Below are 408544 nucleotides of genomic sequence, written 5' to 3'. Positions count from 1 at the left end.
TTTACAGTATTGTAGTGGGTTTTGCCATACATTGCCATGAATCAGCCATGGGTGTACCTGTGTCCCCCATCCTGAACACCCCCTCTACCTCCCTCCCCATCCCATCCCTCTGGGTCATCCCAGTGCACCAGCCCTGAGCACCCTGTCTCATGCATCAAACCTGGACTGGCGATCTGTTTCACATATGATAATATACATGTTTCAACGCTATTCTCTCAAATCATCCCACCCTCACCTTTTCCCACAGAGTCAAAGAGTCTGCTTTTTTTCTGTGTTTCTTTTGCTGTCTCGCATATAGAGTCATCCTTATCATCTTTCTAAATTTCATATATATGCATTATTATACTGTATTGGTGTTTTTCTTTCTGACTTACTTCACTCTGTATAATAGGCTCCAGTTTCATCCACCTCATTAGAACTGATTCAAATGCATTCTTTTTAATAGCTGAGTAATATTCCAATGCATATATGTACTACAGCTTTCTTATCCATTCGTCTGCCAATGGATATATAGGTTGCTTCCATGTCCTGGCTATTGTAAACAGTGCTGCAATGAACATTGGGGTACACATGTCTTTAATTCTGGGTTCCTTGGTATATATGCCCAGCAGTGGGATTGCTGGGTCATATGGCCATTCTATTTAGAGTTTTTTAAGGAATCTCCACACTGTTCTCCATAGTGGCTGTACTAGTTTGCATTCCCACCAACAGTGTAAGAGGGTTCCCTTTTCTCCCCACCCTCTCCAGCATTTATTGTTTATAGACTTTTGGATAGCAGCCATTCTGACTGGCATGAGATGGTACCTCATTGTGGTTTTGATTTGCATTTCCCTGATAATGAGCAGTGTTGAACATCTTTTCATGTGTTTGTTAGCCGTCTGTATGTCTTCTTTAGAGAAATGTCTGTTTAGTTCCTTGGTCCATTTTTTGATTGGGTCATTTATTTTTCTGGAATTGAGCTGCATGAGCTGCTTATATATTTTTGAGATTAACTCTTTGTCAGTTGCTTCGTCTGCTATTATTTTCTCCCATTCTGAAGGCTGTCTTTTCACCTTGCTTATAGTTTCCTTCATTGTGCAAAAGCCTTTAAGTTTAATTAGGTCCCATTTGTTTATTTTTGCTTTTGTTTCCATTACTCTGGGAGGTGGGTCATAGAGGATCCTATTTCTTTTTATTTCCCTAGCCTGAGATTTTATATAGGGTTTCCCACATGGCTCAATGGTAAAGAATCTGTCTGCCAGTGCAGAAGATACAGGAGACATGGGTTCGATCCCTGGGTCGGGAAGATTCCCTGGAGGAGAAAGTGGCAAGCTACTCCACTATTCTTGCCTGGAAAATTCCATGGACAGAGGAGCCTGGTGGGCTACAGTCCAGGTGGTTACAAAGAGTCAGATGTGACTGAGCCCAGCATACACAACACGTATTAATCGAAGGTATATGTGTATATATATACACACACACACACAATAGGTATATATTTATATGTATTAACGAGTTTTCCACAAAGTGGAGCCTAAGACAGATTTGTATGCATTGCAGAGAGTTCATTTGAGACGTACTCCCAGGCAGCAAAAGTAAGGGATCAGAAAGAATATGCCACCATCGAGTTATGTTATTAAGGTAGGTGTCCCAGCCCCTAGTTCAAAGGACAAGGCATAGGAGATGAGGGGACCATGTTCAAGGGCATGTGAGCAGTGGCTGGAGCATGGTGAGGTGAGGAGCATGGGATTCTGAATGTAGTTTGGGGCACGTTTTAATAGAAATGTGAGATCATCTATATGCAGAACATCCTTGTGGAGGTAGCCATTCAGGCTCATGTAATAATTAATGATAATTAATTAATGATAATATTAACCCTCCTTTTTCGTGTCCCCGCAAAAGGCTTATAACTTCATTTTTACTTAGCAGCCTGAAACAGAGAAGAGTTCACGTATTTACTGACGGAATTGCAGGGCTAAATGGTAGTGCCACTGGAAACTTGTAATTAAAGCAGGAAATGGGGAAGGAGGGGCCGTTAAAACTGAAATTAGGAAGTCACCTGCTGAAACTTAAGTGTGAGCCTTTAGATAGAGTATGTACTCATTAAAAGACATGTCCTTCCAAGATTTTAACATGGACAAAAAAGGAAGTGTCTAAGTCTGTTCAGGCTATGTAACAAAATACCATAGAATGGGTGGCTTATAAACCACAGAAACGTGTGTCTCACAGTTCTGAAGGTGGGCAAGTTCAAGACCAAGCTGCCAGCATGGTTGAGTTCTACTGAGACCCTCTTCCTGGTAAGGGCAGTAATTTCTCAATGTCCTTACACGGTGGAAGGAGTGAGGGATCTCTTTGAGGTCTCTTGTAAGAATAACCATTCCCTTCATGAGGGCTCCCCCCTATTCTCATGACCTAATCGAACCCAAAAGGCCCCAGCTCCTAATATCATCAACTTTGGGAGGATTGAACGTGTGAACTTGGGGAAGGCACAAGTATTTAGACCATAGCAGGAAGAAATCCTCCATAGTTGCTCAACTTTCTAAGTAGAATCAAAAATATTTTGTTCCAGTGGAAGACCCTGGAGACCATTTGGAAATGCAGGTGATTCCTCCTCTTAGGGGCCCCAAATCTCTTAAGAGAGCAGCCAGGAGCCTGGGATTCTCTCTGTGAGCATGGAGTGGACCATGGGAGTCCACACGGGAGTGAACCATGACACTTGGCTTTCATCAGCATAGCACATTTTTTTTTTAAGTTTTTAGAATAAATGTCTCCATATTTCTTCATTAATGTTGGGTTTGGGTAATTAAAATGATGTTATCAAAGTTTTATTGTTAGTTTTAAAATCTTATTTTTTGTTATTTTAATGAATGGCTATGGGAGGTTGAGATGGCTGGATGGCATCACCGACTTGATGGACATGAGTTTGAATAAACTCCAGGAGTTGGTGATGGACAGGGAGGCCTGGCGTGCTGCGATTCATGGGGTCGCAAAGAGTCGGACATGAATGGGCGACTGAACTGAACTGAACTGAACTAGTGGGTGGTTACTAACAAGGATACAACCTATATTAAACTATTTTCTTGATGAACTGCCTATTATTACATTCTAGAAGCCAATCAGATGAGCTTCTATTACTTGAATAATTACTGTGAGGCACTTTGCTATGCCCATTTCACTCACCCACTTTTATTCTCACAATAATCCAATGTGTCAGGGGGGTTTCTATGATTATCATCCCTGTTTTAGAAATGGGAGAAATAGAGTTTGGAGAGACCGAGTGACATACTTGGGGTCACACATGGAGGAAGTGGCAGAGGCAGGATGTGAACCCAGGGCATCTGGCTCCAGGGCACATCCTCTTAACACTAAATAGCGCGGCATCCTTCTCTCTTGCTCTTTTGGAAAAAACATTTTAATCTTTTTTTTTTTTGGGCCTCACAGTGAGGCATGTGGGTTCTTAGTTTCCCAACCAGGGGTCAAACCCATGCCTCCTACATTGGAAGCTCAGGGTCTTAACCACTGGACCATCAGGGAAGCCCCACTGCATCCTTCCTAAAGAGAAAAGTGTTCCTTATGAGAGACAACACCATTAACCTTGTCACCATAATCCACATTCTGGGTTCTTTGTTAAGTCTGAGGGAAAACTGGATAATTTGTCACATAACCTGCATTACAAACGGAAAAGGAAAAGAACTCTTGCTGCTTACCAGTGTCCTTCCTCATCAGCTTCTGTCTCCAGGAGCCTCCAGGCATCACCCCTCCTTGTGAGTATTATACAGTGGACCAGCCTCAGATGAAGTGTAGCATATAAGAGAGATGGCCATTCACTGTTAGAAGAAAAATATCTGCTAAAAAATGCATCTTTCTAGTGAGGTCACATAAATACAAATTTTGGGACAAATGTTATAAATTCTAATGATATATTCTAGCGGGTACTGTCTATTAATAGCAATTGACCTTTTTTTTTTAACAGTGTTCTACCTTGTTCTTTCACAAAAATAGCCCTGGTCATTACAGCCCCACTAGGCCACAGGGTAAGGGAGATATATGGATTTTTCTCCTTCTGGCAGAGATGGGAACTAGATGAAATCTGAACAGTCTTAGTTCAAGCTTTGTCTTCAGGTGACTTAGAAATTGGGGCAGAGTTATTTTGAAAACACTTAAAGGAAGGGGAGTGATGTTTACTTCACAAGGCTTATAAACTCTCGTTTGATTTTTATTGTTATTGCTAGAAAGAAACATGTTAGAATCACAAGACAGAAGTAGAGAGATCAGTCTAACATCCTGGCTTTGCTGCTTAAGAAACTGAAATCCAAGCTGGAGAAATGTCATGTGCCCTTGTAGGATGTCCAGTGACTAGTGAAGACAACCCTCTGGGTGAGAAGGTTTAAACGAATGATTCTTTGAAGACCAAAAAAAAAAAAAAAAAAAAGGAACAAATGAGTAAATGTCTAACTTATTTTGGCAGCAAAACTTTTCTTTCTAAAACACATTAGTTTCTAGATCTCCCAAGGAAAAAAAGCAGAGAAATCCAACTCAACATTTAGCTGACTAATACTTTATTAGTCGTGAGGTCACAAAGTACCTGTTCATTAACATATGAGACTAACCATAGCAGAAATAACTGTTAAACTAAAACATATTGCTTTCTTCTACTTTTAAAATAAAGAAAACAGCAATTCATAACAGTGGAAAAAATCCAGTTGATATCCTTACTGAAAGTCGCTCAGTGGTCATGGCCAACTCTTTTTGGGACCCTGTGGAGACTGTAGCCCGTCAGGCTCCTCTGTCCAAGGAATTCTCCAGGCAAGAATCCTGGAGTGGGTAGCCATTCCCTTCTCCAGGGGATCTTCCTAATCTCGGGATCAAACCTGGTTCTCCCACATTGCAGGCAGATTCTTTACCACCTGAGCCACTAGCGAAGCCCAAAGCTCCCTGAAATAGGAGATAGGAGGCAACTGTCGTATAAAAGAAAGAATAATGGTTATACTGTAAGAAGATGCAAGTTCAAGTTCTAACTTTGTCCTTCAGCTTCATATAATAATCAGCAAGCTCAGCAAATCTCTGAGCTTCAATTTACTCACAAGTTAAAGGTACACTGTGCACTTAAATCAAAGATATATGTAACAAGATAAACTGGACATCATCAAAATTAAAAACATCTTTGCTTCAAAATTAAAAAACATCTTTGCTTCAAAGGAAGGGATTCAGGGTAGAATTAGGGATGGTATCTGGTGCCTAGAAAAAGGGGCGGTGCTACTCCTCCGCAATATTTCAAGTCTGCCTCGAGCATCATTGCTGTCCACAGAATTCCCATAGCCTCCTGTGGTTTCTGTGCCTTGCTCAGCACGGCTTCTCTTCTGCCTGGACTCCCTAGGTCTCAAATCTCCACCAGATTCAGGTTGGCCATCTCACCAGACTCCACCCCACTCCATCAGACTGGGATTGGCCATCTCACTCCTTGCCTGCCTAGTGGAAGCTCTTTCTATTTAGGAAGAATCTCTCTGCTCCCTGCTTCTCCAAGCTTCACTGTACTGTCCCCAAAACTCAATTCTACTCGTTCTTAGAGAGTTGGCCTTGATTGCTCATGAAACTCACAACCGAGCTAAATTCTAAGGACAGAAATGGCTTAAATTTAAAAATTTTCCAGGAAGTGATGAAAAATAGTTATGTTCCATTATTCTGGTGCAGCAAAGACAAGAATGAACAGAATAGTTAAACTGCTATATTAGAGCATTCTAAAGGTTTATAAATGTCTTGATGTAATGATACCATGAGTTGAAGATAATAATGATGAGTTAATGCTAATAATAATAATAAGCATACATTGATTGAATCCTTACTTTTGGCGTGGTTTAGGCACTTTTCCTGCCTTACCTTCTTTCAGGGATAACAATTAAGAATGACACCCAGTAAGGAAATATTGATTTTGGCCCTCAGTTCCAAGAAATGTGATAAACTAATTCATAAAATAAGCATCCCAAAATTGTTTACAATACTTTATTGAGGATGTTGGCTAAGATACCAGAGAGGCTCGTTTTATATTTGCCCACACTGGTGAAACTCAGCAAAAGCATTTTATTTCTCAATTCATTTACCCAGCAAAAGAAATAGAAGCAGAGTATTTACTTAAGGAAAAGAGCTTTCAAGGCAATGTTTTTCTCGGCAACACTTGACAGATCATCCACTCTCCCTTGGAGAGGGCCCAGGGTGGAGAAGAGAAGGCCTTCCTGGACCGAATAGTGGGGCTTAGAAGAAAAAGCGCTAAGCTGAGTCCAAGCTGCAGTCATAGCTTCTAAGCCCTTTGTTCTCCTCTGCAGCATGAGGAGGCTGGCCTAGACCAGAGAAGCCCCAAGACCCTCCACACTTTCACATGCCTCACATCCTCTGATTGCTATGCAAACACGGTTGTGCAGTATATATATATACAATGAAATATCACTCAGCCATAAAGAGGAAGGAAATTGGGTCATTTGTAGCATCCTGGATGAACTTAGAGTCCATCATACAGAATAAAGGGAGTCAGAAAGAGCAAAGCAAGTATCATATATTAACGCATATATATCAGTTCAGTTCAGTTCAGTTCAATTGCTCAGTTGTGTCCGACTCTTTGCAACCCTATGAACTGCAGCACACCAGGCTTCCCTATCCATCACCAACTCCCGGAGTTTACTCAAACTCATGTCCACTGAGTCAGTGATGCCATCTCATCCTCTGTCATCCCCTTCTCCTCCTGCCTTCCATCTTTCCCAGCATCAGGGTCTTTTTCAATGAGTCGGTTCTTCGCATCAGGTGGCCAAACTATTGGGGTTTCAGCTTCAGCATCAGTCCTTCCAATGAATATTCAGGACTGATTTCCTTAAGGATTGACTGGTCTGAACGAATATATATGGAATCTAGAAAAATGGTGCAGATGAATCTATTTGCAAGGCAGGAACAGAGATGCAGACATAGAGAACAGATGTGTAGACCCGGGGTGGGGGATGGGATGAATTGGGAGATTAGGATTAATGTGTGTGCACAGCCATGTATAAAACAGATAGCTAGTGGGAATTTACTGCATAGTGCAGGGAGCTCAGCTCAGTCCTCTGGGGTGACCCAGAGGAATGGGATGAGGGGGAGGGTGGGAAGTCCAAGGGAGAGGGGATATATGTATACATACAGCTGATTCACTTCTTGGTACAACAGAAACTAACACGACATTGTAAAGCAAATCTACCCCAATAAAAAAATAATAAATAAATAAATATTGCGTTCAGTTCAGTCACTCAGCCCTGTCCGACTCTTTGTGACCCCATGAATCACAGCATGCCAGGCCTCTCTGTCCATCACCAACTCCCAGAGTTTACTCAAACCCATGTCCATCAAGTCAGTGATGCCATCCAGCCATCTCATCCTCTATCGTCCCCTTCTCCTCCTGCCCCCAATCCCTCCCAGCATCATGGTCTTTTCCAATGAGTCAACCCTTCATATGAGGTGGCCAAAGTATTGGAGTTTCAGCTCCAGCATCAGTCCTTCCAATGAACACCCAGAACTGATCTCCTTTAGGATGGACTGGTTGGATCTCCTTGCAGTCCAAGAGACTCTCAAGAGTCTTCTCCATCGCACTAGTAGGTATCTATTGAAGGCAGACTTTGTGGGGTAAATAAGTCTCAGCCACAGGCCTCTTTGCATGAAGGAGATGAAGGGGATGAAGGACAAGGCAGCTTGAAGCAGTGGGAAGAACAGTGACTGTAGGCTCCAACATCTCCATCTCGGTTCTGGCTCATGCATTTACAAGCTCTCTTATTACTTGACCTCTCTTGGCCACAGTTTCCCAGCCTATAAAACAGGAAAATGATACTAGCTGCCTCATCCTAGTGCTTAAGACAGATCGTTTTGTGAACTCTGTTGTTTAACAAGTATCATTCAGTTTTGAGATACAACCATGATAAAAGACAGATCTGGATCAACTTCCCCACCCCTAAGCTTCAATTTTCACTCCAACTCTCAGCACTGTTAGGCCTAGGAAATGTCTGGCTGTCATTTGGGGGAAACTCAATTATATTTTTCTCCAGTAGCTGTAAGCACTGGCCTCTGCTTGTCATGTCACACATGTCCTGACCCTTCCTTGCACATTTAGACAAACAAGGCTCACATGGAGCTCCACATACTTCATATTCTCCTCGACCAGCTTGCTGTGAACAGCTTCTGTTCTTTTCTAAATAAATTTTCAAGGTTTCTATCTCCGCATTTTCTCTTGTGGAAGAGGCCCCAGTGAATTCTGGAGCTGGTTTTTTCCATGAAAATGCTCTTCATGAGGAGGTAAAGATCAAAACCCAACATACAAGACAGTAAAAGCTTGTCTAATGAAGCATTGATGCTTTTGAACTGTGGTGTTGGAGAAGACTCTTGAGAGTCCCTTGGACTGCAAGGAGATCAAACCAGTCCATTCTAAAGGAAATCAGTCCTGAATATTCACTGGGAGGACTGATGCACAAGATGAAACTTCAATACTTTGGCCACCTGATATGAAGAACCGATTCATTGGAAAAGACCACGATGCTGGGAAGGATTGAAGGCAGGAGGAGAAGGGGACGGCAGAGGATGAGATGGTTTGATGGCATCACTGACTCAATGGACATGAGTTTGAGTAAGCTCCAGGAGGTGGTGATGGACAGGGAAGCTTGGAGTGCTGCAGTCCATAGGGTCACAAAGAGTCAGACATGACTGAGTAACTGAATTGAACTGAGTGCCCAAGTTGCATTTCCAACATTTTTTACCCATGTAGCATTAATTCATCATCTGGTCAAAAGGAAAAATAAGTCCAAAATAAAATAAAAACTAAGGCATTCTCCTCCACAGGTCAGGATCTGAAACATAAATGGATGAAACTTGTAGAAACCACAATATAGTTTGAAAGACTACATGTTGAGATTTTTGTTGAACTTTTTCTATATCATAATATGGCACTCAAGGAAATAGCATCATGGAAAGCCAGAAAATATTTTTGAGGACATTTATTCATTCATTCATTCATCACCAAAAGTGAACAAAGAGTGCCAGGCACTGGGCAAAAAAAAAAAGGAGAGAGAGAGAGGGAAAATCACAGCCTGACCTCAAGAATGTCCTCATTAGAAGAGAAGTTAGAGCTTCTCCCTCCCAAAAGCTCGTCTAAGATCATGTATCTATTACAACCCTGTGATAAGTACTAACATTTTCTTCATTTTTCAAAAATTATATTCATTTATTTTTTTACTGTGTTGGGTCTTCATTGCTGCCAGGGGCTTTCTCTAGTTGCACTGTATGGGCTTCTCATTGCAGTGGTTTCTCTTGTTGCAGACAACAGGCTCTAGAGCTTGGGCTCAGTAGTTGGGGTGCACAGGCTTAGTTGCCCCACGGCATGTGGGACCTTCCCAGACCTGTGTCCCCACATTGGAAGTTGGATTCTTATCCACTGAACCACCAGAGAAGTCCTATCTTCCTTTTTCAAAAGAGGAAACTGAGGCACAGAAGGGTTGAGTCATTTTCTAAGTCCTACAGGGAGGAGGTGAATGCTTTCCTCCAAAGAAGTAAGTCACACAGAGGTTTCAGATATTTTGTTGAAGGCTTTCACATCCCCACACCTCTCTCTAAACACTAATTAGGCAATCGTCTCTTCCAGTGCTTTATAAACCCAAACATATCTGAGATTTTTAAAGTTTCATGAAGCAGTGCTGTCTACCAGGAGGATCATTTAGTGCCTTTTTAGTTCTTACTTGAAAAATCTGTTTTCCCTAAATCTTTTCACACTTCCTATCTTTGCCATCGTTGGGAGGAATAGCATATAATCAGAGGAAGGAGGCTTAAACAGTGATGAAAAGCATTCATGCTGTCTAGCTTGTTAGCCTTGTTATGAAGATGCTTCAGTGATATCATGCTGAAAACATCTACAGAACTCCATCCACATTCCATGATCCCACAGGATCAATCTCCAGACCTCCTGTGTGGTAGTTGGCAAGTGCTATATACATGCTGAAGAATCTAGATACATTTCCAACAAAACAGTCACCAGTTGGCAATGATTAGCATTTATAAGGCTTGATAGTGTAGTTTGGGGGGCAGGGAGAGGAAGGTACATTCAACCTTTTACATATTCTTCCAGGCAACTAGTTTCCATTAAATATTGGTCTTACCATTATATTTCAACTCACTGTCTGTTTCCCTTTCAACGGTCATCCTTTGCCATAGTTGAGACAATTTCACCTAGGAAAAAAAAGAATGGATTTAAGTTAGGCAAATATGAAATGAAACATCACTTTGATATGAGGTCAAATATGAGGAAGAAATGAACCATCTCAATGGATATTGAAAAGTCATTCAGTATAATTGTTACCATTACTGACTTAAACAAATTATTTTACATTAACAAAAGAACAAAATAGCTCATTGGTAATTTTTATACTGATTATATGTTGAAATGATAATGTTTCGGGTACACTGGGTTAAATAAAATATATTTTTAAAATTAAAAAGAAAAACAGCTATCCATTATACCACACACACACACACACACACACACACACACACAAACACACACATACATACAGGTAGAACACATATTACTGGGACTTTCTGAATTATGGGCATCCATCCTTATCATGAGATTATATCAATAAATTGAAATTTAGAAAAAGGTAGAAAATAACAGATCATCATTAACCTCAGTGGGTGCTGGAATAACTGCCACTATCAAAATCTAAGAGAGGCCGAAGAATCATGTCATCCCTCAGTGGTGGGTGCCAAATCCACATCTTCCCAAATCCGGAGAACCATCCTGTCATCTGATGCTTCCCTAAGCCCTTTGTATTTTTTTAAGGTTCTTTTTTTATGTGGACCATTTTCAAAGTCTCTATTAAATTTGTTACAATATTATTTTTGTTTTGTGTTTTTGTCACAAGGCATATGGGATCTTAGCTCCCTGACTAGGGATTGAACCCACAGCCGCACCCCATGCATTGAAAAACCAAGTCTTAGTCCTTGGACCACCAGAGAAGCCCCCCTTCACCCTTTTCAGTGCCTTGATTCATATCTTCCTTCACGCTGGTAAAACAAAAGCAGAAACTACAGACTGCTTGCTTTGTGTCTTTTCCCTTCAGACAAGTGTTTTTTTTTTTTTCCTTCCTCTGGTTTTACTTTGTTGAGCCATTTCCAATCTCCACAGAGATCTTCAGAAGCATTTCCCCAAACTGCGTCCCTTTACCTCTGTGGAACACAGCCTCATTGCATTTCCCAGCCTTCCTTGCAGTTGGGTGTGGCCATGTGAATGAAGTCCTGGCCAATGGAAGGTGGACAAAATAGATACGTCACTTCTAGACTTATCAAAAGCCATCTGCACACAGCTTTGTTCCTGTCCTCAATCAGGGTTTGGTGAATGGTTTGAGGCCCTCGGAGATGGTGGGGCCCTGGACAGATGTCTAGGTCCCTGAAAGACGGTGCAGAGATGCATGAGCTCCTCCCAGCTCGATGCACATTGAAATGTAGGCAGTGCATAACAAACTTTCACAGTGTTAAACCACTAAACTTTGGGGACTGTTAGTTCTGCCAAATAACCAAATGTTACATGTTTACTTAAGAATCAAATAACATAATTTAAATGCTGTGAGTCTTTTGGATCAGATTTAAATACACTTCAACATCACTTGAAAATTATTTCTGTTACTGTACCATGAAGAAAACTAAACTAAGTGTCTTAGTTTGGAGTGCAAGTACCATAAAATGAAATTAAACAAAAATTAATTTAAACCAGATTAAAATTCATTTAATTTTCTGTTTTGTCCATCAATAAATGAGATGTGGCAAAATATTTCTCTATACTTTTTAGATTTTTATGTTCTTTTTAAAAAATTTATTTATTTTTAATTAATTTATTTATTTTAATTGGAGGCTAATTCCTTTACAATATTGTAGTAGTTTTTTTTTTCTTTTTTCCATTTATTTTTATTAGTTGGAGGCTAATTACTTTACAATATTGTAGTGGTTTTTGCCATACATTGACATGAATCAGCCATGGAGTTACATATGTTCCCCATCCCGATCCCCCCTCCCATCTCCCTCTCCATCCCATCCCTCTGGGTCTTCCCAGTGCACCAGGCCTGAGCACTTGTCTCATGCATCCAACCTGGGCTGGTGATCTGTTTCACCCTCGATAATATACATGTTTCGATGCTGTTCTCTCGAAACATCCCACCCTCGCCTTCTCCCACAGAGTCCAAAAGTCTGTTCTGTACATCTGTGTCTCTTTTTCTGTCTTGCATATAGGGTTATCGTTACCATCTTTCTAAAGTCCATATTTATGTGTTAGTATACTGTAATGGTCTTTATTTTTCTGGCTTACTTCACTCTGTATAATGGGCTCCAGTTTCATCCATCTCGTTAGAACTGATTCAAATGAATTCTTTTTAATGGCTGAGTAATATTCCACGGTGTATATGTACCACAGCTTCCTTATTCATTCATCTGCTGATGGACATCTAGGTTGCTTCCATGTCCTGGCTATTATAAACAGTGCCGCGATGAACATTGGGGTGCACGTGTCTCTTTCAGATCTGGTTTCCTCGGTGTGTATGCCCAGAAGTGGGATTGCTGGGTCATATGGCAGTTCTATTTCCAGTTTTTTAAGGAATCTGCACACTGTTCTCCATAGCGGCTGTACTAGTTTGCATTCCCACCAACAGTGTAAGAGGATTCCCTTTTCTCCACACCCTCTCCAGCATTTATTTCTTGTAGACTTTTGGATAGCAGCCATCCTGACCGGCGTGTAATGGTACCTCGCTGCGGTTTTGATTTGCATTTCTCTGATAATGAGTGATGTTGAGCATCTTTTCATGTGTTTGTTAGCCATCTGTATGTCTTCTTTGGAGAAATGTCTGTTTAGTTCTTTGGCCCATTTTTTGATTGGGTCATTTATTTTTCTGGAATTGAGCTGCATGAGTTGCTTGTATATTTTTGAGATTAATCCTTTGTCTGTTGCTTTGTTTGCTATTTTCTCCCAATCTGAGGGGTGTCTTTTCACCTTGCTTATAGTTTCCTTTGTTGTGCAAAAGCTTTTAAGTTGCCATACATTGATATGAGTCAGCCATGGGTGTACACGTGTCCCCCATCCTGAACCCCCCTCCCACCTCCCTCCCCATCCCATCCCTCAGGATCATCCCAGTGCACTGGCCCTGAGCGCCCTGTCTCATGCATTGAACCTGGACTGGCGATCTATTTCACATATGTTCTTTTTATATGAGTCTTCAAGAGCTTGTTTATATGGGTCCCAATGAACTTGTTTTTGTAATTCTGAATCCTACTTCAGAAAGTAATCTTATATTTAATTCAGCATTGTTGCTAAGCATCCACTTGGTCCAAATTAATCATAACACAAGCACTAGCTTCTAAAGCTGAAAACAGGATGGGGTTCCAGCAGGGGCACTGGAATTATTTCCCTCTGAATTGGGAAAAACAGAATTTTTGCCTGTGAACCCCCAGAACACTTTTTTTCTTTTTTCCTTCCTTACCAGAAGATTCTGCTCCAGTAAAGAAGAGAGTACAAGTGCAAAGTTGTGACTGTTAAGTGCTCAGAGCTTCATTAACTCTTCTCTAATTCTTATGCTAAAAACAAACCAAAACAAAAACCCCCCATCTGCAGAAGGGAAATGTCTGGCAGTGAAGAAGGATGACAGAGTCAGGATTAGGCTGAGTGAGGGAAAGGAAGGAAAAGAAATGACTCTGTGTAGTCATTCCAGGCAAAAACTAACCGTCAGTTACTGCAGGAGAGACACTTGTAGACACAGGAGCCAAACCAAAAGAATGAGCAACCTAAGTTCAAGGTTAACAAATGCGTGTATGATCATGGCACTAGTTTAGGGAAAATCTCAGACTGGCTGCAATGAGCCCACCCAAGTCCCAAATCTGAAGCTTTCCTTTACCATTTAGCTCCACCCTGCAAGCTTGATGGGTCCCCTGGAGCTCATGAGTGCTGTGAGCATAGAGGTGCTGGTGGTGGAGAACAGGGCAAGGGATTCTCCGTACAAGGCAAATCTAACATGGCTGAAGCAAAGACACGGAGCTCAAATGACGATCTCTCCTGCTGGCTGATAAACAGTCATCACACTGACGGCTGCTGAGAAAAGTCTTCATCCTGTGCTGGTGGGAAGGACAACTTGTGGGGCTCCTGAGGGCAGCAGATGGACAGGTGGGGCCAAGGCAGGCCCACTCTGCCCTGGTCCTTGGCTGAGGCTAATGCAAGCTGGTGATGGAATAGAGCCTGGGCTGGTGGTCTTCAAATGCTGACCCGGTTCCTCTTCCAACCCCTTTCAGATCACATGCCACCCTTTCTCCTCTCCCCTATGACCTATCTTATTTATTTCCTCTTCCTCTTTTCTTTTCCTCTGCCAGAGACTCTTTTTCTACTTTTGAGGTTGGAGTGAGCAGAGCCTTTCTGTTTCTCAAGTTTCATTTTTCTCCCATTTTATTGCTCAAAGCACATCACAGACCCCAGTTGAACAGACCCCAGTGTGGTGATCAGTTGCCTCTTAGAGAAAGGCCATTATCCTGCCACAGGCTCCTTTTAATTTATCTGCTGTGGTCAGAAAGGGACCTGTAGACTAGTGAGAGGACCAGCTCCAATCTGGAGTGTCAAAGAGCCAGAGGCAAGGGATTTTGACTGGACGCTCAAAAGATATATTGAAGTCAGACACAAACCTCAGAAGCTTTTGGCCTCAGTAAGGAAAGTGTAAATGTTGGCAGATTACTAAGATTAGTAAATTGTAATTTATAAAATGCAGTTAATGAATTAGTTATGTGTTTGATCAAGTTAACTTTAAAGATAAAATGCTACTAGTTCATTGTACACAAAGGGAATTTTGAACTTTGGTTTTCTGGGGTTTGGTGGGAATGATAGCAGAATCTAATAACAAAATTGTTGGGGAAAGTTGTATTTAATGAGTAAGGGGTCCCCCAAGGTTACCCAGAGTTTGATGCATATTATGTGAATGTCAATGGAAGAGTTTCAGTCTGTATTTGAAAGGAATGTTTTTCCTCTTGTTTTGCTGTTTGTGGTTTTGCTGTTGTTGTTGTTCTTTCTTTCTTTCTCTTCCTCCTCTGCTACCTCCTTTTCTCCTCCTTCTTTCTCTTTCTCCTGCATTTTTCTTTCCTCCTCCTCACCTCCTCCTCTTTCTTATAATTCTTTTCCTCATCACTATTTACATCACACCTTTTCCAATTCTTGGAGTCTTCAATCAAGTCTCAAGAGGTTCTTTCAAAACGTACTTTTTAAAACCGTTGTGATTTATTTATTTACTTACTTTTGGCTACTGGGTCTTTGTTGCTGAGTACAGGCTTTCTCTAGTTGCAGAGAGAGGGGATTAGTCTCCAGTTATGGTGTGTGGGCTTCTCATTGCGATGACTTCCCTTGTTGCAGAACACAGGCTCAAGGGAGCACAGGCTTCAATAGCTGTGGGCTCAATAGTTGTGGCTCATGGGTTTAGTTGCCCCACAGTATGTGGAATCTTCCCAGACCAGGGATCGAACGTGTGTCCCCTACATTGGCAGGCAGATTCTTAAGCACTGGACCACCAGGGAAGTCCTCCAAATGTACCTTTTTAATAATAGAAATGGACACTACTTGTCTCAATTAGTATTCTATTTGGCTGCATATAATAAAAAAAATTCCCAAAACAACAGTGATGTAAGCAGAGAAGGGCTCATGATCTCACGTTAAGGATGTCTGAGGTCAGCAGACCAGGACCAGCTTGACACCCTGTAGTGTCATCGACTGACACATAAAAGGGCAAAAAGACCCATAACGTCACACATCAAGTCACTGCAGAACTTGGACAGCTGGGAAACAAGATTAATTTTGAACTTGAACAGTGAAACTGCAAATCATTTCTAAATATGGCTCACTGTGAACTTGCCTTTTTTTTTTTTTTTTTCTTCTCCTTATCTTCTTCTTTTCCCTGATTTCCTTTAGCTGGTTTTTATCTTTCCCTTGCAGTATCCCCATGTGATGAAATACACCACTTGGTCTTATTCATCAGGAAGACAGGAAGAGTCAGCAATAATACAGAGGACACTGCCTGTGAGGTGGTCTGGCGCCTACTTATGGCCTTGGCAGGATCATTGGGAGGAAAGAAGATACACTGCCCAGAGGTATAGAAAGGGAGCATAAGTACAGAGGAATCAGAGAGAATTTGTGTGATCATGAAATAGGATGGAGATAGTTGGATGGCATCACTGACTCAATGGACATGAGTTTGAGCAAGCTCCTGGAGATGGTGATGGACAGGGAAGCCTGGTGTGATGCAGTCCGTGGGGTCACAAAGAGTCGGACACAACTGAGCAACTGAACAATAACAATGAAGTAGGACACAGGAGTCCCCCTGACTTAGTCATTTTGCTTTTTCCTCTACTGATAACTGTTGGGGTGATATTGATATAACAAGAAGGCAGTGGCTGTGGTAGAAAAGGATGTGAGCTTTGATTTCAGATTTCTAGGCTTACATTCAGATATTATTTGTCTACTAATCAAGTGGCTTGGGTAAACTATTTCGAAAACCTCTAGTTTCCTCATGTGTTAAATAGAGGTAATAGTCTCCATTCCAGAAAGTGATTATCAGAACTAAATGAGGTAGCATGCATACATCTTTTCACCCTTCAATCTTAAATAGAGAGCAACAAAGTGGAACAAAAAACAAAGTGGAACAACAGTCATATGGAAATTCATGTATACAGAAGTAGGTGAATCAGTTAGTAATAATTTGCATTTTTAGTAATAATTACAATGGTTTAAAAGATTTCATCCCCAAAGGAAATGCAATGTCTTATTCAATATTCAGAAAAATTTAATGTCCAAACAATTCAAGGAGTGAACCAATGTCTGTTTTTGCATCCAGAACCAGAATGGTTTGGGACACATGGTATGCATGTAGTAAATATTTGTTGAGTGAATAAATACACGAATGAATGAAACAGCTTTCATTTATTCTATACATATTTGGCACTGAAATGGTTCCTGGATATATAAATAAGACCCAACTTTTATGAATCTCAGATTCTAAGTTTAGAAGAACCAACGAGATAATTAAATACTATGAGAAAAAGTAAGCTAGATTATGTGATAAAAATTGACTCAGTAAAAGTGAATTCAGTTCAATCACTCATTCGTGTCCGACTCTTTGTGACCCCATGGACCGCAGCACGCCAGGCCTCCCTGTCCATCACCAACTCCCAGAGTTTACTCAAACTCATGTCCATTGAGTCGTTGATGCCATCCAACCATCTTATCCTCTGTCGTCCTCTTCTCCTCCTGCCTTCAATCCTTCCAGCGTCAGGGTCTTTTCCAGTGAGTCAGTTCTTTGCATCAGGTGACCAAAGGACTGGAGTTGGAGCTTCAGCATCTGTCCTTCCAATGAATATTCAGGACTGATTTCCTTTAGGAAAGACTGGTTGGATCTCCAACACCACAATTCAAAAGCGTCAGTTCTTCGGCGCTCAGCTTTCTTTATAGTCCAACTCTCACATCCATACATGACTACTAGAAAAATCATAGCCTTGACTAGACAGACATTTGTTGGCAAAGTAATGTCTCTGCTTTTTAATATGCTGTCTGGGTTGGTCATAACTTTTCTTCCAAGGAGTATGATCTTTTAATTTCATATCCGCAGTCACCATCTACAGTGATTTTGGAGCCCCCCAAAATAAAGTCTGTCACTGGTTCCACTGTTTCTCCATCTATTTGCCATGATGTGATGGGACCAGATGCCATGATCTTCGTTTTCTGGATGTTGAGCTTTAAGCTAACTTTTTCACTCTCCTCTTTCACTTTCATCAAGAGGCTCTTTACTTCTTCTTTGCTTTCTGCCATAAGGGTGGTGTCATCTGCATATCTGGAGAAGGAAATGGCAACCCACTCCAGTAGTCTTGCCTGGAAAATCCCATGGACGGAGGAGCCGGGTAAGCTATAGTCCATGGGGTCGTGGAAGAGTCAGACAAGACTGAATGACTTCACTTTCACTTTTAACTTTCATGCATTGGAGGAGGAAATGGCAACCCACTCCAGTGTTCTTGCCTGGAGAATCCCAGGGACGGTGGAGCCTGGTGGGCTGCCGTCTATGGGGTCACACAGAGTCAGACAGGACTGAAGTGACTTAGCAACAGCAGCAGATTCTGCATATCTGAGGTTATTGATATTTCTCCTGGCAATCTTGATTCCAGCTTGTGCTTCATCCAGGCCAACGTTTCTCATGATGTACTCTGCATATAAGTTAAATTAGCAGGGTGACAATATACAGCCTTGATGTACTCCTTTCCCTATTTGGAACCAGTTTGTTGTTCCATGTCCAGTTCTAACAGTCACTTCCTCTCCTGCATACAGATTTTTCAAGAGGCAGCTCAGGTGGTCTGGTATTCCCATCTCTTTAAGAGTTTTCCACTGTTTGTGGTGATCCACACAGTCAAAGGCTTTGGCATAGTCAATAAAGCAGAAATAGATGTTTTTCTGGAACTCGCTTGCTTTTTTGATAATCCAACAGATGTTGGCAATTTGATCTCTGATTCCTCTGCTTTTTCTAAAACCAGATTGAATATCTGGAAGTTCATGGTTCATGTACTGTTGAAGCCTGGTTTGGAGAATTTTGAGCATTACTTTACTGTTGTGTAAGGTGAGTGCAACTGTGTGGTAATTTGAGCATTCTTTGGCATTGCTTTTCATTGGGATTGAAATGAAAACTGACCTTTTCCAGTCCTGTGGCCACTGCTGAGTTTTCCAAATTTGCTAGTATATTGAGTGCAGCACTTTCACAGCATCATCTTTTTGGATTTGAAATAGCTCAACTGGAATTCCATCACCTCCACTAGCTTTGTTCGTAGTGATGCTTCCTAAGACCCACTTGACTTTGCATTCCAGGATGTCTGGCTCCAGGTGAGTGATCACACCATTGTGGTTATCTGGGTCATGAAGATCTTTTTTGTACAGTTCTGTGTATTCTTGCCACCTCATCTTAGTATCTTTTGCTTCTGTTAGGTCCATACCATTTCTGTCCTTTATTGTGCCCATCTTTGCATGAAATATTCCCTTGGTATCTCTAATTTTCTTGAAGAGATCTCTAGTCTTTCTCATTCTATTGTGTCCCTCTATTTCTTTGCATTGATCGCTGAGGAAAGCTTTTTTATCTCTCCTTGCTATTCTTTGGAACTCTGCATTCAAATGGGTATATCTTTCCTTTTCTCCTTTGCTTTTGGCTTCTCTTCTTTCCACAGCTATTTGTAAGGTGTCCTCAGACAACCATTTTGCTTTTTTACATTTTTTTCCTTGGGGATGGTCTTGATCCCTGTCTCCTGTACAATGTCATGAACCTCCATCCATAGTTCATCAGGCACTCTGTCTATAGATCTAATCCCTTGAATCTATTTCTCACTTCCACTGATTTGATTCCACTTCCATTTGATTTAGGTCATACCTGAATGGTCTAGTGGTTTTCCCTACTTTCTTCAATTTGAGTGTGAATTGGCTATAAGGTGTTCATGATCTGAGCCACAGTCAAGTCCCGGTCTTGAAGAAGACAAAAAAGAGCTTTCAATCAGATGGTCAGAAAAGTCCATAGGAATAAAAAAGAACCAGTGATGGGATAATCTAGATTTCTTATTAGAATTTCTTCAACAAGTACTGTATGACATTTATTTGACTTAAATTCATAGACCTCTACTGAGTTCATTCTGGAAGCATTTTCTTCAGTTATTAACCAACAAGATTTGTAATCACAGATGCAGCTTTCTTCCTAGAGCTTACAAAACTTGAAAGTCCTTAGGATTTGGGCTCTCCAGGGAACTAACTTGGAAATTGTTGTAGAGAGCAATGTTTTCTAAAGTAGGTCCCAGGAGACATAAGACAGTCATAGGTGTACCTATCCAATAAAGAGGTCCTGTGCACAAATACATTTGTGAACCAGCTCGTGAATATTGTAGATTAAAGCCTCAGAGACATTGGAGAGCAGAGCAACTAACATGTACTACAGTCACTACGTCATATCCGACTCTTTTTGACCCCATGAACTGCAGCACACCAGTTTCCTCTGTCCTCCACTGTCTCCTGGAGTTTGCTCCAATTCATGTCCATTGAGTTGGTGATGCTATTGAACCATATCATCCTCTACCACCCCCTTCTCCTTTTGCCTTCCATCTTTCCCAACATCAGGGTCTTTTCCAGTGAGTCAGTTCTTCCCATCAGGTGGCCAAAGTACTGGAGCTTCAGCTTCAGCAACAGTCCTTCCAGTGAATATTCAGAATTGATTTTCTTTAGGATCGACTGGTTTGATCTTCTTACAGTCCGAGGGACTCTCAAGAGTCTTCCCCAGCACCACAATTTGAAAGTATCAATTCTTCAGTGCTCAGTCTTCTTTATGGTCCATCTTTTACAACCATACATGACTATTGGAAAAATCATATATTGTTATAGTGTTAAAGATGAACGTTTGGCACAAAGGGAAAAGGAGGACGATAATCCTTTGCCCTTGAGTCTAGCAATTCTAAACTGAGGCATTTATACAGACTTATCAGAAAATTAAATTAGCTCTGGATTTCTTATTTATTTACATTACCCGCTTTGATGAAACCTATTGAATTGATTAGAAAGTTACTTTATGTTTAGTTTTTCTTTTCTGATTTCTAGAGGGTTTTTCAAAAAGTTGTTCTGATGTGAAAGGGGGATCTATTTGGGTTTCCTCTATATTTTGCTTCATGAGAGATAACCACATTTCAGCAGATCTGCCTTTGATTTGGTTTGGTTCAGTTATAAGGCAAGCAGGAGAATATGCAGAAACTTCATGAGGTTTTACCTGTGGACACCACACCCGTTTCTCTCACCCCATTGCTTACTAGAGATGAATTTATGCAAATTACTCAAACTCTCAAAGCTTCACTTTTCTCATCTGAAAATGGAAATAGTAATCGCTATATCCCACTATTTGAAGGAGGAGTCAAGCTGATACAAAGAGCCTGGAGGACCATGACACTCTAGCCTCTTTCTGAAATACTTGCTTGAGAATGATGTATTCTCCCCCTAAAAGTCTTTTCAATTCCCCCTAGAGAATCAATGGGGAAAATAGAATGTTTGCTGTTTGTTCCCACAATGATGACTCACAGAGTGCTGATTTATTGACTCAATTAGTGAAGAAGTAAAATTAGTGCCCTATTTTATAGGTGTGAAATGAGATGTTCAGCAAGTATCATGTGCAATAGGCAACATTCTGGGCCAGGGCTTACCTACACTCTTTTGTATGTCACCTATAAGTGAAAAAACGTTGCTACCATATCAGTAAACGAAGGATGTTGCAGTCATCAAGCCATCATGTTACTCCCTTCCTGATGGTGAGCCCTGAGGGAACTCAGAATAGAAGCACCATCAAGGATGCCCACCATCAAGCAGGCAGCAGCTAAAGCTATCCCAGTGGTGCATCCAGAGGAGACTCGAGATGAGAAAACACAGCATACTGGCCCCCAGATAGCTGAGGTACATATCAAAGGAATGATTTCAGTGAGCCCACACTCTTGCCAACACTCCCATACTCCCATATGTAGAAAAGCCCACACTCCCATACATAGAAAAGTGCTAAATTCCTTAACTTGAGATGTCTGGTTTCTTTAATCAGCAGGAATCATTTGATGTTCTGACCACCAGGTCTTTGTTGCACATCTAGTATATACTCTGGCTTCTCTCTTGTCTCTCTGAAGCAGTCACTCAGAGCTAGCTGTCTCCTGGGCTAAATTCCTCAGTTTTGTCCACTGACTAGAACATAATTCTCAACTTTTAAGCTGTGCATTTTTTTTTCAGTCGGTACAACCAAGCCAAGCTAACAGAGTCCCTGGCTAATGATATAGTCTCTCCTTAATGCTCTAAAATGTTCAAAAGATGTAGAAAATCTCAGCAAGTAATGACTGAATTTGTTACATCAGCTGTATAATAATAGCCATGGATCATCTCCAACTGTTTCTCCCCCACAGCATCATGAAGAGTCAGCCAACCTCAGTCTTAGATGACTACCCTATTTCCACTGGAGCACACACAACCAAATGCAACAACAATTTAAGTTTGATGATACCTTGTTAAGAACACCATTTTAGAAGATTGTTTGACATAACATATTTTTAGGGTTTAGGGAATGTCCATGAAGGATTTTTTTAAAGCCCAGTCGTACAGAGCACTACCCTATCCCAATGCTGTCAGTTCTCTGGAATTGCCTCATAAGTCATTCCTAATATTAACCCAAGGCTGAACTCGTGGTAAGCTCTTTTGGTTTAATTATTTAGTTTTCATCTTACTGTTGATTTCATAGTTGTGGAATATAAAAGTGGAATCATGCTATTGGCATGAAGGAAAGGAAGCCCTGTGTCATGGGAAGTAGGAGAGGAGAACTATTCTGCTGTGTATCCTTCTTTCTTCTAGAATGCTTTGCCTTCTGAGAGAAAATGGGTACAATGATTGAGTGCGTCCTGTTGCATCAGAATACTGTAGGAAAAATTCAGCATGATCAGAGTAGGAAGAATCCTGAATGTAAGAGGTCAGAGACTTGGGAGCAAGAATGGTGGCTCAGTGGTAAAGAATCCGCCTGCCAAGCAAGAGACCAGGCTTCGATCTCTGGGTCAGGAAAATCCCCTTGAGAAGGAAATGACAAACCACTCGAGTATTCTTGCCTGGAAAATTCCACAGACGGAGGAGCCTGGCGGTCTATGGTCCATGGGGTTGAAAAAAGTTGGACACAGCTGAGCATGAGCATGGAATGAATGAATGAATTCATTCTAGCACTTCAATAACTTCAGCAAGTCAGTCTCTGAGTTTTACTATGCTCTTCTGTAAAAATAATTTCACAGATTATTTCTGAGATATCTTCCAGTTTCCTGATTCTATCATGGCCCCTTTCTTTAGTCCTTGGGAGGTGATGGTTAATAAATAAATGCCTTTTGAATGAAATGATAAAAATGAGTTAAAAAATGATAGGAAGAACACCATGCTGTCCTGCCCCTTTCAGGCTCCCATTCCTGTTGGAAACGTGAAACAGGCTGCAACAATGCTGTTATCAAAGCACCTTGGAAGTGAACTAGAAGAGCAGAAGAGAGAAGCTGGATGGAATGATCTGGTGAACTTGGAAAAAGGAGAGACTTAAGTTCTGAAGCACTGGTGGGACCTTTCTCAAATTGTCCATGACTGTCAATGACACTGTTGAGATGCTGCTGCAGACATTGTGCTCTCCTCAGCACTCTTACCCAGACATTTTAGAAACTGATGAGTACCCATGTCCATTCCTCAACTGAGCATATTAATCTTGCCTACAGAATCTTGGTCTGGTGTCTGTGGATTCTCAAACCTGAGTATACTTGACTATTCCAGACCTGAGACTCCAAATTGAGAGTGATTTTTCTTGATACCTTAAAGAACACTATTCAACATTTGCCCTACTAATTTAAAAGTTTTCCAAGATCTTTATTTGTTAACTCAAAATATCTGTGGTACAGTCGTTTATTCTAGAAGATACAGTCTCTGTGCCTTTGAAAGAATGATAATGAGCACAGCTAGTGCTAAAGTGGGTACTTTATATTTCTAATCTTCACTACAAATCTACAAAACATGTATGTTTATACCAGTTAGAATCCATAGTGGCAAGTGACACAATATTAAATTCCAAATGCTTAAAACAAAAGGAAGTAGTTCATTGGTTTAATTGGTGAAAAGTCCAGAGTTTGTGGAGTGCAGGCATGGCTGTATCCAGGGGTCCAAACAAGCTCTTTGACATCTACTCTCTCCCCATTTTGTGGTCCTGCTTTCTTTCTTTGTTGGCTACTCTCTAGCAGATTCTCCCTACATTGTGACCTCCAGCAGCTCCAGTTTTACATCTTTACAGTTCCCAGTCCAGGGGGGAAAAGAACCCCTCTGCCCAAATCTTTGACAGTATCTCATTGGCCTTGACTGGGTCATGTGATCATCACAGAGCCAATCGTTGCTGCCAAGGGGGTTTGATCCTCTTGTTGACCAAGTCTTGGACACATTCTCAGTTACCTGATCAAGGTTCACTGTGAAAAAAGTGAATTCTTCCCTGCAAATTTAGAGTGCTTTACAATAAGAGACAGGACAGAGCCTTAGGCAAGAAATGATCATAACAAGTTTGATCTCAGTTTCACAAATGAGATAGCTGAGACTCAAAATTATTGGCCTTCCCTAGTGGCTCAGGTGGTAAAGAATCTGCTGCAATGCAGGAGACCTGGCTTCGATCCCTGGGAAAGGATTATTCCCTGAAGATGGGAATGACTACCCACTCCAGTATTCTTGTCTGGAGAATCCCATGGACAGAGAAGCCTAGCAGGCTACAGTCCATGAAGTTGGACGTGAATTGCACATGACTGAGCAACTAACACACACACACACACAAATTAAGATCATACAGCCAGGGAGAAGTTGTACTAGCAGGAAACAGAATCCATCTCAGTAGTTAGAGACTAATGATGAGATAATTTGTGGAGATGCAGACATTATTAAGGGAAAGAGCAAAAGCTGTTGAGGTGCTGGGAACCCAGGCACAGCAGGACCACTTTGAAGTCTGAGGGGCAAGGGCTAGATCCCAAGAAGAGAGGCAAATGACAATGGGGGGTGGAGGGGTGGGATGGAGGGACATGACCACTGCCAAAAGTGCAAAGTGGAGAGGAAGCATGGAATGGGAATGAGATCTTTGACTTATCTCTTCTCCACTCTGATCTTCTTCCAGTCCCTTCCATTGGGAACCAGCAACCGGCTAGTCTGGGAGGCAGCCAGGGCACAGAGCCAGGATTAGAAGGGCAGGAATGGATGGAGAAGATTTGCTGTATCAGGTTTCTGAACCCAGCTCTACATGATCTGAAGGGTTATATTGATTCCTCTTCCCACCTTTCATATTTATGAGTGTGTGTGGTCAGAGACCTCTAGGTAAGCACATGTAGATAAGACGTTGCTCCCCTGCAAACTTGACTGGCCACTCTCCCTTTGCAACTGGCTTTCAGATACCTTGAGTCTGTAGCTTCTTGTGTTTTTCCCTGTGACAAACCCTCCCCATTGTACCCAATGGTCTCGTCAACTGGCACTGACTTTATTCATCCAATGTTTCACCAAAAAAATTGCTTAGGCTCCAAGAAGTGTTATCAAGAACCTCTCAGGTATGACCCACTCCCTTCCATATAAAGGAGATACACTGATTATCCTTTGGGGAACCTTTGAGATCCATGCTCCAGTGAGCACAGACAACTTGGCTACAAGTCCCAGTACCTGAAAAATATAAGACTCTAGGGTTTAAGGGAATGAAATCAGAATTCTGACCTTTGAAGGAAATGCCCAGTGCTGTCTAAACTTGGGGATTGTTTTTTTTGTTTTTTTTTTTTTCTGGCCATACTGACTCTCAAACCTCTGATCTAACAGAGAGTGAGCTATCTGAGTCCTTCAGATATGTTGAGAAGATTTCCATGTTCCAGCACAGATATGGTGCATGAGCCTTGTGTTTATTTCAATTTCCGGAAAATTCTCTATGTTCTGCCTCACAAAGGGAGATTGTTTTGGAGAAACTCAGGCAGATTAGTTATTGGCAGTCTTGCTTCCTATCTTCCTGAAGGTTGGCTGATAGCAGCTCTTCTTGTCATCATCCCCAGTGGTCTGCACTTGGATGGTTGTAAGTAGTCCTGAACTGAGGTCAAGTGAGGACACCTGGATCTCAAGGGCACATTGAGGTCATATGGACCAAACAGCCACCTAAAAATGGCGGCTGTTTGATCTCTACCTGAAGATTTCTCATGAGGTAGAGGTTTCCAATTCATAATAAAACAGAGAGCTGTTGCATAAATTCATATTTTAGAATCCCTCTTTAAAAAAAAAAAAAATGGAATCCCTTTTCTATGTCTCACTAGTGTTTTCTCTGCCTATTGCATCAATGTGGGGTCAGTAGGCACTGTGTTGGCCACATGTCGTCTTTCTTAATATTGACCATAGCTGTCACATGTCTCCAGTTTTTCTAAAGAAGCCCAGGCTAAGAATGTCCATTTTCTCCTGTTTTTCATCTGACTTGACTGCTAGACTCCTTCTGTCTTGATTTCGCAGCAGCAAACTCCCTTTAGTTTATCATTTTCTCCAATAAACTATGACTTATTCTCTATGAGGCCTGACCCATGCTGAGCACCATGAGGTCATGGTGCCCAATGATGGGTTAAGATTTGTTTTGTTTACTAGCTGCCATGTCATGATCTTGGCTCATATCGAGCCTGACTTCAGTAAAACCCCTGGATATTTTCACAGGGATTCCTGCCAAGCCACAGTTCCTTCCTCAATATCTATGGAATTGATAGTTATAAAAACAACATTCACATTTTCTTTTATTATTAAAGCCATACACAATAATCAGAGGAAATTTAGAAAATACAGTCAGGTACCTCGCTGATCAAAAAAACAAATCAGCAACAATCTCACTATCCAGAGAAATCTGAAACCAATACTTTGGTGATTATTAAGCATAGCAAACTAAAATGCTAACACGGCCTGAGCAGGGGTTGTAAATGTGTGAACCTGAGAGTGAAACAGTAGGGCATGGATGGGTCTCTCGCCAATGAATGATGGCAGCCATCATTCAGCTAGGGTGACCTATTATTTTCTGTAAGTGAGGACTCCAAAAAAAAACCAGAACCAAATAATCTGATTTTTTTTCAAGAAGCACTGTACATGCAGAATTTTATGAGAAATCTTATTAGATATTGGCAATTAATTTATACTGGGCAAAGGATTCATGTCTTTGGAGGCTCTTGGGTCTTGGAGCTGCTAGTAGCTTGACCTCTCTGGCGTATATCTTTCTTTCTTATTTCTCTTGATGTCTTAGGAAAAAGAGGGGGGCTCATCCTCTCTATATAACAACTGACAATTACTGGTGATCGCCTAAGTTAACCTCTCCCGGGGCGTTGCCCTGTCACGCACCCTTTCTCCTCTCAGGCTCATTTCTTTCCTATCCTCTACACACCTTCCCCATTTCATACCTCTTACTCTGGTCTCAGCACTGTCAGCAAGAATTGAGCCCTAAACCCTATCTCTTTGCTGTATGTACTGCTTTCCTGATGTGAACATGTTCAGCCCTTGGAGTTTAAGTGACTCAGATTCAAACTCCTGATCTGCATTTGTGTACCTGCATGACCCTGTAGAAAATTGCTTTTCCTCTCTCTAAAAGTTGGTTTCCTTATCATTTGGGGAAAAATGATGTTTCCCCTGAAAAATAGTTTAGAGCATTAATCATAATGCCTGTAAAACACCTCAGGAAAGCATAGCTGTTGTGATATGATTATACTTGGTTTGCTTGCATTAACTGTTCTCCCCAACTTGATGAGGAAAGAGTGACTGCTTTAGAATATTCCTTGAACAAATGAATAAATAAAAGAGTGAGTAAATGAATAAGATGAAAATCTATAAGCCTGTTGGAAAATGCAAGTCATTTTTAATGGTAGAGATACAAGGAGGAAGAAGGAAGACAAGGGTTTACACTAGGTAACTCTGGTTCTTTCCTCTCTGATCCTGTCTTTTTATACGCCAAAGAAATGCTGGCATCAAACCAAGTATCTTGTCAGACTAGTATTAGCTTTAATAATTGGTTACTAAACAGGTAGTGGACTCTGTGATTTTTCAAGTATGTGGGAAATGGAATTTTCAACTCAGACCTCTTGGAAATACTTTGTCCTACTAGAGACTGCTCCCTCTGTTACCAGTAGCAGACCTTGCCCTGAACAAGGCCTAGAAAAACATACATTACACCTCGGTTCATGTGCTTACTCTGCTCTCTCCCCTGGAAGGCCTGCCCAAGTCCTCCAGAGAGAAAATTTTATGGGGTCTGTGAAGCTGTTTTGTAGACTCCAAGTTAATAAACCAAGAACAAGTTCAATGGCAAAGATAAGACTATATTTTATTTTGGGGACTTCCCTGGCAGTGCAGTGGCGAAGACTCTGTGCTTCCAGTGAAGGGTTCGATCCCTGGTCAGGAAACTAAGATCCTGCATGCTGTGAAGTGTGGCCAAAAAAATAGAGTTAAATATATATATTATTATATATAATATAATACTATAAATACATATATTTAGTTATTTTTATCCCTGCTCATTCTTTGCTCTTTATTAGCTGTATGACCCTGTAGAAAGTGGTTTTAACCTCCTCAAAACTTAGTTCCTCATTCATAACACTGGGGAAAATGATCCTGCCTCCCACTTTTGTGACCTCCAATATTTGGTAGGTTGCTTTTGGCTGCAAGTAATATATCAATGAAACTCTGACTGAAACTGATTAAACAATCAGGGCATTTACTGTCTCCAAGATGTCCCAAGGTAGGTAGTTCAAAACTAATGGGTACCAGGAGGGAGAAGGAAAGGGGAGGGGCAATAAAAGGGAAGGAGATTAGTAGGCACACACTATTAAGTATAAAATAAGCTACAAGAATATATTGTATAGTATGGGGGATATAGCCAATATTTTATAGTAACTATAAATGGAGTGCAGCCCTTAAAAAATTATGAATCATTATATTGTACAGCAATCATTATATATTGTACAACTGGAACATATAATATTACCACAGGTCAACTATAAGCATTTTTTTCATGAAAAAAATGCTAAAAATCGTAGATGGTACAGCAGCACAGTGACGTCTGGGCTCCGAGGCAGCCTCTCTCTCCGTGGTTCTCCCAGCTCCTTTCATGGCCATGTGATACACTTGCCATCAGATCCTCACAGGCAACATTCAACTCAGGAGACAGGAAGAATTCCCCAGAAGGTACCAGCAGACTTTCCTGATAGGTGCCCCTGGCCAGACTCCAGGCACATACCTACACCTAACTAGAATTAGAGAAGAGACCGGTTGTGCTAATTATGCTTCATTCCCTAGGGCTGGAGGAAAGAGTCCCCCTTCTCTGAGCACCTTGCACCCCCATATCTGAAGAAAATGGGGTGTTGGACTTCTAGAACAAAGAAGAAGTGGCTGTTGAATGATAATAGCTAATAGTGATAACTGTTTTTTCCTGAGTGCCAGCTATGTGCCAAGCGCTGTTCCGGAGACTTGACGTGGGGGAATTCCTCATAACATACCTCCGAGGTGGTGGTGGTTCGGGCAGGAAGTCATGTCCCACTTTTGCGATCCCGTGGACTGGAGTTCACGAGGCTTCTCTGTCCAAAGGATTTTCCAGGCAAGAAGACTGGAGTGGATTACCATTCCCTTCTCCAGGGGATCTTCCTTACCCAGGGATCGAACCTGCGAACCCTGTCCTGTGGGGTAGGTACCATTACTCAGGGTTTACGCCTAGGGAAACAGGAGCACTGAGAGGTTAAGTTGATTTTCCAATGGCACATGGGTAGCAAGCTGGTAAGTAGACAGGCCAGGGTTTAAATCCAGGCCGCTTGGCTCTAAAGCCTATGCAATTAACCCCTCATCTATGCTGGTTCCCCCCATGAAGGTCTGCCAGCCTCTCCATTTGACAAACAGTCCTGACTCTCCAAAGTAAGGTCTGGAACGAGTGAACTCAGTGCTTGACAAATGGATGAGTACTTGAGTGTGGTTGCCAGGACACAAACCTAGAGCGTAATTATGGATATTAACAATAAGAAAAAAAGCAGCCTACTGTACCCCAGGGGTCCCTATGACATCGTCTCACTTGATCATTCGATTGTTATAACAGTCCGCAAGTCCAATATGCTTTCCTCCTTGTTATAGTGGAAAATGAGGTTCAATGAACTTGCCCACGTTGGGGAGAAACTAGGATTGATCTCAGTTTTGCTTGATTATAAGCTCCATGCTTTTTCTCTTGCATTCCACAGCCTGTTTAATAAACTAATAAAGTTTACCTCTGAATTAATCAGACATCAGATATCACCTCTGACATGGAGAGAGTTCCATTACTGAAATACCAGCTGGGCAGCGTACCCACCAGGGGAAGCAGGAATGACAGAATTGTATTAATTAATGTATCGGTACACTGAACCACAGAGAACAAGGTCTTTGCAAAGCTGGCCCTTCATATTAGGCTGATAAGAGTTGGTTTCCACTTCTATTAAGACATGTATGACTTTCTGGCCAATTTATAATAAGTTCATTGCTATCTTATTCTTAGAAAGAAACTGCAAGTTCTTTGAAGACAAAGTCCTACTTTCCTGGTCTCCAGATTTTCCACAGTGCCTAGCTTAATGTCACAGTTATAGCATACACTATAACTGTGTGGCCTTTTTAAAAAGATCCTTTTCATCTTCGAGTAATTTTAGATTTACCAAAAAGTTGCAAAGATGGAACGGAGCGTTCCTCACACTACTCACTGAGTTTTCTTCGTGTTAACATTTTGCACAATCTTTGTACATTTGTCAAAAGTAAAACTTACCTTTAGCACTAAATTAACTAGACTGCAGACTTTATTTGGAAGTCCCTCACCTTTCCACTAACGTCCCTTTCTGTTCCAAGATCCAATTCAGGGTATCACATGGCACTTAGTATTTTATTTTGAAGATCTTTCATTACTTTACATGTCTAAATGTGGGAAAGGAATCATCTGTGTATATGTGGTTTCTATGTGTGATGATACTCTTAAAAGTAGTTAGCATTTACTAAGTTCTTACTCTGTGACCCGCACAATTCTGAGCGGTTTATATGCATTATCATTTTTTTCCCTGACCCAAAACGCTATGAGGTAGGTACTATTATTATCTCCGTTTTGTAGGTAGGGAACTGAGGCGGGGGTCGTGCATATCACTCAGCTGCTAAAAGCCATGATTAAAATCCAGACAGACTCTCAAATGTCAAATACAAATGCAATATTTGAGAATAAGCTGTCAGAATTTGAAAGGATTATTAGGTGGTTTGTTTTATTATTTTGTTGTAGTGAAAAAAGACTGAAAAAGTTGCTATTCCTTCCAGACTTAGTTTCTGGGTCTTCAAGTCTTCCATTCTCCTCTTATGAATGAAGGAAGGTCAGCCTTCCAGGCAGGGCCATGTGATTCGGGAAAACAGAACTGAAGGTCCTGACTCCTAGCCTCCAACCCCCTTCCTGTCACATGTACTAGAGTGTCAGGTCCAAGCTGGGATATAAATGATAAATGAATGTGGTTGATCATCATCTTTCCCCATCATAAACCTCTGCCCAAGGCTCTCTTGCTGGAGGAACAGAGGTGTTGAAAGAGGATGGAGGTGAACTGGCAGAGTTCAGGGAGAGGCTCAAATGGCAGGCTGGCATCTCCCGATGCGGGATGTTCTAAATACGTCTCAGCTGCATCCACATAAGCTCCATGTCATTTACAATGTGTGTGTTAGCTGCTTGGTCATGTCCGACTCTGCGACCCCACGGACTGTAGCCTGCCAGGCTCCTCTGTCCTCAAAATTGTCCAGGCAGGGATACTGGAGTGGGTTGCCATTTCCTTTTCCAGGGGATCTTCCTACCCAGGGATTGAACCAGGTCTCCTGCATTACAGGCAGATTCTTTACCATCTGAGCTATAGGGAAATCCCTATGTAATTTACAATAGGAGACTAATAAAATATCAACCACGAACCCTCCCCCCACTCAAAGCCCCAAATATTCAAAACAAAACTACTCTTCTTCAAACTAAAAATTTTCTCTTTTCTCTGATTAGTCAACACAGTCATCTACAGTACTGCTTTTCACTTGAAAATTCCTGTTGGGATTGAAGAGATTCATTATATAGAATTAGAGTGATGATTAGAGGTTGCTGAATTACTGCATAAACAGGCCCTCATATTATTTTCTTTTAATGATGGCAGTGGGATCAAAGAGTTAAGGAATGGAGTAGTGACAGGCTGTGAAAACAGATCATAGCAGTATCTACCCACCCATTCATTATTCATTCAACAAACAATGCTGAATCCTTCTATGTGTCAGATATGGGGCCATGTCCTCTCTATCTAGAAGAGATGATAAACATAAAACTAAGTCATCAGTCTCATGTTGTAGTTCCTCTGAAAGGGATAGTTATGCAGAGGGTTTTACATATGGTCAGTTATCCATATAGCCCGAAATAGAACAGAGTAATGTTGAAAATATTTGAGTCCATCGCACAGGGTAAGTAAAAGTATTGAAGCTTTCATTTCAGCAGCATACAGATGTGTGTGTACATTCAGGCATGTCTATAAGATGTTTCTTACCATGGATTACAGTCCAGAAGATGGAAGAGCATTGGTCTGATCTTCCTTGGGAAAACCAAGGTGGAAGTGATAATTTCCTCTTGGAATAGGAGGAACAGTTTCCATGATGCCTGAGTTGAGTCTTGAATAATGGTTCACCAGGTGGATTGTAAGATGAAAGATAGTCTGAACTAATCAGAGGAAAAAATGGAAAAGGCAAAGGTGGGCCTGGCAGCCTGGCTTATCGTGTGAACTAGTTCTGCCTTTCTTCTGAAATTTGAGAGCTAGGAGCCTCTAGGCATGCACCATCACAGAACCAATAAGAGCTGCTACAGTGTGTGCCTGAGAACAGCCCTTCTCAAATTCACTGTGCACACAAATCACCTAGGGATCATGTCAAAGTGCACAGTCTGACTCAGGAGATCTGGGGATGGTGTTGAAACTGCATTTCTAGCCAGCTTCCAAGCGATGCTGATGTTGCTGGTCCGAGGACGGCACTTGGAGAATCAAGATCTATTATTAGAGAGTAAGAATGAGTCGTTTTCAGTGTTCTGCTTTTGTCCTTGGGCTATATAGAAGCCTGCTCAGACGTAGGCAGGCTTCAAGGGGTGGGGGTTAGGAACACAGTGAGCTGCTGGACTAGGAGAAAATACTGTCATTGAATTACCATCTGGCAGGTGCTGTTCTAAGACCATTATGTGTAGGCTCTCCTTGGAAACCTATAACAAGTCTGAAGGGTAAGCACTGTTATTAGTTCCATGTTACATGTAAGGAAACTAAGTAACTTCCTCAAAGTCACAGGATGTGGGAGAACAAGGATTCAGATATCAGACTGTTAGGTATCCATTGGGCTGTTTGAACAACTAGGATGGACGATATTCAATCCACACAATCCTGTCTCTTTACTGGGGTTATTTTCCCATCTTTGGGAAAATTTTCCCATCTCTTGATTTTTTTCATCTATGAATGAGAATAGAAATGTTTATTAAACAAAGTGGAAATAATACGTACTATACTAGGGTTTGTTTTGAGGGTTGAAATAAATAATGCATATAAAACATTCAGAATACTGTCTGGCACAGTAGGAAGTCTTGTTGTTCAGTCACTAAGTTATGTTTGACTCTTCGTGATTCCATGAACTGCAGCATGACAGGCTCCTCTGTCCTCCACTATCTCCTGGAGTTTGCTCAAGCTCACGTCCACAGAGTCGATGATGCCAGCTACCCATCTCATCCTCTGTCACCGCCTTCTCCTCCTTTTCTCAATCTTTCCCAGCATCAGGATCTTTTCCAATGAGTTGATTCCTTGTATCAGGCGGCCGAAGTGTTGGAGCTTCAGCTTCAGCATCAGTCCTTCCAATGAATAGTATTTTAGGATCTTAAATAGCTCAGCTGGAATTCTACCACCTCCACTAGCTTTGTTCGTAGTGATGCTTCCTAAGGCCCACTTGACTTCACACTCCAGGATGCCTAACTCTAGGTAAGTGACCATAGTATCTTGGTTATCTGGATCATTAAGACCTTTTTTGTACAGTTCTTCTGTATATTCTTGACACCTCTTCTTAATATCTTCTGTTTTTGTTATGTCCTTGCTGTTTCTAATCTTTATTGCGCCCATCTTTGCATGAAATGTTCCCTTGGTATCTCCAATTTTCTTGAAAAGATCGCTAGTCTTTCTCATTCTATCTCTTTGCATTGTTCACTTAAGAAGGCTTTCTTCATCTCTCCTTGCTATCCTCTGGAACTCTGCATTCAATTGGGTATATCTTTCCTTTCCCCTTTGCCTTTTGCTTTTCTTCTTTCCTCAACTATTTGTAAAGCCTCCTCAGACAACCACTTTGACTTCTTTTTTTTAATTTTATTTATTTTAATTGGAGGCTAATTACTTTACAGTATTGTAGTGTTTTTTGCCATACATTGACATGAATCAGCCATGGGTGTACATGTGTCCCCCATCCTGAACCCCCCTCCCACCTCCCTCCCCATCCCATCCCTCAGAGTCATCCCAGTGCACCAGCCCTGAGACCTGTCTCATGCATCGAACCTGGACTGGCAATCTATTTCACATATGATAATATACATGTTTCAACGCTATTCTCTCAAATCATCCTACCCTCGCCTTCTCCCACTGAGTCCAAAACACTGTTCTATACATTTTTCTTTCTTTTGCTGTCTCGCATATAGGGTCATCATTAACATCTTTTTAAATTCCATATACATGCGTTAGTATACTGTATTGGCACAATGAGGTACCATCTCATGCCAGTCAGAATGGCTGCTATCCAAAAGTCCACAAGCAATAAATGCTGGAGAGGGTGTGGAGAAAAGGGAACCCTCTTACACTGTTGGTGGGAATGCAAACTAGTACAGCCACTATGGAGAACAGTGTGGAGATTCCTTAAGAAACTGGAATTAGAACTGCCATATGACCCAGCAATCCCACTGCTGGGCATACACACCGAGGAAACCACTTTGACTTCTTGCATCTCTTTTTCTTTGGGATGGTTTTGGTCACCACCTTCTGTACAATGTTATGAACCTCTGTCCATAGTTCTTCCAGATCTAATTCCTTGAATCTACCCATCACCTCCACTGTAGGAGGTCTAGATAACTATTATTTTTTATTTTATTTTATTTGGCTGCACTGGGTTTTCATTGCTGCACGTGGCCTTTCTCTAGTTGTGGCGCATGGGCTTCTCATTGCAGAACATGGGCCCTAGGCATGCGGGCTTCAGTAGTTGTGGTGCATCGGCTTAGTTGCTCTGCGATATGTGGGGTCTTCCCAGACCAGGGATCGAACCCAAGTATCCTGCATTGGCAGGTGGATTTTAAACCCCCTGGACCACCAGGGAAGTCCTTATTATTTTTTAAATGATGTTTCTGAGACCAGGAGAAATGAAGATTCAAGAACCCAACTTCCTTTTTCTCCCTACCCCAAATGATTCCTCAGTATTTTTATACAGCTGGCTAAGAAGATGTTGAGGCTTGGGGAATTTTTGTTGTGTATTATCTGGGATAGTTTTTACTTTTATTTTGTTTGTTTTGGTTTGACTTTCTTTTTTTTTCTGAGGCAGTGAAAGTGAAAATTTCTATTATTATCTTGATCAGAGAACTGAATCTCATTAAAGATATATGGCAGTGGAAGCTAATTAGATCTTCTCGAGTTTCTTAAAGCTAAGTCCAGATGCACCCTTAGCATATCACAGGGACTGTCCTAACAGGTGGAAGGGAGTACCTGTATCTATTTCTACCAGGTGTCACCAATCCCAAATCAAAATTCTGATTAATGATAATTATAAATAATATTACTATTAATTATTATTATTTTACCACTTTGATCATTGCTGTGTGCTGATAAATCTCTTAAACTCGATGAGCTATTCCCCAAATGGAGTTTGACAGTTGGCAAGTAAGAATTCAATGAGATAAATGTAATAAGAATGAAATGAAACTGTAATTGATCAGCCTTGGTTCTTCTTGCTGCATCTTTGAGTCTGGGATTAGTTGAGTTTTCAGTATTTCACTGCCAAGTGTGGAAAAGGTACAGTTGGCAGCCTGGCAAACCTTTTCACAAGAAAGTAGAGGGAACAACTTTTATGGAAGTCTAGGATATTAGATCTAGAAAGAACTTAATGATTTTATAAGGAACTCCCCTCCCCCAACATTTTATACATGGGGAAGCTGAAGCTGAGAGAACTTGGTCTTATGTCACACAGCTCATTAATGAATGGCCAAGGAAAACTGAAGCTGAAGCTCCAATACTTTGGCCATATGATGCAAAGAGCCAACTCATTGGAAAAGACCCTGATGCTGGGAAAGATTGAGGGCAGGAGGAGAAGGGGATGAGAGAGGATAAGAGGTTGGATGGCACCTTCTACTCAATGGACCTGAGTTTGAGCAAACTCCAGGGGGTAGTGAAGGATAGGGAAGCCTGGTGTGCTACAGTCTGTGAGGTTGCAAAGAGTCAGACATGATGAACAACAACCAGGAAAAAGTAAAAATTTCTCTTTTCCACTCTTTAGAAGCAATTTTGTTCATGGCCCTCATTCTGCCTTCATCCTCAAGATATTTTGTAGAGGTACTAGGGAAGGTAGTGGCAGTTGCCCTGAAGTTGAAATGGCAGATTATATGGTAGTATTTCCAAATCCAGATTAAAGAATATCAGAGAGAAGGGTACCAGCACTCCTGATTGTCTATACCTGATTTGGGATACACTGAGCTAAAGTCTGGGGCAGTTCCTGACTGCACAGGTGAAGGGAGCAAAGATTTCATTAGTCTTCCTTCAGTGATGACCTTGTCTTTCTGCCCTATGATCAGAAGCTTCCAGATCATGTGTGTGCATGTGTATGTATTTATGTGTGTGTACATTTGTGTATGTGTGTATACATGTGTATGTAAATTTGTTGTGTGTGCATGTAGCTGTATTTATGTGTGCATATATGTATGCATATGTGTGTAAGTGGATTTATGTATGTGCATATGTGTATGTCTGTATTTGTGTGTGCATGTATATTTGTGTATGCATGTGTATATACTTGTGTGTATGTGTGTAGGGGTGGAGGATAACCAGGGCATGTATCTGATGCTGTCACAGCCCAGTCTCACCCAGCAGTCACTGTGCTCCCATAATCCCCAGTTCCAGGTTGGGTGGGTCCCAGTCCCATTTCCCATGGATGTCCACGTGGAGCATCTGAACTGCTATTTCAGAGACAGAATGTTCTAAATCAAGGTTTTGTGTTTTGGCAGAGGAATAGAACCCTCTTTTCTAATATTACTTCTGTGGGAAAGTGTTTTCTGAGTTCCAAACAACTCAACTTACAAATACATTTTTGGAAGATGACCCATATATATATATATGCTAAGGGCTGCTTGTTCTGAGGGTTAAAAAAAAAACTTCCCATGAGCAGCTTGATGATACCAAATCCAGGTGTTTCTTATATTGATCTTATTCAAGGATTATCACACAATGTGTCTAAAATCTGAGGCACATTCCAGATTTCTTCCAGGAAGGGTTAGCTAGTCCCTGAGATGGGATTTAAGGGCCAAAGGGCCCCCTTTCCCCATTTACACTCTCCCCTTAGTCTTAGAAAACTATCTACAGTCATCAATGTCAATTAAGACAGGGATTCAATGTGCCTGGAATCAATTTGTTGAAACAACTTTTACTTAAATCAGGGTTCTTGTTTTGGGGTTCACTTTTTAAAATACAGATTCCCAGGCTCCGCTTGTGACTCTGGTTCAGGAGGTGAGGGATAAACTTCTGAAGATTTTGTTATTGAAAATGGTTGATTTACAATGTTATTTTTTGGTGTATGGCAAAGTGATTCAGCTATACATATACATATTGTTTTTCATATTCTTTTCCATTATGGTTTCTTACAGGCTATTAAATATAGTTCCCTGTGCTGTACAATAAGATCTTGTTATTTTTCTATATGAAAACTTTTTAAAAAATTTCTCTGGAAAATTCTAGTCAAGTTACTTTTGAGTCAAGACATTTATTGTTTTGCTGATCAATCCATTTAATTATTAATACTCATTCTTTCATCATATACCAAAGTTTGCTAATGTAATGTAGGTATAGGGTACCAGGTACATAAGGACAAGGAAAACATAAGCATCATAAAAGAAGAAAGTGATATGGGAGCTGCGGATGTTGTGTAGTGGGATTTAGGAGACTGGAATCACAAAAGGTTTTGCAGACACATTGATTCAGAAGGTAACACAGCTGAATCTTAGAGAATCCACATTTTAGGGCCAGAGCGCTGCTGTTGTTGTTCAGTGGCTAAGTTGTGTCCAATGCTTTGTGACCCCCTGGACTGGACTTAAAGCCCAGCTCTAAACCATTTACCAACTTCAGACCTTGGTTCAATTGCTTAAACCTCCTGTGCCTCAGTTTTCTCATCTGTCAAATGGAAACTGTCTTAGAACTAACTCAGAGAGTTGTGAAAATTCAATGAGCAGATGTAGGTAATAAGAACAGTGGTCTCAAGCTTTAGCTGGGATCAGGACCCCCTGAAAGTGTTGTGAAAACACAGTTTCTGGGTCCCACTCCAAGTCAATAGATTGGGGATAGGAGTGAGGAGGTGCCTTTCTCACCGTTTCCTGGGGGAGGCCAATGTCCCTGGTCCCAGAACAACTCTTTGAGAATAGTTAGAATGATAGTAGGCAGCATTTGTTGCTATTATTTTCGGTTGATCTTTGATGGAAGAATTTGAGAGTGTCATGTAAAGGCACTCAGGCAGAGGAAGCTGCCAGTGCATAGCACAGAAAACTGAAGGCAGGGAGCCTGCGCCAGGAGCAGGGAGGGACAGGCTGGCGGAGAGACAGGACGCACTGTGGCCGCCAGACTCCGAAGAACCTGGCCCCGCGTAAGTATAGGTATTATCTGAGAGTAACCAGAGAGCCTGTTATCAGCCGTTAGCACCTTAACACAAATTAATTTATCAGGGTAATCTGTCACTTTGTCAAACCCTGGAGGAATCTGACTCATGCCTGGCAAATTTGGATGAACCTGATAGATGGGTGCTCCTTCTTTGGAAAATCCACCCGCACCGATGAGTCCCAGGTATCTTGAGGGCGCTCAGTTGTCCAGACCCCTGTAGAGGGGGCCTGTCTCACCAGGGGACTTGGATCCGTGATCATACCTGGAATCGGCCTGTTGGCATCTGTACATTTATACTCTTGATACCCCAAGGCCTCTTGCTTTTATTTTCAGACTTAAAAAAAAAAAATGCAATAACCTTTGGAAGGCATCTAGTATCATATTTATCTATCTATCTACGAATATTTTCCACACATTGAACCACAAAAGACTTATTTATAGACACATTTTCCACCCCTGGGACTATCAAAAGAGCATTCAAAACAAAACACAACCCATCCATCTTTTTCTTTTTGTGATTTTTTTTCCCCTCTTTGGGCAAACCAGGTACTCCATGAGTTTTTGTTGCACAGACCATCCCCCTACGTCAGCCCCTTGTACATTCTTGTTTCTAGGAAGGAAACACAGATCAACTCAGCTGCCCTGTGACTGCTCTCATGCGTGTCATTCTCCCCAAGACTTTTATCTGTACAATTTTACACACTCCAGACACTCCAAAGCCCAAGAAGGGCCAGCACGGGCAACGGTGGCTTTCATCCTGGCGTGGTGAGCGTGGGGCCACGGTGAAGGCAGACTAAACTATTTTGGGCATGGCATGCTGTAACGAATGGAAAAAGAGAAATCAGAGACCGGCAGTTTTCCTCTGCCATCTGAACGATAAGACGGATGTGTCATGCTAGAATGAAGAGGGAGCGTGAGATGGAGGGAAACTGCTTTTACTGCCGCATCAAAATGAAAAGAGGAGGAGGTTGTGGCTGTAGAGAAATCGTTTATAGGAGAAGATGGTCTGGCAGGGAAAGAGACAGAAAACCCAAGTCTCAGTTTGCAATTGACAGCCTTTAGATTGCTCTTCAGTTATAGAAAACTCCTATTAGTGTGGGGTGTGCGTGTGTGTGTGTGAGACAGAGCCATATAGTCTGTGCAAAAGGGCCCTATGCTTGGCTTAGTGCTCTGCTGACATTTTCCTGGAATTCTGAATACTTTTTGACCCAGGGACCCTTTATTTTCATTTTATGCTGAATCCCCTAAATTATGTATCTGGTTCCAGAAGGAGAGAGTTACTTCCACTGGGCTAAGATGGTTGAAATAAGGCATATTTTTCGCATTCTTTTTTTAAAAAGTATTTATTTATTTTTTATCTTTTGGCAGTGCTCCACAGCATGTGGAATCTTAGTTCCCTGACCAGGGATCAAACCCATGCCCTCTGTTTTGAAAGCACAGAGTCCTAACCACTGGATGCCAATAAAGTCCTTTTTTTTTTTTTTTCATATTCTTCATTGTGAAAGACTATTCTTTTGCAAACATGTGTGCCTTAACTTACCTGGTCAACCTTTTCTTCATGCTTCCTTTGTTACTTTGTTACTCCAGTGATTGGTTCACATGAAGTCCTCATAGCATGCCCCATAGGCATGGTCACTGGACTTCTCTTGCATTAGAGCAGAACTCAGCAAACTTCTTTTGGAAAGGGCCAGATAGCAAGTGTTTCCAGCTTTATGGGTCTTGAGGTCTCAATTGCAACTGCAACTGCGATTGTAGAGAAAGCAGTCATAGAAAACGTTAATACATAAATGAAGGCGTGTGGCTGTGTTACAATACAACTTGATTGGCAAAAACACGTGGGGGCTGGATTTGGCCTGGGGGTCATCATCTGATGACCGCTGCCTTAGCACATCCTCTTCTTTTGATGATGATGATGCCGACGATGAAAGAGATGATGATAACAATGATGACGGCTAAAATGGACTGAAGCCAGACATTGGGTCAAATGCTTTCTAAGTCTTATGGTGTTTACTTTTCACGGTGATGTAGGGTATGAGTATAATAATCTCAACTTGTCAGATGAGAAAACTGGCATGGAGATGAGTAAAGTGATTTATTTATTTGAGGATATCCAGCTAGTAAAAGCAGGAGGTGCGATTCAAACTTGAGACCTGTGTTAAGCTCCAGGGTTTCCAGTCCTTCTCATACCTGGGGCACTTGACCCTTGCCTGAAATTTAGCCCCATCCTGGTCTCTAGAATTGGTCCAAACACCAAGTGAAAGGAAGGTTGTATAGAGCTTCAGTCTGCTTGGTACAATTCACTATCTTTCAAACCTCTTGGTTTCCAAGGACCAGTCCCTATTTAAGGGTTCCGAGAATGGGGTCTCGGTCTTGTCTGAGATTTCATTTTTTCAAGGTCTTTGTTTAAGATCAGCCAGGTTCTCTTTGTGAGGCTTCTTCTTGATGACAATGATGTGCTTAGACAGTTAATTTTGTCTGCTGCAGTGTTATCTTGAGACCACACGTGTCTTTTGGGCTGAACTTGGCCCAATACTAGAGCCAGTCTCTTTCCTCCTCTGCCCTCATCTCCACTTGGTATTGACAAAGCCAAAGCTGACGTTGGTGTCAACAGGGCCCAAGCAGACCTCTCCAGCAGCAGTGTGATACTCCCCACTTGAAAGGTCCACCTCTTTCTTATTGTCCTCTCCAAATTCAATTCATTTCTGAAGTCCAGCCCAAGTTCCATCCTCTCTCCAGTCCTCATCCAAGTTCTATTCCCACACCACTCCAGTACTCACAGAGTGTTCCTCTTTTTCAATGCCCATCATCCAGCCCCATCTTCTGTTTTCCGCTAGTTGTCTTGGGGGCATTTCACTTGTTTCACTTTTCTTTCAGAAGCCCTTTGAAAGTCCTCACATTGCTTTTGCTTATTTTCCACTTATGGAAAAGGTGGTGGACATTCTTAGGTATGGGATATTATTGTTTACTCTTGATGATTGTTGACGGGCTGGTTACTATGTGAGGTTGCCAAGGTGAGTGAGGAATCTCTATCACAGGTACCATATCTCACTGGTGAGAAAGGAGAAGCAGTGCTGACAGCTATGATCTGCCAGGCGTGATCAGCTTGGCTTCAGTCTTCTCCTGTTGAATATACAGCATCACAAAATATCCTGGGACTACGAGGAATCTAGATAAAGGCAAGACCTTCTACACTCACATCTGAACAGAGACAAAAATGTGAACATTGTTCAGACTCCCAAAATGATCACATTCCCTTATCCTGGCTACTGTGAGTGGTGGCTGCTTCTTCACCAATGATACCAAAGATAGCCTGGCTTCATTCCTCCTGTTTCACAGATAAGATTTATTCATATTCTCAAGGCAAAAAGTGTCCCTGATTTTTAACAGCCTCCAATCTAGAACAAAGTACTGGTTCCTTAAACCCACCCCCAGATCACTGAAGACAAGTTCAAATCTTTAAGTCCTTCCTCATGTCCTCTCAGAATTTTTCCTGCTCCAGTTTATTTTAATTTAAAATCCAGTCCCTTTTTTATTTTTGCCACTATAAAACATGGACTACTATGTAAAGGAACGCGCATTTTGTTTACACAGCATTCCAACTCATCTATTATCTATAAGGAAGAGTCTGATGTAGAGAAAAAGCGCAAAGTAATTTTCTAGTGATAAATGTGGCTCCAGATGAGCCAGCTTGATGGAGGAGAAAGAACAGTCCATTGATGGAGACTGAGAAGACTGGAATTTTAGACAGCGTCACACAACCATCACTTTGACCTCAGGAAAGTCATATTCACTTAGCCTAAATTCCTCAACAATTAAACATTTATTGAGAGCATCCTCCATGTCAGGTAGCAGGATAAGTTGCTTGGGGCCATCCATCAGGTCATTTGCAATCAAAGTCGTATGACAGGCATCACGCAGGGACCTGTGAAAAAGAACTCCAGGAGCCCGGAGGAGGAAGGCCTGACTCAGCCTCCTTGGCCCCTGAAAGTGGCTACATTTTCCTACACACAGAAGACCACAAGGGCTTGAACCAGACTACTGGGGTTTCACTCTGGCTCAACTTACCAGGGCTAGGCAATCTATTTGTGCTTCAATTTCCTCACCTTTAAAATGGGAAAAATATTCGTACCTATCTTACAGTGTATTATGAGGATCCCATTAGTATATAAATACAAACAGCAGAGAATAGGCATGGGTACTTAGTAACCACTTAAAAATGTATTTAGTGTTATTGTTCTTGTTCTTACTTGTGGTGATGAATAATCTTCAAATTTCCAAACCTTTATAGTCTCTCCTGGGGCTTCCCTTGTGGTTCAGCTGGTAAAGAATCCACCTGCGATGCGAAAGACCTGGGTTAGAGACCTGGGTTCGATCCCTGGGTTGGGAAGATCCCCTGGAGAAGGGAAAGGCTACCCACTCAAGTATTCTGGCCTGGAGAATTCCATGGACTGTATAGTCCATGGGGTCACCAAGAGTCAGACATGACTGAACCACTTTCACTTTCACATAGCCTCTCCTAGTGCAGAAGCAAAGAGTCAAAAGTCCCCTCTTTGAAAAAATTAAAGGCATGTATCTTTGGAAAACAAGAAATCCTTCCAGGGTCACAAGTAACAAAGAATAAATTGTGCCTAGATGTTGTATCAGAGAGTAAGAAAACACTCAGAGATAAGGATGCGCCAATGGACACAGAAGCCAGTCTGAAGAGGCTCCTGCTGGCCAAATCTGGGGAGATAAGTATCAAAATAAATAACAATAGTAACAGATTGTGCTGTGTATGCTCTGTGCTCAGACCTTCAGTGGAGTCTGACTTTTTGTGACCCCATGAACTGTAGCCCACCAGGCTCCTCTGTCCTTGGAATTTTCCAGGCAAAAATACTGGAGTGGATTGCCATTTCCTCCTCCAGGGTTCTTCCTGATCCAGGGATTGAACCCGTGTCTCTTACTATGTCTTCTGCATTGGAAGGTGGTTTCTTTACCACTGTGCTACCTGGGCAACCTCAGTAACAGATTATGACCCATTAAATAAACTAGGAATCTGTGAGTGCACATGTATGTTACTAAATAATTAAACGAAGAGAAGAAAAACTCTTCCTTGCAGTTGAATGCCAACTGAGTAACCCCAAAGAAATGACGGAAGTAGAAAAACTTGAATGTGACAAGTCAACATCTCATGCTACACATAGGCTACAATAAGAACACAGCATGGCTTTTACAATGTTCTGGTCTACATCGTATATCCTCAGTGTAATCATGAGGAAGTATCAAACCCAAAGGAGGGAAACTTCCCTGGTGGTCCAGTGGCTAAGGCTTCATGTTCCCAGTGCAGGGGGCCTGGGTTTGAGCCATGGTCAGGGAACTAGATCCCACCTGCTGCAACTGAAGATCCTGATCTCAATGAAGCAGCCCTGAATGGTGGCATGAAGCAAGATCTTAATCCCCTGTCCAGGAATTTAACCTGGGTAGCCTGGATGAGCATAGAAGGCAATGGCACCCAACTCCAGTACTCTTGCCTGGAATCTCACGTGGATGGAGGAGCCTGGTAGGCTGCAGTCTATGGGGTCACAAAGAGTCGGACACGACTAAGCGACTTCACTTTCACTTTTCACTTTCACGCATTGGAGAAGGACATGGCAACCCACTCCAGTGTTCTTGCCTGGAGAATCCCAGGGACAGGGGAGCCTGGTGGGCTGCCATCTATGGGGTGGCAAAGAGTCGGACACGACTGAAGTGACTTAGCAGCAGCAGCAGCAGCTGGGATGAGAACCAGGAATCCTAGCCATCAGACCAGCAAAGGCTAGAGGGCTAGGAGCTATTTTTCCCTGGATCTTTTCCCCCAGTGAAAAATGCGTTTGTCGTGGAGGCAGAAACTGCAAATGTAAGCATGAAGTGTATTATTAGAGACAAAGCACAAGAGGGAGCGCAAAGAGAGAGATGGTTTTTTCAATGGGACAGAAAGTAACAAGGCAGAGATGCGCATCCAGAGAGTAAGAGTGTGGGCACCCCCTAGTGAGGAGGGATGCAGTAAAGAGGTGGTTACGTCATTTATATAGTTCAGTTCTTCCCGGTTTTGTCTTCCTTCAGGTCAATTATCCGGATTTTTTTTCCACACCTGACCTACCCTACGTGGATGTACAGGCACTCTTCAGCCAAGATGGATCTCCAAGTGAAGGCTTCTGAGAGGAGAAGGACTCATTATGACCTGGCATTACCCCTTGACCTTTGACCCACAAGAAGCCTTTCTGTGCATTCATAGTGTCTCCCTTGTCTAAAAGGGGGAGCAGAGATCCCTTAATCCTTTACGCAAACACGGCTTTGCCCTTCTTTGTCATTGCCATGACTGTTACCTTGACTATTGCCATGACTATTACCTTAAGGTGTTTACAAGAGACAAAGACTGGCTATTTACCCTGTCTCTGTTGCTACTTCTATTTCAGAGGGCAAACAGGAGGCTGACTATCCTAGGAGTCCACCTATCTCTTGTCTCAGAAAATGCTAATAATTGTAAGTTCCAGGCAGAAGCCCACTTCTTCATGCCCCATGAAATGCAAGCAGGAGGGCAGTTGCAAATGTCTAACCTGGAGCCCATCTATCTCTTGCCTTAGTCCTGCTCACCACAAGAAAGATAGAAGATCTCATGTGGCACACCTAAGACCTAAAGCAGCCAAATAAATAAGAATCAAAAAAAAAAAAAACCCAAAGGATGTACTTTCTATACAATGACTGGCCCACAATCTCAAAGACTGTCAAGGTTGTTATTTCAGATTGAAGGAGATTAAAGAATCATGGCAAATGGATGAAAAGCAGTATCTCCTCTTGGCTCCTTTTATATAAAGAGTCTGACAAAGGTTATATAAGAGTTCTTTGTGTTTTCCTTGAAAATTTTCTGTAAGTCTGAAATTATTTCAAAAGAAGAAGAAAAAGAAAGGACAGCTATCAGGAATACTACGTAGCCATTAAAAATGTTCAGTGTTGACACTGAAAGTATGATCATCAACAATGAAATAGATAAACGGGACTTCATCAAAATTTAAAACTTTGGTGCTTGATAGTGAGGACACTATCAAGAAAAAGACAACTCAGAAAATAGGAGAAAATATTTGGAAAACATATATCTGATAACAGATTCATATCCAGAATATAGACAGGACTCTTACAATTACACACCCACATACCCACCCACCCACACACACACAAAGAAAGACAACCCAGTTAAAACATGGACAACAGTTAAAAAAAAGAGAGAGAGAGAAATACTTTGGCATAAATTTAATAAAATAAATCCATAATCCATGTGAGAAAAAGTATAAAGCAGTGGTGGAAGACATCAAGGGAAAAGCTAGAAAAATGGAGAGATAGTCCATATACACGGATAAGACTAAATACGGAAGATGTCAGTTCTTCCCAACTTGCTCTTTAGATTCAATGCAATCCCAATCAAAATGCCAGCAAGTTATTTTGTGGATATTGACAAACTGATTCTAAAGTTTGTATGAAACAGCAAAACAATGAGAATAGCCAACACAGTTCTGAAGGAGAAGAACAAAATCAGAGAGCGGACACTACCTGATTTCAAGACTTACTAGAAAGCTACAGTAATCAAGGCAATGTGATATTGGTGAACAAAGAGATAAATAGATCAAAGGAACATAATAAAAGTCCAGAAATAGACTTACATAAATATGTATAGTCAAATGATCTTTGACAAGGAGCAAAAGGAATAAAATAGAGAAAAAATAATGTCTTTTTAACAAATGGTGCTGGAACAACCAGACAGCCATATGCAAATCATGTTTATCATCATCGTCATCATTATCATTTGGATATAGAGTTCATACCCATCACAAAAATTAACTCAAAATGGATTATAGACCTAAATGTAAAATGAAAAACTATAAAATTCTTAGATAATATAGAAGACCTCAATGACTTCTGCTATGATGAAGACTTAAAATTTTTTTTAATGTTTATTATTTATTAATTGGCCATACCATGAGGCTTGCGGGATCTTAGTTCCTCAACCAGGCATTGAACCTGGGTCCATGGCAGTGAAGTCTTACCACTGGACCACCAGGGAATTCCATGATGAAAACTCTTTAGGTCAAACATCAGAGGCACAATCCATGAAATAAATCTGTACTGGACTTCATTAAACCTAAAAACTTTTGCTCAGCAAAAGACACTGCCAAGCAGATGCAAAGACACACCACAGAGTTGGAGAAATTATTTACAAAATGCATTTTTTTTGTTTTTTTACTTTTTAAAAGTATATTTATTTTTTAATTGAAGGATAGTTGCTTTACAGAATTTTGTTGCTTTCTATCAAAACTTAACATGAATCAGCTATAGGTACACATATATCTCCTTCCTTTTGAACCTCCCTCCCACCTCCCTCCCCATCCCACCTGTCTAGGTTGATACAGAGCCCGTTTAAGTTTCCTGAGACATACAGTAAATTCCTATTGCCTATCTATTTTACATATGGTAATGTAAGTTTCCATGTTACTCTCTCCATACATCTCACCTGCTCTTTCCCTGTCCCCATGTCTGTAGAGAATAAGTTCATTCTCTATGTCTGTTTCAGAGAAGGAAATGACAACCGACTCCAGTACTCCTGTCTGGAAAATCCCATGGATGGAGGAGCCTGGTAGGCTGTGGTCCATGGGGTCACTAAGAGTTGGACAAGACTGAATGACTTCACTTTCATTTTTCACTTTCATGCATTGGAGAAGGAAATGGCAACCCACTCCAGTGTTCTTGCCTGGAGAATCCCAGGGACGGGGGAGCCTGGTGGGCTGCCGTCTATGGGGTCACACAGAGTTGGACACGACTGAAGTGACTTAGCAGTAGCAGCTATATCTGTTTGTCCATTGCTGCCCTGTAAATAAATTCTTCAGTACCATTTTTCTAGATTCTGTATATATGTGTTAGAATATGATATTTATTTTTCTCTTTCTGTCTTAACTTCACTCTGTATAATAGGCTCTAGGTTCATCCACCTCGTTAGAACTGACTCAAATGCATTCCTTTCTATGGCTGAGTAATATTCCATTGTGTATACATACCATGATTTCTTTATCTATTCATCTGTCAATGGACATCTAGGTTGCTTCCATGTTCTAGCTATTGTACATAGTGCTGCAGTGAACAGTGAGATACATGTGTCTTTTTCAATTTTTATTTCCTCAGGGTTTATGCCTAGGAGTAGGATTGCTGGGTCATATGGTGGTTTTATTCCTAGTTTTTTAAGGAATCTCCATACCATCTTCCATAGTGGCTGTATCAACTTACATTCCCACCAACAGTGCAAGCAAAACACATATTTGATATAGGATTGTTAATCTAAATATAAAAGAACTCTTAAAAAGAAACAATAAGAAAACAAATCAGTTAGAGAATGGGCAAAAAATCTGGACATCTTACCAAAGAAGATCTGTGGATGGCAAATAAGCAAATGAAAAAAATGTTCAATATCATACATCATTAGGAAGCTAGGTTAAAGCAATAATAAGATACCACTACATGCCTTTTAGAAAGGCAAATTTCTAAAATACAAAATCAAAGACTGGTAAGTGTGTGGAACAACAGGAAATCTCATTCATTGCTGGCTGAGATGCAAAGTGGTGTAGCTACTTGGAAGGCAGTTTCTGGCGGTTTCTTACAAAACATATTCGTACAATATGATCCAGCAATCATGCTCCTCAATATTTACCCAAGTGAGTTGAAACTTATGTTCCCACAGAACACATGGAGGAAACGTAATTGCATATTGCTAAACGAAAGAAGTCAATCTGAAAATTCTATACAGTATGCTGTATGATTCCTGCTATAAGACATTCTGGAAAAGGTAAAACTACAGAGACAGTTAAAATGTCAGTGATTGCCAAGGGTTAGAGGGGAAGCAAGGATGAATAGGAAGAGCACAGAGGATTTTTAGGGCAGTGAAACTGTCATGTAAGAGACTGTAATGGTGGATGTGTCATTATATATTTGTTAAACTCAAAGAATGTACAACACCTAAAAGTGAACCCTAGTGTAAACTATGGACTTTGGTTAATGATGTGTCAATATCCGTTCATCTTTTGTAACAAATGTTCCACTCTCATGGGGAATGTTGATAATGAGAGAGGCTATGGATGCGTGAGGGCAAGGGCTATATGAGAAATCTCTGTACCTTCCACTCAATTTTGCCGTGAACCTTAAAAAAAAGTCTGTTTAAAAAATAAGAACATTTGCGTCTAAGTAGTAAGAAAATGACTGTTCATTTTTATGGCTGCTAACATATATTGAGTGCTACTGTGTGCCAGGCATTGTGCTAAATGCTTTACATGTATTACTTCACTGAATTCTCACATTAAATCTTGTGTTTTTCCACCTTTGCAAAATTTCTTCAATAAATACTTCTATAATGAGAAAACTTTCTTTGTAAACATATATGTACTTAATAGATCCTATTAAGGTGAAGGTCTTCAGATTGGTGAAGATCCTAGGATTTAGTTGCTGTGAAATTTAGTTCAAAGGATTGAGGATATTTTCCTTGGAAATGGGAACTTAAGAGTGTGTGATGATGGCTATCTTCACATATTCTGAAAACAGTCAGTTGGAAAAGGAATTGGACTCTGTCTTCATAGCTTCAAAAAGTGAACTAGAACTGCTGAGCGAAAAATCCCACAAAAGCAATTTAGGGCTTAGTATAACGATGCTTTTCCAGAAGATTCTATCCAAAAAAGTAATTCATCTAATCGGTGATTGTATATGGATTTATGCAACTAGAAAAAGTTTGGAGGAGTAGGAGGAGCCTGAAGTCATTTTCAACTCTGAAATTAGGTCTTTATTTATATTTAATGAAGATTAATCAGAGACAAGAGCCAAAGTCTACTTTTTTTTTTATTGTTGTTAAGAGGATGCAATTCTGTGTGAACCATGGAAAAAATAGTGTGGTGTCTGGGCAAGAAAGAATAATTGTGAAACTTACAAATTGCCTCAATGCAATTTTAATATTGTTACCAGGAAAGAAGGACCATTAATAGTACAAGGGGAAAAAGGCCTATTTATGTAGCATTTAGAAAGATGACAGAATACAAGACTGATTTGCATCTTTATTCATTCCCTCCTTCAGGTCCAGTCTGTCTGCACACCCCCGCCTCCTTCTCCCGCCTCCCTTCTTCCTTCAGTTTTTCCCACTTTCCTCATCATCATCTTTTACATTATTGACATTCTCTTGCCATGAGACTCAACTCTATCCTTCTGGGCAGCACCGGTAAGCCACAGCTCAGAACGGCTTTATTTTGTAAAGCAGAGACTTCTACGGGGTTAAGTTTGTTGAGCAACAGATCTACCCAAGATTCTGTTTCACGGTGAACCTTTTACTGTGGGATACCAGCCTCCCACTCCTGAATCATAGGCTCTCACACAATAGGAGTCGTTGAAGCCCTCTGTCCCCAGGTCTGGTGGCTGGGAAACCCGGCAAAACCGCGGCCAGCGCAGGGCACCTTCAGCTCCGAGGGAGGGACCCGGCCGGCGAGCCAGCCCCAGGGCGCCGGCGCCCACCCAGCGCGGCGCTCCAGGACCTTCTAGGGGCTTCTCGACTTTTCCTCAGTTAGCCAGGGTGGGGGGGGGGGTGCTCCATCAGCTCCAGTATTCCTCAGCACTGTTTCTCTGCCAGTTTATTCACCCTTACCTTCAGCATCAGCCCCCTGCTCACTCCGACCCCCCAGAGGCCCCCACCCCGGCCGTGACCCCGAGGAGCCTCTCCTCGCTGGGACTCCAGAGGACAGGGTCCTGCGCTGGGTCCCTAGAGAGTCTTCCCCCTTCGCCCCGCTCCTGGGCACCCGGGCGAAGGGCAGCGGGGGAGCCCGGGAAGGGGAGCGGGAAGAGGGGACCGGGAAGGGCGCGGGGCCAGGCGGGAGGAGAGGAGCAGAGGCCAGACAGGGGCTCTCGGTTTCCCGGAGTCTGATTGGAGGTTGGCCCGATGAGTCGGAGCTGGGGGCGCGCCCATCTCCGCTGGCTCCTGCGAGAGCCGCCCGCTCGGCCCCTCCCCGGAGCCGCTTTGTCCCGGGTGACGGCGGCGGAGGTTGCGGCTAGCAGCGGGCGGGAGGCAGAGACCCGCCGACCCGCGGAGCCGGAGCCCGAGCCCGGGAGGCGGGGCGCGCCGCGCACGGCCCCACGCCCAGGCCCGCGGGCACCGCGCCCGTCCCCGCGCGCGCTCGGCCCGGCCGCCAGGTGAGCAGCCGCGCCGCGCCCGCAGTCGCCGGCCCCGCCGACCGACCGACCGCCCAGCCGTCGCCTCCGCCTCCGCCGGCGCATCGCGGACGCCCAGCAGGTCGGTTATGTAACGGCGCCGGCCGGCTCGCCCCGGCACCCTGTCCTGTCCTGTCCTGCCCGGGGCTGCGCGCGGCACCGGGGCCGGACCGGGGTGGGGGGACTGCGGCGGGGGGCGGCCGAGCGCGATCGGGGTCGGGGGCTCGGCCGGGTGCGGTGGCCGTGGCGGTGCGGTAGGGGGTGGTCTGCGGATCCAGTGCTCGGCCCTGGAGGCGGCCGTGGGGACCAAGGTCCCTCGACCCCCTCTAGAGGGCGCGGGTCTCTAGGAGCCCCTTCCCCATTCCTCGTGGCCCAAAGGTTCGCCTTTCTAGTAGCAGCAGCAGGTGCATGAATTGGCGGAGCGAGAGTGACGCCTGTGGTCTCCGGGACCGAGATTTGGAGAAGGGATGAGGGGAGGTGGTCAGATCGCAGAGAGCGAACGGGAAATCGGAGCCTCTTTTCCCAGCACTTAAAGGAAAGGGCTGGGGAGGGAAAGGTGCTTTGAGGCGCAGCGGGCTGGGAATTGTCCTGCCTGGGATTAGCGGGCTTGGGTCATCTAAAAATAACTTCAAGTTTGAAAAGTGAAATAGAAGGGAGCACAGCGTGCCGAGTTCCTCCTGACTGTGGGATGCTTCGCTCTAGAAGTCACCGGAGGGAAAACAGGCAAACCTCAGCCGCCTGATCCCTCTCCTGCCTCCCGGTCTCACTGGTTTCCAGGGTGTCTCGGTTTGACTTTTAGTTAATGATTTATTCTCCAAGGCACTGCTGTCTTTCTCTCATCCCAAAGTGAATTACAGCAGAGTGCATGCTTTGAATCTTTCCTGTTTCCTACATTAGGGTAGAAGTGTTTAGTGGACATTCAATGAGTCTGCTGCCAAAGCTTTTTTTTTTTTTAAGTATTCTTTTAGTAAAAACAAAAGTTTCTGAGCTCCCTTTAACCTATGCCCCACAATTGGAGGGGAAAGATGCTAGAGCATTCCAGTCCACCTTTCTCTCTTCCCTAAGTCAGAATCCCACCTGTCTTGCAGAGGCGAGGCTTTAGGAAAGCTAGTATATTCTTTAATAACACAGCTCAATTTTTAACACCTATAACATCAGCAGGAAACACAGAACAAATATATCGCAAGCACAGGGAAACACTTGCTAACTGGCCCACTCCATTCCAGGAACACGATGAAGTAAGAAAAGCCTAGAAGCTAGAAAGGATCAAGAAGCAGATAAGCAGTGACTGCGGACCAAGGCAGAGGAGTGAACGTTTGGCTGCTTTTCAGTCTCCGCATTGATTTTCTTTAGCCTTAGAGCTATTATCTTAAGTACAGTCAGTGTGTTGCATTAGTCTAAAATGTGAGTTGCTCTTTGCTTTCAAATCCACTGCAAACCAAATCAGCATTTATTGAGCACCTACTACTTGAGTCCAGTTCCTAGCGTTTTATGAGGGAACATGTCCTCAACTAAAGTCACAAGATTCCAGGAGCTTTCAGAATGCCTTGTTTGCAGCTGCTGCGGAACCAAAGGAAGTCTGGGAGGAGGTGGCACTCTCCAGCGAGGAAGGGTTAACAAGCATAAGTGGGAACTTGGGAGTTCTGTCATTTGCAAGTACACATCACACTCTTTTAAAAATTACTTGCATAATCGTTTGCATTAGTCATATATATTATAGAAATTAGCTTTATTGAGATCAACTTTGTTAGTTTGCTGAGGTCTCATTTTCCCATTCCTTTTATTTTCTGTGCCATCCACTCAGATTATTCAGCAGTTAATTTAAGTACTGGGTGCTATGTAGTCAGTGCGTGCGTGCGTGCGTGCGTGCGTGTGTGTGTGTGTGTGTGTGTGTGTGTGTGTGTGTGTATACGCGCGCATGCGCGCGCACGCTCAGTCATGTCCGACTCTTTGTGACCCCATGGACTGTAGCCCGCCAGGCTCCTCTGTCCATGGGATTTTTCAGGTAAGAATACTGGAGTGAGTTGCCATTTCCTACTCCAGGGAATCTTATCCCACCTGCCGCGCCAACCCCACAGGGATTGAATTCCCATCTCCTGTCTCCTTCATTGGCAGGAAGATTCTTCACCACTGTGCCACCTGGGAAGCCCATGTGCTAGAGGCTAAAGAATGAGGCCTTTCTCTCAGAAATCAATCTATCAGAAAGGATAAGAAAATAAGTGATCATCATGGTGAGTGTTTAGTGAAGATAGGAACAAGCTCAGTGAGAGTCCAGGAAAGGAAGGGTGCAGGGAGTCCCAAAGAGCTTGCAGAAAAGTTCATGTTCGGACCGGATCTCGGTAGAGAAGGAGCTAGGTGTTCCACATTGAAGGAAAGGTCACATTCAAAGAACTGGTAGGTGTTCTGCGATGAAGAGGTGGCAGAAGTGTTTGGGAGGAGGTGTTTTGGTGAGCCTGGTCTATGAATATACCTTGCAGAGGAGGAGAAGCCATGCAGCTTTTATGGGAGAAATGGTTTGATCTAATTTGTCTTGCAAAAGTGACTTCGGAGGTGGCAAGTAGGTGGGGTTGCAAAGAAGAATGAGCTCAGATTTTAGACCATTGGAGCAGTCCAGGCAAAATAAAATAAGTACAATTAATTGTGCCTGAACCAGGTAGAATGGGGACAGAGAAGAGAGAACTACAAAAAGCCATTTCAGAGTGAGAATCACTGGCCTTAGGTCACCAAGTGGCTGGTGATGGGGAAGGAGAGGCTTAGATGTTTAGATGGATGGTCAGACTTTTCACTGAGATGGGAAGTCAAGGACAAAGATTAGGTTTGAGAAAGATGTGAAATTTTAAGTGAAACTTTTCATCTAAGATTAGGAACAAGACAAAGATGCCTACTCTTGCCACTTTTCTTCAGTACAGTACTGGAAGTCCTAGTCAGAGCATTTAGGCAAGGGAAAAAAGGCATTCAAATCGGAAAAGAAGAACTAAAACTGTCTCTGCTTGCAAATTACATGGCATTACATGTTGAAAACCCTAAAGACTCTACTCAAAAAACTGTTAGAACTAATAAGCAGATTCAGTAAAGTTGCAGGGTATAAAATCAATGCACAGACATCAGTTGCATTTCTATATACTAACGTAATGAACTATCAGAAAGAGAAATTAAGAAAGCAATCCCATTTTGTAATTGCATCCAAAAAATGAAATGCCTGGGCATAAATTTAATCAAGGAGGTGAAAGATATATTCCCTGAAAACTATAAGACAATAATGAAAGAAGCTGAGGAAGACACAAATAAGTGTGATGAGGAGGTGGAGAAAAGGGTACCCTGGTGCACTGCTGGTGGGAATGTAAATTGGTGCAGCCATTATGGAAAACAGTCCTCAAAAAATTAAAAATAGAACTGCCACATTATCCAGCAATCCCATTTTGTGTTATTCATCCAAAGAAAATGAAAATAGTAATTTGTAAAGATAGCTGCACTTCCATGTTCTTGACAGCATGATTTATATGAACCAAGATATAGTAATAACTTAAATACCTGTTGATGGATGAGTGGAAGAGGAAAATGTGGTGTGTGTGTGTGTATATAGAAATGACTTCATATATATATATATATATATATATACATATACACACAGTGGAATATTACTCAGACATAAAAAAGATACCCTGCCATTTGCAACAACATGGGTTCACCTTGAGGGCATTGTTAATGCTTGAGGGCCAAGTGAATAAGTCAAAGACAGTTAAGTACTGTATGATCTCATATGTAGAGTCTGAAAAAACCAAACTCATGAAAAATACAGAGACTAGATCATTGGTTGCCAGAGGTAGAGGACAGAGGATGGGCAGAATGGGTGAAGGTAGTCAAAAGGTACAAACTTCTGGTTACAAGACCCATATGTTCTGGGAGTGTAATGTTCAGCATGGTGACTACAGTTAACAGTACTGTATATTTGAAAGTTGCTGAGAAAGTAGATCTTACAAGTTCTCGTTATAAGGAAAAAATTTATTCCTATGTAAGGTGATGGATGTCAACTAAACTTACTGTGGTGATTATTTCACAATATATACATATATCAAATCATTTGGTATATACCTAAAACTAATACAATGTTTTATGTTAATTATATCTCAATAAAACTGGTAGAAGAAAGGAAGTACAGTTGATCCTTGAGCAATGAAAATTCGAACTGTGATTAGAGATCACAAAATGTGGAACCAAAAGATCTGGGGTTGGAGTCCCAGCCCTGTCCAAACCATTTCAGCTTCCTGCCCTTGGGTGAGTCATTTATCAGTTCCTTTGTTTTTGAGGCAGTTATAGCAGTACTTGGATTTTCCACTTAGAGGTGGGTGAGTGGGGCAGCGTAAACCCCTGCGTTGTACGGAGGTCAACTGTAAACGAGAAAGAGTGATTTTGAAAAGGGTGGGAGATTCTAACTCTGAATATACAAATAAAAATACTCTGGCAGGCAGTTTTATGTTCAGAGTTAGTTTCTTCATTCCTGGTGCTAGCCTCCACTCGTCCAGCTTACCTTCATTCCTAAGACTGGCTGTGCTGCTGCTAAATCGCTTTAGTCGTGTCCGACTCTGTGCAACCCCTTAGACGGCAGCCCACCAGGCTCCCCCATCCCTGGGATTCTCCAGGCAAGAACACCGGGGTGGGTTGCCATTTCCTTCCCCAATGCATGAAAGTGAAAAGTGAAAGTGAAGTTGCTCAGTCGTGTCTGACTCTTCGAGACCCCATGGACTGCAGCCTACCAGGCTCCTCCGTCCCTGGGATTCTCCAGGCAAGAGTACTGGAGTGGGGTGCCATTGCCTTCTCCAAGACTGGCTAGTGCTGCCTTTGGAGAAGAGGAAGATGAATTTGATAGCAGGAAGTTGTTGCCACCTTCTTACCCCAGAATGAAAGTATTAGCTGTCAATTATCTGAAATTGCCAGGTGGTGCTAGTGGCAAAGAACCTGCCTGTCAATGCAGGAGACATAAGAGATGTGGGTTGGATCCCTGGGTTGGGAAGATTCCCTGGAGGAGGGCATGGGAACTCACTCCAGTATTCTTGCTTGGAGAATATCATGGACAGAGGAGCCTGGTGGGCTCCAGTCCTGGTGGCTACAGGCCATAGGATCGCAGAATCAGACATGATTGAAATGACTTAGCATGCACTCATCTGAAATTATCTGTAGTAGCGATAAGAGTAATAATTTTAATGATAGTAATAATATCTAACATTTATTCAGAGCTTACAAATGCCAAGCACAAGAAGGTGGAGCTGCACATGGATTATCATGTTTGATCCTCATGGTAACCCTATGCTGCTGCTGCTAAGTCACATCAGTCGTGTCCAACTCTGTGTGACCCCATAGACGGCAGCCCACCAGGCTCCTCTGTCCCTGGGATTCTCCAGGCAAGAACACTGGAGTGGGTTGCCATTTCCTTCTCCAGTGCATGAAAGTGAAAAGTCAAAGTGAAGTCGCTCAGTTGTGTCCGACTCTTAGCGACCCCATGGACTGCAGCCTACCAGGCTCGTCCGTCCATGGGATTCTCTAGGCAAGAGTACTGGAGTGGGTCACCAGTGCCTTCTCCGGTAACCGTATAAGGCAGACACTATTGTGATTCTCATATGATGGATAAGGGACCCAAGGCAAAGAGAGGATACCTTATCCAGTTTACACAGGTTGTGAGAAGGGCACCCAGAGTTCAAGTTTGGGCAGTCTGAGTAGCCAGTATGAATTAATAATATTGAACTCATTCCTCTTTAGCCTACAATGTATATTTTTATCCCGTGTTTGAGTGTTTGTGACTGATGCCACAAAAGAGAACAGGACTGAGTGAGAAGTTCTGGCTCTCATCTGGGCCCGGCACCTAATTTGTGGGGTGACCTCTGCAAAGTCCCATCCCCTCTCAAGCTTTAGTTTTTTAAATCTGTGTAGTCATGGGGGAAAAGATTGACCAGATGATCTCTAAAGAGTCTCTGCCTTCTGAAGTCCTGCCATCTGTGTCTCACATTTATACTATTAGAGTTGTAGATTTGGGTTAAGATCATGCTCGCCTGGTCCCTTTCAGAATAGAAACAGGACCTATTCCTGGTCTAAGAGGATGAACTCAAGTGATGGCCTGTTCATAGCAGCTTGATGGGAACTATAGTGTCCACAGTGCCAGAGCTGATGGGGGTGTCTGAGGTTGGGAGAACCCAGTTCAGGCAGGGGAAACCCAGGCTGGCACGGAAGTGGAGGAATCTCCATAGTCACTGGCCAGTTTATTTGAGACGTGTCACTTAAGTTCTGTGAGATTCCATTTCCTTATCTCTGAATAATGGGGGCGATGAATACCTGTGTTGTAAGGGTGTTTGTTGTAAGGCGTGAAACAGGCTATGTGGAGCAGACACTGTGCACGAGGCTGTCCATCTGAAGATGCTCAGTGCGTTGGGCGGGGGGCAGTGTTCCTTACACCTCACTTCGAGGATAACAAACGTGCAGAAAAGGGAGGTACAGTGTTTCCAAAGATAAGCTCCTCTTACTTTGCAGTTTAATTGGAGGAGGAAATGGCAACCCACTCCAGTATTCTTGCCTGAAAAATCCCATGGACAGAGGAGCCTGGTGGGCTACAGCCCATGGGGTCGCAAAGAGTTGGACACGACTGAACATGCACTTCACAGTTTTGCTAAGGGCCACCTCTTAGTGATCACCATTTATTTCTCTGTCTCTTAGAAAGTAATAATATATGTATTATTACTTTTGGGACTATGGAAACACACAGAGCATTAAATACCTTTCAAAATATGGATCTCGAGTTCATTGATAAATTACCCTCTTAGATATGAAATGTCAACATTCCACAACACAAAGTTTTAAGCTCATCTTTTGTCAGATAAATAGGCCAAAATTGCTGTGAAGAAGTAGTATTGCTTAGGGTTAGTGACCCTGGATTCCACAATTATGGCATCGCACGTACAGGAGACAGAGTGACTTCCTACCCAGTGTTTGTGTGCATGCGATGCTTCTGAGAAGCTTCATGAAGAATTTTCTGTCTTTGCTTTAAAAAATGTTCACTGTTCTGGAGCTTTTATGTTACAAACGGCCAGGTGTCACGTTGTGGGTAAAATTAATTAAGCGAGTTGCGGATTCTTTTCAAAAGGGAGAAGCAGCCTTAGACTCAACTGAAGCTGTTCTGAAGTCCCTTAAAGCATATATGTGTGATTATGAATGATACTTTCTAGAAGTTAAGGACAAGTTTCCAAAGAGAGCTCAAACTTCTGGCAGTTCAGAAGGCCCATGGAAAGTGTTTTCTGTAGTCAGGATGGGAAGGGACTTAATTTTCATGTCTGGTTTCCCCATCTCCACTCACTTTGAAGCAGGGATGAAACAAGGGGATTCCTGAGCTTTGGAATGTACACAGAAGAAGATGGTAGAGTGGAAGCTGTTGAACAAAAGACTTCTGTAGTTTGAAAGCTGTATCCTAGTTTCTGTTACTGTTGCCTTAGTTCTTTGTGGGAGTCACAGCTTCATGTCTCACGTGATTGAGATATGCCCAATACTAAATATTGTAAGTTCTGTGAGGGCGTGGACCATGCTTTAATACTCCTCTTCGGGTGTTAGGAATAGAGTATAAAAAGCATGGACTTGGCATGAAACAGCCTGACTTCCCAGCCTAGCGCTGTCAGTTCCCAGCTATGTAACCTTGAGCTTCCCATTGACCTAACAGTCACAGGAGCTGGCATTTGCTGAATGCTGCCCCTGTTCCAAACATGATTCTAAGCAGTCTGCATACGTTATCTCATTTGATCCTTACAATGACTCCCCCACGTGAGTATTATCATCACTATTTACAGAGGAGCACGCTTTGAGGATCAGGGGCCATGAGCCACTCAGTGCTTGGACTCTGAGTTGCAATTTTCTTATCGGTACAATTAGGATAATAATCCTTGATCTCCCAGGCTTGCAGAGTCGTGAGGGTGAAATGCTATGAGTCTTCCAAGGTGCACTGAGACATGGAGTTCTCTGCACCGTTGTTAAGGGTGATTGTCACAGTAGGGACCTCCTAAGAGCTCAGATACAGTCGGGCCTGGTGTATTAATAGCACCAGGTCTGCGAGAGGAAGGAAGTTCTTTCTATATAAAATGCTTTTACAGAATGCATTTTTCATAGTTGATTTATAAGGTGTTACTTTCAGATGTACTTCAACGTGATTCAGTTATACATATATATTTGTATATATATATATATTTTTTCAGATTATTTTTCCCTATAGGTTATTAAAAAATAGTTTCCTCTTTTTATAAATGGCTTTATTGAGATATAATTCACATACCATACATTCACTCATTTAACTCGTACAATTCAATGTTTTTAGTATATTTACAAGTTGTGCAGTCACCACTGTAATCTAATCTTAGAGCATTTTCACCCTCTCAAGAAGAAATGCTGTACCCATTAGAGTGATTCCTCATCTCTCTTCATTCCATGACAAGCACTAATTCATTTTCTGTAACTCTGTATTTCCCCATTCTGAACATTTCATATAAATTCCATTTCATGTATATTCTAGAATCATACAGTATATGGCGTTTTGTGACTGGACTGTCTTTTTTTTTTTACTTTTTATTTTATATTGGAGTAGAGCTGGTTAGCAATGTTGTGATAGTTTCAGGTGGGCAGGGAAGGGACTCGGCCATGAATATATTAATACATGTATCTGTTTTCCTCCAAACTCCCCTCCCATCCAGTCTGCCATATAACATTGAGCAGAGTTCCCTGTGCTATACAGTAGTCCTTGTTTATCTATTTTATATATAATAATGTGTGTGTATTATTCACAAACTCCTAATTACTCCACCCTTCCCCCTGGGGTAACCCAGGTAAGTTTGTTTTCTGTGTCTGTGAGTCTCTTCCGTTTTGTACATAAGTTCACTTGTATCCCTTTTTTAGATTCCACATGTAAGTGACATCATATGATATTTTTCTTAGAATGTGTTAAGAAAACTGCATTTCCTTCCCCTAGGCTTTGGTAGTCTTATTATGATGCCGTATCTTTCAAGGGTAACTGGCTTGTTGTCAGTACCAAGACTCAACCAGGCTGGACCAGGAGAAGGCTGATCAGGCCATGGAACTGAGTCCTGCTGGTGAAGGGGGCGTGGAGAACATGGTTCAGAGAGAGAGGAGGCTGCCAGAGGGGTGTTTCTGTATAAACAAGGAAGGCTGAAAGTCAAAGACAAGGTCAAGGGAGGCATAGGCATGCTGTGGAGGGCAGGAAGTCATCACCGGGTTTACATCAAGTTTACGTCAAGTGTGAGTGACAAGTGGTACTTGGCATCTGCTCTAAAAAGCTAGAGATATTTCCCAGTGTCTGCTGGAGTCTGTCCACTCAGAGGAAAACCAGGGACCCTGCGCCTTGACTCTTCAAAGTAGTTCCTTTTTCTCAGACGTGAGTGTGTGTGTGCGCGTATGCTCAGTCGTGTGTGACTCTTTGCAGCCCCATGGACTGTAGCCTGCCAGGCTTCTCTGCCCATGGAATTTCCCAGGCAAGAATATTGGAGTGGGATGCCGTTTCCTGGCTCCAGGGGATCTTCCCGACCCAGAGATCAAACCCACATCTCTTGCATCTCCTGCATCGGCAGGCAGATTCTTCACCACTGTGCCACCTGGGAAGCCCCTCAGACGTATGTGCTTTCTGTAAAATTCTCAGAAGACATAGAATGGTATCAGTTCAGTTCAGTTCAGTCGCTCAGTCGTGTCCGACTCTTTGTGACCCTGTGAACCACAGCACGCCAGGCCTCCCTGTCCATCACCAACTCCCAGAGTCCACCCAAACCCATGTCCATTGAGTCGGTGATGCCATCCAACCATCTCATCCTCTTTTGTCCCCTTCTCCTCCTGCCCTCAATCTTTCCTAGCATCAGGGTCTTTTCAAATGAGTCAGCTCTTAGCATCAGGTGGCCAAAGTATTGGAGTTTCAGCTTCAACATCAGTCCTTCCAATCAACACCCAGGACTGATCTGCCTTAGGATGGACTGATTGGATTTCCTTGCAGTCCAAGGGACTCTCAAGAGTCTTCTCCAACACCACAGTTCAAAGCATCAATTCTTGGTGCTCAGCTTTCTTTATAGTCCCAACTCTTACATCCATACATGACTACTGGAAAAACCATAGCCTTGATTAGACGGACCTTTGTAGACAAAGTAATATCTCTGCTTTTTAATATGCTCTCTAGGTTGGTCATAACTTTCCTTCCAAGGAGTAAGTGTCTTTTAATTTCATGGCTGCAATCACCATCTGCAGTGATTTTGGAGACCCCCAAAATAAAGTCAGCCACTGTTTCCACTGTTTCCCCATCTATTTACCATGAAGTGATGGGACCGGATGCCATGATCTTAGTTTTCTGAATGTTGAGCTTTAAGCCACCTTTTCCACTCTCCTCTTTCACTTTCCTCAAGAGGCTCTTTACTTCTTCTTTGCTTTCTGCCATAAGGGTGGTGTCATCTGCATATCTGAGTATTGATATTTCTCCCGGCAATCTTGATTCTAGCTTGTGCTTCTTCCAGCCCAGCATTTTTCATGATGTACTCTGCACATAAGTTTTTTTTTTTTTTTTAGTTGGAGGCTAATTACTTCACAACATTTCAGTGGGTTTTGTCATACATTGATATGAATCAGCCATAGAGTTACACGTATTCCCCATCCCAATCCCCCCTCCCACCTCCCTCTCCACCCGATTCCTCTGGGTCTTCCCAGTGCACCAGGCCCGAGCACTTGTCTCATGCATCCCACCTGGGCTGATGATCTGTTTCACCATAGATAATATACATGCTGTTCTTTCGAAACATCCCACCCTCACCTTCACCCACAGAGTTCAAAAGTCTGTTCTGTACTTCTGTGTCTCTTTTTCTGTTTTGCATATAGGGTTATCGTTACCATCTTTCTAAATTCCATATATATGTGTTAGTATGCTGTAATGGTCTTTATCTTTCTGGCTTACTTCACTCTGTATAATCGGCTCCAGTTTCATCCATCTCATTAGAACTGATTCAAATGAATTCTTTTTAATGGCTGAGTAATATTCCATGGTGTATATGTACCACAGCTTCCTTATCCATTCATCTGCTGATGGGCATCTACACATAAGTTAAATAAGCAGGGTGACAATATAGAGCCTTGACGTACTTCTTTTCCTATTTGGAACCAGTCTGTTCCATGTGCAGTTCTAACTGATGCTTCCTGACCTGCATATAGATTTCTCAAGAGACAGATCAGGTGGTCTGGTATTCCCATCTCCTTCAGAATTTTCCACAGTTTATTGTGATCCACACAGTCAAAGGCTTTGGCATAGTCAGTAAAGCAGAAATAGATGTTTTTCTGAAGCTCTCTTGCTTTTTTGATGATCCAACGGGTGTTGGCAATTTGATCTCTGGTTCCTCTGCCTTTTCTAAAACTTGCTTGAACATCTGAAAGTTCACAGTTCACGTATTGCTGAAGCCTGGCTTGGAGAATTTTGAGCATTACTTTACTAGCATGTGAGATGAGTGCAACTGTGTGGTAGTTTGAGCATTCTTTGGCATTGCCTTTTGTTGGGATTGGAATGAAAACTGACCTTTTCCAGTTCTGTGGTCACTGCTGAGTTTTCCAAATTTGCTGACATATTGAGTGAAGCACTTTCACAGCATCATCTTTTAGGATTTGAAACAGCTCAACTGGAATTCCACCACCTCCACTAGCTTTATTCGTAGTGATGCTTCCTAAGGCCCACTTGACTTCACATTCCAGGATGTCTGGCTCTAGGTGAGTTTGAGTGATCACACCATTGTGATTATCTGGGTCATGAAGATCTTTTTTGTACAGTTCTTCTGTGTATTCTTGCCGCCTCTTCTTAATATCTTTTGCTTCTATTAGATCCATACCATTTCTGTCCTTTATTGAGCCCATCTTTGCATGACATGTTGCCTTGGTATCTTCAATTTTCTTGAAGAGATCTCTAGTCTTTCCTATTCTATTGTTTTCCTCTATTTCTTTGCACTGATCGCTGAGGAAGCCTTTCTTATCCCTCCTGGCTATTCTTTGGAACTCTGCATTCGAATGGTATGACAAGAGAAAATTAAAATCGCACGTGTTACCATGAGCAAATGATCATTACTACTCACATTTTGGTGGATTTGTTTTCAGTGTTTGTGATAGACATGTTTTCATGAAGTCGAGTTCATACAGTACATAGAGTTTTGCATCCTGTGCATTTCATCACACATTTTAAACAACTTTTCACGTCAACAGTGAGCACTGTTTTCAGTAGCTGCACAACAATCCCATGGGTGACGTCACCAAATCTATTTACTTTCTTCCCTGTAACATTTAGGTGGTTCCCAGTTATCCAGAATGTCATAAATAATACTTTGGTGAACATTTCTGATCGTCATTTATTTCTGTATTTTGGATCATTTGCTCAAGCTAGAGGGCTGGAAGTAGAATTATTGGCTCAAATAGATGGACCTTCTTAAGGTTTTCTCTGTATTTTGATGTTGCTTTTCATTGTTTTTCCAGGAGGTTGTACTAGGTATCTGTCCCACAAGCAATGCATGAGAATTCAGTTCTCACCTCTGCCCTGCTTGTCAGCACTCTTTCTGTTGAAGATAAGGGATGGCTGGTATTTGTGCTTTCCAAAGATGACCCCTACTGCTTAACCAGGGCTTTAAAGAGGTTGGATTTTCTTTGTGGGAGTCGAGGATGGTGGGTAACATCTGGTAGATTTCACATGCTTGAGTGTTTGTAGGTGTGTTGACTTGAATGGATTTCTTTCTTTCCTGGTGGTTCTGTTATCAAGGGCCTGGCATGTGGATATGTGTGTGTGTGTGTGTCTTGTTGGACCACTACAGTTGACTTAAACTAAGTATAATGAAGCAACCTTTGCTTAAGTGGGAACTAGTTCAGTCTGCCTTTCAAATCCTGAAAAATTAACAGTAAATCAGTTCAGTTCAGTTCAGTTCAGTTGCTCAGTCGTGTTTGACTCTTTGCGACCCCATGGACTGCAGCACGCCAAGCCTCCCTGTCCATCACCAACTCCTGGAGTTTACTCAAACTCATGTGCATTGAGTCGGTGATGCCATCCAACCATCTCATCCTCTGTTGTCCCCTTTTCCTCCTGCCTTCAATCTTTCCCAGCATCAGGGTCACGTGAGTCAGTTCTTTGCATCAGGTGGCCAAAGTATTGGAGTTTGAGCTTTAGTATCAGTCCTTCCAGTGAATATTCAGGACTGATTTCCTTTAGGATGGACTGGCTGGATCTCCTTGAAGTCCAAGTGACTCTCAAGAGTCTTCTCCAACACCACAATTCAAAAGCATCAATTAAAAAAAAAAAGCATCAATTCTTAGCACTCAGCTTTCTTTATAGTCCAACTCTCACATCCATACATGACTACTGGAAAAACCATAGCCTTAACTATGTTGGTAAAGTAATGTCTCTGCTTTTTAATATGCTGTCTAGGTTGGTCAGAACTTTTCTTCCAGGGAGCAAGTGTCTTTTAATTTCATGGCTGCAGTCACCATCTGCAGTGATTTTGGAGCCCCCAAAAATAAAGTCTCTCACTGTTTCCACTGTTCCCCCCTCTATTTGCTATGAAGTGATGGGATCAGATGTCATGATCTTAGTTTTGTAATTGGTGAATTTTAAATCAACTTTTTCACTCTCTTTCACTTTCATCAAGAGGTTCTTTAGTTCTTCTTCCCTTTCTGCCATAGGGGTGGTGTCATCTGCATATCTGAGGTTATTGATATTTCTCCCGGCAATCTTGATTCCATCCTGTGCTTCATCCAGTCCAGCATTTCTCATGATGTACTCTGCATATACGTTAAATAAGCGGGTGACAGTATACAGCCTTGACATACTCCTTTCCCGATTTGGAACCAGTCAGTTCCTTGTGCAGTTCTAACTGTTGCTTCTTGACCTGCATACAGATTTCTCAGGAGGCAGGTCAGGTGGTCTGGTATTCCCATCTCTGTAACAATTTTTCACAGTTTGTTGTGATCTACAGTAAATAGACATGCTTATTTTCATTAGTTCTATTTTAGCTTTCGTTCATTTTCACTGGTTCCCTTCTACTGTTGGCAGGACCTTTGGGGCAAGCTCCAGACAGGTGTTTTTTTTCTTTTTTTCCACTTCCATGAAATGAGATACTAGGCAGAGTAAATCATTTTGAAGAAATAACAAGAGTAATCAGTTGTAATCTCTTAAAAAGTTAATTAAATGGTCATTATGCTAGGATTTTAATTTTATGACTAATCAAATTAAAGTAAAGTTGCTTTTTGCAACCCCATGGAATGTAGCCTACCAGGCTCCTCCGTCCATGGGATTTTCCAGGCAAGAGTATTGGAGTGGGTTGCCATTTCCTTCTCCAGGGGATCTTCCTGACCCAGGGATCGAACCCCGGTCTCCCACACTGCAGGCAGACACTTTACCAAAGCCTCTGCATTCATTTTAAGGCTTCTATCAGCTCTGCTGATTATATTGACTAGTTTACTGAGCTAAACAGTCAATTTGAATTATTTTTCCCCATAACATTATCTGAAAGACAGGCTAAATTAATATAACTTATTTTTTATTTTGACTTCTGTAGCTATTCAAGATAAAAGCCAAGAGATGGGATCTGGCCAGGACAAAACAAAGTCCAGTTTATACTCCTGTTTTGAGGTTTAATCCTTTGTACTGAAAGAAAGTATTTGATTACAGATATTATTCTATGAATTTTGGAATGGAGGATGGTAAATACAGATACATTAATGGTAGTTCAAACAAAATTTTATTTGTTCAAGAACAGAGTCTCAGCCTTGACAAGGCAAGTGAAAGCAAAATGCTAATTCATGAATATGTTAATTTTTTCCTGCTGTGGGCATTAATGATATTCATTTTATCTTTTCTGATATACAATCAACTATTTATAAAAAGGTTAAATTTTGGTCAGGGAGGATATTCAGCAACTTACATACCATAAATGTGTTTATTTGGGGTTCTTTATTTTCTTATTTTTCTGTTTCTTAGTGATCTCTATTCCACACACAGCTGTTGTTTAGCATTAAACTTCAAAATTTGACAAGGTGACATTTAGGACCAGCTCTGGATTGAAATATTTGCTTGGTCAGTTTTTCAGGGCATACCTTCTGACCTTGTGTCCAAGAACCGCAGCTCACCTGGGGGTTCTTTTTCCTTTTTTTTCTTTTTCTGAAGTGTAGTTGATTTGCAATATTGAGTTGTTTTAGGTGTACAGCAAAGTGATTCGGTTATACATACATATATATGCATATAAATATTCTTTTTCAGATTCTTTTTCATTATGGTTTATTACAAGATGCTGCGTGTAGTTTCCTGTGATACCCAGTAAGGTCTCTGTTATTTTATCTATTTTAGGTATAGTAGTGTGTGTCCTCAGGGATTCTTGGCTTATAACCTGAAGCTTGGTTTGGTTCTGCCTCCTAAGATATCATGGTTGGGGAGAGGGGATCTCCTCATTCTGGTTCACAAACAACCACACTGAGATGTCCAGTATCATTCTGGAAGGTCAGGAAAGTTTACCCAGTCCCTGAAGATGATTTGCAAAGGTTGTGCTGGGTGGAGGTGAGATAAATGATAAACCTGAACAGCCCCCCTCTGCTCCCCTAGAACTAAGTTGCTTGATTCCAGCCTGCCACTACTTCTTTGAGGCTTTCCTTGAAGCTGGAAACAGGCCATGAAGACCCTGAGGATAGCTCTAGGTTATGTGCTAGTGAAATCATTAATAGTATACAAGGGACAGGAGACAGGCAACGGTGGCACTTTGGGAGAACCCAGCTGCATGGTTTTGCCTGGGGGCTCTGCTTCTTCCAGGTCATTTTTATTAACCTAAATACCTCCCTGGAGGCCACAGACAAGCACTGAAGGCAATGACCCTGTAATGTTCATAAAATGACCTTCACGGTCTCCACCTGTGGGAATCTCCACATGGCGTGGTTCCTCATGAGGAACTTTTCAGTTTCTTTAGAATTGTTTTTAAAATCTCATGTTTAACCAAGGCTTTGTCTTGGATGAGAAGTACCAGATACCATGTTTTCAGTACTTCTCACCTTTAATTTAACCCCTTCATCCCAGATCAACCATTACAAGGTCCTTATGACCACACCTGGCTGTTGTCTTACAATTCAAGCCCACGTGTGATACTCTCAGAAGGTTATTTTATCCGAATGAAATCAGAAGTACCTTAGGGGGTATCCAATCCTAGGGCTTTATATGGTTGTATAAATTTCAAGGGCATATAGAAAGAAGGTCCAAGAATAATAAAGATTCAGTTCAGTTCAGTCGCTCAGTCGTGTCCGACTTCTTGCGACCCCATGAACCTCAGCACGCCAGGCCTCCCGGTCCATCACCAACTCCTGGAGTCCACCCAAACCCATAGAGATGTTTATCTAACTGATATTTGGGGCTGTTTTCAGTGTATCTGAGGGCTTGACATGGTGGGTTTCCCAAATGATCATGGCAGCAGCCTTCCTGCTTTGTCCCCACTCCCTGACCCCATCCATCAGGAGCTCTATTTGGATTACTCTACTTCTAGAGGAGTGATTCCAGATCTTGGCAGAGTCCTCACTCTGACTCAGTTCAGGAACTTTTCCATTTAGAATCTGTCCCTAAATTCTTTTCAGACACCTTCATTGCATTGACCCCAAGGTGTTGAAAAGCTAAAGTAATACTTCTTCCTTCCAAAAGAATGGAAAATCAGATAAACGTAAAGTTATTCTCCCTCCTACCAAAAAAGAGGAGCTATGTTCAGACAGGAGAACATAAACACTTAGCTAAAGGATAATACTTTTAATATTAAAAAAAAAGAGAAACTAGTAGTCCTTTGAGGTCATCCAGGTATAAGAACATCTAGTAGACATGGTTCATTATCTGGTCGGGTGAGAGATCACCTCTGACATAATGGTTTTGACCAGATGATTTTTGTTCAGTTTGAATTATTCATTTTTTGATCAAACCAGTTCTTTTAGTAATTTTCCAAGTTATCCATAAAATGATGTCTGCTGTTGCTTTTGGGCTTCAGATATTTGTATATATATTCTGAGATATTTGCATGAAGCATTTTTCAGATCCTAGTCATCGCTGAAGCAAACCATTCCTATATTGTTTTCTCATCCTAGGACTGGCGATGGTTTATTTATTTATTTTTTTTTGACGATGGTTTATTTTTAAGACATTATGCTAATAACATGATGAGCTTATTCCTCTTACATTGTAGAGTTTCTGTCAGTCTTGTCTGTTGTCAATCATGTGAGTGTAAATGCTGCCAAATATATGCATTTCTCTTCCTAACTGCAAATTGACTTTTTTATGGCCACTTACTAGAGCACCCCAGGAGAGCAATAATAATGATTGAGCCATCACTGCTAGAGACCAGATATCATTTCTTCAGTTTCCTATTCTAATAAATAATGAACTGCCAAGTTGTTTATCGATAAATCAAATGTCTCTGTAATATTAATAAATACAAGCTAAAAGCAGTTGCATACAATTTACAGATATAAGACGTTTTAGAAATTCTAGACATGATAATCCATCATGTCTTTTACAAATGAGGACTAGTTTACAAATGAGGACTAGTTTAGAGCACATGGCAACTGTGTAAAGTTATAATTGGACCTTCTCCTGTCTCTGCTTCTTAAAGTTCTAGCCTTCCTTCCACCAGGAAGGAAGAAATTTTATTCTACCCTTCTAATTTCTTCCTGTTGGTCTAAGAATTAAATGGTCATGAGATGGACTAATAGGAGGAAAACAAAAGGTTAGTATATTGTGCACGTGGGAGAGACCCAGGAAGAGTGAATAACTGGCCCAAACAGCTGAAACCTTCACCATCAGCTGAAGACGAAAGAGGATGTTGGGAGTAGTGACTGGGGACCTCAGAAGGGAGGAAGGCAATTCACAGAGGGAGGGGAAAACAGACGTTTGGTAAACAAATGTTTTCTGGGCCAGCTGGATTCAACGGGACACAGAGTGGACTCTGATTTTTAAAAGTTTCCCCCACCCTGCTTAGCCCAGACATTTAACTTGCAGATATTTCTGGTGATGGTCTATTCCTGTAATAGGCCCTCTATCTTAATTCTTCAGGCAATTAAAGAGAAGGTCAGAGTTTCTTCCTGAGCCTTTTGGGCCTTACTTGTTTTCACCTGGAAATAGCCTCCATGCCAAAGAGGTGTTTTTGAGAGAGGAGACATTTGGGGGTGGCAAGTATTGTCCCCTTGCACTTCAAGTTCTGTCTTTTCTGGATTCCCTCCATCCCTGAGCCCTCAAAAGAGCCATCACTCCTGTTTTAAAAGAAACTTTTTATTTTGTATTGGGATATAGCTGATTAACAGTGTTTTGATGGTTTCAGGTGGACAGCAGAGGGTCTCATCCATACATGTTCATGTATCCATTCTCCCGCAAACTCCCTTTCCATTCGGGCTGCTACGTAATATTGAGCAGAGTTCCCTGTGCTATACACTACGTCCTTATTGCATCACTCTTTTTTTTTTGTTTAATCTGTTTTTGTGGCACATACATAGTCTAACCTTTGTAGCTCATTCACGCATGTATTGATTCATTCATTCATTTGTTCGTTCATTCATTCATTCCTTCTATGCACTAGGTGTGGTGCTATCCTCTGGGGTGTAGAAACCAGCAGAACATAGTCCCTGTCTTTAGTGAAGCTTAGAGTTTAAGCTTTAAGCTGTTGTTTTATTTACGTACCTTTCCTCTGGATGGGTAAGTACCCTGCAGGTGAAGACCATGTTGTGACCACCACACCTGCAGTCATTACAAGGGCTTGCCTATGGTGGGCACCCACTTAGTGATGATATGAACCGATCACTGAATCCATCCTGAATCATTCAGAAGCACGGGATTGAGGATTGAATATCTTCAAATGTTTTAAGAGCCTTTCACCTCCGGCCACAATTGCTAACTGTAAAAACAAGTAACTCCACAATTTTGACTCCTTTCACCTTGTCCAAAGGCTGCTGCTTCTCAGAATCCTATCCAGTGCCACATCCGAATTACAGACGAAAGCATGAACGTGAGTGGTAACAGTGGACCGAACATCCACTGGCAGTCATGGAGGAAAGGCTTCTGCCTCCAACTCAGATTGTTCTGAAATGCATCTGTTTTGGTACAGTGGAGCATCCTTCCCTCTTTTTGTGGAGCTTGGAGGTCAAGTAAGTAAGCAGGAGTGATTGTGGCTGATCATTGAGCACCTACGAAGCACCAGGCATTGGGCCAAGCAGCTTCTGCATATTATCATACAGTCTTCTCAACACCCTGGTGAGGTAGGTTCCATTTTGAATCCCTGTTTATCTAGGTGAGGAGACTAAGTCTCAGGGAATTTCAGAAACTTATCTAAGGCCTTACAGGCAAGCAATGACGGAGCCAGGACCTAGCAATGTTCTATGTCCCCCCCGCCACTCCTTGTCAAAGTGGGATTCATAGGGTCATTTGTGGGAGAGGGACTTAGGACTTCTGAATGGTACCATTTAAATTGTGTGGGTTTTTTTCCAGTGAAAAAATAATCTGAAGTAATATTAGCATCTTCTGGATCTTCCAGATGACCACCTTATCATGATGCCATGCCATTTTGGTACCTGAATGTGTGCTTTTTATTTACAATCCAGTTGGTGCCAACACTACTTCAGTTGCTGTGAGCTTACAGGAATGAACTGGTGGACTTATTATGTAATTTGCCTTCAGTGAAGGCCCCGTGATCATCCAGTAATGTTTAATGTTGCTGTGAACGAAGCAACGGGGAGGAGGGTCCTACTGCAAGGTGGGGGGACGGTGCGGGGAACGTTCTGAACTCTGAACACCTGCCCTGGAGTTTTCCATACCAGAATCATAATGGGAAAGGGAGGGTTATGTTTAGCAAAACATCAGCATCTCAATATTAAGTCATTGTTGTTAGTTTGCGTTGGATTGGTTTTTAAATTTTTTCATATTTGGTTAGAGCATTAAGTTGCAGTTTGGAGGTTTTAGATGAGTTGAAACTGTAAGAACTCAGCTGTATGTTTGTACATATTTAAGCATCATTACAATAAAAATCAGTTAAGTTAAATTTGGAAGGAAGGCAGGGTGATATTTTTTCCTAAAAAATGTGGTCCTACATTTTTCAAATCTGAGCCAAATTGAATGCCTCTACACTACATGATGAAAACTTTCTCCTCAAAAAAATGCTCCCCCACCCACTGGGGGTCTGGTTTGTGTAAGTCTTTCTTTTGGAATCATGCATTGACATTTCCTTTCAACATGAAAATAGTGTCTGGGAGGGTTGAGGACTGACCTTGGGAAAAACTCTCCATTGCTATGGTTCTCCTGGGACGGGCTTTGTCAATCAAGGTGCCTTTGGATTCTTTGTCGCTATAGGTCCTGACTGATGACTGACAGTTGTACATATCACCCATGGTTCATAATCGTTTTCTTATTGCCACCATCCATTTTTGTGAATTGGGCTAGGAAGTGGTACTAGCCTGGCATAGGTAGAGAAGATAATGACAACGTAATGGGATTTTAAAAGCTTCTGGCTTGCAAGATCTCGGAGTCTGTCCAAAATGACTACATCGGTTACCACTTTGGGTAAAGAAAAGGGAAGTCTTGTTAAATGCAGACAGTCAGAGAGGAGGTAATATATGACAGTGTAATACACTTTAGTATTGCTATGGATGAATTCCTTGTAAGATTTTGGAACATTGGAACAGAGGACAATGAGTTTTGATGCTAAGAGAGGAGAGGATAATTTCATAGCTTGTGGGAATGCAGTGTAGCTTATGGGCTAAGGTCTGGGAAGCCTGGATATCAAGGCTATATGTGAGCAGTGCAAACTTTGAGTAACCTTGGGTTTCCTTTAAAAGAGGGGGCATTTTTTTCTGTGTACAAATCACCATCCTTCTCTTATTTAAAGTTTTAATAAAATTTCCCTGTTTTTAAAAAAATGTGTAGAAAAGTGTCTAACACATCAAAATGCCCAATTAGTGTTTGTTGTCATTTTTCAACACTATCTTTACTAGCATTCCCTGACATTCCTAATAGTGCAGAGAGAGCAATGCGGTGGGCACAGTGGGATCAGAGGAGCCTGGCTTGTGTCCTGGATTGGCTCTGATTTTCCCACGAGAGACAGGACCTTTCCTGAGCCCCTTTGACCTCAGCTTCCTAGTTTTCATTAAGGTATTGGGCAGAATGATCCCCAAGGTTCCTGCCAGCTCTTTCTTCCTTTGTCCATTCTAGTCTTTGCTACAGATCATCAGAGCATCCTTAGAGTCTGTTTTTCATTAATGATAATGACCATTGGTTATCATTATTATTCTTTTCTTTCTTTTTTATTATTATTCTTTAGATCAAGTTTCAGGGGATCTTCATTTTGGTCCTGATTGTGCTATTCTATTATAGCTATGAGACCTTGGGCACGTCACTGAATGTCTGAGCCTCAGTTTTCTGCTCTGCAAAATGGGAATTAGGGTAACTGCCTTTTGATCTCATAAGGTTGTATGGGGTCAGATGGCATGATAGCTTTGGTGATAATAGATGGAAAACATTTTCAGCCTCACATACCAGTGCTTTCCTATTGTTTACTCTCTGTTTATTTAGCTCATCTTCTTGTTTCTTCTTTTTTAAACTTTGAAAAGGAGTTCATGAGAATCCCTGTTAGAGAAAAACTGAAAAGAGAAAAGAGAAAGAAAACTCTTTTTGGGGATTCATGATATCCCCATTTGACTCTGAAAGCCATGATGGCAGACACTCTGGCTGTTCACTTTGCTGTGTTTTGTTCAGCAGATGGTAGACCCTCTCTGTTTCTTTGTTGAATGAATAAGCATGACTCTTGACCATGTTGGCTCATGGAATCTAGTAGCTATTCTGCTTTGCGTAGCAGCAGAAGCAACAGTCCTTACTGGGTGCCGGAAAGCATAGCATTTCAACTGCTCTCTTTTCATGTCATTGTAAAAATTAGCCAGAGACTTCCCTGGAGATCCAGTGGTTAAGACTCTGCCTTCCAATGCAGAGGATGAGGATTCCATCCCTGATGCGTTAACTAAGATCCCACATGCCACAGGGCAACCAAACCTGCAGGCCTCATCTACTGAGCTTGCCTGCTCTAGAGCCCTCATGATGCAACTAGTGAAGCCTGAGCACTGCAACGAAAACCCAGCGCAGCCAAAAAAATAAATAAATAAACGAAAATCAAACAAAAAACAGCAAGAGTGGAGGCAGAGAATTGATTATGGCAAAGTAAATTTGAAGTTGCAATAACTGAAGCTTGTCTGAATCACAGTTGTTCTGCCTGTTTGGGCTTCCCTGGTGACTTGGACAGTGAAGAATCTGCCTGCAGTGTGGAAGACCCGGGTTTAATCCCTGGATTGGGAAGATCCCCTGGAGGAGGGTATGGCAACCCTCTCCAGTATTCTTGCCTGGAGAATCCCATGGACAGAGGAGCCTGGTGGGCTATAGTCCATGGGGTCACAAAGAGTTGGACACAACTGAGTAACTAACACTTTACTTTTTACTTTTTTTTTTGTTAACTAAAGCCTTGAAAATCATCCTTAACTTCTCTTTTAGTGAATGACACTGGGGAAGTGAGGGAAGGACCCGCTAATCTACCAGCAACCTGATCTCATCTCCTTTCAAAAAGAAACCAAAACACTTCCATCCCACCTGACCCCAGCCCAGGGGACTCAACCATTCACTGCCTGCTTGAAGTTAAAAATAACCCACTCATGTTTATTGTCACGAAATTAATCAGCCTGGGCAGAACATGATTTCAATGACAGAAGCATGCTGAAATGAGTACTTTTGGAAATGGGCACAGAGATGCCTGGCTGGGGTTCTGTACACACCTACCATGTCCTGTCCTTCACTTCTGTTGTACCAGTGGTGGGGGTAACAGAGGTTACAAGGTTTCTCCCCTCCTTAACTAGTAAGAGTCCTGAGAAAGCATCCTCCACCCTGTGCAGAAGGACCTCCCCGCTGACCTGATTTTCAGGTGATCAGGTATGGACAGGGGGTTCCTGAGTCTCCTCTCAGGTGTGTGCCAGGCACTAAGGGTGAAGTATGAGCCCAAACTGCGTTCCCTCTGTGGTCAGATGAGACTACTCCCTGTTGGAACATGGACTGAGGCATAGATAAAAGAAATATTTAGATCGAACCTCCTTAGGAGTTAGTGATGCTGGGTGCAAGGGGTCAGGGGCTACGGGCAGAGCAGCACCCTGTTCCCAGGCAGCTTCTGAGGTTACTCAGCTCCAAACGAGGCAGATGCTGGGCAGGGCTATCTGAAGATTTTCTGAAAATTGCTTTAGCATCAACCTCAATAAAATAAAAGGTTTTCAGATATGTCCCTGGACTAAGGGGAAACATTTCCAAAGCTTCTGGGAGATTCTCAGGTGGAAAAACAGCAAGGTCATTTTAATCTGGAACTTGCCAGAAATGGGACAGTGTCGCAAAACACCTCAACACATCCTTGGAAATCACCAACAGTGATTAAAAAGAACCCCTGCTTTACAAAAAATGTTTTGAAACCATAAGACAGATATGTTCACCTAGAGAAAAATAAGCCTTTCCCCAAAGGATGCAGCTAGGCTTTGCATATCCCTTCTTATTTTTTAATTTTTATTTGTTTGTTTATTTTTGGCTGCGCTGAGTCTTCCTTGCTGCCTGCGGGCTTTCCGTAGTTGTGGCGAGTGGGGACTACTCTCTAGTTGCAGTGCACAGGCTTCTCATTGCACTTCTTTTATTACAGAGCACAGGCTCCAGAGTGTGGTCTCAGCAGTGTGGTGCATGGGCTTAATGGTTCCATGCATGTAGAATCTTCCCAGATCAGGGATCAAACCCATGTCCTCTGCATTGGCTGGTGGATTCTTATCCACTGGGTCACCAGAGAAGTCCTGCATATCCCTTCTTAAAAGAAGATCTACACCTTCAGCTGTCAGCGTTCTTTCCCAGTGACTCACTCCTTATTCCTTTAACTTTACCTTCTCTCTGCTCTCCTTTTGCCAGCTACTCTTTTGAAGGTCATGGAATCCCCAATCTGGAAACCAAAGTTACTGTGTAGTCTCCAGCCTCCCCCAACTTTTACATGGCATAGATGCCGGTGACCACCCTTCCTTGCCTGAAAACCCACTCCCCTTGCCTCTGTGATGAGGTTTTTCTTCTGATTCTCCTCCTTATTCATCCCTGTCCCTTTCTCCCTTTCCAAACCTGTCATCACTTCCTGCATGGGTCAACTCAGTCTGGTACCCAGGGACCAGAGCCAGTGACTTAAACAATAAAAATGTATTTCTCAAAGTGCTGGAGGCTGAGAAGTCCAGCATCAAAGTGCCAGTTGATGTGTTTCCTGGTGAGGACTCTTTCTGCCTGTAGACCACTGTCTTGTTATGTTGTCACATGAGCTCCGTGGGCCTGTGTGAGGTATTATAAGGCCAATAATCCTATAGGACTGGGGTCCACCCTTTAAACCTCAGTTACCATTAATTACTCTCTCAAAGGGCTTGCCAGGTGGCTCAGTGGTAAAGAACCCACTTGCCAATGCAGGAGATGCAAGAGCCGCAGTTTCAATCCCTGGGTCGGGAGCTCCATCTCCAAATACAAAGTGGAGCTTTGTATTTGACCAGGAAAACACAATTTGGTCCACAGCACTTCTTGCGGAACCCTGTTGGCAAGGTTCTTACCAACCTACCTACGTGGTCTTCCTGCTGCATAGCCCTCTCACTCATAGCTGAGCGGCTTGGGAATTTGGACTGAATTTCTGATGATCACACTCTGCTGCTCCGATAGCACTCCTCACCCCTGCCTTTTCGTCCTCACTGGAAGCAGATTGATGTCTTGGAAAAGTGCACGACAATATGGCTCTCGCCCTCCCCACCAGGTGTCACTCTGGACTCCTGTCGTTTTCTAAACACCGTTCCCTGTGGCTCCTTCCTCCATGTACTGCACCCCACCCCTCCCCGTTGCCCCTCTAAAGGCAGGCTGCTTCCCGCCCCCATCCATTCTCCAGTACTGCTGGCTTCCCACAGTTCTGCCTGACTCCTCTCTCCAGCCGGAGCCTTCCTCCCCGAGTCCCCAGTGCTGCCTGCTCACCTTTTCTGCCGCCCACCTCACTGATTCCTCTGTCTGGAGCCTGTGTGTCCCTGTGTAATTGTAATCTTGGTGCCCCTCCTCTGCCACCTGCTCAGAAGTGGGTTTTTCTGCCCAGCTGGGCATCAGTCATTGAAGTAGCATCATGGTGGTTTGCATAGAGCAGATTCTCAATACATAACTTCAAAGGAGGAATCTGCAAGCTTCTATGTAATGCTCAAAGGTTGAAATATTATCCCTGTTTTGTAAATACATCCTCAATCTTTTCTTGATGAGTGATGTCAAGAGTGCCCTGAAAGGATGAAATTGCAGAAGAAAATGGTTTAATCTTCATGGATCTGTTAAATAAATTATTCAGACCTGAAATGGTAGCCAGCAGTCTTTCATTATCCACTATAGAAATATTTCAGTGATTGATCTGACAATGATCAGCTTAAAAAAAATTCCAAGTTAGTTTTGGATAACAGCATGTGGTTTCCTCTGTGAAGGCACCTCTGAGGCCATAGATTGCCTGGGCTTCCATTGTGCCTGCACTGCCATCGCCAGCCTTTATGTTCTGTTGTTATTAATGTTTGGCTCCTGGTGGTGAGGGGCAGAGTTCAGCCCATTAGGATCCTAAGGTTTGGTTGATGATTTATAAGTTACTGTTTATTATCAAAAAGAGTAAGAGGAAGGAAAAAATAGCCTAGGCAGCCAGTTAGACAGTTCAGTTTACTAGACATTTATTGAGTGCCTGTTGTATGCTGGATATTGAGATGGAGTTGTGTGTGTGTAGTATGATCTTTGTTATTCTTACAGACATAGAAAACAAACTCATGATTATCAAAGGAGAAAGAGGGGAGAGATAAATTGGGAGTTTGGATTAATAGAGACACACTACCACATATAAAATAGATAAACAGCAAAGACCTACTGTACAGCACAGGGAGCTATATTCAATATCTTGTAATAACATAGAAAAGAATCTGAAAAACAAAGTATATATGCATGTATATGTTTATAGAGCTTAACTGTGTTGCCGTACACCTGAAACTAACCCAATGTTGTAAATCAACTATGCTTCCATTTAAAAATATCTTTCAAAAAATCCTTGTTATTGAGAAGCTATAGAGGATGGTCATAAATCGATCGTTATGGACAACCAGTTGCCACAAGACATTGTCTAGAGCAAAAGAGAAGAGAGGAAAATGAATATGCTTTATGAGTCTGCAGATTCACAGAACACACATGTGTATGTGCATTCTAAAAATGTTCTTTAGAAACAGACAAGTGTTCATGCAAATAACTAATCAAACTCCCCTCAAACAAGACTCCTAAGAATTCAGAGCCTGGGAAACTACATTATTATTTAAGCAAGAAAGCATGACCATCTGAAAGGCAAGAGATACTTCTGAGGCCATAGCCCTCATAGGCTAGTCCTATGGATGCTTTCTCCCTCCCTGGTTTCCACAAGCCAATCTGAGTAGCTGTACTCTGGACTAAATCCCCATGTCTTGTTATTTCAGAAAAAGCCCAGTCCTCCTGAACCTTCTTTCTCAGGTCAGTTGATTGGTTAGTCTCCTCATTTGGAACAACCCTCTTTATTCCTTCTTCTTTCAAGGAGACTTACATGTTATGGGGGGTATTAAGACCAAGGTTGATTATTATTTTTTTAAACTACTTTTTGGTTATTTATTTATTTATTTATTTTGGCGGTGCCACACAGTATGCAGGATCTTAGTTTTCCAACCAGAGATCGAAACCCCCCCCACCGCCCTGCCCCGCACAGTGGCAGCGCAGTGTCTTAACCATTGGACCGCCAGAGGGAAGGCTGATTTTTTATTTCCTCTTCCCTTTAAGAAGTTCTAGTGAGTCTCTGCTAGGTATCAGGTGCTATGCTGGGGTCTAGAGATACAGTGTGAACTAGATGCAGCCAAGTATTTACAGACTTAATTGGGAAGAAGACAGTTAAACAACTACAGTGTAGCAAGATAAAGACTATGGTGGAGAAATACAGCTTGATGGGGGATTTATCTTGGAGTGAAACATTTTCAATAATCTTGTTTTTTCCCTGGCTGAGCACTGGGAATTGAGATGGGGAAAGGGTCACAGAGAGATGTGACAGTGGTTACACTGAATTTGCAAACGGACTATTGCTGCGCTTGCTTATTCTTGCCAGCTGTATGCTACAGAACACCACTTCCTAAAAAAATTGTCTTTTTAAAATATTTATTATTTTTATTTATTTGTTTGGCTTTGTCCTGTCTTAGTTGCGGCATGTGGGGTCTTCAATCTTTATTGCAGCACTCCGTATCTTTTAGTTGCAGCATGTGGAATCTACTTCCTCAACCAAGAATTGAACCCAGGCCCCCTGCATTGGGAGCAGAGAGTCTTAGACCACCACAGGGAAGTCCCCAGAACACCACTTTTAAAGGAAGTCCTGATATATCCATCTTTAGGATTTATATGTGTGCTTTTATGTAAGGAGTCAGTCTGCCTCCTTTTAAATCTACGTTTCTCTTGAGTCATTTGGAATTTGGAAGGTATTTTCTCAGAGAAACCTCATAAATTATGACCAGATCCCCAGGCTTGCCCAAAAGGCTGTTATATGCATGATATACTTGAGATAAAGTACTAGATTTCTGCTTTGAGAGATCTTAGAAACTGTTTATGTTACTGTGGGAAAATGTTCAGCATTCCAGATTGGAAAATAAGCCAGAAAACTTTCCCCCTTGTAGCCTTCATGGGGAGAACAAGATTTTCTTTTCTCTATGCGCCTCCTTCCTTCCTGGAAGAATTCCCCAGGTCCAGGTCCCTGGGACATGGGATGGGGGATCCAGTGGATGTAGGGGCTAGCAGGGGGTAAGAGGGGTGTGGGTAAGGTTGTTGATTTTTAATGAAGATTCCCAGTACATTTAAAGTACATGTATCATTTCATTGAATCCTTACAACACACCCATGAGATGTTACCTTTGCTCTGAAATGCTGCTGAGATCCAGGGCTGAGACCTTGCACCTCTTCTCCTACTAAACTCCCTTATTCAGCCCCATGGATTTAAATATTATCTGTGACATAACCCTCTCCCACAAACTCTGAACTCAGAGGACATACTGCTCATCACTTAGATGAATAGTAGGAATCTCCAACTTAACCTGTCCTAAACTGTACTTTTCATTTTCTCTCTCCAAACCTGCCCTTTCCATAGCCTCCTCCATCTTTGTCAATGGCAGCTTTCTGCTTCTAGGTACTGAGACCGAGGTACTCAAAACCTTGGCATTATCTTCAAATCCTCCCCAGAGCCATATCCAGTTCATCAGCAAAATGCTGCTGGTACGTTAAAAATCTCCAGACTCCTATTGCTTCTCACCCTTCCACCTGCCACCTCTCTGGTCTCCATCCTTATCACCTCTGCCTGAGCTGTTGCCAACTATTTCCTAATTAGTCTCCTCCTTTCACTTTTGGTCAACTCCCCAAATAGCAGCCAGGGAACATTATTTTAAAACAGAGGTCAGTTTATGAAACTTCTCCATTCGAAATCCTCCCGTGGCTTATCATCTCAGAGCAAAAAGCAAAACCTTCTCTGTAGCCTGTGAGGCGCTGTGTGTGTCCTGGCCTCCTGCTTTCCCTCTGAGTTCATTCTTCCCCCCCCTCCCTTCCTATCACACTTCAGCCACTGTTGGCTTTTTTTTTTTCCTGCCAGTTGTCTTTTTTTTTTTTTAAACCTGGTAAGTCTTTCCCCTTATATCTACAGAGCTCACTCCCTTTTTCTTTGTCACAGATCTATTTCTGAGTCTCCTCTCTAAAGTATACAAAATGACAAATGTCCTATACTGCAGTCCCATTGCATAGATTTTAATAGACTGCTAGGTACTCTGAAGGGTGGCTGTGCTGACTGGTACACAGTGGTGACAACGCCAAGAACAAAGGAACAAAGACTGTGTGTGTTGTACCAGACTTCACCCTCCCCACATCAAAGCCAAGGCCAGGCCATGTCGAAGTGGTCAGTTAGACTTGCTTTCTTTCCCCCTCATATTATGCACTTCCCATATCTCTCCTAGTGGAGAGAAGGGAAAAAAAGAGAGTTGTCCAGATTTATGTAACAAATGTTCTTGAGTATCTACTATGTGACTCACACCATCATCTGAAAGGTAGAATGAAGTAGCTACATAAAGAGACAAATAGCAACAGTCTCTCAGAAAGACAGATTGGCCTCAAATACTAATTTTCATCCTTTGTACTGCCCCATTCCTGGTACTGAATCAGGTTTTGGGAACCCAGTCATAAATACTTGTCTTTGATATCTTAATAAGAAGCTTCCGTTTTGTTGGCTGATTTTTCCAGTTAAACATATGGAATGGTGCTGGGTTTGGTTAGAGGGGGCTTCCCTGATAGCTCAGTTGGTAAAGAACCCACCAGCAATACAGGAGACCTCGGTTCAATTCCTGGGTCAGGAAGATTTGCTGGAGAAGGGATAGGCTAGCTGCTCCAGTAACTTGGGCTTCCCTTGTGTCTCAGCTGGTAAAGAATCCGCCTGCAATGTGGGAGACCTGGGTGGGGAAGATCCCCTGGAGAAGGAAACAGCTACCCACTCCAGTATTCTGGCCTGGAGAATTCCAGGAGAATTCTGTGGTTGGATGGCATCACCGACTCAATGGACATGAGCGTGAGCAAGCTCCAGGAGTTGGTGTTAGACAGAGAAGCCTGGCGTGCTGCAGTCCATGGAGTTGCAAAGAGTTGGACACAACTGAGCAACTGAACTTGGCTAGAGGAGCAGGAAGAAGGGGCTCAAGTTTTCTCCTCTGATGTAAAGAGCTTCCAGTGTCCTGTTGGAACGACACTGGGCAGGCCTCTCTCACTGTTCTGGTTGTACTTGTCAGGAGCCTGTAGCCTGAAATGGTGAAGCCGCCGTCTTGATTATCATGGTACCCACCATGAAGGTTCAGCTCATTAAAGTTACAAGTGTTTCCATCTAGTCTTTTGGTCAAGTAGAGGGATTATATACATACACCATCCTCACATTTCATTTCAAGCATGGTCTTTGGAGTAAGGCAGTGTAGAAGCTGGGAAAGGTGGTCACCCATTCTTAAAAGGTCTATTAGTGATTAAGCTCACTTGGCTGCTATTACTTGATTCCTCCACTGGCTCAGTCTGTCTCCCATGACCTTCTGGAGCTTTTCCCCAGAAACCTTCCTACCAACCAAGTTCTGTTCTCACGAGCCTGGCCCCTGGTTGGTTGTTGGAAGACAGAGAGATAAGATGAGCTGGCCCCTCAGAACAACTGGTCCCAGTTGCAGCTGACCAGAAAGGACTTTCATAAAGGTTTCAGCTTGTTTTTTTTTTTTTTTTGTAAAGCTAGAATCTGGGTCAGGTCTTTCTTGTAAACAACACATGGCACCAGAAGTGAGGAACTAATTATGGATCGTCCGGAATTGTGACTTTCTGACAGTGTGGAGGAAGACTGCCCAGCCTGTGTTGGCGTCTCAGTTGGTGGCCTGGGATAAACAGGCTGCGGGCAGGCAGCTCCATCTAGAGAGGAAGAGGTGTGCTCTTGTTCCCCACGATGCACACGTGCAATCTGCATTTGATCCTTTAGGAACCTAACAGGTACTGTGATGACTGTGATTGTAAGCTTGAGAGAGGGAAGTGGCGGAGAGAAGGGGGTGTTGGGGGAGGGAGGGAGGGAAGGAAGGAGGGAGAAAAAGAAAACATCTGCAACCACAGGAAATAAAAAGAAGGGAAGGATTTAAAAAGTGACTTGATACCATCAGGACAATGACTTACTTTCAGACCAAGAGTGAACTGGTGAATTGCGCCAGCAATGAAAAGGGAGGGGGAGAACCCTCATCCTTCTGCATTTAACACAGCAGGAGACCAATGAAAATCTGAGACTCGGGAAGTCACTAAGTTGAGAAAATGGTAATGAAAGATGAGCAGGGCTCTGCATCATCTATTAGGCGAGAGAGAGGGGACAGAGAGATGGAGAGAGAGAATAGCAGTGGCTGTGGGTCGCGGTAGTGATGTTTCATTGCTTTTGTCTTGTGGACTGGGAGCCGTGCTGGGCACAGACTATTACAGACAGAAGCAAGGATGCTCACCATATGGGAGGTGATGTAAAAACATGAATAAATGGGTTCGCTTTGCCAAATGTTGTCAATAACAACACATGTGCAGACAGGAGGCAGAAAGGAGAGGCTGAGTGGCCCTCCCAGGGTGGAAGATGCTTTGCTAGTGGTGGGGAAAGCAGTAAGGGCAGAGAGCTTCCTGGGAAGGAACCCCAGAGCCTGTGGTTAAGCGCCGATGGCATTTTTATCCAAGTTGGAAAATGGTGTTCAAAGGGAAAGAGAATGGCAGGTAAAACTCAGGCAGGGAACATGGATTAGTCAGCCAAGTTCGGGGGCTGAGAAACTGAAGAAAAGTTCTTCATCTTGGCCCGAAGTTATGTCAGACTCTGGACTTACTGCACAATATGCCTTTCTTTGGAAGTAAACAGTTATCTGAGAGAGATGAAGATGTGAAAGTGTGATGACCGTGAGAATAATGCGTGCCAGTCAGCGTCAGCAGATGCTAACATCTCCTGAGTGATTACTGTCGCAGAACTCTGGTCCCGATATGGGCCCACGAGGATCTCATTTGGGCCTCTCCATTATCCTGAATCATAGCTATGAAAAATGAAACTAACTTGCCTAAAATCACCAAGGAAAATAGCGGCAGAAGGCGGATTCAGACCCCAGCACCAGGGACCACTGTCCCGCTGTGGTCACTCAGCACTGGGACTGGATTGCCTGGATTAGAATCCGGGTGTGTTTGACTTTAGAGTTCCTTTGGGCTTCCTGCTGGCTCAGTGGTAAAGAACTCTCCTGCCAATGCAAGAGATGCAGGTTCGATCCCTAGGCGGGGAAGATCCCCTGGAAAAGAAAATGGCAACCCACTCCATGGCAGTATTCTTGCCTGGGAAATCCCATGGACAGAGGAGCCTGGTGGGCTTCAGTCCATGGGGTCGAAAGAGTCAGACACAATTTAGCAACTAAACAACAAGAGTTCCTTTAATCCATATAACAACCCTATGAAGTCAGTACCATGATGGCCCTCACGTTGCATACGCTGCCCAGAGATGTTCAGTAACATGTCCAATGTCCTGCAGCCAGGAAGTGGTTGTACCAGGATTCAGATCCAATGAAGCAATCCCAAAGTCTACACTTCATCTCTCTACAGGGAAAAAGACTGATGACTCTAGGAAAGAGAGGAAGAGACCTGTGTCATATGACAGAACTAAGATGGCCCATACTAATCATAGTTAATAATTATCGAGCACTGACTTTTTGTCCCATTGCCCTAAATGCCTTATTGGGTTTGTTGTTAAGTTCTCAAACAGCACTCTAAGGCATAAACGCTCCTGTTTTCCATATGTCAGGGGTGAAGACACTGAATACAGAGGGATTAAGTAATTGCCTACTGTTAGACAACGGGTATTTTGGGGAGCTGAGAGTCAAAGGCAGGACTCCTGAATTCCATTCAATTCAAGAAATATCAGGGGACTTCCCTGGTGGTCCAGGGGTTAAGAATCTGCCTGCCAGTGCAGAGGATATAGGTTCATAACTGGTCTGGGAAGATTCCACATGCCTCGGGGCAACTAAGCCGGTGTGCCACAGCTACTGAGCCCATGTGCCTAGGGCCCGTGCTCTGCAACAAGGGAAGCTACTGCAAGGAGAAGCCTGGGCACCACAGCTAGAGAGGAGCCCCTGCGTGCTGCAACTAGAGAAAGCCTATGCGTAGCAACAAAGACCCAGTGCCGCCCAAAATAAATAAATTTTAAAAATCACAAAGAAATGTCAGAGGTTACCTTCCAGAGTAAGGTCTTCTTTAGCAGCGACAGGAGTTACGGGTGGAAAAGACGCAACCCTTGTCCTCAGTGGAGAGCAGAAGATAAAACTAGGTGAGGCGCAACAAGGTGTCATGAGGGGTACAGACATGGGATAGATTAAGGGGGTCACCGAGGGGTGGCCTTGACTGCTGTAGGTGGGCTCACAGTGGGGTGTGAAGGCGGTAGCCCCAGGTGTGAATTTCAGGATGAGCGAGATGTCAGTAGGAGGTGCTGGGGGCCAGTACTAAGGCAGAGAAGCAAGGAAAACTTGAGTGTGTTGGTCAGGACCACACAGCTGTCCATATTTTGATACAGATAAAGCATTCAGAACAAAGGAAGCCCAGCATCACTGCTGTTGTCGTTGTTATTATTGTCCTTGTTGACAGAGCTGGAGGCTGATGCCTTGACTTAAGACTTTTTTTTCTCACACTGACAAGAGAGTAAGATCCATCTGGGCAGGAAGACAGTCATCTTCTTGCAGGTGTCCGAGTTTGCTGGGTGGAAAAATCCTTTTTATTGAATTTACTAGATCTTAGGGAGTTATGGAAGATTTTTAACGTTGTGGTGACATGAACACTGAGCTATATTTGAGGGAAAAATTTCCATAGGATATGCTGGGTACTGAGATAGGTTTACTAATCTTTCTTCCTAGTCCCTTTGTGTGTGTGAGTTGCTCAGTCGTGTCTGACTCTTTGCGACCCCATGGACTGTAGCCCACCAGGTCTTTTTATATTTGTATTAAAAAGAGCTTACAATCATGCTGATTGTTATCTGCTAATCTAATTAGAGACAGTGTCACCTGCCTTCTTGGACTCCTAGTGAGTTCTGAGCGGCTCTCCATACCCCGCCCCTCCCCTGGCAGCTTTCCTGTCTGGCTTTCCTTTCTTATTAGAATGTCTGAATAACCCAGACCCTTCTTGGCTGTATTTTCCTGAGGGTGCAGCCTCTTTAACTCTCTGCCCTTTCGCCCCAGTCCCCTAGGTCCCATCTGAAAACAGAAGGGGAAAGATGACATCTTACTTTGGTTACCATAGTAACCTTCACCTGCCTTGCTGCTCCCTTTAGAAGCGGCATCCTTCTGTGAAGTTATTTTGCATATAATTACTTGGCTCCTCTGGAGGCTTGGGGCTTCCTTTAAGCTTCTTCTTAGAGCCAGGATGAGAGGGTGATCATCTGCCTCTGTCCTGGGCTCAGGAATACCTCTTCCACAGCGGGGCAGGCATCAGTCTGGGAACAGAGCTGCCGGTTCCCCTTTCTGTCTTTTTGCTTTTAAGAAAAAGGCCATCAGAAATGGTGAATCTGTGACATTATACATTTTTAGAATGAGTTTTACTGAAATTAACCCATCATACTTCTAGACTGCCACTCAGTTAAGAAGACCATGTTTGATTTCTTCTCTTGGTCCCAAGTAAAGAGACAGAGAGCCTCCGTCCATCCACTCTGTGCCCCAGAGGCTGACCCAGGTACTTCACATCCCAGCTCCCTTGCTCTCTGGTTCCCAGTTGAGTTTCGCCAAGGCAAGATGCCAGTGGGTCAGAGAAAGAGCAAGATGGGAACACTGACTCCCCCCACAAAGAGCCTGTCTGTGGTGGCACTGAGGACTGGCTGTACCCCCAAACCAAGGTCTGCTGGGTGCCCTTTCCACTCAGCCCTCTGCATCCTGGTTCTGGAAACCACTCCGCTCGTCTCCCCTCTTACTGCCTAGGAATGGTGCTAGCCCAGGCTTTTGCACTCTCTTTCGTGGTTTCCCTAGAGCCTGCCCACACCTTTGTCAGCAGCTCCTTTATCAAATTCTTTTCAAATTCTTGAGCATGCCATCTGTTTTCCACTGGGGCCTTGACTGATGTGATGATAGAACCTCTTCTCTTTTGGGTGAGTGCTTGTTTGTTTCAACAAATCTCTGGTTTATTGTAGGGTATTCTTTATAGAAACAGATTTTCTGGTCTTTAAGAGCAACCTTCTCATCCACAGTCGCTCAGCTGTGTCTGACGCTTTTGCGACCCCATGAACTGTAACCCACCATGCTCGTCTGTCCCATGGAGGAGGGACTTCCCAGGCAAGAATTACTGGCGTGGGTTGTCATTTCCTTCTCCAGAGGATCTTCCCGAGCGAGGGACTGAACTTGCGTCTCCTGTGTCTCCTGCATTGGCAGGCAGTTTTTTTTACCACTATAGACTTGGGAAGCCCCCTCACCCTTGTACCCTTCTTTAAAGGTATTGTTTCCTTCCCTGACTCTTTTCCTTTGCTGAAAGCCTGTTTGGAACACATTTTCTGGATGATGTCAATAAGGGCTGCAGAAATGGAATACAAAATTCCATTAACTGCCTGTCCCATCTGACCCTGGGCAAATGTGATGGTTTTCCTTCCCTTTTTGTTTTGTCCATTGGAAAAATATACAGAAAAAAAAAGAAAAATATACAGAATTTGCAGGTGGTCTTGGGAGACCATGGACATTAAAACCCTGAAGGTGTAAAGATGTTAGGATGGGTGGGTTTGTAGTCCTGGATTCTGCTGTTGAATCCAATGCAAAAGGAGATGGTGGCAACAGCTTGCTTTTTTAAAAAACTTCATAAAAAATGTATAAGAAGCTGCTTCCTTGGGGACTTGAATTAATTGAATTATTGTCCTGTGGGAGCTTCACGTGGAACAGTGGTCCCAGAAGGTGTCCTAAAGGGAGCCAGGAGTGAGGAATGTGGATAATTTCTTTTGAAAAACCACGAGTTGAACACTGCGTGCTCCTCGTTCTTTTAAGACTGATCCCAAATGGGATCAAGAATAGCATGAGGTTCACACCGCTCAGTGGGTGTGAAGATTCTGCGACTGAATTAAATAGGCTCCATTATATTTCAGAAAGAGCTCGAATGGGTTTCTCTGGAGCACAGCCTAAGAATATCCTGTCTCTCCTTTGTAGCTCAGGATGGCTGGGATGGTTTGTTGTTGCTAATATTATACTTCAATCTCTCTATAAGATGGACAGAAATGAGCACAAGGCCTACCTTGTCCCCTAGAGGCTCTAACTAGGCGTCAAACGGACCTTACCCATAAGGCCAGGCAAAAGCTGAAAGCTGATGATACATCATAAAATGATTATCCTTATTCATGTAAGTTGTTTTCTAATAAGCTTATTTTGTCCCAGGTATCATTAAAGATCATTTAACTTTAGAGCTAAAGGGGTTTTGAACACTGTAAAACTTATATGTCGAGGTTTCTTTTTTAAATTTTTAAAAAATTTGTTTGATGTGTTTTATGTTTTGATTTTTTTGGCCATGAGGCATGTGGGATCTTAGCTCTCCTACCAGGAATTGAACCTTGCATTGGAAGGTGGTCTTAACCCCTGGATCTCCAGGGAAGTCCCTAGGTTGAAGTTTTTATTCTTTACAAAAATTGAATTGGATTTATTTACCCTTATCTTTGGGCTTTCCCAGGTGATGCTAGTGGTAAAGAACCCGCCTGCCAGTGCAGGAGATGTAAGAGGCATGAGTTCAGTCTCTGGGTCAGTAAGATCCCCTGGTGGAGGGCATGGCAACCCACTCCAGTATTCTGGCCTGGAAATTCCCATGGACAGAGGAGCCTATGGTCCTTGGGTCGCAAAGAGTCAGACACAACTGAAGTGCTATAGTACGCACAAACCCTTATATTCAACTGAAAAAATAGCTGTAAGCATTTCTTTCTAGTATTTATTAATGCAACATTACATTCTTAGTTTTGATCACTAATATTCAAGCTGACATGATCATCTTTAACTTCTTCCAAAGTAACATATCTCCCCTAATCCATTTACTTGTTTTTCCATGAAAACTGAATTTAAAATCAGAATGAATTATTCATTAATCATTTCCATTTATCCTGTTTCCTGAATGTAGCCTTCTCAGCTGGCTATAACATGGAACCAAGGCACACTTTTTCCTATTCATTGCCCTTGTTGCAAAAAGCTTTACTTTCCTGTTCTTCATTTAAAAAACCAGATGAGTCGAATCCTTAATATTCTTTTGTCTAAGGCAAAATAAACTTAAGGGTTTCCTTTTGAGTATGTTTTACTCATTTTACTCCCTTGGTAAATAATTATTTCCTTTTTTTTTTTAAGTCCTTGCTTTCTAGTTTGAATAAACTGGAAGACAAAAAATTTAGGCAGGTTTGTTATGAGCATCAGATAAAGGTTTCAGCCCTGAAGAAAATATTTGTTGAAGGTCATATATAAGGTCTCCTTTCTTGAGCACCTTTAATCCTGGAGATAAACAGAAACTCTTTTCTTGTGTATTTTCTTCCAGTCATGTGTGTGCGCTTAGTCGCTCAGTCGTGTCCAGCTCTTTGTGACCCTCTGGACTGTAGCCTGCCAAGCTCCTCTGTCCATGAGGTTCTCCAGGCAAGTATAGTGGAGTGGATTGCCATTTCCTTCTCTAGGGGATCTTCCCAACTAGGGATCAAACCCAGGTCTCCTGCATTGCAGGTGGATTCTTTACAGTCTGAGCCACCAGGGAAACCCTCTTCCAGTCATGGAAAGATAAAATTGTCAAGGTGAGGAGGGACCTTCAAAAGAAGTGTCAGCCAGACACCTCCCTGGTCCTTGTGCTAGCTTACGGTGAGCGGTGTTGGATTCATGATCTTCGAAGAAGAAGGTCTGACTTCGGGACCAGTGACCAGGCTTGCTCACTCAAGAGCTTTTGTATAGCAGAGTTTTATTAAAATGACAAGAGACAGAGAAAGCTTTTGACATAGACCTCATAAGGGGGACGGGGAACCCCCCTTGCTAGTGTTAGCAAGCTGTTTTATATCTGTTAGAAAGCCGTTAATCAGATAAGAGAGACCCCTCAAGGCTGACGGAGTTTCACCAGGCCCCTCTCCCACAATATGCATTTTTAAAAAAGTAATTTGTTTATTTTAATTGGAGGCTAATTACTTTACAGTATTGTAGTGGTTTTTGCGATATATTCACATGAATCCGCCATGGGTGTACCTGTGTCCCCCATCCTGAACCCCCCTCCCCCCTCCCTCCCCATCGCATCCCTCAGGGTCATCCCAGTGCACCAGCCCCGAGCATCCTGTCTCATGCATCAAACCTGGACTGGCGACCTGTTTCACATATGGTAATATAGATGTTTCAATGCCATTCTCTCAAATCATCCCACCCTCGCCTTCTCCCACAGAGTCCAAAAGTCTGTTCTTTACATCTGTGTCTCTTTTGCTGTCTTGGCATATAGGGTCATCGTTACCATCTTTCTAAATTCCATATATATGTATTGTTATACTGTACTGGTGTTTTTCTTTCTGACTTACTTTGCTCTGTATAATAGGCCACAGTTTCATCCACCTCATTAGAACTGATTCAAATGCATTCTTTTTAATAGCTGAGTAATATTCCATTGTGTATATGTACCACAGGTTTCTCATCCATTCATCTGCTGATAGACATCTAGGTTGCTTCCATGTCCTGGCTATTGTAAACAGTGCTGCGATGAGCACTGGGGTGCACGTGTCTCTTTCAATTCTGGACAATATGCATTTTTGAGATAGGATGGCATGAGGTGTGTCATCCCCCAGCCATATGAGTACTGGTTTGTTGAGCTATTATTAGCCCAAAGTTTGAGAAAAGAAACAAAGTTAGTCTTAGGTGGAACCATTTTGAAGAAAGGCAAGTTCCAAAGCAAACACATAGTTTCATTAACATAGCTTAAGAAAAGCATTTCCATAAAGAAACCTCCTTTTAATTTTGTATGGAGAAGGAAAAAAAAAAAAATCTGACACTGGTAGTTTGTTTCCTCCTGCCGCTTAAAGGAAAGATAAAAAATGTCTGACACTTGCAGCCTATTTCCTCCGTTTGGAGACCCCTGGCCTTCCTGCCTGTTACGCTGTCACTTGGATTTTCTCCGTGACACCTCACGAGATAGATGAGGATTCTCTGTGGGGCTTATTCATTGGCTGTTGCTGGGACAGGGTGCTCACTTAGACATGAGGCAAGACATTTCTGTTGTAACCTGAGTTGTTCAAAGATCCATGGCTCCTTTTATTAAATTGAATTCTTTCCCTCTGGTTTGACTTCTACTTTCTTAGTGCCATGCACAAAAAAATAACATTTCCTCTTTCAGAGTTTCAAGGTAACTGATGTTACTCAAAAATTCTTGCCTGCGCTTTCCTGTGCTGTGCCTCCCTGAGATCCTGTTTCTTAGAGGACATGACTTTTGACCCCTCCATAAGATGGAATAATTTCCGTTGGAAAAATCTCCAGTTTTTCTGTCCTGAGTAGTACCCAGAATCGAAAGTGTTGGTTTCTCCATGTTGAGAGAACTCAAAATGATATTATCAGAACTTCCCTGGTGGTCTAGTGGTTGGGAGTCCGTCCGCCTGCCAGTACAGGGGACACGGGTTCGATCCCTGGTCTGGAAAAATCCTACATGCCGTGGGGTAGCTAAGCCTGTGGATCGCAGTTACTGAGCCCGCATGCCTAGAGCCCAGCTTCCACAACAAGAGAAGCCACCACAATGAGAAGCCTGTGCACCACAGCAAAGAATAGCCCCCACTCGCCACAACTAGAGAAAGCCGACTGCAGCAACAAAGACCCAGTGTGGCCAAAATGAAGTATACGAAAATAAAAAATTCAAAAAGTGATATTATCACCCCGCCACCCCTTCCAAGATGGCGTTAGCCTTTTTCATAGGTCAGACATCACACTATTAATCGGGTGATTTTACTTGACAGTGAAGCCAGCGTGAGCATCTCAATGGATACTTATTTTTATTTTTCTTGCACTGGCTCTCTGCTGCATTCATGTGCTTATTTGTGATTTCCCTTTCCTTCTATCCAGTTTAAGACTTTCTAGATCAGAACTCGTATGGGCAAAATGCATGGCTCCCCGGTCTCATGAGCTATGCCCCATTCCTAGAAAGGTGGGGTTTTTTAGAATTCTATAATTCAGAAATCTGCCTCTCATGCTTATTGATAACACTGTGACAATGATATCCAACAGAATCAGATATCTCTTTGAGTTCTCTTCCCCGGTATATATTAATTATACCATATTTTTTTTTCATTTATTTTTATTAGTTGGAGGCTAATTACTTTACAGTGGGGATCAGGATGGGGAACACATGTTAATTATACCATATTTTAAAAAAAAATGTTAGGCATGAAAAGTGGGAGTTTTAGAAAGATTAATTCCTTGGGTAGAAACCCAATAATGTCTAGACCATCTAAGTTTATTGGAGAGAGAGGCTATATTCACTTATTTATGCCACAAATATTTATTCAGTTGCTACTTTGATGCTCAACAGGTATCTTAAGTGTCCAGTGGCTCGTCTTCATGGTAGGAACCATACTGGCTTCATTTCAGGACTCAATGTCTATTTGATAAGTTCTATCATGAAATCATTTTCACAGTATAGTGAAGTAATGAAATCATTGAAAACTTGTCTCTCTCCAGGTTTCCTCTTCCAATGAAATGAATGGAATTCAATCACTTGTATTCTCGTTGTTGCTTACTTTTCAATAAACAGTTCTTTTTGCTATTGGTGGTGTTTGGGGAATGGGCAGGGTTTTTTTTTTAATTTTTAATTACTTGCTTTTGCCTTATGAATATCCTTCCTTTCTAATGGCTCTCCAACCACACTATAGCAAATATTCAGGGACATCCCTCCTTGTTTCTCATTTTAGTGACATGAGCTTAACATCATGGACATTCGCTAAAGTCTGAAGCTTGTATACACCCTTAATAGTGATAGCTGGCCGCCTCTGTAGTGCCAGTTCCTCTGCTGCCGATGACCTATGTATAGGAATAAATAACTTTAATCCATGTGTTATTTCGGAGGTTTCAAAAGACATCCACTTGCTTCCTCTCATTTACTGTTCACAGTAGACAAGGCCACGCTTTTTCTCCATTTTACCAACATGGAAACCACAGCCCCAAAAGCATACAGCTTACAGTGGGACCAGAACAGAAGCAGACCCCTGAGGCTCTTTCCAGTATTTCATGAAGATGACTCTTCTCTGCATCTAAAGAAGGTTTGAGGTTCTCTGGGGGGAGACTTTATGTTTTAAAAATGAATAGTGGTTTGTCTTTTCCACAGGCATGTAATGATGGAAGCACATCCTTTCTAAATGTCAAACAACAGAAGAATGGTTAAATAAATTATGACAGATCTATACACTGGGATCCTATGTGGCTATTAAAATTAATGTTTGCAGAGAATATGTAATGATACAGGGGACTGCTTCTGGCCGTGTTGGTGTGGGATACTAAACAGCAAGCTCTCGATTTGGTTTCAAAATTATACATAGCAAAAATGGTGGGTCTAAATATACCAAAATACTAGCAGAGTTTCTGCATAGTGGGATTATGGTTTACTTTTATTTTCTTTTTATATTCATCTCTAATTTTTTCAGTTTTTTCTTCAGTGAACTCATGTAATCAAAAAACATACATGTTATCTTAATTATACTCCACAGATTTTTAATTTTAGCTAGAGGAATTCTTTGAGTGGTTCTTGTTACATCTCATTTTTAAAGTTACATTGGAAATGAGTGGGTTAATCTTTATTAGTAGTTTATACATTTGAAATGAATAATGAATTATTAGTATATATGTATTTGTGTGTATATTTTTTAAAATTTTAATTAGAGAACAGTTGCTTAATGATGTTATGTTGGTTTCTGCTGTACAAAATAATGAGTCATCCATAAGTATACCTATTAAGTATACTCCACCCCATCCCACCCAGTGTATATATTTTAAGTTGGTCATTGTAATGTATTTGCTGATCTGTTATCTCCTGACAGCGAGTCCTTTTCCCATAATTCATTAATTCAGTCAAACATTATTTGAGGGCTTTCTAGATGAACCAGCCTGAAGGTATCTTGGGTGAAGGCTGTTCAGTCTCTGCTCTCAAGAAATACCAGCCTGGTTGGAGAGACAGTAATCACAGTGTAGAATGAGCCGTGAGAGGGCTACACTGGTACTTAGGGCCTGCAGAGGAAGGATGCTAAATTCACGGGTGCTGGGGGAGGTCAGGGAGCCCTCTCGGAAGAGATGCCATTTGAGCTGAAAGCAGCTGTTCTCTTTTGGATGACCAATCTCAGATTAGAAATAATGACAATGTAAGTAAATCTTCTTAAGCTGTGTAGGCAATTGTGGCTGGAGTTCTTTTTAATTACCAGCATCCCTGTTTCTTTCTGTTTATGTGAGTTTGCTAAAGGTTAGTAGCAATACCAAAGCATAATAGTTTTCCTTTGCAGTGATCACAATAATGTGCTTTTATAGTATTTCCTAGTATTATACATATCCTTTTATGAGTGACTTAAATAATGACTTGATCACTTGTGTTCACTCCTATTTCATTCCTCAGCCTCTTCCTACTTGGCTGAGGAAGGCAGAGAGAGGTTTTTGTTCCTGTTTTATAAGTATAAATGGAGTCATAGAATGATTAGTTGACTTCTCCAAATTATAAGGTGAGTAGGTAATGGAACTGGAAAGAGAAACCAGAGTTTCTTTGTTCAGAGCTCTGACTTTAAAAATATTTCCCCTTGTAAGTAGGATAGGTTGTTTGCCAAAAATGCATTCACCTTTTAAATCTTTACTGAAAGTAATGAGCTTAAAATAAAGTCTCATGAAGGTAATCGTATTGTTACAGCTTAGAACAGAAGTTAAGGCTATTTGAGTAGATTAAAATGAGTCCTGAGTGAGGCTTAATATTTGGTCTATTTAATTAATTTGTTCAGCAGTGGATTTTAATTTTCTTTGAAAAAAAAATAATTGAAACATTCTCAGACTCTTTTGAGAACATTATGGGATCCGTTGAGATTAGTTTAAAAAATGTTAACTAAGAAGGACAGACTAAAAAATTAGATCAGGATTGACAATATCTATATTTCATGATACTGGATGATTATAACTTTATTATCAGAAGATTTTCTTTTGATCCATTGATGTGAATACAGCGGACCTTTGAACAACACGGGTTGGAACTGTACAGGTCCACTTATCTGTCCACTTATTTTTTTTCACTAAATATGTACTATAGGATCTGGGATTGGTTGAATCTACAGATGTGAAATTCTGTACAAGGAGAACTGACTGTAAAGTTACACTTGAATTTTCTACTGTGTGATTGGTTGGTGCCCCCCCACCCCCCCCTTGTTCAAGGGTAACCTGTAAAACTGTCTGAATGTTCTTAGTAATTATTTTTACTGTTAAAATAATTGTGTTGTTCAGTTGCTCAGTCTTATTAGTACTCTAATAATAAATGAAAGTTAATATGCATATTACACTGTAATATATTACAGATATTCAGAAAATATCTGAAGCAACAGTATAAATGAATATGAAGGGAAATAAACACTTTAAAGTATTTTGTTGATTTTTTTCTTCTAATTACAAATATTCATGTATTTTGGATTCATTATGAAATAAAAGCTTAAATCATGTATCATATTTTTATTGAAAATAAGTATTTGATTGATTTAAATACAGAAAATGTTGCATTAATTGGGGTTTTGATAAATTTAGAATACAGGAATAGTTCTATTATGTTTTATACAGAATGACTGTTTTATTTTCCACAATTGTAGTGATCTGATTTTTGAATTATTATTTCAAATTCTTTAATTTTTGGCTCCTGTTCCTAACCAACTCTAAGATTTTATCTGTAATGCATCTTTTATATTGCCATCAAGCACTGGGTTGCCATTTGGACTTTTTTCCTAGGAAAAATGAAAACAAAAAACAACCTCCTCACAATACTACAGAGTTCAAGAAAGATATAAGTGCGTGTTCAGTTATGTCTGACTCTGCGATCCCATGGGCTGTAGCCCACCAGGCTCCCCTGTCCATTGAATTTTCCAGGCCAAGAATACTGAAGTGAGTTGCTATTTCCTCCTCCAGGGGATCTTCCCAACTCAGGGATTGAACCCAAGTCTCCTGCACTGGTGGGCAGATTCTTTACCACTGTGCCATGAGATATAGAAACCCATATTGTCTGGGGATCTAGAATTTGTGTCTTAACTAAACTGGGTGAGGATGGAGTGACATTTTGCAGTACTGCCTTCCTGTATTTCACCCTGAGGTTCTGCACTGCTGGGACTGGGGAAAATGGAGGCTGATCCTGCAGCCACATCGTAACTGCCAGGAAGTCATACCTGGGTACCCATGGGCAAGTTATTTCACCTTTAATTAGTGATGTTTGAACAGAATATGATGACAGGCATGAAAATAGATCCAAAATAAAAATGTAGATAACTGTCATTGAAGTATGCAGGAAGGCTGATAAAATCTATTGGATTATGGATCAAAAATTGGGAAAACTCTCCCAACTGGCTGCAGTTGGGTAAAATTTTGAGTGTAAGGGGTGCTGAGATAATAGAATGAGGACGGAGCACAGATAGGTGAGATTAAAACTGGAAAGCTTCGTATTTGGGATGCTGAGGGAGAACAACCTGTATACCATGGATCAGTTAGGATCGTACTGATTTTTTTTTTTAATTTGTGTGTTTATTTTACTTTAGCTTTACTGGGTCTTCGTTGCTGCGCTAGGGCTTTCTTAGTTGTGGTGAGCAGGGCCTGCTGTCTCATTGTGGTGGCTTCTCTGGTTGCGGAGCTCGGGCGCTGGCGTGCATGGGCTCAGCAGTTACAGCGAGTGGGTTTAGTTGCCCCTCGGCATGTGGAATCTTCCTGGACCAGAGATCAAACCCAAGTCCCCTGCGTTGGCCGGTGGATTCTCAACCACTGGACCTCCAGGGAAGCCCAGGACTGATTTTTTAAGATCTGGTGTTCACAAATGTCTTAATGTAATCATCCTAGGCAGAAGAGGGTATCTGTGAGTGCGTGTGTGTGTGTGTGTGCGTGTGTGTGTGTGTGTGTGTGTGTGTGTGTGTGTATCCTCGTTGTGAAAAAATGGTTAACCATTAGAGTTATCCTGATTAGGATTCAGGTGGTCATGAAATAGATTGTACTTCCTTAAATGTAGACTTGTACTAATTTTGATCTGCTTCATTTCTGCGGTATTGGAGAGTGAATTCTAGTGTGCCAAACTCCCTGAATTTGAAGCCTGGTCATGCCATTTTCTCATGGACCCTGTCAAAGTTACTTAAATGTTCCTCAGTTTTCCACTCTGTAAAATGGGGCTATATGGGTACCAACCTCACAGACTGTGGTGGAGAGTCAGTAGGTCAGTTAAGGCATGGAAATCATTTAGAATAATTCCTGGAATTCAAGAAATGATAAGCATTAGTAGTTATGGTTGTGGTATTGTATTGATAAGCATTAGTAGTTATGGTTGTGGTATTGTATTCATCATGTAACTTATCAAAGCACTTTGTGATTTGCATTTTTATTTTGAGTCCATTTGATTCTCCTAAGGAAGCAAGGCTCAGGGAACCTAGGTAGTTTTCCTAGGTCTCCAGTCCAGTAAACACTGGACATCTGGGCTAGTATCTCTAGCCTCAAATTCCAATCCTGCTCAAGTGGGGCTTTTTCCCATAGCAGGGACTGGATTCTTGCCCAGAAACAAATTTGTCTGGGAAGTTGTAACTTAGAGATCAAGGGGAAAATATGAAGAGCCCCAGCCTCTTCTCCTAATCATACTCTGCCCTGCCCCAGACACTCCAGCTATAAGGGATCAAATCCTATTCTAACTCGCACCCATCTCTGTATCCTCAGGAATGAGGGGAGATTCTTACTTCATTGGGATGAGGAGCCTGGGGCAGCAGGGCCACATCCCGGAAGATGGAGGACTCTTCTTGCTCTGCTGCATAGACAGAGACTGGGCCATGACTCAGAGTTTCACGGAGGAGGCCTTTCAAGCCATCACGGACTTCACCGACCTCCCCAACTCACTCTTTGCGTGTAACGTCCACCAGTCGGTGTTTGAAGGGGAAGAGAGCAAGGTAAGAAGACCTTCTGCTCCTGAAATCGAAGGAAATGCAGCATCAGTACCTCAGTACTCCTGTTGCTCCCTTGTGGTTGAGGTTTGGAAGTTTTTGAAAATGCTTACTTGGTGTGCCTCTTGGCATGCATAGCAAGAGCAGAAAAGCCTGTTCTATTATCAGTTGACGTTGAAGGTACACATGACAAGACTCTATGAGAGATTCCATTGAATCAGATCTCATTGTCTGCAACTCAGAGGTCTGTCCAACAGCAAAAAAAAAAAAAAAAAAGATTTTAGAAATAGTGATTGCAGGAGATACACCCTTGGTTTAGGAAGCAGATGTTAAAAAAAAAAAAGTTTTAGTTTCCCATATTATTCAGCCCCAGGCTTAATTTGCCTTTCCCTGAAGCCAAGCCCTCTTTCACCCCTACTCTTCCTGCAGTTTGATGGCTTCTTAGATTGGCTTCTTAAATTGGGCCCCAAGTCTTGCAGCATTTATTAGAAAGGGAAATTGGTTGACCATCTGAGTCTTACTTTGCTGATACCACAGTAGGTAGAATTGTTTTGGGTGTGTTGTAAGAATTTGCTTGAAAATGCATAACCCTTTGATTTGAAATAATTAGGGAATGAGGTTGTCTATGAACAGGCATTTTTTAGAAAATGCAGCTTCTGTTTTAAGAGCAAATTTGATTCAGTAGGTAGAATTGTTTTGGGTGTGTTGTAAGAATTTGCTTGAAAATGCATAACCCTTTGATTTGAAATAATTAGGGAATGAGGTTGTCTATGAACAGGCATTTTTTAGAAAATGCAGCTTCTGTTTTAAGAGCAAATTTGATTCAGTGGAGGTATTCTTGGGAGTCAGGATAAATATTCCTTTCAGAAGTCTTTGTAAAGTTCACTTCGGTTTTCTCTGACCTTTTAAGAGTCTGAATGGATCAAAACTTATCTTGTGAATGTGGAATTCTAGTTGTAAATATGTACTTTTAGGCTATGTTGTAAATCATGGCCAATATTTTGGGGGGAGGAAAGGGTCTTTTTTTCTGAATTAAAGTATGATTCTGTGTTAGATTAAGGGTAGGATTTATGATTGCTGTTTCATAAACTTGAGCTGTTTTTGCCAACTGCTGAAGTCCAATCTCTGTTGCCTGAACACAGTTACTGGAAGTTTTTGTTCTGGATTTTATTGGTTTTGTAAGCAATCCTGATAGCTCAGAGAATTAAGAATTATTTCAAGCCATATAAAGATAGTTTTATAATGATATTATTTTATAGTTGAGCAGTTGAAATGATGAGCTAAAAACAGCCTGAAGTCCAGGGAATTATATGTGATTAGAATATCCAGAGCTATAATCACCAGACTATTTGAAGCAAGAAAATGGCATATATCTTCTTTGAAAGAAACTACAAATTTTGCTCTTGACTTATAACCAGGTTATAACACAGATCATAGTTTATTCAGAGCAGGTCATCACTCCCTGAAATCTACCTGACATTAACTATGAAACAAAGTTCTGTATTTTCTTGTTCCATCATCTATTTAAGTATCAACAATCATAAGGATTTTCCTTAGAGGTTTAATGAGGGTTTTGACTCTTTCCTGATAAAACATTTCTTGATTGGTTGAAACAAAAAAGATTTAGGAAAGAGCCAATCTCATTCAAAGGCTCAAGAATGGCTGATCAGCCGAACCAGAATTGGTTACATAGAAAGATGGAGGCTTGGGGAGAGTTCATGGGAATCTGCCCACATCTATTTTGATATTCTGATCTGTGATTGAATAATGGATTACTAAATATTCTCATTTAATTTTTATATGAAGTTGGTACACCACAGTTTAACAAATAGGATTGGGCTTTAAAATGACCTTGCTAAAATATTGAGGTGAAATCAATATGATATAATTCCATGGAATAAGTTTCAAATGATGTAGCTCACATTTTTATAGCTAAGGAGGCAAATTTTCTAATTGGCCAATATCTACTTAATTAAACTTACTAAATGAGACAGAAGTCTTCCACTTTGCTGCAATTTTTATAGCCCCTATTCATGAAGAGTCTCTGGGACGTCAAATAATCTGATCCAGATTCAGTTTTTGTTTAATTATATGATCAGAGTTTGGGGTGACAAAGCAAGATAATCAGATACCAAATAAATGGATAATAGAGGCATGATCACTGCAACTCTATTAATAAATGGAAAATAAAATATTTGAGGAGCCTCATGCCTCCCAATTTTACTGCCACATGTTTTCCTTCTCATTCTAGACTTTTCTGTTCTTCTCTTTACCTCCGCTTTTTCACCCACTGTCTTAACAAAACTCACTTGTCCTGTACGTCATTCTCTCAGAATATCCTTCCCACCGTGTTTAAAGTTCATGAATCTGAGCCAGGAATTCTAATGATGGTAGTCTTTTCCAAAGGGTGGACATTGGGGGTACTGTTGGTGGAGATAATTTTAGGTAGAGGAAAAACAGTCAAGAAAGCTTTCTAGCACTTGTATCTGCCTGTGGGTAAGGCTAGCCATGGGGATTATCTAAATTATTTGGCTTTGGGAAAATGCCTTCAGGAGCCTGCAGTCATCAGAGAGATAAGACATCAGAAATGATGCTCGGTTTTCATCTCAGAGATCCAAGTAGGTAGGTGTTAAGTTGTTTCGGTGAAGTTCTTTATTCTTGGTAAGCCTACTTTTTTAAAAGGATTTTTTTTTTTTAATGTGGACCATTTTTTAGAAGTCTTTATTAAATTTGCTACAATATTACTTATGTTTTATGTTTTGGTTTCTGGCCATGAGGCATGTGGGGTCTTAGCTCCCCGACCAGGGATCAAACTTACATCCTCTGCATTGAAAGGTGAAATCTTAACCACTGGACCACCAGGGAAGTCCCAGCATATCTACTTTTGATTCATTGTTTCTTGGTTCATATCAAGAAAACAAGTTTAGCTTGTTTTAACAAGTTTAGCTTGTTTGCTGTGATTATTATAAAGCATACATTTTAATTTCCTTAGCTTGGTGGGAATTAAGGCTCTTGCTTTCTATTATGATTAAGTCTTGGCAGTAATCTCTATTTTCCCATTTGTCAGAGACACTTTTCCTAAGCCTTTTTCCTTTTTGAGATAGTTTAGAAACTACTGACTTGGCCCGCTCTTAATATAAGTAACACCATAGGAGATGATCTTCTGGTTATGTTTGTTTCTGCTTATCAGCGTGATACATATTATGATATGCTCATTTCTGCCAACCGATTTAAATTCTAAGTTCTGACATCTACAGAACATTTTTCTTTTCAAACAGCTTCATGAGGCCATGATGTTGACTCCAATTTTCTGTTAGGCAGAATTCTGTGAGATTGTATTTTGATTTGCTGCTTCTGCGAGAAGCGAGCGCATACTTCAGTGTGGTTCGTTGTGGTCCAGATGGTTGGGATTTGTTTATATAACACAAAGGAGAACCAGAGCTGGAGGAAATTGGCATCTGAAACCAATAAATGCAGATTGCTGTTTGCATGCTACAGCTTGCAGCATAAATATTTTTGTATCAAACACATTTAGAACTGGGATCGTCACAGCAGGCAATACCTAAAAGTTATCAGGAGTCGTTCACCTTTGGCATTTTCCCCTGGCTTGCCTTTCTGGATCCAACTGGGCTGCACCAGACAGAGGAGGCTGGAGGGGCACCCTGTGGGCTGCTCTGCGTCTGTGCTCAAGATAGATAAGGCTCTGCTCCATGGGACGTTGGCACTCATTGCAACAGTGCGCTAACCATCATAAAATTCTTAGCCAGATTCAGTTTATTAAGGAGAAACCTGAGAGGTGAGTTGTTATTGGCCTCCAAAAATTTTGAATTCATTTTAATAATAGTAGCAATAGAAACAACAGTAACAATAATAATAGAAATAATAGCAATAGAAACAAGAGTAACAATAATAATAGTAGCAATAGAAAACCTAACATAGCATGTAGCAAGGGGCTCGGTACTCTTCTGAGCCCCGGCTTTCCAGGTGTTAAGCCTGTTAATCGCCATGACAACCCTAGGAGGGTGGTGTCTTTCTGCCTTTCTGCCTCCTGGGCGCATGGTGGGGTTGTGTTCCCTGTACCACTCTGGCTGGTTGTACCCCGTGTTAAGCAGAACTGGTCTGTGCCACTTCCGCATGAGACCTTTAATTACCGGGGTTGGAAGACTCTTCTTTTCACTCCACTCCGGTGATCGGCACTGTGCCCGGTGAGCCCCGTCAGGCAGCCTGGCTTGTGGACCGAGGACAAGGATGACCCAGAGCGGGGTCCTGGGTGACCTGTGGTAGACATGCAGAGGGACAGCGTCAACAGGAAAAACCTTTGTTGCTTGAAGCCACTGAGGTTTGGGGCTTTGTTGTTAGACTATCACTGAGTCCAGCTAGGTTGATACTGTGTATATGATGATCCCCATTTTTCAGATGAGGGCCCCGAAGCACAGAGAGCTTGTCCACAATTTCACAGCTGGAGTGGCAGAGCAAGAATTCAAACCTACAGAGTCTGTGCTGTTAAACGTTATGTGACTGCCTCTTCATACACAAATATTTATTGAAAACAGGTATGATGCTTGGCTTTGGGGATGCAGTGGTGCACAAGACAACACAGACTCATTGAACTTCAAGTCTGCCGAAGAAAACAAATAAGAAAACAAACATAATAAATCTAGTGATGCTAAAATCAAAAGAGCATTTAATACGTATTTTCAACTGTACTCACTGCCCTATATACGCATGCGTGCACACGCACACAGGATTTTCTTGTTGTTTTTGTTATGTTTTGTTTTGCTTTTTAAATAAACGGGCATTTCTGCCAACCACTTAAAGATGATATCCTACCAGAAAAGGCATAAGATCAGAGGCCTGGTGCTATGGCTCTTAGGCTTCTTGCTTCTCATAAATGGAACATCTCAGTGCCTTGGGGGTGGCTGGAGTGATTCTAGGTTCAAAGATACATATCTTTCATTCAACATCACCACTAATAGAATACACCAGCTCCTTCTAGAGCTCAACTGAGGACACAGTGACCTAGTCAACACTGGCAGCGTTATGAGGTCACCCTCGAGGATTTTGGAAGGTGAATTTGTTGACTTGCAATTTTTATTTGATTCCCCACATAGGATTTGCTTTTAGTCTGTAAGGGGATGTATATGTTCCCATTGTACTTTATAGCTGCAGGCCCACGATCTCTTTATCTGCTATACCCAAATTTGAAAAGCTCTGGAAATTGAGACTTCATAATCCATTTTAAGACAAAACCTCACTTGACCTAAATCATTCAGAATCTAACCAGGATTGATGAGAAGCTTCTTCTAGTGTGAATATTCATCCATCTCATTGCAAAAATATTCCTGTCTTTAACCAACAGGGACTGCCCCAGACTTGATGGATCATTACATAATGTGAGGCATGCATGCCACACTGTGTTCTAAATTCCTTAATTCTGAATTCCAAACATAGCAGGTCCTAAGAATTTCAGAGAGTGAGTTGTGGACCTGTAAACTATATAAAAATGCACCCACAGCCCATGTTCACCAAGAAGAATGAATGTATCACTGGAATCTGGAATGTCATAAACAAGGGCAATTAAATATTTTTTTCCCATAATGATATGCTTGTGTTGATTAGAGATAAAGGGCATACTGAAGACAGAGTGGGCTCATTCAGTTTGCATGCATGTGTGCTAAGTCGCTTCAGTCGTATCTGACTCTTTGTGACCTTATGGACTATAGCCCACCAGACTCCTCTGTCCATTGGGTTCTCCAGGCAAGAATACTGGAATGGGTTGCCATGTCTTCCTTCAGGGGATCTTCCCCACCCAGAGATTGAACCGATGTCTCTTATGTCTCCTGCATTGGCAGGCAGGTTACCATAAGCGCTGCCTGGGAAGCCCTTGTTTAGTTTAATAATAGTAATAATGATAATAGTAATGGCAGCAGCAAACCTTACACAGCTTGGAGCAAGGTGCTGGATACTCTTCAGAGTGTTTTTTAGACATTAAGCCCTTTAATTTCCATGACAACCCTGGCATGGATGCTGCATGGGTGACCTTACTGAGTCAAACTCTGACAGTCTCTGAATCTCCTTCTTTGAATGTCTTCAGTTGAAAGCTCTGACTTTGACCTGTGGTCACTACTCATCCTGCCCTCATCCTTTTACCTGGTCCCTGACTCATGATCTGTTCTCGGTCAAGACAAAAGATTCCTGGTCCATCAGGGAGATAGACATTGTTCCACGCTCATGGTTTTCTTAACTCAGAGGAGCTTCTGTTGTAAAATATTTATGCTGCTCCCACATATTTTGCTTCTCTTCATTTGGATTTTTCCTCTCTATACTTTGAAGTTCTAGAAGGCAGTCAAAATTTATATTTTTCCTCGTTGTATTTCCATCACCTTGCTGGATCTCAGGTATCATAGGTGCTCAGTCAGTAATGAGTTGGATCTCCACTTCAGTGGTGACTAAATGAAGGTACAAATTAGCCAGGATTGGCTCATTAATTAGAGAAACAGCAAAGAGTTGAGTGAGACCTCTGAATGTTTAAGTCTAGTTCATTATCCACCATACGTTGGGAAACATCAGTTATAGAAATAAAGTTGGCCATTCATAGCACAACATTCAAGTCAAAACATGTAAGACAAAGAGATCTCAAGTGATTTCATAGCAAGATGCAAATTAAATGTCAGTACATTGAGTCCACATCACTCTTATAGTTAAGATATGACACACATGAATAAACCTGTTTTGTCAGTTTGTATCTACATGGTATTTTAAGTTTTTAGAAGCAACTGACCTATTTAGTGGGCTTCCCAGGTGGCACTAGCGGTAAAGAACTCACCTGCCAATGCAGGAGACACAGGAGACGTGAGTTTGATCCCTGAGTAGGGAAGATCCCCCAGAGGAGGGCTTCTTGGAGAATTCTCCAGTATTGCCTGGAGAATCCCATGGACAGAGGAGCCTGGCAGGCTCCAGTCCATAGGTCGCAAAGAGTTGGACACAACTTGAAACGTCTTAGCATGCATGCAGCATGACCTATTTAGTAAGCCAAGAGCGTAAAAAAATCTTAAACACGTTTATTTCCATAATGACTCCTAGAAAAGAAAAGGGAGAAATAAGAAAAGAGAAAAGGCAGCAAGGAAAGAAGAAATCCAGTTCTTTAGAAGACCTTGGGAAACTTGTTACAGGGATCCTTTAAAGCTGATTGAAAAAAAAAAATGCTCATGCTAAGGATATGTAGCAAAGGATGAACAATTGGATAATAATTTACTGTAGTTTGTGTTGCTGAATATAGCTTGAAAGAAATTAAGTAAACTGTTGTGACCTAAGGGTGGGGAAGGGATAACCGAGCATTAATTTTAAATATTAAAGTAAAAACTGTTATATTAAATACCAGATATTCAAGGAATATTTTGGAGTCTCACCATTTCTCTTGTGTCAGCCTTGGTGATGTTGACAGATTTGTTTGTTGTTTTCAAGAATGTTTAAATTGTAAAAAGGCAGTGCCTATCATTGTACTCAATACATTACTTCTGTTTTTTCCCTGGAGGAGGACTGGGAACCATAATTAGTCACCGCTAATCACTTGGGGACACCTGCCAGATGAGAGCCCAGCATGGGCCAGATTTGAAAGCTGTTGCAGGACACTCCCTGGAACCGTAACCTTTCTTGAAGTGACTAAAATATTCCAGAGGCATATTTAGTGGCTTGCTTTCCCACAGCACTGAGTGACCCCCCTGGGGCTCAGGCGCCTGACAAGCCACTCGAAATGCCCCACTTAACAGCCTGGAAATAATTGAGGCAGTGGGAAGAATTAGGCCCGATGCAGAGAGTTGAGAGTATTTGGTTTCTGTACCAAGCAGGGTGAGTGTGTATTCCTGATGCCACCCGGGGAAAAACGGCTGCCATGTTCTGATGAGACTGGGATCCTATTAGACAGGGACTTGGCACTTTCTCCCCCTTTTGGAAAAAAGAAGGTACTTGGAACCCAGTGCACATGGCTTTCATCAGAGCTACTGATAGCCTGTTCAGTGACTCTGTGACTTGTTCGATGGGCAAACGCCATCTCAGGGTACACGGCCTGTGGCCAGGCAGGCAAATTTGTGAAAATGCTCTGTTGATGGGGTCGAAAAAGACCTGAGCAGCTGTGGGTGGCTAGGCAGGTGGTGGGCAGGCTGGATTCCATCCTCCTCTGCTGTCTTCCTGGACCCGAAGCCCTTGAGAAATGCACAAACAGGTCTCCCATCACAGCGGTGTGTGCGTCCCAAGTCGCTTCAGTTGTATCTCTTGGCAATCCTGTGGACTGTAGCCCGCCAGGCTTCTCTGTCCATGGGATTCTCCAGGCAAGAATACTGGAGTGGGTTGCCATGCCCTCCTCCGGGGGATCTTCCCGACCCAGAGACTGAACCCATGTCTCTTATGTCTCCTGCATTGGCAGGTGGGTTCTTTACCACCAGCGCCACCTGGGAAGCCCTCATCACAGTGGTCCCAGTCTAATAGGATCATCGTCAATTATTTACAGTTTAAGAGGAATTATAGGAGTTTCCCTGGCAGTCCAGTGGTTAAGAATCTGTGCTTCCACTGCAGGGGGCGAGGGTTCCTTCCCTGGCTGGAAAGCTAAGATCCTGCATGCCACACTGCCCAAAACTCAAAAACAAAAAGCATCTACAAATTCAAGGGTAACAATTGCATTCTTTTGCCTCAGAACATTCCTTTTTTAAGAGGTGGTTTTGGAGACAGAGGCCAGGGAAGGGAGGGGGAACAATGAGATTTATTTATAATTATTTTTCCTTGTACTCACCAGCAAAAGTTGGCCTGGGTTTCACCTGGCCTTTCTTGACTTTTTGACTCTGGTTCCAGCTTGGTGGTCATGAAATTCTCAGCCAACTTAGAGATAACCAGAGGAAGTCACAGAGTTTGGACATGAACTTTATAACTCTGCTAAGGTATCCTTCACAGCAGGCCTGACATTTAAGCTCAATGGATGAGATCAGTGTGATGGGTATCAGTTCACGTGATACTTTCTCTATGAGACTGGGGGTTGTTAGGGTGCTACTTACACATGTATTTTCATTATTATTTGCTCAATCATACTCCTTTATATAGAATATATAGAATCATAATGTGTAGCTTGTGTTTTTTTTTAAATTTGATCAATTTCTAGTAATATTTCAACAATGTTGTATTTTACTGGGAATGTTGTATTTTACAGCATAACCATCATTTTAAACATAAAACCCAGCATCTCTATCAGTGATTTGAAGGGGAGACCCATTGAAGTGATACCTGACATACTTAAGATTTTTCATCAAATGTGTTGAACTATCATATCTTATACATTGTTCAAAATCTACAGTTTCCCACCAGGTTTGTAGCTATTATGAGCTCCAAGCTGTTTAGTTTATTATTAGTTTATTATTAATGCATAGAGTACGCATTATTATTAATGCATAGAGTATGAGGATAGTATACAATCCTTGTTACGGATTGTCTAATCCAACTAGATGATTGTTGTCTTTTTTTTATTTTTTAAAAAATTAAGCAAAACTTGTTTTAGCTGTGCTGGGCCTCTGTTGCCGCTCTCTCTAGCTGTGGGGCTGTTTTCTAGTTGCAGTCTGCAGGCTTCTCATTGTGATGGCTTCTCTTGTTGCAGAGCACAGGCTCCAAGGCACGTGTGCGTTGGTAGCTGCGGTGTGTGGACTCGGTAGTTGTGGCTCACTGGGGCTTAGTTGCCCCACGGCTTGTGGAATCTTCCCGGACCAGGGATTGAACCCGTGTCTTCTGCATTGGCAGGCAGATTCTTAACCCCTGGGCCACCAGGGAAGTCTGATTCTAAGTATCTTGAGGACAGCAGAGCCAGCTGCATCCTACGCTGTCCAGCTCTGGACCTAACACAGGCCCTGACAGGGAGGCGGGAGGGCCAGTGAGAGGGGGATTGGGTTCAGACGCACTGGAGTCCAAATCCTGCCTCATCTGCATCCTACTTATGTGATCTTGCTCAGTTTAGCTTCTTTGAGTCTCAGTTCCCTCTTTGATGAGATGGGTTCACTGTACCTTCATTCTTGGTTTGTTATGTGATTAAACAAGGTGACGTGGCTTGAGGAGGTGGCTCTAGACTAGATCTTTTTGGTAAACATTGGTCTCTTCTTCCCCACCCAAGTAAACCTGGGACTATCTCTGCTTCCAGGAAGGAAGCGCTTTTCTAAAAACATGTAAACCTAGATGAAAGAAAGGTTTCATTTACCCAGCTCTTTGTAGAGTCCTAATGATGTTTTGTTTTGTATCATAGACTTCGATGTCGAGAAAATTAATCTCAATTTTTGCCACAAGAAAGCTGTTTTTGCATTTTTTGTAGGACACATGTGATTCACTGTTACCCATATAAGATTCAGGTGGCACGTTTCATTTATTTTATTTATTTTTTTGTACGTTTCATTTAGAATACAGTGCCAAGAAAACTCTGTTGACTCTGAGGAACTAATATTTTTCTCATTAGGAGAATTATGTAATTTATATAATACTTACTTTTATGTAACTTATATAAATCTTAATTTATGTAAGTTACATAAGTCTTCCCAAGGAGCTCAAAATAAAAATTATTACTCAGGCATAGCCACTCTATTTTTTCTTACTGGTCTTGATAATATTTTTCTCTTGTATTAACCTGTTTGTATGTGTAATGTAAAGCATTTTTCTGACTTCTAATCAAATTTTATTCATATTTTACATTCGTATGTCTTATGAAACAATCATCTTTCAACATGTAAAGGAGGCTGGTTGGGAATCACTAAGGTTTATTTTGCAGATACTTGAAATTCCACCATGAACTGAAGAAAAAAGCCACCTAAATGAGTGGATTATGTATTTTTAGAATAACACACACACGTGCACATTTTTTTGCTGTAACTCACATTGTTTGGAAGAACAGTTTTTAAACATCTTCAAGGGAGAAATGAGACTTAGCCGTCACAATTAACAGCAGCATCTTCCACAGCACATGGACCTGTGTGTTTTTAGAAAACCACCTGATCACATAACTTTTTTAAGTTTGACTCTTAAAGCTAATTGTTATGCTACTGTTAATCTGTGGGAAAATGAACACGTATAAGCCATTGGCGGATATATGTATTTAAGTTTGTCCTATACTAGTCTGCTTTTGAATCCTAAAGTCCTAGAGCCAAACTATTTCACAGGAAGTTGCTTCAGTTTCCAGGCTGGAGATTTTTCTTCTTTCCTTCAAATAGACCATTTTCCTCCTCAGTATTGTGTTCTCTCCTGTTGCAAAACTTGGAACAGAAGTCCACTTACAATGAATCACTGTGTCAGTGAAGTGCAAGGCGTTGCAAGGAGTATAGAAGAGGAAGGAGCTTAGCTCTTCAAATAGCCTCTTTTGAAAATTTCAGAGAAAGGAGAGTCTCAGGGTCAGAAATTTGGCACTGATAACTCGCTTTCATTACGTTTTTTTTCCTGCAGATGGTCTCACTGTACACATGGGCGGGTGTGGCCATGGTGATTTATTTTTTTTTTTGCATATATATTTAAAACAATTTTTTTTTTGCTTTTCATTTTGTATTGAGTTATAGCCAGCTGATTAGCAATGTTGTGATAGTTTCAGGCATACAGCACAGTGACTCATACATATACATATACACGTACATGCGCGCACACACACATGTGCATGTACATACACATGTACACATACATGCGTGTACACACACATGTACATGCACATATACACATACATGTGTGTACATATACATATACACGTATCCATTCTCCCCCAAACTCCCCTCTCATCCAGGCTACCACGGAACATTGAGCAGAGTTCCCTGTCTATACAGTAGGACCTTGCTGGTTATCCATTTTAAATACAGCAGAGTGTACATGTTGATCCCAAACTCCCTGACTATCTCTTCTCCCCATTCTTCCTCCAGGCAACCATAAGTTCGTTCTCTTAAGCCTGTAAGGCTGTTTCTGCTTTGCATTCATAAATAAGTTCATCTGTGTCATTTCTTTCTGGATTCCACGTGTAAGGGATGGCATCCAGCATGTCTCCCTCTGAGTCTAACTCACTTCACTCAGCATGACAGGGCCATGGTGGTTTAGGAAAAAGAGGAGAAAGGGGCTCTCCACTGGGTTTCCCCAGCCGGCCTCTGCCCTGCTGTCTGTCGACAGCCCCTGGGGCTGACAGGCGTCTCTCAGTTCACATGTCTGAGCAAGTAGGGTCCCTTTCAAAGGGCTCCATTTTTGGCATCACCGATAGTACATTCTCTGCAGTGTTTTCAGTAGTGCAAAGCCTTTGTAGTTAGGGTGGATTTGAGGTTGTGGAAACAAGTCCCTCAGAGCTGTGTACAGTGAGTGATTCCGGTGGGTAACCCACTCGAGTGAAAACATTTTTATTTAAAAACATGTACAAAGCACCAGAATGAGGAATAGCTACAGACTCATAGGAATGACTCTCTTCTGGAGCTTGGGACTCTTGGGAATTTCAGAAACGCATAACAAAGGCATGGCTGCAGCAAGGTCCCCTTTTTGAAAAAGAAACATTCTTGATTTTGAAGGCCGCATGAGAAAGGAACGTAAAGAATATCTTTGGTAACTTTTATATTGATTATATGTTAGAATGATGGTATTTTGGGTATATTCAGTTAAAGTATATTATTAATCTTAAAAGAAAAGGAAACAGCTGCACAGGTAAAACCTAGTGTATTGAATAAGATGCAGAGTTGTTTCCTTATGCCTGTTTATAACACCCCTGGCCCTGACTGTCAAACCCCTGTCTCTCGATTTGTGGAACAGAGCAAGCATCACAAAGAGAGATTGGCTCAGTGGTGTAAGGACCGTTTTATCTGCAAGTATCTCCTGCAGTGGCCTGGAGTCTTTTGGAATGTGAAGGCTATTTTCTGATCAAGAATTCCCTTTTAGGAACTTCCTTGGTGTTCCAGTGGTTAAGAATCTGCCTGACAATACAGAGGATGTGGGTTCAATCCCTGGTCTGGAAAGATCACACATGCCATGGGGCAACTAAGCCCATGCTCCACCACCACTGGGCCATGCTCTAGAGTCTGTGCTCTGTAACCAGAGAAGGCACCACGGTGAGAAGCCTGCGCACCGCAACCAGAGAGTATCCCCCACTCACCGCAACCAGAGAAAGCCCACACGGCAGTGAAGACCCGGAGCAGCCCGAAAAGAGCTCCCTTTTTAATGAACATACCCTCAGGAGATACTAAATTCTAAGATATCCTTAGGGCTTCCCTCATAGCTCAGTTGGTAAAGAATCTGCCTGCAATGCAGGAGACCCCGGTTGGATTCCTGGGTTGGGAACATCTGCTGGAGAAGGGAAAGGCTGCCTGCTCTAGTATTCTTGGGTTTCCCTGTGGCTCAGTTGGTAAAAAAATCTGCCTGAAAATGCAGGAGACCCCAGTTCGATTCCAGAGTCGGGAAGATCCCCTGGAGAAGGGAAAGGCTGCCCACTCCAGTATTCTGGCCTGAAGAAATTCCATGGACTCTCTAGTCCATGGGGTTGCAAAGAGTCAGACACGACTGAGCAACTTTCACTTTTCACTTTCAAGATATCCTTAAGATATACCCTACAATATCCTATGTTACCTAATCTTCAAACCCAGGGCAGGCCAGTGACCCATGAGTATGCTAGCAAGTACTGCCTTAAGCAATCCACTCCATCCATCCACTGATTATTTAACAATCATTGAAGACCTACTGTGTCCCCAGTATTGCTCATAGTCTTGGGAGAACAAAGACTGGGTGAGACGCAAGCCTCACGTCACCTGCTGTTGACTGGGGTCTGGTAATTAGAGGACGGGTTGTCTGGAGTAAGAGGTTGAGGTGGAAGCAGGATGTTATAGGAGCCCCGGAATAGGCCACCTCAGAGGGAAGAGAAGGCTCTGGAACTTCTGGGGTATGTTTCTATATCTTGTTTTGAGCTCTGCCTTGCCCAGCATCTCCAAATGGACCCACCCTCTGCCATGGAGCATGCTGGCCGCAGTGACTTGAGGACAGTGTCCTTGGGACCCGCCTCTTGAGTCATCAGCATTGTTGTCCTGTCCCACAGGGCCTGTTTGGACAGGACCATTGATAATTGACCTGGAGAAAGAAATGACAACCCACTCCAGTGTTCTTGCCTGGGAAATCCCATGGATAGAGGAGCCTGGTGGGCTGCAATCCATGGGGTCGCAAAAGAGTCGGACACGACTTAGTGACTTAACAACAACAGCTGATGAGTGAGGGTGGCAGAGGGGAAGAACTGACTTTGACTTTGGCAGGAGCTTCCTCTTCTCCAAGTTCATCCAGCCCTGGAGACAGGCATGGCTGGATGGCTGCACGGATGGAACATTCTGTGACCCTCCTGTCCCCGTTTTCTCCTCCAGTGTGCAAAATATTTTCCTTCCTCCTAAGAGGAACTGTGAGCTTACTTATTTTAAAAACTGCAACCTGCGAGGAGAGAGGGTGTTCTCTGACAACATTACATCATTGAAGCCTCTAGGTGTTGAGTCATCATTATTTTTAGGCAGCTCCATGCTTTTTTTGGTTGTTCTAAGAATAGCCCCTGTGTCTGGACTCTACAGAAAGTCACCTCAATACCAATCCTGTCACCGCTCCACAGTGGCAATGGAATGCTTTCTGGATTTCCAGATCCAGGGCACACATTTTAGAATTTTGCCTCCCAAACATTCTGCCCTTTTAGGTGTTCTGTAGTCAACGTGATAACTTTTGTCGGATGCTATGACTTGCATTTGGTCACACTTGTGTCAAACATATTTATTGTAAAACAGCAGCATGAACAACAGAGTAAAAAGCATTTGCTCCTCAAATGCTCCTTCTCGTCTCCAACTCAGTGTCCATTTGGTTTGTGAAGACCTTCATCAGTGACGTCACTCAGTTTTTCAAGACCTTTACTTGCCTTCTGTTTTATGGATTAAGTGACTTGAGACCCCTCACAGGCGGGGGACTGCTACTTTTGGCATCTCTGTGGGATCAACTGAAGGAGGCCAAAGTAAATGTTATGCTAGGTTGTTAAACTAAATAAGCATATAAATTGTCAACCATATTGCAACTTGATGACAGGGCAATAAAATGGACTGAGCCAGCCCAGAAATGGAATTTTGTGGGTCAATATAGAGGCTGGTTTTCTCATTGCTTATTGCAGAGCATATGCCCAGATATGATCAATTTATTTTATGTGGCATTTCGAAGCCCATAAGAGCACTAACAGCTCATGAGCCAAGCCAAATGCTGTTCTAACTGTAGCATCAAGGGAAGCAGCTGCTTGGAATAAAGTGAGGCAGTTGTTTGATATTGCATTATAGTGTATCTTTTGCTCTGGAGGGTGTGGGAGGGTCATCTCATGACCTGGGTCGAAGTGTGACTGAAAGGACCAGTGCATGATACGGGCTCTCTGGCGAGTGCAAGCTGGGAAGACCGGCCTGCGTTTTGAGCTATAGGTGCTTGAACAAAGTTGGATCTGCTTTTATTGTTTCAGAGCTCAAACCTCTTCCCCTCCCGGTAGTTTTTGTTGTTCAGTCGCTAAGTCACGTCCTTTTCTTTATGACCCCATGGACTGCAGCCAGGCTTCCCTGTCCTTCATTATCTCCTGAAGTTTGCTCAGACTCATGTCCATTGAATCAGTTCATCCCATCTCTCTAACTGGGGAAATGCTGTATAGCATCATTGTGACTAAGAGAGCAGCCTCTGGCATCTATCAGTCCAGATCCCAAACCCAGATCCACTTCTGATTGCTGTGTGCCTGTGGCAATTTATTTCATCTTTCCAAACAGCAGTATCTTCACCAACAAAACAATATCAAGTCATAGTATTTATCTCATAGGTTGCTGTCAGAATGTAAGTGGTATAATCCAGGATGCTTTGAATTGCAAATGCTCGCTAGTAACAATTTCTGCTCATTGGTCCAATCTTCTGCACTGTGCATCATTTACAACTCATAGCACTCTTTAGATTTCCTTGCCCGTGGTTGTTGCCTAACTCATCAAAGAGAAGTGTACTGGTCAGCCTTGTTGTCTGTTCTTGTTACCCTCAGGAGAACTTCTAAATCAAGATGGTAATGGGGAGACCAGATGACCACCTTTTGAAATCTGAACAAATAGTTCATTCATAGGAACCAGCCTGGAGGAAAGCCCATGTACTGTCTCCTCTGTATACAATGTCTTCAACAGGCATACATTTCTATCCTGCACCAGTTAATTGCCATTCTTATGTCCTCATGCCCCAGGGCTCACTAGAAAGCTTCATTTTCTTTACTGTTGAATGTAAAGTTAAAAAGATTAGATGTAGTCATCTGGAATTTGCATTTATATATGGCAGTGAAAAATGTGGTGTGTATTGGGCTTGATGTTACAGTTTAAGTAACATCCTTAGAAGTTTTCTGAAAAAACAAGTCAGTTTTGTCTCATGATTTTCTCTTCCATTTGGTCTATCTTTTCATCAGTTTCCAGAGAAAACTGGATTGGTCAAGTAGTTGGTGAGCAATTACAGTCATTTCAAATTTTAATTTCAAGAAACTAAAGTATATTGAATACAAGATATTTTTTCTCTTGCTGGTGTTTTATCCCTGCTTGGTGCCAATTTTGAGTATGTGTTCATTGCAGTTGGGTCCAATTACTTTAGAAAGGATTAACATTTACATTAGAAAGAGAAGGTAAATGAGAACAGAGCCTTTTAAAGGCTGAATATGGTGTTTTTTTTCATGGTCATTAAGTACATTAAGAGTTTTGCTTAGAAGACTCTTCACTTAATCCAAGCATATTTTTCTAAAGAAAATAGTACAGGAAACATCATAACAAAGTAGATGAATGAAAATTGTTGTTTCTTTGGAAAAGAAACATCATTGCTAAAAGGATTTGAATTAGTATGAATGACTTTATTATACTTAAGAAACTGATTTGAAGAAAAAATACTTCTTTGGAAAATCCTCTCTAATGGGTGTAGAGAGAAGGATAGTTAATGCCATTGATGGTAACCTTTTAAAATTTCCTTTAACACAAGTTTTAACACAAGTTATCATTCATGTAATACTAATTATTGGTTGGCACAAACAAAGTGTGAGGATTTGTATTCTGATCTGTACAGAAATGTCATCATTAATAAATAATACATTCCAACAGCATACTTGTCAGAGGTTTCATTGCCAGGAATAGGATTAATATGGGAGGCCTAGAGCCTCTTGTGGCCTGATGTAGTTGAAGGTTTCTCCACTTCGGCACTATTGATATTTTGGACTGGTCATTCTTTGTTGCAGGGGCTTCCCTGTGCATTCTAGGATGTTGAGTCCCATCCTTGGACTCTACTCGCTAGATGCCAGTACATCCCTGCTGGCTGTGACAACCAGAAGTGTCCTCAGACATTGCCAAATGTCCCCTTGGGGACAGCGTCACCCTGGTTGGTTGTTCCTAACCACAGACTAGCTGCATAGGAATTTCTCAATACCCATTCTAGGATCTCATCTTATTGGATAAGAATCTTTTGTATGGGTTCCTAGGAGCAACAGATTCTGGTTATAAAGAAATTCATAGCTTTTGAGGAAGCACACAAAATAAGTAGTATCAGGTGATACAGTTAAGACACAACTTAGTTATGGTGAATTAGCATTCATAAGCTGATACAAAGTCTGGCTAATGGACGGACCTAGAGAGTGTCATATTGAGTGAAGTAAGCCAGAGAGAGAAGGAGAAATATCATATGACATCCTTTATATGTGGAATCTAAAAAGAAATGATACATGATCTTGCTTACAAAATAGAAAGAGATTCACAGACTTACTTATGGTTGCCAGGGTCAAGGGATAGTTAGGGACTTTGGGAAGGTCATGTACACACTGCTATATTTAAAATGGATAGCCAACAAAGACCTATTGTATAGCACATGGAACTCTGCTCAATGTTATGTGCCATTCTGGATGGGAGGTGGGGTTTGGGGAGAATGGATACATGTATATGTAGTACTGAGCCCCTTTGCTGTCCTCTATTGCAGCGTTGTTAATTGGCTATACCCCAATACAAAAAAAAAATTTTAAGTTAAAGGAAAAAAGCAGTCTAGTTAAAGCTTGTAAGTATAGTTCCTAAACTGTCTTGAAGAACAGTTAGTAATTCACTAGTTGAAAAGTAGGGTATCAGGGTAACTGAGAATTTTTACTGTAAACCTTCTGTCTGTCACACCTTTGTTTCTGTTTGATCTTCTATATATCTAATTTTTGAACAAAATTGCCATAATCCTGATCTATAAATGTACAGAGGTAGCTTATAATTTATAACAGTTAATAAATATCAGAGTTTCCTCTTCTGTTTTAATTGGAAATGACAAAAATTTTCAGGTACCCTAAAAGTAGAAGTTCCTTCTAATACTACCTAGGCCTTTCATTGTGGGCTGGGGGAAACCAATGGAAACTCTGGAGTGTGGGCTTTTTTCCTTTCTAGCTCAAGCTTTTGAATAAATATTGGGTGAAAATAAAAGGACCAGTTAATAAGTGGTTTGTTGTTTTTATTTACAGGAGGACTTCAGTATTTGTACTTCTTGTGGATTTAGAGAATAGTTTTAATAATGTCACCCAAGTCACTTTGATCATCTCTAGGAACCTGAAGAAAGTAGGGAAATCAGTAGGCCATTCCGGTATGACCTAAATCAAATCCCTTATGATTATACAGTGGAGGTGATGAATAGATTCAGGGGGTTAGGTCTAGTAGACAGAGTGCCTGTAACATTGTACAGGAGGCAGTGACCAAAAACTGTTCCCTGAAAAAAGAAATGCAAGAAGGTAAGGTGGCTGTCTGAGGAGGCTTTACAAACAGCTGAGGAAAGAAGAGGAGCAAAAGGAAAAGGAGCAAGGGAAAGATACACCCAACTGAGTGCAGATTCCAGAGAAGAGCAGGGAGAGATAGGAGGCCTTCTTAAGTGAACAATGCAGAGAAATAGAGGGAAACAATAGACTGGGAAAGACTTTAGATCTCTAATTATTTCAGAATACAATCTACTTCTGCTTCAGTGACTATGCTAAAGACTTTGACTGTGTGGATCACAAAAAATTGTGGAAAATTCTTAAAGAGGTGAGGGTACCAGACCACCTTAGCTGCCTCCTGAAAAACCTGTGTGCAGGTTAGCAAGCAGTAGTTAGAACTGGACATGGAACAACGGCCAGTTTCAAAATTGGGAAAGGAGTACATCAAGGCTGTATATTGTCACCCTGCTTACTTAACTTATATTCAGAGTACTTCATGTGAAATGCCAGACTGGATGAATTGCAAACTGGAATCAAGATTGCTGGGAGAAATATCAACAACCTCAGATATGCAGATGATACCACCCTAGCAGCAGAAAGCAAAGAAGGAACTAAAGAGCTTCTTGATGAAAGTGAAAGAGGAGAGTGAAAAAGCTGGCTTAAAACTCAACATTCAAAAAACGAAGATCATGGCATACAGTCCCATCACTTCATGGCCAGTAGATGGGGAAAACTGGAAACAGTAAGAAACTTTGTTTTCTTGGGCTCCAAAAACACTACAGACAGTGACTGCAGGCTTGAAATTAAAAGATGCTTGCTCCTTGGAAGTAAAGCTGTGACAAACCTGGACAACATATTAAAAAGCAGAGATATCACTCTGCCGACCAAGGTCTATATAGTCACAGCTATGGTTTTTCCAGTAGTCACGTGTGGATGTGAAAGTTGGACCATAAAGAAGGCTGAGCACTGAAGAATTGATGGTTTTGAACTGTGGTGTTGGAGAAGACTCTGGAGAGTCCCTTGGACTGCATATTCATTGAATATTCATTGGAAGTACTGAATATTCATTGGAAGGACTGATGCTGAAGCTCCAATACTTTGGTCACCTGATGGCACCAGCCAACTCATCAATACTCACTGATGCTGAAGACTGAAGCTCATTGATGGAAAGACTGAAGGCAAAAGAAGGGGGGCCACAGAGGATGAGATGGTTAGATAGCATCACTGACTTGATGGATGTGAGTTTGAGCAAACTCCCGGAGATAGTGGAGGACAGAGGAGCCTTGAGTGCTACAATCCATGGGGTTGCAAAGAGTTGGACGTGACTTAGCAACTGAACAACAACAATAGGAACCTAACACCTGAGAGCACCATAGAGGCATATTTGTGCTAGCATTCGTGGTGGTTGAGTGCTAACCAGACCAAAAAATCTCTGAGATTTTTTTTTCCCCTGAGTCAATTTATTGATATGTGGTAAACAATAATTTTGGCATAAAGCTATTATTTTTCTCTAGAGAATGAATTTCATTAGCATTAAAAGAGGTAGTTTTTTTTTTTTTTTTAAATAAGGATCTTCCATGATATCTAAGGGCTTCCCTGGTGGCTCAGTGGTAAAGAATCCACCTGCCAATTCAGGAGATGCAGGTTCAATCCCTGCATCAGGAAGCTCCCCTGGAGAAGGAAACGGCAACCCACTCCAATATTCTTGCCTGGGAAATCCTGTGGATAGAGGAGCCTGGCAGGCTATAGTCCATGGGGTCGCAAAAGAGTTTGACACGACTTTGCGACTAAACAACAGCATATCTAAAATTTAACCAGGAAAAAAAAAACACACTATATATATACATATAGGCTTCCTAGATGGTGCTAGTGGTAGAGAAACACCCTACAATGGAGAAGAGGTAAGAAACGTGGACAGAGGAGCCTGATGGGCTATGGGCCATAGGGTTGCAAAGAGTAGGACATGACTGAAGCAACTTAGTTTGCACATATATATATATATATACACATATATATGTATAATGTATATGTATATATACATATGCTTTATATGTATTTTGTATGTATAAAGGCTTTTATATTTTATATATGTTATAGAAAATACATTTAAGCACACACATATATAAATCAAAACATATTTTTATTCACCTGTATGTGTGTGCTTAAATATATATATATTTATACACACGTACAAGCTGGGGAGACAATCAAAGAGAAACAAATAGTTTAGCAGTTGCTCGAACTTTCCAGCCGAAAGTTCCTCCCGTAGTCCCTCCTGCTTCCATATTCTGTTTCTTCCTGCACTCATTAATTATTTACACCAGCCATACTCTTCTGTGCCAGAGATCATTTTCCTGATTGATGGCACCTGGGGCCCTCCGCACAAAAGTATTTTAAAGGCTGTATCAGGAAAGATGATTTTTTTCTTTTTTCTCCTCCCTCAATTTTTAATAACCCTTAGATTCTACAGCTAATAGCCTCCCTCAGTTCCCCGTTTGTTGATTCCTACTTCATGTTCTTGGAAGAAATGTGCTGGGAATGTGCTATTTCCCGTCTCTTTGAAGATAGCAACCTTTTCTTTCTCAGCCAGTAGAAATATTGATAAAAGTGAAACCACGCCTAGTAGGTGATGGGGGTTGCAAATACAGACTCCCCACAAGAAGGCAAGTTTTAAACAAAATTAAGGGGACCAGGAGGAGTGAATTAAACTAAAACTATGAGTGCATTTTCACTTTTATCTTCCTCTTATCTCCCTTCTGCCCCGCCCCGGACATTTTGTCTAAGTCTTTAATTGCCACCTTCACCCTGATTCATCAATGTTAAAATGCCATCCCTGGTCTAAACCGCCTCTCTGAGCTAGGGATCTGACATCTTCTATTGGTCGCTCGGGATGTGAAAACTTGGTGTGTTCAAAACTTAACTGTTGCTGTTTCCTGCTACCCGGGTTCCCGTCCACGGTTCCCTGTTCTCCTGGACCAAACCTTCTGCACCCAGTTCCTCAAGTCAGAGCCTCTTCTCTCCTTCACTCTCATCATCCTTAACTAATCCCGATGCTCTTACTTCATGGGCTTCTTTCTTATTTGATTATTTCCTTTTATCCCTGGCCCAAGCTTCAGCCACCTCTCACCGGGATGATCATAGGTGTCTCTGTCTCCTACTCGTCCTCTACTCCGGCTGCTGCTATTTCACTTTATAGACGGAATTGTTGCTTTTGGTTTCAAAGCTCAAATCTGATATGTGTAAAGGTTCCCCATTCCTTTGAGGACAGAGAGATTATCCTTTATTTCCTAGTCTTCTGAGCCTGGCCTTCAAGGCTCACCCACCTCAAAGCTTTTCCCGCACATGGTAGTCCCCTGGGCTCTCTGCCTCCAGCCACATTCTCCAGTCTCTTCTTCTCGATCTGTGAACAAGTCATGTCCCCAGTGCCTTTGAAAGTGCTGTCGCCTCTGCTAGCATCTATCATAGACACCCCATCCTTCTCCCACTATGCCGCTCCCAGACCTCATGAATCCTTGTCTTATACACCTTCATAGCATATTGTTTCTTTTCTTCAAAGTGCTTCTCTCACCATAAATGATATATCATTTCCATGATTATTAACTAAAATCTAGGGTCCATGAGAGCAGGAACCTGTCTGCCTTCCTTGGCATTTTCAAGTAATTAGCAAAGTGCCCAGACTATACATTTGCTGAAGAAATGAATTTGTTATACCTTTTGTAGAAATACATACATATATATATAATTATGTGTGTGGTTATATATGAGTCCCTCTAGATCCTACTTGTACTAATAGAAACATTTCACATGAAACTGATCTGTTTCTTTCAGAAATTAAAACTTGGTCACTCTCAAGATATTTTCCTTCTCTGATGTCATAACTAAGGAAACCCTTGAAGAGTTTGGTGCTGTCTGCAGAGGACTTGCCCTGAGTTATTTCATTTGACCCTAAATAGCAAAGATGTGAGTTACAGTGTGTGGAGCACTGCAGTGGTTTGCCAATATGCACACAGATCTATTCATGATCAGAGCTTGAACCGTGTCTTTTAGCTCCAAGTCCGGATGCCTCTGTGGTGCTTAGTTGCCCCCTAAGCAGCAAGTTCAGGGTGTACCCCATAGAAGTGTTTTTGCAGTTGTATTCGTTTATCATTTGCATGCTGTGTTCTCCTGTATTGAACGGGATGCCCCACATGCAGTCCCATAATGCAGTGGTCCCTGACCTTTTTGGCACCTGGGACCAGTTTCATGGAAGACAGTTTTTCCATGGACCCAGAAGGCGGGGGGAATGGTTTTGAGATGATTCAAGCTCATTACATTTATTGTGTACTTTATTTCTATTATTATTATTACATTATCTCCACCCCAGATCATGAGGCATTAGATCTTAGAGGTCAGAGACCCCTGCCATAATGGATCTTGGTTTCCATAGTCTTGGATCATCATTTTTTCCTCTACTACTCACACTGTGGTTTGCTTTTTAAAATAATTATAAATCTAATTTATACTCTAGTATTAGATTCTATTTAATTGATTGCCTGATATCATCTCTGAAGCTGGGAGTATCTGCCTTTACCATCTAAATATTTGTGTTCTTATTGACTTAAACGTGACACCTTGACCACATGGATTTATCTTTTCTTATTCTTGCTAGTAAAGACATAGTAGGATAGACTCTACATGATGGAGGAGAATGGAAATAAAAAACCACCTGTCAAGAGATTTTAGCACATTTTGAGAAGAAAGTACATGGAAGAATGATACCTGAGTTGGTAGCATGGAGGGAGCTGTGAGCTCAGGTGCTGGCAGTGGGGAGAACCTATGAAACCAACTAGCCCACAGGACTTCTGAGCATTCTGGGCTCTGAAACACCAGCTCCGGGAAGGAAATAGGTGAACCGCATTGGCTGGAAAGGGGCACAGAGTGTAGGTTCATTTCCCGCTGTCCTGGGTCTGAAACAGCTTGGTGATTACTTTCCAGGCCAGCGATTGAAAATTCTCTCAAAATTCAAAGCCATTGCTCCAGAGAAAATTGCAGGCAGAATGTTTAATTATTCAATCAAAAAATAATTATTGAGCTCCAACTATGTTCTAGTCATTTATTCCAGGCACTACGAACAGGACAGATTAACTATCCCATCATTCATGGAGCTTATCTCCTAGTAGAGAGAGAGAAAATTAACACATAAAGAAATAACAACTAAGACAGCAAAATAAACATTAAGTAATACAATTGATAAAAGGTAAAAGAAATCTAATTTTCAAGGGGTATAAATGCCACAAGGTGACATCGGATCATTTTGTGCCATTTTCATCTTTGATGAGGGAGTAAATATCTTCCCCAGTACCACTTCCCCTCCCCCTACCCCCAGGGGACTTTGATCTTTGTCTCATTGGCCAGCACTGTTAGATGCAAAGGAGGCTGGGGAAGCCTCTATCAAAGAGGAATGGGATGGATGTGCCAGGCTTACTCCTAGCAAGATTCACCTTCCAGCTGAATTGGGACCAGAGTAAAGTGGGATTCTTTTTGTCCAGAGAGAAAAAAGGAATGACTTCTGTGGAATCAACTGACAGTGTCTGTACCAAACTTATGTCTGACCTGCCTGCAATTTTCAATTGTCCTTTTGTTGGTTTCTTTCACTTCTCTTGAGAATCCAAAGCCTGCTGTTGATCATATGATCAGTACAGATACATTGTTTTCAAGACCATGTATCTCTGGAAGCTGGGTAAAAGAAGCATTCAGAATTCTCTTTGTTATGTTCATCTGATGGGTATGCCGTCATTTATTTATTCAGTACGGATGTTTATCCAGTCCTGATGTGCACCAGGCCCTTGGGAAACAACTTAAAAATAATTGTTAATGTTTGTTGAGCTCTTATTATGTGCCTGGCACTATTTTAATTATTTTACAGATATGAACTCACTTAACTTTAACAACAAGGCAATGCAGAAGGTACTACTACCAATGCTCACTTACCAGTGAGAAATTGAGGCATGGGTTCAGTAACCATCCACGGTCAAGTATGGGTGTGGACCTAGAGAATCTGGTTCTAATGCCCACGCATACAACCACTGAGCTGGTCTACTGAGAGGATAAGTAGCTAGTCTGTGGAATGCCGAATGAGCACAGCAATAGATGGTTATGTGATTTTTAAAAAGGAATTAGCTATATAATTTTCTGTGGTTATCCATTTAATTTCCCTGAGATTTTGGTTTACATGGTTCATTTAGTCAATCTTTAAATATTGTCTAAGCATTAATCAAGCCTTCTTATTTCTGGATTTCTAAATTCAAGTTATTCAAAACAGCTCTAGTTATTTCAAAGGCTCAGAAAACCATCCTAGTGATAGAGTCCCTCTTCGTCCCCCTCTATAGGGTGACTTTTTTCTTCTATAATATTCCCTGTGATCCTACACGGAAAGGGCATTCTTATCTCCGTTCTATTGAAAGCAGTGAAGTAACTCTCACAAGGTCACATAGCTAATAAATGGAATCAAAAGGTTTGCTGCCTCAAACCCTGTGCTGCACTTTTTACAAGTGTGCTAGAGCTCAAATCCCACCTGGCCACCAATTAACTGAGTGACCTTGAGCAAGTTATCCAATAGTTCTGTGCCTGTTTCATCATTTGGAAAATGTATATAAGAATAACTAAAGATGAGGATTAAATGAGATGATTTGTATGAAGTACAGAGAACGTGACCTGTTATGTAGTAGGTGCTCAATAAAACATACCTGCTAGTATGTGTGTTTTCCTCTTCCCTTCTGGTATGCTTATTGGGGGCATTTGTGTTGAGAAGCGATTTTAGTTTTTCATCCTACAGTCCTAAAACTCTAGAGCCCCATATGAAGAAAGAGTTAGTCACTCAGTCCTGTCCGACTCTTTGCAGACCCCGTAGACTGTAGCCCACCAGGCTTCTCTGTCCATGGGATACACCAGGCAAGAATACTGGAGTGGGTTGCCATGCCCTCTTCTAGGAGATCTTCCTGACCTGGGGGTCGAACTCAGGTATCCCATGTTGCAGGCAGATTCTTTACCATCTCAGCTACCAGGGAAGCCCCAATATACCTTTTCAGATTTGCATAGCCAGCTTCTCTTTGACTCAACACTGTCTGTGAACCAGAGGGTCAGCTGCCTATTTTCCTATGTAGATTAATTAAAGTGGTTGGTACTAAAAGTAGTGAAATAGGGTGTCTTTTTAAAATCTGCCTGATGATGAAAAGATTACAATTGGCAAAAAAAGCCCTGTTGTCTTTATTATAGAAACCTTTATTTTATAGGAATATTGCAGATAAAACTTAGAGAAGTTCCTTTAAGTGTAGTGAACCGCTGAGAAATGTTTAACATATAATCCTTATTAAAGAAGTAAATTTTAAGTCATAAAGATGGCTGAGCTTCTGAGATCAATAATTAAGGTTTTGAAAGTTGCCTGTTTTTTTTTAAAGGTAAGTAGACACTTGATAGTACAATTCAAGAAACTAATCACAGGAATTCATTCTTTATGCTGTTCAAATTATAATCTAATTTTTCAGCTTCTGATTGGAGAGAAATAAGCAGAGTACATCAGCAGAGAGGGGAAAGTATATATATATATATATATATATGTGTGTGTGTGTGTGTAATTTTTTAAGCTGTTGCCAGTGTAACTGTATTTTCATGAGCTCAGTAGCTCTTAAAGTATAGTCTGAGAAACCCCTGGTGGTTGCCAAATTTCTTTCAGGGTCATTATATCTATATCTATATATCTCTAAATCACTTTGCTAGACACCTTGTATAGCATCATTGTAATTCAACTATATTTCAATAAAAAACCAAGACACTGAAATATTTATAGACTGTTTACTGTGTTCTAATCCTATGAAGATGCAATACTATATGAGATATATGAATATCTTCTTATGTTGTCTATAATATTCCCAACAGCCTTGAGCTCTCCATTCTGTCTTCATGCTTCAGAAGTAGAGTTACTCGGCCCAAGTCACACAGCTAGCCATGGCCGTGAAAGGACTGACCGCAGGTGTGCTAACTTTATTTCCTGCTCTCTGCCCCTCAAAACTCTTCTGTATTCCTCCTGGCTCCGGCCAGGTGAGCATGCAGAGGCTGTGATAGGTATCACTCATCCAAGGAATTCAGCCTAGACAGGTCAACAGAAAGAAGAAAGAAGACAACAAGGAATTCTAGGTGTAGGCAGCAGGCAGGATCTGTGTCCAAGTCAGGTCAGAAGAAGGCACTGGAAGGGCTTCCCAGCTGGCACTAGCGGTAAAGAACCTGCCTGCCAGCCCAGGAGACACAGGAGATGTGAGTTTGAACGCTGATTCGGGAAGATCCCCTGGAGGAGGAAATGGCAACCCACTCCAGTATTCTTGCCTGGAGAATCCCATGGACAGAGGAGCCTGGTGGGCTGCAGTCACAAAGAGTCGGACTTGACTGACGTGACTTAGCAGCAGCAGCAGAAATGGATTGATAAACTGTTTCCATGAGAAAGGCAGCCCATTCCCTGACTTCTTTTATTCTCTTTGCTGGTGAGGCAGGACAACTGAGTGGTCAAGAAAGGAGGGCTCGAGCTGGGCTGTTCAGAGTTAGGTCCTGGTTCTTCCCCACGGGGCTGCACAGCCTTTGGAAGGTGGCTTAGGCTTCCTGTACCTTAGCTTTCGATGTCAACTGAGTGTGATAATATTCCCACCTACGTTATAGGATTGTTTAGATTACACGAATTTAGAAAATAAGCCCTTCAGACAGTCCCCTGCCCTTGGTATATTCTAAGTACATCTATGTAAGTGCAAGCAATTTACAACTGATGATTACCTGGGACTCATAAATATTGATTGGGAACAAAACTGGTGAATCCAGGTCCCAGCAGAATGAGGGGCAGGGCTGCTGGGGTGATGGTGCTGAGTGGCTAGCACACAGCCTCTGGAACCAGACTTTGGCTTCTTAATGGGTCTGTGAGCCTGGATTACTACTTAACCTATCTGCACTTTAGCTTGTTCCTCTGTAAAATAGAAAAGATAAGAGTGCTCACCTTAATCAATAACGAAAAGCAGTGAGTTCATGAATATAAGCTGCTTAGATGAGGGCCTGGACCACAGTGAGGACTCGACCGAGTTCATACTATAGAATCAAACTGTGCCTTCGGTGATTGGAGAACAAAAGTTCAGTCTCAAAAATCAGTGGAAAAAAAAAATCAGTGGAAAAAGTGACAAAAATCGTAGTGCTTTGACAACAAACTTTTAAATAGGGTCTTTCAGCATAATAAAACAATGAGGAAGTGGGGCTTCCATAATTTGCACACAGATGGATAGAAAATGTATGAAATGAAGTGAAGTGAAAGTTGCTCAGTCCTGGCCAGCTCTTTGAGACCCCGTGGACTATACAGTCCATGGAATTCTCCAGGCAAGAAAACTGGAGTGGGTAGCTAGCTCTTCGCTTCTCCAGGGAATCTTCCCAACCCAGGGACTGAACCCAGGTCTCCTGCATTGCAGGCAGATTCTTTACCTACGGAACCATCAGGGAAGCCTAAGGGTAGCCTATCTGTTCTCCAGGGGATCTTCCCAACCCAGGAGGTGAACTGGGGTTCCTGCATTGCAGGCAGATTCTTCACCAGCTGAGCTACCAGGGAAGCCCAGAAAATGTATTAAAAAGGCAAAGTTCTGTGTACAGATTCTTGAGAGAAAAAGCCAGTCTTCTTTAGCTGAAGGCCCCTCTGTGTCCCAGGAAGGGGACAGGGCTGGCCCAGGATGTGGCAAGGAGGTTGGACCTTCAGAAGGTAGGAAGGTCCCTTTTCCATTGTGTCTTTTTTCCTTTCTTTGTTGCTTTTTTTCTTCCTCCATCCTCCACCATATTGAAAAGCATAACATCACATCCTTAGGACTGTAGTCTGGAAACCTGAATTTTGTGCCTGATCTGCTGTCAACCAATAGTGGGACCTGGAAGAAGCCACTTGATCCCTTGGGACCTCAGTCCCCTCATCTGAAAACAAGAAGGCCAAATTAAGTTATTTTTAAAGACCTTTCTTAGGCTGATCCTGGGAATTCATTTAAGCTCCCCAGGAATCTAGGAACTTTCTGGAATGAATTTAGGAATCCAGATGGTCAAGCACAAATGCTAAGGCCCACTCCATCAGCCAGGCACCAGATCTCCGAAAGGAACCATCTGGAGAGCCCCAGGAGCAAAGAACCCTGACCTCCTGGCCTGGTAGCCCTGGGAGGACAGCCCAAGGTGAGTGTACAGGGTCCCGAGTACCGCACACTAAACCAGGAGGCGATTATCTGAACACCGGCATCGTTCCCCATGAGAGCATCCTGCATCCTCTTCGCCTCCTCATCAGTACCTCATTCTGTGATTCATCGTGTTTTAAAATTAGCTTCTTAATCCCTTTAATATATTCAACGACTCTGTCTGGAGAAAGGCACCCAGCCGGCACTTAGCTTCATGCAGCCTTTTTACAGCATATAAATACCAAGAATAGTCTGCCTGCACACCCCTGGCTTCTTCACTAAATCAGTGCCTTTACTCATTGCTCTTATTTTTGTTCTTGGTGAAATAAACCTGCACTTTCGTCAAGAAGCTTGGCTTTGAGATTCTGTGGTTCATTCTGCTTTTAAAAAAAGAATTTCATTTATTTATTAATTTTGGCTGTGCTGGGTCTTCGCTGCTGCACAGGCTTTTCTCTAGTCGTGGGGAGTGGGGGCCGCTCTCTAGTTGTGCACAGGCTTCTTGTCGTGGCTTCTCTTGTTGTGGAGCATGGGCTCTGGCGCGTGGGCTCAGCAGTAGTGGTGTATGGGCTTAGTTGCTCTGCGACATGTAGGATCTTCCCACATCAGGGATTGAACCTGTTTCTCCTGCACTGGTGGGCAGATTCTTTACCACCGAGTCACCTGTTCATTGGAACAGGTGAAGCCCCTGTTCATTCTTTATCCTCACTCACTGAGATGGCAATAGATTTTACACGTTTGCTTGAAATATGTCCTCTTTTGTTAGTGACAGCATCCTTTTCCCAGGGGCCTCTGACTTCTTTTGTCTTCTTTTTACCCACATTTCTTTCTTCTCGACTCCCTATGCATGTCCTGCCCTGAGCACGCACATCTTCTTTCTAAACATTCTTTCTGGAAATTGTCTCCACTAACAGCATCGTATCCCCTTTAAGCAGGTGACTTCCCAGTCTTGTATTTTGATAGGTAGATGTGGTTTTCATCAGCTAGTTACTTCTATCATTCACTAGACATTGACTGAGCATCTTGAATGGTGTCCCATGTTGATGCTAAGGATGTAAAGTTGGTTGGCTTTTCTTTACTTCCAGCAATCCACATGGAGTCTAACTGAAGTGACAGACACATAGTCCGATAAAGCCAACCCAGTGTGACAAGTGCTAGGACAGAATACTTATTAAAAAAGATAAGCTGCTCTTGGAACACAGAGAAATGAGTTAACTAAATCTCTGAGGGCTATCAAATAAAGGTTTCCCAGGTGAGGGGACAGGGGAGCTAGGTCTTGAAGTTTGAGTAGGAGTTCGTGAGCAGTGACCTCTCTAAGTTTCCTCTGTTGTATTTGTTCTGATCTTACTGTTGCCTGAAACTCAGCATGCCAAAAGTCAAATTCTCCATCTTAGTCCCTAAATTATATCACCCACTTGACTTTCCTATTTCATTATTCCTGCAGTCATCCAGGGAATACATTTTAGGGATTTTTGTCTCTTTTCTCTCTGCTGCTCTACTGCCTGAGGTCAGTCTGCCTGAGGTTGTTTTCATCTGTCTTTGAAATCATTGTCATACCAATTCTTAGTACCACTTTTTCTGGATTTTGGCACTCACCTATTCAAAAATAATGGCAAACTGACATTTGTTCAGTGCTTTGGCTGTGAAGTGTTTTCTTTGTTAATGTGTAACCCCATGAACTGTAGCCCCCCAGGCTCCTCTGTCATGGGCTTCTCCAGGCAAGAATACTGGAGTGGATTGCCATTTCCTCCTCCAGGGGATCTTCCCAACTCAGGGACTGAACCCGTGTCTCTTACATCTCCTGTATTGGCAGGGGGGTTCTTTAGCGCCACCTGAGAAGCCCCTTTTCTTTGTTATCTTCTTCTCAAAACAGCCTGGTGAAATAAATACTGTGCTCTTTTGAATCTCTCTCAAATATACAACCCAGTATTCTGTGAGCTCCTGGAAAGCAGAGATGGATGACATTCTGTTTATGTCAGCATTTTTAGTGCCTCCTACACTGCTGATTCCTCAGCGAGGTTCAATAAATATTGTATTAGGTATCTCTTCCTCCCTAGTGTCTGCACATCTTTACGTGCCCAATAAAAATTATTTGATCAGAAGACATTGAAATTGGATCATAAAAAAGACAGCCTCCCCCTTACTGCAGGGCTGGTGCTGTGTCTCCACGCACTGCTCAGCGATCAGAGAACCACCTCCTGATGCCGTGACGGCCACAGCTGCAGAATTCTTGAACTTCACGCTCTCTCAGGGATTTTGAACATTCATTGCTTTGTAGACACAAAACCACTCCATGTAAATCGCTTTCCTTAGTTATGCCACCAAAGACCCCATGTACATAATGGTTTGTTTGTATCGTTCTTAACATCAGACTCAATTTAATTGCCTTACATGGCTTTCAGTGATGCTCTGTGATATCACAGACCTAGAGAGTCTGTTTAAACACTTCGGTCTCGTTTGTTCAAAAATGGTGGGGGGTGGAGTCCTGTGGCTTACAATCTGTGCTCTTCATTTGCATGTCTTATCTCCTGAATTTACAAGAAAACATAATATAAAATAAACCATTTGCAATATTAATGAGTAAGGTAATTTAAATCTGAATCTGTAAGAATTTGAAATGTTTAAACCTGACAACACAGGTAGCCAAATAGTCTCCTCTGGTCTGACATGGACTGATTTGTAAAAAGAGTAAATGACTTTCTGGGGGTTGTTATTGTTCTTATGAAATGATAGAATGTAGTAGATCCTGCCTCCTAAAGGCAGTTGACTGACATGAATCAAAACTCTATTTAGAAATGTGCTTGACTTCGCAATAACAGTTTATGTTCTTTCTCAGCCAAAATGCTTTGAACACAGATTTCAAAATGCTTTGAAAGAAATTCAGGCATTCTTTCCAAGAGCTCCTGCTGCCATCTGCTGGTTTTTATGATTCAGCTGCAAACTGCTCTATGGAAAATGGATGAAAAGGTTTGGTAATAACCTGTAAGGGAAGAGAATCTGAAGATTAATATACATAATATGCATATATATATATATCTTCGTAAAAAAAAAGCCAGAAAAGGAAAAAAAAAGTAACAGCCAAGAACGAAAGATTATTTTTTTCAGGAAAAAAATCATTTTGTAATTTCATTGTGTTTTTAAAAAAATAGAAGTGAATACTAAAATGAGATTAGATTACAACTACTTAGGGGGAAAAATGACCTTCTTTTTTTTAATAGAATCTTGACATAAATATAAAATAAAAAAGAAATTTACCCTGGGTCCCAGGGCTTCCGTTAGTGGAGTAAGATTGTATGAAGCTGGAATATATGCGATGTGAAGCGACTCCAAAATCAGGTTCCAGAATCACTGTGTGCAGATGAGGGGACATTAGACGTTAGACTGGTAAGTGGTGGGGGGAAAGAGCGAGGTGATGGGAGATGGAGTGTGGAAAAGTCAGAGCCTCAGTGATTGGAGGACGGGGTGAAATAGAAGAATTGTTGGAAAGGTTAGAGAGAGGGGTGCTTGAAATGTCTGCTTTAAAAACTCAGGCTGTTTTTTTTCTGATCTAGTCACAATAGTGGACCTTCATCAGCTATAGTATTTAGATATTTTGTTGAGGTACTGTTAAGTTGCTTTATCATAACTTTCTTGAAGCAGGGATAATAAAGATAATGATAATAAATTGTCTCACAGATTTTCCATGTCACATGACATCCAGAAGAGCAGGATTTGGGGACGGAGCACTGACCTTAGCCTCAGACCAAGCTCAGCATTCAGACAGCTGGATGTGAGTTTCAGATCATTCACTGAACAGCTGCGTGAACCTTAGTCTTCTCCTCGGTGAAAAGGACTTGAGAATTTGCTCCGTGCGGGGTTGTAAGAGTTAATCGTGTCTGTGCCTGGCTCTTAGCACTTGAGAGCTTTATTTTTATTCCAGTATCATTAAACCTTCAATACAGATACTTAGGAAAGAGTTATGGCTTGTTGCTCTGAACTAACGCTATCCCAGGGAAAATCGAATATGTTGGATTATGACAATGATATATGTATATAAGGAATCAGAGAAAACAGATGCATGTGTATTTTGCCTCAGCTCCCGTGATCTTTTGGGGAACCTCAGACTCCAGAAAATAGCCAGAAAGATTAGTGGTCACTGGATAAGAGCTTCTTTCCTTGCAGGATTTACCATAAATGAACAGCTTCTTTCTCTCTGCCCAAATTGATAGGTCCCTCTGACAGTTTTATAGAACTAAATTTTAATCTGAGTTCATTTTCACCGTCTTTCTTCATCATTTTGTTTCTCTCTTGCCTTTTTAATTAGGGGGATTTGAAACAAATCGCAGATCTTAAAGGAGAAATTTTGTTTGAGGGCTCTTTGAGTGAAGCTATGCAAATTAAGTAGAAGGAAATGGCAACCCATTCCAGTATTCTGGCCTGGAGAATCTCAGAGGAGCCTGCCCGGCTACAGTCCATAGGGACGCAAAGAGTCAGAAAAGACTGAAAAACTGGGCATGCATGCATGCATGCATGCAAATCAAACCAACAGTGAGACAGTGCTTTTGTCTCTCCAGTGGGTCAAGTGAGTGAAAGAAAATGGTGATACTCAACGGGGCAGGGTGTGTGTGTGTAGTGAATCCTTGCTTGAAGATTTTAAATTGGCACAGTCTTTCTGAAAAACCATTTGGTAATATAGCAAGTCCTAAAGAATACCCATGTGTTTTGACAGAGCCCTTTCCATCTAAACATATATTCTAAAGAAACTCTCAGTACTGGGCAAAGATTTAGAAATAAATATATTCATGATGATGAAAATAGAAAATAAGGGGGAAATAAACAAAAGTTTAGCAGTAGGAGAATAGTTTTAAAATGATGGTACTTCCTACAATGGTAAATGCTGTAAGATTGAATTAAAAAAAAAAGATATAAAACTGAAAGTTTTGCATGATCCCAATTCTATAAATAATAAACACAGAAAATTTTATGGAAATAAATCCATCACAACATAAACCATTTTTATTTCAGTGCAGGAGAAAATCAGATGATTTTCATGTTGTTCTCTTTTAAAAAATCTTTATACATTTTCCAATTACTTACCACAGCAACATACTAATATTACTTTATAGTAAAAATAAAACATTGAAAGATGTTGGACTTATTGAGAAAAAGGTACAGTACAATGCTAGATCACTTTTCAACCCTTCCTTGTGCTTCCAACAGTCAGATTTCTGCCATCCCTTTTCTATTGAAATTGCTCTTTTAGAGATTGTTGGTGCCTGAAATTGTCAACTCCATGGGCATCTTCTCAGCCCTCAGTTTACTTAATTTCTTAATACATTTTGCACAGTTTATTTGCCCATTGGGCTTCCCTCGTGGCTCAGCTGGTAAAGAATCTGCCTGCAGTGTGGGACACCTGGATTTGATCCCTGGGTTGGGAAGATCCCCTGGAGAAGGGAACTGCTACCCACTCCAGTTCGCTTGGTATCGCTAATTTTCTTGAAGAGATCTCTAGTCTTTGCCATTCTGTTGTTTTCCTGTTTCTTTGCCCTGATCACTGAGGAAGGCTTTCTTATCGCTCCTTGCTAGTCTTTGGAACTCTGCATTCGGATGGGTATATCTTTCCTTTTCTCCTTTCCCTTTAGCTTCTTTTCTTTTCTCAGCTATTTGTAAGGCCTCCTCAGACAACCATTTTTCCTTTTTGCATTTCTTTTTCTTGGGAATGGTCTTGATCTCTGCCTCCTGTACAATGTCACGAACCTTCATCTTTAGTTCTTCAGGCATCTGTCTATCAGATGTAACCCCTTGAATCTATTTGTCACTTCCACTGTATAATCATAAAGGATTTGATTTAGGTCATATCTGAGTGGTCTCTTGGTTTTCCCTACTTCAATATGAGTCTGAATTTGGCAATAAGGAGTTCATGTTCTGAGCCAGAGTCAGCTCCCAGTGTTGTTTTTGCTGACTGTACAGAGACTTTCCATCTTCACCTGCAAAGAATATAATCAATCTGATTTTGGTATTGACCATCTGGTGATGTCCATGTGAAAAGTCATCTTTTGTGTTATTGGAAGAGGGTGTTTGCTGTGACCAGTACGTTCTCTTGGCAAAACTCTATTAGCCTTTGCCCTGCTTCATTTTGTACTCCAAGCTCAGATTTGCCTATTACTCCAGGTATCTCTTGACTTCCTATTTTTTCATTCCAGTCCTCTATGATGTAAAGGACATCTTTTTTTGGGTGTTAGTTCTATAAGGTCTTGTAGATCTTCCTAGAACCATTCAGCTTCTTCAGCATTAGTGGTTGGTGCATAGACTTGGATTACTGTGGAAACTAGATACTATACTAGATGTTAATGCTAGAGAGTAATGTAATGGAAACAATGACAGACTTTATTTTCTTGGGCTCCAAAATCACTGCAGATGGTGACTGCAATCATCTGCTTGCTCCTTGGAAGAAAAACTGTGACCAACCTAGACAGCGTATTAAAAAGCAGAGACATTACTTTGTCAACAAAGGTCTGTCTAGTCAAAGCTATGGTTTTTCTAATAGTCATGTATAGATGTGACAGTTGGACTATAAAAGAAAGCTGAGCACCAAAGAACTGATGCTTTTGAACTGTGGTGTTGGAGAAGACTCTTGAGAGTCCCTTGGACTACAAGGAGATCAAACCAGTCAATTCTAAAGGAAATCAGTCCTGAATATTCATTGGAAGGACTGATGATGAAGCTGAAGCTCCAGTTCTTTGGCTACCTGATTCGAAGAACTGACTCATTGGAGAAGACCCAGATGCTGGGCAAGATTGAAGGCAGGAGGAGAAAGGGATGACAGAGGATGAGATGGTTGGATGGTATCACTGACTCAATGGACATGAGTTTGAGCAAGCTCCAGGAATTGGTGATGGACAGGGAAGTCTGGGGTGCTGCAGTCTATGGGGTCACAAAGAGTCAGACACGACTGAGCGACTGATCTGAACTGAACTGAACCCACTCCAGTATTCTGGCCTGGAGAATTCCATGGGGCCACAAAGAGTCAGACACGGCTGAGTGACTTTCACTTTCACTATTCATTTTTTAATACTAGCTTTATTTAGAGGTAATTCACCTTTTGAACATGTACCATCACTTGCTTGTTCTTGGAACACTCTTTTTAAATTGCTATGTCTGTGCACTACCCTGGTTTATTCATTCATTTTTGGGGTCATTGGGAGCCATCAATGTGCGAGGCACTAGTTCCCCTTAACTGTACTCTACCAGTCCTTTTTTGTCTCCTTTGCTGGGTCCTCTTCTTCTGTCCAGCTCTGAAAGGTCAGCATCCTTAAAGCTCTCTTTGTCTCAGCATTGTCCCTGATGGCCGGTCTGTGTAGATGCTCTCAACTCTCCTCAGCCCAGTGTCTCTCCTGAATCTCTTCACCCATGTGTACCATTAACACCCGAAACAGGTCCACAGATGAAATCTCTCCACGTCCCTTGCCACCTGCTTCTGTATTTCTAGGATGTCCCAGTCCTGCAAGTCAATCATGATCAAAGTTCTAGAGACGCATTTGGCCCAATTGTTTCCTCTTATTACCTCCTCATCCATTTCTGTACCGCTCAAGCCATTCCTGTAACCAATGCCCTGGTCCCACCCTCATTGCCTCAGTATCTCCCGAGTGGACGGTACAGTTGCCTTTGGGAATCCTGTCTCTATCCTCCACACTGTCGACAGTGTCATCTTCCTAGTGGTAGTCCTGGTTATGGCCCTCTTCTGCTCCAAAACCTCTCTACAGAATAAAGCTCAAGCTGCTTGGCTCAGTAATCAAAAACTTACTTGACCAGGTCTCAAACTACTCCTCCAGGCCCACCATAGAGCCCTGTGACCCTCCTACAGTCCAACCAGGTTTGAGGATCCATGACCCTGGACACATCCTGTTCATTTACCCATCATGGTGCACTTATTCTCATCGTTCTCTTTCTCCTCCATTTCTGCTGATTAAAATATAGGCCATTTTCCAAGACGAGTTCAAATGGTCTAGCTTCTAGGAAGTCCTCTGTCATCTCCCTAACATTTCCCACCTATACACTCCCATAGGCATTTATCTGGAAACATCAAGTACTTACCATGTATGCTCTACGAGGCCTTTGCAATTTGTCCATTTGTATTTATCTCCCATTTATACTAATAGCAGCCACTGAGCCTTTATCTTTGTATAATTCATGACTCTAGCATAGGACATTATGCAAAATGGGCACTTAATGAATGTATTTAACATTGAAAAGGAATTCAGCATCCTAGTGTTTTAATCTCTAATATGGATTCTAATACACAGAATTCAGGGCCTCCACTGATTGGCAGATTACTCCCACCTCCCTGCCACTCCTTAATATCTCTGGATGTTTTTAAACATAAGCAAGCACTCCATTACTTAACTACCGAGGACTGAGTGGTTGACTTCAAGGTCTTAAGATCAGAATCAAACTGATGGAGAAAAAACTGTAGGACTGATCACCAAGCTTTGCTTTTGTCCATTTCTGATTCCAACCTACCAGTGAATCCTGTAGCATTTCTGTTATTAAATGAAGCCTCATTTTCACTCTGCCAGGGGTTGATCTACCCAGTTTAGTGAGCAGATGTAGTTCAGAGCACTGCTCTGTAACCCTAAAGAGACTTTAATTCCCAGGATCCTCTCGTGGTAGCATCCTCAGCAGGTGTCAAAGAGAAAGAAAGGGTTCATTTGTTGCTCACCTCTGTATATCCCTAAGTTAAAAAAAAACACCCAATATATATGAAATTGCACTCATACTATTGATTCATTCCAATGGTTTCCTTCAATGAAATCTTCCAATTTAGCTAATCCACAAGTCACAGAGGACTTGTAACTGCTCTACAAAACTGGAAGGAATTTCTCATCTAAAAATCTTAGCAGGAAATCCATCTTTCAATAGAACTGCTCACATTTCCTAGTTTAATTAGCCTAATTAATATATTTGAGTACTGACTAATTATTATCATGTTTCCAAGTTGTGGTCTGTTCTTTAAAGCACACACATGCACGCATGCACACACGCACACACACACACGCACACACACACACACACACACTTCTGCTTGTCTTTTCATCCAGTTTGTCTCTGAGTTTTTTGTTTGTTTGTTTTTTGTCTCTGAGTTTTGATTCAGTGCTGCCTCTCTCCTCATGGGGGGAATTATTTTTTTTAACATAATGAAGTTTTTGTTTCTCTTTTTCTATTTCTCTGTTCTGCCAGTATCAGTGAAAGTGCTTTTCTTCACTAGAAGTTAAATCTTTAATACCGCCTCTTTTATTCATTGCATCTCAGTAAAGCCACCATTTTGGTTAAAGAGAAAAAAATCCTTTCTTTTATGAAGAAAAAGGGTTAAGAGTAAGCATGCTTGTGTTTGTGTGTGCACGCCCTCAGTCGTGTCCAACTCTTTGTGATCCCTGGACTATAGCCCACCAGGCTTCTCTGTCCTTGGAATTCTCCAGGCAAGAATATTGGAGTGGGTAGCCATTCTCTCCTCCAGGAGGTCTTCCTGACCCAGCGATCAAACCTGGGTCTTCTGCATTGAAGGCAGACTCTTTATCATCTGAGCCACCAGGGAAGCCCTGAAGAGGAGGAGAAGCATCCCAAAGTCAGTGTGCAGAAACAGCTCCTCTAGGAATCCCGTCTCTTGCTCCCTGCTTTTGTGGGCACTCAGGATCTGGTCTCCGGGTTCTCCGTGTTATTCTATAGGCAGTAACCATAAGAAGTGGCAGCTATGAGACTAACAAGAAAAGACAGAAAGACTGCAGATACTCCGGGAACATGGATTAGAGGAGAATAGTAACCTGTGGTCACATAATATAAATCTATTGCACCTAGAACATCAGCTGAGGTGGCCAGGCAGGGGCAGGTCCCTGAGTGGGGCTTCTTACCTAAACTGTGTCATTTCCAGGATGCCAAGGATGATGCCCTTGTTCTGTGGGAGGACCAGAGGCCCCTGCGATGCCCTTACTGCCTCTCTGAGGGCAGACCTGCCATTGCTCCCAGGTTGATGGATTCGTTCACATGTTGGTTGAACACTCAGCATGTGACAGCACTGTGCCAGGCGTGGGGGGAGGCGCTGCTTCTGCCTCCATCACTGCCCAGCTCTGCGCCTCCTTCAGGGCACCCAGCCACTCCCACCTTTCCGACAGCTCTGTTTGATTCAGTGTCTAACATTTTTCCAGCATAAAAATATGCCCAAGCAGACACCATAACCTAAGTCACCGATTGGTTTAGGTAGGTGGCTGTTCCTGGCCCATATTGATCAACATTTTCTTGTGACAACCTTTTCATTTGGCTGTGTGGAGCCCATTGATTGGTTGATTGATGCCAGCATTTTGCTCACAGCAGACGTTTAGCTGGATGCACACAGGCAGAGGGAGGAGGACTCTGCCTTTGCTTTCTGAATTTAACTCTATAAAAGACAGCCATTATTCCATGTGACTCCTAACTACAGATCTTTTGAACGCTGAAGGATGAGTTGACTCTTAGTCTAAAGAACAAGGGCCCAAGAGGAGGGGATATATGTATTCTTATGTCTGATTCATGTTGTGTAGCAGAAATCAACACAACATTGTAAAGCAATCATCATCCAACTAAAATAAGTAAGAAAAAATAAATAAGAAAAAAAAAAAGAACAAGGGCAGACCCAGTAGATAACTGCACAGGCTTTGAGGGTAGACTTGGCTTGAAAACCTAGCTCTGCCACTTCATAACTAGACATAACCTTACGAAATTCCTTAGTATCTCTGACCCTTGGTCTTCCATGTGTCAAATGCCAAGAGTGTTAGAATATAGGAAAAGTACATGGGATAAGTGTTCAGTAAATAGTAGCTAACATTAAAATAAGAAATAAACATTCTTTGATATCCTTATTTAAATATTGAAAGGTCACTAAGAATTCTTTAAACAGACCATATGATTCATGGGTGAACAGAATTATAACAAATTCTTCTCAGTGTTTCTTAGAAATTTGGGGGCACCTTCATGTGAGTGAGGACTTTACTGAATATCCCATTCAGCTCCTGGCTGATGCTTTCCTGAAGGGATGTTTGGGCCACCTTGAGTCAATGGCACAGATACTCTTTACTCCGTTTTCTATCACCTTCCAGCCCCTCCACGCCCAGCGTTTGCAGACCAATGCAGATCCATGACTTTCCTGACAACCCACCAGATTCCTCCTGAATCTTAGACTCAGCCGATGACTTTGCCACTTGAAAACTTAAGATTACACATGGTGGAGAAAGATGTCAGCCAGAAGATAATAGAATTATATCATGTTATATGGGTCAAGGCCTTGATCCTGGAGATGGTCTATTACATTAAAAGTCTGCCTTACTAAAACAAAGCAACAACAAGCAATGGAAGCTGTATTCTTTTCAAATTCACTGGAAAGTTTAAAACTTGCTGTTAGTTGGCATTACCTGTGTTTCTTTGGCCATTGCATCAGGGTGTAAGCTGTCAGACTGTTTCTAAATGTTAAAGTCTCTCATAGAAATACATTCTTCAGTTAGCCCCTTGGAAAGGTCCTGGAGGCAGCTTTGCCATACGGGGTAACCTTAGACTCATTATTTGAAATCCAACCCTTAGTCCCATCATTTGTTGAATGATCAATGCCAGAAACATGTTAATAGCAGAGAATGAGAGCTCTGATAGCTTCTAGGATCTCCCGTTCACCTGGCATTTACTCTGAACTTTTTGTTATTGTGGTAAAATATGTATAAACATAAAATTTACCATCTCAACCACTTTAAAATGTATTAAGTACATTCATATTGTTCAACCATCACCACTCTCCATCTCCAGAATTTTTTCATCTTCCCAAACTGAAACTTCATACCCATTGAAACTAACTCCCCATTCCCCTTCCTTCCCCACCAGCCTCTAGCAAGCTCTGTTTTACTTCCTGTCTCTGTGAATTTGATTCCTCCAGGTCCCTCATATATATATGGGATCATACAGTATTTGTCCTTTTCTGTTTGACTTATTTCACTTAACATGATGCTCTCAAGATCCATCCATGTTGTAGTGTATGTCAAAATTTCCTTCTTTTTAAGGCTGAATAACATTCCATGGTATGCATACACCATATTTTGTTTTTCCATTCATCCATCCTTAATGGAAAATATTCTTTGTGTTCTTCTGAAGGACCATAGATTTTTCTCAGTGCTTGATGTTCGAAGTAGGTGTCTTCAGAAGGTTAAAATATTTGTTCAAGATTACACACCAAGAAGTGGAGTTGCTGATGAGCAAACTCAGCCCTGTGCGTTCCCTCCTACTGCTGGCTTCCTGCGTGCACGAACCACCTTTCAATTATTGTAAGGATTCCGAACGTCGTGGGTATAAAAGAACTTTGAAAACCCCAAATTGAGAAAATCTTAAGATCACATCACCCTGGTCAACACTGCATATTTTCCAACTAATATTAATTACTGTGCTTTTGAATTATTCAAAGATTTGCTCTAGAAGTAGGATTTTTCACAAAATAAGAAAATTGTAATTCCCACAGGCTGCTCTTATAAATCTGCTTCTCATCTGGAACCTCACCTCTGCTGGGCATCTGGGAAATAATTTGGATATTATAGTCACAGGCCAAAGGATGCCCATTGTAAGAGCTGAAATTGTTAGTCACTCAGTCGTGTCCGAGTCTTTGCAACCCTGTTGACTGTAGTCCACCAGGCTCCTCTGTCCATGAGATTATCCAGGCAAGGATACCAGAATGGGTTGTCATTCCTTCTCCAGAGATCTTCCCGACCCAGAACTTGAACCCAGGTCTCCCGCATTGCAGGTAGATTATTTATCATCTCTAAGAGCTGGTCTGTTATTTCTTGGGCATGCCTTTTTGCCTGGTGGCCAGAAGGTGGCGACATACCACGTGCTGTTTCCTACTCTTCAGTTCAGTCCAGTCGCTCAGTTGTGTCCAACTCTCTGCCACCCCATGAATCGCAGCACGTCAGACCTCCGTGTCCATCACCAACTCCCAGAGTCCACCCAAACCCATGTCCATCGAGTCGGTGATACCATCCAGCCATCTCATCCTCTGTCATCCCCTTCTCCTCCTGCCCCCAATCCTTCCCAGCATCAGGGTCTTTTCCAGTGGGTCAGCTCTTTGCATGAGGTGGCCAAAGTACTGGAGTTTCAGCTTCAGCATTAGTCCTTCCAATGAACACCCAGCACTTCTTTCCTTCAGGATGGACTGGTTGGATCTCCTTGCAGTCCAAGGGACTCTCAAGAGTCTTCTCCAACACCACAGTTCAAAAGCATCAGTTCTTCGGCGCTCAGCTTTCTTCACCGTCCAATTCTCACATCCATTCATGACTACTGGAAAAACCATAGCCTTGACTAAACGCACCTTTGTTGGCAAAGTAATGTCTCTGCTTTTAAATATGCTGTCTAGGTTGGTCATAACTTTCCTTCCAAGGAGTAAGCGTCTTTTAATTTCATGGCTGCTACTCTTCAGAAATCTCACCAAATCGTCTTCCTCTTGTCAACTTCAAATATGCCACTGAAAATAAGGTCTGGTATTGATATATTTCACATTAACTGGTAGCTCAAAACTTTGTCAAAAGTATTTTACGAACTTGTACATAGAGGAAAAATGTTTAAAAGAACGTACGAGAGAGTGAAATGTTGGCATGAAAGTCGCTGAGTCGTGTCTGACTCTTTGCGACCCCATGGACTGTACCATGGAATTCTCTAGGCCAGAATACTGGAGTGGATAGCCTTTCTCCAGGGGACCTTCCCAAGCCAGGGATCAAGCCCAGGTCTTCCACATTACAGGCGGATTCTTAACCAGCTGAGCCACAAGCGAAGCCCAAGAATACTGGAGTGGGTAGCCTGTCCCTTCTCTAGTGGATCTTCCCGACCCAGGAAACAAACCAGGGTCTCTTGCATTGCAGGTGGATTCTTTACCAACTGAGCTATCAGAGAAGCCCCAAAATGTTGGCATGGTTATTAATCATTAATAAGCCCTTGAAGGGTGAATAATGGTGTAAGCACAAATTCAGTTTAAATTTCTTATTTTTCTTATTTCATTCTATAACACTTCTGTACCTACAAAATATAATCTTTAGTTATTGCATTCATATCTGCTCGGAGAATTGTATACTAAATAAAGTGAATATGTAGGACTCTGGGGTTGCATGAGAACCTTAAAAAATCATTTTTGACTATTTTTTTCTGTACACGGAATTCCTAATATTTATGCACAATGCTCCTAAAGACTCCAAGACAGCTTTTTCTTTCGAGTAAATTAGTATATGAGCTTCCATGGGGGCTCAGTGATAAAGAATCCGCCTGCCAGTGCAGGAAGTGAGGGTTCAATCCCTGGGTCCGGAAGATTCCCTGGAGAAGGAAATGACAACCCACTCCAGTATTCTTGCCTGGGAAATCCCATGGACAGAGGAGCCTGGCGGGCTACAGTCTATGAGATCGCAAAACAGTTGGACTTGGCTTAGAGACTAAACAACAACAAAACTTAGCATATAAAGAACCTATTTGATAGCATAGTTAAAAAGGCATCCAAGTGGCAAATGATCTTGGTTTGGATTTTCAGTTTGATATATCCCTCTAAAATTCATGGAACCTGGAATGTGTCCCAGAACCCAGGATTTTATGTGATGATTGGCCCTTTCTTATCGTCTTTTGACTCCTTGCATGTCAGTAGAAGTGAACATGATACAGACATTCTTTTTTAACTTAATCATTCATTCATTTCTTTATTCAACAAGCAAGTATTAAGTGTGCACCGTCATAGCACAACTCAATGCTATAATAGCAATAATAAATGCGTTTGCATGGTGGTCCTGCCAAAGAGGAGAAATTAAATATTTGGATTAGCATCAGCGTTAAATGCTTTCCTGACCGTTTCATATTCCTTATTTCATATTCCTTGTTATCTGGTTGTTCAAAGTGGCTGAATCTCCCCGTCGGGTGGAGCATCGAGGCAGGGGAGCCAAGGAGTTGATTTCCTGCCCTGCTTGGGCTGGCAGCCTTGCTCTGTCTGGCTGGCACGACCTGTACTCTAATCTTAGCCGCTGCCCTAGGAGACCTAGGAGTAGCAGTCAGCATCAATCTGTCACCATTACTGGAAATAGGAGACATTCAGATTATACATGCTTTCCTCCAGCTGAATCTTATGTATGTGGAGGGCAGCACACCCAGGAAACCCCCCTCCCCCCACCTTTTTTTTTCACAGTAGAGGGAGGCCAAGCTGAACTGCTTAGCTAATTAGTCACCATCTTCCATGGCAGGACAAAGGACCCAGGTTGCAGGCTGAGCCAGCTGGTCCCGTCTGCAGTGGGCTGCAGAAGAGCCTGCAGGCATCACGGCTGTTTAGCCCCGGATCGGAGGGCTCTAAACATATAAACAGGTAGCCGGAAAAAATATGTAGAGCAGAGAGGTGAGAGCTGCCTGCAGGGAAGTGATAGGAACACTGTCAAACAGCTTTGGAAAACTACCTTTTCAAGGGAGCTGACAGAGGCCACTGAGAAAACAAAAAAATATTCATGGTTCCAGAAGGACTTTGACCAGAAAAATCCTCAGAAGTTATTTTATAAACAGCTCCCCTCCTGAGAGAATAATAATCATGGATGCTTGAAAATATCAATCTCAACATACTGATGACTTGGAAAAATCAAAGCTGCTCCTTTCCAGATGTGCAGTTTCAGGGTTGGCATGTATGATTCCATTTTAACCTCAAATTTCTCATTCTGTTTATACTCCTTTGGGCAAGGTTTCACTTTTTATGGAGTCTTCCATCAATCTTTTTCTGTATCTTTTTTTCCCTCTCTTTTAGGAAGGATGCTTCTAAATGTCTGCCCCTCTATAGGATTATGTAATCTCACCCTTACTTTTTATTTAGTACTGGTAAGTTATCCATTCATCTGAAATTCTCAGGAATCACATGAGGAAGAGTCTTTGGAATCTCAGCATCTCTTTGGCCAGTGACTCTAAGCCTCGGCTATATCCTGCTCACCTAACAGCTTATTAAAACACAGATCACTGGGCCTCACCCCCTAGGGATTCTGCTTCCATACCTTTGCCAAGGGGCCTGACCATTTGCCTGTCTAACTGGTTCCCAAGTGACGCAGATTCTGATGCTGCTGGTCCAGGGACCACATTTTGAGGACCTGTAGATCATAGGTATGGCTTTCCAAACTTGGTTGTACATAAAATCACCTGAATAACTCACAACAAATACAAGTATCTTGACATTGGCACAAAATAGGACATTGACACAGATGAAATAAGAATAACATGACACTACCAATCTTGCAATGGATTCACTTCCCCTAACCCCAGCTATATTTTTTAAAATCCTCATCCTTCTAGCCCACCCTCCATGATGCAGTTGCCTACAACAAAAGGAGCTCTTTAATGTTTCTGAGCACTCAGAGTATTGTATTTTCCCCTGTTCTTGCTGTTGTTTGAACATGAAGTTTTTAAAGATAAGGGCTTTGCCTGAGACTTCTTCGAATTCTTTTTGGCAGCTTACAGAAAATATTTTACAGTGTTTAAATCCTCACTTTCTTGCTTTCTCATAATAAATTAAGAGTCTGTTTCCACTAAGATCTTTATTGCTGAGTGGTTGCTGCCTGTATGGGAAAGGTGTCGTTTTAAGAATCGCAGTACACACTGCTATTGACTCTTGACTGTGTCAACCTTGCGCCTAATTTTGTGTCGATTTCATCACCCTGAGGATACTGAAAGGGAGCTGTCTCTGTGTTGTATTTCTGGGTGTGTCTATAACTCCTTCAGTTCCTCCTCCCCCTGATCCCTAGGCCAGTCTGTGGCTCCCTTACCAGACAGCATCAGCTGTTGAGGTAAAGAGTCAGTGAGTGCCTTCCAGCACTGGGATGCAATTTAGTTCTAGTTCTTGGCTCTAGGAGCTCAGATTTGGAGGTTTAAGGGTCGATTTTGGAGGTCTCCGCCCCCTTTATTAGGCAGTGACCTAGGTTCAGGGACCTAGTTTGTGGATATTTGTGGCTGAATCCCCTGGGGCACCTAATTATATACCTAATTTCCAGCCACAGTAGTGTAATTGTTATTTTGGAGGAAACTGTCCACTAATTGTCCAGTTTTTTGAAATAAAAAGTAATGGGAATAAAGCATAAACTGTCAGGGATGAAAGTGGCCTTATTTTTTATCTATAATTTCATTTATTTATTTACTTTTGGCTGCTCTGGGTCACTGCTGCATGCAGGCTTAGTTGCTCAGTGGTGTGTGAGATCTCCCCAAACCAGACATCGAACCTTTGTCCCCACATTGGCAGGGGGATTCTTAACCACTGGACCACCAGGGAAGTCCATGATGTGGGCCATTTTTAAAGTCTTTATTGAATTTGTTACAATATTGCTTCTGTTGTTTACACTCTGTTTGTTTTTTGGGTTTTTTTGGCTGAGAGGCGTGTGAGATCTTTAGCTCCCAGAGGAGGAATTGAACCCTCAGTTCCTGCATTGGAAGGCGAAGTATTAACCATTGGACCACCAGGGAAGTCCCTAAAGTGCTATTATCAACCCTGAAAATTCCCCAATCTCTTGTAGCCAAGCCATTCAGGGCCCTAGCCTATGTAAATAGAAAATGTGTCTTTCAGAGTGTTCACGGTCAAATGTTATGTTAAAGCAAAGAGTTTGCTAAAAGCAGAGCGGGCACTGAAACCTATTTCTCTCTGCGAATTATACATTTGTAAGAGCTCAAAGAAAGAGTTGACAGAAACATTTGCTTTAAATTTCTCTAAAACTTTAACAGCTGTCCCTGGTCTCCCATCAGAATCAGGAATGCCAGGAAGGCTGAGTGATCAGTGAGGACTGAATGAAAGGTTTATTGCTTTGATAAATGTATCTGAAGCCTAAAAAAGAAATGAAAACAGACGCAGAAATATCTGGCAGTATTTAATGAGATTTGAAGGAATGGCTTTAGTTGAGAAAATTAGATAATATATCTGTTTTTCACGTTGAATCTGCATGGAGACCCTTTCATCCAAATTCCCCAAGCCAGTTAGAAGATGGTAGCATGAATCTTGACGGATGACAATTTATTGACATGCCATCTTTTATTGCAAAAAGATGTACATTCAGCTATTGTGTAATCTCTGCAATATACTCATTAAAACATAATTCTTCAGAAGACAGAATTGTTCAAACTTTGAGAAAGTACTTTAATCTTGGGATGTAGAAAAGGAAGTGAGAACTGCGGTACAGCCTTATGTGGGTTATTAGCTTTTTTGACAGATTTCATGGGGAAGCTGATACAGCACTGTGATAAGCAATCTGATTGCTGTCATATAATTCAGATTTTCTGGGCTCTCCCCTCCATTTATCTCCCAGGTTAACCTTTGTCTAACTTAGCAACATTTAGCATCCAACAAAGTGTGTGTGTATTATGTTTAGGAAGGAACTGGCAGGTACAAAATCAGTGTATCTGTTGCACACACATAGAACTACGTCTTAAAAATGTATTGTAGGGACTTCCCAGTGACTAAGACTCTGTTCTCCCAATGGAGGGGACCCCTGGTCAGGGAACCTGACCACCTGCTGGACTAAGTGTTCGCATGCTACAACTAAAGGAAGATCTTGCAACAAAGACCTGGCCCCGGCAAATAAATAAATATTTTCAAAAATAAAGCATTTTGAAGGTTCCCTTATTTTGTAGGTTCTACTACATTTCTAGAATACCTTTTAGTTCAACCCATATTTAAGAATTGTGTATCAAGCTAGTCAAGGACTCTTGACCTGGCTGGAGGGGAAATGACTAAACTTGAGCAAAAGATATCAACACACACTAAGTTAATCAGTGTTTTAAAAGTGTGTGTTTGTTTTATGGTATTTAATTTGTCGATTTGTTTTGACCTTAGATGAAAGCAAGAGGTGTAGGGAGTTTTGTGCTTGTTTCATTTTGTGTTATACTTATTTAAGTCGCTTGTTGTTAAAAATGCTAAGTATTTGATGAACCTGCTTGAAGGGTAGAGAACAGACTTGTGGACACAGCGGGGGAAGGAAAGCCTGGGATGAATTGAGAGAGTAGCATTGAAACATGTATATTACCGTTTGTAAAACAGATAGCCAGTGGGAACTTCCTGTGTGACGCAGGGAGCTCAAGCCAGTGCTCTGTGAAGAGGGAGGGGAAGTGCGTGATCCTGGGGCTGATTCCTGTTAATATATGGCAGAAACCAACATAATATTGTAAGGCAGTTATCCTCCAATTAAAAATAAATTTAGATTAAAAAAATAGTAAGTCCTCACTAAAGTTGAGTCACTGACGTCAGGTGGATGTTTGTCAGGTTGTGTGTGTGTGTGTGTGTGTGTGTTAGTCAGTCGTGTCCAACTCTTTGTGACCCCACAGACTGTAAACCACCAGGTTCCCCTGTCGATGGGATTTTCCAGGCAAGAATATGGGAGTGGATAGCCATTCCCTTCTCCAGGGCATATTCCTAACCCAGGGATCAAACCCAGGTCTCTTGCATTGCAGGCAAATTCTTTACCGTCTGAGCCACCATGGATGCCCCTCTCAGGGTGGATGGGGTATTCCATCCTGAATGTAACACACACACACACACACACACACACACACACACACACACGATGGCATGCCGAGGGTGAGCTCTTTTGAGTTTGACTTGCCTGATGTTCTCCAGGACTTTCTCTGCAAGCCCCAGTTTGTGCAGTGGGCTGTGATGTTTACTAGCTACAAATGTGTCACCTGTTATGCTGGACCCTGTTTCTTTTCTCATTAGTCTGTAAGATTTAGAGGAATAGTGCTTTCAACCTTGCAGACATAAAAAGAAATGCAGGTATGGGCATTGCCATCTTTGATACACTGTGATCATCCAGAAGACCTAGAACAAGTCCATATTACAATGCTAAGTTTCTCATCTTGATGAAAGCACCTCATTAAACATTCTCGTAGCAGTAGTCTTGGACCACTATGAATATGTCTTTGAAACTTCATTCATTGCCACAGTTTGGAAGCACGGGTCTCTAAAGAACTAGGTTTAACATACGCATGTTAATGGTTCCTCATTTTGTGTTTATGACAAATGTGATAAATATTTCCTGTAGACATTTTAGAAAATTGAGGTGATTTGAAAGAAGAATATGAACATTATGTGTAATGCCATCACACAGAGAAAACTACATTTAATTATCTGTTCTTATGCATAGATAAATATATTGTTCTGGTGCTGCTGCTGCTGCGGCGTCGCTTCAGTCGTGTCCACCTCTACACCCCATTAAATTTTTTTTTTCACTTAGCAAAACATTGAGAGCAGCTTTCCAAATTACTAAGAATTCCTTGACAAAAACATTTTTAAGATTCATTTTCTTGGAGAACAGTTGCTTTACAGAGTTGCATTGGTTTCTCCCGTACAACAACGTGAATTAGCTATAAGTATATATACACGCTGCCTCTCCCTCGAACCTCTCTCCCACCCCGTCCCCACTGCAGCCCTCTGGGGTGGTCACAGAGCCTAGAGTGTTGAGCTCAGCCCTCACAGGTTGAACTGCCCGTGTTATACATCAGCTTCCCACTAGCTATCTGTTTTACACATGGTAATGTAAATGTTGACGGTAACATTTTGATTGCCTTCAATTTGTCAATTGCAAGTGTCTGTCAAAATGTACTTAGTAAGTCACCTATTCTGAATATTTAGATTGTTTCCAGTTTTCTGCCGTCAAAAGCTATGCTGTGATCAATGCGTTTGTTCCCAAATTCTGGTGCTCATAAATGCTTCTATTTACCTGTAGGATATTTTCCTAGTATTAGAACTCTTTTTTTTTTTTTTTTTTTGCAGAGAGAATGCAAAATTTTAAAGATTTTTGCACTTGCTAATTTTATGAATCAAACATGTTAGAATAAATAAAGATGTGGTGGATGAAGAGTTAAAAATAACTGATAGCTGGATGAGGACACACAGTTTAGGCGATCTTCAAAACCTGCTTGTTCATTATTGTCTGCTTTTGGGTAGGGAGAGTAACTCGAAATGGAAAGTTTTTAATATTGTTGTACATTAGCTTGTTTACATAGAAAGCATTTATTATTATGTTAAATGAATTAATACACAATCTTTTTGAAATAATTATTGACTCCGAAGATTGCAAAAATAGCAGAGAGAGGCTCTGTGTACCCTTCTGCCAGCTTTCCCCAAAGGTAGCATCTTACTCAACTGTGACACATTGTCAAAACCGGGAAATTGACATTGGGATTATTCTATTAAGAAGATTACAGAGTTTACTCAGATTTCACTAATTTTTACGTACACCTGCTGTGTGTGAGTGTGTCTATTTGTAGTTCCTTGAAATCTTATCACATGTGGAAATCTGTGTACCCACCACAGTCACTGCGAGGGAATTCTCTGGTCGATCCTTTAGAATCATCCCTTCCCATTCCCCAACACCCGGCAACCACTGGTCTATTCCCCATCTCTACAATTTTGTCAGTTTTAGAATGCTACATAAATGGAGTCATACTTGGGCATTTATCATGAAACACAGTAGCTTAAACAAGTCTAGAAAGTATATCCTAGGTTACTGTTGACCATTTGGCTATCAGGGTTGTTGTCGTGGGGATCAGAAGGGAGAGATAGCTCTTGGAAATGATTAAAACAAACAAAAATGCCTGAAAGTTGGGAACGTATTCTACTCACTTCAGTATCTCTAGTATCATGGGTGATATTCATTATGTGTAACAGCCTGTATGGAACAGTGACTGACCAGTGAGAACAGACACCAGCTGTAAATGACCAGCACAGCTCTGCCCGTGGGCACAGCTGTGTCTCCACCCTGCCTAGGACGTGGTACTGCTGCTGCTGCTAAGTCGCTTCAGTCGTGTCCGACTCTGTGCGACCCCATAGACGGCAGCCCACCAGGCTCCCCCGTCCCTGGGATTCTCCAGGCAAGAACACTGGAGTGGGTTGCCATTTCCTTCTCCAATGCATGAAAGTGAAAAGTGAAAGGGAAGTCATTCAGTCGTGTCCGACTCTTAGCGACCCCATGGACCGCAGCCCTCCAGGCTCCCCTGTCCCTGGGATTCTCCAGGCAAGAACACTGGAGTGGGGTGCCATTGCCTTCTTCGAGTACGTGGTACAGTGCCTGGCAAATGGTAAGTCTTAGTCAACTCAGCATGCTGTAACAAAAATACTATATGCTTGGCGACTTGGACAACAAAGATTTATTTCTCACAGCTTTGGATGCTGAGAAGTCCAAAATCAAGGTGCTAGCTCGCCAGTGCCTGGGGAGGCCCCACTTTCTGGTCTGCAGGCTGCATGTTCTTGCTGTGTCCTCACGTGGCAGAGGGCAAGCGAGAAAGCAGACTCTTGTGTCTTTGCTTATAAAGATGCTAATCCCAGTCGTGAGGGCTCCACACTCATGACCTAATTATCTCACAAATAGCCTCCCTCCTAATATTATCTGGTTGGAGGTTCGGGTTTCAAAGTATGAATTTGAGGGGAGGGACGCTAGCATTGAGTTATTTCAAGGTGCCAGGCAGATGTATGTTTGAATGAATGAGGCACATCCACACGCCTTTATGGATCCTCTCACCCTCATCCCTGAGTCTGCCGCTCTTCCGGGTGGTATTCTCACACTCCAGCCAGATTAGGCTGTAGATCTTTCATAGCTCTGAAAGTCATTGTACCACACCCTGGGGCAGTAACCCTCAGTGTTACGCACTAGAATAAAGAAATCCAATCTATGCCGGGTCCTCCTGCTTCCGTGGACCTTAAATTCACTTTTCTGTTGTCAAGAAAAATGATTCAAGAAATATGACCAAGATCCAGACAAGAAAAATAGAAAAAGAATGTGGAATTCAGTCAGAGAACAAAGACATTCATCGAATCCAATTGAGGGATTAAAAAAAGTCTGCAGCAACTTGATTAAAGATGCAGAATTTCCTCCATCAAGATGAGATGATGAAAGGTTTACATGAACTTATAATAAAAATTGGGTGAAGGTGTAACTTCAAATATATTCTAGAAAGTGTGTGGTATGCAGAGCTGTGAAACTGAACTCCAGCTGGAAGAACCGGGCACAGGGTCCCTGCTGATAGAGCACACAGTTCTCAACAGTTATGAAAAAATCAGCTTGTTCACCTGGAGATTCAGCTTTGAAAGACATGACACCCAGATCTGTATCTTGGTACTGAATGTGACAGATAAATAAGTGTGTCCTGAGTCCTGGCCCAGGGAACGTGGCGTACCTGCTAGAGTAAAACTTTCCTCCTAAATTAGGAAAATGACCTTTCAGCCCATGGAAGATGTTAAAGGAAGCAGAGAGATGATGAAATGAGCCAACCTTCATACCTTTAATGCTTTTGTGTAAGTTTAGGAATGCATCTTGTCACCATTAATTTTATTTGTGGTTATTTGTTGTTAAAGGTTTTTGAAACAGTCTGACATATCAGAGTTATCTGACAAACTCACCTTGAGAGTTTTTATTTGGTGTGTGTAGTTAATGTTAGATGCGTTATTTTTATTTTGAGAGGAGTAAAAGAATTTGGTTGCATTTGTAAATTGGTTTTGAATATTTGAGAAAAGCATGTGACACAGCTGATCATCCCTTTCTTGTCAAAACACTTTCTTCACCTAGGTCTTGGGATTCTGCTTCACTCATGGCCTCTTCCTTTTCCCAAGTTCAAGTTCAAGTGCCCGGGACTTAGCCTTGGACCCATCTTCCTTTCTCTCCCTAATCTCAACCCACCTCATGGTTTTATACACCACAGGAGTATGGATGGCTCCAGAATGCACGTATCTGGCTGGATCTCTGTCCTGAACTCCCAACTCAGATCTTCATCTGCTCCCTGACATCTCTCCCTGGCATCAAAGCCTCTGGAACTTTACCTCTCAAAGTCAAACACGTGATTTATCGCTGCCACCACCCCATCACACCCTGGTGACCTATTTCTCTCAGGGCATTCCCATCTCAGGAACTAGCAGCTCTTCCTTCTAGTTGCTCAGGCCAGAAGTCTTGTCATCATCCAGGACTCTCCTTCTTGCCAAATACATCCGGTCTATCTATAAATTCATTTAGTGCTGCTTCCAAATAAATTGGAGGAGGATATGGCAACCCACTCTAGCATCCTTGCCTGAAAAGTCCCTTGGACAGAGGAGCCTGGCAGGCCAGAGTCCATGAGGTCACCAAGAGTTGGACATGAGTGAGCACACATACACACCAAATAAATAATTCCTACCATTCTCACCATCTCCACCATCTTCCACCCTGGTCAGACCAAGCCTCCATCACTTCTCACCTGGATCAGTGTAGCTGTCAAGAAACTGGTCTTCCTTCCTTGCCCCGATCCCTGCACGGCCATGAGAACCCCCCAGAGACTCCCAGCGCATCAAGGATAAAAGAAAAAAAAAAAAGCCTTACAGTACCTGCAAGGCTCCAGGTGACCTTTTGATAGAGAAAATTTAAAAGAAAAGGAAAAATAAAGGGCGTGAATAAAAGTATAGCAGTATCTGAATCAGTGAAGAACTTCCATTTATTGATTCAGATCCTGAAGAATCACTTAGAGGTAACCCAGGCCTATAATTAGAAATCTGCAATGTGAGTCCAAGTGTCTTGACTTCTGGAGCAGATTTTTTTTTTATCCTCTAGACTGTTGAGTAATTATATTGCTCTGTGCTTTTATTCCTCTAGCGAACCCAGCCACATTTTAAATGAACAAGTCATAGATGTGGTATTGGCACAGGGAGTCGGGAAAAGTAACACAGGGCTTCCTCAGCATATTTGAGTTTACGCAAATGCCAAATCATAGGCACTCCACTGATGTCCCTCTGTTAAGACCTGTTTATAAAGACCTTATTTCAGCACCTTTTTGTCTAGATTTACTGCTGCTGAAGAACAGAGTACTTAAATTCCACGGTGCTCAGCACTTGCCAAGGACTTAAATCTGATCGCTGTTCACAACATCCCAATATCACATCCTTACCAAGCAAGAGAAGCATCAGCTATTGTTAGAACAACTCGTTCTTTTGAACAGACACTGCTGGGCATTGTCACAAAGCATGAGCTCTGGACGGTTGACGGACAGTTCAGATTTCAGACATCAGTCATCTTGTATGTCACTTGAGCCTTCAGACTTGAAGTCACAGGCCTAAGGACATAGCATCCAGACATATCCTATTGCCTGCTAAAGAAACAGAGCAAGATCTGTTGTGATGTCAGAGGTTCTCATTTATTCTAAAAATTTGCTGGGAATGTTGGTCCCATTGGAGGTGGCAGGCAGGGTTGGGAGGAGGTACCATTGATGGACTCAGAAAGCAAATAGAGGAACTTCCCTAATGGTCCAGTGGCTAAGACTTTGTGCTCCTAATTCAGGGGGCCCAGGTTCAATCCCTGATCAAGGAATCCCACATGTTGCAACTAAGAGCTGACACAGCCAGATAGACAAATAAATAAATATTAAAACAAGAAAGCAAGTAGATGGGAGAGAAAATGGAAGCGGTTCCAAGTAGCAGGAGAAGTAGTGCATTGTCTGGCATCTGGTGGAGAAGCCTGGATGTGCCAGAGAGAGTGTGCAGAGGAAGTCAGAAGTCAGAGCCTCGGAAAATGAAAACTACAGGAGGAGACCAGAAAACCATCCTTTGAGTAGTGAACTGTGACACTTGTCTATGTCCCTGGCAATAGGGGCCAGTGTTCAAGGATTTATGCTAAACAAGGCAATCGATTCCTTTGTGGGAAATTAGAGTATTTAGGAAAAAGCTGTGTGCTGACATGATAAGAAAGGCCCCCCATCTCTTTGCGGGCAGAAGGGCTGACAAAAAATGGGACCAGCTATTGGTTTTATGAGCACATACTGCAGGCCACTGACTGTCTGCACTGTGCTTCGTTTGCCTAATCTCAGTGATTTCTTTCAGCACCGAGAGTGGATAAGATTATTCCCCAATCACAGGAGTAAAAACTGAGGTTCAGGGACATTAAATAACTTTCCTATCACTAGTTTGAACCTTGACTTTAAATTCATAAACATCAACTCCAAAACCCCATGCTAAAACAATATACTAGATTTTGACAATGTGTAAACATATTGGGAAGAATGTAAAGGTCATCTGGTTCTGTTTTCAGATTCCAGCCTCTGGATTACTTCAGGCTGCTGAGAAAATTTTTGATGGTCTGTTGCAAAAATTAGGAAAGTAAGGCCAAGGTTATGAAATTTTAATGGAGTCAAATTTGCTTAGCTTAGAAAACCTTTTTGTTCTGATGTCGTGTCATTCTTTCCTTGTAGGTCCCTGAAAATTGACCTGTCTTTAATGAAAAGATTTTAATAATGGTAGGATTTTTGTTAATGTACTTAGAAACATAAAAATTTGGCAACCTCATGTTGCCACTTACCATGTTTTTTCAATTGTATTGGTCTGAGAAATCCAAAGTTTGTGGGACCAGTGACCCAGTTTTATCTGCTACTTAGCAATTCTCCACAAGAGACTTAAAAGATGGCCAACTAAGTCTTGTTTTTAAGTTCACTACTTTTTTTTTTTTTAACAAAGTCCTTGCTCTGTTGGGAAAAAGATCCTCCTTTCTTTGAATTACAATCTGTCTTCATCTAATCAATGGCACAACAAAGAGTAAGAATATACTATAAGATTTGAAGGCCACATTGTGAGAGCAGACACCACGTACAGTTCCATCCTTCCTGTATTAGAAACGATGATGGGTTGAGTAATATTCCATTGTACATATGTACTACATCTTCTTTATCCATTCATCAACTGTTGGTGGGCTTGTAGACTGTTTCCATGTCCTGGCTATTGTAAATAGTGCAGCAGTGAACGCTGGGGTCCATGTGTCTTTTTGAGTTATGATTTTCTCAGAGTATATGCCCCATGAAGTAAGTCAGAAAGAAGAAAACAAATATCATCGTTTAACACATAAACATGAAATCTAGAAAAATGGTATAGATGAACCTATCTGCAGGGCAGGAAGAGAGGCACAGACATAGAGAACTGACTTGAGGACACCTTGGGGGAAGGAGAGGGTGGGACAAATGGAGAGAGTAGCATCGACATACACACACTGCCACGTGTGGAACAAATAGCTAGTGGGCAGCTTCTGAATAACACAGGGAGCTCAGTTCGATGCTCCGTGATGACCTAGAGGGCTGGGATGAGGGGAGTGGGGGAGGCTCAAAAGGGCTGGGATATGTGCATCCATAGGGCTGATTCATAATGTTGTTTGCAAAAACTAACACAACTTTATAAAGCAATTATATGCCAATGATTTTTTTAATGAAATAAAAAAAGAATGTATGCTGGGGAATTCCCTGGCTGCCCAGTGGTTAAGACTCTGTGCTTCCACTGCAGGGGTCACGGGTTTGATCTCCGGTCAGGGAAGTAAGATCAATGCTGCTGCTGCTGCTGCTAAGTCGCTTCAGTCATGTCTGACTCTGTGCGACCCCATAGACGGCAGCCCACCAGGCTCCCTCGTCCCTGGGATGCTCCAGGCAAGAACACTGGAGTGGATAAGATCAATGAGGCTCAACCAAAAAAAAAGAAAGAAATTATTCTGTTTGCTTGTCTATTGACTATCTTCCCTGCCCTCCATTAAGTGTCAGCTTCATGAGAGCAGAGACCCTTCCACAGCATCTAGGACAGTGCCTGGCACAGAAGTGGCCAGTCAATATTTGAAAAAAATGGGTACTTTGTCAATACAGACATTCAATAAATATTTGCTCAGTTTGGAAAGGCTAATTCATCTACTTGATATTCATTCAAATATTTGAATATTTGAAGTTAGCTTTCATGTTCCAAATATGTCTTTCTTTTCTAACATTAAGAATTATCAGTCCCAATAGAAAGCCCAGAGATAAATCCATGAACCTATGGACACCTTATCTTCGACAAAGGAGGCAACAATATACAATGGAAAAAAGACAACCTCTTCAACAAGTGGTGCTGGGAAAACTGGTCAACCACGTGTAAAAGAATGAAACTATAAAACTTTCTAACATCATACACAAAAATAAGCTCAAAATGGATTAAAGATCTAAATGTAAGACCAGAAACTATAAAACTCCTAGAGGAGAACATAGGCAAAACACTCTCCGACATAAATCACAGCAGGATCCTCTATGACCCACCTCCCAGAATATTGGAAATAAAAGCAAAAATAAACAAATGGGACCTAATTAAACTTAAAAGCTTTTGCACAACAAAGGAAACTATAAGCAAGGTGAAAAGACAGCCCTCAGATTGGGAGAAAATAATAGCAAACGAAGCAACAGACAAAGGATTAATCTCAAAAATATACAAGCAACTCCTGCAGCTCAATTCCAGAAAAATAAATGACCCAATCAAAAAATGGGCCAAAGAACTAAACAGACATTTCTCCAAAGAAGACATACAGATGGCTAACAAACACATGAAAAGATGCTCAACATCACTCATTATCAGAGAAATGCAAATCAAAACCACAGTGAGGTACCATTACACGCCAGTCAGGATGGCTGCTATCCAAAAGTCTACAAGCAATCAATGCTGGAGAGGGTGTGGAGAAAAGGGAACCCTCTTACACTGTTGGTGGGAATGCAAACTAGTACAGCCGCTATGGAAAACAGTGTGGAGATTTCTTAAAAAACTGAAAATAGAACTGCCATATGACCCAGCAATACCACTTCTGGGTATACACACCGAGGAAACCAGATCTGAAAGACACATGCACCCCAATGTTCATCGCAGCACTGTTTATAATAGCCAGGACATGGAAGCAACCTAGATGCCCATCAGCAGATGAATGGATAAGGAAGCTGTGGTACATATACACCATGGAATATTACTCAGCCATTAAAAAAAATTCATTTGAATCAGTTCTAACGAGATGGATGAAACTGGAGCCCATTATACAGAGTGAAGTAAGCCAGAAAGATAAAGACCAATACAGTATACTAACACATATATATGGAATTTAGAAATATGGTAACGATAACCCTATATGCAAGGCAGAAAAAGAGACACAGATGTACAGAACAGAATTTTGGACTCTGTGGGAGAAGGCGAGGGTGGGATGTTTCAAGAGAACAACATCGAAACATGTATATTATCTATGGTGAAACAGATCATCAGCCCAGGCTGGATGCATGAGACAAGTGCTCGGGCCTGGTGCACTGGGAAGACCCAGAGGAATCGGGTGGGGAGGGAAGTGGGAGGGGGATCGGGATGGGGAATACATGTAACTCCATGGCTGATTCATGTCAATGTATGGCAAAAACCACTATAATATTGTAAAGTAATTAGCCTCCAACTAATAAAAAAAGAAAAAAAAAAGAATTATCAGTCCCTTGAGTTGCTTGCCCTGTGATAGGGTTTTCAGACTCTTGCTGGTGATCTGTCTTTTGCACCAACTCAAGAGCATACATGAAGTTCCTAAAGCACTGCCCTAAAAACTGAAGACAAGACAGACACCATGGGACTTGGCCAAGGGCAGCTCCAGAAGGTCTGTTCCCTCTCTGAATCTCATTATGTGGCCTAAGTGTTCATTTTTAAAGTCACATCATATGGTCACCTATAAAGCTTGTGGTTGATGACATCCTCTAAGTCTTGGGAAAGTGAACTTCTCTAATTCTTAAGTCTTTCTTGCATTATTCCTTTTTTTAAAAAAAATTTATTGGCGTACAGTTGCTTTGTAATGTTGTGTTTCTACCGTACAGCACAGTGAATCATATATATATATGTGATATGTGTGTGTGTGTGTGTGTGTATATATATATATCTCCTCTCTTTTTGGATTTTCTTCCCATTTAGGCTACCGCAGGGCATTGGATAGAGTTCCCTGAGCCAAGCAGTTGGTTCTCATTAGTTATTTGTTATACACAGTAGTATATATGTCAGTTCCCATCACCCAGTTCATCCCACCACCCCCTTTCCCTCCGTGGTGTCCACATGTTTGCTCTCTTCATCTGTGTCTCTGTTTCTGCTTTAAAGATAGATGAGGCCAAATCTTCACCGTTTGACAAAACCTAACACTTACACCCTTTATATCTCATTGTGAGTTTTGGCCTACTGAGATCTTTACATCTTGGTCTTTCTTTTATTCATTCATTCAGCCAATGACCCCTGAGAACCCATGGCCTGACAGCCCGTCTCCAAAGCTGCCTCCCCTCTGCCTTTGTGCTACTGTTGATTTGTCATCGTCCTGACCTGCTACAACCCCAGAGTTGACATCTTCTAATAAGGCACACTCCTGTGATTGGTAGTTCACAGTTATAAACCCTCCACCTTCCATTGTCATCTGGCCCTCCCTGGATCTTAGGATAGAATCAGAGATGGTTTTGTTAGCTCTCGATCTCAGGATTTTAACTGTGGCCTTGGGAATAGAGCAAACTGTCCACTAAAAGGATGAGACAGATGGTGACCTCCTCGACCGCTCACGTCAGCCTCCTCTGCAAGGATGCTCACCTTATAATATACATGCTTAATGCAGGATCAGGTCGTAGAAAGCAAACTTATGATTATCAAAAGGGAAAGATGGGGGGTAGGGTGAGGGATAAATTAGGAATTCGGGAGTAGCATATACACACTACTGCTTTTACAATAGAGAAACAACAGGACCGGCTATATAGCACAGGGAATTTTACTCGGTATTTTGTAATAACATTTATGGGAAAGGAATCTGAAAAAGAATATATACGTATGCATGTGTAGATATGTGAATCACTTTATTGTATGCCTGAAACTAACACTACATTGTAAATCAACTATACTTCAATTTTAAAAAAATGAAGAAAAAAAACCAAAAGGCAGAATCAGGCCCCATCGCCCTTCCCAGATGCCCTGGACTGAGCCATCTCTGGTCTCACCCCCGCCTTAGCCCAGCCTCTCAGCTTCAGTGAAGCTGCTGTGCTTTTTGAGATCTCGTTCTGTGCCAGACTCTCCGAGGACCTCAATCGATCCTCGCAACAGCCCATAAAGTATAAGTACTGTTATCATCACCGTTTCACAAATGAGGGAACAGAGGCTCAGAGCAGTCCTGTCACTCATCCAAGGACGAGCGTGGGGGAGACGGAGCTGGTGATGCCCCAGCCTGCCCAACTCCACAGAACACACCTCTGCCTCTGACCCAGGGGCCGTGGGGTCCAGGCCCGGCTGGCTTTGCCTCAGCATCTTCACACGGGGCTGCCCTGAAACCCTCTTATCCCTCCACCATGCTTTTGGCCACCGTGACACCCAGATTCTCCACTGGGGACTTCACATACATTTCTCACTCAGCCTCCTACAAGAGCTCTTGTTACCAGTGTTTGCGTATCAGGAAATGGAGAAAGTCATTTTCCCAAGATCAATATGCTGTCACTCTCACGGCTCCAGGAACCAATTTTACTCTCTTTTCATCTTCCTGCGTCTTAGTTCTCTATTCCAAGTATTCCCCAACACTGCTTATGGCATCCTGTGTTCTAGCGATCCTCACAGAAATGGGATTAACATGACTCAACTGGACTCTGTAAAGCGGTGGAACTTCACGATCATCACATTTTTGAGTCTGAATTTTATTCTATTTATTTCTTGGCTGTGTTGTGTGGCATGGGGGACTTAGTTCTTTGTTCAACCAGGAATCGAACCTGCACCCCCTGCTGTGGAAGCACCGAGTCTTAACCACTGGGCCACCAGGGAAGCCCCTTGACTTTTAATTGTAGCAGGTCAGTAACTGACAGAAATGCATTATGAAAAACAATTAAAAAGAAGATAGGAAAATTCCAAATGTCATCCCATAGAGAGCCAACCTATAGTTGTGTTTAGGCAAAGCAAAGTGAAAAGAACCTGTCTTGTGAAAGGACCACGAGAGCAGGGGGATTATCTTCTTTCAGGGTATCTCATACTCCATTTGTCAGTAACTTGTTGACTGCTGACAATTTCGAACAAAGTTGTCAAGTGGACTGGGTTTCCCAGATGGCACTAATGTTAAAGAACCCATCTGCCAACGCAGGAGACATAAAAGACACAGGTTCCATCCCTGGGTTGGGAAGATCTCCTGGAGGAGGGCATGGCAGTCCACTTGCCTGGAGAATCCCATGGACAGAGGAGTCTGGCAGGCTAAAGTCTATGGGGTCGCAAAGAGTCAGACACAGCTGAGCAACTTATCACACACCCATGTCCAGTGGATTGAAACAATTTCACAACGTTGCAGAATCTGTGGCACAGTTTATCTTTACTGTCCTCGGTTCGTTTCTCGATTCTTCCACCTCGAGAAGATCATTCTCTGGTATCAGCAGCCTTGAAAATCTCCTCTGGTTCCCCAGTGATCGTAATAAAAATAAAGGCTTTTTATTATGTGAGAGAAGAATTTTACCATGCTGGTAAAATTTGCCTCTCCTCCAAGATCGTCTGACATGGTAGTGACAGTTAGAGGTTGTTCGGCAATCCCGGTGCCCATCTGGAGCATCGCTCCATCAGAACTTGGCAATGTAGTTGAAGATATGAGCCTCGGTCTCAGTGGAGACAGTGAGGTGGGGAATAGGGATGGGTCCTTAGCAGCCTCGGGAAGGTGATAAAACCACTTTATCTTCCTTGTGTTCACAAGCCACATAGAATCTCCAGCTTCGGAACAGCTTTATAGCAAGACAGCCAACACTAACCATGCATCTATAGTGTCCTGGGCTAGGTACTGAAGTGCGGAGATGAGGAGCAGGTGCTCCAGCCCTGGAGGAGCTGATGGTAGACTAGCAGGTAGGCTGGTACCCAGGCAGATCATTTCAGCATCATCGGTCTTATGGGAGGCAAATGGGCTGGATGCCTTGTGAGTGCTGAGGAAGGCCTTGAGATTCGGGGACACTTCCTGAAGGAGGTAATTCCTGACTTGAGTCTGAAAGAATAAATAAAAGGAGGAAGAGACCATTCCAGTGAGAGTGAACAGCATGGAGAAAACTGCAGAGGCCTGAAACATCCCATTAAGCATGTGCTTATTCATTCAGTCATGTCCGACTCTTCACAACCCCATGGACTGTAACCCACCAGGCTCCTCTGTCCATGGAATTTTCCAGGCAGGAATACTGGAATGAGTTGCCATTTCCTTCTCCAGGGGATCTTCTTGAGCCAAGGATTGAACCTGGGTATCCTGCCTTGCAGGCAGATTCTTTACTGTCTGAGCCACTAGAGGAACCCCAGTGATTTTTCCTTTCACTTCTATTTATAGTCTGCCTTATTCCATTGTGTGTGTGGGCTCAGTCACTCAGTTGTGTCCAACTCTTTGTGACCCCACGGACTATAGCCTGCCAGGTTCCTCTGTCCATGGAACATGGAGTGAGTTGCCATGTCCTATTCCGGGGGATCTTCCTGACCCAGGGATCAAACCCACGTTTCTTGCATCGTCATTGGTAGGTGGATTCTTTATCACCCATTAAGCACAGGTAGCTACAGAACTCTTCTATCATCTGAGTGCAGAGGAGGAACCAGGAGAGATGGAGAGGACCCTGGAGAAGTTCAGGGAGAGTGTTGCTTGCCATCTTCCCATGGGATCCAGATTTTATCTTGTGGCCACAGGGAATCTTTCAAACTTTTTTTTTTCTTTTAAATGTTGTTAGGCAGTATTTGCCTAACCTTCATCCTCTGGCTTTTTGTTCTCCATTTCCTCAAATAATTTCCTGCCTCTAGAATTTTTATTCATTTGCATGTCTTCATAAGTTTTGCATTTCTACTTCCCTGTACCAATTGAATTCTGCTTTTTCCTGCTTGGATATTGTTTATAGTGACAGAAAAGATGCACATGAGGAGCAAGGTGTTGGAGCCTCTTTTATTAAATGCAGTTCCTTGGCATTGTGTAGGATGTGGCTTATTCTCAGATTGGGTGCCCAGTTATTTCTGGGGAGTTGGATCTCTCTTCTATATTTTCCTTGGGTTGGAATTGTTCTCCTGTGTTCAAGTATACATCAAAAAAATTTGAAGCCAAGTAGTTGGTAGAAAAACACTAGAGGAATTTTGTTTACGATTTTTAAAAATGTTTTACCAAGGAAAATTCCACATATGTACAAAGTAAACAGAATATGTATGTGAACCCCTGGTAACCTTCATCCAGCTTCAACAGTCATAAGCATCGTGCCAATCTTATTTCATCCATAACTCCACCCATGCTTCGCTAGATGATTTTTTCAGTGCTTTATTTGCAAGGTAAAATTACATATTGGTACATTGTACTAGTGTATATTTATTGGAAAAAACCCACATACAAGCATATCCTCACAGTTCAAACCCATGTTGTTCAAGCATCATTTGTGATAGATTCTTTGTACTGTGTGAACACTGCTGGTCACTGAGGGTCAGTGTCTGCCCTGGTAGCTTGAGGTCGGTGAGCAAATTACCCTGCAAACCCAAGTCTGCCATCTAGTGGCCATAGAGCGTAATTTCATGCTGGACCTCAAGGAGAAAGATTTCTTTTACACAGGCTGTTTTTTCCTAACGTTTCCAGGAGGCAATTGTAATGAAATATCTGCTTTCCATTTCCATACACACAGTGTCATGTTCATCTACAACTGGAATTTATTTTGGCATAATATTCTAGACAACCTTCTGTGTAGTCTCATTTTACTTAAACCCAGGAATCTTATAAAAACACAGGGTGACTATAGCATATCTTAAACCAAATCATGCCCTTGTGCACTTTTATTAATAGAACCATTGTAGATAAGCAATGTGATTTTTCTAAACTCACCTGGAGGGGTTTTTTTTGCTGTGTTGGCACCATTTACGCATATGCAGTTGTATTTGCTTGAGTTCAGGGGAGTACAAATTGTTTTTGTTCTTTTGGCAACTGTGATCTTCTGCTCAAGGGGGAATATTTCTTTCCCACCATAGCTTACTGAGGGGTCCAGGACTCAGTAGACTGTGGTTTCCATTACTTCTAGAGAGGAGCTGGAGAATGGAAATACCATTTTGATTGGGAACTCTTGCTATGTGGGAGGTACTATTCTAGGTAGTGGTCTAGGTATTTAACAAAGAATATATATCATTTGGGGATTAACATATACACACTACTATATATAAAATAGATAATCAACAATGGCCTACTGTATAGCACAAGGAACTATACTCAATATCTTGTAGTAACCTGTAATGGGAAAGAGTCTGAAAAAGTATATATATGTAGTATATATACATATAAGTATATACTAGATATATGAATATATATATATATATATATATATATATATATATATATAGGCTTTCCAGGTGGTGCTAGTGGTAAAGAACCCACCTGCCAATGCAGGAGATGTAAGAGAGTCTTGTTCAATTCCTGGGTTGGGAAAAACCCGTGGAGGAGAGCATGGCAATCCGCTCCAGCATTCTTGCCTGGAGAATTACTATGGACCAAGGAGCCTGGTGGGCCATAGTCCATAGTGTTGCAAAGAGTTGGACACAACTGAAGTGGCTTAGCATACACACATATGCCTTATATATATAAGAATCTATCTATATATATATCTCATATATTGTTATATCTATATAAGAATCTATATATATCAGTAAGAATCTATGGAATATATATTTATATATGTGTGTGTATGTGTATATATATACATATACATATATATATATATATATATATATATATATAAATAACTGAGTCACTTTGCTATACACCTGAAACTAACACAACATTGTAAATCAGCTATATTGTAATTAAAAAAAGAATATCGTTTAATACACCCAGTCACCTTTTAAGAAAGGGATGATTGCTATTTCCAGTTTACAGGTTGGTCAGTTAGAGCATGGAGAAGTTAAATGAATTATCCTGGATGTGAATAACTACTGCAGGGCGATCTGATGCCCTACAGTCCTTATCCTTAAACACCTCACTATAGTGCCTCCCACATGAGCAGATAAGAATTGGAAACTATATGTTAGAAAACATAAGCTCATGCCTCTGGCAGGCTATTTACCTCACTGGATAGTTGCTTCAGCCAAGTGGCCCTTGAAAACATGACTTTGACAGGTCAGATGAAGTGTGCCCAAAAGAACTTGGATAGGACAACTGTATGCTATCACCTCTGATTCAAGATGAACAGGTAGGAACAGGATGTATTGACCTTGATTGGATTTAATTACTGGAATGTGGCCACAGCAGAGAGAGGAATTTCTGTATGCACTGAGCTTCCTAATGGTCATAGTAGACATCACTGGAAACTCATGGCAAATAAAGCTCTTTGCCTGTAAAAGAGAACTGAAATATCCTGTACAATTACTGTATAAACGCTCGATACCCCAAAACACAGTTCACCTTGTACTTCTGTTCCCCACCTGGGTTTGTAGACGGGACACAAATTCATGTTCATTCTTACTGGTTTCATGTATTGTTAGCTGGCTGTCAGTTTATAGAGTCTAATTCCAGGAACTGGAGGAAAGCAACAGATAAGAGAACCAAACTAGAAGAACAGTCTTAACAGCTGGAAATTGATGCCCAGAGAGGTTAAGGGGCTGGCCCAAGGTCACACAGTCCACTAGTGGTTGAGCTGGAATGAGAATTCTGGTTTCTAGAGTCTCCATTCAGAAGAATTTTATTTGTACTACTTGCCATTCTGGATTATTCTTTCTGCTGTTCACAGCACAGAAATCCCAACAGCAGAATACATCATTTGCCTCTCAACATTGTCTGAAATCTTTTAGGGAATGGGATGGAGCAAGACATAGGAAAATGCATTCATATATATATGTACTTCATTGACTATTTCAATATTTTCAACATTCCCATGTTTTAATGTGAAATAATTGAAAATATGACTCCAGGTCTCCTAGAGACAAGAAATCTGAGGGTAGATAATATTGTGAGTATATTTTTTATAGTGTTTTTCCAGGCACAGAAGTACCACTTTACATGTTTATTTACTTACTCATATTATATAGCATTGATCTGCGAATCAAAACTTCTCCTCCATTTAATAATGATGTTATTTTATTCTTATTTAAAACAACTAATATTGTAGTACCCAGTGGATAAAGCCTTTTTCCAGGCATTATCTCTTTACACCTTCATAGCAATCCTACTAAACAAAAAGGACAGGAGGACTGAATCCCCATTTTGCAGATCGAAAATCAAATTACGAAAGGATTACATGTCACAGCTGATTAACCGGACTCAGTTCACTTTACTCCTACATCAGTGTTTATGCTCAGCCTCTCCAGCTCTGGTTCTCTCCTGCAAAGAGTTTCAGAATCCTCTGCAAGGCTTGTTAAGCACCAGTGGCTGGGTTCCACCTTCAGAGTTGGTGGTTAGTTAAGTCTGGGGTGGGGGCCCAGGAATCTGCATTTCTGACAGGTCCCCAGGCAATGCTGGACTGGGGAACATACTTGGAGAACTGCAGCTCTAGAGCTTTGCCATAACATTTTTGAACATTTGGCAAATAATCAATCCCTTCTCTGTGATACTGAAAGTCGAAAGACTCTGAAAGCTAAACGTTTTCCCCTGAAGGTTGGTGCAATCTCATTTGGCAGCAAAGCCCGACCTGAGCTGAGGTGAGGCTATTTATATTCTTTCTTTACCCCCTGGTGTGACAGTATATACTGTTTGCTGCAGAAACATTAATGTGTTGGATTACTGGGGTGCCCCAGACCTTTCTGGGCGGTGTTCCATAGCAGACACACTATAATTCCTTTTAGAATCTGAAAAACCCTGAAATTCAAAACATATTTAGTGCCGAAGATTTCAGATAAGGGACTGTACATTTGTGCTCACCTGACAAAATGGATTGTACTCTTTGCTTTTAATGTCGCAAAAATGCCATTTTTAGATAGCCACAAAAGGCTACACACTTCAACTCAGTATATACCTTTTGAGACATCTTTTTGGAAAGGTGTTTCAAAGGTTCTGTCCTTTAGAAAAGCTGCAGCCTGCTGATCTGTAAGGAAAATGGTTAGGTAGTCCTTCCCCCAGTCACCTGGGAAAAACCCAAGGTCACGGTGATCTGAAATGGATATGTCCTGAAGCTTAATTATATTTATAGGAACACCATCAATACGGACAATGATGCTTTGGACCAGACTCACTCTGAAGCTTTGGTTTTCTACCTGGGAATGGGATGCTGTGAAGGCTGCAGGTTTGGGTGAGGAGGAAGGAGAGGAGGGCTCAGTCATTTTATTTAATAATGAGTCAGGCTGAAATCATGAGACAGTTATTCAGATCTCCCAAACATCATTTCATTTAAATGAGAATGCTTCTTAGAGCTATTATAAAACCATAAAAAGCATATTCATCAGGAAACACCAACATGGATTGTAACTGGATTATATGAAATTGCCTGAGCTAAAATGAGTTACAGAGCAAAAAATAGTTTAAACCCTCACAATTCATTTATCTGGAGCTTGGAGTTTTGTCTTCCATTCCCAGAATCATCGGGATTTGTGGCCACTGAACGGAGGTAGGTGTGGTCCCCTAGCTGTGCTTTCTGGAACCCCCCTCTTTCCCAGACAATGCCCTACAGACCCAGAGTTCATAATTTTCAGACACTGACAATTAGAGATTGTCCAGAGTGCACTGTGCCTAGAAGCAGTCACTGTCTCCCTCCCAGGAACAAAGTGACTCTTTGCTACCTGTGTTTCTGGCTTTTTTTCCTATTTATTTTTAAGAGTTTGTTTTTTTTTTTGGGCTGTGCCACAAGGCTTGTGGAATAGTAATTCATGGACCAGAAACAGAACCCATGCCCCCTGCAGTGGAAATGTAGAATCTTAACTACTTGGATAGCCAGGGAAAACATACCTATGTTTCTGGCCCAGCAGGGTCCTTGCCCCTGTAAGATCGGCCCTCTTGGACACTTAATTCTCTGGGTCTATATTTCTCATTCATCTACTTTTCTATTATCTAAATCCATGTACACTCTTCGATGAGGGTCAGGACTGAATTGATTGATTGGTCTCCATTTGTCCACTGTCCTCTGGGAGCCCTACTTTGTACATCAGGCCACCAATTCAAACAGTTTGACTCTCTGAGCACTTTAGTTGCAGAACCTTCTAGATGGACCCAAAGAGCAATCTCTCCAGTTTTCCAAAAAGAGTAACTCTCTACTCTGTCAACACTATAGGCCAGTTATAATAGGTCACTGAATGTCTCCCCAAGAGGAATACCAGTTTTGTTCTTAAGAAACTTCTATTCTGGATTTGGTTTCTTCATTTGGAGATAAGGTTTCAGATATCCGAGCTGAGCTTCATTTAGCAGAGATGCTGCAGCCTTGATCTGTGCACTGCAGAACCCCTTGGCATCCTGGACCATGTGAGTGACTGGTGCCCTGAGGCTTGTGCAGTGTGCAACCTGCACAACCATATATGGCGGCTCTTTTTAGTGTTTCATACTTCATGAACTAAGATTCCAAGGAAGGGACTTCCCTGGTGGTCCATTGGTTAGGACTTCATGCTTCCACTACAGAGGGTCGGTTTGATCCCATGCCAGAGGATCCTGGTGGGCTATGGTCCATGGGGTCACAAAGAGTCAGCCATGACTAGCACGCATGGGGAAACTAAGATCCAGCATGTCAAAATAAATAAACAAATTTCAGTTCTCCTTTAAAAAAAGATATTCTAAGATGACAGGACTCATTAGGGGATCAAGTCCATACGTCCCAAGACCTGTGCGATTTACATAAATCCCAGGATATAAATACTTCTGTAAAGCCTGCATGTCTGTTTGGACAAGATCACCATCAGAAGACCAGGTTTCAAGCTCCGGAGATAGATAGACTATGGTAATAATAGCACCTGCTGTTGTTGTTTCCAATGGCTTAGGCTCTGGGCCAGGTATTCATCAGCTTTGCTAGAGCTGTCAAAGCTGAGTGATGTTTATTCAGTTGTCTTTTATCCCATTCCATTCCCTCCCTGTATTTACTCACTCCAAAGAAGCCATTTGTAAATGACCAGCCTTGACTGTTTATAAACAAATCAGAAAACCCATGGCATCTGGGGATATTAGCGAATGAATGGCCATCGGCTTAGTTGCAAGAAATCAATCATCATGTGTTTATTTAGTGCCTACGTTGAGCAGGATGCTGTGGGGATACAGACATCAGAGGCACAGCTGACATCTTCTGAGTTCTTGTGCATTACTCATGTGGGGATTCTTTTAACCTTTTAAGTTTATGAGGTCACTCTTAATATCTCTATTTTGTAGATGAGGAAGGTGAAGCATAGACTGGGTAGAGTAATCTAAGGTCATAGGATTAATAAGTGACCACATGTAGATTTGAACCTAAGGCTTTCTGTTTTTCAATTTGTCATTATCACATTGATTTATTTGCATATATTGAAGAATACTTGCATCCCTGGGATAAATCCCACTTGATCGTGGTATATGATCCCTTTACTGTGTTGTTAGGTTTGGTTTGCTAATATTTTGTTGAGGATTTTTGCCTCTATGTTCATCGGTGATACTGGCTTGTAATTTTCTCTTTTTGTGATATTCGTCTGGTTTTGGTATCAAGGTGATGGTGGCCCCGTGGAATGAGTTTGGGAGTATTCCACTCTGCAATTTTTTGGAAAAGTCAACTCAACACTTTCTGATTCCAAATTTTGCCCTCTGAACCAGTATCCTCTACTGTTTTCCCCTTCCTGACCTCCCAGGCTGTTCAGTTCATAGCCCCATCTTTATAACTCATATCCTAACAGACTGATGGGACTTCAGATAAAGAGACTGCAAATGCTTTATAACAAGCAGGAAGTAAGTTCCTTATTTAGGCTGACCATATAGTATTGATGGCACAAATTGGGAATGACCTCAAGAGGAACTCAGCCCCATTAGCTAACTTCAGCCAGAAAAAGACATGTAGGCCCTTGGCTTTGATGGTCTCCTTCAGTTAGTTAATAATAAATAACTGTACATGAAGTTCCTTGTTCTTTGACTCGGGGCTCCACTTCACAGCTGACTCACCCTGCCGGTTCCATAGGGAATTATGCTCCTCTGAGTTAGTCATGGAAGAAAGCATTATGGAAGTTTTCCTACTGCCAGAATGGGGCACTGTTCACATCTGAGTGTCTTCCAAGCTAAAGTCATTTCCTCCAGGTTCTTTGGAGGAGATCTCTAGGGTCTTAATTAAGCCCTTGAACCAGTGCCTGGGGAGTAGCCAGTCTTCCATTTGAGTCTGGTGACTTTGTGGGTACGTTCCCCTGAGCTTCCAGCTGGGGACATGTCAACCCCTCCATTCTTCGGGAGAGAATGTGGTTCTGCTTTCCTCTCATTTAGATGCCAGCCCTGGCCAGACATATAGTGTGGGGCCTCCAACCTATGAAACCTGGGTCTATGACCTTGAGGGAAAAAGCATTAGGAAGGATAGGCTGGAGGACATGGGACCCCCGCTCTGCCTTAGGTATATTCTAAGTTCCGTCTTTGTTTCAAGATAGAGTTCCAGAAGGCAGAATCGTGGGACCATTTCTCCTGGTGGAATTGCCTTTGCATTTCCCAAGTTGTTTGGAGATGCAGCCTTATGGAAATCACATCTTTCTTCTACAGTGTTAATTATCATGGAGGACAGAATCCAGCCTGCCACCAAAATGCTCTACACAGATTTCCACACAAGCAGCTGCTTTCCTAACTTAATGGCAAGGGGAGGAAAAAAAAAGAAACAAAATGTTGCTTCTCTTGAAGAGATGGTCTGCTTCCTGCATTCTGATTGCATCTTGTAACTATCATCTTTGCCTTTTAACATGGAGACCCAGAGCCCATTTCTCAGTGATGCCTTTAATCCTTGTGATCTGCTCTGGTCAACTTTTATGGTCTTAGCACTCTAGTTTGATTTCATTATCAATACTCTACATAGATTTTGGGAAGTGTCAGGGGACAAATTTTTATCATTAAACGTTTGCTGAGTGTCAGCTCTGCAAGAGGCATTGTGTGGTAGAAGGCTGAGTGTGTGACGTTCAACAGAGGATCACAAAAAATGACCTTGGACTTGAAAATAATGGCATCCAGCACTGACTATATTTGTACATACGTGCTGTGTGTGTGGTGCTTAGTCATTCAGTCGCGTCCAACTCTTTGCGACCCCATGGACTGTAGTCTGCCAGGCACCTCTGTCCATGGAGATTCTCCAGGCAAGAAAACTGGAGTGGATTGCCATGCCCTTCTCCAGGGGATCTTCCCAACCCAGGGATCGAACCTGGGCCTCCAGCATTGCAGACGGATTCTTTACCAATTGAGCCACCAGGGAAGCCCTGTATATATGTATGTTTGTTTATTTGTATTAGGCTATTTGAAACACTAGAAAATAAAAACTATTATGTATTTAAGAGCTGAGTGATACCTTTGAAATGTTAAACTAATAGTGTGAGATAAAATATGATGATGTAGAGAAAGGGGCAAGTGGGGAGGCCTGAGATGGATTCCAAGAAGATGTTTAGCATGAAAAACCAGTGGTAGAGGGCATGTGTTATTTAGTTGCTAAGTCACTTAGATGTCGACCCACTCCAGTATTCTTTCCTGGAAAATCCCATGGACAGAGAAGCCTGGCAGGCTACAGTCCATTGCGGGGGGTCACGAAGAGGCAGACATGACTGAGAACAACAAACACGCCGTGTTTAATTAGTCATGAAAATAAGGGAAAGTGTGGAGACAAGTGCAGTGATACATTTTCCCTTGCTCAAGGACTAGTCCTGTGTGAAAAATAAAATACCAACCAAATAAAAGCAGGAGATTCTCAGGTTTTAATGTTCCTTGACCCAGCAGCTTTACTTTAGCTTACCTGCCAACAAGCCAGTTGCCTATCAAACAACAGTACTAAATTCATAGTGTTTTCTTAGGAACTCCAAGAGAGGAGTCTTCATGAAATAACACTGAATTGTCTACTGACCTCACTTTTGCTCCCTGCTAAGGTGTGTTGATGATAGAGTAACCACTGGCCCAGCAGAGGGAGACCTGGATCCTGACCCCAGCTCCTGGAATCTCCAGGAACGTAATGAGAGATACAAAGAGCTCTTCCTCTGGGACTCATCTTTTAATGACCTCAATATCTCTCATGTGTCTTCCGGATCTGAAATACCATTTTGTTTTTGCTTTCCTTGTCAGCTCAGATCACTTATCTTGCAGAATCCTTGGTGGCAAATGTTATTTTCCTTATTTTACAAATGAAAACACCTAGATTTCCAATAGTTCTGGGACCCAGTAATGATAGCCTATGGTGAACAGTGTCAGATTCTTGATCTCCGAAGAGGATTTAGCTTCCAGACCAGGAACCAGGCTTGATCACTCAAGAGCTTTTGTGTAGCAGAGTTTTATTAAAGTATAAAAAGGGACAGAGAATGCTTCTGACATAGACATCAGAAGGGGGATAGACATCAGAGAGTGCCCCACTGGCTAGTCTTTAGCAAGGGAGTTATATACTTTTAAAATTAGTTATTGCAATAAATCAAAAGAATGTCTCAACGGTGTTAAGATCTTACTAGACCCACTCCGACGGTTTACGTTTTAGGATAATAGGACTAGAACTTGACAGTACAAAGATTTTAGCAGACCCACTCCCATAATATACATTCTAAGATATCAGGATTAGTCAGAAGGTTTTCAGGAATGAGAAACTGTCCTCAAGCAGGATACATTGTTGTTATATAATCCTTAGTACAGAGTTTAAACTGAGTTGTTTGTTGTGTAATCATCAGTTCTGGACTTAATTCTTTAAGACTAAGGAATGCAGAGGAAAAAAAACAAAGACGTCTGTCCTTTCCTCCTCCTTGAGAATTCCAGACCCCTGTCTCCTCCTGGAGAGCCTCAGACCCCTTTCTCTTCCTTGGGGACCCCGGACTTCTTATCAACCTGCCTAAGAACTGACTCAGTAAGACATTAAAGCTACAAGCTATTATACATAGCTTTAAAGCTACAATAAAGCCATTCATCTTCTGACAGCAGCAGTTGGCATAGCTTTTGAGGGGTTGCTTTCATGGTTGGCGAATGACCAGGCAAAGTCTTGGGCAGCAGTCACTTCCAAACTGGAAGGACTCCACCTGTAAGTGTGACCAGACCAATTCCTTTTCCTCATTTTGCAGATGCCGATATCTAAGAACTATTAACAAGGGAACTTTCTGGGTTGATCGTATCTCAAATAATTCCGAGCATTTAGCCATTTATATGATGATGGCTTCTAGACAGCTTGCCGAAGAAAAAGAATCTTTTAGGATTTCTGACTTTACAGAACAATTGGAGAGAAGATAAGACAATTCTGATGTGGTCTTGCTTTATGTCCACCGTAGTGTGAGGGTTGCAGAGGGACATACATGTTTAATCTTGGGCAGCGTGCTTTATCTCCAAGCTTCAATTTCCTCGTCTACTACTTGATGAAATACTACCTTGCTCAGAATTGTTGCAGTGTTGGAAGTAAATGTTGAATGCCCAGCACAGAGCCTAGTACAAATGAAGAGCTCAGTAAATCTTGGTTGGTGCTCTTGTGCTGATGACCCCGTGGTTCCATCCCCTCTGTTTTACATCTCTAGTTCCAAGTGACTGCTAAGAAATATGATTATTATAATCATGCACTACTCTTCAGCACTATCTTTTGCGTGGATAATAAGAAACACCCTTGGGCATGGTGCCTGGGAGAGAATTCTTCCTTTGGTTATATTCCATAGAGTTCCCGTAAGTTAATTTTCAATTAGAGTTGGAAGAGCTCTTTGCGGTTACCTAGTCCATCCTGGTTCTGGGCCATGCCTATGATGGTTCAGTACATTTGGTTTCTATTCAACACATGTTTACTGAAGCTCTGTGCTCTGTTCCCTGTTTATGAAATCCAAGCCATCAAAACTAGATCTCAATGATGATGGAACAAAATGCTATTTACGCAGCAACACGTGGTCCTAAAAGGAGGAACTTTGCACCTGCCAATATTATTGGACACTGGTTATCTGCCGTCTCCTCTCCTTTTCCTCCTAAGAAAGAACCCCATTTTTTTAGGCATATCCACTATTCCCTCATTCAGTCCATGTAGCTGAGGAGATACTGACCCCAATTTGATCTCCATCCTAAGTCTGATGAGTTTAAGAGCAATCCTATCCTGATTGGCGGTGGTTGGCTCACCAGTAGACATCCAGGCTTCAAGGTATGTCAACAAAACAATCTACATGTTATTTAAACCAATTTGAGTTGGCCTTTCTATGGTTCAAAGTCGAAAGTGTTCTGAACCACCCATTTAACATGAATCAGTTCTATTTGGAAATGTTAGAGCGTCTGATTTAGCTTTTCTTTAAAAAAAATTTTTTTTTCAATTTATTTGACTGCACCAGATCTTAGTTATGGCACTTGAGATCTCTAGTTGTGGCAAAAGAACCATTAGTTGTGGCATGTGGGAGGTAGTACCCCAACCAGTGAGTCTTAGCCACTGGACCACCAGAAAGTCCCCTTGACTTAGCTTGTTTATTCCTTTCACAAGTTGCCCTCGATATTGAGTGGTAATTGGCTGTCAAGTAGAACTGGCCTGGAAATGGCATGGGATAGACTGATCAAAGCCTATTACATTCATGTTGATGTGTGGCAGAGGCCAACACAATATTGTAAAGCAATTATCCTCCAATGAAAAAGAAAAGAAAAGCCTATGACACACTCACAGGCAAGGCCAAAAGAGTGATGCTTACATTTCAGAAGTGTCAAAGGATAGGTATTAAGTGATAGAACATAAAATCTTATATAATTTGAGTAGAAAAAATGATACAGTTTGTTGGTAGGCAATTCTTCTGCTCCTCCTCACCCTTCTCCCTTACCCCAGAGGAGACAGAGCTGATTGGTAGATTGGTGGGGGAGTGGATAGAAAATGCTTAGCTTAGTTCATCATTTTTGTCTTCCTCTTGAGGTTGGGTATGCCGGAAGGAAGCAGGAATTCTTTTCCATCCTCCATGTTTTGAGCCTCACCTGGACACACTCACTGAGGAAAGGTCTGCCCTGGACCAGTTTGTTTGCAATTAATGAGGACGTCTGGCCAGTCCCCCTGGGGCTCTTCCTCGATGACATAGCTTACACTTAGCCAGCACCTGGAATGAGTAAGTGTGGGATTTTGGCCATCATTTTTATTTGCTTATTTTGTTGCCAAGATTGTTTAGAACCAAGGTTATTTTTTTGGAGCCCCCCACCCCGCAACAGAGCTGATTCTCATGATGCATAGGGACTTGTCAGAAATCATCACCTGGGGTAAAAACACTGAAAGAACCATGTCTCACTAATTAAAATGGTAGAGCTGGTCCCAGCTTACACATTTTCTTCTTTTATCCTTAGTTAACATGAGTTCTTAGCCATTTGGGTCTTTAGTCCTTTCAAATTTACAGGTGCTCTCCCCAGAAAAAGCCACAAACACACCATTTTCATACCATGTCAGGGTCGCAGGTATCCCCCTCCAAATCTCCCCTGGGACCCTTGTGTATCCTTACATCTCAGGTTAAGATCATGAGTTAAGTCCTTAGAAGGTAGCTCACTGAAATAGATATAAATTGGAAAAGAAAGAAATCTGTTTTAAAAAAAAGTGTGATGATGCAGGCAACATATAATGGCACCCGGGAATGCACATTCAACGTGGAGAGTGAACTGCATGTTGGAGCTGGACACTCTCTGAGTGACAGAATCATCTAGAACAGTGGTCCCCAACCCTCCTGCATCAGAGACCAGTTTTGCGGAAGGGGTATGGTTTTGGGATGTGCATTTCATTTCTATTCTTATTATGTCACCTCCACCTCAGATCATCATGCATTAGATCCTGGTATATGGGGGCCCTTGTCCTAAAAGGTTTAAACAAAGAGACTTTAATGAAGAGACTGCCCAATGAAGAATATTATGATAACTGGCTGGGGGTTGAAGTACTCAGAGGCTGGCAATGGTGGGGATGTGTTAATCACCTTCACGGTCAAGGAAACAAAGAGAAGAAACATTACTAGGCCTAGCAGAGCTCAAATTAAGTCTACCAGGGAGAAGCTGTGCCACGTGAGAAGGCAAACATGCCCCCCGACTCTTTCTATTGCTGACCCCTGACCTCCTGCTGGGGCCTCCCATTGGCCGACCTCAATGGGAAGCCAGGAGATAAGGGAGCAGGGGTGTTCCTTCCATGGGAGCAACTTCCTAGTCACAGAGCAGGACCAAGAAGAGCGGAGAAGGAAGAGAGGAGGGGAACAGAGGATAACCAGGATAGAGCATCAGACGAAACTAAGGAGACAGGCAGAACTGGGAGTCTGAGTGATACACATGGGTGCTGGGGAGGCACTGACAGGCCTTGGTCTCTGTATATGGACTAGGATTGTACTGAGGACCAAGTCCAGGAGGAAGGTCATGTGAGTGTAGAAGAACAAAGCCCCAAGTGGTCTTTTACAGAAAAAAAAAAAAATTGCCCCCTGCTGCTCTAGTCCAAAAGATAAACAACTCTTAAATTATAAATCTGGATACTATGTTTAATTTAGAGCAGAGAGTATAGAAAAGTTTCCTAGAGCTGGTTGAATTGAAAGAGGACTTTAAGTGAATGCACCCAAGATACATTTGTTTTTAATTATCGTTTGCCTCATACATGCATTTCAAAATGCTCGGATTAATTGCCAGCTATGTAAATAAACATTAGAAATTAGAACACACCCAGAAAAGAGGAGAAGAAAAACACTGTTAGCCTACATATAGTTTATTTTTATGATCTTTTAATCTGAGATTATGTGTATTTCCAAAGTAAGAAAAATTAAATCAGCAAGAGGAATCCCCATACTTAGTTTAAAAGATGATGTGTCAAATAGGTCATCTGTTGCTGTTGATAAGAGATCCATCAGTATGGGGAAAAAATAAAAGAAAGCCTCTCCCTCTTGACTGAAAATAATGGGTCAGAATAATTAAGTGATTTAACTTGATCTTGAACTGACATTTCAAATTCATCTTAACCCGCCAAGCCTTTGAAGTTCCACAGTGGCATCATTTTAATGCCGGGGCTTTCAAGAGCTTTCTAAGTAGGTCAGCATCTCATGTAATCTTCGGGCTGTGACTAGATATTTAGGATATTTGTTGGGAAGAGCAGGTGTTCTTTTGAACTTTCTCCTTTTAAAAAACCCACAATAATTCCATTTGATGGTGTGATTTGACAAGCCTAGAGGTATCAATGGCTGGTGAAGAAAAATAACCAAATAAAACACACACCTGATGGTACAGTCAGTCAAGGCTTTTCTTCAGTCAAGGCTTTTCTTAAGTCATTGCTTAAACTATGTCGATAATAATTTACACGTGGAGATGGTGACTTCTCTCCAGCTGAGCCTCCTTTGTGTTATAGACACAAGTCCCCTGGCATGTTACATTTAAATTTGCATGTAATTCTATAAAGATTGGACCAGTATAGGTATGTCCAAGATAATTAAAAATAAAAAAAGAAACTCTTGTAGGAGGTGGGAAGGTGGGCTACAAAGAAGGAATTGAATAGAAAAGTGGTAGTTAGAAGATGGCCAATGGTCTTTGGGATTTATGCCAGGTGGGGCCCAAAAGAAATGGCCTCTTCCCAGCCTGTCAGGAAGATATCTGGATATCCTGAATTTTAGATGGAGAACCATTTGGAAAAGTCTTTAACCTTCTCAAAGTTCAGAAGATATGAAAGTGGAATCTACTTCAAGCTAAGGATGCAAGTTGCCAATGGTGGGAGCTGGTATTATTTAAAACATGCCAATAGATAACCTGCATTGTCAGATTCCTTAAAATGTCATCAAGTAGCTATTTTCTCATGCAGCTACTGGCTAAGTGAGCTTTATCTGATGATTCATGTTGGTAGAAGGGAAATGAAGAACAAACAAATATGTGGAGAAAGTGGAGAATTTAAACCTGTAAAATGAAATCTTAACTGTTTAGAGAAGGAATGAGATGAGAGACCAGTAGATGAAACTGAGTTTCTTACTCAGGGTCCGAGGTTGTTTTTGTTTTTTTCATGTGCCTTATAGTAAAAGTGAAAGAAATGCCCAGGATTCTTATTCATATTTCAATGAACCATTGAGACTGGTCTGGTGAATTGGCTGGTTTTGCATGAGTCCCTCTGGCTGGAAGGAAGGTGCCTTCTGGGAAGAGATAGGAAGGGTAGCCCCTCTGCTATGATGATGGTCCACAAGCTCAGCTCTGGCCACTCAGCTTTAGGCACTGATGAAGCTGTTTTTAATGAAGATTGTTCCATTAAACACACACACACACACACACACACACACACACACACACACGCAGTGCTTAGGAAGAGGGATCTTCTCCTTTTATTAAACATTCAACCAGTACTGGGACTTCCCTGGTGATCCAGTGGTTAAGAATCTGCCTTGTAATGCTGGGGATGTGGGTTCAATCCCTGGCCAGGGAACTAAGATCCCACATGCCATGGGGCAACTAAGCCTGTCAGTCACAACTAGAGAGCCCACGTGTTGCTACTACTGCGCCTGCGTGCAGTAACTAGAGAGTCTGTGCCCTGCAACGAACGATCCTGCATGAGGCAACAAAGATCCCACATGCTGCGACTAAGACCCAACACAGCCAAATAAATAAATAAATATAAAGAATTCAACCAGTACTAAGTATCTATGATGCTGAAGCTGAAGCTCCAATACTTTGGCCACCTGATACAAAGAGCCAACTTATTAGAAAAAGACCCTGATGCTGGGAAAGAATGAAAGCAAGAGAAGGGGGTGACAGAGAATGAGATGGTTGAATGGCGTCACCGACTCAATGGACATGAGTTTGAGCAAACTCGGGGAGATGGTGAAGAACAGGAAAGCCTGGCGTGCTGCAGTCCATGGGGTTGCAAAGAGTTGGACACAGCTTAGCAACTGCACAACAACAACGACAGCAAAGTATCTATTATGTGCTTAGCTGGGCAGGTAAAAACTCCTGCCTTCATGTAGATTATATGCTAATGGAAGAAGTCAGTGTAAGGGAGGAAAAAAAATTTCCTCTGCTTTTCTGAGTCATTGGCTGAGACCCCTGTAATAAAAGACAGATTAACAAGAGAAAAACACTTTTAAATTGAGAAAGACAAGCAGAAGTCTATTAACCTGGGTACCTCATGTATACAGGAAAAATGATAAACTCCCTTGAGACCACTTAAGTCACCACCTTAAATAGTAGCTTGGACTAAAGACAAAGGAAGGATGTTGGCCTGGGCTGGCTGATTATGGGATGTTACCAGGAAAAGCACAATAAACAAGGCTGAAGTTGTGAGGCAGACTGAAGTCAGTGCCTTCTCCATTGATTAGATTTTCTTGTCATTTAGAGTCGTCCTTCTCTTCCTGGTCCAGAGAGGGAGACACTTATAAACAGAGATTTCCTTTATTAATGTAAATTTCCCTTGCGAAAGGGTAACCTCTACTGTCTGTCGAGATTCTCCTGTATCTGCTGTTTCTCAAAAAACAATCAGCTCAAAATAACCCTTATGCCAGAGAGGCATATTGTGGGGGTGATATATTCTGCTAGCCTTCACTGGACAAGACATAAGGTAATTAAACTATCTACTCTGTTAGACTGGTAAATGGAGAAGAGGAGGACAGAGTGATAGGAAATGACAGGCAGGAGTAAAGGTTGCAGTTTTAGGAAGGATGGCCAGGGAAGGCTTCGCTGAGCAGGTGACGATTGAGCAAAGACCTGAAGGAGATGGGGGAACACTGCATGTTGGTACCTGGAGAAGGAGTGGTCTGGGTGTTACTGAAAGGTGTGGGGTCTGGCTGCTCACTGCCCAAAAGCCAGAATCAGGCCAGGTTGGTGAAAAGGAAAGCTTCCTTTATTTCAGATGCCAGCAACTGGAGGAAGGGCACGGGGAGAGCAGATATCTGTCCAAAGACCAACTCCCCCTTGCCCTGACAGTCAATGGGAAAGAGCTTTTATAGACAGAAGGAGGGGCTACACGCAGACATGGAACAGTCAGTCTGGTCATTGGTGGTCTGACCAGCTACCACTTAGGTACAGTTAATCTTCAGATCTGGGCTTCTCTGGTGGGTCAGCTGGTAAAGAATCCACTTGCAATGCAGGAGACCCCAGTTTGATCCCTGAGTTGGGAAGATCCCCTGGAGGAGGGCATGGCAACCCACTCCAGTATTCTTGCCTGGAGAATCCCCATGGGCAGAGGAGCCTGGCAGGCTGCAGTTCACAGGGTCACGAAGAGTCGGACACGACTGAGCGACTAAGTATAGCAGAGCAGAGCCATCTTCAGCTCCTCTCTCCGTTTGTTCCCATTTCTTTGAGGCCAGTTCTTGGGATTGTGACAGCTTATGTCGTGGGTGAAGTCTGATCATCATGTGATTAGCGTCTTCCACCTGGTGTTCTAGTATCTGTAAGACAGCTCACAGATATGGCTCAGAATATCATCTATAACCCTTTAAAAGGAACTAAAGGTCCTTGACTATGCTTGATGACTACATTATTATTATTTGGTCTCCTTTGACTGTTTTCCTTTGTTTCTGCGTTTCTCACTTCTCTGATAAACTTATCCTTTGATTTAAGTCTTCCATAGACGAGAGGCAGGCTGAGGACATGGGGCGGAATCCGAGGACCATAGGGTTGTGCTCCATTTCACGGGCAGAGGAAACTGGCTGATGTGTGCCCACCAGCTTCAAAGAACAGGAGGAGGCTGGTGTGGCTGTAGCAGTGGGAGTAAGCGGGTGAGTTATATGAGATGAGGCCGTTTCTTCCTGGATCCCAGGTCCACCAGGGACTCTAGAGGCCATCAGTCCTCCCTGGCCGCCCCCCCAGGTTAGGAGTTTGGGGGTCTCTTGGTGATAGCACCCCTGGCAGGATCATCAGAACCCCAGGCTGTGTTATCAGCAGCAGGTGCTGCATTGAAAAGGTGTCACATAGCATCTCAGACAGGAGGTGCCCTCCAACTGGGCCAGAGGAAAAGAGAAGGCACCCAGCATGTTGCAGAGATCAAGGGGGAGTTTGGGGAGACAGCCCTTAGGGTCTCAAGCCAAGTTCAGTGTGTTAGGGAACCAAGCTTGGGCCCACTCCCCCACCCCCAAGCTCCGACCCTGTACAGCAAAGCCAACCTACCGACATGGAGCTGTAGTGAAGGGCGCTGCCGCTGCTGCTAAGTCGCTTCAGTCGTGTCCGACTCTGTGTGACCCCATAGACGGCAGCCCACCAGGCTCCCCCGTCCCTGGGATTCTCCAGGCAAGAACACTGGAGTGCGTTGCCATTTCCTTCTCCAGTGCATGAAAGTGAAAAGTGAAAGGGAAGTCACTCGGTCATGTTCGACTCTTCGCGACCCCATGGACTGCAGCCAGCCAGGCTCTTCCGTCCATGGGCTTCTCCAGGCAAGAGTACTGGAGTGGGGTGCCATTGCCTTCTCTGGTAGTGAAGGAAAGTATAGCATTTATATTTGCAAGCCACCAAGCATTAGCTCATTCATTTCTGTGGTATTGGGGGTGAGCTGCTTGATGACTGCGTAACTAAATAGAAGAAATAAATTATGGATTATACCCATTCTTTCAGCTATTAATAAATTCCTATTAATATGTTTTTAGAACTTTCTTTTTACTTCTCTCTTTTTTTTTTTTACTTACTATCCTAGTTTCTTACTGTGAGTATAATTTAGCTTTTTTGGTTTTAATGAAAAGTGTGTTTCTAAATGACATTTATTTAGTGGGAAAATTGTAAGGTTAGAAATGAGGTGTTTGTTTCTCTTCAGAGTCCTAAAGTACCATACATGATACTGTGGCTGGTACTCAGCTAAGTTATGCCCTGCATGCGTGGCAGAACCTTGAAATACAATTTATGATACACACAAGAAAAGAAAACCAAGTGAAACAGCACATTCAGATGTGGGTAATATTCTTCACCATTTGAGTTCCTGGTGGATTCTCTACTTCTGATCAAGTCGAGGTGGTGGTTTTCATAGTAATATGAGTTTCTGACTAATTCCCACTCAATGCTACTGGATTTCTTTTTCTTAGAGAATTAATTATTCTGTTCTTTCAAAAGGCATAATTACCATCACATGCTATTGAATAGGAGGCCAACTCCTGAAAGAGTGTCTATTTTTAAAATTAGCTTAATAATTTCTGCATTACACAATACAGGAACCAAGTATAATAAATAGTAGCTCAAAATCAGCACCTCCTCAAGGCCTCCCAGCCTGATGGAAGAAGAGTGGGCTAAAGCAGGCTCTACTGGCTTATCCATGGGTCTGTATGAGAGCAGGATGCTGTGGGTACATTTCGGCATAAAGAATTATATTTCTTTCATTAGCAATAAAAGTGTATACAGAGGAGAAGATTCCTGCAAAGTCACTTTCTTCTCCCTGTGATCATTAAGAAAATGTCAACTGGTTCTGTGTGTCTCATTATCATGCCTTTCCTTAAGTTATTTGGACTTTCCCCCTGCAATCCAAGTTACAGTGGGATGGGGAGAAAATACAAAATGAAAACGTAGAGCCATGACATAACCAAATTGCTAGCTTGATGCAAGCTCTGATAAAGGAAACAGCCTCCTGCAGGATGAGTTTGTGGTGAGGTAAGCTTACCAACTCTTTGAGGATTTGTGTGGTTCGTCATCCTATTGATTCACATTTCCTTAAGGTGAATGTACAGTTTACCTTATAAGGAAGGGGAGCTCACATAGCATTTTTGATTGCAGAAAATTCTGGTTCATTGATAGCATTTTCTCTAAAATAAATCTGCATTGCTTGGATTCACTCCTTTTGAGCAGGAAAGAAAAAAAAAACTTATCAGTAACTTTTTTTTCCCCGTATAAGTATAAAGTCTCTCATCACTTAGATTCCTAAAATGGGGTGATACATTCATGGCTGTATTGTCATTACCCGAAGTTGGCAAACATCACTTCTGGAACCATGGTGCTGTTTGATACTGGACCTCAGAATCTTTCTCAACACACCAATCCATATGAATTCATCAGGTTCGGTTTGTGAGATCAAACAATTTTTCAAATTCGAGTCTTGAATAAATATGTAAGTTTTCCATCCCTTTTTAAAATACTGTGTTATATGTTCTTTCCTTTGACAGGAAATTCCTTTTAATGTTTATTTAATTAATTTGGCTGAGTGAGGTCTTAGTTGCAGCATGTAGTATCTAGATCCCTGACCAGGGATCAAACCTAGGCCCCCTGCATTGGAAGCATGGAGTTTTAGCCACTGGATCCCCAGAGAAATCCCCCCATCCCTTTTTATTTGATATTTTTTCTGTCTCTTAAAACTTTATCTCTGCTGAAATCCCTAAACCATAATGATAAGTGTTAAAAAAGTTCGGATAAAAATATATAAGTTCTCAGTATCTAATTCAGCTGAAGAAAAATGACCAGGATTACCATAAACCTCTCTTCGGGTTCCAACAGTGTCTCCAGTCTTTCTAATCTCTGGGATAAAACCTTTAGCAGCAAGGAATTCATAATGACAAACATCTTGGCATCATGTCTGCCAAGAAAATTTCAGTTAATCCAAATGTCAACAAAACTAGGTGTCACTTCATCACTCCCCTCCAAAAATGACACTTTGTTCTTGTAGAAAGCATGCTATAAAAAGTCTTAATTGATCAAACTTAAGATCCTCCTCTTTCCTTAGGTGGACATGTAATTTTGTTTAACTATAATCCAGACTTATGCTCAGGCTCCTTGGTAAGGTCAAGAGCCCAGGGCAACATCAGCATAACTTCTAAATGGCTTGTCCAATTGTTACTTTCAGATCATAACAATGATCATAATTCAAACAGTATACTATACCCGACTAGTTTTTTTTCCTTTAATAAATGTTGTTTGATTTAATTTTTTTTTGCATTTCATCTGGACTTGTGGCATCATGGAAACTGAGTGTGAATTTCAAGTTGGGGTAGCCCGGGTGAACACTGCCTAGCTCTCTATTTCTTAAATAAAAGTCCAGCTTGTCAAATAGCTTTCTTTTTGTTTATATGCCCACAGTCTCTGCCCATGTCTGACTCCTCCCTTGGCTTCTTGTCCACAGAGATTTCAGTTCATTTCACTTTGATTTCCAGTCTCATTACAGGCGGCTCTGTCTTCTCTTGCCCTTCCCCCAGGACAGCTCGCTCCGTCACTTCTTACATGCTGGGCCTGCTGTGCAGCCAAATTGATTTCCACTTTGCCGTGTCAGGGCTGCAATCCATATGGAAATTCTGGAAAATACTAGCATTAGTTTGGAGCAAGACGGTGTCTAAAACCACTTTGTGATTTAAGAAGCAGTCAGAGGTTTTGACATCAACCACCGTTGCTGTATATAAATCAATCATTTTTTCTGAAAATCCAAGTTAAGTTTTATACGTACATGAGGGTAGGGGCAAGGCCTGTGGTTATGTCACCACTCTTCAAACACCATTGTATAAAGTTAATGACAAATTGAAAACATACATTAGAAGCATATATAAGAATGTGCTTCTTCCTCTATTATCATCAATAGGTAAGCCACTTTTCAGGATCCTTCCCCAGGGTAGCCAAGTGAAGATTCTTTCGATTGAACCAATGCAAATTTTGGTACATGTACTTGTTTGGGACAAAGCAGATGGTTGATTGATGCTTTAAAAGCAAAATGTTAACCAACTGTTTTTCTATCTTGTAAACCCAGCCTCTGCTTTTGTTTATCCTCTGTTTCTTAAACCAAGGATGTCTTCTTCGAAGTAGTTCTTTGGCAAACTTTTGTCTCCCTCTTTTGTTTACATAAAGCTCTCTTTAAACCCACATCTCCTAAGACCTTTATATGAAAAATATGGTTCTTGTACCAGCAGCATCTGCATCACCTGGGGGCTGGTTTGAAAATGCAGAATCATAGATCCCACCCTGGAGTCTGCATTTTTACCAGGATTCCACACCCCACTCCCTAGCCCCCCTCCCAGGATTCTTGTCACACAGAGGTTTGAGAAGCACTAAATAAAGAATTTTTCGGTAGCAATTTTCCAGGATCTCTGAGTGGCTGAAAGAAAGAGATAGGATATATATAAAATGAGGGCCAAGAGATAGAGCAGAATAAAAAAAAAGAACTTAAAAAAAAAAAAAGAGAGCAGAAAGTGCTTGGGCTTTGAAGTCAGACGTGCCCAGATTCAAATCTTGGCTCTTGTTCATTTGTATCCTCTTTTTTTTTTTTTTTTTTTTTGATTCCACGTATAAGTGATATCTTATATTTGTTTTTCTCTCACTTCACTTAGTATGGCAATCTCTAGGTCCATTCACGTTGCTGCAAATGACATAGGGAAGGAACTCCACTCAATACTCTGTAATAGTCTGTATGGGAAAAGAATCTTAAAAAAAAAAAAGAGTGTATGCATATGTATTGATATATGTGTAAGTGATTCACTTTACCGTACACCTGAAACTAACACAAAATTATAAATCAATTATACTCCAATAAAATTTTCTTTCAAAAATCTTGGCTCTACTTCCTGGGCGATCTGGGAACTCAGACAAGTAATCTGTGATCTCTGAGCCTTGGCTCTAGCATCTGTATTTTGTAACTCCTCTTATCACACTATTTTTTGATGAGGATGAAACGAGATGTGTTCATGTCAGTGGGATACACTCACCCACAGCTGATGCTGAATACATGTTGATTTCATCCTCCATCGCCTGTCATGTGCCTCTTCCCCACTCTTGATAGTTTTGTCTTTTGAAAGCATCTCCAGTCATTCAGCGCAATGATTATACACTTTTTATGTGTTGGGCCTGGCATAAATATGTCTCAGTATATGTGTTCAGAAAAATAATATCACAAATAACCTAATTCATCAAATACGAATGGTTGAAGGATTGTAAGTGAATACACTGGAGAGTTCTGACAGAATGAAGTTATTGATGAAGTCAGCACTTGCTTCAGCATCCTTCCTTCCTGTGTGGACTGACAGATAGCCAAATGCTGATGAGGATGAAATATGTCTCTGTTATCTTCTCATGTCTCAGGCCATCATCCTCTTTGCATTTCAGTGCTCAATCGGTGTTTCTATATCAACCTTAACCATCCAGAAGCTGCCTGTGGGTCTGATCCTGGCTGCCCTGTGCAATTTTTCCTCCAAGAAAAGTTTCTTATCCTGGGTTCTGTTCTCTGAACTGTTGAAGCTGGGTGCTCATTATGTTTTAGAGCTGTGATTTCCAAAATGTGATCCCGGGACCAGCAGTAGCATCACTTGAGAACTTGTTCAGTAGCTAAATTGTGTTTGACTCTTTGCGACCCCATGGACTGCAGCACACCAGGCTTCCCTGTCCTTTACTGTCTCCTAGAGTTTGCTCAAACTCATATCCATTGAGTTGGTGATGCCATCTGACCACCTCATCCTTTGTCACCCTCTTCTCCTCCTGCCCTCAATCTTTCCCAACATCAGGGTCTTTTCCAATGAATCGGCTGTTTGCATCAGATGGCCAAAGTACTGGAGCTTAAGCTTCATCATCAGTCCTCCCAATGAATATTTAGGGTTGATTTCCTTTCAGATTGACTGGTTTGATCTCCTTGCAGTCCAAGGGACTCTCCACAGTCTTCTTCTGCAGCACCACAGTTCAAAAGCATCAATTCTTTGGCACTCAGTCTTCTTTCTGGTTCAACTCTCACATCCATACATGATTACTGGAAAAACCGTAGCTTTGACTATATGGATCTTTGTCAGCAAAGTAATCTCTCTGCTTTTTAATACATGGTCTAGGTTTGTCAGTTTGAGAGCATGTTAGAAATGTACATTCTTGCAGCCTAGCCTAGAACTACTGAATCAGAAGGTTTGGGGGTGGAACCCCGAAGTCTGTGTTTCTCCAGACCCTCCATGTGATTCTAACATGCTCCATTTGGGGAACCAGCTGCATTAGAATGAGCTGTAGAATTCTAGAAGGGGAAGGGACTGCAGGACTGTAAACACAGCAGGATTTCCCTGCCATAGTGATCCCCTAGTCAGCACTTAGCTATGTGATTCGCTTCTCTGGCTGCTTGTGCAAGTCACCTGGCAGCTTTAAACAATACTAATTACTTGGGTATTACCCTCTGATGATTCTGATTTAATTGGCCTGGAGTATAGCTGGGGCACTGAGATTCTGTTTCATCTCCTAGGCGGTCCTCATGTACAGCCCCATCTGGGAACACAGATGGAGACCACCACCGCTGACGGTGGATTCAGCTCACCTGGGGGGCCAAACAATACCCGTTATCCCCAGACCCTGCTCCAGACTGATTGAAACCAGATCTTGTGGGGCCTGGACATTTGTTGGTCGTATACAGGGCCTCTTCTCTAATACACAGAGGAAGTTGAGAATTACTCATTAAGTTTAATGCCTTGATTTATAGATGAGGAAATGTGAAAAACTCCTCCCCCAAGTTCTATGCTCAGGCTTCAGTGTCTGCTAATGTTCCCACTGCTCTGGCCACTCCCATTCTAGTTGGAGACATCTCAGTTAAGGCTGGAGGAGAAGGTCAGTGGTGGGGCAATCCCAGGTCTTCTGATCTGCTCTTGGGGACCCCTGGAGGCCTTGGGCTTCCCCCTAGAGGGGGATGGCTTCCTCTCCTCCCCCACCATCCTTGCTTCAAACAAGCCGCCACAGAGAGCTCTTCTGAAGTGTGCCCGTGGCAGTTAATGGAGCTGCAGCCCCCCACACACTGTACAGTCATTATGGAAACCTATTTTTCTTTGACTTGATAAATTCCGTTTTACTCCCGAGGATTTGCAAAAGTAGGGGCAAGGATTTCTGCAGCAGGATCGAATATGGCTTTCAAATGCCACAGCCATCATTCCTAGGACCACAAGAATGATTTTGCCTAGATAAATGTCATCCTAGACCTAGGGCATCACCAGGATTACGACGTTATTGAATTTTCCATCTGTACCTCTGATCTGCATGTTGTAAAAATAAACTAAAGATTTTATACAAAAATTAGTTCTGGGGTGACCGGATAGATTTTTCCAGTCCACATTAGGCTGATGCATCCTCTGGTGAGAGAAAGGAAAGATAATACCTTGGCTGGGAGTCGGGAGGGACTCCAAGACCTCCCCTGCATCTCTTCCTGCCCTCGACAAGGTGAAAACTAGACTACTTTATTTATTTATTTAAACATTCTCCTCCTATTTATTTATTCTTTTGGCTGAGCCACACAGCATGTGGGATCTTAGCTTCCCGAGCAGAGATCAAACCCAAACTCCCTGCAGTGGAAGTGCAGAGTCTTAACCACCGGACCACTAGGGAAGTCCCCCCAAACTAAACTACCTTATTTTTTTTTCTGTATTTGTACTTTTAAAATGGTGTTATTGTTAGTGGTGTAAAATGAGCATAATGTACAATTTACTGTCTTATTTTGTGTAGTGGTGGTGGTTTAGTTAGTCGCTAAGTTGTGTCTGACTCTTGCGACCCCATGGACTGCAACCTGCCAGGCTCCACTGTCCATGGGATTCTCTGGACAAGAATACTGGAGTGGGTTGCCATTTCTTCTCCAGGGGATCTTCCTGACCCAGGGATTGAACCCAGGTCTCCTGCATTGCAGGCAGATTCTTTACCAGCTGAGCTACGAGGAGTCATTAAGGAAGTACATTTTAAGTGCATTAAATGCACTAATATTGCTGTTCAGTCATCATCACTACCCATCTTCAAAACTCTTTTCATCTTGTAAAATGAGCACTGTAGACCCATTAATCAATAACTTCCCTTTGTCCCCTCCTCCTAGTCCCTGGGCTTCCTTGGTGGCTCAGCTGGTAAAGAATCCACCTGCAGTGTGGGAGACCTGGGTTCAATCCCTGGATTGGGAAGATCCCCTGGAGAAGGGAAAGTCTACCCACTCCAGGATTCTGGCCTGGAGAATTACATGGACTATGTAGTCCATGGGGTCTCAAAGAGTCAGACTTGACTGAGCGACTTTCACTTTCACTTTTCCAGCCCCTGGCAAACACCATTCTGCTTTCTGACTCTGTGAATTTGACTATGCAAGTACCTCCTATGATTGGAATTGCACAAGGCTTGTGCAAAACTAAACTACTTTAAACTCTTGTCCTCTCCTCTCCTCTTCTTTCCGTTGTTTTCTGAGCATTCTGGAATTCTTGTTCCTAACACCTGCCTGAAGTTTAGTACACTAGTTAAGAAGTCCTTGTGAACAATTAAAAAGGTCCTAGCTTCAACACGTACTTACCTGTGTGACCTTGACCATGCCAGCCAGTCTGGGCTTCTACAACCCTCGGCTAAACCAGGGACAAAACTAGTACCTCCATCAAGGGGTTCCTGAGAGGATTAAATAGTTACTATGGGTTTTAAAGCACTCAGTGCCTGGTATGCAATAAGCAATATTCATAAATGTTTCATGTTTTAGTCCCATTATATATTTACAATCACTAATGAAATGTCACTCATCACTAACTAGCTCCTTAACTAAGGCCTAATTTCCATTCAGTAAATTTTATCTTGGTGACTCTTTTATGAACTGTCTCCAAATTTCCTCATAAATTTTAAGGGCATAAACAGAGAGAATACTTCTTTAGAGTCTGATTAATGTCTCTTCTGGTGAGGAACCTCAGACTTAGCCTTCTGAACTCCATTTAGTTGCCAGGAGGGTTGTCTTTAGCTAGGATGACCAATCATTTTGGTTTTCCCCAAGACTGAGGGGAAAATCAGAGATTGAGGGAGTTCCAGAATGCTGGACTTCCGGTGTTAATATTGGGATGGACCCAGGCACATAGGATGAGTTTTCATTCTCTTCATCTGGGCCCTCATGTCCTGGCAGTGTTGGCTGAATCTGACAGCCCCCTCAGCTCATTCCTTAATGACAGCCCCCTCATACCTCATTCCAAGGTACCCACATCCCTGCCTGTAACCAGCCTGCATAGCAAGAGAAGGTCAAGTTCATCACAGCAGAATTACAAGAACTGAAAGAGTGACAACTGGCCTTGGAAAGTAGATGCCGGGGAGACTAGAATGTTCTATTTAATTATCTAGCTGTTGACCTTGGGTGTGTCCCTTAACACCTCTGAGTTTCAATTTTCTAATTTGGTAAAATATCTGTAATATAATATGCATCTCTCAGGGAAGTTGAAAAAACTGGTCTGGACAATGCATGGTGAAGTGAGATCCAACCTTGGGTGAGTGTTCACTGCAGGGAGTCCTGTGCTGGGTGTGAAAACCAAGCCTCAGGTTAGAATCCCATTTCTCCCATTTGCTCTTCCATGGATCTTTGGCAAGTTCCCTTCACTTTTGGAACCTCACTTTTCTCATCAATGACATTAGGAATCTCAGCATCTCCCTTGCAAAGCATATCAGAGATCCACACCTGCACAGGATCTCATCCATGGTGTCTCTTCATCCATGATTGCATGGAGTGCATCTATATCTAAGAGGGGGGTTTCCAGGATATTTCTGGGGTGCTGGAAAAGAGTCTTATCTTGGACACATATCAGAATCATTTAAGGAAGGAAACAAACAAAAAATACCACCATTCGGGCTTTGTGCTCCAGCCTAGTAAAATGAAGATCTCAGGAGCGGGGGTGGTCCTGGGATCACATTTTTCAGTTTCCACTGGGCTAGAGGGTGGGCATGACCATGGGCAGGCAGTCCATTGGATCCATGGAAGTCCGTGGGGTCACAAAGAGTCAGATAGGACTTAGCGACTAAACAGCAGCCACAAGGGCAGGCCTACAGCTGACCCAGAGATCAGGAACAAGAGAGGACAGCTGCCACGGGTCCCACAAGGGGATCAGAGAAGAGACAGGAATCGAACCTGGACTTGTCTATTTGTCAAGTCAGTTTACTGAGCTGGCAGGCGTGTGAATAGAAGGCTAAGTCTGATCCTTCTTGCCACACATCCCACTTCCTCACTTAGTCTCTGACTTCCTAGCTCAGCTTCCAAGAACACGGCATGAGGTAGGATCCCCACATGAGCCTTTCCTGGCCCACAGGATGATTCATGTCTGAGTCGTTAGGACAGATGTTCTGAAACGGCTCTGCAAGCCTCCTCTTTCTAAGGAAGCTCTTTGGAGGTGGTAGGTTGGGGGTGATTTGGCCAGCTCGGGCAGTAAGGAAGGGCTCCACCAGCCCAAATGGAGCAGCATCTTGGCCCCTTGGCCACTGACTCCAAGCCTAGAAATAGGAGTGTTACTTCCTCATTTTGATTTTGGAGCTGTTCAATTATTTTTATTTTTTCCCATTTTGCTTTATATTTATTTATTATTGGAGTATGAATGCTTTCCCTTGTTGTGTTAGTTTCTGCTGCACAGCAAAGTGAACCAAGCTATATGTATTCATACACGCCCTCCTCTCTAGCCTCCCTCCACCCCAGCCCCACCCCCGTCCCACCCCTCTCGATCATCACAGAGCTCGGAGCTGAGGTCTCTGTGCAGCTTCCCTCTTGCTATCTATTTTACACATGATAGTGTATTTATGTCAAACCTAATCTTCCAATTCACTTTCTTAACATTCCTCTAGAGATCACGCCAGGCTTTACTGATCTATGAGTCGCTGCTCAACCTCTTTTTATTTCTCTGCCTCCTTGGCTCTCTTGAAAGTACCTGATGAGATTCTTAGGTTACTCAGTGAACAATGGAAATAGTAAGATCAAAGGTTTCCCAAAGCTGAGTTCATGACTGGCTGTTCTCTGACACTGAGTTTTGCATGATGTAGTTATCTAGCTGGGGAGAACCAGTGGTTTTAAAAGTGTTTTAAGTTGAAGCATATGAACTGAGTGAGCTTGGGTTTAGTCGTGACCTCCTGGAGGGGAAGGGTCATGGACATCATTGCGTCTTAACTTATAGAAGAGGACGTCCAGGGCTACAGTAGAGAAGCTATTGGCTTGGTTGACTTGGGAGTCAGAGCCTCATTCTGGGAGCCCACCATCCTGCAGCCTCTAGTATAAGGCTTCTGGAACTTGAGGATCTGTGAACCACTTGTTTCTGCACCTTTTTACAGAAGGAGAGACTCTAGTTCTCGTCACATCCTCAAAGTGCTGTTTGACCCAAAATAGATAAATAACCAGTGGTCTAGCCCTTTGCAATATAAGAGGTTTAAAAATTCATTCATAGCAGTTAGTAGCCATATTTGTGGCATATTAAAAAGACAATAATTACACTATATGCCAATTCTACAAGTCATAAAACATTCCTTAGTTTTGTTTGGGGCCAGGAGAGGGCTATCTCATCCCCAAGTACTAAAACATCTAAGAAATCAAAGCACAGAATTCAGTGAAAGCTTCAAGAAGATTTTGAATAATCCATCATTTCAGATTTCTGTCTCTATTTTTGCTTTTTTAAAAGGACACCATGCTTCATTTGCTCATATTTTCCAAAACTTATTTAAGGTTATTTAAAGACAAAAAAACCCACCGGGCTGTAGCTTGATCGTTTTCTCTTCCATCATGCTACCTGTTTCTGGTGGTAGAACTCTACTGACGCTCCTGCAACGAGACACACTCCCTGGGAGGGTGGCTGTGATGAGATCTTTAGGGAAACTGCAGCCTTCACCTGGTCATTCTAGCCTCAGAGGGACAGCATTCAGCCACGTGGTTGGCCAGATTGGGAAGTGCCACAGTGCAGCAGCATCTCATGGGAGTTTATCAGAAATGTGGGAATTTCAGGTCTGCTCCAGAACACCTCAACCAGAATCTGCATTTTTACAAGATCCACAGATGAATTTGGACACAATGAAATCTGAGAAGCACCTCTGTCTATGGTGGAGGGCCGAAGTTCGATGCGTGAAGCAGAGCCCTCAAAGCTGGTGCACTGGGACAGCCCAGAGGGATGGGGTGGGGAGGGCGGTGGGAGGGGGATTTAGGACGAGGGGACACATGTACACCTGTGGCTGATTCATGTCAGTGTATGGCAAAACCCACAATATTGTACAGTAATTAGCCCCCAGTTAAAATAAATAAGTTTTTTTATAAAGAGAAAAAATATATAAAGGATCCATCATAAAGTGTCTACAAATAACAAATGCTGGAGAAAGTATGGAGAAAAGGGAACCCTTCTGCACAACAGTGCAGGTTAGAATGTAAATTGGTGCAGCCACTATGGAGAACAGTATGGAGGTTCCTCAAAACTTGAAAAATAAAGTTGTCATATGAGCCAATGATCCCACCCCCTGGCATGTATCTGGAGCGAACTGTAATTAAAAAAGATACATGCTCCCCTGTATTCATAGCAACACTGTTCACAGTTGCCAAGACATAGAAACAACTTGCATGTCCATCAGTGGATGAGTGGATAAAGAAGATGTGGTACGTATATACAGCAGAATACTACTCAGCCATAGAAATAATGAAATAATGCCATTTGCAGCTGCATGGAAGAACTTAGAAATGATCATACTAAGTGAAGTAAGTCAGACAAGAAAGACAAATACCATATGATATCACTTATATGTGGAATCTAAAAATAGGACATAAGTGAATTTATTCATGAAACAGAAATAGACTCGCAGACATGAACAGACTTGTGATTGCCAAGGGGTAGGGGCTGGGGGGATGGATTGGGAGTTTGAGATTAATAGATACAAATTATTATATAGAGAGTAGATAAGCAATAAGATCCTACTGTGTAGCGCAGGGAACTGTATTCAATATCCTGTGATAAATGATAACAGAAAAGAATATGAAAGAGGATGTAATATGTGTACCACTGAATCACTTTGCTATACTGCAGAAATTAACACAACATTGTAAATCAATTATACTTCAATAAATAAATTTAAAAAAATAGTAGACCTGCTCCCCTGTGGTCTAATGGCCAGTCACTGTCCTTAGGCTTCTTTGATGACTGATCTTGGTGTTGACTGTAGGTTATGATAATGTATGTTCAGTAGGTACGAAGTTTTCTTTCTTTCAAATTACGTACCTGTCAAATCATATATGTGGACACACAAGTGGCAGTTATTACTGTCGAAAAAGAATTTCTCTTTCTTTTTCCTTTTTCCATTTTTACTTAATTCCTCTGGAGCAGTCTTTCTTTCTATACAGTTGTACATTCTTTCTTTTTCCCAGTGTTTCTTTTCTGTCTGCATATGGATGTATGGAGGGGATTTTCTATTTTTTTATTGTCTTAATACTGCTGTGCAGATTGCTTTTAGCCAGTGGTGAGTGGGAACTATGAGTGATTTAGTCCTTTAAGAAACCTCTGTGGGTTTCCTGACATGTAGACCACTCATGCTGACAAGTTGCTTCGGGGATTAGAATGGACTCTATTTTGTCAATAAAGGCTGCACTGCCCTAATGATGGATTTCCCTCATTTAAGGATTTTTCTCTTTTTTCCCCAATATTTCTTTTCAGTCTGCATGCATATGGATGTATGGATGGGATTTTCTATTTTGTAATATTTTAATAACTAATATCACTTAGGGATGACACACAAGACCAGACTGTAGAGTTTTAGATTGAGAAATAAATTTATTACTATTAATCTTCATTTCAGACTGATGTATAAGTTAAGTCCTTTGCCTTTTTTTATAAGGGTGTTTAGGGAGACAGACTCTGGTTATGCACTGTAAAAGTTTTGAAGTTCAGGCATACCCACTTAACAACAAAAGGACAGTCTTTTATTTATTTAGTTGTGGGGAAACTATTTGTATTTTTATTTACAAAAGTAATTAAGTCTTTGTGCCATAATGACATGTTGTATTCCTGCCACTCTGAACAATTGCTAGGAAATTTGTAGGGTTGGCCAATGTTCATTCAAAACAATTTAGGAATTATTTACAAAGTTAACATTCTACCTGCAACATATGTATAATATTTCCCCTGAGAAATCTCTGTGGATTTCCTAGAATATTAGAAAGCTTACGATAAATATTTTCTTCAGCAATTGAAATGTGCTTTATCACTATTAAAATAGTAAGCAATGTGTTAGGAGAGTCTAAAAGATTTAAACACTGAGCAAATAGTTGGAAAAGATTAGTGTCTATCTTGGCTTCCCTGATAGCTCAGCTGGTGAAGAATCCACCTGCAATTCAGGAGACCCCAGTTCGATTCCTGGGTCAGAAAGATCCGCTGGAGAAGGGATAGGCTACCTATTCCAGTATTCTTAGGCTTCCCTGGTGTCTCAGATGGTAAATGAATCTGCCTCCAATGTGACCATCTGGGATTACCTGGTAGCTCAGCTGGTAAAGAATCTGCCTGCAATGCAGGAGACCCTGGTTCGATTCCTGGATCGGGAACAACCCACTCTCGTATTCTTGCCTGGAGAATCCCCATGGACAAGAGGAGGCTGGCAGGGTACAGTTCATGGGGTCACAAAGAGTCAGACATGACTGAACGACTAAGCATGCAGCACAGTGACTATCTACCTAGACCTTACTTGGCCATCACTTGTGGAGATTTAAAAAAGACAGATTCCAGAATCCCACCCCCAGAGCTTCTGGTTTAATTGTGCTAGTGTATGGCCTGTGCATCAGCATTTTTTAGCTTCTTATTTTGAAATAATCATAGGTTCACAGGAAGTTGCAAAGATAATATGGAGAGATCCCTTGCACCCTGCACCCAGATTTCCCCAGTGGTAACATCTCACATAACAATGGTCCAAGACCAATGCCAAGAAAGTAACATTGGAATTGCAGTGTTAATAAAAGACCAGGAGCCTGATTTAGATTTCACCAGTTTGAAGATCAGGACTTTAAAGCTTCCCAGGAGATTCTCTTAAATAGCTAGCATAGCACACCTCTGCCCTGAGCGCCATTTAAGGTCAGTTCCAACCATAAGTCTGTGATTTGCACGCACGCGTGCACACACACACACACACACACAAAATATATACATATATATTTGCATATGTGCAAATGTAGACCACACTCACAATACATATTCTAAATAGTTAAAACGTTTAATAACAGATTACAGAGTAAAAGGGACTGACATTTAGAAGCAAACTGCCAAAAAAGTGCACTTCACAATCGAACAAAATATATCCTGGTTTAGAGCCTATGTCAAACAGAAGATGTCTACCCTACCTGAGAAAGTAAACAAGGGTTTATGACTCTCAGAATTAAAGTCTATGTGAGGAATGAGAAGAAAATCCCATGTGTTTGGAAAACGGTATTTATAGATCCAATTTTAGTGTTAAAATCCGGTAACATGGTAAGAGGCTTCTGATGTACATAATTATGTATATAAAATTCCCATTTATCATGTTCTCAATGCATGGAAAAGGCTCCTATTCTCTGTAAATAAATGAATGTTTTTTCCTCTGCAGCCTGGGAAATTAAATATTGTCCTGGGCAAGTTTCCATCCTTTTTCTTTTCAACAAGAGTTGGAATAGGTCTTAATCAGTTAAGCAGTGGGAGTAATGAATAAACCTCACATCTCATCCTGGTGTCTACTCTCAGGTATGAACTAGGAGGTTAAATAGGGACATTTATAACCACAGCAAGCTCTAAGCCAACCTGGGTCAGGGGATAGACCTTACCCTCACCTTATACAAAAGGAGATTTTCCCTTTATTTGGGGTAAAGCTTCATTGAGGTAATGCAGAACCTTGCCATGGGATCTGGGATGTATTTGCTAAGTTTTGTCTGTGCAGGACTTGTCAGATTCCACCTGCTCCCACCCCTAGCTGCACTGTCTGTTTTTTCCTGGTGTTGCAGGAGTCTTTCAGAATCCTACCCCGAGAAGCAGAATATGGCCAAAGTTTTGGCTGATTCCTGTCTTCACAAGCCTCCCTCGGAGACCTTTTTGCATGCCTTCTTCTTTTTCAGGGTCCCTCTCTGCTCCTGACCCCTCCAAGTTTCTCTATGTCCCCAGGTTACCCTGACGACTTCCCTGTTCCTGGCCCTGAGCCTGGAGCTCCCAGAGGAATTTTATTTGGATAAATTCCATGAAGTTACATAGTACAATGACTGTTTGAGTCAGAGGTTTGAGAATATTCTGTCTCCCTAATATTTCGGGAGAGGCTTAGTTTGGAATGGCATTCATAGGAGCTTGGGGAGGCCTGCATAAAACCCTAGAGAGACTGCAGTGGAGCCTTCTATGCTTCAGCGAATGGGAGAGGCTGATGGGGGCTTTAGATCCAGATTGTGTAATTTATTGCCCTGGTCTTCAGCCCCCGAGCTCAGTCCTGGGAGCAGAGGGAGGGTAGGGGGTGGATGGCCTCCTCTTTCTTCTAGCTGTTGGTCCATCAGTTTTCTTTTTTTAAGATTTTTTTTATAGCACCATTTTCAAAGTCTTTATTGAATTTGTTACAATATTGTTTCTGGTATTTATTTATTTTGCAAGATATGTGGGATCTTAGCTTCCTGACCAGGGATCGAACTCACATTCCCCGCATTAGAAGGCAAAGTCTTAACTACTAGATGGCCAGGGAAGCCCTGATCCATCAGTTTTTCCTTTAAGCTGTAGATTTGCAATACCTAGATAAAGTCACTGGAACATGCTGGTTATAGTAGATCAGCTGAATCAAGACCTCAGGATTTTAGATTTCTATGAACAGAAAGGGTGATTGGCCAATTACTGCGGTTTCAGACATCCCAGTAGGGGCATACTCCAGAATTCCTGTCCCACACTGGGGAATGCCTTAGTGGTAAACCCTAATGCCCACTTTGATGTCTGTAGCTTATGGGCTTCCCTCGCGGCTCAGTGGTAAACAATCCGCCTGCTGATACAGGAGATGCAGGTTAGATCTCTGGGTCGGGAAGATCCCCTGGAGAAGGAAATAGCAACCCACTGCAGTTTTCTTGTGTGGGAAATCCCATGAACAGAGGAGCCTGGCAGGCCACAGTCCATGATGTCGCAAGAGTCAGACATGACTGAGCCACTAAACAACAACCATGGCTTATCTTGAAGGGGTCCTTTTGAAATCCAGCTATTCTGAGATGGGTTAAACCACGTGAAAGGTAAAAGCCATGCAGTCACAGTGTAATGGAAAGTGTCTGACCCTTTCTAGATGGCAGTATTTGATAGGAGGAGGAGATAAGGAACAAAGAGCATCCCAGGTGTACTGTACTGAGTTCCTGAGGACCCCAGAAAGGGAGTCTGGAAGAACGGTTGCCACAGAAAAATGTCACCTATCCTTCCAGTCAGCCCTTCCTGGCTTCTCACCTGCCTCACCCTAATTATTATTTCAAAATAAGACCACTGCACTGTCAGCTCTCTGGACCGTCTAGGACTGCATGCAGGTGTATTTTGTGTTGTTCATCCATCATCATGAAAGGTATTTATTATCTGAGTCCCGCTGAATCACTGATTTTCCTGTCCATGAGCTGGCCTATTTCACCAGCTTGGCAGTGTGTGCTGTTTACTAGAGGAGCTATTACATTTCTCACCTGTGTGTCTGGTGAGAGCTGCAGCTAGGAGATAAAACCTCTTGGGGTATGCAGCATCGGTACGTGAGAGATTTTCAAGGGCATGGCTTCCTTCAAATGCCTGCTCGGGAATCACAGATTAGGATCAAAATCAAAGGCCACTCTAGCTTCCCTGATGGGTTTCAGCACTCTGCCATAACAAGACATGCTCCAGGCTTGAAATGTTTTGACTAGAAAGCTAGATCATTAGCAGTTTCTACACGCTGAATTAAAACTCAGATAGCATCAAGAAAATGCTGGAAAGGGAAAGCTTTGACTGAGAATTGTCAAGTGCCAGAAGGATTTGCGGCTTCCCTGGTGGCTCAGATCCACACAGTCAAAGGCTTTGGAATAGTCAATAAAGCAGAAATAGATGTTTTTCTGGAACTCTCTTGCTTTTTCGATGATCCAGCAGATGTTGGCAATTTGATCTCTGGTTCCTCTGCCTTTTCTAAAACCAGCTTGAACATCTGGAAGTTCACGGTTCACGTATTGCTGAAGCCTGGCTTGGAGAATTTTGAGCATTACTTTGCTAGCATGTGAGATGAGTGCAATTGTGCGGAAGTTTGAGCATTCTTTGGCATTGCCTTTCTTAGGGATTGGAATGAAAACTGATCTTTCCCAGTCCCGTGGCCACTGCTGAGTTTTCCAGATTTGCTGGCATATTCCATGGGGTTGCAAAACGTTGGACATGACCGAGCAACTAAACTGAACTGAACTGAACTGGTGGCTCAGAAAGTAAAGAATCTGCCTGCAATGCAGGAGGTCTGGGTTCTATCTCTGGGACTTGAAGGTCTAGTACTGGGAAAAACTGATGAAAGCTGGCAAGGGTGTACAAAGAGAGCTTTGGGGCCAAACATAGGTGGGTTAAATCCTGGCCCCACTCACCAGCTAGGTGACTCTGGGAAGGCTGTTGACCATCTCTATTTTATTCAGTAACTTCACTGCTAAGAATTAATCCTATGGATATAGTGATACCAGGTAGGATGTTTGTGTGTAAACTTGTTGGAGCTCCCTGATGACTCTAAGAGATGAGACTATTGCTGTCCAGAGGATACCAAGGCGCAGAGAGGATGATCCACCACCCCAAGGGTGAGTTAGCACTCTCATGAGAGGCAGCCTGACCCATGGTCACCTGGATGGACTCCAAACTTTCTTGGGTTCAACTCCCAACTCTGCTATTAACCAGCTGAGCAAAGGGCTAGAATTGTGCCTGCTCCTTGAAGACTGCCATGTAGCATGTTACTCCGAGGAAAGCAAAATCTTCCCTCTTATTATTAACACCTGCCGTGTCTGCTGATTTCAATAATTTCTGATTGCAAAAACGAGAGCCATTCAACTCAATTCCTAAAGCAGTAGTGACTCCTGGGTATCCTTTTTGGTGATTTTATTCAGCCGGTAGCTTGCCTCAGCGTGTAAAGAATTAGATCAGTTTTCCAATGCTATTCTTGGGAGATAGAACCCAAGGGCCCAGAAATAAATGTGATTTATACCAAATGGCTCTCCTCAAATGCTGTGTCTCTGGGATCACTCATTCTCCTCCCACTGTAGAGCTGATGGGTTTGTGTGCCCCACTCCCAGGAGGACCTGTCTTCATCATGAAACAACCTTCTACATCTCAAATGCTCTCCAAACATCTCTGGTCAGCCTGCTTACCTGCTTACAAACTGAGTAAAGTCTTTTAACATCAATCATTGCTCTGAAGTAGAATCTAGAAGTAGAGATGCACATTATAATCAATATTTCTTGGTGTTTAATATCAGGTTTTTCTCCAATTTCTAGCTTTTTCTTACTTGCATTCATGCATTCAACAAATATTTATTGAGAAGCTGCTATGTGACTGCCGCACATTGTTGAATTAGATGTTGGGAATACAGTAGTGACTGAGACCAAGTGTTCCTGCCCTCAAAGATCTTGTATTGTAATGGGAAGCCAATAAAAAAGTAAATATATGATGTGGTCAGTGGCAATAAGGGCCGTTGAGAAACATAAAGAAGGGGAAGGTATTAGGGGATGGGAGATGCTATTTCAGATAAGATGGTAAGGAAAGGCCAACCTGATATTTGAAGAGAGGCCTGAGTAAACTGAGGGAGGGAGTCATGTGAGGTTCTAGGGGAAGAGCATCTCAAAAAGGAAGCAGTCGTGCAAAGGCCCTGGGGCAGGAATAGGTTTGCTGGGTTAAAGCAACAACAACAGCTTAAGGGCTGGGATGCAGTAAAGATACAGAAGAGCAATGGAAAACCAGGTCATATGGGTCCAGGACCAGATGCAGTAAGTTCTCATAACCTGTGATGAAGATTCTGAATCTCGGTCTCAGTGTGATCGGGCACCACTGGGAGTTGAGAGTCGGGAATGGCATGAACTCATTGCCTTTCCAAAAGGTAGATCATTTGGCTTCTGGGTGGGAATAGATTATCTCAGGACTAGAAGGGAAGCTAGGAGATGAGTTGGGAGGTGCTGGCCCTTGTCCAGATGAGCAAAGACAGTGGTTAGAACCAGGGTGATATGAATGGAAGAGGCAAGAAGGGACAGCCTTGAGAGAGACTCCAAAGGTTCAGTGGGCAAGATCTGCACGTGGGTTGGAGGTGGATGAGAGAGAAGGAGAGGGGTCAAGAAGGACTCACTCCAGAGTGAGCAGTGCTGTCCTTCTCTGAGATGGGCATTTGTTTATTTACTTGCAACCAGGAATCCTCATTCTGTCTTTTTCTCCTCTTAGGGGTGACTGTCCTAGTCCTTTGCACATAGTCAATACACACAATAAAGCTATGAAACCAGTAAATGTAATGCCTAAGATGTTTATTAGTGAGTCCATGACCCTAAATTTTACTATTTGTAAATTTGCTATATTGTTTGGGTAAAGGGGCTCATTTTCTGGCTGAATTTTCCTATTGTGAAACAGGATTCATCCTATTTGCCTTTGTCATGTAAATACAGTGTCATATACCTACCTAAGAGTGGGACTATGGGCAGGGTCCTCAGTTCTCTGTTTTCTGTAGTAAGCAAGAAAAAACAGTGAAACTAATATGGGGTGAATGTCTTCCTGAGGTGTCATTTCATATCAGCCTCTCAGACTTGGAAGGTTTGCCATCCCCACACCCGGCTACTTTATTGGCAGAGAGTGTTAATTAAGTGTGCTTTCTTGGAAGATCTGGAAAATGCCTTAGAATCTTTCTCAATGTAGCCCTTCCAGTTGGCATTTCTACCTGATCTAATCCGATCCGCTCATCTAACTATTGAGGAAATTAAAGCCCAGAGACAGTGAATGACTTGCTGCTGTGCACCCTTGCAGGTGGGGTCAACACCAAAGTGTCAGCCTGAACTCTGATTCCCAGGCCCATGTGCTTCCCAGCATATAATGACAGAACGATAAGAGGCTTTATGTGGGGAAGGTCAGAGAGGACAGGAGGAAGTTATGGGCTTGTGAAGGGCAGAGGGTGGGGCTCCAGAGTATAGGGGGAGGCAGGAAAGACCCTCAAAACAGTTTTGGAGTAGAAAGGGGTCCGAGAGCCCACTGCCCTGAAGAGGAAAAGCCAGTTGTCATCTAGGGCTCTTGTTTAGCTCTCTGTCTGAAAGTGAAAGTGGCTCAGTCATGTCTGACTCTTTGTGACCCATAGACTGTAGCCCACCAGGCTCCTCTGTCCATGGAATTCTCCAGGCAAGAACACTGGAGTGATTAGCCGTTCCCTTCTCCAGGGGATCTTCCTGACCCAGGGATCAAACCCAGGTCTCCTGCACTGTAGGCACATTCTTGACTGTCTGAGCCAGCAGGCATTACCTCTCTGTCTACTGAAGGACAAAGAACATATCTATTAGCCTCTTGGATGCAATCAAATCATGGAGGATGTGATTCAACATACTAATCCTGGCATGGAACGTGAGTTTTCTTTTGTGCCTTTTATTAAATTCTTGCAGAATTAAAAAGCACTCTCTCGTTGCCTGCTGAATCTGGCTTCAATCACCTTAGATCAACCACAAAGTGGCTATGTGATTTCCTCAACACGGAAAGTGACACAAAGATTATGTCAGTTGTTTTACTTTATGTGCTGTCACTGGAAACCCACTCGTCGTGGCTGAAAGTGATGGATGCTTTGATTTAAATCACAATATAGTATTCTACTCAAGTCTTCCTCATAGCCCAGCTATCTTCTCCAGACTTTGCACGATAAAATGTCTCGCTTGTTTATTGTCACATAGGCTTGATTTACTCATTAATGTGTCAAGAAAGAAATTCGCCTGTTGTTATTTGGAAATGTTTCTATTAAACAGATATTTATTACTGAGACAACCCAAATTTTGGGTGCGAGAATAATCTTTAAGTTGAACCTTCCATTGGGTGAAACTTGACTGGTTTTCATTTTAGGGGGCCTGAATTCTTTAATAGACTATTAAGCCTTTATATGCAGGCTGACAATAGTGATTTCAATGACTGTCTTAATTTGAGGCTTTAGTGAATTGGAATATTTTTGACAATACAGAAGGTATTATTAAAACTTAGATAGAAGAAATTTCTTTATAAAATATGCAGAAGTTACTTTTTCCTTATTTTTTTTGTTGAGATTGTTAACAGTGTGCTTTTAAACATAATTTTAGATACTTTACATTTGAACTCAAGATGTAAATCAGATTCATTCCTTGGGGTCACAGTTTGAAGAGCAGTGATTAAATCTGAAGAATTTTCATATAGCTATTGTGTGTTAGTCACTCAGTCGTACCTGACTCTTTGCGACCCCACAGACTGCAGCCCACCAGGCTCCTCTGTCCATGAGATTTTCCAGGCAAGGATGCTGGAGTGGGTCACCATTTCCTTCTCCAGGGGATCTTCCCAACCCAGGGATTGAACTCGGGTCTCCTCCGCTGCAGGCAGATTCTTTACCGACTGAGCTATAAGGTTGGTGCAAAAGTAATTGCTGTTTTGCGTGGTTGAACTTTGCCATTTGATATTAGAAAACATTCTCAAATACATGTGGTTATGTTATACATCATCTCACTTCTTCTTATTTTTTTTTTTTTTTTTGCTGATGACTTATTACTTGCTGTGTATTTTATATAAATTTTAGACTATGGAAATGATGTTAGACAAAAGGCAAATTTGAGCGATTTTCTTACTCGAGTTCAAGATGGGTTGTAAACTGGTGGACACACCTTGCAACATCAGCAACGCATTTGGCCTGGGAACTGCTCACGAATGGACACTGCAGTAGTGGTGGTTGAAGAAGTTTTGCCATGGAGACGAGAGCCTTGAAGATGAGGAGCATAGTGGCTAACCATCACAAGTTGGCCAACTGAGAAAAGCATCATCAAAGCTGATCCTTTTATAGCTACCCAAGAAGTTGCTGAAGAACTCTGTGTCAACCATTCATTCAGTGTTTGAAGCTAACTGGAAAGGTGAAAAAGCTCGATCAGTGGGTGCCTCATGAGCTGACCACAAATCAAAAAAATCGTCGTTTTGAAGTATCTTCTCTTTTTCTATGCGACAACAACCAACCATTCTCGATCAGATTGTGACGTGTGGTGAAAAGGATTTTATATCACAACTGACGATGACAAGCTCAGTGGTTGGACCAAGAAGAGGGACCACAGCGCTTCCCAAAGCCAAACTTGCACCACAAAAAGGTCATGGTCACTGGTGGTCTGCTGCCTGTCTGATCCACTACATTTTCTTAATTCTGGTGAAACCATTACATCTGAGAAGTATGCTCAGCAAATCAATGAGACGCACCAAAAACTACAATGCCTGCAGCCAGTATTGGTCGACAGAATGGGCCCAATTCTCCATGACAACATCTGACTGCATGTCTCACAACCAACATTTCAAAAGTTGAACGAATCGAGCTACGAAGTCTTGCCCCATCCACCATATTCACCTGACCTCTCACCAACAGACTTCTTTAAGCACCTGGACTACTTTCTGCAGGGAAAACGCTTCCACAACCAGCAGGAGGCAGAAGTTGCTTTCCAAGAGTTTGTAAGATCCCGAAGCACGGATTTTTACACTATTGGAATAAACAAACAATTCTCATTGGCAAAGATGTTCTGATTGCAATGGTTCCTCTTTTGATTAATAAAGATGTGTTTGAGCCTAGTTATAATGTTTTTAATTCAGGGTCCAAAACCACAATTACATTTGCACCAACATAATAATAACAATGTCATCTGCTCATATTGTGACCCAAAGTGAAAGGCATGGTGTTGGGAGAAGGGAGATGCAGATTTCAGATTTAATTCTGTCACTAACCTGATACATGACCTCATGTACATTATACATTTCTACCCAGGAAAAGAGCTCAAATTTCCCATCTGTAAAATACAGGTATGAAAGTGAAAGTGTTAGTCGCTCAGTCGTGTCCGACTCTTTGCAACCTCATGGACTATAGCCCACCAGGCTCCTCTGTCCATGGGATTCTCCAGGCAAGAATACTGGAGTGAGTTGCCATTCCCTTCTCCAGGAGATATTCCCAACTGAGGGATCGAACCTGGGTCTCCCTCACTGCAAGCAGATTCTTTACCATCTGAGCCACCAGGGAAGCCTGCAAAATACAGGCAGAGGATTGATTAATTTTGAAGATTCTTCAGTGAATTATCATTCTGTGAAATACAGTGTTAGGTTATCCGAATTTGTCTTTATACAACAGATTAGGTTTTTTCTCATATTGAATTATTATTTCATTCTGTATTATCAATATTAGTTTGTCACATTATTATCATTTTATCCTATTATTAAAGTGACCCATTCACATTGCAGATGATTTGGAAAATACAACAAACAAGCAAACCAAAAAACCCTCAAAAATTACTGGTCTCTCCAATCCAGAGTTAAGCACTGCTAATATTTTATTGTATTTCTTTTCAGGCTTTTAATATGTAAGCATGTTACATGTACTAGTGGGACCAGACTACATTTTTTTTTTTACTTATATCTTCCCTGTGGTATTAATTCCTTTGAGAACTTATTTTTAATAGATACATAATGTCTTATACTATAGATTTATCATAATTTATTTAACTAGTCCCTAATAGTTCAACAGATGCCTTTCACTGTTATAACACATGCTATAACATGTGCACATAAATATTTATCTATATCTCTGATGATTTATTTGAAGAGATTTCTAAACAAATTACCAGTAAAAGAGTATGTATATTTATTAATATCTTTAACAAATCTTGGCATTAGAACTGTGTGGCCCTCATCAAACAAGTTGGCAAGTATTCCATCCTTCTCTATTCTCTGAAAGATTTTGTGTAAAATTTGTGCTTATTTTATTAATTTTATTTGTTGTTTCAACATTGGCATTTATCATTTTGTGTTTCTCTCAAGCAAGGCTTTATCTGTATCCTACAAATGTTGATATATTGTTTCATCATCAGTTGGCTTAAGTATTTTTAAAATTTTCCTTTAGGTTACTGCTTTGACTGAGGATTATTCAGAAAAGTGTTATTTCCAAATACTTAGGAGTTTCTAGATGTCTTATTTTTATTGACCTCTAATTTAATTTAATTGCAGTGAAAGAACGTGTTCTTCATCAGTGGTTATCAAAATTTTGGATCTCAACATGGTTACACTCTTTAAAATTTATTGAGGACCCAAAGAGCTCTTGTTTATGTGGGTTGCATCTACATATATTTACCATATTAAAAATCAAAGCTGGGATGTTTCTTCTAATTTCTTAAATAATTTAAAAAATAGCATTTTTAAATGTATTTTATTGAACTATAGTTGATTTGCAATGTTGTACTACTTTTCTGCTGTATAGCAAGTTAATTGAATTCTAAATATACATATATATAAATATACATTCTTAAAAATAACATTTTAATGTAAATAACATTTTTTACTGAAAAACAACCGAATTTCCCAAAGCAGAAAAAAAAGTAATGAACAGAATGAGATTGCTTTATATTTTTTCAGACCTCTTTGATGTCTGAAAACAACTGTATTTTCATATTTACTTCCTCATTCAATCTGTTGTGATGTCAGAAGTCATTCAGCCTCTGGAAAATTCCACTGTGCACTCCTGAGTGAATAGAATGAAAAAGGCAAATAATGTCCTAATATTTTGAAAATACTCTTGACCTTATGGCACTCCTAAAATGATCTCCAGGATGCTATGGACATGGATGTTTTGAGAACCTCTGATCTACATGAATTTGATCCTTTTGAATTTATTGAGACTTATTTTACAATCTAGTGTGTGGTCTGTCATGGCAAATGTTCTGTGTTCATCTGAAAAGAATGCATTCGGCAGCTGCTGGGTACAGTGTTCTATAAATGTCAATTAGGTCAAACTGGTTTGTAGAGTTGTTCTGATGTTCTTTCTTTATTTATTTATGTGCCTGAACCTCATGGCATGTGGGATCTTAGTTCCCCAATATCAAACATTAGCCCCCTGCAGGGGAAGCCTGGAGTCTTAACCAATGACCATCAGGGAAGTCCCCCAATGTCCTTAATTATTACTGACTTTTTAATTGTTCCTATCAGTTTCTGAGAAGGAGGTATTAAAATATCCAACTGTGATTGTAGATCTATATTTTTCCCTTTAGTTTTGTCAAATTCTGCTTCATGTGTTTTTAATTTTTGATATTGTGTTCACATCTGAGATTGTCATGTTGATTTTAAAATTATAACATATATAATCTTATCTCTGGTAATTCTTTTTATCCTAAAGACAAAAAGATGTGACATTAATTGAGACCTATTTTACAGTCTAGTGTGTGGTCTGTCATGGCAGATGTTCTGTGTGCATCTGAAAAGAATGCATTCTGCAGCTGCTGGGTACAGTGTTCTATGATATTACTATAGATGCACCAGCAGGAAGTTTCTTATGCTTACTGTTTGCATGGTTTCTATTTTTCTAATCTTTTACTTTTAAGAAGTTTGTCCAGGTGATGCTAGTGGTAAAGAATCTGCCTGCCGATGCAGGAGATGCAAAAGACAGGGGTTCAGTCCCTGGGTCAGGAAGATCCCTGGGGTAGGAAATGGCAATCTACTCCAGTATTCTTGTCTGGAAAATTTCATGGACTGAGGAGCCTGGTGGGTACACTCCATGAGATCATAAGGAGTCAGTCAGACATAACTGAGCACACACACACACACGCATATAGAGTGAGAGAGAAAGTCTTCCTTTCTTGCCTTTTATCTAATCTGATAATTTCTGTCTTTTAATTAAAGTGTTTACAATCCATTTACATTTAAAGTAATTATCAATATGGTTGGGTTTTAGTCTACCATCTTGGCATTTGTTTTCTATTTGATCCATCTGGATTATGTTTGTCTATTCCTCTTTTTCTGCATTCTCTTGGGTAAATCAGTTATTTTTTTAGTATTCCATTTGATTCCCTTCTGTGGACTTTTTAGCTAGTCTTCTTTGTGTTACTTCTAACAGTTACTTTAGCCTGGAGACTGCAATATGCATCTTGAATATATGACAATCTACCTTCAACTAATATTCTACAACTTAAAAGTAAGAACATCACAACAATCTGATTTCTTTCTCCCCTACCCAATCTTTGTGCTTTTACTGTCACATATTTAACTTTTACCTATGCTATGGACCCCACAATCTGTTATTGTTATTTTATGTTAAATAATTAATATTCTTTTAAAGAATTTCAAAATAAATGTAGTAAGAATGTCTTGTATGTTTATCTACAAATTTATCCTTTCTAGTGTCCTTGGTCTATTTCTGCCATTCTTAGTTTCTACTGGGAGTTATTTCCCCTCAGGAGAAAGAATTTTTTTATCACTTCTAATAGTTCAGATATGCAGTAAATGGATTTTTTTGTGCTTTTTCTGTTGAATATGGTTTTTATTTTGTCTTCGCGTTGTTTAACAACCTTATGGGGCAAAAATTATATACCATAACTTCATCCGTTTTTAAGCATACAATTCAATAGTTATTAGTAAACTTTCAGAATTGTACAAGCATCACCATAATTCAGTTTTAGAATGTTTCCATCCCCTCAAAAAGTTTTTTATGCCCATTTGCAGGCAACTCTCTTTTTCACCCACACCTGCAGGCAAACATCAATCTACTTTTTTGGCCATTTCATATAAATGGAATCATATATAATATGATCTTTTGTTTCTTTTCATTTAGCATAATGTTCATGAGGTTTATCCATGTTACAACATGTCAGTGGTTTATTCCTTTTTAAGCATTTTAATGTATGAATATATATTTTGATTTTCCATTTGCCAGTTAATTGTATTGTTTCCACTTGGGGCCTAGTATAATAACACTACTATGAATTTTTATACAGGTCTTCATGTCAACATAGGTCTTCATTTTTCCTGAGTAGCTACCAAGTAGTGGGATTACTGGGTCTTATTTTAATTGTATGTTTAACTTCTTAAGACACTATCAAACTGTTTTCCCAAGTGCCTGCACTATTTTACATTCTCAGAAGCAACAGAGAAGGATTTGCTTTCATATTTGAAAGCTGTTTTTGCTGGATATCGAAGTCTTGGTTGATAGTTTGTTGTTTTTCTTTCTTCGCAGTTTTTCTCTTCTTTCTATCACGACCAGTGTGAGCGTGTGTGTGCTCAGTTGCGTAGTCACGTCCAGCTCTTTGTGGCCCCATGGACTGTAACCCACCAGGTTTCTCTGCCCATGAAATTTTCCAGGCAAGAATATTGCAGTAGGGGGCCCATTTCCTACTCCAGGGGATCGTCCCGATCCAGGGATTGAAACTGTATGTCTTGCATCACCTATATTGGCAGGGAATTCTTTACCACTAGTGCCACCTGGGAAGCCCAATTTTGGCATTATTGTTTCACAAAAGAAATCAGTCTTAATTCCTATTCTTGTAATATCTCTTTTTCCTCTTCCTGCTTTTAATGCCTTCTCTTTAATTTTGAATTTTAGGAATTTATCTATGATATGTCCAGCTTTGGTCTTCTTAGGGTTTAATGAACTTCTTGAATTTATACATTGACGTTTTAGTTGATTTGGAGAAAATCTCGGCCATTATCTATTTACAGGGCTTCCCAGGTGGCTCAGATAGTAAAGAAACCATGTATAATGCAGGAGACATGGGTTTGATCCCTGGGTTGGGAAGATCTCCTGGAAAAGGGAATGACTATGTTTATTCTACATTATCCTTTCTCCTACTTTGGGGACTCTAATTCTGCATCTGTTAAAGTATATTATCCCACAGATCTCTTTTGCCTTATTTTCATTTTTGTCTGGATAAAGTAGTGACTTTACTGACTTACTCTTTGTCTGGGGCTCTTTGGTATTCTAACCCATTATTCCAGCCCACATAAAACCATAAAAGTTTGCTAGGAACCCATCTGGTTCCTCCTTTCACCTGTCTGTAGTGAATTCTTCTTTCTCCCACTATTACTCGAAAGGTAAAAACAGACATGCCTCTCTTCTCTCATGAGAAGAGCTTTTTGCTATATGGAATTTAGTCCACTTAGTTTTCTTTTTCCTCAGTTCTCTTAGGGGTTTTTAAAAATCTGTGATTGTGTAGTTCATATTCTTTTTGAGAGACTAGCCTAATGGTTTCCTGCAACTTTCTACCTTTAACCAGAATGGAAGTTTCTATGTGCTTCATTTATTTTTTAAAGCCTCCTTCATTTCAGAAAGATGATTCCAAGTTATATTTTCACCAACGGAGTATTGAAAACTCCATGTATGACAAAAATAGTAACACTAGAATTTCAAATGCATGTCCCAGAGTCATGCTTCATGAAAACTTCCTCTTTGATAAATTTACCTATGATTCTACTATTAGAAATCTGCATTTTTCTCCATCTCTACATACCATGTATCCCAGAGACACAGCACAAAGAAAACTGTTCCCAATGCACATTTTTTACAACTTTTTATTTTATATTAGAGTGTAACTGATTGACAATGCTGTGATGGCTTCAGGTGAACAGTGAAGGGACACAGTGGTACATATACATGTATTCATTCTCCTCCAAACTCCCCTCCCATCCAGGCAGCCCCATAGCATTGAACAGAGTTCCTTGTGCTTTACAGTAGGTCCTTGTTGATTGTCCATTTTAAACGTAAATGTGCATTTTAAAATTCTTTTGAACAGTATTTGTCCTGAGACTCTTTCTCCTTACCTATTTTGATGAAGTAGTATGGCTTGCCTGAAAAGTAACCTGAAAATCTCTTCCCCCTTGTTGCCTTGAGCCTAGAGAAAATCCTCTATTGCCAGCTTCTTAGTTTCTCTCCACTTGACTCTCCAGCTCTTTGAAAACACTCAAATGATATATGGTTGTCAAAGAAAGAGTTTGATTTCTCAGAACTTTGGAGATTTCCAAAGGTATTGCCTTGCCCGACAGACACACCCCACCCAAAGCCCAATCTAGGTGGTACAAATGTGGATAATCAGCCTGCCATCTGATACTAGAAACTTCCCTTTTGTGCATTTCCACGTGGCATCTTTTTTTTTCTTCTCCAACATTTTAAGAGATTTCTTAAAAGTTTGTAACTGGGGTATGGTTGCTTTACAATGTTGTGTTGGTTTCTGCCATACAACAGTGTGAACCAGTCATAATTATGTGTGTATCCCCTCGCTTTTGAGCCTCCCTCACCCTTCTAGGTCACAGAGCACCATGCTGGGTTCCCTGTGCCATATAGCAGCTTCCCACTAATTATCTATTTTATACATGATAGTGTACATATGCCAGTGCTACAGGTCTCAGTTTATCCTTCTCTCTGTGTGTCTACAATTCCATTCTCTATGTCTGCATCTCCATTTCTTCCCTGCAGATAGGTTCACCAGTACCATTTTTCTAGATTCCATATATATGCGTTAATAGGCAATATGTGTTTTCTCTTTCTGACTTACTTCACTCTGTATAACAGGCTCTGGGTACATCCACTTCACTACAGCTGACTCAAATTTGATCTTCTCTATGACCGAGTAATATTCCATTGTATTCCACATGGCTTCTTAACTCTCTTTGCCTTCCTCTGTCCTAGCCATTATTTAATATTTATTTATTATTTATTTGGCTGTGTCAGGTCTTAATTGCTACATTCAGGATGTTTGATCTTCATTCTGCATGTGAACTGTTAGTTGCAGCATGTGATATCTAGTTCCCTGACCAGGGATCAAACTCAAGACTCCTGCATTGGGAGCATGGAGTCTTAACTACTGGATCACCAAGGAAGTCCCTGACCTAGCTTTTGACTTACCAAAACCTCTTCTTGAAAAGGGAGGGAAAATAAAAGAAATACAGGTTGTGAAGGAAGACTTACTTTTTCATATGCCTTCCTTCTTAGGCTAGCCCTAGAGCGGTTAGAAATACAGAGAATCTTCTTAAAGTACAGGCATTAGCAGTCTGTAGCCTGCCAAAATCCCGTGATGTAATCATAATGTCCTTCTAGTTATTTCTAATTTATGTTTCTTACACATAACCCTGATGATTTATTTATTTGAAATCTCACCGATCGTAATCAGCATGTATGACTAATTCGGCTATTTTTTAAAATTATGAATTTTCACCAGGAAACCTTTTCTGATCTTATTCATTTGATCTCTGCTTTTCGGCTCTTCTCAAGCTCCATTTATTGCCTTGGTCTCTGTCTTGACATAGACTAACCATGATGGATCAAATAACAATGTGATTACCTGCTCATTTGCTAATTTAAGACATTCAAATTCAATTTAAAATGAAAGATTTTCCACATTTCAGGATTAAATCATCTTACTTCTGGTCGTATCCCCGTTTGGTATTCAATTCTGTTTAAAATTGGATTTCGCATTCTCAGCGCATACTTCAACATGGACACGTACACGCACACAGGCTGTATTAGTTAAAGTAATGCTGCCTTTTCTAGCCAATATGCTCTCAAGTCTTAGGGGCTTGCAGGAAGAGAGGTTTGTTTCCAACTCATGTAAAACCCCATTGGCAGTGTGATGGGGAAGAGGATGAAGGAAATAGGAGTGTGATCCATGCAGTCATTCAGAGACCTAAGCTAATAAAGACTCCATCATCTTCAACGTCAAAGATCAAGTTGAAGACAAGAAATGAGTTCAGCTGGAGGTTCTTATGGGCCAGACCTGTAAGTGGCATTCATCCTGTTCCCATTCCATTGGACAGAACTCGGGCAGACTGGAAATCGTAGCCCCAGTTGGGAAACCACTTTCCAGAAACAGCTCTGTATTGTGGAAGGAACACAAGGCTCAGTGGACTTTCGGCCATCTCTCCTTATATACATAAGTATGTCTGAGGCTTTTGGTCTTCCCAGGTAGTGCTAGTCGTAAAGGACAGTACAGGAGACTTAAGAGACACCGGTTCAATCCCTGGGTTAGGAAGTTCCCCTCGAGGAGGAAATGGCAACCCTCGCCATTATTATTGCCTGGAAAATCCCATGGAGAGAGGAGCCTGGTATGCTACAGTCCATAGGGTTGCAAAAAGTCGGACATGACTGAAGCGACTCAATATATATCATATATGTCTGAGGCTTCATGGCTATGCTTCTTATTAGTTCTCCCAGTTTACATCTCTAGAACTCTCAAAACTTGATGAGTGGTGAGGTAGGAAACTTTATGCTAAGCACCAAAGACTAAAGCTGACAGAGCCGCTACTCAGATAGATGACTCAAAAATAACCCATTCATGAAAAGAAGTGGGGGTGGCCTCAGCTCATCTTGTCTTTTGTTCATACATTCTTTCATTCACTGATCAGACATCGTCTTGATTGCATGCATTATGCCTGGCAACGTGCTAAGTGCTGAGGACACAATAAAACATTTAAACCCTATAGGGAGACAAGAGCTATAATGGATTTATGTGCATTATGTATGTGGAAGTAATATGCATTATTTTAGTGGAGAAAGCTTGCCTTCTACTAACATAGTGCTAGGAATTCCCATCACAAGGTCTCAGAAGCCTATTTGTCCATTAGATTTCCAACATTCCCTTACTAGAATCCCTTGCATATTTGCTGCCCCGGTTCCAAATTTAAGCTCAGCTCTCCTGACTTTCCAGTGGTAAAGAACCCGCCTGCCAGTGTAGAAGACTTAAGAGACATGGGGTTCAATCCCTAGGTCAGGAAGATCTCCTAGAGAAGGAAATGGCAACCACCTTCAGTATTCTTGCCTGGAGAATCCCATGGGCCGAAGAGCCTGGCGGGCTACAGTCCTTAAGGTGCACAGAGTCGGGCATGACTGAAGTGACTTAGCACACAGAACACACAGACGGGGACAACAGAGGATGAGATGGTTGAATGGCATCACTGACTCGATGGACATGAGTTTGAGTAAGCCCCAGGAGTTGGTGATGGACAGGGAAACCTGGCGTGCTACAGTCCATGGGGTCACAAAGAGTCAGACACGAATGAGCGGCTGAGCTGACTGACACACTCGTAGAGAGAATATAATTTTTCTTAGTAGAAAATTTTCCCTGGCCACAGATTTCCGGCAGGATGAATTCAATGGCAGTAAAATTAGAGACAGAAAGAGCCAAGAAGCTACCATTGTAGCCTCCACTGGGTCACTATTCCTATGGAATAAAGTTTAAATTTCTACCAATAACTCACAAAGCTCTGCATGGTCAGGCCCCTGCCTAGCAGTCTAGCTGCATTTTCCATGGCTCCCCACCTTTAATCCCTAACTCCATCTGCAATTTCATGGGCAGCAATCCTGGGCCACTCACTCTCTTACCTTACTGCATCAGCCCAAGCCCCTACCTGTGCTTAAAATGTCATCTCCCTACTTGTCTGCCTGTCTGGATAACTAGAAAACTGCTTATTTTTCAAAGTTTAGCAAAACATTCCTTCCTCAGGGAAAGCTTTTCTAATACCTGTTGCGTATGGCAAACTTATACTTCTCCTATGCTCATGTCATACCTTGTATCAACATCATCTGTAGAAATACATCACATCATCATATCATGTATCATATCATGTCAGTCATATTGTGATCCTTTACTCCCTTTACAACGGACCTCCTCGAGGAAAAGGATGATAACTTGCCATCTTTCTATGGCCAGTGCCTTTCTGTGTCCTGGGTCCATAGTATATTCACTAGCCATTGGATGGATGGGTGGATGAGGATGAATGGATGGGCAAATGATTTCCTCATTTTGAAACGGTACCTATTGTGAAGTTTAAATGCCATAATGCTCGTGAATTTTTGCAGAGTGACTCCACAAGTTTTGTCCTAAGTTAGTGATGGTGTAATGGGATGATAAATTTCAAGTTTCGGCTGAGGTGTGATAAAACAGGAAATATGACATTTTGCACAGAGGTAGGTATCACACCAATATGTGGATTTTCAAAGCAGGAGGCAGGAAACTAGTTAGACCGCTCTGAAGTCTGAAAGGAGGGATTGATAGGGAGAAGCAAGTGGAGATGGAAAGGTGGTTCTGTGAGCAGGTTTTCTTAAGAGAACGCCATCCTGGAACTCCTGCTGTTACCTCAAGAGGGAGGGTTAGAGGCTGGCAGCTCCCTCACCTCATGTCTGATCAGGGGGAGGAGAGCTCCCATGGGACAGTTCAGAGACCTGGAAATGTGGTTCCTGATGAGTGACTCCCACCTTGGAGTCATCTGTTATGCTAGGGCTGTGTGTATGTGTATGTGTGTGTGAGAGAGAGAGCACTGGGACGTTTTTGATTGTTAGTGACAGAAACAGTATCTGAATTAGTTTGGGGAAAACAGGGAGGCATGGGCTGGGATAATGTTAGGATATGGAACATCACCAAGGGAAGAGCTGGCTGAGGAGATCCATGGAAGGACAGGTGCCCCGGGCCTCGGGAACAGCTGGAAGCCAGGGCTCCAATGCTTCTAAGACTTCCTCCACTTTTTCTTTCAGTTTCTGTCTGAAAGTGACTTTATGGTGAAAAGAGGAGGGCCAGATACAGTCCTGAGCTTCTGTCACTGCAGGGGAGTTTCTACCAGCCTTATGGGTATATCCCGAGGACAAAAAGAGCGGGGGGAAATCTTAAATTTTTCCTAGTGATTATTGTGATTCTGAAGCTGCTGTGTGTTGTAGTATGGAATAAAGCACATGAGTAATTCCATGACTGGTAAGAAACAAGATATTTGATGTGGAAGAGAGAGGGTACAGATGTGAGATTTAAAAATTCTGGATTTGATTTTGAATTATCAGTCTGAATTCATGATGCATGTCATCTTTAAAACATATTAAGGACATCAATTTGAGCAAAGTCCAGGAGATAGGGAAGGACAGGGAAGCCTGGCATGCTGCAGTCCATGGGGTAGCAAAGAGTTGGGTACAACTTAGCAGCTGAATAGCAACAACAACACATTCAACTATACTTCAATTAAAAAATAAGTTTTAAAAAGTTTAAAAGTAAGACCTTATTATTTAAAAAGTAAATAAATAAAACACATTATATATTTTCTAGCTCAGGCCACTAAGAAGTCTTGTAAATAATAACCGACTCAGTGCAAAGAACATCGCAAAGTCTACAGATTATGATCTTGAAATATGTTGAAATACTAAATGAAACTGAGAAAGAAATGGCTGATTCCTTATCTGGGGCAGGAAATGGACAGGATGAGTCTGGAACATCTTGTCCTGCCAGATGGTGAGGTAACCCTCAAAGACGACTGAGATTGTGTCAAAAGGACACAGAAGCCACCCTGATTATATTCTCACCAGCAATTTAAGCATCAATAAGATAAAAGGACAGTGGATTTAAACCCATCAAGTCTGTTTAGTCTATGAGTTCATGATGATGCTTAATAAAGTAAAAAATGTTCAGTGGTCTTCTTTGAAGGATAATGGGAAGCAAGTCGTTAAAAAAAAAAAAGCTAGTTAATAAAGGAAAAGAATCAAGTGCGTATCTTGTCTGTCTTACAAAACACAAACGCAGGATAAGTCCATGGTAGATGGGAAGTAGTTCCTTGTGATGGAAGTATTCCATGAGTGAATGAAGTGAAAATGTTAGTCCCTCAGTGGGTCCAACCCTTTGGGACCTCATGGACTGTAGCCCACCAGGCTCCTCTGTCCATGGGGTTCTCTAGGCAAGAGTACTGGAGTGGATAGCTATTTCCTTCTCCAGGGAATCTTCCTGATCCAGGGATTTAACCGGGGCCTCCACATTGCAGGCAGATTCTTTACCATCTGAGCCACCGGGGAAGTCCTGAGGGAATACCATCATTCTGAAACTTCTAATGAAAGAGTGAATCTAGGCATTGAGCACAAATGATTGCTAATGCCACAAAAAGAGATGGTCAGACATTACCTATCCACTAATTACACCAATTACCTACCCACCAAGTACACAACACTATCCATGAAGGAGTCTTGCCAACCCAAATCTATCAAGGCTCAGGATCTAATTAATGGGACCAACAGGTAAAAGAGAAACCAGTTGAATGACACTATGAACTGCAAGGAGATCAAACCAGTCAATCCTAAAGGAAATCAACCCTGAATATTCATTGGAAGGATTGATACTAAAGCTGAAGCTCCAGCACTTTGGCCACCTGATGCAAAGAGTCAGTTCACTGGAAAAGACTGTGATGCTGAGAAAGATTGAAGGCAAAAGGAGAAAGAGGCAGCAGAGGATGAGATGGTTGGATAGCATCACCAACTCAATGGACATGAATTTGAGCTAACTCCAGGAGATAGTGAAGGACAGGGGAGCCTGGCATGCTGCAGTCCATGGGATCGAGAAGAATCAGACACAACTTAGCAACTGAACAACAGCAACAAATGTGGAATTAATCAAGAAAATCCAGACTGGGGAGAATCCTAAAGGACAAATAACATGATTCTATCATCAACAACAGCAAACTGTAAGGAAGGAAAAAGAAGACATGGAGGAGGACTCTACATATTAAGATACATGAAAGACACAGTAGTTTAGATCCCAATTTAAGTAAGTGGTGAGTGCTGAGTGCATAGGCTCTCAGTGTTGTCAGATTTTTTGGGACCCCATGGACTGTAGCTTGCCAAGCTCCTCTGTCCATGGAATTATCCCCAAGAATACTGGAGTGTATTGCCATTTCCTTCTCCAGGGGATCTCCCTGACCCAGGGATCAAACCAATGTCTCCTGTGTCTCCTGCATTGCAGGCAGGTTCTTTACCCACTGTGCCATCGGGAATTTAAATAAAGGAAATGTTAAATAAAGGAAGGACTGGAGGAAGGGACAGCAGGACGGGACCAGGGAGTAGGTGGAGAGGGACCAGGAAGGGAAGAGAACATTTGTAGTATCCTGAGAGAAATGTGAACCCTAGTAGGACATTTGATGGTACTAAGGAATTAGTCTTGCTTTCAGGAGTGTGTGTGATAAGTATTGTGATTTCAAAAAATGAGCCCTTGTCTTTTAGAGAGAGACAATGAAATGTTTACAGATGAAATGATACAATGTCACAATAACAGAGAGTGTGAGCTCCCAGGGACAAGAAACACTGGTGCTCAGACCTAAACTTGCCCCAGAATTACCTAGAGGTCTGGTTAATATGTAGATACTGGTCCAGCCCACCCAATCTTGGATGTGGCTCAAGAATTTGCCTTTCCTCAGACGGAACTCTGCTCCATATTATGTGGCAGCCTGGAAGGGAGGGGAGTCTGTGGGAGAATGGATACATGAATATATATGGCTGGGTCCCCATTGCTATTCATCTGAAGCTATCACAATATTTTTAATTGGCTGTATTGTTGTTGATTTAGTCACTAAGTCATGTCTGACTCTTGTACAACCCCTTGGACTGTAGTTCTCCAGGTTCCTTTGTCCCTGGCATTTTCCAGGTAAGAATACTGGAGTGGGTTGCCATTTCCTCCTCCAGGGATCTCCCTGTCCCAGGGATCAAACCTGAGTGTCCTGCATTGGCAGGCTGGTTCTTTACCACGGAGCCCCCAGAGAGGCCCAAAGGAGCTCTAAGGTCAAACAAACCCAGATTCTAATCCAGGCAATCCATTATCAGCTATCCCTCAATACAAATGAAAAAAAAAAAAGATTTTGCCTTTCTAACAAGTTCCCAGGTGCTGTTGATAGTCTTGGTCTGGGGACCACCCTCTGCCAGGAAGCAAGGTTGGTCCCAAGCTATTGTTGTGGTTAGGTGGTGGGTATATGAAAGCTCATCATAGTGTTCTCTCAACTTTTGAGTACATCTGAGTTTTCAGCAATAAACATTAAAAGCAAACTCAGGTGATCCAGAAGGATACACAGAGGGATCAAAGCCTCTGACAACCCATAGCTGTGATGGGAATATCTGTGTTCATAAGCAAATAAGATTTGGCTGCTGGTTTGGGGATTGGAAGGTCCCCATCTCTTCCTGCCCACTTGGGGCTTAGTACCTCAGCTTGGCTGTCAATCCATGTATCCTCCTGTGAGGCCCTTCCTAATTCCAGATCCAGAGACATGCCTGTGTGTCTGAGTCCTTCTACTTGCCTCTTTAGATTAACTTATTTCTTTATTCACTCACACTTCAGACATTACCGAGAGTACCTAAGTGTCAGGAACTTTTCTAGCCTCTGAGAATACAACAGAGAACAGAATAAACAAACCATCTGCTTTTGTGGAGATGACATTTTAGTTGGGGTTGTAGAGAACAAGTCAAGAAATAAGTGAATAGTTTCAGACAGTGGAAAGTGCTATGAATAAAATTAGAAAGAAGATGCCAGATAGTGTTTTGAGTCTGTATGTGTGTGTGTATGTGTGTGTGTGCATGCACACATGCATGCTCATGTACATGCATGCACACATGGACACACATATTTTTATTTAGGTGATCAGGGAAGACTTCTCCAAGGAGATGACCTCTGAGCTGAGATGAGCATTATAAGAAGGAGCCAGCCATGCAGAGATCTGGACATTTTTTTGACAAAGGCAATAGCAAATGTAAAGTCCCTGAGATCAGAAAGAGCTTGGCATTTTTTTTTTTTTTTATGGAGTCCAAAGAAGACCAGTTAATCTCGGATGTGGAGAGGACAGGGAGAAATGATGGGCTGAGATGGGAAAGCAGACAAGAGCCAGGGTTCATAGGACCTTGTAGCCATAGCCCAGTGCTTATATACAGGCTGCCAGTCATCCCCCAGCCATCAAAAATACCTTCTATCTAGAGAAATAGGGCACGATTTTAACAGGGAAGTGCCCTAGGGATTCTGATCTATAGGAAAGTGTTTTGTGTAAACAGTTGAATAGTGCAATATAGCCAATTTGTTGAACCAACCTATTAAAAATCCAATAATTTTATTTCAAAATCACTACTTGCTCTCAATGCCTATAATTTCACCCTAAAAACACTATTTACTCAATATAAAATTTGATCTCCTATAATACTGAGCTGGCCAAAAAGTTCATTCATTTTTTCCTGCAGCAACCTATGGAAGAACCTGAATGAACTTTTTGGCCAGCCTAATATTACCCATCATGCAGATTCCTCTATGACAGGTAATACTATAAGTTCCCAGTCATTTCATGCTAACAGAAATGAATTGAGAACTGTGTCCTTGAAAAGATATTTTAAAAGAGGAAAGTATAAAGTTAGTGGACTCAGGAGTACAAGAAAGAGAGTCTCCAGGAAAGAAGCAAACTGAAAAGGAGAAACTGGAGTTGCATCAGAAAAAAATATCTATTTTTTAAAAAAAATATTTTTTATTTATTGTTTATTTTTGGCTATGCTGGGTCTTGGTTGCTGTGCAGGCTTTTCTCTGGTTGCAGGGAACAGGGCCTTCTCATTTGGTGGCTTCTCCTGCACAGGCGCGAGGGTGTGCGGGCTTGTTTAGGCTCAGTAGCTGCGTCGCATGGGCTTTGCTGTTCCATGGCCTCTGATATATTTCCGGACCAGGGATCGAACCCGTGCCCCCTGCATTGACAGGTGAAACATTTTTACCACCGAGCTACCAGGGAAGCCTCTAAAATACCTATTTTACAATTTGAGGTGAGGCTTTATTTCCTGGAGAGACTAATGTCCTCCTGCCAAGATGTGTCAGAGCAAGGCTCTTTCTCTTAAATAACACGTTTAACCTTTATGTGCATGCTCAGTTGCTCAGCCGTGTCCGACTCTTTGTGACCCCACGGACTGTAGCCTGCCAAGCTCCTCTGTCCATAGGATTTTTCCAGGCAAGAATACTGGAAGGGATTGCCATTTAGTCCTCCAGGGGATCTTCCCAACTCAGGGATCGAGCTGGTGTTCCTCTTGCATCTCCTGCTTTGGTAGATGGATTCTTTACCACTGAGCCACCAGGAAAGCCCCGAGCAACCTTTGTAGCTCTTCCCTAAACAGAAAGTGTGAAATAATTCACAAAAACCCTGTAAGTGAGCAGAGAGAGCCTACTGCCTTGTTGCTCTTTGATCAGCTGTGGACCTGTGCGCTAGGCTTAACCTCTGAACTGTAGGCCTCTCTTGTTGCAGAGCACGGATTCCAGGGCACACGGGCTTCAGTAGTTGCAGCACATGGCTTCAATTGTTGGGGTGCGTGGGCTTAGCTGCTCTGCCATATGTGGGATCTTCCTGGACCACAGATGGAGTTGGTGTGCCCTGCATTGCATGGTGGACTCTTAAATGTTGGACCACCGGGGGAGTCCCTGTATTTTGCCTTTGCTCTGGATATTTCTAGTCTGCACCCCCTGCCTGGGGGGCCCTCCTCACCCCTTCTCTGTCTGACAGACTTTTACCTATGTTTGAAGATCAGAAGTCAAGTCCTGCTCCTTGAGGCTCATCTGCCCCAGGTCCCTTCAGCATCCCTTGCTCTTTCTCCAGTGCTCCCACCAAGTGCCATCTGCCCGTCCTTTGCCACCGCCACCATTGCTGTGTTGTGTAGGTGTTTGTCTCCATGTCTCATCTTCTCCCCTGGATTTTAAGCCCCTTGAGGATCGTGAATTTTACTTAGTCATCATTTTGGAGGTATCTCATCATTTTGTCCTTCAGAGTAGCTGATAGAGCTCTGTACGTAGTCATCACTCAGAAACTGTTAGTTGAATTATCTGTTTTCATAATTTCATACTCCCCACAGTGCCCTAGACAACACAGTAAGTACTGTACACACACACACACACACACACACACACACACACGGAGTTAAATCAGTCTACATATTTCTATTGGTGATCTGATTTCATTAATCACATGGACCACAGCCTTGTCTAGCTCAATGAAATCATGAGCCATGCCATGTAGGGTCCTGATAGACCTAAGATAGACAGATCATGTTGGAGAATTCTGACAAAATGTGGTCCGCTGGAGAAGGTAATGGCAAACCACTTCAGTATTCTTGCCTTGAGAATCCCATGAACAGCATGAAAAGGCAAAAAGATAGGACACTGAAAGATGAACTCCCCAGGTGAGTAGGTGCCCAATATGCTACTGGAGAGGAGTGGAGAAATACCTCCAGAAAGAATGAAGAGACAGACCCAAAACAAAAACAACACCTGTGGATGTGACTGGTGATGGAAGTAAAGTCTGATGCTGTAAAGAGCAATATTGCATAGGAAACTAGAACGTTAGGTCCATGAATCAAGGCAGATTGGAAGTGGTCAAACAGGAGATGGAAAGAGTAAACATCAACGTTTTAGGAGTCAGTGAACTGAAATGGACTGGAATGGGCAAATTTAACTCAGATGACCATTATATCTACTACTGTGGGCAGGAATTCCTTAGAAGAAATGGAGTAGCCATCATAGTCAACAAAAGAGTCTGAAATTCAGTACATGGATGCAATCTCAAAAACGACAGAAGGATCTCTGTCCATTTCCAAGGCAAACATTCAGTATCACAGTAATCCAAGTCTATGCCCCAACCAGTAACACTGAAGAAGTTGAAGTTGAACAGTTCTATGAAGATCTACAAGACCTGCTAGAACTAACACCCAAAAAAGATGTCCTTTTCATTATAGGGGACTGGGATGCAAACATAGGAAGTCAGGAGATACCTGGAGTAACAGGCAAATCTGGCCTTGGAGTACAAAACAAAGCAGGTCAAAGGCTAACAGAGTTTTGCCAACAGAACACACTGGTCATAGCAAACACCCTCTTCCAACAACACAAGAGATATGAACATCACCAGATGGTCAATACCAAAATCAGATTGATTATATTCTTTGCAGCCAAAGATGGAGAAGCTCTATACAGTCAGCATAAACAGGACTGGGAGCTGACTGTGGCTCAGGTCATGAACTCCTTATTGCCAAATTCAGACTTAAATTGAAGAAAGTAGGGAAATCTGCTAGGCCATTCAGGTGTGACCCAAATCAAATCCTTATGATTATACAGTGGAAGTGACAAATAGATTCAAGGGATTAGATCTGATAGAGTGCCTGAAGAAATATGGATGGAGGTACGTGACACTGTACAGGACGCAGTGATCAAGACCATCCCCAAGAAAAAGAAATGCAAAAAGGCAAAATGATTGTCTGTGGAGGCCTTACAAATAGCTGAGAAAAGAAGAGAAGCTAAAGGCGAAGGAGAAAACAAAAGATATACCCATTTGAATACAGAGTTCCAAAGAATAGCAAGGAGAGAGATAAGAAAGCCGTCCTCAGTGACCAATGCAAGGAAATAGAGGAAAATAATAGAATGGGAAAGACTAGAGATCTCCTCAAGAAAATTAGTGATACCAAAGGAACATTTCATGCAAAGATGGGCACAATAAAAGACAGAAATGGTATGAAAAACTAAGCAGACGATATTAAGAAGAGGCGGCAAGAATACACAGAAGAACTATACACAGAAGATCTTCATGACCCAGATAACCATCGTGGTATGATCACTCACCTAGAGCCAGACGTCCTGGAATGCAAAGTCAAGTGGACCTTAGGAAGCATCACTATGAAGAAAGCTAGTGGAGGTGATGGAATTCCAGTTGAGCTATTTCAAAGATGAAAAAATGATGATGTGCTAAAAGATGATGCTGTGAAAGTGCTGCATTCAATATGCCAGCAAACTTGGAAAGCTCAGCAGTGGCCACAGGACTGGAAAAGATCAGTTTTCATTCCAATCCCAAAGAAAAGCAACGCCAAAGATTGTTCAAATTATCACACAATTGCACTCATCTCACATGCTAGCAAAATAATGCTCAAAATTCTCCAAGCCAGGCTTCAATAGTATGTGAACTATGAATTTCCAGATGTTCAAGCTGGATGTAGAAAAGGCAGAGGAACCAGAGATCAAATTGCCAACATCCACTGGATCATCGAAAAAGCACGAGAGTTCCAGAAAAACTTCCGCTTTATTGACTATGCCAAAGCCTTTGACTGTGTGGATCACAACAAACTATGGAAAATTCTTAAAGAGATGGGAACACCAGACCACCTGACCTGCCTCCTGAGAAATCTGTATGCAGGTCAAGAAGCTACAGTTAGAACTGTGCATGGAACAACAGACTGGTTCCAAATCGGGAAAGGAGTATGTCAAGGCTGTATATTGTCACCCTGCTTATTTAACTTCTATGCAGAGTACATCATGTGAAATGCCAGGCTGGATGAAGCACAAGCTGAAATCAAGATTGCTGGGAGAAATATCAATCACCTCAGATATGCAGATGACACCACCCTTATGGCAGAAAGCAAAGAAGAACTAACAAGCCTCTTGATGAAAGTGAAAGAGGAGACTGAAAAATTTGGCTTAAGACTCAACATTCAGAAAACTAAGATTGTGGCATCCGGTCCCATCACTTCATGGCAAATAGATGGGGAAACAATGAAAACAGTGAGAGACTTAATTTTCTTGGGCTCCAAAATCACTGCAGATGGTGACTACAGCCGTGAAATTAAAAGACGCTTGCTCCTTGGAAGGAAAACTATGATCAACTTGACAGTACATTAAAAAGCAGAGACATAACCTTACCAACAATGGTCCGTCTAGTCAAAGCTATGGTTTTTCCAGTAGTCATGTATGGATGTGAGAGTTGGACTATAAAGAAAGCTGAGTACTGAAGAATTGATGCTTTTGAACTGTGATGTTGGAGAAGACTTTTGAGAGTCCCTTGGTTTGCAAGGGGATCCAACCAGTCAATCCTAAAGGAAATCAGTCCTGAATATTCATTGGAAGGACTGATGTTGAAGCTGAAACTCCAATACTGTAGCCACCTGGTGCGAAGAGCTGACTCATTGGAAAAGACCTTGATGCTCGGAGGGATTGGGGGCAGGAGGAGAAGGGGACGACAGAGGATGAGATGGTTGGACGGCATCACTGTCTCGATGGACATGAGTTTGAGCAAGCTCCGGGAGTTGGTGATGGACTGTGAAGCCTGGTGTGCTGCAATCCATGGGATTGCAAAGAGTCGGACACGACTGAGCAACTGAACTGAACTGAGCTGAGCTGATTAGACTCACTTTCTTTTGCTTTCATTAGACTCACATGTAACCCAAAATGAGGGTCAACCAGAAAACTTCTATGCCTTCAGTCTAAAAGGTCACCTTTCTCATCTGCCTGCAAAATGTGGCCACTTTGTCCAGTCTTGGGTTAGAAAGGCACCAATCTGTTACAGATCGTGACCTCTGATAGCCACAGAAGATGCACCTGCACTCTACTGGGCATAGATCCTGCCAGAATGTCAGTTCATTCTACCAGTATTTTTATAACCAATGATAAAATGAAAACGATTTGGGTATTTTTTTTTCCTTTGCTCACTTCTGCTGTGAAGGCTGTTCCCGTTTGGTTTGTTCTTGCATTAAACAATTACTGCCTTCTCTTGCCAGACACTCGGCTAAAGTCTCAAGATATAAAGATGAATTATCCCCAACCCTGCCCTTCAGGGGTTCACAATCAGGAAAAGAGACCGAAAAAGCCACTGGACAAGTTCAAAGTCTCGGGCAAAATCAAGCCCTGAGGTTCTGACAATGACCCACATCAGTGCTTTTGCCTGTTAGACTCTGCCATCTGTCCCTGCATGAGACGTTTGCTGGAACTCCTTCCCACTTTGGGTTTGAATGACCTTGGCGACAGCCTGAAATCCAGAGCTTCGAGGGGTGCTTTTAGAGTTCCTGGTCTGCACTTAATGTGCTTCAAATAGACATTCACAAACCTCTAATTATCTCCTCTTACCAGGCTGCCTAAATGACTGATGCCCAGCTCTCTTAGTCACTCCAAGAATGGATTTCTATTTAGCCCGTGCCCACCCGAGATGCATTAGGGTGCCCAGAACATGTGTGTCCGCTCTGAGAGGCACAGGGCAATTAACAGAAGCCAGGCAATTTGCAAAATGCCTCAACTTCCTGCTCCTTTCTGAGGCAGAGAAATTGTCACACCTTAACCTCAGCAGGCTCATAGGCAGAATAATTCCCCCACCCACCCCCACCCCAAACAGAGTCTCTGGTGTCAGATGTCCGCCCCCCCACCATGCCCCACCCTGGCTTTTTGCAAACATAAGCACTCGGCTGAAACAACAGCTATGACTCAGTTCCTAGCGAGCTGCTGCCTGAATTGATTTAGTCTGAGTTCAGATTTAGCACATAATCATGTTCAATTTGCTCCACTGCACTGCCTAGAGATAAAAGGCTGGGGGAAAAAAAAATAGCTCCAGCTTGTGTCAGTCCTTGTGGTGATGTCATTGCCATCAGAGAGCCGGCCGCTCTTACTCTGCCGTGCTGCCTGAGCCGCGGCGGGCTGCGTGTGTGCGCGCAGCCGAGTGGGTTCAGGTGCCCGGCTCGGCCATCCCCAGGGCAGGGCAGCGCCCGGCCGGCCCCGGCACCAGCTACCTGGAAGGTTCTTCCCAGCCCACAGGACTCCGAGGCTGCCTAACTCTTTCTTGTCAATTCCGGAGGGGGAATGCCAGCCCCTAGCATGGACTGTGATGTTTCCACTCTGGTTGCCTGCGTGGTGGATGTGGAGGTCTTCACCAACCAGGAGGTTAAGGTACGCACCTGCAATCTTTATTTCATTGTTGCTGTTTGCCGAAGCTGCCAGCAGCCTTGTTAGCTAAAAGGAACAGGACTTTGATTCGTAGTTTTCAGCTCAGGATCTGCGCTAGAAATGCATGGGGTGAGTGCCTGGCTCTGTTAATTAGAATAAGTTAGAAGAGAGACCAGCGCATTCATTTTGCATGTGATAAGGTTTGAAAAATCGTTGTCTGTGTATTCTTGCCTTTGCTATTAGGCGATCCCCAGTCAATCCTTTTCACAGTAGACATGTTTTCATAGTCTCCGTGTCAATAAGGATTTGCTAGTGCTTAGTGTTTTGAGGGGTTTTAAATCAATGACTCAATGAAGAAAGCGCATATAATAATCATCGTACCCAGGACACCCCGATCATGGGACCTTAACCCCTTCATGAAATGTCCCTTACGTAGGCCATGATGTGCAAATTGAACAAAAGCTCTTCTAAAGACAGCAGTTTCAATTCCCAGCTCTCAGAAAATCAAAGTTGGAAAAGAGCTGTCTAAATTTCCTTTGTCAGGCAGAAGCAGCAAGTCATTTCCCCTGAACAGTTTTCCATAAAGAAAGTTCAGGCATAAATAAATTTTGCATCTCAAGATGTAGTATCCCAGGGCGCTGGTCCTCAGTGAGTGTCTGCAGTAATTGTTTGATTGTCGTGGGTAATTGTCTCCTGATGACACACGTTCTCTTTCCTTTTGCCCCTTTGCGTTTGTGTTCTGAAAAAGGTGCCATGCTTGCGGAATGGCAATTTCGATTTCTTCTCTCATACTGAAAATAAGATCTAGCAGAAGCTTCTTCTTTAAGCAGTTCACATACACAACCAAAAGGGCAGTTGCTCATTGTGTGACAGGAGGAAGGAAAGGGGAATCACACTGCAGGATCGTTTCCCACCCTCCCCTTAGTCTTGACTTAAAGGTAGACCCGGAATTCTTTGTTTTGGGGTGTGCAAGATGACGCCCTGGTGCTTCCCAGGTGGGAATGTGTGTGTTCACTAGCATAATGCATGGCTCTGTCATTCAAGATTGCGGTTTTGAACACTCTTTTGAACTGGATTCAAGAATCTGGTTTGTTGCTTCTGCATATTTTAAATGTGTGGCCCTGTGTTTACCAATTCTTACGGCAGTGCTGTAAAGTGTCCACCACCTGTCATACTGAGGTTCAGAAAATTAGAATGGAATGGATGGGTGCTGCCTACAGCCGCGTCCACAGTGGAAATATGCGTGTAGAGACAGTCCTGCTGGTCACACCTGCTGTATACACTCCAGAAGGGAGCAGTTCGCAAAGCCCCTCCAGTTTAAAACCTGTTTAAAGCCCATGGGTAACTGGGTAAAAGCTGTCTCTGCACACCAGCTGGAATAGAATTGTGTGTACCTAAAGTAAAACTTCACAATGCCCTTCTATTCTTAACAGTTCGCGTTTAATTACATGCTTGTCCTGTGAAAATCTAGACTTTTTTGGTCCATGAAATAATGGTGAGAAAATATTTCTCAGGGAACTGCTGTCTGCCAAGCACTATGTTCATACAGAAAGGAGTTTAAAATACGCTTATATGACGTAGGTATTTGTAATATAGACATAGAAAGAACCATTTGCCCAATATTTATCCTTTTAAATCATTATTCCATATTTTATTTTTTATTGAAATATAGTTGATTTGCAATGTTTCTGGTGTGCAGCAAACTGATTCAGTTATATGTTTATATATATGTGTGTGTTAGTCACTTAGTCATGTCCGATTTTTTGCAACCGCATGGACTGTAACCTGCCAGGCTCCTCTGTCCATGGAATTCTCCAGGCAAGAATACTGGAGTGGGTAGTCATTCCCTTCTCCAGAAGATCTTCTGGACCCAGGGATTGAACCCAGGTCTCCTGCATTGCAGGCGGATTCTTCACCATCTGAGCCCCTAGGGAAGCCTATATACATATACATATACATATGTTCTTTTTTTCAGATTCTTTTTGATTATAGATTATTATAAGATGTTAAATACAGTCCCCTGTGCTATACACTAAGTTCTTGCTATTTATCTATTTTATATATAGGAGTGGGTCTATTAATTCCGAACTTCTAATTTATACTCCCATCCCCTTTCCTCTCTGGTAACAATAAGTTTGTTTTCTATGTCTGTGAGTCTATTTCTGTTTTGTAAATAAGTTCATTTGTATCATTTTTTAAAGATTCTACATATGAGTGATATCATATGGTGTTTGTCTTTCTCTGTCTGACTTACTTCACTTAGTATGATTATCCCTAGTTCTATCCATGTTGTTGCAGACATGCCCAGTATTTCTTAAAGGCGGAGTATTTTGTGGAATTCAGGGGACACAAAATTCTTACAGCTGGTTGTACTCGAGTGGTTGGGATGGCGCCATAGAGCAAGTGGTACTTAACTTGAAGATGGGTAGGTTTTGATACAGGAAGAGGGAGGGCATGGAGACGGGAAGACATCTCATTTGCAGTCAGGTGAGTCAATGCATTTAACTGCAGTAGGGTCTCTGTGAGAGACGGAAGGGAAACAGGGGGAGGAGGGGTGGGATGATGAAGCCTCTCACATTTTCCATAAGATGATGAAGCCTTCACACTTTCCATAAGAAATGTGTAGGGTTTTCTGAGAAGACTCCCACCAGAAAGATGCATTATATGTCCTTCCTGCTAAATATTGGTAACTTGGAATCGTCATGGATTTGTTTCTTTGGAACAAGGTTCTGAATCCTTCTGTGCTTTAGTTTTCTTATCTGTGACATGTTAATCATCATTCCTACTTCTTTGGCTTGATGGGAGGATTAAAGAAAATTATACATGTAAAACAGTTAACATAGTGCCTGACATATTTCATGTTCAATACATGTTAGCTGTTGCCATCATAGTCATGATCATCTGTTCAGACATTCTCTAAAGGTAGTAAGTTACTTCTGCCAGTTTACTGGAATGTCCTATCTCCAGCTGAGTTTACAATGACAGTCCAGGATACAGAATGCATTTTCCTTCCCATCCCCCCAAACACACACACACACACACACACACACACAACCTGGTAACTTAGCCATTTAATCATTTGAAATGAGACAGTAATCAAGCAAAATTAAGATAGGCCAAAGAGGTTGGTTGAGAAAACCTATATGTTCCTTGTTCAAAAGTGAGCATGGCTTAGTGGCAAGAAGAGAGGTTCAGATGTCAAATTCTAGTACCAAAATTTCACCAGAGGTAAACTTCATTAATCATCTCTTCCAGAGTCACAGTGGAGCCGGGAGTTTCTTTCTGCTAAACCTTTAATATTCCTTGTCGGAGAAAGGGGAGGCACCCTAGGTGAGGGTTTGTCTCACCTACCTGCATCCAGCTTGCTTGATCTCAGGCTTTTCTGCCTTTTGCAGACTCTCCCTTTCTACCTGGAACCCCCGTGGAAAAGAAACCACACCAGGGTTATGCAATCAAGCAGCCTCTCTTCGCAAATGCAGTGATTTATTTGAGGGGGCAGAGGCAAACGCAAATGCAGTGACTTACAGCAATTCAGGAAACCTTATCTTCCATGGGGGAATCTCAGCTGGTTGCACTGGGGGCCCTGAAGGCTCCCATCTCCTAAATTTTGCCAAAGCTGCTGGGGCAGTAATACCAGACAGATGAGGAAATAAGGCAAATGCACCCCCATATTTGTCTTTCTCCAGAAATCCCACTGGTAGTGTTGGGAACTTAACTGTCTGATGGCAAAAGGCTGCTCAGAAAGATAAAGAAACTCAAAACGAAACTCAAAACTCTCAATAGGAGGAAAATGACATGGTGAGCTGTAGAGTTTGCTTGTGTATGTTGTGTGTGTGTGTCTTTATGTGTGTCTGTGTGTTCATGCCTGCCTGTGTGTCTGTGTGTATGTTTGTACGTGTATCTGTGTGTCTCTGTGTGTGTGTCTGCCTGTATGTGTCTGTGTGTGTCTCTGGGGTCTGTGTGTTTGTATTGATGTGTGTCTGTATATGTCTGTGTTTGTGTTTGTGTTTGTGTGTGTCTGTGAGTATCTGTTAGTTCATGTATCTGTGTGTGTGTGTCTGTGTGTACGCAGGTGAGCAGGGTTGATTTTCTTGAGTGTTCTCATATTCTGAAAATAGTCCTCCCTACCCCCACCCTTCAACAAGGAGCCAAATTCAGGGAAATGAAAGATCCAAGATGGGTAATGAAATTTTTGTTTCACTTTAGTCCAGTGGTTCTTCAATCTGATTACACATTGGTATCCCCTTGGAGAGCTTTTAAAATATTGACAAGGATCAGGTCCCACGCCCAGGATTTCTAACTTGGCTGGTCGGAATGGAGCTGGGCATAGATGATCATCTCTAAAGTCAGCATCTTGTGTGTCCTAGACACAGGTAGGTACAGGCAAAGTCAGTCCAATATCATCTAGAATAACCTCTGCTTAAACACCTTGATCCACTCCCCTAAGCAAAGCCTTAATGGATGCAGTTTCAGAAGCGACATTTCTGATGGCTTGGAGACTTTACCTGTACCCACTGCCCCTTCCCTGCAGTGAGAGCTTCCCACACAGAAAGAGCGTGGATGCCTCCTCTCTGGGCTGGAGGGCTCCTAATTCAAGTCCAGGGGTCCAGTCCTGACTCCACAGGCATCCATACAGGAGACAGGGGCTCATGAAACTTCTTTCTGTTTCTTAGGACAGGCGGGAAGCATGGCAGGTCTTATAAGAAGATCAGAAGTTTCAAAGACCCCTGGAGCTGGAGATTTAGATGCAAACTATTTATACTAGACAAGCAACAAGGTCCTACAGCATAGCACAGGGAATGGTATCCAATCTCCTGGAATAAACCATAAAGAAAAGAAGAGTTAAAAAGGGAATTCTCTGGTGGTTCAGTGGTTAGGACTTTGCGCTTCCACTGCAGGGGGCACAGGTTTGATCCCTGGTCCGGGGTCTAGAATCCCACATGCCCCGTGGGGAAGAAACTCAGTAACTAAATAATATTTCTCGCACCATTAAAAAAAAAAGAAAAGAAAAAATAATACAAAAATCCATGATGAATAAAATATAAAAGTTTAAAAAGAAGAATATATATATACATATATATATAGGTATGTATAACTGAGTCACTGTTGTACAACAGAGATGGGCATAACATTGTAAATCGGCTACACTTCAATAAAAAAATAAAAAACGTATGTTTAGTGCACTTAACTCCTGACCAGGCGATACTCTAAGTACTGGGAGATGGACAAGACAACCATTCCAGCCCTCAGAGAATGCACATGCTAATCCAGGAGTCAGACAGCAAAGCAGTAAACAAATAAGTGTATACTATAATTTCCTAGGGGGCACTAGTGGTAAAGAAGCCGCCTGCCAATGCTGGTAGATAGAAGAGACGCGGGTTTGATCCTGGTGTTGGGAAGATCCCCTGCAGGAGGGCGTGGCAACCCAGTCCTGTATTCTTGCCTGGAGAATCCCGTGGACAGAGGAGCCTGTCGGTCTATAGTCCATGGTGTTGCAGAGAGTCGGACACAACTGAAGCAACTTAGCATACAGCACGCATGTAATCTCAGGCAGTGATGAGGGTTTTGAAGAAAGATGGAGCAGAGTGAGGAGGTGAATTGCTGGAAGGGAGTTTGCACTGGAGGCCCTTCAAGTTCCTATTTCTGAAACTTTGCCAGGACTGCTAGATCAATAGTCCCCCAAAGAGGAGGAAATCAGGCAAATGCGTTCACCATATTTCTCTCTCCAAAAATTCCATTGACCACTTTTGAATGGGTGGCCAGTAGAAGCATTTCTGGCCAGGTGGCAGTTTCTTAAATGTCATTATTCTAGTGTCATTCAGGAATCTGAAATGAGTGAAAGGGCCATGTGTCGATGAGGGAAAAGCATGCCAGCAGTGGGACCAGTAGAGGCAAAGAGAGGCTACATTATCTGATGTGTTCTTACCCAGGCCTCCCTTTAACCTGTGTCCATCATTCATTCATTCAGGGACCCACTGAGGCTGTCAAGGTCTCATATCATGATTTTTAGTTTGTTCATGCTGCTCCTTTTTGAAGTTGTGCTCATGTTATGTTTTAAGCGTGGTGGTTCTCTTGGAAGAGGGGGACATAGAAGCAGAAATTTGTTCTCAGAGTAATAATTCTTCATACCCTTGAAAACCTAGGATTGCTGTAGGACTTTTCCTTCCCATCTAAAAGTCCAGGGCCTTTCCAAGGTGACTCAAAAGTCCTACTTTCTCTCCTCTGCTTTTGAGAATCTCCCTGTATCCTCCCAATCCATGCAACCCTTGAACAAGTCTCTTAACCTTTCTGGACACACAGGAATGATGCTGAGAAAAATGCTTGATGCTTTTTGAATTTCATTTACTTTTTTCACACGAAAGTATATGACTGACTCATAGTCTGCGTCATGCTGTTGTGTGAGTTATGAAAAGAAAAAGCCAGCACATCTTGGCCACTTAGTACATTGAAATCTATTTGTCATTTGAACCAGTGAAAATTGCATGACTCGTTTTGTTTGGCAGGATGCACAGGAAGAGAATGATGGAGCAGAGTTGGTATGATACGCTTTGCCCTCTGTTTTGGGAGGAGACAAGTGATACAAATGAAAATGTGGGTACTGGTGGGTATCGCGGGATTGATCTGGCAGAGAAGCTTGTGGGTATTTGTTAGGAGAGCTTGCTTGTCAAGCTTCACACCTGTTTCTTATGCTTTGCAAATGCAGTGCTGGGCAGAGGACCCAGCTGCCGTCAACCTTTTTGGTTCTGTAGAGCTCTAAAGCTCTCTCAGAATCTTCAAAAACCATGGTGTTCACTCAGCAGCTTAGAAGAATTTTGAGTTGTGTACGATTTCATTCTCAAACATTGAAACCCTCTGGAGTTATATGTGGTAAATTTTAGGAACCAAATGTTAAGTTGACAGAAACTGTCATTGCTCAATGGCTGGAATTTTATTTTTTTTAATTGGAGTGTGATTGCTTTGCACTATTGTGTCCACTGTACAACAGTGTGACTTAGTAATCTGTATGCATATATTGTGCTCCATTGTGAGCCTCCCTCGCACACCACTTCCCCCCAGAATTTTAAATAATATTTATTTCACGTTACATCTCCAGACCATCTTTAATTTCTAAAAACTAAAAGGGAATGTGTAGGGAGGATGTGGTGTGGAGGAGGGGATGGCTTTCTCATAGCAGATTCTGACCCTGACAACAAAAGCATGTTTGTCCTCTGATAACAAAAAGGACTAGAACTGAGGCCATTTTGGAAATAAATGTGTTCATGTAAAACTGAATGTTAGACAGTAACCCTAAAAATTACCTGAAACTTAATATGTTTAAATGTGTACTGTAGAGTATTATCTCACCTCTCAAGAAAGTAGCAAACACCTTTCAGAGTGGGAAGAAGGGATTTTGTACAAGTGACAGATGCTCCCCGAGAAGGTTAGCAGGCAGATTTCGCAGCCACCTGTCACGTCAGGGAAAGGCAGGGAACAGTATTCAACTAATGACGTGGTAAAGCGGGAAAGCCAACTGATAACGTGCCTCTCTATTTAGAGTCTTTTAACTGTGGGAAAGTAATTCAGACCTTGACAGTTGCTACCTCTGAGTGTCAGATTTATTCAAAGCAATAACAAGAAAACAGTGGCTTCATTAATGTTATTCTCCTAAAGAAGCAGATTTTAATATAAAACTCAGTGAGTACCCTTTGCAACCTTAGTGATTCTGAATACAGCTATCAACAATTTATAATAGCCTGTTTTAGTTCTTTCTGATGAAACTTAAAATTGACAAATAGAAAAGAAAATGATGCCTGAAACATTTATTATCATTGGGTACGCTTAGGTTGTAAGCTGAAATGGCATCACAGCTTTGCGGTGAATAACCCAGCTTTCCAGGGAGGTCATAAACCCTCTAGACCACACCTGGCCTAGAATTTCTTTATGTAATGGGAAAACTTCTTTATGTAAAGGGAATGTATTCCTTCCAAGCTCTAAATCTCAGCTCATTCCAAGGTACTAGTTCAAAAAAGATTGAGAGATAATTTAATGAGGACTTCAAACAGGGAAAAAGAAGTTGTGAACTCTCCACTCTATCTAGAATGGAGAACTTATTTTAAAACTGTTTGAGAAGAAAATATCCACCAAGTTAAGACCTGCCCTAGAAAATACTCACTGGATGTGCCTTTGTAATCCTCTTTTGGGTAAACGTATCTCTAGGGGGGGAAATATACACCTGTACATACACACGTGTACATACACTCATGAAAATGTTTTGCATGTGTATGTGTATGTGCATGCTCAGTTGCTTCCGTCGTGTCTGACTCTTTGTGACCCCATGGACTATAGTCCACCAGGCTCCTCTGTTCTTGCGGTTCTTCAGGCAAGAATACTGCAGTGGGTTGCTGTGCCCTTCTCCGAGGGATCTTCCCAACCCAGGGATCGGACCCATGTCTCTTACATCTCCTGCATTGGCAGGAGGGTTCTTTACCACTTGTGCCAGCTGGGAAACCCCACTGCATGTGTATACTATATATAAATATATATATTTTCCTTAACCATGAAAGATTTCTTTCTCTTCTTCTCTGGTCTGTCTAACCAGTTATTGGAAACTGTGAGCTCCTAACCATGTCAGGAACTTGAGAACCCAGAGAAGGTTCCTGGTCAAAAGTTGAACAGAAATCTCAACAATTCCCCCAAGGTGGAGTGCGATTAGGGTGAGGACAGGAAGAAAGTAATGACCTTTTCATTTTATTGTTATATACCAAAGAAATGTTTACATCCTTATAGTCCAGAAGCACAATTACTCTCTAGAATCTAATATACAAGTTCTAAACTATGAATTAAAAAAAAAATATTTGCAAAAAGATCTCTACCTTTCACTTCCAGAAAGATAACTTTAACAAATTTATCCTTCTCCAGTTATACTGGACTTCAGACCAACTTTCATCCCCCCCTCCAAATAACATCTTTACTAATATTCTACTTATCCCAACAATAAGATAGCTTGCTATTTAGTTGTAACACATTTTTCCTGCATCTCTAATGGTTCTAAAGTAATATGTGAGCAGTCTTTAAGTTGTACCCCAAAGATTTGATGGGCAGGGGAAAATTTACTAAGTTAAGCATTAAACCATCCCACGTGATGGCAATGTAACCCCCCAGAGATAGTAATTTTCATGGTTCAGTATTTTATGTTGTCAAGATAAGCAATTTTAAAAATTCTAACAACTCTTCTCCTTCACTAAATACTTCTGAGTACATGGCACATACTAGGATACTCCTTAGTATCACCATAATAGCATGAGGTATCCATTTTTCTGTTTTAAACAGGTCTCTGGACAGAGAAGTTAAATTTTTGCATAAGATCACACAGCTATTAGGGTCTGCCCAAGGGGCTCAGTGGTAAAGAACCCACCTGCCAAAGCAGGAGACACAGGTTCGATCCCTGGTTCAGTAAGATCCCCTGAAGAAGGAAATGGCAACTCACTCCAGTATTCTTGCCTGGAAAATCCCATGAACAGAGGAGGCTGGTGGGGTAAAGTCCATAAGGTCACTACGCATAGGATACGACTTAGCAATTAAACAGAAATAACAGCAGTTATTAATTGGTAGAACTGGGTCTTGAACTGTGGTTTGCTTCATTCTTTCTCCTGCCAAAATATCCGTAAGGATTAACAAGCCATTCATTGATTATTCGTGGGGAGGAAAGATGGACATCTTAGAGAATAAGACTTTGAACTCATAGGTAGTATTTCCTCTAGTGTTCAAAATACTGTTTTTGTCTTCTATTACTTATTTGAATTGGGAGTACCACTTTTACATAAATCAGTAGTGGACATCACTTACTTTTCTCAATAAATCTAACACAGTGGCAGTTCTAGGCATAGCCTGTGTCTTGGATTTCATTTGAAAATCTGTTTCAAAAACTAATAATGCCATCTAGTTGGGAGGAAAAAGTGCTGGAAAACCCAGGGGCTCACCAATAGATGGATAATAACTGATATGACAGCTCCGCCACCTCTTTCTAGATGTCAGTGAACACTTTCCAGGACTGGGTGAAGGGTGATCTCTGAAGAATTGTAGAACAGCAGTGGTGAAAGTTTTGATTGCAATGATATTATTTTATTTTTAGACAAGGCTTTCAAATTATTACAACGCTCAGCTTTCTCGCTGGAGATCTCCAAGGTTAAACAAGATCGCGTGATTCGTCAAGGGAATTTTGGACTAGGGTTTAGTGCACAACACTAAACAAGATCTCTTGGTATATAATTATAGCCTGCATCAATAGTACAGCTCAGAGAATTGATTTCTTATTATGTGACTTCACTGTCCCTTTAGGTATTGACTAAGAAAAACCACCTCAGGCCACCTTACTGGAATAGGGTGCATAAGCAATGAGCCAACTTAAAAATAGCAACAGCGTATTGAGCACTTACCATTTATCAGGCCTGGACAAAGTGCTTTGATTCATTCATTCATCAACTATGTAGTGAGTGCCTTCTATTTTCAAAACCTCACAGGAGGCTCTGGAGATATAGAGGGTAACAGTCCTGTTGGATGCAAAAGCCTGTGCTCTGTCGTTATGCAGGGTTGGCCTTTATTCCACGCAGTTTCATTTTTCCCAGACAGGATGATGCTGTTTTGACTTATAGAGAGGCCTCCTTTGCTAACGGAGGGCACACAAGAAGGAAGCAAGCCCAGTCTCCAAGTCAGACGTCCTGGTTGGAATTCTCTATTTGGCCCCTTGGCTCCTTACTGTGTAGCCCTGAGCAGAGAGCCTTACCGCTCCATGCCTCAGTTTCCTCAATTATCAAAGGAAGAAAACAGTGCTTACCTCATAGGTTGGCAGGGAGGATTAAGGCCATTTGAATATACAAAATACTTAACACGGGATCTAGCAGACAGCACGTGTACAGGTAATGATGTCAGCCTTTATCATCATCATCTTCATCTGCATCAGTAGTTGTAAACTTCTTACACAGAGTTTTGAGTTTTCTTCCCAAGACCCTTCTCCCTAGCTGGCCCTACTACAGCACACTCTTTCCTGCAGTTTTCAGCTTTGCCCAGGGGAAGCAGTGCCCTATCTCTGCCTCATACCGAGGTCCCAGAGCCACAGTGGGAAGCAGCTGGTTCGGCAGGGGCATGAGGACTCACAGGCCCACACAGTTAGCCTGGACTTCCAGACTCAAGGCCAGTTTTAACAAGCGTTCTGAAAGCAGTGTCTGCGGCGGAAGGCAGAGGCTTTAAGGCAAGATGCCTATTAAGAAAAAGAGAAGTTGAGCTCAGAACCCATTTCTTCAAATCATATTTAATCATCTCTCTTTGAGCTGTGCTGCGCTCAGTCATGTTTGACTCTCTGTAACCCGAAGGACTATATCCCACCAGGCTCCTCTTGTCTGTGGAATTTTCCAGGCAAGAATACTGGAGTTGATTGCTATTTCCTACTCCAGGGGATCTTCCTGACCCAGGGATCAAACCCACATCTCCTGCATTGACAAATGGATTCTTTACTACTGTGCCACCTTCAAATGGGATGGTAGACTAGCTTCATCATAGCTATGCTAAACTACAATTGAAATACTTCCAATGCTGACTTTTACTTCCCATTTCTACTTTAAAACTGTGGTGATAGGTGGAAATTTAATTAATTAACCAAGCTAAGCTCAATTTCTCTTTTGCTTAATAGGCCTTTTGCCCTAGAAACTCTGTATTCTGCCATGTACCCCTACCTCTGACTGCTTATTATCTTGTATCATAGAACTAGTAAACAGTTCCGTGATACTTCAAACCAACGAAAATAATAACTAAGCTACAAGCCCTGCTATTCATTGCCTGGATGAAGAAGCAGTAGATCTGAATTATTAATGAAATGAATAGTAGATCATCTATTTTATATTCTTACTTTGTAGGAAAGTGTTCTATACTTTGCAGTGCTCAGCAAAATAATATTCTATATTTAAGTAACACTTAGCATATGATTAACCACAGTCAACATTTATGTAAACCTCAGCAGACTTGAACCCTCTTTCAATGAATGCATCTTCATGCCACTCTTCTCTTTTTTTATTATTTTTAAACTATTTTTTTGATGCCACCCTCCTGATTAGGTGGGAAATATTCTTTCAATGAGCAGTTCAGGTTAGGAGTGTTCTCCAAACTATGTGCTCAATCTGTAGATGCAAATTTGCTCCATGTTAATTCACATTCCTTTTTATCTATTTATTTTACTGCAAGATAGTTGATTTGCAATATTGTATTAATTTCTGCTATATTGTGAAGTAGTTCAGTCATCCATATACGCATTCTTTTTCATCTTCTTTTCCGTCATGGCCGTTCACAGAACACTGAATACAGTTCCCTGTGCTATACAGTAGGACCTTGTTGTTTATCCATTCTATATGTAATAGTTTGCTTCCACCAACCCCAAACCTCCAGTCCATCCCTCCCCTACCGTCCTCCCCCTCAGCAACCCCAAGTCTGTTCTCTATGTCTGTGAGTCTGTTTCTGATTCTTAGATTCATTCATTTCTGTCATATTTTATATTCCACATATAGTTACTTCACATTCTCATTTCATATTTCTTGGAGGCAGAACCAAGAAGCAACTTGGTACAATGGCATAGTGGAAAGCAGCTTGGTCTTTGGAGACAGAAGAACCTGAATTCATGCTGTCTCTTATTTATGACTTTCTTGCATCTTAAAAAAAAAGATACAGGTTTAGGTTAAGGGCTAATAAATTATTGCTGATGCCTGTGTTTAGTATGAGTGAGACATCTCATCCATTCATTTGACGTTTAACAAATATGGTGGAGTGCTTGGTAGGTAGTAGGCACCGCTTCAGTACTTGTAAGTTCAGGGGTGGAGGCATGCCTCCTGCCATTGAGGAGTTCACAGCTGATGGAGGAGAAGGTAAGAAATAGACACATAGAACTCAGAAAAGGCTGTGGTTTGAGTAAGCCCAGTACACTGTGGAAACCTCTAGGAGGGAGGTCTGGATTGAAATGGAAAGGTTTCCCCAAGGAGGTAATTCTTGAGTTACACCTTTAAAGATTAGGTAGGTGTTCAACAGGTGAAGAAAAGATGGACGTAGAAGAGGGGCTCCTTGCAAAAGAGAGGAGCCCCCAACAAAGCAGAAATGCCAGGAGAATGGTGACTCCTAGGAAGTAGAGCCCTGGGTGGGGGCTGGGTTATACAGATGCCGGGCCCATGTTGTGAAGGAATTTGGACCGTATGCTCAAGACCAATCCAATGGGCCATGGGAAGCATCTTAAACACGAGCACAATTCTCCACCCGGTCTGACACAAGATCCTTGCTTGTTGAGGTGTGTCTGTGGCTGCACCCAGGCTGATGCTGCAGAGACTGACATGGAGAAGGGTCCTGCCAGCCAGAGGGAATGAGAATCTGCAGAGTCTGAGCGTCCTTGAATTCTGTTGCTTATCTTTTGTTATTCCCCTGTCTTGTCTTCTTAAGGAGGAAAGAGGTCAAAGACAAAAGCAACTGCTTGAGGATGTCATTAGGTTGCCATTCAACAAGCCTGGGAGGGGAAGGGCAGATGTTAGTGCTACACCCAGGATATTCAGGGATGCATTCAATTCAGCAGGCGTATATTGATTGTCTTCTAGGGCTGGGGGTCAAAAATCAGGAATCCCAACTCTGGTCCTTGTCCTGCGAATCATTTGATCTGTGGGCAAGGGAAGCTGATTGAGAATAACAGGCAAATGTCTTTTATTCAAGTATGCCCTGTTGCCTCTTCACATTTCTAACAACTTGGAAATAGAAATGAGGTGTTGTTAAACATTGGACCTAGACTATTCTGGGTTCTTCCTGAGAGCAAATACCCATGCAGAAAAAAAAAAAAAAAGCCCTCTATATAATTGCTAAAATGTGTTCCTAGGGGATAAAATTCCCCAAGTTTGGCAAATACAAATCAAAGGGAAAGAAGAGTTTGGAATCACCTAGTGGTCCAGTGGTTAGGACTCTGTGTTTTCACTGCCAAGGGCCCAGGTTCAATTCCTGGTCAGGGAACTAAGATCCCAAAAGCTGTGCAGTGCTGCAAAAAAAAAAGAGAGAGAGAGAGAATTTTGATGCCATCTCCTTTTAGTTGACTGTTGCCATCATGCCAGTGGTCTTGCACCAGTACAATAGTCTATATTTAGTAGATGCTGAATAAAAATTAGATAAGAGAATGCAGTAATGGTGCCTTATTTTGTTGCTGGCCTTGTTTTAGGCAGCAAAATGGAGGAAGGAGGAGGAAGGAACCTCTCTGCCTGTCAGGAAAGAATTTGCAGGTATCATTTCCTCTCAGATTCAGCCGAACAAAACCTGGGTACATGGACACATCTGGATGAAACAGAGGCTGAGAATATCACGGTGATCCAAGTGGCCCTGTGCCCAGTTAAAAATCAGAATAAGCAAAGGAGAAAGGTGGATATGGAGGGACACGTAGCAATTTCTAGTGCAAGTGACGCATGGACGCTTTAAATAAATGACTTGAGAGCTCAAGTGGCAGGATTCACCTATGTTGAATGACAGCCCAGAAGGAGGCCATGATCCTCAAAGCAGTCTTCGGAGAAGCTTGTCGAGTTCCATGAAAGAGTGAAGCTTTGATCTGGGGTTTGACAGGCATGGCAGGTACCAGTAGGCTCTCACCGACATGGCTGCTCCCTCCTAGGTCCGCTGGTGAGGTTGGCCCCGGCAGGCAGCCTCTCCCATCCTGTCTCCACGACTTGGCACTTGCCCTTCTTCCATGCTGATGGAATATCCCACACACCTCCCTGCTTTATGTACGGCTGCTCTCCACTTGAATTGTTCCGTCTGTTTGCAGAGAGGTCTTTATCAACAGATGGCAAGGCCATCTCTAATGAGATCCAGAGTATCATTCAGATCCTATGCAGTCACTGGGTAGGGCTGGCATTACGTTGAATAAGGTAGCAAGCTTCTGCCCCTGTAGGTACTAACGCATCTTCAGCCTTCCTCTGCCCTTCATAGATGCAACGGAGTCTGTGGTGCAGCCATGGCTTTGGGGAAACAGAAGGAGTTCTGAGCCATGAGGCAGAAGGCCTGGGTGTAGGTCCTCGGGGCACTCAAGAAATTTATTCTCTCTGGCCGACCATTGGAATGAAAGATCCCTAGATGACCAGTGGGCACCATGCAGAGGGGAGACCAGCCTGGGCTGGACCTCTAACCCTGGCAGTTAACTCATTTTGCAGTTGTGGAAAGTTTTCTTTATCTCTGAGTCATGGTTTTCTCATCTGTAGGGTAGATATAATAATACTACTTCTCAGGCTTTTGGAAATGGAATAAGAATGTACTTAAAGAATGAAGGCACTTAATAAATGGCTATTTTCTTTCATCTGCAAACACTGATAATAAAAATACTTTAAATTCAACTGAGTCCAATAGTGAGATTTAGCTTTATTAAAAGTACAGTAAAAAAAAAAAATACAGTGATTCTGCTGTATTGAAGATCACATTATTCGATCCATCTACAAAATTATGTCATTTTTCTGAAATCCAAACAATTTTCTGAGTATAGGGCATATCCATTGTAGCTTAAAAAAAAAAGAGAAAGAAAGAAAGGAAAAAAAAAAAGCCAAGTCTTTCAAGGCTGCAAGGAAAAAAAAAAGATAACTCAGGTCAAATTCTCCCATGAGGTCACTAATATTAATGATATCAATTGCTTCCGTTCTTTCAATACTGTGACAAAAGAAAAAAAATGTTAACAGCAGCTGTTATTTGCCAGTACTGAGAAGAGAGAAGCAGGCAGAGATCATATGTTAAATCAGCTAAGAGATGTCTTTGGAGGAACTTTCAATTAGTCTTTATTCTTTTTTTTTTTTTTTTAACAATTTTGGAAAATAAACTGTGTTGGACCAGAACAGTATGTGCCCCCCCCCCCATTCAATGCTCCTTCTAATTTGTGTTATAGAATAGAAGCTCTGAGCACAAACATTTTATAATGACTTCCTGATGATATTCTGGCCCCAGATTCTTTCTTGTGGATGCAAGGGAAATAAACTCAAAAAGTACTTTAAGCTCTTAAATTCTGAATGAGCACAATATAATCAACCCTGAATGCTTCAACTTTCCCTTGAACCTTCTGCATGATCCACCTACACAGTTATTCCAAGAAATTATCATCATTACCCAGGCTTGGAATCTGGACATATCTTTACTCATCAGCCCCTTTTATAGACCTCCCATGAAAGCAAAAGCAGATCTTTCAACTCTTTTTCTACTTAATCCAAGTTCAAGGCTATTTGTAAGTACCTAATCTGAATGGCGCACCACATAATCTCCAAAGGATAGAAAAAACTCAAAACCCTACAGTCTAGCAGGACTGACTAGTCTAAATGCCAAGAGAAAGGTGCAAATTTAGTAACATGGGGCTTCCAGGAAGAATGATTACACTGGGCTAGCTTCATCAGGGCTAGCTTCATCTAAAACGTAAGGTTTTATATCACAAGTTGCAAAATGGCCACCTGTGAGCCAGATCCTCAGATGGGTTTTATTTGTTCTGTACAGTGTTGTTTTGATAAACTGAATTCCTTGTTGCTTAGCCTTTAAAGTTTGGGGAGGTTTCATATTTAAAGTCTATATCCTTCTTCTCTTAAGAGATTGGCGGAGCTGGCATCACTGGTTCACCCTTCCTTCCAGTTACAACAGGCTCAAGAGATTGCCCTTGTCAACAGAACAAGCATGCTTCATTTCCCACCACTCTCTATTGCCCTGCGCTTGCCCACTCCAAGTCTAGACATGGAGAAGTGGAGGACAATGCTGTAAAGTAAGGAGTGAGAATAGTCCTGTGGATGCCCTTGAGCACCAACCAAAGTCTTGTCATTAATACCATAAACCATGGGAACCATCAGAGTGTTAAGAGCCATCATTTAGGAAGATCAGAGTGCCCCAGGTGTCCAGTCTAGAAGGGAAAAAGAAGAAAGGTGGGGGGAAGGCAGGGAAATCTGATAGGAAGTTGTTATCATTCCTTAAAGCCCATATCTCCATTTTTAATTTATTTATTTTATTTTTAGCTGTGCTGGGTCTTCATTACTGGGAGGGCTTTTCTCTAGTTGAGGCAAGCGGGGACTACTTTTCAGCTATGGTGTGTGGGCCCCTCTTTGTAGTGGCTTCTCTTGTTGCAGAGCACGGGCCCTAGGGTATACCAGCTTCAGTAGTTGTAGCTCCCTGGCTCGAAAGCACAGGCTCAGTGGTTGTGCCATGCAAGCTTAGTTACCCCGAGGCATGCGGGATCTTCTCAGCCCAGGAGGATCCATGTTCCCAATCCATGTTCCCAGCGCTGGCAGGCAGGAAGTCCCATCTCTCCACTTCTGATGCCTCTTTCTTAATCCTACATGGAAGTTCTGTAGACTGAACTGGAAAGAACACTGGACTGTAAGTCAGAAAATGGGGCTCCGGTTACAGGTCTGCCCTTTCTATCCAGCACAGTACATGGGCAAGATTTGGGCTTTCTAGACCTCCCTTTGCTCATGGTGAGATGGCCATGAGGGTAACATTGACCTCCCAGGATGATGGTGGGGATTAAGCATGACAATATTTTGGACGGTCTTCATGAACTATGTTACCACTCCCTCCTGACTTCATTTCTGCAAATTTCTCCATGTCAGCAGGCTCACCCCCATCTGTTTCTTATCGATCAGCTTTGACTTTATTCAAGCTCAGATTCCCCCTGAGCCTCTTATTTTTGTCTTCTTAATTGGGGCTTAACGTCAGGATTTCAGGGTGGAAAGAACTGGAGGGACAATGAAGGGCCTCCTACTTGCTGTAGCCAACTCCCCTCTAGCCTTCCTTGAATCCCTCCAGGGACGGGGCCCTGACGCCTTACTGCGACTATTCATTTTTTTACTGAAACCGTGTCATTTCAACCCATTTGTTCTAGTAACTGTGTGCTCTTTCAGCAAACAGAGCAAATCTGCTGTTTCTTTGCCAGAAAAATTCTCTTGTTCTTGGAAGACGGTTATGCAGTCATCTCCCATACTACTGGATCTTCCTCTTCAGGTGAAATTTACAGTTTCAAGTCCCCCCTCCCAGCCTGAAGTTCTGCCCAACTTACACCATCTTTCCATACCAGCTGCTTGTCGCCTCCCTCCCCTCCTTATCCAGCTGTCATGCACTTAGGACCTTCGGTCTCATTTCACCCTGGATTATGCATAAAAAAAGCACCCATAAATTGCATTGAGCCGCTTCAGCTGTATGCAACAAATTCTGGTAAATTCTCTTTTCATATTTATTCTGTTATAAACATTTTCTAATTTTCCTTGTTATGGCTTCTTGGATACACCTGTCATTTAAAAGTGAACATTTAGTTTCCAAATACATGAGGCTTTTTAAGTATCTTTGATATTAATTTTTCATTTTGATATTAATTTCTCATTTAAATGCTTTCTTCTCTGCAATCACCTCCTGTATTTTTTCAGTCTTCTAACTATTGAGGTTTTCAATGGCTAAGTCAAAGATCTCCCTTGGTAAATGTCACACTGCACTTGATAATATGTGGGTTATTTTCAAACATATTTTGATATTGATTTCTAGCATAACTCCACAGTGATAAGAGAACAGACTCTGTGTGATTTCAGTACCTTTAGACCATGAAATTTGCACCTTGTTTTGTGTCCCTGAATATGTTCCTATGTCTCCTAGTTTATAGTCTATGGGAACTTGAATAGAATTTGTATTCTACTGTCATGTGAAAATTGTATAAATCTTAATTATGTTGAATTGGTTCATGGTGCTTTTCAGGTCTACTATATCCTTCTAACTTTTCTTTATATTCATTCTATTAATTTTTGAGAGTTTGGTAGTGAAACTCCAACTAAAGATCTTAATTTAACTACTTAAAAAATAATTGTAATACATTCTACCTGCTATGCAGTTTGATCCCTAGGTCAGGAAGATCCTCTGGAGAACGGAATGGCAACCCACTCCAGTATTCTTGCCTGGAGAATTCCATCGACAGAAGAGCCTGGCAGGTTCCTGTCCATGGGGTCCCAAAGAGTAGGACATGGTTGAGCGACTTTCACTTTCACGTTTCATGGTGGAACTATATGTAACTTTGTTCTGTATTTTCCAAGTCTCCTGTAAATGTGTTATCATAGTTTTGGCTGCCATCTATGGGACACGACTGAAGCGACTTAGCAGCAGCAGCAGCAGCATAATTTACAAAAGAAAAAAAAAAAAACCACCCTTAGCCCACCCCCCACCTGCAACCACATTTGCCTCTCTCTCCCTTAATTCAAACTTCCCACATTCCATGCTGTACACTAGGCTATTTTTCTAAGATAAGAGTTGATGATCTGCAGGGTCATTGATGGAGCCCTATTTGGGTATACTCATACTGTTGAACGTTTTTGAGTGCTTAAGACAGGCCAGCCCCTGTTCTTAAGTGTATGTTCTGTGTCATCTTATTGAATCTTCAGACTCCCGTGGAAAGTCAGTACCTAGAGAGTGTGTGAGGATAAGGTTAGGGAGGCATGCAGTCAAGGTGGTATTCAAGAATAACAAACCTCTTTCCCTCTTTCACGGCTGGGGAGAGGGAGGCTTTGCAGATGAACAGCTCAAGTGGCAGGGCTGGGATCAAACCCAGGCAATCTGGCTCGGAACCTGTGTCTCATCATTGCCCCAGGCCTCCTCTCAGCAACTTTGTCTAATGCGTGTTTCTGAGTGTCCTTTCATTCGTTTATTTGTTGCATAATTACTTTAGGGCTTTCACAGGATTTAATAGAAAGTAGTAATTACTGTAATCATTACTGTAATGCATGAAAGCTTCTTTCTTTCCTCCTGCTTCTTTCAATTAAAGTCTATAAAGCCATAGGCTGGCCACTTCCACCTTCAGGAAGGTTTCTACTAGAGGATATTAGATGATGATCCCAAGACAGGTAGATAGATATATTCAAGCCCTAAGCATTGCAATGCATTTCCCCATCTCTTCTCATCCCCCTTTTATGCTCTATTTTTGTTCATAGCACTTATTTTATAATATATGATGTAATTCACTTATAATTTTTTAAAATATCTGTCTCCTTTTGCTAGAATGTAAACTCCATGAGGGCAAAAATGTTGTGCTTTATCTACTGCTGCATCCTCAGCTTGGCCCAGAATAGGAACACAGTAAATAGATGCTGGATGAAAGATACAGCAACAAGGAAGTCCATTATCTTTTGAGCATGGGCCTTTGACCTTGGAGGTTTGTTATTCTTGACCACCTTGACCACATGCCTCCCTCACCTTGTCCTAGCATACTCTCCAGTTAACGTCCGCTAAGCCTCAGCTCAGCAGGGCTTAGATTTCTGCCAGAGCCTTAGCTGTTCCTTGAGGCGCACACGCCCCTCCTCTGTGCTTTCTTGACACCCTGTCTTTGTCTCTGTCATTGTCCTTCCTGCTTTGCATTCCAGTAGCCCCCATTTGCAGACAGAGCTCTCCTCACTACCCTAAGCTCCTCTCTCTCATTCATGTTTGTTTCCCAGCACTCAACACAGTGCCTGGCGTAGAGTTGGTGCTCAACAAATAGTTGAATGGTGAATTTGGACTTCCCTGGAGGCCCAGGGGTTAAGAATCTACCTTGCAATGCAGAGGACGTGGGTTCAATCCCTGATTGGGGAACTAAGATCCCACACGCCTCAGAGCAACTAAATGTGCAAGCGCCACAAGTGGAGAGTCCTGTGCCACCACGAAAGATCTCTCATGATGCAAGGAAAATCCCCCGTGCCACAACTGAGACCCAACACAGCCAAAGAAATACATGTGTGTGTGTGTGTTAGGCACTCAGTCACGTCTGACTCTTTGCAACCCCATGGACTGTAGCTCACCAGACTCCTCTAGCCATGGAATTCTCCAGACAAGAATACTGGAGTGAGTAGCCATTCCCTTCTGCAGGGGATCTTCCCAACCCAGGGATCAAACCCTGGTCTTCTGCATTGCAGGCAGATTCTTTACCGTCTGAGCAACCAGGGAAGCCCAAATGTGTGTGTGTGTGTTTAATTGGTGAATGAAAAATACTCTTTTTTCAAAATGGAGCTTTGGAATCACAAGGGCAGGCACAAACTAGCTCTGAGTGTATTTAAGAACCAGAACTCGGTTGTTCTGGTATTTACTGGTATTTAGCTCATAGTTACTGAGTGCACATTTTATGCTAGGTCCTGTTCTAGTAATAGGGGACGTCAGCAAACAAAACAGAAATGCCCACTATGAAATATTCTAGTGGGAGGAGAGAGAGAAGATCATGGGTATGATGAATAAGTGAGTTAGAGTATGTTGGGAGAGATACGTGCTAGAGAGGAAAGATAGAAGCAGGCCAGGACCAGGGGGTTAGGAGTGGGGGCAGAAGGTGGAATTATCGATAGGACGGCCAGGAAAAGTTCAGTTTTCAAAGGTCTTCCTACCAAAGAGAAGACTGCAGAAGCCTTCCAGAAACATGTACTGCTTTCCTACAGTGAGCAAGGCGCTCCATGGAAGCCTGAGAATTCCAAAATAGAGCTCAGACACTGGTGAAAAGCCTGCCATATCAACCAGAGCATGATAAATGCGAGCGTCCGGAAATAAAATGGGACACCAGCAGGTTCTGTGAATAGAACAAACTGGCTTTCAAAATGCCATGTAGATATCACCCTGGCCAGTGTCATCCCCTCTCTCCCTGTTCCTTGCTACATTGCCTCATAGCCTGTAAAATTGCCTGCAGTGCTGGGATGATAACTCTGAAATGTGTCCATTCATTTGGAAGAGTTATGAAGTGTAGTTCGCTAGGGTCGTAAGATCCTGGAGGGTGTCGGGGATGTGTTGATCTAGAAGTGGTGGTTTGCCTGCTCCACCGTAGTAACACACACCAGCGCTGCTGAGCTGGAGTTTCTGGAGGAGAAAGGCCTGGGTGGGCCAGGAAGAAGTTAGATTGCAGTTGAACCATCTGTTGACACTTCTCATCACTGGGCTCTTTGAACATGGAAAAAAGCCAGACTTGGAGCCAAATTTATGCTGGTTCATGAGCTAATCATGACCCCCTCAGATGTCATGCTACTGTTGACACACTCCTCGCCACATCTGCTTTCATCACATGACCTTTCACACATAACAGCCCGACTCTAGAGCATGCTGGCTCCATCCACAGCACTTTCATGGCTGCCTCTGGTGGGACCGGTAAAGGCTCCCTCTTGCCCACCTTAGCAGCACATCCTGAGCACCTCGGCCACCAGGAGTGGTGCCAGGTCTTCATGGCCGATAAGGCCTCCGATTGGGAGCAAGACTACGCCCTGGTTATGAGAGCCAATGTCCAGTTCCCATTTCTAGAACAGTCAGCTTTTTCCTCTGTTTCTCATCGATTGAATTGTTTTCACTGAGTTCAGTGCCTTGATTAGCTCATGAACCAGCATAAATTTGGATCCCAGTCCTGGACCCTGTCCAACAGCTGTCTGAGGAAAAACGTTTTCAGCTCTCCAGCTAACAGAGAATCCTGTTGATTCTCGAATAAATTACCCATGGAGCTGATGTGTGCTGCTGATTGGAAGAATTTAATTCATAATGGTCATTTTCCTATGAAAGGTCTGAGTCTTGCTTGGAAGTTGCAGAAGGGTAAAACTGATTCACGTTTGAAATCTAATGAAGGAGATCAATGAAGTGGAAGTCTTGTTCGGCGCCCTCTTAGCCTGGGTTCCCTCAAAAGTAGAGCCTGAGACAAAGTTTAAGTGCAGACACTTGCTTCACTGGTGAATGGACCCGAGGAGCAGGTGTGGGGGTGCTGCAGGAAGGGGGATCCCTTCTTGGGCCCTAGGGTGGCCTCTTATCTAACAATTGGAAATCAGTTGTCTGAGGTGACACATGAGCTGACAAAGCTAGAGAATTTATTGGGAAGGGCCGCCTGGGTGGAGAGCAGTCGGGTGAGGGAGCCCAGGAGAACTGCTCTGCCACGTGGCTGTCTCGGGTTTTATGGGGATGGGATTAGTTTCCGGGTGTTCTCTGGCCAATGACTCTGACTCAGGGTCCTTCCTGGTGGGCCACTCATTGCTAAGCCAAGATGGGTGCTGGCAAGATTCTGGGAGGTGGAAGGACAGGTGGCATCTCCTTTTGACCTTTCCCAAACCTTCCGATTAGTGGTGGCTTATTAGTCCCGTGTTCCTTACCCAGACCTCCTGTCATAAAATAACTCGTGCAGATGGTCACCATGGCGCCTAGCCAGGGTGGGTGGTCTCCGTCAGGGTGCTTCCCCTAACAGAGGCAGGTGGAGGGAGGCCGGGAGGGAGGAGGAGCCCGTGCAGAGATGGGTCATGGGAACCCAGCCCCAGGAATGGCTACTGGTTGCTGGATTCCATGGAAAGCTCGAGCAGCTGTATGAAATACAGGACAGAAATGTCTGTCCAGGGAAAGAGAAGGAGAAGCCTCTACCTACTGGCTTCCAGCAACCACGGGCCAAAGTTTCTCTCCAAAGATTATTACCTCCGCAACCTTCAGGGCTATATATGCATGAATACCAAGCAGGTTCTTGGGGTGCCTGCCTCTGTGTAGCCTGAGGAGCTTCAGATGGAGTGAGACAGACTCTGAGGTGAAGCAAGGTCCTCCGGCTGCAAACTGCATGAAGCTGATCAGAAGCCACACAGAAATGATCACTGCAACAGGAGGTGGAGAAAGAGGTGTCATATTAAACACCAGCAAACAAAACAAGTGACAGTAAATCTTCGTCGTGATTGATAACCGAGTCATCCTTTGTACAAAAACTCCTTTCTTGGAGACAGTAAGGTCCAGATTTACCTGTGCTTGTTGTTGGTCAGTCACTAAGTTGTGTCCCTGTGGATTGCAGCACGCCAGGCTTCCCTGTCCTCCACTATCTCCCGGACTTCGCTCAGATTCATGTCCATTGAATCAGCGATGCTATCTAACCATCTCATTCTCTGCTGCCCTCTTCTCCTTTTGCCTTCAATGTTTCCCAACATGAGACCCAAGTAAGGTTTCACTGAAACCCAAGTAGGGTCCTATGGAACCCTCCTGGGTACAAATCCTTTCCGTGTCCATCACCTGCCCTCTTTCTTGTTTGCCGGAAATAGGCTACATTCAGCCTCCTTGACCTTCCCTGAGTTCCAAAGGGCAGATTCAATCAGTTGCTCTTCAAGGAAGGGAGGGAATGCAGAAACAAAGGAGGAGCAGTCAAAAAACAATAGTGCAGCCTTGGGACAGAGTCCTGGTTCCTCCTTAAGGAATAGACATGTGACACCCTTGAGTTCTTCTGCAGGAATCACAGTGCCCCACCCAGGCAGAGAATGATTCTTCAGGCACAAGAATCCTGGAGCACCACCCTGTTGCCTCACCACCAACCAATCAGAAGCGAGGCACTAGGAGTATCCAATAAAAGCACTGGATGCTTCGGACTATTTAACTCGTTATAGTCTACCTTGTGTCAGGAAAGGCACACAGTTGTTTGCATACCATCCATTTGTGCAGGACTCTGCGGGGATCCCTATGCTAAACCTGGTCAGGTGACTGCTGCTTGTAGCAAAAGCATAGGGATGGTATCAGTAAAACGTTTGATATACACCAGATTTGTTTGATGGCTGCTACTGACATTTTCTCCCAAGAAAAATTCCCCTCACCAACTCCAACTATAAGCCCTTAATTACTGCTTCCCCACCACGCACTGCTAAAGAATCCTATAAATTTCCACCCACTTTGGCACCCCTGCGCTTCTTCCCTTTTGACCTCTTAACACATTTCACATTTCCTTACCTGTGCCTGGGGCAAAAAAAAAAGCTTAATCATCCTCATTTTTCCAAACCTGTCAAATGCACAACTTTTAATGGCTTCTGAGCTTCCAGAGTTTCAAGAGGCAAGATTTGAAGTAGACAGAGATTCCTCAATGAGGCACAAAAAGCACTCACCGTAATTAAAAGATGGATATATTGAACCACTAAAAGTTGAGAACTCATCGTTTTTCAAAAGACACCACTCAGAGAATCAAAAGGCAAGCCATAGATTGAGAGAAGATACTCACCATCCACATGTCTAACAAGGGCTTCCCAGTGACACCAGTGGTGAAGGGCCCGCCTGCCAGTGCAGGAGACATAAGAGACCTGAGTTTGACCCCTGGGTCAGGAAGATCCCCTGGAGGAGGGCATGGCAACCGACTCCAGTATTTCTGCCTGGAGAATCCCATGGACAGAGGATCCCTGGCAGGCTACAGTCCATAGAGTCACAAAGAGTCAGACACGACTGAAGTGACTTAGCATGTCTGACAAAGAACCCAATTCCAACGTATATCAAGACATCCTAGATACTAGTAAGAGAAAGACAAACAACCCCAATAAAAAATCTGCAAAACACTTGAATAGACATTTCAAAAAAGAAGATATCCAGAAAGATGATTCGTCAGGGAAAGGCAAATTAAAACCACCATGAGATACTGTTACACAGCCAACGGAGTGGCTAAAAGCAAAACTGTGGTCAATGACAAGGGCTGGCAAGAATGAGGATCAGCTGGAACTCCCATACGCTGCTGGGGGACACATTATTACAGTGCTCTGGGAAACTGCAGTGTCTTCCAGAGCTAAATATGTGTCTACCCAATGATCTAGTAATTCTGCTTCCCAAGAGAAATGAGTGCCTGTGTTCACTGGAAAACATGCACAAGAATGTTTCTATTAGCGTTATTCATAAAGGTCCCAAAGGGGGAAAATACTCCAATGTTCACCCTGGAGAATGGATGAATAAGTTTAAATATAGTCACACAACGAAATGCCGAACAGCAATATAAGAAAAATAAGTTGCTATATGCAACATGGGTGAATCTCACAATTATAATGTAGGGTAAAAAACCCCATATTTTTGAAGTGTTTATTTTTATTTTTTTTTATTTATTTTTGTTTTTTGCTGCACCATATGGTATGCGGGATCCTAGTTCCCTGACCAGGGATTGAACTTATGCCCTTTGCATGAGGAGCATGGAGTCTTAACCACTGGACTGCCAGGGAAGTCCCAAGAAGACAGATTTTAAAGTACATATATATAATTGTGAGATTCATCCATGTTGCCTATAGTAACTTATTTTTTTGTATTGCTATGCAGCAACGGAATGCTATACAGCATATTATTATGTATTGATGAATTTCACAGTTATAATGTAAGATAAAAAAGACAGATTTTAAAGTGCATATTTATTACAACATTTGCATAAAGTTTAGGGAGAGGCAAAACTAATCTACAGTGATAGATGTTAGGATAGTGGTTATTCCTGGGGAATGGGGAAGGTGGTTATTATCTGAAAAAGTACAGAATGAAGCCTTCTAATGCTGAGAATATTCTGTATATGAAGCTGGATGATTGTTATATTGATGGTGATTATATTATAAAAATTAATTGAACTGAACACTTAAGATTGTGCATTTTATATATGTAGATTGTTGTTTAGTTTCTCAGTCATGTCTCATTCTTTGGAACCCCATGGACTGTAGCATGCCAAGCTTCTCTGTCCATGGAACTCTCCAGGCAAAAGCACTGGAGTGGGTTGTCATTTCCTTCCCCTGGGGATCTTCCCAACCCAGGGATTGAACCCACGTCTCCTGCATTGGCAGTGGATTCTTTACCACTGAGCCAAAAGGGAAGCCCGGATGTATATTACACCTCAATAAAAATAAATTAAGAAGGGGCAAGGTTGAGGACAGAAAATTTATGATGCCATTTACCAGGAAAGTCTCCAAGATCTCATTGTTCAATGGAAAAGGAGAGAGCACCATAATGAATTGGAAATTATTGGATAAGGTATAGATTCAAGAAACCAGATCTTCAGATTTTAATCTTTACTAATTAGCCATATAATCCTTAAAAGTAACCTCCTTAGGCCTTAGTTTATCAATCTCTAAAATGGCTACTTTCAAGGATACCTTGTGTCCTCCCAAGTAACATGATTTCAGTGACTGCCTCTCACCTACAGCCCGGATGAAGATACATGTCTTGTGTTGAGGGGCTTTCCCAGGTGGCACTAGTGGTAAAGAGCTTGCCTGCCAATGCAGGAGACATACGAGACTTGGGTTTGATCCCTGGATTGAGAAGATCCCCTGGAGGAAGGCATGGCAACCCACTCCAGTATTCTTTCCTGGAGAATCCCGTGGACAGAGGGGCCTGGCAGGCTACAGTCGTAGGGTCGCAAAGAGTTGACTTAGCACACCCACATGTCTTGTGTTGGTTCTGCTCTGATGAATTACACTGAGGACTACAGGGCCCCCAGGTGAAGAGGGGATAGGGCATGGAAGTCTACACATTTTATTTGGAACTCTAGCATGCAAGTTTTCATAATCACCACCCCTGCAGTGAACTCAGCCAGTCAGTCACTCCGGTTCCTGTACCACCGTCATAGGATCATGAGTTTTATCTCCCACTTTCATCATCTCTAATCATGGCAAGAAAAAAAAAAAAACAACCTACTTTCTACAGTACAGAGCAGTGGTCAGTATGACACTTCACCAGTCAACCTCACCTGGTTGTGAAGCCCAGCTTGAACACTTACTGTCTCCATGACCTTAGGTCACAAATGCCCCTGAGCCTCAATTTTTCTCATCTTATTTTACAACAGGGTGGTCACCACCGATTCAGAGTTGTTGCTGTCAGGTTTCAATGAGATAAAGTATATCAGAACTCGTAATGCATGCCTCTCTCATAGCCACATTCCATAAAGTGTAGCCACTATTCTTATTCTAGCTAGTGCCTGCTGTGCACACCATCAATGCCTAAGTTTCTGTTGACACCACATTTCATTATAAAATAGCTTCTTAATTCCATAAAGTAGTGAAACATGAAAGAACTTTAGAAATGATCTTGTTAACACCAAGGATTGGCAAAGGTCTTTGCAGGTTGCAAACAGTAGTTGCTGAAAAGATAGCTTGAGCAAAAGGGCAACTGATTGAAAGGACGCAGGAACATCTCAGACAATCCCAGGGAAAACTAAACAAGACAGTAGGATGGCGGGGATCAGGACTACCTGTGGGCACCAGGGTCTCTATCCACAGTTAATGTCACTCAGCTCTGATGTCGCCAACAGGACCCAATGCTTCATTCAGTATCTAATGCAGCAGTCATACTTTACCTGGCCGAGAGAGGACCCTAGGCTTTTGCCCCTCAAACCTGCTCCTCCAACAGTCTTCCCCTTTCAGGAAATTGTGCTATCAGCCATCCAGTCACTTTGGCCACAAGCATAGCAGTCTTCCTTGACTCTTTTCTTCCCATACCTTCCACATCAACACATTCTCTTTTTAAATGTTTACTTACTTACTTTAAGTCTTTATTGAATTTGTTACAATATTGTCTCTGTTTTATGTCTTGCTTCTTTGGGCACCAGGCATGTGGAATTTTAGCTCTCCATCCAGGGATCTAACCTGCACCCCCCTGTGCTTGAAAGCGTAGTCTTAACCACTGGACTACCAGGATAGCCCCCAGCAAATTCTATTAGTTGCACCTCCAACCCCATTTCCTACCCCTATGGTGTAACCTTAGTCCCATCACCTTCCTCTGGACATTGGAGTCATTTCCTAACAGGTCTCTTGCTTCCACTCTTGCTCTCCTGTGATCCAGTCTCTACCCCTGTCTTTAGATCCCTCGGCCTGAGAGGTCTTTTCAAAGCACAAGCTGGATTGTGTGGCTCTATCTGTGCACAGAACCTTGCAGGGGCTCCTTGCTGCACTTGGACTACATCACAAATGCATCCCTAGGGGCCCCAAGGCCCTGCGTGCTTTGATTTGTTTGTCTATAGGATCTCTACTTGCTCACTCCCTTATTCATTATGTTTCGGGCCACACTGGCCTTCTTTCTGTTTCCACTGAGAATGATCTTCCTTAGATTTTCTGCGTGATTGGATCCTTTTAATCATCTCCCCAGAGGAGCTTTTCTCACCATCCAGCTTGCAATAGCTACTCCTTTCCTCAGCCACTCCTTGTCACTGAACCATTGTTATATTTTTGCCATCACATAGGATCAAATATTTCCTCATTCTTGTGTTTGCTGTCTGTATCTCCTGATAGAATGCAGTCTCTAAGAGGATAACATCTCTATAAGTCTTGTTTGACAGAAACTAAAAGAATGACTGTAGTAGGCACTGGGTAGATACTTGTTGAATGAATGAATGAGTGAAGGAATGAATGTGTGAATGAATGAATGAATCAGTGCATTAAATGGGTTGTGAAATGTCAAATGCTAGAGAGGATCTAATTATCCCAGCTTGGGGGATAGAGCATCTACCCTGAATCATTCACGTCTGGCCAAACTCCCTGATCACAGGCATGGCCACCTGGAGGCCCATCCCTGTGTATTTTTGCAGTCCCACAGCCATTCTAAAAGGGCCTAGGCCTCATTCTACAGGCATAGACAGTGAGACCCAGAGTGAATAAGGGACTTTCTCAATTATTGAATCCTGTCATCTTCTATGGTAGCAGAATGTGCTTAATCTGTTCTTGCTGAGACATCTCTATATCTCTGTCTTTTAAAACCAATGGTGTTAACTACATGTTGATAAATATTTCCCTTCATCTACACCTACTCTATTTTAACACTGGTGTTGAAATTCGCATTTCCTCCTACAAGAAAGAAATATGGCCCAGATTTTCATTGTGGGACAAGATGTTTCATCTTTCCCACGCCAGGTTTTTTGTTTTGTCTTTTTCTTTTTTGGGCACTTCTGATTTTTTTTTAATGATAATAGAGGCTTGCTGTCCCTTTAGTTGCTGAAATCTTAGTTTAGATAGCTATCTATTTTGTCTTGTTTTGTTTTAATTAAGGCGTAGCACTAGCTGGCAGATTCTGAAAATAGGATCCTATTTTAGTTTCTTGTTTTAGCTAAATGAAATCTTTAGAGTGTGGTCATTTAATAGTGAAGTATGTGCCTAATCAGTGACAGGAATCCAAATTTTTTTTCCAGCTCGTTAAAATTCATTTATAGCTTTCAGTCTAACATTCCTATTCACAATTATTCTATCTTATTTGAGCTCCATCCAAAGAAATAAATGCTATAGCATATTCTTTCAAAGAGTAAAATAAAAAGGTGTTAATAAATTTGATATAGTAGCTATAGAGTATATGAAGCAATGTATTAAGTAAGATTAATTTGGTTTTATTTCTTAGTCTTTTTTTCATAGAACTGAACTGTGAGTTCTTCAGTAGGGAGATAAAGCATTAGAGACAGAGATAAGAAGTTTAGGTATGAATGCAATTATTATATATTTAAAATTTTTATGTATTCATTTCCATGATAATAAAACTTTAATATAGCCACTTCAGCTGTTTTTATTAGTGTTTGCATGTTACATCTTTTTCCATCCTTTGACCTTAAACCTATATATGCCATTATGTATAAAATGGACTTTTTGTCAATGGCAGATACTTGGGTGTTGCTTTTTTAATCAGTCTAATAATCTTTTTATTTTAATTTGTTTTTTAGGTCATTTACATTTAATGCAATTATTGGTATGATTGGATTAAAGTCTACTACATTTCTTGTTGTTTTCTGTTTGTTCCACCTGTTTTTACTCCCCTTGTCCTCATCTCCTGACTACTTTTGAATTAATTGAGCATTTTTATCATTTCACTTTATCTCAACTATTGGCTTCCTTTAATCTCCTTTTAAAAAATTTTGCTAATTGCCCTAGAGCTTACTCTATTTTTTTGTTGCTGCTCAGTCACTAACTCATGTCTGACTCTTTGCAACCCCATGGACTGCAGCACGCTGGGCCTCCCTGTCCCTCACCATCTTCCAGAGTTTGCCCAAGTTCATGTCCATTGAATCAATGATACTATCCAACCATCACGTCCTCTGCTGCCCTCTTCTCCTTTTGCCTTCTATATACAATATAAAGTTTTAATTAGCTTATGTTCCTATATAAGATAAAAATTTTAGTAGATTCTTGATTATTTGTGTGATCACTTTATAATCAATTGACTATTAAAACTGTCTTTCAACTTCCATGTTTATATTTTTCTTAATTATATTTAGGAGAAGGCAATGGCAACCCACTCCAGTACTCTCGCCTGGAGAATCCCATGGACAGAGGAGCCTGGCAGGCTGCAGTCCGTGGGGTCGCTGAGAGTCGTACACAGCTGAGCGACTTCACTTTCACTTTTTCCCTTTCCTGCATTGGAGAAGGAAATGGCAACCTATTCCAGTGTTCTTGCCAGGAGAATCCCAGGGATGGGGGAACCTGGTGGGCTGCCTTCTATGGGGTCTCACAGAGTCAGACACAACTGAAGCGACTTAGCAGCAGCAGCAGCAATTGTATTTATAGTAATAATAATAAATAGCAATCACTGAGTACTTACTGTGTACTGGACACTATTGTGAGAACTTGTATATTTACTGATTCACTTGACCCCTCAGTTGCCCAGTGTGGATAGGTCCTGTTTACTTATTTCCATTGTACAAATGTGAAAAATGAGGTAGACAGAAGGCAATACTGCTTTTATTTTAGGAGAAAAGAGTAGTAGGATTTAATCCATAAAAAGAGGGAGGGGAATGAAGGCTTTTAGTTGCCCAAATTTTCATACCAGAAAAGAAGAAAAGCTGTATTCTCAGGATCGGATGTCTATGGTGTGACCCACTGTCACAGTCCTATAGAGGGGGCAGCATCTCATTAGGGCTGTGAAACACTGCTAACTTGAACTACACTGCTTTTGTAATTTGTGTCCAATGTGAACATTTGTATGTTTTTAAAAATAGTTTTTATAACAGCTTTAAGAATAAGGTGTTTAGGAACTTCTCTGGTGGGCCAGTGGTTGAAAGTTTGCCTTCCTGTGCAGGGGGTGTGTGTTCCATCTCTGGTCTGGGAGCGAAGATCCCACATGCTTCCCAGCCAAAAAGACAGAACATAAACAAATAAGCAATATTGTAACAAGTTCCATAAAGTCTTAAAAGAATAAGGTGTCTATACCCAATTCTACAATCATACATATTTAAATAACACTAAAATGAAAATCATTGAAATCAGCATGAGCGATCCTTGAGAATTTTTCCTTGTGTGTGTTAGGTTGGTGCAAAAGTAATTGCTCTTTTGCACTGCTGAAATTTGCTGTTTAATATCACGATGCATTCTTAGGTAAATGTGGTTATGTTATAATCATTTTAGTGTGCATTTCTCACTTTATATGTTTTGCTAATGACTTACTACTTGCTGTATATTTCACATTGATTTTAGTCTATGGAAATGATATTAGACAAAAAGCAAATTTGAGTGATTTTCTAATTCAAGTTCAAAATGAGTTCTAAAGCAGCAGAGACAACGCACATTATCAGCAATGCATTTGGCCCAGAAACTGCTAATGAATGTACAGTGCAGTGGTGCAAGAAATTTGCAAAAGAGACAAGAGCCTTGAAGATGAAGAGCACAGTGACCGGCCATTTGAAGTTGACAATGACCAATTGAGAGTAATCATCGAAGCCGATCCTCTTACAACTACACAAGTTGCTGAAGAAATCAACATCCACCATTTTGCAGTCGTTCAGCATTTGAAGAAAATTGAAAAGGTGGAAAAGCACGATAAGTGGGTGCCTCATGAGCTGACCACAAATCAAAAGAAAAAAGATCTTCATTTTGAAATGTCTTCTCTTATTCTGCACAGTAATGAACCATTTTTTGATTGGATTGTAACGTGCAATGAAAATTGAATTTATACGACAACCAGCAATCCCCAGCTCAGTGACTGGGCTGAGAAGAAGCTCCAGAGCACTTCCCAAAGCCAAACTTGCACCACAGAAAGGTCATGGTCACTGTTTGATGGTCTGCTGTCAGTACTGACCCACTTCTGAATCCTGCTAAAACCATTACATCTGAGAAGTATGCTCGGCAAATCAATGAGGTGCATTGAACATGGCAACACCTGCAGCTGGCATTGGTCAACAGAAAGGGCCCAATTCTCCGTGACAGCACCCCACCTCACGTCGTACAACCAATGCTTCAAAAATTGAATGAATTGGGCTACAAAGTTTTGCCTCATCTGCCATATTCACCTTAACGCTCACCACCTGACTACAACTTCTTCAAGCATCTCAACCATTTTTTGCAGGTGAAATGCTTCCACAGTCAGCAGGAGGCAGAAGATGCTTTCCAAGAGTTCATCAAATCCCAAGGCCCAGATTTTTCAACTATGGGAATAAACAAGCTTATTTCTCATTGGCAAAAAAATGTGTTGATTGTAATGGTTCCTATTTTAATTAATAAAGATGTGTTTGAGCCTAGTTGTAATGATTTAAAATTCACAGTCCAAAACCACAATTATGTTTGCACCAACCTGATATATCTATGGACTCGTTGGTTCAAAGAATCACTGATCTTGTGAATGTGAGAATAATGTGTTCTATACGTCTGTTGATGGGAAATCCTAGCGCTTCTTAGCGTTTGTCCTCAGCATGATTTGGGGTTTGGCTGAATCTTCCTGTCTGGACTGTCAATAAGAACTCAGACTTTGGGTTGGTTAGCACACCTACCTTCTATGAGAGGTGAAAGACAGGAGCTGATTCACTAACCGCCCCCACCCTTTCATCATTCTGAGGTGAGGGAGGTGGACTCTGATTATTCCCTTCTGAGAGTAGCCTCATTCTTCTTCATTCCCTCTCGGGTGACAGGAGGCTGCCTCTTCTCATCTCCGAGGCCTGGCAGAGCCCACGCTGAGCCAATCAGTGTCTGCAGAACCTTTGCACTGAAATTCTTTCTTGCAAAATTGGCTGCACCAGCAGGGTGCCCGCTGCAGTGAGAGGGTGCCAGCCCTGCAGAGTCACACAAGTTCAGGACCAGGGCCTTGAAACATAATAAAGGGACAGTACAAGTAGCATCGAGGCTTTATCACAAAGTTCTCTTGAAGAGAGTTCAAAAATAAGAAAAAAAACTTTGGAGAGTTTTCACCGTTGGGAAAGAAAATGAAGAAGGAATTTAGAGTACTTGTGGTAAGTACATCAGAGCATGAAGGAAGTAGACAGGATTTGACCCCTTCAGGGCCTGGCTTTGCATCTTCTCTATGTGACTGGTTACCTATTAAAAGCAGAAGCTGGTAGTAGGGAAGATTTATAGGAGATGCATGTTTTTAACTTATTATATGAGATGATCATTCATAATTATATACTATTATATATAAACTAAGGGCTTTCCTGGTGGCTCAGACGGTAAAAGAATCTGCCTACAATTCAGGAAACTCGGGTTCGATCCCTGGGTAGGGAAGATCTCCTGGAGAAGGAAGTGGCAACCCACTCCAGATTTCTTACCTGGAGAAGTCTCTGGACAGAGGAGCCTGGCGGGCTACAGTCTGGGGTTGCAAAGAGTCGGACATGACTGTTACTTATATATTATAATGTGTATTATAGAATTCATATAAATTATATAACATAATTTAGGTAACTAACCATAATAAATTACGAAATTCAATTAGCTACAAAGAGTTATGTATTGAATAAATGCAATCTTAGGAAAGAAAAGAAAAACAAGCATCTATTTGTTTATTAAGTATATTCAGTCAGATGGGATCCACTAAGGATTAATTAAACTCTCTGCCTATGTAATTATTTTTCAGTGAGAAGGGGACATGTGATCCCAAAATATGCTATCAGAGAAAGCAACCAGAGGTATCCCCAGGTTACTTTGTTGAAGTCTTTATTGCATTCCTACAAACAGCCCGCTAACATTTTTTTGACTCAGGAATCTGATATTGTCAATATTCCATCAATGGTTCAGTGTATTTGGACTGCATACATCTTAAGCAAACTCATAAAAGATAGACATGTAAATCAAAAGGCCATTTCTCTAATCACCTCCCAAAGGCTCTACCTCCTAATACCATCACATTGGACATTAGGTTTAAAAATATGAATTTGGGAGTTGGGAGGGAGACAGAAATATTTGGACTACAGCTTTCTATTATCTAAGAATCCTTCTGTATTGTTTTAGACCATTTGAGGTTCAATTAAATTACATGCTAAAATAAAAAATAATAATTAAAGGTCTAAAAGGGAAACTGACAAAATTTTGCTGTGCAGTTTGGATAAGACCATAAAACCAATCATTCCCAAGAAACTGTCAAAAGGATAGCATAATGAAACAACCCTAAATCAATTAATTATATGGGGGAACTAAGATTCAGTTTTTAAATGCATTTGTCTTGGGGAAAATTGAAATAATAACTGCATGTCTATAATTCACTTGATCGGTTTGCTTAATGATTTGGAGACCAACCAATCTTTCAAGTGTAGAGTCAGCCAAGTTTGTCAATGTCTATAACCTCACTTCTTGGTAGCTTTTAGGCACTGTCCTTTTATCTTCCCTTCCTAACAGAACAGGAAAGAACTGGGTTGGCATTATACCAGTTGCCTGATGGACTAATCACAATTTCATATAAAAGGATTGTTGATGGGGCAGTTCCAGGAGGCATTTGCATTTTAAGTCTTTTAATTCCAGTTTTTGAGTATAAGAAATTTTAGGCATCAATAAGCATAGGAAAGATAAGAGCTATTTGTGTTGAATACTGTCTGCTCATTTGTGCCTCTGAATCTTTGGAAATACTAGTCTGTCTGCCTAAAACAACCCTTCATCACTACACATTCCCTCCCCATTCACTAGTGATTCCTAGTAGATAAAGCAAATGCATATGCCACCATGTAAGAAGGGTTCCTTTTTAGGCATGCATAGGGCACCTCCATAGGGTCACAAAGAATAGGACAGGACTGAAGTGACTTAGCACCCATGCAGGGCACAGCAAAGCCAGGGACAGGTGTGTCCTTGGAAGACGTTGATGACAGGAGTTCTAGCAAAGTAAGGCTACAGAATTTCAGAACATTTGTGGTTATGAAATGGAATGATTCATTCTAAGTACAGGTGACCTTGCCTATGGGGGAAACAATTTAAGGTGCATTTTTTGTGAACTGTTTTTAGTGATCAAGAAAAAGGGACAAGCTGTTGTTTAGGTTCCCTCTTGAAGCACCCACAACTCTGAGCTTTCAAGTCAGAGTTGAAGTCAAAGCCCTGGGGTGCCTGGAGGGGAAGATCTCCAAAGCTGGTGGCGCCAGGTTCCACTGGCTTTGTTGACAGCTATCCTTCGATCATTGGCCTCGTGTTGATCCCTACCTCACACCACTTTGTAACTCAGCATGATGAAGACACATTCATTTCTTCTCACTTTCTCACTCCTTCTTCCCTTCCTCCCACCCCACTTGCTTTTGAAAGTATGTGATTCCAATAGGAACAGATAACTGAAAATTAACGAGGATTGGAAGAATCTATGTTGTTTTTACAGAGGATGGGTGTCTCAGGATGCATCTTAAAGGGTGGGTATTTAATACTTTCTCAGATCCCCTAATTCTTGAAGATTGAAACAGCATATTGTTTTTCCCAAATAAACTGCAGTGAAGAATCATTTCATCAGCTCTTCTGAGACAGAGTTCCAGGAATACAGTAAACCAGGAGTACCTAACACTGAAATGATGTGGGCTATAGATGTCACTTGACCGCCAGCTCCCTACCTAGATGGCTCATTCAGCCTCCGCCATGTACCAGCCTTGTGTCACTCATGACTCAGGCTCCTCCCTCAGCAAAATTTCAGTAGCTGCATGTCCTAGAGCTTCAGGGTCATTCAGCAGTAGTCAGAACTCAAATGTCAGATTCTCCTTTGCCAAGGGTCTGATGTGGCCATACCTGTGAATGCTGGTCCATTGAATGTTATTGAAATTAGTTCTTTTCATGCCCTTTACCGATTTTGAAGCCATTGTTTGCAGATCACTTTCCTTCTAGACATCTGTGACGTTCTCTCTTCCTTCTGGGCCAGGAGGAACAGTTGGAATGGCTTTACTGGGCTGGATCGTTTACCACTATGGCCCATGTTCTCCTCTCCCCCCTGTTCTTGGCATCATGGTAGCGATGCCCACAGTGCCAGGACTCAATGGCCTTATCCTGGCTTAATGCCCACCTTTGGGTTCTTAAGCCTTTCAACTAAATATCCCAACATATAGTATAAATAAATAACAAGTATTTCTTTCACACTTTCATTTATAAAGTGGCAACTGTGGTTAATCCAACCCTCCTTCTTTGTACCTCCAAGCTTTGATCAAGCACCTATTTCAACTCTCCCTAGAGAATTCCAAGTTGAAGTAAAAAATCCTCTGGGATATGGCAGTTAACTTTGGCCTGAGGCTACTTATGATCAAAAGGCTTATGAGCAGCTCCTTCCAAATGCAGTTGTGGTTATTTCAGATTCCAGATCTTTCCTGCACAGACCACAGCTAAACTCTGCTCACCCCAGCCCCATCCCACGTGTGCAAGCACCCACACACACAGGCACTAATAACTTACATCTTTTTTTTTTCTGGCTGTGCCATGCAGCATGTGGGATCTTAAGTTCCCTAGCCAGGGAGTGAATCCTCAGCCCCTGTACTGGAAGTGCAGAGTCTTAACCACTGGACCGCCAGGGAAGTCCTCCGTCACTGATATCTTAATGGTGGTCTTCTGATCTGTTTTTGTTTCCAGTTATTTGGCAGAAACTCAGGAGGAGATGAAGAGGTGGTATTTTAGAGTTCTTAACCCTGTACCACCATGTTTTCAGTGAGAAGGGACAGATTCACAGCTCCTGTTCATATTAATTCTATCCCTTTATCCTTTAAAGTTACATATAGTTCAAGCTATTCCTCAATTGTTTTAAAAAAAAGGATACTCTGAAGAAGTATTAAATTACTAAATTAAATTATTAAATTTAAATTTAATTAAAATTAAATCTAAAGGTTATTAAATTAAATTGTATTAAATGTAAAGGTTATTATTTAGTTGTTGACTAATTAATAATTATTAAATAATTATTAGTTTTAAATAATTGGATGTTATTATTTAGTTAATAATTTAAAAAATACATACAAGCCTCATTTCCCCATTTTTTTCTAATTCACCTGGCATCTGCAGTGTGACCAGCCATCCCCTGAATTTAGTGTCTGAGTCTGCAGAAAGGTTTCTAGAGTGTGAAAAAAACCAGGCACATAATAGGCATAATAGGTTTGGAGTCAGTCTTTATTATTATGTTACTTATGCTATTAGGGAGGCCCACTTTTTTCCCATTCACTTGAAATTCCACAGTGTTTTTGTAATCGTCAAAATTATATAAAATTACAATAGTAAAGAATTCTTTTAAAACATCATAATTAACTGGGGAAAGGATTCAAATATCTCAGTTGACTAGGCCTACAGAAAACCAAGGTGTTCAGACAATAACCCAAGTGTTGCATTAATGGCAGCCTACCATTGAGGTAGGCAAGTATTGAGGACAAAGAGAAAGTGGTCTTGAGACGACACACGCATCTTAGGAGGAGACTCAGAAAACCAGGGTCTTTGACCTTGCCTCTGACTTCCTGTGTTTAAGCGACACTTCCTGTGAGCTGTGGCTGGTATTAGTCAGTACACACTGGTATGTCTCTACCTCCGTGTTTTGGGGTTTTTTTCAATCTCTTTTTTTTTTCCCCATTTATTTTTTTTATTAGTTGGAGGCCAATTACTTTACAATATTGTAGTGGTTTTTGTCATACATTGACATGAATCAGCCATGGATTTACATGTGTTCCCCATCCCGATCCCCCCTCCCACCTCCCTCTCTACCCGATCCCTGTGGGTCTTCCCAGTGCCCCAGCCCTGAGCACTTGTCTCATGCATCCAACCTAGGCTGGTGATCTGTTTCACCCTTGATAGTATACCTGTTTCAATGCCATTTTCTCAGAACTTCCCACCCTTGCCTTCTCCTACAGAGTCCCAAAGTCTGTTCTATACATCTGTGTCTCTTTTTTTCTGTTTTGCATATAGGGTTATCGTTACCATCTTTTTAAATTCCATATATATGCGTTAGTATACTGTATTGGTCTTTATCTTTCTGGCTTACTTCACTCTGTATAATGGGCTCATCCATCTCATTAGAACTGATTCATTTGAATTCTTTTTAATGGCTGAGTAATATTCCATGGTGTATATGTACCACAGCTTCCTTATCCATTCGTCTGCTGATGGGCATCTAGGTTGCTACCATGTCCTGGCAATTATAAACAGTGCTGCGATGAACACTGGGGCGCGCGTGTCTCTCTATACAGTGGTGTGTATCTGTTAATCCCAGATTCCTCGTTTATATACCCCCAACCCCTTTGGTAACCGTAAGCTTGTTTTCTGCATCTGTGATTCTGTTTCTGTTTCATAAATAAACTCATTTGTATCGTTATTTTAAATTCCACATGTGAATCATATCATATGATATTTGTCATCCTCTCTGTGACTTACTTCACTTAGTAGGATAATCTCTAGGCCCATCCATGTTGCTGCAAATCTCATCATTTCATTCTTTTTATAGCTGAATAATACTCCATTGTGTTTCTGTACTACATCTTTATCCATTCATCGTTGATGGATGTTTAGGTTGCTTCTGTGTCTTGGCTATTGTAAATGGTGCTGTGAACATTGGCCTGCATGTATCTTTTCTGATTCTGTTGTCTTTTCTGGACGTTTGCCCAGGAATGTGATAGCTGGATCTATTTTTAGTTTTTGAGGAACCTTCATGCTGTTTTCCATAGTGGCTGCACTAATTTACATTCCCACCACCAGTGTGGGAGGCTTCCCTTCTCTTCACACCCTCTCCCTGTATCTCTTATTTAAATACTTGTATATCAGTTGGTGGTTAGCCTTTGCCCAAGCCCCCTGCCAGGCCTCTCTGCCTACTTTCCTGGAACTCCCTGGATTTCCCTGTGAGCCAGGGGTATTCTCCAGGCAAGAATACGGAAATGGATTGCCATTCCCTTCTTCAGGGGATCTTCCCGACCCAGGGATTGAGCCCGCGGCTCCCGTATTGCAGGCAGATTCTTTACGATCAGAGCCACCAGGGAAGCCAGTGATCCAGTCACCGAAGGCTTATCAACAGCCCTCCTGTTTGAGCAGTGCTTGTACAGAAAAGTTCCTGAGTATTTTGGACATTGCCTCTGCTCCAGGATTAGCATTTCTTATCTCTGAAATTAAAGTTTAGATTAAATCACCCCTAAGTTTCCTTCTAAAATCTTGAGATTTTATTTTACATGTTTAATATTGAGAGGAAAAGACATGCTTCACTTGGAGCCAGAACTCTGTCTTTGCCCTTGGAATTGGCTGTCAGGAAAGGGTGTGATGCTGTGTTTGCACGGAAGGCCAGGAAGAGCCTCAGGGCAGCTCTCAGCCAAATGGAGCTGTAGGCTTCGGCCCATCAATAACTCCTAGTGTAAAGTTACTTATGGCACCGTCATTTCAGCGGAAGATAGATGGCTCTTTGTGGAGCTCTAGCTCAGTGGCCCACAAAGTAAGCTTTGCTTTCATGCTGTAACTTAGAAATTGAGCACAAACATTTTCAGCAGATGAAGACAGAGGACTTCTCTGCAGAGGAACCTAAGGATTAAAACTGCATCATTTTTTTTTTCAACATATTTTGTGACCTGAGTTATCAGTAGCCACCAGAATAGAGCAGTAATCTAAGTTTTCATGTCACCTATTTGAATGGTTTCTTTTTGATAAGCATGTTCAAGCCATTAGGGAAAATGTGAAGTATTTGTTTAAAAAACTCACATCTTGAAATTTTCTCCTTTATACAATTAAAATTTTTTGGTTGGGCAGCTCAGGATTCTGCCAGACCCTGGAAAAATAGACATGAGCAAGACTGAATTGGCCCCTGACCTCAGGGTGCTTCCAGTATATGTGTAACTCAGTGAAAGGAAGATATTATTAAAGATGATAATAGAAGGCAGATTAGTATGGTGGGTTCATATTACAGGCTGTCAGGAAAGACTGCTACTTATTAATTCTGTGACCTTGGGCAAATTATTTACTTAATCTCTCAAAGCCTCAGTCTCCTTATCTCTAAAATGGGGGCAATAATATTTACCTTACTAGTCTATTAATAGAATTAAAAATATGATGCCTTATAATGTTTTTGGAATATGCCTGACATATAGTAAGTACTAATACATGATATTTCTGATTTTTTTTATTTAAAGTATAATTGATTTATAATGATTCAGGTGTACAACAAAGTAATTTGGCTATACACATAAATATATTAATATATATGTGTGTATATATATATATATGTATTCTTTTTCAGATTCTTTTCCATTATAGGTTATTATAAGATATAGAATACATTTCCCTGTGCTACACAGTAGATTCTGGAAGATCCCTTGGAGGAGGGCATGGCAACCCACTCCAGTAGTCTTGCCTGGAAAATCCCCATGGATAGAGGAGCCTGGCGGGCTGCAGTCTGTGGGGCTGCAAAGAGTCGGACACAACTGAACGACTAAGCATAGCACAGCACAGTGGGTATCTATTAATTCCAAATTCCCAGTTTATCACATCCTCCCCTTTCCCCTTTGGTAACCATAAGTTTATTTTCTATGTCTGTGAATCTGTTTCTGTTTTGTAAATAAATTCATTTGTATATCCACATATAAGTGACATCATATGATATCTTTCTTTCTCTGCCTCACTTCACTTAGTATGATAATCTCTAGGTCCATCCAAGTTGCTACAAATGGCATTACTTCATTCTTTTTTTCTGTTAGTTAATAAAGTGGAGGAAGATCCACTGGAGAAGGGATAGGCTACCCACTCCCGTATTCTTAGACTTCCCTGGTGGCTCAGCTGGTAAAAGAATCTGCCTACAATGTGGGAGACCTGGGTTCGATCCCTGGGTTGGAAGATCCCCTGGAGAAGGGAATGGCTACCCACTCCAGTATTCTGGCCTGCAGAATTCATGGGGTCGCAAAGAGTCAGACACAACTGAGCAACTTTTACTTTCACTAATAAAGAATAAACAGAAAAATAATAAACCAAAAGCCAAAAAAAGATAAAAGTTTTAGCTTAGTTTTCTCCCTCAGGTTCCTCTTCAAGCACCTGCCAGTTGAAACGGAAAGCTGTTACATTATACCTGGGCTTTCCCTGTCTGGTGAAATAATTTAGATCTCCCTGTTCATTTGTTTTAGGGCTGTGACATTTTTCTGAAGCACCAGAATCTTCTTATCCTTTGAATACACTTTTTGAGAAATCGGTGAAAACCTATAGCTGCTCAGGCATCACTTGGGAAGCTTGTGAAAGCACACATTCCCGGACAGCAATTCCAGGAATCCCTGTTAGTGGCAAACAAGCCAAGTGATTCTTATGCACAGACCAACTGTGGACACACATGTGAGAAACTGCTCTTGAGGGCTGACCTTGCAAACCTCTGCCTGTAAAGTAATGGCAGGCGCTGTAAGCTGGACATGCATCCAGGGCTGGTATTAGCCAGCGCACACCTGCTAAAATATCAAGCTAATTCCCCACTGCCAGTCCTAACTAGCTTTGGAGTCCTTGAGTGCCCTTCTGCTCCTCCTTACCCCCTCCCAACCCGAGCCCCAGCTGCCTGACCTTCCCCCAGGAATCTTCCAACCAACCAGCAACTCAAGAGCCCAGCACAGCCTGGGCTTGTGCTCTGGGGAGGCGCCTGATGTCTGCTCTAGAATGGGGCTGATTAATGAATAGTTTTAACATTGCCCTTGAAAATGACCGATGGTAGGGAAAAGATGGCAGCTCTGTTCCTGAGTGAAACACACACATACGTGCACACACACATATACACACCACATGTATGTACACTTGTGCACACACACCTCCTAAAGGCATTTATTGCTTCCTTGCCACCTTCCTTAGAGTCCTTCAGTGTAATAAATACTCAGCTTCCTTATGAAGGGATGAAAGAACAGGATGACAAAGGCTGTCAACCCACTGGTTATGATGAATGAACTCTTCTGGCCTATTATTTCATAAGGAGCTACAGCCTCTTGGCAGTAGAAGTAATTCTCCAAGGCTCCATTGGAACCAAGAGAATTAGAATGTCTGTTTAAATACAGCCCTGTAAAGGGGAGGGGGTGGGGAAGCCCCTTAATTCTTTACTTTATATCATGTTTAGTGGGTACCAGGGGATACCTGCTCTTTTTCATAGTCCTGTACCCTGAAGTAACTGTATTCACTACATTTATGTCTCTGTCCTCATAGACAAAGCTCCTTTTAACAATTAAGAAGAATTTCCCTGGTGGTCCAGTGGCTAAGACTTCATCTTCCAATGCAGGGTGTGCCGGTTTGATCTTTGGTTGGGGAGCTAAGATTCAACTTGCTTCGTGGCCAAAAAACTGAAGGAAAACATAAAATGGAATCATTATTGCAACAAATTCAATAAAGACTTTAAAAAAAATAGCGCACATTTAAAAAGAACTTAAAATAAATTAAGGGCTGCAAACTAGTGAATGTAACAAAAAGGAAACAGATTCACAGATACGGAGAACAGATTAGTGGGTACCAGTGGGGAGAAGGGAGGGGAAAAAGGCAGTGGAGGGGTAGGGGATTAGGAGGCAGAAACTTTATGTATAAAGTAAGCTACAACAATATATCATACAACATGGGAAACATACATAATATTTTATAATAACTATAAATGGAGTAGAACCTTTCAAAATTGTGGATCACTATATTGCATACCGGAGAAGGCGATGTAACCCCGCTCCAGTACTCTTGCCTGGAAAATCCCATGGATGGAGGAGCCTGGTAGGCTGCGGTCCATGGGGCTGCGAAGAGTCGGATACAACTGAGCGACTTCACTTTCACTTTTCACTTTACTTCATTGGAGAAGGAAATGGCACCCCACTCCAGTGTTCTTGCCTGGAGAATCCCAGGGACGGGGGAGCCTTGTAGGCTGTCGTCTATGGGGTCACACAGAGTCAGACACGACTGAAGCGACTTAGCAGCAGCAGCAGCATATTGCATACAGGTAACATATAATAATATACCTCAACTATACTTCAATTAAAAGGTTTTAGGGACTTGTCTGGTGGCCCAGTGGTTGGGACTTTGCCTTCCAATGCAGGGGGTACAGTTACGATCCCTGGTTGAGGAGTTAAGATCCCTCACACCTCGAGGCCGAAAAGTCAAAACATAAAATAGCAGTGATACTGTAATGTAATCAATAAAGATTTTTAAAATCCACATAAAAAATATTTTTTAAAAATTAAAAAAACAATTAAGCGTTGATATCTTATATAGGTTCCATGTTCTAGTATGCCAGTTCTTTTCTTGAAAATATTAAAAGCATTTCTAATATTTCTTTTTTAAAGAAAATTATTTTCAGGGGATGGTACTTAAGGGACTATATGCCTTTAAACACCCTTAGTTCTGACTTCCCCGATTTAGAATGATTAATCACCTCACCTGTGCTGCCAAGTCCTGCTTATTACAGCACTGGCCAGAGATGTCTGGCCAAGAGCTTCATCTTCCCTGGAATTGTCCTTGATCTTTCAAAGCTTCATGTGGGGTAAAGAGCATTTCACTGGGAAGCCTAAAGCATGGGCTCTGCATCTAGTTCTACCCCTGACCAGCTACATGACCTTGACCAAGACTCAGTCACATTGTGCCTGAATTTCTTCATCACGGAGAATGATGAAACCAAGCTGGAGTATCTGTTGAATTCTTTTCATGTGCCAGGCACTACGCTCACCACTTTACCTGAACTATTTCACTCAACAGTCCTTTTTTGAGCAGTTACTTTTCATCAGATGCATTTCGTACACTATGTCATTGAATTCTCACAACATCTCTATGAAGAAGCTATTCTTATGATTCCCATTTTGCAGGAGAGAAGACTGAGAGACCTCGTTCCTTGAGCAAGCGTCTCCTATAGTAAGTGACAGAGAGAAAATTTGAACTCAGTCCAGTCTGATAACCAAGCCAGTGTTTATAGCCCCATACATACCACACTGGCCCTGATCTGGCTGGCCGTAGAGGACGCAGTGGGATTAGATAAGAGGAGATGGGTGTAAAGGTTAGTTTGACCAAAGACCTGGATGCAGGGAGGTCTAGAGCAATGGTTCTCTACCAGGGCAATCCCCCACTCCTCAGGGGCACTCAGCAATGTCTAAACACATGTTTCATAATCATGACTAAAGGATAGTTTTGTATTTAGCAGATAGAAGTCAGGGGTGGTACTGAACACTCTATAATGCACAAGACAGCCCCATGTTCACAAAAAATTATCTGGCTGCGAATGTCCCTAGGTTGAGAAACTGTTCTACTTTGGAATCTCCAAAGGAGACAATTGAACACTCTTTGGGTTTTGCCTAGTTGCTAAAGTACCCACTTATGTCCATTAGGTAATGCATAATTCAAGCTATCAGGACATGGAATAGTGTGGGAATCAACAGGTCTTGCCAGCAAGCAAGACTCTGACTTCTGTTAATCAAATGTGACGCAAGATGGGTTGAATGGAAAAGTTGGAAGATTTTGTGACTCCTAAGGTGTTAAGAAAGCTTAGCACCTATACAAAGGGAAAACAAACAAACAACAACCCCTGGCTGTATGTTAGAATAATCCAGAAAGCTTTTAAAAATACCAAAAAAAATCTGGTTCATGTGATCTGGTGTGTCCTAAATCATTCCAATGCACAAGCAGGGTTTAGAGTCACTGGCTATATTGCATTAAGGTGAGTAGTTGATGAATAGAACTTAAATAAAACAGCAACTGTAGAGATGAATTGACCCTTAAAAAAATAAGTATTGCACAGGGAGCTTAGCTTGGTGCTCTGTGATGACCTAAAGGGGTAGGATAGAGGTGGCAGGGTGGAAAAAAGGATCAGGAGGCAAGGGATATATGTATGCATATAGCCGACTCACTTCATTGTACAGCAGAAATGAGCACAACATTGTAAAGCAATTATACTCCAATTAAAAAAAAAATAAAGATCTGGTACAGTCAGTCAGTCAGTTCAGTCACTCAGTCATGTCTGACTGTTTGTGACCCCATGGACTGCAGCAGGCCAGGCTTCCCTGTCCATCACCAACTCCCAGAGCTTGCTCAAACTCATGTCCATCAAGTCCGTGATGTCATCCAACCATCTCATCCTCTGTCGTCCCCTTCTCCTCCTGCCTTCAGTCTTTCCTAGCATCAGGGTCTTTTCCAGTGAGTCAGTTCTTCACATCAGCTGGCCAAAGTATTGGAGTTTCAGCTTCAACATCAGTCCTTTCAATGAATATCCAGGACTGATTTCCTTTAAGATTGACTGGTTGGATCATCTTGCAGTCCATGGGACTCTCAAGAGTCTTCTCCAACACCACAGTTCAAAAGCATCAATTCTTCAGTGCTGAGCTTTCTTTATAGTCTGACTCTCACATCCATACATGACTACTGGAAAAACCATAGCTTTGACTATACAGACCTTTGTTGGCAAAGTAATGTCTCTGCTTCTTAATATGCTGTCTAGGTTGGTCATAACTTTTCTTCCAAGGAGCAAGCGTTTTTTAATTTCACGGCTGCAGTCACTATCTGCAGTGATTTTGGAGCCCAAGAATATAAAGTCTGTCGCTATTTCCATTGTTTCCCCATCTCTTTGCCATGAAGTGATGTGATTGGATTCCATGATCTTAGTTTTTTGAATGTTGAGTTTTAAGCCAGCTTTTTCACTCTCCTCTTTCACTTTCATCAAGAGGTTCTTTAGTTCTTCTTTGCTTTCTGCCATTAGGGTGGTGTCATCTACGTATTTGAAGTTATTGATATTTCTCCCAGCAATCTTGATTCCAGCTTGTGCTTCATCCAGCCTGATGTTTTGCATGATGTACTCTGTATATAAATTAATAAACAGGGTGACAACATACAGCCTTGACATACTCCTTTCCCAATTTGGAACCAGTCCATTGTTCCATGTCCAGTTCTAACTGTTGCCTCTTGACTGGCATACAGATTTCTGAGGAAGCAGGTCAGGTGGTCTGGTATTCCCATCTCTTTAAGAATTTTCCACAGTTTGTTGTGATCCACACAGTCAAAGGCTTTAGCGTAGTCAATGAAGCAGATGTTTTTCCAGAATTCTTTTGCTTTTTCCATGATCCAACAGATTTCGTCAATTTGCTCTCTAGTTCCTCTGCCTTTTCTAAATCCAGCTTGAACATCTGGAAGTTCTCGGTTCACATACTGTTGAAGCCTTGCTTGGAGAATTTTGAGCATTACTTTGCTAGCGTGTGAGATGAGTGCAGTTGTGCAGTAGTTTGAACATTATTTGGCATTGCTTTCCTTCCAGTACAAGGAACATTAAAATACTCAGCCTTCCAGAGATGTTTAACCTGAATTAGATCATGATGACATAAAAGACAAACTCAAGCGGCCTGGTATGCTAGAAAACATTTGGCGTGGACATGGACTTCAAAAATGTCCATGCCAAGAACTGAGGAATGGTCCAGACTAAAGAAGCCTAAACAGAAATGATAACTGATCCAAAACATGGTGTGGGGTTTTCTTTTGCTGTGGAGGACCCTAAGTGAATAATGAGTGAAAACTGAAAGTGGTTTGTGTATTAGAGTATTATATCAATGATCATTTTCTGAGTTTGATAACTGTACACTGGTTATGTGAGAGAATGCTCTTGTTGTTTAGTAATATACATAAAAGTTTTAACACTAAGTCAAGTGATTCAGAAGAAAAGTGTGTGTGTGTGTGTGTGTGTGTGTGTGTGTAGGATGGGAGGGACAAGAATAAAGCAAATGTGATAAAATGTTAACATCTGGGGAATCTGGGTGAAGGATATATGGGAACTCTTTGCACTAGTCTATTCTTGCAACTGTTCCATAAATCTAGAAAGTATGCCAAAATGCAAAGTTAAAATACTCCAAAAGGTGATAGAAAGATTTCTGTTTCTGAAGTCCTTTGGGACTAAGATATGTGTGTATGTGTGTGTGTGTGTGTTCTGTCATGTCCGACTCTTTGCGACCCCTTGGACTGTAGCCCACCAGGCTCCTCTGTCCATGGGATTTTTCAGGCAAGAATACTGGAGGGATTGCCATTTCCTACTCCAGGGCATCTTCCTGACTCAGGGATTGAACCCGTGTTTCTTGCAGTGGCAGGCGAATACTTTACCACTGAGCCACCTGGGAAGCTGGGACTAAGATACATGTCTGTATTTCATGGTGTCTCAGGTGACATCTTTTATGCAAAGAGGGACTAAATGGAAAAGGACACGAGATGGTCTGAAAGGTCTGAGGTGATCTTTTTTTACAATCAGGGAAATTCCATTGTGAGCTCTAAGCTAGGAGGTCTCCCCAAGGGTCTCCTGATAGAGCCACATCATCTCCTCAGAGAGACTCTTTCTTTGCACATCTAACATTGAACCAACTTCATCTAAGTCAATGCTGTGGCGACCTAGTCACCCATAGGCTGCACTGCTTTTAGCACTCTGCCCAAGAGAAAGCAGTCCTCCTCTTTTTAAATCCCTTACTCATGAGATGGGGTCAGGGGATAGGAGAAGTGGCAACTCAGGAAGAAAGAAATTGATTAAATAGTCAAATATAACCCTCTAGAACCCTTCCCTCCCTGACACCCACCACGCGCTGCCTGTCCTAGTTCCTTTGGGCTGCTGAAACAAAAATACCACAGGCTGAGTGACTTAAAAACATTTATTTCTCACAGTTTTCGGGGCTGGGAAGTCCAAGGTCAAGGTACAAACAGATTTGGTGTCTGGTGAGAGTTGCAGATCCATAGATAGCCATCTTTTTGCTGTCTTCTCATATGAAGGAAGGGGTGGGAGAACTCTCTGGAGTCTTCTTTATAAAGGCACTAATCTCATTCATGAGAGCTCCACTCTTATGACCCAATCACCTTCCAAAGGCCCTCCTTCCTAACACCATCACATTGGGGAATAGTATTTCAACCTATGAATTTTAAAGGGACACATTCAGTTCATCACACTGTTCCATCTATGCCTCCTCTGGCATAAATTTAAAAATATATGGAGAAAAAGGGGGGCTGTTCTTTCTCTATCGACAATAAAACATGTGTGTGTGAGTCGCTCAGTCGTGTTTGACTCTTTGTGACCCCGTGGACTGTAGCTCACCAGACTCCTCTATCCATGGAATTCTCCAGGCAAGATTACTTGAGTGAGTTGCCATTTCCTTCTCCAATGATAAACTATTACATATTTTTAAAAGGCATTCGTGATAGATTACATAAAAGGTAATTTTTTTAAAAAAAAAGCATTTATTGATCTGATGCCTTCCAGAGGTGGAAATACTCTACAACTCAGAAATGAAGTCAGTGTTTAGAACCAGAAACTGTAAGGAAACACTTGGAATCCAACTTTTCCACGCTTTGCTTTCTTTATGACTCTATTCTTCAAGACTTCCTCACTGGTCACTGAGAAATAAAACATGAAACACAATTAAAAGCTACTTTCTAGAGAGAAGGTGAAAAAAGTGAATTGGGTGAGCATTTCTGGGCACAAGGTCATTATCTGTTTTGGAGAAAGTGATTTTTTTTTTTAAACTGTTCTTTGTGATCCACAGGTTGAGTGACCACACATCTCAATTTGTCCAGTCCTCTTAGCACAATTATCACCACTTCCTAAGATCCTGAACAATGTCCCAGTTTGGATATTAAATTCTACAGTTGTCTACCTATAGAAAAAGTCATTTCCCCTCCTATGGAAGAACAATTTTTACCAAAAGTGGTATTTCACTCAGAACACTGGACTTCATCATAAAAAAGTTGACCAGATCTGAGTAAATAACCATGTGGAAATCTGAACCCATTTGAGATACACCAGAGATGGATATACAAACAGAAAATAAATACCTTCTACAAAGGAAACAGTAAAAAACTTGAGAAACGGAAAGTCAACTGAACAGGGTAGTTTTGCTGACCTTTCTTTTTTTTTCAACCACCATTCTAAATTGTTTTTCTTTTCCTTTCTTTTTTTCTTTTTTTTTTTTTTTTTTTGATAGAACAAAACTGTTTCCTCTTCGCTCCCCCAGGCAGGGCCTTTCAGTTTTAGCACATTTCGTTTGTGTTCCATTTTCACAAAAGGGCCTGGTTGTACTGATGGTATCAGCTGAAGAACTTCATGAAGCTCCCATCAAGTTTCAGGGGGAGATGGCCCAGGTTTCTGTGAGAGGCTGACATGCACCATCTCTTTAACTTTCAACCTACCTCTGTCCCCATGCAGCTCACAAAATCACGTTCCCACTGGCTGCTCTAGTCAACTCACCTGGGAAGAAAAGGCTCCATCAAGATGAAATAAACTGTAGCTGATGCACAGGCAAAGGGATGACTTAATGCAGCCCAGAGAGCTTTCAGTGCAATATCAACTCCCAGGCTTGAGCTTTGAAAAAGGGTGAATGCCATTTAAATTATTTATGAGTGTTTGGGATGGCTTCTTTCAAACACAAACAGGCTTTCATGTTTCAAGTGTCCCCCAAAGCAGCATTTCATGGGAGAGACTGTGTGTAGCTCATATGATCCAAGAGAGGGACAGTTTGATTGTGACTTGGGTATAAACACATCCTACCTTTGACTGAGGTCAATGGATCAGTCTCACGGATGCCTCTGTTGATGGAGGAACAGCAAATCCTGGGGCCACAGAGCCCCTAGCTGTGCCCACACCTCATATGCTTGTGGCCACGGTTATGACAGTTGTTTGTCTCTCCTTAAAAATTGTATTATGGTGGATATGTCCTATGACAGGCACTGTTGGACATCCATAACTGAAATCAGTGTATTACAAGCTCTGGTATGAATTTTTAGGGACTCTTTTACAATATATTAAGATATCTAGTAGGGCTTTGCAGGTGGCACTAGTGGTAAAGAATCCGCCTGCCAATGCAGGAGACATGAGAGACATGGGTTCTATCGCTGAGTTGGGAAGATCCCCTGCAGAAGGGCATGGCAACTCACTCCAGTATTCTTGCCTGGAGAATCCCTTGGACAAAGGAACCTGGTAGGCTACAGTCCATAGGGTCATAAAGAGTCAGACACAACCAAAGCGACTTGGCCCAGCACAGCACACAAAATGTCCAGTGGAATTCTATATATCAAACCTTGACCTTATAATTTTTTCACTTGAAAACTTAGTTTGGGAAAAGAAACCAGCTCACTAAGTTGGAGATGAACTCATAGTGAATGTTCTTCCACTGTTGTTACGTTTGTGGAACATCTTTTATATTTTAGGAAACTCTAATCCGTTACCATTTTGCATGTGTCATTGGCATGGGTAGAGAGTGAGAAAGGAGCCAGGCTCTAAGAGCGAATGTGGGGAAGAGCCTGTGTCTCCATAGCTGTGTAGCCAAATGAGGGTTCTGTGGCCATTCCTTAAGTGCTGTGTCTTCCCTGGCCTCTGACAACCAAATAGCTTTTATTTCTCAGGAATTCCAAAGTAGGTGATGCTTATATCAAGCTAACAAAAAAGCAGTCATGACTGTTAGTGACCAGCTATTAAAAGAATAACAGTGATTATGTGTGCCATCTGATGGCTTAGAGGAGGTCTGTGTTTGTGAGAAGATGATAGAGCCAAGTCCAATCTTGGCAATCTCACCAATTGTTTTGCTTTGTGATTACATTCTTACCATGAGCTCCAGAGGGGAAAGAAGGTCTAGACTTCATGGCCCATAGTCTCAAAGATACCAAAGCAACAGTGCCCTTTATTTTTGGTTGCCAAAGTGATATCTACTGTAAAACCCTGGTGTACTGATTGTCAAAATGTAATCTGGGAATTCCCTGCTGGTCCAGTTATTAGGATTCTGCACTTCCATGGCAGGGGGCACAGGTTTGACCCCTAGTCAGGGAATTAAGATTCCCCAAGCCTTGCATTTCAGCCTTAAAAAAAAAAAATGATCTGAGGAAGGTAGAAATTAAAAAAAAAAATTAAAAGTAGAAATTTTGAAAAAACAGCATGTAATCTTAGCCACTTCTGGCTTTTCTGGTAGTCACTGCAAAGGTTTCTTGGTCAATTCAGATCCCCTGTAAACTGGTGATGAATCGAAAACCCTGCACATTGTCACAGTCTTGCAATATGGTTGTTGGGTGTGAGGGTGGCCGTGTTTAAATTTAGATAAGCGACATCCACTGCTGTCCTGTCAGGGTGCTGATCCCAGTCATCTGCGTCCATCTTTCCTGGCATGAATTCCCTGATTTCCATCTGCTCCACTGTGAAAGTCTGTGAGTTTACTCTCGATTCTTCTTGTCCCAGCTACAGAGTGGGTCCTTGGGTCTCCTGCCCTCCCTGCCTGCCTCTGCACTCTTCTTGGAAAAAGCCCCCAAAGCATTGGAAAGTCTTTTGTGACTCTAGAGGAATGGGAGATCCACTGGGGCTGTCTTGGACCCTCTCTGCCTGGACAGCCACATAATTTATTGTTTATTTATTTATCTATTTGTTGTTGTTGTTCAGTCACTCAGTCGTATCTGACTCTTTAGACCCCATGGACTGCAGCTCGCCAGGCTCCCCTGTCCTTCACTATCTCCTGGAGTTTGCTGAAATTCACATCCGTTGGGTCGGTGATGCCATCCAACCATCTTATCCTCTCCCGCCCTCTTCTGCTTTTGTCTTCAATCTTGCCCAGCATCAGGGTCTTTTCTAATGAGTCAGCTCTTCGCATCAGGTGGCCAAAGTATTGGAGCTTCAGCTTCAGCATCAGTCCTTCCAAAGAATATTCACAGTTGATTTCCTTTAGGATGGACTGGTTTATCCACTCTTTGCTTTCTGTACAAAACAGGATATGTGTGGGAGGGATGCTAGGGCCTTGCTGCTTTCCTAGACACCCTTCCCCCCAGGAAATGAGGCACAGATGCTGTCTACTGCAGATGTCTAAACACACTTGGGGATTCCAGAATTCTTCCTGCCCACTGGACCCTCTGACCTAGATCAGAGCAGGATGTCAGCACCCCTACTCTGAGCCCACACCAACCTACCATGTGTTGTTCTTACCAATTCTTTGTCTATAGTCTAGAAAATTTTTATCTCCTTGGACAGAAACAATTGACTCTGCAAATATTCTTTTGAATATTTTATATTAGCATCTGGACCTCAGCTTTTGAACTCAAAAGCTGAGAATGTGACCTCTCTGTTTTTTGCTTCCCCAGTTGAGGGAGTAGATGGTCCACATGTGGCTACCTGAGTAGGGTGATGAGATGCAAAGAAAGAAGCCACCAGTCAACCAGTAAATAAAACCAACATTCCAAATGCTTTGTTTGTATAATCTGAAGTCTGCAGGTTGAACAGCTTCTTGTCTGAACTGAACTCTTGGTTAATCTTGGCATCAGAAACAGGAAGACAGCTAAAATGCTGCTGGGAAGTAAGTGATAAAATAATCACGGCCCACATTTTGCTTGCTGCAAGATCCACAGGAAGCCTCAGTGCTGCGTCCCGTTGAGTCAAAACTCTCGTCATCATCTTTATCATCATTTCGTGCATCCAGCCTTTCACAGAGCTGACGACAGGCCAACGTTGCCCAAAGAACCAAATGCATTCATTAGGCTTGGTCACAAAAGAAACACACAACTCATGATTTTTTTTTTCTTCTGCCACTCACTTTCTACTCTCTAAAGAGGAGGTGATGGTGACTAGCACAACGGCCACAGTACATTTAGAGCGTATGTTCATGTCCTTGATGGACCCAGCCATTCAGCTGTCTGTGTTGATTAATATCATCTCTGCAGTCTGTAAGGAGAAAAACACCTTAATGTTTATGAGATATTTATGATCCCATTTACATCTGTTGATGTATATAATCTATGCATATGTATATATGGAAGTATATACAGTGGCTTCCCAGGTGGCTCAGTGGTAAAGAATGTACCTGCCAATGCAGGAAGTGCAGGAGACGCAGGTTCAATCCCTGGGTTGGGAAGATTCCTTGGAGAAGAGAATGGCAATCCACTCCAGTATTCTTGCCTGGAGAATCCCATAGACAGAGGAGCCTGGCAGGCTAGTCCATAGGGTCACAAAGAGCTGGACACGACTGAGCATATACACACACACACACACACACACACACACACACACACACACACACACACACACACACACACACACACACACACACACACATTCTGTTGGCTCTGTTTCTCTGAAGAATCCTGAAAAATATAGTAGCAAATTACCCCCCCAGTTTATTTCTTCATGTGTAAGAGTCAGGAGTCCCGGCAAGGCTTAGCTGAGTCCTCCAGTGCAAGGACTCTCCTGGGGCTTCAGTCACCATATTCATTAGAGCTGTGGTCTCCTCTGAGGGCTTGACTGCGGAAGGAAGCTCTTCTAAGCCCACTTAGTATTTGTTTCCAGGATCCAGTTCTTCATAGGCTATTGGACTGAGAGCTTCAGTCCCTCTCTGGCTGTTGGATGGTAGGGCTCTCCAGAGAGCAGCTCCTAACATGGCAGCTTGCTTCCTCAGAGCAAGTCAGTGAGGAGAGCTGGAGAGAGAATGATGGAAGGCACAACTTTTTGTAAAGCAATCTCAGAAGTGCCATCCCATCACTCTTGCCATTTCTGTTCCTAAAGCAAATGCCAGCATCCAGCCTGGCCTCAGGGGAGGGGACCACACGGGGCATGAACGCCAGGATGCGAGGATCAGTAGAGCCACAGGGAAGGGCGCCCGCCCACACTCGGCTGCTCAGTGCCCGTCACAGGTGAGATGACGCTCAGGCTGAGTCCAGAGCCCGTCCTCGGAGGGCCTGCGGGAATTCCCCTGCAGGAATGGACAACCTGAGGATCGCTTGGTGAGCAGAGCAGGGGGAGTTCTCCAGACCATGGTGAGCACGTTGCCCCTGAGCAGAGTCCTGGCCAGCATTGTCACAACCCTCAGAGTCAACGTCCCTCTCCTCCGGAACACCCTGGTTAAACATGGCGGAAACCTGCCCTGTTGACCTTGACTCCATCTTGTATTAATGCTTCCTGGGAACACATTCCTTCTTGATATAGAGGGATGTAAGCAATGTGCTCAGATTCACCTCTTGGCACAAAATGTGGCCACATTCCTTCAAATTCAAGACTCTGGACCCTCATGCTGCCTATTTGGAGGACAGCTTGCTTTCTTCTCGGAGCACTCGTCCTCTGATTCATCCAAGTCTCAGCTGTCCATGGGATCCGTTCTAGTGAGCCTCACCTCAAGTGAAGGGAAGGGTAGGAAAGGTGGCTGGCGCTGGAATTCTCTTCTTGGCGGCACCACCGTTGAAAGCAAGAGGGCGTTTTTTTCGTGGACAGAACAGACACTACGCTCGGTCAGGAGTGGGCAGTGCCTCCTCAGAGCTCAAGAGGGAGTGAGGCTGGGTTACCACCGCGGTCAGTGCCACCACACACGTGGGGGCCCCGCCAGGCGGCTTTCCCAGCTTCTGCACCTCTGCCTTGGACCCCACCTCACACACAGCCATGGTGTGCCCCGAGTCCCTGGGCATCTGAGTCAGTCCGTTCCCCACGCCAGGACGCCCTCCACAGATACCAGTATCATCCTCACTCACCAGCCAGAACACCTGCATTCCAGCAGAGTTGTAGAGAGAAATGACCAAGGAGAAAATGCCCAGCACAGCGTCTGACGTTGGAAGTACATTATAAATTCCTTGGAATTAAAGAATGAATGAATGAAACAAAAAGATATTTTTTTAAAATATTGATGATTCATGTTATTTCTCTAACATGTGAAGAGAGCGAAGGAGGTATTCCTTGGTTTATCTGGTTTACCAGAGTGAAGGAGGTATTCCTTGGTTTATCTGGTTTACCCAATGTCTCTTGGACTGTCAGTCAGATTGAACCACAAGAAAGTGCCAATATTCGATGGGTTTTAACCCTGATAAAATGCAATTCCATGTGCTTCAACCTAGTAGAATCTCAGCAAGAAGTCCCTGGTGCACTTTTGGCTCAAAATAACAAGACCGAGAAAGTGCTTAACTCCTCTGTCTGCCAAAATGTCTCTGAAATGGCAAGAATGAAATGTAATGAGAAGCAGCAGTCTGAGGCACTGGAAATAGTAGGAAGTGTCAGGAGTACGTCAGAAATCCTTCCGGAAGGCGGCAGGTAGACAGGACCCCACGGGCAGAGGAGACATATGCAAGGATGGCTGTGGTGGTCACGGACTTCCAGGGTGCGCCCCTCTCTCTGAGCATCGTACTGGCTGAGCAGGTGAAACAGTGAGGCTCCGCTGGGCAGCCATCTGGGCTGGGGTGGGGCCCTAGGCTCTCAGCCTCAGCATTTGTTCCCAGGAGAACCCTGTGGGAGAAGAATCATTCCATAAAGCATAGAATCTGCCTTACGTGGTTTCTTGAGGGTCGTTGCAGTTTCAGGGGATGGCAGAGCTAAGCCCGAGGGAACTTGAGTGACCCTGTGACACAGGTGGCACAATCATCCTGGGGGCTCGTCCTGGGGTCCTGCACTCACGGGACCCCGGCCAGCTTCTGCGTCCTGATGCCAGCCAGGAGCCCTTGAAGTCCTCTGTGTCCTTCCGGCATGCCTGATCCATGCTTTCTCAGTCTCTGGAGTCTTGGCAGCTAGAGGTATCAACTAAGTCCCCAGGAGAGAAGAGCTTTCAGCCAAGGAGAATGAGATGGCTTCCCAGGTGGTGCAGAGGTAAAGAATCTGCCTGCCAATGTGTGAGACAGAGGAGACGTGGATCTGATGCCTGGGTTGGGAAGATCCCCTGGAGAAGGAAAGAATAACCCACTCCAGGATTCTTGCCTGGAAAAGTCCATGGATAAAGGAGCCTGGCAGGCTAGAGTCCATGGTCTCAAAGAGTCAGATGAAACTGAGTGAGCATGCAAACACACACACACACAAAGACACACACACACAATAGGGGTCAACCTCACCAAGGCCCCTCCACTAGCGATGGCTCTCATCCAACGACTGCTCCAAGAAACACAAGATCCTGAATTGGGGATACTTCTGAAAGGCCACCCTGCCCCCTATTATTGCCATATGATCTTTTGAAACCTTTTTTGAGTCTATCAACCTGGTCTGATGGCAAAATATACACATGTCTGACAGTGCATTGACTCAGAGTGTTTGCTATCTTTGTGGAGGAAGGAGGTATACTCAAAGATGTTTTCCCACATAACAGAAAATTGTACTCCATGAAAGAGGGGGATACATAAAACAGTATCTCTCCTTTTGACGGGAGAAGCATTTTCTCAGGTTCCAACCATTTTCCCTAGGATTACACAAGAATTCTTCACACAACTGCTGGCCTGTGAAATAGGAGTAAAACTGACTGAACACAAAAGATGGGTCTGTCTCCTTGGGTGATACGCAGGAAAGGGATGAAGTCGTAGCAACACACCTTCTCTCAGCCATAGGTGGGGCAGCCTGGAGGTAAAGCCTAAGGCTCCAATATCAGGATTAAATCTGCATTCTGTCACTGGCCAGCTGACTAATTAGGCAAATAATTGAATCTCTTTCAGCCCATTTATGTGCCCATAAACTGTCTCATAAGTTTATTTTGAGATTGAAATCTGTTATAATATGGAAAGGTCTTAGGAAGGGCTTGGCACATCAAAAACGTTCAACCCTTATCCATCCTTAGCCATCCCTGCAGTCCTTATCTGCTGCCTCACAAGATTCAGCCACTGTGCACAACAGCAATCCTGTTAGCTGCAGTGTTGACTGCCACGCCTCAGTTCCAAAAGGCTTTTTTTAGGTGTCTTGTGTCCCAAATTTGTAATGGGTTGAAACAACCATTGTAGTTGGAAATCTCAAGGAATTTGAACATGAGAGATTTCATTTTATGTAAGGTTTCTATAACATGTCTTTATACAAAGCACAGGGAGAACAGAACCTGAATAAGATAGAAGAGGTATATTTGAGAGGCGGAAAAGGAAGACAGAGGAAGACCATTAGGAGCATAACAAACTGTATGTTTTCTTTCGAGATTTAAAGATACAGTCACAAAAACTTGCTCATATCTGCATCTCAAAAGAATGCAAATACCATCTCAATTTCAGGGGAAAAATAAGGATACCATGCTGCCTTTGAAAAGCTTGCTTTGATATATGCCAAATGGCAAAATGAATGAATTTAATTTGAAATTGCCTATCTTCAGAAAAATGTGATATGGAACATATTTAGGAGTTAGCCTTTTCATGTAGCATTAAACATACTAAAAATGTCCTCATCAATTATTGACAGCCCAGTATTAACACAGAGACTTCATTTCAATCTTGAGAATAGAGGACACTGCTTGTTTCTTTATTTTTAATTTTTACAATGTGCTTGTTTCTAGAAGCACGTTTCCTCCCTCTTTCAGCTGCAACACCATGCGGAGTTCTCAAAAGGGACCATTTGCTGGACTGGTGTTGAAGCTGGTGAGCAAGTTGTCCTGTTTGGCTCAGTACACCTCATGACCTCTAGCTTAGAGTTCAAATGAAATGTATTCAGTGGAGCAGACTGCTAGGAAAATAAATGTCATAAGGAACATGTAAGAACTGATCCTTGAAATAACTTAAAAAAAAAAACGCCAAAAAAACTCATTTGTTTTATGTTTTTCTACAATTCTATTAATAATTAATAACAGCTGTGAATGGGCAGTAAGGCCATGCCCAGGGAAATGTGGCTTAGCACTATTATGTTTATCCTCTTCTTCCTTGGTGCCCCCCACATCCCTTTTCTTAGAGATGGTATCAGATTAATAGGAATATATAAGTCCTTTGAAAATGCTGCTCTTGCCTGGAACTGAAATCTTCTTTTGAAGTCTCCAACCACCTCATTTCCACACATCAAAATTCTATCCATCTTTCTTTCTTTAAAAAAAAATTGTTTTAAGTTTTTTTATTGATTTTATTTTTTTTTTTAATTTTTGGATGTGCTGGGTCTTCATTGCTGCAAAGGCTTTTCTCTAGTTGTGGCAAGAGGGGGTTACTCTCTAGTTAGGGTGCTTGGACTTCTCGTTGTAGTGGCTTGTCTTGCTGTGGAGCATGGGCTCTAGGACACATGGGCTTCAGTAGTTGTGGCTCCTGGACTCCAAAGCACAGGCTCAATAGTTGTGACACGTGATTTAGTTGCTCCGTGGCATGTAGAGTCTACCCAGCTCAGGGATCAAACTGATGTCTCCTGCACTGGCAGGCGGATGGATCATTTATCACTGAGCCACCGGGGAAGCGTCTCCATCTTTCATTTACCGTTTCCTCCCTGAAATCTTTCTTGACCTCTTCCCCTTCTCTGTGCACACATATGCTCTTTGATGACATGTTATTTTGATAAGAAATTCAGAGTGTTTTAAATAACCAAAGGATGAAACTCAGATGGAGGAAGGCTGTGTCAGGGGAAGAGGTCAAGAAAGACTTCAGAAATGTGTAGAATTTGAAGTGGGCTTCCCTATTACATTTAATGTGGAGGATTTTCATCCATGTGTTCAGTACATATCTGTTGATTTTATTGAAGGTAGCTTTGAAGAGAAGTAAAACCTCACCAAAAGGTAGTGGGTGAGGGAGGGGTGGATGGTTCTATTCACATTGCTTTGTTCATTTCGTTATCACATGAGCACTTCCCATAGTATAGGTACCCTGCATGGTATTAATATATAGTTGGCACTCAATAATGGATATATGAGCAAAGAACACAGAACTAAAGCATGAGCCGTTCCTATCCTTGAAGTTCTTATAGTCTAGTTAATGAGAGAGCACTTCCCCTCCCTGACTAGATAATTGTGGAGCACCGTGGGAGGCTGTGTAAACTTCAGTAGAATTCAGGAGGGATTTCTCACATGAGACCCAATCTGGGGTTTGAGAGACAATTTGAAGTTATCTGATGGGGAGGGAATATACAGCATGATAACTATAGCCATCAACACTGCATTGTGTATTTGAAAATTGCTCAGAGAATAAATCTCAAAAGTTCTCATCACAAGAAAAAAAAATATGTATAGCTATGTGAGGTGATGGGTGGTAACTAAACATATTGAGGCAATCATTTCCAATATATACATCTATCAAATCATATATTGTACACCTTAAACTTATGCATGCATGCACGCTAAATCACTTCAGTCGTTTCTGATTCTTTGCGACCCTATGGACTATAGCTCTCCAGGCTCTGAACCCATGTCCTGCATTGCAGACTGATTCTTTACTACTGAGCCACCAGGGAAGCCCCACCTTAAACTTACATGATATGTCAACTATATCTCTATACAACTGGAAAAATAATAAAGGCAAAAAAGAGAGAAGTTATCTGATGGAAAACGGTGTCACAGGAAGAAGAGAGAGCAAGTAAGAAACAACTTGGAGATTCAGAAAAGCCTGCCTTTGGGAACCTGTAAGTGGAAGTTTGGCTGGAGTATAGGGGACAGATTAGGGAAAGGGTAGAATGTGAGATGTGTGGGTGATAGCCATTGTATAAAGAGCTTTTCATGCTAAGCCATGCTGTGTTCTAGAAGCTATATGAAGCCACTGAAGGATTTCATGGAAGAGCTATATCATCAGAATTTTTTCTTTCAGAAAGATCTGTCTTGCAGTAGACTTTCAAGATTGATTCCAGGGAGTGTGTGTGTGCGTGCTTAGCCGCCCAGTCATGTCTGACTCTTTGTGACCCTTGGGACTGTAACCCACCAGCCTCCTCTCTCCATGGGATTTTTCAGACAAGAATACTAGAGTGGGTTGCCATTTCCTTCTCCAGGGGATCTTCTCGTCCTAGGGATCGAACCTGCATCTTTGGTGTCTCTTGCATTGCAGGCAGATTCTTTACCCACTGAGCCATCAGGGAAACCTATTCAAGGGTGACCAGCCTGAAACTAGCAACCATCAGGAGAGCTGTGGTGAGCCAGGGAATTGATGAGGATGCAGAGTAGATGCTGGAAGGTTGTGAGAACACAGGCTGACTGGCAGGGTGAGGGAGAGGGGGGAGACCAGGATGACAGTCAGCTTCCTGGCTTGAGCAACTGAGTGGATGTGGTCTATTTGTTAAGAGAAAGGAGAAGCAGATTTCTAGGTCCCCTCTCCTCTGCAAAGAATTTTTAGAGTCATGACCTTTAAGGCATCTATTGAATATCCCAAAGGAACTGTCCAGGAAAGAGTTGAATATAGGAATTAGGGTCTGGAGATGGGTTTGTTTAAAAGGAAGTTGAATCACATTGGGACAGGTGAAAATAGACAGATGGGAATGGCTTAACGAATCTCATATTCATCTGAGCTTCAGACAGTTCCAGTAGGGGCTGGCATCTCTGCGATTTATTGCTCCCTCTCTGAGCCCCAGCCCCTGCGGATGCAGGATCCCCAAAGGGAAAGATTGAAAGCAATTACCCAGTTGATTTCCTCCTTAGAATTATTTAATTTAGCATGCTTTTTTTTTTTTTTAAGGAAACCTTTAAAGCTCAGCAGCCAAGAAAGAAATCTTGATGGTTAATTGGGGCTTTACATTTTAAGTAGATAATAGCATCAATAAAATCATGTTAGTATAATTAGACTTAATTTTATATGAGATATCACTCTGGGCATTCCTGTAATTGCTCTTAATCTTTTAAAGATTAGTCACAGGTACAAGTATAGGTATAAACATAGATAGATAAAGGCATAGATATATTTATATACTTGGATTTAGATATACAGATACTTATACAGCTAGAGCCAGGGGCTAAATATAAACATATAAACAAAGCATTGTTTATCTTCATAAAAACTTGAATAAATTTATCATGCTCAGTGATTTAAATATATTAATGTACTTCGTGTGTAAAGCAGCCTTATACGGTAGATTCTACTGTTATCCCATTTTGCAGATAAGAAAATTAAAGTGTTGGGTAAATAAATTGCTTAAGGTTGCACAAATCCTAGACCTGGGATTTGAACTAGGGAGTATGGGTTGGTCTAGAGTCTGTTCTAGTAACATGGCTTTATATTGCCTCTCTTTGTCAGTTTCTAACAGATAAGTCAATATGTAAGTTAATTAAAATGCAATTTCTGTCCTCCTACATGATTGTCGTTGTGTTAGTTGCTCAGTCGTGTCCGACTTTTTGTGACCTTGTGGACTGTAGGCCGCCAGGCTCCTCTGTCCATGGGAGTCTCCAGGCAAGAATTCTAGAGTGGGTTGCCATTCCCTTCTCCAGGGCATCTTTCCGACCCAGGGATTGAACCCGATCTCCTGCGTTGCAGGCAGATTCTTTACCGTCTGAGCCACCAGGAAAGGGCCCTACATGATTGGGTAAGATATAAAGGGGGTGGTGCAGTTTATCAATGACGCATGTGCAATTAAATCCTGTATCTAATCAGAGCTGAGGACAGCCATGTGCGTTCTTGAAGATTACAGATCAGAGGAGTTACTGGGCCAGAGAAGGATGTAGCAGTCATTAGCTCTCAGCAGATGCCCTGAACCAAGGCAGCCACTGATATTGTAAAATGAAATGTAGCATCTGTAAAAGGACTGTCACATGCTTCCTTCCTTTATACCTGAGTAGAGATGAACAACTTTGGGGCCTGTAACAGAGATCTGTGCTCCTAACCAGACTCTCAGAGGTCTACTTTGCCTGGTCCACTCCCTCTCCATCCCTAGTACAGGTGAGGGTGGTCCTCCCTGCTAGTCCCACTGCTACAGCTAAGGTTCAGAGACCCCTTGGAGGGCTTACCTGTGTCCTGGGGCTGGAAGGAAGCAAGCAGACATCCACAAATGGTGTCTTGCTTGCACAGCCAGACTGCATAACCCCCTGGTCTCACTGGTGAGGCAGTGAGACCACTAGAACAAGCCCTGCAATCAGGTGCTGGGAGGGTCTTACTCACCCAGCCGGTGTGGGGCAGTCACTTCTCAAGGGTCCTGGGCACGCAGACAGTGCCAGCTTAGGCTCCTCTCTTGGCCCCCCATATAGCACTTGTGTGTGTGCTAGTCACTCAGTTGTGTCCAACTCTTTGCAATCCCATGGACTATCGCCTGCCAAGCTCCTCTGTCCTTGGAATTCTCCAGGCAAAAATACTAGAGTGGGCAGCCATTCCCTTGTAGGTAACCATTCCCTTCTCCAGGGGGTCATCCAGAAACAGGGATCAAACCCTGGTCTCCTGCGTTGCAGGCAGATTCTTTACCATCTGAGCCATCAGGAAACCCCATTTGCCACCCCTTACCGAGCAGCGGCAGGGCAGGGTCTAGGCAACCCCTTTCCTTGTTCCTTCTCCTCGGGTCTCCATCTTGGGTATATACAAAGTGAATTCAATGCGGCCGGAAAGCAGTCATCTATAATATGAGACATGGGCTGAAACTTTGCAGATTCGATTTTCTTGGCTCTCATCCTGGTGATTCAAACATTTAGGGAAATGAACGTCATCAGCCTGGAGTTACATAAGCATTATACTTGTTTTAGCTGTTCTGCAAACCTAGACTCCTGACTACTTGGTGATGGCCCAGGAGACTTATCATTCTCTTGGTCCTACTTCCTGGGAAATGATTGAAGTTGCAGCTCTAGGGCCCTCATTTGCATGGGTCTCTATCAGGTCCCTGGTAGGGCCCTGCAACCTGTTCCCATGGTTATCTATAGCTTGTAAATTTTGCAAAATTTATTACCTATGAATTTTTTTTGCTGTCATCCCAAAAAACAAATTTCAAGTTGGTGCCTAATTTTGCATTATTTTGCTTCAAGAGGGCTTCCCAAGTTGTATAAACCTCAGGCTGCACAATACTTAGACTCACCCCTGTTCCAAGGTCATTCCAGTTTCTAGCCCTTGTACAGTTTCTTAGTTTTGGAGGTGTTTGGGGAGCTTTGTTTTTCTGGTTCTAAATGCATAGACGGCAGCTTGGAAGCAGAGACACAGAGACTTTCTTAACAAAGAGGAATAAAATGGGGACTTCTCTGGTGGTCCAGTAGTTAAGACTCTGGGCCTCCAGTGCAAGGGATGTGGATTTGATCCCTGGTCAGGGAACTGAGGTCCCACGTGTCAAGTGGCGTGGCCTCAAAATTTTTTTAAAAAGTGGTTGTTGTTCAGTTTTTCAGTCATGTCCAACTCTTTGCAACCCCATGGACTGCAACACGCCAGGCTTCCCTGTCCTTCACCATCTCCTGGAGCTTGCTCAAACTCATGTCCATTGAGTCCATGATGCCATCCAACCATCTCATCCTCTGTCACCCTCTTCTCCTGCCTTCAATCTTTCCCAGCATCAGGGTCCTTTTTCCAATGAGTCAGCTGTTCTCATCGGGTGGCCAAAGTATTGGAACTTCAGCTTCAGCATCAGTCCTTCCAATGAATATTCAGGGTTGATTTCTTTTAGGGCTGACTGGCTTGATCTCCTTGCTCTCCCGTTTAAAATTAAAAAACAAAAAAGGAGTAAACATGAATGCTCACACAGCAGTGTTATCCAGTCTCTGTGAACTTTAGGGTCGCTGTTGGGAATGAAACAACAGAACCAACACAGGCCACAGAAAGCATCCTGCCGAAAGAGATGATGAATCTATGAGGTTTTAGGACAGAGCAGCTCTTTTGGAGTTTGGATCTGAGTTTTAGATCTTTGTTTCTCATAAGGACTGCATTGGAAAGGGATCAAGGCTTTGTGAACTATCTATTTTTGAGCCTCTATGTGACATGAGGTCTGTCCACTTCTTTTATCAGCAAGGAAGGGTTGAGAGCCTCCTTTTGCAGTGATTTTTTTTTTATTTTGGTAATATCAGGACCACAAAGGGAACAAAGCATGATTTAACACAAGTCTGCCTGGCCTAAGGAATCCTGACAGGTTAAAATACAGATGAAAAACAATCCCTCCACGCAGGCCTGGTTATGCCTTTCACATAAGGAGTCTGCATTACAGAAGATTTACAGTAACAGTCCTTTTGACAGGAGGCCCTCCTGAGCAGCCTATAAAATCCAGTATGATCCTTAAACATGGGATTTGCACAGGGCTCATCCGGGGCATCCATTGAGAGGTGATAAACCTAAATGAATTATTTCAGTCTTTGGCAGTTTCTGGGAGGTATTACCTGACAGATGAGAGCCTTGTGGCTTTGAGGGACGCTGAATTTCTTATTAAGATAATTTATACCCAAAGGGATCATAAGTGAGAAAATTGAAAAATTACATAAAGGTATAAAAAGCATCGTTTGGAATGCAGATAGAGGCACCATTGCATTTCTCTGGCAGCCACGTTTTCAAGGTCAGGACTGTTCTTCTGGATGGACAAGGAAAGCTGGTTTTCTCCTTCTGGTTTTTCAGACTCCTCACTTGTTTGCACATCATCCACGATATAGCTGTAGTATAAACAACTTGATCTGACTAGCTCTGGTTTTGCTAACTAGCTAGGTGATTCTGCGAAGGTCATTCACTTCTTTGGCTTTCATGTGTTACTCAGGATAATAGTAATTCCAACTCTCCCTCAAAGGGGGCCTTAGTGAGGATTTAATGAGATGATATATTAGATCACATGATATATTAGATAGATCAGATGATATATTAGATTGTTTATCTACAGGCTGTCTGGTTTAGAATTAAACTGAAAGTAATATTTCAGCATTCTAATAGTTTATAAAATACCTGGGATTTTGTGTCAACCAATTAAGTAGAATCTATTGATCACTTCCTAAGTCTTGGGGACTCTTAAAGGCTGTTGATTTAAAAAATAATTGCTGCTTCCATTTTGACTGGAAACGATTAACAGACCACCTGCTACTTGATCTGTGTTCTATAATATCTAAGGGCAGCAGATATTATGTAAATATTCTCTGTATCACCAGAGCTTCTGTATGAGAACCATGGGCAGATCTTTTTGCCTGGTTTTTGGGCCAGCCTCAACTTTGCCTTACTGGCCCTGAGAATTGCATAACTGATGAGGATGACTGTATCATGTCAACGTTGAGAAAAATCAGAGGCAAAATGTTGGCCCACCCATGGCAGATAATCAAGATTAGATGAGAAGCTTTTCACTTTTTCTGAAGAGTCCTCCTTTTTGGCTTTATCTCTTTACTCTTGTTTTCTTCTTTTTCTCTATCCAATTTCCATTTCACTTTATTTCATTCTTCCATGTCTTTATAAGCCATGTTAGAATCTTTTATAATGTAGGGCACACTTAATAAATAAAGGAGTAATTACAACAGAGATGAAATAAGAAGGTTAAAAAAATTGCACTGAAATTCTCTGGGCAAAGCAATAAATGGTTCCAGTGGTAGCAATTCATCTGCACCTGTCTCAGCACTGTCCAGACCACTCAAGAAAAGCAATTACATTTAAAGTAGAAAATTTTAAATTCCAGACTGTTCATATTTGAAACCATAGTATTATTTGATTTCAAATAAGACCTGAGTTTGCCTTGGGTCTACATTCTCTGTAAGCAGTCCCTTCCACAACTTTCAGGCATACTGCCTGGAATGTCTTTATATGCACCTTGTAGTTCTTGCTATATAAAGAATGAAGCTGATAAATATTGATGAGGGTAAAAATACCGGACTATTCTTTGGACACCAAGCACCCCAGCCCTGCATGGTCTTAACAGCTATCGCACCCTTCCTTGCTGGTTATCTCGTCTACCCTACTACGGGTGTACATTACTCAGAATACTCCCCATTGACACAGCACCCTCCCCTGTGTTCATGTCTCATCCAGCTCCACTCTTCATCCCTGGTCCTTCTTTTCCTACAAACTCCGTCTCCTAGCCTCTCTCACTTTCTTCTCTAGAGCTCCTTGTTAATTTTCCTGAGAGTACAATTTGTGTTCTAAAATAACTCCTCAACATCCTCCCCTACCAAATCCTAGATTGCTCTTGACAACCCGTATCCCCTGGGCATCACTCAAATGGAGGCAGACCATTCTTTGACCTCTATCATGTAGTCTCACCAGACCCCTTGTCTTACCTTTTCTGAGGTCCTACTGTATAGCAGCTCTCAAAGGGTGGTCTGTGCACTCCTGGGAGTTCCCAAGACCATATCCCATGAGGTCAAAACTATTGATATTCCAATAATAATAATACTAAGACATTATCTGCTTCTTCAGCCACGTTGACACTTACACCCATGGTGCGAAAGCAGATGTGAATAAAACTGCTGGTGCTTAGGTTTGAGTCAATGCAGTGGCATTGAACTATACTATTAGTACTGGTAGTCTTCACAACTACACACTCAAAGTTTTTATTTAAAAAAGGAAAAGGAATGCAATAAATAAAAATACCAATTTTACTTCAGAATGTCCTTAATGAAGCCATAAATGTTGTTAGTTTTTATCAATCTTTGTTCGTGAGCACATGCCTTTTCAATAATCTGAATAACAAAATGGGATGTCCATTTAAAGTCATTCTGTGGTATATGAAAATACATTGGGTGACTTGAGAAAATGTTTTAAGATGCTCTAAGCTGTACTTGACTTCCCTAGTGGCTCAGATGGTAAATTGTCTGCCTACAATGCGGGAGACCCAGGTTCAATCCCTGGGTTGGGAAGATCCTCTGGAGAAGGAAATGGCAACCCACTCCAGTACTCTTGCCTGGAAAATCCCATGGACGGAGGAGCCTGGTAGGCTACAGTCCATGGGGTCGCAAAGAGTCAGACACGACTGAGCGAATTCACTTTCACTTTCACTTTCTTAAACTGCACTTGGGAGGGATGGATTGGGAGTTTAGGATTAGCAGGTTGCAAACTATTATATGGGCTTCCCCAGTGGCTCAATGGGTAAAGAATCCACCTGCAATGCAAAAGCCCCAGGAGACTCAGGTTCAGTCTCTGGGTTGGGAGGATCCCCTGGAGGAGGAAACGGCAACCCACCCCAGGATTCTTTCCTGAAAAGTTCCATGGACAGAGGAGCCGGGTGGGCTGCTATAGTCCATAGGGTCTCAAAGAGTCAGACATGATTGAAAGATTTGAGTGTAAACAAGAAACTGTTATACATAGGATGGATAAAAAACAAGGTCCTTTTGTATAGCACAGGGAACTGTATTCAATATCCTGAATAAACCATAATGGAAAAGAATATGAAGAAGTATGTATATATATATAACTGAATCACTTTGCTGCCCAGCAAAAATTAACACAACATTGTAAATCAAGTATACTTCAATGAAATAAACTGAAAAATAAAACCACAGTTCTTTAGGATCCTCTATCATTTATTTATGTGTGTGAAGAAGTCCAGAGACTAGAGTTTGAGATCACTGCTATAGAGTTTTATGCAAACCAGTGGCTAAAAAGAGATTAACTGTTGAGGAAATGAATTTATTGTGTTTGTGGGGTACCAGGCTGGAAGAAACTGCAGCCAGAGGACAGAAAAATATTACCATGTCCCTAGTGGGAACCTGGGCATCAAAGCCATAGAAGATTTGCTGTAAAAGCAAGTGGAGGACCCCCGGGACTTGCTCTGATCAAGTCACAGCTTTGCCTAAGGATACACCTGGCACCTTCACTGAATTGGATCTGCCTCTCGCCAGTTTGGTCTGGCATCCTGCTGCCTTAGCAAATGAAATGCTTGTCATGTCACTAGTGGAAAAAAATAGAGATGACCAGCAAATTACCAATGCTTGGCCAATTGTCACCCTCAACACTACAAGTTCTCAAAAGGCCTGTGCAGAGTGGACAAGCCAAGTACATGTTAGTTGCTTATTACTATTATCATTTTAGAAATGGTCTCCAGATGGGTCAGTGAAAACCCTGGTCTCTGAGCTCTGGGACACACCCCAGTTCTGGTGGAAGACTTCCTTTGCTATTTTGGTCTAAGCCCAAAACAAGACATATCAGAGAGCCTTCTGTCACCTCCCATCTCCAGCTTGCTGCCTGGAGCCTTTTTTGGAGAAGTAGTGGAGAAAACAATTATCGTCATAACTGACATCTGATATTCATGTCACCCCTGCCCTAAGCCTGAAGCCTGGCCTCCTCCATCCCTTCCTCCTTCAGGCTTTTGAGGCCAAACAGCTGAGGTGTGAGGCATAAAGAAGATGTATAAAACAAAAAGCAAAGAATTAGACTCCAAGGAAAAAACACCTCTCCCTCCAAGGCTGGTCTTGACACCTATGCTGAGGTCCTGGTGTTGGGGTGAGGGTAGGGGCATAGGAAGGAAACTCCTAGACTGGAGTGGAAAAAATTAGACCCACAAAGAACACCTACAGATTTTGTCTGAAAAGATAGAGATAAGAGCTTTCAGTTTAATTCCTTCCATTCCTGAAAAGCCTCAAATTAATCAAACTGCCATCTTGGATTTCACCTGGTGAGACTATTTCCTTTTGTGAGGAACCAGAAAACATTTTTATTCACCAGGATCCTTGTTCAGCAAAACACAGTAGTGGGGGGTGGGGAATGCCTTAAAAAAAACCCTGGGGGAGCTTCCCTGCTGGTTCAGTGGTGAAGAATCCACCTGCCAATGCAGGAGACACTGGTTCGATGCCTGGTCCAGGAAAATCCCACACCCTGCTGAGCAACTAAGCTGGTACATCACAACTATTGAGCATGTGCTCTATAGCCCGGAAACGGAAACTGACTGAGCCAAGACCCTGCCGACCAACAAGAGAAGCGACTGCAATAAGAAGCCTGAGCACCGCAATTACAGCGTAGCCCCTGCTCGCTGCAACTAGAGAAGAGCTTGCACATCAATGAAGATACAGCACAGCCAATAAATAGGTCAATAAAAATTTTTTAAAACTTTATAAATAAATTTGCTTGCTTTTACAGCAAATCTTCTATGGCTTTGATGCCCAGGTTCCCACTAGGGACATGGTAATATTTTTCTGTCCTCTGGCTGCAGTTTCTTCCCCCTGGGACTCGTGACTGAGGCCCCCAGCCTGGGAGTTGACTCATCCCAAGGCTTGAGAGTGGAGAATAAAAACTACCTAAGGAACAAACAAGGAAAGATTTCTGTTTTGTTCTTGCTAGAGAAAGAGGAGTAAGAACAGAGCCAGAAAAGGGAAGCGAGAACCCCTCAAATATCTCCACAAATGTCATGAGACTGGGGAAAAAAATAAAGCTGTTTTGAGAAGGGGTATAATGGAGTTACATGAAATCATGTGTGTGAAACTTTTGAAAAATGTAAAGCACAATAGAATGTAAAAACTCTTTTATTCAATTTAAAGAATGTGACAAAATGCTTTGAAATAAAGTTTTCCCATTCATGACATTCAAATTCTTTAAAAAAATATTGCCATGGCCACGTTTCAATAAACATCCTTATATCTAAACAAACAAACAAAAAAAGCTAATACATGCATACAAAAAAAAAGAAACATGTGTGTAGTCATGAGTCAAAATGGGAGGAACTGTGGTGGGCCATGGGCTTCCCCCGCGACTCAGTGATCAAGAGTCCACCTGCAATGCAGGAGTCGCAGGAGACACAGGTTCGATCCCTGGGTTGGGAAGATCCCCAGGAGGAGAGCATGGCAACCCACTCCAGAATTCTTGCCTGGGAAATCCCATGGATAGAGGAGCTCGGTAGGCTACAGTCCACAGGGTCACAAAGAGTGAGACACAACTGAAGTGATTTAGCACAAATGCACACGTGGCTGGCGACACAATGGAGCATCTCAGAAATGGGCAGCAGCCTTTGGAAGGATCACAAGCCTTGGTCTTGAGGGTCTGAGACCAGTTCACTTGGTTGTCGCTCTTCCCACGCGGCCTCGGAGGGCAGTGGTTCTCTCACCCCTAAGAGAATCACCTTGTCGATTCTCTTAGATGTGGTCACACAAGAGCCCGGGGCAGCTTATTGCTCTCCATCTCTTGCTTTTATTAAGGCAGCAACCTCTTCCTCTCCATCTGTCAGGGTAATTACTGATGTAATTGAAAACATCTCTGTATTCTGGTTCTGGCTCTGCCAGCAAGTGCCTGGGTGTCCGTGGGCAGGCCCTCATCTCTTCACACCTCAGGGTCCTGATTTGTAAAATGATGGAGTTGAGAAGGGAAAGGCTGAGTTAATTATCTCTTAGGTCCCTTACAAATCCTAGTGCAGTGAATCTTGCCATATTAATCTTTCATGCATCTTCATTCCTACTTGAACTCACCCTTGTGACAAAATATCTTTTATTGTAGAAATGAAAGAATCAGCCATTTTTTTAAATAGAAATTATTTCCTTAGTGGCTATTTCTCCATTAAGAACACAGAGTATCTTAACATGCACTGTTTTTGTTTCTTACAATAATCTTTTTTTTGAAGCTAAGAGGAACCAGATAGATGGTGTTCATATACTTTGTTTAGTTTTCCTTTTATGTCTTTTACCAGTCTTATGGGTGTTCTCTTATTTGTGTCTGCCTGCCTGTCACCTTAGATTATTAGATCATTGAGAGTTGGAACAAAATGATTCTCACTTCTGTATCCTCCTAAGACTCAGAGACTATCCTTTGTATAAAGTAAGCATTGAATAGATATTTGTTCAGTTGAATTGAAGTTTGTATCAAACCGAAAATTTTAAATTATTGCTTTGTGATAGGTTTGGTGGTGCTGCACAAATAAACTAATTCACAAATCTCAGTTTTTTTGTTTTATTTTTTTCAAATCTCAGTTTTAATACAGTAGAGAGTTCTTTTCCTTTGTTGAGGTGAAGTCAGCTATGTGGGGTGGGATTTGGGAAGAAGGTATTTCTGCTCCACAGAGCCACTCAGGAACCCAGGCTGAGGAAAATCCTATCCTGACTTTCCTACTGTCTAGAGCACATGACATCTTCAGGGAAAGAGGCTGAAAATTTTCTAAAGGGCTTTCCTGCCTTCTGTACCCATTTCATTGGCCAGAACTAATCACACGGCACTGCCTGACTAGTAGAAGTGTTTGGGGTTGTGTGAACTCTTATATTTTTAGGCAAGAACAGTGTCCTCAAACTTGATGATCACTAGCAATGTTGACCACATGATTCACTCAGTAGGTCTAATATTTTGGAGATAGTGGACTCCTTTGGGAACCTTTGACCGTTGTGATACCCGTCCCGGAAACAAACACATCTGTGTTGAAACACTCAACATAATTGTCAGTTTTTCATGCATTTCCAACCCCATTCACTTCTTTCCTGTGAATCCCTGGACCCCGATTATGAACCCTATGACAGAATCCACAGGCATGTCTAGCACCTGGTAACAGAACAGATGGAAAAAATATGTTACAGCGTTCTGTTTGAATTTTATGTTAGGAAGAGCCTATTTATTTACTTGCTCATTTGTTTTTGTCAGGTCTGGCATCGGACAAGGTATGTGACCAATGGATTTTCCTCTATGTTTGTTTTTATCAGGAGAAATTTGAGGGTCTGTTCCGGACTTACGATGACTGTGTGACGTTCCAGCTGTTCAAGAGTTTCAGACGTGTGCGAATAAACTTCAGCAATCCCAAGTCTGCAGCCCGAGCCAGGATAGAGCTTCATGAAACCCAATTCAGAGGGAAAAAGTTAAAACTCTACTTTGCCCAGGTAAGATCATTCTTTTCCAGAGTTAATCCATCTGCCCTACATTGTCTTTTTACCTTTTCAAAATGTAAATGAATCCCTTGCTACTTTCAGATTGCTTTGTAGTCTGTAATTAGTTCACTAAAAAATAAATTTATATCATGGTTCCCAGGCAGGGACAACATAGTGGTTTAGAAAACAGGCTCTGAGGGCCCACGACAGCCTTGGTTCTAATCTAGGCAAGTTATATAACCTCACTGGGCCTCAGTTTCCCCATCTGCAAAATGGGGATGATGACATACTCCTTACTCTGTCATGAGGATTAAATGACTTATTGTGTGTTAAAGTGCTTAGCATTTTGTAAATAAATGCCCAATGAAGACCAGCTAATACTTGTAATAAGACTGGGCTCATCACACTGCTGGAGACAGAAATGGTAGTAACTGTTTAATGGGTCCAGGGTTTCCTCTGGAGTAATAAAAATACTTTGAATCTCGATAGGAGTGGTGATTGCACGGCACTGAGCATAGACTAAATGCCACCGAAATTGTTCAGTTTAAAATGGCTTAATTTCAAGTTATGTGAATATCACCTCAATTAAAAGAGAAAGAGAGGAAGGGAGAGAGATAGATGGAAGGAAGGAAAAAGGATATGAAGGAAGGATGGGAAGGGGGGGGGGACACAGAGGGGAGAGAAAGAAGGGAAGAAAAGGAAAGGTCTGAGGACCAGCAGCAGCATCAGCATCACCTGGGAATTCGTTAGCAATGCAGATTCTCTGACCCTGACCCCATCAACTGACTCAGAAACTCCAGGAGTGGGGGTCAGCCCTCTGTCTTAGTAAGCTTCCCAGGACATTCTTATGCAGCTAAAGGCTGAGATCCACTGTTTTAAGAATCAAGTGAGATAACTGAGCCCGTGGTGTGTAGTCAGTATAGTCATTATTATGGCAGCCTGGTTCATTGGTTCATTTGTCACAGGCTAAAGGCCAGGCTCTGCATCCCAGTGGAACAGCACGGCATATCTGAAGCCAAAATGAATAATGCGCCTTCATTTCTCCTGTGTTTGAAAGGTTCAGACTCCAGAGACAGACGGAGACAAACTGCATTTGGCTCCACCACAGCCTGCCAAACAGTTCCTCATCTCACCCCCTGCCTCTCCGCCCGTCGGCTGGCAGCCCATCAGCGATGCCACACCTGTCCTTAACTATGACCTCCTCTATGCCGTGGCCAAACTAGGACCAGGTAAGCTCTGTGGCCCTTTCTGGAAATAAACATTTGGCAGCTGCTTAGAAAAGCTGAACAAGATGAACCATCCTAAAATCCTGGCTTCCTTATGACATCTGCATTTCTTTTTTTTCTCATAATTTTTTTAATGTGGATTTATATATTTATTTTTGGCTGTGCTGGTTCTTTGTTGCTCTGCGGGCTTTTTTGTACTTGTGGTGAAGCAAGGCTACTCTCCAGTTGCAGTGGGAGGGCTTCTCATTTCAGCGGCTTCTCCTGTTGCAGAACACAGGCTCTAGGGTGCAAGGGTTTCAGAAGTTCAACACACGGGCTCAGTAGTTGCTGCTCCCGGACCCTGGAGCACACGCTCAATAGCTGTGGCACACGGGCTTAGTTGCTCCTCAACATGTGGGATCTTCCGGGACCAGGGATCGAACCCATGTGTCTCCTGCATTGGCAGGCGGATTCTTTACCACTGAGCCACCAGGGAAGTCCAACATCTGCCTCCCTAATGAATTTATCTCTGTATGTAGACAGCCAGAGGGATGATGAATGAAAACGCAGCATCAGACTTTGTACCTGTTCAAAAGCAATTCAGGAACTGGCACTGAAATGTCAGTCCCAGCTTCTGGATTGCAGTGCAGATATTTTAAGATTGCAAAACAGGCAAAATGGGCTCTACCAGCTGGCACAAGGCTTCTAGACTGTGCAACCTTGTTTAACTGCTGCCACGGTATGCCCAGGAATCCTTGGCTACAAAACAATCTATCTGCAAAGTGACACCTCTAAGACCCCCAGGGAAGCCAGTCGCATTAGCCTCTAACTTTAGAAAAAATCTATGGTCATTTTGTTCTGATGTTGGTACCTGTAGCTTGGATGCTTTCGTTTTCACTATGGTGCAGTATTCCATCGGGCAAGTCCATTACCACTGGGTATTCATCCACTCCCCTGCTGATGGCCGTTCAGATGATTTCCAGTTTCTTGCCATTACAATCCAAGTTGCAATTAACATTCTTGTACGTATTTCTTACACAGTTATCCAAAAGCCTGTGTTTTTATACCTAGAAGGGATACTATCCTCAGTTTCAGCTGATGGTGCCACCTTGTACTCCAAAGTAGTTTTCCTATATTATACCAAGAGGGGAAATGGTGGAAAGTGGGTGGGCCACAACCAGGTGGCAGCTGAGCTTTTAAGCACCGAAGATCTGAAAGTAAATAATAGTCATTGTATCTGCTGTCTGTACTGGTGGTTCTCCCAGTGTGAGAGGGGGCTGACTGCACACCCCAGAAATTCTAATTTAACTGATTTGGATCAAATCAAGCATCAGTATTTTAAAAAAAAAATCACCTGCACATCAGGTGATTCTGATGTGCAGATGAGTTCAAGAACCATTGGTAGTCGAATGCCAGGGATGATAAATTTATAATAAGTTCTTACCAGTATTTCTTAGAGAAGGAAAACATTTGGCATTATTATCTCTCACCCCAGAAATTTCAAGTTTTAATAACACATATGGGTTTTCATGATGACTCAGATGGTAAAGAGTCTGCCTGCAATGCCGGAGACTAGAGTTTCATCCGTGGGTCAGGAAGATCCCCTGGAGAAGGGAACGGCTACCTACTCTAGTATTCTTGCCTGGAAAATCCCATGGACAGAGGAGCCAAGAAGGCTACAGTCCATGGCCTTTCAAAGAGTAGGACATGACTGACTTTCACTTTCACTTTTTTTTAATTGATTGTTGCATACCCTGAAATTTAAGAATTCTGAGTATGAGGGTGACCCACTGTCTTGGTGCCCTCAGACTTAGGGGATTCCTGTGAACTTGTGATGCTAAAACCAAGAAATCCCCAGGCAATTCAGGAAAAGCTGATCATCCTACTGGCTCTTCAGATTGATATGAGGCTGACGTGATGAATAATTACTTCCTGCAAGAGAATTACTGGCTGTCCCATGTGTGGCCTTAAAGTTAGATTACAGCACTTTCAACAGCAGTGTCTTTGGGGAGTTTCTTTGTAATCACTGTCTAGTCACTCAGCTTCTCGGAGCCTTTAAAATAGCTATTGGTTTCTATTACTGAGAAGCAGGAGGTATCCAACTACCAAGATGGGCTGATAAAAGAAGCAGTAATAAGGGAGATGTTTGTGGAATGTGATTTCCTTGAAAGTCTGGTCCACATACAGGAATTCCGAGCATATACACTCCCATCCTATGACTAACTCCAAGAATCTGCCTGTAGTGCAGGAGACCCGGATTCAATTCCTGGGTTGGGAAGATCCCCTGGAGAAGGAAATGACAACCCACTCCAGTACTCTTGCCTGGAGAATCCCATGGACAGAGGAGCCTGGCGGGCTACAGTCCATGGGGTCACAAGAGTCAAACACGACTTACTGATTAACCCACCACCACCACTCCCAAGAGAGCCTTGGGTGTGATATGTGCAAATGTTGTAGAGTGTGTGAAATAACTCAGGTCTGCTGAAGTCAAGCCTGTGACCCATTTCCCCCAGTCATTTCAGGATACTTTATTTTTAGTTTAATTTTATTTATTTATTCTTTTTGGCTGTGCTGTCTTCATTGCTGCACGCAGGCTTTCTCTAGTTGCAGTAAGTGGGGACTACTCTCTAGTCATGATGTGCAGGCGTCTCCTTGTGGCGGCTTCTCTTGTTGTGGAGCACAGGCTCTAGGGTACTCGGCTTCAGTAGTTGCAGCCCTGGGCCCTGGAGCACAGACTCAGTACTTGTGGCACAGGAGCTTAGTTGCCCTCAGCATGTGGGATCTTCCCGGACTAGGGATCGAACCCAAGTCCCCTGCATTGGCAGGTGGATTCTTAACCACTGGACCACCAGAGAAGTCCCACTCAGAACACTTTAAAAGCAGGACCATGAAAGCTGCTATCCTTCAAGCTGCTGGCTTGACTGCCAAGATTTTAACAACACAGTTGAACATCTGTACATCTGTTTTGAACGTCAGCAAACAGAGCTCTACATAGAATCACTGAGGTCTTGGCTAGAGGGCCTAGGGGTTCCCAGGTAGCGCTAGTGGTAAAGAATCTGCCTGCCAATGCAGGAGACTCAAGAGATGCAGGTTTGATCCCTGGGTCAGGAAGATCCCCTGGAGGAGGAAATGGCAACTCACTGCAGTGTTCTTGTCTGGAGAATCCCATGGCCAGAGGAGCCTGGCAGGCTACAGTCCATGGGGAGACAAAGAGATGGACATGACTGAGCACCTGAGCACACTTGGAGGACCTAAGGGGTCACTGCCAACTTGCATTTCACAGGAGGGGAGCCTGAGGCCCTGAGAGGGAAGCAGGAAGGACGCCAGTGACAGGACCAGGGCCCCACGGCAGTACTCTTCCTATTTCACTCTCTATAAAGGAGGCCCAGGCTAAGGCAGACTTTCAGATCCCAGCTGGCCTCAGGTCCACTCACTTGGAGCCTGTAATCCAGTAAATTCAAATCATTTTTAATCTAGAGCCAGAAAGAAAATTGATCTATAGCTAATGGTCACAGAACATGATGCAAAGGGAATATAAGGGCAAGTCTCAGACCACCTCACTGGCTCGTGGAGCTGAGTCCCCGGTCTGAGGCCAGCGCCGGGGACCAGTGTAACCTGGGACTGACAGAAGCAGGAGTGGAGGCAGTGGGATCAGGCCTCAGAAGGGCTGCTCACAGGGCATGGGACAGAGGAGCAAGGAAGTAGGAAGAAAGTGACCTTAAAGAGACAGAAAAAAAGAGGGCTTCTTTTTAGAATTGTGAGTAATTTATCAATAGTGTTAAAAATGCATGCCTTTGGCCTTAATTTTATGGCTTAACCTGTGACCGTCACCTTCCCTTTTGTTGTCATTCAGTCGCTCAGTCGTGTCTGACCCTTTGCAACCCCATGGACTACAGCACGCAAGGCTTCCAAGTCCTTCACTATCTCCTGGAATTTGCTCAAACTCATATCCATTGAGTTGATGATGCCATCCAACCATCTCATCTTCTGTCGTCCCCTTCTCCTCCTGCCTTCAATCTTTCCCAGCATCAGATCTCTTCCAACGAGTCCGCTTTTCGCATCATGTGGCCAAAGTGTGGGCACTTCAGCTTCAGCCTCAGTCCTTCCAGTGAATATTCAGGGTTGGTTTCCTTTAGGATTGACTGGTTTGATCTCCTTGTAGTCCAAGGGACTCTGAAGAGTCTTCTCCAAGTAAATCTTGGAGTAAATTTACTTCACCAAGTAAATCTACCAGCTTTGAAGTATCCTGCTGTGCAGTCAACACAGACATAGGCTCTGTTAATATCCCCATTTTTCAGATCAGACCACTGAGCAGTAGAGGGGTGAGCGCACTTGCCCACAGTGATGCAGCTAGTTGGAGGCAGAGACAAATGTCCCTGGCTCTTCTGATCACCACTTGACCAGATCCAATGGCCTCTATTAAGCGTAGAGCCCACCCTGGCTGCCTGGGTGGGCTTTAGGCCGTCTCTGCTCTGAGATGGGCAGAACATGTAGCCCAAACCTGCATTGACAGTCACCTCTAACACCATCATAACTTCCAGAAAGGCTGACCCAGGGCCTGATAAGTGTGTAAATGAAGGCCTATGTGCAGTGTGTGCAAGAGTGAATATGGAGGGTCTCCTGCTCTTTACAGTTGACTGACATCATGTCCCGTAGAACAGCTGCAGTTTGGGCGTCTTCTCTTTATCTTTTTCTCCATTGTTTGTCCGCAGTTTAAGGTTGTTTCTCTTTCATTTCATTATCCACGTGTCCTTTTCCGGTGTCCTTAAGGCTTCTACACTCCACACAGATAAACGATTTATATCCAACAACTGAACTGAAAAATCTCACTCAGGTTCTAGTAGAAGCCTGGGCCTCTGGCCGCTGTTTCAGCTGCAGTGATGAGAGGAGGTCCACACACTGAGTCCCCCGACCCACAGCTCTGCCCCCTCCCCAACCAGGTGCCATGGCCGGGAGCTACTTTGGTCCCCTGCCACTTTCCACAAACGCTCACTTCCCCTTCTGGTAATTTTCTATTGTTCATCTTTCTGTCTCCCCTGCTTTTTTGAGGGGAGAATGCATGTTTTGTTCATTTTGATATTCCCAGTGCCTGATAGCAGTTTGCACATAGTAGATGCTCTATAAATACTGAATGAATGAATGAATGAATGAATCAGACCTATTACCCACCACCGCCTGCCCCTCCCCCTACCTCCAGAGATAATTTCTTCACTGGCAAACTGTTGCTGTTTTATGGCTTTAGCCAGACTGAGTCAGGCAGCACTAAATTAGTGTTTTCTCCACCAAGAGGACTTTCAGCATTTCCATTTAGAAAAAAAAAAAAATGATTTCATAAAATTCATTTTTAATCCTTAGGCAGAATCATTTCAGTAACAAATTATAAGTCATTCCATGTTAAGGATGACTACCTTAGTTCCAGGAGTAGAGACATAAATTAGAATGCGAGCAAAGCAACTCAAATGATCAAAGGAATGGAGTTTTGCTTCCTTCCGAGGAGTGACTAATGGTGCTAAATTGGTCCAGCTGAGTGACTGAGAAGGGATGCAGAAATATAAGGATGCTGAGGAAAAGTCTAAAGAAAGAGCATCTCAGAGCAGAGGTCTGGAGTCATATGGCCCTCGGGTCCAGGATCACTTTGGCAAACCAGCTGGCTTGTGGAAGCTTTGACACGTGTATTTGCAATGGAAATACAACACGCAACAGCGTGTTATTTAGACCGTTTCATGGAGGATAAATGGGAGAGGGAGGACACAGTTCTTGCATCAGACAGGAAGGGGCAAAACGGCACCTTGTTCTTGAAGAAAGGAACACTGGTGACTCTCTTCCAGAGAGGGACAAGTCATGCTCCCCAGGGCTTCTAAAAAGGCTCTTGAAACAAGCATGGTGGGAACAGTATGATCACAAAAGGACCATGATCAAACCCAAGCTTGTGGGTTTCCTTTGAAATCCTTAATGGATTTCGGTGTGAGCCCAGGGCCACGTAACACTGGGGAAGCATCTCTTTGTTCTGTTTGTGTTAGTGAGAATAGGATCATAGTCTGGAAAACAGGAAAGGCACAGTTTCAAACATTTTTAACCACTGTCTCCATGACCATCTGTTCTGTTTTTCATCCAGAACAGAAAGTAAGTAAAATAGATAAATTAGGGGGAAAATGTAAACAGAAACTGGCTAAAACTGATATATGGGGCTTACTGTGTGTCAGGCACTGTTCTAAACACCTTACTAAATAGATGATCTCATTTAACATTCGCAGCGACTCTAAGAGAAGGTGTTATAATTCTCCTCATTTATACAGCTGGGGAACGTGAGGCATAGAATGGATAAGTAATTTGCCAAAGGCTATACAGCTTGTAAGTTAGAATATGTCCCTCTGCCCCTGGTGAGACACAGAAAGGATTAATGGAGCCAGCACCCTTGCCTTAAGGAGTGCAAAGTTTTTGAAAAACCAGGGCGATCTCTTGAAGAACAAAATTATTTCTCCAGAAGCAATTCCAGATTGTTGCCAAAGGATATTTTAAAAAAATACAGGCCAACTTAGACATTTTGTTTCTTTAGAATTCATTTCTCTGCTTATTGGCACTTCCCAAAGCATATGCAAGGCCTTGGCTCTTTAAGGCGAGTTTGATGCTCTCCTCTAATGTCATGCAGGACATGTGGATCAGATTCACCATCCTCTGTTCTTTTTAAAGGACAGGTCTATGTAAAACAGAAGAAGCTTTCTATGCAGATCAAAATTGCAAGATGAGTATCACACCAGTCAGAATAGCCATCATCAAAAAGTCTACAAATAGTTAATGCTGGAGAAGGTGTGGAGAAAAGGGAACCCTCCTGCACTGTTGGTGAGAATGTAAATCGGTGCAGCCACTATGGAGAACAGTGTGGAGGTTCCTTAAAAAACTAAAAATAGGAGATTCCCTAAAAAACTAAAAATAGAACTACCGCCTATTCTAGCAATCCCACCCCTAGGCATATATCTGGAAAAGACAAAAACTGTAATTCAGAAAGACACAGGCCTCCAATGTTCATAGCAGCACTATTTACAATAGCCAAGAAACGGAAGCCATCTTAAGTGTCTGTCAACAGATGAATGAATGAAAAAGATGTGGTATAGAGATACAAGGGAATATACTCAACCAGAAAAAAGAATGAAATAATGCCATTTATGGCTCCATAGATGGACTAGAGATTATCATACTAAGTGTAGTCAGACAGAGAAAGGCAAATATTATATGATGTCACTTATACGTGAAATCTAAAAAAATGATACAAATGAAATTACAAAAGAGAAACAGACTCACAGACATTGAAAACAAATTTATGGTTACCAAAAGGGGAAGACTGGAGGAGGGATAAATTAGGAGTTTGGGATTAACAGACACACACTCAGTTCAGTTGCTCAGTTGTGTCCGATTCGTTGCAACCCCATGGAAGCACACCAGGCTTCCCTGTCCATCACCAACTCCCGAAGCTTGCTCAAACTCATGTCCATTCAGCTGGTGATGCCATCCAACCATCTCATCCTCTTCTCCTCCTGCCTTCAATCTTTCCCAGCATCAGGGTCTTTTCCGATGAGTCAGTTCTTCACATCAGGTGGCCAGAGTATTAGAATTTCAGCTTCAGCATCAGCCCTTCCAATGAATATTCAGGACTGGTTTCCTTTAGGATTGACTGGTTTGATCTTCCAGTCTATGGGACTCTGAAGAGTCTTCTCCAGCACCACAGTTCAAAAGCATCAATTCTTTGGTGCTCAGCTTTCTTTATAGCTTTTCACATCCATACGTGACCACTGGAAAAACCATAGCTTTGACTAAACGGACCTTTGTTGGCAAAGTAATGTCTCTGTTTTTTAATATGCTGTCTAGGTTGCTCATAGCTTTTTTCCCAAGGAACAAGCATCTTTTGATATCATGGTGCAGTCACCATCTGCAGTGATTTTGGAGCCCAAGAAAATAAAGTCTCTCGCTGTTTCCATTTTTCCCTATCTATTTGCCATGAAGTGATGGGACCAGATGCCATGATCTTAGTTTTCTGAATGTTGAGTTTTAAGCCAGCTTTTTCACTCTCCTCTTTCACTTTCATCAAGAGGCTCTTTAGTTCTTCTTTGCTTTCTGTCATAAGGGTGGTGTCATCTGCATATATGAAGTTATTGATATTTCTCCCAGCAATCTTGATTCCAGCTTGTGCTTCATCCAGCCTGGCATTTCGCATGATGGGCTCTGCATATAAGTTAAATAAGCAGAGTATGTGTGTGTAACAGATACACAATACTATGTATAAAATAGATAAACAACAATGACCTACTTAAACCACAGGGGACTATAATCAGTATCTTGTAATAACCTAAAATGGAAAAGATTCTGAAACAGAATATATATATATATATAAAAATTAATATAAATTATATATATATATAAATTAAAATTTATATTAATGTCCCTGGTGAATTTACAGAAGCCCAGAATTTCCCTGGTGGCTCAGATGGTAAAGAATCCACCTGCAATGCAGGTGACCAAGTTTCAATCCCAGGGTCAGGAAGACAGCCTGGAGAAGGAAATGGCTATCCATTCCAGTATTCTTGCCTGGACAGAGGAGCCTGGTAGGCTCCAGTCCATGGGGTCGCAAAGGGTCAGATACAACTAAGCACCTAAGCACAGCAGACAGAACATCATTTATCAATGCCCTGGACAAAATAAGATGAGCTTTGTTCTGGTGGAGAATGAATTGGGTATTTTCTGTTGTTTATTTTATAATGCCTATTGTTCCTGACTTCAGAGAGAGTATAGTCCTCTGTTCTTTTTGGATGTGAAACAAAATAGGTCAAACAAAACCCAGCCCAGCAAAACAGCTTATCTGCAGTCATCAGCAAAATGGCAAATAGAGATGTCCCGGGCACTAGATGGGTGGTCAGTCAGAGGTGGGATATAAAATGCCAGCCTGTTCTGCTCTCTAGGATGGCTCTGGAAGGTCAAGTTCATTGTCACTGGAAATGCCTGCAGGGAGAGATATGAAAAGTCATTGTCTGGTCCCTTTTTTCCTCCTGCTATTTTTAGCTCTTGTTAGAGAGATCAATTTTAGTTAACTGCAGAGGAGGGCTTAAAATCGTGCTCGAGTTTCAAGTACACTGGCTATATTTAGATTTTTTTTCCAAATTCTTGTCCATCAAAACATGCCATGGTAAAGCAGTTTTGCTGGTTTGCTTCTGTGTCTACATTGTTTCTCCCCAAAGGGAAAAATAAATGTCATTAATTCATGTCACTTTTAAGGAAGAAACATTTTCTATTCCAGGCTCATTGATTCCGAGGTAGCAAAAAATTCCATTTTTAAAATTTAAAATATATATATTTGGGGTGCCAGTAGCATGACCATTATATAAGCCCCAGTTCTTGTTCAACAGTTCCTGTATTCTGATCACAGACGTGGAAAACAAATAAAGCAGCCAGTCCCTGGGCTCCGTTTAGTACAGTCTCTGTACGTCACCCCCCATGGGAGGGATGCGCATTTGTGAGCCAGGGACGTGCACTCCTCATTTTCCGCCTCCTTTGGAAGAATTTTTCCTGGGGGGGGAAAATATGTTAAAAGGGCTTATCTTCTAAGTCTGTATTCCACAATTATCCTCAGTCGTTACTGAGTAGCAATATGCAGTGCTTCCTTATTTCACAGGTAAAACGTGCACGTTGTAGAAAAACAGAAAAGACACAGAACCAAGACTTGGAAGTGGGTGCACATCCATAGCTATTCCCATAGCCAGACCCCTAATCCTGGGAAAGGAGGAACAGGGTGATCACTCCCAGGCCGGGGGACCTCCTGATTCTATGGCCAAGCACACTCTTCTCTTCCCCACATCTGCACTTTGCTCTCATCCCTAGAACCCAAGCCCCACCTCACAGACTCCTGGGTTTCTCTTTACCTTCCCACCTTCTCCCTCTGTGGCTCCCTCAGTCCCTCACCTCTCCCCAGGGTTCCACGCCTTTGTCCCATACTGATTCAGGGCCTCCATCTGTTGTCCACACGAAGTGCCTCCAGGTCCTAAATGACTCAGGAGGGAATGAAGATAAATGGCCCCTTAATCCAGTCTTAGAGGAAAACCCAAAGAAGATAAGCAAACTTTCCTTTTTTTTTTAACTGAAAGATAGTTGATTTCCAGTATTAATTTCAGGAGAATAGCATCATGATTCAGTGTTTTTATAGATTACACTCCATTAAAAGTTATTACAAAATAATGGCTATAATTCCCTGTGCTGTTCAATATACCCTCGTGTGCACGCTAATTGCTTCGATCATCTCCAACCCTGTGTATCCCTATAGACTGTAGCCCGCCAGGCTCCTCTGTCCATGGGATTCTTCAGGCAAGAAAACTGGAGTAGGTCGCCATTCCCTCCTACAGGGGATCCTCCCAACCCAGGGATCGAACCTGCATCTCTTGGCAGGCTGGTTCTCTACCACTAGCACCACCTGCAAGCCCTCAGTATATCCTGATTTCTTATATATTTTATGCATGTAGTTTGCACCTCTTAATCTCCTACCCCTGTATTGCACCCCCTTCCTTCTCCCCACTGGAAACCACTGGTTTGTTCTCAGGATCTGTGAGTCAGTTTTTGTTTTGCTATATATTGTAAATGTATACATTGCTTTATACATTCGTTTTTTCTTTAAGATTCCACACATAAATGATATCATATAGTATTTGTCTTTGACATTTTACTAAGCATAATATTCTGTCTGCCATTGCTCTAAACGGCAGAATTGTTCTATTTTATGGCTGAGTAATATTCATATATATATATGTATGTATATAGCAGCTGCATCTTTTTTATCTGTTGATGGGCATTTGGGTTGCTTCCATATCTTGTCTACTGTAAATAATGCTGTGTGAACATTGGGGTTCATGTATCTTTTTACACAGGTTCCCTTTTCTTCACATCCTCACCAACATTTGTTATTTGCAAGGCCTTTTGATGATAGCCATTTTAGTGTGAGGCAAACTTTCTTTTACTGAAATGGAGCACCTCTGAGAACAAAACCATGGAATCGTTCTCCTCTCTCCCCTCACTTCCCTCTCCCTCTCTCTCCCTCCACCCCTCCTCCATCTTACCAAAGGCCACTTCTGTTCTCCTACCTTGAGAAGGGGCAGGCCTGAGGATGGGGTTGGGTAAGGGAAAAGACCTCAGATCTCTCATGTCAATAATCTTTTCCTAACATGCGCTTATTCCAGACCCGTTGAGGCAGGGAGGTGCTGCCCTGATGTCTCTTCTATGCCCTTCTGAACTCATCCCTTGCTTTGACACTCAGGGGACCCCCATTGGAGTCCTACCTCCACCACTTATGTGGGGACCTGGAGCAATTTGCTTCCCCCTCTGCACCTCTCCTTCTTTTGATAAATGGTGATAATTTGACAAGTTGCAAGCACATCATGCAGATGGAATAAGTAGTACTTATAAAGGAGGTAGCCCAGTGCCTGATGCGCAGGAATTATTGAACTCATGCTGGATGCCATGGTCATTCTTCTCTGAGCAGTACTGTTTAGCAGGACATCCTCAGAGATTCTGGTTTCCTCTGCCTGTGCGTGAATTAAGGTATGTACAACACTTGAAACAGAGTCTAACGGGCAGTAAGAACGAGTTGCGTGTCCTTAGTGGTGGTGGTTGTTATTCACATGCATTTGTTCTTGGAACTGCCAGTGAAATACTGGAGTTGGTCTATGCTTTGCTTTATCCCCTCTGCCTCCTAGGCTGAGAGGGCATTCTTTGACTGAAGCTGCGCAAAGGAAAGAGATCAAATTGCTCTCCAGTGATTAGTCCTGCCCTTGAGTCTACCTACAGAAGTTTTCTCCCAAACTTTAAATATGAGCCCATGGAACCAGAAAGGAATCCAAGAAAAATTTTGCAAAGGACTATTCTCTCTGATATGTCTTCCTCCCTAGATTTTTTTTTTTTAAATCCCAAATCCCTCTTTCCACTTCCACTGAGAAGAGTGTTTCTTTCTCCATTCTCAGACTGATCTTGCGAATAGATGACTAGCAAATAGTTGTGAATTGATTTGATTTTGTTTTGGCCACATCCCATGGCTGTCGAATCTCAGTTCCCCGACCAGGGTTAGAACCTGGGCCATGGCAGTGAAAAGGGTGAATTCTCACCACTAGATCACCAGGGAATTCCCATAGCTGTGATTTTTCAAAGTTTCAGTAAATCCCTCTGCCCTGGGTCATGTCCTCTTTGATTTTGTCAAAACTTCCCTAGTGGACCAGTGGTTAAGAGTCCGAACTTCCACTGCAGGGGGTGCAAGTTTCTTCCTTGGTTGGGGGACTAAGATCCTGCATGCCTCGTGGCACAGCCAGAAAAAGACAAGATGTAATATGTAGCCGTCAGTCAAGCTCCAACATGAAAAGAGGCATTTTCCATGCTTTAGGATGCTAGTTAAACCTCAGGATGTGAGTTTGAATCCCACCTCCATCTTTTATTAGCTATGTGACTTTGAGCAACTTTTTTAACCTCTCTGTGTCTTGGCTTCCTCAACCATAAAATCAGATTGTTGCAAACATCAAATGAGATAATCCATGTGCATCTACTTATCCAGCCCTGGACATAGTAAATGCTTAGTGTGTGTTACCTGCTTACTGTCACTTGATTTTCAAGCCATATCTTAGTCTACTGAAACGTAAGTGCCTATGTTAAGCTCCTAGCTCAGTGTTTCTTGATGTGATATTTTGGAACAGACAATCCTACACATTGAGTACATTTAGCATCTTTGGGCCTCACCTATTAAATGCCAGTATCCACACTCTACCCAGTCCCTATAACAGTCAAAAAAGAAAAGAAATCCCCACCACATTTCCAGACACTATTGAGAGTGTGGCATATTTGATTGAGAAGCACGCTAGTTGCACTATGGTAGTATTTATCAGTGAAAGTCGCTCAGTCATGTCCGGCTCTTTGCGACCCCATGGACTATAGCCTGCCAGGCTCTCCTGTCCATGGAATTCTCCAGACTACTGGACTGGGTAGCCATTCCTAACCACCGGATCACCAGAGAATGCCCTGGGTTTCACTATTAAGGAGCCCTCCATGACTGTCACTCAGCTCAGCCACCTTCTCAGCTTCAGCCTTTCATCGGAAGCGAAGCTGGCATTACTCGTCTCCCTTCTTTCTTATCTAACCCTCAGCGAGTTGTGAAGCAAACAGGGAAGAAGCAGGTGCCAGTTGTTCGTCTAGACTGAATTTTAAGAATGGATGACGGCTTATCAAGGGGAGTGCCGAGAGCATTTGCCGCGGGACCCCTGGACGTGGAGCCAGGCTGTGCTGGGTGCTCAGTGCCACTCTGCAGCCTGGATTAAGAGCCCTTCATATCTGATTGAGAAGAAAACAGAAAATTCCAGGAGTAAAATCATTCCAGCCTTGGTCAGGCTGAAGAGACACTGCAAGCCCCCACCCCCTAATATTTTTTTTATTGTAAATTTGGGACTAAAAATAACTGCATGTATGCCCACTTAGGGGATAACTGCATACATGCAGTTATTTTTAGTCCCTACACTTTCTTTGTGTTCTGTAGCTGGAGGAGAGAGGTGTGTCCAGGTGCAGGCATGGCAGTCCTGCAGCCAGCGGGCCCGGGCCCCAGGCCTGTCTCAGGTGGACCGGGGCCAGGCACCGCCATCTCCACAGGTGACCAGGGAGGGATGATCCGGGGCTTGTGGGCCTCCCCTCACTGCCACATGCTAGCAAGTCCCAACCTAACACTTGAAAGGAAGGGCAATCCAAATGTGAACCCTTTCAAACACATTTCAAATCATGCTGTACCCTTCCCTCAATCTCTGTGTTCAACCCCTCAACAGGCAGCCTGTGAAAATTCCATTTTACTTATCCCCATAGGTCAGGACGGGACTGTGCCTGCTGCTTCCTCTTGGGGAAAAAAAAAAAATTACAATAAAAAAAATATTAGGGGGTGGGAGCTTGCAGCATCTCTTTAGCCTGTCCGACTCTTTGCGCCCCCATGGACTGTAGCCCACCAGGCTCCTCTGTCCAGGGGTTTTCCAGGCAAGAATACTGGAGTGGATTGCCATTTCCAATCCATTTCCAATCCAGGGGATCTTCCTGACTCAGGAATCGAACCCACATCTCTTGCATCTCCTGCATTGACAGGCAGATTCTTTACCACTGTACCACCTGGGAATCCCAAAGTTACCATAAGACATGAAAATTAACTCAGTCTATAATTTATAGCCCTTTTATTTTGATAATGTATTAAGCTTTGTCTTCAAAGAAGACTCACTGGCAAGGAAGCCCTACCTAGAGTAACTAGCAACTGGCCGAAAACAAAAGAGACAAGATGCAGAAGGAATAAGTAGTCCACTTTAGCTAGAGAACAAATGTTCACTAAAATCATGAGCTGCCATGAAAGAAAATTAAGTTAAAACTAGCCTCTGTTTCAGTAGTTTCTTGTAGAATTTGAAAACAGTAGAATCGTGAGAGGCAGAACTGGAGAGGAGTTATGAGCACCTTCCTTGAAGTCAGGCAGACCTGACCTTGAACCTGACTTTGCCATTCATGACCTGCGTGATCTCAGTGTCCTCCCATATCATCAAGACCTGATGAAACCCCCGTTGCAGAGCTGTTGTAATTAAATCCCCAATTTGTGCGAAGCCCTTAGAGCTGTGGTCTGGCGTTCACAAAGGGCTCAGTGAGAAGCTGCTGCTGTGTTTTGGGCAGATGGTATGTGTCTGTGACGCCTCCTGTGTCCTGGCACCGAGAGCACAGAGAAAATAGGACAGATACCTGCCCTATTCCAGTAGTTTTCAGCTTAGCTGAAAAGTTAAAACAGCTATGTTTGTTTTCAGCAATGCCCAAGCCCTCAACAGTTCTGAAGACCTGCATGAGAATTTAACGTGTGACCACGTGCCAGAGAATGATTTTGCATGTGCTTGCTGGAAATTCACAGAGTGTGAATTTCGCAGAGGTGGAAGGTAGAAAACTCTGATCCGTGCCTTTTCTTCTGGCCCTGGCTTCCTTTCCTCCCACAGGGAAAGGACAGTTTGAATACAGACTAGAAGAGATAAGGATGTGAAGGGCGAGCCTTAGCTTGTCCTTGAAAAGACACGCTGGGCTGCTTGGCCGTCCCATGGGTCCCTTGTCACCTCCTGACCCCAGTGGGTCCCCAAGTTGAGTGACGGCACTGACGTCAGCTTTTGTGGTTGAAGAATTAGCTGAAGCCCAAAGGGAGAAAAAGGCCCGAAACAGAACAATTCAATCCAGCAAGACCAAAGCTATGTCTTTTATTCTGTGGACTCTCAGCAGCTGTTGGGCTTTGCTGGATTTTGATAGTAAGAAAGTTTCCAAAAATAGAACAGAGAAATGTCAGCGTTAATGGGGTCACAGCAGTGAAACAGCTCTACGACCAAGCAATCTGACTTTGTTAACTCGACGTGAAAGTTACCCTGCTCAGGGTGTCTGCTTGTACCTGATCCCCATCCCAAGTGTGGCCCCAGCACATTGGGTCCAAGAGGCAAGCATCTCCTTGGGAATGGATAAATGCATTGCAACTAGAGGTGTCTCTAAGAGAATGTTCTTTATCCAAGTCAGGGCAAAGAAAGGGTTTCATCAACACCTTCGTTATGTATATTTTACTAATTTTTTTGGTCTGAAAGCTAGCTTCTTTCCAACAGACGAGGCAAGGGGGAGCGTCTGGTCAGTCCCCTGGCCGGGGTCCCTGCTGTCACCACCTCACCCCCGGTCCCCCAGTCTCCATCTGCCGTGGCAGATCATTTTTTGTCATCTATTCATCAGAGGGTGAGAGACTGTCGCCCACTTCATCCTTGTATCCATCCATCCGTTGCCGATGAGACTACAGGAGTCACTAGTGTCTCTACGAAAGGCACTGCTTCTCTAAACGTGAGAGCATTGAAGAAATCCTGTGCAGAAAAACAAGAACCACCTCATCTGATTACTCAGAAATTATTTCTTTCTCTGCCTCTTGTCTGAAGGTGTCTCTCATTCAGATTTGCAAAGTGTCCTGGTTGGGGGTGAGATAAAATTGTAGAAATCCTGGGAACGGTGACCTTCATCCTTGTCCACAGAATCTTGCTGTTCTCCCAGAAACAAAGATGAGACGCCAAAGATGAATGAGTGCTGGTGGCTGGGAGGGGCTGCAGAGCTGATCTGGGATGGCTTCTCCCTTCTACATCCTCAGCATCCCTCGCTCTGTTACCTTCTCCCTTCACTGATATCATTTTCCAACAAAAAAATTAGGATGCAGAGTGGAGGAAGGGAGAGGGAAGCTCCTTGCACACCAGCACCCTCCCAGGGCCGCAGCCCCCTGCCTGTCACACCAAACCGTGTAGGAATGGCTACTGACCTGCTGAAACACAGAGAAGCACCTGGGGTTGCTGGGTACCAAAGTAGATGCCGCTGCATCCCAGCTGCAGGTTTGCATCCTCATGCTGGTAGACTCTATTTCCAGCAAACAACCCAGTAAACTGACAGGTGTTTGAAAACCACTTTTCAAAGAAGCCACCACCCAGGTCTGCCCACCTGTCACCCAGAGCCTCTCCTGAAACTCTCAGGTGGAGCCGGCTGCACTGAACTTCCCCTCCTTAGCTGCATCTGCAGTGGTTCTTCTCCCATGGGATTTTGATAAAATGGCAAGCTGTTAAAAGAGAATGGAACAAACACAATGAAATGGTCTGTGAGTTGCATCAGTGTGTAGAGCATACCTATGTGTATGCGTAGAATACCAACTTTACAGTCGATTACAGGGAAGTTAGTAGACTGTCCATCCCTCTTCCCCAGTGGGGAAGCAAAGCCTCGCAGGAGTAACCCACACAGATATCTCCTTCTAGTTCTTGTCACTCTGCTCTCCTGAATCTAAACTGGCCCCGTCATCTCACCGAATCAGAAATGTCAACCTCATTGATGCAACTCTTTCTACCTACAGTTTCACCCAATCTTGACTCTAACCTATGGAGTCTTTATGAGCTGTATTTCCGTGGTTCGGGTTAGTTCTTGCCCCCTCTGCTGCTTGCCAAGTTCCAGGGAAGTGCTGGAAGTGTCACACTTCATTTTTGTGAAATACCCAGTACCTTCATCTAGGATGTCGGTGGGCAGGGGAGTCCAGTTATGACTTCTCTGACTCTTACCAGAGAGGGAACGCTCTTAGCAGGGTCTGGCTGTATTCATTTGCTAGGATTGCCATAACTGGACCACAAACCGAGTGGCTTACACAAGAGCAGTGTGTTGCCTCAGGTCCTGGAGGTTAGGAGTCCAAGATCAAGGTGTCGACAGGGCCACGCTCCCTCTGAAGGTGCTGAAGAAGGATCTGGTCCAGGCTTCTCCTGTAGCTTCTGGTCGATCCGCAGATGATGGCAACACAACTCCGGTCTTCACATGGAGTTCTCCTTGGATGAGGCAGGCGTCCTAATTTCCCCGTTTTATACGGACACCGGTCATTTTGAAATAGGGCCCACCCTCATTGCCTCATTTTGGGAAACGGCAAAGATGCTGTTTCCCAAGAAGGTCGCAGTCATACATACTGGGGGCTAGGACTGCAGCATCTTGGGAGGGGTGGGACGCAGTTCAACCCATCCAGCAGCTGACTCTGAACACTTACCTCGTTCCCAGCATCACCTTGATGCTTGTGGCATTATCAGTGCTGCTCGTTCCCTAATGTTAGCACAAAACTTAAAACTACGCCTTGTAAGCATTTGCTGTTTTCACCATTGATGCTCACCAAGGTGTGCACAGAAGCACAGAAATGCTAGCCTAGTTCTGGCCATCCAAGGGCACTGTCCACTGCAGATCGAGGCTGACAGACCAGGTACCTGGATTGGGCGGTGTCTTGCTTTGATCCTAGAGGGAGGGTGGCACTTTGGAAACCAGGTGAGACTATAGCGCATAAAGGGCTTCCCAGGTGGCGCTAGTGGAAAAGAACCTGCCTGCCAATGCAGGAGATGCAAGAGGCGTGTGTTTGATCCCTGGGTTGGGAAGATCCCCTGGAGAAGGGAATGGCAATCCACTCCAATATTCTTGCTTGGAGAATCCCATGGAAAGATGAGCCTGGAGGGCTACAGTCCATGGGGTGGCAAAGAGTTGGACATGAATGAAGCGACTTAGCATGCATGCATAGCAAATAAAAGTAGCTGGTTGGATGGGTATAAAAACGTGGCTGTCATGACTGATGGGAGAAGATGCAGAGTCTTTTGTCCTAGAGTGTAAGAAATGATGACTCGATCCAGTGATATCTGGAGAGCCGCTGACCAGGTGGGTCTCTGGGAGAGATTGCTTCTCGGTGTTTCCCATTCGTGAAGGATGGGAAACGAAGGATAGAATGTTGGAAGAAGATTCAGAAAAGTGTGTCAGCAGTTAAGCTGAGAAGTTAAGAGCGTGCAGATTGATAAGGTCCTCTGTGCCTGTCCCCTCCTGGACGCCTTCTACTTGTCTTTAGACCCAGGTCAGCTGTCGCCTCCATGGGGAAGCCTTTCAGAGTTACTTGCTCCTTGCAATTTGGTACCCTTGACTTACATTGCCACCCTAGCACTTACCATTGCATTTTGTGACACTTTGTTTCCACCTGCCGTCACTGCACTGTGCTCATGTGAAGGACGCCAATGGTTTTGACTATGTCTTGTAATGAGCAATGGGTCAGACCATGGGAGATGCTCACCAGATACTTCCAGAAAGCAAACAGGTACAGACAGGAGGTCAGTCGGCTACTAGTGAAGTGACTACAAGAGGAGCCAGTCAAAAATAGACCGCTAGACTCTTGGAACGGGAGGGGCCTTGACTATCATCTGATAACCCCATTACCCGGTAACCATGGCAGATCCAAGATGAGTGGGGATCCTACCTTACTCCAGCCTGGGGCAGCTCTTACCTTAGGAAATTGTCTAGAAGGAGGAGAATTTGGAGAACCTTCTCCAAAAGTTGATGGAGTGAAGTGATGGGTTCAAGGTTAGCTGTTAGCAGCCATGCTGGGAAATAGAAGAGAAACGGGTAACTTACAGCCAGGCCCACTGAGTCATCACCCCAACCCTTCAGACTTGTTATTGCCATTTTGAAGTTTATAGCGGTGGAGGCTGAAGCTTAGAGAGGTGAGGGGGCCTGCCAGGGGCTGTCCAGGTGACAGCAGGTAGACTTGAGATGGAGACAGATCCATTCCATTCTGCTTTCCGACACCATCTCCCAGCATCTCTCGAGACATGTTGAAATGCCCCCTCGCTCCCGCCTTCTCACCCCCATTCCACTTGCTTTTCAGGAGAGAAGTATGAGCTGCACGCAGGGACCGAGTCCACCCCCAGCGTCGTCGTGCATGTGTGCGACAGTGACATCGAGGAGGAAGAGGATCCAAAGACATCCCCGAAGCCAAAAATCATCCAGACCCGACGTCCCGGCCCGCCGCCCTCCGTGTCCAACTGAGCTCACCACTCCGCCTCCAAGAGAATATCCGTCTACTCTTCACCATGCTTTTTTTTTTTTTTCTCCCTGTTGTTTGTTTGTCGAAAAAAAAAATAATTGCCTTTAAATCCCTGGGTGTTTGGTTGTTTGAAATTCCTTCGTTGTAATCAAGCCTCTCGGACAAAAGGGCTAGGAAAAGGTGATAAGTTTCCTGATCATATCATACCCACCAAGTATAATCCATTATTTAGGAGGTTCTAGGGAAAAAAAAAAAAAGTAGTATTTTCTTATTAAATGGTCAGCACAGCCTATATACCTTCATGCTCTCATGTGGATCCAAGCCAGAGACATCAGTGACAAATAGCTCCTGTGTTGTTTGTGAACCGTTCCAGTCCCAGTTCTGATGTGTGTACGTTGTTTTTTCTTCCTGGCCACTTAAGTAGGACCATAAGTAAACTTGACTTTGATTGCATGAGATTTCCCTATCTGGTCTCCCCAGTCCTCTGCATCCCAACATTCCCAGGACATGCATGATCACCAGCATTTATTTTTGTGATTTGAAGATATACTATAAGTCACCGATTGTCAGCATCCAGTCATGTCCTATCTAGGTTAGCAAAATTATCAGTATCCTCCAGCTTAACAAGTCTGGGTAATTGTCACTCTTTGGAGTCAAAGACTTCATAGCTCTGTGAAAATTTCTGGAGGAAAAACTGAGCTTGGCCCCAAAGATAACCCTCAGTAGATTTTAAACATGATTCCCTTGTCAATCTTTCCCAACCTCCTTGGGGAGGCTTGTCCAGGGTGATAGAGACCGATTTCAGACAAACCTATTTATTACAAAAGTCTCATGGTGTCTGAACGATTGTTTTTTTTTTTTCCTTCTCTTTGTATATTTGTACAAATGTTTCAGCTGTGCTTTTAAAAATCTGGAGTTTTTTATTTAGTGATTCTTCAGCCATTAGCTGCTTTAAAACATATGTGCATTGCTTATGAATGCATTCATATATTAATACAGGTAACCTGATAATATTACACTCTATTATGTATAATGCTGAATTTTGAAAGGGCACAAAACTTCTCTTGCCAATATATAAACAGTTAGCCAACATCTTTGCTATCAAGACCAGTTGTTTTTAAATAAAGTGAAGAAGCAAGTGTCAGCTGCAGGCAGTTGGAATGCAGCTAAATCAACATAGCAGCTGCTGAGCATGTTCAAAGGGAAAGATGGATCCATAAATGTGTGTGCAAGTCCTACTCATGCAATGCTCATATTGCTCAAAAACGTATTTGTTTTTGTTACATGTGATTTTTCTATTTCTCTAGCCCAAAGTGCATTACAGAAGATACACCTATAGAACCATTACCTTCTGCTCAATGTGCCAGGCCTCATCTACTCCTGTACGTTCAGTGACTTTCTTTAGATGCAAATGTCAATTACAACGGAGTGGGGAAATACTGTCACTACCCAAACCTCAGAAAAACACACGAGAACAGTAACACAGCCACCTGATGGAAGGATTGTTGTGGTTTTCGATTAAGGTGTATGCTAGTTTCATCAGAAACTGAAAACATTAGACTGATTACTCAGAAATAAAAGTCCGTTTTACTGTGAATATAGCAATATAGTACTGGATACAGTACAGGTGAAACTGAGGACAGCGCTGCTTGTAAAATCCTGAGTTTCCATAAGAAAAACGAAGGCTCCTTTGAAAAATAAAATCTGAGGAGTATATAATAAGCAAACGCTTTGACTTTCCTTTGCTGTGGAGGTTTTTGGGTTTTCATGGACAAACAAGATTAGACCTAATAGTGGAGAATGCTGCCCTCTAGTGAAGCAAGCTGAGAACTACAGGCTTCAGCCATTTTTGTGCTGACTCGATCATTTGTGGGTTCTTTGACTTTTTAAACAACTCAGAATTTTCAGAAAAAGGCAGATTCTAGAGAAATCTGGATGAGAGAAACTATTTGGAAATGACTTTTCAGTGTTTCAAAACAGTTCCATCAGACGTTTCCAACCAAATTTAGTCAAAGTTGAAATGACAATTGTGTGTCATCAAAAAATAAAAACTCAGTGGAGTGTATGACCCAGGTGGTTAGTCTTGGCCACACCTATTGCAAAATGTCGATGTTAATCTATCTCAGATCAAGTAATTCTCTCATGAGATTGGGTTTGGGGAGGTGGAGAGAGGTACATATCCCAGGAGATGGGGAGGAAACAGACTAGACTCCCCTCCAAGCATCGTGAAAGTCAGAATTGCCTCAGTATCCCCCTGACCCACAGGATGCAAGCCTATTCAGCACTATTTTGTTTGAAAAGTTTAACTGTGGAGGGGGAGGGGAAGATTCCCACCAACTGAATCATTTGTGCACGTGTATAGCTCAAAGAGCTTAGATTTCAAATATAACTGGTGAATGACTCTGTCCATGTAGTGTAATTTCTGTGTTGTCTGCCTGAATTGGATCTATCTGATGGTTATTGTGGAAGAGGGAGACTCAGTCTCTAGTCTTTCCTAGACGTTATCAAGAGATGAAAACTCAGCTCTTCCTGAAAGGGAGGGGGGAGGGGGCGGGGGAGGAGGGGAGTGGGCAGAGCTGGTTGGCAGCAGGTCATGAAGGAAGAAGAATTTGAAGGGGTGGGTTGGGCTCTGATAAGGGGTCTGGGAGATACCCCTGTTTATTGTCATAGTTCAGCCAGCTTGATCCTAAGTGTACACAGACTCTTTTAACATAATTCCCACTCTATTTTCTTTAAAATGCTATCTTAGACCTAAAAGTGAAAGCCACACAGTCATGTTGGACTCTTTGCAACCCCATGGACTATACATAGAATTTTCCATGGAATTCTCCAGGCCAGAGTACTGGAGTGGGTAGCCTTTCCCCTTCTCCAGGGGATCTTCCCAACTCAGGGATCAAACCCAGGTCTCCCGCATTGCAGTCAGATTCTGTACCTGCTGACCCACCAGGGGAGCCTGTAATAGACCTGAAGCAGGTGAAAATGTACCACATGGAACACAACAAGCACCATCATAAAATAAAATACGGGTAAAATAAAGGAAATCCTTTATGAGGATTAAAATCATCTGTTCATCAGATTATACCATTAAGAGAATGAAAAGGAAAGCCTCAGAGTGAGGGAAGATAATTGTTTTAATATTACCTATACTTGTTAAAAAACTCACATCCAAAATGTAAAAAGAACTACAAATCACTTAGGAAAAGAGACAACTCATTTGGTAAGAATGGTTAAATGCTTAAATAGGTACTTCAAATATACAGGCAATCCACACAAACACCGTATACCTGACATATCCCTACGGCCCTTGAAATGTGTTCAACATCAATTCTCATCAGAAAAGGACCAGTCAGACCCTCAAAGAGGTATACTACACACCTATCAAAACTAGGTCTGAAGAAATACGAAGTCATGGTGTCAGTCAAGGCAGAGAATAACTGGTACCACCACCTTGGAGTACTGTTCAGTAATATTTACCAAGGCTAAACACAGATGGATCTGGGAGGGATTCCACTCCAGCACAGACACTCAGCAGATCTGAGTTCTCACATCCACCAATAGACTCATGTTCACGCAAATTCGTGTGCCCAACACACAGTGAGGCCAAACAGACTGAAACGTCGGAATCTGGAGCAGAGTGAGGTGTCATGCAGGGCCAAGCGAGAAGTAGCTCACACCTAAAAAGCTTTGAGCTCCCTGAAGGGTTTTGGCAAAGCACCTTTAAAAGCCAGGTGAGACACTTAGAGAATGAACTTAGAGTTGCCAGGGAGGAAGTATGGGGGAAAGAAGGAGTTTGGAATTGACATGTACACATCGTTATATTTAAAATGGATAACCAACAAGGACCTACAGTACACACAGGGAACACTGCTCACTGTTACGTGGCAGCCTGGATGGGAGGGGAGTTCGGAGGCAGATGGATACATATATATGTATGGCCTAGTCCTTTTGATGAGCACCTGAAACTATCACAACATTGTTAATTGGCTATACTCCAATACAAAATAAAAAGTTGAAAATAAAAGCCAGGTGAAGGAGGGGGAGTTGCAGGGTCTGTAATCAGCTCCTGCACAATTCCCGGATTGGTTGCTGGTAAGATAGCAGGGTGGTGTCACAGGGGTGAACACTGGGGGTGCTTAGGCGCCAGGAGGCCTGGGACCATGTGCTCACCATCATCGAGTAATTAACGTCTTCCATTTGGGGGTGGTGGGAGGCAGCAGAGATTCCTTCTGCAAAAACAACTCAGGAAATGTGCATCAAGTACTATTATCTAGGTGCTTCAGAGACGAACTGAAGCAGAAGACAGGGGAGAAGGTCTGTCCTGGGAAGGCCTCGTGGGGTCCCGCACAGTTAGTTTTGGTTTTGGTTTTCTCTCTTTCCAAGTTGTTTAGAAGACCTTGGTGTGGGAAAGCGGGGCGGGGGGGGGGCGGGACAGAGCAGGTGATGAAGAATGATAAGTCAGTGATGCAGGGAAACCTTCATTTAATTGCGGGTACAGAGAGTCCCTGCCAGAAGCCACCATGCAGAGCTTTGCTGAATGCTTGGCAGGCATTCCCCTTAAATCTGCAATCTGAGAAAGGGAAATTTCCAAGCAAAAAGTTTTCTGTCCAACTCATTCCTCTGCTCCTTTCAAAGAGAGTCTGGTGAAGTGTTGTTGGAGTTGATTCAGGAGTTTTTTAAGTCTCTAAAAGGAAACTGCATCCCAGATTAATCCTATGTGTGTATGTACCCAAGTGCCTTTGGTTTAAGTTGGAAATAGGAAACCCAGAAAAGGCTGAAATGATTGAGATACTTTGTGCTGCCCTCCTTGGCTTTTTTGCGTTATTTTCCATCCTCACCCAGTAACTGAGTGAGAAGACCTGGAGGGCTGGGCAGGAAGGATTGTGGGGCATCTTGGACTAGTTGTAATTATTAATGAAGTTATTGTTCCCCCAACAGACTTCGGATTTGCCTGTGGGGTCATTTCATTCTAAAAGCAAGATTTGTAGTTGTTTCTCCAGTGTGGCCAAGGTCAGCCCCTCCTCTGCAGAGCCCATGTCCTATGCTGCGGGGGGGGGGGGGGGGGGTGCAACTGGCACGCCAATGCCAGCCCTGGCCCCAGCTGCGGAGTGGCCCCACGGCCAAGTCCCCGAGACTAGCTTCCTGAGTGGGTGAGAGAGTGCCCTGGTGGGTCCATCAGAGCACATTTGCTCATGAACTCATGGATGGGGAGAAAGGTGCCAAGTTTTGACACAGGATATTTTCCAGTAGCATCCCTGACAAAGGAAGCATGAAAGGTACATTGAACAAGACCACGCAGGTCTCATTGCCTCTTCACACTTGACTGATAGTTTGGTTTGTTGGAATGTCTTCTAGAGAGTGAAGGCAGCGCCCCACTGCTCTTCCAGCTTCTAGAAGCTATGGGTCGTTCTCATTTATGAATCTTTGATGCAACCTGTATTTCTTCCCTGGGTCCTTGTAGGACTGCTTTGTCCCAACTGTTTAGAAAATTCAGGTACTGGATTCCTCATGGGTCCGTTCAATCTAGAAACTCATATTCTTCTATTATGGGCATTTTTCTTGAGCAAATTACTTGAAACATCCCTACTCTGTACCTTTTAGGCTTTCTCTTTTACAAGAGCCATTATTGGATCTTAGATCACCTGAAATGATCTTTTCTTTTTTTTTTTTTTTTTCTTTTCTCTCTATAATTTTCTATCTCTTTGCCTTTTTTGTTCCATACTCTGGGAAATTTATTCAACTTTCCCTTTAGCCCTTCTAGTCAATGTTTTCTTCCTGTTAACATGCATTTGACATTTTTTCATTCCTGGAGTTTTTCTTTCTTCTTGCCACCTGTTCTTATTTCAAGAATACAGTATCTTCTCATCACTCTTGAGATATTTTTTTGCTCATTTCTATCATTTTCTGCATTCTGGTTTCTTCCTGTTTCCTTTTTTTCCTATTTACTTGATAATTCTCTCTTTCTTTCTGTCGCTCTCTTATGTTTGAGCAGTAGTTCTTGATAGGGAAAGATTTTGCCCCCAGGGGACCCTTTTGTTGCCACAACTGGAGATTTGTGCTACTAGTATGTGATAGCTAGAGACCAAGGATGCTTCCCTGATAGCTCAGTTGGTAAAGAATCCACCTGCAATGCAGGAGATCCTGGTTCTATTCCAGGGTTGGGAAGATCTGCTAGAGAAGGGGTAGGCTACCCACTCCAGTATTCTTGGGCTTTCCTTATGGCTCAGATGGTAAAGAATCTGCCTGCAATGTGGGAGACCTGAGCTCAATCCTTGGGTTGGAAAGATCCCCTGGAGAAGGGAGAGGTTACCCACTCCAGTATTCTTGACTGGAGAACTAACTCCATGGACTGTACAGTCCATGGGGTGGCAGAGTCAAACGTGACTGAGAGACTTTCACTTTCACTTTCAAGGATTCGTGTAAGGAACTTACAAGGCACAGAAGTAGCCCCAAATAAGAGTGCTAAGGCTGAGTAACTGTGTTAGAAGTTCTCCCCCTGCTCCTGAGATGCTAGGTGCTTTGCTCATATTTTGGGTGAAACACTGAACATGTAATTGGATTGACTGTGTGGTTATAAGTGGAGCTCACTGACTATGAACTTCACTGTAGGTTAACCTGGATGTTAGTTTCACTGCAGGCCTTCAAGACTCTCTGTGTCTTGCCTCCTTTTTTATAGACAATAGTACTTTTTTAAAATATATTTTTATGTTATCTTGAACTACAGTTGATTTACAATGTTGTGTTAGTTTCAGGTAGACAGCAAAGTTATCCACTATATATAAACATGTATCTTTTTTTTTTTCTTCAAATTCTTCTCCTATTTAGTTTATTATAAAATGTTGAGTATAGTTTCGCATGCCATTGGCAGGTCCTTGTTGGTTATCTATTTTAAATATAGTAGGGTATATGTGTGTAGCCCCCCATTTTTTGGTGTTTAGGAATAATTTAATTACATAATTATGGAGTTCAATACAACACAATAGCTATTTTTCCTATTAGACTTTATTTTTTAAGAACAGTTTGAGATTTACAGAGAAGTCATGAAACAAATCCAGATGGTTTCTATAAATGCTGTTCCCAGCTTTCCCTACCATCAATTGCTTACGTTAAGTTGCATTTGTTACAATTAATGAACCAATATTTAAGGCATTATCATTAACTAAAATTCACAAGGAAAAGCCATCTAATCTCCTGCCTGGAAGGCTGAGGTCTGGGGGCCAGGATTCTAGGAGCGGACAGAGAAAGGCAGTCATTCTGACTGCAAGCTGCCTTTGTGTGGAGGGTGATGCCCACCCCCCCACAGCCAGCCACTCACTCCAGTGGTACCTGGTACCCAAGATGCCCCAAAATTTCTAGTTTCATTTCTTCAAGGAAGAGGAGGCTTAGATGAACAAAGTTAAATAAATAGCCCAAAGCGCTGAGCTATGAGCTCAGGCCATCCATGTCCAGAGTGGCACAGTGGCAACAATTAGTCCATACATCACCACTGGACCTGAGAAGTGGTGAAGTGCTGGCAAACATGCTGTATGATTTGACCTCATTTAGTGCCCACGGAACACCAGATGATGCCACAGGTGAAATATCTGACACCGAATAGATGGTGGGGATAACACCAAGTGAGAGACCCTCCAGGGAATCAGGATGCTTCTACATCACTATCTGTCCACTCTGTGTCTGTCACCAGCTTAGAGATTTCCTGCAATGGGCACAGTCTTGTCTATGTCTAAAGATTTTTTCTGGCCCCAGAAGGGTAAGCGGAACTTTCCAGGAGTACTGTGCTCAGTTAGTGAGAGCTCTGATCTTTGTGAGGTCTCTTGTCGTTCTTTCTTTCTGGAACTGGACAGTGGGAGTTGGCACTGGGTCCCTGGATTCATAGATACCCTCAGTAGAAAGAAATGTGAAAAATACGGGTTCAGTTTCTGAAAGCTCAGGTAGGTTCGTGGTTGATCTAGGCAGAGCCCCAACAGGGAGCAAACCAAGTCATAGATACTAGGGGAAATCATAACAAAACGTGTACAATGCGGGCTGAGTTATTTGAAGCTTAAGGAGTGACTTGGCAAGGCTTCGTACTGGGGGTCTGGCTGTAATTTGATGCCACCTCACAATGGTTGTCCTTTTCAGCTTAAATACCATCGGGGACATGGCAGCTTAAACACCCAGGACATTCTGGGTCCTGTGGCTGGCGGGGACTCCCAGGATGGCAGCAAAGATTTGAAGAACTTCCTTATAGATGTTGGCACAGTCTGGGAAGATCAGTCTAGGGGAATCCTAACACGGGGACCCATCTTCGCCTTACCTGCTGCTGGAGTCAGCCTGCCTGGCCTGCACCTAGACCCTTTGCTTCCTTCCTCGTCCTCCTTTTACCCTTCCCGCACTTTGGAAGATAAACATTTGAGCCTACTCCTATTTGCAGTTTCATTGTAGGTCTTCAAACTCTCTGTGTCTGAAGATAAGAGCCAATCACGAAATGCTCATTTCTTATTCTCTCAGGTGCCTTGTAATGGAGCTTTTTAATGGGAAGATTATTTTTGATTGGAATATAATTGCTTTACAATATTGTGTCACTTTCGACTGCACAACAACATGAATCAGCTATGCGTGTATGTGTGCTCAGTCACTCACGCAGTTGTGTCCAACTGTTTGTGACCCCATGGACTGTAACCCACCAGGCTCCTCTGTCCATGGGATTTTCCAGGCGAGAATACCGGAGTGGGTTGCCAGGGGATCTTTCCGACCCAGGGATTGAACCCGAGGCTCTTGTGTGTATGCATATATCCCCTCCTTCTTGAGCCTCCCTTCTACTCACCCCCACCCCAACCCTCTAGATCATAACAGATCACTGAGCTGAATTCCCTGTGCTATACACAACTTCCCACTAGCGATCTAATTTATACATGGTAGTGTATATGTGTCAATGTGACTGTCTTAACTTGCCCCACCCTCCCCTCCCCCCACCCCATGTCCACAATTCTGTTCTCTGTCTGCATCTCTACTCCTGTCCTGCAAATAGGTTCCCGGACTTTTATGTGAACAGGTTTCAAAGTGCGGCCAAAGCTTATGTAAGCTACTTCTATCAGTAAGCAGTCTTGCCATCAAGAAAGCTCTGCCTTTTACCTAGCACATAACCCTTCTGTTTATTTATGACTGGATTCTCTTACTAAACCTCTGAGAAGGGAAATGGGCACTTTCAGTGGTTTTTTTGTGTGTATATTATAGTTGTGTGGTTACATGACTGCTCCACAACCACCACCCTCCCCAACACACACACACCCCTCAGTAAGCTCCTGGCAAATGTTTTAAGAGCAAGGAACTTGCCTTTTCCTCCTTAGCTTGACCCACAGCACATGATCCCACGCTGAGCATCTCTTAGGTGCTCAATAAATCTTAGATGAAGGAATTGGATGAAAAAATCAGATGATGTGGAAACCCCAATGATATACACAGATCTTGTAATAAAACCAGAAAGGATTTTATACAAGACAATGTGAAAACTGTCCACACTTAATGAAGAAATAAATACCTGGCTCCTTGACCTATTCTCCCAGACTCCTTGATGCAAGCTCAATCAGATGAGAGAAAAAGAGACTTTCATTCATTTACTCAAAAAACATTTACTGAGAACCTACTCTGTTCCAAGCACTGTAATAGGCTTTGGGAAAATGAGATATCTTGGTGAAAAAGACAATCCAAGTTCCTGCCCTAACTGAGCTTACTTTTTAAGTTATTTAGTGGTTGGAAAGTGTTATGGATGGAATTGTGTCCCCTCCACAATCCATATGTAGAAGCCCTATGTGACTGTATTTAATGGCAGGGGTTTTACAGAGATAATTAATATTTAATAAGGTCAAGAGAATGGGGCCTTAATCTGATAGGACTAGTGTCCTTATAAGAAGAGGAAGACACACCAGAGATCTCTGTCTCTTCCCACACACAGAAAAGGCCACATGAGCCTTTTAAGATGTGGCCAAGTAGATGGCCATTTTTAAGCAAAGAAGAGAGCTCCCACCAGAACTGAACTCTGCTGGCACCTTGACCTGGGAATTTCAGCCTTCATAACTAAGACAAAATAAATTTCCATTGTCTAAGCCACTCAGCTTGTGAAATTTTGTTATGGCAGCCTAGGTTGACTAGCACACAAAGCATCAGCAGTTATGGTGACAAGATAGGAGAGGAGGAAAGGAAGAAAATTGCTCACAGGACAGAAATACTGAATGATTGTGATCATCAATTCAAATTCTTGCTATTTAACAATTTAAGATTACTCTTTGGGACTGGCTTACACTTTGCACTCCCAATGCAGGGGGCCCAGATTCCATCCCTGGTCAGGGAATCAGATCCCACTTGCTGCAGCTAAGAGTTAGCATCCTGCAACTGAAGATCTCGCATGCAGTGATGAAGGTCGAAGATCCTACATGACACAATCAAGAACCAGTGCCAAATAAACAAATACAAATTTTTAAAAATTGCTCCTATTTTTTAGGGATTCCATAAAGGAAAATCTACTTCCCCTGAGACTTCTCTTGATGATTACCTGGCTTTCTCAGCCCTGTCTAAAGCTTTTAGCTATATGGTTATAGTCAGTGTTTCTACCCCCTGAGACTCAGAGCCTCCTTCAAAGCAAGGCTCAGCCTAGTTCATATGCCAGTTGCTGCTGCTGAGAGTCTGGCCTAAATATAGCTGCATCCCTCTTAGGGATTTCTCTTTTCTCCTGTGAACTTCAATTCCCAGTCCTAGTTTTAACTGGACACCCAGGTAATTTATTTCTGTATATGAGCAACCTCTCTGCTGTTTCTCTGAATCACTGAGACAGTCTACCCTCCCTTATCTATTGGAATTAGGTAAGCATGTACCCCAGTCAACTGTGACATGGACTGGTTCCTGCTCTCACAGCTAAACTTGGGGTTTAGCTAAACTTCGGGTGTTTGTATTTGTTATCTATTTCCACTTAATAAGTTACCACGAAGTTAGTGGTGGTTTGAGCAACTCACATGTATGATTTAATTTCTGTGGGTCGAGAATCCAGCTTAGCTACTTTGAGGCTACTCACGAGACTGAGTCAGGTGGTCTCATCTGACAGCTTGACTGGGGAAATATCACATTCAAACTCACTCAGGTTATTGTTAGAATGCTATTCCTAAAGGGCAGCTGGACTGAAGGGCCTCCACAGTCTGCTGGCCGCTGTCAGAGACCACTCTCAGTCCCTTGCCACACTGGCCTCTCCAACAAGTCCATTTACTTCAGCCAACCATGAAGGCCAAGGAGGCGAACACAGACTGCTTGAAAGTCATCAGAATGACATCCCATCATCTTTCCCATTGTTCTATTGATCAGGAGTGAGTCACGAAGGTCCAGACTACTCAAGACGGGGTGGTGGAGGGTGGGTGGGATGAATACAGGGGGATGTGGGTGTCATCAAGGTCCACTTTAGAAGCTACCTACCACAGGGCAGGTGAGTGGGAAAGGCGTGAGTCTGAGCCAATAGTCATCTCTGCATTTCTTACAGACCCCTGGAAGAACTATGGAGTCCTGTCGCAAGATCACAGGTGCAAGGCCTTGCAGCAAGACCACAGAAGAGGAGCCCAGAACCACGGTCACCTCTGAAACTGACTGAGCCCCTTTGCCAGAAACTCCCCAATCATCACCAGCAGGCTTTCTGCCGCTAACTTAGACAAAAATGCCTACCTCAGTGCTCACCCTTTAGTGTCCTAACCAATCACCTAATGCTAACCTTCCAACAGGAATTTTGTCTTGAAGTTATAAAAATTGGCTACATGAAAAGTTGAGCGAGGCCGCTGTTTTAACAGTGTCCTGTCGACTCTGCCTGGCCCGTCAGGAGGTCAGTCCACTGTGTTCTCAGTGCCCACGTTATCTCTGCTCTTTGTTCTTAATAAACTCACTCCTTTCTGCAATACTCCATCTGGGAATTTTTTTCCAACTCGTGTTCAGACTGCCATGACAAAAACTATTTATTTTTTCTTATTTCTTAAGAAAAAATCTAGAAAGGTGATACTGATTTCTGATCAACTTTTTAGAAGCCATGTCAATTCTGACTATGAAACAACTCCACATTTCTTATACATATTACCCACAGTCACTTGAATGACAGACAGGTGCATGCATGCAGGCTGTCCCTTCAATCATGTCTGACTCTTTGCAACCCTATGGACTGTAGCCCACAAGCTTCCCCTGTCCATGGGGATTCTCCAGGCAAGAATACTGGAGAGGGTTGCCATGAGCTTCTCCAGGGGATCATTCCGACCCAGGGATCAAACCCGCATCTCTTATGTCTCCAGCATTGGCAGGTGGGCTCTTTACCACTAGTACTACCTGGGAAGCCCCAGAACTTACATAGTGTCTGTCAAACACCACTCTTCCTGTCTCAGGAAATAGACCAACCCATTGAGACTTCTCTCTGGGTCTTCCAAGATGGTACTAGTGGTAAAGAATCCACCTGCCAACGCAGGAGACCCTGGAGATGCAGGTTTGATCCCTGTGTCAGAAAGATCCCCTGGAGGAGGGCATGGCAACCCACTCCAGTATTTTTGCCTGGAGAATCCCAGGTGGGCTATATAGCACATGGGCTCACAAAAGAGTTGGACATGACTGAGCAATTGAACATACATGCACATGCGCATTTTGACTTCTCAAGTCAGAAACTAAGAAATGACCTCTGACTCCTTTCTCTCTCACACTCTGCCTTCATTGAGTGAAATATCATTAATTATGGTAAGTTATGTAGAAGGGGAGCTACATGGCCATCAGGTAGTTATTTGGAGGTGATGAAGGTGGGACGACAAGAGTATTCCCATATAATTTGGATAAATTAATTTATCTCCCTAAGATCTAGCTTTCTTTACTAAAAAAGAAGGGATAATACTGGGGGATGTATGTCAAAGAGTTGTTGTGAGGATCAAATTAAATGACATCTGTAAAATGCTTATTGTTTTACATCTTGGGAGTCTTCTGTAACTTATCTACCATACCAGCTATCAGAGAACTATAAGGAGGCTGTTGTTATTTGTTCACTAACACAAATCTCCTCTCTCTTCCATTTTAGATGCCAAAAATCTAAACATACATTTCTCCAATCTCTCTTGTAGCTGGGAGTGCCCAAGGAACATAGTTCTTGGAAAGCTTCAAGCCTTCTGATAAGAATCTCTTCCTTTCCTGGTGAAGGATTCAGTGTCTGCCACTTTCATGCATGAAGTAGCAAGCATGTGGTTGAATCCCAACACACTAAGGATGGTGGAATGGAAAGAGTTTGTGTTCCTGAAGACACTGTCAAAGAGCAGAACCAATGTCAGCAACCAGTTACCTTCAGGCTTTTTGCTATCTAAGAGAAAGAAATCTCTATGAGTACTTTATTATTTGCAGTTGAAAGTATGCCTAATAGATACCTGTTTCAGTACCCTGGAACACAAATATCTGAAAATTTAGGACAAAAATTTTGGTGAGGGTCACAATTTCTGTATCACTGTATCAATCCAAGATTTCAAATTTTGTCTTTTTCCATATTGAAAAACTTATTGTAGATGGTATGGTAGACTTAAAAATATTCAAAACCTCAAAGTTGAGAGCTATGTTTTGTTCAGCAGGAAGTTTTAGGACTTCAAGTCTGAGAGGCAGCATCTTAAGTAACCCTGAGAGAATGGCTCCAAGGAGGTGAGGGGGAGAGCTTATATAGAAGTTTTGAAACAAAGGGCAGGAATCTCAACATCAAAAGATTATTGCTGATTAAAGGAAAACCAGATATTCTAACTTAAGGAATTTAGTGCTTTTCTATGTATGGGAAGATGCAAGAATCTTGGCTACTGAAATCATTCCTTTGATATACATGCTAAGTACTTCTGTCATGTCTGACTCTTTGCAACACTATGGACCATAGCCTTCCAGGCTCCTTTGTCCATGGGATTCTCCAGGCAAGAATACTGGAATGTGCTGCCATGCCCTCCTCCAGGGGATCTTCCTGGCCCATGAATTGAACCTGCATCTCTTGTGTCTCCTGCATTGGCAGGTAGATTCTTTAAATGAGTGCCACCTGGGAAAAAGTGAAAGTGAAAGTCACTCAGTCATGTCCGACTCTTTGCGACCCCATGAACTGCAGCCCTCGAGGCTCCGCTGTCCATGGAATTCCCCAGGTGAGAATACTGGAGTGGGGCTCTTCCTGACTCTTCTCCAGGCGATCTTCCCAACCCAGGGATCAAACCCAGGTCTCCCATGTTGCAGATGGATTCTTTACCATCTGAGTCACCAGGGAAGACCAAGAATACTAGAGTGGGTAGCCTATCCCTTCTCCAGGGGATCTTCCCAACCCAGGAATTGAACCAGGGTCTCCTGCACTGCAGGCAGATTCTTTACCAGCTGAGCTACCAGGGAAGTGTCACCTGGGAAGCCCTCCTTTGATATGCACCCCAGCTATCTGGAGCCAGTATCCTGTTTTCACATCCTAAGTTTCCTCAGGGCTCACCATAGGGAGTGGCTACAGCCTAATGGCTGCTAGATGGCAGGTATTCCTTCCTGAGTTTCCTCAGGGCTCACCAACTCACCATCAGTGATGGCTGCAATCACTGATGACTATAACATTCTTTGTTTACTGATTTGGCAAGAAATATTCCATTTCTTAGGATAAATGGAGAGAAAAATTGTGTGGGCTTTATATGTTCCATTTGTACTTGCATTAATTTAGTACATTTAACAGTGAAAAGAGCTCTGCATATTCAAGGCTCTATGATAATGCCAAAGAAGCACTAAAAGTAAAAAGGTAAGGTGGGAGCAGAAAAAAGGCAGAGCCTCTGAAAAAGACAAGAAATAGAAAAATGGAGATAAGTCTATTGATACAACTGTGTGTAATATCAGACTTGAATTTCCAAAGTTTTTACAGTATTGACCATAGATTCTGCTTACAGCAATGAATTTATTATAAGACTTCTTCATGATTCTGCCTCTTTCTAAGAATTCCCAAAAGTGATATAGTAGAATCATAAGAGACATGTATGGGCTTCCCTGGTGGCTCAGTGGTAAAGAATTCACCTGCCAATGCTGGGGATATGGGTTTGATCCCTGGCCCAGGAAGATCCAACATGCTGTGGGGTAACTAAGCCTGAGCACCACAACTACTGAAGCCCATGCACCCTAGAGCCTGTGCTCTGCAATAAGAGAAACCACCACTATGAGAAGCCCATATACCACAACTAGAGAAAAAGCCTGCAGAGCAATGAAGACCCAGCACAGCCAAAAATACATAAATAAAATTATATATTAAAAAGAGAGAGACATGTCTGCAGATATTAGGCAGGCAATATGCAAAGTTTAAGGGCCCAGGAAGGACATACCTAATATAAAATATTCAGTCCGCACTCCTGCCAGGAAATGTCAAGACCTGGCTGAACATGTCATCGTGAGATTTACTAAAGTACGGATAACACAGCCACAAGACTGACTCTAGAGGTGCAATAGCCACTAGCCACCCATGACCCCAAAGACTTGAAATGTGATCGGTGAGATATGTTGAAATGAAAGTATTTTGTATATGTTGGGATAAAAGAAAATAAACCCTAACAGTAATTTAGCTTGTTTCTTTTCATTTATTGCAGTATGGTCACTAGAAACTTTACAATTATACACATGGCTCTCAGTATATTTTTATCAGAGAGTATCACTCCAGAGTATGATAGCTCTCCTTAGCCATGTATGGCTCAACTTCATTTACTGGATTGAAAGAATTGAGTCTAAACAGACAATGATAGGGTGTGGTGTTTCCACGTGGAGGACAGAGAGGTTAAAAAGGATGGGTCTAAGCAGAAAGTAGGTGTGATTCTGACAAGTGAAGGGCATGCTTATGTACGTACATGAGAGTCTGGATGGATGGAAGAAAAGGGGAAATCCTTAAAGAAGACAGTAGCTCCAAAACTGTGTTTAAGCCTTGGTAAAATTCTACCTGGGGCCCATTCTATCCAATTTGTTGGTTAGTTTCTGCTTCTTGTACTGTTTATTCACCTCAATCACCTTCTCAGGGATCCTTGGTCTCCATGAGCTATTTTTCTTGGCTGCTTCTTCCAGTCCCTGCCATGTCTCCCAGTGTGATGAAGGATTTTAAGGATTGGGGCCACTGCTAAAGAATTCTAGTTGCAAGGTAGGTAAATGGAATAAGAATGACAAATGTTTTCCTGCTCAGCAAAAACCTAATCGGTTAACTCAACATGGAGCTCCTGAACTTGTCTTGAAATGAGCTGGTAAGAGAACATCATCCATCTTCTGTTTGAAACCTTCAAGGTCTTCATCCCCTGTGATATATTGTCAGCTTCCATTAAAAGCCCGGAGTCTCATGGCACTTACTCTCTGAAGAACCTTGGCTCTGCTAGAGAAACCCAGTAAATGAACAAGTCAGCAGAGCTTTAATAAACAATCAGATTAACAGCCCAGTAGGAGAGTTACAATCCCACAAGCAATAGATTTAAAGCCCCACTAGTCCCGAGTTGTGGGTCAGCAGAAGCATTTGCCTCCAAATGTTTTTTGGGCAAAGAGCCATTACATTTCCTGGTGGTCTCGGTGTGGGTTCTTTTTCCATTTAGTTATTTTGAAAGTATCAAAAAAGGCAATTTCCAGATGACAGGACTTTGTGTTTTATAATGTTCTGTGAGCCAAACCCCAAACCTTCCACATTTCTAAAATTAATGAAGCAAAAAGAAAATACATGTTCTTGGGGGTAGAACCACTGGTCAGATTTGAAGGATGAATGCCCTAAGTAGAGACGTCTCCTGGCAAGTGCTTCTCCCTGTCTTTGAAGGAGAAAACGAGCTATTCCAAGGCTGTCAAGCCTTCAGCCAGCTTAGCTAGCGTAAAGAAGAGCCAAACAGCCACACAAACACTAAACCTGGAATGCAAGAAGAAAGATTTCTCCCACCTCAACGAAAAGTCAGTTTGTGAATATCCACCAGGAGGGTCACATAGATGACAAGCTGGAATTGCAGGAAAGCCCATCCACAGAGGCATAGAAAGCTAAAAGCGCACCTCCCTTGCCTGTGGACAGCCTCTGGGAACGCAGAACCAAGGGTCAGAACATGGAATGCTGTGGCTGAGTGTTGCTAAGGAAACTCACCTACCTCAAGAGGGATTTCCCTGGCTGGGAGCTACTTAGGAAAAGGTCAGCCAAGCCATGGCTGGGTAAGAACTCACCCTGGGAAAAGTGGCCAGATGCTTCCAAGGAAGAATGTGGGGATCCACTGACTCACTCAGTAAGGAAGACAGTGATACCCAGATGCTGGTGAAACCATTCACTGGAAGAGTGCAGTCAGTGTTTGGATCCAGGTACCAGTGTTGGGCCCTAGGATTTGGCCAATCCGCTTCCATGTCCCTCCTGCTGTCTATAACATGGCCACTACGTCACATGTTAGATGCCATGGTTTGCCCAAAACTGTTACTATATATATATTTGCAGACAGAGATTTATAAAGGCTAAAAATGCCAGATGCTTCTATTTCAGCATCCTTGAAGCTGGAACTCAGTTCACAGGACCTGAGGGGAGGTGTACAGTGGGTTTTCAGAGAAAGGTTTCTTCTCCCTGTGAAAGGAAGCGAGAAGAAATGCTCCCTTTCACTCCCTGTATGTTTCCAACGGCTGCAATAACAAATGAACACAAGCGTGGGGGCTTCAAACAAGACAAATGTATTCTCTCATAGCGATGGTGAACGAAAGTCCATAACACAGCACTGCACCCAAAGCAAGGTTTCAGCACAGCCATATCTCTCCAGGGGCACCGGGGGAGCATCTGCTTCTTGCCTCTTTCAGCTTTGGGGGATGTTGGCATTCCTTGGTTTGTGGCTGCATCAATCCCAGTTTCTGCCTCTGTGTGCACTTTCCTTATTCTCCCTTGGAAATTTTCAAAGCTTACAAACTTCAAGAACATTCAACAACCTAATCCCAATTCAAAGGATTTTTTTCCCTTCACACGTTCCCCCACCTGATTTTTAAACACTGGGTACAGTAGTATCTGACGATATACCATTGACTCTGATTCTTTCCCAAAACACTAGACAGGATAGAAATTAACTATTAAAAATTCATAAATACACAATGTTGTAAAGCAACTGTATGCCAATAAAAATAAAATAAAAATTCATCAGTTATTTATGTCTAGAAATTCTGTTTTAGCAGCTTCTCAATACCAAGATGGGTAGGCCCTTTCATTCATAAGTGAACATGACTTAACTATTTATTCTAGAAAATTCTTGCCCAGGAAAATGAGACTCTTAACAAATAATTTGATGGTGTCAGGAAATTCCTGTAAATATGTTTGTCCAGAGTGTGCTGAGTGACCCAGCACAGCTATTAAAGCACACACACAGACCAAAATAGGGCTTCCCTGGTAGCTCGGACAGTAAAGAATCCGCCTGCAATGTGGGAAAGCTGGGTTCGATCCCTGGGTTTGGAAGATCCCCTGGGGGAGGGCATGGCTACCCACTCCAGTATTCTTGCCTGGAGAATCCCATAGTCCATGCGGTCGCAAAGAGTCAGATGGAGTCGGACTGCGCGACGCCGCACAGCACAAAAGCCGTTTGCTGAAATGGAGAAGCAGCTCCCCTATTGAGACCATAGAGGGCTCCCCTGAGCCCCTCTCACTGACTAAGCCGTAGTTCCTTCTCTAGATTCACTTCAAAACACTTGTACCCAGAGGAATTGGGTGGAGAGGGAGGTGGGAGGGGGGATCGGGATGGGGAATACGTGTAACTCTATGGCTGATTCATATCAATGTATGACAAAACCCACTGAAATGTTGTGAAGTAATTAGCCTCCAACAAAAAAAAAAACAAAAAAACAAAAAAAAACCACTTGTACCTACCAACCCGAAATATGTGATGCCAGAAACTTTGTGCAGTTCACAATCAGTCCTCTGCCTTGAAAGACCCACCTGAAACCCCTTGACTCCCCAAACCCTACCCAGCAACAATTGCTACAAATAACCTCTGGGGGCCTCCCCTCTGGGACATGGTAAGACTCTGCCAATGTGAAGTTTCCCTTCACCTCAGGGTGTCCAATAAACTTGGCTTTGCTTGATCAATAGATTTTTCCAGGGGTATTTTGGAGAGCTGATGGCAATACCTCTCCAGTTTGTAAGTTAACTTCGCTTCCTTAAATAAGTTCCAAATTCTGGTCTGGACCACGAGAAGGACAGTTGTAGGTGGGGACTGATGAATGGCTGCTCTTACCTGACATTTTTCTTTTCAGCTTTCCAGAGGCCACTCAGCTCCCACTCCCACTGTGTAGAAAGCAGTTATTGGGCAGTTAGGGAATTGGGAGCCTGGTTGCCAGTGCCTGGCATAGTGCTTGTTTTCCACTTTTCATTTGTCTTCCCAAATGCATCTAAAGCCCCAACTCTGAGAATAACAGGAGAGATATAGCCCTACATTCTAAAGCAAGGTACTAGACAGTGGTAAAGAATCCACCTACCAATGCAGGAGACCCAAGAGACACAGGTTCAATCCCTAAATCGGGAGTATCCCCTGAAGTAGTAAATGGCAACCCACTCCAGTATTCCTGCCTGGAAAATTCCATGGACAAAGGAGTCTGGTGGACTATAGTCCACGAGGTCACAAAGAGAGACACGACTGAGTGACTCTGCGCCCACACACACAGAGACACATTATTTAATGTAGGTACAAACTAGCAGAACCTCCACCCCATCAGCCACCTCCACCCCATCACCCACCTCCAGCCTACAATAGAGAAGACTGTATGTTTGAGAGAGGGCTTGGGGAGCCTCTTTGGGCCTGCTATTGCATTTTCTCCCCTCTTCCACTTGATGTTTAAAACCCATTTATATTGAGACCCACAATTGAAGTGTATAAACCGAAACAAAATTTTCATAAAATAATGACTATCCTTGTTACAGGTAGTGCACATCTATATTTCTTTTCTTGATTCATTATATTCTGTTTCTTTCTTTCATCCTTTCTTTCTTTTTTCCTTTCTTTTGGCTGCAGGATCTTAGTTTCCAACCAGGGATCTTAGTGTCCAACCCTTGTCCCCTGCAGTGGAATTGTGGACTCTTAGCCACTGGACCACCAGTGAAGTCCCCTTCATTATTCTTATTTTTCTTTAAAAAATTCTTTGATGTGGATCATTTTTAAAGTCATTATTGAATTTATTACAATATTGCTTCTGCTTTATGATTTGGTTTTTTGGCCAGGAGGTGTGTGGGATCTTGGTTCCCTCACCAGGAAGGTGAAGTCTTAACCTTTGGACCACCAGGGAGGTCTCCTTCATTATTTTTAAAATGTAGTCGCCAATCTCTACCTGAATTTCACAACCAATGGACACACAAACCCCAGGTTGAAAAGTGCTCTCAGAGCTATAGAAATCAGGGCATCTAAAATGAAACAGTGGCAGCATCTTAGTCCAGGTGAGGTGATGGGAACCTCAGTTTTAAGTCCACAGTCTCAGTCCAGAGGAGTGATGGAGCCAAGTGATTTCAGGCTGGCTAATGAGTCACAGTCCACGGAATGAAAAGCGGTGATAAACCCAGGTCCATTCCTCGGCTTCACTGGGGTCGCCAATTTCCAGACAAGGCTGGGAGAAATAGGAGCCAGTACACCTGTCTGACACAGCCACTTAATCCCTGCGACACAGTTTCTCACAATGTTCCCTTCTTTCTTTTTTCCAGTGGATGGTGATTCTAAAATCTAGGGTGTACAAATAAAAAGCTAATGTATTTCAAGGCTCCTAGTAACTGGAGGAGAAACAGTTGAGGACAGTAACAGTGAATGTTCTATTGGGAAGAAAGAGTCTTTTTCTTTTTAATTGAAGTATAGTTGATTTACAATGTTTTTAGTTTCTGGTGTACAGAAGTATGATTCAGCTATATAACTGAAAAAACTTGTAGAACATATATACAGATATATATGTATAATTTTCAGAGTCTTTTCCCTTATAGGTTATTATAAGATATTGAATACAGTTCCCTGTGCTATATAGGGAACTTGTTGTTGTTTATCCTTGTTGTTTATCTATTTTGTATATAATAGTGTATATCTGTTAATTCCAAACTCCTAATTTATCCCTCCACCTCATTTCCTCTTTGTAACCATAAATTTGTTTTTGATGTCTGTGGGTCTATTTCTGCTTTGCAAATAAGTTCATTTTGTAGCATTTTTAAAGATTTCTCATATAAATAATATCATATTTGTCTTTCTCTGACTGACATTTCACTTAGTATGGTCATCTCTAGGTTCAACCATGTCACTACAAAAGGCATTATTTCATTTCTTTCTATGGCTGAGTAATAGTCCACTGTGGGCTTCCCAGGTGGCCCAGTGGTAAAGAGTCTCCCTGCCAATGCAGGAGACGCAGGTCTGATCCCTGGGTCAGGAAGGTCCCCTGGAGAAGGAAACAGCAACCCACTCCAGTATTCTTGCCTGGGAAATCCCATGGATAGAGGAGCCCTGCAGGTTACAGTCCATGGGATTACAAAAGAGTCAGGCACGACTTAGCAATTGAAAAATAGCAACAACCAAATAGTCCATTGTAGATATGTACCACATCTTCTTTATTCATTGAAAGAGTCTTTGCTTGAGGAGAAATGACTCCTTCCCAAGTCCTGGTTAGATACTGTGTGACTTTGGGAAATGCCTGAATATGAATGCAAACTCCTTTTATCATTATCTTCCACAGAATAAACAATTTTCTCCATATTTCCTGAGAAACCACAATGTAGAAAGCTTTGTCAAGATTCTAAAAGTCTTAACCATGAGAAAAGAGTGATAATGTAAATAAGTTCTTTAATTTCTGTTGAGAAAACCAGGAAAATCAGGAAATCATGTAAAATCAAGAAAATCATTTTCATAATTCCAGCTGTCCTCAGAGCTCTTTGCCTGTCTCTTCAGAAACAAAGACCCCACTGGCCCATTTCCTCCTGCTCTAATGTCTCACATTCAAACAGAATGTCACGTTTAGAGTCAGACACTCACAGAGGTTGTAGAATCTCATTTTTAATAAATTAAATAAGGTTGTCATACTGAAGAATGAACTTATCTACAAAACATTAATGGAGTTACAGATGTAGAAAATAAAATTACAATGACCAGGGACTAAGGGGGAAGAGGGATAAATTGGAGATTGGGATTGACATATACACACTACTATATAAAAAATGAGTAACTAATAAGAACCTACTGTATAGCACAGGGAACTCTACTCAACACTCTGTAATGGCCTCTATGAAAAAGAATCCAAAAAGGAGTGGATATACGTGTGTGTGTGTGTGTGTGTGTGTGTGTGTGTAAAACAGATTCAAGTTCAATACACCTGAAACTAAAACAGTGTAAACCAACTATACTCCAAGAGGGCTTTCCAGGAGGTCCTAGTGGTAAAGAACCCATCTGCCAATGCAGGAGACACAAGAAATGTGGGTTCCATCCCTGGATCGAGGAGATTCCCTAGAAGAGGTAATGGCAACCCACTCCATTTTTCTTGCTTGAAAAATACTCTGGGCAAAGGAGTCTGGTGGGCTACAGTCCACGGGGTCGCAAAGCGTCAGACACGACTGAGCATGCACTTTTTTGTTGTTGTTTTATACTCCAAGAAAAATTATTTTTAAAAAACAACACAAAAATCAGAGCCTTAGTCCATTCTGAATGACATAAGCCACAAAGTAGGGACAGGGTTGGAGAAAAGTTCCTACCTATGGCAAAACCAACTTTGCCCAAGCAAGAGCATTTAGCTCCAGAATCAAGTTAATGATGGAGAAGTTATCCAGAGATCATGGGCTTACAAAACAAAACCCGAATGCGCATGCGCACACTATGGTCGGAAACCACCACAGGGTCAAACTCTTTCCCGGCAAACGCCGCTGGGCCGCGCCTCCCTGCTTCTCCACTGACCCTTCCTCACACACTCCGGGGTTGGTGCCTTCCATCCCTCAAGGCCACCAACCATATTTCCCTTAGCGTGGGACTGCTGAGTGCTGGGGATGGGAGAGAACCCAGTGTGACCTTCCCTGGATTAACGCCCCCGCGAGAGGTTCTGGGCCTTTCCCAGCAGCGCTGATAGCGTCTGGGAGGGGGAGTGAACCCCAAACTAGAACGGCCCAGAAAGAAACACAGAATCTCACAAAGGCCTTCGGATCGCCGCCTGGAAGACCCGGTGCAGCAGCCACATTCAACTCCAACGGAGGGAAACAGGAAAATCATTTTTTAAAATATAGCAGTTTCCTTTATTATGCAACTCTGCAACAGCGCTCTGAGGAAAAGGTCACGGAACCTTACCCATTGTACAGATAAAGACACCAACCAGAGAAATAGAGAGTTGCTTAACATTCCTTATCTTGTAAGTGGCAGAACCAAGACTCAAGTCAGTTACAATGCCAAGGCTAATATTCTTTCCCTGGGTTCATCAAGGGCAGAAAGCGGCAGGTAGAGGCTTGGAGAAGAGTGAGGAGATGAAGCTTGTGCCAAAGCATTGGGTGACAGGCCTGGCTTCAAGTCCTAGTTTTCATCTCAGCGTCCCTTCCAGGGCTGAGATGCTGATATGTGAGAAAACATTTCACTTCTGGGAGGGAAGAAATTATATTAACTCCCTGTTGCATTTTATGAAACAACATTTACTTGTAAAACTTCAGGGCTTCCCTGGTGGCTCAGTGATCAAGAATCCGCCTAACAATGTGGAAGATACCAGTTAGATCCCCTGGTTGGGAGGATCCCCTGGAGAAGGAAATGGCAACTCACTCCAGTATTCTTGCCTGGAAAATTGTATGGACAGAGGAGCCTGGTGGGCCACAGTCCATGGGGTTGCAGAGTGGGACATGACTGAGCACACACACACATGTGTGTGTGACCATTAGAGGGTAAAGTGATTTAATCCTGAAGGCCTGTCATGTTATTTCTTTTGAGAAAGAATGTGCCATCTGTTTGAGTCCTCTCTCTGGGTCCTTTGAATTAATTAAAAAAAAAATTCCTTAAAACAGGGAAACATGCAGAAACACATTCAGTATTATTTCTGAAGTTTTTCTAACAACATATTCGGACTTCTGAGGCCAGTGAGGTCCTGGACACTCTTGCAACTGGCATGGCAACCTCTCCTGTGAGGGAAACTTGTGTGTGGTTTACACAATGCCCCTCTTTGCAGCCGGGAACCTCTTAATCTGCTGTTTCTTGTTTACTCACTTAAAAAACATTGAACTGAGTGCTGTGCAGTGGGTGGGTGTTGGGGACACACTGGTCCCTACTCTCAGAGAGGCAGAGGAGTGGAGGAGGTCAAGCTATAAATAGGGTCTGACGATATAAGAGTGGGTGGTTCAGAGCACACAGGCTGGAAAGAGATAGACCCTTGGGTGGATCCCAGCTTCAGGGATCCTGTGACTTTGGGCACAGTCTTTCCTGGGTTGAGTTCATTTTCTCTTTTACAGAAGCACGTAACAATAAGATCTGCCACACAGGTTCCTTGTGAGGATGAAACAAGCAAGTATATGTAAAAAGCTAGGCATTACCTAGCACGTAGTGGTGTGATTTAGTCGCTAAGACGTGTCCAACTCTTGTGATCCCATGGACAATAGCCTACCAGGCTCCTCTGTTCTTGGGATTCTCCAGGCAAGAATACTGGAATAGGTTGCCACTTCCTTCTCCAGGGGATCTTTCTGACCTAGGAATCAAACCCAGGTCTCCTGCATTGCAGTCAGATTCTTTACCGACTGAGCATGTAGTAATATCTCAATAAATATCAGCCTTGACAGAGGAGAATCTGGAAAAGCTTCCCAGCTTCCTGATGGTCTAGTGGTTAGGATTCTGGGCTTTCACTGTTGGGACCTGGGTTCAATCCCTGATGGAGTTATCAGGGAATTAAGATCCTGCAAGCCACAGAGCATAGCAAAAAAACAAAAACAAAACAAACAAACAAAAAAACCCAAAGGAAGGACTTCCCAGAAAATGGGGCCCCACAGCAGGAAGAGGCAGGATAATGAGCAGAACTTCTCAACCAGGGCGACATTTAGCAATGCCTGGAGACGACTTTGGTTGTCACGGTGGGGTGGGTGGGTGGCGGGTGGTGAATACTACTGGCCTCTAGAATCCAGGGATGCTGCCAAAATCCTACAGTGCACAGGATGGCCCCCAGGAGAGGACAGTCCTCAGCAGAGAACTGTCCGGTCCAAATGTCAGTTGCGCTGAGGTTGAGAAACCCTGGTTTAGAGCATGGATTCTGTAGCCCAAAATGCCTGGGTTTTGTAGCAAATGGAAATCTTGTTTCTCTTCTCTCTTAGGTTTCATAACAGGAGGCTGCCAATGAAAGTAGCAAAAGAGATTGAGAGGACGAAAGGGGAATTCATATTGCACACAGGAGGCTAGAAAAGAAGTAACTGGTACCTTAAATGGTTACAATTCAAGGCTTTGTGTACACCTAACTTAGCACAGGAAAGGGAAGGGGAGAGATGATTCTAGGGGAAGAACACAATACAGGCATCTTTAGGAAGACAAATGGATTTTTAGAAAAACAGGAGATAAATTTTACGATAACGTTTGTCTACACAGGTATGAGTAGTGCTTTCCGTCTTTCTTCTTCAGGATGACAAATCTCCCCCAAAGAGGGATCTGGTTTAAGTTTACTTTGGAGAGCAAAAATTACCCCTTACAGAGGATTTATGACCATCTTCATTTCTCAGAAGTCTCTGCTTTGGGTCAGATAAGGGAATCTCTGAGAAGACTTCTTTCTGTATCTGTTGAATTTCAAATGTCTTCAGCTTAAATGAACCTTGGCATCAACTCCCTGGGTCTCCCAGGGAGACCCAGATGTTTAAATTCTGGCTCTGTAACTTATTAGCTGTGTGACTCTGGGCAAGTTACTGAACATTTCTGTGCCTTGCTCACCTCATTTGTAAACCAGTAAATTGAAAAAAGTTAACTGAGTTATTGATCAGTATCTGGAATGTACTAAGTACATTTATACTTACATAAATTCCAGTGTCCAAATCCTAAGGGATATTTTCCCCCAAATCAGGAGTAACAACCTCTTTCTGTGTCTTTCACGGCTTCTAGGAAGATCACCCTCAGTTTCATGGAGTTCTGATGATTCTTTCCTTTGGTCTCTATATCTTTAGCCACATCTCAGCCTGGTTTGGATTCCCAGGTGGCTCAGTGGTAAAGAATCTGCCTGCCAGTGCAAGAGACCCGGGTTCAATTCCTGGGTAGGGAAGATCCTCTGGAGGAGGAAATGGCAACCCAATCCAGTATTCTTGCCTGGAGAATCCCATGGACTGAGAAGCCAGCTACAGTTCGTGGGGTCACAAAGAGTCAGACCTGACTGATCATGCACAGATGCAGCCTGGTTTACTTGGCTTCTTTAATCCAGCATGATTTAAAATTCATACATAAGATGTGCAACATAAAAACGTGACGCATCCTGGGATACAGCTGGAGAAAGGGCAGATGGGGCAGGCAAGAAGCAGAGCTAGGGAGAACCGTTACTAGCATCTCTTCTGAAACTTCTGCTTTTATTATGCTTTTCTCCCCCCATTTTCCCTTCTGTTCAAGACATATCTCCCACATCCCTCCCCCCCCCGCCCCCGCAACAATCCTCTGCTATTTTTCTTTAAAACTATCATGGTAAAGCTTTCTTGATTCTTACTGTTTTAGGGCATTTTAGAATAATAGTCTCTGCTTGGATACTTGGAGGATTGATGATCACTCAGATTCTTGGATTTTTTTTATGATTTCTCTCTTAACAGAGCAAAAGGCCAGGTGGACTAATGGTGTATTTACATGAACACCTGCATGTGAGCCACTCACGAAAGAAAAGGATTAGAATCACCATTATCTACGGCACGTGAGTCCAGGATGGAGTATATCCAAAACAGGGTGTTGTTTTTTGTTTTTGTTTTGTTTTTTCCTCTGAATATTTCTCCTCCACTTTTTTCTCTCATGTTCCTTGTGATTATCAAAATCTGTCCTTTGGGCTGAATCCTTTCTGAAATTTCATCACCTGACTCCATTCAAAACTTTCTGAACTTAAGAAAGAATCCAGTAGGGTCGGTGAGACTTGAATTCACTCAAGACCACCGTCACCTTCTTTCTCAATGACAATTTTCAGCCTCCTTTTGGATCATTTCACTGTATTGTTCCTTGTGTCAGTCCTTGGACCAGAGAAACATTTTTCAAAGCATCAATGCTACCTGAAGTGTCAACTGAATCCAGAATTGTATTTAGGATATTCAAAATAAGATGAGAGGAAGAAACCAGATGCACAATACATTTGAGACACAGCATATCATGATGCTGGTTTATTTTCCTTAAACAGCTAGTCCAAGAAGGGTCATCAAGGTTATTAGCAAAACTACTTCCTCTCTTGCCTATAGCATCTTCCAAAACATGGACATCATTGAACCCACTTCCTTATAAAAAGGCTCTGACAAGGACTAGGCTGCTTGTTCCATCTACTATTCTTATGAAATAAGTTATGGAATTGGAATTGGTTATTAGGGCAGATTTATAGACTTTTGTGATTCACCTTCCATCAGAGCCGATTTGACAAAATAGAGCTAAAAATACCTCATCATAAAACAGCTTCATGCAAATATGTTCCATGATTCTAAAACTGGGAGTACACTGCCAGTGACAGAAGAATAAGGATATATATTTTTCCAGGTCAAAATGCATCCTGAAAGAATAGTTCCTTGCTTTCTTTTGTAAATAAGCACTCAAGAATTCTTAGTAAGTAGTCCTGGGTTCATTTGTTTGTGTTTCTGCTGCTGCTTTTTCTTTTTCCTTCCATCTCTGTCTGCTTCTCCTTCTTCACAAAGACCTTAAAAAGAGTGACATTTCTCTTGCTTCCTTGTTTCCTACTTGAGGTTCTACCCCTGAAGTTATTAGGCTTTCGTAAGGTTACTAGTGTGGATTTCAGTAAAACTAAAATGGTTACTATCAAAATTTGAATTTACTGTGATCCATTTTAAAACTGATAATTATGCTTTTTTAAAGGAATAATTGTATTAGTAGCTGAAATCTTGGGAACAGAGGTTGTGACCAAATCCAGCATGTAGCCTGTTTTAAATACAGTCATTGAGCTAAGAATATTTTTACATTTTGAAATGATTACAGAAAACAAAAAACCCAAACAGAGAGCAAATGCAACAGACATTGTATATGGCTTGCAAAGCCTTACTATTTGCTCTTTGACTTTTTATAGAAAACACTTGCTAACTCCTATTCCTATTCCTTTCTCTTCTGGCTTGATAGATCACTAATCTAGTTATCCCTACATTGCCCAACTGAGCCGGTGTTTTCTACCTGGTCTATTTTTTTGGTCTAAAAACACTTATAACATTATTCCTTGGATTTATTTTTTGTGGTGACTAATTTTTGGATGTTATTCATGCATTCACATCGACTGAGCTTCTTCAACATTCCAGGCACTGAGTTACTACTTGGGATAAACTAAACTGTGATTACCAATAAAGCCTAAAGTCCAGTGATTAAAAGATATATTTCAAACAAATAATAGATTTCTTTAAGCTTCCTTTAAAAACTTGCTCTTACAGTAAATATGCATTCTTGTTATTTCATAACTTAAAATCTTCTATGGTTTCTCTTTGCCTACAGGTCAGAGTGCAAACTACTTAGCCTTGGCAGGCTATTAGGGAGTTCCACAGTTGTCATTTTATTTTATTTTTATTAAGATTTTCTTTTTCTTTTTGTTATACGGTGTTTTTTCTTTTTCTTTCTTTATTTTTCTTTTTCTTTTTTTTTTTGATGCGGGCCAGACTTTCCAGTTTTTACTGAATTTGTTCCAATATTGCTTTTGTTTTATGTTTTTGTTTTTTGACAGTGAGACATGTAGAATCTTAGCTCCCTAACCAGGGGTCGAACCCGAATCCCCAGCATTGGAAGGTGAAGTCTTACCACTGGACCACGAGGGAAGTCCCCACAATTTTCCTTCTAATCTCCCTTCTCACGTGGACCCTCACAGGATCAGCTGGGCTATTCATCATCACCCAAACATAAGCTGTTCTTTGCTTTATCCATTCTAGTAAACATGCCAATCTCACATCTTAGAAAAATACTCTATTTCCACCAAAAACAAAATGAGTTGATAGAAAAATTGTTATGAAGGCACAGTGGTTCGGAGCAGTAAGCCCTTCGTATACAAGTCCTATTTAACCTGCGGAACAGCTTCATCCTCAAATATTAAAGGACAGTGAATTTAGAACATTGAACAAGACTAGTGTGTCAGGCCTGGTACTGTGGATGAAGCATAGTCCTTGTTCTCAAAAGCCATCAAAGTTTAGAACTCAAACTTACCTCTGTATCTCTTGGCCTTCTCTCCTCCTCCTTCACTCATTCACTCATCCATTCATTCAGTAAACTTCTATGGAGCAGGGATCAAGCACACAGGAGTCATCAGGCCCCACCTCGGCCACCTGGCACATTAACCAACAATTGCAAGTTCAAGGCCTGAGGAATGCAGGATCCTCTGGGAGTATGGAGGCCTATAACCAGGGAGGGCTGGGGGATGGGGCGTGTCCTAGCAGAAGGTACTCAAGAGTTTGGTCTTTAAAAACTTGGAGGAAGTAGTTGGGCAAAGAGTAGACAGAAGTGTCCCAATGAGATTTCTCACCTCAGCTATGTCATCTATAGCTGTGACTATTATTACTTTTTGGAAACACCATCCTTGCCCAAGAATGGGGGGAAATGTTATTGAAGGGGTCGGGGTTATTTTTTCCACTGGTTTCCCTTTTACTAGATTGCATGGCTTAACAATAGAAAATACTCTTTGGTATATTTAATCTTTTGCCATAAGTGATATGTTCAAGTTAAATTTTTTACCAGTGGGACTATGAGGTTTCCAAATGTATCACCCCACCCTTCTTATGTGTGAGCATCACTTACCTCCTGACCTCACCCCCATCTTCCTCCTGGGACAGATTCCTTTCCCTTCCTAACTCTTGATGCTACTTACATCAGATTTTGAGTCTAACATACAGCCCCCTCAAATTCCTCAGCTAAATCATGAACAATGAATAGAAGATGTGAGACTCCTGAGATAAAGTGGGTCCTGCCTATTGTTTTCTGCCCATTTTTATATCAAGGTAATTCATGATCAGAGCATAAACAGCTCTCCCAATATAGCCATGCAGCCATGATCTAGAAAGCCAGAGGGTTCACTGAACATCATTTATTTTAAAAATGAGAATTTATCTGGCCAGTTCTGGAAAGCAAAATGCATCAGTGGCTGTTCTACTCGATAATGCTGAGATCCCACAGAGGAAATTAAATGTCATGAGATGCTCGCTGTTTGTTTTTTTTTTTTAGCAGCTATCCCAGTTATCATTTTAATCACACAAGTAACTCCTATGCTTTATGTCCCCTTGTCAGAATGCCTGTTGTTCATGTTTTTCATCCACTGGAATGTTTTTAGTGACTACCCTTCCATCTTGTTTTTGATTACACAGAACTCCTGGAGTTAAGTGTTCTAAAAATAATCCATCAGCTCTGTTCTTTACCCATTATACTGATCCTGTCTTCTCCCTCCTCTTGCAGGGTGTCTGTGCTCTTCCTGTATAGCTACAGAGATGACTACTCTTAATCATGAGAGTTTGTAGAAGTGTTCTTCACAGAGTACAGGGCAGCATAAAGAGCATCACAGGAGAGTCACGTGAGAGAGAGAAGGGTACCCAAAAGGCATGGTCCTGTGGGGGAGGGGAGACCTCCCCCTCGATGCCTCTTGAGTTCTGTGGTTGGACTAATAATAAAATTTTTACACAAGACAAATTAGCAGGAGAAAAAGACAGTAATTTTAATTCATGCACAAAAGGATGCCTAATCACCTTTCAAAAAAAAAAAAACGCATCCACCCCTGACCCATTCCTCTAAGGGCCTTTCTCCCCAATAAACAATACTACTCTGAGTGAATCAGATAGACTTAGTCACACATACAGGTAAACCAATGGCTAACACAGGTAGACCTAGCATCACTCCTAGGAGAAAAGTTTTAATGCAAAGAGATGAATTTCCAGTTACAAAATTGTAGCCATTGAGGAATGGGGCAGGGAGAGCTCTCCCATGGTTTTTCCCATTTTTCCATATCAAGAAAACATAAAGCCATAAAAGTAGTTGTTATGTGCTTTCTCTATTCAAAAGTTGTAATATTTACCAAAAAACGCAGTGTCCACTCAAACTATAATACATAATAGTGCAAAAGATGTTTGGAGTCCTTGTTTAGTTGCTAAGTTGTGTCTGACTCTTTGCAGACCCCATGGACTATAGCCCACCAGGCTCCTCTATCCATAGGATTTCCCAGGCACGAATACTGGAATGCGCTGGCATTTCCTTTTTCAAGGGATCTTTCCAACATAGGGATCAAACCCATGTTTCCTACTCAGCAGGTGGATTCTTTACCAGTGAGCTTACGTGGAAAGCCCTAAAAGATGTTTAAATGTACATTTTAAATATAAAATACCTAGAACTTCCCTGATGGTCCAGTGGTTAAGAGATTGAGCTTCCAGTGCAGGGGATGTGGGTTCAACCTGTGGTCAGGAAATTAAGATCCCACATGCTGTGCAGTGAGGCCAAAAAAAGAAAATTAGACAAATAAATGCAAATACCTAGAATAGATGATATGTCTTTTTGGTCTGAGAATGGGACAGTATGTTTAGATCCTCCTAGACTTAGAGTAAATTTGCAAAATTACAATACCCATGGAAAGCCAATACATTTCAAAATAAATAATGAACTTAAACTAAGTACTACTTAAAGGCTTCTAAATGATATATTCTCCATGACAAACTGGGACTGTGGTTTTGACTAAAGGTTTTCACCCCAAACACCACAAATATGGGCGCAATTTTCTATTTGACTTCTGAGAACTTCTTGTTTCAAAATAGGCCTCAAACCAGATACCAAAAGACCCCTGTCTGCGTTAGACACATTCTAAACTGATTTTATTATTCAACAAGTGACATTAAGTTCCACCCTAGAAGATAATAGTTTATGGCTAACTTTACTGTATAGTTTCCAGACTTTGCTTCATCAGGTGAAAGATCATGAGGACCAGCAAAGCAGGGGGCCCCAAGGAGTCCCCAGACTTGCAAGTTCAAGTTCTTACAGGCTGCACATTGAGCTGATTGATTGACTCATGGCCACATACAGAAATGTGGCCACTAAAAGTCAGACTTCACTGGGCCTCACTCATGAATGTCTGTGCGGAAAATCACAACGCAGGGCTTATTTTTTATTGCTATTGTTTTTGAGGTGTAATTTACATATGATAAAATTCAATGTGTGTTTTCAGGTGTATAGTTCTCTGGATTTTGACGAATTTTGTCATGCAACCATCATCACAATCAAAAGTCTCTCATATCAGAAAGTTCCCCAGTCATTTTTGTAGCCAATACCCCCACCCCCTTCACACCTGGCCCCTGGAAGCCAGCAACCTGGTTTCCATCCCTATCACTTTGCCTTTTCTAGAATGTCATATGAATGGAAACATAGAGTAAATAGGCATTTATATCTGGCTTCTTTCATTTAACAAAATGCTTTGGGGACTCCTCCAGGTTATGGCATGTATCAATACTTCATTCTTATTATTGGTGAATAATCTTCCAATTATGGACATACCAGAATTTGCATATCTATGCATTGTTGAGGGATATATGGGTTGTTTCCAGCTTTTATTTTTCCTTTTCCCCCCAATTATTTGTTTATTTTTAATTGAAGGATAATTGCTTTACATAATTTTGTGGTTTTCTGTCGTACATCAACAAGAATCAACCACAGGTACACCCAAGTTTTTAAAAACATTTTTGACCTTGCCTTGCAGCATGTGGGATCTTAGCGTCCGGATCGGGGATTAAACCCATGTCTCCTGCATTGGAAGCACAGAGTCTTCACCACTGGACAGCCAGGGAACTCCCACAGTTCTAGTTTTTAATGCTGATTAAAGCTATTAAAAATTTGCTTGTAAGTTTTGCAGTAGATATCTTCACTTTTATTGCTTGAATACCTACAAGTGGGATTCCTGAGGTATATGGTAAGTGTATATGTAATTTTATAGGAAACTTCCAAAATGTTTTTCAAAGTGGCTGTATCATTCACATCAGCAATGTGTCATCACTGCAATTGCTCTGCATCCTTTTCAGTAATAGATGTTGTCAGTTTCCTTGATTTGAGCCATTTTAATCATAATTCATGGACTTAGGATGTAAGCTGAGCTATAAATGTGCTAGCAAATTTGGAAAACTCAGCAGTGGCCACAGGACTGGAAAAGGTCAGTTTTCATTCCAATCCCAAAGAAAGGCAATCCCAAAGAACGCTCAAACTACCGCACAAGTGCACTCATCTCACACGTTAGCAAAGTAATGCTCAAAATTCTCCAAGCCAGGCTTTAACAATATGTGAACCATGAACTTCCAGGTGTTCAAGCTGGTTTTAGAAAAGGCAGAGGAACCAGAGATCAAATTGCCAACATCTGCTGGATCATTGAAAAAGCAAGAGAGTTCCAGAAAAACATCTATTTCTGCTTGATTGACTATGCCAAAGCCTTTGACTGTGTGGATCACAATAAACTGTGGAAAATTCTGAAAGAGATGGGAATACCAGACCACCTGACATGCCTCCTGAGAAATTTGTATGCAGGTCAGGAAGCAACAGTTAGAACTGGACACAGAACAACAGACTGGTTCCAAATAGGAAAAGGAGTACGTCAAGGCTGTATATTGTCACTCTGATTATTTAACTTATGATCAAGGCTGTATATTGTCACTCTGATTATTTAACTTATATGCAGAGTACATCATGAGAAACGCTGGGCTAGAAGAAGCACAGCTGGAATCAAGATTGCCGGGAGAAATATCAATAACCTCAGCTATGCAGATGACACCACCCTTATGGCAGAAAGTGAGGAAGAACTAAAGAACCTCTTGATGAAAGTGAAAGAGGAGAGTGAAAAAGTTGGCTTAAAGCTCAACATTCAGAAAACTAAGATCATGGCATCTGGTCCCATCACTTCATGGCAAATAGATGGGGAAACAGTGGAAACAGTGGCTGACTTTATTTTTCTGGGCTCCAGAATCACTGAAGATGGTGATTGCAGCCATGAAATTAAAAGACGCTTACTCCTTGGAAGGAAAGTTATGACCAACCTAGACAGCACATTAAAAAGCAGAGACATTACTTTGCCAACAAAGGTCTGTCTAGTCAAGGCTATGGTTTTTCCAGTAGTCATGTATGGATGTGAGAGTTGGACTGTGAAGAAAGCTGAGCGCAGAAGAATTGATGCTTTTGAACTGTGGTGTTGGAGAAGACTCTTGAGAGTCCCTTGGACTGCAAGGAGATCCAACCAGTCCCTCCTAAAGGAGATCAGTCCTGGGTGTTCATTGGAAGGACTGATGTTGAAGCTGAAACTCCAATACTGTGGCCACCCGGTATGAAGAGCTGACTCATTGGAAAAGACCTTGATGCTGGGAAAGGTTGAGGGAAGGAGGAGAAGGGGATGGATGACAGAGGATGAGATGGTTGGATCACATCACTGACTCAATGGACATGGGTTTGGGTGGACTCCGGGAGTCGGTGATGGACAGGGAGGCCTGGCGTGCTGCGGTTCATGGGGTCGCAAAGTCAGACACGATTGAGCGACTGAACTGAACTGAGCTATAAAATTAAACACTCTGCTAGCCACATGTACTGGGTTGAATAGTATTCCCTTCAAATTCACATTCACCTGGAACCTCAGAATAGGACCTGCTTTGGCAAGCAGCTGTAATTTTTTTTTTTTTTTTTGCAGCTGTAACTAGTTAATTTTTTTAGTGTTTTATTTATTAAAAAAAATTTTTTTTTAAATTTGTATTAGAGGATAGTTGATTTATGACCCGGATTTGATCCCTGGGTCAGGAAGATCCCCTGGAGAAGGAAATGGTTACTGACTCCAGTATTCTTGCCTGGAGAATTCCATGGACGGAGGAGCCTAGCAAGCTACAGTCCACGGGGTCGCAAAGAGCTGAACATGACTGAGCACGGAGCAGCAGCATAGCTGATTTACAATGTGTTAGGTTCAGATGGACAGCAAAGGAAGTAAGTTATACATATACATATATCCACTCTTTTTTAGATTCTTTTCCTATATAGGGCATTACAGTATTGGGTAGAGTTTGTGCTATATAGTAGGTCCTTATTAGTTATCTATTTTATATGTAGTAGTGTGTATATATCAATCCCAATATCCCAGTTTATCCCTCCCCACTTACCCCTGGTAACCATAGGTTTGTTTTCTATATCTGTGACTTTATTTCTGTTTGGTAAATAAGTTCATTTGTACCATTTTTTAATATTTAACATATAAGTGATATCATATGATACTTGTCTTTCTCAGTTAGACTAGTTAAATTTAGATAAGGTCTTATTGGATTAAAGTGGGCCTTCACTCCAGTGACTGGTGCCCTCATAACAAGGCCACATGAAGACATAGAGACTTACAGAGAAAAACAGCATGTGACGATGGGGGCAGTGATTGGAGCTGAGTTACATCAGACCCAGGAATGCCAGAACCACTGGAAGCTGGAAGAGACAAGGCAGTATTCTTCCTTGGAGCCTCTGGAGGAGGGTGGCCTTGCCAACATCTAGACTTCAGACTTCATGCTTCCAAAACTGTGAGAGAATACATTCCTGTTGACCTAAGCCATCCAGGTGGTGGTGGTTTGTTCCAGTAACTCTAGAAAAAATAATATACTCTGAATACAATTTGCAAAACCTGGTAATGCAAAGAAGTTTACAAGGTTATATTTGACTTCCATAAAGCTTTCTGAGGGTAAAGCATACTAAATGTGTGGAAATATAGTCCTATTAGGTACAAATATAGCATTAGCAGCCTAAATTACTAATAAGCATAAAAATACTTGGACTAAATCTTTAAACAGCCTATAATTTAACTTTTCATTCATTGGGTTGTACTTCTGCTGAGTACAGTGAAATACTACTATTTATCAAGTGAAAAGTCATCCCTAGAGACAGGATAATCAGGAATTCGGGGTAAGTCAGGAATTTGGGATTAACAGATACACATTACTATATATAAAATGGGCTTCCCTGGTAGCTCAGCTGGTAAAGAATCTGTCTGCAATGTCGGAGACCTGGGTTTGATCCCTGGGTTGGGTTAGATCCCCTGGAGAAGGGAAAGGCTACCCACCCCAGTATCCTGGCCTGGAGAATTCCATGGACTGTATAGTCCATGGGGTCACAAAGAGCCAGACATGACTAAGCGACTTTCACTTACTTATATATAAAATAGATAAACAACAAGGACCTACTGTATATCACAGGGAACTATATTCAGTATCTTTTAATAATCTATAATGGAAGAGAATCTGAAAAAGTGTGTGCATATATATATATATATATATATACATATACATATACATAACTGAATCACTTTGCTATACACCTGAAACACTGTAAATCAGCTATACTTAAATTAAAAAAATAATTAAGGTCAGTCCAGAACCAGAATCCTTGTTGTTGTTGTTGTTCAGTCACCAAGTCGTATCCTACTCTTTGTGACTCCATGGACTGCAGTGTGCCAGGCTTCCTTGTCCATCCCCATCTCCCAGAGTTTGCCCAAGAGAAGCCTTATGATTCTTAATCTATGGCTGTTCAATATGTGAGACTCATATTTTGCAGAATGTTCTATAAAGGTTTAAGAGATAGACTTTGTTTTAATTTATTGTTGTGATGAAGTGTATTACAATCCTAAAGATTTTTAAAATTTTTGTAAAATAATTTGCTCATTCACCCTACCATGGGGTCACTAGTTTTAAAAAGAAAACTACTGTTGCAGAACCAGTCTTGGCTATTTCATTAAAAAAAAAAATCCTATTTTAGTTTTAACTCAAACCTCTTCTAGCTCCTCAGAAAGAAAATAATTCTTCTCTCAAACCCCTATTAGACTTCTTTAGATAGGCAGAGGGACCCCCATCTGTATTCCAAAACCCATGAAAGAAGCTGATTCTTCTGTTATACCATTATGCAGAAAAATGTTACTAGCTCAGTGATGATTATACATATTGATTCAATAATATAAAACAAAGGAATAGCAACAGTCAACCAGTTTGTGGTTTAGGCCAGGGGTCCCCAACCTCCGGGATCAAATGCCTGATGATCTGAGGTGGAGCTGATGTAATTGCAATAGAAATAAAGTGCACAATAAATGCAATGCACTTGAATCATCCCTAAATCATCCACACCCCACCCTGAGTCTGTGGAAAAATTGTCTTCCACGAAACCGGTCCCCAGTGCCAAAAAAGTTGGGGATCGCTAGCTTAGGTGACCATAATTGGCTGAGTAGTGATGGCAATTGGACAAAACTCAAGGCAACAAACAGGGCAGAAGGGCTGGTACAGATGTGGAAGCGGGAATTCCATGTTTTTACAGTCATTCCTCTATCTCTACTATGTAAGCCAGATTGTTTCCCTGTTAGCAACATGAGTTATATCATGAGCCTGCCGTTGACTCTAGACGTCATTACATGGAGATCAGGGCAGTGTCTCTGGGACTCACTGGGGCCCTCATGAGTCATTTTCTGTTGTGTGCTGTGGTTAACAGCTGCACCATGCCTGTGTCACAGAGGTGACTTGTGAATACAGTCTTATCTTCGTAAGTCTGCAGAGCCAAGCAGTGCCATCTGAATAGAGTCCAACAATACTCAGCGATCCATGTAAAACACAAGCCTGTTTTCACTACTCTGCTCTCTAATCAGCATATGCTGTTCTCTGAATGTTTTGGGAGAACATAGGGTTGGCCTTTTCTGGGGGGACAAAGACTTATAATATTGGGCCACCCTGTTCCAAGTTGGGGCAATTTCAAAGGACAGGGCTTTGGGGACTTGGAACAGCCTGTACAGCTTCACTGCAACTGAATCTGGCCAAACCCAGACATCAGTCTCCCTCTTAATCCCCATCCCACGTGTGGAAAACCATAAACTCAAGTCATTACAAATAAAAGGCCGTGGAAGAGTGCCCAGATCCTCCTGTGGGTGGTATGACGCTGTGGGAAGGGAGCCATCGGGGTAGGGACTGTCCCTCTATGAGAAGTTGAGAGAAGGAGAAAAAACAATGACCAAAATGTTTGCCTTGTTTAATTAACTCTCAGCAAGTCTGTCTATTCATTAAGTTCTGGTGTACCAGGGAAGGGAGCTCCAGGGGACCCAGAAGGACTGGTTCTGCTCTCCATTTTAACTGCTAATTAGATGTTTACATTTAAGTTGCAACAACCAGCAGATATTATTGCCCATTGCAGGGTGGTCAGAATTAGGTTTGGGAATTGTGTAGATGGGCAAATTCTTTCAGGGGAGCTGCAAGTCACTGCTATAATTTATGATAAATATAGCTGGGATCATATTGGCAAACTATGTACCTGTCTGCACTCCCTCCCGCCTAAAAACACCATCCATTACAAAACAAAACAAGACAAAAAACACTAAAAAAATTAATTCATTTCAGAATGGGAATAGAAGAAACAGGATCAAGAAAGAGGAGTCAGATCCGAACTTCAATCCTGCATATTTAAAAACAAAGCTAGGAGCAGAATCTGGTGCCTGGAATAGCTATTCAGCTTCGCAGCCTGTGCAAATTAACCCGATTCTGAACCTGGCTTGGTGTAATATGCTTATTCTCAGGTGCCACCCTATTGCAGATCCCTCAGGGACCTGACACTGCAAAAACCGGAACAGTAAAATTAAATCCTTTTAAATTAGATTTTGCATCGTCCCATTGACCTCCTGGGGTGTTCGGGTGTTCCTCGGAGCAAAGTCAAGAGTATGGTGCTACCCATTTGTGATCAGAAAACAAGAAAACTGGAGATGAGAAATCGGGTAAGAGAATAGCAGCTTTTAACGAAAACGGGGGGTTTTCGCTACTGGGGGTAGCGCGCTATGACCTCTCTGCATCACTGACCACAGCATAACTGCCGGTCTAGAAAAGGCACAATGCAGAATGGTTCTGTGACCCGGCAGAGGGGGCCTTGGCGAGCCCTGGGGCGCCTTCTCTTTCCTGCCCCTGGAGCCTCCAGGCTGGGTCCACGTCGCCCCTCACTCCCCTGGCTCCCGCCGGATCCACCCTTCAAATCCCGCAGTGCCCGCCCCACTGATTGACAGGCGGGGCAGCCACTCCCAAGAGCCCGGCTTTCTCTCCGTCCCGTAGCCAATAGGAGTCAAGAGGCGGGGCCTGCAGCCGGTAGGCGGTGCAGGTCAGGTGCAGCGCTGGTCAGGTGCTCTGCGTTGAGTTGGCGAGCAGGTGAGCGGCTGTGGGTTTGGGGGGCACCCCTTGCTCCCGCCGCCTCCTGGCTGTTGCCCCGGGTCTGCGGGAGGGATCCCTTTCAAGGCCTTCCCTCCCATTGCCCCAAGCCGATGCGGACTGAGCGGATCGCCGCGAGGGTAAGAGTCGGGGGAAGTGGGAAGCTGGCCTCCCCGGGACCCACCTGCCTCTTTAGGGACCCCCAAACTATCCTCCCTCCGGTTTCCACTACACAGTTGTACAGAGCCCACGTTAGGGCATCTTCGGGCCTCGGTGGGCGGGCGGGCGGTCTACAAATTGGGAACGTACCCTACGCTGAGATCCTTCCCGGAGCTAGGATGAAATCCCGGTGAAAACGATGGGGAGACGCATCACTCTCCTTCTGACGTCCGTTCGCTCTACACACACCTACTCATCCTTCACTTTCTCTCCTCTCCTTTCTTGGCGCCCCTTTCCTCTAGATTTCCAAGGCTGTCTGTAGGGGAAGGGCTGGAGGGGCGAGGAACTGGAAAGCAGCCCAGTGAAAGCTGGACCTAGAACGAGGGATTCCACAGCGCCATGAAGCACTTTGGAGGAAAAGAAAGAAATCAGATTTCTTGCATCCCTACCCCCGCTTCCCTGTTTGTTGCTTTATGTCATCGATGTGATAACGTTGGTTCCTCTTAGCAAACATTCCTAAGCTTGAGGCAGTGGTTAGCCTTTGTTTGCGTTTGTCCCAGGAAAGCAGTTCGGTCCTGCTTATTACAGTTGCTGAATTAATTTACTAAAATAGAGGAGAAATCAGATGTTTCATGTAGCTGATTCATTTTTTAGCTTTAAATTATATTTGGTTCGTAGTATCCTTTCTTGTGTTAAGAAAGTGAAGGAGAAGAGAGGAAGAGGAAGAACCACCCTTCTTAGCCAGAAATGTTAGTAAATAGTTTTGCAGTTCCTCATTGGAACTGATTACTCATGTTCCTTCCAGAACTGGGAAGTTTCTTGCCATTTGAGGAATAGTTTTTTACATTTAATTTTTGAGCCATTGTCTGAGATCAATACCTACAACAATTTCAGTTTAAGTAATGTTCTGGTATGCTGAAATCGTGGTTAAAAACAAAACAAAACAGAAGCAGAATTCTTGTCCCTGATAGCAAAGCAGGCATGCCAAAGCACTTTTTATTTACCAGCACTTATAAAATAGGAGGGCAAGACAGGTTCTTTTTCTGAGGTTTAAAAATGTCTTCAGCATATTTAAATTAGGAAGATGTCAAAAACTGAATTCAAGAGATTTCTTGGCACAAAATATAGTTAGATCCAGGTTTGGTGGGCTTATAAATAACTTCATGCAAGAATGAACAGCAGAGGGAAAGAACAAAAGATCCTTACTGGATTTGCAAACCGTTGAGAACTGACAAAATTTACATATGTATTGTTTTTCATATTATCTCTTATTAGCTTTCCTGAATAAAATAAAAGCTTTTTAGAAATAGAGGCAGGTGAACAACAACAATTACAACCACTTTGATCTCAAGAGATTTATTTAATCCAGGGAAGTGCCTGTTCTACACACACCACTGATAAGATTAAATATTGATGAATTTTAACATTAGGAAAAATGAAAGTAAAGTCACTTAGTCTTGTCTGACTCTTTGTGACCCCATGGACTCTAGCCCACCAGGCTCCTCTGTCCATGGAATTCTCCAGGCAGGAATACTGGAGTGGGTTGCCATTTCCTTCTCCAGGGGATTTTCCCGACCCAGGGATTGAACCCAGGTTTCCTGCATTGCAGGCAGACTCTTTACCAACTGAGCCATCAGGGAAGCCACTAACATTAGGAAGGTCAGCATCAAATTTCAGATTTACATTTAGTTATACTTAGTTCAGAACCTAATTGTTTTATTTAAAGAAGACTATGCTTTGATTGAGGGCAGAAGGAGAAGAGGGCGTCAGAGGATAAGATGGCTAGATGGCATCACTGATGCAATGGACATGAACTTGGGCAAACTTCAGGACATGATGAGAGACAGAGAGGCCTGGTGTGCTGCAGTCCATGAAGTCTCAGAGTCAGACACGACCGGGTGACCGAACAACAACAACAACATGCTTTGATTATTTGGAGACAGAAATGGCAACCCACTCCAGCATTCTTGCCTGGGAAATCCCATGAACAGAGGAGCCTGGCAGGCTGCAGTTCATAGGGTTGCAGAGAGTCAGACATGACTGAAGCAATTTAGCACACACGCATGCTTTAATGATTAATACATGAATGTCAATTACATTTCACAAATATATTAGAATGTCATAATTTTTATGTCACTTCAAGACACCAAGATAGACATCTTACTATGATGGACCAAACATAAGGCCTTGCCATTGAAACATGGAGGTTTACATATGTATTTTTAAAAAATATTATTTTTGATTTGCTAGTGCTAATTCCTGTTGCTAGGTTCCTACAGCCTGTCTAACACTAATGATGAATGTGTCCACAGGTATTTTAGTTCAGTTCAGTTCAGTTGCTCAGTCGTGTCCGACTCTTTGTGACCCTATGGACTGCAGCATGCCAGGCCTCCCTGTCCATCACCAACTCCTGGAGTATTTGGACATATATAAATGTCCATGAGCAGGAGCCAGAAGTCTGAGTCAACCTGAAAATGTTTCTGAAAAGTTGTATGCAAATTACTTCATCTTTTAAAATGATATTTGGGGAGATAATTTACATAATTTCTTTGAGGAAATGTTTTGGTAAGTTCTTAGAAACTAAAACAGTTTCTAAAGTGTGAATATATTTCTTAGCTTTGTTGTAGAGAGCCCCATGTTTCTTGTTTAAGATGAAATTTTGCAACATAAACCTTCCAGGCTGTGATGTATACTATAACTGGGGTTACTAAGTGCCATCATTCTCTGTTTTGGGTAAAGTATGCAAAACAAAATTATTGCCATTAACTTCTATATTTTTCTTATACAGATTGTCTTACACTGAAGCAATCAAGTAGTTTGAAAAATGACTTCAAAACTTCTCCGGGTGTCCTTCATGCTTGCTGCATTAACACTTTCAGTTACATTTTCTCTCCAATCAGACCAGCCAAAGGTTCTGCTAGTTTCATTTGACGGATTCCGTTGGGATTATTTATATAGAGTTCCAACATCCCATTTTCATTATGTTATGAAATATGGTGTCCAGGTGCAGCAAGTTACTAATATTTTTATTACAAAGACCTACCCTAACCATTATACTTTGGTCACTGGCCTCTTTGCTGAGAATCATGGCCTTGTGGCAAATGACATGTATGACCCTATTCTGAACAAATCTTTCTCCTTGGATGACATGGATATTTATGATTCTGAGTTTTGGGAAGAAGCGACGCCGATATGGATCACAAATCAGAGGGCAGGACACAGGAGTGGTGCGGCCATGTGGCCCGGAACAGATGTCAAAATACACGGAAGCTTTCCCACTCACTACCTGCCTTACAATGACTCCGTTTCATTTGAAGAGAGAGTGGCCAAAATTATTGAATGGTTTACGTCAAAAGAGCCCATCAATCTTGGTCTTCTTTATTGGGAGGAACCTGATGATATGGGCCACCAGTTGGGACCAGACAGTCCACTCATGGGGCCTGTCATTTCAGATATTGACCACAAGTTAGGATATCTCATACAAATGCTGAAAAAGGCAAACTTGTGGAACGTTCTGAACCTAGTCATCACAAGTGACCATGGAATGACGCAGTGTTCCCAGGAGAGGATCATAGAGCTTGACCAATATCTGGATAGAGAGCACTACACCCTGATTGATCAATCGCCAGTGGCCGCCATCTTGCCCAGGGAAGGTCAGCCTGAGCAGAGTGGTGATCTGGGGGTGGGTGTTCGTGCCCAGTGTGACTGAGTGGGGGACTTTTGTTTCTGTCTTTCAAGTGTGCTTGTCTTTGTTCATGGTAATATTCTTGGATTTAATCCTTAGTCTCTGAAAAGACAAAGTCACTTCCCTCAGAGTCAGATTTTTTACTTTTTTCTACAGTATTGAAAACTGATACTCTCTCTGTATATTTATGGTAGTGGCATTTAACCATTTTGGAGTCATTGGATATGATGAAAAGCTACAGCCTTCACTCACAGAGAAACAGAGATGGGGAGATACACACAAAATGTGCATGGAGTTACAGTGATTTTTATGGAAGCCCTAAAGCCTTCAGAGGATCCTTCGTTAGATCTGCTTAATAGGGAAGCAGTGGGGCAGAGGAAAGAGAGAGTTTTGCTCGTGCTGAGACTTAGTTTTCTTACCTATAAGCAAGGGAAGTAATAACAGTATCTCAAACTTAAAAAAAAATTTATTGTTTTTATTTTTGGATGTTCTGGGTCTTCACTGCTGTGTGGGCTTTTGTCTAGTTGTGATGTGAGGGCTTCTCACTGCAGTGGCTTCTCGTTGTGGAGCACACGCTTTAGGGCCTTAAACTTTTTACAAACCTCATCTCAAAGCCTCATACCAATCTGTCATTCATTATTTCTGTTTTAAAGGTAGATTCTGTTTTGAGTTTTAAACAAACTCAAAATATTTTTAACATCCCCAAAGAGAATTTGAAAGAGAATGGATACCTGTATATGTATAACTGAAATCACTTTGTTGTACAACTGAAAAGAACTCAATATTGTCAATCAACTATACTCCTATATAAAATAAAAAGACTTTTCTGTTTGTTTTTTTTTAAGTTTTACATCCCAGGGTTGCAAAGAGTTGAGCATGACTGAAGCAGCTTAGCACACTCATGCACACATGGACATGTGTATTTAAGTCTTTAGAGATTTCTGGTTCAATAAAATGTCTTCTCTGAAGGTGAATTTATTTTAAGAGAAGAGTATTTCTCAGTTTCCCCCACCGGGAGCGGGGGCAGGCAGGGGGTTCTAAATTGTCTGGTAAGACTTCACTACCTTGAACTTGCTGAGTGTCTACATCAGTAGGATGTTCTCATTGACTGACCTCTGTTGCCATGGTTGCTTCTTGGCTGTGGCGGTGACAGTCTTGTTCTGACTGCTTCTCCTCATCCTTCTGTTTTAGGCAAATTTGATGAAGTCTATGAAGCACTAGCTCAAGCTCATCCTAATCTGACTGTTTACAAAAAGGAAGAGATTCCGGAAAGATGGCATTACAAACACAACAGTCGAATTCAGCCCATTCTCGCAGTGGCTGACGACGGCTGGCATATTTTACGGAATAAGTCAGATGACTTTCTATGTGAGTATGTTATAGTCTTTCTCCCCATTCTGCATCATCTGCTAAAGTGGAGGCCAACTGGGGGTTGTTTCTGCTGTATTCAACATTCTGTTTACCGATCGAATAACTAGCTAGTGTCATACATTAATAGCTAAATAAAAATCCAATAAATATCCCAATAAAGATTTACTGGGACTTTAAAATGAGGTAACCTCCTAAAAGTGAAATGACTCTCGAAGTCATCAGACCAAAGATAAGCACCGTGCCCTATACTGCTAATTACAACCATTATGTTCCTGAGAAAAACCTGAGTTTTGTAAATTGAATCATTTTTTGCATCTGTTTCATACTCTGATCTCATAAAAGTGTCATCTCTATTTTTCTCTGCAGTTGTCAGCTTTCTAGTTTCTTTTGCCCTCTGGCTCTACAAAATATAGGCCAGCTTTGCTTTATACCTTGGAAACGTTTCTAAAAAGAAGTGCATATTGGCATGGATAGAAGTATATCAAGATATATTTTCCTAATGAATACCAAGTGGTATAATTCTGGAGGTATTTCCATTATATAAATTTAGAAGATGATGGAAATCCTATTTAAAATTCAAGCATACAAAATAAAGAGCTTTCTGCCATCCATAATAGGGGCTTCCCTGGTGGCTCAGATGGTAAAGAATTTTTCTGCAAGGCAGAAGACCCAGGTTTGATCCCTGGATTGGACAGATCCCCAGAGGAGGGCATGGCAACCCACTCCAGTATTCTTGCCTGGAGAATTCCATGGACAGAGGAGCCATCCATAACGTGTAGTTTTCCCTTTCCATACAGCTTTTAACAAGTTAGTCAAATGGAAGTCATCCACAGGATGTAACTCATCTTTATTGTGCCTGCCATTTGCATATTTGCTCTCAAACTGCCCGCCCACCCTTACCCTGATCTGCGCTGTATCAGCAGTGACAGATCCCTACAGACTAAATTTCCGAAGCTACTTTGTAAACTAGTTTCTGGTTCCATTTGGCCAATAGAGAACCTTGGTAGGAGCATGGAAGGCAGGAGTTTGGCAGAAGCCAGGGTCTTTGTCCCCCATTCTGTCTGCCCTAGCCTGTGACTTCATGTCCTCTGTGATCCCAGCTCTGGACAACCTCCCTGTCTGTGGCCTCAGCTCCTACTGTGCAGTCCTGCCTTTGGGGCTCTGGTGACCCCACCTCTTCCTTCTGTCTCTCCAGCTCTGGGGGCCATTGAGGTTCCCACTGGGGACTATTCCCACTGGTCTACTCACAGGGTAACCTTGCCATCTCATGTTTACTTCTGAGCTTCAACACTATCCCTCATTTGAAATTCCCTCCCTTAAACTGCCTAGCATGGGATCTGCTTCCCTGGCTGACAGAGACATTAACACGCACTACCAGTCAATTCACTGGGGGTTGTTCCCATTGTTACTGAATGTTGAGGGAAGCATATGGTGCCAACACTGACTAGAAATGCTCTTTTAGGCACTGGTCCTTGATACATTTGAGATAGTAAAAAAAAAAAAAAATGTCCCTTTAGATAGAACTGGGTTCCCATCATGTTTATTGATGAAGAGAATAGCAGTTAGCTGGCAGTGGCATTTGTAGAGCATAAATGAGTCCTACTGGTAGATGTATACGTGATGGGTTCAGATCCTTAAAACAGATTTTACATACGGGCAATAATGTGTAAACCAATATTTAATCAGGCCAGGAGAGCTGTATTAAGAAAGTTTTTAAAAATAATTTGTTTGGCCATGAGAATAGTTACCAACTTCATATGTTCAGGCTTTCATGTATTGTGCAGGCGACTCTTATGTGAGAGGAGTTGCTCAGAAAAGAAGAGACAGAATTACAGTTTGCTTCAGAGCAAAAAGTTGCTCTGAAGAGACAGAATTACAATGAACAATTAACATAAATGCTAGTGGCTCTCCTGAAACTTTGGTTCAGTGGACTACAATTACATAATAGATGGTCACTCCTATTTTGAATCTAAAACCTTAATGGTGCTCCTATTTTTGTTACATTATTATGTTCAACATAATTATTTTTTCAACGAAATAATTAAGTACTGGCTACTACAGTCCTTCTCAGCCTGAGTTCTAGAAGAGAACTCAGCCCTAATTGTCCAACAGCAGCGGTTCTCAAGAAGTGTTCCCTGGACCAGCATCATCCACATCTCCTGGGAACTCATTAGAAATGCAGATTCTTGGGCCCAACCCAGATCTGCTAAACTGGGAACTGAGAGGGTGGAGCCCAGAGATCTGTGTTTTTACCTGCACCCACCCTCCCTATGCCAGAGTCTCATACATGGTCAAGTTTGAGAACACTGCCCTTAGACATCCATTATTAAATACTGTCTGCTGGATCAAGCATTAATGGTAGGGACTACCGCTAGGAAGGGCTTCCCGGGTGGCTCAGTGGTAAGGAATCTGCCTGCCTGCAATGCTGGAGACCCAGGTTCAATTCCTGGGTTGGGAAGATCCCCTGGAAAAGGAAATGACAACTCACTCCACTATTCTTGCCTGGAGAATTCCATGGACAGAGGAGCCTGGTGGGCTACGGTCCATGGAGTTGCAAATATTTGGACAAGACTGAGTGACTGAGCATGCATTCACCACTAGGAGAAAAAGTCCCTCTTCACGGGAAAGGTATTTTAAGTCATAATGAGTTCACTTCAAGTCTGATTTTCTAGTAAGAAGTGTGATAGGATTTACTTTACCTTCATGATTAGAGTCTAGATCCAACTTTTCACAGACAGGAGACCAGCAATCATCCAATTACAAATTATATAATGGCACATTTCCCAATGTTACTGTTGATTAAGTAGAATAGCACAGCCCCAGTCAGATGATTCCTAGTGATTCATAAATCCAGCATTATTTCCACTTGAATAAGAAACTCAAGAGAATCATAGCACTAAAAATGACTCCTTTAGATGGATTTTGCCAGGCAGATTTGGAATTAGTCTGAGAAGATGACTCTCAGAGGAATTGATTTAGAATTTTTTTTTTTTTTTCAATTCTGTGCTCTCATTGCACGTTTCCTGGTAGCAGACACAAGCAGTAGAGGCCGACTTGCCGGTCATTCTCACTACCTTTAAAATAAAGCCTTTCAGTTCTCTTTGGTTGCCATTTTACTGGCAGTAGAACCCTGATATTATGCTAGACCCACATGCCTTTAAAAGGCAGCTTTAAAAAAATAAAATAAAATAAAAGGCAGCTTTTATTATGCAGGGGTTTCATCCCTTCAATTTTGTATCTTCTTCTGACTTATCAAGACTCTGAAAGTTTTTAACTTTTTTTGTAGCCATACTAAAGCATACAGTGCTAAGCTGGATCCTGATCTGAAACAGGACAAGATTTTACCCACAAGTCCTGATCTTTATTTTTTTGACTGTTGTTCAGTCATTATGTTGTGTTCAACGCTTTGTGACCCCACGGACTGCAGCACACCAGGCTTCCCTGTTCTTCACTGTCTCCCAGAGTTTGCTCAAACTCATGTCCATTGAGTCGGTGATGCCATCCAACCATCTGGTCCTCTGTCACCGTCTCCTCCTCCCACCCTCAATCTTTCCCAGCATCAGGGTCTTTTCTAATGAGTCAACTGATAAATTTTGAATTTATTGGCTTCATGACTAGGGGCACCTTTACCCCTTTATCTTTAGAACAATAACTGGAACATAGTAGGTATCTAACAAGTAATCGCTGAAAATTAGTTTACCTGCCAACAAAAAAAGATCACTTTCATGTTCCCCTGACTTGGCTCAGGGAAGTTTACCCTTCTTCCTGTGACCTGTGGGAAAGATTTATGATCATTTGACTTCTCATTTCCTGAAGTGAATTGTGATGTTGACCACAGCAGAGATGATGTGTAAAGGATTCTTTTATTTAAAAGTCAAATTAGATAAAACTTGCATGTAAGTCCAGCATTCGATGATACAGTTATTTCCATTTTAATACCATCTGCTTGGCTCACTTGTTCATGCATTTTATCTTCACAGTAGGCAACCACGGGTACGACAATGCATTAGCAGAAATGCATCCCATTTTCTTAGCCCATGGTCCTGCCTTCCGAAAAAATTTCACAAAAGCAGCCATGAACTCTACAGACCTGTACCCCCTGCTCTGCCACCTGCTCAACATCACCGCCCTGCCTCACAACGGATCACTCGACCACGTTCAGGATCTGCTCATTTCACCGACTCCACGAGCAAGTCCTGATACCCAGATCCCTCCTCTCCTCCATGGTAGTGTGAAACCAAGAGAAAATGAACAAGAGGAGTCTTACGCTTATTTCATAGGGGTCTCTCTTGGTAGCATTATAGTTATTGTGTTTTTAATAGTTCTCATTAAACATTTAATTCGAAGTCAAATACCTGCCTTACCAGATTTTCAGGCTGAAATATCTCAACCATTATTACAAGCCTAATGCTTCTGTGATGTGGAGATGGCATAGTTTATGTCAGTGTCGAAAGGTTTCAAATTCTAGGGAACTAGCTTCAGACATCTGCACAGACCATTAGCAGTTATGTATATATACAAGGGCAGTCACACACACACCAAAATACACTGACCTGCAAAGGATGAAAGATGGGGAAGTATGTTTCCATTGTTCTCTCTGGCTTCCGGTAGATAAGATCCTGCTTTATTTGGACTTGGCACATACAATGTATATATTTAGCAACTTTGCACTATTTGAAGTACCTTATATATTGCACTTTACTCTCCTAGTGGTACTTTTAAGTGAAATGCACTTTATTGACAATTATGTCTTACAATTCAGTGGAAAAAGACAAATTTTGCACCTATGTCCCGGAATACTTGTTATTCCTTGTTCTAATGGAATGAAATTTCTAATAATTCCTGAATAATGTAAAAATACATCTCCTTACATTGGGAGAACGGGAAGAAAGTGAAAACTGTTGAAAATGAAATGTGATGACCTTTGAATGCTGGATTTCAGAGAGATGCGTTCCCAAAGCAGGGTGCATCTGTGAGCACTCCTTGTCATATTTCATTCCATATGACATGGGTTTTCATCTTATTACCCCCCAAAACAGAGATCCAGATGCTGCTGGATTCATTCTAGGCATATCATTTCCATTGTGACATTCATTATTGCTATTTCCTGATGTAGCTATTTTACTCTGATTTTGATAATAAAGATACCATGAATATACATTTGCTTCCTCTCAAGTCTAGCACTGGCCTAGAAGGGTAGAAGGGATCAGGCATCATCTCAGCAATGTTTTCTCTTGCTCTGTAATTATTTGCTTCCTTGAAAAATAAATCACTATTAATTGCGTTAAAAATCAGATTAGATAAAAGTGTTTTCTTTCTGGTAACCTGTAGTGACAGAGCCTTTAGTTTTGAGCATTTGAAGGTCCAGAATTGCAAGAGAGCACAAAATATATTGGGGAAAATGTTGGTCACACAATCCTTGAAAAGAACTGTGTGGAGCTTGGGGGAAATAATTAGGACTTTAGGGGGAAAAAATTAGGCAGGACCAGTGTTTGCAATGTACCCAAGACAGTGCTAAAGGGTGCCTGGTGGCAAAATTTAGCGAGACAATACCTAGAGGTAACAGGTATTAAAATAAGAAAAGTTGAGATTATAGCCTTGTTTCCTTGAAATATTTGAATATCCACTCACCAAATGCTCAGTGGAATCAAAGATGAATCCAGGTTCACAAACAGACATTACTCCTCAGTAGGACTTTTCATTCACAAAAGACTTTATCTCCTGAGTAGGGTTTTTCACCTGCCTGGTCATCTGAGCTCCTCATTCCCACCATGGAAAGCTGTGCTTTTGGTCTCTCAAGTAGTCTGGTTGGGGAAAGGGTGGTATTACCGGTGGTTTCTTAGAGGAAAGAGGAAGCCCCAGAAAGAATAGCTTTCCTTGAAAACAGAAACCAGTTTATAGACACGTGGCCCATAGATAATACTGTGATTTTGTGTATATTTATGTACCCGCCTGCAAAGAAGTAGGTAAAATGGCAAAAGTATTCAAGAAAGAAACTGTTAAGTTCGAGGTAAAGAACAAAAGTGGCAGAGTGAAAAATATAAAGTGCTTTCTAAAATCAGGTGAATGATTTTTAAATGATGATGCCAATAAAGAGTGTTAGCACCTAATTCTTAAGTTTATACATCCTCTTAATGGGATAGAATGAGATCACTGGAAATGTATCAGTAGTATAGATTAAGAAACAGACATGAGATGATAGATAGCAAACTCCTCAGGAGGTCTGAATTCTGAATTAGATTCTAAAGAACATGCAACTTACTCATATTGGCTTGCTTTATAGCAATGAACTTATCTGTGTGACTGAGATGCCAAATCTAATGACTTGAAGATGAAACTGGTCTATTTAAAAGCAGTTACTATTCAAGTGTAATCAGTGTATGTAAACTAATTGTTGTCTTAAATTCATTTTAGAGGGTGCTATGATGACCTTAGTGGTAAGAAGAGAGAAAATTCTGTTAACGCTGATGAAATCATTAAAACTCTGATCTGAAGATTTGATTATTGAATGGTTCTTTTATTTACAGATACTTTTTTCCTGTAAAATAGCAGCTGAAGAGTTTACCTGAGAGAAAATAAAATTTTAGACTTTGCTGGGAAAACCTTGTCACTTATCATGTTTTGACAGTTTTTTGTTCCAGTTTTACCTGCATGTCTCTCTGGTCAAACTTTTGTGTACAGTCAACACAAATTAGGACACAGAAATAAAATGGAGACTGGCTAATCTTCCTGACTCTAAAAACTTTTAAAAGGTCAGGAGAATGGAATCCCACCCCCCCCCTCCCCGACTACCCACAGCCACAACACTGACATATTTTCCCCGCCATCTTCTATCAACTGTTTTGAAGTTGATTAATTGATACCATTTTTCCTGTTCAGGGTATGTTTTGCAATTTCCTCTGCCTTCGTCACCTGCCATTTAAATTGAAAACTGCTTTGCAAGATGCTTTCTGACCTCTTAATTAGAACTGATCCTATTATTAGTTTCAGATTCTTACAAGAACCTAGTTCTAGAAAATCTATTATTGTTGTTGTTCAGTTGCTAAGTCCCAACTGACTCTGTGACCCCATAGACTGCAGCACACCTGTCCTGTGTCCTTCACTATCTCCTGGAGTTTGCTCAAACTTATGTCCATTGAGTCAGTGATACCATCCAGCCTTCTCATTCCCCCTCTCCTCCTGCCCTCATTCTTTCCCAGCATCAGGGTCTTTTCCAGCGAGTTGGCTCTTTGCATTAGGTGACCAGAAGTATTGGAGCTTCAGTTTCAGCATCAGTCCTTCCAATGAATATTCATGGTTGATTTCCTTTGGGATGGACTAGTTTGATATCTGTGCTGTCCGAGGGACTCTGAATCTTCTCCAGCACCACGATTTGAAAACATAAATTCTCTGGCACTCATCCTTCTTTATGGTCCAACTCTCACATCCATACATGACTACTGGAAAAAACATAGCTTTGAAAATCTGTAGTTTTCTTTTTTTGATGCTATCATGTTTGCTATCAATGTTATAGTCACCTCAAAAACTCATGCAGTTTTTTTCCTAAAACACTAGTTTTATAAAGCTAATATAACATTGATAATCAAACCCAACAAGAGGCACTAAGAAAGATTACTGGATTTGGGGCCTGAAACTTTTTTGTAGAATAGTTCATAACTTCCCCAATCTTTAATAAAGAAATTGGTCTTAGTTTTCATTCTCTATTGGAATCAATTTTATTCAATAAATCTGGAATTCAAACTTGAGGAAGCACAGAGCCTGGGAACTGGTTCTAGATTCAAGGATCTCAGCCCGAGGTAAACCTGAGTAGACAAAAGCATTTTGTTGGTATAGTGTTACCACTTTTGAAATGCCACAGAACTCTTCAAAGTAATGAAAGTACTTTGTCAAAAAAACCACTGCTCTATTAGAGGAAGCTTTGTTGAATATATATTAGAAAAGACATTAAATACTGTTAGTCATTTAGTCATTAAGGCGTGTCTGACTTTTGTGATCTCATGGACTTGAGCCCACCAGGCTGCTCTGCCTGTGGGCTTCTCCAGGCAAGAAATACTGGAGTGGGTTGCCATTTCCTTCTCCAGGGATCTTTCCGACCCAGGGATCAAATCCCGGTCTCCTGCATTGGCAGGCAGCTTCTTTACCACTGAGCCACCTGGGAAGCCCTTAAATACTCTAGTAGTTTAGTCGCTAAGTCATGTCTGACTCTTGGTGACCCCGTGGACTGTAGCCTGCCAGGCTCCTCTGTCCATGGGCTTCTCCAGGCAAAAATACTGGAGTGGGCTGCCGTTTCCTTCTCCAGGGGATCTTCCCAACCCAGGCACCGAACCCAGGTCTCCTGCATTGCAGGCAGATTCTTTACTGACTGAGCTATGAGGGAAGCCCATAGCTAGGTACAAAACAAAGTTTAAACACTGCAATCACCCTCACCCCTAGGGTTTTGTAACCAGCTTTTGAAACTTCTTCCTTTCTACTGTAAGTCAGTGAATTATAGTTCTAGAAACTGCAAAATTTATCTTGGCTATCTTTCCAATGATGTCCTTATGTTGGATTGCATATTTATACTATATTTATACAGTGTATATTTATATGCTGCTTTAAAAATATGGTTAAATGTTACACACTTAATCCTGGTTTTAAAAAGATTGTAATGAATGCCTAGGTGGATTTTGCAGTATCACTAAGTCATGTTAACATCTATCATAGTATGCATATTTTCAAAGAAGGTGACAAATTAAAAAATCATCAAGGACATCACATATTTAATAATTACAATTAAAGTGTTTTGGCAACATTTTATTCACAAAAAAATTTTAAAATCATAAGCAAAGTCATAGCTTTGAATTCAAATAATATAGTCAAAATATATTTTAACTTAAGGCACTACACATAAAACACAGTGTAGTGTTCTTTAAAACGCAGTCATGTCATTTTATTTACACAGTATTTTAAGAATTTACAATAAATACAGACTTCTCATGTCATCTTTATCCTTCATTTGTAGCTTTATATATTCACAATGAAGTAAAATCCTTCAAATAAAAGAAATTAAATACAACCAACTTTAAAGTTTACCAGACATGGGCAAGAGAAGAAAAAACACCCAAGAGCAAGGCAAAGACCATTTTAATCATTTAATGTTCCAGGGATTTATCTTTAAATCCTTACACCAAGCTCAATGGAACAGTGACACAAAACCAGTGGTACAGAGCACTGAGATCATTTTTATGCTATTGCTGTATACCAGAAGTACTTACACATTAATAAGAGCAGCAGAATGTCCCTACATTATAAGTAGATGTACTTATTCTGAATTCACTCACTGAAAAACTTTTATTAAAAAGTCTTCCTATTACCTTTGGAGTCACTGGCTTTTTAAGTGATCATTTTTTAAAGATACAAATGAATTAATATAAAGTTCAATACAATAATATATAAACATCTCTTTGATTATTAAATAAATACTTTTTGTCCCATCATCAACATATACATAAAACATCTACAATTTTAATTCTAGTTCTTATCTTCAGAATGGAATGAAGAACAAGACAAATAGGTCTTTTGTTCAAAGGGTTGAGATCCTGATGGGGCACCCCTTCCTATTCCATCCTCTGTAAAGTCACCTCACATGTGGACTGTGATCGATCGATTTCCACCAATCACACCAATACAGCCACTAAAGCTCACACCACTGCAAGGACCAAGCTCAACTCACTTAGCATTTGAGACATTTCAAAAAATCCTCACTGCTTTAAATGTGACAGATCTTCTGTGCTTTTTTTTTTTTTTAATGGGAATTGAAGTAGAAAGAAATTTTTCTATTATTTGTCCAGATCAACTATTAACCTTTAGGATAACTTTTATGTGAGGAAAAAACATCAGAAACAAAAATCTGTCAAAAAGCAAAATGAGTCCTGGTGGTTTGGTTTATTTACTATGCTGTCTGTAACACAGTCACTTTATGACGGCATGCCCGGACTATTTATGCACGGTGTGGAAGTGACTCTCAAGACCCCTGAGAACAATGGGCACCAACTACCAGGATCAGGAGGTTAGCAAGCAGTGACCAAAGGATGAATTCTGGGTGTGACGACTGGCACCATAGTTCCTGACCACTGCAGATAACCAACATTTCACTGGGCTGCATATTTACTCTCCATTATTTTTGTACCTGTAAAACAGGTATCCAGCTTATTTTATGTCGTCAAAACTTTAAAGATCACACTAGCAATATTAATTGCTTGCCTCAGCTCCTGATGAATGGTTCTTGAACCCAATTTTTCCTCTAATGTATAGAATCTCATCTGCTACAATTCAGTTTCTTCCTATTGATTTTGATTCTTAGAAGGTACACTTTGCAAAGCTAGGATGACAGTTATAACAATATGTCATTGGCTCTGAACAAGTAGGCTAAAAAAAATTATGAGCAGAGTGGTTACTTTTATGAACCAGATATGGGAGAAAAAAGCAAAGGCAGCATTCAGGCTGCTAAAGGTTAACAAAGTTCTGAGAGTTTATTCAGTTACTTAACATATGATTAATGTAGAAGACCAAAAGATATTAAATTCCATTTTAAATTTAGCTATTCGCCTAAAAAGTAAGGCATAAAATTCCCAACGGCAAATAGAAAAATCTCTCATTCTGACCCAATCAGAACCAGATTTGTAGTCAGGTCATAAATTTCTCTGCAGTACTTGGAGACCTCTGGTTGCAAAAAACAGCAGAAGAATGTTAAACATGGTTAACAAAAATTCACAGGGTTTTAAAAATTATGAATTTAACTTGTGAGTTAGAAGGAAGTACATGAATGTGAAGTGCAATTATAACATTTCCTGAGAGCTGTGTTTTATGGGTTTGTGAGGGTCTGCCTCCAGGTCACTCACATCTCACCACCTCCTATTAAGTTACATGAAGTCTGTACACCCAAGCATGCAACACCCTGGTGCGTGTGCGCGCACGCGTGCGCACACATACACACACACACACAAGTAAATAACTTATACAAAGGCATTAAGCATAAAGTGAGAAAAGCACTTTCCTCTATTTTCTTAATTTCCTCTTAGTAATACTCTTCAAAAGATAAACCTTTTGAGGTTTTAATAGCTTAAGGGTCTTAACAGAGACACACACAAAGACTCAATCTTGTTATCATGGGGCTTTTGCTTGTTTTTTACACTAGCTTTTCTTGAAATAGTTTCTTCATATGCTAGATCTTTTCTGCCTCGTAATCCATTTTATTAACCATCACAGAGAATTTTCCTACCTCAAGGGTTTACTTGGGATACAAACTCTATTAAAGGTACATATAAAAATATAGGAAACTTTTCCTCCCTTATACACAAAATCCACACACTTTACAAAGATTTCTGTTGTATAATTTACAAATATAAAAATTTATTTGAAATGCACACCCACTAAATTGTAATATATTTTCATCTTAAGATGTGTCCAATCTTCATTGCCAAAAAAAAAGGCGGGGGAGGGGGGAGCAATGGCAGTATTATTCTCAAAAAAAGTTCCTAGTCAGAGAAACAGTTGGTGCTAACTAATGATTTACTAGCAATTTTCCCTATGGTCAGAATTTTTTTGTATTAGCTAATGTAGCAAAACACAAGGAAAGACAAAATAACTGCAGCATGCCTGGTCCAAGTTCTTCCGAAGTATATGTTTTCATAGTTGTAACACCATTCCTGGGGTGTGCCCCACTTAAAGCCACCTTGTATAAACCCCGGCCATGTTACCCAATTAACGGATCATCATCATCTTCTTGGAGCTGCAGTCGGGAAAATGGCCGGGGGCCGGAGACTCTGTTCTGCATGATGATGATGAGGCAGGTCAGTGTGGTCAAGACGAGGAGTGCCCCGATAACAATTCCAATGGCCTCTGGGAGGTTAATGCACCACTGGTCCACTAACAGACACTTGGTGTGACCAAAGGTTCCATTGTTGGGATGTGGCTTCAATCCCAGGATGTGGCACATCATTGGATAAATATCCACCGTATTAATGGTGCTGTGTTTGTAGCCTTTGTGAAATGCAGGGCCGTGGGCAGCTAGAAACGGATTCATACTAGGCAGAGAATTATCGTAACCATGGTCACCTACTGGAAAAGAATAAGATGATGTTAGTAAACAAGACCAGCCTTGCTATTACGAAATAACCTGTTTCTAGTGCAAATACACTGGATTCTTGCCAGTTTAATTCCCATCCATTGAAATTCTGATCAGCTGGGCCAAACAGGGGCTAGAAATAAAAATTTCTATTTTGTTCAATTCAGCCACCTCCTGTATTTTGCACATACACCCCTCCTTTTCCCCAATTGGTCATAATCTCATGTTTTAAAACCTTCTCTCAGACCGATGTGTTTCTCAGTCCTAGCCCCAAGCATTTCACCTGTCAGTGTCCAACACTGTTTGCAAAAAGGCCCTGCAAAGAGCACCAGTGATTGACAGAGTGGTTGGGTTGAAGGTTCTGAGTAACTGGGGTGAGCAGAAGTGAGTAAACCAGTGAGTGGGGAGGAAGTGAGCCAGTGGCCTGACATCTGTCAGCTGCTCCTGGACAAGGCGCAAGATGCAGAATACACCACGGGTGCATGTGTGCTGAGTCACTTCAGCTGATTCCGACTCTCTGCAACCCTATGGAATGCTGCCCACCAGGCTCCTCTGCCCATGGGATTCTTCAGGCAAGAATACTGGAGTGGGTTGCCATGCCCTCCTCCAGGGGATCTTCCCCATCCAGGGATTGAACCTGTGTCTCTTATGTCTCCTGCATCGGCAGGTGGGTTCTTCACCACTAGTGCCACCTGGAAAGCCTACACCATTGATTTACCAACAGCTAAAGGACACCTCAATGGCCAGAGGGTCAGGGGACCGAGAACATTACAGGAGGGATTCTTGCCTTGAATGTGACATCTAACCAGATGACTCCAATACGTAATTCCAGTAAAAGTCAAAGAAAAACCTGATGGTCCTGGGTATCACTCCAAAATAAGACTCTCAACTATCAGCTTTATTTTTAAAACTACTACCTTTTAACATGCATCAGTTATATTTAACAAGGAGAAGGGAATGACAACGCACTCCAGTATTCTTGCCTGGAGAATCCCACAGACAGAGGAGCGTGGCAGGCATAGTCCATGGGGTCACAAGAGTGGGACATGACTTAGCAATGGTGAGGAATCCGCCCACAATGCGGGAGACCTGGATTTGATCGGTGGGTTGGGAAGATTCCATGGAATTCCCTGGAGGAGTGCATGGCAGCCCACTCCAGTACTCTTGCCTGGAGAATCCCCATGGACAGTGGTACCGGGTGGGCTACATTCCATGGGGTCACAGAGAGTTGGACACGACTGAACAGCAAGGCACACGTTTAACAAGCTCCCACTTCCAGGTGAAGAGCAGGTGACTGGAGGATGAGCCTATCAGTGTTTGCCGTATCATTCTTTACTTCTTTATCTAATATATCATTCTTTAATTCTATGTTTGAAATATTTCTTGATAAAAATAATGCTGTGGCCAGTACAATAAATAGCAGAATATAATGATATATATAGGCATTATGATTTCAATAATGTAAATGAGTATGATTGTAAATGAATACCATAAACCATATGATTTAATAATAAAAATATGTGTGTGTATGTAACAGAAAAAGATTGGGGGGGATACTCCCAAAATTAATATCTGTCTGTGCTTCTGTATTGAAGGATTATGACTAGTTTTTGTTGTTTTTTCTGAACTTTTCTGTATTTTACAAATTTTCAATAATGAGTATATAAGGTAAATATTATGGGCTTCCCTGGTAGCTCAGCTGGTAAAGAATCTGCCTGCAATGCAGGAGACCTGGGTTCGATTCCCAGGTCGGGAAGATCCCCTGGAGAAGGGATGGGCTACCCACTCCAGTATTTGTGGGGTTCCCTGGTGGCTCAGCTGGTAAAGAATCTGCCTCCAATGTGGCAGACCTGGGTTCCATCCCCGGGGTCGGGAAGACCCCCTGGAGAAGGCAATGACTACCCACTCCAGTCTTCCTGCCTGGAGAATTCCATGGACAGAGAAACCTGGTGTGCTACAGTCCATGGGGTCACAAAGAGTCAGACATGACTGTGTGACTTTCAACTTCAAGGTAAGCATTAATAATATATAAATTCTAACGGCCTTCAGTTTTATCCTTGCCTGACACACCTGAACTGCTACAGATCAGGGATTGGCAGGTGCCAGAGGCTGGTCAAATGCAGCCCTGTGCCTGCTTCTGTAACGGGAGCCTCACTGGAACACCTCGCGGCAGTCTGTTTAGGTGCTGTCTCTGGCTGCTTTCCCACTGGGCTGAGTGGCTGAGGCAGAGACCAGCTGGCCCACAAAGACTGAAATACTTACTGTCTGGCCCTTTACAGAAGAATTTTCTGACCCCTGCTATGGTCTATAAAGTCAGATTTTTTAAAAAATGCATTCAAATTGAATTTAACCAACAGGTAAATAAGCTTCAGTTCAGGGGAGACCTCTTAATTCTCCCTTACACACTTCCTCAGTTTGAGGCAAGACTCTGCTTTGTTTACTTGGTAGATTTTTGTTTGCATACTTTCTGGTTCTTGCCCAGTGTTCTAAATAGCAGTAGCACTCAGGTATATTACTTCATCATGGGGGAATACTTGGACACATTTCTTTTAACACTAAAAAAGGAAAAGGAATTTGAACTAGCTAATCTCTCCCCCTTTATCTTGTTTCTTGACTTCTCTTTTATTTTCTTTGCTTCTCCCTACTCTCTTATTTTTACAAATCAAGAGAACAAGTCCTAAAAGTTACTGACAGTCACTGCAATTTTGGTAACAAAAAAGTAAAACTACTCCTTCACCCTTAAGATCACTCAGCCTTCTAATATAAGGATCAAACAGTGGTTTCTAAAAATTGCTCTCAAATGGAAACCTGAGAATCATCTAGTTGAAAATCAAACAAATTATATTGTGTCAACATCTCTAAATCAAAGTACCTTGTTAATGGAATGATGTCACAACATGTGATTTATCCCAGGGACAGAGAAGAAAAATCCTAAATAAATACTTACATTTTAGTGATGATTTATTTAGCACAATTGTCCAGCCTTCATCAGCAACCAAAATAATAGGCTGAATTCGATCGCTATGTTGATAGTGAAACCTGGCAGGAATGTCTTCTTTGAGATAAACATTCATGTGAGGGTTACAGATTTTCAGTTTGCTATAAACCTTTGTTTTATCTGGAAGAGAAGGAAACAGCAAAGGAAAAAGGTCATGTTGACTGATAGGGAAAAAATATTTCTAACTAGAATAACTGGAAATAAGCCCTGAACAACGTTATCTATTAAATCCTATTAATCATTAAAAAAAACAGGGCAATAATACTAATGTAATAGTGTTGAATGCACACAAGTGCACGCACACACACACACATCCCTTTCAAGCACTCACATATCTCTCTTTTCATTTTGTGATTATCCCTGGTGGACTTTTATACAATAGGGGAAAATTTCACATCTAGGTTCCTAACTAAATATACACTAATAATATATTACTGCTAATTATTAATTCTGAGATCAGTAGATAGGTATATCTCACACAAAAGTATATATATGAGTCACTTTGATATACACTTACACTTCAATAAAAAGATAAAACATAAAAGAAATATATCAAAAAGCAAATAAATTATCCTTTTAAACCTAAACCTAAATGGCCTAAGAAAAACATCACAGGAAAAACATAGTCCTAACTCTGAGTGAGTATAAGAGTATATGGTGGTGAACCACATAAAGTCCAAGCTTCATTCTTTTTACAAAACCCTTCCTCCTCAATCAACTGACCCATTGAAATATTCCTTGGTTAAAAGTTTACTTACTTATTTTGGGAAGTATTGCAGCAACTGGGGTCAAGTCTATAAGAGTGTAGTACGAGGGGTCGAGGCAGCCATCCAAGTTTATCACCCTGTCCTTGGAACACTGGGTCATCCCATGATCACTTGTAATGATCACATTAAGACTTTCCCACAGTCCTAACACCTTAAGTCTGTGAACTAGCTCACCAATGTGTTCATCTATTTCTTCCAACACTCGGCGCATGTTTTCTTTATCTTCAGGGCCGTATTTGTGGCCACTAGCGTCTGGTTCCTCCCAGTAGAGTGTTGCAAAGGTCACCGGTGGGTTCGAACTGCTCAGCCATGTGGTGACATTATTGAGCCTTTCCCTAAAGGACACCGAGGGGCTGTAGCTCATGAAATAGGAAGGTGTGGTATTGTGAATGGGCACGTCGGTACCGGGCCACATAGCAGCAGCACTCGATCTGTTGTCCTGAAGCTGATTGGTCACCCAGATGGGGACTGCCTCATTCCACCAAAACGGGTCCTTGTCATTGTGGTCAGAAAAATGCTTCTTTGTGTTTACGTCATACATGGAATTAGCCACGATGCCATGGCTTTCTTCATACAGGCCCGTCACGATGCTGTAGTGGTTTGGAAACGTTTTCGTGATAAAGACATTTTTAACCTGCTCTACCAAGACACCTTCTTTGATAAAATTCTGGAGGTGAGGAAATTCATAGTTTTGCAGATAGTCAGCTCTGAAGCCATCAAAGGACACCAGCAGTAACTTAGGTGGTGAAGCAGAGGAAGAGTTCCCTCTACAACCAGTCATAAGTCCCAAAAACAAAAGCATCAGCAGTAACTTCATAGTGAACGTGCTGAAGGGGGCAGTCGGGGTTCCTAAGATATAAAACAAACAATTCCTAAGTAGTCATGCTGCTTGATTTGGATTAGATTTCCAAAGCTGAGCCATCAGGAGACGAAAAACAACACTTAGACACTGTTCATATACAAGGTTTACCTACATCAACTTAAAAAATCAAATGCTGTCACTTACTGAAAGGTAACTGAATAAAGCTAAAGTGGGAGAAACAAAATTGCCTTTACCTGTTGAATGACATGTCCTGCCTCATTTTTCATGCTCTCAAAGGGGTATGGGCCATTCTTATACTCCACACAAATTTGACTGCCTTGCTTGTCTGCAACAGCAGAAGTTATTCTAAAGGCTATTTAATAAGAACAAATGAAGAAATAAAAACAATCTTTTTACACAAAACAGAAATAACGCCAAGCGTTCAGAAGCTCCAGAGAGGGAGATTATTTTTCTAGTTTAATGGCTGGTCCCCTATTGTTCCTTTTAATCCTCAGAAATTAGGGTGTGGAAATTCTACCATACTGGCTCAACATCAGTTCCTACTGAAAAATACTGGCATGCAAAAGGGGAGTAGGGGGTTTCCGTGGGAGCTCAGATGGTAAAGAATCTGCCTGCAAGGCAGGAGACCCGGGTTTGACCCCTGGGTTGGGAAGATCCCCTGGAGCAGGAAATGGAAACCCACTCCAGTATTCTTGCCTGGAGAATTTGACAGACAGAAGAGCCTGGCGGGCTATAGTCCGTGAGGTCACAAAGAGTTGGACACAACTGAGCAACTAACACTTTCCAAAGGGGAGTAAGAAATAAATATCATTTGAGAAAAAAGGCCCCACCTCACTCTGAACCTGCTCAGTATTCACAGGAGTCTAAGAGACAAAGTCCACAAGCCCTTGGATGCCACAGTAACTTCGGAAGAAAAGCAACAGCTGTTGAAATGCATTTCATCACCACATCCCTTTCAGACTTCCTTTCTACTGTCAAAGACTTAACAGCTGGCCCTCCGTATTCACAGGTTTTTACATCCATGGATCCAACCAGTTGTGGATGGAAAACCCAGAGGGCCAACTGTATTCACTGCACCAAGCCCTTTTATATAAGAGACTTGAGCATCTGTGGATTTTGGTATCCACTGGGGCTCCTGGAACCAATCCCCTGCAGACACCAAGAGGCCACATAACTGCCCTACCTCGTTCCCAGGCTCAGAGAACTTCCTGACTTTTGTTTTTTTTTTTAATAATCTACTGATTACAAAAACAGCTCTCCCCAAACAAATCTCCCTGTCTAGAGAAGAAGAAGTCTCTATCTTCTTTTGTCCTAAGAAAACAGGATATGTGACTTAAGAGTGACTCTCCACTGCTGCTATACTTCTTCAAGTCCTCAACATCTCTTGTCTGGAGGCCTTCTGCCTCTTAACCGATCTTCCTACCTCAATCATCTTCCTCTTACTCACCCAATATCTGCTCCCAACTTAATCTTTCCTGTAGCTCTGTTTGTGACATTTCCCTAATAAAATCAGTATTCAAAGTCCCCCTGCCTAAACAGAATGTCCCAATACTCACTTCTGCCTGGCATTCTGGTCCTTCTATTATCCAGGCCCAACCCACATGCAAATTACTATGAAAGAGTTACAGAAATCATTGCGCTTGTTGGTTAGTCATTAAGTCGTGTTTGACTCTTCTGTGACCCCATGAACTGTGGCCTGCCAGGCTCCTCTGTCCGTGGAATTTCCCAGGCAACAATACTGGAGTGGGTTGCCAACCTTAATTCCCTTTTACTGCATGATGCTATCACAATCTGTCTGAGATGTAATATAGAGACGATTATCATTTAGGTAGGTGACTTATGACAGTTCTTCAGTAATAACTTGTGTTTCCAAATCTCTTAAAGTTACTTTCTACACATTAAGTCTTTGCCCAAATGCTCTTTTAGGTAATTAAAAAAACACATTCAATAAATATCTAATATAACTAAAGTCAACACCACCAAAATTTATGGATGTGCCACATATCAGAGGACAAGAGCTTCCCCACGTGGCTCAGGGTAAAGAATCTGCCTGTCAATGTAGGAGATGTGAGTTCCATTCCTGGATGGGGAAGATCCACTGGAGGAGGAAATGGCAACCCACTCCAGTATTCTCGCCTGGGAAACCCCATGGACAGAAGGAGCCTGGTGGGCTACAGATCACAGGTTGCAAAAAGAGTTGGATATGACTTTGCAACTAAACACCAACAACACAAGAGCTTTACACTTTTCAAATACAAAATACTCAAAATAGGGATATAATAACAAAACAACGAACCCGGCTGTCATCTTGGAAGACTGACGAGGAGCTTGAGTGACTTTTGTTCTACAACACCACAGCTTCCTGTAATGGTGTGCTTGAGACCAATACATCATCAAGTATTGCTTTGAAAGCTAAGCCCTTTGAAGAATCACTACAAATGGAATATCACAGGATGTCTATCTTCCAGTGGGGCTGCTTCTAAGAGTAGAGGGATACTGAGACAATTCAACAAATAGTGCTGAGACGACTGGATATTTACATGCAAAAGAATGACTTTGTATCCCTAAGCTCACGCCCTGCACAAAAATTGATTCAACATGGATCACAGACCATAATCAAGAGCTAAAACTATAAAACTCTTAGAAGAAAATACAGGGATAAATCTTCATGACCTTGAGTTAGGCAAAGCCGTTTGAGATACAGCACCAAAAGCACAAGTGATAATAAAAAAAATAATAAATTGGACTTCACCAAAATTAAAAACTTTTACGTCTGGAAGGATACCACGAAGAAATGACAACCTAAAGGATAAGAGAAAATATCTGCAAACCATATGTCTGATAAAGAATTTCTATCTAGAATATATAAAGAACTATAACAATTCAACAATAAAAGTTAAATAATCTAATTTTAAAAATGAGCAAAAAAGCTGAAAAGACTTTTTCCCAAAGATATAGAAATGACAAATAAGCACATGAGTATGTTCAACATCAACAGTAATCAGGGAAATACAAAGCAAAACACCATGAGATACCCCTTCATACCCACTAGGATGGATATAAGAAACAGACAGACAGATAACAACAAGTAATGGTGAGGAAATACAGACACTAGAATTTTATACACTGCTGACGAGAATGGAAACAGTACAGGCACTTACAAAACATTCCGGTCGTTCCTCAAAAGCTTAAACAGTTACCATGTGACCTGGAAAATCTACTACTAGGCATCTGCCTATGAGAAATGAAAATATATGTCCACCATAAAACTTGTACACAAACAGTCACAGCAGCATTATTTGTAAGAGCCACAAAGTGGAAACATCTCAAGTGTCCATAAGTGATAAATGGCTAAGAAGTGGTATATCCACCACATGGAATGCTATTTGGCAATAAAAAGGAATGGAGTGATAATACACGCTACAACTTGGATAAACCTTTGAAACTCTGTGCTAAGTGAAAGAAGGCAGTCACAAAAGATCACTTATTGTATGATTCTATTTAGAAGAAATCTATACACAGGTCAGGAAGCAACAGTTAGAACTGGACATGGAACAACAGACTGGTTCCAAACAGGAAAAGGAGTACATCAAGGCTATCTATTGTCACCCTGCTTGTTTAACTTACACGCAGAGTCCATCATGAGAAACGCTGGGCTGGAAGAAGCACAAGCTGAAATCAAGATTGCCGGGAGAAATATCAATAACCTCAGCTGTGCAGATGACACCACCCTTATGGCAGAAAGTGAAGAGGAACTAAAAAGCTTCTTTCTTGACGAAAGTCAAAGAGGAGAGTAAAAATGTTGGCTTAAAGCTCAACAGTCAGAAAACTAAGATCATGGCATCTGGTCCCATCACTTCGTGGCAAATAGATGGGGAAACAGTGGAAACAGTGGCTGACTTTATTTTTGGGAGCTCCAAAATCACTGCAGATGGTGACTGCAGCCATAAAATTAAAAGACGCTTACTCCTTGGAAGGAAAGTTATGACCAACCTAGATAGCATATTAAAAAGCAGAGACATTACATTGCCAACAAAGGTCCATCTGGTCAAGGCTATGGTTTTTCCAGTGGTCATGTATGGATGTGACAGTTGGACTATGAAGAAAGCTGGGCGCTGAAAAATTGATGCTTTTGAACTGTGGTGTTGGAGAAGACTCTTGAGAGTCCCTTGGACTGCAAGGAGATCCAACCAGTCCCTCCTAAAGGAGATCAGTCCTGGGTATTCATTGGAAGGACTGATGCTGGAGCTGAAACTCCAATACTTTGGCCACCTCATGTGAAGAGCTGACTCATTGGAAAAGTCCCTGATGATGGGAGGGGTTGGGGGCAGGAGGAGAAGGAGACGACAGAGGATGAGATGGCTGGATGGCATCACTGACTCGATGGACATGAGTTTGAGTAAGCTCCGGGAGTTGGTGGTGGACAGGGAGGCCTGGCGTGCTGTGATTCATGGGGTCGCAAAGAGTCGGACAGGACTGAGCGACTGAACTGAACTGAATTTAGAAGAAAAGCCTAGATAGGCAAATCTATACAGATGTAAAGTAAATTACATTTGCCTGGAGCAAGGGGTTGAGGAGAAAGGAGGAGTAAATGCTATAGGTATGGTGCATTTATGCCGCCCTGCGTCTGCCCCTCTCTCACAAAACACATACAAATCAAAAGCTTTCTTCTCCAAATCTTGAGTGAATAGCGGGTAAAGGCACATGTGCTGTTTATCCTGAGTTTCATTAACCCCGTCTGCTTGGATCCCTGTCCCAGACTTAGAAGCAGGCTCTGAAATCAAAAGGATCTTGGAACCTGAACTCTAATTTAGCAGGCAGGCGACTATGGGCAGATCTAACTTCTCCCAGCTTCCCTCCTCCAGGGGATCTCTCCAACCTAGGAATCGAACCCAGGTCTTCTGCATTGCAAGCAGACTCTTTACTGTCTGAGCCGCCAGGGAAGCCCTTCCCAGCTTCACTTTCCATGTTTGTAAAATGGGGATGCATAAAGTTTTAAACAATACGTCCTCAAATTTAGTTTCTTTTTATCCATCCTAGTTACAAAGCTGTCATGTTAGGGTAAAAGTCTGGACAGTGACAGGCAGAATATTATTGTAAAACTATAAAGTAATTTGAAATAATTTAGTCTAACCACTTCTTTTTACACAAGATGAAGCTGACGTTCTGTAACTGGCTACACTCAGGAAGCAATGAGTAGCTTTACTGTCTGTGCGCTTACTAATTTCAGGTTCTTAACAAGTTTACAAGTCTGGTAACAGCAAGTTTACAAGTCTAGGATTAATCTCCAAACTAATGTCTATTGCATTCTGTTTCATTACAACGGGGAAGGGGGATGGGGGTGTTAAACTGTAAACAAAACACCAGTGAGACGTCTCAAGTATTTTCAAGGAATTAAAAAAAAAATCACTAATTGCTATATTTTAAAGCACTGGGATAAAGTCTGGGTTTTTCAAAGCAAAAAAATACCAAAGGGAAGGAAAAAAAGCAGAATCATTGAACTACATCCAGATATTCCAATAGCAATGCAAGTTGTATGTAGTTTTCTTCAATTCTGGGGCCAAACCACATTTACTTCATCTGGGATGACCTTATTACTTGGATGGAACGCATCTCAGGCCATTCTCACTGGCCTTCTTAGCTGCTTGAAACTGGGGGAGTGTGACAGTTAAAGGATATGATGAAAGCTATTTGCCACTGTTAGCCTGCCATCTGCTCCCTAATACAAAAGCCTTATTCTAAACACTTCACAAATACTATTTATAATCAGTTTTAAAATAAAATGAAAATACTCTCTATGCACATAGATCACTTAGGTGGTTTTCCCTATTATTAGTTATTTTCTTGATATTCTAAATAAAAACTAAAGCTGCTCACTAAAAGACTTTCTTAAAAACGCTAGGATTCTAAAGAATTCTTCAATTTTCCAGCACACACACACACACACACTTTTCTGGCATCTTCAAAACAGCTCCACTTAATTTTACTTTCTACATAATAACTCCCTCCATGTATTCATCAAAATTTCTTTCAAATTGTATTTTGTAGCTAATTTAAAAGCGAGGAGGATATATTTATTGTTATGAGCTCCTTGTGGACCCTGAGGGGCTCATAACATTTATATTTTATATATTTTAGCTATAAAATATCTCCTCCCTGCTTTTAAATTCATTTAATTTCCTTAAAAGGGCTCAGAACCACCTCTGGGGGAAAGGAAGAAAGAAAAGAAAACCGGATATTAAAAAGAGCAGTTGACTTAGTACAGTACTAGCAAGGTTTCCGGCTTGGGTCCACCAGAGGGTCGGGTGGTTAAACAAAAAACCCTAGTGGGGTCAGAGCTGGTATAAACCTGAATCTGCTCGTGGTCACTAGCTGCGCTTCAAGTCTCAAAGCTGGACTGTCTCCAGTTATACATTGGGATGCTGTGCCCGGAAAAGGAAGCTTAACTGTAAAATGCTTAACACGGTGCCCGGCTGAGAAAAAGCACTTCGATATGATCTTTCTTGTTAGGTTTTCTAGGAAATTCGTTTTTTTTTCAATTTGGCTGTGTCACGACCATCGACCCTCAACGAATACTCAGGCCAGTGCAGGCTGATCTGTGCCTTGGACCGCGTTCGGATTCAGTGAAACGCCCGCCCGCCCGCCCCCTCGGCCTCCACGGTAGTCAGGCCAACCCCCTTTGCCTCTCTCCCCACGGACCCTGCTTCACCCCTCTCCCCGCCGCCCGCCCAGGCCGCGCCCACTCGCTCAATTTCCTTTCCGCTTTCCACCCCGCCCTCCGCCGCCCCCAGCCAGCCAGGTACCTCCCGGCCGCTCCGGGGTCCCTCGAGACTGTCCCCTCGGGGCAGGTGTGTGGCTATCAGGGATAGGGGATCTCACGACCACTATTTTCAAAGCCCCCGGCGGGCGGGGGAGGGTGCGGCATTTCCGTCCGGAACGCCGGGTGCGCGAGGCTCACACTCACCCGCTGCCGCCGCTTCTCTGCAGCGCGCGGAACCGGGCGCGCGCGGAACCCGACGCTCGTGGGTCTGGGGAGCGACGGAGACCTGAAGGCGCAGGAGCCCGACCGAGTTCTTCCTGAAGCGCCTGCGCAATAGAGGGGCTCCCTCCCCCCACCACAATTAACAGCCCCTTTCTCCCCAGCACCCGCGCTGCCAGGGGCGCTCCTGGGGATCTCGGGCGTCCGACGCGCTACTGCGGAACAGGTTTCCAGCCTGCGGGAACCCAGCGGGCGACGGAGCGTGAGACGGGCCCTCGGATTGGATGCCGCAGCCGCGGTCGATGTAACTCCCTTTCCGATTGGTTGGATTCAGGTACCACCTGGGGACAGAGGCTTCGGTGGGGCTGAATTGGGTCTAGAAGGAGTGATTCGTTCTTCTCTCCTGCCAAGCCCTTTCCCTAAGCGTCCCAGGGCTGGGTGCCCTTCAGGGGACCTGAAACGCAGCGAGTCCCGGAAAGGGCCCCTGGCTGTTGCCTGTGTCAGGCTTACAGCCTTTGCAGTTCCCTCCCAGTTAACAGGCTCCTGGAAGCTTAGGTGACTACTGGAAAAATGACTTTGGCGGCCTCAGGGCCCAGCACAAGTCTAGAGCAGCTTTAGCCAGTTCCTGTGAGTTGGGATAAATACAGTGTGATACAAAACAGTGTAAATCTGTGTTACTGGAGAAGTAAGTACCTTAACAGGTGAATTGAGTACTAGGCAGTTTATGAGTAAGGTTGCAGGAAACACAGAAAGACAGTCCGTGCAGTAGGGACCCAGGAATGGCTACCAGCTGAGGAATGGGCATTTCTTTTTGACAGATACATGTGGGTCTGAGCTGTAGTGCACAACCGTTACCCAGACCCAAGAGTCCAGAAGCAGCTGCAGAGACAGTTTGGGGTTAGATATATTCTGTTGATTATTAGTTTGTACTTTCAGAAGTTAATTCCAGTCTCAAACCTCAAGGCTGGCCTGTGCACCTCTGAATGGAAGCATCTCAGATCCCTGGGCTGTCAGAGCTGGAAGGAATTGCAGAGCCCTTGTTGACCAGTCCCTACAATCTGCCAGACCAGAGTTTGAATCCTTACTCAGTAGCTGAGCAATCTTGGGCCAGTGTCTCGACCTGTTTGATCTTCCATGTCCTCATCTGCAAAATGGGCCGTCTTACAATGCCAGCTTCTCAGGGTCACTGTCATAACCCCATAAGATAAAGCAAGTAAAGTACTTAACACACATAGTGTCAGTGATTGTTATTGCTGTGACCAGAACAATGTTCCTCGACTTGAACAATGGTCAGGGGAAGGCTGAGCTCTGGGGGAAATTATACACGATGCCCAACTGAGCTGAATTCAGTGTTCTGTCATTTAGGGTGTATAATTATGCAAGTCCTGCTTGTTCATTCACTGGGTACTTGACTGCTTAAGGAGTAAACCAAACTGCCTGCCTTAAAGGTCAGATGGTTATGGGGACAGCAGCTGGAAGAGCATCAGGAGAGAAGGACTCCGTTCATCCACTGCCCCTACCAGCACCCCGGCCATGTGACTGGGTCAGATCACGGAGGCCTGTGCAGTCTGGTCTCCTATAACATAATGTGGTCAAGAACAGAGGGACAAAATGATTCATAACAGTGTTTTGGTACCAAGCATCTGTTATCCTACAAATATTTACTATTTCAACCGCAAATGAAAGCCTATTTCAGTTGGCCTTAAATAATAAGGATATTCCTGATCTCACAAAACAGGAAGTTGAGAGGTAGGACAGGCTTCAGAACCGGTTGAATTAGCAGCTCAACAAGTCACCATATCTTGAGTTCCTTCCTCGTGTGGCTATTAACAGACTTGGCTTCTGGTTCCTCTAGTGGTAAAGATAACAGCGGCAGCAGGGATCATATGGTTCATTTTTCACTTCTGCCAAGCAATAGAAGTGACTTCTAGTGACTTCTGTTTGTTTGTTTTTGTTTTCGGCTCTGGCAACCATCTCCTTCGATCACTTTGACTAGAATTGTGTTATTTGCCCAAACCCAGGCCAGCAAGGAATATGAAATTCCCAGCAGACCAATTCAGTCTGCACTTGTGAGCTGAGTTCTCTTTTCCAGTCTGCACCGCTTCTGTCAACAGGAGTGAGGTGGAGTGGGTGTTGGAAAAGCCACCAAAAGAGTCAGCTGTAGGAAAGTTGAAGGTCATTTATGATAACAGAAAACACAACAGCAACAAATTTTCCATTTCCAATGTGATTTTTTTTAACATATTGCTTTATTTAGGTAGGCAAAATAATAGCATTCATTTATAATATACTTTCGGGCTTCCCAGGTGGCTCAGTGGTGAAGAATCCACCTGCCAATGCAGGAGATGCAGGAGGCTTGGGTTCCATCTCTAGACCTGGAAGATCCACAAAGGACCCCCTCCAGTATTCTTGCCTAGAGAATTCCATGGACAGAGGAGCCTGGCAGGCTAGTCTGTGGGGTTGCAAAGAGTTGGACACCACTAAAGCAACTGAAAACACATGTATAATATTCTTTCAGCTCACCTTTTGAAAAAAGAATTTTATATAAATCTTAGCAATAGGGATACAGTTTAGACCCTTTTTCTGTTGGAGACTGAAATGAACTAGGAGCTACAGTCTAAATCCATCATGTGCAAATGAATGTGGTGCCCCAAAGAGAACTGACTTGGCCAAATATACACAGAACAATTACAACTAGAGTCTTTGCCTCCATGGCCAGTGGCAGGTTTGGAAGCAGCCTGTTAGAGGCAGTGTCTCTTCCCCCCTCCCCCCCATTAACTAGACTCAAGATTTATTGTTTATTCATTGCTGTTCATTCTCTCAGTTATATCCGACTCTTTTTAACCCCTTGGACTGCAGCATGCCAGGCTTCTCTGTCCTTCACCATCTCCCAGAGCTTGCCCAAATTCATGTCTGTTGAGTCCAAGATGCCATCCAGCCATCTTATCCTCTGTTGCGCTCTTCTCCTCCTGCCTTCAACCTTTCCCAGCATCAGTGTCTTTTCCAGTGAGTTGGCTATTCTCAAGAGGTGGCCAAAGTACTGGAGCTTCAGCATCATTCCTTCCAATAAATGTTCAGGGTTGATTTCCTTTATTCATTAGCGCAAAATATTTAAAATATTTTACCCTGTTTTCAAAATCAAAGACATAGCTCTTCATGCAGTTATTTCTCTTTTAAGTTCCTAATAATGATGCATCACTCATTGCTGGCAGGAAGGGGTCAGAAGTTACAGGGAAAAAAGTTTCAGAAGAAAAACCATAACATCCCCCAAGAAAAACAGTTCCTGTCCACTGCTCGGTCTGGTTTAATGACAAAGCTGAAACTGATGAATCAAATTTCAAGTCACTAGGAAGTCACTATTTTAAGTTTCACTTTCTAATATACTTTAGATGTTAATGTAAAGAAAGCATAATACAGTTTTCTCTTAAATATGGGGAGGAAAGGACCTTAGGAATCATAGTACTTTAGTAATTTTGAAATTTCGTTTAACAGAAACTCTGCACCCACTCCATCTTCAGCAGGATTGCATTTGAATAATCTCAATCAAGTAAGATTGTAAACTATTTTGAATGCTCCTGTTAAAAGTGCTTCTGTCTTATCCATCATGAACTACTCAGTATTAGGCATTCTTCATACTTCAGGAATTTTTTTAAAGTATTTAATAAAGTTATGCAAGGAATAATTTAAATTCTTTTGAGGCCTTCCTATGTGGAAGTTCAGTTAGTTCAGTTCAGTCACTCAGTCGTGTCCGACTCTTTGTGACCCCATGAACCACAGCACACCAGGTCTCCCTGTCCATCACCAACTGCTGGAGTTTACCCAAACCCATGTCCATTGAGTGGAAGGCAATGTGCTAAATTTTAGGAAAGATGCAAAAATAAGTTAGATTTGGTCCCTGTTGTCAAGGTGACTCTAATCCAGAAAGGCATGTGAAGAGGGTGTAACTTTTTGGCTGCCCACAATCCATTTCCCCTTCTGGTGGTTCCTCTGGGAAACCATACCATCTTCACTGTTAGTCTTACTGGGGCTGATGACACTCCCTTCTTCTCCAGCATGGACTTCTAGGATGACCAGCTATCCCAGTGTGCCCTAAACCCAGGGGTTTCCTGGAGCATGAGCCTTCTAGCCCTGAATCCAGAGAAGTCCCAGGCAAATTGGGATGAGATGGTCACACCTACTCTGACCCAAGCCTGGCCAATTAGGGCTACTTTTGTTCCCTTGACCACACGAATTCATTCCAAAATGGGTAATGGGGACATGCCTTGGGCCAGACTGAAAAGATTCAATCCTGACACATTTGTTGGAGCAGTTGAGAAAGAGTCAGTCTTTCAGCAGGAGCAGCTAAATAAGTAGAATACAAGCATCTCTTGTTTTATTGCCCATCACTGGTATTACTTTTTTTTTTTTTTTAAAGCAAATTGAAGGTTTGTGGCAGCCCTGTGTTGAGCAAGTCTATGGGCACCATTTTTCCAACAGCATTTGCTCACTTCATGTCTCTGTGTTTCACAGTATTTCAGATTTTTAAATCATGATTATGCTTGTTAATGGTGATCTGTGATCAGTGACCTTTGATGTCACTATTGTGATTGTGCGGGGGCACCGCAGACCACTCCCATGTAAGACCGCACATTCAGTGAACAAAAGCTGTGTGTGTTCTGACTGCCCTACCCCCGAGCTGTTCTCCCATCTCTCTCCTTCTCCTTGGGCCTCCCTGTCCCCTGAGACACAACAATGTTGAAATTAGGCTAAATGGTAACCCCACAATAGCCTCGCTAAGTGTTCAAATGAAAGGAAAATCCTCACTTCTCTCACTTTAAGTCAGAAGCTAAGAAATGATTAAACCCAGTGAGGAAGGCAGGTCGAAGCCCAGATAGGCTACAAGCTGCATGCTTACAAACAGCCAGGTTGTGAAAGCAAAGGGAAAGTTCTTGAAGGAAATGAAAAGTGCTGCTTCAGTGAGCGCATGAATGATAAGAAAGTGAAACAGCCTTTATTGCTGATATGGAGAAAGTTGGAGTAGTCTGCATGGAAGACTGAAGCAGCCACAATATCCCTTTAAACCAAAGCCTAATCCAGAGCAAGGCTGTAACCCTCTTTGATTCTGTGAAAGCTAAGAGAGGTAAGCAAGCTACACCAACAATATTTGAAGCTAGCAAAGCTGGTTCATGAGGTTTAAGGAGAGATAACTTTTCCATAACATAGAAGTGCAAGGTAAAGCAGCACGTGCTGATACAGACATTACAACAAATTACCCAGAAGCTATAGCTGAGATAATTAATAAAGGCAGCTACACTAAACAACAGATTTTCAATGTAGACGAAACGGCCTTCTGTTGGAAGAAGATGCCATCTAGCTCTTTCATGACTAGAGAGGAGAAGTCAGTGCCTGGCTTCAGAGCCTCAAAGGACAGGCTGACTTTCTTGCTAGGGGCTTATGCTGCTGGTGACTTTAGGTTGAAGCCAGTACCCAGCATTCCGGAAATCTTAGGGCCCTTCAGAATTATGCACATTCTACTCTGCCTGTATTCCTTAAATGCAGCAATAGGAACTGGAGGATAGCACATCTGTTTTAAAATGTGGTTTACTGAGTATCTTAAGTCAATATTGTTGAGACCCACTGCTCAGAAAAAAATATTTCTTTCAAAATATTCCTACTATTGATAATGCAGTAGATAAAGGGAGCCCTTCTCTCCTGATGCCAATCCAGCTGCTATCTCCATCTCCATCTGACCTATACGGCAGACGGTTCTGCCTACTCTTTAAGCAGGAATGCAGTGAATGAACACACAGGACATGCGTAGTCTTATGCCTCAAATGCCAGCACGTTGAAATTCAACTCAGTTGGACAATGTGTAATTTCCCCAGAGCTCAGCCTCCCCCGACCATTGTTCAAGTTGAGGGACGTTGTTCTGGTCACAGCAATAACAATCTCTGACACTCAGCACGTGCTGAGTACTTTACTTGCTTTATCTCATGCATTTGACAATGACCCTAAGAAGCGGTATTGTAAGAGGGCCCATTTTGCAGATGAGGACATGGAAGCTCAAATAGGTTGAGACACTGGTTCAAGATTGCTCAGTTACTGAGTGAGGACCCACACTCAGGTCTGGCAGACCTGGTCAACATGGCCTCTGCCATTCCTTTTGGCTCTTATAGCCCATGGATCTGAGATGCCCCAGTTCACTAGTGAACAGACTGGCCCTGTGGTGTGAAACTGGAATTAATTTCTGAAGGTACAAACTAGTAATCAACAGACTATATCTAGCCCCAAACTGTCTCTGCAGCTGCTCCACTCTTGGGTTTTGTTAATGGCTATACACTAAAGCTCAGACCCGTGGGGTCAGGGTCAAGGTCTCTTAAATGCTGAGGGACATGCTCTAACAAAACAATTCAGGTGTATTACGGAAGAGGATGGAAAAAAATAGCAAGACTTTTTACAATTATACCCAAGATTTCCATAGAATTTCATATTTGCTTTGAGATACTTTGGATTGTTGCAGGCTAATTTTCATTCCTGAAAATACCTATCCTTTCTTCTTTGCCTTGAGCAAAACTGGCTGAACCCTTTCTTATTTCTGACCAGTCGTGAATGTATTTAATAATCTGTCTTGTTTAACCTAAGGCATCTGGATCAGTTATGTAGCTGGCCTTGTTGTACAGAGGTAAATACGTACCAGAGGGTACAGGAGCCCTGGATATTGTGTTGCTTACTAGCTCCCCTTAAAATAAAAGATATACTTGTTTGGTTGGCACAGTTTATCAGAAATAAACAGAAGCCTGTTTCTGTTTCCTGGACGTCACTTTTCTAGGAGTGCAAAGTTGGTGAACAAACCTGTGTTGGGTTATTGCTTCCTGAAGGTCAAATCATACCAACACAACAAATTGGGATCTTTTAAGAAATGTCACTATAGTGAAACTCGGAAGTTTAAAAAGAGAAAAGGCCGTTACAAAGCCATAGGGCTGGGTGAACACCCGGAGCAACTCTTCTGTACTGTGTGCCCAGGCCGAGCCCGAGTCCAGACTGATTCTGCAGACACAGAAATGGGCGAGGGAGCCAGCAAAAGCTAAATACTTGGTAAGAAGAGAAAGTCACTTCTGTGCTCAGTGCCAACATGCCACCTCAGAGAAGAAGTCGGTGGGTTTGTGGCCCCTTTTCTAGAAGCCCGTGGAGTCCTGTCTCCTCACCGCTGCTGCTGCAGGTGTTAATGGTACTGTCAGTGACCCCACCCAGGACACCCAGACCCACCTCCTTCCCCAGGACACTCAGCATCATGGTTTCCAGCCACCCACTCAAGCTTCCCAACCACAGGCCCCCGACGTCCTCAAGGATCACCACCTGTGGTCCAGCCTCTTGGGATTCACTAGAGTCACCAACCTGCTCACCGAAATCCTGTATCTTCTTATTTTTCCCTCTCCGTGTCACTCGTCTGCCACCCTCAGATGCTCTTGGTGCCACTGAGCTGTTTTGCTCTCATCCTGGATGTTTGCCAGGGTCACCCAATGTTTGCCGAACGCCCCCCAGCAGCTCATGAACTTCAGATTGCTCCTCTATGTCTTCCGTGTACTCAGACATGGGACTTAAACCCATGTCTGAATCTCTCCTAGAGATTCAGGGACGTCATCCACCTGTATTAGTTTACTGGGCTGCCTTTACAAGATACCATGGACGGGGTGGCTTAAACAACCGAAATTTATTTTCTCATGACTCAGCGGCTGTCAGCAGGGTTAATTTCTTAGGAGGGCCTCTGTGTTTGACTTGTAGATGACCACCTTCTCTGTGTCTTCACATGGTCCTCCTCCTGATCTCCTCTTCTTGTAAGGACACCAGTCATATTTGGATTTGACTCACCCTTAGGACCGCGTTTGACTTTCATGACATCTTTAAGGTCACATGCTAAAATAGGGGGATTAGGCTTCAGCCTCTGAACTTGCAAGAGACACAGTTCACAACCTTCTCAAAGAGGTGACTGGTCCAGTGTGATTTACCTGCTGGCAGGAGTGCACCCCCCCCAGCTGGTCAGTGTCCCATGCTTGCTGGCCAAGGTCACGTGGCTGTCCACTAACATCACCCACCTGCTTGTGATAGAAGCCTCCCCATGTCTGGGTGGTCAGCCTTTTTTACTTTTAGTTTCTATTATGCCACCGCAAGTCCTTTTTGGAATAAGGTGAAGTTACATATGAATACATTTTACAACAGCACTCCTTCTTTTTATACTGGAATCATGCTTTTAAAAAATTTATTAAAAAATTCAGCTACGCTTTGAGCTCTGTGTTGTATTAGCCCTTTCTTTTCAACCTACAATTTGAAGATGACTGGAGTCATTTTGAAAATCAAGAAGCAAAAACCTAGGATGTGAGTCTACTGTTGCCTCATTCTTCACCCCAACTCCACACACATTTTTAAAAAAAAATTTTTTTCCATGTGTCTAGAACACACCTGGAAGGAACCTAGAAATATTTCTTCCCTGAGCACGGTATGTAATATATGAAATGATTATTTCTAGGCGATTTAAGTTTATGAATGACTGCAGAAAGTTAGAGCCAAAAAGGACCTCAGAGACTATTGAATCAGCCCAGCAATTTACATGGAAGAAACTTTAATTATCTACTTAGTTCTGAATAGCAAATTTGAAGCTCTCGTATCTTCCCTGAGGACATTATAAAGCTGTCAGAGTATATTGTACTCCTTTTAACAGCCTTCGCAGGCATGTTCGTACCTGAGTTGGTACTTTAGAAGCTCCCTGAGCAGTGGAGCAGTCCTGTAACCTGACTGTCTTCCACGTGGGCAGATTCGTGTGTCTGTATCTGTTCACTGAGCAGCTTGGCATGGGGTGCACAGCAACCCTGGGTCAGTTGTTTGAGCGCAGAGACTTTTCACCTCTACAAGATGCATTTCAGACCCCAAGGCCCCCACACGGCATTCTTTATTTTATGGTGGATTAGGTGGGAAAGGTAGATGGTTTCAGTTCAACTCTTCCTTCAGTGCATCATTGAGGGCCTACTGTGTGCATCCTCTCTGTTAGCCGAGGCAGGAATAGCAAAGCATTTGCTTTGTTCCAGGACCTTGTAATCTAGTTACTTGTCAGTCTCATCTTCCCTAGTGGCTCAGATGGTAAAGAATCTGCCTGCAATGTGGGATACCCAGGTTTGATCATGGGTCAGAAAGATCCCTTGGAGGAGGGCATGGCAACCCATTCCAGTATTCTTGCCTGGAGAGTCCCGTGGACAGAGGAGACTGGTGGGCTACAGTCCCTGGGATTGCAAAGAGTCGGACATGACTGAGCAACTAACACTTTCACTTTCACTTTACTCATCAATCCAGTTAGGAGGCTGTCACCGAGCAAATGCCTGGCTGGTAGTCAAATACACGATCTTGGTTAAACATGGAAATAGGCCATTTCCTGGTCTTAATAATGTGTCAGAATGGCTTTAGTGAGAATGAAACTTAAGTGGCTTCTCCTGTTTCAGTAAAGGAGGCAAGCATAAACTCATACAGTGTGAAAGTTGCAAAGGACCTTAGGTCTGTGAGTTCATCCTACTTGCTGTCCAGGTGGGGAGGCTGAGGCCCAGAGGGGCAGGTTCAAGATCACAGTCCATTACTGTCTGACCCAGAACCTCCACTTGGGTTCCCACTGCAAATCCTGAGCCCTCTTCTCTGTCCACAGCCTCAGGACTAGCTCTGTCTTTAAGCAATAGCGCAGTGCCCTGGGGCAATTGTGCTTACACAGCTAGCGTTGAGGTCCAGAGGGCAGACCTGTGGGGGACTCTTACCAACATGCAGGCATCCTGGGAAGGTGTAGGGCACGTCTCCTGGTTTGATTCATCTTAAGGCAGAGTTTAGGATGGAGGCATTCTGAACTTGCTCCTGAACTGATAGCTCACCGTGATCCTAGAATCCCGTAGCCTATTTGTTCCACAGTACTGTGCATGAACTGCAGGATTCAGGTGGATGGGGAAGAAAAATATCAAGAAGCAGCTTAGGTGGTCAGCCGGCACTATCTCTGTCCTGGTGCTGACGCCTGCAGGGTGTGGGCACAGAAATAGCTGAGAGTGGCCAGTGGCCTAAACTCCTTGCCAGCTTTCCTACAAGCGTTCTGGATAGTTCTTCCCTGCCACCCCTGCCTTGTGATGCCCATTGATGTGGCCAAGGTTCCTGGAAGCACTTATCTTTGCCACTTATCTTTGTCTTGCTTTTGTGACCACTACATATATATATATATGGATATATCTTTACATCCTTTATATATATATATATATATATACACACACACATACACACGCACACACTATATAAAGAGTTATATATCTTAGGATATAACTTGTTAAATGGACCTGTTCATGATGGGGAGGGAGGTACTAAAGAGATGAGCCAGGTTGCAAATAGAAGGAAGTTCATTCTGGCACACATTCTGGCACACCCCCCCCGCCCCCGCCCCGTCCTGGGGAGGGCCACCGCAGGCTTTCCAGCTCTGTTGTTGGGCTGGGACTCAAGAGTGGGGGACATGCAAGGGCAAGGGCAGGCCCCCAAATTAAGGGGATCTGACATGCTGGGCATGTGACGTAGCATGGACCCACCGACCAGGTCTATCTCTGATAACACCATCAGGGTTGAGCGCTGGTTAGACCCAGACCGAACAGCAGAGTTGACGCCAAGGTTTAAAAACAGGGCTGGGAAAGAGCTCGTTGCAGCCCTCCTTCTTAAGCCAGCCTTCGTTCTAGAGAATGAGAATGGAGGTGTGTTCCAGGCGGTGAAAGAGAGACGAGAGGAGGGAGATGAGGCAGGACGTGACGCGGTCCCTGACACACGGAGCCTGAATCTCACGCTCTGTTCACGCCTGGCCTTCAGGCCTGCTCCCTTGGCCGGCTGCTGCTCTCAGTCAGACCTGCAGTACTGCTTGCTTATCCCGACTTATCCCATCCCTGGGAGCCATCCCCAGGACTCATGCTCAGGGATCGTGAAACTGGAAAGAACTAGAGTGGGAGGCATGTAGCGATCACCACAGCGAGTGTTTTGGTGGTGGTTTTGCTGGCCAGCGTGCACCAGTGACCTTGTGGTCGCCTCTGGTGAGCGAGTGAGGCTTCGAGTGTGTGTCTTGAGGCTGGAGGTAGATGAGCACAAGGTAGTTAAGAAGGGTTTTTCACTTTGTATTGTATATTCTTTGATAGCCTTTGAATTCCTTTATCCTGTGTCTGCTTTTGTATAATTTTTATATAAATTAGATGTATGTAAAACGACTTGTAAAAATCAGAATAAAATGGAGCTATGAACAGCAGCAGTCTGCTTGGGCCCCAGTAGAGCTGTGGAGACGGACCACAAGGAAGGGTGAGGCAGGTGAGGGGGGTACAGACCTGCAGCCTGTGCCAAGGCAGATGGTGTCATGGGCCAGCCTCCGGTCACACCACGAGGCAGACAGCCCGAGGGCAGAGGCAGGGAGCCCTTAACTCGGGGCAAACCCCAGAACCGGGCCACGCCTCAGCTTCCTCATCTTGAAAACCAGCGTATGGGCGATGAGGTTAGTCCCAACCAACTCAGCAAGATTTGGCTTTTGTTGTTTTCTTTTGTTTTGCTCTTTCCTAGTGACTTGACAGTTCCATGCCTTGTAGGTGTGATGTAGTGATTAGATATTGAAACAAGAGGAAGGGTCAAAGGCAGACAAGAATGACTAGAGGCACGTTGGGATGAGTTGATGACCTGATACGTGTCGTAAGGACCTACTTCCACCTGGCATCTCTGGAGAGCTAGAAACAGGACCTAATAAACACCACGTTTCCAAGAAAAGACAACTAGTGGCATTTTGTCAGTGGCAGAAGAGAGGAATCAGCCATGTTTTTGATGGTTTAAATAACCGCAGGCAAGCCTAGGAGACTTTTCTTGAGGTATAAATCTCTCCCTCTCCTTTGAAAAAGTCCCATAAACAAAATACTATCAAAATGGTTGTTATTCTGCCAGTCTTGTTCATGAGGAAATGTGCATTAAAAAATGTTCCGTTCCCTCTTCTCATCAAGATAGGCCCAGGGAATGCCGGCTCAAAGGCCAAATTATCCATATATGCATCCATAATTAAACACCTGAACAAAAGCATACATCTGCAAGTTTTTGTTGAAATATGGTTGATTTACCATGTTTTTTTAGTTCCAGGTGTACAACATATGATATATATATATATACACATATATTTTTTTTCTGATTCTTTTTACTTTAGGTTATTATAAAATATTGAGTATAGTTCCCTGTACTATACAGTAGGTCTTTGTTGCTTATTTTATATGTAGTCGTGTGTATTTGTTAATCCCAAACTGCTAACTTAACCCTCCCCTCCTGTGCCCCTTTGATAACCTCGTTTGTTTCCTCTGTCTTTTTCTGTTTTGTAAATAAGTTCCTTTGTATCAGTGTTTTAGATTGCATGTGTAAGTGATGTCATACGATATTTGTCTTTCTCTGTCTCACTTTACTTAGTATGACAATCCCTAGGTCCATCCATGTTGCTGCAAATAACATTATTTCATCCTTTTTTATGACTGAGTAATATTCCATTGAGTATATATACCACATCTTTATCCATTCATCTGTCAATGGACACTTTTATTTTCCTGTCTTGGTGCTTGTAAATATACTTGAAATTTTTACATTGATTTTACTATAGAATTAACTTCATGGTTTTCCAGAGTTTTAGATGTGCATGGTCTTTGATAAATAAATAAATAAATACACACACATATGTACACACATGAAGTAAGTAAGGTACTCTAGAAATGTAGAAAGAGTACCATTCTTCCATCTTCATACCACCCAGAGATAATCACTCTTGACGATTTTGTGTGTGTGTGTTTGTTTTCTTTTGTATATGTTTAAATTTCTTTCCTATGTCGATACATCAGAAAGACCAAAAGCAAGATTATAGCTGTATAGTGTTCACCCTTTCAGCGTGCAGGGATATTGGAGCAAAGCCTGTGTTCTGCTTCCCAGAAAGTCCTGCTTCCGAGGGAGGCTGCCTTATTCACTCTCTCTTTTTAATTATTTTTTTTTTCCTTTGGCTGCATTGCATGTGAGATCTTAGTTCCCCAATCAGGGATTGAACCTGCACTCCCTGCATTGGAAGCTCAGAATCTTAACCACTGGACCTCCAGGGAAGTCCTGTTCACTGTCTCTTATTCCCAGCCCTGGGGCTGCTGCCCTGCAGTTGAAGGGGTTATTCCACAGTGTCCGGGAGGGAGAGCTCGGAGAACTGGGTCTGGTCATTTTCTGCCCCATCTCCTTGCTGTCAGTCGGACACCCTGAAGGCCAAGAAGAATTGACATTTGGACACGACCCCAGCTCTCGGGGAGTGTGTGCCCGTTTAGTTCAGCGGGACGAACTCTCCACCTTCTTCCTGGAGTTCGGTGTTCTGGTTTGACTGTCACTGGCCTGACTTTTTAACCATTTTCTGTCTCTTCCTCTAATAAGAGAAACTCTGAAATCTGTAACTTCCGCAGAGTTTCTATCCGTCTACCTCCCTGTTACAGACCCTGCACCCCCCACTCCCCCCAGCCTCAGGCAGCCAGTGCTAGTTCCCCACACCTGGTCACCAGGCTCTGGAAGCTTCTCAGGGCCGGCTGCACGCTGGCACACAGCCCTGCTCAGCAAACAAAGAACAGTTAGCACATTGTTCTCAGTGGAGTTCACAGTGTAAAACCTTCTGGGCCAGGCACAAGCTCCCTCCGCCCCCCTCTCCTGGGCACTTGGACTTGCTGTTGTCTGACTCCTGGCTGGGAACGGAGGGAGGGCGGAGGCGGGAAGCAGGCTCATCCATCCCCCATGCCTCCCACCAGCTCAGCCAGGCTGGGAGCAGCCTCCTCCTCCATAACCCTGACAGAGCCCAGGGATTCTCCCAGCCTCTAGCAGATAAAAGAACTGAAACGATGGCTAATATCATTCTAATAGTTTCTTTTTTTACCACAATGACTCCTCCCATACTGCTTTTGAAATCTCAAATGTGAATATTTTGCAAGCATGCATTTTGGCATCTGCCCTAAACCCACACCTAGCCCACCTTTAAGATAATCCACTGGTAGCGTTCTCCTAGATGACAGTTTTCATAAAATTAAAATAGTTTCTGCCAATGAAACCTTATCAATTCTGGAAACCGGAAGCTGAAGTTTATTCTGTTTTAATGTGAACTGATCAACCTATCACACTTTGATATATGTCTCTAAGAGGTGGGAGAAAAAGATGCCCGCAAACCTTAAAAACCTTTGCCCCAAACACCATTTTTTTTCAAGTAAAATTATAGTTTCTTTGCAGTCCCTTTGAAGACTTTTTAACTTTGAAAATTTATGGTCTAGTTATGTGACCCATATTAAACTCACTAGAAGAGCTTTAAAAAAGTACAGATGAGGGACTTCCCTGGTGATCCAGTGGTTAAGACTTGGGCTTGCACTGCAGGAGGCTTAGGTTCCATCCCTGCTCAGAGTACTAAGACCCTGTAAGCCAGATAGCACAGCCAAAATAAACAAATAAATAAATAATAAAAAGGACAGATGTCTAGGCCACTCTCCTACCCATCATCCTATTTGGATCCAACTATCCTAGGGAAACCTGGCATCAGTATGGCTTTAAAAGCTCCCCAGGTGATCCTAGAAGGCAGCCAGCTTTGAGGACCAGTGTTCCAGTCAGTAAGGAGAGGTGCCTGCACCCCAGTGGGTGGTCCAGCGATGAATGACATCACCGACATCAAAGAACGAAGACAATGAGTGACATCACTTGAAATCAGTGAACAAAGAAGGTTACCGTTTCAGATTAACTCAGAGGAAAGATTATGGGTTAAATGAACAAAAAGTACTAAAGAGGTATTTATACACAGAACCGCAGACATTTCTAAGTAAACTGTGTCAGCATATGTTGAATTTTAACCACCGAGACGTTTCATTAGGGTACTTGTTAATCACGGATGGCCTGGAATGATGAAATTCAGGTCTCAGATTTTTTTCTTTCCGGTTTTCCCAGCCATGCTGGTTGCCCTGGCCGCTTCAGTCTGTGTTGGCCTTCGTTTCTCAGGAGGTTTAGAGCCTCTGTATGTGACTGAAGGTCCCGTGTAGACCGATATTTCTAGGCCTTTGTCACGTTGCCTCTGTCTGTCTGAGCACACACCTGAGTCTCTTCTCTCTGCCCAGGTGACAAGCTGCACAGTGCTGTCGGGGCCTCTCCAGGTGGATGTTAGAGGCATCGACTCTGAGCTGGGGTCAGGGGTACAGATAGAAGCAGAAATTCTCCTCGCTGTTGTTGGTTGTTTTCTTTCAAACATTTTATCATGAAAAGTTTCAAGCATCTGGAAAACTTAAAAACACCCATATGCCCACTGTCTTGATTCTGTGGTATAGTTGTCCCTTCAGCAGTGAAGCTTTGAACTACGTGGATCTGCTTATACACAGACTCCTTTTCAAGAAATAGCACTGTGGTACTACACAGTCTGCAGTTGATTGAACCCATGGATACAGTTATAAAGTTATAATTGGAGTTTTGACTGCATGGAAGGTTGGCGTCCCTAACCCTGGGATTGTTCAAGAGTCAGCTATAAACATTTCCTGTAGTTGCTTTACCCGCACATCTAGCTGTCTGTTCATCCATCAATTCATCTTGTTTTTTGGATGCATTTCAGTGTCAATTGTCAGTACACTTCGCTTAGAAAATTTTGGCAGCAGCATATCAATAATCGTAGTACAGAATTTGTTTAAGGTTATTTTCCTTTTCAAATGAAAACTACAAGGACGAAAATGTACAGATCTCAAGTATATAGTTCTGAGCTTTGACAGATACACACACCTGCGTAGTTCAGAGTCCTGTCACAATACACAGCATTTCATTCCTCTGGGAAAATTCCCTTGTAACCCTTCCTGTCTCCCCCATCCCCAGGCAAACGTTGTTCAACTTTTGAAAAGTTATAGATTGATTTTGCCCTCCGTAGCATCATATATTTATAAAAGGAATGAAATCATGTAGTAAGTAAGTACTCTTTTGTATCCGGTTGTTTCAGTAACATGACGCATGTAAGATTTACCTATGTTGTTGTGTGTATCAGTCCATACCTTTTTATTAGGAGCCTCTGGCCCAACATTGACCAAGCAGCATTGACCTCAAGACAGCTTGGAGCCAGGCAAGGCCGCAGCGGACCTCTCTCATGGATCGCTCAGCGTCAGAAGTTGGTGGCCATGTCATAAGGACACTCATGCAACTCCATGAATGGCACCTCCTGGGAAGGAGCTGAGGTCTCCTGCCAACAGCCAGACGAGGGAGCCGTCTTGGAAGCAGCTTCTGCAACCAGAGGAGCCTTCTGGTGCCTCCAACTCTGCCTTGTGTAACTGCAGCCTCACGGGGGAGCCCGAGCCAGTATTCCATGGCATTGAAACCGTGGCCAGCACTGCACAGGACCGGCTTCCCAGGTGGCACAGTGGTAAGGAGTCCCTCTGCCAGGGCAGGAGATGCAGGAGACTCGGGTTCAGTCCCTGGGTCTGGAAGATCCCCTGGAGAAGGAAATGGTAACCCGCTCCAGTATGCTTGGGGATAATTCCATGGACAGAGGAGCCTGGCAAGCTACAGTCCATGGGGTCACAAAGAGTCAGACACAACTCAGCAGCTGAGCACACACACACACACATATGTTGCATGGGATAGATATACCATGATTTATTCATTCATTTACCAGTTAATGGACGCCAGGAATATTTTCAGTGTGGGCCTCTTGTGAATAAAGCTGTTTTGAGCATTCCTGTACAGATCTTTTTGTGTTTTCATTTCTCTTTGGTAAATAGATAGGAGAAGAGCTGCTAGATATAGGATAAGTATACATTAATTTTGTTTTAAAAAAAGACAACCAGATCTTTCCTTAAAGTAGGTATACTATTTTACATCCTCGAAGATGTTTTTATGAGAATCGAGGCACTCAGACATTCTCACCAACACTGGTGTTGCCATAGTGTTGACTGTGTAGTGCTATCTCATTGTATTTGTATTTACTTTCTAACTTTAGATTTTCTAGTACATGTGAGTTAACACTTGCCACGTGCAAAATATTATGCAAAGTGTACAAGTGCCTAGCTCCTGAAAGCATGGTCCATAAACCCATACTATTAGATTCTCTGGGACGTGCAGAGTCTCAGGCCCCACTCAGGCCTGTTGTATCAGAATCTGTATTTCAGCAAGATCCCTGTATAATTCTTACACATAATCAAGTTTAAGAAGCACAACATTAGGGGATGTAAAGATAAATAAGATACTGTTATCTTCGTCAAGAAATGGGACAAGATAAAAAAGATGTGGGGGGGGGGACCTCCCTGGCAGTCCTGTGGTTAAGACTCTGTGCTACCATGGCAGGGGGCACAGGTTAGATTCCTGGTTGAGGAACTAGATCCCACTTGCTGTGTGGCATGGCCAAAGGGTTTAATTTAAAGAAAGGCTGTTGGTGAAGGAAGTAAGATGAGGCTGTTATAATAGGCAGAATATGATGCTCACAGCAACAGACATGGAAACAAGTCTGGAGAGATGGGACAGGGTTTCATGGGGAAGGCATCACCTATCCAGGTCATGAGCGATAGATAAGAAAGAGACGGGAAGACATGTATCCTTAGCTGCATTGTAGGTTAGTTACCCTGGTAAAACCAGGAGTTAGATTGAGAGATAGTGGTAGGAGAGAGAGAGAGCGAGCAGCTTTTGGACTAGATTGACAGTCCAAATAAGAGAGATGGAAACTACAGTGGCCCCATGATTCCTAATCCTGTAAGCTGTACATGTACAAGATTGTATGTACATGTTTGTTCATTGAAGGAGTCTCCTTAGCTTTTAGTTTAAGACCTTAGAGTGTAGAACTAATAGTACAGATACTGTATGCCATGATTATTAGCAGTGACAGTAGATTTTCTTAAATGATAGTAAGGAAGCTGCAAACATCAGAATTCAGGACACTAAAAGTGTCGCAGAATATTGGTATGGAAGTTAGGTACAAATAGAACTTTATGTGTATATACATAAACAAAATGAAATCAGATTTTGGTCTGAACAATCCAGAATTTAGACAGATATCACTGCTCTTTTTTTCTATTCAATTTGAACATTATCCATGTTAGGAGCTAAGACTTGGGGTAAAGTGCTAGGACTACTTGGAGTTAAAACACTTTAAAATTAGTTTGTAGATTGACTCTAGGAAAAAAGAATTACTAAAGAGAAAAATTTTGAAGGGGCTGCAAAGAATTTTTGTAATTGATATCATTTTAAAGTGCTATCCCATTTGTTTTGTTTGTCTAACAATTCTGCGGAGGCATGATTTGCTTTTACTAATAGTCTCAGCTAGGAAACTGTAAAGAACTTGGATTTGGCTTTTCTGCTTAACTGTCTGCCTGACCTTGGACAAACTGCTTTCTCTGAAATTTTTTCCACGGGTGTAAAACAGAAAGATGAGTTGCCCTCTGGTTGGTATGAAGGTCAAATGGTCTTCATGATCTCCTTTCTCCTTTATTTTAAAATTTAATACTCATTAAATGAATTGTAAGGAATTTTAAAGAGACTTGAGCTCTAATATGACATATATAGATAAAATATTTTAAACATGTTTTGAATTTGAGGCACCTCATCCTCAACGAAAAATAATTAAGAAATAGGGAAAAGCCATCAGACCAGGAATTCTGTCACCTGTAACCATTACCTAGATTTTTAGCCCAGAAGAAGGAAACAGCTCTTGAGGTGGCTCCAGGTCCGCGCTGAGGGCGGGTAACAGTGCCCCCTGGTGGACTATGAGTGAAAGGAAACATTCAGAGCTGCTAAACCCCGCCGCTTGTTTCTGAACTTGATCCTTCTTACAAACTGGGCTTGCCTTTAATAAAAACATATTCAGTTTTATTGCATGATCTGTCATTCTGGCTCAGTTACAGACATCTGATACTGACTCTACAGAGATGCACTTACAGAGTTTACATTTTCAACTCTTTTCTTTTAATGATCACAGCAATCTTGAGCTGTGGAAAAAGTTCAGTGTCAGATGTGAGGGACCCTAATCTTAGTGTTATAAACACACACCAGAAAAGCAGCCTGAGCCATGACTTTCAAATCTGTAAAGTGGACTTGGGAATACCTGCCTTACTGCGTACTTGGCCAATCGTGCAAAATACTGTCTGTAAATGTCTTTCAGGTTTCACTTAATACAAAAAATGCAAAATATAATTATGTTTTAAAGGAGTTATCAGGGTTATGGAAAGAAAATAACTCCCAAAATGCATAATAATAAATGCAGTTCAGAGTAGAACTAAGTTCCATTAACATACTAACATGTCATGATGTTACTTTTACTCATTTTTCCCCCTCCAGAATCTCTTCATTATGAGCTCTCAAACAAATGCAGCTTAGTTGTGGGAGAAGGATTGGAAACTAACACTGAACACGGTGCCCAATCTGCCAGGCTTTGAGGCTTCACACATACTTTTTTCATTTAAACTTTCCACCAACACTTTGAAGAAGATGTTATTTCCGTTTTTACAAATAAGGAAACCAAGCCCCAGGAAAGGTAAGTGGGAGAGTCGGGTCTGTTTGGCACCGATGTTTCCCTTACCCCATGTTCTGAAACATTCGCCCTTCATCTTCATAATTTTTGTAAACAAGAAACACTTAAGGAAACCTTGTGTTGTTGTTTTTTTTAACCCCACAATTCCATAGTTTCCTTTTTCTGCTTCCCAGGTCTGCCCACTCCTCACCCAAAGGTAAATTAAAACCACGAGAGAATTTAAACGTGTAGATAAATTGAGTACCTTATCTGCAGGTAGGGATATTTAAAGGAAATCATAGGTAGTCTTGAGCTCCCTTGCATTCTGTGAGCTCTGCGCTGCTGTGAATATCACCTGGTGTTGCCACAGAGTCACACGTCACAACCTGGAGAGTGCACAGAGGCAGGAACGATCAAAGAGCTCCCCATTTTATTGTCTGGTTAGTTGGGCCCGTCACTTATTTGAACAAAATCCTTTGCCTTTTAAAAAGTCATTTGGCTTGACAAAAAAAAAAGTGTTTGAATTTTCTACATTGACAAATTATATCAGCTAATTTTGAGTTGACTGGAAAATACTGCTCTTATATAAATTCACTTAAATTCCATGTAAATATACTGTATAATGTCAATATTTTTAAAGCAGAATACAAAGATAACCATAATTCCGATTAACAATATATGGGTAGAAAAGGAGTAAGAGAAAATTAACATAATTACCTTTGGATAGTGGAATTGCAAATGATTCTTAATATCTTTTTTATAATAAGCACGAACTGCACTTATAATGGAAATAAATCTCCTTAATATAAAAACACAGACATCTTTGATGCCACAGCAGGAACCTAAGAAGCTGAAAATGGCAGCTGCGTACTTATTTCCAGGTAAGTGTGTTTATTGTGGAATAACTTGAAGGCAGTGGCCTTGGGCGATACAGTTTGGAAAATATAAAATTGAAGTGTGAAAGGACGGTTTACTCAGGCTTTCATTCCCAACCCAGTGGAATCATTCCTCATGTTTCATCTTCAAAGCCCGCAGCCCTTCATCTTTTCTGGATGGTTCAGAGTTACAGTTTACATTATAGTTGTAGTCCGGTCTGTATTTGTTATACAGAACCCAAGGATATGGAGGGCGCCTATACTCTATTTTACATCAGAGATGGACCATCCGTGGGTTTGGGGATCCCTGGGACATCCTGGAACCAGTGCCCCTCAGATATGAATGAAGACTATCTAGAGAAGTATACAACATACAGAGTGATGACTCAGATCATGACTGAGATAGATTACTTTTAGTTTTATAATACCCAGCCAAACTTCCTGGATGTCTTCGGAGAAAAAAAAAAATCCCCAAATATTAAAACCCTGGAACCCTTCACACCACAAAGTAAAATTCCCAAAGATGGAGAAATGTACTGGAAGAAGGTGGGGTGAGAGCTCAGAGCAGTCAAGTTGTCTATGGTGGAAAGAACGCATGTTCCCTTTAGGCTGAAGAATGCAAAGCAGCCCAGTAATGCTTCATTAAATACTGAGCAAACTTGGTATTTCCTCAAGTCCCTTCAACATGCAGGCAAAGCGCAGCTCGGGGCATCCCCATCTCTCCTCGCCTCTCTCTGAAGCTGGCTCCCTGGGCAGTTATTTGAGCATCTGCAAGTCCATCTGCTTCCAGTTGCTCTTCTTTTGTACCCAAGGTTCCAGAGAAGTGATAGGAGGTTCTTGGGAAGTGACAGACGGCTACTAAGGGGTCAGGCTGTGGTCATGTCGGAGACAGCAGAGGGAGGAAGTGGAGAGAGAAAACAAGACTCAGTCTGAATAAAGAGGAAGGGCAAGGGGACGACCGGGAGACGTCAGTGAGGGTGGGGCTCTGGGTTCAGGGTGTGTTCCCAGCCTGGGTAAGTCAGCGTGGCCGGGGCAGGGGGAGGATGAAGCAGCCTGAGGGCTTGAGGGTGTGTAGTTCATTCTCTTTAAAAAATGACATCATTTCTCCGTGTTCAATTTCTTTATCAAATTTATTTAAACAACCTTGTCGTCCCTTCCATTCAAGTTAAATTCAAGTTTGAGCAAAGAGCATTCTATCGCTCACCTTCCTAATATTTAATATTATCCTTCTTTCTATTTTGTCATTTCCTCTAAGTAATAAAACATCATATATAAATGACTTTTACTCAGGCTTGTAGGACCTTTAGGTTTTCTCCCAGAGCGTATAATCTAAAGTAGCACTGAGGTAGACCAACTAATGTAAGGACAAGTCAAGACATGGAAGACTTCACAATTTGAGAAGTAAGAAAGTTTGGTGAAATTTTAAGAGATACCTATGGCGGGCTATGATGGCAGAATCAAAATTGTGAGGAATGAAATTCAGAACTTTGGAACAATGAGATGAAGGTTACAAAAATAAAGCTATTCAGTGACCGGTTGGGAATGGTGTTAGATGGAACTCCAAGGACGCGAGACTGCCAGGGGAGTGGGGGCACGTTCACAGTTAGCACAACCATCCCAAGTTCTCAGATGCCTTCTACCCACTCCCCGTGCCCACACTGAAATGTGGTTGTTGCATTGTGACGTGTCAGTAGACCACATTGCTCCAACAAGCCACACCAGCTACGGGAAGTGGTTTTCTCTGAGCACATGTCTCTGTCTTAAAGCCAGTTGGAGTGTAAATCATTCTGGAATTGAATGACTTTCTGTGTTATGTGTCTGCTCATCCTCCATATCATCCTCTGAGCATAAAACTCAGATTTCTGATCTTGGCATTCAAGGTTATCCACAGTCAACCTAAGTATTGCCAACTTCTCTTATTTTTTCCCCCAGAATCCACATACACCAGCCAGTCTGGTTTATCTCCATCACTGTGAATTCTTGATTTGGCATCACATTTCATACCTTAATCACCCTTCTCCACTTCATTGTCTGGGTCTCTTCTACCATCTAAGATACTCACTTTCCCTTTTCCTTAACGCTCAACCCAGGGGACCTTGCCCTCTTCTGAAACCCTGCAGCCATGAGGTCACTCCCACTTATCTCAAAACAAATTTCAGTAGATTAAAATCATAACAACGATTTTGTCTGACTACAGTGAAATTAAGCTAAAAATCAATAGCAAAAATATAACTAGAAAATCTTCAACTGTTCTAAAATAGATTGATATAAGTAACTCATGGATAAAGGAAAACAATCTATACAGAAGATGGGAAGTATTTTGAACTGGATGACAAGGAAACTAAATCATATCAAAACTTGCGAGATGTAGATAAAGCTGTCCTTAGAGGAAAATTTTTTTTAATGCATATATTAGAAAAGAAGAAAAGTTAAATGCCAGTGGTATGTGTCCATCACAATTATCTTAGAATATAAAACAAACAGCAACAAAAAAGTAAAACCAAAAAGGGGATAAGAAAGGAAATAATAAAGATAGGAGCGGAAATTAATGAAATTACAAAGAAACAATAGAGACTATTAATAAAGTCAAACATTTTTTAAAAAGAAATAGAATTGAAAAATTCCTAATAAGACTGATCAGGATAAGAAAATGCACAAATCACTGATTTGGGTTTTTAAATTAGGGGTATTGTCTCAGATCCTAGAGACATCGTATAATCATAATGTGAGGATATTACCTTAACTGATTCTCTGTGTAGACTTTGCTGCTGTGAAGAGATCATGCTTATTATCTTGAGCAGATATTCAGGTCGATGGGGCAGTTATGCTTTGGAGGGTAAATTAATAAATTGGCCTTTATGTTGATAAACTGATATTTGTTCTGTTTTGTTTTTCAGTTTGGTTAAGGTGACTCAGTTCTACAGTGTTTGAAAAGCCCTGTATAAACTTACCAAATTGAGTCTTTGTACTTGCAACGCAGACGACTAGACGCTGGCCCCACAGTTGACTAGACGCTGGCCCCCCAGTTATCTAAGACAATGAATGGGCAGGGCTGCTGTAGTCCCAGTTGGATCCTTTTTGTGGAATAGCTAATTTGTATATTTCCTCAGTTGTGTGTGCACATCCGATCATGCCTTATGTATATTTATATCCTATATCTGGTGGAATGAGTAGCATTTTGCCCCGTGGAGGCACCATACGTGTAAAAGCATAGGGGCAGGAAATGGGACCGTGTATTCAGGGAAGAGCCACTTTTCCGCTGCAGAGCAGGACTTTCAGGGAGGTTGCTGAGGGAGACGCTGGCTGGACAGATGGACTTGGTTCCATTTGTGAAAAATCTTGAAACAGACATCCTCCTGTATGTGTTTTCATCGAAGATTTCCAAACATGGGTGTGATATAAGCAAACTTGTGTTTCAGAAAGCACACAGGTTCTTTCTTAGAACTTCTCGAGAAAATGAATGTATGTCTCGTTTCTTTCCCTAGGTTATATGTCACAGTCATACGGGGCGCTCAGAATACTTCCTAATTGATTAATTGGCTGAGGGACTCTTCCTTTTATAAGCAAACAAGCCAACTTGTTGTATACAAAGTGCTATGGGAGACCCAGCTTCTTTCTGCAGGAGTTTACAGTATAGTGATGAGATAACACAGGAAGAAAATGGGCCAGGAGTAAAATGGCTTGAATTCTAGATTCATCTCCATTTTAGTTGTTTATAAAATAAATATTTAATAAGCACCTATTATGTGTCAGATGTCTGTTAGACTTTAGGTATGCATTGATGAGAAAAATAGTCATGGGCTTTGCGTGTCCAGTAGAGGACAAAGATACCAAACAATCACAAAAATGGATTCAACAAATAATGTATTGAATAATATGTGCCAGGCACTATTCTAGGTGCTTGAAACCATAATGAAAAAGCAGACAGAGATCTGTGCCCATATAGGACTTATACTCCAGTGGTAGAAGACAGAAAACAAAGTCAAGACATATAATAAATAAGTAATGTATATATCTTATTAGAAGGTGATACGTACTATGGAAAAAATAAATAGAAAGCCAGGTAAAGGCTTTTAGTAATGGGGAGAGGGCAGAGATAGGAGTTGGGATAGGTCATCATTTTACATAAGACAGTTGGAGTGGCCTCATTGAGAAAGGGATGTATGAGCAGGAACTTAGAAGAGTTTGGAGAGTTGATTATGCAGATATCCAAGGGGAATGTATTCCAGGTAGGGGGAACAGCCAGTGTAAGGATCCAGAGTGTTCCAGGCACAGCAACAAGGCCATATCCTCTGCAGCAGCATAAGCCAGGGGGAGAAAAGTGGGCATAGGAAAGCTGGTATAGATTTTCCTGGGCTTTGTCGGTCACGGGTCACTACAGGGATTCCCAGGTGACTTAGTGGTAAAGAACCCACCTGCCAATGCAGGAGGCACAGGAGACTTGGGTTTGATCCCTGGGTCTGGAAGATCTCCTGGAGGGGGAAATGGCAACCCCTTCCAGTATTCTTGCCTGGAGAATCTCATGGACAGAGGAGTCTGGCGGGCTATAGTCCATGGAGTCACAAAGAGCCAAACACGACTGAGCACGCACGAATGCATGTGGGTCACTGTAGGACTTTGAGGAGCCATTATATGAGTTTGAGCAGAGAGAGAGATGATCTGATTTATGCTTTAACAGGATGACCAGTTCTATATTGCAACCTATAACTAAATCATGATAGGCATGTCCTGAGATAGGCTAACAAGGGGGCTGAATGTATAAAATATCTGTGTGATCTTGGGCCCTAAGTTTAACCGGCCGCCTTGGACACACCAAGTCATCTTGGTAGGGACCTGGTAGCATGCGGAGTACATAAGCTCAGATTGTAGGATATTATTATTTGGAAATGATGCAGGATGGCACATATTTTTGATGGAGGATGGCACAAAGGGTCACCCTAGAACCCTGGAATGGTTCTAGCAGTGGAAGCACATAATTTTCAAAAGAAGCGATACTACATCCAGAAGAGTGAAAACTAGTTCTTCAGTGAAAAAAAATTACTTTTTTTTTTGGATGTATAAAGCACAGATGTATATACAGTATGTTAACAGATATGTAGTATATCGGCAGTATTTTAATTACATGGGAGAAATATCTAAAAAGAATCTTTTAGGGATGGGGTGAGTTGGGAGGTTTTATGATCAGGAGAAAA

General features: G+C 42.3%; 3 protein-coding genes and 1 long non-coding RNA gene across 8 annotated transcripts; 3 read left to right on the top strand and 1 right to left on the bottom strand.

Annotated features, from left to right (window-relative positions):
* The first annotated feature begins 50592 nt into the window (after window positions 1-50592).
* RCAN2 (regulator of calcineurin 2) lies at window positions 50593-317245 on the top strand. 2 transcript variants are annotated; one of them, XM_043449641.1, is made up of 5 exons: window positions 50593-50833; window positions 96310-96536; window positions 294076-294249; window positions 295295-295466; window positions 314680-317245. In XM_043449641.1, exons 2-5 carry the CDS (start codon window positions 96312-96314, stop codon window positions 314838-314840), a joined length of 732 nt encoding a protein of 243 aa, XP_043305576.1. In that variant the 5' UTR covers window positions 50593-50833; window positions 96310-96311; the 3' UTR covers window positions 314841-317245. The 2 variants fall into 2 exon arrangements, with proteins under 2 accessions (XP_043305576.1, XP_043305577.1); XM_043449642.1 differs by lacking the exons at window positions 50593-50833; window positions 96310-96536 and adding an exon at window positions 221853-222239.
* Window positions 317246-353995: 36750 nt separating this feature from the next.
* On the top strand, window positions 353996-365905 carry ENPP5 (ectonucleotide pyrophosphatase/phosphodiesterase family member 5). 3 transcript variants are annotated; one of them, XM_043450375.1, is made up of 4 exons: window positions 353996-354088; window positions 357036-357900; window positions 359124-359300; window positions 363284-365905. In XM_043450375.1, the coding sequence occupies exons 2-4, from the start codon at window positions 357072-357074 to the stop codon at window positions 363709-363711; spliced, it is 1434 nt and encodes a 477-aa protein (XP_043306310.1). In that variant the 5' UTR covers window positions 353996-354088; window positions 357036-357071; the 3' UTR covers window positions 363712-365905. The 3 variants fall into 3 exon arrangements, with proteins under 3 accessions (XP_043306310.1, XP_043306311.1, XP_043306309.1); XM_043450376.1 differs by having other exon boundaries at window positions 354012-354228; window positions 363287-365905; XM_043450374.1 differs by having other exon boundaries at window positions 354013-354228.
* A 2176-nt stretch (window positions 365906-368081) lies between these two features.
* Window positions 368082-383143, bottom strand: ENPP4 (ectonucleotide pyrophosphatase/phosphodiesterase 4). Of its 2 annotated transcripts, none has more exons than XM_043449462.1 (4): window positions 382962-383143; window positions 375166-376023; window positions 374357-374527; window positions 368082-371402 (listed from the first exon to the last, which is right to left on the bottom strand). In XM_043449462.1, the coding sequence occupies exons 2-4, from the start codon at window positions 375989-375991 to the stop codon at window positions 371038-371040; spliced, it is 1362 nt and encodes a 453-aa protein (XP_043305397.1). In that variant the 5' UTR covers window positions 375992-376023; window positions 382962-383143; the 3' UTR covers window positions 368082-371037. The 2 variants fall into 2 exon arrangements, with proteins under 2 accessions (XP_043305397.1, XP_043305398.1); XM_043449463.1 differs by lacking the exon at window positions 382962-383143 and adding an exon at window positions 382801-382914.
* LOC122429214 lies at window positions 382730-399506 on the top strand. Its single transcript, XR_006265949.1, has 3 exons — window positions 382730-382845; window positions 383141-383310; window positions 399031-399506. It is a non-coding gene; the product is annotated as an uncharacterized LOC122429214 (long non-coding RNA).
* The last annotated feature ends 9038 nt before the right edge of the window (window positions 399507-408544 follow it).

Source organism: Cervus canadensis, chromosome 28 (assembly GCF_019320065.1).
Source record: "Cervus canadensis isolate Bull #8, Minnesota chromosome 28, ASM1932006v1, whole genome shotgun sequence".
In the NCBI taxonomy this organism is placed as follows: domain Eukaryota; kingdom Metazoa; phylum Chordata; class Mammalia; order Artiodactyla; family Cervidae; genus Cervus; species Cervus canadensis.
The sequence above is the reverse complement of the archived record's forward strand: the minus strand, read 5'-3'. Positions and strand labels throughout refer to the sequence as shown.

Excerpts from the sequence above, each read along its gene's own strand:
- RCAN2 (XM_043449641.1), top strand. The coding sequence starts at position 96,312 with ATGAGGGGAGATTCTTACTTCATTGGGATGAGGAGCCTGGGGCAGCAG. Across the intron at positions 96,537-294,075 it reads TTGAAGGGGAAGAGAGCAAG|GAGAAATTTGAGGGTCTGTT; the intron begins GTAAGAAGACCT and ends TGTTTTTATCAG. Across the intron at positions 294,250-295,294 it reads TAAAACTCTACTTTGCCCAG|GTTCAGACTCCAGAGACAGA; the intron begins GTAAGATCATTC and ends TGTGTTTGAAAG.
- ENPP5 (XM_043450375.1), top strand. The coding sequence starts at position 357,072 with ATGACTTCAAAACTTCTCCGGGTGTCCTTCATGCTTGCTGCATTAACA. Across the intron at positions 357,901-359,123 it reads CGCCATCTTGCCCAGGGAAG|GCAAATTTGATGAAGTCTAT; the intron begins GTCAGCCTGAGC and ends CTTCTGTTTTAG. Across the intron at positions 359,301-363,283 it reads TAAGTCAGATGACTTTCTAT|TAGGCAACCACGGGTACGAC; the intron begins GTGAGTATGTTA and ends TTATCTTCACAG.
- ENPP4 (XM_043449462.1), bottom strand. The coding sequence starts at position 375,991 with ATGAAGTTACTGCTGATGCTTTTGTTTTTGGGACTTATGACTGGTTGT. Across the intron at positions 374,528-375,165 it reads TGCAATACTTCCCAAAATAA|ATAAAACAAAGGTTTATAGC; the intron begins GTAAGTAAACTT and ends CTTCTCTTCCAG. Across the intron at positions 371,403-374,356 it reads AAATAAATCATCACTAAAAT|TAGGTGACCATGGTTACGAT; the intron begins GTAAGTATTTAT and ends ATTCTTTTCCAG.